Here is a 576716-nt window from a genome sequence, read left to right as displayed (position 1 = left end):
AGCCACAGAGGCACAGAGAGGGACACACAGCACCTCCTGAGGCAGGAGAGGTAGCGACCTCAGGGGCTCAGTGGGAGAAGGACCTTCAAGATGGCAGAGGAGTAAGACATGGAGATCACCTTCCTTCCCACAAACACATCAAAAATACATCTACATGTGGAAGAGCTCCTAGAGAACACCTACTGAACACTGACAGAAGACCTCAGACTTCCCAAAAGGCAAGAAACTCCCCACACACCTGGCCATATGGCTGACAGGTCCTGGTGCTCTGACCGGGTGTCAGGCCTGAGCCTCTGAGGTGGGAGAGCTCAGTTCCGGATATTGGTCCACCAGAGACCTCCCCGCCCCACATAATATAAATTGGCGAGAGCTCTCCAAGAGATGTCCTTCTCAATGCAAAGACCAGCTCCAGTCGATGACCAGCAAGCTCCAGTGCTGGACTCCCCAAGCCAAACAACTAGCAAGACAGACACACAACCCCACCTATTAGCAGAAAGGCTGCCTAAAATCATAATAAGTTCACAGACCCCAAAACACACCACCAGACGTGGTCCTGCCCACCAGAAAGACAAGATCCAGCCTTATCCACCAGAACACAGGCACAAGTTCCCTCCACCAGGAAGCCTACACAACCAACTGAACCAACCTTACCCACTGGGGACAGATAACAAAAGCAATGGGAACTATGAACCTGCAGCCTGCAAAAAGGAGATCCCAAACACAGTAAGTTAAGTAAAATGAAAAGACAGAGAAATACACAGCAGATGAAGGAGCAAGGTAAAAACCCACCAGACCAAACAAATGAAAAGGAGATAGTCTACCTGAAAAAGAATTCAGAGTAATGATAGTAAAGATGATCCAAAATCTTGGAAACAGAATGGAGAAAATACAAAAAACATTTAACAAGGACCTAAAAGAACTAAAGAGCAAACAAATAATGATGAACAACACAATAAATGAAAATAAAAATTCTCTAGAAGGAATTAATAGCAGAATAACTGAGGCAGAAGAACGGATAAGTGACCTGGAAGATAAAACAGTGGAAATAACTACTTCACAGCACAATATCGAAAACAGAATGAAAAGAATTGAGGACAGTCTCAGAGACTTCTGGGACAACATTAAATGCACCAACATTCAAATTATAGGAATCCCAGAAGAAGAGAAAAAGAAAGGGACTGAGAAAATATTTGAAGAGATCATAATAGAAAACTTCCCTAATGGGGGAAAGGAAAAAGTCAATCAAGTCCAAGAAGCATAGAGAGTCCCATACAGGATAAATCCAAAGAGAAACCTGCCAAGACATATATTAATCAAACTATCAAAAATTAAATACAAAGAAAAAATATTAAAAGTAGCAAGGGAAAAGCAACAAATAACATACAAGGGAATCCCCATAAAGTTAACAGCTGATCTTTCAGCAGAAACTCTGCAAGCCAGAAGGGTGTAGCAGGACATATTTAAAGTGATGAAAGGGAAAAACTACAACCAAGATTACCCTACCCAGAAAGGATCTCATTCATATTTGATGGAGAAATTAAAAGCTTTACAGACAAGCAAAAGCTATGAGAATTCAGCACCACCAAACCAACTTTACAACAAATGCTAAAGGAACTTCTCTAGACAGGAAACACGAGAGAAGGAAAAGACCTACAATAACAAAGCCAAAACAGTTAAGAAAATGGTAATAGGAATATACATATTGATAATTACCTTAAATGTAAATGAATTAAATGCTCCAACCAAAAGACAGAGACTCGCTGAATGGACACAAAAACAAGACCCATATATAAGCTGTCTACAAGAGACCCTCTTCAGACCTAGGGACACATACAGACTTGAAAGTGAGAGGATGGAAAAAGATATTCCATGCAAATGGAAATCAAAAGAAAGCTAGAGTAGCAGTTCTCATATCAGACAAAATAGACATTAAAATAAAGACTATTAGAAGAGACAAAGAAGGACCCTTGAAATAAAGACTATTTGAAGAGACAAACAAGGACACTACATAATGATCAAGGGATCAATCCAAGAAGAAGATAAAACAATTTTAAATATTTATGCACCCAACATAGGAGCAACTCAATACAGAAAGCAAATGCTAACAGCCATAAAAGGGGAAATTGACAGGAACACAATAATAATGGGGATTTTAACACCCCACTTTCACCAATGGACAGATCATTCAAAATGAAAATAAATAAGGAAACACAAGCTTTAAATGATACATTACACAAGATGGACTTAATTGATATTTAGAGGACATTCCATCCAAAAACAACAAAATACACTTTCTTCTCAAGTGCTCATGGAATATTCTCCAGGATAGATCATATCTTGTGTCACAAATCAAGCCTTGGTAAATTTAAGAAAATTGAAATTGTATCAAGTACAATGCTGCAAGACTAGATATCAATTATAAGAAAAAAATGTAAAAAATACAAACAAATGCAGGCTAAACAATACACTATTAATAAGAAAATTGAAATTGTATCAAGTACAATGCTGCAAGACTAGATATCAATTATAAGAAAAAAAATGTAAAAAATACAAACAAATGCAGGCTAAACAATACACTATTAAATAACCAGGAGATCACTGAAGAAATCAAAGATGAAATAAAAAAATACTTAGAAACAGATGACAATGAAAATACAATGACCCAAAATCTATGGGATGCCACAAAAGAAGTTCTAAGAGGGAAGTTTATAGCAATACAATCCTACCTCAAGAAACAAGAAAAATCTCAAATAAACAACCTAACCTTAAACCTAAAGCAATTAGAGAAAGAAGAACAAAAAAAAAACACCAAAGTTAGCAAAAGGAAAGGAAGCATAAAGATCAGATCAGAAGTAAATGAAAAAGAAATGAAGGGAATGATAGCAAAGATCAATAAAACTAAAAGCTGGTTCTTTGAGAAGATAAACAAAATTGATAAAACATTAGCCACGCTCATCAAGAAAAATAGGGAGAAGACTCAAATCAATAGAATTAGATATGAAAAAGGAGAAATAACAATGGACACTGCAGAAATACACAGGATCATGAGAGACTACTACAAGCACCTATATGCCAATAAAATGGACATCCTTGAAGAAATGGACAAACTCTTAGAAAAGCACCTTTGAAGACTGAACCAGGAAGAAAAAGAAAATATGAACAGATTAATCACAAGCACTGAAATTGAAACTGTCATTAAAAATCTTCCAACAAACAGAAGCCCAGGAGCAGGTGGCTTCACAGGCAAATTCTATCAAACATTTAGAGAAGAGCTAACACACATCCTTCTCAAACTCTTCCAAAAAATTGCGGAGGAAGGAACACTCCCAAACTCATTCTATGAGACCACCATCACCCTGATACCAAAACAAAAATAGAAAACTACAGGCCAATATCACTGATGAACATAGGTACAAAAATCTTCCACAAAATACTAGCAAACAGAATCCATCAGCAAATTAAAAGGATCATACACTATGATCAAGTGGGGTGTATCCCAGGAATGCAAAGATTCTTCAATACATGCAAGTCTGTCAATGTGATATACCATATTAAACTGAAGGAGAAAAACCATGTGATCATCACAATAGATGCAGAAAAAGCTTTCAACAAAATTCAACACCCATTTATGATAAAAACCCTCTGGAAAGTAGGCATAGAGGGAACTTACGTCAACATAATAAAGGCCATATATGACAAACCCACAGCCAACATTGTTCTCAATGGTGGAAAACTGAAACCATTTCCACTAAGATCAGGAACAAGACAAGGTTGTCCACTCTCACCGCTATTATTCTACATAGTTTTGGTAGTTTTAACCACAGCACTCAGAGAAGAAAAAGAAATAAAAGGAATGCAAATCAGAAAAGAAGAAGTAAAACAGTCACTGTTTGTAGATGACATGATATTATATGTATAGAATCCTAAAGATGCTACCAAAAACTTAATAGAGTTAATCAATGAATTTGGAGAAATAGCAGGATACAAAATTAATGCACAGAAATCTCTGGCATTCCTATACACTAATGATGCATAATCTGAAAGAGAAATTAAGAAAACACTCTCATTTACCACTGCAATAAATAGAATAAAATACCTAGGAATAAACCTACCTAAGGAGACAAATGACCTGTATTCAAAAAACAATAAGATACTTATGAAAGAAATTAAAGATGATACAAAAAGATGGAGAGATATACCATGTTCTTGGATTGGAAGAATCAACATTGTGAAAATGACTCTACTACCCAAAGCAATCTACAGATTCAGTGCAATCCCTATCAAATTACCAATCAATGGCATTTTCCACAGAACTAGAACAAGAAATTTCACAATTTGTATGGAAACACAAAAGACCCCGAATAGCCAAAGCAATCTTGAGAAAGAAAAACGTAGCTGGAGGAATCAGGCTCCCTGACTTCAGTCTATACTACAAAGCTACAGTAATCAAGACCGTATGGTACTGGCACAAAAACAGAAAGATAGATCAATGGAACAGGATAGAAAGCCCAAAAATAAACCCACGTACATATGTTCACCTTATCTTTGATAAAGGAGGCAAGAATATACAATGGAGAAAAGACAACCCCTTTAATAAGTGGTGCTGGGAAAACTGGATAGCTACATGTAAAAGAATGAAATTTGAACACTCCCTAACACCATACACAAAAATAAACTCAAAATGGATTAAAGATCTTCATTTAAGGCCAGACACTATCAAACTCTTAGAGGAAAACATAAGCAGAACACTCTATGACATAAACCACAGTAAGATCCTTTTTGACCCACCTCCTAGAGAAATGGAAATAAAAACAAAAATAAATAAATGGGACATATTGAAACAACAGTTTTGCACAGCAAAGAAAAACATAGACAAGACGAAAAGACAACCCACAGAATGGGAGAAAATATTTGCAGATGAAGCAACTGACAAAGGATTAATCTCCAAAATATACAAGCGGTTCATGCAGCTCAATATCAAAAAACAAACAACCAATCCAAAAATGGGCAGAAGACCTAAATAGATATTTCTCCAAAGAAGATAGGCAGATTGCCAACAAACACATGAAAGAATGCTCAACATCACTAATCATTAGAGAAATGCAAATCAAAACTACAATGAGGTATCACCTCACACCTGTCAGAATGGTCTTCACCAAAAAATCAAAAAACAATAAATGTTGGAGAGGGTGTGGAGAAAAGGGAACCCTCTTGCCCTGTTGATGGGAATGTAAATTGATACAGCTACTGTGGAGAAAAGTATAGAGGTTCCTTATAAAATTAAAAATAGAACTTCCATATGACCCAGCATTCCCACTATTTGGCATATAACCTGAGAAAACCTTAATTCAAAAAGAGACATGTACCACAATATTCATTGCAGCACCATTTACAATAGCCAGGACATGGAAGAAACGTAAGTATCCATCAACAGGTGAATGGATAAAGAAGATGTGGTACGTATATACAGTGGAATATTAGCCATAAGAAGAAACAAAATTGAGTTATTTGTAGTGAGGTGGATGGACCTAGAGTCTATCATACAGAGTGAAGCAAGTCAGAAAGAGAAAAACAAATACCATTTGCTAACACATATATGTGGAATTAAAAAAAAATTGTTCTGAAGAACCTATGGGCAGGACAGGAATAAAGACGTAGATGTAGAGAATGGACTTGAGGACACAGGGAGGGCGCAGGGTAAGCTGGGATGAAGTGAGAGAGTGGCATGGACACATACACTACCAAATGTAAAATAGAAAGCTAGTGGGAAACAGCCACACAGCACAGGGAGACCAGCTCGCTGCTTTGTGACCACCTAGAGGGGTGGGATAGGGAGGGTGGGAGGGAGACTCAAGTGGGAGAGGATATGGGAATATATGTATATGTACAGCTGATTCACTTTGTTATACATCAGAAGTTAACACACCATTGTAAAGCAATTATACTCTAATAAAGATGTTTAAAAAATTACTATTAAAAATAATGATAATAAAGAAATATAAAATAAAAGGTAGAATTTTAGGTAATGTAAATTTATCTTTTTCATTTTCTGTATTTAAATCCATGAACATGTACTTTTGGCATATTAATACATAAATAAATACAAAACAAAATAATTTCTAGACTTTTTCTGCTGTGACTTTATGGGAAAAAATTCCCTCATTTTTGAACCTCTGTTTCTTAATCAGTAAAGTAAGCTGCATGATATTTTTCTCATCCTATCCAATTCTAAGGGTTTCTGATTTTTTTGTGTGTGTGTGTGGTATGTGGGCTTCTCACTGCTGTGGCCTCTCCCGTTGTGGAGCACAGGCTCCGGACGCACAGGCCCAGTGGCCATGGCTCATGGGCCCAGCCGCTCTGTGGCATATGGGATCATCCCGGACCGGGGCACGAACCTGCGCCTCCTGCATCAGCAGGCGGACTCTCAAACACCATGCCACCAGGGAAGCCCGGGTTTCTGATTTTTAATCAGCCATTCAACTCTGTACTCAGGTTCAATCTAGGTTTAAAGAAAAAAGGAAAGATGGAGGAGAATTTTCAGGAAGGAGGGAGGCCATTGGTGTTACAAGAAATTGTCTTCATTTTGTCAATTTCACACATTGTAGAAAACTATAATTGCTTTTTAAGGTGACATTCATTCAAGACTGAGGTTCACAATTCAGTTATTTATTCACCTCTGCTAATTGTCCAGATGCTGTAGTTTGTTCTAGCTTTTAAACTACATGTCCTGAACTGTCATTATTGAAGCAACAAGCACTGAGGATATTGTAAATTACAGTAGACAAGACAGAGAAGCTACATCCATGGAGCCAATATTCAAGATGAAGAACACAATCAATGTCTTATCAAGTGAGTGCATAAACAAGACAGATTGTTATAAAAATTTGAAGGATATAAATGAGATGTGCTAGATAAAAATGTAGAAGGGCCAAAAGGGAAGGACTCTCTGAGGAAGTAGCATTTGAACTGAAACCTACAAGATCACTTCACATCCATTTGTATGACTATAACAAAAAAAGGTAGACAGTAACAATTTGAGGAGAATGTAGAGAAATTGTAACCCTCACACATTGCTAGTAGGAATATTGAATGATGCAGCTGCTTTAGAAAACAGTTTGGCAGTGCCTCAAAAAATTAAATATAGAGTTAACTTATGACTCAGCAATTCCACTCCTAGGTATCTTCCCAAAAGTAGTATAAACATATGTTCAAACAAAAATGTGTACATAAATGTTCACAGCAGTATTAATCATAATAGCCAAAAAGTAGAACAACCTAAATGTCCATAAACTGATGGATGGATAAATAAAATGTGGTCTATCATACAATGGAATGTATAATGGTTGCACACCTTTGTGAATATGCTATAATCACTGAACTGTACAATTTTTAAAAGGGTAAGTTTTATGATATGTGAATTGTATCTCAATAAAGCTATTATTTTTGAAGCAACAATAAAAATTATATGGGATAATGATAGCACCTATCTAACCTATCTCATGGGTTTTATCAAATTTAAAATGAGTTAATGTGTGTAAAGTGCTTAAAGGAAAATATTTGACTCCTTGTAAGTGCTACATAAGTGATAAATAAAATTTCCTGTCAAGGTAAAAGTTTGTTTTGGTATACATTCCCACCCCTTCCAGACACATAATATTAATGGAGTAAATATAAAAATAATTTGCAGTATATACAACCAATAAAATGTAAGTATTTAGGATGTGATAAATCATACAAAATCAATAAGAAAAAAAACACAACAGAAAAATGAACAGAGTATAAAAACAATTTATAGGCAAAGAACTCCAAATAGTCCATAAAAATATGAAAACATAATCAGCTTCACAGTTAACCAGGAAAATTCATAGTAAAATAAGAAGATACATTTTAAACTCTCCCACTTTGATAAAAACTACAAAATTCTAATAACCTCAAGTGTTGATGAGGATATGGAGAAATAAACATTCTAGAGAACAATTGGACACTATCTAGTAAATTTGCCACGATACTAGATAATAAAGTTGAAGATACTTAGAATGTATGAACCAGAAATTCCATTTCTAAGCACATACCCTACAGAATTAAGGAAACAGACTGAGAAATTTTATTGTATCCTTGTTTATGGTAATGAAAATTGAAAAATAACTATTAAAATGAGAATGGATGCACTGTGGTATTCCTACAATGGAAAACATATACAGTAGTTGATGAATGAACTAGAGCTGCATGTATTAGCATGGACAAATCTCCAAAAATATAATTTATACAAAAAGAAATGTTTCAGAATGATTTGTACATTATATGTATATATATAAAATGATGGGTATAGTTTTAAAATTTTTTAACATGTGAAACATGTATATTTTACATATGCATATACATGTGTGTAGCTAAAAAACAAAAATAGCATGAAAATAATTAACAACAAATTCAGGTTAGTGATTACCTCTATGGAGAGAAGGAGGAAAATGGGATCATGGAGGGATACACATGAGGCAGCAATTATATCTGTAATTTTGTATTTCTTTAAAAATTCCTAACTGAAGTAAATACAAAATAAGATAAAGATTTGCTAACGGTGACTGGTAGGAACATGAGTATACATTATATTTTCCAAACTTACCTGTGTAATGTTAGAAAAGAAATAACAGGCCCAAGGTGGAGTTATTCCACAGACAGCAAACCAAGACTTAATTGCATTTTCAATGTCTCCTAGGAACATGGTGTTTAAACAGACAATCTGAAATTTCCTGATCTGTATAATAAGACCCCTGCCGTTACTTTTCCCCAAAAAGAAGTTGACCTGACCTGAAATAACTCTGTCTTTTCTTTTGTTAATAATTTCCTTGCCCCACCCTTCTGCTTATAAAAACCTTCCATTTCGTACAACTCCTCGAGCTGCCCTTCTAAGAACTAGATGGGATGCTTCTCGATTCATGAATTGTTGAAAAAAGCCAATTAGATTGTCAAATTTACTCAGGTGAATTTTGCTTTTTACAAGGTTTGGTGGCAGTGATGTGATCAGCATTTGGGGACAATGAGAAACACCTGAGAATGTGTTTCTCTCAGGGGTGGCACCCTGAGAACGCTTTTTGAGTTCTCTTATCTTTCTCGCCATTTCCAAGGGGCTGTTGTTGAGTTCCTCTTGTTTTGAGCTCTGTTCTTCTTGCATTCAAGCTCCCGATCTAATTTCCTTTACTGAACAGGTCAACTTGAACTGGTAGATGATTCTGCCTGAAGCCCAGTTGAGCTGGCAAACCATACTGCCTAGACTCAAGCCCTAGCCTTTCAGACTGAAATTCCCAGGTTTTTGAGTGGATAACCCCAGCCCTTGATTTTGCTCCCAGATTCCACCTTGGGAACTGCTGATGGTTTAATCCACAGTTCCCTATTTCTTTGGAATCCATCCCCAGATTCCACTCTTGGAACTTGGGGGCAGCCACAGTTCTGCATTTTGTTTCAAATCAGTCCACCGTTCCCAGTCCTTGGGGTTTATTGATTCAATCCTTTTCCATGTCCAAGGTTCCACAGGCATTGGTAGTGGTACACATAGGGCCTTCTTTTGGCCAGCATGCAGTAACATCTCTTGGTTCCTTCCAGTATATTCACATGTTCATTTGTCTTGTTTCATGTAGATAAGGGCTAAATGATAATGGGATCCTTTATATTCAAAGAGTTGGGCACTACACCTTCTGGCACACCTGCTTATTTTATGTCTGGAACTGTGGTGCCGAAAGCTGTGGATATCTACAAAAATGGCAAAATTTTACTCCAATTAGACAAGATCACTCATTTAAGAAATGCACTTGAGAGCAAGGGATCTCAAGGTGAACAAATAGAATGGGATGCCTATTTTAACTGGTACACAGACACTTACAAAAGCCTTCAGGGTTCCAAAATGTCTTCATTGAAAGATTTGTTACAAAAGGCTAATGAAAAATTAAAGATGAAAAAGGCATCTAAAACAACTCCTAGGTCTCCCTCATTACACCCTCCTAAGGGGTTATCATCAAAACACTGGCCCAGAAATCTAGATTGTCCTCAAAGGCCCTATGCAAATTCTTCAGTGCTCTCTTATCTACCTTCAGAAAGGATGCAGATGGACCCCTCCCAAAGTTGATGGGACTCTGAGAGTTTTTCTGGTAAAACTGCTTTGTTATTCCCTTAAACAGGGAAAGGAAACTAAAATTAAAATTAATGAGGTTATTTAAAACTGCCAGAAATATTTATTATTTGTCCCAGATGAAACCTGACAAGATATTGGAAAGGATTTAATAACTTTATGATCAGAAATTAGGCCAAATTTGAAGCTGATAACCAGAGCCTGATAGAAAATTTTTTCAAGCCCTGTCTTCTAAGCTAAAATAAAACTGTGTGCCCAGAGGGAAAGAAGTAAATTAGAGAAAATGTAGTTGGAAGGTTGAGTCAACCTCTTTATCATTCAGGCTGCAATCCAGTTCTTTGGGGAATTGGAACCAATTGTCTTTGTCTTGCAAATTTCTGCTGCAGGGCCAAAGGTGTGGCTCTAAAAGTTCAAAGGTCATCTGCATTTTTTTTTTTACACCTATTCCCCAAACCTTGCCTATGCCTCTCAAAATGCTAAATAAATATCAGAACATCTTTAATGTTTTTCCAGACTTAATGAAATCTTTTCTCTGAAGCTATCAGTGATTTGGTAAGATATATCTTTGGGAACAAAGATGAAACATTTACTTTTTTCTCCCTATCTGGTCCCTCCAGAATTCAGAAACTCTCAGTGAGTATTCGTATTACCAACAAATCCGTCTTAAAAAGAACTTATATGACCAATCGCTATTCTAGCTGCACTTATATAAATACTCAGGGCAAGTTTAATACAAATAAATTAGTTTTACTGTGATTATCTTTGGTAAAAAAAAAATGGGGCTAATTGTAGAGAGAAAAATTAAAATTGCACCTTTGTATATATAAGATTCTAGTCCTGTTAATTGTCTTCAAGGTTCTGTTACATACCTGTAAACTGGACTGGATCCTAAATTCTTCTGGTTTCCTCAAATATCTGGTTATGCTTCACCAAACTAATGTCCCCACCCTTCTGATTTGGAATCACTAAGAGCAAAGATAGTGCTTGAGCCCTGTCAGAAGGGATCTTACAAAGTACTCCTGAACACTGATGCTGCTGAAAAACTAGAAAGCATTAAGCCTTTTATATACATCTTACAGCTAAAGAAGGCTCCACCTAATATCTGATACAGACACTGAAGACCTCTGAATCAAATTGATGGGGAAAGGAAATAGCTGACAGGTAGTCTACAAGGTAAGACTGCCTCCACCCAAGATAATGGATCAACACTTTATACTTTAAACAGGAAACACTTTCTCCTTTTCCTTTTCTTTACTCCAGCATTTGCCTGGAAAGCTAACACCTTCATCTGTATCTCCCAGGCCATTGCTAAGGGGGGGGGGGGGGGGGGTAACCTTTCAGATTACTGGATTTATCATCAAAGATTCTGATCTATCCGTAATTATCTAGATCATAATTGTCCCCACTCACTAAGAGATCTCACCAGCAGCTCCCACCTTTGCAAGGGATTTAGGATGACTCTTTATTTCAGGCTGTGAGATTCTCTTCCCACACACACTAAAAACCTATCTCCTGGACTGAACAGGTAAACACAGAAATACCTGTGACTAAATACATTCCCTGGTTAGGAGTAAATACAAATGAGAATATACTAAGAAACCTCTTAACTCTTGACGATATTACAGATTCCATTGCTAAGGCATTGGCTTGCCAGAATAGATCATTAGCCTCTCTGGCCAAAGTTATTCTTGATAAAAGATGGCCCTTGATTATCTTTTACCAAACAAAGAGGTGTCTATTCTGTGGCCAACACCACCTGCTATACCAGGACTGACACTTTTGGGGATGTTGAAACACAGTTATGTAAGATCACTTGATCAAGCCACTTGGCTTAAAAGGGTGACTCCTTCAATGGAGGTCTTTCTCTGATTGGTTTGGGTCTTGGGGACTATGGCTCCAAATTGCACTCCAAACATTGGAAATTATCCTGCTTATTGTAATCATAATAATCCCCCTGGCATGTTGTATTCTCTCAAAAGGTTTAAATGCATGTGAAGCCACTAACCACCAAGCAAATAATCTCTCTAAGACTGGAACATCAGAAAAGAAACAAAGAAAATGATGGATTTAAGGATAATGAACCTGACTCATGAATGTCATAGGGATTATGGAAAAGCATCATGACCTATGGATATCACACCAAATATGAAGAAAGATGAGATAACTACAGAGAGGTATGAGAATGGTGTTAATTCTTTAATTTTTTATCACATCTCTCAGGCTGAGAGTTTAATCAAAAGGGGGAATTGTTGAAAAGAGAAGAAAAGAAAAGAAAAAGAAAAGAAAAGAAAAGAGAAAAGAAAAGAAAAGAAAGACTTAATTGCAGTTTCAACCTCTCCCAGGAATATGATTTTAAACAGATAATCTGAAATTTCCTGATTAGTTCTAGTGAGGTAATCTGCATACCTTCCCTGCAAAAGATGACCTGGCTGGAAACAATCTTTCTTTTCTTTTCCTGATAATTTCCCTACCCCACCCTCCCTTTGCCTATACAAACCTTCCATTTTATACAGCTTCTTGGAGCACCCTTCTGTTTACTAGATGGGATGCTGCTCAACTCATGAATTGTTGAATAAAGCCAATTAGATCTTCAAATTTACTCAGTGTTTAGTTTTTAACAATAATAAAGAATAATTTTTTAAATTAATTAATTAATTTACTTTTATTTTTGGCTATGTTGGCTCTTCATTTCTGTGTGAGGGTTTTCTCTAGTTGCAGCGAGCAGGGGCCAATCTTCATTGCGGTGCATGGGCCTCTCATTGTCGTGGCCTCTCTTCCTGCAGAGCACAGGCTCCAGACATGCAGGCTCAGTAGCTGTGGCTCACGGGCCCAGTTGCTCTGCGGCATGTGGGATCTCCGCAGACCAGGGCCCGAACCCGTGTTCCCTGCATTAGCAGGCAGATTCTCAACCACTGTACCACCAGGGAAGCCCCAAGAATAATTTTTAAGAAGTAATTTTTTTAAAAAAATTCATGTCTTCCAGCCCACAATCAAAAAGAATTTTTTTGTCACAAGCATTAATTTTTTTTGATATTTCATCCATTTTTGGTGGAATTTCTTCCCTAATAGCCTCAATGACTAAGTACTTTTTGTTGTAATTAAATAACCATTTAATTAAGGATATTTTAAACATTTAAAAAATGATAATATACAAGATAATTACAAGTTTGCAATAAAGTTCCTTTCATGCACTGAATTTTTATTATGAATGCATCAATAATACTCTAGTTGCTCTTCCATTTCTAAACTTACTGCAGATTTTTTTTTAGCAGCTTAGACATTTTTAATGTCATGCAATGATTCAAGGGGGAAATTGTTCAGTCACATTTTAACATCATTCTTTAATCACAATTTAGTTTATTTAGGATAATCTATCCTTTACAAAGGTATTATTGCTATAATCAACTTCTAATATATTCTTAAACCTCTGACTTTTGTGTGTGTGTGTGTGTGTGTGTGTGTGTGGTACATGGGCCTCTCACTGTTGTGGCCTCTCCCGTTGTGGAGCATAGGCTCCAGACACGCAGGCTCAGTGGCCATGGCTCACAGGCCCAGCCACTCTGCGGCATGTGGGATCTTCCGAGACCGGGGCACGAACCCGCGTCCCCTGCATCGGCAGGTGGACTCTCAACAACTGTGCCACCAGGGAAGCCCTGACTTTTTTTTTTTTTTTTTTTTTTTTATTTATTTATTTATTTTTGGCTGTGTTGGGTCTTCGTTTCTGTGCGAGGGCTTTCTCTAGTTGTGGAGAGCGGGGGCCACTCTTCATCGCGGTGCGCGGGCCTCTCACTATCGCGTCCTCTCTTGTTGCGGAGCACAGGCTCCAGACGCGCAGGCTCAGTAATTTTGGCTCACGGGCCCAGTTGCTCCGCGGCATGTGGGATCTTCCCAGACCGGGGCACGAACCCGTGTCCCCTGCATCGGCAGGCAGACTCTCAACCACTGCGCCACCAGGGAAGCCCAGCCCTGACTTTTTGATAGACATAAAAAGAAAAAGGAATAGTCCTCATTCTTCCTTTACCCAGTTAATCCACAAGAACCAAATTATGTGAAGATAACTTAGAAACCATTAAATTCCCAATAAAACACTTATGGAGAAACATAAGCTCCAGAATTTAGTACAATAACTTAGCTAACAAAGCAAATAGAATGTGATTAGGAAAATTAAGTTCACTCTCAAATATGTACAGGATGAACAGAACTCTCCTTTTTTCAAACCCTCTGGATTAACAATTTAATATTTTCGTTTTCTTTAATTAATTAATTCATCTATTTATTTTGGCTTCATTGGGTCTTCATTGCTGTGCACAGGCTTTCTTTAGTTGCGGCAAGCGGGGGCTACTCTTCATTGCAGTGAGCAGGCTTCTCATTGCGGTGGCTTCTCTTGTTGCGGAGCACAGGCTCTAGGCACGTGGGCTTCAGTAGTTGTGGCATGTGGGCTCAGTAGTTGTGGCTCATGGGCTCTAGAGTGCAAGCTAAGTAGCTGTGAAACATGGGCTTAGTTGCTCCATGGCATGTGGGCTTTTTCCGGACCAGGGCTCAAGCCCATGTTCCCTGCATTGGCTGGCAGATTCTCAACCACTGCACCACCAGGGAAGCCTGTCACAATTTAATATTTTCTAATGGTTATCCAGTTAGTCAAAAAGCATTAGAGAGATTGTTTTGTGAGAACAATGTAATAGGCTGTGAGTACATATTTTTTAATAGGCACAATCTCTACTCTTAAGAAGCATATATAGGAACTGAGGAGTAAAGACTGCATAAGATACACTTTGTAAATATGATGCAACACATTAGCAAATTATTCAACTCCAACCTCTTATTTCTACTATCCACTTCAGATCTTAAGAATAATGACACATCATTATATTTTATATCTAGCTTACAAGATTATGGCAGATTCAGGAAGTACTCAGAAAGTTTGGTTTTGCTGACCCAGATACTTGCAATTCTATTCCAGTCTTCCTTCAACAGCCAGACACCCTCAAGATCTTATTTATTTATTTATTTATTTTACAATATGTGCCAGATACACTATGCATCAGTTTAAAATAGCATGTTTAATAATAAGCATGCTAATAATAATTATTATGTTGTATCAGTAAGATTAGGCTACATAATGCAGCAATAAGAAATCTCAGTGGTTCACAACAACAAAGTAGATTTCTCACATATTTTATGTTGGCTTTGGGTGTTGTTCTTCTTCATAATCTCTTTACTCCAGAATCCAAGCTGAGGAAACCCCTAACTGAGACATCACCATTCTCACGACAGAGAGAAAAGAGAGAGTGGTAGACATATATGATGGCTCTTAAAAATTTCTGCTTATAAGTTTTATATATATATATATATATATATATATATATATATATATCATATCCATTCACATTTCATAGGCCTTCTTTCTGCACCTGGGCCATGGAGAGGTCAGAAATCCAGACCCTTCAGATCAGGGCTTGCTGTCCTCATTGATTGGAATGAGGCCCAATTCTGATTTTATTTTATTCAAGTCTATTTTTCTTCCTTCTCCATCAATCCCAAAGCTCACTTCTTTCCTTAGGCACGTCACCCCCTACTCTAGTGTGCCTTAAGGTGCATGTCCTTGACAAACATAAAGTGTTGTTAGGTGTGTGTTTGTGTCTTCAATGGACAGAGAGGAGATTGTGCTGGATCTTGTGTTCACCACAGTATAGCTTTCCATTCCCCTAGGATTAAAATTGTTTCCAATTTCCCATCCTACAATATTTGATGAGGACCCTTGTACAAACCCCTCCAGGACTATGAATAAGGGTCTGAAAGGTATGCTGCAGAGTAGGGGTATCAGCCAAAGAGCACACAGGTAATGTTACAAAGGGTTGCCCAAAGGTTCTCTATGGGCACTGCACCAGCTACCCTACCCCAGTACTGTGCTGGAGACAGTTTACACAGCTTTGCAAGAGCTAATTGTTAAATTTTAAGAATTTTACAAGTTTATTATTAAATACAGCCATTATTAAAAATTAAACTTCATTTTATTGTATTCATTTTACTACTTTACCTTTTAAAATGTATTTTACCCCATTTCACTGTTATCCATGTTCTAGATGTTATTTACATCTATTGTAACTGAACAGTGGAAATGCTATATAACACTGTACTACTGTACATCTCATCCCAATTCCACTTTCATTGATGTCACATTGGCAGCTTGAACTCAGCAACACTGGAACCATTTACACCATGGATATTGGCAAATGCTACGAATCAGGGCTTGATTGATTGCTTAAGGTCTCTGCTAAAATATCACCTACTCAGACAGGCCTTTACTCACAACTCTATTTTTAAAAATACACATGCATCTTCATCACAATAACTACCTCCTTTACTCTTTATCTTCATAGAATACTCATACTTCATAGAATACTCACTTTATCTATGTGGCTACTTGTTTATTTCCTTATTATTAGTCTCCCTCACTGTTAAATAAACATTTGTTAAGTAGAACACAGAATGCCAGATGATAAGGAACAAAAGACCACAAGAATAATTGAAATAAAGAAGTTTATTGCTCACAGGTCCTGTGAAGTACACAGCACATTTTGAAGGCCCACACTGGGAGGCCAGGCAGAGTGCAAGCAGAGAGAGGGGCAGGACCTGAGACACATGCCTTTATAAGCATCCACAGGTGGAGTGCTTTGGGGTTCTGACTAAGACCAGATTGGTCAATTCAAATCAAAAGAAGCAGCGTTTCAGTAAGCTCCACATAGGTTCTTATCTAAGAGTCACACAAGGAGAAGGTCCTGGGAAGTAGAGAAGACTGTTTATCACAAGGGCTGTTGGGGAAATCATATCAAGAACTTGAAATTACTTGTGACTTTGTTATCTAGGGCATGCTTTTGCATAAAGAGAATAGTGTCTGTTTAAGGCCGCTGCAGGCTGGTTAGCCAAACAAAATGGATGCCAAGCCAGCAATATCTTGGAGTAGCGAGGCTAAACTCTCAGTACCCACTAACATTAGTTCTCTGAGAGTGTGAACATTGTTCATCTTAGTCACTCTTGTAATCACAGCACCAGCATAGGAACTGGCATATAGTAGGTTCTCAATAAATATTTGTTGAATGAACAGAATAATGGATGTATGTGAGTGAATGAATGAATAAACTCAATGTTTGATACTCATAAGATTGGAGTAAAACTAGGTATGGATGAAACACTGGAGCAAAGCCCAAAGGACCACAGCAAGACATCCTTCATATTCATTAAAATAATAACTTTTATTGAGTGCCAGCTGTGTGTCAAATCCCGTGACTACAAAAAGCTATAAAATGAAGATCCATCCCTGAGGCTCACAATGTAATTAAGGAAATAGAATATACTTACAAAGAAATTAATAATAATAGAATGTAATAATTTCATGATTAGTAAAATATCTTTAAGTGGTACAAGATGTTTCAGCTTCATGCAAATTGGTGTGTGTAAATATATATATGAGAGATTTTTGTAATTTTCACAAATAAGTGTAATATAGGGAAAAACATCAAAGCAGACTTGTCAGAATCAAAATGATCTGCCAGTAATTTGTTGTGTCTTACAACACAATACTCAACAGCATTCAAAAAAAAAAGAAAAAAATCTAGTCTCTCAAAAATGTACCAAAGCAATGTCCAGCATACAATAGTGAATTATTAGATATATGAAAAATTAGAAAACTATGGCTGATAACCAAGAAAAACAGCAGGCAATAGACACTGACCTGAGATGATGTGGATTTTAGTATTAGCAGAAAAGGGCTTTAAAGCAGATATTATAAATTTGTTCATGGGCCTAAAAGAAGAGGTGATCATAATAAGTAAGCATATGAAGAATTGCAGCAAAGAAATAGAAACTATAAAAAAAGGAGCTGAATGGAAGTCTTATAACTGTAAACTATGCTGATATATATTTTTAAATTCCTGGATGGGTTTAAGAGTATATTGGAGACTGTAGAAGAAAGTTATAATGAACCTGAAGGCAAATCAAAAAGAATTATCCAACAGAACAGAGAGAAAAATAATTGAAAAAAAGTAACAAACTTAGTGACCTGAAGGACAATATAAAATGGTCTAATGTATATAGTATAACTAGAGTCCCAGATGGAGAAGAGAGAGAAGACAAGGGAAAAAAATATATATATATGTATACATAAACATATATATATGTATATGAAAAAATAATGGCCAAAATTTTCCAGCTGTGTTGGAAAACATCAACTTACAGCTCCAACAAGCTCAGTGAACCCAAACACAATAAATACAAAGGGAACAAAACCTGGGTACATCATAGTCAAACTACTGACAGCCCAAGTTAAAGAGAAAATCTAATAGAGAGAAAGGTACATAATATACAACAACACAAGCCATGGCAGACTTCACATCAGAAATAATGGAAACCAGAAGGGAAAGAAATGATATTTTTAAACTGCTGAAGGAAAAAAACTGTCAAAGAGAACTCTCTGTCAAGTGAATATATCCCAAATGATTGGAATAAAGACATTTGAGGGGACTTCCCTGGTGGCACAGTGGATAAGACTCCACACTCCCAATGCAGGGGGCACAGGCTCTATCCCTGTTCAGAGAACTAGATCCCACATGCATGCCGCAGTTAAGAGTTTTTATGCCACAACTAAGACCTGGCAGAACCTAAATAAATAAATGAATTTTTTTTAAAGACATTTGAAAATGAACAAACTCACAGACAATTCAAGATCAGCAGCACTCAACTGCTAATGAAGACTATTATGAAAATAAACTCAAACCATATATTGGGAGAAACTATTTACAATACAAATATATGACAAAGATCTTATACATAGAATACAGAAAGAACTTATACAACTCAATATCAAGGCAATTCCAATTTAATAAATAGGCAAAAGACTTGAACAGACACTTCAAAAAAGAACATCTACAAATGAACAATAAGCACATGGAAAGGTGCTCAACATTACTAGTCACCAGGGTGATGCAAATTAAAACACAATGAGATATTACTTCACACCCACTAAAATGGCTAAAATTAAAAAGATTGATATCCCTAAACATCGTGCAGGGATGTGAGCAACTGGAACTCTCATGCATTGTTGTGGGAATGTAAAATGGAAACTGTTGGAAACGATTTGGAAACTATTTGGCAGTTTTCTATAAATTTAAGCTATTTGGCACTTTCTTATAAATTTAAACATATTCCTATATTATCACCCTCCAACTCCACATTTAGGTAATTACCAAGAGAAATGAAAATGTATGTCCATACAAAGTATGTGATTATTTAGAACAGCTCTTTGCATAATAGCCAAAAATTGAAAACAATGCAAATGACCATCAACAGGAGAATGGACTAACAAACTGTGAGATATCCATGCAGTGGAAAATTACTCAACAATTAAAAAAAAAGTATTTGTGTGTACAGATATACACAAAACATGAATAAATCTCAAAAACATTAAGTTGAGCAAAAAAGCCAGACAGAAAAGGGTACATACCAAATGAATTTATTTATTTAAACTTCAATAACTCACAAAACTAACCTATGATGATAGAAAACCAGAACAGTGGTTGCTTCTGGCAGGTAAGGATTAACTGAAAGGGTATCACAAGGGAACTTTTGAGGTGATAGAAACATTCTCTACCTTGATTGGCTACTGGCTATATAAGGCTATACACTTTTCAAAACTCATTAAATTGTACATTAAAAATCTGTGTTTTATGGTATGTAACATTTACTTCAAGAAACAAAAATCACTGCAGAATTTTCAAAAAAATTGGCAACCCAATTTTTAAATTTACAAGGAGAAACAAAGCATACAAATAGTCAAGACACTGTTGAAGAAGCAGGAAGGGAATAAGTTAGGAAAACACTTTCTGCACTAAAATCAAGACATTATAAATCCACTGTAATTTTAAAATGTAGTATTTATAAATGAGTAGCTAAATTGACCGATGGAATAGAGAGGCCCAAAGCAGAACCACACACAGATGGAAACTTGATTTATGCCAGAGATGACATCAAAAATCACTGAAACAGATTATTCAATGACTAGTACTGAAAGAACTGGTTATTCAAATGGAAATAAAATTGGATCCTTATCTTAATAAAGACACACAAAAAATAAACTCCAAACTGACTGAAGATTTAAATGTGAAGGACAAAACTTCAAAACTTTTAGAAAAACATACAGGAGAATACTTTTATGACCTCATGTTAGGAAAGAACTTTTCAAACAAGATAAACCTGACAAATTAAAATTTTAAATTTCTGTTCATCAAAAGACATCAAAAGCAGAGTGGGGAAACAAAAGCCACAAAATGAATGATAAAACAAGGATAAACAGAATTTGTGAAGCACTCTTATGAAACTGTAAGAAAAAAAGATAACCATCACCCCCTAAAAAAATGGACAGAAAGCAAATAAACATTTCAGAGAAGAAAAAATTACAAAACAAATAAACAACAAAGAAAAACACAGAGGAAAGATGTCCTACCTCATTACTAGCACTATTAGCTCTTCGTTTTTCATTTATTATAAAAGGGGGTGGGTGATGCTTTAAAAAAGTAGAGATGCAACAAATTACGTGGTAACACAAAATAAACAAATGTTAAAATCAACATTCAGCCATATCTAAGACCAAACCCTTAGGTCACCACCATAGATTGAACTTCTCAGATGTCAGAATCTTGGGATTTTACCCCAAAAGTAGTTTTTACTATAATTTATCATTAAAACCACTAGTAAAATTTTTTTAAATTTGACATAATATAGGAAAATCAGTTCCTCAATACTGTCAGCTGATGGATTGATCCTGAGTTCACCATACACTTCATACACTTCATCTGTTATACTAAATAGATTCACTCTTTCAACTGAGGTTGGTAGACGGACATATTTAGGAGTTCCTCATTTTTGTTTAACACTGTCTTCCTTTATTCTATATATTCTTTGCTATGTCTAGATCAAAGATGATTTATTACAGATATTGTACATGATTTCGGTTGTTTTCCAACCTTGTCAAATTTAACAAGGCAAACTCAACATTTTACTATTTATCCATCCTTCGAGATGTGAAGAATTTCTAAAGAGAACTTTTTCCTGAAAGACTCATAGCCTAAATGGAATTAAATAACTAAACAATACTGTACAATAAGAATAGTTTTAAAGGTAATTTTTATTAATATTTGAATACTAATACAACTTCAAAGATTAATTCTAATCTCTATGCTATGATTTCTATTATTCTTTCTTGTATTATTTAAATTTTATAAATATTCACTGGCTCTAAGAAGATATAATATTCTTCCTCAAGTTATCTAGCTAACATATTCTATCTTAATATTAATCTTTATTTTATATCTATTTCCTTATACATTTATTATTTGAAATATTCTGATTATTTTTGTATATAAAATAATTTCTACAATCATTCATTATTGTTGCATTTTACTCTTGCAATATTATTTACATTTATACTTCAACAGATTGATAGATGGTCAACACTTAGAATCTACAGAGATGTTTTTCATCCCAAACTACAGATAGAATGTAATCTGTTGGAAAGCGAATATCCAGGTAGTAGCAGTAAATCTGAATTATATGCCTTGTTCTTGTCGTTGGCATAGTTGTGCTGATTCAACATGGTTTAACTTATATGACCACATTGCTGAATGTTTAGGGGTGACAGCTGAAGTAGACATTTGTCTAGTCATCCTTCCAAAAGCCTTAGCCTGAACCAAAGACAAACATGTTGGCCAAATATTTTAGCTAACACCAAACTATGGTACATCCCTAAAAGGAAGTATGTAAACATCTATCTCCTAGACAGAACCTTATATCTCATATCCACATAAATATATATAGAAATTCTTTATCTCCAAACTAAATTTTCCCAGATACAAAAACATAGAGATGGGATATAAAGATGCTCAATGGATTGTGTTATGGTTGTTCTTGTTCTTGTTGATAATGGTGACTTCTTATCCATAACACTCTGCCACTTGTAAAACTTCATAGCAGCCTCTCACCACACATAGCCATATCCCATGCTCAGAGTACTTCTCCCATGGTGATAGCACTGCTTCAGAATAGAGTGGACAGGGCTTCCCTGGTGGCGCAGTGGTTGAGAGTCCGCCTGCTGATGCAGGGGACACGGGTTCGTGCACCGGTCCAGGAAGATCCCACATGCCGCGGAGCGGCTGGGCCCGTGAGTCATGGCCACTGAGCCTGCGCATCCGGAGCCTGTGCTCCGCAATGGGAGAGGCCGCAACAGTGAGAGGCCCACGTACCACAAAAAAACCAACCAACCAAACAAACAAACAAAAAAGAATAGAGTGGACAAAGTAGGCTTCTTGGTGAATTCTGAATATGAGACTAAAAACAAGATTATTTAAGGCATAAAAGGAATCGTTATAAATAGGAATCATTTGGCTAGAAGCAAAATGGTAAAAATAGAAAAAGAAGAGGAAAAGAAAAAACATGTTCACAATAGTTTAGCTCAGTTTGTGCGCTATTCTAAAGCGAACAAACTTCCACTTGTATCAATGGAGACATGAGAATTAACTCAGAGAATAGATCATGCACACTAAAAAAAAAAGAAAAAAACAAACAAACACCCTAAAGAATGATTTGCCTTGAACCTTCAGACCTCACCCATTTTCAAATTGCCCAACCATAACAGAGAAGCAAGAATATGATTCTCAAATATTTTGGTCTCAGGGGGCTTCAGATTCCAAAAAATTATTGATGACCCCAAAGAGATTTCATTTATGTAGGCTATATATATTGATACTTACCATATTAGAAATTGAAAAAGAATTTTTAAAAATAAATTTATTTATATTTCTAGCTGTGTTGGGTCTTTTTTGCTGTGCGCAGGCTTTCTCTGGTTGCAGCGAGTGGGGGCTCCTCTTCGTTGTGGTGCACGGGCTTCTCATTGCAGTGGCTTCTCTTGTTGCAGAGCATGGGCTCTAGGCCTGTGGGCTTCAGTAGTTGTGGCGCATGGGCTCAGTAGTTGTGGCTCATGGGCTCTAGAGCGCAGGCTCAGTAGTCTTGCATGGGCTTAGTTGCTCCGCGGCATGTGGGATCTTCCCCAGCCAGGGCTCAAACCCATGTCCCCTGCTTTGGCAGGCGGATTCTTAACCACTGTGCCACCAGGGAAGCCCTGAAACAGAAATTTTTTAAATGTTTATTTTAAACGTTTTAATAAATCCATTACACATTAACACAAGTGGTATGCTTTTATGAAAATAACTGCATTTTCCAAAATAAAAAATTTAGTGAGAAGTATTATAAACTTTTGCAAGTATCTTTAATGTCTGGCTTAATAAAACACAATTGGATTTTCATATCTGCTTCTAAATTCAATCTATAAGCAATATATTGCTTTGAACTATTATAAAGAAAATCCAATCTCACACAGATGTGCAGTTGGAAAAGGGTGGAGTATTTCACATTCTTCTCACATAATTGTGGATATTCTTCTTTGATATTATACCAAAATTTAACAAATGATGATTTCATAAAAGTTGGAGGATTGACACTACTTGACTTCAAGTCTTACTATAGAGTAATCAAGACAGTATGGTATTGGCAAGATAACAGACAAATTAGATCATTAGGACAGAATAGAGCACCCAGAAATAAACCCACATAAATATAGTCAACTGATCTCTGACAAAGCAGTAAAGGCAATACAATGGAGCAAAAATCATCTTTTCAACAAAGGTGCTAAACCAACAGGGCATCCACATGCAAAAAGATTAATCTAGACCCAAACGTATACCCTTCACAAAAATTAACTCAAAATGGATTATAGACCTAAATGTAAAATGCAAAACTAACTTCTAGAACATAACATAGGAGAAAACGTAAATGACCTTGGGTATGATGATGACTTTTTAGATACAATAGCAAAGGCATGATCCATGAAAGAAAGAATTGCTAAGCAGAATTTCCTTAAAATTAAAAACTTCTGCTCTGCAAAAGACAACACCAAGAGAATGAGAAGTCACAGACTGGGAGAAAATATTTGCAAAAGACACATCTGATGAAGGAGTGTTATCCAAAATATACAGAGAGCACTTAAAACTCAACAATAAGAAAACAAACAACATAATTTTAAAATGGGCCAAAGAACCAAAGAGATACCTCACCAAAGAAGATACACAGAGGGAAAATAAACATATGAAAAGATATTACACATCATATGTCATCAGGAAAATGAAAATTTTTAAAAATGAGATACCACTATAACTATTTGGTCATTCTTGGCCAAAATCTAGAAAAACGATAACACTAAATGCCAGTGGGGAAGTAGAGCAACAGGACTTCTCATATATTGTTGGTGGGAATGGAAAATGGCACAGCTACTTTGGAAGACAGTTGGTAGTTGCTTACAAAACTAAACATACTCTTGTCATACCACCCAGCAGTCATACTTCTTGGTATGTGTAGTTGAAAATTTATGTCCATGCAAAAACCTGCACTTAAGTGTTTATAGCAGCTTTATTCATAATTGCCAAAACTTGGAAGCAAGCAGGATGTCCTTCAGTAGCTAAATGGTTAAATAAACTATGGTACATCCAGACAGTGGAATACTGTTCAGCACTAAAAAGAAATAAACTATCAAGCCATGAAAAGACATGGAGTAATAGTAAATGCATATTACTATGGGAAAGAAGTCAATGTGAAAAGGCTATATACTGTAGGATTCCAAATATATAACATTCTGGAAAAGGAAAAACCACGGAGACAGCAAAAAGATCAGTGGTTGCCAGGGGTTAAGGGTGGGGAGAGGGATGAATAGGCAGAGCACAGAGGATTTTTAAGGCAGTGAAAATACACTGTATGATATAATAATGGTGGATCCGCTTCATTATACATTTGTCCAAGCACACAGAGTATACAACAGCAAGAGTGAACCCTGATATGAACAACAGACTTTGGGTGATAACAATGTGTCAGTGTAGGTTCATCCATTGTAACAAATGTACCACTCTAGCAGAGGATGTTGATACTGGGGGTCTATGTATGTGTGGAGGCAGGGGGTATAGAAATCTCTGTACCTTTCTCTCAATTTCATTGTCAATTTAAACTGCTCTAAATATATATATATATATATATTTTAATTTTTAAATTTAATTAAAGAAAACAAAACAGTGGAAGGCTACACACAAATCTAACATAAGTGGGTCTGGGTAATAAGAAAAACAGAGACATGAATGAAAGCTAGACTTGGAAATGTATACTTTAGTAGATTCTTAAATTTTGTGTCACAAAAATTATGTATTGCCAACTCATAACAAAATAAAATAACAAGTATATAATATAATCTTTTTTATAATCACACAGATATAATAGAGCAAAATATTAATGACACTCACCTCTTTGTGATTTTTTTGGTCATTTACTTATTTATGATTTTTATTCTCTTTGTTTACTTATTTGTACTTTGTGAGTTTTCTACAATAAATATGTATTATCTGTGTAATTTTAAGTAGTTTCAAAAACTTATCATCCCACTTCCCCAAATTAATGGAGAACAATTTCAGTAGTATCTCAGTATAAGCACTTTGAACAACCTCAGGAATGCTTATGAATACCTGGTCCCCCAAAGTAAATTTTCTCTGTATGTGTTCTGCTGAAGATCCTGTCAATGAAGAGTACTCAGTACGAACTTTAAAAGAGCAAATTGCTTATTATTTCCAAACTACCAAATGCATTTTTTAAAGTTTTTATTTTTTCTTTATTTTCATTTTTTATTTGTTGAAGTATAGTTGATTTACAGTATCATGTTAGTTTCAGGTATACAGCACAGTGATTCAGATATATATATATATATTCAGATATACATACATATCTATAATAGATATATATATTCTTCTTCAGATTCTCTTCCCTTATAGGTTACTACAAAATATTGAGTATAGTTCCCTGTGCTACACAGTAGGTCCTTGTTGGTTATCTATTTTATATATAGTAGTGTGTATATGTTAATCCCAACCTCCTAATTTATCCCTCACCCCACCCCATTTTCCCCTTTGGTAACCATCAGTTTGTTTTCTATGTCTGTGAGTTTTCTGCTATTTTGGAAATAAGTTCATTTGTATTTTCTTTTTTAAATATATTCCACATATAAGCGATCATTTTTAAAATTTTACACTAATCTACTTTCTTTCCCAGAAACCAATTTCACTACTTAATATCTAGTTAATGGGTGAAAGTTGCATTATATGTCCATTCACATTTATTTTTGTGTTGAAAGATAAAACAGAAGTATTTCATTTTCACAGACTCCCCTAGAATATGTTTTCTCGATAACCTCATCTTTACTGCTTAAACTCATTTGGATTCTCTTCCAATACTTGTCCATTCATAAAGATGAAAAGCGTAAAATTATTTTATTAGAAATATTGATTTTAAATTTAAACTGTTGAGAATAAATTGCTTGTTTAAGAAAAGCTGGAGGGGAAACAGCAAACTAGGGTGTTCTGTGTAAATAAGCACTGTTAGGGCATGCCATTCTTATAATTTCTGTGAACAGATAGTGTGCAATCAAGTGTAATTCTCTGAACCTCAGCTGCAAAGAATAAGGAAAGCTGCGGCACAGCATTGTCATAGACAATGTCTATCAACAACTTAAATTCGTGGCACATACATAATACTAGCACATTCATTGTTCTCCCTCCTTGTCCACTAGATACACTGGCAAATAAACATTTTGCCATAGGAAGATCACACAATGCTTTCAGAAAATGTCTGCAACATACTCTAAAGGAAACAAAGGGAGCCTTTAATCAGGTCCAATAAGCAATGATCCAATATCCTTCAACAAACACTGCTCCAGCTCCCAAAAATCTGGTCTGTCACTGTGCAGGAAGGATTCTCCCATCAAGTGTTAGAAGAGCCCTTATCAAGGAATGACCTGAGTTCTCCTTAGTACGTCCTTCAGTGAAGAGATAAACACTTGTCTCCAAAGGACTTCCTAGAACTCTGCACAGTGTGGGTAAGAGAAGGCTGAAAGAGTACAGCCTCTTTTAAAAGAAAAACAAGTCATGCTGTGCAGCATTTTAAGCATAAGAGTGGTAATTCATATGCTGGTAAATGCCATTAATCTGGAAGTTTTCAGCAACGACCAAATACATTCATTTCTTCGTTAGATATTCCACATAAGTGAATGTTACTAATTACAGAAGCCATTATCTCAAAGCAGTTTTTTTTCCATTCTAAACATGTACAGAGTCTATCGCACCACATTATCATTTTTTAAATAAAGAGTATTATAAACATAATTTCACTCTTTAAATCTATGGAGACTCATGTAAAGTCCTATGAAGCAAGGATTGAGGGGTGTAAGGCTGTCTGTTCCTATACGCTACATGCCACTGATGGCTGGGCTGTGTTTTTATAGTTTTTCTGTCAACTTTTTGCATTCCTCTCTTTTCCCTGCTATTTGCTATTAATTCAACTTACTAACAGTATGTGCTGTCTCTTTTTCAGACACTGGGTGAGACCTGAATGGTAATGCTCAACTTCTCTTACAGATCCCAGTGTGCTCTGGGCAGGTCTTTGGTGTTCAGAAGCTTTTGTCAATTACTTCCAGGCTTAAGACAAAATATGTTATAGGTTAAATCTGACTTCTGGAAAAGTGGTGGATTAATTTAATATAATTCCAGAATTTTATTTACGTTTCAACATTCTAACCTTCATATTGTCACAAAAGACAACACTATAGTTAAGTCAAAATTCTATGGCTTGGGGACTTCCCTTGTGGTCCAGTGGCTGGGACTCCATGCTCCCAATGCAGGGGGCCTGAGTTCAATCCCTGGTCAGGGAACTAGATCCCACATGCCACAACTAAGAGTGCATGCTGCAACTAAAGATCCTGTATGCCTCAACTAAGACCTCCCAAATAAATAAATAAACATTTTTAAAAAATTCTATGGCATGAATAAAACAAAACAAACAAAACCAAAATGAAACAAAATTCTATGGCATAATCTTCTCAAGGTTGTCACTGTTTTCAAAATGATGAACTCAGTCAGGTTCCCAAAGCACATCCCTCAGAACACAGGATATTCATAGGTGATAAAGTGAGTAGTACTACTTAGAACCAGCTCTGGGGCCTCTACGCTAGGTACTCCCCATCACCCTCAGTGCTCTGGGATTCCTCAGGACCAAGAGGGTAGACTTTGGATGAAGAGACTGTGGTGTCCACAAACATGCAAGCAAAACTTCTCCTGGGGTGGGAAGAGAAGTGGGAAAGAGACTCAGAAAGCAGAGAACCAGGGCACAAAATGCCAAGGAATCCAAAAATTCTAAATGAAAGTCTACATTCCAGGTCATTTTGTAGGTATGTCAGTCAAGGTAAGAACATGGAACACATTCTAACAATTTGTTAGCTTAATGTATAGCTCTTAAATATATTGGCATTCGATATATAGGTGCTCATTTGTACTTATGTTTCAGCAAGGCAAATAACTGATCCACTGTAACTTCTACAAATTCTGTGAAAGCAGAGAAACTTCTTACCTTGTTCACTGCTATAGCTCCAGGACCAAACACATAACTGATGATGAAAACGGTACCCCAGGGTTAAAAAAAAAAAAAGTGTTTGAGAAATGCTACCTTTTGCAGTCTCCTTTGGAGGATTAACTGTGCAAATTAGCATTTTAAAGGCTTTGAGAAGCTACAGTTTTAAGCAAGCCCTGCCCACCTCCCCACCCCCCCACCCCTCCACCGCTCCACCCCTCCACCCCCCCACACACACACCTCCCCACCCACCAGAGACCTTCTCACATCTACTTTATGGTAGAAGTCTTTTAGGAATTGATCAAATCGATGACATATATCTACCAGCCCACTTTGGGAGCACCTCAAGACACCTAGAATGGACATAATTTACCCTCAAATATGGCCCCAGATACAATCCAAACATTACAAAAAGCTAAGAAATATATTGGATACTCTTGAAGTAAATAAATATAAGATTTTCTTTTTCATGAACAAATCAAGAATTTAATGATAGCAAAAAAAATAATCTTTTCCTGAAATTTTTCTACCTGAGAATAGACAGTTTAGAGAGGGATGCAGAGAGAAAAAGTAACAAACTTATCATATTAAATTTAAGGTGAGAATAAACATCCTATAAATTTTAATACTCATTCAACACCTCATTTATTAATTTAAAGTGTAATTTATCTGTTGTCACTAATCTGGATTCAAATGCTGACCAATTCAGCACTTTTAGTTTAAGCATGAAGATTTATTGTAATTAATACCGATGCTGATTATGATTAACACTTGGCATCAGAGCAAGGCAGAGTGGGAAATTTACATTATAGACTTTTAGTTTAACCTGGAACTACAGAAAAAAGTGGGGATGTATATTAGGACTCTTTCAGAGACAAGTCAAATATATCCTATTCAAACTAACTTAACTACATAAAAGGAGTTACTGCCTGATGTAACTGGGAAGCATATGGATGCCATTGACCTTGGAAATAACTGAATTAAGGAATTCGACTCACTCCTCTCCCCTCTGTTCTTCTGCTTCTTTTCCCCATTCCCTCTCCCCTCTCCTCATGTCTCTTACTCTTTCACACAGCTCCAAGTTATAGCATCACAGCTCAGAAACCCCAAAGGACAGAGCATGTCAACTTTCAGTATATAAAAACTCAGGGAAAGAAGTCTCATTGGCCAGGCTTGGGTCACATGTCCCATTAGATCAACTGCTAAGACCGAGACAGGTATGCCACTGCTTGACATCAATGACATCATGGGGTGAGATAAATCTACACATGGCAGGTAGTCTTACCAGAAGAGGGGAAAGGAATGCTTGACATACAGAACTTCAGTTCACAACACTCTTCAAGTGTCTACAAAGGAGGATGAGAAAGATCATTAAGAATTAACTTCTAGGGCTTCCCTGGTGGCGCAGTGGTTGAGAGTCCGCCTGCCGATGCAGGGGACACGGGTTTGTGCCCAGGTCCGGGAGGATCCCACATGCCATGGAGCGGCTAGGCCCGTGAGCCATGGCCCTGGAGCCTGTGCTCCACAATGGGAGAAGCTGTAACAGTGAGAGGCCCGCGTACCACACACAAAAAAAGAATTAACTTCTAAAAAATAAAATTAGATTTAAAAAAATAGGATAAAGATGTGATACATATATATACAATGGAGTATTACTCAGCCATAAAAAGGAACAGAACTGGGTCATCTGTAGAGACGTGGATGGACCTAGAGACTGTCATACAGAGTGAAGTAAGTCAGAAAGAGAAAAACAAATATCGTATATTAACACATATATTTGGAATCTAGAAAAACGGTACAGATGAACTTATTTGCAAAGCAGAAATAGAGACACAGACGTAGAGAACAAACGTATGGATACCAAGCAGGGAAGGGGTGGGTGGGATGAACTGGGAGATTGGGATTGACATATATACACTACTATGTGTAAAATAGACAACTAATGAGAACCAGCTGTATACCACAGGGAACTCTACTCAATGTTCTGTGGTGACCTAAATGGGAAGGAAATCCAAAAAAAGAGGATATATGTATACGTATAGATGATTCACTTTGCTGCACAGTAGAAACTAACACAACATTATAAAGCAACTATACTCCAATTAAAAAATGAAATTAAAAGAAAGAATTATCTTCTAGTCAAGAGGTCAACAAGGCAAGTCAGGGCAATAGGGAAGAGACAGCTTCAGAGACAGAGGCACACACAATAGCTACCCCTTCCTAGTTATGCTACGGAGACAGAATAGACTAGTTTCTTGTCATGGTCTCTTGGAGTTCAGCCTCACAGAAAAATGAAAAACTGCTTTGAAAATAATGTAATGAAGGTGCAAGTACAGAGATTGACATTGGTAATTATTTATTTTGCTTTTACATTATCCTAATTTCTTATGAGGTCATTATCTCATGAAAAGGCACATAATAAAAGCACCTTCTACCCGAATTCCAGCACAAACTATTGCTAACTCGCTATGTGACCTTGGATAAGTCACTTCATCTCTTTGTTCCTATCATATAAGAAGTTTGGACTAAATCACCTCTCAAACTTCATTTGACGATAACATTTTATTATTGTGTGGAAGTTTTTTTACAAAGCTTTAGCTACTGTGCTTCAAAAATATAGGGCACAATAAATCCAGCTTCTTTTGTTAGTGCTTGCTGGTTCTCTTCCCCTTGAGTCCTTCTCACAGGATGAATTTGAAACTTTTCAGTTTACCAATGTGCTTCTTATATATACTAAGACTTTAAGCTCAGCTCTAAAATCAAAATGCTAGTATTAAAAACAAGAAGAATCGCTTTTATTTAACATTTTCACAGAAAATTTTTAGCTATTAAAATTTATCTATATAATTAAAATTTAAATAACCATTGTAATGTAAAGTAGATTTCAGATAAAATCCATCCTAAGGAAAAGACGGAAGAGAGGTTTAAGGGAGAGATTGAATAAGAGGAATAGGATGTATGGGGAGGGAGAGGAAGCAAGGAAGAAGTGAAGGAAGGAGAGAAATAAATTGTTTAGGTTTAAGTATGTGGGAACAGCCTTTGGAAACCAAAAGCTCAGTTAAAACTGTCATTTGAATTTGAAAAATACAATCAAGGAAGGCAACTTTTATCATCCCTTGTATCACACGTAATGTCTATTAAATCTCCCAGACAACAAACACAGATCAAATTATCTTTATTATACACACTCGCGCTCCTCACCTTCCTCCCCAACCTCCCAATACAATACAAAAGTCACAGGCAGCTGACTTAGCCACCAGCCACCTACACTGTGGGCTGGGCTGCAGGCATTAAGGAGTCTGAGATGCAAATGACCAATTCTGCTCTGTAGATCACGCTTCACATTGCACTAAACAGTAGGGTTCTTCCTGCTTTTCCTTCAGGGAATAAAAGTTTGCTTTCACATTGGGTGAACCAACTTCAGAGTGCCCTTTCTCAGGACTTCCTATTATGTGAGAACGATAAACATTTCTTATTATTAAAAATGTAAAAGTTGACTTCAGAGACAGTGGTCACTTGAGTATATGACCACTCAAAACTGTAACCTATAAGAATTGGGGGATTTAAAAGGAGCTTTGTATGGATAACATGCCCAGACTAAAGACCCTACAAGGGCTGTAGTCCACGGGTGTAAATAAACTGAATGTCTGGAAATACCCAGGTTAGCTGCATACAAATATGCAAAAAAAAAATTGAACATATAGAACATGTTCAAATTTCTTATTACTTTGATAAGCACCAACTCTGCTTTCCATGCCCAGAAGGGTGGCTACAATTGATTGAAGCAGAGCTCCCAGCACCTTGAGGAGCTTCAGATCTCTTATTTCTATACAAATTCTTGCAGGTTTCTAGGTCTGCTGAGTATCTTTTTAAAGCCTTGCTATACCTCTGTACTCTCATACTTACAGCTCAGTAAACAGTGTTATCGCTTACTTCAATAAATGGGATTATTGAGCATTTGAAGGATAACTGAAGGTTTGAGTCTCTACCCATCCCGGCAACAGCAAAGGGTGAGTTAATTAAAAGCTTAACTAATTTTCCTCACCCACATGGCCTTTTCTTGTGGCCTGGCTCCCAGCCAAGTCCTGAAGGGAAGCCAAAGCTGCCAAAGCCAGCTCCCCAGCTGCTGGGAAATGTGGGGCTCAGATTATTACATAGTGGCCAGACTACTATATGTTAAAAGCAAATAAAAAATAGATTTTTAATAGATAACTGACGCTTACTAACATGTTATCATTTTCTTAAGTTTATTAGCAGTATGAGGTTCTCATCACGCAAAACCACCACTCTTCATATCCACAATTGTTAAAGCATGCAGTGGCTGTTTCTCGCCCCAAAACATTTTCCCCAGATATTGAACTGACATGTTTTGCAAATAATAAAAGTGAAACTATCTTTGAAGCAGTAGCACAGAAAATACAATCATACAGCTCCACAAAGAGAGTAAAAGAGAAATTTTGCCCAGTTGGTGACGTATTAAATTTCTCAAAACTGTGTTGATTCTAAAAATAAAACCATTTTACCATTTTTGTAAAATAAAGAAAGGAAAATCTTTTCTAGTTCTAATATTCTGCTTTCTAGAAACCAAAAGAAATGATCAATTCTCATTAAAGGGATAGGGGACAGAGTATTGTTTGGGCTGAGCCAAGAATGTTTAAGTAAATGTGGAAAAAAAGATTCTTGAGCAAATATATGTATCAAAAAGCATGTTAGGGACTTCCCTGGTGGCGCAGTGGTTAAGAATCCACCTGCCAATGTAGGGGACACAGGTTCGAGCCCTGGTCCTGGAAGATCCCACATACTGTGGAGCAACTAAGCCCATGCACCACAACTACTGAGCCTGCACTCTAGAGCCCACGAGCCACAACTACTGAGCCCGTGCGCCACAACTACTGAAGCCCGCATGCCTAGAGCCCGTGCTCCACAACAAGAGAAGCCACCGTAGTGAGAAGCCCGCGCACTGCAACCAAGAGTAGCCCCTGCTCGCTGCAACTAGAGACAGCACGCGCAGCAAAGAAGACCCAACACAGCCAAAAATAAAATTAATTAATTTTTTTAAAGTATGTTAGTTGAAATGGCAAAGGCATACAAAGTTCAATGGCAAAATAGAATCTTTCCTTGAACCTCCATGACAGTTATCTAATTTCTCCACTTGACCTTAGCAAATAATTATAGTTTCACATAAGCCAAATAGGCTCCAAAGAAAGGAAATTCTTCATCCTACCTGTGTCACTTCAGGGTGTGTGCTGCAGGGGTGAAGGGAAGAGTGGGTTGGTATAAACCACCGTCTGATAAAATATAAATTGCTGCTCCAGCTTCCCTCCTGCCAGAGCACGTGGGACTTGACTCCATGGCTCTCACCATTTGCTCATCATCTTCTTCAGGTGTCTCTCTCTCCACAGATCCATGAACTTTTCAAAGATAAAATATGTCTTTTATCCCCAGCATCTTTCAAAATACCTGAAACTCAAAGTTTGTTAAACTAATGATTTCAATGTTCAATTTACTCATTAATATAGTAATTCCAGGAATCTTGGTTTAAAAAATCATATAATGAGGAAAACAAGGTCTCATATTTCATTCAAACCATAAATATAATAGCAGAATTCCCTAAGTGACAATTACTTCCATAATACACCTATAACCACAGGTTCATATATAAAGCCCAAGAAGTGTAAAGGAAACTAGAGAAAAGTACTCTGCTCATTTCCTTTCTATGCATCTGTTGATGGAATCATATTTTGAACTACCTTCATTCTCTACACATTGAACTCCTGCCTACCTGGAATATCAGATACGAGTGTCTCATTCCCTGGTTATCGACCTCCTAGATACCAGACATTTGGCTTGTTTCTGATACCTGGTTCTACACTATAACCATTTAGGAGAGCATAGAATGTGAATTATTTCATCTTCAATTTTCTCAAGAAACATAAGATGAATTTCCACCTAAAACACTATTTTTTTAAAAAAAAATCATTTTACGTGATTAATACAAAAACCTGATTATTGAAACTAGAAATGATTTTCTCAGCATATCAAATTATCTTTTATCCTTTTCAAGATTATCCTTGAGACAGTAGATAAGCATCTTCAAATACTGTGCACATCAATAGTATTAACAAATAATTCCCTGAGGTAGTACATAATGATTATTATTTTCTTCATTTTATAGATAAAGCAATTGAGAGAAACAAGATTATTTTCCCAACTTCTCAAAAAAAATAGAAAATGTAACATTAACACACCAAACCAGCTGGTTATCATGGATCCTATTTACCTCCCTCCGAAAAAGGATTTGAAGTTATACACCATAAATGGAAAGAAAGAGAGCTAATGTTTTCTGAGTACCTAAAATGTGCTGAACGCTGTGCTAATAACTCAGATAATAATTAAAACAATGAAGAAAATAGTGTTGGTCTCATTTTACACATGAGAAGCCTAAGACACAGAAGGGTGTTTTTTCCACGATCACATAGCTGGGAAGTATTACCATACAAATTTGCTCAGAATTTGAACCCAGGTCTTTCCAACACCAAGGCTGATACCATTTCCTCTATAGTATTCTAACATAGGTATAATTAAACAAGGAGCACATAATCCCAAATGAATGAATGAATGAATGAATAAATAAATAAATTAAAAAAAGACAAACCGCAAAAAAAGCAAGCTATAAAAGGCTGGAGAAAGAGAAGATAAATACATATTCCCAAAATACACATATTGAAAAAAACCTATTGCATTTTAACCCAAATCTTAGGTCTGCATTATGAGCCAAGGCAAAGAGGGAAATCAGAGGGGTAGCAGCTCTTATTTATCTAGTAAAAAGAAGACTGTCAGTCTATCAAGAAGAAGAAACAGCTTACAAGTTCTAAGAGGCATTTCTTATGTATGTCACAAACTGAACCTCATACAGTAGAATCCATTTTCTCCATAGCAGTTATCCAAAGATCCGGAGGTGTCATTCATGTCGCTGTTTCTTCACAGATCCACTTCCATAGCCAGGTACAGGCAAACCAAAAATAAGGTGCTGATAGCACAATTGAAGAAACACAATAATGTCCCCAGACAAAGCTCTAACTTCCTCAAATCATTAGATCTGAGTCTTTCTTTCTCATCCCACATTCATTAGCAAAACACCTTTCTGATAACAAGTAAGAATGGGCATGCTGCCTCTGCCAGAACTACTGGTCATTCTTTAAGTCATTTAGCCCGTCAGTCAATCAGTCAGCCAACAAATATGTATTGAGTGCCCATCATGTGCCAAGTACTGTGCTCGGTACAAGTGAGCTCGACAGATCTTGTCCACTTTGAGGAAGTTGACTCTTTTGTGGAGGAAACAGTTTACCTAGTCACTCAAATGCTTATATTCAAACTCCAGTACTTGTTATGAAGGCATTGCAAAGTGCCAGGAGAATAAAGCAGAAACTAATACACCATTGTAAAGCAATTATACTCCAATAAAGATGTTAAACAAACAAACAAACAAATAAATAAAATGAAAAATAAATAAATAAAAATAAAGTGCTATGAGAGCCAGTAATAGGGACATGATCTAGCTTAGAGCAGAGGCAGGGAACAGGTTTAAGAAATGCATCCCTCCCTGAGTTGAGTTCCGTGCTCCATGAAGGCATTTGACCTCACCCAGCTGCCCGAGGTGCTTAAGCTTTATTACCAGAGGCTCTTTCCCTAAGCCCAGTACTATCACTTGCTCAACTATGGCAGAGTGGTAAAGAATTACTTTCAACATCATGAATTTTCATTCACATTGAAAGGTGATATTTACATTCAGTACCAATCCTTCAACAACCAGAGCGATCTGGAAAAGGAGATGCAGAAAATGAATCCATACAAGATTGATATAGGCTTAGTATAGTCCCACAGACCAAATCAACACAATACAGTGCATCTGGGAGCTTTCCAGGCTCAGGAAAAAGACCTGGTGTTTGACATTGACATGACAGACTATGATGATGTGAGGAGACATTGTAGTTGTGCAGACATGTGTTCTAAGTGCTGGACCCTCATGACGATGGCCATACACATCATCAACCGAGCATTGAAGGAGGACTTTGGATTTAAACATCATCTCTGGGTATATTCTGGAAGAAGATATGTTAATTTTTGGGTCTGTGATGAATCAGTTAGAAAACTGTCCTCTGCAGTACGTTCTGGGATATCTGAATGTTTGAATCTTGTAAAGGGTGGTCAGGACGTTAAAAAGAAAGTTCATCGAAGTAACAAAAATTCACCCTTTTGTCAGAAAATCTATAAACATAATGAAAAATACTTTGAAGAATATGCTTTGGTAGATTAAGATATTCTTGAGAATAAAGAAAGCTGGGATAAGATTTTAACCCTTGTTCCTGAAACAATACATGATGAACTACAACAAAGCTTCCAAAAGCATCACAGTTCACTTCAGCATTGGGGGCACTTGAAGAAAGCAGCCAGCAGGTATCAGAATAACAGCAAAAATGACCCTGGCTTGAGTGGGAGATCATGCTCCAGTACTGTTTTCCACAACTGGATATCAATGTTAGCAAAGGAATCAATCATTTACTGAAGAGCCCTTTTAGTGTTCATCCTAAAACAGGTTGCATTTCTGTGCCTATTGATTTACAGAAAGTGGATCAGTTTGATCCATTTCCTGTCCCAACCATAAGTTCCATTTGCCATGAATTGGATGCTAATTTCACTAATGAAGAAGAAAAAGAGAATGGAGCTGAAACTGATATCAAAAACAGAACCAGAGATTATAAGAAGACCAGTCTAGCTCCTTTTGTAAAAGTTTTTGAGCAGTTTCTTGAAAACCTGGATAAATCTCGAAAAGGAGAACTTCTCAAGAAGAGTGATTTATAAATAAAAAGACTTCTGAAAATAACTACTCCCTTTATACCAATGTGAATATCTTCTACCTTCAACCAAGAATCAAATACTACAAGAGCCATTTAACAAATATAGCAGAACTAAAGAAAAAAAGAAGAAAAAAAAAAGAAAAAGAGAAATGCAGCTCTGAAAAATGACATATGAGCTGAGATCTGACTTGCTTGCCAATTAGTCATCATGTGTATAGTGTCATCTTAGAGACCAAAAATTAAGTATACAAAGAAGCCTAACATTCACAACTTTGAAGAAGTTTAAATTCAATTACACAGAAAAGACACGTACACATGAGAAGTTTAATACAAGAAAGCATTAAAAAGGCATCAAATATGTGGCACAAATAAGTGATAAAAGGCAAAGGGACTGATGAATCATTAGGGGCTGGTGTAACCCAGAAAGAGTTCTCAGAGAAGGCAGGACAGGATGTAAACCCTACAACAATGGTTTTCAAATGTTTTTGACTAAAACACACAATAAGAAATACATTTTACTGAGTCACTTTGCTGTTCAGTAGAAATTAACACTGTAAATCAACTATACTTCAATAAAATTTTTTAAAAATTGAAAAATATACATTTTACACTATGGCACAATATAAACATACAGATATAAATAAAAGTAAAACAAGTTTCATGAAACAAAGCTTGTTCTCACAAAATGAGATCCAATTGATTGTTCCTATGCTATTTCATTCTCTTAAATTTTTCTTTATGCTGGTCACAATCCACTAAATTAAGTTCATTACCCACCAATGAGTCACAACCAAACATTGGAAATTTCTATAACAGAAAATATTTCTGCACACAGTAAAGGTCCTTCATGACATAAAAGGAAACCCAAAAGTAATTCTCACCTCCTACAAAAGTGATCCAAGCCAGCATGACCTCTAGCTCTTTCCCACCATTCCTTCTGCTTCTCCTCATTTCCAGTTGCACAGTTACCTTAGCAATAAGAAATCCACACCCAGAATGTGGCTACATCATACATTTATATGATAACCTACCACCTTCTAGCACCACCAGCAGCACCAGCCTGAATCTTAGTCGGAATGTATGAAGCTTCTTCACCGGAGCATAAGTGAAGGTCGCTATCAGAGGACTAGATCAAGAGTTCAGATCAGACCTACGTTTTAGGTCCTGAGGCTACACATAAACAGAGGGAATTTATCCATTAGTCCCATATGTTTCTTCATGAGCATTAGTTTTCGACCCAATTCAGTTTTCCAAGGTCAGACTTTTTAAAATTGATCAGACCTCCAGTTACTAAAGATAGAAAAATATATATCATGCAAAGCAGGCTACCAATTTTCCACAAATTTATGGTGATCCCTCATCAATACCCACCAATGTTGATAAACTTTTCATCTGGGAAGGAGCTCTCATTCTTTAGTCATGCCTAACTGAAATACTCACTTTCATCAAGTATATAGACTTAACAAAAGTCTCCAAAAATTCGCCCTCTAGATTTGACTTAAGAGCCTACGAGGAATAGTGCTCATCATCACCAGCTTCATAAATAGTTCACAGACATTCCTCAGTGTTTTCTTTCTTAAGGAAGAGATAGTTGTTTAAAAATAAAATGTTAACTCAAAACAAAATAATAATCAGTCGGAATCAGGCAGGAATCAGGTTCAGAAATGCACCCATTGCATTTATTGATACAAATGATGAAAATACATTTATTGATCAGGTATTAAAAATTAAAACCCAAATTAATAAATAAACATTTCTCATTTTGCCCTACCATTAACAAGCCTCCTTTAAAAGTCTGGAAGAATGGTCATCTTAGTCTGCTGATAGGCATAACTAATGTTAACAGTCTGGGAAGGAACAGGGGACAGCTGACATATATGTCACTGTGTCTCATACGCACCTGCTAACCTACCCCAGTACCAACATTACCAAGGGAGATTGGAGCTGCCTCCTGGCCAATTTGGCTCACTCAGGAGTTTTTTGTTTGTTTGATGTGTGTGTGTGTGTGTGTGTGTGTGTGTGTGTGTGTGTAATCTGAAGAATACTGATGGCATTTAATGCTCTACAGCTAAACCAGGAAGGTGAGGATGAATGCTCACTTATGTCTACTCTTAACCAGTGCCACTCCAAAGGGCAGCAGTGTCCCTAGAATTGTCATTTTCCTTAAAATGAATCTTCATACCCGCATAGGCCCCAATTTTAGGGCTAAGGCTCCTCTAAGAATGAATAAGAGGTCTTTCTGTAAAGCAGACCCGGAAAGTTATCTGTGAGGTTTTAGTGACTAAACGACCTGTTAATGAGATTTGGACGAGATCTGATTATTCTTCCTTCTTTAACGCCAAAGATAGTGGTTAAGTAGGATTTACATTTTTAAACTTCCATATAACAAGCTGGGAACAGGCTGCTCCGGTCTATTTAAATTATGGCGAAGGAACGAAATGCATTCACTTACTAATTACTGTATTTGCTCTCCTACGCGTCTCGCTGTTGATGGGTCAGGGGTGGGAAAGGCAAACTGCTGCTACATCCTTTTAATCCTTTTAATCAAAAGGCAAGGTGAGTTGCTTTTCTCCGGTTCTTCGTGGGGTAATTTGTACATCTACATCAGGAAGGGCTGGCTTCTGCCGGGGGTGGCCTTGGGGAGTCCAAGGAAGCCCTATAACGCACTTCCAGGGTGGGAGTCACCGGAGGAAAAGGGCCTTGGAGACCCCGGCGCGCAGTTGGGCCGCTTCCAGGGTACCGGGCCGCAGCCCTATGGTCAGCTAGACGTCTGGGCGGGCCTGGCTTCCTCCGCCAAAGGGGGCGGTGAAGGCACCTCCCGGGCCTCTTCGCTCAGGTTTGGGAGAAAAGGCGACAAAGGCCCGAGGGCAGCCGGCCCGATGGGAGGACGAAGCGGCTGCGGCGCTCGGCCACCGCGCCCGAGGTCCCCGGCGGGGGCGCTGCAGGGAGGCGCGGGCTGCGCGACCGGGGGCTGCGGCGACCTGCCAGTCCTGGCGGCCAGGGAGGGACCCCGGGAAGACCCTGGCACCCGACTGGCGCCCGCCTCGCGGCCGATCAGTGGGTGAGCCTGTGGCTCCCGAGGCGCGAGACGCCCCCCGCGCGGCTGTCCAACCCGGCAGCCGCGCTGCGCCTCCCGAGTGCAATTTGACCGGTGTGTCCCCGGTCGGTCGCCTAAGGCCACGGCTGGGAGGACAGCGAGGCCGAAAGAGAAGAAGGGAATGGGGTGGGGGAGGGGATCGGGAGCGCGGAAGCGGTGTCATTTACACCAACTGGGCTCTTTCCTGACCCAGCCGCTCATCTGTCACCGCCGTCTCGTTCCTGTTATTTACATCTGTCTTTAGCATTCTAATTACTCGCTTTATTACTTTAGCCTGAAGGAATCCTGTAAAAAACAACGGAGATGAGGATCCTACCACACAATAAAACTGCCCCAAATCCCCACTGCACATTATACAGAGTACTTGAGAATATTTGTGCTGTTATATGACCTCAATATGTCCTTAGATTGATCCTATTATATCTTTCTCCCTTCTCTTTCTCCGTGTGTATGTGATGAACTCTTTTAAGGTTTGGAGTGTAAGAATAAACTGTTTAACAAATGATGAAAATAAGATTATTCTTGGAAGAGGAGGTAAAGGGGGAGATGGGTCTTCTCTAAAAAGACTTTGAGGTGTTTGAACCAACCCCATCTGGGTCCAGTTCCTAAACTCCTGGTTTTATTTTTTACTTAATCTGATAAAGTAGAGCTATCTTCACACACAAGCTAAGGCTGAAAGAATCTTGGAAATTTAGAGGAGAGAATAAAATGCCTAATGTCTTTCATTATCTTGCATTAATCTCTGAGTTCCCAGAAGGTCTCAGGAGGGGAAGTGAATTTAGAGTAGTGATAAGAAGTGGGGTTAAAAAATCATGGTGGTTGGAATGCTTTTCTTTTAATGTAAGATTTAGAATGGGGTGCAATATCTTACAAACCCCTGATAGCAAGATTCACAGATACACACAGTACTTGAATCCAAAGGAGGCTGATCTAACCTACCAGAAAATTCAGAACAAACTGCAGCTTTCTGTTATTTATTCCTTCTAGTGGAATTATTGTTGCTCTCACTTGCAATTTTCTAGCTGTACTAATGTTTTTCTTTATTGTGTTACACTAACATAATCTCCTCCAGAAAAGAAAATGACAAAATATATAGATTTTCAGATAAATAACTGAGGTAATTTATTGGCCTCTATGCTCTTCTGATGGTGTGGTTGATAGATAATGTAATAATATGTACATAATTAAGCGGGTTTACTATACTTGCGTCAAAATAGGTTCAGGGGCAGTAGCTCTGTCTTTAGGCCTATGGTTTTCTCAATGGATATTTACTTCCTCCAACCTCTGGAATAAAGGGCAAAACCTCAGGAAGTAAACAACTAGGCACTAAGTGAGGGATGGAGGTATGAAGAAAAAAAAAAACAACTGGCAAATTCTCTTATCAAGGATTTTGGATTAGAGCCCATTTTTTTCATAATCCCCATCCCAAACCTCATAAGGTTAAATGAATAGATGAGAAGAAAAAACAAGAAAGAAAGAAAGAAACATTGAAGACAAACATACTCCTTCCCAGAGAAATGAATGACTTACACCCAGGTCAAGGAGCCGGTGGGGGGGGGGCGGGGGCTTCAAAAACACCTTTGCAGGATCCAGAAATCTTCCATCAAGGAAGCATGAAGGCTTCTGGGAAATCATTAATAGCGAACTTGGCCACCACATGCCCCCTTGCCCCGGCTTCTGGAGGTTGCCCATTCAAGGCATGGTGTACTTGCTCTTCCAAACTCATCTAAATTACATCAATAACAGAGCGCACTCTTTAATGAGCTCTCAACTTTAAAGACTTGAAAGATATTAACAAGCCGCTTGACAAATGGTGCTTAGAAGCACATTAAAGACGCTGCTAATGGAGCGCATAATGACGGCTAATTTTCGATCAGATATAAATTAGAGCCCCAACAGTTATTTGCCTTAAGGACTTTATGTAAATGATTCTGTTCTGTATAAACTGAAAAGCGAAGAGAGCCCTGCCATTTTGGCAATCCTTGTGGATATGATTAATAGATCTGCAACAGAACTGGGCAGAGACAACTGATGGCATTTCCATCTAAAAGTCAATGTGTTTAGGTAGTAAATATGAATAGCTTCTAGAGTCAATGTGTGCTTCTTCTTCAACCGAAAGAGTAAAAGACGTCCTTGGCATCTCCTCCACATGGTTAAAGAGATTCACAAAAGAGCATCCAGGCTCATTTCCCTAGACCTGCACCTCACACCCACTGAGATACCCAGAACAGCCATGACTTTCTCTTTTACTGGGACCCAAATCTGCGTTAGATGTTCCCTAAACACACATCCCCGCATCATCTTCAAAGACACCGTCAACTTTACTGGGATCTACGCTCTATGGATCACTTTTTAGAATCCTTTCACTGTGAAATTGCTTGAGCTCTCATTCTTAGCTTTGCACACAATTCAGGTTCTCTAAGACAGTGCTGGGAAGAGGAAGGGATTGGGAGAGGAAAGTGAAGACGAGGAGGAGGGGGGAAATGATGATGGTAATGGTGAGGCGGGAAGGAGAGTGGAAAAGAATGTGAGAGCAGTTCAGCTAGGAAAGACTGGAGGAACTCTAATACCTACCTAATTTAAAGTGGAGGAGACATCTGTAGCTTTGCTTTTTCTTTCTTTCTTTCTTTTTCTTTCTTTCTTTCTTTTTTTCCTTCTATGCCTTCCACATTTTAAGAGTTAAGTCTCAAGCCATCAGAGTGCATAAAAGGGTTTGGGGACTGATTCTTCAAGTTGATCTCCTTCCAGTCTATCCCTGCTCTGGTGGTTCATGGGAAGCTTGGAAGAGGAGTTACCCTAAGACTGTGTTACCTGTGTCCAGTTTCTGCTTTATCATGTCTACTTGGCATCAGCTGGGGTGATTGCCCCGTTTAACACTGGGATTGCTTAGAGCTATTTCTGGCTGCAGTTTCAGAGATAACATCCTTTCCTGAACAAGGGGAAAGAATGTGCGTAAGAGTGAATATGCATAACCTGAAAACCCAGCAAACTCTAGCTTGTCAATGACTTGTTTATTATGAATTACAGACAAACAAAACCTCAGCCTTTCTGCTGCAGGAAATTCCAGCATTACTGCATCTCAGGGCAGTTTTCTCTGCCTTACACACACAATATAAATATGGATTTGGGGGGAGGGGGTCGGTTTTTCATAAGCAATTCGTGGGCAGTGTTAAAGTTAATACAGAAATCCTGCCTCAGTAAGGGAGCTATTTCTACCAGTGACACCAGCTTCTAAGATTTCCTCATCCAAGCCATCTGAGAGCTAAGAGTAATGAGAAGAACACAGGGGAGGGGAAAATGGAAGGGTGAGGGGTTGAGCATTAAAGAGATTTCACCTAGACTGATTAAATCATTTTATCATGCAGTAACTGATACCTAATAGCCAGGAGTTAAATGGTGGAGAGTAAGGATGCTTCTTATCATCATTACTGAGTTATGAAGTAGTTTTGAATTGGGGTACAATAAATACGATTGCTCTCATCTTCCATTAATCTGTCTACTCTCCCCTCTAACCCTCCTCCCCAATCACACACACTTCTAGGGCTAACAGGACATGCGGAAAACATCTGGACATTTCTTCTACCCACCAGTGTCAGATTCTGCAGCAGTGGGAGCACGTAGAAAGAGCAGACTCAGCTCCCATTTCGTCTGACAGCTACATCCAGCTCCCCTCTGTTTTCCACTGGCTGTTGGATGCTCCGTGTGATGGCAGAATTGGATGGTAAAAACTAACTTGGAAAAGTAAAACTTAGAATTACGTGAATAGCAACATTAATCACAAAACTGCAGAATTCTGATCTCACCGGGTTGGGAGAGGGAAGAGTGGCTGAGCTTTTCAGAATGCCAAGCGATGTTTGGCACGTTACAGCTTAGAGAGCTGGATTTGCTTCTTCTTCCACTTTGTCCTCCTGCCCAGAGTGGATAAATCATGTCACCTTAGGGAATTTCGTGATTTTATTTACAGTGAATGAACTCATATTCTCAAGATTAATTCCCAACTATGCGGGCACTTCCACTCCTCCTGGGGACACATAGAGGATACCTGACCAAATGCGGCCGCTCTGGTTCCCTGTGATGTGCCCTTTCTATTTTATTATAGCTCTCTTTTCTCTTTTGGGCATCTACATTATCTGAGATAGGGAGACAGCAGATGTGATCACTCTGCATGTCTTCCTCTCCCCGGGGAAAAGTGGAGATCATCTCCTATTAACCACCCATCTCCCCCCATACTCCCTCTTTTTCTTTGTTCACCTCCCAAACTCTGAGTGAATCCCAGGGGGGATAAAAATAAGTCTTACTGAAAAAGAAAGCAGCATGAGGGGGGAAAAAATCAATGAAATGATTTAGGAAATGGAAGAATGGGCCCCCTCTGACAATACTGTAATTAAAAGCTCTCAGGGCTCCAAAGTGAAAAGTTGATGAAAGAAAAGTGCAAGTTGCCAACCGATTCTTATCTAACCCATTTAGGACCATTTCGCAGAAGTTAGAGACTTAATTTAGGGACGTGAACACCACGTCCTCAGAAACGACTTTCCTCTCAAAAGGAATCAGAAATCCTAGCTGGGCAGCCAGGGTCTGGGTTCTCTTCCCCACTCACCACCCACCCCTAATCCCACCCCAAAGACCAAAGACTCTGGAGGAAGAGGAGAAAGCGGTTGCCCTCATTCTGGCTCCAGGTGAAGACGTGAGTGGCATTGCTAATTAGAACCTCGAAAATGGTACCAAAATGACACAACCGGTGAACCAGGCTGCGCTCTCCACAAGCCACGCTGAAGTCCGGGAGAGCCCAGAGCCTGAAGAACTGAATCCTGTTTTCTCAAGGAACCCTCGATCTAATTCTGGTTCCTCACCCCCGCTGAGCCCAGACACAGGCCCTGTCCTCACGCCCATCCTGGGAGTCACAGACCGCTTCCCTCTGAGAGCCAGAGATGCCCTCCCAAAGACACCATGTTTGAGCTCCATGTAAAGGCAGGATGGGCAGGATAGACAGGAAGTACACCTGTGGCAAACAGAAGGTCAGAGCCTGTCGGTGCACCAAGAAGAGGCACGCACGGAGTCTCGTGCATCTTCCCAGGCGAATCATGTGTCTTGGATAGACTAAGAAGGAGCGATTTTGAGTGAGTTTGAAAAGTTTCACCAAGGCATGCGGGCCCCAGGGAATGGCTCTGAGTGAACCTGTGTGTTGGTGTGTGAACATCCAGCTACATGTGTGTTACTGGATGACAAGCAATGAGGAAAATGCCCGCGTTGCAGTAGGGGATCTCCACTTCTCTTCCAGTCTGTGGCTTCAGGCCAAGCCTGCGGAGGCTCGGTGTACTCTGGCCAGAGGTGTGCCTCCCCCGCACTGCAAAGTGATTTGGTTCACCTAGGATTGGAGCAGAAAAGGTGACTATTCCGGGCAAGGGTCAGGGGCCTTCCTGTGAAATCTTCCCTTACCTATATGGGCCCTGGACTGCTGTTGAACTTGGAGCATAAGGTGACTGCCCCCCACACAACAGGATTACTGCCCTCTGCCACCTTCACCTCCAACACCTTACACAACCAGGCCAATAACTCCCCAAGCCAAGGACCTACTCTGTCCCTAGAAATCAGGGAGCCTCCCTCCCTTTTAACCAAAATGCACAAAGATGCAGACTGCCATTTAGCAAAGCCCTGGGGGCCCACTGGGAAAGTCGGACTGTCTGGCCCTGTGTGTATTAACCCTCCATCTCCTGGTGAGTCCACCAACCTCCGAGTCACACAGGCCTTCTGAAAATGCAGTCACTGTCCCAGCCACTCGTGCAGAGGGTGTGGATTTATGCCTTCCAATCACTTACAAACCCATCAGTTACTTGTTTGCTTTTTTTTTTTTTTTAACCAAATCCTACCTATTAGCAGGACGACTTTGGCATCTTGCAAGTATTCCAGAAGCCAGTTGGCTTCTTTCAAAAATATTGGAAGCATACTTCTCATTTTCTTGTAGCCTCAAATTATTTAGGGAAACCTGAAAGCTAAAAGAGAACCCGCCCATCAAAAACAACAAGAACAGCAACGACAACAAAAAACTCACCAATAGACACACACAAGACTTTGAACGTGCTCCCAAGGTCCAGAAAATGGGAGGGTTATGGGGAAAGAGGAACTAATGTGTTTATGAAAAATTATAACAAAATTTAAAGAACCACGACTCAGACCCTAGGGGAGGGTTAGGGGGCGCAGGCTTCCGTTGGCTACTGCAAAGTCTGGGGATGGGGGAGGGCTCTTGCTTTCCTCCGAGTGACAGCTGGAGTAATGGCTGCAGACCCAGTGCTGGGGCGGGGGGTGGTGAGGCTGGGCGAGGGCAGTAATTACTAGCCAGGCTCACCCGCCTGCCTACTTTAGAGCGAATGCGTTCCTTTTGCGCGTCCAGCTGCGCTCTCGGCTAGCTGCTCGGCCTCGGGGCATCCTGGAGCCTGAATCGCTGGGAGAGCAGGGGTGAGTGCTAGAGAACTTTAAATCGAGGTTCCTAAAAGGCTTCTGAAGTAGAATGTCCCCGAGGTCTCAGCCTTGCAGGGCTGTGGAGTAAAAGAAGGCTGAGCAGAGACTGCTCCGCGCCCAGCAGCCCTCCACCCCTCGGCCCGCATTAGGGACCCGGCAGAGAGTGAGCAGTGGGGTCGGTGCTGAAGCGGGTAGCAGCCCGGGAGACACGGATCCATCTGATCCGGCTGCACAGGACTGAAACCTTTCCACGCGGGTGAAAGGAAAAGCGAGGCCAGGTGCCAGCCTAATATCACCACCTCTCCTCCCGGTCCACAAAGCTCAAATCCTCAGAAGGCGCAAGCGCTCACTTGGGCCCCGAGCCTGAAGTTAAGTGTACACCGGGGGCTCCGCGCTGGGGAGGGCGGAGAGGCGGGGAGAGGGGTAGGGACTAGGTTCTCCACCACCTCCCGCCGCCTCCCTCCCGCAGGCTGGAAGCCTCACGTAGTCTGGGATTTTTTCAGAATAATTGATGGGTCCAGTTCTCCAGAGCTTTCCCGGAGAGAGAGCGGCGGACCGCGCTAGAATTTAAATAGAAGTGATTAGTAAAATGCAAGGGGGCGAGGCGCCCGGGCCTCTCTTTCTCGCAGGTTCCTGGCTACGCGCCTGGCAAGGCGCCTGCTTCCCGCAGGCTCTAGGGGCCACGCGGGGCCAGGGCAAGCTCGTCCGGCGCAGAGGGCGGCTCTGCTTCCCATCCCCTAAAGCTGTGGACTGTAACAGTCACCCCCTCCCAACCAGTTTCTCATCAACGTGCACCCGGAACTGGAGAAGAGGGGAATTGGGGCTGGCAGGCAACCCAAGGCCGGCGGGTGTAAGTGATGGTAAGCCAGCTGGTGGGTGCAAAGATCTTGATTCCTCTGCACAGCCAGAGCCGGCCAGGCAATCACGAGAGGAAAGTCTCTCGGTGATCACTGTCCCCGCGCCCTGGTTCTCACACGCACAGTTCCCTTTCGCTACCTCTGCCCTCACCGGTAGGTCCTCGCTCCAGGCTGCCGAGCCCGAGCAGCCAGGGTCGTGGAACTCCAGGCGCCCCTTCACTTACCCAAAGTTCTAAGAAGGTCCCCTCCACAAAGAAGTGACCTAGGCTGGGGAAAGCCTTCGCCTTCCCTCTCTCTCTCACATCCCTATCTCATCGATTTGTTCCTGAAAAGGGGGCTGTGCATTCTTATAACGTCTACAGCCAATTAATATTGCATTAACTCTATTTAAAAAAAAACACAACAAAAGCACCAAAATACTGCACCCTATCAAAGCCATCTATTATTCACGGATATGTAATTGGAGACCTAAGATATGTGTGTTACAGGCCAATGGAGGAAAACAGAGTCGTGACAATATTTCAGAAAGCAAGGGGATCCGAGGGTATCTAATATTTAATTTCAAGTCTGTGGTTTTCTAATTCGAGATTAAAAGCAGTCACGTCTTTGAAGCCAGACAGTTGGTATAAATGTACAGTTAAAATATTCTATTCCACAGTCCCTAGACAGAGCTCTCTGCTCGTCCCAGGCTTCATTAAATTTTTATTATCATCCCAGACTAGAGCAGGGAATGAGCGGAAAGACTGTCCATCTAATTGCAATTGATAAAAAAAAAAAAGCTCTTAGATTTCCCCCCTCATTTTAATATATTAACAGTAGTTTTCTTCGTATGTCCAGTCTTTCCCAGCCCTGTGATACACACACTTTATCACACAGATACGTTTTCCACTTTCCAACGGGCACCAGGCTTGACTGTCTTCTCTGCCCTTTGAGAAGGCCTAGAGGTGGGGTGGGAGTGAAGGGAGAAAGGCTAGTGGAGACTGGTTTCAGAAAGTGATGCTATATGGGGAAAAAGAAAAAAAGAAAAAAAGGTGACATCAGTTCTTGAAGCATCTGGCGAAAGATCAACGAGAGAAAACATTTGCACTAAGCTGGTTCTTCCTGTAGCAAGATGAAAGCATATTGTTACCCCAACAAAACAAACAGATTATTAGACGAGGCTGCTCTTTTCGACAGCCCTTCCACTGTGTGGGATGAAAGCAAAGAGTAATATTTTCATTTTATTTATTTCTTTCTCACTGCTGCCCCCAAACACACACACGCACACACACACACGCACACACACACACAGACACCTCAAAACGTTTGTTCTTCTTGAACCTTCTTCATATGCTACTAATCGGACTGTCACACCAGATGCCTCTGTGTGTGTGTGTGTGCGCGTGTGTGTGCGTGTGTGTGTGTGTGTGAGTATTCAGGAAGCCTGTCTCTACAAGGGTACTTCAAAAATTTTTGAAACTGGTGTAAATAAAGCGTTTCATCTCCGAGTAGAATCAAACCCACAGTTTGCTTTCTGAGCAGCTTCCTATTATCACATCGCCACTTAATTTTATTTCTATTCTCTCCAAGTTAAATAGAAAGACTGGCTCACAAGGGAGCTGCCATGTGCCTACAGACTGGGGATGTCAAGCAGAGAGACTCACTGTGCAAACTTAATTTCAATTCCCGAGGAGGATTTCACATTCCGGCTGGCTGTGACCCACAGTAATTAGCTGAGATAACTAATGATTACTTACTTATTCCTTGTAATTATCTGGATTTAATAATTCGCTGTGTAATTTATTAATTCGCTCATAATAGCCTTTCAGGACAGGGAATGGCTCCTTTAAAGGAGAAAAGCAGGGAACTTTTAGTGATTTATTTTCACATTGTCATAAATCTGTCTCCTGACAAATGCAGACTTCAGGAATATTTCTATCATCATAACTATCCAGGAACCTTTGTCTTCCTTTTCGTCCTATCAGGATACCAATCCAACTTCTTTTTTTTTTCCTTCTGTTGCAGCCCCTCCCTCCAAGGCTAACTGAAAAGTAAAGTGTAGTTTTGAGTTCTAATGTGGACCATTTACCTAGAAATATAAATTGTTGTTGCCAAACAATTGAAAGGATGAATTTCTAAACTTACTGTTATGGCTTGCTTAGAAAAATTTGAGCTTCATCTTCCGAATAACATGTCTTTTAAGATCAAGTGAATTTTTTAATGCCTTTTCCACCATCTCCTCAAGAGCTTCCCCAACAGATAGATCAAAATGAATTGATTCATTTAAAGTTTAAAACAAAGCATTTTTACCCCCAAATTCCAATTCTCTTGGCAAAAAGAGGTCCCAGAATCTGTCCTTGATAGTAAAAAAGACTTAGTTACGTATTGTTATTTATTTTTTCGATACATTTTATAGAAGATAGGAGAGTGTTACATTGAATGAAAAGCCCAGTTATTTCATTTGCTTTTTCATATTTCCATTATTTTTCCCCAAGCTGTGTATTAATGAAACAATCTATAAAGAACAGACCAACTGATTTAATGTCAAATTTCAAAAAATTTGCAGATAATAGTATTATCCAATTGGTGTAGAGAGTACTTAGCTATCAACCAGGCTGCAATGATCTTTGCTATGAGTCACTATTGCATTCCATTTTAGACTTAAATGATTACCCATTGAATCATTTGAATCATTTGTCTTTAAAGAAGTTAAAAGGAAATAAACTACATAATTCTGAAATGTCATATTGAGGAAGATTAGGTTTGCAGCTAAGTCAATTCATAAAATACCTTTTTCTGATAAAATAGTCATTGTGAACCTTTAGGGGAAAAATTAGGAAAGGAGTCATGAATGCCAATGGATTTGATTGATATGACAAGGGTCTTCAGACACAATTTGCTATTTATCCATCTGAGTATTTTGAAAACCAATACCAAATGGATATTTGTCAACAATTTATAAACAGATCCTTCTAGTCTTACCTTTAATTTCTTCTTTAAAACCAATCCTCTTCAAATCTCTTTGTTTTGGTATATCTCTGCAACTATCATTCACTTAAAAACTTTCAGAATATATTTCTTTTTAAAATTCTGCTTTTCTCATAAAACAAACACATTTAAGCAGGCTAAAATAATGGATATAATTTCCGTTTTGTAGGCAAGAAATTTTTTTTTACCCTTGTGATAACATCAAGAAGATGAACTTAAAATGTGATAGTTGTAGAAGTCCAGGAACACAGGAGACAAAGAACAGTTGATGAATGAAGGGGGAAATATAGGTCTTCACTATCAACTGTTGAAGTAAATGGATAGTTGCTTTCCTGTCATGTTCCTCCCAAAAATCTAGGACAAACATGCATACATGCAAGCTATCATATATTTCAAAATGCACTAAAAAGAACACCTATTTTATTTCTATCCATTATATTTCTTAATTTCTACTACTTTGACAGTATTTCTATTTTCATTTAAAGATGTTATATTTGTAGAAAGAAAACACAAGCACACCTGTCTTTCCCCTAACTGACTCCCCGTCCTCCTAACACACATTTCCTGGATGCTTAGTTAACAGCCACATATGGGAAGGAGGAGGTGTTATTTACTGAAGATAATTTTTATTCTAGATCAGAAAGTCTGGTTTGCTATACATTCAAGCCATTTAATTCATTTTCCGCACTCCAGAAAAAGTAAGCAAGCAGGAAGTTCTCCAACTGGCTAGAACTGTATGGTCAAACGTGTTGGAGCGAGACTGAGTCATGCGGTTACTATCCGTGGTGCTGAAACCAGTACGTAGTGCAGTGAGATTGGAGACAGGCTGTTTGAAAAGACTTTCAGGAAAACTGAATCTAATAGTGGGGCGTAAAGTGGAAGAAAGGACATTCAGGCTTCACAACACAAAATAAAATTAAACTATCAATATCAATATATCACTATCAATATCAATATCACTATATATGAAACTATCAATATCACTATATATGAAATTACAATTCTTTCTTTTAAATCTCCACAACTTTCTATATTTCCTTAGATATCTATGCAATGTATCTCATTATTTCTAAATGGACATATGGATTTTGTTCATTCAGGTGCCTTTTATTCAGTTATAGGGAAAGAAGTCCCTCCACCCATTATCCATCCAACTTTCAGAAATCTTTTTGTTACATCTGAAAGTCATAGTCAATTTTCCAACAACATTTCTTTCCAACTTGAGCCACTATAACAATTTTCATTGACTCATGGGATGTTTCCTTACCTCATCCTCAAAATAAGAAATATTCCAAGACAGTTCCATATTAGAGAAGTAACAGCTCTGGTTAGCAGAATTACCCATGGAGGATGGCCTGATTCCTCTCTCTTGCTGTACCTATAATTAATATGATGCTTTCATCATTAATGATGTAAATATCTAAACCAGAGCTTTCCTGAAAAAAAAAACTTTGAAAACTTAACATGTTGCCCAAATATTGTAGGAAGTCTGAAAATTATTAAAATTTGTGAGGAGGTTTTTTTCAACTAGGATCAGAAAAAGAAAAGTCAGTGTATCAAATGGGCAAAATTTCTTTGTGCCAAAACACCAGTAGACAGATTTCCACCAACTCTGGTGTCTGGATGAGTCATAGAAAGGGGGCAAAATTTTGCTTCCTCTAACCACCCAGGATTTCTTCCTCAGCCCCACTCTGCCTCTTGCAGAATGTGAGTTTCCTTAAAGGTCATGGCAATGGAGAGAGAGAGAGAGGGCGAGAGAAAGAGAGAGAGAGAGGTGCTTTATTTCATAACCCAGTAACCTAGGTGTTTTGTGCTCTGGCTGTGGGGCAATGCTCTCCAGGAGTGGTGACTGAACTGAGAACTCTGGTGGGCCATCCCCTAGGTCTCAGCCAGGGTGTCCTACTCCACCAACCAGGCCTTGACACTTGCCACACCCAGTCTCCCAGTGCTGCTGAAAACTGAACTGAGTTCCTTTCTTTTACCCATGCAATACCTCTGCTTACAGAGATGCTCTTCCCAGAATTTTGCTGATCTGGAGAAAGAACTTCGAGAGAGGTCTTTGGAACCAAAAGTCGTGACCTCATCTGGGCAGAAAAGCAAAGCCCCCTGTGAGATGAGCTCTGGCCATGAGAAGGCTGTTATAAACCCTGTTCTTTTATACTTTCCTAGAGAAACACCCTCTACTAAATCCAAGCCAGACTTTGGCAACAACCACTGCATTATAAACCGTTAAAATGTGTTTCTGCTTTTAAAAAATCCCCCATCAAAATAATTCCCATGTAAATGATTTAAAACAACATCACATTTTAAAAGCCATTTAATTTCAATAGCATATTTTAATGAAAAAAAGCAGCATACTTTGCCAATAAAACATTAAAATCATCTCTTCAATGAAAGACAATCAAACAACACCAAAAATAACTTAATACATTACCATAGTAAATAAACCATCTATTAACAAAAACAAGAAACCAGGTCATATACAGAACTCAAGACTTCAGAGAGCCTTAAATGGAACAGCAATACAGCAAAATTTGTAAGAATATATCTATATGTGCATCATTTGGAATGAAGTATTTACAGTAGATAAGGTACCAGTCATCATGTACCTAATTTTTGTTGTTGTTTCAAAAGAATTCTACCAAACAATGTGAATTTACAAGCAGTGCACTGTCTTTCTTATAGTTCAAATTTGTATTCCTACAAACAAACCTCCAAAGGAAAAACGGAAGGATTCTTGTAAATGTTAAAATGTAGTCAATAGAGCAATCGAAAACTAGAAGACTGAAATACCTTGGTGAAATCTTAGAATCTGGAAGGGCAAACACCAAGTGACAAATGCACCTAAAGCTAGAAAATGATGCATCATAGTCATGCTTCCAACTGCTTGACTTCTTCTCTTCCATTAGAGGTGTGTGTGTGTGTGTGTGTGTGTGTGTGTGTGTGTCTACGAGTGAGTGAGAGAGTGCCTGTGTAGCAGGGACAATGTGGGAATCCCCATTAAATATGTAACGAAGTAAACAATACTTTGGACAGTGAATCAGGTCTACACGATTAAGACATCCATTACTGAGTGTCGACTCACAAATCAGAACACTACCAGTAAAAACAAAGAAAAAGCAATCTTCATTCAAAGTGAGAATATACAAATGGGCCAAAAGGAACATAGTATAAGAGGAAAGCTGTAAAATTCAGTAAACTCATCAAATAAAAAAATTATTTTAACTTCACTAGCCATACGTTCTCCCGTTTTTAAAGAGTAAATAAGTTTAATTAATAAGAATGTGCACAAATTAAGTTGCTAGAGAGATAAATTAATAATTTACAGAGGGTTGTTCAGCAATAATCTAATAATAGCTTTCAAGATCAGTGAACACAGCAGGCGCAACTCCTTCCTTAAGCATTAACACTTCAGAGAAGGAAGAGGGGGCTAAGAACCACAATAAAAATATATATATATAATATACAGTGTAAATGCAGAAAATCTGCCATCTTTTTTTTAAAATTCAAAATACTTTAGAGATGTCTCTATCACATTAAGCATCAACTCTAGTTTAAAGTTTCAGTCCTGAATCAATTTCTATTTCTGAAAAATAGCTGCAAAGTGTACTTTTAAACTTGAACAAGGGTGATGTCTTTAGGAATAAAAACAAATCTTACTTGATCATTCTGGGAGCCTTTTAAAAGGCTGTCTCGTCTGCCTTCCTGCAAACAGCCAGCTCCAGACTTCCTCTGAAGAGGCCAAGGTGCCTTTTCCGGGAGGGGTGGGGTCGAAAGGGACAACTTTGCTACAACTTGACAAATCCCTTCTTTTGTTTTTCTTTCCCTTGAGAAATCGTTTCACATTCTCACCGGACTTGGGCTCAGTGACTTGCTCGTTCGCTCGCTCTCCAATCCTCGCTTTCTCTGGATTTACATTTAATGGAATTGTTTCTAGTCGCGAAAAGTGGGGGGGGGGGGGGGAAGAGGCAGGAGAGAGGGGGAGGGGAAAGGGGAGATGAGGAGGGGCCTGTCCCTGGAGAGGCCGTGGGTCTCCTAAATGCCCGCGGAATATTTCATTCTTTTCTGTTTCTGCCTCTGGTTGCAGAACCAGACGCGCACCACGTTCTTCTTAAGGTCCAGCTTCTCAGCGATGGCGGCGATCTTCTCGGAAGAGGGCCGCGGCTGGATGGCGAAGTAGGCTTCGAGCGAGCGCTTCTCCGGCGCCGCGATGGACGTGCGCTTGCGCTTCTTCTCCGCGCCGTTGAAGAGCTCCGGCTTGGTGAGCTTCTCGCGGTGAGACTTCTCCGCCTCCTCCAGCCACGCTTGCAGGATGGGTTTGAGCGCGATCATATTGTTGTGAGACAACGTGAGGGACTCGAACCTGCAGATGGTGCTCTGGCTGAGCGAGCCCACGCCGGGGATCTTGAGGTTGGCCAGCGCGGAGCCCACATCGGCCTGGGTCACCCCCAGCTTGATGCGTCGCTGCTTGAAGCGCTCGGCGAACGCCTCCAGGTCCCGGGGGTCGGCGTCCACGTCGCTCATGCAGCCCATGTGTGAGGGCAGCCCGTGCGCGTGGGCCATGCTGAGGGCGGCTTGGTGCATGGGGTTCATGGTAGCCATGGGCGGCGCGTGAGCTGGAGTGGACACCACGGCGCCGTCGGGGCCCGCCATGGCACCCAGCGCTAGCCCAGGACTCAGGTGCTCCAGCAGCTCGCCCTCGAGAGCCTGATGAGGCTGATGGTGGTGATGGTGGTGGTGGTGGTGGTGGTGGTGCGTGCCCGCCAGCGCGGACGGGTGCGAGATGGGCACCGACGAAGAGGAGGCAGCCGACGTGCACGGGATGGTATTCATGGTGTGGTAGGTGGCGTCCGGCTTGAAGGGGCTGTGGTGGGGCGGGTGATGGTGGTGGCTCTTGCTCTGGGAGACGATATCCACCGCCGCCAGAGCCTCGGCGCGGGCCAGCAGACTCTCATCCAGCCCGCCGAATATATTGCTCTGCAATTGCAAGTAAAAGGCACACATCACTCTCAGAGGGGAATTGTGCGCACTCTCTCCGGAAGCTCCGGCCCAGAGCTCGACACCGCCGCCGCGCCTACAACATTCCCAGAACGTTAAAAATAAATTTAAAAATAAAAAAAATAATAATAACAATCCTGAAACTAGCAGGTGAGGAGGAGAGGAGGGAAGCCACGGAGAGAAGCCACGAGTGCACGAGGAGGAGGAAAGTGAGCCTGCAAACACAACACAACACAACACGCGCACAGGCAACATGCCAGGTCTTAAAAATTAATATGAAAGGAAAGACCCTCTGAATACATAAGAGAGAGGGGGGGAAATTGGTTGGAGGTGCGGGGTGATTTGCTGTGCAGACATGAAAAAAACATCAAGCAGATAAAGGGGGCTGTCAAAATGTGCCTTTAAGCGGTGATTATGCAGAAATACGCACCGGTGGGGTTGGAAGACATGCTCTCCGCATCGCCTCGGAGCCCCCGCCGCTGCCGCCGCTGCTGCCACTGCTGCTGGAGCTGCTGCTCCGGCCTCCACCGCCCCCGCCACTGCCGCCACCGCCGCCAGCATTGCTCGAGCTGCTAGGAGAGCTGGCGGAGGGCGCCGCGGGTGCAGAGGACCCGGGCGAGGCGCTGTGCAACGCCGAGTACTTGGGCTCCACGTGCAGGCTGCCGCCGTGCGGCATACTGAACGCCTGCTTGCTGTTCAGGGACATCATCATCATCTTCCCGGCCTGCCCGCGCGCTTGTATGTGGCGCACGCAACTGGCCCCGGTAGCCGGGACCCTCCGCAGAAGCGCTGGGCGAGAGCCGGAGCGGGGAAGGGCGATGCAGAGTTGCGCTCACTCGCCGCCGCTCGGAGCTCGGCGCGCCTTGCCCCGGCTACGCGCTCCACCGCTGGCTACGAGGTCAGTCTGCGCTGTTGCTGGGCTCCGCTTGGCGCTGGTTGCAGACCTGGGCAGGCGAAACTGCCCCGCGCTTCGCGGCCGCCGAGTTATACTCGCCTCTCCCCGCGCCTGCCCCCGCGCCCCCGCCCTCCCTCCCTCCCTCCCGCGCGCCCCCGCCCTCCCCTGCCTGAACTCGCAGGTTTCTCCCGCTCGGATTCCGGCGTCGCCCCTTCTCCCTGTCGGCTTCCTCCAGGCTTTGGTCCTTTCTGCTCTCCCGACACCCGCCTCCCGCTCCCCCGCCGCGCCCTCCACCTCCCCTTCCTGCCCCCGCCGGCGCTCGGATGCCGCCTCCCCTTCCCTGCGCCCCGCAGCTCTCACTTACAGTAGCGCCCCTGCTCAAACCCACCCACCCACGCCCCCGGCCAGGTCTGCGCTCCAGTCGCAGGGCACTTCCTACCTAAGAGCCGGCCTCCTGCCCCTCCTGCTTCTTCCACTCCGTCTCCGCCTCGCGGGGAAAAGAAACTACTAAATAAAGTTGCGGACCAAGGGAGCCTTGGGTGGGATTTTCCCTAGACTGCAAGGAACGCCTCTTACCTAGCTGCCTCCCCGCCTCCTGCTTACCGCGAAGTTCCAGGCCTCCGCCCCCAACTCGGCCCGCCTCTCCCCGCAGCTCGGGTGACCCTGATCCCTGGCTCGCGACCACAGTGGAGAACGCGGACCCTGCCTCCGACCTGGATCCTCTGCTCTGCTCTGCGCTTCCAGCTGGTACGAGCAGCGCTCGGCCCTTCTCTCTGCGCCCCCTCGGCCTGGCGGGTGCCTGGTGCCAAAGAGACCTGGGGTCCGCAGGGCTGCAGGGCTTTCTCTTACTCGGTTTCTCACAGCTCTCAGCGGATTGGACGGCGGAGGAGACTGCTCCGGTCGCCTATGCGCATGCGACTCCTCCCCCCTCCCCGCCCCCGCCAGCCAGACCCCCGTGTACTCCCCCAACGCCACCACCGACAGACACTCCTCTCCACCCTCTTTTCTCTTCCTCCGGATCTTCCTCCTCCTCCTCCCCGTCTCCAGTTCAGTGTGAGTTGGGTCTTGGGCGGATCCACTGGCAAACGCTGCCACTTCATTAGCCGCAATCAAAGGAGGAAGGGGCAACTGCCGGAGAGGCAGGACCAGAGATCACAGAGCGCATGTGCCGCAGAATATCCCCCCCCCACACACACACCCTAATAAACACACACACACACACGCCCTCAGGGGCTGGCACAAGCCCCACTTATCTTCATTTCCACAGCCGCTCGGTGCAGAGAGCCTATTTTTAGCCAACACTTTGCTCTCACTTTTGTCCCATCGTGGACCACTTTTCTTAGAAGTGGACACACACTCTTAGTTCCATTTGTAAAAGAAGCAGACAACCTCTCCTACACACACACACGCACCGCCTTCCTCTCCTTCCCGCTCCGGTCTTCTCTCTACTTTCCTCTGTGCTGGGGCTGTTGTCACCTCCCCGGAGCGCGGGAGGAGCGGGGTACAAGCGAGGGTGGAAGGCCCTAAGACCGGGACGCTGGAGCCCGCCGGTGGCCCGACCCGGACGGGGATGGCTGGAAGCAGGTGCAGGCACACGGTGCCTGGGGAAGGCGAGCAGGTGCGAGAGCAGGCGGCAGGCCTGAGAGGCGCCGGCGCGCGCTGGGACGAAACAGAGTGGGAACGAGCGTGGCGAAGGGGGACCCTCGAGTGGTCAGCCTGGAAGCCCCCCGGCGGCGGCAAGTAGGGGGTCTCTCGTTCACCCATGACCCCTGCGGGGCGAGATGGCAGGTTCAAGTCGGGAGCTCAGTCCTCGGGAGTCGCCAGAGTACTAGGAAGGCTGCAGCAAACAGCGCACGACGGGCTCTGTCCATGGTGCTTAACCCCCTTGCAACCCCGGGGCTTGCCTTCCTCCTCCCCTGTGTGGAGGAAAATAATAAATAACAGCCGAAGGGAATTCCTACCAGCCGTGTTCCTGAGCAGAAGCCCGGAGAAGCCTGGACTCGGGACTGGAGAGGGGGTGTTGACATAAATGAATGTGTCTTGCGCCGGTCGGTTCAAGTAAATGCTTAGGTGTTTAATTTCTACCTCAACAACAGCCAGGGTAATTTCAAGGAAATAAAAAAATGACATTGCACAGCTCTCACTGTCTCAAGATTCGAGAAATGAAATAAATCAAAGTTAAAGGCTTGAGTATCATTTAATTATAGTGCGAATAGCGCTTTGAAAGAAGTAGAACAACATCTCTAAACAAATTATGACTGGGCCAGGAAGGAATTATTAGATTGAAATTTCATTTAGGCTCGGGAGACACCGCGCTTCACTGTGTAATCTGCTATGCCTCATCTGATTTGTATGCTTAATTCAGCTTGACGAATTTATTAGTTTTCATAATAGTGAAAAAATTGAGCAGTACTATGGGCTAATGCATTGTGTGTACTATAAATTGTATGTCATCGTGGAAAGGCTGAAGTCTATAGAAATCTTTTATTAACGTCGGTATAGGAGGGAGGATTTTCGTGCAAACCCTGGAGAGCTTCACGCCAAACTCCAGTGTTGCTGGGTCTCACTGGTCCATTAACATATCGTAATACTAATTAGACTACTTCATCAGTGATATAATTTCAAACTTCAAATTATGTTCTAATTAACAAGGGTTGTCCAATCTGCTTAATCTCCAAAAGGCTTTGGATGGTCTAATTAGTATAAACTGTTGAGCATCTCTGAAGCCTAAAAAAAATCCATTAAAATATTTTTGGTATGTATTCTATCAATACTGTGTAAGAACCAAAGGGCTAAAAGTGAGAGTGGAGGAGGAAAATAACTGGAAGGCAAAGGTCTGCATTTACCAGTTCCCCCAGATTATAATACTAAGTGAATCACGGGAGAAACTTTTGGGTATTGCACCTCCGAAACAGTGTGTTTATGTGTTTAAATAAAGGCATAAGAATATCAAGGAGAAAAAAAACCACAAGGGGAAAAAATTCTTCTCTTTCATTAGGTGCCTAATTAGATGTAAAGTGAAAAGCAACCCTGAGGAGTTTCCCAAGCATTATTGTGGCATCAGTCAGCTGAACTTGGATTGCAAAATCAAATATTTGGGGGTGTTTTGAACCTCTCCCTCTCCCCTCCCCCTTCATTGAGCTTAATTACTTGCAATAGTTGTTTTAATGTATGTTGTCACCTGGGAGTATTGAGAAATGCATGTCGTTAATATGAATTAATCTTGATTTTAATAGCAACTGACAACTGATCTCCAAAATGCTAAACACTTGTCACCACTTCATATGGTAAATAAGGTAGTAAAATAAATTCATGAAATAAAGAGGGCACTGTTGAAATGACTGGACAAACTTCGTTTGATGTGGAATTTAGTGATTAAAACTATTTTAAGCAGGACAACTCCCAAGAGAATATTTTCCTGGTGGCTAAAATCAATATATCATTAAATTAATTCAATATAACTTTGAAAAATCTTTCAGATACTTCTCAGTGATATCTCTAATTCCAGACAGAAAAAAAGAAAGCCCTTTATTCTAATTATCAAGGTGAGATAAATTAATATGCAGTTGTAGAGCAAGTCAAGAATTTATTTACCCGTATTCACTTCCTCTTAGAAAACATACATGTTTTCAAAAAGAGGTCAGAGTTAGATTTCTCCTTTTCTCACTCAAAGTGAAAAGTGAATAGCAGTGATTGTGTTGTATTAGAGTGAAAATGCAATTCTTCTTTCAACACCACGACTTGCAATCTCTTCTACCAGAAGTGCCCAGAATACCAACGTCTTTGCGGTGATATCAATAAAACCCATTTCGGTTTTGTCCACAGGCAATGTTGCGAAGTGCTCCAGCAAGCGTGGAAGCTGCTCTCTGTGGAAGTAAAACTCCAGCCCCCCAGGTAGCGGAAACCATCTAAACAACCGAAAGTTGGGAATAAACCCAAGTGGTGGCAACAAATGGCCCAACATTGGAAATCTGCTTCATATAACCTCAACATACACTTTTATGTCCCAGCATCTATCTGCGCTGGGACCTATGCACACCTTCAGATCTACCTAATAAACCGAAAACAGAGAAGTGATTTTTTTTTTAAGTAGAGAAATGGAAAATGAATCAACTGTGTGACTACACGAGGGTTGCCTTTTCTTCTTGCCAAGCCTCTTTGTTTGACGGTAGATTCTGTCCCACCCGTGACCAGATGTGGATAGACATGACCAGCTTCCCATCCGACGGGCGAGGAATCGCTTGAGGTTCCACCCAAGTTCCCGGGCAGCGGGGTCCCTGAAGAAGGTGCCCCCCACACCCCGAAATCGGCCCGCAGCCATTCTGAGGGGAGAAATCACTGTCTCCTCCCCTGTATCTGGGACCTCATTTAGTACTAAAATTTTAAGCAGTGCATTCATATTTTACTGGACCTAATGTGTTTTATTAAATTTTAATCCATTAAGGGCAGTGTGATTTCTCTGTATTTCAAACAGCACTGAGTTGGATCACAAGGAAGGTTTCTTAAAAGAGAGATCTGACCCTATTCATGCACCATCTCCATCTCGGGTAAAGAGGGTTTGAGGGAAGAAAGAGGGAAAGGATGGATTCTCCCCCATCCCATCTCCTCAAGGTCAATCGTCTCTGGATTCTGAATAGTCAGATCCTCTGAGATCTCTCTGCACTCTGTAGCTTGGGGCACAAGGATATGGGATGATTAAACTCCTCCATGGCCTCGGCGGTACCAAGAAAGCAAAAAAGGAGGGAATTATCCCTGAAATTGAGACCTCTGGGAGCGCCCAGAGAGCCTGGTGCAGAGCGAAGGGCCGGGAAGGAGAGCTCTCCTGGGTTTCTTACCTCCTGGGGCTAAGTTCGGGGAGTACGGGTGCGTTTTGCTCAAACACCTTTCCTCTTCCGAGCACGCCCACCTCTGCTCTTGTGTTGGTCTCTAACTTTCTCTCTCCACTGGCTCCCCCGTGAGTCCGAAGTCCACCTCGCTTAGAGATTCTAAGGAGCCCCTCTTTTGCCCAAAGCTGCCAGGCACCCCCTGTGGCCGAGGGCACAGCCTCGCCTCTGTGCTTTCAGGGCTAACTCTCTCTCTCACCTCCTCTCACTGCAAGCACTCAGCAAGTGTCTCCGGAAACCTCAGCATCCGGCAGTTCCCAGGCCCTCCTAGATCAAAATTCGGGCTCGCCAACTCCTGCCCTCCCATCAAGGCCTGGCAGAGGGAAGGGAGGGGCGGGGGTGAAAACAAATGGACATTGGCGATCGGGAGGACGCACTTTGAGGGTAGGGAGAGACCTGCGCCAGGGCCAGGGCCCTGTAGTCGCCGAATGAGCCGAGTGGGGCTCTCTCTAGATAATTCTGGACTGAGGACAGTGGCCGGGCAGGGGACAAGAGGATGAAAAGGGGCAAGGTAGAAAGGAAGGTAACGGCTCCCTCCTTCCCCGGTGGAGGGAAAGGCGCAGAGCTGAATTTCAAAAAAAAATCAGACTGACTGGGAAGAAGGGACGCGGGACGCAGCCAGCCCCAGGCCCGCTGGATGCCCGCGAGGCTCCTAGACGCCTTCACGATTCCGCAAGGTAGGTTGGCTGAGGCCGAGGGTGGCGAGGAACCCGCACGCGGGGACTACTGACTCACCCACCGGAGTCGAGCAACCTTTGGAGCAAACACAACGGGCGCCGAGAAATTAACAGCGGCCGGAGGGAGAGCGTGAGGGCTCCGTTCCCAACGCCGCACTCCCCAGAGCGCGGGGACGCACACACTCAGGCACGGACACACACACAGACACGCTCACACCCGCGCATGCAGACACACAAGTGCTAACACTCACGCACACTCACTCAGAGTCACACCTGTTTCTCCCCTCCCCACCTTCCGTGGAAGGGGCTAGTGGGGGGGGGCAGAGCTCCGCGTTCTGCCCGCATGCAAGAGCCCCTGTGTTTACTTTCCCCGACGAAACTGTTATTTTTCGTCGTAGTGAATTTCCTTGGTCCGTGTGTTTCTCTTCCCAAAGTTAAGTCCAGTCACGAAATCAAACTTAAAGCATTGGAACAATCAATGAAGACTTTTGCGATCCATGGCGCCTTGCGCTTCCTGGAACTAAAATAAATGCAAGAAATCGAAACTTAATTACTTGAAAGAAATCCAGAAATCCCTCTGCATAATTTATCCAGTCATTTTTCGTAGCGGTCGTGTTCGGTGCATGTTAACTCTATACTTTGGGCTGAGATCTGGCTTCCTTCGTTGATTCCTTGGAGGTGGCTGCACCCAACCTCAGCCAGGAAGTTTGCCCTGCACTAGACTCCCGCTTCTTCCCACTCCTCAGAGCTGATCTAGTAACTTTTTTCAGAAGTCACCAACTGTAACGGTACAAGAATCCTTGGGGCTGAGTGTTGCGTGGAGTTTAAAAATAAAAAACCTCACCCGTTCTCTCTTCTTTTTGCTCACTGGGGCTGTACTTGAATTTGTGAGTTGCTTAATACTAGATCTGAAATCAGGAACCTTAGTAAATACAAGGCAGGAACATTTCTCTGAAGGAACAGTGCCCTATCAAAAAGTGCCATTCTGCTGGTGATGGAAAAATTGATTAAAAGGTGGACTTTTTTTTTTCTTTCTCTCCAGGGAAATTCTCTCTCTCTCTCTCTCTCTCTCTCTCTCTCTCTCTCTCTCTCTCTCTCTCTCGTCTTTATCTTCCTAAGGCACACTGCTTGAATATTTGTTCTGACTAAACTACTCTTCAAAGTATTTTTACCTGGACCACAACCCAGGACAGTAGTTTCTTGCTCTGATATCTGTTCCTTTCAGACTCACTCATTTTCTCCTCTCTTTTGGTTTCTAATTACTTGAGAATCTCCATATCTATAAAGTGCCAAAAGATCTTCATGTGGGAGCACTAAATAAAATAGATGCTCCTGCATTCAGCTTCAAGATACTGGCTAATATCAAAAGACTTTTGTACATGTTGTGACTCTGACCTTAAGTACTATTGGGAATTTAGAAATTTCGTGATTACTAAAGCTATGGCCAGTGGATTTGCAGAATAGAATGGTCCCTGAATCTATTAGCATGGTGAGGTTGATTCCAGAAAGACAAGCTTTCCCATAGACACCTTATAGAAATCTGAAGTAATGTTATGAAAGAATGAAAAAATACACTGGGGAACAGCTTGGAAACTGAAGTACATTTTGATTTAACTTACATTAACAGAAATGTAATGTAAAAGTGAAGGGATCTAACAAAACCATTAATTATTAAAAAATAATTACAGATAGTCTATCCTTACTATTCATAACCACTCAACACTTTAGACAAAGAAAACAGAATACTCTTAATGGGAATGAGATGTGAACAGACTGCTAATGAGAAGTCAACTAAGGACCGTGCATTTGTCAAAGGAAAGGAGTTTCCTTGCCCCCCCCAACACACTGTCCCCACATATTTTAATTCTCTCAGAGTTAGCCTGGATCTCCCTCTTCATATACCCTGAGTGTCAGAGTTTATGCAACAGAAATCTCTTGAGCAATAACAATACAGACCTTATAAAATTGTGGAGATCAGGGGCACCAGATGGCTTGTCTATTAACTATCCTCACTGACAAATATTTATAGGTGCCTAAGAGATCCATGCTTCTGTAATAGATTTTGGGTGGACAATCCCATCCCACAAGGATTTCACAAAACAATGACCGTCTAAAGACAGCAGTTTATTCCCTGTTCTTGTTTGTGATCACTTTTTTAAAAAAGATGAGTCATCCTTTAAGGAGTCATTGTCATCCTTTTTCTTGTACTTCTCACCAGAGGTGTTACATTCCAGTATTTTTTTTTAAATGTGTGTGTATTTTTCTGTTACCTAAATTATATTTATTTTCTTTCCAGTATGTGTTTTTCCATGTTCCAAGGCTTTAGAGCAGTTTTCTACACTTAATCATGCAGTAAACTTTTAATCATACACTAGAACTTTAAAAAGATGTTGGGAAGGAAGATACAGTGACTCCATTCTGATTTTCACGGCATATTCTTTTTATTTTGTTTGAGAGACACATGGGACTGCCCTAGAGTGCTCCGTTGCTGTTTGGAGACACTGGGAGGAAATCAAAGCAGCCTGGCGGAAAGCAAACTTCACTGCCTCTTTTCAGAGATAAAGGGAATTCTTACAAAAGGAGAGATTTGCAGACATGCAACTGGAATTCAATGAAGTCATGGCTAAGGCATCTGCTGGGAAGCTACCAGGAAGTGGAGACCTACAGCCCATGTCAAATCTTTTAAATCTAAAGAATTTGAAGCTTCCTTCCTTCCCATCCCCAGATGAATTAGAAACAAAACAGCATGCCTTTTGTAGGAAACAGAAAAACCTAAGGAGAAATGCTAATAGATTGCCTACAAAGATTATAAATACTTCTTAGCTGTATAAATATGACCTGAGTGCATAAAGCACTCCGGGTAGGCATCCACTCTCAGTTTTTGTTTAAATGCAGCAGAAGGACACCGTGACAACAATGCCAACAAACTCACATTTAAACATTTTATCCTTTCTTGAAATTTTACATATTGCCTATGATTTGCCTGTAAATCTCATATATATAGAAGTGAGCAAATCAATCATAGAATTATAATATTTGTACCTAAGGATGTGTCTCTGTTTTCCTTTCTCTCCTTTATACTCATAAATAGATCATCAAGGTAGAGTTCAGCTAACATGTGCTCTGGAAGATGTTATAACTTTGTGCCTTGACGAATTTTTCCTGACATACACTTAAGACATGAAATCGCTCTAGCATTATGACAAGCAAGCTGTATTTGAAAGCATTAAGATCGCTCCCCTTCAAAACACAAAATCTATATGCTTTGTGATGTCATGTGCTTATTACACCCCTTCTTTGCTTGTCAAAGCAAGGCCAAAGGAGGCGTTGTCAACATTGTGCTTATCTGGCACATGCCTATACTCATGTTCCACTGGTTTCCCCTGGATTCCACTGTCTAGTCTGGACCATATGACAAGTCATTTCTATAGTAACCCTGCTAGACCCCTTAATCTCTTTGCTCCCTTACCTTTCTCATATCAACCTTACCTTTCCTGTTTTCTCCACTTTTGCCAATAGGCTGTTGATTTCACTAGCGATAGGAGAATAGGCTAGTTTCTCTTTAAATTATAATTTAATATATATTCATGCTATCCATCTGAGATATATATATATATATATATCCCAGATATATACAGATATGTATATCTGTAATAGCTTGAAACTCAATTTCGTTCTGATGTGCCTTCCTCTACTGCACAGTCTGTGAAGCTAAAAACTACATTTCCCAGACTCTCCTACAGTTCAGGTACTGGCTGTGACCGAGAGGCAGAGGTGTAGCTCAGTTATTCTCTTTTGGTGTGAACCTAAGAGGAGTGGTACTACCTTAGAGCCAACAGTTACGTGCTGCTAAGATGGTATATTCTTGAAGTCTGGAGTTTCACCGTGCCTTTCTTATTCTCCTCCTTCTTACCTGTGGGAGAACTCACGGCTTTCCTGGCAGACTAGTTCTGCACTGTGGCTCTGGGTGTTGTTCCAGGAAGTTCAGTGTCGAGTTTGTGGCTTCATTCTTTACGAAGATGTGTAAGCACCTGCCTGTATGAGATCTCTCTTGGCTTAAAATAAAGTAGTTTCTGTTATTTGCAGCTACCCCTGGACCTATACTCCAGCCTTAACATTATTTTCTCTACTGCTCAGTATCCTTTTTACTTGCTGTTAGTTGACTCTCAATCTCACTCCCTACAGCGTCTACTGAAAACATTTTCTACCTCTGCCATCATGATTCTGAGCATAAAACCTCACCTCACAGTTTACAAAGTCTTTTACTGCCACACATTCCCTTAAGTTTTCTACTGTCACCTGGGTATGTTTTCTGCGTTTTAACCCAGCGTTTCCTCCTTTGATTCTCCCATAAGTGTTCGCCTCCTCCTTCAAGTGAACCCTTTAATGTGCTCGTGATTTCTATCTTCTCACCACCTTCTGAACCTTGGTCTATCAATTTATTCTTTTTCTTGCATCTTCAATTTTTCCTCTCCCGTCTCTCTCTCCTTATCCTACTAATATATTCAAGATGCTTTGGCCATAAAATTTAAATAAACAAAAACCCTTTACATTTCTTTCCTCCAACATCTCTCTTCCTTTTGCCATCAGATTTTTGCAAATGGTAGTTGCATTTACTACCGTTCATCTGCTTTCATCTTATGACCACCCAATCACTTCTTAACTTCTTAACTCTCTACTGATAATGCTGCCTCATAGGATACCAATGGTCTTTTAGTTTACACACTCTGTGGTACTTGTTCCAAAAGCGTAGGCTTCAAACTTGGAATTTTGTGCTAGTTCTACTACTTATTGACTCCAATGCCCATTTTACCCCTCTGAAAATCATGGATAATAATAGCATATTCTTCCCCCAGAGTACTGAGTGGATTAAACAACACGTAACATGTAAAGGGCTTAGGATATTTCCTTGTATGTGATAAGTACTTGATAAATATTAGCTAATAATACAATACCAATAATAGTCATCATGGAATGTGAGGGTTGGCAATTCTCTCTTTCCTGAAATGGATTGGCTTGAATCTCAGCCTATGGTCTGTAAAGGCAGGGTTCACCAACCTCAACAGAATCATCCTTTAAACCAGGTTTTGGCCTTTCTCGTTATTCTTTTCCTATCCTCTCCTGCCCATCAAACAAGGCCAGCACCCCAGTGATCCATCTCCCTAAGGTTGTTATATCAAAAATGTAGGCTTATATATCATTTATTCATTAACTCAGACACACATTCAGAGAAACCAGGGATTAATTATTATTGATTAAATGCTTTATCTTGCTCAGAAGACCCAACATTTTGTCACCAGGCTTCCCCTATGATTTTAACATGATTTCTAACTTATTTCCTTAAAAAGCTAATAAATTTTGAAAGAATAACATACCCAATATCTACACCTAAGCATATGGGTCCCTTTCTCAAGTCAAGAGTATTCTGCACATCTACCTTCTGAGACAGTTTCCTTTCTTCTTTTCCTTGGCTACTCTCCCATTTTCTGAAAGGTAGTGATTACCTAAGGACCTATAAACTCTAGTTCTGCTTCTCCCTTGCTAATTAAATCATTTTCATAGCTTCTACTCTCACTCAAATGCCTCCCCAAACTATATTACTCTCATGTCTTCTGAAAGTCAGTTTCACATTCCAACAGTTTACTTAATTTCTCCACCTGGATGCCTGCTCTACCTTCAAGCTCAATCCCTACAGACCCATACAACTTTATAATAATTCACTTATGAAATGTATTACTTTCCATTTGTATAATTTTTTATTCTTGTCTGATCTCCTAGATGAGACTGTGTGATCCCCGAAGACAGAGTCTATGTTTAACTCCTTCCGTGCCCTGAACAAGCTTATCATCGTATCCTATATAGAGTAGGTGCTTGATACTTATTCGCTGGCTGACAATGGATGATTACTATGATAGCAAATGATGAGACTGCTGTGCATTAAAATCTCACCAATGCTTATTCTTTTCTGAATCTTTTTAGAACCTGACCTCAAATTAACAAGTAAATGAGAGACTGGGAGAAAACATTTGTACTGGCTAAAAATGACAAAGGAAAAACTAGATCATACAAAGTACCCCTGCAAACTAACATGAAAAGAAATATAATAGAAAAAGACATAAATAGGCAATTTATAGGTTGGCAAAGCCAAGCGCTAACTAAGATTGGAGAAGTGCCAAATCTCGCTTAAGTAACCACACAAATGTTAATTAAAACAGTGAGGTACCAATTTATAGCTATCATCTTCATAAAACTGAAAAGTTAGATAATACCAAAAGTTATTAAGGACGTAGGATAGAAATCATAACACAATATTGATAGAAGTATAAGTATGGGATGGCCATTGTGAAATGCAAACTGGTAATCTTTAGTAACACGACTATGCAGATAACCTCTGACCTACTAATTCCATTGCTGGGTTATACGCCAAAGAAATTTCCCTACAGATCCAAAAGGTAATATTTGAAGATGTTCCTATCAGTGTTGTTTATAATGTCAGAGAGGTAGAGGCAGCAGATAGAAGCAATGACTCTTATGGCAATATAGAAAGGCCTTAAAAAGTTGAGTGAAAACTGAACACAGTATGTAATATAATGTTATTTTTATACTTGAACACAAAAAAAGCTGTGTATTTTTCAAGGATATATATATATATATATATATATATATATACACACACACACACACAAAGATAGATTCAACTCATTAGCATAAGTGCCATTGGCTAGTAAGAATGTAACTTGGGAATAAATTCATTAAGATACATCAAAAGCCTTAAAGGTTCATTTTCTCCTATGAATCGTACTTCTAGGAATTTCTCTTAAGAAAACAATTTGTTTTCAATGCCCACAAAGATGTAAGGCAGCTTTGATTATAAGAGTAAAAATTGGAGAGTGTCCAGTAGCAGAGAAATAGTTTAATAACTGTAGTACAGTCATATTATTAAATAGTATGCAGCCACTGCAATCATGTTTTCAGGGAATTTTTAATGACATGGGAAAATACATTCTTTAAGAAAAAGCAAGCATAATATAAAACAAAGATTCTTTTTGTTCAAAAGAAGTATATAGACACACAGAAAATAGTGAAAAAATAAGTACTTTGAGTGTTGCATTGTGAGAGATTTTAATTTTCCAAATTGTCTATGATGAACTGTATTCCTCTTATTACCAGAATTACATGTGTATACAGATTTAGATGTAATTATAGATATAACTTTCCTAGGTTGTATACTTTTTCCTATAAGATTCATTGCACCTCTTATTTAAAGTGCTGTAGCTAAGTGATCCATCAGCTGAACTCATTCACTAACACTAGCTGTAGTGAATATTTATAGATTGGAAATGGTATTTAATTGACTTGAGAAAGATGCATTTTGCCATCTAAATTTTATAGTGAATCTCTGAAATGTGGAAAAGCTCACAGGATTACATAGAGAAGCCAGTATTGACTATCACATGCTTAGCTGGGGACCCCACAAAAAGATCCTGTAAATATGGCCTAAATCATTTCAACTGCAATCCATATTGCCTCTCTTTGCCTAAGGCAGGTCCAAGATGCTCCCTAGGTAGCTAAGAGACAGGGACAAGAAGGGGTATGTTATCAGACTCCTTATTTTCACCCTTTCCAATATTTTATTAGGGAAAAAAATGCACATTTGATTAGTTTAAGAGAAAAAATACACTTTATTGAGAAAGTGTTAAAATAGCATCTCTGTTCTCAGAGGCAGGATCCATTATATTCTCTACCTTGGTTCCCTAGCTGATATACACAAAGGAGAACTTTTGTAAACTAGTTGTTTTTTTAATTGAAAAATTAACACACAATGATGATTAGATTTATGCTCAAGATGGTGCAGTAACTTCAATCTTTGACTATCCCATTAGTTGCAAAAACATGGCAATGTTAGATAAAATATAAGCAAAGAAAACCTCATAGGGCTTTGTCTATATAAATAATTTGATTGAGAAATGTATTATGAGATTCATGGGCTCTTGTGAGATGGAGGGACTTACTGATGAAAATTTAGAATGATGGATAGAGAAGAGATACTTACATAGTGTTTATTGCCTAATTAGTATGTGTGAAGATTCTTTCTTCATACTATGCAGGCACCATCTCTTCCTGTACATGACCAGGACCATCTCTTCACATTCTTTATTGTTAAATATGCTCTTCCTGGCTGATTTCATACCTCCCATGATAAGAAAAAGATAGCTCTTTAGAATCTGTTTGTGTTCATGTGATACAGATTTTCTTGTTCTGCAGTGTCTTAATACCATTACTTAACATTAGTTTCACCATTACTCATGAGTCTGCATTCTCCATCCTGCCATCTATGAATACTGATTTCCATTGACTCTCTCAAACATTGTGTTGTGCTTTGTTGATGATGACTTCAAATGCAAGTCCTACTCAGAGCATGCAGAAAAATGTGAATTATAATTTGTTTTCTGATGATGTTAAATTTACCTTTCAGAATTTTATAGAATAAAGGTAAAATAACATATTTTCCAACACTGTTTTCTCTTGAACTTTTTTAGGCCATAATCAGTGCCTTTCTAGATTGTACAGTGTTAACTGTACCCCTGCCTTCCACATACCATCACTAACAAGGAGGATAGGTGAGGGCCCTATGGACAGAGAAAGAGAGTGGTCCTATTCACTCAAGGATATCCATCCTTAGTTCAGCATGGCATAAAACCAGTCCAGGAGAACATGACATCTACCTGGGAATAGTGCCAAGAGAGGACATTGATCAGAAGAGTTTTAGCATTGTGGACCCATGGTTTCAAAATCTCTCAGAGGAGGAAGGCATGGCCATCCAGAGGATGCCTGACAAGATGGTAAAGATGGTGAGATAACCACTTTTGGGTTCAGGGACAGAAGACAATCAGTAAAAGCCTGAGACCCTCCCCTTCTCCACTGTCCTTGGGTGTTGCACACCAGAGGTGACATTGTGGTTAGAAGACAGATGGGCAAAAGCCAATACACAGTAAGAGACACCTGACTCAAGCCCCAAATCAGTGTGTCAACAGCATTCTGGTGGCCCAATCTCATACTATCCCATGAAAGAAATACTACACAGATCAGCAGTAATAATCCAGTTACTAAGCTGCCCTCCTGGAACAAGAATAAGGCCACAGTAATTTAGCATAACCCATAGGCTCCAGTCCTGGAGGTCTTTGGAGTATCTGGTTGAAACCATGGATTAAGTAGAAGGTAGGAGGTCTAAAACAAGCTGAGGATGAAAACTGGGACCAGGGTCCATGCCGATCCCAGTACAGGCATTTCATGCCTGTACTTCTCAGACAGTCCTGCTGGCTAAGTCCCATTTTGGCAACAGAAGAGGAATTAGAAATTTTCACAAAGTGCTTCTGGCAACTAGGACCCATGTAAGACAGGGTCTGAGCAGGGCAAGCCCTGTCTGGATGGAGCGACTGGTCCTTGCCAACTCAAGGCATCAGAGGATGACTTTAAACATTTCAAGGAAAGTAGGGAATTCCCTGGCAGTCCAGTGGTTAGACCTCCATGCTCTCACTGCTCAGGGCCTGGGTTCAATCCCTGGTCAGGGAACTAAGATCCCGCAGGCTGTGTAGCACAGCCCCCCCAAAAAAATTTTTTTAAGGAAGGTACACCAAAACGTAAGGCTCCTGAAGTGTGGGGCTGGTATAGTTCCTAGTTTGCCCTGGCTTAAAAGCAGTATTGCCAGGATAGACTGTGCCTGAGAATGGAGAGGTTTTTTTAAACAATGTAAGGCATTTATGAAAAAAATTATCAATAATACAAGGAAATAGGACCAAAAGACCCCAAAATAAGGAGAAAAAAACAGATGAGAGAATGGACTCTCTAGGTGATACAGATATTTGGTCATCAGACAAACACTTTTAAATAACTAGGATTAATAGTCTTAAGAAAGTAGATGACAGTTATAATCTATAAAAAATCAAATGGAAATACTGGAGGTGAATAAAATAATAAAATATGTTTAATATCATGTTAGACACATCAGAAGAGAGAATTATTGGCCCAGAATATGGGTCTGGACTGAATCATGAAGAGAAAAAAGATGGAGTATGTAGAAAAAACCTGCAGCTTCAGAAAGCTCTATGAACTTCCAGCAAGATAAATACAAAGAAAACATTATTTAGTCACTTCATAGTAAGACTGCTGAAAGCAAAGAGAAAGTCTTAACATAACAAGAGGAAAAACGTATATGAACTTCAAAGGAGCAACAATAAGACTTACAGCAGACTTTCTGAGGAAAATATGGGATAAGATCTTTAAAGCACTGAAAGACAGTTATCTGCCAGTCTGTAACCCAATAACTGAGAAAGGTGCTTTGAAATGAAGACTTTTCAGACAAATACCAAAAGAATTTCTCACCAACAGACCTCTACTCAAAGAAATTCTGAAGTGAGTTCTTCAGGAAGAAGAAAAATGATTCAAAAAAAGCAGCATTGAAAGTCATGAAGAATTGATGAGCATTGTAACAGATTAACACAGAGTAAATATAAATGTATGCAGAATCAAAATATATGACAACAATAACACAAAAGAGGGGGAAAGAATTAAATAGAGTTCAAGTGTGTTAAAATCCTTGCATTATCCAAGAGAGTATAAAATCTTAATGTATAGTTAACTCTATTAAGTTAAGGATGCATGCTGTAATCATTAGGTAACTACTAAAAGAATAATAAAAGCTAGTAGAGAGGAGTGATAGAATTTTTTAATACCCGATTGACCTAAAAGAAGTATGAAAGTAAATAATAAGGAACAAAGACCAGAGACAACAATCAGAAGATAAATAGTAATATGGTTGATTTAAACCAAATATACCAGTAATTATATCAAATGTGAATGGACTAAATATTCCAATTAAACAGACATCCTCTAGACAAGACAAGAAGTTGGCAAACTTTTATGTAATCAGCCAGGTAGTGTTTTAAGTTTTGAGGGCTACATATGTCTCAGCTGCATATTCTTCTTTGTTTTTTGTTTTTAACCCTTTAAACGTGTAAAAACTATCTTTAGGTGGCAGGCAATATTTGGCTCCCAAGTTTGCCAATTCTGCTCTACACAATGATGATGATGATAATGATGAAAATCAAAATAATATCAACTTAGAGCCTCCTATGTACTGGGAACACTTATCAGAACATTATACGTGTAAATTCATTTAAATATCTATTTCACATTATTATAATGCTTTAATCTCCATTTTACGAAAGAGGAACTTGAAGCATAGTTATGTTAACTAACTTGCTTATGTCTTACAGTGCATAAAATAGCAAAACCAGGCAGTCTGGCTACAGAGTTAACCTTCTTATTGAGTTGATTAGTAACATGCCTGGCTAATGTGTGTTCCACAGGAAAACAGTAGCATACGATTAGAAGGACCTTGCATCTGAAGGCTGGAGATTAGGACCAGTTGTGGACTTGAAATATCCTAAAGAAGGTCCAGATTCCAGTAAGAATTATTGAGTTTTTCAATAATCAATGCTGTTGATTTATGCCATTTTTAGTGGTAGCTCAGAATCTATTTTCCTTTATCAAATTTAAATTATTGTCAGTCTTCAGGAAAGGACATTTCTAAGATACCTGTTGTCCCAGTATGATGCTGATCTGCACTGGATTTTAAGACAATCTAGTCAACTGTCTGTTCTACTTCTATGATCTTACAGATGGGCATGGATCAACTATAGCATGTTGGCCTATAAATTCCTTGTAGCAAGTGGCCTAGATTAATCTGAAAATGGTTTAGAAATTTGTAAAGTTGCAGTTTATGTCTCAACTAATAATGTTTTCTGTGTGTTTTTTTTAAAAAATAACAACTATAAAGTCATTTCTTGCTCAAATTACAGGTTAATTAATTTATTAGCTAGTGTGCAATGTTTAAATGTTTATCCAAGATCAATACACAAATGGTCATTTTCAAAATCTTTGAATTTTTTTATTTCTCAAAGATCTTATAGAAGAAAAGTGGATACAATTAAGATGTATAGTTTACAAATAACTATAAGTGTGAAGACTAATTTTACCCTTTTCTTTCTTTTAGAAAAGAGGCAGATGAAAGAAAATGTTTAAAGTAAACATTAGTGGACTTCCCTGGTGGTGCAGTGGCTAAGAATCCGCCTGCCAATGCAGGGGACACGGGTACAAGCCCTGGTCTGGGAGGATCTTGCATGCCGCAGAGCAACTAAGCCTGTGCACCTCAACAGCTGCACCTGCGCTCTAGAGCCTGCAAGCCACAACTACTGAGCCCACATACCACAACTGCTGAAGCCCACGTGCCTAGAGCCCATGCTCCACAACAAGAGAAGCCACTGCAATGAGAAGCCTGCACACCGCAATGAAGAGTAACCCCCATTCACAGCAACTCGAGAAAGCCTGCATGCAGCAACAAAGACCCAATGAAGCCAAAAATAAAATAAATAAAATAAATTTTTAAAAAAGTAAACATTAGTGATAGCAGGATGCAATGAATTTTTAGTTGAGGTTCAAATGTTCAATTAAGCATTTTATGTACTGTAAGTATATTGAAGACCCTGAAGTATATTGTCTGAGAGTTATAAATTAGGCATTTAAAAAGTGTCCTAGTAAAATTTTACCATACAAAGTCTAGGATACAGGCTATTTCCAGAGTCAATTTTACCAATACATTAAAATATATTCAATAATATCATGTCCTTATTGATTTCTCCCTGAGAGTTAATTTAGCTCTTAAAATAAGCACTAGTGCTATATTTTAAAATATTATTTTGAACAGAAGTAAGTCTGAAAAGAAGTACTATAGCATCAGAAAGAAACAAGTTTCCTCTTAAATCTCAGTTCATTTTGTGCAACACTAAACCCTGTAAGTAAATCACTTACATATTTGAAACCATTAAGTGAATCAAGCATTACTACAGTGAACACACACACAAAAAGTCTGATTCCCAGTGGCATTAAATATTTAAGTGCAAGTTTAAAGTTTCCTTCCCCTTACACATGGGATGTTTAAAAGCCCCGGTGGTAAATTCATTTTAATTTTGCTTGTTTCCATTCTTCATTCCTCTGGCAACTTCAGTCTTTTACCAAATAACTGTCCATATCATTTGGCTGAGTTTCTTCCAGCAACACAAGAAGAGAGGAGGAATCACTGGAGATGTTCTTACTGAGACCAAACATGTGGGTTTGCAGTAGTGGGCAGCTTTTAATTATTCTTCAATAACAAGAGCCCTCAAAGAAGTTTCAGGGGCAGTACATTTTGTTCACTGAAGATTTCCCTATAAAGACATTTTCCATAGGAAAACATCCTGCACACCTCTTTATTTTTTTAATTTATTTGTTTTTCCTCCAGTTTTATTGAGACATAATTGACATACAACAATGTATACATTTAAGCTGTACAGCATGATGATTTGACTTACATAAATCATGAAATGATTATCACAGTAAGTTTAGTGAATATCCCTTATGTCATATAAATACAAAATTAAAGAAATATAAAACATTTTTTTCTTGTGATGAGAACCCATGACTTTTACTCTCTTAACAACTTTCATGTATAACATACAATCTACAGATTCAATGCAATCCCTATCAAAATACCAATGGCATTTCTCACAGAACTAAAACAAATAATTCTAAAATTTGTATGGAAACACAAAAGACGACCCCCCAACCCTGAATAGCCAACACAATCTTGAGAGAGAAGAATGAAATTGGAGGTATCACACTCCCTGATTTCAAACAATACTACAAAGCTACAGTCATCAAAACAGTATGGTGCTGGCACAAAAGCAGACACATAAGTCAATGGAACAGACTAGAGAGACCAGAAATAAACCTACACTTAAATGGTCAAATTATCTATGAAAAAGGAGGCAATAATATACAGTGGAGAAAAGACAACCTCTTCAATAAATGGTGTTGGGAAAACTGGACAGCTACATACAAAAGAATCAAACTGGAGTGCTCTCTCACACCATGCACCAAAATAAATTCAAAATGGATTAAAGACTTAAATGTAATACCTGAAACCAGAAAACTTCTAGAAGAAAACACAGGCAGTACTCTCTTTGACATGGGTCTTTAGTAACATTTTTTTGGGTATGTCTCCTCAGGCAGGGGAAACAAAAACAAAAATAAACAAACATAATTATATCAAACTAAAAAGCTTTTGCACAGCAAAGGAAACTATTAATAAAATAAAAAGGAAGCCTACTGAGTGGGAGAAGATATTTGCAAACAATATATCTGGTAAGGGGTTAATACCAAAAAATACAAAGAACTCATACAACTCAATAGCAAGAAAACAAACAATCTGATTTAAAAATGGACAGAAGATCTGAATAGGCATTTTTCCAAAGAAGACATACAGATGGTCAACAGGCACCAAAAAAGATGCTCAACATCACTAATCAACAGGGAAATGCAAATCAAAACCACAATGAGGTAACATCTCACATCTGTCAGAATGGCAATTATCAAAAAGATAACAAATAACAATGTTGGCGAGGATGTGGAGAAAAGGGAACCCTCATGGACTGTTGATAGGAGTGTAAATTGGTGCAACCACTATGGAAAACAGTATGCAGATTCCTCAAAAAATTAAAAACAGAACTACTGTACGATCCAGCAATTCCACTCCTGGGTTTCTATCAGAGGGAAAGAAAAACACTAATTCAAAAAGATACATGTCCCCAGTGTTCATAGCAGCGTTATTTGCAATAGCCAAGATATGGAAGTAACGCAAGTGCCCATCAACAGATGAATGGATAAAGAAGATGTGATAAATATATATATATCACTCTGTCTGCACACCTCTTTAAAAGAACTGTCTCTGGATCCTCTGTCTTTTCTCTTTCTTTATCCTTATTGCTTCATTCCCTTTTTCTTTCAGGGTCTTCTGCTCCCACCATCCTCAAAGCCAGCTCTCAGAAAAGGCTCTGACACATTCATTCACACTGAGGTGTAATTGACTTGCTGCTCTATCCGGCAGGTATCAAGAATCACTTTTTCTGGGAAAATCTGCATTTTAATAGAATTTCTCAAAGTGAATGTCTAGTTGTAAAGGGTCCAACATTAGCAAAGAAGACAATGGTAGAGAAAGAGAAGCAGCCCTGAAATCATAGTATGCAAATTGCTGTTTAGTCTACCTACTTGTTAGGGTGGACATGACCAAAAGAGGCTAAACTTCTTAGGATCACTTGGTAAAATAAGTAGTTAGTTGACCTATTGCCAAAAGAACTTAAACCTGTGAATAGGCAATACGTAAAACTGAAGACAATATTGAGGTATTATCTTCAATAATTCAACATGCATGTAAGTGTCCACATGCATATAAGATTGATAAGAGATAACACACTTGTCAAAGGAAATATACATTTAAATTTTACCCATGTTGGCCTTATTACGTCACAATTATTCTTTGCCAATTTTATGGAACAACAGAGCTGAACGAAAACATGGCTTTAAAATGGTGAAGAGAATTCCCCGGCAGTCCAGTAGTTAGGACTCTGCACAGCACAGTTTAAAAAAATAAAATAAAATGGTAAAAAAATATCATGGATATAGCTGGAATTCTTTCTTCAGGAAAGCGATTTTTTGCGACTGGTGCAATTTGAAATGGCAGCAATTAGTTTCTTAGTGGGACTAATCACTTGCACAAAGAGAAAACATATCATTTTAGATACAGAATCAGCATTTGATTTGCTCCGCAAATTCCTAATTTGAAGAAAGAAAAATAGCTTCAGGGCCTGGGTGGGCCAGAGTAGTGAACCATGCATGTAAAACGCCAAGCCTTTGATTAAGAATATAAATAATTATTAGCTTATACCACATGGTGTTTCTCCTTTTTTCTCTCTCATGCTCTATATCTGCAGGGTATTTTACAAAATTTAACTGTGGGGAGGAGGACAAGCTAGGGAAGGGGCCCTGATCCTCGATTATCTCTTGTTAACACAGAATTCTGAATGCCTTATTAAATGCAGATTCTTGTTGTTAGAAGGGTAAGGAAAATCATAGGTGTCAGCTGTGGACAGAATGCAGTAACATTCGGGAGATGCTAAGACACCTTGTTTCCTTTTCTTCTTTTGCTTGTTTTTGTCCTCTTTACTATTGTTTTATTAAGCAAGTAATATATATTTATTTTTTGAGGAAGTACATAACGCGTATTAAATTTTTTTAGCCATTAAAAAGAATAAAATAATGCCATTTGCAGCAACATGGATGAACCTGGAGATTACCACACTAAGTGAAATAAGTCAGACAGAGAAAGACAACTATCACATGATATTGCTTATATTCTGTCTTAAAAAAAAAAGGATACAAATGAACTTATTTACAAAAGAGAAACAGACTCACAGACTTAGAGAAGGAACTTATGGTTACCAGGGGGGAAGGGTAGGGGGAGAGATAGATTGGGAGTTGGGGATTGACATGTACATACTGCTATATTTAAAACAGATAACCAATAAGGACCTTCTGTATAGCACAGGGAACTCTGCTCAATATTCTGTAATAACCTAAATGGGAAAAGAATTTGAAAAAGAATAGATACATGCATATGTATAAGGGAATCACTTCGCTGTACACCTGAAACTAACACATTGTTAACCAACTATACTCCAATTTAAATTAAAAATTTTTTAATTAAAAAAAACTCAGCAACCAAGATGATAGTTTAATGCAATATTTTATAAAACTAAAAATTAATATAAAATCCATGATACACAAAATATAAAAATGTTTAATAAAAGTGTAGTCCAGGGCTTCCCTGGTGGCGCAGTGGTTGGGAGTCTGCCTGCCGATGCACATGGGTTCGTGCCCCGGTCTGGGAGGATCCCACATGCCGTGGAGCGGCTGGGCCCATAAGCCATTGCCACTGAGCCTGCGCGTCTGGAGCCTGTGCTCCGCAACGGGAGAGGCCACAACAGTGAGAGGCCCGCGTACTGCCAAAAAAAAAAAAAAAAAAAAAGAAAGAAAGTGTAGTCCAGAGTGATATCAACAAAGAAAAAAAGAATTTACCATAATCCCCCTACACTGATATACTGATTGTTAGTTGAAAATTTAATGTCTAATCTCCATAATGTGTTAAAGCTTTTCTTTAGGAAATCAAGTCTGTGTTCTTTAGCTTGTTTATAATAGGAAAAAATAAAAAGAAACATCCTTAATGTCCAGCCATAAGGAATCCAGTAATGAAAAATGTTGTTATGTATAAGTACATATGTGTTTATATTCCTGAGGCTTATTTAAATGGTATCAGACTATATGTATTGTAAGACACCTTGTTTCTGGTTCCTTTTTTCTAAAGTGACAAGTAATTCTATATTTGAAAACTAAATATGGACATATTCAGTTTTAGGTAATACGGCTTTCATGTCAAAATTACCATGGAGATTTTGCAGACTTCTTCTTTCCAGATTTTTTATTTATGGAATTAATTTTAATTAAGTAATTCGTATTCATCTCCAGTGATATAAAGCACTATTATTATCTCAGGTTCTTAGTAAAAAGAAAAAAAGTGTATTTTGGCTAAACTTTTTTTCTGAGAATCAAAACATAGAAATTTGATGGAGTGGCTTTTTGGACTTTAGAAAAATGTATTAAACTTGAAGAAACTGCCTGAATATACAGACATACAGAATAATGTGGGAAGTTTGTGTAATTATTCAGAAAAATTCAATATATACTCTCAGTCTGTTTCCTTTCAAGGAAGAATTAGTCTAAATACTAAATAATCCAAATATATTGTGTCAATTGAAGGGACCAATCTCCTAAACAGAAATGAAGGTTAGAGAGCAATTTTACACTTATATTTCTGTCTCTGAGGATGCAAATGTCAGAGCAGACCTCCCAGCTCACCTCTTTAACATCTAAAGGAACTGTGTTTGCTCAGTTCTTTACAGAGAGAGCAAATGGATAAATTAACTGTAACCCTATTATGAGCAGTTTATTTTCAGGCAATTTAAACAAGGAACCAGCCATGATGCCCAGTGTTGGCCTGTAGTTTACCTCCAAGCCCCTGTCTTGAGGGTGTAGTAATTTATGAACCAGTGCCCAACAGGATGTTCATGGCTCATTGTCTTAGCTGTGTGCCTCTGACCCACCATGTATTCCTCATTTTACTTTGACCCACATTTGTCCGACCACTTTCAAATACTAACATTTATTCAGTAGTTGTAGAGAACTTGAGTTACTTTGATTGCAACTGTTCTAAGTTCTTTCCTTAGATTATAGGCTTTTTGTTTCTTGGCAGAGTTCATTCACTTTTGCCTTCTTTGTTTTAATCTTGTCATTTCCATTGTTCAAATGTGTATAACTCAAGACATGCAAGAAGACTCTCCTGGGTCATGCTCTTTCTACATGATATTTTTCCCCTCTTGTCTATTTCCTAAAACTTGGAGAGGGATTTTATAGTCTACCATGGATATAGGCAGGAAGAGAAAGAAACCTTTAAACCCAGAGCTGTGTGGAGGTCTTTTCCCAGTATCCAAATTTTTCATTTTTTCTCATTCATGTTAAAGGACCTTGCTGCCAAGAAAATGTTTTCCATGGTGGAGAGAATTTCTTGGTTAAGTGTATAGGAATGATCATCAGTAACGTGATTCATGATCTATGTCCTTACCCCCAAAATAATAATTTTCTCTGGAATCCTTTATTTCAGAAGTAGAGTGCATCTTCAGAAAGTTCAACTTTAGATGTATGATACAGAAGTTTTGAGGTGTGGGTGTATTTTAAAATATAAAGAACAGACTTATGTTTTAAAACATTCTCAGTTTGGCCTGGATTGGAGGAAAGATCAAAACTGGAGGTTTACAGTGCTGTATATTCTTCATACCAGTCATTCAACCATACATGCTTTGTAAGACAAAAAAATGTTCATTCATTTGAAAAAAATGTATCGAATGCTCACTAAGTGTTATATATCATTTTAGGTGCTATGGAATCAACAGCGAAGAAGATAAACTCCAGAACTCACACTCTAGTGGGATGACCAGATAATTAACAAATAGCTAAATAGATGCATAAAATCAGACGCTTAAAAATAATGAAGAAAAATAAAAGAGGGTAAAGATATAGAGAAGATCAAGGTGTGTTATTTTAGGTAAAGTGGGTTTGGGAAGGCCCATCTATGGAAGAAGAGAGCTCCAGGAAGGTGGAAGAGTTACAAAAAGGCCAGAGGCAGGACAGGGCATGGTTCTTGTAGGACAGCAAGGAGCCAGTATGACTAGAGTGGAGTGAAGGGGATGGGGAACAGGAGCAGGGCATGAGCCCAGAGAGGTCGTCAAGGGACAGATCATGCAGAGCCTTGTAAACCATGGAAAAAAATGGATTCATTCCCAACGTGACAGGAAACCACTGGAGAACTGAAGTCAGGGTAGTGAATATGATTCAAAGTAAGTTTTGGCTTTAAAACATCAGTCTGGTTGTTGTGTTGCAAGTCGCCTATAGAAGATCAAGCTGGGAGTAGGGAAACTAATTGAAAGCCTATAGCTGTCGTCCAGACAAGAGATGAATGCAGCTCGGATTAGGATATTAGCAATGAAAGTAGTGAGAAACGGTCTGTTTCATTTGCAAGATATATTTAGAAAGTAGAAACCATAGGATTTGCTAATAGATTGGATATGAGATGAAAAGAAAAAAGAGTCTCAAGGATGATTCCAAGATTTCGGCCAATAAATCATCTAAGATAATTCTCAGATGATCAGGGCTGGTGTTTCTAGCTCATCCTCTAGGTCCATCCACCTCACTACAAATACCTCAGTTTCATTCCTTTTTATGGCTGAGTAATATTCTATTGTATATATGTGCCACATCTTCTTTATCCATTCATCTCTTGATAGACACTTAGGTTGCTTCCGTGTCCTGGCTATTGTAAATAGAGCTGCAATGAACATTTTGGTACATGACTCTTTTTGAATTATGGTTTTCTCAGGTTATATGCCCAGTAGTGGGATTGCTGGGTCGTATGGTAGTTCTATTTTTAGTTTTTTAAGGAACGTCCATACTGTTCTCCATAGTGGCTGTATCAATTTACATTCCCACCAACAGTGCAAGAGGGTTCCCTTTTGGTTACATTTCTGACTTTTAAAATTTTTATTTTAATTTTTTTTCCTGTTTCTTTGTTTTCTCAATTCATTATTTACTGTTTTATTCTGTTAGTAGTAATCTTCGAAATTTTACCATAGTTACTTAACAACTTGAAAAAGCTTAAAGTTAATCAATATATTAACTCCTCTTCCCAAAAAATAGAAGTGCCTTAGAACGATTTTATTTCAATTGTCCTCTCCCAAATTATATTGATCTATCTTTAACATGATAACTTTGGCTTCTGTGAGGAGAATGGAGGGTAGGAAGGGCAAATGTGGATATGATGAAACCAGTCATGAGGCGTTGGCACTGGTCCAGGAAAGCAATCATGGCGGCTTAGAGTGATGGATTGGGTACAGTAAGAAAATTAGGTGCAGTTGCTTCCCAGCATAAGATGGAATCAGAGTACTGACTCATACAGTGTAGCTGGCTTCAATGTGTGTTAACCATAAATAATAGCTAATATCAATTGAAAGTCTCTATGGGCCAGGGCACTGCAGTAGGACTTAAAATGGATTGCTCCTTTAATCCTCACAAGAATCCTGTAAGATAGATATTTTGTTTCACCTGGAGAGAGACCCAAAGTTGCAGACTAAGTGCTTGGACACCCTAACGCATCAGGAAGGTAAGAAGTCAGGCCACAATGTGGATAGCTGAGCCAAAAGGCTGTGATTCAGAACAGGAATAAATCATCCCTTCGAGAACCAGGGATCTAAAATCACCTTGCTTTTGCTTCCTTGTTTGTGTTTTTGTTTGCTTGTTTGTGTTTTTGTTTGTTTGTTTTGGCCACGTGACATTCAGGATCTTAGTTCCCCAACCAGGGATCAAACCAGTGCCCCCTTCAGTGGAAGCATGGGGTCCCAACCACTGGACCACCAGGGAATTCTGTGCTTGTTTGTGTTATATTTCAAAGTAAGTTTAAATATCCTTATCTTTCTGTTCTTGAAACTACAAAGCATGTTACAAAATTGGCATAATTGTAAAAATAGAGACTCCTTTTTTTTCTTTTTTGCTATGTTAGGGTAGAAAAATATTCAATTTTTCTATGAATATACTCCATTGTTATATAAACATACATAGTATCTATTTTGCATTTCATGATTACAACTCTAAGTTAATAGCTGTTGAAAACTCTGTATTAAAAGGGTGAAAGATTTGAAAGACTGTCTCACATTAAACAGCTTTCTTATTAAATATTAAGAGTGATAAAAATGTTAGTGAAGTATTGATTATGGGTAGCCCCAATTTATAAATAGGTGGTGTTCCCAAAATTAGTTTGAAATCTCATTTGCATTTCCGTATAAAACAATAATTATAGTCAGCATTTATAAAGTGTCTACTATGTATTGGGTGCTTTACAAATATGATTTTCTAGTCTCCCACAAAATATTTTAAAGTGTATAAATTACTCGCATTTTACAGATGAGAAAACAGAAGATGAAAGACGTTAAGTAACTTGCTGATGGTCGCACAGTTTACAAATAGTGGAGTTGGAATTTTAACGCAGGTCAATTTCAAGTCTTGCCCTCATCACACCATTCTCGACAAGCTCCAAAATGCTATTGAAGTCATAAATGCAGCTTCAATATTACTCCTAAGAAGTCAGAGTTTACCTACTTCACCTAAGCCTTTCAAAACCCTGAGCACTGTTTTAACTTTGAATCTTTCTCAGTCCAGAGCCCAATTTCCTGTAAGGTTAGAGCAGCCCCCAGACTAGCATTCTCTAAACCCAGATATGATGTAGAACAGGATCAGGGCTGGTGGAGAATTAGCATCTGGGTGGCTCCCACAGCATGCTGTGGGTTAAGAGGAGGCTCCAATAACAGCTGGGGCATGAAAGAAGTGAGAAGCCTGGCCCGAGAGTTTATAAGTTGGGTGTGGGAGGCGGAGGCAGGGACTTGGGTGGGGGCAGACCTGTGGCAGGTACCGGCTGGAGCGGGCTCTGTTTACAGGTGGCATAAATAGGATGTTAGAGGGAAATCCCTGGTGGCCCAGTGGTTAGAACGTGGCGCTTCCACCGCAAGGGGGATGGGTTCAATTCCCGGTCAGGGAACTAGGATCCCCGCAAGCCAGGTGGGGTGGCAAAAAAGAAAAGAAAGAAAGAAAAGAAAAAATGGGATTTTGAGAAACATTTTGTGTTGTATGGATAACAGTTTTCCTTAGATTCCAGGGTTTTTTTTGTTTTGTTTGTTTGTCTGCGTTGGGTCTTTTTTGCTGCATGCAGGCTTTCTCTAGTTGCTGTGAGCAGGGCTACTCTTCGTTGTGGTGCACAGGATTCTCATTGTCCTGGCTTCTCTTACTGCAGAGCACAGGCTTTAGGCATGTGGGCTTCAGTAGTTGTGGCATGCAGGCTCAGTAGTTGTGGCCCGCGGGCTTAGTTGCTCTGCAGCATGTGGGATCCTCCCGGACCAGGGCTCGAATCCATGTCCCCTGCATTGGCAGGTAGATTCTTAACCACTGCGCCACCAGGGAAGTCCCTAGATTCTAGGTTTTATGTATGAGATTTGTTTGTATATTTTCCTTTTTTTCTTCCTCCAAAGATATCCTATTGGGAAATAAATGTATTTCAGCAAAGAGGAAGGTAAATGAATTTTGGTAAACTAATTCAGAACTAGGCCTCCCTGCCCCATGTGACATAAGATTATTGTTATACAATTTTTGTTGCCTTTGGCTGTACAAAGTGAAAGACCATGTCTAATTTATTTTTGTACTTTCTGTAATGACTTGGACATAATAGGGGTTCAATAAACACATGATGAAGGGAATTGAATTCTTGATGACCAACATGATAAAATCAGAAATACATTTTCCTAATAGACTGCACTGAAAATGTTTGAAGAAAACAGGATTACAAAGGTAGCCAGCATAGTAACACATTTGCAAGGCTGTATCTGCTAGGTTTTTACTTTAAGCAAGTGTTTCCAACTACTTCTTAAAATCACCAACAATCATAGACATTTCTGCTGACACGTCTAAGGATAGACACCTAAAGAATAAAGTCCAAACTGTTCATCATAGCCCACTTGGCTCACCAAGGTCTGGTCTCTTACTCAACTCTTCAATCTTCTTTCTCATTGTGGTGTTTGCCTGAACTTGTCAACAGATGCCCATGACTTTACTCCTGCTGTTCTCTCTGCTAGGAAAAAACTTTCAAGATCGTTGAGGGCTCTTTTGCCCCCAGATGAAATCTTTGGGCTCCCTCCATACTCTACCTCAAGTTCAATAGCATATTTTACTGACCTTGCTGTTTATAACCCTGTTTCTGGGTACTAGATGAAGAACTTCTTCACAACACATCTTCGATTTGTATTCTCAATGCCCAGCATATACAAGGTCTTCAACAAAGGTTTTATTGTATGTCAGCAGCTTGTTAGGTAAAAAAGGAAACTATGTTAGCACTGGGAATTAGAAGAACTAGATGTTTATTTATTACTTTTGTTGCTGTCTCAGAAGCAAACTAATGCAAAAGTTTAATATTAAAAACTGCAAGAGTTTGGATACTTTCTTAATATGATACAAAATATTCTCTGGCAAACCAATGGCTGCACGCTTCATTCATTCACTCGCCAAAAAGGATTCATAGATCGCTTGTCCCAGGTGCTGGGATATCATGAATGAGAGAGGCAAGGTCCTGCCCACATGGGCCTCACAATCTCGCAGAATAAACACAGATAAATGTTCATACAGATTACTATGTCAACACTTATGTTTCATGTGAGGAAGGAGAGGGTGCTCTGAGGAGCTGTAACAGGATGACCTAAACTAATCTGGGATCCAGGGAAGGCTTCTCTGAGGGATGCTTAAGATGACCTCTGAAAGCTGAGTAGAAAATGAGGCAAATTTATAATACGGAGCAAGCATCTTTCCTACATGTTGGCAAATCATCATACTCCTTTCTAAGTATGGACCAGCTTCCAACATTTTGTGCTTTCAATGTCATGGGATTATTGGAGAGATTTTTTTTTTTTTTTTTTTTTTGCGGTACGCGGGCCTCTCACTGTTGTGGCCTCTCCCGTTGTGGAGCACAGGCTCTGACGCTCAGGCTCAGCGGCCATGGCTCACGGGCCCAGCCACTCCGCGGCATGTGGGATCTTCCCAGACCGGGGCACCGGGGAACCCGTGTCCCCTGCATCGGCAGGCGGACTCCCAGCCACTGCTCCACCAGGGAAGCCCGAGAGTTTTTTATTGAAAAAAAAAAATGAGGCATGTTCTGGGCAGAAGGAAGAGCACACATGAAGACCTCCCAGGTGAGAAGGATCAAAGTGCATTCTGTGAACAGAGGGAGGTCAATGTGGCCTCTCAACATTACTAATAATCGAAGAAAAGTGGGTCAAAAATTTTAAAAGATTGATAAACCGTTTTAGATGAAATGTTTGGAAGGTGGGAAAACATACAATGTTGGCAGGAGTGTAATAATTTTCCTGAAGGCAGGTTGGCAGTATGTATCAAATTTTGAAATGTATGTAGTTTTGACTATGAAATGCCCTGGTTAAGAACTTAACCAAAGACAAGAACCAGCCCAATGCACAGAGACCCAGGTATTCAAGGCCACTCACTGTAACGCTATTTTTATTAGCAAATATTTGGAAACAACTTAAATATCAGTAGGGGATTAGTGGGTTAAATCACAGAACTACATGGGCTTTAGAAATGAATCTGTAGAACTATATTTATCATTCAACAAAAAGAGAAAATTTCAACACTACATTTATAATATAATCTCATTTTGTGAAAAATGTGGTGTGGATTTCCAGTCAAGAGGACACTGAAACTTCATGATGATCTGAAACAACAGTGAAAGAAAATAATTCAGGGAGAAAGAAATTGGATCCAGAGAAATAAACAGGGAACCTATAAATTAGAAAAATTAATAATAGCAATTTGTATTTGTAAGTTAGGATTAAATTCCAAACAACAATAACAGGAACGGTGACAGAAGGGTTTTCAGTGTGTGGTTAGAGCAGACCAGGGTCTTTGTCTTGAGGAGGAGTGCAGAGGCAGTGGATAGTCTGAGATGACTGGAGAAACTTATTGTTGAGTATGCATATTAAAACGTTAAATGGGGACTTCCCTGGTGGTCCAGCAGTTAAGAATCCACCTTCCGGGAATAAAGACACAGACCTACTAGAGCATGGACTTGAGGATATGGGGAGAGGGAAGGGTAAGCTGGGACGAAGTGAGAGAGTGGCATGGACATATATACACTACCAAATGTAAAATAGATAGCTAGTGGGAAGCAGCCACATAGCACAGGGAGATCAGCTCAGTGCTTTGTGACCGCCTAGAGGGGTGGGATAAGGAGGGTGGGAGGAAGGCGCAAGAGGGAAGAGATATGGGGATATATGTATATGTATAACTGATTCACTTTGTTATAAGACAGAAACTAACACACCATTGTAAGGCACTTATACTCCAATAAAGATGTTAAAAAAAAAAAAAAAAGAATCCACCTTCCAATGCAGGGGATGCAGGTTCAATCCCTGGTTGAAGAACTAAGATCCCACATTCTGCAAGGCAACTAAGCCTGTATGCTACAACTACTGAGCCCTCATGCTCTGGAGCCCATGCACCACAACTAGAGAGAAGCCTGCGCACCACAAGGAAAGATCTGTGTGCAGCAGCTAAGACCCGACCCAGCCAAATAAATTAATTAATTAATAAAAAAAAAAACACTTTAAATGTAAGTACCACCAAGTATAGCTACATAAGTCTAGGAAACATAATGTTAAGTAAACAAAGGGCAGGATAATATAGAGAAAAGAATACCACTCATCTAAAGCTTAAAAATTTACAAATCCATATTATATTCCTTAGAAGTTCAAAAATATGTAGTAAAAATATAAAAACATGGGTAAAAACAATGCATACTAACCTCAGATAATCTAACTTCCAGAAGAAAAGGAGAGAGTAAGGAGCATGGGATCATAAAAGGGTACAAAGTTCACTACAGCACATTTTATTTCCTACAATAATATATATATATATATATATATATATATATAAAGCAAATACAGTAAAATGTTAACATTGATTAAATCCTGAGGTAGGTATGTGGATTTTGCCCTTGGGAACTATGGCCTCCAGTTTGAGCAATGGGATGGCCCTGAGTTGAATGAACTTCGTCACAGCCGTGGATACCTTCAAAATTCTGGGTGTGCACTTGTAGTTAGAATGAAATGAAATAGAGATGTGTTTTAGGGCCTCACTCACCAGGTGCTTACCTTGGTGGGACTAGTGTACTTCAAATCCTGTGCTTGGCTATGTAGGTCAAGAAACATGATTTTTGTCAGTTTACCCTGAGGTAATAATCAGGTTTAGAGTCCCTGAGTCACACTAACCCAGCAGAGAAGAGCCAATGCATTCATTTAAGAAACTTATAACTATCAACGGGGCCAGGAAGTTCACTCAGAGAGCCAACTCTGCTTCTGAGTGAGTGTGAAATTAGAGCTAGGGATATTCTTGGGTTTTGATTTTTAGCCACACCATGCAGCTTGTGGGATCTTAGTTTCAGATGAGGGATGGAACCCGTGCCCCCTGCAGTGGAAGCATGGAGTCCTAACCACTCAACTGCCAGGGAATTCCTAAGCCAGGGATATTCTTTTTTTTTTTTTAACATCTTTATTGGAGCATAATTGCTTTACAATGGTGTGTTAGTTTCTGCTGTAAAGCAAAGTGAATCAGTTATACATATACATATGTCCCCATATCTCCTCCTGCTTGCATCTCCCTCCCACCCTCCCTATCCCACCCCTCTAGGTGGTCACAAAGCACCTAGCTGATCTCCCTGTGCTATGCGGCTGCTTCCCACTAGCTATCTATATATGGAATCTAAAAAAAAAAAAATGGTTCTGAAGAACCTAAGGGCAGGACAGGAATAAAGATGCAGACATAGAGGATGGACTTAAGGACACGGGGGTGGGGCAGGGAGGAGGGTAAGCTGGGATAAAGTGAGGGAGTGGCATGGACATGTATACACTGCCAGGGATATTATTTTTTTTAACATCTTTATTGGAGTATAATTGCTTCCCAATGGTGTGTTAGTTTCTGCTTTATAACAAAGTGAATCAGTTATACATATACACATGTTCCCATATCTCTTCCCTCCTGCGTCTCCCTCCCTACCACCCTCCCTATCCCACCCCTCTAGGCAGTCACAAACCACCAAGCTGAATTCTCTGTGCCATGCGGCTGCTTCCCACTAGCTATGTATCTTATGTTTGGTAGTGTATATATGTCCATGCCACTCTCTCATCTCGTCACAGCCTACCCCTACCCCTCCCCATATCCTCAAGTCCATGCTCTAGTAGGTCTGTGTCTTTATTCCCGTCTTACCCCTAGGTTCTTCATGATCTTTTTTCAGGGTTATTCTTAATGGTTAGTGCTATTGCGTTGTGTTAAGTTAATTTATCTATTTCAAATAGAATTAATTTAATTCAGTGATTGTCTCCTGAGCATCCTCCAAAACCCTGCAAGGAAGACCTAGCAATTGTGATGGGCTGTTTGTGCAGCCTCTTCTCTGACAGCCCTGGAGACGTGATGACAGATACTTCATCTCTGCCTCTCCACTCTCTGACCTTCTTACTGCCACACCTCTGATGGTCCTTCTCTTGGACCAGCAGGGTGCAAAATGGTAGTTCAAAACTTTCTAGATGCTATTGCCTTCTGGCTGTGCCTTTGTGTGACATGTTGTCCACATCACCCAAACTGAACTTGTGTCCGCAGATCATTTTTTGCCTCCCTTCACAGATGGTCGCTTAGATTACTAGCACAGCTGGTAATTTTATTCTATGTTGGCGCTTACTAGATTTACTCCTTTAAAATAAAATGATTGGGCCTCCCTGGTGGCGCAAGTGGTTGAGAGTCCGCCTGCCGATGCAGGGGATACGGGTTCGTGCCCCGGTCTGGGAGGATCCCATATGCCGCGGAGCAGCTGGGCCCGTGAGCCATGGCCGCTGAGCCTGCGCGTCCGGAGCCTGCGCATCCGGAGCCTGTGCTCCGCAATGGGGGAGGCCGCAGCAGTGAAAGGCCCGCATACCGCAAAAAAAATAAAATAAATAAAATAAATAAATAAATAAATAAAATGATTATTCTTTTAAAAAGTTAACTTTGTTTTTTCAATTTTTTTCTTTTCTTTTTTTTCTAACATCTTTATTGGAGTATAATTGTTTTACAATGGTGTGTTAATTTCTGCTCTATAACGAAGTGAATCAGTTATACATATACATGTGTCCCCATATCTCTTCCCTCTTGCATCTCCCTCCCACACTCCCTATCCCACCCCTCTAGGTGGTCACAAAGCACTGAGCTGATCTCCCTGTGCTATGCGGCTGCTTCCCACTAGCTAGCTATTTTACCTTTGGTAGTGTATATCTGTCCATGCCACTCTCTCACTTCGTCCCAGCTTACCCTTCCCCCTCCCCATATCCTTAAGTCCATGCTCTAGTAGGTCTGTATCAAAAAGTTAACTTTTTTATATACCTAATACATGCACATAGTATGAAATGAGACAATACAAAAGGATGTACAGTAAAATCTCCACTTCCCTCCCACCTCTGTCTCCTTTTTTTTTTTTTTTAATCTTCTTCCAACTGTCTTCTTCCTGCTGCCAAAAGCTGAGGAGGTGCTTAGAAAACACATTCTGGGTTAAGTTCTTCTCATGCATGTTCTCCCAGCAATCCATCCTTTCCTATCATTAGCACATAATTTCTTGCTTACTTGTTCATCTCTATTATAGATTGTCAGCTTCTTGAAGGATGGGATATTCTCTATCTTGTTTTTTTCCCAACATCTAGCACAATAAATCTACCTTAGTACATAGTACAATATATATTTGTTGAATGAATAAATATCATCAGTAATTGATATTTACCAAGTGTTTAGGATAAATTGGAATAAGTATTGTACTAAGATCATTATTTATGGCAGTAGATGGATATGCCCCACCCATATTCCCCATACCTTTACTATTTCAGTACACACAGGACCAGCTTCCAAATGTATTTCTTTGCCTGAGGGTTTTCACTGATCACCTAAGCCCAAAATGCAAGGGATTAATGATCTTCTCCCACCACCACCAGTAGCCCTCAACAAATGACTGATGGGAGGTGGGGTAAAAATACCCAATTCCTTTGCCCCTATGGTGGGATAACTCTGAGGTATGTGTCCTACATTTGCTTCCAGGATTTCAAAGCAAGATTAAGCCCCAGTTACCTATAATGGTAACTTGTTTGAAAATGTACCAGCTGATACCGATGATGTCCTGAAATTAACATTGTTGTCTCTAATTGGTCTAACTTGGATCATGTTCCTTTTCTGAACCAATCACTATCCCCAGTCTGATTGGCCAGACTTGGGTCACATGTCCACCCTTGGACTATATTTCACCAGAATTGCAAAGATTGAGAATGAGAAAGAGAAGAAAACCAGAGGCCATTTCCAGAAAGTATTGTGATTAGATGTGGAATAGCCAAAGAACAACTATATTCCATTACAGACAGAGGACTGAGACTCACTGAAAAAGAAAAAAGACTTTTTTTCATTAAGATTTATAGCTAGTCTGAATTATTTATCAGGCCTTCTAAGGAAAATAATATTTCTCTATTTTAAACTTTCCCATAGAGCATAAAATGAAAGATTTCTTTTTTAAATAAGATAGATATTTTTCTTTGGTGGGAGCATGATAACACCCACTCCCAGTGAGGACACAGGCCAAGCATTTGGCTTTTACAAACATATTGAAATATTATTCACCTCTGCAAAGATACCTGAATGGACAGAATTTTTTGAAACAATATTTTAAGGAGTTTTCATAAAGAGATAAATATTTTGAGCAGCTGGCCATAGAAAGTTCGAGGTGTCAGCAATCTGACATACTTGAAGTTTCTTACATTAAATAGCATAAAACTGAGATTTTCTCTCTAAAGTGTCCCTTTTCTGCTGCCAGTAAATGCCTCAAACCTAAAGGATTAAGCTTCTCAGCAAACATTCCTATTCTTTTACTCTCTTACCTGGGCTGTCCTAGAAACACTAAATTTCTCATCAATTCAGTATGTTCAACTACAGGAATACTAATACCACCTGCCTACCATCTTCAATGTACAATCTAATTAGCTAAGGAATCACCAGCTCTGTGGATGGATTGGGAGTTCAGCCTTATCTCAAGACTTGTTGTTTGGTAAGTTGTCTCTTAAATCAAAATGCATAATAAAGACCTGTCCTCTGAGCACACACTCTGAGTGTCTTTTTTTTTTTTTTTTTTTTTGGCCGCGCCTTGTGGGATCCTATTTCCCCAATCAGCAATGGAACCCAGGGCCCTTGGCAGTGAAAGCGTGGAGGCCTAACCACTGGACCAGTAGAGAATTCCCCTGAATGTCTTTCTCTTAAGTAGGAAAAGCAGGAGGTGCAGCTAAACTATCCCTAAGATGTTCAGAGAGGGGGAAAGCCAATTATTCTTGCATTGACCCATTTTTCCTAATAATAGCTCACAATAGAATATAAAATGTTGGTGAGGAAATTGGAGAATTGGTTGAGTGGCACTTTTCCCCTGTCTTTGGAGAGCAGCATCAAGGTGGGGCAAAGGAAATGGCTGTATCTTTTTTCTGTTAATTTTATTGGAGTATAGTTGATTTACAATGTTGTGTTAGTTTCAGCTGTACAGCAAAGTGATTCAGTTATTTATATACATATATTCATTCTTTTTCAGATTCTTTTCTCATATACATTATCACAGAATATTGAGTAGAGTTCCCTGTTCTATACAGTAGGTCCTTGTTGTTTATCTATCTTATATATAGTAGTGTGTGTTGACTGTATCTTAAAGACTAAGTCTCCTTCCTGGCTCTATAGGGATCAAGAGCATGATTAGAAAGAGAGGACCAGAAAGAAAGATCAGACCATTCCTCCAAACCTGATATGACATTTCCGTGGGCCGGGTTCAATCCCTGGTCGGGGAACTAAGGTTCAGCGAGCCACGCGGTGAGGCCAAAAAAAAAAAAAAAAAAAAAAAAAAGTCACTCTCCATTACTTCTTCCCTCCAGCTCCTGGAAAAAAATGTTGGTTTATCCATACAATGGAATATTATTCATCAATAAAAGTGGATGAAGTATTGACACATACTGTAACATGAATGAACCTCGAAACATTACAGGAAGTGAAAGAAGCCAGATACAAAAGACCACATACTGTATGAGCTCATTGATATGGAATGCTCAGAACAGGCAAATCCAGAGAGCCTTTAGCATTTTTTTTTAATTGTGGTAAAATACACATAACCCAAAATTTACCATTGTAACCAGTTTTAAGTTCAGTGTTATTCATTTCATTCACATTATTGTTCAGTCATCATCACTATCCATCTCCAGTACGTTTTCATCATCCCCAAATGAAACTCTATACTCCCTAAACCATGACTTCCCATTCTCCCCTTCCCCCAGCCCCTGGCAACCACCCTTCTACTTTCTTTGTCTACGAATTTGACTCCTCTGGGCAAGTCATATAAGTGGAGTCATCCAGTGTTTGTTACTTCACTTGGCATATGTAAGATACATGCACACTGTAGCATGTGTCAGAATGTCCTTCCCTTTTAAGACTATATAATATTCCATTGTATGTATACACCACACTTTATTTAGCCATTCATCTGTCAATGGACATTTGGGTGGCTTCCACCTTTGGCTATTGTGAATAATGCTGCCATGAACCTGAGCGTACAGAGAGCACAAGTGTCTCTGAGATCCTGCTTTCAGTTCTTTTGTATATATATCCAGAATGGACTTGCTGAGACATCATGTAATCCTATTTTTAGTTTTTATAAGGAACATCAGTACTATTCCCATTAGCATTTGTAAGTAGTCACAGGAGCTTACAGGAAATGAGTGCTTCAATCCTATCCATCACTGGTGGGGAGGCAGGACAAAAGTGTCTGACAATAGTTTAATCCCAGGCTCCCATACAATGAGGTAAGAAACAAGCTATCTACTCCTCATCACTTGCACTGCTCTTCAAAAACTATCAAGTTAATAAAATGTCTCATTTTTCAAAATTCAGTGACTAAAACTGATATCATTCTCAGCATATTATCAGCTAATGTAAGGAAACATTTAAAGTATTGTTTCATTTTTAATAATCCTGTGAGTCAAACTTTTCTCCTTGCTTGAGCAGAGCCTGTCTGTGAATGTTCAGAGGAAAAGCCCATTTATGAATGAATGGTTTCTGCATGTGGCCCAAACAGTAAGTCATACACTGAATTTTAGTCAGACAGGATTCCGTTTGCCTCCCCTAATGGTTTAGTTAAAGTCATGCCTCAAGGCATAGGAAGAGACTGGATATTGTATCACTTTATTTTTCTGACTCATGAGGGAAAAGGCAGATTGAAGCGGTTTCTGATCTGGAAAGAAGGAAAGAAGTCCTACCCATTTTCCCTTACCCTGCAGAGCTTTCCTTTATTTTCCATCCTAAATGTCATTCTCCTTGAAAAGAAGATATTCATAGTCTTCAATTCCTCAATTTACCATTCACATTTTCTTTGCAGAAGTAATGGGTAGAAAACCACCAGAGGATCTGACTGGTATCAGTGCCCTACGGGGAGGACATTCAGCAACACAGATAAGCTTCCTGTGTTGGGAAACACTCTTCCAGGCCCTGCTAAGATGGGCTCCAACTTAATAAGCCTGAGAACATTTTCCATGAAAAAGTCATCTCCTTCTCAATGAAACTCATATTAAACCATCTCAGAGTTATTCATCTCCCAAATTCTAAGCCAGCAAAACCAAGAATCTTAAGTGGTTTTGGGGGGCTTTTTGTTTTTGTTTTGTTTGTTTGTTTGTTTTTGTTTTGTGGTGTTTTTTTTTTAATTTTTTGGCTGGGCGGCATGGCCTGTGTGATCTTAGATCCCCAAGCAGGGATTGAACCCTTGCCTCCTGTAGTGGAAGCATGGAGTCCTAACCACTGGACCGCCAGGGAATTACCCAGTAATTTTTTTAATTAACTAGTTTGCTTCCATTATGTAGTTTGTGGAACATGCATCTTCTTTTTTTAAAAAAATAGATCTTTATTAGAGTATAATTGCTTCACAATGCTGTGTTAGTTTCTGTTGTACAACAAAGTGAATCAGCCATATGCATACAGATGTCCCCATATCCCCTCCCCCTTGGGCCTCCCTCCCACCCTCCCTATCCCACCCCTCTAGGTCATCGCAAAGCACTAAGCCGATCTCGCTGTGCTAAGCTGCTGCTTCCCACTAGCTATCTATTTTATATTCAGTAGTGCATATATATCGGTGTTACTCTCACTACGCCCCAGCTTCCCTCTCCCCGTGTCCTCAAGTCCATTCTCTACGTCTGCATCCTTATTCCTGCCCTGCCACTAGGTTCATCAGTACCATTTTTTTCTTTTTTTTTATATATTCCATATATATGTGTTAGCATACTGTATTTGTTTTTCTCTTTCGGACTTACTTCACTCTGTATGACAGACTCTAGGTCCATCCACCTCACTACAAATAACTCAATTTCATTTCTTTTTGTGGCTGAGCCTGACCCACCCTGCACCCCGTTTTCGTAGACTGGTGTGTACGCTCCCAAGGGTGAACTCCAGGGGAAACACTTGTTACATTTGTTATTCTTTTAGATGGAGAAAACTATTTTGCCCATACTGATGGAAGGCCGTCAAGAACTTCCCTCTGCCCATCACTAAAGCCCCATTGCATACACTGACTCTGTCAAAGTCCCCAGGGTCCCTGGTGCCACTACATTTGCGTCAGCCTCAAAGCCACCATCAGAATGACTGAACCGTGAACCCTCAGAGCTCTACCTGCTGTGGGCAGGAGCCCTGACTTCACTCTTCGATGCACTCCCAGCCTCTGCACCTTTATCTGCCCAAGAATCCACTAGGAAAAACCCCATCATATTCTCCATCCCTATTCACTTCAGCAAACTCAAGAAAGCCAAGACCCCCAGATCATGCTGCTTTACTCCAGTGCTCACTTCCTAAGGCTCTGGGAATCCCTTAATAATCCGTCCGAATCTTTCTTCCCTCTGCAGTCACGGTCACTTTTGCTGTAACCTCCAGAATTCAAATCTGTATCAACAAAATCACCTAGGGAATTCCCCAGTGGTCCAGTGGTTAGGACTCTGCGCTCTCACTGCCAAGGGCCCGGGTTCAATCCCTGGTCAGGGAACTAAGATCCCACAAGCTGTGCAGTGTGGCCAAAAACAAACAAAAACAACAAAACCCCCACAAAATCTCCTATACCCTCAATCTTGTCTTGCTGCAACTCTAACCCAGCTCTCCCCTGAAAACACTACTTCCCCTAACATCCCCTCAGGTAGTGACTGTTTTTGTCTCCTATCCCTGGGCTCAGAAGTTGTAGCTGTGCTTTGTGTGCTTCATGGTCACTTCCAGACCATGTTTTCTCCTCTTCCCTAAACCCAGCAACTCCTTGGAAGCTCATACTTTTTTTTTTTTTTTTTTTTACGGTACGCAGGCCTCTCACTGCTGTGGCCCCTCCCATTACGGAGCACAAGCTGCGGACGCGCAGGCCCAGTGGCCATGGCTCACGGGCCCAGCCGCTCCGCGGCATGTGGGATCTTCCAGGACCGGGGCACGAACCCGTGTCCCCTGCATCGGCAGGCGGACTCTCAAGCACTGCGCCACCAGGGAAGCCCCGGAAGCTCATACTTTTGTCAATTCTGCCACTATGCCTCCAAGTTGCCGTCACCTACAGCTCTCCAGGTCACTCTCCATCAGTCCTTAAAGATTTTAGCTCTTGCCTCGCTGTCAACCTCTCTAGTCATCTCATTCTCACTGTGATGATCCTTTCATTAATGTGAGATCTTGGTCCCTTGATTGCCTCTCTCCAAGGATCTTGTCCTTCGAGCCATTCAGCCACCTAACTCCAGGGTCATCTAGACCTCATCACCGCCTTTCCCGTAATTCGCTCTCAAGCACTTTCACTCCAACTTTATTTCATTCCCTCTGATATCTTGACACCGATGATTCATCAACCCCAGTGGAACCTCCAATTTGATTGTTTTGGCCACCTTTTCAATCAACCTCACTCCCCTCATGTCTTTTTAAAAAATTTTTTTGGTTACACGGCCCGGCTTGTGGGCTCTTAGTTCCCCGACCAGGGATTGATCCTGGGTCCTCAGCAGTGAAATCACCAAGTCCTAACTGCTGGACTGCCAGAGAATTCCCACTCCCCTCATGTCTTTTCTTACCTTCTGACATAGTTCCAACCCAGTTATCTTTCATTAAAATTATTCCTTAGGCATACCTTTAAATCTCTTGCTTTTCTTTCTTCAAGCAGTGGTTATGTGGGGAAATGCCCAAGTGGTTAAATACAACCCCTCCTCTCCCCTGCTGGTCTCACTGCAAATTCATCACCGCTCTCTCAGTGTCCACTTAGTACTGTGCTGTGATCCCACCTCACTGACCCAGTCCAATTGCTCTAAGTTCCCCCAGATCATGGGTTCTCAGTCCTTCCTCTTTCCTTTCCCTGCCAGTCCTCAACACTCAGCTGATGACCTTGACCTTTTTTATTTCATTGAGAAAATAGAAACGATCAGAAAGCATTTACTATTTGTTCCCAAAACCAAGTTTACAAAACCACCTTGTATTGGTGCCCACCTATTATGCTTTCTCTCCTGTTGTGAGAAAAACAAACCAAAAATGGTGAGTTTTTCATATTCTCATCACTTTTATTATCATCATTTGATATTTCCACTCCATCCACTTAATAAATATCTGTTGATTGACATGAATAGTCCAAATGCTACAAATACAGGAGATACTTTTATTTTCTTACTTTAATGAGTCTTTCTCCAGAAATATATACCAACTATGACAGGAATGATCTGTGTCAACATTTCAAAGAATTATTTAGTCAAAATCCAGCAAATATGAATTGAGCACCTACTATGTGCCAGACATCGTTCTAGGTGCTGGGGCTATAATATTAAACAAAACTAAAAAATACTCTACTCTCATGGCTCTTCTAGAAGAGGATATTTTATAAACAAGACAAATAAGTAAAATGTTTAGCATGTAAGATAACATTAAATGTGAAAAAGAAAAAAATAAATTAAGGAAAGGAGATAGAAAATATCAGGGGTTGAGGAAATTGAAATTTTAAATCAGGTGGCCCAGGAATGCCTCAAAGAGAAGGTCATTTTTTTTTTTAAAGAAGATGTTGGGGCTAGGAGTTTATTAATTTATTTTTGCTGTGGTGGGTCTTCGTTTCTGTGCGAGGGCTATCTCTAGTTGTGGCAAGCGGGGGCCACTCTTCATTGCGGTGCGCGGGCCTCTCACTATCGCGGCCTCTCTTGTTGTGGAGCACAAGCTCCAGACGCGCAGGCTCAGTAGTTGTGGCTCACAGGCCTAGTTGCACCGCGGCATGTGGGATCCTCCCAGACCAGGGCTCGAACACGTGTCCCCTGCATTAGCAGGCAGATTCTCAACCACTGCGCCACCAGGGAAGCCCAGAAGGTCATTTTTTGAAGGATGTGAGAGAGCTAGCAAAGTGAGAAAGCATGTGCAACGACCTTGAGAGCATAAATGGCATGCTCTAGGACCAGTAACGAGGGCTGTGTAGCTGCTGCAGAGAGGAAAAGGACAGGGTAGGTGATAAAACTTAGAGAGATGAAGGGGCTGCCTTGCAGATAATAGTGAGCAAGTTGTCTTTTACTCTAAGCGATGGGAAGACACTGGAAAGTTTTGAGCAGGTAACCGGCATTACTTGCCTTCAGTTTTTCAAGTTAACTCTAGCCACTGCACTGAGAATAGCCTGCAGAGAGGTAAGAGCAGAAGAGGACAAGGCTTTTAATAATCCAGATAAGGGATGAGTGGTTTGGGACAGAGAGATGGTAAAGCAGGTGGTGAAAAGTGATCTTATGCTAGATATATTTTATTTATTTATTTATTTATTTATTTATTTATTTTATTTTTGCGGTACACGGACCTCTCACCACTGTGGCCTCTCCCGTTGCAGAGCACAGGCTCCGGACGCGCAGGCTCAGCGGCCATGGCTCACGGGCCCAGCCACTCCGTGGCATGTGGGATCTTCCCGGACTGGGGCATGAATCCGTGTCCCCTGCATCGGCAGGCAGACTCTCAACCACTGCGCCACCAGGGAAGCCCTGCTAGATATATTTTAAAGGTAGAGGTGCCAGCTTTTGCAGATGGGCTTGTGTGGATTGTTAGGAAAATAAAGGAGTCCAGGATGCTCTACCAAAGTGATTGGCTTGAGCAGCTATGGGGAGGGAATTGCCATAAACTTAGGTGATGAAGACTGCAGAAGATGACAGGAGCTCAGTTTTCAATATGATTACACTGAGATGACTATTGTACATGTACCCAATTAAAATGTCAAGTAACACTTGGCTATGTGACTCTGGATGAGAGAGTTTTGAACATTAAGTCTAGAATGGTATATTTTTTAAAATCATTGTTTGTAAATAAAAGGAGAAGGTTGGAAGTAGCCTGTATCAGTCATAAAATCTAGGGATTTTGAGCAAGATTGAATTATTCCAGGGAGTTAGAAGCTCATATAATTATTGAAAGAAAGAAGAGTGAATGTCTACTGATGATCACCTCTAGTTTCCTGATGAAGTAGGACACAAGGTAAAGTGCTGAGAAGAAGGGTAAAGAAGGCTGAGTGAGGGGTTTTGAGGAATTAGTAAAAGTTAAATGGGTCATCAAAAGGATTCCTCTGAGCCTGCTCATGGTACGTCAGATGAAGAGCTGGGTTTGTGACATAATGATATTTCATACTGTTTGTCTTCTCTGCAGACATTTAAAGTAGTTCTGTTTAAAAGTTCTTTTGGGAGTACAGCTGCACACTCGTTGCCAATAGGAGATGTAAGCAAAGATTCAACTCTGAGTTTGTACAATGCAGATTTTCAGCCCACTCCAGTGATCCCAATTCATTATGTCTGGGGTAAGGTCCAGGAATTTTTAACAAATACCATGGATGATTTTGAACACTGTGATAAACACTGCTCTGAGTTGCTTGCAGACTGGAGCTGTTGATAGAAACAGCTGCTGATCGTATGGGGTGCCCTTGATTTGTTCTAGAAGACATTGCCGCTGAAGAGCAGCTTTTGTTCCAGGTTCAGAGAGAGAAAGTTTTATTATAGCACATGCTGAAGATCTCCATTATTCTAGAATGTCCTCCATTATTCTAGAATGAATCACACTTAAGGAAGAAGTAAGTCAGGCCCCACTGTCTACCTAACAGTGGGGGGAAAAGTAGATATTTCTGGTCTTTTGTTGTAATTTTTAATAAGGAGAAGAAAAAGTAATTCTCTCCAAAAAATTTCCTGGAGCTTAGCTCATAAACGCTAGACTTTGAATCTTTTACAAATTTTAAAATAATAACTTGGCCCTCAAATGCCTAGCCAGGATGATGTATCCAGGAGAAACTAGAAAAGAGTAATTTTCCCCAGGGCTAGTGTTATTAACTTTTGACTCTATTTGGCCAAATAGGAGATGTGGGCAGAGATAATCATATAACATTTTTAATGTGCAAATAAATCCCAAGCGAAGCAACTTCATGTGATAGTTGCAGATTTTTTTCTTAATAAGGTTGATTTCATTGTAAAGGAGTTTGTTGGCTTTTTTTTTTTGCCTAGAAGATTGTTTACTCAAGGTGTGACTGTGTTTACATTAAAGAAGTGTTTCAACCGTTTAAATAAAATGTCAGTATGTACTTGGAATATTTTCTTAAAAATTTAAAATTTCTCCTTATTACTAGCAACCACTTAACAACCCTTAACCATTCAGCTCAATCAATTAAATTAATCCCATGAAATAAAATATGCAATAGAGATGATATCTGAAATCATTTTTATTCATGGTTAGAGACTATGATGAGTCTTTTGACAAGCCCTTAAAAATCTTGTGGGTGATGTTGAAAACTTCAACGTACAAGTGCTGATTCAGTTTGAGGAGTGAGAGCCTCCTGGTTCTCTCTACACAGAGAACAGGAGAATAGCAAACCCCCAAGCTATACAAAGGCTGCTAGAGCTTTCATACACTCATTACTGGAATTTTCTAGAGCTGAGCAACTGAGGAATATGAATATGCGAAGCTCATGGACGCTGATCAGCAACTTCTTCTCTCAGTCGCTCCTCCTTCTGAAAAGGAAGTCGCTGTGCCCCTGGCTTTCTAAGCTCTGTGTTCTGAATCCCCAAAGCAAGCAGAAGAGGGAAGAGAAGGGGAGAGAGTTTTGTTTGTTTGTTTTTATACAAAAAACTGAATTTGCCTTTTACAGAGCATGTGTTTTCAGACAAATATCAGGATTTAGCTAGTGATTTCTCATATAGTTGTCTACCAGGATTAATTGCACATGGTTGTCCCAGAGGTGAAACAAGAGAAATCCCAATGGCTTGACATCCTGAATTGTCTTCAGTGGTTCTTGAAGTTTGTCTCTTGTTCTGTTTCTAATTTTTTGATCCAAAAGATAAAAAGCAAACACACCATCATGTTCACTTTATATATTTCCATAATTGTCTTTATACTCAAGGGTTTTTTTGTTTTCTGTTTTTTTTTAAGTCCCAGTCCTTTCTGAGAATTAGTGCTTGTTTGTCTATCCTACAAAAAATTAATTTTGTATAAGAATGATTAATCCAGAAAGGGAGATCTCTTAAGTCTACCAGCAACCTCTGCATTTTACCTCGTGGTAGATGTACTGCCTTCTCCCCATCATACCCAACCTGTGACCTCCTTCCCTTCCCTTCTCTATGCTGAACAGCAACCAAGCTATCTTGGGCCAACAGCACTGTCTACCGGTCATGGTGGTAAATTGTCTAAAGAAATGGCTTTAGCACACGCACAAGCCATATTCTCCCATGTTGTCTACATTAGAAACTCAGTAAATCATTTTAGAAAATTTTCTTCAGTTGCAAATCACATACCCACATGCTATCTCAGCCATCAAGAGAAGCCCCAACACGACTCATCCTTTAAACCACATCCCCCTACAGCTCTGTCCTTCCCTTTATACGACCCAATCTCACACTCTTCCCAAACACTTAATTGCACATGGTTGACACAAACTCTTCACTGTGCCCTCTGGAACTCCTTGTCTGTCATCAGCAAAATTTCTTGTACCCTCAAGGTCTTTCCATGTTACCTCCACCTCTTTATTCTAAATGAAACCTGTTCTTCCTACAGCTGTGAGTACTCACTGCCAGTTCCAGATGGTCCCCCTTTCCTTCTCCCTAAACACTCTTGCTTCCTTTGAAGCTCAGCCATTGGTCATCCACTTCTCCATGGGCCAAGCATCTACAGACTTTATAGTCACGTCTCATCATTCCTTGAATAGTCTCATGCATGACCCACTGTCAATCTCTCCAACAGCACTCTTCTCATAATTCTTGGTGATTTCAAAATCATTGGAAAGATCATTGCAATAAACTCACCTCAGGCTCTTGATGTCCTCTTCTCCTCTGATCTTATTCTCCATATCACTCCAGCCACCTGCTCCACGGTCAGGCCCTAGATGGTATTGTTACTAGTAACTGCATCCCCTGCATAATGTTAATTTCAGACATTAGGCACTCCCACTTTCATCATTTTTTTAGCCCAGGTGGAAAACCTACCTATTGACCTCAGCATTTGTCCCCCACCTCCCTGGGTCCTAATTTACCTCTTTCTTTAATTAAGACTCAGTGGCTCAACAGGATGATCATTCCCTTGCATACATCCCAATTTCCTGTCCTTCTCTCCTGTCATCAAATTTACTTATTCTTAATTCAATCAAAACTTCCACCTACTCCTTCCTGTCCCTGAACTGTTGAAGGTGGCTGAAAGAAAATACACTTGTGCTGGCACATATTACTTCAATTTCTTATCATTAATCTCAGGTGAGCCCTTACTGTTGCCAGGAAATTTTATTGCCTTTGACTGGTCCCTTTCCTGTCTCTTTTTTTTTTTTTTTTTTTTTTTTTTTTTTGCGGTACGCGGGCCTCTCACAGTTGTAGCCTCTCCCATTGCAGAGCACAGGCTCCGGACGCGCAGGCTCAGCGGCCATGGCTCAACGGGCCCAGCTGCTCCATGGCATGTGGGATCTTCCCGGACCGGGGCACGAACCCGTGTCCCCTGCATCGGCAGGCGGACTCTCAACCACTGCACCACCAGGGAAGCCCCCCTTTCCTCTCTTATTCTCCCAGACAACTATTTCTCAACTTTCTTCTCTCCTCAGACTTACAGTACTTCATCCTTTACCCTTACTCTTACTTGTAATGACCTTGCTTTTCATTTTACTAAAATAATAGAGGCCATTAGAAGGAACTTCCTCATGCTCCCACCACCAAATCCACAGACTTTACTCCCTCAATGCCCAACCTCTGCCTTGCCTTCTGTTACACTGAATACATGGCTCCTAAGGACAACCTCCACCCCCCACGAATACAATGGCTTCCCTTCCACTCAAGAGCATCCTTCCTGCAGTGGCGTGTCTTCTCTGCGTTGTTGATATCTCCCTCTCTAACTAGATCTCTTTCATCTTTAAAAATAAAACCTATCCTTGATCACACGTGCACCTCCAGATACCACCTCATTTCTCTGCTCCCCTTCATAGCAAACATCTTCCACACGGTGAACTCCATTTGCTGTCTGCCTTCCTTCTAACATTTCCTGAGCCAATTCCACTTGCAAGCCCTAGCTCTCAAAGATTAAGAGTGATGGGGCTTCCCTGGTGGCACAGTGGTTGGGAGTCTGCCTGCCAATGCAGGGGACACGGGTTCGTGCCCCGGTCCAGAAAGATCCCACATGCCGCGGAGCGGCTGGGCCTGTGAGCCATGGCCGCTGAGCCTGCTCGTCTGGAGCCTGTGCTCCGCAACGGGAGAGGCCACAACAGTAAGAGGACCGCATACCGCAAAATTAAAAAAATTAAAAAAAAAAGATTAACAGTGATTCCCATGTTGCCAAGCTAATGTTTTTTTCTCAGTTCTCATCGTCTGCATTATCAGTAGCATTTGCGTCAGTCCATCACTTCCTCTTAAAATGCTCTCTTTGCTTGTCTCTTTATGTTCCTATTTCTCTGGTCATTCCTCTTGTCATATTCTTGCTGACTCCTCCTCATATTCCAGACTCCAAACTTGAGAGTGGCAAAGTATTCCTCCCCAGATCTCTTCTTTGTCACTCACGCTTCACATGATCTCACTCAGTCCTCTAAGTTTAAATGCCAACTAGCTGTACATAACTTAAAATTTCTATCTGTAGCTCACATTTCCCCCTTTGAATTCTAGACTCAAAGAATCAACTTCCATCTTGGTATCTTCACATGGAAGTCTAAACAGACATCTCAAAAATAACATATCACAAACTGGACCCATGATCCCACCCTCTCAAATGTGTTCCTCTCCCTGGTTTTGCTCATAACAGTAGATGGAAACTTGATTTTCTTGGTTTCTTGAGCCCAACATCTTGAGTCATCCTTGACTCTTTTTTCACTTTTGTTATGGACATTTTTAACATACACAAAAGTAGAGTGAACCTTGACCCTGTTTGTTTTTTGTTTTTTTTTTTGCTCATACTCTGCATCTAATCCACCAACAAATCCTATTTGTTCTACCATCAAAGATTAAAAAGACCACTTCTCAGCATCCCTACCATTATTACCCTCCTGACCCATAATTAGTACTGCAAGAGACTCTTAACTGTTCTACTAACTTCTGCCCTTGACTGTTTTCAACACAACAACCAGATCCTCTGAAATTCATGCAAGGTCTTATCATTACTCTGATCAAAATTCTTATCTCTTTCAGAGGAAATTCCAAAGGTCTTGGGATGGCTGTTGTATGGTCAGGCCACTCGACATGACTGTTCTCTTGCTCTCTGTACATCCCCTGCTTGACCAGTGCCTGCTTCACCTACACGCTACTTCAATGACTGACTTCCTATTGATACATACTTGCCCAAGGCCCCAGCTAGTGATTGTTCTAACCTTTAGATCAGAATATCTCCACCACCAGAGCTTATCAAAGGGGCTGTGTAAGCGTGCCCCTCTGCTAGTTTCCCTGGTAACCAATGAGCTAATCTGACATCAATTCCCCCTTTAACTGGTAACTTCCCCTTCCCCTGGAGCCAAGACTGCTGCCGTGTCCTGCCCCACATGGCGGGGTGTCGCTCCAGGACCTTGTTTCAGATGTGTAAGATCCTCCATCCATTAAACTGTTGATGTCTCTGTCGCTGACTCCGGGCTCTTTCTTCAGTCCTGAAGTTGGACAAGTATAGGCCTTGTAGGCCTTTGGGGTGCAGCCTAACAGCTGTGCGCTACATCATCTGGCCCACTGCCATGTTGCTTATCACTTCCCCACTCATGCTTTCTACCCCCAGCATGGTCTCCTTTCTCCTCTAACTCACTGCCCATGCTCTGGCCTCAGGACCTTTGTACTTCCCATTTCTCTGCCTGAAATGCCATTCCTTTACATGCTTTAAGTCTCTGCTCAAATATAATCTTGTCAAGGGACTTCCTTGGTGGTGCAGTGGTTAAGACTCCACGCTCCCAATGGATGGGGCCCAGGTTTGATCCCTGGTCAGGGCACTAGATCCCACATGCATGCCGCAACTAAGAGTTCTAATGCCGCAACTAAGGAGCCCGCCTGCCGCAACTAAGACCCAGCACAACGACATAAATTTTTTAAAAAATGCAACCTTGTCGAAAAGTCCTTCCCTGACCACTCCGCATATTAGCATCTTTCTTTATCCCCACCATGACTTATAGCTCTTATTTTGCTTCATTTTTCTTCATGTTTCTTATCTCCACTGACAGTACTGATATTTGTTTTATATTTCTTCCCACTAGAATATAAACTCCATGAGAGTAGGGACTTCGTTTTAATTATGTTTTCTTACCTAAAGCACTGTTTTGAACAGTCCTCTCAGAGCAGGAAAGGAAGCAAATAATTATTTGCCATCCAAATCTCCTTTTATCTTTCTCTAACCCTTGCATTTCCATCTCTCCCCTCCTGGTCTTCTGTCTTTCACTGCTTTTCTTAACATTTCTGAGTTCCAGAGTAACATAATCTAGGGCCAAAAAATTCACCTCAGGACCCCAGTACACTATAAACATGTGAAGCAACTAGGAGTAGAAATATAGGGGTGGTAGAGTGTGTCTGCCCCACCCCAAACTATTCAAATTCTAATTTTAAAAGGTTAAACAGCACACGTCTCAACATACCTCTTTTTTTAATTAAAAAAAATTTTTTAGGGGAGTAACATTTATTTATCAGCTATATTGTGAATATTATTTTTAGACAATCAGATATAGACACTTGAAAATTCCACAATACTTTAGAGACCCAAAGGCATAGATGCAAGTGATTTACTATGTTTTTAAACAGTGACAAAGGGGAATATTAATTCTGGGAGATTTTTAATCAATTCAACACTATTATACACTAGAGAAAAAAAAATTCACTGGCTTCCCTGGTGGCACAGTTGTTGAGAGTTCGCCTGCTGATGCAGGGGATATGGGTTCGTGCCCCAGTCCGGGAAGGTCCCACGTGCCACGGAGCGGCTAGGCCCGTGAGCCATGGCTGTTGAGCCTGCGTGTCCAGAGCCTGTGCTCCACAACGGGAGAGGCCACAACAGTGAGAGGCCCGCGTACCACAAAAAAAAAAAAAGAAAAAAAAGAAAAAAAAATTCACAAACATCCCTTTGCAAAGCCAGTAGTTTTACATTCACATAGTATTATTATAGCAATTTTAAATGTTAATCTATGATACAATAATGTTAGTTCAGAAAATGTAAGAAAATACAGTTTTTGGAGCCAGGCTCCCAGTTTTGATGAAAGCTGGTCAGTTCATCCTAATGTTAGTTTGACTCTAGGCTTTGACCTGAAGTCCATGTGTTTGCCATCCTTGCCCTGACAGTGCTTGGTAACTCTTGTATTAAGAACAATTTCATAACTTTTGAAATTAAACGTAGTCACTTTCAGAATTTCCTCACGTTTCTCCCCAATATTTCATCCACATTTAACCTACTGTTCCTCAAGTTCTAGCATCTGAGGTGTTTTCTTTTTCTTTTTCCTTTTTTTTTTTTTTCCTGCTCGGAGAAGCTTGTAGGATCTTAGTTCTCCAACCAGGGATTGAGCCCGTGCCACGGTAGTGAAAACATGGAGTCCTAACCACTGGACTGCCAGGGAATTCCCTGAGGTGTTTTCTTTAAGTTTTCACTGTTTTCCGTGCATTTTGACTAATATTATAAAATTATTTTTCTACTATTTTCCATATGAATATTAGTATTTATTACATAGCATTTTATAGACATTTTATAAGGCCTCAGACCCCCTAACATAACTGTATAGTGACTCTTCTTACAGGAAGTGAGTAAGATTAATGAACTGTGATTACTGTAAGCAAGGTAGATCAAAATCTGTGTGCTTCTTTTCAGAAGATAGATCACAAGGAAAGAAAATGTGTTATGTCTGAAAATTCTCTGCTTAAGGCTGCTTTATTCATAAACCTTGCTCATTTCTTTCTGCATTTCTATAAGAGGAATAGGGAACCATCTCCCTGCAGTGTCCCCAGACAGGGTAAGAGAGCTGTGCTGGAAGTTCACACAAGACCATCATTTCTGCCCTAATTTACCACTAAAATGAGTTAGAACCCAACCTCTGATCCTACCTTTTCAGCTCCTCTCTCCCAATCATCACCTAGTTATGCAAACCAGTCATGAGTGACCCTCTGTTGTTCCGTCAAAGCTGAGTCTCCTCATCAGGCCAAGAGGGGCTCAGGGCTATCTGCCTGTCTCTCAGCATTGGACAGGGAACAAAAGTCAGGGCTTTTGTCCAGTATTTTCTGTTTCACTGAAATCTTTAAAAATCATGCACATTCCACCCTGCCTACTTCACTCTTGCCCGTTCCCAAACACCTGTGTTTGCATTTCGGCCTCTGATTTTTAACACTGTTTTCATTGGACCGTGCATTCCAAGCAGCTAGCTAACAAGTGAATCTGTGAAATACAATTCAAGTAGAAATTGGGAATATTGCTTCTTCTCGAATAGGACCAAATTTGACCAAAGAATGTTCTGGTCTGCCTGGGTAGCTACCAATGAAAGACTGGCGAGCTGAGCACTTGTCTAGATGTTAGCAGTGAAGACAGCACCCCTCCCCACCCCTTCCCCAGTAACCAAGACTTCTGAAACGCATAGGTTTTTTCCCCCTTCAAGTGCATGGCTCAATGTTGGAGACAAAGACATTTTGCAGAACTAACCAGATAATACTCAAGTGTGCATTATGGGGAGAGCTATACAAACATGTCACTCCAAAATGGACCGTAAAAAGAATAGGATTCAGATGCCAAGTCCTAAGTAAGGAAACTGGCTGAGTTGTGAAATACGATGGCAGCAAAACTTCAGTTGATATTGGCGCTGACCCCCAAGCTCAGCTTTAAGACTTTCTACTTCTGAGCAGTGTCCAAATATGCAAACAGAAAAGACAAACTATAAGGCTAACAGGAAATTGTACCTTCTCAGAGGTCAAATTTGCTGAGATTTTTGAATAAGATACAAAAGGGCAAGAGGACCAAAGACCCTGGTGAAATCAGGACCCTGTCCCCTGAAGCCAGTGACTGAGTGGGAAAATAATTTCATATCCTCATGCCTGGACTTTAAGGGCAGAAAGCAATATAGTCTGGCAAAACTATGGGACATAAATTTAATAAAATGAGTTTTATGAGATGGGGCACCACAGAGCTTCTCTAATTAAACTTTACCCTCATGTTAGGGCAATTTTCTTCTTTTTGAGACCAGCCTGTCCTTTATTTCTTAACTTCCTGTCATTCTTTTTATTGGTAAAGCAATTATTTTTACTAAAACCTGTGGACAGAGCTCATAAAGTGACACTGTTTTGCCCACACTCTGCATTGTTGAAAGATATAAAGAAAAGTATACATTTTTGGAGGGGAAATAAATCACCCAAATAAGTATTACTCAACATAGTAGACTGTGCCCATGATTGTAATTTTTTAAAATTTATTTTATTGAATTACAATTTTATTGATTTACAATGTTGTGTTAGTTTCTGGTGTACAGCAAAGTGATTCAGTTATACATATATATAATAGTTTGCATTTGCTAATCCCAGACTCTCAGTCTATCCCTTCCCCCCTAACCCCCATGATTATAATTTTAAGCTAGTTTTCTGGGAACTTCCCTGGCAGTCCAGTGGTTAAGACTCTGTGCTTCCACTGCAGTGGGCACGGGTTTGATCCCTGCCCACTGCAGTGGAACTATTCTGCAAGCTACAGGGAGTGGCCAAAAAGAAAAAAAAAACTAAAAAAACCCCAAAAAACAAAACTACGTTTTCTGGATGAAGACTGGAAAATTATCCTTTTTAATGAAGGAAAACAATGTCTGCTTTGGGAGACATTATATAAAACAGATTTTAGATTAAAATATTAACTCAAAGGACTGAAGGAAGATATCCCCCAGAGGTCCTTAAATATGTTCTTAGGTCAGAAAACTGTACCTAAGCCATCATTACTGCTAAAACTATCTCATGAAAGTTACTCAAAGTGATTTGGTATGGGTGCATAGCTAAAATTGCTACCTGTAACTATACATGCAGGCAAAATAAACTTCTGACACAGGTCACTACTAACTTCTATTATTTAAAAAATGTATATCAAGTTTCATTAAATATCATCATTAAATATCTTTTTTGGTTATTGAAAAGTCAACCAGATGTATACTGAGCACTATCCATTGGTAAAGTACCAGTAGCAATAGAATTTCATAGTGTAAGGTAAAATCTACATGAAAATATTTGGTGACAAACTTTTACAAATCAGTGTTTTATTATATTAGGTTAACTTCTGGATAGGTAGAGAAAGAGATATCTAAGAGAAAGTTAAGAATTATGAGCTTCTAGTCTCTTCAGAAAAAGTTGTATTTGGCTTCCCTGATGGCTCAGTGGTTAAGAAACTGCCTGCCAATGCAGGGGACACAGGTTCAAGCCCTGGTCTGGGAAGATCCCACATGCTGCGGAGCAACTAAGCCCGTGTGCCACAACTACTGAGCTTGCACTCTAGAGTCTGCGAGCCACAACTACTGAGCCCGCGCACCTAGAGCCCATGCTCCACGACAGGAGAAGCCACCACAATGAGAAGACTGTGCACCACAATGAAGAGTAGCCCCCACTCTCTGCAACTAGAGAAAGCCCACGTGCAGCAATGAAGACCCAACGCAGCCAAAAATAAATAAATAAATAATTTAAAAAAGAAAAGAGTTGTATTGTCACTTGTAGAAGAGGGTGGGACAGATCATACCATTAGGTACAGTTTTGATGTTTCTTTAAGCTGAAAGACCCTAAGCTATGAGTATAGTGATGTAACATATCCACAGAAGAAATTATAACCACATTCTCTGAAGTCAGTATTCTCAAGATATCAGTGTATTCTACCTGCTGGGAGTCTACAAAGAAATGCACAATGATGCTGGCGATAGCCTTAGACTATTTTCCTTTGAAAAAAAGGAAAATAGTTTGAAAAACTAAGTTTAATAATCCTAACCCAACCCTAACCTTAACCCTAACTATTAGTTCGAAAAATGAAGAATTATTCTGATCTATGACCCACCAGAAGCCATGTGGATACCATTGTTATAAGGAGACCATGAGAACTCCAAAGCTGCTGATCCAAGACGGATTCATGAGGTAGATTCTGTAAGATTAATTTGCTTTCATTATTTGTTTTTCATTAAAAAAAAAAAGTTTTCAGGGATTTTGCAACGGAGAAGAGGGTAGAAACTATGCAGGGAGAAAGTGGAAGTAAAACTAAGAGGTAGATTGAAGAAGCGAACTTGAAGAAAGGGACTCTATTCTTTCCCATTACGGTTTTTCTCCCAGAAATAAAAAAAACTTTAATATAAATATAGGTAGATTATTTGCTTTGGGCTATGTTAAATACAACCCAAATAAAAGGACACCAAGTGTGGATTCAATCAGTGTCTTTTAGCATCACAATATAGGCTTTCTTAATTTTCAAAAGCAGAATAGGAAAATTTAAAAAGTGATCCAGTGTTCAGGAATATTTTACTTACTATTTTAATAAACCTTTGTTTATGCCTAGAGGTGCCATTAAATTACCAGCCAGACATTAATACACAGCTCACTGGGGACTGGCATATATGCAGTGATTATTGCTGGGTGTTTCATTTGGGGCTCTCCCAGCTGTTTATAAACAGCTACTGGACAGATGATTTAAAAAAAAATAGTCTGGGCTTCATTTATATCCCAAGATTGTTTTTCTATCATACTTGGAGATGAATAGCTATTTATGATGTGGATCAAATAATCACAATAACAGGCTTTTAAAAAGAAGGCATCTTTTAACCAACAAGGACCTACTGTATAGCATAGGGAACTCTATCCAATATTCTGTGATAACCTATATGAGAAAAGAATCTAAAAAATAATGAATATATGTATATGTATAACTGGATCACTTTGCTATACACCTGAATCTAACACAACATTGTAAATCAATTAAATCCAAGAAAATTAAAATATTTAAAAAATAATAGGGCATCTTTAGACACTTTTTTTCTGTGATTACAGTAGAAGGTAACTAAATTTTTCCTACTTGAAGAGGTGACTGAAAATATGGTTTTTGATGATGAATAGTCTTTTGCCCTTTTTCAGTTTACAGTTCAGAGCTTAGCATAAGAGTCAGGTTAACAGACTGTTATACCTAGGAGGACCACGGAGGAGACACTGATTCCCACCTGTGCAAATACATGCCAGTGACTGTGTATTTCAGAAAATCAATCAGAACATTGTTGTGAAACCCGAGCCTAAATGTGTTTGGTGTGTTAATTCTAATTATAATAATTAGGTTATAAATAATTCATCCTGTATCAGTACAATGGGTTAAAAGGCATTACATTTCTTAGATGGGTGACCTTAATTTTTTTTTTCTGGCACTTAAAAAATAAGAATGCTACCAAGATGCTGCGATTCATACCTCTAAATTGTCTTTTTTTTAAAAAAAGTTTGTAATGCAAATCAGAGCATAGAAATTCTAGTCAATGATTTAAAATGCATTTTTATAGTGCTTTCAGGTGCTAGAAGCAAATAGCATAGCAGCAGGATGAAAATCAGAAAGTAATGCTGGCAAAATGGAGCTGTTTTCCTCTGCTAAATGGGATTCAGAGAGCATTCTTAACTTCAAGAACTGGTGGAGGTACTTCCCTGGTGGCACAGTGGTTAAGAATTCGCCTGCCAATACAAGGGACATGGGTTTGAGCCCTGGTCTGGGAAGATCCCACATGCTGCGGAGCAACTAAGTCCGTGTGCCACAACTACCAAGCCCACGTGCCACAACTACTGAAACCTGTGCGCCTAGAGCCTGAGCTCCGCAACAAGAGAAGCCACCACAATGAGAAGCCCACGCACCGCAACAAAGAGTACCCCCCGCTCGCCACAACTAGAGAAAGCCCACGCGCAGCAACGAAGACCCAACACAGCCAACAATAAATAAATAAATGAACGAATGAACTGTGGAATGAGTGAATAACTTCCCACTGTGGCTTTCAGAACTGTTGGTGGTTAGAGCTCTATTTTGTTACCTGTCAGAGCTTCAGAAACATGGTTATTAAAGGCCTGTTTCACTTACTTTTTTTTTTTTTTTTTGGCCATGACATGCAGCATGTGGGATCCTAGTTCTCCACCCAGGGACTGAACCCGTGACCCCTGCAGTGGAAGCACGGAGTGTTAACCACCCAACCACCAGGGAAGTCCCTTACTTACTTTTAAAATCCAGGTGAAAGGATCAATGAGCCTGGTGAAACTTAAATAATCACTGAATTTTTCTAGCATCACTAAGGAAGTAATGTCTATAGTAATTACCCCAATTATGTATGCATATATGCATATAAACATTAAAAATAAACATTGGATAAAACAAAAGGGGAAATGTAAACTGTTAACATCTTTTGAGAATGCAATTCTGGACATCTCTAAGATTACTGTACATACACTCCCTCTCCTAGCAATACCATAAAAACTAATCTACCAGCCCATAAGGGTGCATGTGCAAGATGTTTACTGTAGCTTTGTTCATTGGGGTAAAAAACAGGACTATAAAGGGAGTGCTCATCACTAGAGATATAGATAAATAAACTGGGGTTCATTCATACCATGAAATGGTATGCATTCACTAAAGAAAACATGTTAGGTCTGTATTAGTTGATTGGAGGGATTTTTACACTGTGTGTTTAAGTGAAAAAAGCAGTTTTCTAACATTTTGTTTGTTTGTTTGTTTTGTTTTGTGGTACGCAGGCCTCCCACTGTTGTGGCCTCTCCCGTTGCGGAGCACAGGCTCCAGACGCGCAGGCTTAGCGGCCATGGCTCATGGGCTCCATGGCATGTGGGATCTTCCCGGACTGGGACACGAACCTGTGTCCCCTGCATCGGCAGGTGGACTCTCAACCACTGCACCACAAGGGAAGCCCTAACGTTTTTTATAGGAATGGTGAGGAGGGATGGATAAAAGAGGGAGAGGAAAGACATAAAGAACTTAATGAAATGCTTTAAAGAATATTCTTAATAAAATACATGTATAATATGATCCTATTTTTTCAAAATTTAATTTTTTTTATTTTGGCTTCACAGCGTGGCTTGTGGGATCTTAGTTCCCCAACCAGGGATCAAACCCAGGCCCCTACACACACACACACAGTGGAAGTGCAGAGTCCTAACCACTGGACTCCCAGGGAATTCCCTCAACATTTTATATATAAGTTTGCATATATTAGTCTGAAGAGATATGTTAAAGGATGGTTACTAAAGTTTTAATAGTGGTTATCTCAGATGATTTTTAGTTTCTTCCTTAAATTTTTTTGTCCAGTTGACTACAATATAGCACACTTTACTTGTATAATGAGATGGAAAGAAGTGCAAAGAATTACCAGTAGCAATTTTAATGTTCAATTTAAGAAAAAACTTTCCAAATCTGTAAAATACAGAATACATAAACAGGCTTTTGAAAGGCCAAAAATTAATATTATGTTTTCAAATATAAGGCATCATATATGCTCCAGATAACCAGTAAAAAATATTTTGATTTGGCAAATCTTTAACATAGCATCAAGGATTTATATTCTGCTGATATGTTATGGTCCAAGTACAAAAAGCAGACCATTTGCAAAGCCTAATCCTGTTCAAGGGTCATTAGAACCAACTAGAATATCTGTCAACTTGGGGTATGCAGGCTTTGAAATGTTGGGTTTTGATATAGAAAGTCAGAATGTATAGCAGATCCTGATCCTCCGGGGGCAGGAGTTAAGTCCTCGTTCCTTCCAAGGATTTGGAGCATGAAAGCCTAAGGTTTGCAAAAACCCCCAAAAGCCATCTAGAGATACATATGCATCATAACACCATGGACTTGTCTCGGTTTTGAACATGGTGAATAAATATCTTGGTTGCCATCTATAGAAATAACAATAATATCTACTATAGGAGAGGAAAACGACCTTTTCCTCTGCCCTTCTAAGTTCTCAACTTGAGTCCCTGTCCCAAAAGATTAACAAGAGAAAGGCATACAAGTTTATTTAATGTAGGTTTTACAGGACACTGGAGATTTCATAAGGAAATAAGACCTGAAGAAGCAGTTGAACCTGAATGTTTTCATGCCAGGTTTGATGAAGAGAGGAAAGTAGTGGGAAAATGTGATAAGACCAAAAACAGGGAAGGGGGGGTTCTCTTGGTGTCCCTCCGTTTTTGGAGATAAGGATATTCCTTTCTAAGGGAGGCACCTCTCATATGAGGGTTTTGTGACCTGCCTCAGGGGAAGTCAGAAAGTCCTTCACCTGCCATTTCTCATATTCCTTCAGCTTGAAATATTCAATATGCCAAGAGATCACATTTTGGGATGTTGTGTCCTGAACCTCATCACTACCCGTTGCTGATTACTGAGATAAGTGCTTTCTATGCATCATCTAATTTAATGCTGCAACAACAGGTAGGTCATACTATTTTTGCATGGCTCTCTCTTTCATTTCATTCAGATCCCAAAGGCAGCTCCTCATTCCCTAGTCACTCAGGCTAAATTAGAATACCTCTGATATCCAGCAAGACCCTGTGGGGCTCCTGGGCACAAAAGCCTTTCTGCGTCCCTCATTTCTTGATTACAGGAGATAGGCTTCATTCAGCCTCCATGACCTTCCCTGAGTTCCAATGGGTGGGTTCAAACGGTTGCTTATTAGGGAAAGGAGGAGATGCAGAGACAGGGGAGGAACAGTTAAAAGAAACAATAGTGCAGCCTTGGGGCAGGGTCCTGGTTCCCCCTCAAAGATACACATAACACTATCTTTGAGCTGTTTTGCAGATACTGAAATGCCCACCAGGTGGGAGAAGTTAATGGTATGCTGCCCACAGGCACATAGACCCCAGACTGGTTGGGGTTGACCCCCAGAAGGTTGATGATGCTGACTCCCACTTACCACCAACCAATCAGAAGAATGTCCACGAGCTTATCACGCCCTCTTTGAACCATTACTATAAAACTTCTCACTAGTCCCTCCAGGTTGGGACACACAGTTTTGGGGGCATTAGCCCACTGTAGCCCCCTTTGCCTGGCAAAGCAATAAAGCTATTCTTTTCTACTTCACCCAAACTCTGTCACCAAGATTTAATTTGGTGTCAGGGTACAGAGGTTGGATTCGGCTTCACCTCCCCCCTGGGAAGCCATAGGGGAATGGTGGTTCTAGTCCAGAGCCTCTGAATCTGTCTAGAACTTCTTAGGCATTCAGTCAATATTTGCTGAATAAATGAATTCTTTTTATTTCTCCAATAACGTAAGGTTGCGAGCCTCAACTTTGTCTATTTCCTTTGTTTGTTCATTTATTAACTCAACAAATATTTATTAAGTACTTACTATATTCCAGCCCTGTTCAAGGCCTTTGGAATGTGTCAGTGAACAAAGAGACAAAGTTCCTGCTTCCTTGGAGCTTACTTTTTAGTCTCTAAAATCTTAGATTCTTTTTTTTTCCACCTAGTTTGACTAATTGCCATAAAAATAGTAACAAATGTAAACACTGTCCTGATTTCCTTCTGTGGTATTTAAAAATGTAGATATGCTATTTTCAGAATTATAGAAATCAGACAAACCTTTACTTTTCTTTTTTTGTAAATCTTTAATTCTATACGTAAGTTGTCTTAGATGGCTGAAGAGGTAAAACAGACTTCTTATAAGCTAATGATAAATATGCCTAGTTAATAAAACCATTGTTCTTATATACAAGGTCATGATAAAGAAGTCAAGGAAGAATTAATTTTGAGCCCATATTTTCTATTCCTTGGTATTATCGATAGATTTTAACACTTGAAAAATGGTTTTACCAAGCTTAAAATACTATATCCAATACATTTCCTTCTTAGAAAAAAAGAATGCTTGCAACTGCCTGTGCACCGGCTCTTCTCAGGAACCAGATAACTTGATTTGTTTGTTTGTTTTTGAACCAATGCTAACCCTGGTCAGAGTCCTCAAACAACCCTGAGTTTCCTTTAAATAAAATGAGGAAATAGGGCTTCCCTTGTGGTGAAGTGGTTGAGAGTCCGCCTGCCGATGCAGGGGACACGGGTTCGTGCCCCGGTCCGGGAAGATCCCACATGCCGCTGAGCGGCTGGGCCCGTGAGCCATGGCCGCTGAGCCTGTGCATCCGGAGCCTGTGCTCCGCAACGGGAGAGGCCACAACAGTGAGAGGCCCGCGTACAGCAAAAAAAAAAAAAAAAACCAAAAAAATGAGGAAATAATACCTGCTCTGTCTATGCCACTATGAGAAGTGAATGAATCCATGTGGTTTCCATAACTGTAAACTACTGCATTCAACTATATGTAACTATAATGTTTACTTGGTGCAATTTTAAGACTATAAAAATGGAGCCTCTTAACAACAGCTGATATGTATGTAAATAGTTTTAGAATGAGAAAAATTAAATTTAGTGATAATTTGCAAATATGCTCCACCTTCACGAAATAAATGCCAGACACTAAGAATAACCAATTTCAAGTTTACATTGGTCTTAGAGATGGTATAAGCATAAGAAAAACTTGAGAATTCACTTTGCTGGCAGGCTGAATTTATAGTTCTTGTAGAAGGCCAAAAGGCAAGGTCAAGCTGCTGGGAAATTGTAAATCCTTTGTTATTTCCCCTTGATAATTTAACTGGGCAGATTAATATAAATACAAAAAAATAAGGTGATATTCAGTATGAATAAAGAGAAGATTCTGATAAAAAGCACAAGATTAAAACTGATTCTAGAGAATTCCCTTGCATTCAGTGGTTCGGACTCTGCTTCCACTGCAAGGGACCTGGGTTCCATCCTTGGTCAGGGAATTAAGATCCTGAAAACATACAGTGCACAGTGCAGCCAAAATAAAAAGCGAAAGAAAGAAACTGATTCTCAGCATTTATGGGATAATCCCCCACAGAGCAAGAATTCCCTGGTGGTCCAGTGGTTAGGGTTCTGAGCTTCAACTATAGGGACCATGGTTTGATCTCTGGTCAGGGAAATAAGATCCCCCAAGCCACGCAGTGCAACCAAAAAAAAAAAAAAAAATTCCCCACAGAGGATGGCTCAGGCAGGGAGGATGGGTCCCACAGCTGGGGGTTTTTTTTTCCTGTTTTGCTCTCCTCAAGTCTGCAGCTGCTTAGACACTGGTCCAGCACACCTGATCCCCCAAGAGCACAGTGACCTTTGATCTTCTCCATCTATTGTTGGTGAATTCTCCTTGGCTTCTTTGCACACGGTGTTCCCCGTATCAGAGGCTAGGTGTATGGGGATTGGAGACACAATAGGAGGCAGACCTCACTTTCTGTCCCAGGGGCGTCAGCAGTACTTCATAGAGGAGGAGACACCTAAAGTGAATCCTGAAGAGTGAGCAGAAATTGTGCAGAAGAGCAAAGCTACTGGGGGAAGAGAAGATGAACCACATTATAAAAACAGGAAGAAATCCAGAATACAGAGTGTTGCTGAACCTGAGTTTGTGTGCCCAACACACACTGAGGTCAAACAAACCGAAACGTCAGAGTTTGGAGCAGAGAAGGTTTATTGCAAGGACCATAGAAGGAGAAGGGGTGGCTCGTGCTCAAAAACCCCAAGGGGGTTTTGGGGAAGAGTTTTTATCGGCAAGATCTGGGGGAAGGGCTGGAGGGTGTGAGACCTTCCTCTGATTGGTTGGTAGTGAGGCAACACGGCGGTGTTCCAGGAATCATCCTTCTGGTTTCCACCAGTCTGGGGTCCATGTGCTTGTGCTCAGCCTGAAGTTGCCATCCTCCACCTGGGTGGGGGCCTTAGTTCCTGTAGAAGAACTCAGAGACACATATCAGATTGTTATGTATATTCACTAAGGAGGAACCAGGACCCTGCCCCAGCCCTGTGCCATTGTTTCTTGACTGCCTTTCCTTTGTTTCTGCATTCCCTCACTCCCCTAATTAGTAACTGTTTGAAGCTGCCCTTGGAACTCACAGAAAGTCTAGGAGGCTGAAAGCCTTTTTCCTTCAAACAAGAAAAGTGGAACATGGAGTGGCTTTTGTACCCAAAAGGGCCCACAGGGTCTTGCTCAGTCAGTATTTCCAAAGCATTCTAGTTAGTCTTCATAGAAACATTAACCTCTTTCTTTTGTATTTTTATTTTATTAGTCCAGAAGGGTGTTATTAATTAATTATTTAATTAAATAACATAATTCAAATAACAAGTACAAAAGACAGGCTGGTTTGAGAACAAATACAATTGATTCTTGGTAAGAGTATTTCTGCTATATTCTTGAGTAACTTCACATTAGTATATAAGGACAATCCCCAAGCAGCTCTTAACTGGAGTTTAAGAATTTAAGAAAGGTTTGGGGACTTCACTGGTGGCAGAGTGGTTAAGAATCTGCCTGCCAATGCAGGGGACATGGGTTCAAGCCCTGGTGCAGGAAGATCCCACATGCCGCAGAGCAACCAAGCCTGTGTGCCGCAACTACTAAGCCTGCGCTCTAGAGCCTGTGAGCCACAACTACTGAGTCCGTGTGCCACAACTACTGAAGCCCATGCACCTAGAGCCCATGTTCCACAACAAGAGGAGCCACCGCAATGAGAAGCCCATGCACTGCAATGAAGAGTAGCTCCTGCTCGCCACAACTAGAGAAAGCCCATGAGCAGCAACAAAGACCCAATGCAGCCAAATATAAATAATATAAATAAAAATAAATTTATATTAAAAAAAATTAGAAAGGTCTGAGTTGAATCCAGACTCTGTAGTTTACTTTCACTAGCTGTGTGACCTTGAGTAAGTCATCTATTTTTCCTGAGCCGTGTTTTCTTGGCAGGTAGCATGGTAATTATAACTCTGAAAATTCAGTGCATAAATGAGCTCATCTAAAAGAGCTACTGGTACAATGTATATACTCAATAAATACTCTTTTCCTTACTTCTCAGTAAAAGAAAGAGATACATTTCTATTACCTTCGCCCTTCCCAACTTTTTTTGTCAATACTCTGTACAGTTATGAAGACCTCTACTAAACAGTCAAATCAGACTCATTTAATCCTTGGAAATAAAAGGTTCTTAGGATATGTTTAATGGACTATCCTAATTACTTGTAAGTGATGCCGAATAAAAATGTTGGTCTCTGATCTAGAGACAGGTGAGTATTTCAAATAACACGACCAACATTTTAAGACAGGAAGGGGGCAGGGCACAACCTTTAAAAGAATGACACAGCTGTTGAGGACACAATATAAACTGTTTAGAACCAACTAGGTCCAAGATGGTGGATGAGTCGACTTCCACTAGACCTTGAGCCTCCTCATGTGCTTGTTGTAATACATTAGCATCTAAATGACACATCCACCAGTGCCATGACAGTTCCAAGGCCCACCATAAAAGGCCAAAAAGAGGGCAGTGGCCCAATTCCTGGAAATCTCCACCCCTGCCCCCAAATTGTTGGAAAAATCATCCCACTCCTTAGCCTATGAAATTACCCACCCCTATAAAAACTGACAATCGTGTATCCTGGGGCCTCTCACCTTCTGAGATGGCCCATACTCTGTCTATGGAGTGTGTATTTCCCTGAATAAACCTTCTTTCACTTTACTATGGCCCACTCTTGAATTCTTTCCTGCACAAAGCCAAGAACCCACACTTGGCAGCCATCCAGGGATTTGCCTGAGACTGGGACGTGGTCATCCTCTCGCACCCCACTTTCTTTCCTGCAACAGTTTCACAGGCTCACGGTCCAGTTGGCTCCATGCCTCCCTGCCACTCTTTTTCTATAGTGATAACAATAACTGGTAACTGGAGAACCAGAGAAACAAGAAATCAAAAGAAAGTGTCTTCAACACAACGGGCACATTTTGTAGTGAGACTCCTTTCTTCTGCCCTTAAGAACACTTAAGAAATTGTTATTTTCTTGGGTTGATAGAATTATGCCCCAAGCCTTTTGCTGGAGGCTGAATATTCATATACAACCCTAACAGGCCTACTCTTGGGTCCACCGTGAGCTCTGTGCTGCTCTCTAGAAAGCCTTTGTGTGCTTTCATTTGAACACTAAGCCTGGTGATGATGGGAAGGATGATATAGGCTACTTTCCTTCACAGAGGTGTCATAAAGATAAATGAAATGATATTCATACAGCACTTTAGGATGTTCTTATAAAATGCACCTTTGTAAATATGACGTATTCTAAAAGACCAGTGACTGCAACTTCTATTTAAAATAAAAATTGCTGACAACAATTTCAGCTCTGGAAAGTAAATACATCAGCTTGAAACTGAAGTGCACTTTGCCAAGTAGCAGCAGGCTGATCGCCTATCTGGGTCCTTACTGCAAATAAGGCTAAATGTTCACATGGATCGTTGTGTACAGTTCATCCTGCTCTGCTATTTGGAAGCATCGAAATGCAGTGGCCTGGTCCGGTGTTCTTTGTGATCCATGAACATCTGGAAGCACGGCTTGGTCTTAGAACCTCCAAGGATGTCTATCTCAAGAAAACTATGATTAGGGACATCTTGAGGATACTGAACTGTATCAGGATCCAAGCTATAAGGGTACATTAAAGCTATCCCATTGGGGACCTTCTGAAACTAGATCAAAGTGACTCTCTGGAAAACCTTCAACCTGGAGACAGGAGCAAAATTCTCATCCCTCAGGTGGCCATGGTCTGAGAATGAGGCCATGTCCTGGAACATATTTAGAGATCTTTGTATGCAAACACTGTATGTCACCCACTTATAGCATTCTGGGGGATGTTCTAACACTGTCACAGGGCATTGATGTGTTTTATACTCTATCAAGCAACGGGTGTCCTAGGACTAGCAGAGATCACACAGTTAGCATCCTGTGTGCAGAGGGCAATAACCTGGCAGCAGTGAAGCATGTGTAAGTTGACAGAGGGCCAAGCCAGCAAATGCAACAGGGAGACTAGGAAGAGAACCAGTCTTGAAGAGTGCAGTCTTGGGAGAGACCCCAGGCAACTATGCAAGTGGGGCCTGGCTCTAAAGTAGCAGAGAATAAAGTTTCACAGACTCCGCTACAGAAACACAGGAAGTTCAGTAAGACGCAGAGGAGAATTCAGTAGAATATCAACTACTGAAACACAACAGCTTGTCCACAATGACAACCATGGTAGTTGCACCTGTACTTGCTTGCTATAGCCTCATTCTTGCTCTCCACTGTGGGTCTCCTTAGGCCCTGTTGCCTTCCTCATCTAAACCTGTAATGAGATATCCATTTTAAAATGCACACAAGAGGGAATTCCCTCATGGTCCAGTGGTTAGGACTCAGCGATTTCACTTCTGGGGACTGGGTTCGATCCCTGGTTGGGGAACTAGGATCTCAAAGGCCATGTGACAGGGCAAAAAAAAAAAAAAAAAAAAAAAGAAAAGAAAAGAAAAGAAAAGAAACAAAAAAAGCACAGAAGAAAAACACAACCTAAAATTAACTAGTGATTTCACTACTGGTTGCTGACACAGGTACAATACACCAAATAATATCTTCAAAATAATGTAATTGGTTTTAGAATTTTAATTTGGAGATTTTGACATTCTTTTTGTATCTGATCTTAGGGAAGGTATTACCTTAGGGAAGGTATTAACATTTTGATGCTTCTTTGTCTGTGTTTTCAAAATGAGGGAAATCGTATGATATTTTCCCTGAGCAAAAGGCATTAGAAAGGTATTATATGTCTTGCTATCATTTTATGTTTATCATTAAAAAGTCTGAGACTTTCCTCTTATTCTGTTTTTAAGTCCATTCCACAAATATTCATGTTTAGGATCACTGCTGACTTTTCTCCTTTTTAAGAACGGGAAGAAAGAGGGACTTCCCTGGTGGTGGTCCAGTGGGTAGGACTCCGTGTTCCCAATGCAGGGGGCCTGGGTTCGATCCCTGGTCGGGGAACTAGATCCTGCAGGCATGCCACAACTAAAGATCTTGCACACTGAAACTAAGACCAGGCACAGCCAAAATAGATAATAAACTAAATAAATAAATGTTAAAACAAAGTAGAATGGGAAGAAAGACAAAACACAAGGGCAAAAGAATGAACATTTATTGACCATTAACTCTACTGCTAGGTGATTTATCTGTATGTGTCATGACAACCTTGTGAAGTAAGTATTATTAACCATAACAAGTTTCACTGGGGAATAAAAGGGTCACATGCCTCTCAGTTGAGATTGCATGAGATTTTTTTTTTTTTTTTTTTTGCGGTATGCGGTCCTCTCACTGCTGAGCCTCTCCTGTTGTGGAGCGCACGCTCCGGACACGGAGGTTCAGCGGCCATGGCTCACGGGCCCAGCTGCTCCGCGGCATGTGGGATCCTCCCGGACTGGGGCACGAACCCGTGTCCCCTGCATCGGCAGGCGGACTCTCAACCACTGCGCCACCAGGGAAGCCCTGCATGAGATTTTTATACAATTTTTTAAAGTAACAACAAAATCATGTCTTCCCTGTGATTTTTGAGAACTCACATACGCCAGATAGCAACCTTGCTCCTTGACGACTCTGTTCTGTCAATGAAGAAACAGACCTATAACAGTGGTCAGGTAATTTACTCAAATGGTGGATGTGGAGTTTGAAGGCTCCAGGTTTTCACTCTCTCGCATTCTTGTGTTTTAAAGTAAGGCATTTCAAATGGGTGATTCATCTGTGTAATCACCACTTAGCCTTCAAAATAAATCTTCAGGTAGATGACTAAAATGATCATGAGAAAGTCATAAAGCATGAAAATGGAATCATTTAGAACATGTTTACTCTTTCCTTCTTTATTGCTTTTAGAGTGTTTGGTTTTAGGACATTCAACAAGTGGGAATAATACCATGACGAGTGATAGACTCCAGCTGTTTGCAACGTGGTACCAAGTGAGGAGGCATATGATTTCAAGGAAAAGGGGGTGGGGAGAAACAGACTATTTACAAAGTACTTTTTTATTGCTTTTCCCCATGTTCTTCTAGAAAGCAATACAAAAAAAGATTTACAATATCTTGCTTGTGGTTAGCTATTTCTTAAAGCCCCAAGGTTTATAGTTTGCTTTCTTGGGCTAGGTAGTCAGTGGGGTTAGGCATGCTTCCTATAACATATATCTCAAGTATAGGGACCCAAAATATTTGTCAGATATTCCCAGCTCTTCATGAAGTCAACCCAATAAAGACATGACACATAACCAGAGGAAATGAAGATCTTATTCTTTGAGAAAATCCCAGTCTTCTTACAAGTCAATCAGAACAGAGAACCAGAAAGAGCTTTTTAAAAAGATATTTCAGTTTAAAACACAGCAGATGACAAATTCAGTCCTAGAGCCCTCGGGGGATTTGACTGCCACACACTGATATATCACAGAAACATTTATTTTGTAAGTAATGTTAATGATATTCTCAGAGCTCTGTGTTTACTGTTTAACACTGCTATTATTTATTGGTGACTAATGGCCAATAAACAGAGCCTCTTGCCTTACTCTGGCTTCCAGTCAGTATTTATGGATTAGGTCCATCAGTCTCCTTTTGAGAGCCACTGAGACAATGCAGCTGGCACCCAGCTGAAGAGGAGATGCAAAAAATATTAACTGACACTCAAGGTAAGACAAAGAAGAGAACTTGTAAGGAAGATGTGCTATTGCCACCACAAAGAAGCATTTAAGTATTATTACGACCTAATTAATATTCCTAAATATCTAGTAGCATGGCTTACCTTTTTATTCTCATTTCTATCTCTAAAACACTCCATACTCTCTAACACTGTTCCATAAAGGACTATGGGAATACAGTGATTGAGATCACTTTAAGGAAAATATAAGCTCAGGCATTTAAGAATGTGGAAATAGGGACTTGCCTGGTGGTCCAGTGTGTAAGACTCTGAGCTCCCAATGCAGCAGCCTGGGTTCATTCCCTGGTCGGGAAACTAGATCCTGCATGCACGCCGCGACGAAGATCCTGTGTGTTGCAACTAAGACCCGACACAGACTAAATAAATAAATAATAAATAATTTTTTTTTTTAAAGAATGTGGAAATAAAGAAATGATAAGGAATTTTAATTACTGGAAGTAGATGGTAAAAGAAGATGGCACACAGTTCAGGAAAATACATCAAAAAGTTACAGTAATTAAAATACTCAAAATTGTTTTATTAATTTGTTTACCACATGAGGAAAGAGGAAAAATATTAGTGGAGTTTTCCCCTTCTCTGTTCTTAATCTGAAGATATATTTGGGTTATCAAAGTACTGTTACATTACATTCATTTTGCAGCTAGCACAGGTACATTAGGAATTGGCTTTATCTTTCAAAGGAACTTCTAAAGGTTTATCTTCCAATTGTTTAAGGCAACTCTAAATCTCCAAAGGTTTTGTACTTTCTTTCCCCAAACTGAATTCTGTGTCTAATAATTTTCACCATTAAAATAGCTTTCTGGGAGGGTATATGTCCTACTGTAGTGTATATGGGAGAAAGCACAGCGTGACTGAGGGCTCTGATTGCTTGTCCCAGCTCTGTCACCATGCTGTGATTTTCAGCAGGGGTACAATTGGTTCTTGTTGGTATAATCAGCATGTTGGACAAGAATTATTTTTACTTTTAAAATTTAGTTTTAGTTTTGAAGCCAAATCTGGCTTCTGTACCCCGACACCAAATTAAATCTCAGAGACAGAGTTTTGGGTGAAGCAGAAAAGAATAGATTTGTTGCTTTGCCATGAGGGAAACAGCGGGCTAATGACCTTAAAACTGTGTGTCCCAACCTGGAGGGGGTAGTGAGGAGTTTTATAGTAATGATTCAAAGAGGGCGTGGTCAGCTCATGGACATTCTTCTGATTGGTGGGTGGTAAGTGGGAGTCAGCATCATCAACCTTCTGGATCCAACTGGTCTGGGGTCTGTGTGCTTGTGGACAGTATACCTTCATTAACTGTTAACCTCTCCCACATGGTGGGCGTTTCAGCATCTGCAAAACAGCTCAAAGATATTGTTATGTGTATCCTTGAGGGGGAACCAGGACCCTGCCCCAAGGTTGCACTATTATTTCTTTTAACTGTTCCTCCCTTGACTCCGCATCTCCTCCCTTCCCTGATTAGCAACTGTTTGAACGTGCTCATTGGAATTCAGGGAAGATCACTGGAGGCTGAATGAAGCCTATTTCCTATAATCAAGAAGTGGGGGACACAGAAAGGCTTTTGTGCCCAGGAGCCCCACAGGGTCCTGCTTGGTATCAGTTTTAAATTTCTAAAATCCCAGGAAAATGGTGACACATCCAAATAGGGTTGATCTTTTTTGGGTAAGCACTCATGTGTTAGGGGAACCACTGACCGAAACCACCCAGCCTGGCCAAGCTGATAGTAACCACTTGCATGTGTTATCTTACAACAGGAGCTCCTGGTAAAGAACGTGGAACTAACAAGCTACCACCAACCAGAATAATTCGGGAAAGGTCAAAAGGAGAGAGGAGATGCCAGTCCATATCTCCTACCAACCTCCCAGAATCCTTCCTGCTGGAATCCATCTTGGCTAAGAGATGCGCGTGCCACTGGGAAGGACCCTGAGTTAGAGTGATTGGCCAGAGACAACCTGGAAACTAACCCCATTACCATTAAACCTGAGACCGAAAACCACGAGGCAGAGAAATTTTCCTGGGTTCCCTTACTCTGCTGCTCTCCACCCGGACGCCCCTTCCCAACAAAGTCTCTTGCTTTGTCAGCACGTGTGTCTCCTCAGACAATTCATTTCCAAGTGTTAGACAAGAGCCCACTCTCGGGCCCTGGAAGGGGTCCCCTTCCTGCGACACATGGAAGAGACATGTGAATAACTTTCAACCAGAAATGAATGACTTGACCAGGAAAGTCTATTTGCCTTATCGGAATTATTTCTGCCTACCTTAATACACCTCCTTGCACTGCTTTTCTTCTATGCTATTTTTCAATTGTCCTATCTTTAACTTTACTTCTTTCCCTCAGCCATATATTGTCAGCTGAATCCTTTTTCTGTTTCTTTCCTTGATCATTTGTTGGTTTCATCCTCTGCATTTTTTTCTACATTCAGAAAGGAACAAAAATTATGTCATGACATCCTCCGGCTACCCAAGGACATAACTTTCTAGATGCAAGTACTAAGTTGTATAGATACCATCTTTGGCTTCAGGTCTTTATATTGTCTGGAAGTGTTGCAGGCAAATTTGACAGTGAGACTTAACAATAAATTTCTACTCATGCCCTAGCAAATCATGTCAGCTGCACCCAGAAGTAGACAGAGGTGGGGAGTTATCTTAGCATAGGAGGGACTTAAAAGTCAAAGAGGAAACTTAAGAACCTTAAGTTTTTCTTATCTAAGGCAGTGTTGTCTGGGGAGGGAGAGGGCAGCGAATATTTTTTACAGAGACAAACGTCTGGAACAGGCCAGATAATAAATATTTTTGGCTTTGCTAGGTAAGGAGATCATTGTGCAAGTACTCAACTCTACTTTGTAGGAAAAACGGCCATAGAGAATACCAAAAAAACAGGCAGAGCTGTGGCCAGGTTTCAATAAACTTTATTTATAACCTCAGGATTTGTTTTATTTACAAAAACAAAACAAAACAAAACAAAACAAAATGCAAGGGGTGGGCTTTAGTTTGCTCACTGCTGGTGTAAGGGAAATACTAGGTTAGTAATTTGGAGATGTGAATTTAAGAGCTTTGATCAACTGAACAAATTAGGAAATGCTATTGGTCCAGTTATTCAATCCTTTGTTTCTAGGGAAACACAATTGCCACAGCCCTTCCAGTTGAAGAATAAAGTGACACTTTCCTTGGAGAATGGTAGTGGCACCTGTTTTCCTCCTCACTGTTCAAGAGTTTCAATACCGGTACCCAGGCCACTTAAGAGATCATGAGCCAGCCTCACAAATGATGCTAGGAGATGCAGTGTATTCAAAATTAATATTTATAGATGCCTGGCCAGTGTGGCTTTAAAGTGTCTTCAGATACAGCTTCTGGCCCCTAGGTCAAACGTTTTCTTCCTCCAAATAGTATGCACAAATTGGATCCACCAAGACAGGTAGGCCAATCACAACAGCAAACTCCAGTCTTAGTTTCCTACTTAATAATCTATTGCTTTTCTGCAAAGCTGCCAAGGAAGGAAGGTGTATGAGGCACCATCAGCCAGGCAGCAGGAGAGCCTTCAAGGTGCAACAAAGCCTGAGTTTTGAAGATGCATGAAGGTCATTGGGATAAATGTTTTCCAAGGACTTGGCATAAAGGACAGCTGTGAAAAAAACCACTAGGACCACAGCTGCATGTAAGGAGCATATAGGTAGCTACCGATGAATGTCCAGGTTCTTAGCTGTGGTGTTCAGAAATTCTTCATTATCTCAAGTGTGGCATGCAATGTTTTAGAAGGAAAAATGAGGAACTGGATCAGAACAGATGAACAGAAGCAGGTGATGAAAATCAATATTTTATCTGACATTGATAACCTCACAATAAATTATGTAGAAAAATAAAACCAAAACAAACCCCCCAAATTAATTTATCACTGATGATTCAGTTTCTACTATGTGTAAACTCAAAAGATTGTATGAGTTGAAAGTAAGCAATTAGGCATTAGGGTTAGCAATTCACTTTTTTAAAAAAAATAATTAATTAATTTTTATTTATTTATTTTGGCTGCGTTGGGTCTTCGTTGCTGCGCACGCACTTTCTCTAGCTGTGGAGAGCGGGGGCTACTCTTGGCTTTGGTGCGCAGGCTTCTCATTGCGGTGGCTTCTCTTGTTGCGGAGCACGGGCTCTAGGCGCGCGGGCTTCAGTAGTTGTGGCTCGCGGGCTTTAGAGTGCAGGCTCAGTAGTTGTTGGTGAACAGGCTTAGCTGCTCCACGGCATGCGGGATCTCCCCAGACCAGGACTCGAACCCATGTCCCCCGCGCCGGCAGGCGGATTCTTAACCACTGCGCCACCAGAGAAGTCCAGCAATTCACTTTTTTGATCACTCATTAGGTCAAGAAATCACTGCTTACTTTTCAAGTTTTCAAAAATGTATAGCATATTAATTAAAATTAGTCTTGGCTATAAGCAACAGAAAACTCACAATAGTAGTTATGACCACAATGGAAGTTTGTTTCTCACTTACACACATACAATCTGGAAGTTGGTGGTCTAGAGCTACTATGGCAGCTCCAGGACGCAGCCCCTGTCTTGCTGCTCTGCTAGTCTTGGTGGAAGCTGGCTGCTGGGATTTTAGCCTTTACATCTGCATTAAAGCCAGCAAGAAGAAGGGTATAAAGAAGTGAACGTTGCCTTCCTATAAGAATCATCCTAGAAATCAGGTACTTCCAATCACATTCTATTCCTGGAATTTAGTCTCATGCCCATTTATTAGCTGCAAAGGAAGCTGTAATCTTTATTTGGTGGCCATGTGCCCAGCTAGAATCAGGAGTTTTGCCACTAAGAATGGGTCCTAGCACCCATTCTAATTACATACCCAGACTTTATATTAATTAATCAAGTCTATGAAACATGCAGCTTTGGGGAGCTCCATGAAACTAGTGTAATACACACAGGTCTCCACATCACAGAGACTTAAGGCTCTCTGAATTTCTTTTAGATCTCTGTTCTTTCTTTTTTTTTAATAAATAAATTTATTTATTATTTCTTGGCTGTGTTGGGTCTTCATCGCTGCGTGCGGGCTTTCTCTAGTTGAGGCCAGCGGGGGCTATTCTTCGTTGTGGTGCACGGGCTTCTCATTGTGGTGGCTTCTCTTTGTTGCGGAGCATGTGCTCGAGGCACGTGGGTTCAGTAGTTGTGGCACATGGGCTCTAAAGCGTAGGCTCAATAGTTGTCGCACATAGGCTTAGTTGCTCCGTGGCTTGTGGGGTCTTCCCAGACCAGGGCTCGAACCCATGTCCCCTGCATTGGCAGGTGGATTCTTAAACACTGTGCCACCAGGGAAGCCTCAGCTTTATTTCTTTTACTCTTTCTATCCTTCATCGTTTATTAATGACCCAGATTGTGTGATGAAGAGTTGTCAACATTATCATTTTTCTATATTTACAGGTATAATAACTGCATTGAAGTGGATTTGTCATCTAATAGCCTTAAATGATCCCTCTCATTTGGGCTGCATTTCCCTCCATTATTTACTGGGCCTCCCCATAGGTTATCATCCATGGCTGTTGACTCTCCTCTCTGTCCTTTATTTCCTGAGACAGATTTCCACTTAAGAGACTGAGAAACTATTAGATAGTTCCCACAAACCACAGGAGCAGAAGGTCTGCAAAGAGACACTTCACCCACTATGGGTTAAAGAAAGTAGCATTACATCTCCACCTGACAAACCCAGTCCCTATCAATGTGAAGAGGGCAGAAACACATTTAAATTGAGGAAATCTACATGCATAACTCTCATTAACACAAATACAATAGGAGCTAAGTGCCTAAATTCCTGTGCAGGAAAAACCGAAGTGGTAATACTTCTAGTCTAATGTAAAGCATGGCCTCCTATATTTGAGTTGGTTTTCATAACTGTTTAATATTAGTCTGTGAATTGTTCCAGGGAGAGCCAACAGCAAAGAAAATAATACTCTATCTCCATAAAGCATTTTAGCAATGCTCAGAGAAGCGGACTACCAGATATTTATTTTGGAAATTAGCTAGCTAGCTACGATATATTTTCAAATTATGCATGTATTGGTAGTTTTCTGCTGTAATTGGCGAGGGCACTATATATCTCTATCTTGGCTATATTTAGAATACTGTACAGGAAAATAAGTCAGCATTTCCTTTCATGGTAACATTTTGGAGCTAACAATATTCACTAGTGTAAAAGTATTTTCTGATCAAAACAGTTGCTCTTAAATATACATTTGTTGGAAGATTACATGACATGTTGAAGACTATGTCCTTATGGATTTTTCATTTAAGTTGTAATTACTTCCAATCATTAAAAAGAATACAAATGACTTAACTTCTCAAAAGAAAAATATAAAATATCACCACACCCTATATAATTTTCACAAATTATTCAACAGTGATATTACATGGGTTGATTATTGAACAGGACACTACCATGTAAATTGTTTCTGTGCATTGCCAGGTGCCTTTTTATTAAACTTTTATTCTGTGGGATATATGAAGCCATTGAAGATCTTTGAGTCGAGTGGGGCCATATTTCTGGAAAGAGGGTGAGATTTCTAGTTGGTGGTAGTTGACTTATAGTCCTTTATTTAAACTTTTTTCTGTTCACACTGTCTCTTTGGGTAATCTTACCCAATCGCATGGCTTTAAAGACCACTCATGCCTATGACTCCTAAATTTTTCTCTCTAGCTTTGACCTCCCTCTGTGAACTGTTTGGTCAACTGCCTGGTCTCCCTCCACCTGAATTTCTTTCCTTTTCTTTTTTTTTTTTCTGGCCATGCCACGTGGCTTATAGAATTTTAGTTCCCAACCAGGGATCGAACCCAGGGCCCCAGCAGTGAGAGGGCTGAGTCCTAACAACTGGACTGCCAGGGAATTCCCTCCACCTGAAATTCTAACAGGCCCCTCAAAGCTATCTCAAAATAAATCTTGATTTTCCTCACTAAATCTGCTCTTCCCTCTTTCATCTTTGTAAATTGATAGCAACGTTGACCCAAATAAACAGTGGATTTAGCTAAACCTTAGGTTTAGCTAAATAAATAATAAATCCCTGATTCCTTTCCCTAACTCATCTAAATCCAGTCCAACAGCAAATGCTGTCTCTGCCTCTGCGACATGACTGGAAATGATTGTCTTTTCTCCTCCCCATTACCACTGCCCCTCCAGCACAGGTCAGCAGGATCTCTTCTCTGAACTACTCTAAAAGCCTCGTATCTCCTTTTCCATCTTCTTTAAAATTCTTCCTCCACACAACAGCCAGCGTGACCTAAGAACGATTTTTCCTTGCTTAAAAATTTCCTATAGCTTCCCACCACACTTAAATAAAGTCTAAATTTTATTACCTGGTCTACAAATACCTACATGATCTGAAGGCTCTGGCCCTGCTCCCTCTGGCTGCCCAGCACACTGTATTCCAGTCCTTTGGCCTTCCTTCCTTTAACATGCTGTAGTAGGTAGAATAATGGCCCCTAAAGATGACCACATGCTAATCCTCAGAACCTGTGACTACGTCATTGTGATTAAATTAAGGATTAAACTAAATAGGAACATCACCTTGGATTATCTGGGTATGCACATTGGAATCAGAAGGGTCTCTGTAAGTGAAGGAGGGAGGCGGTGCCAGAATGACTCTTCATGAGAAAGACTGGATGGGCAGTTGTGGACTTTGAAGATGAAGGGAGCCCCTAGAAGCAGGAAGAGGAGATTCTCCTCTAGAAACCCAGAAAGGAATGCAGACTTGCGGACACATTGATTTTTAGCTCAGGGAAAGCCATTTTGAACTTCTGAGCCCCTGAACTGTAAGATAATAAATTTATGTTGTTTTAAGCCACTAATTTGTTACAGCAGCAATAGGAAACTTAATACACATGTCAAGATCATTTCCACCTTAGGGCATTTACAAAGGTTGTTCACCAGTTCTCCCTCTGCCTGAGGTGCTTACCTCTCAGATATCAGCATCATGAATGTTCCCGCATCATTTGGGTCTCTGCTTAAATTGCATCCTTCAGAAAGGCCTTCCCTGACCACTCAAAGTAGTCTCCTTGTTACTTTTTCAAGCAAACTGTTTTATTTTCATTGTGGCAGTTATCACTACTTGTTAATTTTCTTTTTTATGTCATCATTGGAACACACAAGGAAAGCTGAAACCTTGTCTCTCACTTTTCCTTGTAACCCCAGTATTTACAGAATAACGCCTAGCACAAAGTAGGAGCTCAATAAGTATTTGTGGAATAAATGAACAACCGAGCATTTTTTCCATGCAAAGCAACGTACATGCAACGTACATACAACCTACATCCCACTGAATCTTTTCAATAGCCTGATGGGACAGGTTCAATCACAAGGTGTACTCCTATTCTTGGCACATAGTAAACATTCATAAATATTACAAGTAAGTGAACTATATTCAGAGATTGAGTAACCAATGTGACAAAGTATAAAAGTAAATATTTGCTACATTAATGCCTATGATTTCCATAATCTATTGTTGAAGAATCCCAGACCTACAGCAACTCTGTACTCATGAACTCAAACATCCATTCTACGCCCTCTGGACATCTCTATTTGTATGCTCCAATGGCTTTGAACACAAGATATAAACTAAATTTATAATCTCCTCCCCAAATCTACTACATAAAGTTTCCCTGGCTGAGTGACTGGCACGAGCATCTGTCTGACAGACATACTCTGGGAGTCATTTTATTTTTTTATTTTTTATTTTTTATTTTTATTTATTTATTTTTTCTTTTTGCCGTATGCGGGCCTCTCACTGTCGTGGCCTCTCCCGTTGCGGAGCACAGGCTCCGGATGCACAGGCCCAGCGGCCATGGCTCACGGGCCCAGCCGCTCCGCGGCATATGGGATCCTCCCAGATCGGGGCACGAACCCGTATCCCCTGCATCGGCAGGCGGACTCTCAACCACTGCGCCACCAGGGAGGCCCGGGAGTCATTTTAGACTGTTTCGCCACTCCCCTATAGGCAACTGGTCATTTATTTATTTTTTTGCTGTCGCGGGCCTCTCACTGTTGTGGCCTCTCCCATTGCGGAGCACAGGCTCCGGACGCACAGGCTCAGCGGCCATGGCTCACGGGCCCAGCCGCTCCGTGGCACGTGGGATCTTCCCGGACCGGGGCACGAACCCGCGTCCCCTGCATTGGCAGGCGGACTCTCAACCACTGCGCCATCAGGGAAGCCCTGGTCATTTATTTTTGATTCTTCCTGCTTAACAGTTCTTATACTAATTACCTTTTCCGGCTCCACTGACTTAGTCCCCTCTTTCTGAACTATTTGTTCAGAGACTGCCTCTAAAGTAATCTCTCCAGCGAAACTGGACATGACTTCACTAGCTAGTTTTAATTCCTTTAGTGGCTTCCTACAGTGTTTAATAAAATCTAAATCCTTTACCACAGCTTCCGGTTGCCCCACTTCCACAACTTTCCAGCTTCTGGTGGTTGGTTCCAAAGTGGAACCCTTGGCATTCCTTGGCTTGTAGACACATCACTCCAATCTCTGCTTCCATCTTCACATGATCTCTTCTACATGTCTCTTTTGTGTGTCTTCACGTGACCTTCTTATAAGAACATGAGTCATTGGATTTAAACCCATCTTAACACACTATGAGCTCATCTTAACCAATTACATGGGCAAGACTCCATTTCCAAATAAGGTCACATTCTGAGGTTCTGGATTGTCATGAACATTTGGGGGACACCATTCAACAAAGTAACAAAGTTACCTAATTTGGTAAAAGGATATTTGCAGATATAGTTAAGGATCTTAAAATGAGATCACTCTGGATTATCGAGTTGGGTCCTAAATCTGATGACAAATGTTTTTATAGGAGACACACAGAGGAGCAGGGGGCAATGTGAAGACAGATGCAAAGTCTGGAGTGACGTGGCCATAAGCCAAGGAAGCCAAGTTATGCCAACAACCACCAGAAGCTGTAAGAGACAAGGAAGGATTCTCTCCTTAGAGCCTCCAGGGTGAGTGTGGCCTTGCCAACACGTTGATTTTGACTTCTGGCTTCCAGAACTATGAGAGACTAAATTTCCATTATTTTAAAGGCCTCTAGTTTTAGGTATCTGTTACAGTATCCGCAGGAAACTAATACAAAATTCACAGTGCACTGTATTCTTTCCCTTTAAGTAACCACCAGAACAAAAATCATTTCCATGAGTTTGATTCTGCTGTAAATAGATCTGAGTTCTTAGTAAACTGTGACACAGAATTTGCCTGATTTATTTATTTGGGTGCAAAATGGAAAGAGTTGATGTTCCTGCAGGGTCTGTGGGTAGGAAGTCCATTCATGAAACTATCAATGTCACTGGTTGGCAGAAAACACTTCAAGGGAGAAATGGGGACGGATAGGATCTAGCACGTGGGGCAAAGGAAGGCAGGAGCCCTGCCTCTACCTGGTCCCTCACCACTTTTGCCTTGGGTATCCTGATCTCCTTCCCACAGTTGCCCTGCTGCTTGGGTGGGACAAGTTCTGAGGGTCAAGCGAAAGCGTGCACGCTTCAGACTCGCCTGCTCAGACTCCCACCTCGCCCGCCACCCCCCCGCCCCCGTCAGCTTCGTTGGGAGGGAGGGAGGGAGCTCAAGCACTCACCCACCATCCCCAAAGGAAGATGTGGTCCCTGTTTCCCGGTAGGGGGCTGAACCTCTGCAGTCCCCACTCCGGGCTGGTGATGGCGAAGGGGGTCGGGGCCCGGCGCCCACCCGCGGATGACCGACCTGGGGGTACCGCCCACCCTCCCGAGCTGCAATGCTGCTACGTATGTGGGCGTCGGCTCGGTGTCCAATTCTCAACCCATTTCCGGGGCTAAAGCTACCCGCACTGGGGTGCTACTTTCCCGCGCCGGGGTATGAGCATGGCTAACTCCAGAGGCTCCGGCCGTGACTAGGAGACTGACAGAGGCTTCCCCTTCCCCCCCCGCGTACACGTCAGCGTCGGCGTCGAGGAAGCGTCGTAATGCCTCGAAGAAGCTCGCCACCGAAAAAACCCCCTGAACACCGCCGCCGCAGCTGCCGACCGAGAAATCCCTGCACCAAGCGCACGCTAGCCCTTACCGCAGGCTCAAGGCGAAGCCAAAAAGAGTCTCTCCATGGATGTATTCCACGGGCGCGGGGGGCTGTGTCTAAAGGTTTATTGGAGCCGGACCCTTGATAGAGCTAGGAGGCTGTGGCGCCTCACGCCACTCCCCGCCCCTGTCATTCTTAAGGTTCCACAGGTCTTGACGGTGGCAAGTCTGTCAGCCCTACTCGGCGGCCAGCTTCCCTTCCTCGATCGCTTGCGCCGGCCGGCCTGGCCCAAACGTCCGCTTCAGAGGGCTGGGAGGCGCAGCCGGAGCCGCGGTGGCTTGTGAGCGTCTATTAGTAGGCATACGGTAGTGATGGCGGCGCTCAGTGAGACTTTCCTGTCACTGGATACTACTACTCCCAGCTCTCCTCAAAGCAGCCGGAGCAACCACCCGGTCTTTAATTTACAAGTAGCAATTTGACTTGCTCTGCTGCATGTCAGGTGGGACCGTGGAAAGTGTGGAGACGCCCCGGGGATTAAGCGATAGCAGCTTAAAAAGAAAAAAAGCCAAACAAATAAACAAAACCCACCCACCCTAACAAACATGAGGCTACTGGAGAGAATGAGGAAAGAATGGTTCATGATTGGAATAGTATTGGCGATCGCCGGAGCAAAGCTGGAGCCGTCCATAGGGGTGAATGGGGGTAAGTGCTGCACCTCTGCATATGCTCCACCGCGATTCCCACTTCAGAACTAATTTGCGAGTCTCGGGAAGGAGGGGAGACCGGAATTGGGGAGTGTCTGCCTCTCTTAGGGGCACTGACCAGTCCAAGATGTCCTTTGGCCCTCTTGCTGATTTTTTTAATTTGCCAGCGCCAGAGAGGATTTATAATTAGGAATGGAGCAAGGGAATGTGAACGCAGGTTGCCTTTTCCGCGAACAGTCAATGAGTATCCTTAGTGTCAAGGAGTGAGGCTACCGAGAATGAAACTTACTTGCCTTCACAGTAGCATCCTATCCCAAGGGACGCTAGGTTGCCAGGAGTTCCTTATCTATCTTGGAGTGGACACCATTACCTTGTCTGTTTCCGACACTCCCCTCCCCCATGTTAAAAAAAAAAAAGAGTGGGGGGAGAAAAAGGGACACCCATTCCTCTTCCAACTCAGATTTGTTGGCCCACATGTTGGAGGGTGATGATTTGCTGCAGTTGCTGCCGCTCCACAAACTCTCAAACCGACTGACACGTTGCACTTAACTGCTTCCGTGTGCTGCCGGGACTCAATTGCTACCTTTAGCAGTCTCACAGATCCAGGCTGTGTTAGACCCTGTGTAGTGTGTATTTTGGCAAGGAAATGAAGGCGAGCTAAAAATCACACCCAGATCTCTGAATTGTGGGATCCTTGTCATGTGTGGATGGGCATTGGCGGAAACGACTGGAAATACCGTTAGCCTTTCATGCCCCCCGACCCCCTCCTCCCACCCTTAGACGATCATGTCCCACTTTTCATAAACATTAATTGAATGTCTTCACTTCATTGTCTGTTTGACCTTGTTTAGCAGTTTTCACGCTTATTGACAGTTTTTACACATGCAAGGACAGATGAGAACCGAAGTGAGCACACACAATCTTTATGCTAGGAAGCTCTCAGGAGGATATTCGAAGTTATTTGAACCTTTTTGTTCAAACATGATGGAAATGAATGAAGTGACCTCTCAGGAGAACAGTGGTTCCTTCTACCCTCTACCCTCAATACCTCCATTTAGAGGTAGCTTCAGAGAACATTTAAAAGGAATTTTTTGGACAAAGGTAGTGGGGATTCAAACTTTTTGGTTTATTTTATGTTCTTTTCTTCTATGTTCAACTTAGTACAAAATGTGGAGGGTGGGTAACTGTGAGAGTAAAGCTGTTTGGGGTTACCCTGCTGAAGATACCAGTTTCTCATTTGACATAGTTTCTCTGTGAGCTTTGGGGAAACTTGTGAAGGTTGGTATTTAGGTTCTGTCCAATGAGTTCCCCTGTCCCTGCAGCTAGCCAGGTAGTAAGAATGTTAGAGAGCATCTTTGTGGTCATCTGGAATGTACATTTCACTAGCTTCAGTTGCAGACTTTATAGCTTCTAGGGTTAGATCTCTGATTCGCTCAGTGTTAAGGTGAAATTACAGGTGATGTGTGATCTTTAAGTTGAGACCTGCAGAGACTAGGTTTGGTAAAATTCCTTTTCTCTTATATTCCTGGGCTGCTCAGTGGGAAGGAGAGTTGTTGATTGCTGAATCATTTCCCTAAGCCTTCCCCACGGTGGCCTGTGTGAGATGGATTCTGTAATCTTATTTGTTCCCTCAGACTCTGCTTCTTGAAGTTTTGGGAATTATTGTATCTTAGAAATATTGTTTCCCATTTTCCCTAGTCCTTAGGCTATTAATCTAGGAGAGTTCGTTTGTTTAATTATAAAAGAGGAGACTGTTAAGACTGAGGGAACTTTATTTTAAGCTAACATGCTTCTTTTACAGCTGAAGATACTGAGACCTCAGGTCAGGTGACTCACCTTAGGTCAGGTTAGCTAGCTTAGGGAAGAGGAAGGACTGGGGACCAGGATTCCCCCTATGTCATACCAGTTGCAGCATCGATCCAAATATTCTTGGCAAAAATCACTAAGAATGAATAACCGTTATAAAGAAAGGCTCTCTGTAATAAAGACGGTTTCCATGCCCTGAGTTTTAGGCCAAAAGAAGCTGAGCAGAATCAGGTAATATTAGACAACCGTGTATTCATGTGATTTTTTGAGATCTGTCCAAGTGTAAAAGTTGCTATTTCTAAAAACAAAAGTTAAACAAACAATTGTTTGGGATTTCTTATATAAGCCATCAGGCTAAGTTCTTGGTACTTCAGCTGACCTTCCCACCTGTAAAACTTCTTCAATAAAAACAAACTTCCTAATAGTACCAAATAACACTTTGACCCCATCAGTTAAAACAACAAAAATCTAGGAACAAGGAGAGTCACGGTGGCTGAAAGTGGTCTGTCCTCTTCTGCTGTACAGAATGATCTAAAGCATCTCTTTTTGCTTGTCACTTTTAGTCAGGAGTTCCATTTTGGGGTCTGTACACTAGAATGCATGTGCATTTTGAATGCGCTCACATTGACTGAACAATTTTCAGTCGAATAGTTTTCTAGACATTCTTTTCTCTTCAGTAGAAAGTTTTGATTGTTTTCAACTTAAGATGCTCACTTCACCTTTACCTGGATCAATACCTAAATGACTCTATTTTGAAGTGTAAGACTTCTACACTGAAAGGATCACACCTTTGCTCTGCCCTCCCTTTAAAAACAATCTTTATAGCCAGTGGGTGAGTTATGTATGGCAGGAAATTTATAGAGGTGGGAACCCTGAAGTGAGAGAAGTTGAATGACTTTCCATATGGGAAAAAGTGTAACAGGTACTAGCATGGAAAATTTAATGTTTAGTTCCCTGTTCTTTTTAGTCAGTTACATTTCATTTTAAAATATATAGAAGGTTGAAAGTAAAGAGCCACATGAGATGTAAATTGTAGGTCCTGAAGTATAGATATTCTGTTTCATTTCCACCCAGGGGAGCCCTGAGCTGTGCACATCTTAGAGTTTACCAGAGTTCAACACTGTGCCATTCATTCTCCAAGAGAAAGGCTCACTTCTTTGGAAGTACAGATGAAGCGTCTCATTTCTACCTGCATCTTAACTGAAATTTTTGCCATTAATAAGACATAAATCCTAACAAGGAAATTGCTTCATTTTTGCATTAAGAAAACATAACCAGAAACATGCTACTGTATAAACTTAAGAATATTAGCATGAATACCTTAGATTAGGTTTAGGAGTGAAATTTACTAGGTGATAAGTAGATTTGATGAAACGTAATAGCTCCTTGCATTCCTAAACATTCCAGATCGTCTTCTTTCCCCACACTCCACTCCCACATTAAAAAGCATGGGTTTGAAGTCCCAAAATTGCTTCATTTTTTACGGCCAATTTTTCTTTTGATGTTACTACTCCATTCCATTTTCACTGATAAACATTTTTTTTTTTTTGCTTTGGTTTAAGGAAGAGTTAAAACTTATATTTCCACTTTGCACTTTGTAGCCTTCTCAAGATCTGAATCTGGTTATTTTCATGACTTGGAGGATATAATCATTACCTTGGAGAGGGACCACATACCATTTCATAGCGTAGTTTCAACTCTCACCTCTGCGCAAATATGTACCAGCTTTTTATTTCAGCCTTGCCTGCTTCTAGTTCTATATTCACACCGTGGGCGATCCATTAGCAGCTGTCTCAAAGGGGCCTTAGGTTTCCTCAGATCAGAATTAATTCCTCCTTCCCTTTTAAAAAAGTACATTGTAGGTAGCCCTGGAAGAGCCTCACCAGGTCCTTTCATGGATTAGTTATTTGGATGTGCATCTAATACAAAAAACAATATAAAAATAAACAGTATACCCTGTCTCTAGGATTTAAAACATTCAAAGTAAGGAATCATTCCACTGAATTATGCCAGTTAGTTAATAGCTACCGTGTGTATTTATATATATATATATGTGCATGGAGTGTAGGAAGAGTTACCTTCTTAAAAAATCCAGTTGTTGGCTAACTAAGGTAGATACTTTAGCTGCCCCAAAGAAATATGTGGTCTAAGTCCACGTGCTTGCTATGGAGATGCATCTTTGGACGCATCGCCTAGCTCTTGCTTGCAAATATACTGCTAACTATAACCCATCCTATAGAGAAAATCTGGGGCACCACTGTGGATGGCAGCACAGTTGACAAAAATGGGCCTCACAAAAAGCAAGGGGTTGGAGGAAAAGAAAAAGGATATGAGTTTGAAAAAAAACAAACAGGATATTAAAAATTCCTGGAAGGCATTTACTTCCAAAACAAGCCAGATTCCTTGACTTTCAAATCTGCTCCTGAATTACCTTCCTCAGCTTTCGAGGAAATATTATTTTGAAGTGTGAGCAGCTGAGACAGATTCACTCACAAGTGTGGGGGAAAAATGTACTTCTTTTTAAGTTTTTGAACCACTTTCACTGCCCTGAAGTGTCATGCCTCTTTCCCTACCTTCTCCCTTTTGCTGCCTTTTCTCAGATCATAGCAAAATGATTTGAGTAAATGCCAGGTATCTAAAAGAATGTATTGCAGTGTTTTTTTTTTCTTTTTTCCAGCTTTATTGAGATATAATTAACATATGACATTGAATAAGTTTAAGGTGTACAATGTGATGATTTTAGATATGCAAAATGATTACCACAGTCAAGTTAGTTAACACATCCTTCACCTCACATAATTACCATTTTTTGTTGTTGTTGTTATAATGAGAACATTTAAGATCTACTGTATACAAAATGGTATTATTAACTATGGTCTCCACGATAGAACTCAAGATCCCCAAACTTGATTATCATTTTTTTTAACATCTTTATTGGAGTATAATTGCTTTACAATGGTGTGTTAGTTTCTGCATTATAACAAAGTGAATCAGTTATACATATACATCTGTTCCCATATCTCTTCCCTCTTGCATCTCCCTCCCTCCCACCCTCCCTACCCCACCCCTCGAGGTGGTCACAAACCACCTAGCTGATCTCCTTGTGCTATGCGGCTGCTTCCCACTAGCTATCTATTTTACATTTGGTAGTGTATATATGTCCATGCCACTCTCTCACTTTGTCACAGCTTACCCTTCCCCCTCCCTGTGTCCTCAAGTCCATGCTCTAGTAGGTCTGTGTCTTTATTCCCATCTTACCCCTAGGTTCTTCATGACCTTTTTTTTTTTTCTTAGATTCCATATATATGTGTTAGCATACGGTATTTGTTTTTCTCTTTCTGACTTACTTCACTCTGTATGACAGACTCTAGGTCCATCCACCTCACTACAAATAACTCAATTTCGTTTCTTTTTATGGCTGAGTAATACTCCATTGTATATATGTGCCACATCTTCTTTATCCATTCATCTGTTGATGAACACTTAGGTATTGCAGTGTTTGAGGAGCTCTTTGTTTCTTTCATTCACTGATGTGCTACAAATGCCTAAAATGTAGCACTGTGGTTGCTCAATGAATATTTGTTGACTGACTGAGTGGTGATTTTTCCCCAGCTTGGTCTTATTTGCTGAGCAGTATCTATTGGAATGGTGGAGGGTTACAGGCGATGGAGGAACCATGATGTGGTCCTGTTGTTTGGCTTGAGGGAGTGTGTTCATTTCCTAGCGCTGCCACAATAAATTACCACAAACTGGGTGGCGTAAAACAACAGAAAATTTTTTCCCCAGAAATTACTCTGGTGGCTAGAATTCAGAAGTCAAAATGTCGGCAGGGCCGACATTTACTATGGCAGATAAAATTAGAGGACCTAATATGGAAGGATGCGGCCTATTTGCTTTCCCGTGTGAGATCAGCATTTATTTTCATTTTTCTGCTCTGAGGATACTGTGCTGCACTGAACAACCATGGTCTTCGCCTATCTGGAAAATCCTCTCTGGAGTTAGGCTGCATCACAGCAAACACTTAACTCTGTCAGGACGCTAGTATATTAGCGGCGACACCGAGATTTAAAGTACCGTTTATTCTTCTCCAATGGATTCTCCTTTCATATCAAGTTATGTACAGGAAATGCCTATCTAACAGTGACTCATTTCTCTCTCTTTAGGACCACTGATGCCAGAAATAACTGTCTCCTACATTGCTGTTGCAACAATATTCTTTAACAGTGGATTATCATTAAATACGGAGGTACTGTCAACTATGGGGCACATGAAAATCAGGGAGAAAAATTTAATTCGTGCTTACTCTTTTGAAATTTCACATTCCTTTTGTAAAGCTGTGTGTAGGTACAGTCTGAAGCTTCACTGTCACAGAAGAGAACTTGGACTGCAGCAAAGGACTTGCGTTTTGTACCTATATATTATAGATACTGCATAGCTGGGCGACATGAGAATAAGGGTGTGTTTATAGTGGTTATGTTTTCATTACAACAGCTGAACTGAAACATCTACTTCAGGTCTTCCTCAGATTGTGGTGGTCACTATAGTGGCACTGAGGTGCACTGGAGTTATTGATGTTTAGTTAGGTTTCCATAACTTGTGGATCATCTTTTGCTTCCAGGACTTATGCTGCTCAAGTGATGCTTGTTATGTTATAATTTTTAACAAATTTTTTTAAAGTATATTCTTTGCTGGTATATCTGTTACGTATTAATAAATGTTTTAAGAGAAATGCTGGAATTTTTCATACTAAGCCACAATCTATTATGAAGACACACAGGTAATGTTATTTACTGATCTAGGTGTCACTAAATATGGGATTCTTATAGAATTAAACAAATCCAGGCATTTTTACATCCAAGAGAGGAATGAGTAGAATTTATGATTCTCTTTTGAATTGTAGTAGAAGAAAAAAAGAGGAGAAAATACCTATTTACTTATGAAGAAATTACATTGAGTTTCTAAAGTTGTCATTCTAAGATGCTTATTCTTATGTAGATAGGGAAATCTTACTATGTTAGGATTTGGGGTTTATTTAGAAATGGCTGTAAAATTTGTTTCCGCGTTATGTCTTGCCTTTATTTATTTTAAGTTTATTTTCTTTGAAGTGTGCTTTGAATGAAGACCAAATTTAGTTACCTTCATCTTTGACCATCCTTGTAGTGACATGGAAAAAGCATGGTTTTACTAAATTTATGTATTCTGTAGTTGTCAAGTTGGTATAAATCTTATCAATGGGGCATTTTTGATGTAAGTGGGATCCCCGTGTAGTGTCTGAGAAATTTTGTCTCAAGGATTTGAAATATTCTCACTAATTACTTGCTCTTTTGAAAACTGACATAGAACGGGATTTCCTAAATATGTTGAATTCTAGTTTTGGGAAATTATATTGCCATGAAAGGACTATGATCAGTGCTTAAGGGGGCACAGGCTTTCTCTGTCAACACCTGAGTTCTCCTACTGGTTCTCACACGTGGGAGCCAGTGATACAGAAAGATAGTTGCCACTCCTGTGGTGCTGGACTGATCTTCCCTGGAGGTCTTCCTGCTGGCCTTGGCTGATGCTCTTTGTGGAGCAGCTGCCTTACCCAAGTCCTCTACTTGGGACGTTGCTCTAACTACGTCCCCTGGTGGCTGCTTAATGGCTACAGCTGTTCTTTATGCCATGGGAAACCTGGCAGGATTTGATTCTCTCACTCCTTTAGCTTCTTGCTGAATGCTCTTCTGTCAAGCATCCAACTTTGCGGGATGCAGGAGTTGAAGAAGGAAGAAGGTCTTACTTACCAGCATTTCTCTAAGGACCGAATTCTTCTGTAAGCACCTAGGAAACCTTCAGAATCATCCAGCTAATTTGGATCTCACGATGAAATGCCTTGATCCTGTGCTTTATTGTGGTATCTAAGTAGCCATCAAAGCCACTTCTTCCATATTAAAGGCCCTTTTCAAACTAATAAAACATTAAGTCATTTTCAAGATCCGTTTAACTTAAGATGCCCTAGATTACATCATTCTGTAATGTTAAACCATCTCTAAGCCCTGTTAATTTCCCGGGCAACCAAACAGTTGTAAGTTAGGAGGTAGTGAACTTCTTGTTATTTGTTTTCTAGTTAACAATCTTAAACTAATTTCCACTGGGACTACTATTTTTGTATCCTGTTAGGTCCTGGAACAGTGCATTTTTGTGCACAGGAGACCGTAGGTTATAATTAACTTGCGTTTATTTGAAAGCATTTACATTGGCCCCACTCAAGTTTGATTTATAGGGAACATTTCATGTAGTATTACTTATACATTGATGTAATGATGTGTATTCTAAAATTTGTTTTGTTCATTTATTAAAGTTATAAAGGACTCTGTTAATACTTCATGCTGAAAAGATTTAATGCTAAATCTTCAGTTTTATGACTGTTGATTTCTAGTTTGTGACATACCTGTTGAAATGGTTTCTGAAATTTTGTTGTAGTGAAATGAAATAAGGTCACGTTCGAAATATATTTCATATTTAGCGAACTTCAGACCTCCAGTTTCAGAGGATTTGTTACTTAAAAGACTGTGACAAGACCAATCTCATTTAAACAAGTACCTATTTAGTGACTGTGGCCGCAAGGCACTGCCACCTTGTGCACTTGTACTTGGCTTGGGACAGAAGCAAAGATGAGCAGGAAACTCAGGGCCTGAAAAGGGTCCCCACTAGGCCAGAATATACCGGCTTTCCTTTATTTTCCTAAACAGATCATTTTTTTTAAAATCCCATCAGCTTAGAAATAAATACAGCAAATTCTAAACTTGAGGTTCTTGCTGCTTGTTTCCAGCCCAGAGCTATGAGGCTGACTCTCAGAAAGCAAATCCAATAAAGGTCAAATAAGGGTTAGGAGGGAAATTGGTATGTAATGAAAATATTTCTAAGTCCCAGTCAGAGCCTCTGATTTTAAGCGATGCTTGATGCTGTCAGTGAGGCCCTGGTATGTGGAGTATCTCCTTAAGTTTATTTTAATGGAATTCGACCTGTATTACATGTGAATAAATAAAATGTCATGTGGAATCAACTCTTCAGTTATTCATGATGGTATTTATTTGAGTATGTGGCCCTTAATTCTACATGGATATGTATGGAATAATACTATTTTGAATTTTAGAGTGTTTACTTGCTCTTTCTTTTCCAGTGCAAGCTTATTTTATCTTTAAGGTTGTATGAAGAAGATATAGAAAATATAGAACACTGGGTTTTTGTGACAGTCTTGAAAATCTTTCTTGGAAATACTTCATGTCTGTTATTTCCCTGTTGTTAAGAAGCCCCTGAGGACCCAACATAGTGGCCCCTTGTGATTCATTTTGTGGGGTTCTTTACTGTTCCATTATTTTGATACAATATCAGTTGCTTCTACTGTCATTTTTCAGATCAACTAGTGTTTTCTAACTAGTTGTTATTTTTATAACTTTTTTCATGATTACCAAAGTACTCTTTCCCCATGTAGAAAGATTAGAAAGAATAAAAATAACTGCTATTAACATTTGTGTGTATTTTAGCCCTTTTTTCCCTAAATGTATTTTTTATATAGAGACTACTTTAACAATAAAATATTAAAAAATTGTATATATGTATATATGTGTATATATGTATACACATACTTGCATAAATATACACAGACAATTTTATTTTTAATATGTGACAGTGTATAATAGTAATTTTCCATGTAATATATTTCATTTAATTTTTCTTCATATTTGAAAATAAGATAATTTATATTTTATTTACTTTTATGAACATAAATCAAAAGGTACAAAAGTATATACGATGAGAAGTCTTCTTTTTACCCCTCTACTAAATATTCAGTTCTCATCTCTGGAGGCAACCAATGTTAACAGTTCCTGTGTATCTTTCTGGAGATATTCTATGCAAAACATACATATGTGTATCACCCCCCGCCCCTGTCAAACTGTGGTGTTTTATACCGTTTGCCACCTTACCTTATTTTACTCAAAACACATATCTTGGAGGTTGTTTCATATCAACACATAAAAAACTCCCTGTTTCTTTTTGGATGCTGAAAAAGATTCCATTTTTGAATGTGTCTTGATATATTTTCCTCATCTTCTCTTGAATGGCATTTAGGTAACTTATGGGGTTTTGCTATTATAAACATTCTGCAAAGGATAACCGCAAAATATGTCATTTCCTACATGTGGGAATATGTATGAAGGATTAATTCCTCGAAGTAGGATTGCTGGGTCAGATGATATGTGAAGTTTGAGTTGTGAGAGATAGTCCAAGTACCTAGAAAGGAGGCAGGTGCTGGGTAAGTGTTTGCCGCCTGAAGGAATGAGTTGCTAGGTTGGTCTACGTAGGCTGTGCCAATGAGACACCTGTTGGTTAACTAGGGAGAGACCCTGGACTTCTACATCCTTGTCTACACAGTTTTAACATAGTTTCTAATAGCTCTTAACACTCTGTTGCTACCTTAAGTTATTTAGTTATTTCCTCACTTTTGGACATATAAGTTGTTTCCAGATTTTACTGTAATAGATAATGCTGTGGCTATCAACCAATTCTATATGTAAATGCTTGTAACCACTTTTTATATCCTTAGGAGAAATGCCTAGACATAAAATTTCGGGGTCCAAGAATATGAATCCTATTATAGTCCTTGAGATATTCTCCCAAATTTCTTTTCAGAAGAGTTACAGCATTTTATATTCCTATGAGAAGTGTATGCAAATGCCTTTGTTACTGCCTTCTGGCTAATCATTTTGTTTTCATTTTTTGAAAATAAAAAACTCACTGATATTTATTTGGTATTTAAGAATGCCTCTGAGTGTATTTGAGTGAGATTTGGTTTCAAGACTGCTGAGAATTCTTGGAACTGCTGGTGCTCAAGTTTTCTCTGGGGTGCAATTTCTGGTTCATTGTAAAGATGGTTCCTTTTATGTCAGCTCTGATCCATGGACCCAGTGTGGCTTCCAGTCTGCACAGTGTTTCCCAGTTGTCCTGCATTAGACACAGATTTCCAGAAGTTCCATAGATGCCATTAGGGACGTATTGTGATTAAACTGGAACTGCTGTGTAACATGAAGGGAGATTAATGGTGGGAGCTGATGAGACAGATTGCAGAAAGTGGTGACCAGTGAATGAGTCTGCATTAACCTACTGTTTATTACACCATGAATTTTGGCTAATGTCTCTGAGGCTAGTTCATGACTTACTTGAACTAAGGGAGGTGGGGGACATGACAGTGCTATGTTTATAAACCAGTGAATCTCTGGCAACTTTGAATGTGTTTAATGACTGCCTGCATGTTTTATATTCTACTACTTTCTGAATTTGTTTTATTTTTGCTGAATAACCACATAACTCAAAGAAATTCAAATGTAAACGCTTGTTGGTTTGTACATATTGAAATCCGAAAGTTTATCTAGTATCCTTTTTTAGCTGTGAGACTTACAATATGTGCCTGGTGTGTCATGATTCATGCAAATCTTTTCTCTCCTGGGGCAGCGGTGTGACATGGTGAGAGAAGCAGGAGTGAGTGGGTTTGAGAGAATGCCAGAAATGGGTTTGATTCTGAGCTTCACTCTCAATCTCAATTTCCTCATCAGTACAATAGGGATAATAATATCTTCCTAACTGGGTTGTTGTCAGGATTAAATGAGATAACATACATAAAGTGGCAAGCTCAGAGCATGGCACAGAGCTGCTATTCAGTAAATGTTAATAAAGAAATCTAGTGAGTAGATTTTGGGGAAAAAAGCCCTTTTGAGTTGTAGAATATTGTTGGGGAAGACATTTTTAAAAATTATGATTTGTGTGTAGATTTAGTAACATCTTGCCAAATTGAGGCCTTGCTAGGTCTGGTGTAATGAATAGAGGTTAATTATCAAATTTAATTAAAATTCTAGGTCCTGCCAAAATTTTTAAACAAGATTTTGTTTTAGATAGTTAAACATACATGTTTGTTTGCAGTGTCAACAATTCTGAAATCTATACTAGTGTAAAGGTAGTTAGCTTAGTCCTGTTCCAGGCTTTTACAAATCTGAATTGTTGGGGTATACTGTATTTGAAAGAAATTAGAATGCATCAGAAATTTTATAGAAAAATACTTTATAATTATCATGAACAACTTTTTTTTAACAACTTTTTTTCTTAAAGTCTGTCTCTTACGCATATGCTTATAGGTAAAAATTTTAGCTCTGAAATAACTCCACATTGATGGATATTAACTAGACTTATTGTGGTGATCATTTTGCAGTATACACAATGAATCTTCATGTTGTATACCTAAAATTAATATAATGTTATATGTCAATTATATCTCAATTAAAAAAAACCTAATTCATGTGATGTTGTTTTGGTAGCAGTCTCTCTTCAGAAATAGTTTTCTTACCTTTGTTATTTTGTGTCCTTCATTTTCACAGGAGCTGACAAGTGCTTTGGTGCATATAAAACTACATCTTTTTATTCAGATCTTTACACTTGCATTCTTCCCAGCAGCAATATGGCTTCTTCTTCAGCTTTTGTCAATCACACCCATCAATGAATGGCTTTTAAAAGGGTATGTTCAAACATTTTGAAGGGTCCACTTTTAATGGGGTATCTTTAGTAACATTATTATTTCTGTGGCAACTATACACAAAAGGGCTTATGTGTCATATAAGGAAATAAAAACACTTTTAACATTATTATTATTCTTTAAAGTGATAATGTTTCACCAAGGAACTTCATTAAAGAATTTTATAACAAGAATCTTAAAATATACACTCTTGCTAAATGATAAGCTTCTAGGAGAGACAATTTTCTGTTGGGAGAAAAATGGAAGGCACTACAGGATGTAAGGTCTGTGTGCATGTGTGTAATGTAGGCTGTCAATTGGGTGCTTTAACTTTTGTGTTCTATATCTTACCAAATGTATGCAGATACTGGCTGACTATAATATGTGTTTTTAAAATGCATAGGAAAGAAAAACATATAGAGGGGACAAACATTTACTTTTTCCCTTGTTCTGTTTTATGATTGATAGGATAATTGAATTAGCAATAGATTTTTTTTTCATGTTATTTTTTTCATGTTATTTTTTAATTTATTTTTTTAACATCTTTATTGGAGTATACTTGCTTTACAATGGTGTGTTAGTTTCTGCTGTAAAGCAAAGTGAATCAGCTATACGTATACGTATATCCCCATATCTCCTCCTTCTTGTGTCTCCCTCCCACCCTCCCTATCCCACCTCTCTAGGTGGTCACAAAACACCGAGCTAATCTCCCTGTGCTATGTGGCTGCTTCCCACTAGCTAGCTATTTTACATTTGGTAGTGTATATATGTCCATGCCACTCTCTCACTTCGTCCCAGCTTACCCTTCCCCCTCCTCGTGTCCTCAAGTCCATTCTCTACAGCTGCATCTTTATTCCTGTCCTGGCCCTAGTTTCTTCAGAACCATTTTTTTTTTCGATTCCATATGTATGTGTTAGCATACGGTATTTGTTTTTCTCTTTCTGACTTACTTCACTCTGTATGACAGTCTCTAGGTCCATCCATCTCACTACAAATAACTCAATTTTGTTTCTTTTTATGGCTGAGTAGTATTCCATTGTATATATGTGCCACATCTTCTTTATCCATTCATCTGTCTATGGATACTTAGGTTGTTTCCATGTCCTGACTGTTGTAAATAGAACAATAGATTTTTATTAGAATCTTTTCTCCCATTAAAAATGTTGCCATGTTTGTTAAAAGGATTTAATGATTTTTAAAAATTATTTGAAGTGGTTTAAAACTAACCACATTTTAGCATCATGGTATAACAACTATAACACTGAACTTAAAGCCTAAATATTGTGCTCTGACCTTGTCCCTAAGTTGCTATGTGACTTTTAGGAAAGTCATTGAATAGTCTTGAACCTCAATTTCCCTGTGTATGAAGTGAGGATAATCATACTTTTATTGCCTGCTTAGTAATGCTGTGGGGATATTAATTGAGATCACTTATTCATTAATTTATTCAAGTCATTTATTCAGCTCCTTCTATATGCCAGGAATTATCATAGGTATTGGAGAAACAACAGTGAACAAAATGGGCAAGTTAGTTTTGCACGTCAAGGACACTCTAGGTGTGATTGTCAATAAATAAGTAAATAGATGATCAAGGTAGAGATAAGTGATCTGAAGTAAAACTGTGTGATATGAATGGTTGAGAGGACAGGCTGGTGATTAATTTAGACTGCAGAGTTCTGGGGGCAGAATGTTCTAGGTAAAGGAAACAAAATATGTAAGGACTGGAACAAGCCTGGTGTATTCTAGGGTCAGGAAAGTGACAGTGAGGGCCAAAGCCTGATGATATAGAGGACAAATAATGTGACTTGGGGTTGGAAAGATGGATAGGATCCTGGTCATGCAGAGCCTTGTAGGCTTGTAAAGCATTCAGTTTTTATTTTGAGTGCTGCAGGAAGCTACAGGAGGGATTTAAATGAGAGAGTAATATGGTTCTGGTTTATGTTTGCAAATGATTCTTCTAGTTCCTGTATGAAGAACAGATAGTAGAAGAGCCTGAGAGAAAGCTAGGAGACCAGCTTGGAGGCTAGTGTGATGAGGGAGCAGCTCAGAAGAAAGAAATGGATGTATGGGGGATATATTTTAAAATTAGAGCTCTCAGTATCCATGGGTGGATAGGTTGTGGAGAGAGGACAGGGAGGAGTCTGGATTTGGGGTATGAGCCACTGGCTGATTGGCAGCATTGTTTTCTTAGCTGGGGGAGAAATAGGTTGGGACGAGAGCAGGAAATCAAGAGTGCTGTTTTGGTCAGATCGAGTTTGAGAGAATGAATATAAAATTTCACCAGAAAGCATAAAATGCTACATAAATGTGATGACTTCATTTTAGAGCAACAAGATATGATGCATATAAAGAACCAGTATTTACCAAGCATCTGCCCTGTAGAGAGCACTCAAGAAATTGGGAGATATTAACTCATTTTCATTGTATTCAGGGAACTTCCAATTTAGTTGGATATGTAGGATATATATACATATATATAAAATGGTAACCAGTAAAATGGGGCAGCATATGATTTGTTAGATAAGTGGTGTACTCAGTTAAAGGGGAGGAGGTTCAGCAGGGCTTGTGTACTCCTAAAGAAGAGAATTCAAACATGAGGGAGACAAAGATAAAAAGTTCCCTTAAGGCCAAGTTGCAAGACTGGAACTACTGGGCTGAGGAGTTTGAGTTTGAATCTGTAGGTGATGCAGAGTTCTTAAATGTGCTAAACAAGAGAACAACATGGTAGAAAATGGTCATTAAAGAAGGTTGTCTGATAGTATTGTCCTGGGTATATAAACAGAGCAGAGTAGAGTTTGTAATCACAGTATGCTAAATAAAAAGAAGCATACAATTTTCAGCTCAGGATAGAGAAAGCTCTTCCTCACTCACTTTTTCTCCCTTCCCCTCCCAATTTGAGAGTACACACTTAGTATGTTAACTGGAGGGAATTGCCGACGTCTACATCAAGGTCCTGTTTAAATCACTGAGATAAATGTATTCTGAGCACACACTCCTTACCTTGCTGTGTTAAAGGGAAAGAGTGAAGGTAGAGAGAGCACTGAGTAGGCATTTAGAAATGTCCAGACTTGGGTGAAAAGCATCTGAAGGGGGGTGATGACAATAGTCATGGAAAAGAATGGAAAGTTGGTTGTGGTGATTGTTTGGTTTGTTAAGAGTGAGTGGAGCTCCACTTAACTCCAAAGTTTCAGACTGGATCATTAGGAAAAAAAACTGTCCCATTGGAAGAAATAGGTTAATTGGGAGGCAAAATTGATTTCTTAGAAAATACATAAATTCAACATTAGATATGTTTTGTGTATGGTGGCAGTCATAGGCAGCTACGGGTTTGGGAATGGAGGTTAGGGTTAGCAATAGAAATTTGTAAGTATTCATATAGATTCAGTTTTGCAAATAAGATTGAGAAGAAGACAGGAAAAACTTGAATGGGCTGGTTTAAAAGACAGGAGATAAATTAGAATGATACTGTACTATGGCAACCAAGAGAATAGAGTGCTTTGAGAAGCAAGGAGGTAAGGAGAATGAATATAGGGAAGAAGATGTTGGATTTGGTGATTGGGAGATTGCTGGTTACTTATAAGGTTACTGCCTTTTTTTTTTTTTTTTTTTTTTTTTTTTTGCGGTACACGGGCCTCTCACTGTTGTGGCCTCTCCCGTTGCAGAGCACAGGCTCTGGATGTGCAGGCTCAGCGGCCATGGCTCACGGGCCCAGCCGCTCGCGGCATGTGGGATTTTCCCGGACTGGGGCACAAACTCGTGTCCCCTGCATTGGCAGGCAGACTCTCAACCACTGCACCACCAGGGAAGCCCAAGGTTACTGCTTTTACTAGAAGGGGCATAAGTCAGATTCCAGGGGAGTGAAGAGAGAATGAGCTTTGGGGTCTTGGAGGTAGAGCACAACAGTGAACCACAGTGGAAAAAGTATTATTACATCCTGAGGAGGCAACAATACTAATTTTGAGGTTAGTTATCTACATTTGTGTGTTGAATATTCTGCCTCCTTGAAGGCAGGAATGATGTCTTATACTTTTTTTTTATACCCTTGTGTAGTGTCCTACCTGTAGAAAGTATACGTATTCAGTATATATCTTAGAGATTTTTTTTTTTAAGATATGGAGAACTCTCCTTCTTTGTACATAGAGGGGAAGAGGCCAGATGAGAGGGAAAGATTGAAAAAGTTAGGTTGAAAATACCTAAGAGGACCTGTTCCTTGTATTGGTGGTAGAGAAACCAGAAGGCAGAGAGCCTGGAGGGGTAAGCCTTGGTAAGGCTTCGGCCCTGGATTACAGAATAAAAGTTTAAGCAAAGCTAGGTGATTTTGTGAGTTTGGTCATATATTTAACTCCTGTCTTAACTTCAGTTTTCGTAAAAATGAGAATAATAATAGTATTTATCTTAAATACTTGTGAGGAATAAAGAGTAAAGTGTCTAGAACAGTATCTACTACAGATGGTAAAATCTCAGTAATATTAGTGATGTTGATGGTAATGATTACAAGGAAGGCTCAGAGATTGGGAATTCATAATCAGACAGACTACTTCAGCATCACTTGGGAAAACAGACCTTAAAAGAAGACCATGTTAAAGTGAATTGAACTGGAAGTTCCCTATAAGGTTTTTTTCTTAAGTTTTCAGTCAAAAATTAATGAAAACTTTTTATTTTTATTTTTTCTTACTTCAGAGCCAATATAAATTCATTGCATAAAGATTAGACAATATATTATTACAAAAGTGAATAAAAATGACCTGTGATCCTACATTCAAAATATTAGTCAGATACTCTGTGTCTTTGATTCCTTGTATAAACTTTCCACTTTAGTTGGGCTTTGTCCCCAGAATATATATTCTGTATGAATGCTGAGGAATGTTTTTTATCTTTAATACTTGGATTTACTACTCATAATTTCATTTGCTTGTCATGCAATGTGTTTTCTATTCTAAACTAAGAGAATAGAATTCTTGTCACGATCTTGGGAGCATACACATAGTTTAATAAAAACCAAATTTAGAATAGATACTAGAATTTACTATAGGGTCTGAATCTAAGAAGTACATGATTGTGTCATGCCTATTTTTATAATGATATTACAACAGCATGAAAATGTCTTTTATGAGATGAAAGTTTGAGAATTGCTGTTTTGTGGAAAAGAATCTGCAAGACGTTTTAAAGTTTTATTTTTGCCAAAAACCTTCCTATAAAAAATGTAAGGAAAAGATACCTGAAAATAACTGACTATATACACTTACCAAATGATTAACCATTTTGTTTATCTTTCAATGACTACACTTACCATAACCTGACTGTTTTTTGAATTGTATAAGAGCTTAAATAATTTAAAAAATAAAATCACCCAAGTCTGTGGAATGGAGTGAGAGCTTCTATTAAGCCACGTTGCCTCATATAGAATTGTCTAAACTCAAAAGGGCATGTGCATCAGTAAACATTCTCCTATTTTCATTTACTCAGCTCTGCTATTTTAGAATGAATGTAGTGAAAACTATTTATAATTGAAAACAAAAGCCTACTTATAGTTGCTTATTTTTTTCTTTTTCAGGTTGCAGACAGTAGGTTGCATGCCTCCGCCTGTGTCTTCTGCAGTGATTTTAACCAAGGCAGTTGGTGGAAACGAGGTAAGTCACAGGGCTAACTTTGTTTAAATATAAGTGGGTGCTATGCTCTTATTTTATATTTATTTTATTTTCTATTCTATTCTATTCTATTCTATTCTATTCTATTCTATTCTATATTTTATGACAGAGTCATGTCACAGAAAACACATAACCATAGCAGCTTATGAAAGAAGTGGGTGAATTCATGTTTTGGATGATGCTAAAATTGACAATAATGAGTGGAATTTAGGATTTCAAAGAGAAAAGCAAGGGAGGTGAATGAAATAGAGATGGTGATTTTTCTACCTCAGTGGGAAATGAGGAGACAGAAGACAGTGAATCCAAGGCAAGGGACTTTTACATCCGAGATTCATCAACTGAGGACACCTGCCACAGCCATTCCTTAGTTCTTAAAAGAATTGTAGCAAACTAAATTCATGGAAAAATGGTCAATATAAGTTTAATGGCAAATGAAAATGATATAAAAAAGGAGAAATTAGGCCAGGTTTCTAAGATGAGTTCAAAGAAATTATTCAACTACTAGGAAACTGTGGCCAAAGAAGAGTGCTTGTATATTGGGATGGCAGTTGTCCATTTCGGGAGCTACTTATAGGTGGTTTTTCTTGGCTGAAAGACCCTACGACTTTATACTGAGGGACTCTGCTTTGTAGTAGCTTATTCCTCCTTTTCCACTAATATTTTATCATTCAGAAAACAATACTATAGAATGAGGGAGGATATAAATGTTCCCACTGCAATTTGTTCTTAGGATTTTGCTTTCTTTGCATCTGTTTTCATCTTTATTCACTTTATTCAGTACCTGCTATATTCCTTTTAAAAAAAAGTTTATTGAAGTATCATCGACATACAATAAACCGAACAAATTTAAACAATTTAACATTTTGACATATGTATACATTGGGAAACCATCAACACAACTGAGATAATGAACATGTTCATCACCCTCAAAAGTTTCCTTGTACCGCTGTGTAATCCCTCCCTCCTGTCATCTTCCCCAGGCAACCTCTGATCTGTTTTCTGTTACTATAGATGTTTGCATTTTCTAGAGTTTTATATACAGTAAGTCCCCTACATACGAACCTTCAAGTTGCGAGCTTTCAAAGATGCGAACGTGCGTTCCATCGATGTCAGGCGTGAGTGAAATTGCCGCTTGCCCTCCGTCTCCTATTGCTGAAGATCCTTCAGCTCTATCCTCTCCCACCTCCTCTCCCTCCTCCAGTCAGTAACTCTTCTTGCCTGTTTACTCGATGTCAACCCCTGTATGCCAGCTGTTGTACTATACTATTGTACTTTTCAAGGTACTGTAGTGTAAGATTAAAAATGTTTTCTTTATTTTTTGTGTTTGTTTTTTATGTACTATTTGTGTGAAAAGTATCATAAACCTATTACAGTACAGTACTATATAGCTGATTGTGTTAGTTGGGGACCTAGGCTAACTTTGTTGGACTCACGAACAAATGGACTTACAAATGTGCTCTTGGAATGGAACTCGTTTGTATGCAGGGGACTTACTGTAATGGAATCATACAGTGTGTACTCTTTTTTTTTTTCCTTTTCTTCTCTTACTCAGCATAATTATTTTGAGATTCATCTATATTGTGTGTATTAGTAATTCAGTCCTTTTTATTGCTGAATAGTAGTATTTTGTATGGATATGCCACAATTTGATTATCCATTCACTTGGTGATGGACATTTGGTCAGTTTCCACTTTTGGACTATGAACATTTGTGTACAAATCTTTAAGTGGACATATACTTTCTTTCTTTTGAGAATACTTAGGAATGGAATGGCTGGATCATCTAATAGGTGTATGTTTTAGCACCTTTCAGCCAAGGGAAGAATCACCAATAAATATAAGTCATCTATAAACAGCTTCTGGAATAGATCATGTCTGTCAATATATAAACACTCGGGCCTCCCTGGTGGCGCAGTGGTTGAGAGTCCGCCTGCCGATGCAGGGGACACGGGTTCGTGCCCCGATCCCGGAGGATCCCACATGCCGCGGAGCGGCTGGGCCCGCGAGCCATGGCCGCGGAGCCTGTGTGTCCGGAGCCTGTGCTCCGCAACGGGAGAGGCCACAGCAGTGAGAGGCCCGCGTACAGCAAAAAAAAAAAAAAAAAAAAAAAAAAAAAATATATATATATATATATATATAAACACTCTTCTTTTACCACCAGTGTATGTTTAACTTTTTAGAAATTGCCAAAATATTTTCCAAAGTGGTTGTATCATTTTCCATTTTAAATAGCAATATATGAGAATTGCTGTGTTCTACATCTCATCAATACTTGGTATTGTCATTCTTTTTAATTTTAGACATTCTAATATGTATGTAGTTGTATCTCATTGTGGTTTTAATTTAATTTGCATTTTCCAGTGACTAATGGTGGTGAGCATTCTTATCTTTCCATGTGTTTATTTGCTATCCATGCCTTTCTTGGGGAAATGTCTATTAAAATTTGGTTTTTTTGAAAATTGGGTGTTTTGTTTTCTTATTGATGAGCTTGGAGAGTTTTATATATTCTGGATACAAGCTCTTCATTTTATCTATGTGCTTTTAAAGTGTTTTCTCCCAGTTTGTGTTTGTCTTTTCATTTTCTTATCACTGTCTTTTGAAGAGCAGAATGGTAGTGGAAAAAGTAAAGGGTGGTTGGATTCTGTATGTATTTTGAAGGCGCAGGGTATGCTGATGAATTGGATGTGGGGTATGAGAGAAAGAAAGGGGTCAAGAATGACTTCAGGGTTTTTGACTGAGCAGCTAAAAAGATGGAGTTTGCTGAGATGGAAAAGACTACTATGTGAGAGCCGCTTTTGGGGGGTATTTAGTCTGGGTAGGCAAGGCTATACTGTGATAACTAAGAACTCCAAAATCTCAATGGCTTGTTAAGCATATAAGTTTATTTCTTGCTAATGGTACCTGTTCCATGTTGGTCAGTGGGAAGGTCTTTGCCATCACTAAGGAAGCCTGGTTGGTGGAGACTCCATGTCTTGAAGTACACCATCTGGATGGAGCACAAAACATTTTCAGTTGCCACAGCACGGAAAGAGAGAGATTGGAGAATCACAATGGGCTTATCATGTCCAGGCTGGAAATGATATATGGCACTTCTGCTCACATTACATTGGCCAGAACAAGTCATGTGACCTTATCATGGGTTGTCATTCCTGTGCCCTGAAGGGGAGGGGAGCTGGACGTTGATGAACACTTGTAATGTCAGCCATATGGTAAAGATCAAGAGCTTATTTTTTTGATGTGTCAAGATGCCTATTACATATCCAAACGAAAATGTCAGTGAGCAATTAGAGATACAGGGGTTGAGAGTTGAGGGAGTGGCCTAAACCTGGAGCCATAAATTAGGGAGTCATCAGTGAATAAATTGTATTTAAAGCCAAGATTGAGGATGAGATTCCTTAGGGAGAGAGCATAGATAGAAAAGAGCAGAGGTTCAAGGACTGAGTCTGGGAACCCTCCAACATTAAGAGGTCAGGACAATGAGGAATAACCAGCAAAGGCAACAGAGAGTATAGTTAGTGAGACTGAAGAAAAAACAAGAGAGCATGGTATCCTGGAAGCCAGGTGAAGAAGGGGTTTGAAGGAGGAGGGTATGATAAGCGGTACCAAATTCTGCTGATGTGAGTTGTGTAAGATGAATTCTGAGAATTGACCATTGAATTAAGGTACGTGGAGGTTACTGGTAACCTTGACCAGGGTGGTTTTGGTAGAGCGTAGGGGCGAAAGCTTGTAGAGTGGGTTCAAGGAAAACAGGAAGAGAAGAATTAGAGACAGGAGGTCTAGACCATTGTTATGAGGTCCTTTGTGATAAAAGGGAATAGAGAAATGGGACTATGTTTCGAGAGGGATGCGGGGTCAAGATTTTTTTTTTAATGCAGAAAGGACAGTGTATTTTTATCATGATGAAAATCGTAGAGAGCAAGCTGTGGATTTAAGAGAGAGTGCTGGAGTAGTTTATTTGATCAAGTGGGAGACAACGGTATGGTATTGGGTTGGATGAACTTCAGCAGGAGCTTGGACCATTTGTTCATAATAACAGGAGGGAAGGCAGAGTTCTTGGCTATAGATCCACGTAGTTGGGTAGAAGGGGTACACTTGGGAGTTTTTTCTGGTGACTTTCATTTTTTGTCAGCAGCAGAGAGTGATGATGGGGGTAAGTGCTATTAATGTTCGAGATGAGAGGAGAAAATGCGGAATTGCCGTGTAGATGGGGAGAGTGAGTCATCTGGAGAAGATGGTAGCATTGCCAGGCAGCACCAAGGACCCAGCTGAAATCAAGCCATGCATTTAAAGTGAAGCCAGGCATCATGGATGTGTGTTTTCTCTAAGCCACATTTAACTTCTCAGTGTAGGAATGGAATTGGCAGATAGTTGGATTTAACCAGCATTTCAGTATGCCAAGTAATTCTTACAGTTGCCACATAATTAGTGAGGTAGAGAAGTTATTGGAGTCTTGGATTAGCACCTGCTCTGATTATCTTTCTATTGCCTTGAAAGAATTTGAGGAAAGGGTCTCCTGTGGTATATCTGAGACTAATGGTAATTGGTTTAAAGGTGTCATTTATCTCTTTCTTTCTAATGTGATTCCCTTAAAAAAACTTTTCTTTCTCAAATGACTTTTGGCAGAAGTTCAAAGTTCACTCATTTTCTTGACATTAACATATAACATTTGAAATTGTATCTACATGTTCATTCCCCAGTAGATATTTAAATTATTTACATTAGTGTTGCATGTTAATAATGCTGAATTTATGAACATCTCCTTTGTTTTCTAGCATCTTTGGTCTAGTTCTTTAAATGTTTATATTGTGCAGCTTCATGATTGTCATTTGTAAAAAAATTTGATCTATTTATTTTTATTTTTGGCTGCGTTGGGTCTTCGTTGCTGCGCACGGGCTTTCTTTAGTTGCGGTGAGCGGGGGCTACTCTTTGTTGTGGTGTGCAGGCTTGTCACTGTGGTGGCTTCTCTTGTTGCGGAGCACAGGCTCTAGGCACGTGGGCTCAGTAGTTGTGGCTCACAGGCTCTGGAGCGCAGGCTCAGTAGTTGTGGCACATGGGCTTAGTTGCTCCGCAGCATGTGGGATCTTCCCGCACTAGGGCTTGAACCTGTGTCCCCTGCATTGGCAGGTGGATTCTTAACCACTATGCCACCAGGGAAGCCCTGTCAAGCATTTTTGAAGTCCTGGGGAATAAGACACAATTTTTCATAAACATTGAACATTGAGCTTCAGAAATGAAGCTTTCCAAGTCCATTTTGGTCATGTCTTCCGATGTGCAGTGAATCGACTATTTTATATTTATGTCAGATTATGGAAGAAAATGATCTGTAGGTAAAAATATTAGATAATTTTAAGTTTCATGGTTTTCTAAAATACTGTTATAAGGTAACCGAATATAGGCTTTTGTTGAAATAAAAGTAAGGGAAGATTAATCTTTTGTATCATATATTGGAAAAATCTAAGGATAGAAAATGAATTTTTGGGTGCATGTAAATGAAAAGATCCAAAAGCTGAGTGCAGCATCAGGTGCCATTAGGTGAAGGTTTCGATTCTACTTCACCATGGTTGTCTGCTCTGTCTCACACACAGCGGCTATGTACCCACGTGGATCTTAGCATGGGGGGAAAATGACTGGGGCACATTTCCATGTTACTCTGTTCTTTCCAGCTGACCATTCTTTGCAGTGTTTATACATGTAAGAAAACTTTTTTTCTTTCCAGATTTTGTGTTATTAAACTTATGGACATTGAGTTTATGCTCTCAACTACTTATATATACATCTTTTAATACCTGTACACATGTTTAGCATATGCTTTCATGTGTTAAAATGTGCGACTGTGTAGCATAGTTGTATTTAATGATTTTGGGGACATATGTAGAAACAATAGTGTCATTTGAAATGATTCTCTTCATTTTGTTTTGTAAAGTTGTCGTATAACTTAGAAGGAATTTTTTTTTCTGTTACTTATATACCTCTCATTGTAAATGCTTTTTTCCGTAAAACTGTTGGTTACTGAAAGGTTTTTGTCATGGATTGAAAGTTATTGCATCCCTTAAACTCACATCTTGTACTTTGGTGAGAATAGCCATTTTACTTTTTTTAGAGTTAAAAGACAATTTCTGTTTTTATAACTTAGATTGTTTTTGTTTCAGTGAGCCAATTAAAATTTATAATCATTTTTAGCAGCAGAGGGAACTCAATGTATGTGCATAACAATGCATGTACACTGGAATGCCAGCATATCCTTTAGGTATTAAAGTGAGAATGTTTAAGGGTATAGCTGACTGGCAGTCTTATTTCGTGGCTTTTAAATTTTAAACTACTTTCAATTAAGTATTGGAAATTTGGTTAGGTTCTTTTTTGTGATTGTTATTTATTCATTCCAGTGTTTTAAATGCAATTTTTCAAACCTGCAGGATTGTATTGTGTGATGTTGACATGGTCTGATTGGTGGTGATAGTGGTAGTGTGTGTGTGTGTGTGTGTGTGTGTGTGTGTCTGTCTGTCCTAATTACATTGCTTAGTATAAAAAAGAAGATAGGTCAAAATGTTTTTTATTCTAACATGGGAGACATAGTATAAACACATATTTTTTTGTTTAAAACTGTATACAGGTCTGTTCCAAATGTAAAGTTAGGTGGTAAAAGACATGATTTTTTTCCCCAAAAGCCTTACGTAGGTTTTAAACGTTATGAGATTTGCTAAGAAAATCATTGTACTTAAATTCAAGTAACTTCTGCCTTATAGTAACTACCACAGGGATTTCTTTTATAAAAGGCGTTTCTTTAAAAAAAAGAACTGGAAAATTATTTCCCTTAGTTTGGAGAGAAGGTATCATGTGGTTTTTGTGTTGTTGTTGTAGAGGTATTTTTATTTCGTTTGACAATTATACTGTTGTTTAATGAAAAAGCAAGAGAGGTAGGGTTTGGGAAAAGATGCACTATCTCCTTTTACCTCTATTTATTTTTTTTGCAAACTGAGATATGGAAGGATTCAGCTAAAAGCCCTTCCTCAAAATTTGAAGTAAATATGAGGTCTTAATTTCCAAGTAAAGTTGCGAAGCTGAATAACTTTGTAAAATTTTGTGAGTCTGGGCAATAAACCAAGTAGGAGGGAAATGTAATTAAGGATTTCTATCTTAAAATACCTGAAGGAAAAAAGAAAAGGAAAGAAAAAGCATTAAGAATTATAATAGAGGAAAATCAGAGCAAGTTAGGAAGGAATTTCCAGGCATATCTGAGAGTAATATTTTATGCTAAATACTGTGTTCTCTGTGTTTAAGTCTGAGCCTGATAATTTGAACCAGGAAAGTAAAACACCTTCACCACTAATAGCAGTGTACTGATAACAGGCATGTTATTTATGTTGGTCTGTTTATTTATTTATTTTTTGTTTTTTTTCTCAAAGTGAATTCTATAGATCGCCCACATCTGCATTACCTGGGGTGATTAGAAAAAAAAAAAATCCCTTATCTCCACTTTAGACCTATTGAATTAGAATGTGTAGTGGATGGGCCTCAGGATTCTCCCTCTTTTTTAAAATCATGAAATATCATATCTACAAAAAACACACATATATCCATTTTAAAGCATAATAATAAATACCACTGTGCCCACCATCCAGCTTTAGAAATAGAATGTGCTAGTCAACAGTAGTTTAGCACCCACTTTACGTAGACACTGCCTTTTACCATAAGGAATAAAAAAGGAGAGTAAGATCTGGGGCCTGCCTTCAAGAAGCCTACATTCAGTGTCATGTTACACTATTCAAAACCTCTATTTCATATTAAAAACCTCACAAAAGTAGACAAAACAGAGTAGAATGGCTTTACATTGGCCCATGTCATTAAAATCATTGTTTTTCTTTCTTAGTGTAGGAAAAAACCAAAATGTACCCCAAGTGAGTTCAGTCTCATTCAGCTGTGTAGGGTAGCCAGAAGTTCCATTTGGGGATGTAGACTGTGGTTGCTTCCTGTAGGCATTAAGCTGTCCTCTTGCTTAGTCTAGAGTTAAGATGGTGTGTTGCTTTTAGTGTAAATAGATTTAGCTGATGTTTTTATTGTGTTTTAGTTAACAGTCTGAAGGATTTTAGAGCCCTTTGGTAGTCATGCAGAATTCCAAGTACATTTTAAGGAAAAGTTTTGATTTCAGGTATGGTAGAAAGGTGACAAGTTGAAAATGTGTGTGTGTGCATGTGCGCTTAATTTCATCGATGGAGTTATTGCCCAAATCTCTTCAAAGAAAACTTAAGAATGTCTCCCGAGCAAAGAAAATTATTACATGTGGTGAACTCTTTAAGTCATTGACGAAGGTCATGGCAGTCTGAGTGTATTTAAAAAAGGTGTTCTATCTGCTTGGAAAGCAAATGAAGCACTCATTACGAACTTTAAAATTATAGCTATGAGAAGATTTTTGCTAGAGGTGAAAGATCAAGATCATCACAGTACAAATGAAGACGGAAAGTTCAATTTCTGGCTGATCACCAAGGCATGAACCATTTCAGGGTTATTTTGCATTATCAGTGGGGAGTTGATCTTGCTAATCCAATGCATGAAGATAAGATTCACTGAAACATTTATAAAGGCACTTAGAGTAGATCTGATCAGCAGAGAGAGGACTTGAAGTGAGAAGGAAATCTGATCTGTCAGTCACTGTCTCAGCTTCAGCCATCACTGGACTTTTGTGTGCCTTGCATTTCTCTCCTGTTAAATGGGCTTGGTCACTGCTTTTGCTTGCAGTGGGAGTTTACTGGCCTCCTGGAGCAATCTTGTACAGCCTGAAAAGGCTGTCAGAGTTGAGCCCTCTTGCAAGCTGGCCTATGTGTACTTCCTACCCTCCAGCCTCCTGTGCTCTCAGAGAAATGGTAACAGTTTTTCCTCTTTGACAGATGAAAGAAAGGAAGTCATAGCAGCAAGAAATTCCATATCCCTACTAGTCTTCCATTTCTACCTTTTAACTTTAGTCTCATTATCTGGATTGGGTTAGCATTCTTAGGAGCCCTCAAAAGAGTGAACTGGGTTTGTTTGAAGCTGCTATAAAACTGGCTTGAAACATGCCTAGATTTCCCCAGATTTTTGTGTGTAACTTAGAATTCTCTTATTTAACCCCTTAAAGCCTCTCAAATTGTCTTCTATTTCTACCACTCCAACCACATGGGTCCTCTCAGTGGTTGGCAGTGATGTCTGTTCACCAAATCCAGTGTCCAGTTCTCATCCTTCATGACCTGACTTCAACCTGTGACATCACGTCTACTTGCTTCCAACTTCCTTTTGCTTCTCTGACCCTCTTCTCTCCTAATTTTCTTCCTATGTTTCTCATCACTCCTTTTCTTCTTACCTGGCTCCTTTCCCATCTGAATGGGAGTGTCTTCCAGGGACTTCATCTTGAAAGACCTTGTTCAGCATCGCCAGATTCCTGTTTCTGAGCCCTTCTTTCTATAGCTGAAGTCATTTGACCCCCACCTTTGGGTCTAACTCTGCCTCAGACATAAGGACAAGTCCTGATCTTGGGTGATAAGTATTTAAACAACACCAGCTTAACATGCTGGGTGCAGCATCACACCTGAGCTGCTAGGCCACCTGACCTTTTAGCAAAGGATACACCTGCCAGGAAATCAAAGCAGGTGTTTGATTCCTGCTTTTGCCATTACTCACCTAGTGGTCTGAGTGGTCATCAGGTAAGCCCTGAACCTTTCTGAGCCTTGGTTTTCTCATCTGAGGATCAATAGTGTTTGCATCCTTATTTCATAGAATTGCTTACAAGGATCTCATGAAGTCATATGCAGAAGTACTTATAAATTGTGAGGGCACGTATCAAGCAAGCATCAGCGTTATCCTCATTGTACAGATTTGTCACTGATGAAATCACCTAGTTTTCTGAGTCATTATCATTGCTTCCTCAAAGTTTGATCTAAGTCTATTCATTTACTCCATTCATTCAAAAATATATGTTGAGTACTTACTATAGCTTCCTATATATCATACCTTCATAGAATTTTCAGTTGAGTAAGTGATATAAAACATAAACAGTAAATTGCAATATAAGAAGGTTGGGGTTTAAATAAATTTACAAGATGGCAGGTGTCTAAATAAATTTAACAAACTGGGTAATCCCAGTTTAGTAGTTTGTATTATAGATCCTCAACATTTTTGTATAAATATTTCTTACCATAACATGGAATATTCATGTCAGATATCTGAGATTACCCCCTCTGGGAACTAAAGGGCACGGGAAGTCAAGTTACTTATGGAAAAATTGCTTTGGGAATTTAGAACCAGATAAAGAGGACTGAACAGACCTGCAGGATGTTTCCTCTAAACTGTAATGCCTGGAAAACCACCCCGGGTTCCACTGTAACTAACAAACAAACAGACCACAGAAACAATCAGGTACCATGTGTCCTTTGAACAATTCTTCATAAACATTGGACATTTGTTATCTAATTCTTTTTCAGTGTCAGATTGTCTGCATATATTATGACTAACATAAAATATTTTTCAATAATTTGGTTTATTTCTATTAGTTACATTTTAATAATCAAACTTCCTTTTTTAGGGAGGTACCCTGGGTCCATTAGTGATTTTGAGGAAACACTAGTCTAAACAACAACACACTCATAACTTTTTTCTTAGTTAATTTTATTTGATTAATGTTCACATTTGTTGTATCTCATTATAGAGAATTTGATTATTTATACTTTCATTTCCAAATTCTGGGCAAGTACCTTTTTTAGGTTCTTTGGCTTATCGGTGCATTGACTACATGCCAGTTACATATATATTTGTATGTGTTTATAAAGTTGTTACTATTGAAAAAGGAGATGTATTCTCAATAATTTGTTAAACCATGGAATTATGGTAATACTAATAAATTAAATCTGAGAAGACTTAGTTTCATCTCTTGGCCCCATCGCTAACTAGCTCTGTGATCTTGGGTAGTCTCTTTTTCAGCTTTTTAATCAGTTGTATGTAGGCAGGGTTGTTTTAGATGAGTATACTTTGGGAAAAAATATATAAGGACTTATATAAATGAGAGGAGGTAATCTGTCATTTTAAGCTGTTTACTTCTTCATGAAATATGATCTACTTTATTGTGTTAATTGTAGATCTTTGTGCTTTCTCAATTTATTCTCCCTATGAGATTATCCGCTTCATAAAAGAGAATTACATTATCCATGTATCTTTCATATGAAGATGCTTAGTATCTGTCAGTCTAAAGGAAACAAGCATAATCTTTACTGCCTTGCTATGAACTTTGGAAATGACTCTTTTAAACTTTACTTGCTTTATGAAGACGTCAGACTGTGTCTTCTAAGTATCTAATGAGAACATCTTGCTTAGTGCAGTAAGATTTTTTAAGTCAATTATTCATGACCAAGAACACTTAGACCCAATCTAATGGTCTGAATATATTGAGTGAGACTGAGCTGCATTCTAATCAAGTGCCAAGATATTAGACCTGAAGGGCCCTTTAAATGAGTGATTTCCATTTTTTAAAAAAAACACAATCCACAGCTAGAAACTGAAAAGTTACTCTATGTGTAATTCACTCTCTCCTCTCCTCTCTTGTCTTCTTCCCTTCCCCCTCCTCCTCCACCTTTCTCCTTTCCTTCCCTTCCTTTTACTTCACTTTCTTTCATTTTGTAAAATAAATGCCAATTTACTAATTGGTTGGGGAACTACAGTTTGAAAAATGCAACCCTAAACTGGAGTGGAAACATGCCACCTGTATTTCCTCCTGAGTCAGTTCCTCTGATCCTCTGGACAGATTTTCTAGCCTTTGGTCTATTCTCAAGGAGATTCCTGGCCTCCTCTTACTTGCAGACAGTCCCTTTGACGTTGGCCCTCAGACCAGAGTGAGAACTTTGTGTTTCTGAGAAAGTCTTCTGCTGCTTGTGATCAGTTCACTTGACTAGTCTGCTCTATAATAGAGACCTCCTCATCTTCCAGTATCTGCTGGTGGAAGTCCTGCCCATCAGTCAAAGGCCCAGATCAAATAATCATTTCCCTTGTAAGAAGCCTTGCAGATGCCCAGGCAGAAATATTAATCTTTTTTTTTCCTTCCACAGGAGAGACTGTTTTTGTACCCTCAATCAGATACTTTTGCATGTATTTGGCTCTTTAATCAATTTTTGACTTTTCTTGGCAGGAACTGCTTTTCTTTGTATCCCTTTAACGCAGTACAAGAGTATCCATAATAAAAATGGCAAAGGATTGGGGAAGCTAGAGAATGACTCTAGCTTTGTATGACTCTTAGTCATGTACTGGTCCCAGCAGAGTTGTTCAGAACAACGTGAGGTCACTTACATTGCAGTAATTTTCATAAGTATATGTTCTCAATCTCTCCTTCAAGTATCTTTTTGTATTTACTGTGCCAGAATAAAGTGGGATAGAATTGAACAATGTTCTATCTAGATTAGACATATTTTCTCATTGATGCACGTACAGTTTAGATCCCATTAAGAGTGCTTATTTATGGGAAGTTTTCAGAGTTTATGCTCCATAGTGTTTCTCATTAAACAGTCCTTTAGATCTGGACTCAGAGACAGTGTTATTACAAACTTCCAGTCTTATTACAAGTTCATTAAGTTCATGTTTGATAACGGTATAGTTTTTCAGATAGGGACATCATGGTACTTTAATTCTGAAAACCAGATACTGGTTTTAATTCTGAAAACCATGGTACTTTAATTCTGAGAAACTGTATGAGGCAAAGTGTATTTATATATTTATACATACTAATCTTTTTTTAAAGTGCATCATGAGTTAGCCTGTGAAAAACGCTTTTCAACTTTTGTGGCCCTCCTTATCAAGGACAGCGGGGACTGATATGCCTTAATTCTTGTTTGAGTTTATGTTAAGTCCTTGTCAAAATAAGCCATCGTAGACACTCATTGCATTTATGCAATGGAGTTGCTGACATGCGTTATTCTTTTAGTTCCTCCAACATTTGATGTTTCCAGTTCCCAGATAGTTTTAATTACCAATTATTCTGCTGTGTGCTTGCACACTTGCTGTTAAATGTGAGATACATAGTCACATTTTCATATGAAAAATGTAAGCTGACATTAAAATTAAAACAGATCTACCATGCTCAAGTAGTTTATAAAGAGACACATGAATTCTGTTGGTTTGATATCGTTATCTCTTTATGGATAATCAAAAATGAAATTTTTGTTGGAGGATTATGTAGCTCTCTTGAAAAAATTTTTATTTTCAAGTTGTGTTTGAAATACTTCTGAGGGTAAAAAAAAAGAACCTACTTCAAGAAACAATTTGCCTGTGGTTGATGAAGTTTTACAACTTCAGGCGCAATTCATTATAAATTGATTGTCAATATAGAAAGAGGAAGGAAGTTAATTGAGGTAGAAGCTTGTGTGTTTAATTAAAGGAGCCTTTTACTGGTTGGAAGAAGCTTGACCTCAGGTTTTACAAAGCCTCTTAGACATGTGAAGAACTGCTAACGTTTTTCTACGCTTTCCCAATTTCTGACCTGGCAAAGAAAATAAGGGCACAGCAGGACAATAGAATGACACAGGATGGCAACAACGCACAAAGCCGGGAAGCATTCTTAACTTTTGTGGGCAATTCCTCTGCCCTAAGTTGATTTATTTAGCTGCTGACCCGTACAGCAAGAGATAACTGCAATCACAGTAAGGTCTTGCCATCAAAATAATAGCATTCCAGTGCGTTTATAGCTCACGATATGTGTCAGTCCTTGTTCTCGGTGCTTTATATTATATATTAACTCCTTCAAGCCTTTTAACAACCTTTTGAGCTAGGTACTACTATTATTATTATTATCTCCATTTTATAGATGAGAACACTGACGCAAAAAGAGATTAAGAAACTTGCCCAGGGGCTTCCCTGGTGGCGCAGTGGTTGAGAGTCCGCCTGCCAATGCAGGGAACACGGGTTAGTGCCGCGGTCCGGGAGGATCCCACATGCCGCGGAGCGGCTTGGCCCGTGAGCCATGGCCGCTGAGCCTGCGCGTCCGGAGCCTGTGCTCCGCAACGGGAGAGGCCAAAAAGAAAGAAAGAAAGAAAGAAACTTGCCCAGGGTTATGTAGCGCAAAAGAGGAAGAGCAAGGATGTAACCCCAGGCGCTTCTCTTTCAATGCCTGTGCTCCTTGTCTCCCCTTCAGTACTAGACTCTCAGTTAACACTGGAGGTAGATAGGACCCATGGTACTAAAATTTCTCCATCTATACATGGCTTAGTGCCTGAACTACTTAGGTAAGAAAAATAAGGGTTGATCTGCAAGTAGACCAAAAAGCCAGTAGTTAGGAAAAAAAAAAAAGGGAGTTAGGTAAAACATTAAGAAGTTGTATAGGTATTGACTTTCCCACTTGACTACAAGCCTCCTTTGAGGAAGCTTTCCCATCTCTCTACCAGGGCTCTGTGGTACTGACCCCATCAAGGCACAAATAGCACAGAGTATTGTAAATGCCTGTGTATCTCACTGTTGTCATGAGATGACAGGGAATGTGTATTTCTTATTCACAGTTGTGTTCTCTGTGTCTGGTGCAGCATTTGGCATGTATTGGGGCCACAGTAAATATATTTGAATACATTAATATTCTTGAAGGACTTTAAATCTAGCCCTATCAGTGTCTTGATTTAAATGTCTTATTAAAGTAATATCTGATACCTAGTTTTACTTTGTTTTATGTTAAATAAACTTCTATAGAAAAATCATAAATTTTTGTAAAAAATCAGGATACATAATTGGCTGTCTCTTGTAATATTTCTACTTTTCTCTGTTATTCACACCTGTTCTGCTTTGTCTAAGTATCAGCAGTCATAGCCACTTACATGGTGGCAGTCTCCAAAATGGCTGGCATAATGCCTAGAAGGAAATACAAGATTTCTAGTGCTTGGAAGGGAATGAAAGACTTTTATATGGTTGATCTGGCCTGGAAGGGAATAAAAGACTTCTATAGGGTTGATCTTGCATTTTCAAACTTATTAAGTGATAAGAAACATGCACAGCCATTTTAGTAGCTGAATGGGACCTTTTAGTCTCCTTTCTTCCCTTGTAAATTTTGGATGCTCTTAAATTAACTAGTCTAGTAAATATCTCATGTGGGAAAAATGATTTTAACATTAAAGACATTAGTAGATACTTAAAATACATTGTTTTGCATGAATGATAAGGTAAAATTTCTTTCCCTTATTTAAAATAAATAATGATTTCTGTATAGAAGTTTCAGTATACAGTTGACCCTTGAACAGCGTAGGGGTTAGGGATGCCAACCCTCCTCACAGTTGAAATCCATGTATAATTTGTAGTCAGACCCCATACCCTTGGTTCCTCCGTATCCATGGATTCAACACCATATACACATCCACGGATTCAAGCAACCACTGATTGTCCAGTACTGTAGTACAGTAAATACTGTAGTGTTTACTACTGAAAAAAAATCTGCATATATGTGGACATGGGCAGTTCAAACCCATGTTGTTCAAGGGTCAACTGTATATAGAATTAAAACATATGCCAGTACTTCTTTAGATCATCTCCTATTGTGATAAATATATTTATTTTGCATATCTTATGAAATGCTTTTACCTGTGTTTTCTTTTTCTAACTTCCCAAAAGTTATATGAAGTAGATAGGACTGGTATTATGTTATCCTGATTTTCGTAGTTTGTCAAATTAGGATTTAGAGGCGAGGTGACTAAAGTCACACAGCTGGGGCTTCCCTGGTGGCGCAGTGGTTGAGAGTCCGCCTGCCGATGCAGGGGACATGGGTTCGTGCCCCGGTCCGGGAAGATACCACATGCCGCGGAGAGGCTAGGCCTGTGAGCCGTGGCCACTGAGCCTGCGTGTCCGGAGCCTGTGCTCCGCAACGGGAGAGGCCACAACAGTGAGAGGCCCGCATACTGCAAAAAAATAAATAAATAAATAAATAAATAAATAAAATAAAGTCACACAGCTGGGAAGTATAGACTCCTTCTCTAGGACCCTTTCATCCAATTATGCAATATCTTCGGCAAAACCAGCAAAACTCTAGAAATCAATCACATAAGAAGAAACACCTAGATCTTGTGTTGGCTTCTCATTAAAGGTGGATGGCTTGAAATTTTTCCAAGAGACGAATGTCAGTGTACAATTAAACTAAAACAAATTAGGGAGCATTTGCAATTTACAGAACACCGAGCTAGTATTTTGAGGCGTGGGGAGGTGGAATACGAAGAGAATGCAATGTCGTGTGCTTTCACAGAGTTTGGTAATGAAATGGGGAAAACTGGGAGCGTTAACAACAAGTGCGTGTGAGTGAGCTAGTGGGGTAAGTCAGGAGGGGGCAGGAGAGGTCCCTAGAGCTTGAGCTGGGCCCACAGGTCCTGGTTGGCAAGTTGGTTCTTGGAAGTGATAGGCTTTCAAATTCTCTCCTAGTGCTTAGGGTATCTTTTTGAAAGGCCTCCCCCTTAGGGTTAAGATAATACACTGGTTGGAAGATCCAAGAGAATGGATGGGTCTGATGGAAGGGGTGCTGCTCACAAATCCTGTCCCAGTGGCCTGATCAATGCAACATACCTGACCTGCATGTGAGAGCCAGAATGCAGACTGACCAAAGAAGCAATTGCATTGTGGCTGACAATTTGACTGCAAATGTTGCTTCCTTTATACTTAGTGAGTTAGTGGCAGAATTACTGCTTTGCTGTGCCACATAGGTACCAAATCTGAATGGAATAACCAAACGCTTGGGTGGTGTGGGTAGGTCAGTGGCACAGGGAGGTCAAGCCTGTGTGCCCTGCTTCACGGCCGCTGCAGAGTTAAAAGAAAAACTCACCACTGCCCTAATCACAGGGAGATTTTTCACATATATCTCAGCAACTTCCATTCCCTGCAGGATGAAAAGGTGAAAAGCAAAGCTGAGGTTTCCTTGTACACCTCAAACATGAGAGGCCTTTTGTCTTGAATTTTTTTAGTACCACAGACCCAAACTCTACCACCAGGAAGCCAGTTCCACCCAGAAACACAGCAGCAAATATATCCCTTTCTAGCAAATGTTATTCCAGTATCTGAAACTGTAAGGTACCATGTACATACTTTTTCTTTAAAGGCTATTTAAATAGAAAAAATTAATTTCAATGTTAGAAACTCTATAAGTACATACCCACTTTACCCCCTAAATCCACACCATAGATTAAGTTATATAAAATATCTGCCAGCAATAGATACACATTGTTTAGTGTTAGCTTGTTAAATGATTAAATTAACATAATGTGTACATGCTTTGCAAATTACAAAACATTATATAATTACATTATTGCTATAGATGACTGGCTTTTAAAAATTTTGTTGATTGGAAAGTCTATTGGATATAGCTAATTGTTCATAAATTAATTATTGCTCTCTTGACAGCTTATTTGAATGGCCTATAGTTTCTAGTTGAGTATTGAATGTCTTATTGAATGTTGTGTTATTACTTTGGGGGTTAGAAGTTAAATGTGGCATTTTTCACCTTGGTTGATAAAACTAGTTTTATCATGATACCTGAAAAAACATTTAGTATTTATTATCTCTCTTACTTGCCTAAGTTGCTTCACATATTTTTTTTTTTGCCTCATAAACCTGAGAAGAGAGGATGCTATGATAGTCTACTTGATTCTTTTAAAGCTCATTCATTTTTTATATTTATAGTTTAAAAATCTATGCCTCTATCATCTGAGCTTCTCCCTTTCTCTTTCCTGTCCTTCTCCTCTTTTTCTTTCATCACTGTTTCTCCCTCTGTTGGCTGGTGAACTTTAGTTCCTCCACTAACAAGGTCTTAACCCAGCGAGACTCTTCAGTCGGTTCCCGCATGGTCCTCTGGCACCTTTGTTGTTGTCACTGCCTTCATGGTCATCTCACCATCGTGTGGTCTCTTGGAAGCTCTGGGTGTAACTGTTTTTCAGCCCAGAGTGGGGCATCCACTCAGGTTTCCAAATCCTGAACTGGGCCTCATAAGGACGAAAGTATCTCCTTTCCTGGCCCTATGTATTCTTCCAAAAGCTGTTAGGGTCGGTCAGTCTGCTCCGGCAGTGATCGTCTTTGAAGGTCTCCTGGGACAGGGGATTGCCCTCCACACCAGCTCTGTGTGTAGCAGGTGTTTTCAGGGTCCGTGGGACTCTGCATCATTCTGCCCTCAGCACCAAGATATTAGGAAGCTTCCTTTAGAATGTGTGACCCTGTTGTGCTTGCTGCTACTGTCATGCCGCTACGGTCATGCACCTTTGGGCCTTTCTCCTTGGCAGCCACTTACTCTTTAAAGTGCTGCTTCCAAAGCCTTCTCAGAATGAATCATTGCAGCTTTATATGGATGTTGCAGAAGTCACGGAGATCAATAGCCAAATGAGAGGAATTTGGGCTATAAGTGGAACTCTCTAAAATCTCCAGTCAGAGTCAAATCATATAATCTTCTTAAACTCCCTCCTCCATGATTCTGTACAAATAATTCTCCATTTGATCTGGAAGATGTGCCTTAAGTGGAATTGGTTTGGTTATTCTGATTTTCACTCTTTTGCTTCTTTTCCAACATTTTTTTTCCTCAGTGGTGGCAAGGGATGGGGGTGGGGTGATGGAAAAACACTGTCTTCAATCCAGACCTAAAGTTATGTTTTAATCTCTACGTTGACTCGGTCTAAGCCAACACACAATATTAACTCATTGGGAGAATCTGCCTGATTCATTTATTTAGTAAGTACTCTATTCATATTTAAGGAAATAAATGAAATTCACTGTGTTGCAAGGAAATGAATTGATTCCCTGTCTCTTTAATTGGATATTATTGATATTTTCTCAGATTGAAAACTAATTTCAAATTTCTTTTTTTCATCATGGTGATTTGTTGATAATTCTCATTCTTTTATATGAATTATACTAGTCAGATACCAGTAATAGTTAGTGAATTTGTTTTCCCTTTGTTTCGACTTGTTTATTTACCTACAATAGTAGTTGTATTTAAGTGAGTATTCTGGTTAATATATGTGTCAGACACCTCTGGTTGCTTTCTAATTTCCTTTTCCCTTCATCTTTAGAGCAGAACCCAAACTTTCAGGTGGGCACACTGCCACCTAAATACTGTATTTACTAGACTTCCTGGTGTTCTAGTGGCCACGTAACTAAATTCTGACCAATGAAATGTAAGTGAAAATATTGTATATCAACATCCAAGACATCTCTTTAAAAGTAGGTGGTACAGCCTTCATTTTTCCTTCCTCTCTGCTTACTGGAATGTTGACTTGATGACTAGAGCTTGAGGAGAAATCTTCGGCCATGCTAATGATTTGACCTGCTAATGATAGCAGAGCAGCAAGAATAGGATTCTGGGTCCTTTTGTCTGTGGAGCTGCCATTCCAGCCCTGGATTGCCTACCTCTGAACTTCCTTCATGTGAAAGAGAAGTGAATTTCTCTCTTGTATAAGCTACTATTATTTGGAGTTTCTTTTTTAGTGTGTGTATGTAGTTAAACTTAATCACAATTAATATAAAATATATTTGTATAATTTTCAAATAATAGAATAGAATAAAGTAAGCTTAGCACTGGAACTACCCTGAATACAATTTAAAATAATATGATATTTGGAAGGCACTTGGAGAGCTGGATTAATTCCTGGGTCCATTATATCTTAATAGTTCACAGTATTGTAAAAAAATCTCATTGGTTGTCTTGAATTTTCTACCTCTTTTAATTCTGGAAATGCAGATTAATATTGAGAAATAGTTTCGTTACTTAGCATCAGTATTCCTAATGTGAGGTCCCAAACTCTAGACATCTAGGGGAAATTTTGGAAATACATTTTTTGGAATCCATTCTGCTAATGTGCTCTGGAACTGATTTAGGGCTTTTGTTTTGTTTTGTTTTTTCATTTCTTGAGTGATGGTGATAAGAGTATATAAATTAAAACATGATTATGGATGCTTCTCATTTATGTATCTTTGGTCAAGGAAAGACATTCAAAATAAAAAACCTCCAAATTTTCATTATCTTTGAGTTTTCATATTATTATATATCTAACATAATTCTTTTAAAAATTGTTGTAAAATATACATACATAACATAAAATTTACCTTTTTAATTATTTTTAAGTATACAGTTCATTGGCATTAATTACATTGCTGTGTAATCATTACCACCCAGAACTTTTTCATCTTCCCGAAATAAAACTCCATCTCCATTAAACAATAGCTCTCCATTTCTCCCTGCCCCCAGCCCTCAGCAACCAACTTTCTTATTTTGTCTCTATACATTAGACTGCTCTAGAAACCTCATGTAAGTGGAATCATACAATATCTGTCTTTTTGTGAGGGGCTTATTTCACACTAACATAATTCTTTTGCTTTACTTGATAATAAATGAATTGTTATTGTTTAAATTGTATTTCTTACGTTCATCCTCTGAAAATTTTTGTCTCTAGTGGTAATTATAATGGATGTTAACAGAGTAGATAGTGTTAGGATAAAATAGGATATTAGAATCAGTAACTTATGAAGTACAAGGTAGAAGTCTTTATATAGTTATGTGTTTTGAATATTACAAAAAAATTGAAACATAAAACAAGGACTTCTTTTGACAGGTATGAGATGAATGCATCAGGTATTTTAGCCAGTCTCATGAGTTTTCTGTCACCCTATATAAGAACATAAATGTCATATGTAGTATAACACTTGATTTCATATATTATCTGAATGTATTGCAAATAGATAAAATGTGATTTTAGGATAAAATATTGACGTTCACAGATTTAACCGTTATCCCACTTGGCTTATATTCTATTTGTATAATAAATGGTAAGTTATTATTTTTTTTCTCAGAATGTATAGACTTGGGGGATTAAACAATAATCCCTAAAAAGGAATTAAGATGTTGATGATAATTTGTTGCCTTGGGGGAAAAATATTGATAATCTTTGTCATTTCAAAAATAACATTTTGTCCTTGGCTGAATTGTTTGGCTTTTTGTTTTCTTTTTTAAGCTTACATCACTTCTTGCACCCTCTTGCTTTCCTCAGAGCCACATTACAGAAGTATACTTTAATCAAACCTTTCTGGTAGATTGGCAGCTAAGATTCTTTCAAAAAAAATCCCAGTTAAAAGTAGAAACATGATAGGAGGTTGGCGTAATGAGAGGCATGCAACTGTATTTGCAAATCTTAGACATTATCCCACAGTTTTGGTGTAACCCTTAAGCTGACAGTTAAAATCTTTGTTTTATCAGTCATCACCCAACCCTAACAGATGGGTGAAGAATTAATCTGATTTGTATTTTTCCTCACAACTTTCTCCTACACATTGTAATATTCTATGATTAACATTCGGTGAGTTCTTAAAGATGATTGATGGGCCTTAAGGATATAATATATACATCCTATTTAAATTATGCTGGAGTAAAACCACAGAACAGAAGCACTCCTAAGACCACTGTAGAAATTTGAAGACAATTTTGATACTCTCGTCCACTCGAAAAGAAATCTGCTAATACTGTAATGTTTTTTCCCTTGCCAGGACCCTCCTTGCCTGGTGTCATTTCTTGAGCTCTCCTGGGAGGAGATTAGTCTAAAACAACAAAGTAGCCAGATGTCTGGTTCTGAGAGAGTCCCAGAGGCCAGGCTACGGTAGGCAACAGAAACCGCATGGGGCTGAAGATCAAAGATACCTGAGAATTACTTATGGGCACATAGTATGTGTCATTCCCATTATTAACAGTCTGAGAAAATTTGTTTCTCTAATTAACCCTTTTGTTGGAGTAACCTTAAATTTTAGTGAGTATATTTCTTTTTTGATATGTATTCTTTTGTGGAATTTTGAGAAGTGCACGTATCAAAAAGAGAAATGAAAAGGAAGTCACACGCTTGACTGAAATCTCTAAGCCTTTATCCTTATCCAAAATAGATACGCTATCCAGTGTGTAATCATTTATTCATGAAATAAGTGGGCATTATGGTTCTAAGTTAAAATTACAAATTAAGAGTCTGGAACTACATGGTTCCTACATACAAATAGCTGTTCTTAAAGCCCCAATCCTTAAAGTACTGTTATTTCAACTTTTAACCCTTTCAGAGTGGAGATTTTTAAGATCACGGCTTTCTGGTCTTAAAATGAATTCAGAATAAATCCCAGTGGTGGGAAATCTGTCCCTTATTAATAGTTGACCTCTTTCTTTTCACATTGGTATTATAATGAAATGCTAATTAAAAATTCTTGCCATCCTTTACCTGTTTGCTTTATAGGTATAATTTTATATTGTTTAGACATATACAGATTTGGACAATATGAATACATTTGCTTTTTAGAGTTCGTCTTAATCCTAAAGCCTCTAAAGCCTTTTAGCTGAATTTATTCTAAGGCACGAGGAAAAATCTAATGATAACTTCCCATGTCTTAGCCCCTAGATGAGAGTATCAAAAGAGAGAACAAAAGATTTGGATTGGCCTTGCCCCTTGTTTTTGCTTCTGTTCAATATCATGATGTAACAACAAAATCATGTAAATGCCTTCTTCCTGCTTTCCTTGAGATATAATCATAAACCATTGTTATCAAGAGCGTGATTAGCCAGCTTTAGCGCTTTTAAGTGCTACCACACATTCTTTAACATCTGGTAATATAAACTTGGCATAAAAGCTGTAAAAATGTCCTTAAACCTAATTGGAGCTATGTGTTTGCTATGTAGTGCAGAGATTTCATCTCCTTTGTGTGATGGTCAAAGCTTCTGTTAACTCCTTGAGGAAAAGGAAGCTCCTAGGAGCAGTTTATAAGGATTAATAGATCTCTTTGTCTCTAGATTTAAGTATGGAAGCAAGAATAAAATATTGGCTTCTTGCACAAAGAACTGGAGAGGAAACTATTGTTTTTCAGAGCAGAATTTGTTGTTACTTCCGTGACAAAGGGCGATCTGCATGTCCAGTCTTTCCACCTGTGTTTCTCTCACTGGCTACCATTGTGAACACCATTTGCTATCACCAGAGGCTGCTTATTTGTCTTTCTTTTTTTTTTCTCTTTTATTTATTTGCATTTATTTTATGCTGAATTTATTCCCAGGCCATAAGGTTTTGTTTTTTCAGTTTCCTCTGGGATATCTTTTTCTCCTGTGCAAGCTCTTCTTCAGCTTTAGGAACAACCTGCTGTGTTTCAGTGAGGGTCAGCTTAGTGTGGCAGGGAAAGCTCATGCACGTGTTGTCTGTAGGTTCTGTGCTGAGGCTGTGTTCACCTGGATGTGCTCAGTGATCAGAGAATCTGCTTCTAGGCCCTGTAGTTCAGCATTCCTCTCTGCTTTTTTAAGCATGTGCAGTAAAAATTCAGCACTCTTTGTGGACCATTGACCCTGCGTCCAGCCCCTCTGTCTGGCCTGGGCACACCTACCAACTCCACCATTGTAACCACAGCGTGGCACACATTGCTTCTGTAAAGTGTCGTCCTTCACATACTTGGTGGCTTTTCGGATATGCATACCCTTCATGGCCTGGGTGGTTTCATGAGTGTTCTTAAAGTGAACACAAAGATTTGAACGTCTTGACTTGTATGACTCTGTGGGGTTTTCTGGGTCAAATGAATAGTGAACCATTTTCAGAGGTCACCTCGCAGCTTATGGGAAGAGGAAGCTCTGTTTTCCTATTTTGAATGCAAATTGTCAGCTATGACCACTATATCGTAAATATTTTTCAGCCCCAGTTAATGGCTTACTTTAAGCAAGTAGTATTCAAGAGTAACAAAACACCTCCCAGTACCACAATATTAGTCAGTTCCTTGGAGTTGGTTATATGGCAAGATTTGATCTGAGGGAATGAGAGTCATAGTTCCAGGACTGAGGTCCAGTGGTAGAAGTAGCACTCCACCCTTTGTAGCCCAGGGGGCTGTTCATTTTTTTAAATTTTATTTATTATTTATTTATTTATTTATTAATTTTGGCTGCGTTGGGTCTTTGTTGCTGCGTGCGGGCTTTCTCTAGTTGTGGCGAGCAGGAGCTACTCTTCGTTGCGGTGCACGGGCTTCTCATTGCAGTGGCTTCTCTTGTTGTGGAGCACAGGCTCTAGGCACACGGGCTTCAGTAGTTGTAGCACACGGGCTCAGTAGTTGTGGCATGAGGACTCTAGAGCACAGGCTCAATAGTTGTGGTGCAGGGGCTTAGTTGCTCCGCAGCACGTGGGATCTTCCCAGACCAGGGCTTGGACCCATGTCCCCTGCATTGGCAGGCAGATTCTTAACCACTGCGCCACCAGGGAAGCCCCCGGGGGGGGGCTGTTCTTGTTTCCCTCTTTCCCCTCAGCCGCAAGACACACAGACTCATGTGTACACACACACACACACACACACACACACACACACACAATAGGGATTTGCTAAGGAGAAGACAAAAAGGTAACCCCTCTTTTTATCTTTCAGAAGTTACCAACGTTGCTGACCATGAACCTGTGAATGCCTTCACCTTGGGTTGCTCCACTGACATTTGGGGCACTCATCTCACTCCCTGCCCACCTTCTTTGCCTCCTCTCCCCTCCCATAACTTATGAACCATTGCTGTGTGTATCAGCTCTTCATGGGGTATTTCTCCCACAACACTGTGTACAGAGATGTGTTTAATTATGTTTTTTAAAAATTAGATATTATCAAATTTGAGGAGATGAAGAGTGTGGGTTTTCTAGTTCCTGCTTTTTATCTATTCACTTGATCTTCTCATTCATAGATTTCTTTTTTTATTACCTCCTCCTCTACCCTGTCATAATTTCTCTTTTTCTTCATCTTTTACTTTTCTTAACTCTGTTTCAGCATTCTGCCTACAGCTTTCCAGGATGGGTTCTGATTTGAAATAAGAACTAAGTTGTTAAGAGCAGGCAATTAAGACCTATATTAAAAAATTCTTTTAATAACTTAATGCATAATGATTCAGTACTTAAGTGGGCATGGAGGGAATAATCTATAAACTTTTTGTGATGGGATTATGTGCTAAATAAAAATGCTTGCAATATAACTCAAGTTGGCTTTGTTAGAATGTGATGATAATACGCATTTTAATTCCTCTTAATTTTAAAAGCTTTGAGGTTAAAGGTAGAATCTTAAACTTTTCTTTTTAATTTATGATGGTCTGAAAGATCTTAAGAGCTCCTGACTTACTTACCTTTTTACTTGCTTGCTAAATTTCTTTAGTTTTAATTTAAAGTTGTATTTATCCTCACCTGAGGTTTGGAGTGATAGCCTTGGAACATCTGTTTACTGTTTAAAGCGGTGGTCTTTGACTTTAAGTTGCCTGAGAGTTTGAGGTTGCAAAGTGATAGGATTAGATCTTAGCAGATGGGAAGGTCCTTTCCCCAGGGGCAAGTGTAGGGTAGCGTGCTGCTAGAGAGGGCAGTCCTGGAAGGAAAGTTATGGGTTGTTTTTTTTTTTAATGAAAAAAAAATATGTATTTATTTTTGGCTGTGTTGGGTCTCCATTGCTGCACGTGGGCTTTCTCTAGTTGTGCTGAGCAGGGGCTACTCTTCCTTGAGGTGTGCAGGCTTCTCATTGCGGTGGCTCCTCTTGTTGTGGATCACAGGCTCTAGAGTGCAGACTCAGTAGTTGTGGCGCACAGGCTTAGTTGCTCTGAAGCATGTGGGATCTTCCCAGACCAGGCCTTGAACCTGTGTCCCCTGCATTGGCAGGTGGATTCTTTACCACTGCGCCACCAGGGAAGCCCCAGGAAAGTTATGTTTTGAATACAAATGATCAGTTCTTTGATCCTTGTGACTTCTAACTCTATTACTAAAATAAAAGAAAAAATTTTTTAAGAAGTTGTAGGAAATTATGTATTGTCATCGAGGGTATCCAGTATGAGCAGTTGACTGAAGAGAAATGTTTACAGTGGAGTAGTTTTCCTTTTTCAAGTAAGATTTACATGATTCACTATGAAATGAAACTACAGCCCATAGATAATCAGATACCTAAGAATAATGTTTGGGAAGCTGGATTTCCTGAAGATATGAGACTTAGTTATTTTAGCCTGGGGATTTTGCCTGGGGAAAAATGTATGTGCCTCAACAGCTGAAGGGCTATTCAGGAAGAAACAAAGTAAAATGGCATCTATTTTAACGTGTAATTTCGATATTTCATACTTAATCTTATCCTTGGCAGAAATGTCAGAATATACTAGCTGCAAACCATCTCTGAAGCCGTATCTACACTATCAAATTGAACTGGGTAAAGTCTTTAAGAATCAAGTAGTTTTCCATGGGGAGAAGAGGGTCCTTTCTAGGTAATTCTCTGCTGGGAAGGGACTACTCTAGTAGAATAAAAATGAAGATGTGGTGTATTACAAATATAGGAATGTACAACCTAAAGGAATGGCTGCAGGGAGGAGGGGAAAGAGATTTTAAACTTTGGTGTATCACGGTTTGTTTTGCATTATTTTCTATTTCTATTTATTCCCACTTAAATTTGAAATAGCACTTTCTTTCATTTATGCTTAGGTTTTTTTTTTTTTTAACCTCATCCAAAATTGAATATCTCATGCTAGAAATGATACTACAATTCTGTCCCTTATTTCTTTCTCTACCATTCTTTAGAGGCTAAATTATTCTAGCTGTATAGCTTGCTGTTTAAGTTAAAATCAAGTTCTTACTAATGGAATAGCTAGATTTCTATTTTCTATAAATGCCTTTCTTTTGTTTATGCTAGAGTAGAAACATACTCCTTGAAGGAATTAAAATGGTAAAGTCGAGGCTGCCATTTATTCTGTCACCACATGGCTGTTGTTTATTGTTTTTTAATCAAAAATCAAGTTTCTGTACTTAATGACTTGGAAGATGCATTACATTTTGTCAAAATATAAGAATTTATGAAGAATAAAGAGCCTCTGGAATCCCCAAAAGATCAAGGAGGGGATGTGTGTAATTTTGCTGTTTAACACACATATAAGCAGTAATATTTATTAATGAGTTTAGTATTTTGCATTTACACTCCCATCAACGTATAATATATTATAGCGTATTGTTTAGAGGCCGTTAAACAGCTCACGATTTATTCACAGAAGAGGAAAAAAGAAGTTAGGTTTTTTTTTTCTCTTATATTTGAATTTTCCCTAGGTTGTTGGTAAAGAGCAAACAGATTTCTTCCTGATGAGGGAACTTACATTATATAAAACCTGGTCTGGTATGTGTGGAAGTAATCAAAGAACTGACAACTTGCTGCATGGTCACCATCATCTGTTAATGTAATGCACAAACTGTTCATGCTAAGGTAACAGAGGTAACCTTGACAGTGAAAATCCATGGCATGTGCAGATATGACCCTTGATACTTAATTTTTACTTAATTATTAGAATGCACATAAAGCACATCAGGTTGGTTGGCTTAAACAATAGTATTAGTTCCGTATCATTTAAAATTCATAGAAATGTTAGATAAATGCAATTTTGTTTGACTAGAGGATTCATTTTTTATTAAAATAGCCATTAAAAACCCAAAATATAACATTTCTAGAAACTCAACTTTTTTAAGAAATACTTGACCAGTAGAAAATGCTTCTCTAGCCAAATTGGTAGTGTTGTAATCTTTTAAATAGCATTATTTGGAATGCTTCTAAAAGTACTTTTTCCCATCTTAAATTAAATGTCAAATTATGCAACCTTTTTAAGGAGAAATTTCATCAAAGAATGAGGCTACTGTGTTTAATTCACTGAGGTGAATTATAATTTCAAACATCTGTTTATGACGTGATAAAGCTGATCTTGTGTAACATATAAATAATATCTTTTTAGTGGAATATACCCCTGGGCTTTTCCTGATTTGATAGATATTGTGGCTTGGAAAGAAAACCACACATAGAGTAAATCAAAGACTCCGGGAACCGAGCAGCATTATATCAAAACATGCTTGGGTTAGAATTAAGAAAAACTACATTTCGAGAAGTCATGGGGATAGGATTCCCCCCAACTCTGTCCCCTCGAGGAAATAGAGATGGCAGCCTTTCAGGTCTTCCCCACACCTCTAGTCTTCTGTATTGATGAGGAAAGAATCTTTCGACAACTGGTGACCAAGCAGTTAGCTTTACCAACCTGGGCTCTTGTATTTGAAATTTGGTTTTCATTCTCATTCCTGCCTACTGCAGTGATATGGCCTTTGGACAACTAGACTTTCAAAAGTTAAAAGGCAATAAGTCAATCCCCTGGAAACGATGCAGAAACGTAGATTCAAATTGTAAATAAGGAAATGCATTGAGTACATTAAGTAGACATAGAAAAATGGATTTCTGTCTTTTGTAGTAAGGTAATTGGGCACCACGGCTTGGCAGGAGCTGGTGCTATTGAGCCCGCTGTAGCTGCCACAGGTTGATAGGCAGGTGATCAGGCAGCTTCCACCAGGGTCTGCACAGGAGGCCTACCTAATATGCTGTCTGCCCTAAGGGCCTATGGGAACACAGTTGGATTATTATGTTAATGCATGAGCCTGCTGCCCTCTTCCTATCCCAGCTGGGTTCCCTGTTGTTAGGAACTGCTTTGCACTGACAGTGGAGTAATATGCTTCATGATTGAAAGGGCAAAAGGGCTAGGAAGGAAAAAAAAAAAGAATAGACCTGCACAGATATGTAAATGAAGGAAGGCAATCTGTAGGAAGATTTCACTCTAAGTGTAGAGAGAAAGTTTATTACAAAGTACTTTCTCTCATAGCACAATGAGTGGTTTTACTCATTTCTTAATTAATTTCTGGGCTTGCTTTCCCCTAACACTGGTATATACAGCACAGGCAATGTTTTCCAAAATAAGCACTTAGGTTGATTTGTTTTCAACTCAGATGCTCTAACACATTGGTACCCAGGTAGAGTGCTGACAGTAATGCATTTTTTTCACACCTTCATTATTCTTTAATACTCGTCCCTTAGTTATTGCACTATATTTTATAGAAAAGTTATTTTTTTAAGATGCTGAAGGATTTATATTTTGTGTTGACATCACTTTAATTTCTCTTTATTTTTGATGCAGCTTTAGAAAACTTCCTAAACCTACCTTTTGGGAGTAGGTAGGCGTGGATGTGAGGAAATGATTGAATGAGCTGGAGGGATATTTTGGCGGGTTATGAGTTTGATATGAGTAGGGGTTCAAATTGCAGTAACATTTTGTTTTCAGTTGAGATTTTTATTTTTATTTTTAAAAAATTTATTTATTTTATTTTTGGCTGCATTGGGTCTTCATTGTTTCACTTGGGCTTTCTCTAGTTGCAGCAAGCGGGGACTACTCTTCGTTGCGGTGCATGGGCTTCACATTGCGGTGGCTTCTCCTGTTGCAGAGCATGGGCTCTAGGCATGCGGGCTTCAGTAGCTGTGACTCGCGGGCTGTAGAGCGCAGGCTCAGTAGTTGCGGTGCACAGGCTTAGTTGCTCCACAGCATGTGGGATATTCCCAGACCAGGCCTCGAACCCGTGTCCCCTGAATTGGCAGGCAGATTCTTAACCACTTCGCCACCAGGGAAGTCCTCAGTTGAGGTTTTTAATGTTGCCATTGTAACATAATAAAAAGAGTATGGGCTTTGGTGTCTCTAGACCTATACAAATCCCAGCTCTACTAATTACTAGCTGTCTAACTTTAGATAAATTACTTTACCACTTATCTACCTCACCTGTAAAATGGGTGTGATATGAATTTTAAATGAGAGGATAATGAATATGAATCATTTAGTCTGACCTAGAGTGAGTACTCACAAATGCTTGCCATAATAATGATACTTAATTGCCATCATAACAGTAATAATTTTCAGTTATTCAATGATTATTTTAATATGTATGGCTCTATACTTCCAATAGATTTCAATGGATTGAAGATTTTTTATCTTTCTCCTCGATTATCTACCTTTTTATCACCAAGCCTCACCAACTGGGAGTAACTTTAGCTTCAACCAGAATTTGAGACAGAAAATTATTCAGATAGACAATTATTTAACTGAAAGGGTTAATGCTAGAATATGCTCTTAAACAAATAGTTTTATAATAAGTCATCCTTCAAATGCTAAAGAATATTGAATGGAAAAGAAAATCTAGTTGGGCCAGTGTTCTAGACAGTTCTGGAGGTACTTTTAGTGTTTGCCTAAATTCGGGAAAGTCTCCAAATATTCTTGTATGTATAACTTTCTAATACATACATTTAAACTAGCTTAAAATGACAGTATATGATTGGGAACTATTTTAAGTATATCTCTTGTGTTTATTACTTAGCACCGTACCTATTGCATGAGATGATTGTGTAAAGATGATCTGTGCACAGTGCCTGACACACATGGAGGGATTGGGAGATGGTGGTCACTGATATTAGTGGTAGTGCATGTTCCATACTGACAGACCAGCCTGTGTTTGTAACTTTCCAGATGAAAAAGGAGGAACTTCAGGGAGATTCTCAAGGTCAGCAAGAGCAGAAAGTCTGGGTCTAATATAGGCTCTTCAGGCTAGTAAGACAGTTGCCATATATATCTGGTGAAAAAGGGTCTACATGATTCTTTGTAATTTTTTCAAATCATTTTACTACTCCATTGGAAACTTTGTTAAAGTTTAAGATAGGTACCTTGTGTTATATTAGCAAAAAGATTCTTTTCTAAAAAGGTAATTGTGCATTTACATACACAGAATAAAGGGAGAAGGAACCAGTTCTAAGCAATCCTTTGTGGTTATAGCAAAATTTTATAACATGTTTTCATATTGTGGGTAATGTGTTATATATGTTATATGTAATGTGTTTTATGTATGGGGTGTGTGTAGAAGCAGTAAGACCATGAGGTAAGTAGAGAAATAGTCGAAGGATTACCCCTTTCTTTACGTCCTTGTTTTCCCACCAACCAACAGTTCAGGCTGTGTACACTGCCTATTGTCAGAACACAGTTATACATCTGCCCCAGACATAGCCACTGTGCACAGAAAGAAGCCCGTCACAGAGTAAATAACAAACTGTTTTAAAGGAAGTCGACTTTGAAGAAAATCTATGCAGTCTATTTGTTTTAAATAAACATTTGTCCAATGCCTGCTTTTCTCTAAAGGAGCTTTGGATTTGATACATCCTATACTCCCTTGTAGGTTGAAATATTCTTGAGGACAGGGGTCACAACTTATATTTTTAAAAAGGAATCCCAGTTCCTTATACACAGAAGGAATTCATAAGTGGGTTGGTTTTGAAGGTAATACTCAGATTTTAAGTCCATGGATTTGAGCATTCCTTGCTTTCTCTTACCTTTCCTTAGTATTGCTTTCAAGGAAGCATTATCCATGTGCCCTTTGGCAGCTTCATGAAGCTGCTGACTGAGTTCAATTTTCAACCTTTCTGACGCCAGTGTTAACTTCTCCTGACCAACTTCCTACCTCTACCGGCCACGTGCACCTCCTTACCCCCTCCCCACATTGTTATTTTATCAGAGGTGCAAGAAAGGCCAGAGGTGGAGAAACGATGACTGGATTGAGATTCACTTCATAGAAAAATGCAAAGATCTTGCCAGATGGATTGATTTCTGTTCTGCTGGAAGCCATTAGCTTCTCCAGTGACCGTGCCATCCCTCTGGTTGTGTTCCCCATTCAGCCTTTGGCTTTCGGGAGACTTTATGAGCACTGTGAATGATTAGTTTATTCCAAACCCCAATCCTAATTAGAATTGTTAGGACCCACTCTGCTATAAAGGTTCATTTCCACCTCTTCTCCCAACCCCATTCCAGGACTTCTTTCAGGTTTTTACCCCAAAAGTGGTAAAAAAAAAATTTTTTTGTTGAATATTTTCTGAGGTCTGACAAATCTCTAAATATTACCAAAGAATTTTACATAACAGGTTATAATTCTAAAACACAGTGAGTTATGTTGTAAAAAATAAACACTGTATTGTTTTTTAACATGTTTATTGGAGTATAATTGCTTTACAATGGAGTGTTAGTTTCTGCTGTATCACAAAGTGAATCAGCTATACGTATACATATATCCCCATATCTCCTCCCTCTTGTGTCTCCCTCCCACCCTCCCTATCCCACCGCTCTAGGTGGTCACAAAGCACCGAGCTGATCTCCCTGTGCTATGCGGCTGCTTCCCACTAGCCATCCATTTTACATTTGGTAGTGTATGTATGTCCATGCCACTCTCTCACTTCATTCGAGCTTACCTTTCCCCCTCCCCATGTCCACAAGTCCATTCTCTACGTCTGCGTCTTTATTCCTGTCCTGCCCCTAGGTTCTTCAGAACCATTTTTTTTTTAGATTCCATATATATGAAACACTGCATTTTTAAAAAGGCTTGCTTACCTCACATCCCAATGTTCATCTTTCTTTTTCCGACCTTAAGTTGTTTGTCTCTATTTTTTTTTAATTTACCAGAAATTTTTTCTCTATTTCTGGATTTCTAATTTGGCAAGTCATTGATTAATGGTTCTTACCACTTAATAATATGATAATATTGATGATATTATATATCATATAATATATGTAATATAATATAATAATATAACATATATAATAATAACTAATCTTTATTAAGCATTTAAGGTGCTAATATTTTACATGAATTGTCTGATATAATTCTCACTTAGTACTCACAAGTAGATACTAATATTACACCTATTTTTGAGACGAGGAAACAGGCATGAGATGGTAAAACTGATCTTGTTGGAGGTAACTCTGGCTTTGGTGCTGGATTCGGACCTTGGTCAGTTAAGTCTAGTGCCCTCTTGTGTGTGCCTGTATATCTCATGGCTATTTTAGGTGGTAAACTCCATACAGAAAACATAGCCCTCTTCTCCCACCTGTCTCCCTTCAGTCTTTGGGTTCTGTCTGTACCTATTTTTGCACAGGAGGTTGTGTCACATTAGGCATAATCATGTCACATAGGTCTAGGAGGATGGATCATGGATAAATAAAAGGAAAACCACGCTAGCAGGTTTTTTTTAACCCTACTTTTCCGGGTTGACTGGGTAGGCAGCTTAGTAACTTGGTGTTATCTCATAATGATGATCTCAAAGGAAAAACTATGAGCTAGGCTGACTAGTCCCTCTTTGACTAGCAAAGCTTGACAGCAAATGTTGTGTGGGTAGTAAATAGCTAACAGGAAGCTGACAGTTGAAGGGAATGAAATTTGTATTAGTTTCCTTAAAGATAAACCTCACGTTGGATGTAACAATCTGCTAGGTGCACAGACAGACCTTGAAGAGAAAAGTTATCAAAAGGAAACCGGGTATAAGTTAATACGTCAGATCTTGACTTCCTGATAAAGCCTGTCCTGATTGCCGGACACTGATTGAAAAGGCAGTGAAGTAAGCCTGGCTTTCAGCAAGCTTTTGGATTTTGCAGAGAGAGCCCTGAGAGTCCCAAGAATGAAACTTTTTGAATCACTTTATCCAGGCTCCTAACCCGAGAGGAAGGTGTCTGCTGGGGCGCCTGAAATCCCAGTGGCCTGTTTGCGAGGATTCTAGTTAAAATGGACAATTGAAAACAGGTACTCTGTCCTGGGCTTTCTTCCTAAGGTCTTACATTTATGATACTGTCCTTTTACAAGAGCTTGGGTTTAGGAGTCCCAGTGTCACCACTGATTCATTGCACTTATTTCTCTCAACCATTTTACTTCCCTGAGCCTTATTTTTCACAATCTATGAAATGGAGTAATACCTCATAGGGTTCTTTTGGGGATTATGTGAAATATCACTTATTGTTTGGCACATAGAAGTTGCTCAGAAAAGGTCAGCTTTTTTTTTTCTGCTTATGAATTGCTATTTTGAAGAAAAAGTGAAGTAAAAGAAGTCATTTCACTATAAATTCCTGGGTCAGCAAACAGGTTTGATCTCCTGATCTTATAGAATATTATGCGTCATCTCTCATTTAAGACCCTGTGAGCTCCTGATGTAGGGGAAAAAATGAAATTTCGTTTGGTTAATGAAAACTCTTAGAAGGTAGTTTTTAAACTGTGATGAAGCTAGGTTAAATGGTAGCCAAGTGGGGCCATTTCCAGGGGTCTTGGAGGTGAAACAATTTGTTTTTGTACTTGTATCTGTGCTTTTACCCTTAAATCTCATTTCTAGTCCCTTGGGTTCCATAATAAAGTCTTCAGTACTGTACATTTTTATGAAACATCTTTTTTGGACTCCAATTTGCATTTCAGATAATATAACAAAATGTATGTGTTTCAAGTATTCACTGCCTAATTGTGATTAGAACATGTAATCCCTCAAAAGATGTTAATTGCAATTTAAATTCATGCTGAATTTAATTGAGTTGGGGATTAGAAAGTAGATGTAAGGAGTAGTTAAGGGAATACATTTTGAAAAAGCATCCATATTTTTTCTGAAAAATGTAAACCTCTTTCAAGTTTAAGGTTAGAAAGATAAAGGACATACGGAAGAGAAGGGTAGGAAGCAGGTTAAAGGACATATTAGAAAAATTTTAAAACTGTTCACAATATGGGTCTTGAATTTAAGCTACTTGTGGTTAAAGAAGGAGGGGTGGTTTGAGTAGCCTTCTCATTTGTATCCCTAGAGTCCTCCAGTACATATTAACTTGCCTGGTGTCTGATAAAGACTTCAGTTAACCTGAGCTCTTTAAGAACTGCCGAGAATGATTGGGAAGGAAGTCGATAGAAACAGAGGTCTTTCAATTCACCTGTTACCTGATGCTTCAGTTTTCCTTCCAATATTCTGTTCAAGGGGGTGTCTTATGAATAATTAGGTGTAATAGACACTTTGTGCATAGACAATTCAGATTTAAGCAGTGCTTTTCTATGATAACTTCATTATATTACTGGAAATAAAGAGTAGTATTGGAAGAAAGACAAATACCTTATTTTCCCCCCTAATTTCTATAGAATACTAGAATTTGAGATTTAAGGTCTTAAAAAATGTTGAGCAGTCATATGTCTTTGATTGGGATAAGGAAGTATAGCAATTAATCCTTTGATATTGAATTTGAAAACTGTTTTTCAAAAGGAATAACATTGTGCCTCATTTTATTCTTAAAATTTCCCAAGAACACATTTTATTTTATTTTAATATTTATTTATTTGGTTGTGCCAGGTCTTAGTTGTGGCAGGCAGGCTTCTTTGTTGCGGCTAGCTGGCTCCTTAGTTGCGGCATCTGGGCTCCTTAGTTGCAGCAGGTGGGCTTCTGAGTTGTGGCTCACCGGCTCCTTAGTTGTGGCATGTGAACTCCTAGAGTGGCATGCATGTGGGATCTAGTTCCCTGACCAGGGATGGCACCCTGGCCCCCTGCACTGGGAGTGCAGAGTCTTAACCACTGCACCACCAGGGAAGTCCCAAGAGTTTGTTTTAAGATGATCTAAACAGTTTTTTTTTTGTTGTTGTTTTTAATTTAATTTATTCTTTTGGCCATGCCAACAGAAGAATTGTGGGATGGCTTGCGGGATCTTAGTTCCCCAACCAGGGATCGAACCTGGCCCCCCAGGAGTGGAAATATGGAGTTCTAACCACTGGACCGTGAGGGAATTCCCTAAACACAGTTCTAAATGCAATGGTATTATTCCTACTTTTAAGTCATTTCCTTATTTTCACATGTGTCTAGAAGAGGAAAATATTTACTTCATAAACCTGTTTTGAATGAGTCATACCATAAATGTGATATACAAACCACAGTGTGTATGTGTGTGTATGTTAGTTACACACATTGGCTACCTGATGTTTATTGGACTCTATAAACATAGTATAAAAAAAACAAATTTCAAAGACTTCTAGATTGTCTCTTAGAAATATTTCATGTGAAAATTCAGGTGGGAAGCTCTGTCTTTGCTTCATTAGAAGTTGAACATCCTTAAAATAGAAACATGAATCTGACTTTACATCTGGAACAGAGTTCTTTGACTTTGTGCTATATTGTAAGGAATATTTAAGGGAACGCATTTTTTTAAATGAGTAAATACTAAACCCTGTTTTAAAGGAAATAGAAACTCTGTTTTTACTTAAAGTACTATTTGTGACTTTAAGTATCTAAACCCTCATTCATTTTGCTTGCAACCTAAAATCATTCCATGTAAATGTCTTCATTTATTTGCAATTTAATTTCCCCAAAATGACTACTTTGATAATGACTGTCATGGTTTCTTTTTCTAATAACATAAAATTACTGTTATTCTCAATGAAATGATTATTTTTCTTTTGGGTTAGATTCTCACTATCACATAACATAATTTTTTTTCACATAAACATAATTTTTGACCAGTGGCATATCAAAGGAAAGGCTTACCATTCATTCACTGCCCTAAAGCACATTGTATTGTGGCATTTCGAAGTCACATACAATATTCCAAAATGACTATATAGAATTTTATATTCTTGTACTGTTTAAAAAATTTTTAATAACTTGTTTTTTTCTTATTACAAAAGCAGTATGTATTCCTAGTGGATAATCGAGAAAATATAGGTAAACAAAACAAAGAAATATCATAATCCCACTGGTCTGACAACCATAGGGATATATGAATGTGTATTTTCCAGACCTTTTTATCTGTACATATGTTTAATAAAATGAGATCATATAATACACACCATTTTGTAATCCTATTTGTCCACCTAACAATACATTGTGAACCTTGTGAACAGGGTTCTAAAACATTCTTTTTAAAGACTACTGACCATTCTCATGTATGGCTGTGCAATGGTTCATTTCAGCCCTGGATAACTTTTGCTATTAGAAAAATAATAATAATGTTAAAATGAAGATCCTTTTAGTAATCTTTTCTTGTATCTGTATTATTTTCTTAGATAAATTGTTTAAAGTGGAATTCCTGGATTAAGGGGTGTGTATGGACATTTTTAAGGCTTTACTACTTACTGCAGCACATCCAGTATGGTTATAAAGGATGCAGAGTGTCTTTTCCCTGAACTCTGATCAGTCATCAGCATTATTAATTTTTTAATTCTTTGCTCATTTGATATTTTCTTCCCACAAGACTTTGGTTTTTCTCTTCCCATTACAGGTTGGTCCATGTTGTAAAGATGAGGAGTCCATGTAATATTTTATAGAACAGTGTATTTAATAAATATTCTCATTTCATTCTCCCCAGTCCTCTCCCAATTTCTACTGCTCATATTTTAGAGTAAAATCTTGAGGCCAACATTTAAAAAGTTGTTCTATTTCTTTTATATCAATCAAAAGAAAGACACAGTGTGGTTGCTGAATGAGTTGTTTAACTAGATCTCTAACCATGTTATAAATGGTGCCTGTAGAAGGATCTGGGGACAAGACCTTTAAGCTTTTTTTTTTTTTTTTTAATCACATCTTTAGATCTCGAAGAATCTGAACTTATATAAGAATGTTTGGGCTGCTGTTATTACAGTGAAACCTTCTGAGAGTATCTTCTCAGGTAATTTTTTTAGAGAAAGTCACTTACAGACATAAAACATTTGACCAAAAGAAAGCCTCAGGTTGTCAGAGTTACTTATACACTGTTGTTCAGCTGGGCCTCTTTATTAAATCATCTCTTGGCAGTCCATTAGTTGTGGTGCTACAGCTATTGTATGGCCCACTAAGCTAATATACCTTCAATCACTAACAGAAGGATAACCTTAATAAAAATTTGAAGTCGATTTAGTGCTTCACTGCTTGCTGACTAGTGTTTTACGCTTTAGTGTGTCTATATAATTTCCATTCTGCGTATTTTTGATATTCACATAGATCTTATCTACCTAATATATTAGAATCAAATAAAGATTAATGGCCTAGAGAAGGAAGAGTGTTTGGGAGCTCTTATAACCCCAGCTTGGCCACTGCCAGAAACTGTGATCTTGAGCAAGTCACTTCCCATGCTGGGCTTCTGTCTAAACCTTATATGTAAAATTTAGGAAATTGGGAAGATATTGGCTGATATTTGTTCCTGCATTACTCTGTTATTTGTAGAAAATATAAATTACATTCTGCTGAATGTAACACAATGAAACATTTTTAACCTCAGTGATGCTTTTATAGGAAATAAAAAGAATTGCTCTATTCTGCCCCCCCATAAAAGTGTGAGTAACTAGAATAAAAAAAAATCCAATTATTCAATGGTAAATGACATAGAAGAAAGCTCACTTAAAGTCAATGAACTTTAAAAAAAGAATTAGCATTTAGTAATAATTACTGAAAAATATTAGTTTTTAGTTTGAAAAAATGGAACTGTAAATTATGGAAATAAGCTTATTTTTTAATTTGTTGAACAAAATTCAGGTTATATTATAACTGTCTGCTAATTCTTGGAGTGAATGAAGAAAGAATCAAGTGTTGTTTTGGAGGGTGGGGATCGATGTATTTTTCCCAAGGAATTGTATGATGATGACATGATGTCACATCTTTTTCTCCTGTTTATTTTTGTAACACAATCATAAAGATACAAATATGCAAAACAAAATGAGGCTTCATCAATCTTCACAAGTGCTCTCACTTAAAAAATATTTCGATTACTCTCCTTTTAATACATATCCTGTCATTTTTTTCTCACTTGTCATTGACTTTGTTCTGATTTCATTGACTAATGAAATCCTGAATCTTCTATAGGACTTGCAATTATATTTAGCAACCTATTTGTGTTTTATTTGTGTTGTATTGTCAGGTGGCTTAAAGTACCAGACAATTGGTGAGAATAAACCAACGAAAGCTGAGGTACAGAGTTAGATATTATTGCGAAGTAGTTGGGGTGTGAGTGTGGGAGGAGAAAATATTTTCTTGAGAATCATTTTAGAAATGGTCATTTCATTTGTGAATCTTTCCTTGCTGTGATGTCTCTGGTTTCCCTGTACAACCTAAACCTAAATTCTTCAGGGACTTGGAGAATGAATACTTGTATGATGAGGGCTTGCTGGGCCTTTTGTATATGAGATTTTCTATGGTTGTAGAATACCCAGGGGGTCTATATTTGTCATCTTATTTAATCCTCACAAAAATTTTACGAAGTGGATGTTGTTATTCCCATTTAATAAAGTGAAGAAACTGAGATTTAAAGAGTTTCCATAGCTGAGTATGTGATCAGGTTGTTTTGAAACTAAGTCTTCAGACTTCACTATCATTGCTTTTTCTACTTTTTCAGAGATGTCTCTGTGATTATTTTATTTTATTTTTTACCATTTCTTTCTTTTTTTTTTTTTTTAAAGAAGATGTTGGGGGTAGGAGTTTTTATTAATTAATTAATTTATTTTTGCTGTGTTGTGTCTTCATTTCTGTGCGAGGGCTTTCTCTAGTTGTGGCAAGCGGGGGCCACTCTTCATCACGGTGCGCGGGCCTCTCACTATCGCGGCCTCTTGTTGCGGAGCACAGGCTCCAGACGCGCAGGCTCAGTAGTCGTGGCTCACGGGCCTAGTTGCTCCGCGGCATGTGGGATCCTGCCAGACCAGGGCTCGAACACGTGTCCCCTGCATTAGCAGGCAGATTCTCAACCACTGCGCCACCAGGGAAGCCCACCATTTCTTTTTTTAAATTAATTTTTATTGGAGTCTAGCTGATTTACAATGCTGTGTTAGTTTCAGGTGTACAGAAAAGTGAATCATTTGAAACTAAGTTTTGAAACTAAGTCTTCTGACTTCACTATCATTGCTTTTTCTACTTTTTCAGAGATGTCTCTGTGATTATTTTATTTTATTTTTTACCATTTCTTTTTTTAAATTAATTTTTATTGGAGTCTAGCTGATTTACAATGCTGTGTTAGTTTTAGGTGTACAGAAAAGTGAATCAGTTATACATAAACATATATCCACTCTTTTTTAGAGCCTATTCCCATATAGGTCATTACAGAGTATTGAGGAGAGTTCCCTGTGCTATACAGTAGGTTCTCACTAGTTATCTATTTTATAAATAATAGTGTGTATATGTCAATCCCAATCTCCCAATTTATCCCTCCCCCCGTTTTCCTCTTGGTAACCATAGGTTTGTTTTCTATGTCTGTGACTCTATTTTTGTTTTGTAAATAGGTTCATTTGTACCATTTTTGTCTCTGATGATTTTAAATTAAAAGTTATTTAACATGATATCTTTATCATCTTTAAAACAAGGGTATCTGTTTTGAATATCAGATAAGCCCATAGAGTCTTTAAGTATCCACATTATGTAAATGTTTAAAACAATGACTTGGAAAGACATTTTTACAAATTACACGTAGAGCTCTGAAGCTTCAGTTTTTATAGGTAGTAACAGTAATTCTGTGGTTTTGATTAATTTATGTTTTTATTAAGTAAAGACCTATTAATGCTTATTTATTGAAATTTTCTCTGTAAACCTCAAAACAAAGTAAATATGAAAAAGCTAAATCATAATATTATATGGTTACATTTCTCTACTTTTTTGTTTACTTTCAAAATTTTTATAAATCTACAAAGTCAGGTTTATGGATGCATGACTTACAGATATTAAAATTCCCTCTTTTAAAGTATGTAGTTTGATTAGTTTGGAAAATAAATAAAGTTGTGTGGAGCATTGCTATCATGGTAAAAAATTCTTTTGTGCCTCTTTTCCTTTTCCCTACCTGCAGTCCCTGACAGCTAGTGATCTGAATTCTGTCTGTATAGTTTTGCCTTTTCCAGAATGTCATATCAATGGACTCATATAGTACATAACCTTTTGTGTCTGGCTGCATTTGACCAGCAAAATGCTTTTGAGATCCATCCATGTTGTTGCATGTATCAGTAGTTCATTCCTTTTTGTTGCCAAGTAGTATTCTCTTGTACGGATGTATCATAATGTGTTTATTCACCAGTTGATGGATATTTGGGTAATTTCCAATTATGAACTATTACAAATAAAGCTGCTCTGAATATTTGAGTACAAGTTCTTATATGAACATATTAATATCTGTCTCTTGGGTAAATAAATACCCAGTGGTGGGATCGCTGGGCAATATGGTAAGTATATGTGCAACTTTAAAAGAGACTGCTAAACCTTTTCCAAGGTGGCTGTATCATTTGGATTCATTCCAGCAATATAAGAGTTCTATCTGGTCCACATCCTAACCAGCCCTGAACTATCAGGGGTTTTTTTTGTTTTGTTTTTAAGTTTTTAGTAGGTGTGTAGTGGTATCTCATGATTTTAATTTACATACCTCAAATAACTAATGATGTTGAGCATCTTTTCTTGTGTTGATTTGTCACCCAAATCTCTTCTTTAGTGAAGTGTCTGTTTGAATCATTAGCCCACTTTTTTATTGGATTGTCATCTTATTATTTACTTGTAAGAATTTAAAAAATATATTCTACCTACAAGTCCTTTATCAGATGTGTGTTTTGTAAATATATTCTCTCAATATGTAGCTTGCTTTTGCATTTTCTTAACAGTGTCTTTGAAGGAAAAAAATGTTTTAAATTGTGATGAAGTCTAATTTATCATTTTTTAATTTTAAAGTTACAAGTTTTGTGTCCTGAGAAATGTTGTTCTAACCCAAAGTCACAAATATTTTCTCTATGTTCTCTACTAGAAGTTTTATAGATTTAGTTCTTACATTTAGCTCTATAATCCATTCCAGCTTATGTTTTGTGTACAGTGTATAAGGGTCAAAGTTCTGGTTTTTGTTATTGTTGTTTTTTGCGTAGAGATGTCAGTTACCACTTACTGAAAAGATTATTCTTTTCCCATTGAATTACTGTAGCCCCCATGTCAAAAATCAATTTACCATTTCTATATAGATCTATTTCTGGACTTTCTATTCTGTTCCATTGATCTATATACTTGTCCTTAAGCCAGTACCACACTATTTTAACTAATATAGCTTTTTTTTTCCATTCAAACAGAAAGTCACAAAAATTATAATCACCCTCATCAGTTCACTCAGTCCCATGTAATTAAATTTTTTTTCATCTTGATCTTTTGTTAGCAATTTTATGAATTCATCAGTTAATATAGCTTTATACTGTGTTGAAATCAAGTTGTGTGAGTCTTCTAATTTTTTTTTCTCTTTCCAAGAAGATTTCCAAATAAATTTTAGTCACCTTGTCATTTTCTTCTAAACATCCTGCAGGGATTTTGATTGGAATTACATTAAATATATAGATCAATCTGGGGAAATTTGACATCTTAATAATTGAGGATTCTAATACATATGTCTCTATTTAGGACTTTAAATATTTCTCAAAGATTTCATGGTTTTGGTGTCCTATTGTAAATGGTATTTTTATTAATTTCAATTTTAATTTAGTCCTTGCTAGTATATAGATGTTCATTGATTTTTACACCTTGTATGCTGCAACATTGCTAAATTCACTTATTATTTCTTGGAGTTTGTTCTGTTTTGTTTTTGTTTGTTTGTTTGGTTTTGGTCAAGGTTTTCTAGGATCATATAATTTGTGAAAAAATGGGTTTATTTCTTCTTTTCTGATCTCTCTGCCTTTTATTTCTTTTTCTTGCATTATTACATGGCAAAGACTTTCAGGCCAATGTTGGATAGAAATGGTAGTAAGAGTAGAGATCCTTATCATGTCCCTGGTTTTAGGGGGAAAGCATTCAGTCTTTTCTCATTAAGTATGATGTTATCTGTTTGGTTTTTGATAAAGATGCCCTTTATCAGTTGGAGGAAATTCTTACCAATTCTAATTTTCTGAGAGTTTTTATCATGAATATATATGGACTTTTGTCAAATACTTTTTCTCCATCTATTGATCTGATCATAAGTTTTTTCTTTTAATCTGTTGATGAGGTGAATCGCCTTGATTGATTTCAAATCTTAAACCAAGTTTGCATTCCTGGAATAACTCCACTTGATCATGATATATTATCCTTTTTGTATATTATTGAGTTTAATTAGCTAAAATTTTGTAAGTTTTGTGTTTGTCTATGTGCATGAGAATTATTGTTCTGCAGTTCTTTTTTTTTTTTTTTTTTTTCTTTTGCGGTACGTGGGCCTCTCACTGCTGTGGCCTTTCCTGTTGCGGAGCACAGGCTCCAGACGTGCAGGCTCAGCAGCCATGGCTCACGGGCCCAGCTGCTCTGCGGCATGTGGGATCCTCCCAGACCGGGGCACGAACCCATGTCCCCTGCATCGGCAGGCGGACTCTCAACCACTGCGCCACCAGGGAAGCCCCTGCAGTTCTTTTATGATGTTTTGACTTGGTTTCAGTATCAGGCTAATGTTGGTTTCATAAAATAATTTTTCCCTCTTCTTGTATTTTCTGGGTGAGTTTTTACAGAATTAATATTATTTCTTCTTTAAATATTTGGTAGAATTCACCAGTGAAGCCATTTGGTTTTGGAGATTTCTTTTGTGGGAAAATTTTAAAGCACAGATTCAATGTCTTTAATATATAATGGGCTATTTTTTTAATTAAAAAATATTTTATTTATTTATTTATTTATTTATTTATTTATTTATTTAGGCTGTGCCAGGTCTTAGTTGTGGCATGTGGGCTTCTTTTTTAAAATAACTAATTAATTAATTAATTTGGCCGTGTCAGGTCTCAGTTGTGGCACTCGGGATCTTCGCTGTGGAATTCGGGATCATTCGTTGTGGTGCATGGGCTTCTCTAGCTGTGGCGTGATGGCTCAGTAGTTGCGGTGCATAGGCTTAGTTGCCCCATGGCATGTGGGATCTTAGTTTCTCGACCAAGGATCAAACCTGCGTCCCCTGCATTGGAAGGTGGATTCTTAACCACTGGACCACCAGGGAAGTCCCTATAATTGGCTATTTGGGTTATTTATTTATTCTTGAGAGAGCTTTGGTTACTTATGTCTTTTAAGGTACTTGTCCATTTCATCTAAGTTGTCAAATTTGGGGGTATAATGTTGTTCACAATATTCTTATTCTTTAAATATCTGAAGGACCTCAAGATGTCACTTCTTTTATTCCTGAAATTGATCATTTCTATCTTCTCTTTTTCTCCTGGAGCAAAGATGGGCAATCTATGGCTTACAGGCTAAATCAGGCTTGCAGCATATTTTGAACAGTAGATGACTTAAGAATGGTTTGTGCATTTTTTAAATGGTTAGAAAAAAATCAAAAGAAAATAAAACTTCATGACACATAAAAATTAAATGAACATGAAATTTTAGTATGCATAGATGAAGTTTTATTTGAACACAACCACACTTGTTATCTTGTACATTATCTATGGCTGCTTTTGTGCTATAACAGTAGCACATATGGCTACAAAGCCTAAAACATTTATGATGTTGCCATGTTATGATAAAAAATATATCTAATCTCTGTTCCAGGTTCTTGATACAGACCTTCAAAAACCCTCGGAATTTCCTGAGTGATTAGAGTGTCTTTGTTATTCTAAATAGGTGACTCTCATGGGCCCCTAGATAACTTCAGGAAGGAGGCTGGTCATAAGAAAGACGAAACATGTGATTATGGTATTGGAACTTTTAACCACTTGACCTCCTGGGAATGAAAGGGGGCTGGAGATTGAGTTCAATCACATAGTCAATGATTTAATCAATTATGCCTACATAATGAAACCCAGATTAAAAACTCTGGACACTGAAGCTCAGTGATGCTTCCTGGTTGGTAAACACATTGATGTGCTGAGAGAGTGATGTGCTCTGAGTCCATGGGGCCCCAACCTGGAAGCTCTCAGACCTCACTCTATATGTACCCCTTATATAAAACTATGTTTGGAAGTATAGCACTTTCATTGAGATCCATGAGTTGTTCTATTGAATTATTGAACAAGAGGGGGTCATGGGAACCCCTAAATTTATAGCCAGTTGGTCAGAAGTGCAAGTGGCCTGGGGACTCTGAAAGTTCAGCTGCCATTTGAAGTGAGGGCAGTTTTGTGGAGGACTGAGCCTTTAACTTGTGGGGTCTGCAATAGCTCCATGTGGTTAGTGTCAGAATTGTATTGCAGTATATTCAGTTGTGTTAGACCAGTTGGGTTGAAATGGAACAGTAACCATTAACAGAAAAAATATGCCAATCCCTGTTCTAAAGGTATATTAGTTTTATTGATTTTTCCCCCCAGAGAACCAGCTTTTGATTTCATTGATCTCTATAATCTTTCTCATTTTGATTTTATTAGTTTCTGCTCATATCTTTATTTAATTTCCTTCCTATGCTTATTTTATGTTCAATTTGCCCTTCTATTCCTAATTTTTATGCCTTCGGAATTATACCATCTCTTTCCATCTTGGTGTTCAGTGACATCATGTTTGCAGCTTGAAATTGGCCATGGTGGGAGCACTTATAGCACAAAAATCAGCAAATATTGCAAACTGGTGGTTCTCCCTTCAGCCTGATAGCCAGTTGTTAAACTTACCAGCATACTACTTATAATAGCGATAACACAGCTCTTTTTTTAATTAAAAAAATTTTTTTAATTGAAATATAGTTGATTTATGTTGTATTAGTTTTAGGTGTACAGAAAAATTATCCATATATATTTACATATATTTATATTTTTTTCCCAGATTTTTTTCAATTATAGGTTATTACAACGTACTGAATAAAGTGGTCCTTGTTGTTTATCTATTTTATATATAGCAGCGTGTATCTGTTAATCCCAAACTCCTAAGTTATCCCTTTCCCCCTATCCCCTTTGGTAACCATAAATTTGTTTTCTATGTCTGTGAGTCTATTTCTGTTTTATAAATAAGTTCATTTGTATCATTTTTAAATTTTTAAAAAATTTTTTAATTAATTTATTTTTTTTTGTGGTACATGGGCCTCTCACTGTTGTGGCCTCTCCTGTTGAGGAGCACAGGCTCCGGATGCGCAGGCTCAGCAGCCATGGCTCACGGGCCCAGCCGCTCCATGGCATGTGGGATCTTTCTGGACCAGGGCACAAACCCGTGTCCCCTGGATCGGCAGGCAGACTCTCAACCACTGCACCACCAGGGAAGCCCTGTATCATTTTTTTAGATTCCACATGTAAGTGATATCATATATTTGTCTTTGTCTGACTTACTTCACTTAGTATGATACTCTCTAGGTCCACCCATGTTGCAGCAAATGGCACTATTTCATTCTTTTTTATGGCTGAGTAAATAATATATTCCATTGTTTATATATACCACATCTTCTTTATCCATTCATCTGTCGAGGGACATTTAGGTTTCTTCCATGTCTTGGCTATTGTAAATAGTGCTGCAATGAACATTGGGGTGCATGTATCTTTTCGAATTATGGTTTTCTCTGGGTATATGCCCTGGAGTGGGATTGCAGAATGCTGTGATAGCTCTATTTTCAGTTTTTTAAGGAATCTTCATACTGTTCTCCATAGCGGCTGTACCAACTTACATTCCCACCAACAGTGTAGGAGGGTTCCTTTGTCTCCACTCCCTCTCCAGTATTTATTTGTAGACTTTTTGATGATGGCCATTCTGCCTGGAGTGAGGTGATACCTCATTGTAGTTTCGATCTGCATTTCTCTAATAATTCATGATATCGAGCATCTTTTCATGTGCCTGTTGGCCATCAACACAGCTCTTTTTTAATCCTCTCAGGGCACCTAACACAAAAAGATGATCTTAAAACTTAATTCAGAAAAGGAAAAGACTTGTTAGTGAAAAAATATGATTTAAAATATAGATTTTAAATCTAAAATTCTAAAAGATATTATGCAGCCTTGATCCTGAAGTCATGAAGAATAGGATAGTAGGCTCCATTTGTTAGTGATTTCAGTGTAGTCCTTTTTGAGGAAAAGTGCCTTGATTAGATGATCTGTAGAAGTCCATTGCAGTTCTGTGAACCTATGGTAAGTTATTTCCCAGAAGATGGTAGGAAAGCTATTTTATTGCTAATGAAAAGCTGATGAGTGAGTTATTGCTGAGGGATTGATCCACTGCCCTTTTAAGAAGCTCTGAGATTCCCAGACCTAATGGATGGAAAAGAGCAGAAGTAACAGAGTTAGGTAGCTCAAGTCTAAAATTTGTAAGAAACATTAGATGGTTTGACATAAGTTGTCACTTATGTTTTGTGGATGCCCTTCTAAGCAAAGTGTTAGGCGAATTCTTGGCCAATTTCTCTGTTGGTGTGCTGAGAGCTTAGTTCATGTCTTTGGCATTAAATAGAACTTCCATTAATTGATCAGAAAAGTGTTTGTATATCACCAGGAGGTATTGAAAAAGCCCACTTAAAAGGAAATTTTAGTAGTTAATTTCTGTGCTGCCATAGCTTTGATCCCATTGATCTTCTTGTGTTATAGCCATTATGATGTCTCTCTTCTAGCCCGATACTGTGAGCAGATACTCTATTGTATTTGTTTTTGTATTCTCAGTGCTTAGTGTTGTAAACTGCTTAATAAACTTTTGTTGAATGAATGAATAATTAAAGGAACATTTATTTTATTCCTTTTTGGCAGGACATAGGGAACCCAAAAGATTAAGCACAATTAAATTTCAGGAACATTGAGAAAACTGGCATTAAAAAAAAAGATGTAATGTCAAATCATGTGTAATATTTCAAGTACGTTTTGTTCAGCTTCATCCTAGATATTTACAAGTGTTTAATAAGCTATTAATAAGTAAGTAACATATATTTTCAATTTAATAGTTGATATTCTGAGTTACAATCACACTTTGTTCCTCTGAGTATTCAGCATTAATATAACAAGTAGGACTGTTTAGGTACTTTCTTCTTGGTATTATCCTCAGTATCATTCAGCTTTTAGTTAGATATCGATTGAGTGCAACATTATTCAAGGTTTGCCTAAAGACTAAAGAGAGAACCTCTAAAATGCTAGTTGTATTTAACATATAACATTTATTATATGCTTTTTTTCTAATAAATACATAATCAGTACAAAAAACCTTGAAAATCTGGGAAAAGCATGAAGGAAAAAAATATCCCTAATCCTATTACCCCAATATAACCACTATGAGTGTTTTGGTGTATGCCCTTTTTACACTATAAATCTACAAATATCATATTAAAAATAATATATAAAATAGGCCATGTGGCTGTTATAGAGAGGGTAGAGGGAACATCTGGAGATGAGTTCTATTCTGGCTTTGCCACTAGCCAGTATGACCTTAGGAAAGATCCTTTATCTCTAGAGTTCTGTTTCTTCATTTATAAAGGGATTGTCATAGTATCTAAGGACCTTTTCTCACTTGAAAATTCTGATTTCATTGAAACTGAACACTTTTGAAGACAGATTTCGGAGGATGAAATCGAAAGTGTTTAAGTCTGTATTCATCTTAATTATGAGGCAGATTTAAAAATCTTAAACTTGTATAAATATTTCTTGCTAATATCATTAGGTTTTTGTTATTATGAAGAAGTTATACTTCAAGTAGCAAATTTCTCTTGGAACAAGAATCACAATCTGAATTCCAGGTGGAGGTACTTGAGCTGATAAATATGTTTGTAGGAAAGTGTTAAAATAATTCTCATCAGCCTTTAGGTATGTGACCAGAAATAAAATATACAGTATCGCCACTATTTTCAGTACATGGTATTTTATCAAAAAAGCATACCAAGGAGGAAAGCAACTCTTTTACTTGACTCTTTTTACACCTCAAGAAAATTGATTTTGTCTTCCCTCCCCTCCTCCACGCATATTGTAAAAATGTAGATTGGTACGCAAGAACTATTGCATATGATGGACCAAAGCTTTAAAAGTGTTCCGAGGTGTCTGGTTTATCTTACCAGGGTCCGTTTTCACATTAAACAATTTTTGTTGAACAGTTAAGATGTCCTTTTTCTTTTACCATTTCTTAGTAGGATTTTTGGTATGCATTTTAACTGTTATTTAAGAGTCCCCATATGCTTAGAAAGGAATCAGAATGTATGTGCCTTTTTTTTTTTTTAAAGACTCAGCACAATGTAGGTTATTCCATCAATACCATCAAATGACTGGGAGCTGGAGTTGGAACAATATGTAAAAATACAGCTTGCGAAAGATTTCCTTTATTAGCTGTCATCATCCGCAGAATATATGTTCAAATAAACGTTGTGTAATAACTAAATTTGAGATTAATAGGCCCCTTAAGAAACAGCGAAGTCATTCAGAATTGTCAGTGAAAAATAGGCTGTAAGACTGTAACATGCACATATTGTCCTGCTTACATGCTCTCTCTGGTGTCATTCCCATTTATCACTGTCGGCGGGCTCGGTTCTCATTAAAACACTCTTGCACAAAAGCAACTTAATTTTCTTAAGAGGAGAGGACACCTGATTCAATTTGGCATCCAGAAGCAGTAACTTGAATATATTTTTTCCTTGCCTGAATTGAGATGAATAGTTACAAACAAGAATAGCCACCCCCACCCCCGCCATTCACCTCAAGATTAGGGATGTTAAATTTTTTTTTCCATTGATATCAAGAAATGTTGCTTACTCTCAAAAAAGCAGCTGGATGGCATTTTCTCATAACTTGCATATAAATGAACGTCTCTTCATTCCTGTAGTGTTTTCAAAACAAAGAATGAAAGTGGTCATTAAGATGGTGAATTTTAATGGTATATTAAACAATCTTTCTTTAAATTGGAGAATGCCTTGTAGCAGTTCTGTAGTCTTCACTTTGATGTATTTGTTGAGAAGAAATATTCAGTAATGATTTTAAGACAATATTCTACTTTTTAGCCATTGCTGCTTAAAAAATACAACACAAATAATGGAATCAAATGATAATGCCCCTTTAATATTGAGCATGGTAAATAAACTCGCATTTAAATTGATGTCTTATATATACTTTTGTGTGGTATGGTTCAATAATATTTAAAGGTAATATAGAAATGTATAACTCAAATTTTACTTGCTATGAGATTTATACAGTGAAAATAGTGGTAATTTAGTACTAAAATGTCCTAGCAACTAAGGTGCTTGTCAGCCAATTATAATTTTTAAAAACAGGCAGAATAAGCTTTTCTTAATTCTTCTTTTTTTTTTTTTGGCCTTTCTATAGCATTTTGCAAAATACCTTACAAGTAAAAAGAAAATGTTTTGTATTTCCTTACTTAATTGGAGACCAAGGATAGGAATTCAATCTTTGATGTCTTTATGCTTTTTCCAACTACAACTATGCTTAGAAAGGGGATAAATATTTAGGCTAGTTCTCCTTCTTGTGACTCAGAGGCAGGGGTGATATAGATTCACATAGTTGAGGAACTTTTCCAGGTTAGGATAATGCAGCTTTGATATCCAACAACCGTCACCAATAGTCAATTTTTTTTCTGTTGGTTTTTCATGATGTGTTATGCCATATGCAATGGGAACAAAAGATTATGCTAAATAAAACTTAATAGCCTAGTCAAGTTTATGTCTGGGAAACGCTTTTGATTTATCTAACTGCCTGATTAGTACTTTATTACTTACTCCTTTGTTTAGGAACCTGATTGTATCAGTTAGGCTTCAAGTAATAGAAAATCAGACTAAAAGTAGCTTAAACAAGCAGGGACTTATTTTTCTCATATACCAAGATGCCTGGAGGTGCGGCTGGCTGGCATTTGTTCCGTGGCTCAATGATATTAGAGTGGTTATCTCTGCGTTGCTCTTGGCCTTTCTCTTCTGGATGCAAGGTAGCTTTCACTGCCCTAGGCAGGAAGAACGGAAGAAGGGCGGTGCCAGAAACTAACTTCCCTATCCGCCAACCATCAAGCGGAAACCAATTTATATCTCACTGGCCAGGACCTTGTTGCGTGGCCACCCTAGCTTTTCCTAGTTCACGTGTACTTTTTGTGTCTTATTTAAATTTTTTTTTCCTTTTCAGGAAGCATACAGTGAGTCTCGTATTTTCTTCTAAGAGTTTTAAAGTTGTTCCTTCCAATTCTAGGTCTCTAATTTATGTTGTATTTTCTTATCCAGCATATTGTGAAAAACTCAGCATCTCCTCCTTTCCCAACTGTGTTACAGTGGAGCTGCTGTCATATACAGCTTTCTCACATTGTTTGTACTTTTTTTTATTGTAAACTCCTGTTCATTGGGGGTCGTTTAACTGGGAATCTGCTTTGTTCCAGATTATTGAAGTGACTCCAAAGAGAAGTTCTGCGTTTGCTTCTTTCCGGGCCTCAGGGGTTCCACCGGTCTTTGATCCATTTTGTCTTTCCTTTTCTCCGAATTAATCATTAGTTTGGGATTCTGGAGTTACATGGGTAGTGTAAATTCCATTCCGTGCCCACCCTTGATGCCAGGCCCTGTGTTACTTTAGTGACTGTCTGAGGAGAGTTTTCTAGTTGCCCTCGCCTGGTGGGCAGCCCCTTCATCATCCTGCTCTTCTGGCCGCAGGTGCCTCAGCTCCGGTCCTCACCCTTTGCAGCCAAAGGCAGGGCGTCCTAGTGCTTTTTGGGCATGCGTCAGTATCGCCTGGGAGAGTGCAGCCTCAAACCCCCTGTTTGACCACTCTGTCTTTGACTAACTTCCGTATGTCTCCTACCAGGGTTTTTGTTCTGTTTTGGCTCAACTATACACTTAAAATGTTATGTTCTTATTATCTATTGAGTGGTGTGAATTTGAGGATTATATACGTGAAATGCCGTCTTACATACTCCTTTTCCCTACCCTTACCCTCTCTTTGGGCAACATCTCTGACAGATCTCAAGGTTTTTCTGGTCACTTTTTGTTACAAAAACAGTCATATATTTAGTAATTAGGTTTAACTTTCTGGTATTATATGATACGGGGCAGTCTAGCTTAAACAAGTTCTCTTCTTTGCCAACCTAGGCCTAATCTGTGTTTTTTGTTTTCTGGGTTTTTTTTTGGGGGGGGTGGGGGTGGGCGAGAAGGAAGGATTTATTACTTGCAGCAAGTAAGGAGAACACCAGGGCCCTTTTCCCAAAGCAGTGTCTCCCTGAACTGCAACATTGGGGAAGTTTTAAACTAGGGGTACATGCATATTCATAAGGGGGCTTGAGCAGAGAAGAATTCAGCATAGAATTGGGGCAAAGGTCGACAGAGTCCAAGCTTTAGTTTATTGGAGTCAGGAGGGTCAACATCATCACTCCATCCTCCACCTGGGTGGGAGCCTTAGTTCCTGGTGTCAGGACTTTACTGAAGCTCAGGTTCTTTGTCTCCTTGTGGAAAGAATTCAGTGAGAGACAAAGTGATAGGTAGGGAGTGGATTTATTTAGAGAGGTCACATACCATAGACAGAATGAGGTCCTTCTCAAAAGGTGAGAGCGGCCCTGGGAGAAACACACTCCACAGAGTGTGGACCAGCTCAGAAGGCGAGAGGCCCTAATTCGTGTTCGTAAAGCACAGAAAATTGCACTTTTTTCTTAATGAATGTATACACGTATACAAATATAATCTTTTTTTTTTTTTTAAATAAACAGATAGGTAGAACCAGTGGGGAAGAAGGTATGGTCTGTTTCACTATTTTTTTACTTTCTCACCCTCCCTACTCTGTAGAGTCAGGGGTTAGAGTAGGACCACTGGATTAGAGGGCGAGGGACAGAGTCTGATCTTACTGGTGCTGTTCTAATCTGGCCCTTAGTGCCCTCTGTCATAGCAGGTGTCCACCTTCTATTTCTTTTTCCAGGACAGGTTGGGGAGGGAGTTCTTCAGAGTACACCTGCAGCTTCCAACCCTCAACACAGCCCTTCAGCCGCTCACTGCTGGAGTCTCTTCATCCTGGAAGGCTGCTATGTAGGGTCTCTCACAATGAATCAAGTTTCATGGCAGTCCTCTGAGGCACCTGCCTGGCCCCTGGGATTGATGGAACCTTGCCCCATCACTGAACTGAAGTATACTTTGCTCAACTGCTTACCTCCGTCCTTGCCCTACCCTTGTGGCCTGTCCTAGGCAGCCTCTCCAGCGTTGCTGTTTCTAGTCAGGGATCAAGTACCTGTCTCTGGTTCATTACACACCCTCCCTGTCCCCCCAGCGCAGTTCTAGGGAATAGACCGTGATGGTTCCACGAGCGCTCACAGAGTGCACTCCACTCCTGTGGCAGCCTGGCGAGCACTTTCTCCCTCAGTAAACATCCGTCCCCAGTTTGGGAGGCATGGCAGGCACATCAGCTTTCTCCCCTAGAGGAAGAAGAAAAGGTCAAAAAACCCACTACTCCTAGAAATTTCCTTTTATCAATCTCCTCTAGAACGTCTAGGCTTTTCTTATATAGGCTGTATATGAAACGGTCCCTAGCTTAGTTTTCATGTCTTTTTATAAGCTCTGCATTGATATCTCTGGAATATTACTTTAGACTACTGGGATACTTGCCACACATTCTCCTTAGCTTGGAGCATTATTAGAAATTCCGAGACAACCATAAGTGTTCCATTTTAGCATTTTAGTAAGCATTGCTGTATACGTTGGCTGGGGAAACAGGTTATGCAACAGCGAACACTGAACACCAACAGGAAGTTTCATAAGTTAATTTGTAACAGATCATTCACAGTGTAAACAATGGATCTCATTTTTTTTTTTTTTTAGTGGACTGATGAGGGAAAGAAAAAGAGGGGTGTTGGGCCAGCATTATGAAAACTGTAGATACAGTGTTATGATGAGAAGACTTGGGTAGGGCCCAACAGTGTCATATATTTGGAGTGCAGTCATTTTATAAGGGGACCATATGTTTATGTAACTCCAGAGCATGGAACATGGTCAGTGCACAGCAGTTATGGAAGGTGAAGGTTTTGGGCTTACTGTCAGGTAGGACTTCATAACATTCAAGGGCATTCAGCAATGGAAGCACTTGATTTCCTGAGTTAGAGAACACTCTGTTGCCATGCTTTTCAGTGTTTTTTTTTTAATTTACCTTTTTATTTCAAATAATTCCAAGTAGGTTATGAAGAAATAAATTTGTTATTGAACTTGCTCAATTTTCCAAAATAATTTAATGAAGACATGCCGTAATATATAATGAAACATTAGTAAAATACCATATTTCAAGTAAAACTGGGCTGATACTAAAAGCAATATATTATCTAAAAATGTACAATATAAAGGAAGCCAATCTACTCAATATTAAAAAACCACCTCAATATGAACTTTTAGCATTGATCAAATTATCCATCAAACATGATTACACCAAGGTATGTACTTTGCACATGGGATTCCTGAGTTAATAATGAAAACATTACTGTGCAGGACATTCAGTTAACATAAGAACTATTCATTCATCCATTCATTTATTCATTCATTCTCTGGCTCAGTAATATTCGTTGAGGGTTTACTACAAGTCAGGTGCTGTTCTAGGCAGTGAAGATACAATTTTGTACAAATTAGACAAAATTCTTGTGATGGAACATTCTAGAGTGAGAATGGGTAATTAAGTTGTTTCTGGCAAAAGAGATAATAAATAAAATGCACTATTTAAAAATCAGAATGGATAAACAACAAGGTCCTACTGTATAGCACAGGGAACTGTATTCAATATCCTCGGATAAACTATAATGGAAAAGAATGTGAAAAAGAATATATATATGTATAACTGAATCACTTTGCTCTATGGCAGAAATTAACACAACTTTGTAAATCAACTATACTTCAATAAAATTTAAAAAGTCTTTAAAAAATAAATAAAAATCAATGAACTCCGTCAGCTGTGGCTTCTAGAAGACAGAGGAGAGGAAACTCATATCCTAAGACAGTCTGGTCATAAAACCTGAGGGGTCCTCCCTTCAGAACAAATTGTCTTTGATGGTTCACATTTGATCCCAGTACATGAAGTTTGTACACAGCCATGTTTGTTTTAATATAAAAATGAAAGTGCATTTTTGGATTATTTTCAAAACCAAACATTCACATGCTACAGATACTTGTGGAAGGTGTCCTCTGTTCATTCTGTGGCTTCTCATACCCCCAGCACACTGATGTATGTTCCAGAGGGTTCTCAACCTCCAGCTTGTCAGGCAGCCAGCAAGAGATATCACTAACGTGCAAAGTAGGGATTGAAATCTTAATTTTATTTAAAAATAAAATATGTATTCCATTTTTAACACAAAGGGGTTTAAAATGCGAACAATAATGGCTCAACATCTTCCTGCCCAGATATAGAAATGCAACACGTTTAAAAGAAGAAGACAAACAGGACAAACAGAAGAAAATGAAAAATAAAACTGACCCTTACTCAATTCCTTTCAAACAAATTTAATCATAGTTAAGAGGTTTTTTCTGTGATCCCTTTCAGAAAAAAAAGTGGTTTTTTGTACTTGTCTGTGTATATGTGTGTGTGTGTGTGTACACATTTACACAATAGGAATGTGATATTATGATTATAATAAGAAATATATATTTGGTCTTTGTCTCAATTCCTGGCACAGAGCTCCTAAAATGATTAGATTTCCTAAGTGAAGAGAGCTGGAAAAAGTGTCTTTTGTTATGCTAAATAGATGACTTTTGGAAAGCCCCTAGCTAACCTGAGGATGGGGCTGGTTGCCAGGGGAACCAATCAGAGATTAGAAGGTTGGACCTCTGGGGAGGGGAGAGGGGCTAGAGATTGAGTTCAGTCACCAATGGCCAATGTTGAAATCAATCATGCTATGTAATGGAGCCTCTATAGAAACCCAAAGGATGGGTTTGGTGAGCTTCTGGGTTGGTAAGCACTGGAGGTGATGATAGAGGCCTGCGATCAGAGGGCATGGAAGCTCCACAGCCTTGCCCCATACCTTGCCCTCTACATCTCTTCCATCTGGCTGTTCCTGAGTTATAGCCTTTTATGATAAAGTAGTAATCTAGTGAGTAAGCTGAGTTCTGTGAGCTGCTCTAGCAAATTAATCAAACTGGAGGGGACTGGGTTGTGGAACGTCCGATTTATAGTCAGTTGGTCAGAAGCACAGGTGACAGCCTTGACTTTTGATTGACATCTGAAGTGGGGACAGCCTTATGGTTCTGAACCCTTAACCTGGGGAATCGGATGCTAGTTGAGGGTAGATAGTATCAGAAATGAGTTGAATTGTAGAAAACCCAGCTAGTGGTGGGTGAATTTCATGGTGGTTTGGAGAAACACATACTGAAGGAATTACACACACTGTTTTGAAACTTGCTTTTTTTAATGAAAATATCTTAGCCTGCTTTAATATCAGTATATGCAGGTCATCTTTTTAATGGCTACAGAGTATTCCTTGGTAATTCTAGATTTTATTTAACTAACTCTATTGCTATATAGTGGTGGCAAATTGTAAAAATTTTTTATATTACATTAAGCGTGTGTATATAACTATATAAGAATAGGGAGGTTAAGAGAAGTAAAATACGATGCTGTGAGAGAGATACTTATACTGGGTGAGAGACCAAAGTCTAAATGTCATTTCTACTGCTTGGCTGTGGTGCCAGGTGGCAGATCCAGTCTTCTTTGTCTGCCAATCCTTGGATTCTGCCAAACACATAGAATAATGTAGTTGGAGAAGTAGACTTTGGACATTTCTGGGAATCCTACTTATTTTAGAAATCCAATTAGCAAACATGGAGGTGCTCAGGATGAGCTTCATTAGATTCCTTCCTTAGAAGACTTGAGCCTCTCATGGGGCAGGGAGGCATGTAGATAGGTCATTCAATAGTGTGACAAGTGCCAGGGCAGAAGTATGCTCAGGATGTTGTGACAGCAGGTATGGGGACACTCAGGCGACCCAGAAATATGGATGTGTGAGTGTTGACGAGGTGATTGAAAGCTTCTTGGAAGGACGATGCTTAAGCTGAGTCACTAAGGTAAATGGGAGTTCCCTGGCAGGCAGAAGGGCATTCCAGGCCAAGGCGCAAAGAGGTGAGAAACAGCATGATGAGTGTGGAGAATCGCAAGTAGTTTGGTGCTGTCAGAATATAAATTTTGAGGCAATAAATGAGATGGACAGAGACCTGTTCATGGACGGCCTTGTAGTTCATGCTGAAGAGCTGGGAATTCCCCCTTAAGTCAAAAGATATGCTTGTCTTTATATATCAATTAAAAGCTCTCTAAGTATTTGTCATCACTTTTTGGAACTCTGGAAAACGTAATGGCTTCCTATGCTGCAATGGCAAAATTGAGCCAACTGTTAGCTTAATTATCTGTTGCTATTGAGCCCAGGATCCTTGGTTCAGTGTCCCATTTCACATGGTTCTTCAGAGAACCCAGAACCTTAATCAGCCAAGTCACCAATGGTTGCCAGAGCCCACTGCATGTTGAGTGATTTCAAATCCATCACCACTATCAGGAAAATAGCTAAGAAGTTGGCCTGCAGCATCTTTGGATACCTAAGATGTCTCATCACTGTCATCACCATCATTTTATAAAATGCAGGAACATAGCCAATCCACATAAAATATATTGCTTGGGTTTGGGTTAAAAGAGAATAGGATGGAGTGGGAGTATAGTGATATGATCTAATGAGTAGTAGTTAGTACTTATTTTACTTTGACTTCTGAGTCTTTTTGTTTCTAATGTTCCATGTTTGTTTGTTTTTTTAAATGCTAGGCAAAACTATTAGTGATCTAGTATAAGGCTGGTGAAAGGCACTTTCTGGAAAGAAACAAATCTGGAAGAGAGGAGCTCAAACAGGAATACCTCATTTCTCTACTAAAAAGAGAGAAACTCGTTCTAAGCACAAAATAGGGTCTAGAAATAAACATTGTTTGTGGCGAAGTACATTTTTATCAAAAGAAAGGCAGTGTTCCCTATCGATCTCCTCACAACTCATTTATTTTTACAGTTTTACTTATTTTTCTCTGCACATAAAACTTTTTCCTGAATCATCCATAATCGGATTCTAGGAAGATGTGTTAAATATGTTGCTACAGTTTACATTTGTCATCTGTGATGTTTTATTTAGCCGAATCTTTTTTTTTTTTCCTTCACTGCTCCCTGTACAACATGAAATACCATATGCCATTGTCCCTGTCAGGAAGCAAAGGTTTCCCTGGTCTGTGCCTGTGCCTATGTTTATGCCACAGCGGAGCTGTGGTCCAGTGCCATCTTTTATTGATAAGGCCAGCAAAGGAGAAATCTAATGAAATTATCAAAGCTTTGAATTAATTATGAACTTGAATAGGAGAGCTAAGCTCTCTGGAGCCAAGGATCTCATTACCCATGCATTCTCATTGCATTCTCTTCTGGAGCAGAAGGCATTTTCAGCTACAGCTCTTAGCTTGGCTTTGGACTTTATTCAAACTTGCTAAACTGACATCCTCTTCTTACTACAATGTGGCTGCTAATGTCCATGATGATTAATTTAATTCTGCTCTGGATCCACAGGAGTTGTCAATAGGTTTTCTCTGCCCCACCTTCTGCTTTTTATTATTTTCCTTTCTCTCTCTCTTTTTCATCAAATTGGATATTATACGAGTTTTTATCTTTTGGAAGTCATGTGAGAAGCTTTCAGAATTCAGGTGTAGCTTCATGGACTATAGTGATTGAATTAAAGTTAAGGACTATATTATATCTACTATGTATTCCCGGGACATTTAGGTAAGCTCAAAGTCAAGTATTTCTTCTTTTTTGAACACCAAACAGAAGTTTTTCTTGCCTGTTTCTACTTTAGAATTAATTGTGTAGCAATAACTTCCATGGTCTTAACAGCATTGTTCATATTTCTAATGTGTGTTGTATGGGAACTACAGATCTCACTTTGTGGGTGTAGCTCATAGGTCTTATGCTCCCTGATGGAGAGTACTTAATGTTTGCTTTACAATTCTGGTATTCCTTTTCCCAGTAATATGAATTTTCTTCCTTTCTTTTCTTTTTCTTTTTTTTCTTTTCTTTTCTTTTTTTGGTGAATAAATCAACCTCTGATTGTTTTAAGTCTAGTAGCAAAATCAATAACAACAAGGTTTCAATTTGCTATTGGGGATGATTCTTCAGTACTGTCATATAGGTTCAAAGCATCTTATGGCAAGCCTTTTCTGCTTGCTTTTGAGACCCATTATTTATGGATTCCTAAGCTGTAGCTCATCTATCTTAGTAAACTACAGGCTACTGGCAATTTTTGTAAGCAGTGACTAACTTTGCTTTACAGAGTCAGTGTTTTAAGGTTTTGAATAGTGGGGGATGGGAGAATGATAGTCTTTGCTTTCCCTTTTCCTATTTACTTTCAGTGAGTTTTTTTCCCCCCATTTATTTTCTCTATAGGCAGCTGCAATATTTAATTCAGCCTTTGGAAGTTTTTTGGTAAGTAAACATGGTTTAATTTGTCTTTTATAACTTTTGTTGTGATGTTTGTATGAAATATTTAGTGAAAATTGGACTTTTTTTTACTATTTGGTTAAATATAAAAGTTCTTGAATCCTGCCATATACCATTATCCATACCCTAAAGAAAATTAATAAATAAAGGAAATGTTCTCTTATAATTTAGAGGCTTGGGTTTAATATTCCATTTAATGGATTCAAGGAATCAATTAAAACACTATGTGTCTCCTTATAGAGGTATGTCAATATATTGACCATTTAATGAGGTCTTCTAGATTATTATTATTTTGTGTCATGGGACTGAGGATTTTGAAAAAGGAAACATGACCCAGCTGGTCAGAAAGGAAATGCTAATTTACTTGTTGACATGTCATTTATTTTGTACATTTCACTTTTAAAGAAGCTACTGTCTTAGATACTTCTGAGAAATCTATGTGAAAAAAAATTTGAAATGAGGAAATAACTAATGAGTAATTTGCAAGAAAATACAATATTTTTTGACATGTGAACTATCAATTGTATATAAAAAGATTAAAAATACTTCATCTTTCATAAGTAGAACAAATATAATTATAAGGACAATATTATTTTAGCATTTTTTAATCATTATCTTTTAAACAGATGATATAAACAAAGACTTGGTTTGTGTTATGAAAGAATGAGAAAGAAACTGAGTTTTCTGTCAACTGAATATTTTATTTATACTCTCCCTAAAACTTTGCTAAATTGATGAAAACAAATTAGAATATTGTATTTTTAGATATATAACTCATTAACAGATATGTGGTTACAGTGATTTACAAAAAATTGAGAATGAAATCAGCGAGGTATATAAGCTGGTTCATGAGTCTAGGCAAAATATCAATTACTTCTGTTTAAAATGCTCTTTATGTCACTTATTATTGTATGTATTTAAATATACTTGAAGCTTTAAAACATATTGTTACATAGTGTTAACTCTGTATAGTCCTATATAGCTTTTAATGTCCCAGTGTTACAGAGCTTTTAAGGATGTAGCTTCTGCAAAATACATGCTTAGATTCTATCTTATTTTTAAAGAAGTAGTAATATTATTCCCGATGGTGTATTATTATTATTGGGTTTTAGAAGAGAGGTAATAGAGTCCATTTAATGCAAATGATCTCTTCAGCTACTTATTTTAGACTCAGTGATATTTTCTTGTCATTATTTCACATATCCAAGTATTATTTTCTATATGTTGTCACAATTGACAAAATAATATCTGTAAGATATGTTCTTGCTGGAAGACAGTTTTTTTACATGGTTTGGATTTGTATACATCCACTGTCGAAACATGGTTTCCTAAGCTGTATCTCCTACTCTTTAAAATGTCTGGTGTAATTGAGAAAATAACTTTGAGGCAATTGTCTGAGTAACTAAAGCAAAGTATAGTCCTTTAGCTGGAGGACAAGCTCACTAAGTACAGTTTGAGCTTTGCACTGACTGACTGTATGAACAATAAATGTATCATGTTATTTGTTCTACCAGGCCCAATTCTTTGAAAAGATCCAGTGAAGTCAAACTTGTTCTAGGGATTCTTTCGGATTTTTGTTATGCCCTTTCACTTTTAAAACGTTATGCATTCTCCTTAGTTTTTTGCTCTTTTTCCTCTCTTCACCTTTTTTTCTTACATTAATGAGTCAATCGAAATTATTTATTGATTTCCTGCACACAGAGGTGGTTTTCTAATAGCTGTAGAGGTGCAAAAAAATACAACACGGTCCCACTCTGCTGTGGAGATAACACATAGAAAAAGAAATACAATGTAAAAGCTAACAAATCAAACAACAGATGTTACTAGGCGATGTATGATTGTCAGATATGAACTCTGGGTTGAAAAGTCGGACAGAAACAATTTCGCTGTTGGGCCTTGAAGTGTGATAGGACTTAGCTAGTCGAGAAGAGAGGAGAGGAAAAAGGCGTGAACAGTGGCAGAGAGGTAGAAGCGTCTTCCATTGTTTCCCCTTCCCCTTCCTTTCCCTCCTTTTTCTTTCCCAAAGCTGAAAATTACCAGAAGGGGTTGAGAATAAAAATTATGATTGGAAATGTTTTGCTCCAATGTTGTAAGAGAAACAATTTTATTTATTTTTCTTCCCTCTCCACCATAGTTACAACAAACCTTGGATTATGAACTATGTGCAAGTCTCAACTAAATCAGTTAGAATTAGGCTCAGCTTACTTACCAGGAAAAAAAAATAGTGGCTTGGACAAACGTAAATGTTTATTTCTCTATTATGTAAAATCTGGAAGGAGGCTGTCATGGGAGCTTCATGGTCTCATTGTGTACAGAGACACCCATCTTTCTCCTGCACCATCCACAGCACACAGCTGCCTTCATCAATGTTACCTTATGGTCCAAGATAGCTGCTGGAGCTCCAGCCAAAAAGAAACCTGGATAACAAGGTCTTTACCTTGGGAAAGCACAAAAGAGCTCCCCTAAAAGTTAAGTCTGCTTTCTTTAAACAGCATTCCTGGAACTCCAACACCATACTTGCAGTAATATCTTATTGCATAACTTAGTCATATGATCCTACCTAGCCACTGGAGAGGCTGGGACATGTGGCAATTTTGTAAGAGCTATAAACTGAATTTCTGTAATTAAGGAAGAAGAGAATGTATAAGAGGCAGCTAGTGCTTTGTGCAAAAGAGCAGTGTATAGCATTTGTCAAGAGTTTGAAGAAAGAGATTAAGCTTAGTTGAATGACATGAGAAGGCTTCAGGGAGAAGTTGGTGCTTGAGTTGGCTTGGGTAAAAGGACTTATTTTAGAGGAGGAAAATTCCAAACTATAACCTTCATGTTTTATTTTGTTATTCCTAAAGGGTGGTACTTGTTAAGAGTTATTTTTTTTTGAATTTCCTTTATAAATGAAAAATATTCACCTATCCTTAAAATTTAGGATTATTGGTAGTAGGATGGTTTCTAGAGTCAGACTGGATTTAAATCCTTACTTCACTGAATACTATTCTAACCACAAAACCTTCCATATATATAAAATGGGGTAATGATAGTACCTAAACTATACAGTTGAGGTAAGGATTAAATGGGATAATCTATAAAAAATGCTTGAATGATGTAGTAGAAATAACTGGTCTAGGTTTTCTCCAAGTTCTACCATGAATTTTTTGTGCATGACCATGGACATTCATAAAATGAAGAAACTGGTTATCTGTGACTAAGCCCTGTAATTCTAAGATACACTGATTCAATGATTATTCTCTGGTTATGAGTGACCATTTCTTTTGTATTTAAAGCATGGAGTGTGAAAAGGCTATTTATTTTGGATTACATTAAAACTTTGAATGAAGGCCTTTTACTAGAAAAATTTTTGAAGAAAGAACTATTTGGGCCTTCTTGTTGATTTTCAGACATCTGGGTATACCAAATAAACTACTGTACATATTTATTAGCTAGTTTAATAATGTCCCAGGTCTAATTAAAACAGTGTTTTTAAGAACTAATTGTCACAGAAAACTTTTTTAAATGTAGCTAGGCTGATAATAACTAATGATAGTTGAATTCAATTTACATAAATTTCAGGCCAAGAAAATATTTTAAAATTATGTCACAGAGGATTGCTTTAAGTTAAGAAGTTAATGTTATTATCTCCTCCTCTCATTTAAATTGTTTGGTTTATAATAATTGTGGAGCATAATAAGTGTTTTGAGATTTCCCTCTTGATGAAATTTTAATAAAATTTGATAGTCAACCACCCTGAATAATGAAAATGTTATCAAAATTTATATGTATATCTGTTTTTTCTATGTAAAACCATGTATTTCAAGTTCAACCATTTCATATGTTGCTTCCTCATCAAAAGAAAGATTTTTTAAAAATCGATTTAGATATTGGCAACTTTTTGAAAAATTCTAATTGAAAAATCATTTCTTTAACTTAAAAAGATTCAACTACGTTGGAAAAAAATTGATCACGTGATTTGTTAGACCCTGAGCATTTTTGGTTTGGAGGCTAAATTCAGTGTTTCCATGTCCTCAAGAATTATAAGTTAAAGTTTAATAGGAGAAAGTAGAATTTTTTCTTTTTAGATTCCTTAGCCTATTTTATTATTTTTGGTAATTCCTAATCTTAAAGGGAAACCCTAGTGAGTAACAAAGTCGATATGTCAAACTGAGTTTCAAATAACTATGTTATACGGCATTATAGCAATTCATGGCAACATAAATGTAAGGAGTTCTGAAACAGCAGCAAAGAATTCTAAGCAAAGTTAAATCATTTTTGTGAATTGATAACACCTAGTCTAAAAAAGATCTTTAAGAGTCACTGTTTACTTTCTAAATCTCCTCATTTAAAGTATGAAGAAATGGGTTTCTTCTACATAATTCTCCTTTAAAATAGTCATTGCCAGAACCAGCAGAAACTATTCTAAGATGAATAATTTTATTTTTTTTATGCCAGACCAAGGGTTAAAAGAAACTCCTTACCTTGAGCTGAAGAACTAGCCAGCACATATTTTTCTTCCCTTACCTAGCTGTTCTGTCTTCCTTCTTTGCTTTGGCTGATCCTCCATTACTACCCATCTTTGTAGAAAGATTTAATAGTTAACTGATGCTGAAAGAAAATAGTTGCTGAAAGAAAAAAAGTGTCAAACACAAATGCCATGTTTTAATAACTTGGGATATATGTTTATCACTTTCTTTATTCTTCCTTTCTTGTAAATACAAAAATGTGCTCAGCCATACTCAGAACGGTTAGAGAGGAAGCACATTAACTTTGTAACTTGTTTGATTGCTGTGCAACACTGCTTTTTAAAAATCAGATCAAGAATCTCAAATATTAGCGAAGAAGGTTAAGGGTGGTACCATACAAGGTTTAATTGTTAATTTGGGTTTCCTTTCATCTAAATCTAGGATGTCAGTTTTTAATTCAGTTTATGTTTATGGAATACTCAATTTGTGCAATACTGAAAATTATGCCAATTTTTTTCCTTAATTTGTTTAAAATCTTAACCAACCCGTATTATTCAGTTGAGATCTTTGTTTCCCCTCAAAAGTTCATGACTTGTTTAAAATACAGGTTTTTATTTTCATTAAGCTCAAACACCAGAACAAACAACTGAATTTTTGAGCAATATTCAGTATTATCTTACAGGATGTTATTTCTTACATTTATCCTTTCATTGCTAAGGACTCAATAAACCCAGGATTTTAAATAACCCATCCTGAGCTTTAAAGTAACTTTTGAACTATGTTTGGACAAAAGGAAGTTAGTTTCTACTTTTATAAAGCAGAATCCATCATCATTCTATGCCTTTCATTTGTTCACCTCTTTGGGCAAACGGACACCATGAAAGCTGGATTGCTGAGAACAGACTACTTTCTCTTTAAAAAATGCCATTGGGTCAATTAGCAGTATAGCACAAAATAGGAAAATAGCATATAAAATTAACACACATATACTCAGAGTCAATTAGATTCAAGGCACTTTTCCAGATACTGAAGCAAATGCACAATACATAAATATGTGAAAAAAATAAGTAACAGTAAAAGAATTAAGAGGACAGGAATTGCCTTGAAGGCAGTGTCTTCCAAATTTCAGGCACCTTTATGACTTTTGCCATGTCAACATATTATTTGTATTATTAAGTTAAATAAAACTCACTTTTAAAATTTAACTTTATTTTAAAGTGAAACTCTACATCAGCATGTCAAATAAAAACCAATCTTGTCATGAAGAGAAGGTAACTGAAGTTAAATCAAATAGGAAAAAGCTATTATTAATTTGTACTCTGTTGCCTACACAAGGCTCTGAGTCCATGCCTACCCTCCTTTTGATAAGAAGTGGAATTAGCATCAGTACCTAACCAAGAACTGTCTCTTCCTGCAATCTGAAGGACTGAAAAAGATTTTTTGTAAAGAGAGTAAATTTTATTACTAATTCTCTGTCTCTGTGTCGTTTGCTTTGACTTCCACTTTGGGCTTCACTGTCCTTAGGCTCTGGGAAGCACCGTTCTCTAGGGTCATTTCTCAAATCATTTCAGCAAAGAGATGAAATAAAACCATTTGGGGAGGTCAAATGAGGAAACCCCCAGAATCAGGGACTCTGGCAACATGAATATGTTCGTGTTTCTTTAATTAGAATATTTTCTACCTAACACTTGTCCAGAAAAGCAGTATGCATGTGTGCCAAACATGTTTGTAGACATAAAAGTATGCAATATCGCTTGAGTAAGGAAAACCCCGTGATAGTTGCATTTGGATTCATTTCTCAGACAAATTCTTATCTGAAGTACAATCACTGTAAATAAAAAAATGGTCTTCGTTACTTCATAAAAATGTATAGAATCCTTACCTACTCCATTATAGCAGCATAATGCTCTATGCCGTCTGACAGGACTTGTGTAGCAAGTAAATGCATTAGTCACAGTGACCATTTTTCTTGCAAATTTGTGACATAGATTTAATTATAGGAATGACCGGCAACTTACAAATCTAATTTTGGTGGAGGCTGAGGCAACTTTTTTTTTTATTTTAATAATGATGGATTTTTTAAAAAGCAATGATTTCATTACCATTTAAAGAAATCTACTGGTGTAGAACTAGCCAATTGACTGAAATTATTTTATTACCCTTTAACATATGACATGTACTTTCATTTTTATTTTTATTAATTTTTAAAATGTCATCATTCCCAAACTGGAAAAGTACTTGCTCCTATACCGATTTAGGTAAAAATAAAGAAATATAAATTTGGGGGGCGGGGTGCAGGATATTTGTAAAGGGCCTCCTAAGAAACACAATCCTAGTAGTTGGTTAAAAGCAAGACTATTTCCTTAATTTGAATCCAACCTAACTACAGAATTTCTTAGTCTATGGCCTTTAGTAGGAGATACCCACTAACTGCTAAATGATGATAATGTGTTAGATAGTTCTCATTTCTCTGTTTCTGTTTCTCCAAACTAAAAATTTACCATGATTAACTCAGTTATTAAGCTAATATTTGGGTGATCTGGGGATAATAGTGTGGTGAGCCAAACAATTAAGTTTCATGTCTTCATCTGCATTAGTGATTCTTAAGGTGAGAATATCAAGTCCCATGGTGGGGGGAAGGGAGGAGGTAATCATTTTCCATTCTCAATATACCTCATTGATTCAGACCGAACTGCCATTCCAAAATAAATCTGGGCATGGGAAAAGAAGCAGGAGGGCATCTGAGCATGCATAAACTGTTTAAACTTGTGGATTCTACCAACCAGAAAGAACCTTCCCTTTAATTACTGGTCTTTAGGAAGAAAGCAAAGTTAGACATCTAAACTCTATTGTGGACTCAGGTTTTCAAGTAAACACTTAGCACTTCTAAAAAACAATGGTCTGTGTTATTGGAAATGGCAGATTGTAGTTTGAAATTAAGAAATCAAACTTTTTTTTAAGCTCAATTCATTGTGTATCATTGTTTGCCCTTATATCAATTTTATTAATTAAACATTTGTAGACTTCCTCTAGGAAGTAACCTACTATGTGCTGGGCTCTGGGCTAAGTTTTAGAGCTAACTAACTAAATTTACGTTAGGTTTTAGAGCTAACTAACTAAATATGTATATATATATATATATATATATGTATGTATATGAGGTCTTGGCTTCAAGGCATATAAAATTCCTGGATTTTAAATGTCATTTTTCACAGTGTGATTACGCAGGCAACCTGATTCTTAATTACCCCTAAATGATTTGCTCTCACAGAGTTTGAGGACCACTTATTCTGACTATATAACTTCAAGTAAAGCAGAAGATTAGCATCTCCAATTATTAAAATAAAACTCTTTCATTTTTATTGAAATTCCAAAGAAAACTGAATTTTAAGTTTATGTGTCTACCAATATAGACGTTTTTAAAAAGCAGCTTATCAGATACTAGATTCAGTTTGTAAGTATATCAAAAGCTGACTTAGAAAAGTACCTTAAGATATATAACTTATTCTGTGGGAACATTGTGTTAAAAATTAACTTTTTTAAAGCTATTTTAATTGTAGTATAGTCAGCCCTCTGTATCCTTAGGTTCCACATCAAGAATTCAACCAGCTGAGCTCAAAAATATTCAGGAAAGGGCCTCCCTGGTGGCGCAAGTGGTTGAGAGTCCGCCTGCCGATGCAGGGGATACGGGTTCGTGCCCCGGTCTGGGAGGATCCCATATGCCGCGGAGCGGCTGGGCCCGTGAGCCATGGCCGCTGAGCCTGCGCGTCCGGAGCCTGCGCGTCCGGAGCCTGTGCTCCGCGACGGGGGAGGCCACAACAGTGAGAGGCCCGCATACCGCAAAAAAAAAAAAAAAAAAAATATTCAGGAAAAAAAAAAAGATTCCAGGAAGTTCCAAAAAGGAAAACTTGAACTTGCTGCAACTATTTACATAGCATTTACCTTTTATCAGGTATTATATGTAATCTAGAGATGATTTAAAGTATATGGGAGGGGCCTCCCTGGTGGCGCAAGTGGTTGAGAGTCCGCCTGCCGATGCAGGGGATACGGGTTCGTGCCCCGGTCTGGGAGGATCCCATATGCCGCGGAGCGGCTGGGCCCGTGAGCCATGGCCGCTGAGCCTGCGCGTCCGGAGCCTGCGCTCCGCAACGGGGGAGGCCACAACAGTGAGAGGCCCGCATACAACAACAACAACAACAAAAAAAATAAAAAAAATAAAAAAAATAAAGTATATGGGAGGATGTGCATAGGTTATATGCAAATACTACATTATTTTATATAAGGGACTTGAGTGTCTGTAGAGTTTAGCATCTGTGGGATTCCTAGAACCAATTCCCTGCAGATACTGAGGGACACCTGCATATGTTTAATATCATATGAAATCACCAAATTGTTTTCCAAAGTGGCTGTACCTTTTAACATTTCTATCAGGAATGTTTGAGGAATCTAGTTGCTCCATATCCTGGCCAGCCCTTGGTATTAGCAGTACTTTTTATTTTAGCCATTCTAATAGGTGTTTAGTGATACATCATCATATCTTTAACTTCTAGTTCCCTAATGGCGAATGATGTTGGACATCTTTTTTTGTGCTTATTTGCCACCTGTGTATCTTCTTGGGGGTGTCTGTTCAAATCTCTTGTCTATTTTTTAATGGGGTTGTTTTCTTATAATTGGATTGTAAATTTCTAAATATGTTTGAACACCAGTCATTTATCAGATATGTATTTTGCAAGTGTTTTCTCCCAGTCTGTGGCTTGTCTTCTCATTTTCTTAATGGTGTCTTTTGAAGAGCAGAAGTTTTAAATTTTGATTAAATCCATTTTTTTTTCTTTTATGGCTCTTGGTTTTTGTGTCCTCTAAGAAATTCTTGTTTAATCCAAAATCACAAGATTCTTTATGTTTTCTTCCAGATGTTTTAAAGTTTTTGTTTTTATATTTAAGTCTGTGATCCATTTTGAGTTAATGTTTGTACATGATGCCTTATACAAGTTGGGATTCATTATTTTGCATATAATTGTAGAAGTTTAAAGTTTTTATGTCTGTCAAATGTATCCATATTTCCCTTTATGGATTTTTCCATAGTCTTTATACTTATAAAGCCTTTCCCTAATCACAGTATCAGATAAAATTTCACATGTATTTTCTTTTAGCTTTACAGACAAAATGCATACATAATGTATGTTTAAAAGTAAAGCCTGTCATACAGGAGTTAACAAATACAAATAACAGTTTGAAAGTACTTCACCTGATTAAGGTACCATTGGATAAAGAAGTCAGTTTCTGTTGTTGATGGCCCAACTGTTGTTTTTTGTTTTCCTTTCATGTAAGTCCATCTTTGTAGTGATACTCTCATATCTACATAGTGACATATATGCTTGTCCCTGAAAATAATTGGATAAGTGTTCATGACTGTTAAAAATGGTTTCTCTATCTTAGGATATTACCCATGACATTAATATAATTACCTAAGATAAAATTATTTGTTTGAAGTATAAAATGGAGATGTACATAGAATAGTGATTAAAAATTATAGAAACCTCATTTTGATCTCTATCAATTTAATTTGCAAATATTCACACAAACTAACAGTAAAATGTTTCTACTTGGAGGATTGTTGAGTAAGGTGAATAGCTCTCTTAGTTGCAGAGTTTCAAATAATAGAGGACTTTTAAAAAATAAAATATGATTTTAAAAACCCTGATCAATTTGATTTTAACTTTTATAATTGAACAAACTGTACTGGTCAGGGGAAAGAAACTTTTCATGATGAGAACATGGTATCTTGGAAATTAAAGTCAAAGCATCACAGCTCTCCAGGCTCATGAGATGAACATTGATTCATATTTTACATGTCCACTGATGATTGTACTCCGAGTATGCAGTTTGGACATTTTCTTTCTCTTTTGACAGAACCACATACGTGTTTACTTTTCCTGGGTAGCTTTTTCTGTGATGTTTCTAATAAGTAGAGTAATTAAATTAAAAATGTCCACTGTGTTTATAGTTTTACTGTAGCAGTGCTTGGTCTAGTGGTCAGTATTTGTGGTTTAGTTTTTCATTATTCAGGCAACTCTCTTAAAAGTAGTTATTTTCAAAGTGTTCCTACGTTTTCACTTGAAAGCTTATGATATTCTTTTTATCCATTTATTTAGGAAGGATAATGTTTATTAATATTATTGTGCTTTTGGTTATTCTCAAGAACCAAAGTGGTGCATCCTATATTCTTTCTCACCATCCTATATGTTATTGTAAGATAAACTATCTTCACATACTACTTTTATATGTTACTCCTATGCCTCAATGCCTTCAGTGGCTCTTTACTGCCCACCACCCAGTTGGCCATTCTGGAGTCTTCTCAGTGCAACCCCATCCCCTCTCTCTCCAGCATCCTTCTTACATTCACATTTTAACTGTTGATTTACTCTTTACTCCCTTTCCCCCAACACTTGGGCCTCCCACCTCTTTGCTTATACTATTCCCATCCTTTCCATATCCTATCCATCTCTCAGAAGCCTGTCTGCACCTTCAAGCAAGTTCTCCAGCTTTTCTTTTATGGTTATTTAGCTCTTGGGATGACTTTCCATCTAGATTGCAACTGCTTGATATAGTTAGCTTAAAATTCTAATCTTGTCTCCCACCTCCGGCTCCTCCTGTGATCTTGCCCTTATCATTTTTTTCTAAAATACATATCTTCTAACATTATATATTTATTATTTTTATTGTCTGTCTCTCCTTATTCCAATCAATGCTCCATGAAGGTGGGTATTTTTCTTCTGGGTGGTTTGGTTCACTGCACTATCCACAGCACATGTAGTATCTGGCACATGGTCAGCACACAAAAAATATTTGTTAAATGAATAAGTAGGTTCAGTGAATGTTATTTTAACCTCTCTTCTTCATGTATCTAAGATTATAAAATATCTTATGTATAATATGCACTTAAAATGCATGCTAATTATATGTTAAATTAGTTTGACAAAAATCCCAATATTACTTTAATTAGTTATCCACCAAATTTTTCTTACTTATGTTTGTTAAAGTGATTTTAAATCATAAACTTTTAGTTTCAATAAAACATATGCTATAAAAAAAAGAAAAAGAAATGCTATAGCCATAGAAATTCATATTGTTTTATATTCACGGTATTGATTTGGAATGAGGATGCAAACTCATTCCCACATCTAAATTTGACATTGGGTGATTTGTAAGATTTTCTTATAATAACTCCCTGTGAGTAGATTAGGGCAGATCGTCTCTATGTAATAGATTACCAACCCACATGCTATTATGATTCAAATAATTTATCTTAAATATCAGAAAGTTTTCCATGAAAAATTGCTACGTTTGATTAGTACATATATATTTATAAAGAGCTGGATATTTGTAAATAAGGGGCTATAATAAGTGAGTTCATTTTAAAGAATTGTTGCACTGTTGGTATTCAGGAAAAGGATTATATCGTTAAAGTTATCCTTTCACAACTTGTGAAATATATAATTAAATTGACAATTGAAAGCCAAATTTCTAGACAATGCTGAAAAAGAAATTGTACAGTATCCTAGAGAAGAAGTAAAAATGAAAGTAAGTCTGAAAAATAGAAGAACCAATTCAATGGTGTATAAAAACGAGGTCAAATCCATGACTGAGAGGCATTAGAAGTACTTAGGAAATACAAATGACCAAAAAAAGAAAAAGAAAGAAAGAAAGAGAAGCCAAGGTGATAATGAGGAGGCAGATAGCTTGAACTTGCAATATGATATGACAGCAAATGAAAGCTAATGCAGTTCCTTCTTTAGAAGCATCATGTTACAGCCGTCTGCACTTGAGTTTGGTAGGTTCATGATTCAGAATATTACTTTGATGTTGGTCTTATTATCTTGTCAGAGGTTAAAATTTGTTAAGTGAGATACAGAAAATAATGAAGATGTGACTTTAGCTAGCAGAGCTTTGGAGAGTCTGAAATACCTCTATATAATGGAATAAAGAAGAGAGAATTTTAAGATACTGAAGGAAGCAATGTATGGTTAATCAGACATGATTTTTTTCACGGAAGAGTTGGTTGCATTTTCTTACGATAACCTAAAAAATACCTTTGTGCCATTTATATTTGTTATAACAGCCTAATAAGGCATTCAGAATTCCTGATCAGTAACTGCTGAGGTATACAAATTTGGAGCAGGACAGCTTTTCAATCTTTTTCAATAACTAAAGCAATAGGAAAGGTTATTTCTTCTTTACTGCCCCCCACCAAAGAAAGTAGACTTACGTGTTACTTCCTTTTCTTCATTTACTTCTACTTCTTTAAACTAAAGAGGAAAAAATGAGTAGAAATAATGGAAAATATTAGAGAAATGTATGTGGAGGCTTCCTGCCTTTTGCCCTTTAATTCATAGATATTTTCCCTCAAAGATGGTTGAATCCTGATTCTGTATCATTAAATGTCTCTATAGAATTTTGGATCCATATCTCATGTAGTTTCAAGCTAAACAACTGTTGAAGTCAAAACGTTAAATTTCCAACTCTTAAAAAAATTGAATAAAAACTCCCACCAGTGCAGACAAGTGGTCTTAAAAAAAGGCTTAAATGTGTAACAGTAGAAAATATCTACATTAGGAAGAATGCTTCCTCTTAGAGTGCTTTTTTTTTTTTTTTTGTATGAAGCTTCAAGATATATTTGAAAAGCAGCATCAAGATCTCCCTAAGGAGCAATCTCAACAATCGTTAGTCTTGAAATGAATCTTCCATTATGTCTGGCTTTTTTCCCCAAATTTTATCAACCTGATGCCACAATCACTAAGGGTTTTCTAGTGACAAAAATATCATAAACTAATGGAAATCTAAAGTATCATTGTGCATCGCTGTCTTAGATTTTCTAGATGTTGTTAGCCTTTCATTTCTACATGGGAACTATATGTAGTGAGTCACCTAACATATATGTTTTGATATGTGTTATAAAAATACAAACAAACTAGAAGGGGAAGTTTTTCTCCTTTAAGAAGTTGGGTGCCGTATAGTCTTAAAGGAAGTTTTTCTTTCTCTGCTGGAAATCACTCTTGTTGCTTCAAAGATCTGAGACCTCTTTTCTTGGGTTAAGCCTTTTCTTGGCATGATGTCACCCTTAAGCAGAATCATTTCCAGTAACATTACTGTTTTTTTCTTTGTCTATTTGAATCATCCACTTTTTTTTTTTTTTTTTTTTTTTTTTTTTTTTTTTTTGCGGTATGCGGGCCTCTCACTGTTGTGGCCTCCCCCGTTGCGGAGCACAGGCTCCGGACGCGCAGGCTCCGGACGCGCAGGCTCAGTGGCCATGGCTCACGGGCCCAGCCGCTCCGCGGCATATGGGATCCTCCCAGACCGGGGCACGAACCCGTATCCCCTGCATCGGCAGGCGGACTCTCAACCACTTGCGCCACCAGGGAGGCCCGAATCATCCACTTTTAAGATACTGAGCTCCTCATTGCCAGAGCTCTAAGGGACACATACTTTGTAAATTTACTATGGTTCTGTTTCAGAAACTGATTTTGTGTCTCCAGCTCACAGGGATGGACTCACATTAATCGTACTCATAGATAATGATATTTCAAGCAGATTGCCAGTTTATTAATTGAGAGTGGGAAAGATAATTATGAAAAGCTCTTAGACACTTGGGTTGATGCCTTCTCTCCTCATGGCTAAATTCACATGAGAAGATATTTTAATAAGAATTTTACTTAAAAAAATAAAGGAAGTTTACTTGGTGGGACTGGAATTAGAGGAAGGAGAGATAGGGAGATAATTCCCAAGTTTGATTCTATCAGGCTGTTGTAAGTGAATGTGTCTGGCTCCACAACGAGGGTTATGTTGCCCTTGGAAACAGGTCCATCATTTGGATCAGGGATCTTCTTTCCTAGATGGTGCTTAGGTATGTGTTCTTAAAAATTACTTTAAGGTACTTTCACTGCTTTCATTGCTGACTAGTTTCCCTTTTTATAGACTTACCATACCTTAAAGTGAAATCTTGCTGACATTGAAACCATTCTAATGTTTTAAAGTGATTTTGCTTGTCTTTGCTGTAAAGGCATTTCCTTTATTACCAAGTTCAAAGAGGGAAGAAATACAAATATAAAATCCCATTTTGTATCATCTATGCTTAAACTGACCTATAAGGTAGCTACAAGCTACATGCAGCTATTTAAAATTTAATTAGTTAAAATTAAACAAAATTAAACATTCAGTTCCCCAGTCACACATTTCAGGGATTCAGTAACCACATGTGACTGCTGGTTACTGTAATGAACAGTGCAGGATGCTGAACATTTTCATCGTTGCAGAAAGTTCTATTGGACAACACCGAAGAGATGTTTAATTGACAAAATAGTTTGCATTATCTATTTTAATATAATTTGGTGTCTGATATCTTTATATATCTTCATTTTGTATACGTATTTCAGATATAGTCCAACTTACTATTCCGATCTTCTTTAGTGAATTTGAAGTCGATCAACAGGGATTTTGTTGTTGTTAAGATAATTGTTGGTTATGTATCCAGCACTTAACTACTCTACTTATTAAAAAGTGCTCATGAATTTCATTTGCAATTCTCCTACAGTTACTGAGAGGACTGTTTACATTGGAGTATTGGAAAAAACTCCAGTGCACAGCCAAAACATTTTAAAATGGTTATATTATAATTTTCATAATTTTGACTTGTAATGGTAGATTTCTTTCTTTTTCTAACACTTTGCTATTTTGATAAATGAATAAAGCTCATTCAGAAATGCTGACAGTGCCAGGAAAATAAATGTGTAAGAGATATCCTTTGGAAAATAGTACAATGTTGTAGCTAGAGGGGCCTGAAAGTCAATCCATTTTCAAAGTCTGAATATGATTTTATTTTTAATTTGTGTGCCTTCCTCTGCATTTAACAACTGTTCTCATGGGATTCTAGGAATTTTTTAAAATCTGCTTTACCCTTGCACATTTGAAAGATCATACTCAGTAAGACTGGTCTTTCTTACATGGTAGTTTAACGAGGTCAGTGATTTTCGAACATTTGGATTTCTTGATCAGTAAAATTTCAAAAGAAATTTTGGGGAGTGCCCGGTGTCTTTAATTCTTTATTTTGCCAAATAAGAACTACATTTATTATCATTTTCAATCCATGGAAGAATGGACTTTTTTTTTTTTTTTTTTTTTTTTTGCGGTACGCGGGCTTCTCACTGTTGTGGCCTCTCCCATTGTGGAGCACAGGCTCCGGACGCGCAGGCTCAGCGGCCATGGCTCATGGGCCCAACTGCTCCGTGGCATGTGGGATCTTCCCAGACCGGGGCATGAACCCATGTCCCCTGCATCGGCAGGTGGACTCTCAACCACTGCGCCACCAGGGAAGCCCCAAGAATGGACATTTAAACATAAAACCTGAAAGGATGTATTTCAGACATCCTTGAATAAATTTAGCTTTACTTATTTTTCCCATCTATTCTTTTAGAAATTCTGACTAGTCACATGCCTAAGCTCTTCACTGTTAAAATTACCAACCTTTGTTGGTTTTCTTCTTTTTTATATATATATATTTTTATCACCTCTATTTGCTATTTTGAATTATAATTTTGATATAGGTTCTATGCTATTAGTTAGGCAAAGACTGTCTCTATTCAAGGAAATCCTATAATATAATCAGGCCAGTCAGAACATTTAATAAGTGGTAATAATTTATCAAAAAAGTTATTTAAGTCTCAACCATGGCAACTATTAACCAAATTTTCATTTGTCTGAGTTATACTCTAAGTTTGTCCAAGTTATAGTCTGTAGGGAGTAGGAAGAAATAGATATCTCTTCCAGAACTGGAGGAAGATGAAAACAAAGTAATAAAGACAAAGTAAATTCTTAAGCAGACCTAAGAATTCATTTTCAAATAAAAGTCTATTTGGGGAATATTTGGATAATATAGCTCACTTTTTAGGAACTTAGAATTTTAGAAAAATATATGTACTTTGGAAAAATATTTTTAAGGTAACATATAATTCATATATATATATAATTTTTACCTGTGGAATTTTTATGTGCTTGGTGGACTTGTGAAAGAACTTATTGGAGATTATGTATATACACTCAAATAAATATTTATTCATCCATATTCTTATACACAATTGTTCTTATCATTAGAAAAGGTCACTTGTTATTGAGTACTTTAGAGGTAATGGATTCAGTGTAGCTTCTGGGAGACCAAGATGTCTCCGGACACAGATCCTGCTCTCAGAGGGCTTACACTGTAGTAATCAAATACATACAAAAGTACATGTAAAAGAATAGCTACCGTATGCGCGGTTGGGAATATTTCCCAGCAGAGATGGTATGAGAAGAAGCCTTGCAGAATAAATAGAATTTGGGAATATAGTGATGCTCATTCCAGACTAAGGCTCAGGGGATCTTACTGTTACTGATTCTATAAGCAGAAGTCTACCTAGTAGGCTAAGTTTTTGATGAGTTATAATGATAGTGTCTTGTAGACAAAAATCTGGTATAATACAAAATAATAATCCAACAGGGACGAGTAATACATAGAAGGAGGCCTGGTCTAATATTTGTCATAGCTGAATTTCTACAAGAAAGGTATAATTGACATGAAAAGCCTGCAAATTCATTTATTAGACTTTTTAGTTCCACTTTTACACAGGGTTTAACTGTCGTAATATTCTTTTTAGGTAAATATAAAAGACAGTAGTCTCTATATATAGAAAATGAAAATGGTCTCTACATGTAGAATATTAATCTTTGCTTGCTTTGAAAATAGTTTTTCTTTTAAAAAAGTTAAATAAGTAAAGACCTCATTTACTTTTATCAATATTATTGACATCTTAGTAGAACCCTATTAAATTGGGGCTATAGTATGGTCTCTATGTTATACAAAATAAATATAAAATACATGAATTAAAGAAAAAGACTGATGTTTCATAGAACTTATAAAGTATCACACATGATTGGGAGACAGTTATACCATGTAGGAGAAATTTTTCTTTTTGCTCCTCTTCTCTTTTTTTTTATATAACTGTATCTTTTATATACCTGTTCCTTCTCTAGGGATTTTCTTATATCTCTATTTGCAAAGATAAATTAGATCTTGGTCTTAGTTTGACTTAGTATTCTAAACTCTTCAATACCAAAAGCTATTGATTAATGACATGCTGTATACATATCCATGAATTCAGTTGGGTGATGAAGAAAAGTATAAGACACAATTTCTGTTTAAGAGACTTAGTGTAATGGAGGAAATGAAACAGGCATAAGTAAAATGCTGGGAGAAAAACAAGAAAAAATATAATCAAGTGCTTAAATGTGTGGTACCATCAATTCAGAAAGGGAGAGCAAGACAGGGTAAAGTGATCAGGAAAGGATTCCTGGAGGATGTTCAATGTAAGATCTTTAAAATCGAGAACAACACAAGCAGAGAAGGTCAACCTGAGAGTGGATGTGGCCCAGCAAGGGCAGGGACCGTGCTCTTTATGCTCATTGCTCTATCTCTGTATGTAGATATAATGGCAAATATAGTGCCTGGTACACAGTAGATGATCAATATGTAATGAATAAATAAATGAATGGGTAAGTGCAGGTAAAACACAGTGAAAAGAGAGGTGTTTATGGGACTAAGCCAAATCTTTTTGGTGACTGGCAGAAATTATGTGAGATAGGTTAATGAAGAGCCTTGAATGGGAAGCAAAACTTGAACTTGATACCAGATGAGGCATTATTGAGGTATCTTCTAGGAGTATATCATGCCAAAAGTGGTATCTTAAGATAAGTGGCCTGGCAGCAGTGTGTTTGTTGGTGAGTTTGTATGTGAAAGACGAACGTACACCATTCTGAGTGTAGACAAACAGTGATGAACGTCCTGGCTAGAGCCTTTAAATTTTCTTACAAAGAAAGAACCACAAGCACAAAAGAAAAAGGAAAAACTTTCTTAGCCATTTATTAAATTATTTAGACAGCTAATATTAACCTAGTGCCTACTGTATGAAGGTCCTGACATAGGAGTCTCACTACGAAGCTTTGAATCAAGGATATTTACCTCCTAGCACTGTTAAAAAGATTCAGTTAGATTGAGTCCCTGAGATGCTTAGCAGAATGTCTGGCACATTAGCAAGAATTATAAGTGGTAGTGGCTGTTACTATTATCCAGCTTACTTTAGAAACCCTGACCCTCCTCATCCCTGTGGCCAAAACCCTCTCTATAATGCTGTATTTAGACTTTTTATCTAGTCCCTAGAAACAGTATTTTCCTAAACCTCTGGACCCTTAAAAACAACAACATTTTTTAGTTAGAAACTCTGAAACTTATACAAAGTAGGTCAGATAATATTAATGAATGTTGTGTACACATCTCTCAGCTTCAGAGATTCTTAACTCAGCTCACTCTTGTTTCCTCTACACTCGCATCCACTTTTCTTCTCTCAGGTATTATTTTGAAGCAAACCCCACACGTCTTCTCATTTCAACATGAATTTAATAAGTAAGGGCTCTCTTTAGTAAACATAACTATGATGCTGTTTTCCCACTTACAGACTTTTACTGGTCCAGTTTTTCACAAAAGAGTTTGGGATATCTTTATGGTAGAAAGGCCAGGAAATGCAAGGAACATAGACAGGAGACTCAAGGATCTTAGGATTAAAGCTGTGGTGTCATGAAGAAAAACAGGGAATTTAAGCAAGAGACTAATTTTGAGTGAGATGACTAAGTTTGAATTGATACCTATTAGTTACATGGTGGTGGTGGGACGTTCAAAGGCAGGTGTCCAGGGGTGGACATGATTCGAATCTGTTTTCCTTCATGAATGGAGGATACATGGGTCTTAAACCAATATAGATTCTTTGGGGTTGACCATTAATGCCCTTCCCTCTCTTTTTTTTTTTTTAACTTCTGATCTCATCCTTTCCGTATCCCAGCCTTCACCTCTCTATTGCCACTCCCCTCTACTCCTATACATTTTTTAACCTTACTTTTCTATTAATTGTGTTTATTTGAGTTGGTTAGGTTAAAGTTTTTTTTTTTTAATTAAAAATAGTTTGGGGGCTTCCCTGGTGGTGCAGTGGTTGAGAGTCCGCCTGCCAATGCAGGGGACACGGGTTCGTGCCTTAGTCCGGGAGGATCCCACATGCCACGGAGCGGTTGGGCCCGTGAGCCATGGCCACTGAGCCTGCGCATCCAGAGCCTGTGCTCCGCAATGGGAGAGGCCACAACAGTGAGAGGCCCGCGTACCGCAAAAAAAGAAAGAAAAAAAAATAGTTTGGTCCATCTGACAGTACTTAGAGTCAGTGATGATTAGGTAATGAATAAATATTCAAATGGGATGGATGATAGCTTCAATTTTGATTTTATTGTGATTTCAGCTTAAGATGTTTTTCAAAGGAAAAGTATAAAATAGTATCATAGCCAAAGTTCCATTCCTCAAAGGGAGACAAATAGTTGCCACTGATTCCTGAAATTAAATTAGAACACAAATGCTCATAAATTCATAACTTTAATTCTTTTTTTTTAAGTTCTTAGCTTTCTAAATACCTCTTCCTATTTCACTTTGAAAATAGTAAACAATTTAGCTCATAGGCCAAAACAGAGATCTTATTATTCTTTTTGACGCATAGGTGTCATGACATTAATGCTAATTTGGGTTATGTGTGTTCATTGAGAGTGAGAATCAGGCTTATTTTAGCACCTGATTGGAGCCTGCAGCCGACTTTCATGTTCGAATTAGAAATTTAGAGATGTGTATAGAAAGTGGAGGTATATATGGTTAAGACCTACTTCAGTTTTATAACAAGCTCATAATTATTATCAACGGGATCCTTGCTGTTAACATTGGATGCTGTTGGAATGTTCTGTGATAATTTATAGGGTTGATTACTCCAGCTTCAAGTGGAACCTTAGAAGGAAGAGCAGCAAATGGTAGATCTCTGTGATGGTCCCTGGAGTAGCATTTCAGTTTGAGGCTCTGAGTTATGTGGGTCTCAACCTCTTTTTCTCCCCTGGCCTTTCCTGTGGCTCATCGTCATCATCATCATCCGTTCAGATCATGCCTGTTCAGAAATCACAGATCCCCAGGGAGGGGAGAGTGGGGAGAGTCCTGTTATAAGCACACTCGCTGCAAACCTTTCACCTTGCTGTCAAGGTGACAAATGTTTGTCCTTAAGGGAACACTGGAGGTTAAATCACCAGTGTTTCTCTCACTTATCTTCTTTCTCATACTACCAAAGCTGTTAGCCAAATTTATAGCAAAAAGAATCTCAGAAAATTAGGCTCCTCATAACCTTTATTCACCTTGTGCAGAGATATGTTTTGTGTAAGCTCAAAGTACTGACTATGTTATGCATTGGGGGCTGAGTAATTAGAATTTCCTAAAAGTCATTATATAAGTACATTGCAGGGCTTATTCAGAAGGAAAAGATATAGGAAAGAAATATTTAAATTTTGAGAGATAGTATTGGGAGCTTTGCAAATATAATTGTGATAAGGTGAGCAATGCCTTCTTTTTACATCAGCATGTGTTAAGGGTGTACACATCCTCACATGAAGAGACACCAAAACATGCATTAACCCCAGAAATGGAAGTTGCTCTGGATTTCTCCCTCTCTTTTTTGGCCCATTCCATTCCATTTTCTATATAGCAGTGAGAATGATCTTGAACCATGTAAATTGATTTGACATTTTCCTGCTTAAAATCCTTCAGTGTTTCTTAGAATAAATACCCAAATTCCTTATATGGCTTACAAGGTCCTGCATGATCTATGCCTTGCCTTCCTCTCCAGCTTCATCCCATGCCACCTTCTTCACCCACAAGGCAGCTTCCATGTGGACATACTTGAGTTTCTCCAGTTCATTCATCCAACAAATACTTTATTGAGCACGTACTCTATATTGAGGCTATGGAAATGTATAAAACAGACAAAACCTCATGGAGCTTACATTCTAGTGAGGGACTATAACAACTAAAATATATAGGTTTGTGACTAAACGTATATATTACATGTATATATATTCTATGTGTATATATAGTTCATGTGATTATTACATATTCATTTTATATATTTTAGTTATCTATATATTTTAGTTATATCTATATGTGTGTATATGTCATATGGAGAAAATGGAGAAAAATGAAGCAGGAAGGGAGAAAGACAGGAGGAAGCTAGAGGGGTTGCAGTTTTTTAAAAAGGTGATAGGTGACGGTCTCACTTAGAATGTTTCAACAGAGACGTGAAGCAGCTGAGGGAGAAAGCCATGAGAAAATTTGGGGAAATAGTGTCCATATAAAGAGAATGTCTCCAAAGTTTAAAGGGCCAGGCAGGAGAAGGGCCAGAGTAGGGTGGGCAATAGAGATAAATTCAGATATGTGACAAGGGGCCAGATTATATGTGGGCCATTGAAAGACCTTTGAGTTTAAATCTAAATAAGCTGGTGTATTAGTCAACTTGAGCTGCCATAACAAAACGCTGTGGACTGGGTGGCTTAAGAGAAAGAGAGAGAAAGAGGGATTGGATCTGATGTTTCTCTTCTAATACGACACTAGTCCTTTGGATTAGGGCCCCATCCTTATGACCTCATTTAACCTAATTCTCAAAGGCCATATCTCCAAATACAGTCACATTAGGGGTTAGGGCTTCCACATAGGAATTTTAGGGGAACAGAATTCAATTCATAGCAGATGGAAAGACATTTGAGGGTTCTGAGCAGACCAGTAACATAATCTCAATGACCACTTTGTTGAGAATGGACTGTAGGATTAAGGGCAGGAGCAGAGGAACCAGTTAGGAAATGGTTGCGCTAGTTCAGCCAAAAGGTGACAGCGGCTGGAACCCAGGTGATAACTACTGAACCAAGCTTGTTACAGCTTTGGGCATTCTCACAGGCTGTTCCCTGGATTGTTTATATGTATGTAGTATCTTATGCATGTCAGAGCTCTTGTGCATATATTTTCTCAGGTAAGCACCATGCCTCTCCTGTGAGGCAAGCACAGTATTGTGAAACTGGAGTTTTGAATGAGACTAATTCTGGAGCAACTTCTTGGGTGTGTATTTCTTTATGTGCGTCTAATCCCTGCGAATTGCAAATGTGCCTACCTTGTATAGTGTTGTGCAGATTAAATGAAACATTCTTTGTTAAATGTTTAGTAGAGTGGCACACTAGTAAGTAATAAATACTAGTTGTCATTATTTTTGTCATTTAATAGATAATGAAATTAAGAGTCCAAAAAGTCCATTGGTTTGTCCAAAGTTACCTAGCTAGTAATGAGAAGAAACACAGCTAGAATCCAGTTCTTATTATTCCTCATACAGTCTGCTTTCCATTATGTTTTGTAGCTGAAGGAGTTCCATTTTAAACCAGAGTATACTTCAAGTTATAGAAGGTAGTAAAACTTTCTTTTAAAATACTCTATACTTTGAACTTTGCAGTATTCCATCCTGACCCACATTCCTTCCTTCTGATGGCATTTCCCCATGTATCTAATTTTTCATAAAGTTTAGCTTTGTTTCCTTATGAAACAAAGCTAACAAAGGAAACAAAGCTTTGTTTCCTTAAGTCATCCATATGAAGTTGTTTAATACAGGACAAATAATGTGAGTCATTGTTAATAGATAGTCAAAATTTGGCTGATATTTATGTTGACATACACAAAACTTTAATCTAGGTCACATGAGGGGCACTAAGCTAGAAGAGTATCATTTTAATAGCAGCACAATAATAACTAGTTTAGAAGAGATATTTGTGTACTTTACAAATGATATCAGTCATTGCATTTAAGTTTTTACTTTCCTTTGTTCCTAAAACAGATACTCATTGCAGAAAAGTGTTGATGCTGTTATTTTTGCCATACAAAATTTATGTTTAAAGATGTATATGATAAAGAATGATGATTAGTAACTTGTTTTAAAATTACCTTTGGATAAGGTAAAGGAAAATGCCTTTCAGAAGATCATGTGAGTTCCTCCCTATCTCTTTTAGGCCAAGTAATTATATTCCAGCATGCAATTTTTTTTTTTTGTTAGAGGTACGGAGTAAAGATAAAAGAGAGCCATAGAAATAACAGCATACTTCACAGCTGACTGAAGCAGGTGTTAGAAATGCAGATGAAGCATGCTGACTAAAGACTATACAAATTTGAAGTGAAAATGCCACTGGTCTGCATGCAGCGTTCTGCACATACGAAGTTTCAGGCAGTTCAATTATTCATTGTATTGTGTGAACTAGTTCAGGAGTTAGGGAAAGGATGCCTTTTACATTTAAACTGTTTCTTCCCCTTCTTCCTTTTATCTGTACTTGACAAGCAAAATGAACTTCATTTTGTAAGTTTTGTTCCAGCAAGTGACTTAAATCTCTATATGAAAAAAAAAATACACCCAGGAACAGATAACTCACAGGTTTAAGGGACGATATAAAACAATAGAAACTGGAAATTGTTTTTCTTTCTAATTTTTGTTATAATGAAAGCCACTAAAGACAAATAAATGTGAAAGTAGCTTTCTAATTGTCATTACCATCAACCTCACCATGAAATATTTCTCAGGTCCCTGTGTGTGCATTATTCCGTGCTGGGTAAGAAGATTTAAAAAAAAAAGATAAGCCATTTGTTCTGTAATCTTATAATTAAGACTCCTGTTTTTTAAAAGGTAGAACTGAGATATTTTTAAACATTTAATGTGTAATTTTAAAGCAGACTTACATTTTAAGGGAAATATCACAATTCCTGGAATTATTTCTACTCTCATTTTGGCTCATTTTGCGTTTTGGTCTCAAAGGCTGGTTAACCTTGCTACAGAGTACCACACTGGTACCTAGAGACTGATACTAGTGTCAAAACACCTGCTTTTGGTGAACTCAGAGCACTTCAGGACACGCAAAGAGGTTTTATGTATATCAAGGAGAAAAACATAAACACCTCATTTTAAAGGTGAAGAAGCTAAGAACAAGATATGCTTTTGTTTCTTCCCTTCTGTCTCTCTCCTTTCCTCCCTCCCTCCCTCCCTTCCTTCCTTCCTTCCTTCCTTCCTCAGTTGAGACTCAAAGTTTTGGAACTGCTAAAATTTTGACTCCATCTGTGTAAATCTATAGGTTTAAAATATCTTTCCTTTGGCTCTGAAGACAAAAAGCTTCAGCATCTATGCTTTGTGGCCTCGTGGTAGCAAGAAGGCTGCTGCAGCTTCAGGCATTGTGTGTTGTTCAAGGTAGGATGGAAGGGGAAAGGCATTGCTGGGAAGCTTTCTTCTCATCTCTGTCATTTTAATAAGTAAGAACAAACATTCCCAAGAGGCTCTCAGCAGACTTGCTCTAATCTTTCATTGGTCAGAGCTCAATCACAGGGTTACTGCTAGCTGTAAGGAAAGAAGACAGGTAGGGTATCAAAGGGAGCAGAGTTTGGCTTAGAACTATGCTTCTTGACCCCTTCCCTTCATGGCACCTCCTAGGGGTAAAAAGAGTGTTCCTGCGGCTCTAGGTCCTGCACTTTTGCCCTGAGGGTTAAAGAGAGTCAAAACTTGGCTATCTGTGGTGCATTTAAGACTCATATTGGTTGGAAATGACTAGTTTAGAGTAGTAACGAGTCACATCCTAGATTAGACGTATTGTTGCTCTAAAGAAAACAGGGTTTATTAGCATATAAGAAGATGAAGTGGCTTTTAGGTAACCAATTAATAGAGTCTGGCACAGTAGCTGTTTCCTTAAATAAGTTACATTTGATCTTGGAATATGTTGTGTTTGGATTTGAATAAATGTGTATCTGTTACTCTCAGGAGTTACTTTTTTCCCCCTTTAATAGTGAAACTATTATATACTGTGAAGGAGGCTTGTAGCTGTAAAGTTGACTTCTTTATTTCAGGTATACTTTCAGCGTCACTTGCGGTAATATGACTTCTGCATACGTTGAGTTATGCTGGCAGTGGTAAAGAGAAAGTGAGGGGCGGGAAAGGGCCTATCAACAAAGTGAACCAGGTTTATACATGAGAGACCGGAAGTGCATCGTAAGGAAAGATCCTAGGAACCAGGCACTGAGCAGATCGGTGGTAGCTAGCTGCTTATATGTCAAACTGCAACGGCTGCTCTGGCAAATGATTAGGTGTCCAGTGTAGTCAGTTCGGATGCTCCTTGGAAGTCGGCTGTAGCTGAGAGTGGAGATCAGGTAGAAGCTGCATCAGAAGTGAGTTTCAGGGGTTGACAAGGCTTTACTCTGCAAAGCACTGATGAAGAGCTTATGGATGAGGTGAAACTTATGGTGAAGCGTTAATTCTTCTATGCTCCAAAATAAATAGATGGAGTACCTAAGGTAGAGACAGAATAGTTTGTATATTAGATATTTCGTGATAGTTTTAAAAACCAAATTTCCTCTAGAGCAAGAGTTTCTTAGCCTGAAGGCTTGGAGTCCTAGTACGTTCTGAAAATTTATATTCAAAATTTATTCTGTAATTGTATATGGATTTTTCTAGAGAGCAAGGCCATAGCTTTCATCAAATTTTCAAAGATTAAAAACAGAGAATCCGTTGAATGCTTAAATAACCCAGGCTTGAAGCAGTTTTCCAGGTCTCATTAGAGTTATTTTAAGAGAACTGCAGTTTCTAATTGTTCTATGACCTGATAATCTGTTTAAACAGTAATTTCTCTTTGATGTATATGGTGCTTTACAGTATGTGCAGTAGATGGCATAAGTGGTTTTATAGAAAAGATATGTTTTTCTGTAAAATATTCATCAGTCCTGAGTCCATGAAATTCAGTTTTTTCTCTTGAGGAAGATAAAATATATTGCATGAGATGACCAAAATCAGGCAGTGTTTTTGTAAGTGATATTGCAGAGGAACCATAAAACTCTTTCTTTCACCTTCAAGATTATGTAGAGTTAAGGGTAAATTAGTTATAATAGTCAAATGCTTAATTATTTACTAGTGCTTCTGGAATTTGAATACCCAATGTATTTGGATATTTACCTACTTAGACTTTTAATCATAGCAAAATAGTGGTAGATGATAGATAGGTAATAGATAGATAGAAAGATAGATAGATATAAAAAAGAACTATTTTTCTCTATTATAAAACAATTCTCAGTCCTTCGTTGCCTTCAAAGTTACTCCCACCCTTTAGATGTGTGTGTGCTTAAATAATTTGCCCCCTGTGGACGAAGCTGACAGCATTTTGCAAATTGATTTTCTATCTGTAATATTCTAACCTCCTTAAAGCCCTTTTCATCATTTCTCTGACTCCATTATTTATGGCAGCATCTCAAAATTTAGTTTTCCCTGTAAATTTCATTATTGTGGTTACCAATTCATTATAAAATGATCAGAGGAGTAGGAGAGGGGGAAGAGGAATTGACATATGAGGACAAAGTGAAAAATTAGGGCTCTTTGGCCTGGAAAGTAGAAATCTATCAAATCATGAATGGCATGGGTAGGGTGAACATGGACCAAGATGCTAGATCTGGAAACAGAAAGATGGAAGGACATTCTTGAAACTCTCTTGAAATATAACAAGTGGAGCTACTTAACAGGGACAGAAAAGTAATTTTTAAAAGCTTTGGGTGAATTTATTTTCAAACCAAAGAGAAATTAAGATGTAGCAAATCTTCCTGTAAACTCTGAACATATTCTAAGTAATTGTAAATGTTATTGTGCTAAACAAGGTCTCCTATTTTTTTTTTTTATCATGTTCTCTGGGACATCCTTTAGAAACAGAATTTTTTGCTGATTAGGCAAGATGAGGTCAAATCTGACCTAGAAAGAAAGATGTGGTCCTATGTTCTTTTCATATGCAGTTGGCAAACGAGATTGATGATAGCCCAAACCACTGCAACGTACATCAGTGAAGATTACATCTTCAGTTTATTCTGACAGTGATATGTCAATGAATTCATTCTCTGTAAAGAAAGTGCTTTCAGTATCCGAAGTTCACCATAACAAAGGGGCAAAATATACACAAGGATGTTTTTATCTTTAATATATAAACAATTCTTATAGATAAAGAAGAAACAAATACATATCCCAGGAGGAAAATTAGCAAAGATCTTTAACTGGCCATTCACAGAGGAACAACTGTGGATGAGCAGTAAACCTATGAAAAGATGAACAACCGCACTGCCAGTCAGACCAGTGCAAATAAAAAATATTTTCCACCTATTAAATTGTCAGAGTCAAACAAGATTGACAAGACCTATTATTGGTAAGAATGGAAAGACTTAGAAATACACACTGGTGGTAGGTGTGTACGTATATACAATCTTTCTAGATGGTAGTTTCACAGTGTGAAGCAAAATCGAAAACACTTAAAATAATAACAGCAATAATAATAGCATCTATCAAAGCTACCCTGAACTTGGAGTTGTGCTAAACATTTAGCATGTATTATATTTTTCCTCACAATAATTATTATTACTCCTATATTATAAATGAGGAAACCAGAACTTAAAGAGTTTGAGTTCCTCCTTCCCCCAGAGTGATATAGCTATTAAGTGATGAAGACTAGATTTGAACTTATATCGTTCTAACTCCAGATTCCACAGTGATAACCACTATGTAGTTCAGCCTGCTCTTGGTGGGTCAGTTCCAGTGCTAGGAATTTATATCAAAAAGACAATCGTCAGGACTTCCCTGGCAGTCCATTGATTAAAACTTTGCCTTCCAGTTCAGGGGGTGTGGGTTCGATCCCCAGTTGGGGATCTAAGATCCCACATGCCTCATGCCCAAAAAACCAAAACCTAAAACAGAAGCGATATTGTAACAAATTCAATAAAAACTTTTAAAAAATGGTCCACATCAAAAAGAAATCTTAAAAAAAAAAGAGACAATCATCAATACCGAATTTGTACGTACAAGAATGTTACATACCTTCATATTTAGGTGAGAAGTATACATGCACCTACATGAAATGTAGCTTGGGCATATTCAAGGCAGGTAATGGGAACTGAGACCACTGAAGAAACTTGGGAACCTAAAAGGTGCCCCCTCAGTCAGAGGGGTACTGGAAAAAAACCTACTCATTGGCCAAGATAAGTGATAGTGTTCTCCTAGGCTGGGAGTTTGAATGGAAGAAAAGGAATCTCCTGTGAACAATGGAAACTCAAAGCCTGTTCTACAGGTGGTTGTGGAGTATGAATTTCTACTATTTTTATGGGTCCAGAAACTCCAAGCCTAGAAATTAATCTAAAAACTAATTTCAGACAGGAGTTCCAAAAATTTTTTAGAATTAGAAGATATGAATCCCTAGATTGAAGAAGTTCACCAAGTCCCAAGTAGGATGAGTATAAATGAGTCAGACTAAAAGTTCAATACAACACAGACTACTATGACTGCAACTACTACTAATAGTACTAGCAAACACTTATATAGTGGTCACTTTGTGCTGGGTAATCATCTAAGTGCTTTATATACATATTAACTCACTTATTTATGGATAGTAACTCACAATTTTTCCTATTTTATTGAAGAGGAAAATAAGGCACAAAGAAGTTACTGAATTTTCTTAAAGCCATTCAGCTACTTTGTAGCCAAACTGAGATTTGAACCCATATAATCTGGCTCCCAAGTTTGTGCTCTTAACCACTGCACACAGTGCTCAAGGAGAAAATCTTCAAAACAACTGGAGAGAAAAGACAACTTTCTAAAGCAACAACAACTAGTCTGGCAGCTGACTTCTCTAAAGCAGTAAGAGAGGACAAAACAAAATGGAATATCTTCAAATGCTGTGGGAAAATGGCCACCTCCCTGCCCCCCAAGATTATTGACAAATTATCATTCAAGAGTGAGGCTGAGTTCTTCTTCCTGTCCTCCTCCTATTTCTCCTCCTTTCCTCATCATTTCTTATTTATTTATTTATTTATTTATTTTTTGCGGTATGCGGGCCTCTCACTGTTGTGGCCTCCCCCGTTGCGGAGCACAGGCTCCGGACGCGCAGGCTCAGCGGCCATGGCTCACGGGCCCAGCCGCTCCGCGGCATATGGGATCCTCCCAGACCGGGGCACGAACCCTTATCCCCTGCATCGGCAGGCGGACTCTCAACCACTTGCGCCACCAGGGAGGCCCTCCTCATCATTTCTTTAAAAAATAATTTGGGTTCCCTTCCCTCCTCTTGAGGCAGCTGGGGTTGGGGTGCCTTCAGGTCCAGGGCTGAGGAGGCAGCCAGGACCAAGAGGGCTGGTCAGTGGTCAAGCTGAGGAGGCGACTGGGACTGGGTTTTGGGTGGAGGTAAGACTGAAGAGGCCGTCGGGGCTGAGAGGGCCAGGATACCCATTGTATGTAGGAGGTATGGGGATATGACTAAATTGAGGGTAATTAGTGCTAAAAATGTGTGATCTCACTTATATGTGGAATTTAAAAAATAAAACCAACTAGTGAATATAACAAAAAAGAAGCAGACTCACAGACCTAGAGAAGGAACTAGTGGTTCCAGTGGGGAGAGGGGATGGGGGAGGAGCAAGATAGGGATAGAGGATTAAGAGGTACAAACTACTATGTGTAAAATAAGCTACAAGGATGTGCAACACAACGAATATAGCTAGTATTTTGTAGTAACTATGAATAGATTATAACCTTTAAAAATTGTGAATCACTATACGGTACACCTGTAACTTATGTAATATTGTACATCAACTATATTTCAATAAAAAAACTTAAAAAAAATGATGAGGCCACGTCAGAAGTTATACAGGAGCCAACTTGAAAGGACATGCACTGGTCAAATTTGGAATTATTTGAGCATCAAAATAAATAATGATTGTAAAAGATTATACTCCACTGAATAAAACAGGAACCCAGGAGTCCATACTAATATCAATAAATAACTGAATAAACAAATCAATGGGGAGAATTCCAGGCTATAAACATAGAAAGAATGACGGAGTTAGGAAATAGCCATTTGGCAACTACTGTAGAAGTAATACGCATAATTGATTCAGGCATGAATCATCCATGGAGGTTAAACCTAGCTCTTGAAAGTTAATGAAGGAACAGGGTGGTAGTATTCTCAAAGTATTTTATTTAAAAAGGGGGAAACAGTACCTTCACTGAGGAGAAACCTAGACGATAACCACCTTTAAACCAAATGAGCAAAGTGAACATCCCCGGTAGTGGGGCAAATGGACATCATTGTCGCCAAATGTGGTACATTAAGAAGAGTATAGCATCACTTCTGAGGCATTCCTGTCAAAATGCATCACCTGAATTTAATCATGAGAACGACACAGAGAAACCCAAATAGGGGGACACTCTGCGAAATAACTGGCCTGTACTCTTCAAAAATACCAAGGTTGTAAAAAGCATGGAAAGATTAAGGAATTGTTCTCGATAAAGAGACATGACAACTAAGTGCAAAATATGACTCTAGATTGGGACAGTTGGGTGAAGTTTGATGGGACTGGATTGATGGTAGATGGTGGTATCATTATCAAGATAATTTCATGATTTAGCAGGTTTTACTGTGGTTGTATATGGGGTGTCCTCGTCTTTTAGGAAATATGCTCTGAAGTGTTAATGGTGTATCACGTCTGCAACTTACACTTAGTTGGTTCTGAAGATAATGATTGTGTGTGTGCGTGTGTGGTGTGTGTGTGTGTGTGTGTGTGTGCTCGAGTGTGTATGCCTGTTCATACCTCTTTTGTGGTAGTTGTGTAGATGTAATTTTTTATTTCATTCTTAACAGGTCTGCATGCTATGTAACCCTTTAACCTGGTTTCTAAAAATGTTTCATAAAGTTTCTATTGATCTAGTTTTGAGCTTAGTTGACCTTTGCAATCTCAACAAAAAATACTGATTCAGAGTACCCCAAATCACAAATTTATTACATTTATACATTTTTTACTTACTATTTTCACATAATTTCTTTCTATTTATTTGCTTTGTATTTTTTGTTTCTAATTTTTTATTGAGATATAGTTGATGTACAATAGTATATAAGTTCATAATTTCTCATTAGTTTAATATACTTTAAACATATGCAATCCACTCCTTGGTGTTTTATAATGAGAAAATAATGGTATTTAGCGTCAGACAGACTTGGTTTCACACCCCATTTCTGCTTCTATCTAGCTGTTTGAATGTGGGCAAAAATTCTCATGTTTTTTTTTTTTTGGTTCACAGTTTCCTCATCCATAGGCAACTCAGAATTGTTGTCAGGAACAAATGTGGAAACATGAAAAGCCTAAGCAGAGTTGCTGGCATGTAAGAGACATGCAGTAAGCATTGCCTTTCCTCACTTCATTCTTCCTGCTCTCACCAAAAACATCCACACAAGCCTCCCGGGCATAGGGAAGCGCAAAGCTTATTAATAAGGGACCATAGGAAAGGGCTCTGCCCCTGCCCTTTTGTTCATATTTGGCTTCTCTCCTTGTAGCTGATTCTTGCCTTATTTCTGTAATTAAGTCATCCATCATCATCCAGAAGATGCATCAAGCCAGATGGTGGTCACAGTTTGCGGGGGAGGATGAGAGTAGAGCATAGAGAGGACGAGAGGATTGCTGGAGAGGGTTCCTGGGGACCAGCAGCCAGTGTCAGTGAGGAGGATTAGATAAAGCAGAGCAGGTCTTTCCAACCTGGAGACTATTATCTCTGCTGTTACAGCAGCTTACTATCTCTAAGAAAAATACTGATGGATCATGGCCGAATGACTGTCTGAGTCTCCTCTCTGACTCCTTACTCAGCAAGCAAATTTTAGCTGTTCTGAGTCTTGCGGCCATTCCGTGTTTGCAGTTTCTTCCCTTTCATTGATGGGTTCCATTTTTCCTTTGTTCTTTTTGGGGTGTTTTCCTTATTGCTAGCCTTCTTTACACTTTTATATGTAAATATATATTCCCTAAATGTCCACATACATTTTATGCAATCTTTATTGCATGTTAGTTCATTTCTATTTCCTTCGTATTCTTCCTCTTCTTTTAATATCTGTGGGGTCGGGGGGTGCGGGAACTGGGCGAAGGTGGTCAAAAGGCACAAACATTCAGTTGAAAAATCTAAAGAAAAAATATATATCTGCAAGGTCAGACCGATAAATGTATGTGTGGCGAATAGGAGCTCTTGTTGACAGACTGTCCATTCATCTGTCATCAGATGTGAAGTACAGTAAGTCCAGTGGGACCTGAAGCCTAGCCTTCTTTTTTTGGAACCAAATTCTAGCGTTAGGGTTCTGCTGCCTGGCAAGAGCTCAAATGCTGAAATTCCAAGACATATCCTTTGTTTTTCATTAAAAAGATTTTTTAAATTGAAGCAGAGTTGATTTACAATGTCGTGTTGGTTTCAGGTGTACAGCAAGGTGATCCAGTTATATGCATATGTGCATATCATCGTAGTTTTGATTTCAAGCTCGTCCTTAGTTCTATTCTGACTCCTACCACACTGCACATCTCGCATCTGGATGTTTCACAAGTATTTATTGTATCAGTGACTCAGTAAATAACTCAAGGTCCTGCTTTCCATCCCAGATATTTATACTGAGCCTAGAAACCAGAATAGGATTGAGTGTGGGCCTCTACTGGACCGTGCTCTTATAACACCTTCCATGTTCCCTCCAGCCACTGCCCCATTTCACTGCTCAACTTCCAAGCAAGCAAAATTTGAAATAGCTGTCCCCATCTTTACTCCTCACAGCACTGCCTCTCCTCAGTTGACTCTAATCAAGCCTCCCTAGCACTCTACTTAGAACTTGACTCTGCTCTTGTCAAGGTCACCAGTGACCTCCATCTTGCCGAAGCCACTGGTGGCTTCTCTGTCCTTGTTTTACCCATCACTTGGCACTACTAGACACAGTCAGTCATTTTCTCCTTGAAACATGTTTTCCTCTTTCTTCATTTCCATGCTACCTCCTTCTCCTGAGGTTCCTACTGCACCTTTTCAGTATCCTATGTGGGTTCTCTGCTGTGCTTAGCTTCTGTAAATGTTAGATTGTGTCAGGATTTGGTGGCAAGTCCTGGTCTTTTCTTAGTCTACAGTAACTCCCTAGGAAAGATCATCCAATCTCATGGATTTATGGAACATCAAAATGCATCTGCTACCAAATTGATGTCTTCAGCTCCAACTTCTCCCCCAAATGCCAGACTCATACATCAGGATGCCTATTTGATGTCTCATTTTGGATATCTAATAAGCATCTCAAGCTTACCATATGCAAAATAGAATTCTTGATCACACCCGCCCCCCCATCCTTAAACTGCTTCTCCCTTAATCTTTCTCATTTCAGTTAACGGCTCTACCCATTACTTGGATTTAAGAGTTTTCCTAGATTTCTCTCTTTTCAGCATTTCCCCCTCCCTGTATCTAAGTCATCAGCAAATCCTATTGGGTCTACCTTCAAAATACATTTTGAGTTCATCATCTTCTCTTCATCTTCACTGTCACTACCCAAATGCAATATGCCATCAACTCTTGCCTGTTATGCTACAATTATGCCCTAATTTGTCCCCCTGCTTCTACTCTGATCCCCCTAAAACTCTGATTTCATATATCAGCTAAAGTAATCTTTTCAGAATGTAAAACTCATGTTGTGTCACCATACTCTCTCCCAGCTCTTCCCTGGTTTTAAGACATCTCTGGTGTCTTCTGTTGCCCTTAGGATAAAATCTAGACTCCTTATCCCAACCAACAAGGTCCTATTACCTAGCCCTGCCTTCCTCCTTGGCCCTACCTTATACCACACCCCATACTCAGCACACTTCAGCAACACAAAGTTTCTCTCCCCAAACACACGAAGCCTGTTTCTTCCTTAGGGCCTTTGTACTAGCCACCCCCTCTGTCTGGAACATTCTTTCCTCCAATCTTCACTGGATTGGCTCCTTCTTGTCATGCAGGTGTCAACTCAAATGGCACCTCCTCACTGACCTTCCCTGAGTGCTTCCCCAGTACTTTCTATCACATCAACCTGTTTTATTTTCTTCAAAGCCGTTATTATTATCAAAGTTATCTTGTTCATTTATCTGCTGTATGTCAATCCCCACTAGTGTGCAAACTCTGAGAGAGGAGGGTCCTTGTCTGCCCTTTTCATCCCAATATTCCTGCTGTTTATATAGTGCCTGTCACCTATACTGTGCTAAATAGCTGTAGAATAAATTAACCATTTTCCAGGACTCAGAGTAGAACAAAAAGCCTGGGAATTTTCAAGTCTTACCAGTTAGCAGTCTGTCTGCGTTATGTATTCACAGGTAAGCTTTCACTTTTCCCACCTTGCTATTTTTTTCTCTCCTTTCTTTTCTCTTCTTCAGGATGGACTTGTCTTTGTTTCCATCTCTAAACAGCCTTTCCAAGGCCACATTTCATCCTTCTGGTCTTTTGACATCACTCAGAGATTCGTTTCTTAAGGAAAGTAAATTCAGCATGCAGTGGTCCATAAAGCTGTTTCTTATTACATCAAATTAAAGAACTTCCTGATCACTGGTCCAAGGCTTGTCTACTTTTCTTAAAACAAATGTTCCACTGTTGTTACAGTATAATCTCATATAGATTCTCCTTTGGAGTTCCTGATTTTCTTGATCTTCATCTATCCTCTTTGACTTCTTTTGTGCTGAAGAATCTTTTTGATACTCCTTCTCTTACTATACTGAAACTAGAAAGATAACCAAATATTTAAGCTGTAGTGGATGTCACACATTCATTGTGTGTGTGTATAAGTGTATGTAACTATTACCAGTTTTCGCATAGCTCATTCTATCTTGATATTTCATTGCTGAAATAAATATGAAATTGTAGGACACTGGCTTATGTAAAGAGATTTATCTATTTTTTTTTCAGTACAGAATCTTTTTCCTTTTTTGATTGAGAAGAGTTATACTCTTTCTCAGGCATTTGTACATGTCCACACATTTCCACATATTTTCAGAAATCTCAAGGTGTTCTGATTACATGATGTTGCAGACAATGCCAATGCTCTATTGTTAACACTTTGAACACTTGTGCATTATATACACCTACACTGCCTGAAGAGCTCACTGTGCTTTACAGACAGCTCTACCTCTTAAACTCTGGTCCCTAGAGCCTCTGCCCAAAATGAACAACTTCTTTTGTTACTGCTTTATCCAGCTTTTTTCTTTCAGCTTTAGTTTCTACTTTGGTTTGTATTGTTAAATCATACTCCAGAGAATTCTTAAAGGTGTTTCTTCTGCTGTCCTATCTTGATGCTACCCCAGACCTACTCACTGTACAGTGATTACATCCTTGGGTATCCTGCTGCAATCTTTTATTTGTTCTTGAACAACCCACAGACTTACATCTCAACACCACGTCAGCATAAGAGGATGGGCCAAACTGAAGGACTTCTGTTTTACAGTCTCACTTTGAGACTTGATGTTCAGGAGTGATATTAGCGAAAAGCCCCATTAAGCAGGGTGTGAAGGAAAGCTCAAGCTGTCCAACTGCTAAAAATCCCAGGCTGCTGTGCAAATTCTTCCTGATGTAGACTAAAACATAGTCATGGGTTGGATTTTTTTTTTTTCTTCAAGCTAAGGTCCCACAGCAAAAGCAGAAAAGTTACCTGTGATCAATTGTGTATATTTGGGGGGTTGTATTTTGAAAGCAGCTCTATCTTATCCTGAAATTCCTGGATGACTTTGTTGTTGCTGGAACTTAGTTGTTAAGTTGGAAGAAATTCCCAGATGTCTGAAAACTTTTCTGACATTATCTTAGTTGACAAATAGTGTACAGGTGGCCTGCTTTTTAAATGAGTATTATTTAATCCACATTAAACCATCTTTTAGTTCTTACAACTGTCTTAACTTTATTAAAGTCAAAAATAATGTTTAGAGAGGGTAAAATCATAAATATGATTCATAAATACTTAAAAAAAAACAAATAGCGCTCCTAGTTGAACAGAAATCTCACTTAGAACTGTAGTTTATCTTTGAAAGAAAAACTTCTGGGACTGAGGGTAAAGCAGTTTTAGAAAAGAAATCAAATATTATGGAATTTGAAAATCTAATTTGGCATATATTAGATTAATGCCCCGTAAAACCCTAAAGTCTGAATTGAGTTTACAGAGTGTTTGACTTAATTCTGTTATTTTTTTTCCTCTTTTTTCCTTTGTTATGTATGTATAAATCTTGGTGACTTTTCCTTTTATGGGTTTAAACATTTAGTACTGAATTCTAAAGGGGCAGGTCCCTCCCTGCTTTTTATTTTCAGTGAACTTTTGAGGAGGTAGTGGACAGGAATTTATGTGTGTGTGTGAAATTACTTTTTCTATGAATATATGCATAATCCCCACAATTTCACCAATGTACACATTTTTTGCTTGCAAATAAGAAGGGATTAAAAAATTTGGTATGTAAAAAGCAAGGTTGATAAAAACCTTTTCATATATTTGTGTCCTAATATGTTTTTATTTTTTAAAAATATGCTGCAGCTGATTGAACTAAATTTGATTTTGACTTGTGCCACACAACTATAATTCCTTCAAAAGCATGTCAATATGCGATATATTTAAGGTACTGTCAGCAACAATTCCTTCTTTATTTAGAGTAATGTAACCTGAAACTATCAACCTTTTCTACTTTCATGAGCTTTTGACTTTCACACCACAATGCATAAAATAATGCATTTTATTTAAAGCTTTCACTAAAATGTCCATCACTGGAGGGAAAATTTTTATTTAAGTATGCCCCCTCCATTGAAATAGGCTTTTCTACCATTGTCTGGGTATCTTCCAATATTCTAAGCCCTTTGGATTACTTTGGATTAATTAGTTATCTCTTTATTTATAATAAAACAACATAATAATCCCTTAACGTGGCCAAAGAATTGGACTAAGCAGGGTGATTAAACTGGAGAATAGAATATCAAATAATACCAGAGTCTATTTACCTTATCCATTTTCTTCAGATAGAAATGATTAAGCAACCTGTTGGATAGTAGATCCAGACTAGAGAGAAGAAAGTATAATTAATATTGGAAGGATGTAAAGGGGAGAAAAAAACCCTGTAAATTGACCTATAATGAGAATAATCCATGATGCATAGCAAAGAGAATGATCAGTGTCTGGAATTCAGTGCCAGCTTGGCTTACATTTATGAGGATATCTTATTCATTTTTATGAATATGAAGTTCTATAAAGTCCAAATTGAGCAAAGGAAAACAAATGACATATATGGTTATCTACAGGTACAGGGTGGGGGGAGCCCAGGGGATAGAAAATACATTGAAATATTGAATAATCAAAGTAGAAACACTAGTCTAGCAAGATAGTCGTGCCATCCATACACACATTGTTTTGATTTTTTACTTATGTTATAACATTTTATCAAGTTATAACCTCATCTCTGAGGTTATTATATGTTGGGGCAAATATATATTAGCACCTGTCTCTACTGCACATACAGACAGCCATGTTCATTTACTTGTGAAGTGAATTGTTCTATCGATTATGTGCATCCATTATGACAAGTGCTTAGGGGAAGCAGGGCAGATTTTATTCAGGTGAAAAACCTATCCTGAAAGAGCTTCTACTTTAAAAGGGGAGATATGTACACATAAGTATATGAAAAGCAAGATAGTAGAAACTGTGTGCTTTAACAGGGAAGCATATAACTGACGGACAGGTACCATGGTAACAAGGAGTAAGAGCTCAGGGATTTAGGAGGGAAGATGGAAATATTCAGGGAAGGCTCCATGGAAGAAGTAGAGCTGTTGATCAGAGAATAGTACTAAACAATTCTGATAGCTGAAAAAAGTTCATGTATGTCTACTAAGGCATGTGTTTTGAAAAATACAGATAATTCATTTTATACTCATAAGAATGAGAATATGAAGGAATGTGATCCCACAGATACATGAATGGAAAAAGGATTTAGAAGGGAGATGTCTTTGCATCTCACCCATGTCCTCCATATTTTCATTTGCTCATGTGGTTCATATTTAATGTATGTGTACATGGTGGGCTCTGCAGGCTGTCTAAGTAGGTACATTGCTAAAGATATAGTGAAAGACTTTTGTCTTAGTGTCCTCATATAAGTGCTGATCTAGTATAATTAGCCTTTATAATATGTGATTTAAGGTATAATATTTGCACTCCTTGCAAATTTTTTCATGGCAAGCTGCCATGGCCTTTGGCCATGTCAGTAATCATTAACCACTTTGTTACAGAAAGGTAGAAAGGAAAATTATGAAGCAAGACCTATTTATTTTGCTTTTCAGTTGCACCACTGGTAGATAAAAGATTTAATGAGGAGGGCGGAGTCAAGATGACAGACTAGGAGGACGAGGAATTTGCATCTCCGCACAACTAGTGCACCTACCAGGCACCGGTGGGGGACCACAGACAACTAAGGGATGGGAGGAGCCCCCAGTGACCAGTTGTTTCAATTATATTTTTACCTATCCTAATATATTCTTTATCTTTCTAATTTTATTTTCTTTTTTATTCTTTGATATTGTACTGCTCCCTTTTTTCTTTCTTTTTTTTTTTTGCCACGCCATACAGCTTGCAGATCTTGGTTCCCAGGTTAGAGGTCAGGCCTGAGCTCCTGTGGTGGGAGCAACGAGTCCAAACTACTGGACTAACAGAGAACCTAGGACCTCAGGGAATATTAATCAGAGTGGGGCCTCATGGAGGTCCTCATCTCAGCACCCAGACCTGGCTCTATCCAACTGCCTGCAAACTCCAGTGCTGGACGCCTCAGGCCAAACAACCAATAAGACAGGAATACAGCCCCACCCATCAAAAAGAAAAAATGAAATGACAAAAAAATATGTTACAGATGAAGGAGCACCTACAAGACCAAATAAATGAAGATGAAATAGGCAACATACCTGAAAAAGAATTCAGAGTAATGATAGTAAAGATGATCCAAAATCTTGGAAACAGAATGGGGAAAATACAAGAAACATTTAACAAGGATCTAGAAGAATGAAAGAGTAACCAGACAGTGATGAACAACACAGTAACTGAAATTTAAAATACTGTAGAAAGAATCAGTAGCAGAATAACTGAGGCAGAAGAACGGATGAGTGCGCTGGAAGATAAAATGGTGGAAATAACTGCCAGGGAGCAGAATAAAGAAAAAAGAATGAAAAGAATTGAGGACAGTCTCAGAGACCTCTGGGATGACATTAAACACACCAGCATTCGAATTATAGGGGTCCCAGAAGAAGAAGAGAAAAAGAAAGAGTATGAGAAAATATTTGAAGAGATTATAGATGAAAACTTCCCTAACATGGGAAAGGAAATAGGCAATCAAGTCCAGGAAGTGCAAGTGCAGAGAGTCTCATACAGGATTAACCCAAGGAGAAACATCCAAGACACATATTAATCAAACTATCAAAAATTAAATACAAAGAAAAATTACTGAAAGCAGCAGGGGAAAAACAACAAATAACATACAATGGAATTGCCGTAAGGTTAACAGCTGATCTTTCAGGAGAAACTCTGCAAGCCAGAAGGGAGTAGCAGGACATATTTAAAGTGATGAAAGGGAAAAACCTACAACCAAGATTACCCAGCAAGGATCTCATTCAGATTCGATGGAGAAATTAAAACCTTTATAGGCAAGCAAAAGTTAAGAGAATTCAGCACCACCAAACCAGCTTTACAACAAATGCTAAAGGAACTTCTCTAGGCAGGAAACATAAGAGAAGGAAAAGACCTACAATAACAAACCCCAAACAATTCAGAAAATGGTAATAGGAACATACATATTGATAATTACCTTAAATGTAAATGGATTAAATACTCCCACCAAAAGACATAGACTGACTGAATGGATACAAAAACAAGACCCGTATGTATGCTGTCTACAAGAGACCCACTTCAGACCTAGTGACACATACAGATTGAAAGTGAGGGGATGGAAAAAGATATTCCATGAAAATGTAAATCAAAAGAAAGCTCAAGTAACATTTATCATATCAGACAAAATAGACTTCAAAATAAAGACAAGAGATAAAGAAGGATACTACATAATGATCAAGGGATCAATCCAAGAAGAAGATATAACAATTGTAAATATTTATGCACCCAACACAGTAGCACCGCAATACATAAGGCAAATGCTAACAGCCATAAAAGGGGAAATCAACAGTAACACAGTCATAGTAGGGGACTTTAACCCCCAACTTTCACCAATGGACAGATGATCCAAAATGAAAATAAATAAGGAAACACAAGCTTTAAAAGACACATTAAACAAGATGGAATTAATTGATATTTATAGTACATCCCATCCAAAGACAACAGAATACACTTTCTTCTCAAGCGCTCATGGAACATTCTCCAGGACAGATCATATCTTGGATCACAAAACAAGCCTTGGTAAATTTAAGAAAATTGAAATCATATCGTTTCTTTTCTGACCACAGCACTATGAGACTAGATAACAATTACAGGAAAAAACAACTGTAAAAAATACAAACACATGCAGGCTAAACAGTATGCTACTACATAACCAAGAGATCACTGAAGAAATCGAAGAGGAAACCAAAAAATACCTAGAAACAAATGACAATGAAAACATGATGACCCAAAACCTATAGGATGCAGCAAAAGCAGTTTTAAGAGGGAAGTTATAGCTATGCAATCCTACCTCAAGAAACAAGAAAAATCTCAAACAACCTAACCTTACACCTAAAGCAATTAGAAAAAGAAGAAGAAAAAAATCCCAAAGTTAGCAGAAGGAAAGAAATCATAAAGATCAGATCAGAAATAAATGAAAAAGAAATGAAAGAAACAGTAGCAAAGATCAATAAAACTAAAAGCTGGTTCTTTGAGAAGATAAACAAAATTGATAAACCATTAGCCGGACTCATCAAGAAAAAAAGGGAGAAGACTCAAATCAATAGAATTAGAAATGAAGAAGGAGAATTAACAACTGATACCCCAGAAATACAAAGGATCATGAGAGATCACTACAAGCAAATATATGCCAATATAATGGACAACCTGGAAGAAATGCACAAATTCTTAGAAAAGCACAACCTTCCAAGACTGAACCAGGAAGAAATAGAAAATATGAACAGACCAATCACAAGCACTGAAATTGAAACTGTGATTTAAAATCTTCCAACAAACAAAAGCCCAGGACCAGATGGCTTTACAGGCAAATTCTATCAGTCATTTAGAGAGGAGCTAACACCTATCCTTCTCAAACTCTTCCAAAACATAGCAGAGGGAGGAACACTCCCAAACTCATTCTAAGAGGCCACCATCACCCTAATAAACAAAACCAGGAAAAGAGGTCACAGAAAAAGAAAACTATAGGCCAATCTCACTGATGAACATAGATGCAAAAATCCTCAAAAAATATGAGCAAACAGAATCCAACAGCACATTAAAAGGATCATACACCATGATCAAGTAGGGTGTATCCCAGGAATGCAAGGATTCTTCAATACACACAAATCAATCAATGTGATACACCATATTAATAAACTGAAGAATAATAACCATATGATCATCTCAATAGATGCAGAAAAAGCTTTTGACAAAATTCAACACCATTTATGATAAAAACTCTCCAGAAAGTAGGCATAGAGGGAACCTACCTCAACATAATAAAGTCCATATATGACAAACCCACAGCTAACACCATTCTCAATAGCAAAAAATTAAAACCATTTCCTCTAAGATCAGAAACAAGAAAAGGTTGCCCACTCTCACCACTGTTATTCAACATAGTTTTGGAAGTTTTAGCCACAGCAATCAGAGAAGAAAAAGAAATAAAAGGAATCCAAATTGGAAAAAAAGTAAAACTGTCACTGTTTGCAGATGACATGATACTATACATGGAGAATCCTAAAGATGCTACCAGAAAACTCCTAGAGCTAATCAATGAATTTGGTAAAGTAGCAGGATACAAAATTAATGCACAGAAATCTCTTGCATTCCTATACATTAATGATGAAAAATCTGCAAGAGAAATTAGGGAAACACTCCCATTTACCATTGCAAGAAAAAGAATAAAATACCTAGGAATAAACCTACCTAAGGAGACAAAAGACCTGTATGCAGAAAATTATGACACTGATGAAAGAAATTAAAGATGATACAAACAGATGGAGAGATATACCATATTCTTAGATTGGAAGAATCAACATTGTTAACATGACTATACTACCCAAAGGAATCTGCAGTTTCAGTGCAATCCCTCTCAAACTACCAATGGCATTTTTCACAGAACTGGAACAAAAAATTTCACAATTTGTATGCAAACACAAAAGACCCCAAATATCCAAAGCAATCTTAGGAAAGAAAAACAGAGCTGTAGGAATCAGGTTCCCTGACTTCAGACTATACTACAAAGCTACAGTAATCAATACAGTATGGTACCGGCATAAAAATAGAAATAGAGATCAATGGAACAGGATAGAAAGCCCAGAGATAAGCCCACACACATGTGGTTACCTTATCTTTGATAAAGGAGGCAAGAGTGTACAATAGAGAAAAGACATCCTCTTCAATAAGTGGTGCTGAGAAAACCAGACAACTACATGTAAAAGGATGAAATTAGAACAGTTCCTAACACTATACACAAAAATAAACTGAAAATGCATTAAAGACCTAAATGTAAGGCCAGACACTATAAAACTTTTAGAGGAAAACATAGGCAGAACACTCTACGACATAAATCACAGCAAGACCTTTTTTGACCCACCTCCTAGAGAAATGGAAATAAAAACAAGGATAAACAAATTAGACCTAATGAAACTTAAAAGTTTTTGCACAGCAAAGGAAAACATAAGCAAGAGGAAAAGACAACCCTCAGAATGGGAGAAAATATTTGCAAACGAAGCAACTGACAAAGGATTAATCTCCAAAATATACAAGCAGCTCATGCAGCTCAATATGTAAAAAACAAACAACCCAGTCCAAAACTGGGCAGAAGACCTAAATAGACATTTCTCCAAAGAAGATATACAGATTGCCAACAAACACATGGAAGGATGCTCAGCACCAGTAATCATTGGAGAAATGCAAATCAAAACTACAATGAGGTATCACCTCACACCGGTCAGAATGGCCATCATCAAGAAATCTATAAACAATAAATGCTGGAGAGGGTGTGGAGAAAAGGGAACCCTCTTGCACTGTTGGTGGGAGTGTATATTGATACAGCCACTATGGAGAACAGTATGGAACATCCTTAAAAATCTAAAAATAGAACTACCATATGACCCAGCAATCCCACTACTAGGCAGATACCCTGAGAAAACCATAATTCAAAAAGAGTCATGTACCACAATGTCCATTGCAACACTATTTACAGTAGCCAGGACATGGAAGCAACCTAAGTGTCCATCGACAGATGAATGGATAAAGAAGATGTGGCACATGTATATAATGGAATATTACTCAGCCATAAAAAGAAATGAAATTGAGTTATTTGTAGTGAGGTGGATGGACCTAGAGTCTGACATACAGAGTGAAGTAGGTCAGAAGGAGAAAAACAAATACCATATGCTAACACATATATATGGAATCTAAAAAAAAAAAAAGTTCTGATTAACCTAGGGGCAGGACAGGAATAAAGACACAGAGGTAGAGAATGGACTTGAGGACACGGGGAAGGGGAAGGGTAAGCTGGGACGAAGTGTAAGAGTAGCATTGACATATACACACTACCAGATGTAAAATAGATAACTAGAGGGAAGCAGCTACATAGCACAGGGAGGTCAGCTCGATGCTTTGTGTCCACCTAGAGGGATGGGATAGGGAGGGGATGTGGGGATATATGTATGCATATAGCTGATTCACGTTGTCATACAGCAGAAACTAACAACATTGTAAAGCAATTATACTCCAATAAAGATGTTAAAAATAAAAAAAGCTTATTGGAAATCCACCCCATCTTTTCTCTTGTGCTAGTAACCCTTCAGAGAATTTGCTTTTGGGTAGTATCTAACCTGCTGCAAACATTCTAGAAACTGACTGGAAAACGAACCTGAGGGTCATTATTCATTCTTCATAATGTAGAATTTCATTTAATCCCTTTGTTTTCAGTATGGTGTGTCATTGCTCACTCTACATTGTACATGGAATCCCCTGCACTAGAACCTTTCTGGTTCAGTTCCATAGAAAATAAAAATCTTGTTTTCAGTCCCAGGGAGTATATGGGATGGGGAATGGGATCTTGAATTCTAATTGCTTCTTATACAGGCTTTCAACCAATTCTCCTATTCTCCCTCTTCTTATGCTTACTTTCTCAAGTACGGAGGCTTTCCTGGGTTCTGTGGCTCAAATCAGTTAGTTTCCAAATTTCTTCTTTCCGTTTTTTTTTTTTTTTTTTTGCTGTGCTTATACCAATTTTTATACTTACAGATGTGTTTATGCCAGCATGTATATTTTATATTATCATTTTTTTGTTTACTATATATATTTATATTGTTTTTAATATTTTTGTCACTAATTTAATACTGTAAAACTGCTTTGAAGCTATTGATTTGCTTTCATAAATTTGAGATATAGATATAATATATTAATAATAAAGAAAATGGAAATGTAACCAACAAGAACTATAATGTGTAAATTACATAAACTTGAGGTGAAAACCACATCTATTAACTGACTGATCATGTAGTTTAGCTGGAACAAACGTATGCAGTCTTTGATATACATGTGTAACATTAGGGTACGATTCTAAAGAAAAAACTGTCAAGCACTGTATTAGGTGTTTACATTGTCTCACTTACATAATTTTTAATTTAAAATTTATAAAATGTATGTACACACACAGGAAAAGACTTAATGAGGTGAAATATAGAAATAAATACTTAAGTCAGGTTTTCATTCATGTTATAACCATGGATTATGAGAATTTGGAATCTAGGGCTGACCTTGACCAATCTCCAGAGTCAGTGGTATTGGCCTTACATATTAAGTTCAAGAAAATTTGCAATTATTCTGAATATATTTCCTGATATATTATGACTAATATTGTTTAGATGCTAGGATTAGCTATATTCATTGAGATAAATCTTCTATGGATCTTTGAGATGATTTTACCATAATTATACACAATATTTCAATGTGATTTTATTTATTTACCTACTTTTATTGAAGTATAGTTGCTGTACAGTATTATATAAGTTACAAGAGTACAATATAGTGATTCACAATTTTTAAAGGTTACAATTCATTTATGGTTGTTGTAAAATATTGGCTATATTCCCATTGTTGTACAATATATTCTTGTAGCTTATCTTATACCTAATAGTTTATACCTCTTAATTTCCTACACCTGTATTCCCCACCCCTCCCCTCTCTTCACTGGTAACCACAAGTTTGTTCCCTATGTCTGAGAGTCTGTTTCTTTTTTGTTATATTCACTAATTTGTTGTATTTTTTTAATTCCACATATAAGTGATATCATACAGTATTTGTCTTCCTCCATCTGACTTATTTCACTTAGCATAATGCCCCCCAAGTCCATCCACATTGCTGAAAATGGCAAAATTTTAATTCATTTTTATGGCTGAATATATTTCATTCTGTACAATGGAATATATATATTCAGATGTGGTATATATATATATATATGCCATATCTTCTTTATCCATTCATCTTTTGATAGACACTTAGGTTGCTTCCATACCTTGGTAATTGTAAATAATGCTGCTATGAACATTAGGGTGCATGTATCTTTTCAAATTAGTGTTTTTGTTTTTTTCAGATATATACCCAGGAGTGGAATTGCTGGGTCATATGGTAGTTCTACTTTTAGCTTTTTGAGAACCCTCTATACTGTTTTCCACAGTGGCCATACCAATTATACTTTGAAGTTGGAATTGGGAGCTATTAAGCTGACTCTGAAAACTACAGAGAACTGAATCTTCAAAAAGTGCTCCGAGTAGTTGCTCTTACTAGTAGGTTTCAGTATGGAGTTAGATGTGTACACTGCCTTGCCTTTTTCTAACACATGCTTCATGCATTTCCTATTCAAATTATATTTACTATGGACTTGATTTGACTTCATACAGTACTTAATAATAAGTTATGCCTATTTCAGCATTCCACATTCAGTGCTAGAATTGCATAGGTAGCAACTTATCATGACCATTTTTAGTTAGCCTTTCTTTTCTTTGTGTTCAGAATGACTTGATATGTCATGCGTTCATTCATGCAACAAGAAACATTTGTTTACCTCTGTGTTCATTCCCAGTACCGGCATAGTATCTTAGTACAAGGTAGAGCCCGTTCTGCCTTTACTGGCTTTATGAAGGTTACATTCTAGTGTGGAAAGCAAACATTAAGCAACTGATTATGTGCTAAGTATTAACCAAAGTGTATAGGGTGTGAAGAGAGACTACACCAAGGGGACGACATCAGTGAGTTCCTCTTCCACCACTTACAAGCTGTATGCTCTTGCCTATTAATCTTTCTGGGACTCATTTTCTCATCTGTAAATGGAGATAATAATAATGCTAACTTCACAGGGTTGTTGTGAATATTTGGGCATGATGCCTAACACATAGGAACATTTAGTGATTATTACCTATTTGTTTTTGAGGGGGAGAGGGAGGGTCAGGGAAGGCTTCTGTGAGCAATTGACTTTTAAACTGAGATCTGAACAATAGTAGGGATTTGCTAAGTGGAGAACATTTTATAAGAAAGAACACCATGTTCAAAGGCCCCGAGACAGGGCACATGATGTGTCCAAAGAACTAAAAGAAAGCCACTGTGCCTAGAGCTCAGAAAATGAAGAATGGCTTAAAATGAGGCTGAGGTAGGCTGGGGTGACTAGATCACACAGGGTCTTGTGGGCCTTGTTAAGGAGGATTTAGACCTTTATTCTAAGGACAATAAGAATTGCCACAGGGGAATGGCATGATTAGATTTGAGTTTTAGAAAGATTATTCTGGCTTAAGTATCGACAATGGTTTGAAATTTTTCATCACGGATTGAAGGTCTGGCTCATCTGTAAAGGGACCTTTTGGGGGAAATATTGGATTTTTTGCTAGTGTCACCTTCTTGGATGTTGGTCCCTGGGATACCAGTCAGTGATAAAATTGGCATTGCCAATTTCTAGGTTTTCAGTAAATCTGCAGTTCAGAATTATATGAGCGTGTGTATGTATGAGTATATGCATATATGTGCAAATATATATAAACACATTATGTGTGTACATACATACACATATATACATATAAATATACATGCATGTATGTTTGTGTACACACACACACTCTCACACACACACACATTCTATCTCCCAAGAGACAGACCAGTATGTTTTTCTCTCCTATCTTCTACCTCTGACCATTCAATTTCTATGTTTTTTGAGTTATGGCATGTATGTTTAAGAGATGAGGAAGAGAAAATACATTCACCAATCCCTTTAATCTATAAGCTATAATGACATATCATGATTACTCTTCATAAGAGATTGGGAATGTATGGTGTTGTGCATAACGACTTTATAATATAGATTCCAAGTTTTCAGGAATTGCAGAGATATAGGAGAATGCTGTGTTCTCCACGTCGTGATGAATGCAGCAGTTGTGCACATATACAGGGCTCGATCATACTGAGCATCCCCTGAGCTCCGTTTGCAGACAAGTCATATCTCCACCATGACAAAATTCCCACAAGATTTTGAATAATTAATTTCTTGGAATTTGCGGGATTCAGCAGATATGTTCAGCGTTATTGATGGCAGCAAACTTTATCTCTTTTATTTCTGAGACACATAATGAAATAGGGAGTCCCTCGAATAACCACAGTTAGCGTTGAGGCTAATTTTGTAAGGGCCAGTGGGCTTTTGCCTTAATGTGTATAAATACGATTTTTCCTCCTCACAGCAGAATGCATGGTAGATAGAGGCAGAGTGAATTGGCACTAATTTATGAACGCTTCCAGCCTTCTCCGTGCAGTACGCCCTGTGAGGGCAACATGCTCTAATTACACTTACTTCACATAATGAGAGCTTTTAATGACAATTACTGATTAGAGTTAGGGATGTTTGGAGACCTTAAGAGCAGATGTATTAACTTTCAGAATGAAAGACTTCATCTGTCTTTTGTGTAGCTCAGCCCCACCACTGACCAGTTAGTTACTCAGTGAAATCCAGCTCCACGGCCCCAAAGATGTGAGTGGGCTCTGATCCGAGGGGCTGAAGCACACTTTATTTCTCAACTCAAATTAGGTCAAAGAGTTCAAGAATTCTCTTTGCTTTTAGCAGTGTTTTTACTTTGCGCTTTTTCTCCTTGTTGATGGTCACCCTGGCTGTTTTCCTTTTTGGTAACAAGAATAACCCATAGTCCAGACTGCTCTTTTTAGAGACATTGATTTGCACAGTCACAAATGGATACCTGACATTGTTTTCCTCTTTACACGTTTGTGGTGTCCAAATTTGGGGGGCCAGTATTTAAAAGCTCTGGCATCCTTTATATTAATGTGGATATGAGAATTACAAGAAAGATAAAAATTCTAGATCGTTACTAATTGTTGTACTAAGTGCATGAGTTTATATGGTCTACATATCCTATTTTGAGCAAAGCAGAAATTTTCTTTACAAGTCAAGATGACATGTATACGTTGTCTTTTATAAACAATTAGAAATTTCAATTACGTATCACATCAACATTTTACTAGTAGGATGATATTGCCCTTTCTAGCTTCAGTATCTATCTCTCTTCTTCATGAAAATAGATCAAGCTTTGTTTGTCTGTTTCCTTTTCCCTTTCCAGTCGCTCTGAGCGTCAGTTCCTCCTAACGCCTTCTTGCTTTAAATTATCTGTCTATACCACCATTTCCACTATTTCCTTTTTTTGCATTTTGAATTTTGTGTCTTTATGTCTGCTAAATCTGAAGTTAGAATTAAAAGCCAAAAAGTATTTGCAATGCAGGCATGTTTAAACTCAGAAAATTTAAATAACTTACAAGTAATATAACTGGTAAAGTTGGAAGGGAAAATGGCTCATGTTTTCTTGGCCCTTCCTACTCAGAACCTTCCCAGTTCTAGGATTCTGAGTTAAATGACTATCTTTTACATATTCCATATCCTTCCCCTACAACTCCCCAAAGCTAGCATAATTTAAGCCCTTAATAAGTACTAGCTTTAGCAATATTATCAGTAATTGAAACCATAAAACATTCCAATTGCCTTTTGTTCGTTTTAATACAGTTTCTTGTGAACTGGTATGTTTATAACCCCAAATCCCATTTTTCAGTCGTGTATTCATTTGTTCATTCACTGGACACACACATTTATTATTGGCTCAGGGTGAGGTATAAAATATGTCATCCTTCAAATAGCAGAATCTAGGATGTCTACAACAAATTTTACTAAAAGACTAAAACTCGAACACATACACTTTAGTAATGCATATGCTATTACACTTTTCATTGTCCTAATCCCTAAAAAAATATGTTTTGAGTCCCCATTGTTTGCATTCAACCAACATTTATCGAGCATTTATTAAGCTAGGTAACGGTGCTATGTGCTCTCACACCCACAATCAGAAATCCTATCAGGTGCCCCAGGGAGGAGTGGACCCCTGAATTTTTTGCTGAGGACACTGAGGGTTATAGAGGCTAGATAAGTGATGTGCCCAACGTCTCAGAGCCAGAAGACCATCTCACCAGGCTTCCCAATTCCAAATCTGGAGTTTATATCTATACAACAGCCATTCACTTCCCCCTTCCCTGCCCCCTGCTACTATTTTTGAGGCTGATCCCCTGACCTTGGCCATAAAGGCTGGACAAGGAGGCTGAAGTTCTCTCTGGAGATGTTGGTCTGCTACTTGTCTTGGCTACTTACTGCTCTTAAAAGAGTTACTATAGCTTATTAAGCATATATATTCAAAACTAAAACATAGCCATAGTTTGGGAGAATGTCTGTATAATTCAGGGAAACAAAATTTGATACAAGTGGTTCTATGCACATAACTTTTTTTCTTTTTTCATTTAAAGAGCAAAACCTATCAGTTAATTTGGCATCAGAATTTAAGAGAACTCAAACTGTAGCCCAGTTATTTGAGGTTCCACAGCCCTGGTCAGCCAGAAAGGTTGTACCTGGCCCACTGATTCTCAGACCTGTGAGAAATAGGCACCAGATCCCCAGTTTTGTAACAAAGGGCCCTGACACTGGACTCTTGGCCTGAGCATTGTCCAAGGTAATATAAAATGTTTAATAGAGAAATCACAGATGCCCATCTGAGGGATTTTGGTGGAATTGCCAATTATAAAAGCAGAGCTAAAATTACCTAGCTCATCACCAGAACCCCCCAAAGAAAAAGCCCCTTAATTTTGCACATATTTCAAGCAGTGCCTCTCTAAATATTGCTGCTGTTCATGATAAATCAAAAAGTTAAAAGCCGGGCTTCCCTGGTGGTGCAGTGGTTGACAGTCTGCCTGCCGATGCAGGGGACACGGGTTCGTGCCCTGGTCTGGGAAGATCCCACATGCCGCGGAGCGGCTGGGCCCGTGAGCTGTGGCCGCTGAGCCTGCGCGTCCGGAGCCTGTGCTCCGCGGCGGGAGAGGCCACAACAGTGAGAGGCCCACGTACTGCAAAACAACAAAACAAAAAGCAAAACAAAACAAAAAAAAAGTTAAAAGCCAAACCAACCTATCATAGAGTCCCAAAGATCAATATGTCACTTTCTGTGTATAACAGTATCAGTTTTTCTTTAATTATCTGTTTGAGGTTTTTTGGCTCAATAGCATGAGTCATTGAATTCATAAAAGCCCAAGCAGGCACAAAGAAACACCCAATTTTATCTACCTGTCTTTCTATCTATCTATCTCTCTATCTATCTATTTAGTTTTAGTTTTTTCCCTAGTTTCACTGAGCAATAATTGACATACATCACTGTATACATTTAAGGCATGCAGCATGATGGTTTGATTTACATGTATTATGAAGTAATTACCACAGTAGGTCTAGCTAACCTCCATCCTCTCATATAGATACAATAAAAAGAAATGGAAAAAAGAAAAAAGTTTTCTCCTTGAAGAAATACCCACTTTTAAACAAGTCATTTTACAAACATTTATTGAACACATACGAAATGTCAGGTGAGCAATAAAAACAATACAAAGATGAACAAGACAGAAATCATAAGCCAACACCCCACCTGTGTGACCTTGGACATGTTACTCAATCTCTCTACACTTGTTTCCTCTTGTAATATGGTAATACTGTCTACCTCATAAGGCTGTTGAAAGGACTGAATGACACAGTATATGTAAAGTGCCTAGTCTTGAAAAAGAAAGAGCTATTATTTTATCATCAGTATTATCACTACTAAAGTTAAGTGACTTGTAGAAAATCAGAAAGAGTTGCTGACAGAGTCAGAATCTCCTTCTGCTTCTCTCATAAACAGATTTATTCAGTGATCCTGCTGGTTGATTTTGCAGATGTTTGTTGAGTGTCTCCTATCTGCAAGGAGCTATGCTAAGCCCTGTGAAAATACAAGTTGCTATTGGACACACTTCTTGTCCTCAGGTGTTCGTGGACTATTTGGGGATGTGAGACATATACATAATTAATCGTGGTGCCAAGAAAAAAGCAAAAAGTGGTATAATAGAGGCACAGACATCAGAAGGAAAAGTGAGAAGGGAAGCCTTCATGGACTACAGGACTTTGAAGGATGGATAGATTGGGACATTCCAAGGAAAGGAAACAGTAAATGCATTATACCAGAAGTGGTGAGCATTCATCATGCTTGAGAAAGGATCTCTGAAGGGCTAGGATATCAGAAGGTATTAATAGGCATAGAATACATGCTGTAGTATTTCCATGAGAAGTGTCACAGTGTCTCAAAGTCCCCAAGTAACAGAGAGAGAATTTGTGGGGCGGAGGTTTGAGAGAGAGAGGTGGCCAAGTGTTAATAATTGGTAGTTGGTGAATAGAAGTGAAGGGTCTATGGGTGTTCATTATACTATCCTCGGAAGCTTTCTTGAGGTTTGAATTTTTTTTTTTAAGTTGAGGGAAAAAATAAAAACACATAAGAAACTCCTGTAATCAGTAAACAAAGAACAAATTACCTAGCTTAAAAAATGAGCAAAACATGACAGGAAATGCCACAGGAGATTATAGGAATGACCAATAAATAAATGAAAATATGTTTAATCTCTGAGGAGTTAGAGAAATTTAATTCAAAGCAATGAGATATTACTTTTCACCCACCAGCTCACCGCATTTTTAAAGGGTAGTCATATTGTGTGTATCTGAAAAAAAAGAGATGTTAATACCAACCTTCTGTGATTGCTATAGGGATTCAGGAGAAGAGCATGTGAGGTACCTGGGACACAAAAGAACTCAGTAACATCTCCTTCTACTACTACCATTATCTAGTTGAAGATACCGAGCACCTGAACGAGGGGAGAAGCAGGGGAATGGGAGAAAATCCATAGGATTTGGCAACTGATTGCATTTGAAGGAACAAGGAGGAAGATAGAGCGCTCAGGAAAAACTCCAGATGTTGTTTGTTTGTTTGTAGAAGAGAAATTGCTAAGGAAAGGAGAAGATGCTGCTTAATTGAGTTGTCTGCCACACTGATTGTTGAACACGCTGAGGAATTCTTTTCAGGAAGGGTGGTTGATCCTTATAAATTATTAAAGATAGACCCATAATTTAGAGACTTCTTATATAAATGCTCTGTTTTTAAGAATATGTTCTTAAATATATATTACAGGTGCACACACAAAATAGAACGATTAATGAAAGTATCCTTCCCCAGCCTCTCCTTATGGATAGCCATTGTTAAGTTTCTCATGTTGTCTACCAGAAAAATATTTATGACAATACCAGTATCATACCTGTGTGTACACATACATGCCTGTGTGTGTACTTTCAAAAATTCACATGAATGGTAATATATTTAGGGGTCTTGCTTTTTTTTTTCTTAACTCAATCCAATCATCCTTTATTCTGTTAAACATCTGCTTATGAATCCACTGGCAAGGTATATCATAATGGATTTAACTAATTCCCCGTGAATGACCATGTAAGGTTGTTTTCAGTTTTTTACTGTTACGAATAACTGGTCTTGAACATTAGTGTACATTTATCTTGATGTTTCGTTGGTTGGTTTTGGAGCATATTATTAGCAACAATTCCTAGAAGTAGAATTGCTGAACCAAAAAGTGTTTATAGTTTTAATTTTGATAATTTCCCTCTTAAAAGGCTCTACCATTTACCCTCCTTTCAACAGTGTGAGAGGGTTTTTGCCACACCCTCACCAATAGTGGGTATTACTGACTTGTAAATTCATTAAGAGAAAATATTATCTTGTTTAGATGTGTATTTATCAATTCTTTATTATGGCATTACTTATATTATTTATTGTTAATTATAAGTGAGGTTGAACAGTTTTTAAAATCTTCATTAACTTTTTCCTACCTTTTTCTTTTTTAATACAATATTGTGATTTTATATGCCTATAAAATTCTATGTGTAAAATTAACCCTATTATCTAAATCACTATATATATACCCATATATGTATATCTATATATATTATGTGCTTCAAGAAACCTAACAAAGAGGGATAATAAAATTACATAGTTTATGTATTTAGTTCAATTAATCATTATCTTCTTTACCATTGGATTCTCTCAAGGAACAGTGCTAGGCACCAAAGATAAAAAAATGTTCGTATCTTTTTACCAATTTTATCATTAATCATTTATATTGATTTCATAAGCTATTCATGTAATAATTAGCCTGTTACATGTGTGGCAAATATTTTTTTATTCATTTATCTTTTGACTGTATTTTTTTCATATAAAGTTGTTTAATATGCAATTAAATTTAGCAATCTCTTCCTTTATAGCTTGTAGGAATTTTTTTTTTTAATTACTTAGTGTGCTCAGGCTGCCGTTAACAAAATACTATAGACTGGGTAGGTTAAAAAACATCAGTTTATTCCTCACAGTGGCTAAGAAGTTCAGGATCAAGGTGCCAGCTGATTCAGTTCCTGGTGAAGGATCTGTTTCTTGCCTGTGTATGGCCACCTTCTCACTGTGTCCTCACCCGGTGGAGAGAGAGAGACTGAGATCTCTGGTGTCTCTTCCTCTTGTTATAAGGCACCAGCACTATTGATTAAGACCTTACTCTTATGACCTCATTTAACCTTAATTACATCCTAAAGGCCCTATCACCAAATAGCGACACAGTGGGAATTAGGGACTCAACATGTGAATTTGGGGTCGGGGGAACACAATTCAGCCATAGCAATTACCAAGTGTAATATGGCATTCTGTGTTAATCCACCAAATAGCAGTTTTGAGCACTGTGTGAGATCTTTGTTAGTGTTCAATCATCGATATTGTTTGCATTTAGTTTTATACTTAGTATAAAACTTTTTTGAGAACAAGAATATAATTTCATTAGAGTACCCACACTCATCTCAAGGGCCTCTTCTGTCCGATTCTGAGTGGGCCAACTATAAATATGATGTTAGACCTCAGAGATCATCTGGTACAATACCTTCAATGCGTATCTGTGGAAAATGAGACCCAGACTGGTCGAAGAGACTTCCTCCAAATTTTGGAGTTAATCACACCAGAAGTTGGACTGGAATTCTGGTCTTTTTTTGACTTTCAGTCTAGTGTTGATTCTTCAGTAAGTGAATAAATACATATAAGTACTTAGAACATGGTTGGTACCTAATAAGTGCTGCCTAAGTATTAGCTATTATTGTTACTTCACTGTTGTCATCAGTATGTTCTTCATTATTCAAAGAGAACAGATTCTGGAAGCAGACTGAGATTGAACCTCAGTGACATTAGCAGTCAGTTGTTAGTCTTTCTGAGCCTCAGGTGTCTCAACTATAATAGAGGACAATAGTGGAAGAAGCTATCTCATAAGGGAGTTGAAAGAAACAGTTTTTTGTTTTTTGTTTTTTTTAATATGCAGAACACAGAGCAGCACCTGTATCAAAATAATAATTATGTAAATATTATATGAAATAATATTTTTCCATTTTTTCCAGTTTATTAAAAAGGGTACAAATGAATGATGGATGAAGAGGCACATAGAGTGAGGTCTGGAAGGATCCTGAGTACAGGACCTGTCCCTAGGAGTTAGGCTGTGGCCTCCTCCCCATGGTATTATAGAACCACTTAGTCTCCTAGAATCAGCTTGAGCCAACTAATCTTGTCTAGTTGTTTCCCGCCTCCTTCTGGAGTCGTGATTGTAAGCACAATCTACAATGGTCACTGATACAATAAAAATACTTAAATTGTGTGATGAGAGAGCAGGGCACAAACTAGATAAGGAGACTAATTGAACATTGATTTGTTTTTGAGGCCTGCTTGCAAAAACAAGTTAGAGCCATGCAAAGAGGAGGTGGTACCAAGAAGTGGTTAGAAGATATAAAGGAAAGTGTCATCAATATTGATTAGATTTAATCCTCCTCTTTCCATCCTTTCAATATTGATATAATTCTGTGTGAGATATCCTGGGCTCATAAATGAGAAGAGTTTCATAAGTTGACTGAGTTTTGTATTTTTGTCTTGTGCAGAAATACAAATGTTATGAAAAGGAAAGTCAGGACTTACAGTGTCAATTTTATAAGAAATTTGAAATAAATGATGTAATTTCAAACACATCTGGAATTTTTTAATCTCTAGTTTTTGAAAGGTTTTTCCAGAAAGAGAAGTTACTGTGTATTAAAAATCACTCCATACTTAACACTGCTTGGTTCCATAGAGAACATCTTTTGTGCCAGGTCTTTATAAAGTAGCTTCATTATTTGTTTTTCAAAATACCAAGTTGATACCTAAAATATTGGGCTCCCTGCCATTCACATTTAATTGAAGAGCACAATTCCAAGTCAATGTTTAAAATATTTAAATCTCGCCATTTACTATTATCCATTCCATGATTCTCCTTCAGTACATTGAGCATCTACTATGTGTCCGCACTCTACTCATCACTAAGGAGACAAAAATGAATACAGCCCCAGTGTTCCCCCTGCACCCTAGCCCCAGAAGTTTATAGTCTATGGGTGTATCAGTCCTGAGAAAAAGTAATTGCAGCATGATACAAGTGCTGTGATAGTGTAAATCCAGTGATAGCATAAAGGAAGAAATGACCAATCAGAAACAGACCACTTTACACAGTCCTTGAGCACATTTAGTCCTTCAACAGGAAAATAAACAATTACAAAAATGTCAACATAACTAGAAATCTTTATCCCTTCCTAGGGTCAGTTTATACTACTGCTGTAGATAATCTTCATATCATGATAGCAGAACCCAAACAACCTAGTTTTTTGTTTGTTTGTTTGTTTTTGTTTACAAAGAAAGAAAAAGCAACCTTTGTAACAAAGCCTTTTGTTGGATTAGAATTTTTTCTCGCCCCATGAATTTAGAGAGATTGAATGCCTTCTCTAATGATAGGAGGCATTACTCTTTCCGGGTTTAGAAATCATTATTTTCTATGTAGTCTTCTGTAAACTATTGATACCACACATGCTTATTAAAGAGTTATGGAATATCTCCTTTTGCAGATTTTAGACTCGAGGGCTAAACAGTCTCCTTATGACAGGTGGAGAGTAGGCATAGAAAAAGGGATAAATGCTGTCTAGGTGATTGATAATATGGTTGTCTGTCTCAGGGGCTGGCTTCTGGAAAGGGCCGTCCAAGAGCAGTTTTAAGAACAATTGCCTACGGCTGTCTTGGGCTGAATGTGTGGCAGAAAAAGAACTCACTCCTCTGGGGGAAGGGAAAAGAAGGCCCAGTATCCCAGAAGACTTATGGCTTCTATTTGTCTGATGAAAGAGTGGCATTGACAGAATACAGAGTGGATGATAGCAAATCTTGCGTGTCTCTAGTGAAGATTTTTGTTTAGCGGGGTGGAGGGATTCAAATTGTGAAGTCTATTTGGGATGAGTTATCTGCAATCTCTCCCTGTCCCTGGAGAGAAGGAGAATGACTAATTGAAGCATCCCAGAACAGTAATTGAGACAGATTGAAAGGGGAAATGAGTGATTAACCTTGAGCCTTCTCTTGACGCTGTGCATGGTAATGTTAGAGGTTTCTGGGCGGTGCCTTAGGAGCTCATTTTCACAAAAGTCCACATAGCTCCTATAATTAAATTTCAGAGAAATATGTTTCCACCCCAACTTAAGTTTCAGATACTTGTTGCTCTGTTTTACATCATGTCACTAATAAAAGCTTATTACTAATGGCTGAAAACCAGAGACAGATTTGCTGAGAAGCTAATGAAGCTTAAACTTTAGGACCCCTCACCCTAGAACTAATTTTGCATTCCTTTCTTAAAGAAGAGCCCCAAATTGTATAGGCCTCCAGTCCCACAAAACCTACATCTGTCCCTGCTGATAAAATTCCAATAATAATGAGTGATTGGCATAAATTGAAAAGTTCTCCAAAATGAAGGCCAACATTTCTTCACTCCTTAGGGATTCAGGAACTAAGTTTCATAAATGCTTGGACCTATATCTGTTTACTCTAAATTATCAAGTTTTTGAAATTCTGGGAGTTGAGATGAACAATATCCTAGCTAATTACATGTTTTTGTGAGTACAGTGATTACTTTATTCCCTAAATAGAGTGTTAGTAATGTTAAAAAAGGAAAAGTAGGAAAAAAAATGATATAATAATATAGAGGTACCATTATTTACATATTTCTGTGTACTGGTACAATAATTATAAATAAGAATCAAATGGGTTATTTTTTAAAAGACTCAGATCTCCTGTATTCTGAATTGTGTTACCATTTATCCTCCTACCTTTTAGCAATATCTAATTTAGTGCCCTGTATACAGAAGGTGGTCAAAAAGCATTTGTTGAATTGAAACTAAGTGTATGTTGTGAATTGGATTGCTTTACTAAAAAGAAGAGCTAGCAGAATCTGGCTGATGTGAAAAAAATAAAACACTTAACCTAAATGTAGCTGTATGCACATTGATGGCAAGTAACTTTTACAAAGCAAAACTCTCTACTTACCAGAAATTTCATAATCATCCTTTGGCAAGTATAATTAACATAAGATCACAAACCCGCTACCACATTTTTATTTGATAAGTGAATCCATGGTTAACTCAGGCATCCTATATGACTCGTCTGAAAATTCATGTATGTCTGAAAGATCTGGGGATATATTTTTCCTTATTTTTTATTATTGTTGATTTTTTTCCTGCTTTTGATAGGGTTGTAAATTGACCTGGAGAAATGATAACTAATGGAGTATACTTGGGTTTAGACAAAATTTTATTTGACTAGTTATATACTTGTATCTGAAACTTATATCCTTGATAGTTTTCTTCCCAGTGGATATCAAAGTTTGCTGCAACAGCTTTCTACAACAGAGGAAGTTAGCTGTCTTTTGCTTACTCACTCATATTCTTATACACACATTCTCTCTCTCTTTCTCTCTCTCTCTCTCTTTCTCTCTCTCTCTCTCTCTCACACACACACACACACGCACACAAGCACTTCACACACAGAGATAGTTTTTTGACAAGCAGGTATTTGTATAGTTTGAATCACTGAATGAACTCTGAGTTATCAGTACAGAACTTGACAAGAGCTAGGGCCATTCTCCAAGCTCTCAGGAATTTTACCTCTCTCAGCTAGGCGTAATCCTTGAGTCAGTGCTCAAATGGTGGGATGGTCTAGAAGTACACAGTGAAAGAGTATAGTCTTTTATGGCCATGTTCTTTGGAATTAAAAATATAGAAAGAATACAGTGATTTTGAGCAAAGTACTTAACTGTTAGTATCAACATAGTATATATAAAATTTTTTCTTCTGCCCGAGAGGTTGTCAAGATTGGGATTTTCATCTCTGAAAATGCTTGTTTCTCAGCCTCCCCATTGGGCTGATCCTCTTAGTTATTCAGGCAATGTCACATGCAATTAAATGAGGTGAAATATTTGTTTCATTTTAGACCAGGTGTCGTAGTTTTGAATATCATTTATTCTATCAGCAGCAGCAATTACAAAATTAAGGTAACCAGTAACTTTTTTATTGGAGGTCTTGTTCCTCTAAGACCTGTTTGTTCTGATGATCTTTCTAAATCTTCTGATAAATCTGCATCAATAAAAGATGTTGTATTCATCGATCAAGCATAGAGCTGAAGCTGCAAACACACGTATTACACGTGTTAAAGATGGTCACTTTTGATAGGAGTAAAGGATAAGTAATTGTTGAGAACACCAAAGCCCTCTACAACAAAGACTAATATGGACTGTGTTTTGAGCTGGTGGGCCAGCATATATCTGAACAAATAGGATCCTAATGGTTTGGTGAACTAGAAGACAGAATGAAAGTAATTTGGGCAGCATTCCTAAGTCTGCAATTTTGTTAGGCCAGTGCAGACCCTCTCCACAGGAAGCAGACATTGAGGTCAGAAGTTGGGTCAAAGCCTTTTAATTGTGAACCTCCGTGATGCCTCTGGGCTCAGGTCAATAACCTGAGAGACTCTGTCTGTGAGCCTGGAAAGGGTATATTACGGGGGCTCAGGTGGCCCACTAGACTGTTCTAATACTCAATTGTGAGAAGCAGATTATCTGCTTTGCAGATTATCTGATCTCCTTTCATCAGCCTCCCTACTGGGCTTTCAGTTGCCAAGTATGGGTCTCAAATGTGAAGTGCAAGAAGTTGGGCACAGTGGACTCTGTGTGCAATCCCATTAGTAAACCAAATATAAATCAATCAACAGGCACTGCTTTGTTAAATGGCTTCAGGCTTATTTGCTTTGGCATTTTCTCTGTCTTAATCTGTATTCTCTAGAGTTGCCTGAACCCCATTTATTTTACTCTTATCTCCTAGAAATCTTTAGACTAGAGAACAGATGTATCATGAAATCCATGCAAAATGGAATTACTCCAACACCTTTCCTTCTTTTGTGTTCTCTGTAATGTAGATAGAGCATTATGATGTAATTTAATTTCTTATCTGGAAATTCATAAAGTCGTTCCCGCCTCGGCTGTCCTTGGTGCCCTGGTAATCTTGCTTGTTTGTGCTCTTCAAGGCAGCTGTCATTCAGTCAGAAGAAAGATTGGTTCTCTGTGAGTCACAGTTTTCTGTGGATTAGGAAATCAGGGCTGGATTGTGAATTATGTTTTTGTCAAAGACCAGACTATTATCATCATCCTCTCCTGTTTTCAGAAACAAAGAGAGAAAGGGACATAAGAAAAGAGGGAGGGAGGGATGGGGGGGTGAGAAAGAGAGAGAGCGAGAACACTAATGACATTTTGGCCTGCTATAAGTTATAATCTTCTCTATAGCTAGACAGGTAGTATCCCTGATAAGTTCTTAATAAGAAAGTGTATTTTTATGCCCTTCTTTGGCATATGAAAACATCCCTGCAAACTTAAAAGCAAAATGGCAAACTCTTAAATCCTAATCTTTGTTTTCATCACTAGATCATGCCTCACTCCCAAAGTACTGCTTCCAAAGGTAGTTTTCCCCCTAAAACACATACTCTTTCCTGTTTTCCACTAGTCCTGGCACAGATGCTCTAAGAACAGAGCACTGATTGGTACTAGTGAACAAAAATTTTTGGTTTCAACAACCCCTTCACCTATCCTTTTCTTTTTGAATCAGTTTTGATGACTTGATATTATATTAGTCCCATGCCTACTTACAATACTAGCATATACTCCTATGAATTTTGAATTTTGTTGGCAATTTTTAAATCTTTTATTATTCAGCAGATACTAATTTTATACCTACTTTGTGCCAGGCACTATTCTGGGTCCTTGGCACAATGATAATAAGTTAATAAAGCAATCTTAGATTTCTTCCCTCATGGAGTTTACATCCTGTTGGGAATAGACAGACAATAAAGAATAAACAAATGGGTAAATTATACAGTTTGTTAAAAAGAGATAAGAGCTACAGAAACAAACAAAAAGAAGAAGAGTGAAAGGTTAAAGGAAGCCAGAAGTGCTGAGGCAGAGGTGGGGAGGTTGTGATTTAAGTGGGGTGATCAAGGTGGCCTCGTTTAGGGAGAGCAAGACCTTGAGGGCTCTCATGGGAGTTAGCTATGAAGATTTCTGGAGGAGAACATTCCAGGCAAAGGGAAGAGCCAGTGCAAAGGTCACAAGGTGAGAGCATCCTTCCAGGTATTGAGACCCTGTGTTTATAAATTGAAACTAGAATGATTTTCCTAAGATCAGTCTTTCATTATCAAGCTCTCTCTATCCTTACTGTTTGTTTCTGAAATAACAAAATTAGAAGCAGATTTCCCTCAATGTATCTGTGTTTCTAGAAATGATAGTAAACTATTTCCCAACATCCAAGACATCCTTTTTAAATGTCTTGCATCTTCTGAGAAGTAGAAAACATAGTATTTGTTAAATACTATGTTACAATAATTTCGTGTATTGAAACAAATTTAGTTCCTTTAGGAATTTAAATGAGACAACTGGAGTAGCTGTGTTATAATATGGAAGGGAAAAACAATTATTAAGCACCTATTATGTGACAGGCACTGTCCTAGGTCCTTTATATATGTTATCTTGTATAATCTCTACTGCTGTGAAGTAAGTGATATTGACTCCATTTTGTATGAAGAGTCAAAGAGATATTAAATAACTTGGCCAAAGGCTCAAAATAGAAAATGGACAAGCCAGATCCAAACCCAGGTCCAAAAGAATTTAAGGCCAATGAACAGCATCACAATTTGCCCATTTTCCTGGGGTAGCCTGTACATAATTTTTACTTCATGTATTTCCCTCACTTGCCACAGGTAACCAATCAATACATCCTGTTCATTTTATCACCTGAGTATTTGTCAAATTTATTCACGTTTCTCCGTCTCCACCACCAGGGCCCTTGTTCAGCCACCGTCTCTCCACAGCCCTGCTGATTTCCTGACTTCCAGTCTGAGCAGTAGTTCTCAGCTCTGGCCATATAGTAAACAACTGGGGTAGTTTTTTTAAAGAAAATCCCTGCTGTGTGGGCCCCACTCCAGACCAATTAAATTATAATCTGGTGTAGGGGGGTTTAGACACTGATATTTTTTAAAACTCCTGGGTGACTCGAATATGTATTCAGTGTTGAGAACTACGATATTAGACCCTTTTACAATGTAAATTTTACCACTAAAATCCCTGAGTAGCTCCTCCTTTCTCTCAGGATAAAATCTGGACTTAATATGGCAGTTCTTGACCTGGTCCCTGGGTTTACCTTGCCAGCCCTTGTATCTTGCCCTGCCCTTGAATTTATTTATAAATCACATAAAAATACTTTAAAATTATAACCTCAGGGATGTTTATTTGTATTCCAAATCAGCCTTTTGCTTAAAATGTTCTTCCTCTAGGACTTCCTATCCAATAATGATCAATAAACCCTTAGGTGCACTAAGAAGCTATAAATGGTCTTAATAAAATAAACAATTATTTTGTGAAGCTAATAAGGCTCTCTGATATGGCTGACTGATATTCTTTCAGACAAATCTATTGAAAGAACAAACGGACTCTGGACAATCAAAATTTGAGTCTTCCTAGTAGTAATGTTGAAACCATCATGAATTCCTTGGATTTTCATTTCATAATTTACATTCCTAAATGTATCTGGGGGTAGAATAAATAATGGTGAAACAACTTATTTTGGAAGCGTTGTGATATTTAATCTGAGAAAAGGGTATTTTCGTTTTTAGTGTTTGACGAAAAGTTAACTTACCTCTAATTCCAAGCTCTTTCATGCTATCATCCTTGCAAAATGCTTCAGTAACTAATTAACAAAGAAGTTATACTCTTATTAATGCCTTCTTTCAATGAATCAGAGTGTTTTTGTAAGATTAAAAATAAAAGGAGGCTAGCACTTTTATGGATCTCATATTATTAGATAAGCTGGATGTTATTTTATTCAATGGACAATAAGAATAAAACATATTGACCTGGCTTCTGAGTAGACTACAGTGAAGGTCTCCACATTTAGGTGTTTATCAGAATCACCAGGGAAGCTTTTTAAAAACTGCAATTTTCTCAGCTCCACCTTAAATTTATTGAATAAGAATCTCTAGGTTTAGACCCAAGAGTCTCTCTCTCTCTCTCTCTCTCTTTTTTTTTTTTTTTTAAAATCAGATTCCCAAGGAATTCTGATGCACGGCCAGGTTTAGCAACCACTGGACCAGAATATATTTAGCAGTGAGAGGAGACATAGAGTAGCCTGATATCGATAGAAGTAACCCATTCACCCAACTGAGATAAAATATTGCTTTTAGAGTACTAAGTAATCAGATGCCTGGTAGTCAAAAGGAAGAATGAAAAATACCACTCTGATGACCCATATTTCTTCCATTTTCCTTAAACTTGAACCATCCCCAACCCACTGAGACTTCTCTAACAATAATAGGTCTTCAGTAGTAATAGCTCTAACAATAATGGCGGTAACATTGATTTTACAGGAGGCCCTGTTTTATATATATATATACACACACATATATATGGAGGAGATATATATATATATATATATATATATATATATATATATATATATATCTCCTCCTTTTAATCTTCAATACACCCTATGGGCTAGGTATTGTTATATGTGGGCAATACAGGAGGAAACTGAATAAGCAAGCTACCTACCCCAGGTTATTCCAAGTAGACATCATGATCCCAGCTCAGGCAGGTTGACCCCATAACCCCACTCTTAACCACTCTGCTCTCTCCCTCTAAACATGCCATGTGCTTTTTTAAAAAAAAAAAAAAAACATGTACTTTATACAGTTCCATTTTTTCCCCTCATGATGCTTTCTTTGCCAAGAATCCCTTACTTCCCATTTTTCTCTATTGAAATCCTACTTTTTCTACAAAGCCAGCGTCAACTCTGCCCTTTCTTTGACCCCTTGTCCCATTATCTTCTCTGCCCTTAGACCAAATGAATTGTCCTTGAATTTGTATCCAAGGAGGAAAAGCAAACTATTGTTTATTAACCATCTACCAAGAGTACTATGTAAGATAAATAATACGATGTCTATGTTATATTTGGGCAAAATGAAATTCAAGAAGGTAGGTGACTTCCCAGAGCCCCCCTGTGTGTGGAGAAAGACAAATTTGAATCCCAGTCTGTCTAACTCTAGCTCTTTAGGCCACGATATGCTGTTCTTTCCCTTGACATGTGGTTTATGTCCTATCACAGCACATATCATGCAAGCATATTCTATCCATCTTTGAAACCCTTGTTCCAGAATAGGTGCTGTGCATATAATATGTGCTCTGGAAAGTGTTTGATGAATGAATTTTGAGGTTCTTCCAATAATCCAGATCTTGGGAATTTTTATGGTGCTAAGCATATAGTTGACAAACATGGTTAACTTTACTTTCTCCTTGCTCAAAGGAGAAAAGGATTATTTCACAAGTCATCAGGAAAACACCAAATTAACCTATTAGGGGAGTTACTAGATCCTCTCTCTCCGACCACTGTGTGCTTCAGTGACTTTATTTGCCTTATGATTTCTCTCTGTTTGGAGTAACCATTTGGATAGATAAATAAAAGAGATGAAAGAAAGGAAGAAGAAATCATGGAAAGTAGGAAGAAGGGTTTAAAATAATTTTTGTTTTTACAAAACCAAGTTTTCCTCCATGAAAAGTACCCCTGAACTCTGTGGGGGAAGATAAAACTATGCAGGTTGAATGTTGGAATTTGTTTGGCGTGCTTGAGAAATCTACATTCTTCTTGTGTCTGTGCCCTGCAGTTTTAATGTAGAAACAGACAATTCTGACTTGACCTTAAGTGCCTCACCAATCTACTCGGGGGACTCCCTTTAGGAATATGAGCTGACACCACCTTGCCTGAGTTTCTTTCAATCAATAACATGGCGGAGTACACATGATACGAATAGGCAGGCTGATAAGAAATAAAAGCATATCTGTTGATACAAATGGAGCGATAAATGGACGGGTTTCTATCCAAGGACTTTGAAGGGGAAATCAGGGAGGGACAAGATGATGGCCAAATGTGAATGTATAGCAAATTAATTTTTTTTCTGAGGGACGGTTTCTCTTTCATTACTTACGTTCAGAAGAAAATGGTCAAGTTGTTCTATGCCTAAAAGGAATTTGTTACTCTGATTCTTGGAATAAAATAAGCCTCTTGGGAGTGTGCATTTTGTGACTGTAAATCTACAGTGGCAAAATGGCGTTAATTTGACTGACTGGAAATATTAACCACATTATATCAAATAACTGCCAGAAAGAATTCTCTACCATGCCCTGTGACTTTATTTTAATTGATTTTTTTTACTTCCAGCTTCTGTGATTTTTGTTTCTTCTGACATATATTTATTAAATGCAGGAAGAAAATTGTTTTGCAAATGATTTTTAGTGTGTTTATCTTGTTTAAATTGGTGGGTTAACTCTTTTTCTTCAGAATTCCAACCTCTTTTATTTTCAGGCTCGATACTGCTGATTTAGCTTTTTGGGCCCACTAATGGCATTATTGTCCACATCAGCAGTCTCCACAATTAAGCTGTATGCTTAGCAGTATCATTTGATGTTTCACAAAGATTTGAAAGTCAAAATTGAATATGATTGATTGCTGCGAGATATGTTAATATTAGGATTCCTGCACTCTGGTGTAGAATAAATCATTCACTGTAATAACAAAGATAATGCCTCTAACATTACTCATTTTATGGCCTATCAGTAATCAGGCCTTAGGAATAAGCCTCATTTGTCTGCTGTAGAGCCCTCATATTATACGAATCACAAGGTGACTGTTCATAGAAACATCATTTAGGATAGTAGAATTTACCTGTCAGTATTACCAACAATGATCTATTCAAAAGGATAACCTCATTTCCTTTATCAGCCTTTCTTTCTATTTACCCAACATTGGATGTTTAAAAATGAAGCTGTTTTATGCTTCACATCAGAGCTTCCATAATGCATCCCACAATCCAGAAAAAAAAAGTTGTTTTGTTATTTTTTTAACTATACTTGTCCAAGAAAAACCTACTACTAATAATGTAAACCAACATCTTTTGAATACTTACTAAGTGCCAAGAACTGCACCATGCATTTAGCATGTATAAGTTTATTCATTCCTTACAATAACACAAAGGCACGTAGGTACTGTGTTTATCCCCAGTTTACTGAGGAAACCTAGGCCCAGAGAGGTTAGATAACTTGCTAGGGTCACACCGATTGTCAGTGGTAGAGCAGGATTTGAACCCAGGATGTCTGGCCCCAGGGCCTATGCTCCTAACTAATATAGCAGACCTGCAGGAGGCATGTGTGAGAGGTTTAGTCCCTGTCCTCGGTGGCTCAATTTCTCATTTTGGTGATAATAATCATGAACAGGAAGTCATAATAAAAGATCAACTACTAAGTTGCAGAATACATCCCCCAGATAGGTGCTGCAGGAATTCAAGAAGACAAAAGGACTGGTATAGGCTGGGTATCATTCAGAACAACTTGTCATTATTTAGTTAAAACTGAGATGCCTAGAAAAGCTTTAAAATTCCCAAACACTGAATGTTAATACTGGAAGTAATTTTGTAGACTGCAGTATCTTTATGTTTTACACGTGATTCTACATACTGGTAGGAGTATCTCTTAGTGATTTTAATTTATTTCCAGATTATTTTGAATATTTATACTTTGGGGTGAACCTTGCATTTGTAGATCTCTCACCTGTGAAATAAATTGAATTTACACCTGACAAAAATGTTACACAATGCCAACTTGCTATCTAGTGGGTTTGTTCCAGAAGGAAGGAACAGGTACTAGTTGTATTCTTTCATAGTCTCTAGTCTTACTCCTTTAAAGTTTTAGGCTGAACGAAATGATCCTTCTTTTTCTTCAGTTAATCAAGTCAGTGCAGGGTGACTACCTATGTAAAAATAACTTGCTAATTTAATGTCAGAGTCTAGAGTGAATTAATTTCACATCATGGGTTGTCAACAGCTTTGCATATTTTGGCGGTTCTGGTGAAGTAAAGCCCTGTGTAACTGTACCAGTGACAGAACATTTGTACCATTAAGGCTTCAAACTCTTATTCAGCTGTCAACACATGGGCACTTTCTGGAGCCAGATTCTCTCATGCTGTGCACTGCCTGCAGCTCGCCGGAAGCTCAACTTTGACTAAAAGGGTTGATTTCTCTTCTCTTACCCTTGTTCTCATTTAGTGTTAAAACCCGCTTAGAGCCCGCCCTTCATTCTGAAAAGTACACAGGCATGTGTCATCTCCTAAACCATGGTGACATGGAGGTAAGGAGCTCCAAAGAAATGCTGGACATCTGAGCGAATAGTTGATTAGAGAGGAGTCTGGCAGTGTTAATTGGGAGCCTCAGTATAATGACTGCTGAAACCAAAGCTTTCTGGAGGTTTTCAAAACTTGAGTAAAGTTTTTAATACTGAGCAATAGAGTCAGTGTACTGTGGTGGAATTTAAAGTGGTTTTTTTTTTGACAGTTATAGGGTTTTTTTGTTTTTTGTTTTTTAGTGGAGTCTAGTTGATTTACAATGTTGTATTAGTTTCAGGTGTACAGCAAAGTGAATCAGTTACACACACACACACACACACACACACACACATATATATACTCTTTTTAAATTCTTTTCCCATATAGGTTATTACAGAATATTGAGTAGAGACTTGGCTTTTATCACTTGCCACTTTTGTTGTCTGATTGCAGACTCATTTGCTATATTAACTATGTGTGTTGTTGTTTGTTTTGTTTTGTTTTTAATGTTTGTCTGCCTGAAGCCACTTGGTAATGCAGGGCGGATAGAACAGCCTAAAGAACCAGAGAATAATAGATGGAGACAAACGTTGGATAAAGCGATGAATTCTTTAGCCAACTCCCACCAACCTAACACAATGAAACAGAAACTTTTATTCGTGCAGGCTCTGATAATTTGATTTTCAGTGATTCTTTTCAAGTAAAATTGTAGAAAAGAGCTCCCAAATTTTATCCAATGGATAACATTACAAATCATTTAAAAATAGAAGTGACGTTCAGTGTCTCCACTGAAGAAGAATTCATGAACAATTGACGTTTGTGGACCTGCACTATCTAATCCACTACTAACTAACCACATGTGGCTAATTAAATTTAAATTAATTAGAAAATTAAATAAAATTTAAAATTCAGGTCCTTGGTTGCACTAGCCACATTTCAAGTGTTTAAATAGCTACATGTGGCTACTGGCTATTGTGCTGAACAGTGCAGACTGGAACTTTTCCATCATTGCAGAAAGTTCTAGTGGACAGCACTGCACTGGACAATACTAGGGAAAGCCAAATAAGTTTTCATTTGTTTCTTTTGTTTTCTTGGTTTTGCTTTTGGCTTTTAGTTATCATTTTAACATATTTTTTATATAGAGGCAGAGACTATAACTGTTAGGAGAATTAGTGTGAGAACTTTGTATTCATCTTTGTGTCACAGTGTTATGCTATTAAACAGCTCACAGATCTATACATACATTATTCCAGTAACTCAGGAACTGAACAAATACCTTGTAGATTAGCTAAGCCATGTTTTTTATGATGCGTAGCAAAAAAAAAGCCTTGCTTATAGGTTGCTCAGAAGAGGAAAAGATCTGAATATGGAGTCAAAGGATAAAGTTTCTTTGCCCCTAATGTATTTATAACCCAAGTACATTTTCAACACAGGATACTCAGAAGAATTTTTGTCTGCATGATAAAAAGCAAGACCAAGAAAATCTGGAAGGAAATACTTAAGAAAGTAGACCCTTTTCAATGAAGGGAGAATAAGTATTTTCTTAAGTTGTATAAAACTATTTTACTCTAAAAATAGTAAACTCTGGTGAACTCTGGATAAGACAGGTGGATTGTATCACTGCCAATTTCCCAGTTGTGATATTGTCAATACTAAACTTGTGCAAGATGTTACCACTGGGGAAAACTGGGTGAAGGGTACATTGATCTCTCTGCATTATTTCTTATAACTGCATATGAACCTACAATGATCTCAAAATTATAAGTTTAAAAAAAGAAAAATAATAACTTGATGAAGTCCTCATAGCTATCAGGAAACAGAGCTAAGACTCAGACTCTCTGATTCCAGAATTTGAGTGCCTAAAGCATTGCTTCATTTGAATAAAATTACTCTATATTGAGAAACAGTAAATATATACCTACCCACCTTTTGGAGCTGGAGCAGAACTTTCAGATATTGATAAGTTGGTAACCATCCCTATAATTCTGAAGCATTATTTATCAATAATAAGAAAATTTTGGTTTATTAAATATCTGAGGATGAATTTAATGATTTAATTTAATTTAATTTAAAACTTCTGTTACCTGTGCTTTAAGTAAAGATAAACTTTAATTTTAAACGTAGTCATAAAGTCAGCTACCATCAATTATGAGGCACTAAAATAATATTTGGACATACCTTTGTGATTTTTAAATCATTATATGAGATTTTTACTGTATTTTACACAGTAAAATACAGTTTAAAAAATCCAGATAAAAATTAAAATTGAAAATGCATATACAGATATTTGAAAAAAGGAAGCAAATATCTGACTTATTATTGATTAATTCAGTGTTTATATAAATATAAGGTAGTGTTTTGTGCTTTCTAGGAGTACAAAAGATATTATTAGTGAACCATAATTTTTTGGCAAAATTTTATATTTTCTATATTTACTGGATTTTATGCTGTAATAATGTGATCTTAATATATAATAAGCAGAGTTAGAATTACAGAGTCCCCTGATACTTTGCTCAGTCCATGGATCTCATGACATCAGTTTCTGCCAAGGACTGGCAGTCTGCTTTTTGGGTGGGGGGCGGTTTACCTTGTTGGATACTCTCCAATGAAAGTAGTATTAAAAAGGAAATGGAAGAGGCTTCCACTGTGTGTATTGGCTTTTTTTTTTTTTTTTTTCTTAAACTGTGTACTTGTCAGGATCTTGGACAAGAAGCAAGAATCACTGACCTAAATCCTCTTTGTGATTTTACTGTGGCAGCCTCATATTAATTGGCTCCATCAAAATAACTCTTCTAAAGCCTTCCAAGCCCATTCTTCCAACTTACCTACAAAGCACAGTTTTGACTTAGATTGAAATAAATAGTGAACATTTGACTTACCTAAAAAAACCCTTCATCTGACTCTCTGGCATTGGCTCTTTTTAGAAATGCAATAATCTCTCAACCTACCCAACTAATACGCATTATGGACCAATGATGTGTGAGGCATTATACCTGGCATTGTGGATGGAGGTAAAAAGATAGTTAACACATTTGCTTTCAAGAAGTTCAGAGAGGAGAAGGATTAGTTTTAGTGGCAGTAGTAGTAGTAGTAGTAGTAGTAGTAGTAGTATAAATAGTAGCAGCAGTATCATAGTACTTTGTCTGTCTGTCACTATTCTAATACTTTATGTAAACTCATGTAATCCTTGTATCAGCCCTATGAAGTAGGTATGTTGGAGGATGGAGGGAACAAAAAGTGCCCACTGAACTGAGAAGACATCTTGAGACTGAAAAATGAGGCAGGCAGCTCCATGTAATCAATGGATCAGTGTATTATAGGGTAACTTACAGGGTGAGATTGGGCAGACCATGACGCAGAAGCATTCGCAGCTGCACTCCATACTGCCAAGGGGCCATTGAGATAATTTTATAGTTAACCTACGGTATGGAGTATGTGCTTGGAAACAGTATGTGCACTCCTAAGTCAAGACTCATGAATGAGTAACTAATCTTGTGGGCACTGAGAATTCCTCAGCAGTTTTCATCATTGTTTGGGGGCTAATGGCATAGAGGCCACCTGATCCTAATGATTATTGAACAATATCTATTAACTACAAAGCTCTCAACAACGGAAAACTGAATTACTGGGTAGGTTCACAGAAGGATGGGAGAAACTGTAAGGGCCCAAGATGGCGTCAGTTATGTTAACAGCCATCATAGGTACAATTATTATGTCCATTTTACAGATGAAGATACTGAGGTACATAAGGGTTTAATCATTATCTAAGATCATACACCAGATGGTGCTAGAATTTGAACAGAAGTAGTCTGGCTCCAGAATTCATATTAGTCTGTATTTTCATATGAGGGGAGTCTTGAGTGTGTCTTCAGTAATGGATAGGGAAGATCATCCAAAGAGAGGCATTACAAGTAATTCTGCTTGGCAGTCACTTAATAAATGCCCGTCGTGTGGAAAGCACTACAGAAATGAATAAGATACAGACGCTGCACTCAAGGAACTTATAGCAAGTTTACATACTTCCTGATGATCTATTTGGGGGCTGTTTGAGAAAAGAATATAATTTCTATTTGATGGTTTATTTCACAGTTTTGTGGTCCATTGTGTTTCTCAGTGAACAATCCACAAGTCACAAAATATTTTGCTGACATTTTTTTCTTTTAACCTTTATTGAGTGCCTACTAAAAGTTCGGCAGCACATGGTGAGGCCCGCAGGAACAGTAATAAACGAGATAGACCATCCCTCCCCTCACAGAATTTTCATCTAGTTGAGAAGACAGTTAAACAAGTATCAAAATAAAATGTGGACAATGCTGTGAGAGAAGATAGGGAACTATTTGAGTATGTAAATAGAGACTTCAACCTTCAGGAACCTCAGGAGTGCTGATGCCTGAAAGATGAAGCGTCAGTCAGGGAAAAGGGGGGTGGGAAGTAGAGAGGAGGAAAAAAAAATGTTCCAGGCAGAGGGAACAGCACACACAGGGGCCAGCACAGAGAAAGCCTGGTTCATCTGATGAACTTAAGGGCGAGTGGGGTGAGCAACCTGATCAGATTTGCAGACTCCTTCCTTGTCTGAATCATCATGGGGAAGTTACTCTTCCTCTTTAAGCTTCAATGACTCCATTTAAAGGAAAGAGAAACACAGTACCTCCCTCTTAGGGTTGTTAGAAACATCAAATGAGATCATGCCTTATAAAGGACCAAGCACAGAGTAAGTGCTGTAGAAGACTTCGTCATTATTAACTCAGAGGCATCACCTTGACTGCATATGGAAGACAGTTTGGAGCAGGGCTAGACTGGAGGTGTGAACTAATTAGGAGGCTGGTACTGTGACTTAAGAGAAAAAGAACATTGGCCTAGAGGAAAGTAGCAGTTGGATGATGAGAAGCAAATATATATTGCAAAGTTATTTTAGAGGTGGGATAGAGTCCTTGGTGGGTGTAGATGTAGCAGGTGAGCGGGAGAGGAGTTAGGGTTGACTCCTAGGTTTCTAGTTTGGGGGTCACTGGGTGGGGACAGAAAGACAGGTTAGAAATCCAAATCCAACCTTGTAATGTACAGTTTTGGAAAATTAACTCTATGGATGTGGATGAGCTACTGCTAGGCAGTCAGTGACAGAGCAGACTGGAAACACTTCTGAATTCCTGCCCAGCATCTCTTCACTATGACACTAAACTTCAATAGCAAATACCATTTCTAAGAAAACCAAATTATAAGAGAGGAAACATATCTTTGTATGAAATGCCCTAAGGCATTTGATATATATTCAATAATGGAAAGTCTTGATTCTGTATAGCTGTGTCATATCTATAATAAACTTAGCTAATAAATCAGAAGTGCCTCATACACCCACTGGGAGGTTAGTTCCTTTAAAAAAAAAAGGGTGCTATAACTTCTCAAATGAATCTTCATAGTCAAGCCAAGTATAACTGACTTATTGATGTGCTAGACTCTTATTGGGTACAAGCATAAAGCAATATTACTGTCGCTCAGTACTTTTTTTTACACTTGCTCTGTGAAATAATTCTTTCCCCTTTTTGGATAAAATTTCAGAAAAAAACCCATAGTTTCTCCAGTCACTTTCAGGTATTAAAAAGTCCAGTGCACTAGGAGAAAACACGGGAGAACATCTTCTCAAGTCACAAAATCATAACTATATCTGAAAAGATTGATCAAATGGACTTCGTTAAAATTAAAAACATCTGTTCAACAAAAACCACCATTAAGAGAGTAAAAGGCAAGCCACGAGTCAGGGAAAATATTTCGAGTACACACATTGTCGGGTATCCAACAATAGACTCGTATCCAGACTATGTAAATAGCTCATACAATCAATAAAAAATATAGGTGACACAATAAGAAATGGGCAGAGTTTGAATAGACATTTCATTGAAAATGATATCCAAATCTTCAGAAAGCATCTAAAAAAGGACTCAACATCATCAGTCATCAGGAAGATGCAGAATGGCTAAAATTTAAAGAGATTGTCAATAGCAAGTATTAATGCAGATGCCCAGTAAATGAAATTCTCATATATTGCTGGTGGGAGTGGAAAGTGGTTCTAGTACTTTGGGAAACTGTTTGGCAATATCTCTGAATGCTAAATGCATGCCTACCCCTGACTCAGCAGTTCTACTGTCACATATATACCCAACAGATGAGTGCACATGTCCACCGGAAGGCATGTTCTGTAGCAGCTTTTTTTCATAAACCAAAAGGGAAAAATTCAAATGTCCATCATTAGGGAATGGATAAATAAGTTGTGATGTATTCATACAATAGAACACAACATATGAATGGAAAAGATGAGCTACTGCTCCACCCAAAAACATGGGTAACTCTTACAGACGTAAGATTGAGCCGATGAAGCCATACACAAAAGAGTTTATACGTATGATTTCATGTATATGAAGTTCAAGGTGAGAAACATTAACCCATGGCGATGAAAGTGAGAATAGTGATGACTTTGGCTGAGTGGGACTTGACTAGGAGGACACATGAGGGATCTTTCTAGATTACTAGAAATGTTTCATATTTGGATCTGTGTGACAGTTACCCAGGTATGTATGTATGTGTATGAGATACATATGTAAAAATTTATACTATGTTTGATGTGCTTCAATAAATAGGGAAAAAGCCTAGTCCAGTCTAATGTCAAAACTTCAGTCTCTTAGCTAATTGAAAGCTTTTCCCCTTTTTCCCCCACCCCCATCGACTCACGATCAACCATCTGCAGTAAGGAAGGGAGAACTGTGATAGGTTTCTTCTCTCATCCTTGGGCCACCTCTTGTCCCATTCTTGAGCCACTGTTTTTGTCCCTTCCAGGATCAGGTACATGGGGGAAGGAGGGACCAGAGAGGAATGGACACAGTGCTGTGTCTTGGCTTATAATCGGGCTTTGCTGCCCTCCGAGTGTGGCACATCTCCAAAGGCCAGCTCTTTCTCTCATGGGGACGCTTCTGCGGGTTTTTCAGCAATCCTGCTTCACTAGGAACCTCCCAGTACAGCATTGCCTGGCATGGGCAGTGATTCTCTTACCACGCCAGCCGCAGCCCTTGGCCTTTAGTGATCTACTCCTCGGGCTGGAGTCCTAGTCAGAAGGACTAGGGTCTTCCTTGGGTCACTTGACCCAGAGGAAAACTGACACGTCTTTGCCTGGCCAGTGGAGAACTTGCAGTTCGCTCCCATTTTAGCCTCTCTCCCTCCCATCCTCTCAGCTTTAAGCTTCTCAAGGAGGGAGCCAGGGCCCACTCTCTTGCTTTATATTATTGCCACGAGGATAAAATAGCAATGGATTATATGTATACAGAAATAGACATGCAGATATACACGTGCACATACACATATATTATACACATAGTACTTAGAACAAGGTAAGTGTGCAAAAAGTGTTAACTCCTTTCTTCTTTCTTCCTGGACTAGGTGACTTTTCACTCCCTTTCTTTCAGTAAAACATCTTTCTTTAGTTATAGGCTTTGGGTAGAGCAGAGAGGGACAGGGTTTTAGGATTCATTGTAAAGATGTATTGTGTCCTTGGAGTTTACTATTTGGAAACTTTTAATAAAGGTGTGCTATATTTGAAATTAAACCAGGTGTGGTAAATTAATCATCTCCCTAGAGTTTAGAAAGACTAGAATTTGAATCCCAGCTTCACACTTCTAGCCATTCAGTCAGCATATTTATTGAGGGCCACCTTTGTGCCAGTCACTGTTGTAGGCACTGAGAATACAGGGAGAAATAGACAAACAATATACCAACCTTGGGGACCTTCACTGGAGGGTAGGAATAGGTGAACAGTAGGGGTAATAAACACAATAAGCAAATAACTAAATATAATATCAAGTGGTGATAAATTTTGTGAACAGAAACAAAGCAAGATAAGGGAATAGAAAGTAGGTGCAAGTTGGGGTAGATAAGGCAGTCAGGGAAGGTCTTCTAAGAGACCTGAATTAAGTGAGGGAGGAAGATCTAGGAGAAGAAGGTAAAAGAGGAGTTTGCAATATTCCGCAAGCCAAAGAACAAAGTGTTTCAAGAAGGAGGAAGTCATATGCTGTTGAGTGATGGATAACATGAGGGGCTATCAGTAGCCATGTGACCCCTGGACAAGTTATGTACCTTACTGGAGCAATATTCAATAATAAATTTCTAAGGATTGAGATAATTTATGTAAATCACCTGTCATATAGTAGACAGTAACTGGAGATTTTCTTCACATTTCATGTGTGTAACAAAACATGAATTTAAACATTTACAGTGAAAGATATTTTTTAAATGGCCTCAACTCCATTTCTCACTGAATTTGCAATATCTTCAATTAACTGTACATAAGCCAAAACATGGAAGTCAGTGAGTTAAAGTATAATTGTTGTGGAACTGTAGCTTTGTCTTTTTTAACGGACTGTATTAATAAGTAGTTAATTTGATATGTCACGTGTTTAAATGTGTCAGAATTTTCACATTTAAACTGGCAGAGATCATGTGTTAAAAAATAAGAGCTAAGAAAATCAGGTATTTTAGCATTCACAGGAGACTGTTTTGCTAAATTACAGTTTCTATGAGTGATCAGCAAATTATTTCCATGTTAAATCTAAGAAATAAGGAAATTGATTTAATTCTTATCTGTTTCAGGCATTCCCTAATGACTTAGCATTGATTTATAAACATGCTTTCAATTTTATAGATTTGGCTAAATAATATGACATTTCATCTAACCTCTATAGAAATGACAAAATGAGACTGTTAGATACTCTTTAAAGTAATATAAAATTATGATATCTTTTTCTAGCTACTTCACACTATTTATGTCACCTAAATTATTTTATAAGTCAAGCATTAAAAATTCCACCCAGATAGTGCTGAACAATCAGGATATACATTCAAACATGTGCATTTAAATCTACATAAATGTAAATATGTTTTTATGCACGATAGTTTCCTGCAGAAGAAATCTGTATGCTTTTTGAAAACACGACTCTCACTCTTAGATGTTTAAAAGCTTGTCGGATATCTTACAGGAAAGGAAATAGAGTCATTTTACTTAAAGTCAATCATTTCTCCAAATTTTCTTGAGCACATTTATGCAGGTACTGAGAGAGATCTTTCTCACGTTTTAAGTACAAAACACACCAGCTGCTACTCCAGCTATCCACTAGAGAAAGGGAGAATAACTAAATTTCTGCAGCAATGTGTAGAACTACATTTATTGAAATCCCAGTGAAAGCTTTTGTGTTTGGGATAATAGGGAAAATTCCGTAAGATATCTTAGATCACATTTTCAATCATAGTCCTTGTGCTCTCCGGTCAGTGTCTAAATAATGCTTCATTCATTTAGAATGGAATCTCACACCTCAGAAGCCAGCCAGGTTTGGGGATTACAAGACATTTTATTTCAAATAACGTTGACTACTCCTTGTTGTAAACGTAGAATCCATTGAATTTGGTTCAGAGAGCTTGGAGCTTGATGACCCCATTTAGTTACTTTTCCTCAAATATGTAAGGAATGGATGTGTATTCTAAAGTGTGTGGTTTTAATGAATTAATGTCAGCCTTTCATATATCTATTTTTGAGACTTTTTCCCCTAGTTATATTTTTGGTTTCATTTCAAGTACTTTTTAAAAATTCATTTTCCAGTTATTATAAGAAGTCAATTTATATATTGAGGATTACTCATATTTGCTCTCAAAGATTTTCCTCTTTTCACCTAGCTGTGTTTTCTAACGGAAGACACAGTCAAATGTTTTTGTTCCTCTTAGGAAACCCCTGACCAGCCCACGACACTGGCTACTGCTGTAGCTGTACATTTCTATACATAATTGATGACTTGAGGCCCAGCAGACAGCACCAGTACACAAGCCATATAGATTACCATACAGTGAGGGGTCTTAGGTCTTTGAATTTTCCATTTTTGAATAGAAATAACTCCTTGCCAAGTAACAAAAATTGCAGAAGGAGTAAGTTTACCATACTAATAAATATTCTTCAGAGAACAAAACGTTTGCCAGCAATAGAAGATTCGGACAGTCTTAAGCTCCTAACTTTACTACCCTACCCTCCACTCCAACCATCTCTCAACCTAGCAGCCCTGGAAATGTTTGGTTTGGCTAACATTTTGGTAATATATTTTTTAAAAAGTTTAGTGCTGAGGAAAGTTAAAATTCCAAATGGCACTTTTTGAGGTATCCCTTAATCTAATTGCCTTTTCTGGTTCTTTGATTACTAGAAGGTGAGAAGGCTAGTAGATATAACTGGTTATCTTATGAGGAATTTGTGAGATTCTTGTCGCCAGAATGGTGCTTGTTACATCCCATTCATCCTGCCTATCCAAAATGCCATGAGCACACTTTCTCGTGTTTAGGCCTTTGTACACGCTGTCCCCCCACTTCTCAGGTCACTTCCAGAACCTTCCACCTCCACCTGTCTCTTGGCCCTTCCTACTCATCATTCTGGCCTCAGTTTAGACATCACCCCTTTCAGAATCCCTCGTTCAGTTAGGTGAGGTGAACAGCCCTTCCTCCCCCCATTATCTGGCCTCTGGCTTTTTACTTTGCCACAACTAAACTGTAATTTGTTGTAAAGTAGAGACCAGGCCACCTTTAACATTGTTTCCCCAGCTTCTAGGATATGGCTGACATAGAGTGGTGTCCAATAGCTATTTGTTGAACAGAACTACAAAGATACTAACAATATAAAATTGAAATTAAACATAAAATGATGAAATAGATTGTTAGGTTTTAGATGATAAGTCGTCGGAATTTGTAGTATTCCTAGATTTGCACTTTGTTTTTCTTATAGTAACATACATTCTTAAGAATGCTGTGATAACCAAAAAATAGATTTGAATTACAGTTATGTTTTGTATTTAAAGACTCATGAGACTAATTTGTAATTTCAGATGACCAGGTTAATATAAATAAAACCTGTGTTTGTTAAGAAATAAACATACTGAAAATTTTTAATGAAGTTAAACCAGATTGGGGAGGAGGACATGTATCTATTTAATTTGGAAAGTTTAGGCTCATTGCTTTATTTGGGTTCACTTCCTTTTTAAAAAATATAATTTCTCAAAGATCAGAGATTTTTTTTTCTAAATCTTAACATGTGTACTATCTAGTTCTAGAGGTCTAGAAGAGAACATCATTTTTGTCATTTCGTGGATCCCCTTTTACTTTTGGAAAACAGAATGTACAAATGTCTTTCTTCTCTTTCAACCGATGAGACATAGAAAGCTACAAAAGCACTAATGCAAAAATGACTGTTTGTTGTTTTTTAGATACGTTTAATTCCAGAACATATTACACAGTTCCCCATTACAGTTACTCATCAATTTGCTAATTAGCTTCCTAAACTTTGTAAATCATTTGTTGATTTCTATGGGAAATAATTTTGAATGGCAACCTTATGAGTAGAAATTGGGCCCACAAATGATAGTTATTATATTACAGGCTCTAGAATCAAACTGTTGAGTTCATATCCTGACCCCAAAAATGACTGTTTGACCTTGGCCAAATTGTCTAACTTCTGTGTGCCTCGATTTCTTCTTCTGTAAGTGGGGATAATAATTGTACCTATCCACCGGCTTATTTTCAGAATTATGTTACATTCGTGAAGTACATAGAATAGTGTCTATGCTCAGTAAATACTCCCTATTATGTTATTATAATTATTAATCAGTCCTATAAGCAAGAAATCATTTATTCCTCCATTCAAAAATATTAACTGAACTCGTACTATGTCCTAGGCATTTTACTAGGTACAGGGAATACAAGATGGAGTAAAAATAAGAATGACCCTTGCCCTCATAAGCTTACAGTCTAGTGTAGGACACACAGATAATAATTTAAAAATCATACAAATAAATGTAAAATTGCAACTATGGGAAGTACTACAAAGGAGATCCATGATACCATAAGAGTGCATGTTCAGGGGAAATTGATATTGGCAGGAAGCCTTCCTTGAAGGCTGAAGGAAACCAAAGTCTGCAGGTGGAAGGGAACATAGCCCAGTCAAGGAAACAGACCAGGGGCCCTGGGGCTGGAGCATGGAGAGCCCAGTGCAGAATGAGGAGGGATGGAAATAGAGAGGTCGGCAGAAGCAGATCATACAGGATGCTGTAGGTCATGCCTGGTCTTTAAAGACGAGTTGGAAACCAATGAAGGATTGCATTTCAGTGTGGAGACTGGATTGGAGTCTCCCAAAATATAAGAGGTAAGAGAAGGTGAAGAGCAATGACCCCTTTCTAGATGTAGCATTGGTCCCAGGCTACGTTTTGAAATCCAAACATTTGCCACTGCACCCTCCTGACTCCCTCTCTGCTCCCTCTTCTACCTGAGTCATTTCACCTGGGCCTCTAGCTCTCCTGCCTCTGTTTACCCCTCTGCATCAAGCTTGGCAGGATCACCTTGCCCAGATGAGTACTTCCTACCCCCAGATGCTCTACCTTCCCTGATTTCTAACAAAGCTCATTTCGATAGAAGTTTTACATTCATATTAATATTTAGAGGAAAACACCCTAACAGAATTGATTTAGACTAAGATGTGAGCAGCTTACCTCAAGAACAGCATTCTCAAGCTTTTTGGACCCCTTTACATTCTTAAGGTTTGTTGAAAACTGCAAGGAGCTTTCATTTGTATCAGTTAGATCTATCTGTATTTACCACGTTTGAAATTAAAGCTGGGAAATTATTAATTCATTTTTAAATAACAGTAAACCCCGTGATATGCAAACGTACATATTTTTATGAAAAATAACTCTATTTTCCAAAACAAAAAGAAAAACCAGTGAGAAAAATACCATTATTTTACATTTTGCAAATCTCTTTAATGTCTGGCTTAATACAGGACAGCTGGAGTCTCATATCTGTTTCTGTATAAAATCTCTCAGTATCACATGTTGGGTGGCCTCTGGAAAACTTCGCTGTACAACTGTGAAAGAATGAAGGTGAAAAAGGCAAAGAGTGTCTTACTTAGTATTATCATGAAAGTCGTGTTTTGTCTCACTGAGCCCCCAAAATGGTCTTAGGGACCCCTGGGTCCCCAGACCACACTGTGGGAACTGCTGCTCCAGAAGAAGGCATGCAATTAAAAGAAAACCAAGATGCTTATTAAGTCAAAAGATGCTCATGTGAGATGGCATTTCAGGCAATTTAAAAAGTGAATGAAAAGAATTCAGCAGTGTGACTCTAATCTGTTTTTACCTTTCATCACCTCTTCTGTACATCTGGGTTTGAACGCATTAAATTCTCTAAAAATTCCAAATTATTTTTAGTGTTAATAGAGACTCTCGTGGATGTTTAGACAATATTTGAAATTCCTGAAACACGCTGGGTTTGCCTTGGTTTCTGGTGTAAGGCTTGTTCCCCGTACAAAGTAAATTGTGATTCCCTCTTGGCTTCCTCTGAGCATCAGGTCACTTAGCTTTCTACGGCATAGCCTCTCCTGGAGACCGCAGCTTCACCATGTTTATCTTTCAAGAAGAACTGACATGTGAGGTGTAGCTAAAGTAACAAGAATATTGTTCATCTCTGCGCTATCTTCCAGTTCAGGAATGGCGTGATTTTATGTTATTTTCTTATGTGGCACACAAACTCTTTCTGAAGACGGCTAAAAATGTTTGGAATGATGCATCATTTAAAAATGAGTTTGGCTTCTCTCAATAACAAGCTCGAAGGACCACATTCCTTTAGATAAGTTTTGTTGCTTTTGTCAAAAATTTATTTTTGTTCCTTTTAATCACACCTTGTACAGTAATATAAATTCCACCATCACCATCTACCCTTTTAAAATGTATGTTAATCATATATTTCTATGCATTCAATAGTAAATGCTTCACCCCTCCACCCACAGCCCATTAGAGGGGTCATACAAGTGGTTCCAGGGAGAGAAGACCCTGCCCCTAGAGGGAGGCTGCTAAATCTATGCTTTTCGTTGAACCAGTAGCTTGTCGTGGAGAATTAACCCTCTTGACCACTACAGTTTATCTCTTGAATCATTAGTGATTTCTCTTCTTTAAGGAGGGATATATATACAAGTGATGTAAACATTCTAGAAGGACAGCTGAAACACCACTGGCACTCCTTCATTCGAACTGAAATTGGATTTTCTTTTCAAATATGTCACTCATAGATTAATGGTTAGGGATGTGTTGGCCTTGGTCGGAGGTCACAAATAAGTGGCCCACAGACTTCATGCAGGCCACAGATGTGCTTTCTTTGGCCTGCATAGTGGGGTGTCGGGGTGTGAGTGTGTGTACACGTGTGCTGGTTTTGTTTTTCATCTGGATTTGAATGCCTATACTCTGTCTTTTCTAGGGTGCCCTCACTCCCTATTATCTTACACGTGGCCTGATTCAGACATTTACCTTGTCAGTCTGACCACTGTCAGCATTTGAATTAACAGCTCTACAACAAGCAGTCACATCTAGGGAGAATAGAAAAATAGAACCCAAGAACACAATGTGTACTGTGAAATAAGAAATTGCCTAATAGAAAATTATTTGATAAAAATATATAATTGCTGATTTTTTAATTCATTTTTTCACACACACACACACTGTATTTTAGTTTTACAGGAGATAAATAAACTGACACCAAGCATTGTAAATGGATGACCACAACAGAAGCAACAATGATTGCAATTACCAAACACGAAACACACTCACACTATGTCATAATATTGACATTCAGTTCAGGAATCCTCCACTGTAACAGCTCCTTTACTTTGCAGTGAAAACTGATTTGTGTATTTTTTGCCTCTGAGTCCTTGTGGGATTTTTTTTTCTTAATTCATACGAAGTCACAAAAATTATAATCATCCTCATCAGTTCACTGATTTTTTTATTCTTGCACACATATGAAAAAATAGCATTAAAGATAAATGAAAAATAACTGATTAAGAAGCATGCCTCAAAAGTGACATTTATAATATAGAGATTTTTTTAATAGTTTAACATAGAAGCTAGAGTATGAAAGGGAGTCGTCTTTTTGAAAGAGGTCATCATCAAAACTTTGCTGTTCTATTATGTTATTTTTATTGTTTACATGGCATTAGCTTATCTAGAAAAAAATATGTAATATACATTTAAATATATAGAATCAACCACACAACTAGCTAATCAAGTGCAGGTTGCAATGTTGGTTTATCTGGAAGGTCCCACAGCACCACCTAGTGCCCTGTATTTTATTTTGCATAATATTTTTATAAATTAAAAAATTCTGATGATCACATTTTAATATCAAATCTTGCACCGAAATAAATATATGCTTTAAGCAGTATTATAAATAGAAAGAGAGAAAGTAATTCTTACATGTTTAATTGAAAAATTTTAAGTGGAACTCAAAAAAATGATGATTGTGTACACAGAGCTATTATAAAACTTGACTAGTAAAAAAAAGTATTAGAATTTCTAATTCACAACTAAAGATGTTACACTGTGTGTGATCTAATGGCGTTATTGGTAAGCTTTTTACCCAAAGCAGATGTTGATTCCTTTTTTTTCATTTGCTGCTCTATAGGAAAGGTAATTTTTCCAGGCTTCTTTTTGAAATCCATAAATTCCCAGTCTCCACAAATTAAAACACACTAAGTAACAACACATTCCATAGCCCTTATCAGTTTCAGACAAAATTATATAACCACTTTTAAAACTAGAATTTTGAGGGTTTTAGAGATAGAATGTTATAAAATACTTCTACATTAAAAAATAAAATGAGTCAAATAAAAGAATGAGGTACACTTATACATTCTTTTATGGAAAGCACTCCAAGAAATATAGTGAAGTAGGAGTATAGTAAGTATTTTTGTCTGATTATATGATTGTCTTAAGAAAACGGTATAAATTTGAATAATCTAAGAAGACTAGATGAATGGGTGGGAAGAACAATGGATAAATACTGGTATAATCTTTTCTGGAAAGAGTCACAAGAAACTGTTAACATCTCTGGGGAGAGTGGGGTGCTGGAAAATGTCACTTTTCATTTTGTACTTTTCCATACAATTAATATTTTTCTAATCAACTTTATTACTTTATTTAAGGTCAACAAGTGTTCTTTGAATATTAAGATTATGAAGCATTTCATTTTTCCTTGTAATATTTCTCTAAAAACAAAGCCTAATTTTCTAATAAAAAAATGAAACTAGTGTTATGAGCCATGGTAAGCATCTATCTTATAAGCTTATCTTTTCAGAAGCCTTCATGATATAGTATTTTTTATTAGTGGGAGTATAAGCTCCAAGAAGGTAAGGAATTTTGTCAGATTTGTCACACTGTATTCTTGACTTCTAGAATTCTTGACTTCTAGTCTCTGGCACATAGTAAGTGCTCAGTAAATAAATGTTGAATGGGTGAATGAATGAGAACATAACACATTATGTCCAAATATCTATAGTAATGAGATGTGTTACAGTAGAATTTTACTCTGTTTGCAAATACATAAATACGCATGTATAGTTGCATTCTTATATCTGACATCATTTAAAATATGAACATTGATAAGTATTATTTCAAAGTTTATAGTAACAAAGGAAGTTAATTATACTTTGAGATGTTTATGGCTTTTTTTTTGCCTATTCTTAGATTTTATGCATTCACATTAGCTATATCAGTCATAATGAAATTCAATCAAAATGTTTACTAAGGAACAATACTCTCATCATTTACCTTTTATATTTCACTTACTATCTATCATAGTGACCTAAATGGTTGGTACTTTAAAGTTCCCACAATAACACTTATATTAATCATAAAATGCTAATTACTCATTAAGTATATTCAATTTCTAATTACATATTTAAAATTTCATGACATTTTATAGCTACCTGTTAGTGAAAATCCATTCACAGACACAAATTGTATTATTTTAAACATACAGTGGTTCTTACTGATGTGGTGTGCGTAGATTTTTTTTGACTGTCAAAGTGTGTAGAAGTTGCCCTCTACTGGGGAACTAGAAAAATTATGTTGACATAGATTTCCAATGTTCTTAAAGACTCGGTTAAGTTCATTGATGTGATTTACCCGATGATCACTTCTTGCTCTCGGGCACTTTTAAGTTCCAAAGATATTGAAGTGATTAGCAGCATACATTTCAAAATAAATATCTGATGTGAAGATACTTACAGCCGTTTCTGAGTGAAAACACTGGCTTTTCCTTCTTAAAAACCCCTTAGTGACAACACCCAATAGTGTAGCTCCAGAAATAACTGTATAAGATGAATCTTCACTGAAGCATTAAGGGGAATTAGCTGTATATAATTACATAACCAAAAATGAGTCAGGACTGTTTTAGCAACTCACCATAGGAATTTTGAGGATAAAAGTCTAAGCACTCTAAAAAATTTTTAGCTAGCTCATTCTCATTTTTTGGGTGTTAAGATTAAATTTAATTGTGCAGAAGTGATTTACTTATTGTATTAATTATTGAACTTTTTATACCAAAAAATCATATGATCATAAAATGGCAAGGTCTATATACCACTTCTTATAAGCTGGTATGACAATGTTCTTCCTCACCTCATCAGTGCTTTTCTATCTGCTTCCAGAAATCCTGTCAGGCTTTGGATAGCACTGCCCTAGAGAGGGTCAGGGTCTAAGATCCATCTTCTTCAGACCCCAGTATCACATTGTATGTTTTTCTTCTCCTGCCCGCTGGTATTTAATAAAACTAAACATGTTATTAAGGAGAAACCTGTTTAAAATAGACATGGATGGTGGGAGTTGTGTTAGGAAAGAAAAGACTCCCAAAAGTCAGTCTGAATATCAGGACTCTATTGCCTCTGCCTTGGTGATGGTGGGAGGATTTGTGGACCAAGGATTCTTACATGAGGAACAGACATTATTTAGGGGCCATCGGTTAATCCACCTGCATCCCTGAGCTGAAGGCTCTCTGAGTCATAAAGTTCAGGGCCACTTGGCTCTGGCTTAGGAATATTATAAAAACTAGAGTAAATCAGACCATTGATATATGAGACAAGGCAAGTGGACTGCAGCTGTCTCCATTCATTTTGTCCATCTTTACACTCAGTATTGATCGTCACAACTAGATCTAGTGGCAGCGTGTGCTGTCATTTAGACACATTCAAAAGAAATGGATGAGCTATGCCAAACCCATTCATTTCACATGTGTACACATGGTCTGGGATTTTTGTTTGTTTATGATAAAGGTCTATTATAAGTTTGAACACTGTTTTTGACTAAACCATTAATTTGAATATCTTATTTAAAAGAAAATCAATGGGGCTTCCCTGGTGGCTCAGTGGTTGAGAGTCCGCCTTCTGATGCAGGGGACACGGGTTTATGCCCCAGTCCGGGAAGATCCCACATGTCCGCGGAGCGGCTGGGCCCGTGAGCAATGGCTGCTGAGCCTGCGCGTCTGGAGCCTGTGCTCTGCAACGGGAGAGGCCACAACAGTGAGAGGCCCGCGTACCGCAAAAAAAAAAAAAAAAGAAAAAGAAAAAAGAAAATCAATGTACAGTTGTTCTAGAAGTTTATTTTAACATCCAGAGACCTTAATTAAAAGCCCCTTCCCCAAATCTCCCATAAATCGCCTTACATTGCCTCCCTTCTCTATCCTCATTGACCCTCCTACTCTCTCTCTCTCCGTCTTCCACATCTCTTCCTTGCTTTTGCAACATTTTGCAAAAATGTTCTCCCATAGCCATGTTGACAATTCATAGGCCTTTTGGGAGGCAGGAAGAGCATCTATTTCAAGCTTTGATTTCCTTCAAAAAACCCTTCTAGGGCCTCCCTGGTGGCGCAAGTGGTTGGGAGTCCGCCTGCCGATGCAGGGGATGCGGGTTCGTGCCCCGGTCTGGGAGGATCCCATGTGCCGCGGAGCGGCTGGGCCCGTGAGCCATGGCCGCTGAGCCTGCGCGTCCGGAGCCTGTGCTCCGCAACGGGGGAGGCCGCAGCAGTGAGAGGCCCGCATACCGCAAAAAAAAAAAAAAAAAACCCTTCTATAGTCCATTCTAGTTTCATTATCTATGTCTTTTTTGTCTTATGCATATGATAAATAAAATAATAAATAATTACTCATATTTAATAATATAATAGCTTTCAAGTCTTCCATATGTGAGTTTTGTTCTATTCAGCTGGTTTGTAAGGGGCAGTGTGGTGTCAGAAATAAAGAACTGGGCAGGGAATTTGAGACACTTCCTGTCCCAGTCCTGTTGTTTCCACCAACTCTGAAGCTATGGGTGAGAGACAGTGCCACCTTTGGCCTCAACTTTGCAATCTATTAAATGAGATAGCAAATTATCTCTAATATTCCTCTCAGCTAAAATTCTCTGATATCTCTAAATTTTCAGAGAACTCTTAACCATTATGTAAACATATAATGATAGAGACCATGGATTCTGGAGCCAGATGCATAGCTTGCTTCCCATTCTGCCACTTATTGCTTGGGAATTTTGTATTCTTCTGCTGTACACCTCAGTTTTCTCCTCTTTAAAATGGGAATCATAGCAGCACCTCCCATAGGTTTGTTGTGAGGACTGAACAAGTTAGTACATATGAAGAGCATAGAATAGTTCCTGACACATACAAAGTAGGCATTCAATAAATGTCAATTAGTCTTGTTATTATTACAAACATAAGGGTTTTAAAGCATTTCAGAAAGTGTGTGTTTCTCATCAAATGGATATGCTGCTCCCTGAGAGAAGTACTTGTGGACATACTTTCATTCATTCATTCATTTGTTCAGCAAAAATGTATTGAGTGCCTAATATATGCCAGGTGCTATTCTCTTATAGGCATCAACAAGCATAATGGTAGATACACATTAAATCTTTTAAGCCAGTGAGTAGTAAATATTCAGTGTTTCCCTAGTCACCTGAGAGAGTTACTTGGTGCATTCTTTTCAGATATTCATACACCACTGGTAGATTGTATGTGTGATCTTTGACCCTATTTTTAATTTATATTACATATTTTGTATTGATTTCTGACAGTCCATTTCCTGTATATCTTTTTATTTTGAGTTTCCTCTTTCCTCCTTTGCTCTTTTTTTTTTCTTTTCTAAACTTTTCTTATGTTTGGCCTATCTCTTGACCTCTCAACTTTTGTTTTTATTCCTTTGGCTGGGGTTCTGCCTCCTGGTATTTCCTAGTCTCTATAGGCCTCTTTTCTCACCTATTAAATTGCGATAATCGGGCTTTCCTGGTGGCGCAGTGGTTGAGAGTCCGCCTGCCGATGCAGGGGATGCGGGTTCGTGCCCCGGTCTGGGAGGATCCCACATGCCGCCGAGCGGCTGGGCCCGTGAGCCATGGCCGCTGGGCCTGCGCGTCCGGAGCCTGTGCTCCGCGATGGGAGGGGCCACAGCAGTGAGAGGCCCACGGGAGAGACCACAACAGTGAGAGGCCCGCGTACCGAAAAAAAAAAAAAAATTGCGATAATCAATTTACTTATTGGAATTTTAAGCTAGATAATGTTTGTAAAGACTTAGCACAGTTCCTAGTACATAATATACCTTAATAAATATTGGCCTTTGTTGTGATGGTGGTATTTGGTATTATTGAAGCAGTGATTCCAAAGTAAGTGACACTACAGGCTCCTATGTATAAGATTCAGATCGTAGGAATTTGGGCTGACCATTGGGTAACGTGGGACCATCCTGTTGACATTTTGTGAGAGTTGTGCTTCTTGTGTAAAATGTTTGTTGTGCTACAATGACCCTTAATAGGCTGCCACATGCATTCCCAGGGAAAATAAAACTTCAACATTTTGGCTTGTAGCTGTGTACCCACAGTGGAGACCTGCAAACCAAAGTGAACCCTGGCAAGTCCTTCCTCAGCTATGAAAGCTTGTGTCATCAAAAAAGAAATTTTGACTTAATTTCCTTTTGCTGCATTTTTGGTCTAATATATATTCTAAAGATAAGCATTTTTAAGAAAGTCCTATGGAAAATATTTATTTCATGTTACGTCTATGCACTTAGAAGTCATTTACCTGAAAGGTTCTTGGAAAATACAGAAAATTCCCATATGCATCTTGCTGTGGGCTTTAGGTGAATTTCAAATTGTTCTTATCACTCTTAATCTGGTCAGAAAAATCCAACTTAATAGTTAATAGTGTTAATACAGGTCTATGAGTTTACATAGTCTGAAAAAAAGATTGACTTTTTCAGTTAAAAAGGAAAAGGAAAAATCATGAATTTGAACACCGTATTTCAGCTTTACTATATATCACTATATAGTTCTTATTAGCAATGTACATGTTTTTACCCTTTTGTGTTCTTGTGTTATTGTTTTTCTCTTATACAGCTCTGGATATTAGGACCCTAAACGCCACACATTATGCATGCTGTTCAGCATCCTTAATTAATTTCTCCCTCCCTGCTGACCCTTCCCTTTGCTTCCATCATCTTTGGCAAAGAGAACCATCTTAAGATTAGAAATGCTAAAGTAAATATTGGTAAAAGGAAAGTAGGCTCAAGATAAGTGAACTCTATCTGCTGGCCCAGACAAATTACGTTGTAGGGTCCTGAGAAAACTAATGTTTGAGATTACAGAATCTCTGTCTTTGACAAATCATAAAGAAAAGGAGTAGAAGCAGCAGCTGACCATGTGCAAATGTCACTGCAAATACCAAAAAGAGGAAAAAAGTAGATTTTACACACTATTAACTGATAATTTTGCTTTCAGTCTGGAGAAAAGTTGGAAGACCGGATAATTAAATAGTGTGTTATAAGCAGTTACAGAGGAACTGCTGTGATGCTTAGAAGCCAGCTTGGGTTCACTAAAAACCAAGTCACTAAAAGTAAAAGTTTGTTACAATAACTTATTTCTTTTTTAAATGTAATTGCTAATCTAAAACAATGCCTACAGCAGGGGTCCAAGCTATAGCCCTTGGGCCAAATTTGACCATGTCCATTTGTTTACTTATTGTTTGGGCTGCTTTCTGGCTACAATAGCAGAGTTGAGTAATTTTAACAGAGTCTGTATCGCCAGCAGAGCTCAAAATAATTATTATCTGACCATATACAGAAAAGGTTTGCCTACACCTGCTCTAGAGCCTAAATCAATTCTTTTTGAATTTTAATGTGTCGACAGATTATCTGGAAATCTTGTTTAAAATGCAGATAACGGTACAGTAGGTCTGGGGTGGGGTCTGAGATTCAGCAATTCCTGGCAAGCTTCCTGGTGAGGTGAGTGCTGCTGGTCTACAGACCACAGTTCAGTCTGGTGAGGATGTAGATTTCAAAAAGATTTAAAATTTCCCCATTTAGGAAAATCAAGAGAGTGAATTATGAGTTGGAAGTCAGTTCAGTTGGTTCGACTCTTACTTATTTGAATCATAGTGCCCAAGGACTGTTAAAGGATCAGTGTTAACTTGGAGAGAAGTTTTTCTGATCATTTAAAAATGATTATCTAGGGATGAACTGGGAGATTGGGATTGAGATATATACACCAATATGTATAAAATAGATAACTAACGAGAACCCGCTGTATAGCACAGGGAAGTCCACTTCACCGTACAGTAGAAACTAACACAACATTGTAAGACAACTATACCCCAATTAAAAAAAATGATTATTTACTGATCATTTCCTTGTATAAGGACATTGGCTCAGTGATGATATTTGAAGGGAGCAATAATGAACTCAATAGCTCAAATGTTTAGATGTCCAGTATCAACTGGATTGGTCTGCTGGACATTTCCTCTGTTGGAAGACAGTTCTCCACGTGTCTCCTACATTTCTGTCCATCTTGTGCCCTGACTGCTCTTTGTTACCCAACTCTTTTTTCAAGGATGTTTGTATAGTGAACTGCCTTGAAAGATACAAATAGTATCTCCCTCTGGAACAACTGGCAAGTTTGCTTACTGCCCATTTAAAAAGATTTGGGTTCCCTAAACTCAGTATTCCTTTCCTGTAATGTAACCCACTATAGGTGCAGGCATCCATCCAAGCCCATCTGTACCACCCCCTTGACTTGGGGGCAAGGGGAACTGATGCTAACATCATGCTAGGTTGCTCGCTCTGATGTGTGTGACTGACACAGTCCTTTGGCTCTGACCCGGGAGTCTTGTGTCTGCTTCCAGCATCCATGAAGTTATGGCAGGCTAACTTGTGATCTTCAAGTTTGGTAAAATCTCAGCCCCTTCCCAGTTTTAGATACCCTCTCCCATGAGTCACAGCCCAGGTTTCCAATCACTGACTTTCCCCTTTCTCTGAACCTGTCTTCACCTCATTTTAGTAAAACTCTTCATCTTCTACTTAATATAGGAAAAAGAAGCTTTAAATGAAAGTCCCTTCAACTTTCTAACATCAAGCATACAAGTCTGTCTTCATCTGTACCTAATCTATCCTTTATTCTCCTTTTACAATGAAGAGGTGTCGGCCCTACCTCTTTTCCAAAGTTAAGCCCTCCAGCTGTGCACTGGAACTCTCCCTGCTGCTTCCTTGGGTGTAGTAAGTATAACCCCTTTTCTTTACTAAATCTCCATCCCCCACCCCCCTTTTTATGAATTTTGAAAATTCTTAAGTTTCTCCTTTCATAAACAAAGCAAACAGCAAGCTTCCTTTCCCTCACCTTTATTCCCCTTTGAGTTTCAGCTCTATTTCTTTCCTCTTCTCTACAGCCAGATTTCTTGAAAGAATTGTCCAAACTCTGTTTTTCTTTCTCCTCTTCCTTCTCAGTCCTCAATCTACTCCAGTTTAACTTTCATTCTAGTCATCCCATTGAAACTGTATTCTTCTAGGCATCCTTTGAATTCTAATATATGTTCTATATTCCTAAACTGCTTGTCTTCTCTGTAACAGTAAACCACCAACCAAATGCTGAGGACTCACTCATCTGTAGCCACTATCCAGAGTACTTAGAGCCTAAGTCCCATATATCCAACTCCTTACAATATCTCTAATTGGATGCCTTGTAGACACCTCCAACTCATCATCTTCCCCAAGAAAAAATTAACCTATACATCCCAGTTCTTTCCTGGCTCAGTAATTGGATCTACAGTCTACCTATTTGGTTAAAAATCCCTTAATTCAGAAGATTAAGACACTATCCTTCCTTTCGTTTCATCACCACTCCCCCAATATTTAGTTAATCTACCAGTCTACATTTCAAATATTTCTTGAATGTGTTGTCTCTCTAATTTATCTGTAAGTTTCTATCTCCTTAGCCCAAATCAACTCCTGAATGGATTACTGAACAACCTCCTAGTTAGTCTAGTCTCCCTCCCTTTAATTTTTCACCACTTAATTTCTTCTCTAAACTATAGCCAGAGTGGTGATATATATATATATATATATATATATATATATATATATATATATATATATATATATATATATATATCTTAATTTTGGTTTGAAAAAAAAGTCTCAATCTTTTGAGAATAAGATGGTAGAGGCATTTCTTAACAGAAGCATTGAAGTTACAGAAGGACAAGGTAGAACTGCTTTCTATAATGGCAGCTCCTTATGGGCAGGGACCATCAATGAAAGATCAAATATGTACATATCCGAGACTTGGCTTGAAAAATCAAAAATCACTCTAAGTATATTAGTGAGGGTAAGCAGTGCTTAACAGTGGTTGTAGGAAAAGAAAAACAGAAAAGAAAGAACAAAGATCTTCCAAGACAGTCTTTAAAGACAACCCCAAGGACTTCACAGAAACTATTTTCTGGAGTTTTAGGTAAAAGTCCACTTTAAAATGACTATAAAGTTTTATGTGTTTAGGAGACTTGGAATCTTTTCTCCCTCAGCACCCATCATGTCTGTACAGAGTTGACACTCAGTAAATGTCTGTTTAATTAAATGTATGCCATTGAGACAAGCCAACTGCTATTGCTGTGAGGACTCACAGGGTGACGTTGCTTTATGGGGTCACCAGAATCCAGGAATAGACCCTTGGCTTTGCAGGTCCAGAAACTCAACTATCATGAGCACACCCCAATGTGGTTGTGATCTAGGAGACTGGTGTCAACTAGTCAGTGTCTTCTCTTCCTATCAGAAATACTACGTGGAAAACAAAATTATTATTCAGTGTTTTCTTGGCAAGCATGGACTCCGACTAGAGAGAATTAACTGGATGTTTTCGGTGGCTGGTGTTATCAAGCTCAAATAGTCTGATGCATCTGACTTTACTATAGTGCACTGTGCCTGGTGAACAAACCAGAACGCTCATGTCAGCTGCTAAGATGTACCCATCCCCTGAAAGAGCTATGAACATACTGAGAAATGTTTAGCTGGGCATTTTAAGGTACTGACTCTGTGAAGGCCCAGTTTTAAAGAGGAAAATATAGGCAGAGGGGAGGGAAGAGGCCCTCACCTACCAGTCAACCACCACTTTCTTTCCAACTTCCCTTCCCTAGATTCCTAATGCATTTTTCTTTCCTCTATAAAATTTCCTCAACTACATATTTTGAGATCCATATTTATAAGGTCATATTCCCTGAGGCCATATAACCTGACCATTTTGTTTAATTTAGGTGTCTCCAAAATTCCCCATACCACCCCTTTTTAATTTATTCCTTAGGATGTGTTGGCCAATGTCACTCATTACATATTGGTTTGATACAATTTCATTCTTTTTTTTTTTTTCTTTTTTTGCTGTACACGGGCCTCTCACTGTTGTGGCCTCTCTCATTGTGGAGCGCAGGCCCCAGACGCGCAGGCTCAGCAGCCATGGCTCACGGGCCCAGCCACTCCGCGGCATGTGGGATCTTCCCGGACCAGGGCATGAACCCGTGTCCCCTGCATCGGCAGGCGGACTCTCAACCACTGCACCACCAGGGAAGCCCACAATTTCGTTCTTGAAGGTTAAACTTTACTATTACTTTTTAAGATATCACTACATACTGACCACAGAACAAAATATGAAGACAACCTGCGAGTTTAAGTTAGTATTAATCTTTAAAAAAAAAGTGATCTTTGCATTAACGTAAAAGCAAGGTTCAGAGTAAAGGAGTTGTCAAAGCATAATCTTCAAAATTTGAAAACATGACTTTTTTATAAATATAGAATGGACGTCTGTCAAATATTTATTTAACTGAATAATGAGGGAGCCGGCAGGATAGTAAAGATGGTTTCAAGGAAATGATAGGAATAGGGGTTATTTGGTCCATCAGAAAAGCATACCGAAATAAGTTTGCTGAGTTAGAGACGAAACCAGCTAATTTCTGCAGGGTAATAAAACCATAACCTTTGTGGTTGTTCTTCTACTAGATAGAAATTATTTCCATCTCTACTGGACAAAGCTTTGTAAGTTAACATGTAATTTCATAGTCTGGGCCCTAATCACTAGTAAGTAGAAGTCAAACAAAGGTATATCCCTCTAGGAAATTAAGTAAGTAATCCTTGGATTGGCCCGTTAGACAAATCTCCAGGGTGACTTTGAAAGGACATGCGGTCCTCATTTGGCCTTATTTCCAAGTTTTGGTCAATTTTTATTAAGCAAGTGCTGTGGACTCTTAAATTCATCTGGATAAGATGATGTCTAAAAGAAGGTTCGGAACCACCCTTCCCCGCCAGGAGGAACAGTGGGAGGGCCTGAGGACTTTTAGCCTGGACAAGACTTAGTATGGGGACCCAAATGCTCACTGCAGCATTACTCCTAAACTACAGGCCTGAGGAAATAGTTTAAGAGTGCAGAGATTTTATGTACACCATTTAAAAGCAGCAGCTAAAAGGCCATCACAAGAAAGGAGGGGTGAGATGTGCCCTAAGTTGCTGCAAGGGAAAGACAGGGCATCAGTGGAAGTGGTTTGGGCTCAGATTGAGAAAGAGCTTCTCACTGTGAAAGAACGTCAGCCGGGGCAGTGTGTGCCTTGAGAGCAGGAACAGTTGCTTGTCTGCAGGTCCTCTGGCAAAGGCGTGGCCATCACAGCCTCACATCAGGAGCAAGTGAGGGAGAGAGAGGAGGGTCCCGTTTCAGATGAGGACTGGACCAGCCTCAACTAAGATCCTTTACAAAACTGAGATTCTGTTATTTTGTGAAAATTGAGTTTTTGCTGTTTAATTAAAAAATAAAAAGCACCATTTCCAAGGCTCAGCATTTAATATCCTGGAGAGAGAAGCCTTATGTTAGTTTTAGTAGCTCTGTGATCACAACAGTTATTGCAGCGAAGCCTTTTGATAATTTTTTCTCCTTTTAAAAATTGATAATTTACTTCAGTTTTGCCTTTTTTACAAACCCTAGTCCCGAGAGAAGTGTATTCACAGTTTTGTTGTTGATTTTGTTGTTATTTGGGGAGTGATGCTTGTTTGTATTTTAATGTGACTAAATCTCAGTGTCTCAGGTTTGACACTTTTTTTTTCCCTTTTCACTAAAGTCATTGAAATATATTCACCTGGTCATTCACATCAGAGGTGTAAATGGATTTTCTAAAGGTTTTTAAGAGATAATCAAAGTCAGACACTTTGTGACTTGACTTCTTCAGGTATTTCAAAAAGAAAGCTTAACACACCGTCTCAATTGCAAGGATGCTAAAACTATGCTTGGCCTTGAATCTGCAAGGAGTTGGGTAACATCTTTTGCTAGAAGTGCCCGTCTACCACTTCTTTGGTTTTAACCATCTGTATAGAATTTCCTTGGGAATGAGAAAGGAGAAGGAATCAGATATATTCAAGAGCAAATAGCATGTTTATTTGATTTTCCAGCTTCCAGTGACTATTGCAGTTACAGTTTCACTTTTTAGTTTACCCTTTTTACCATTGCTATTTGCCATGGATATTTGCAAAAATGCGACTTTAAAAAAATGTATCAGCCATGTCACACAAAGGCTTATATCTCAATTTGTTTCATGTCATCAAAAAGACATACTGAGTTTGAAGCTCCTCTTAGGTTTACTCTTAAAATATAAACCTGGGGAAATAGTGTAAGATTGCAAAGATTTTATTTACATAATTCAGGATCACAGGCTCTGGAGTCAGGGAGATAGAGATTGAATTCCTGACATTGCCTTTTCCTGATTCACTCAGTGTCTCTGAGACTCAGTTTCCTTCCCTAATAGATGGGGATAATATCAGCACCTACTGTATAGTGTTGTAAGGATTACGTAAGATAACACACATAAAGTCCTTAGTGCGTCATCTAATACAAGTACTCCATAAATATTAGCTGGTATTATTTTATAATAATTAGAACAACTTCACCAAAACTTAATTATGGTGCTCTTGTCAGGATTAATGGCACCATGGCTGACTCATTTCCTAATACAACTGAAAAGCAAGTTTCAGCTTTGTGCAACAATTCATTCTTAGTTAATGAACTTGAACAGCCATTCTAGAGAAAATAATGAGGAATTGTGAATCTAGAATTAGAAGATACATCCTATTCACTAGGAAACTTAATGTCTTAGCAACAAATATCGTAAGTCCTTGTAAGAACTGTTGTGTGTTGGTGACCGTATACTTGAAATATTCAAGCAGGAAAATCTGGAGATAATAGTGCTCTCCCTTCCAGAACGAGACCATCTCTAAGAATTGGTGATCAGCTGGAAGCCAAGGTCATATAGCAACTAATCATGACATATATGTCCTTAGCAGAACTCTGTAGGAAACTGTACTGGTTAATCTGCTACCCAGAGAGCAGTGCTGTACTGGAGTCAGTTCAGGATTTGGAGCTGGACAAAGGAGGCTCTAGTCCAAGCTTTGACATTTATTTCCTGTGTGATTTTGGGCTAGTTGCTTGGCTTTTCTGAACCTGTTTCGTCATCCATAAAGTGGGACTATTATGGAAACCAACTATTTCAGTAGAGGAAGGTCAAATTTTTAAACGTTCATAAAAGTACTGAAGCAAAATACCATTAGTAGTACTGGTATTATTACCATACTGTTACTATTCCACTATTGCAAGGGAAAATGAAATGGGCACCAGGAAGAATATGGGTGCCCACGTGTTATATGACACCAGTGTGGGTTCGACCCCTTTAATACAAGACAGATGTTCCCAGAGTGGTGACAATGCTCAACCTTCTTCCTGGGGAAAAATTCTTATCCTATCACAGGTACCACACTGTTTCTCAGAAGTGTTATTAGTGCTATTGAAATTCCATAATTAACATTAATATAAGTTTCTATTTTCTTTTATCTGAATTTAGGTGAACTGATAGATAACAAGGGTAAAAGTGGCTAGGTTAGAAGCAAAGTCAAATTCATTCTCCATTTACTAACTCATTATACCCCCCTTTAATATTGGGTTGGCCAAAAAGTGCCTTCGGTTTTTAAGTAAAAATAAAAAACACGTTTTACATTTTCACCAAGAACTTTATTGAACAACATATTCACCCTTTTGTTCCACTACCTTCTGCCATTTTTCAGGCAACTTCATAATTCCGTCTGCCCCAAACTTTTTATCTTTTTGAGCAAAGAACTGTTCCAGGTGCCTTTTACAGTCTCCCAGGGAATTGAAATTTTTTCCATTAAGAGAATTTTGTAAAGAACGAAATCAATGGAAATTTGAAAGTGCAATGTCTGATGTATACGACAGTTGAATCAGAACTTCCCAGCCAAGCTGTAACAATTTTTGCCTGGTCATCAAAGAAACATGTGGTCTTGCATTATCCTGTTGGAGGATTATGCATTTTCTGTTGACTAATTCTGGATGCCTTTCGTGGAGTGCTGCTTTCAGTTGGTCTAATTGGAAGCAGTACTTGGTGGAATTAATTATTTGGTTTTCTGGAAGGAGTTCATAATAGAGGACTGCCTTCCAATCCCACCATATACACAAATCACCTTCTTTGGATGAATACCGGCCTTTGGTGTGGTTGGTGGTTGTTCCTTTCGCTTGCCCCATGATCTCTTCCATTCCACATTATTGTACAGTATCCACTTTTCATCGCCTGTCACAATTTGTTTTAAAAACGGAACGTTTTCATTATGTTTCAGTAGAGAATTGCATGCGGAAATATGGTCAAGAAGGGTTTTTTTGCTTAACTTATGTGGAACCCCGACATCAAAGCAATGAACATAACCAAGCTGGTACAAATGATTTTCAGCGCCTGATCTGGATATTTTGAGTATGTCGGCTCTTTCCCACGTGGTATAACATTGATTGTTCTCAGTTATTGTTTTGATTTGATCGCTATCAACTTCAAGTGGTCTTCCCAACTGTGGAGCATCGTCCAGCATGAAATCTTCAGCACGAAACTTCGCAAACCACTTTTGACACGTTCAATCAGTCACAGCACTTTCTCCATACACTGCATAAATCTTTCTTTGTGTTTTTACCTTTCTTGAAATAATAAAGCATAATATGAAGAAAATGTTGCTTTTTTCTTCCATCTTCAATATTAAAATGGCTACACAAAAATTCACCAATTGTGATGTCTCTTTTAAAATGCACGCTGATATGACAGCTGTCACAATACAATCTAACAAAATTGTTTCAAATGAAGTTAAAGACAACTAAGTGTTACTAGAGCCATCTTACAAAAAAACCCAAACAAACCTTTGGCCCACACAATAGTTTGACATTGTTGGAAGGATCAACTCCAAGCTACCTCTCCTGGCCTCCAAGGCCTTTGATGATCTGGTATCTGAATTCTCCACTTGATACTTTTTTTCCCTCCCTGCTCAACTTCATAGCTTTGCAAATGTCCTTCCTTCTTCCTGCAATATCCTAACACCCTTTCTACCGGATCAGTTTTCATTAATTCTTCTAATTATTTGGAACCATGCCTGGCATGTAAGTGGATATTCAACAGACATTTAAACAAATTGACTTGAAATCAGATGGCTCCCACCTAGACTGAAACAGCCAGATATTTCCATTTCGACATGACCTCACAAAGTTCAGAATTCCTTCTAGAGTCTGAATAGATTCCATGTTATTGAAGGACAGTAACTCTTAAAAATTATTTTGGCATTTTGCACATTGAGCTCTTCTAAATGGTGCTGATGAGACCTTGCTTCAGAGGCACCAGTGGAGCTGATAAACCACAATACATGTTTTAATAAGTAGATTTTAAAATATAACACTTGAATAAAAATGTGGTATTCCTTATTGCTAGCTAGCTGAAAGTTTGCACAATAAAGAAGCATTTATTCTATTATTTAACAATAAAACAAGTCTGTGTGTGGATATTCACATGTGTATATGCCTAAGAAAATTATGGTAGCAATATTCATATAAGGTAAGCCATTCCCTTTGGGCCACATCCAAAAGAATTTAGTTACTGTAATGACAAAAGGGCTTCCATATATTAATAGCAAAAGGACTTTTTCCCAAAAGTAATGAAGTGGTCCCAGACCTCGATCCTGGGCACAGTATAGTCTCTGTCTGTCTGTCTGTCTCTCTATCTCTGTCTCTGTCTCTGTCTCTGTCTCTCTCACTCACACACACACACACACACACACACACACACACACACAGACTTTGGAATTTTAAAGTTCCAAGTAGAAGTCATTAATAAAAGTATGAACTGCTTTTTCTTGTATAAATCATAATAAAGTGTTGAGAGATAAAGGAACAACTAAGGGGGCAAATCATCAGCTGCTGCTGTAAAACCGAGACCTGTCATGTTAACTCCCAACTCAAACACCTAGTTTTAAAGATTTACCTTCAAGAATCCTAAAAGCTTGTATCCTGCCTCATCAACAACAGCCTCAAACTGTTCCCTGTCATCGAAGAAAACAAATCTTTTGCTCCTTCCTGCCTCTGGAGGCAGAGGGACTGAGGTGGTCCTGGGTGGCTGAATTAGATGAAAGACTTGCTTTCCACCATGGAGACATGGAGTCCAATCAAGTGAAATGAGTTTTGAGATCCCAGCTCATTTCCTAGGGGAGATCAGTTCACATTACAAAATCATGACATCCCATTCATCACAACTGACGTGGTCTTTGCTCAGGAGAGGACCCCAACTGGGACTAAACCACCTGTCTTCTCTTGAAAAGGGGCATTTTATCCAAGTTAGAGTTGAAAGCCTTGGAGTGAGAAATCTTGCCAGCTTCCACCCAAGTGATGCATATGCAACGTGGAAGGGAACTTAGGCTTAAAAAAGGCAAGACGAGTTTAAGGAAGATTGGTGGTTGTACTTTAAATGATGCCAGATATGAATAATTATACTAGAGATGCTAAGGCTTTATGGTTGGGAGAGCCAAGAGTGGGGCTCCCTCTTCTTTATCTCCTAGATTTTATTAAACAGAAATGAGAAGGATAAGCATTTCCATGCATCAGAGTTTAAAATGGCAAAGAAAGTGTGCTGCTTTCCAGGCTGATAAATGATCATCATCTCTTTCATTTCTTTCAGGGCATCGTTGTAACACCCCTGCTACTGCTGCTTTTTGTGAGTATTTTGATGTTGTTTTTAATATCCTTTATTAAAAGCCATCTACAACCCTTTAAGAAAGGTCTTTAGAAGTAAATTGAAATTTGAATCTTGCATCATATTTTGAACTGTTCTTCTAGTTGAGCTGTACCAAGTCATAACATGGAGACACAAAGAATCTCTGTAGTCTCATGGCCCAAGGAGAGCAACGGGACCCAGTTCTTTGGCCTCTGACTCCTGGCTAAATCATTAATTATTACAAATTAATGACCTGTGACGTAGGTCAAAAATGTGCTCACTTTATTTTCTCACTAGTGAGACTGAAGTGATTGCTAGTGACCAAGGGTTTGATTGAAAGACCCTTGGTCCAGGGGACCAGACAAAGTTTAGTTTCCTGTGCTGGTACTGATAGGAACTGACTTCCTCACTTCAGGGAATACTGCCTCGGTGTTTTCATCTGTAAAATGGGAAACAATAACACCTACCCCAGTCTGTCTCCCAGGGATAATGAAATGTGTTTTAGAAAGAAAAAATACAAGCTACTGGCAAACCAATTAAAAATTGTTCTGAAAATAAGAAATGCTAATTAGCTGTCTTATTTCTTTTGGCACTAAGCATATGAGAAATTAGATGAGAGATTATTATAGAAATTAATGTTATCTCATGCTGAGAAAAGCATATGTAACCATGAATGATACCTAAAATATTTTATGAACTGTGCATTTTTCATACACACATCTCCCAAATATAAATCACTCCACTCATCACTGAAATAGAGTAGGGATGCATTTCTGGGAGTGAAATGTAGCTGTTTGATTAGCACTATTTGTCAGTGAATTAAAACTATGGGGCAAATTTATTTAATTATAGGGTAATTACCCAAGTTGAAATTCAATTAGCATAATAGAATGTGGGACTTCATTTCTTACAAGCTGTGTAGGACGTGGAGAGGGAGAGATGCCCTACTAAACAGTTGGATTTTGCATCTTTCATGAAAGACATTACCTTCCAGTAATAACCCTCAGCCTTACCATCCCTTCTGAAATGCTAGCTCCATCCTAACAAGGTAAGGAGAGTCAAATAATCAGATCACTTCCCACAGCATCACAAACCTCATTAATTTAGACTCAGCAATTCAGAATTTGCAGTGAGTCAAATTGAAACTGAAGTGAATGTCTCTTTGGGAAAAAAAGACTTGGTTGGTATGTACCTACCTGCTCACTAGATGTGAGGACCTGGGATCGTCCCTCAGTGTTTTTTCCAAGCCTTGGGATCGTAATTTCCCAGGAGCAGCACTCAGCAGGCACGGGATGCAGGCCAGCCTGGGGTTCCCCCCAGCAGTGAGTCAGAGAAGTAGCATAGAGCTGGCCATATAGAAAGTGTCCAATAAATGACTACGTAGCCTAGGTTTTGTCCATTGCAGAAGAGTAGCATCTCCTACTCAGAGGACTCTTCAAAGAAGATCACGAGAGAAGTCACAGCCACAACTAGGGGGCTAAGACCTAGGTGGCACTTTTGAGTATCTCAGAGTCTGGAATTCCTGAGACACTGTTTCAGCTGTGACTAAAAGAACCAGATGCGTACTTTTCTCCCTCTCTTCACATCTCCATGCCGTAACAAGACATTCCCAGCTGGTTAATATTAATGGCATCATTCAAACTTGCCTCCCCTCTTAGACCCTAGACTTGTGAGCTTTAGTTGGTTCAACCTTTTTAAATCATCGAGCTACAGGAATAGTGAAAGAGACCCCAAGACCCTCAACTTAAAAGTTTAATGCCTCCCTTTTGAGCTAACTGGGCTGTCCCACTAGGTTCAATGGCACCGTCACATGACATCAATAGTTACTTCTGTGTTACATGACTTGAAATCGCATGCACAGTATATAATATTTTTTGCCTGTTCATTTTACGAACAATGGGAGTTGCTTAAACACTTGGGTGACCAGGCTTCACTTAGCAGGAGAGAAAAGCCTGAGCGACTTAAAATAGGAACACATTTCATTAAAGATGTAGTGTTTTTCATCAACACCCCTGTTGTGGCTTAAATTGTGATTCTCCAAAAGATAAGTTGAAGTTCTAATCCCTAGTACATCCGAATGTGACCTTATTTGAAAATAGGGGTGTTGCAGATGTAATTAGTTAAGATGAAGTCATAGTGGTACAGGGTGGGTCCTTAATCCAATATGACTGCTGTCCGTAAAGAACAGGAGTCAGAGAACCACAGGGAGAATGCCACATCACGATGGAGGAAGAGATTAGAGAGACGGGTCTAGAGGCCAAGGGACACCAGCGGTTGCCGGCAAACATCAGAAGCTAGAAGAGACAAGGAAGGATTCTCCTCTAGAGATTTCAGAGGGAGCATGGCCTTGCTTGATTTCAGACTTACAGTTTCCACAACTGTGAAACAATGCGTTTCTGTTGTTTTAAGCCACCCAGTTTATGATATTTCATTACAGAAGTCAAAAAAACTAATACAACCCCTGAAAATTGAATTGTCTTTTTTTAAAAATCATATCTTGAAAGTGTAAATTTCTGGATAGTCAGGCACAGTAGCTAGTAAAAGCCATTTTTGCTGATGGAGTCTCAGTTCCCTGTATTCTTAACATCTTCTCAGAATGTTCCCTTTACCATCTTGCTCCAACTGAAACCTGTCTTCTTATTCATGTTTTTGCTGCTGGCATCTTTCATATCACTGAGCCTTGAAATGGGATAAGGTGTCTTTCTTGTTCCTCTTTACCAATCCCAGATCACTTCCCATGCCTTCTCCATAAAATCCCCTATTACCTTTAAAGGTTATGCCAGTACACCTATATTACCTGCTGCTGCTCTTTGTTGTAATTGTCAGTGGAACACCAGGTCACGCTCTAAGAGTCCAGAAAAATGTTAGCACCTTTCCATTGTCTTCTTTTTAACAATACACTTGGATTGATTCTTGGTGTTTTCAGTATTCACATAGTTGACCTTCCCAATACGCTGGCCTCTAAATTCTTGACCCCTTTCACCAGTGAGATTGCCTTCCCCCTCATCTCAGCCAGTCACCCCTGCAGTCAGACCTTTGACTTATTACTGCCAAGGATAGCATCCTTCCATAATCCTATTTTCAAATGTCTTCTCCTCCTAGCAGCTGCTATCTTTGTGACTTACTCCCCAGATTAAGAATTCTTCAAACTCGCCAGAAGGGCTCATTTATTTACCTTATCACCTTCAATGCTTCTAACGAATCCACCCTACCCTCACCCTCTTACCCTAAGATTCCATCTGACCTAGCCTAGATCTCATGGTCCATCATTGTAATTACTTTATTACATACACCGTCAACAACCTTGCTCATCTCTTACTGCTTCCTATTTGTCTGGCAAGTGCCAGGCCTGCTTAAATCCAGCTCTACACCTTTCTGTATTTGTACCTGAACACGCGGGAGCACCCACTCTCATGCTGACTGATCTCAGTCGAAATTCATGGCAACTAATTGTAAATGAGCCTGGCAATCCTACTCCCTTCCCCAAACTGATGAACTGACGCACATCCCCAATCTCTAGAGAATCATTTCACACCTTCTCCTTGCTTCTCAAATCTCCAGTGCCTCTTCTCTTTTTTCATCTCAGCTGATGCAGAAAGGAAACCAGCTGATGGGGAAGTCAGAAGCAATCAGAGACATTTACAAGATCCCGCCTACTTACATGTATATTTTTCACCTCTCTCCTCCTTCCATAGATAAACTATCTTTGCTCCCATCTAAGGCCAGTCCCTCCAGTTGTGCCATCCCTTATTGCCTACTTAACAATAGGAGCCACACAAATTTCCCTCTTTCTCCTATGTCATTAAATATTCTATCTCTGCTGGATCATTTCTATCAGCATGTAAGCATTCTGTAATATTACACATTGTAAAAATTAAATTTCACCTTATCCTACCTGTAGTCCATTTCTGTGCACTCTTTTATGGCACAGTTCCTCCAAAAAGTTATTTTAACTTACTCATCACTCATTCAGTAATACGTATTGAGTTCTTCCAATATACCAGTCACTTTCCTGGCTGACAAGGATATAGCAGTGAGCAAAACAGATGCATCTTTGCTCTAATGGAGGTTATATACTAGTGGAAAGAAACAACCAACAAGTAAGTAAAAATATATTGTGTAAGATGGGTGCTAAAGAAAAAATAAAGTAAGGAAGGGAAGTGGGTTGGGAGGTTGGATTCACTGAGAAACAATATTTGAGCAAAGGCCTAGAGGAGATAACGGAGTGAGCTTTCTGGTGGTAGAATGTTCCAGGTAGAAGGAACAACAAGTGCAAAGGTCCTGAGAGTGTGCCTGGTACCTAAGGAACAGCAAGGAGGCTAGTGTGGCTAGAATGGAGTGAGCAAGGAGAGAGTAGATGGAGATGAGGTCAGAGACATAGCAGAGGCCAAATGATAGAGGACCTTAAAGTCCTCTGTAAGGATTTTGAATTGTAATTCAAGAGAGACAGGAAACCACTGAAAGAGTTTTGATCAAGGGAATGGCATGTTCTGACATTCCCTTTAAAAGGGTGACTCTGGATGCTGGGTTGAGGGTAGATCATTAAGTGGATCATGGTGGAGACAGGAAGACCAGTTAGAAAGCTAGTGCAAGAGATGCCGTTAGCTTGGGCCAGCGTGGTTGAATAAATCTGGTGGGAGGTAGTTCTTTATTTTCCTGAAAGAACTGAGAGATTGAATGAAAATTATGAGGGAAAGATAAGAATCAAGGATGACTCCACACCTGTGCAACTTGAAGTATGGAATTGCTGTTTACTAAGATAGGGAAGGCTGTAGCGTCGAACAAGTTGATGGAACTCACAACAAATTCAGTCTTGGACATGTCTGGATTAAGATGCCTTTCAGACATCTAAGTAGAGAAGTCAAGTAAGCAGTTGACTATATGTCTGGAATTCAGGAGAAAGGGTCTGGACTTTCTGTGTGTATGTATCTCTAGAGATACACATTTGGGAGAATTCAGCATAGAGATGGATTTTGAGTTAGGCTGGATGAGATCAGCAAAAGAGAATAGAGATGGAGAGGTATCAGTGGACTGAATTTGGGGCATTCTAATATTAAGAGGTCAGCAAAGAAGACCAAGGAAGAACACCAAGAGATTTTGATGTCCTAGAAGCCTAGCAGAGCATGTGTTTCAAAAAGGGGAGCATGGTCAACTACTTCAAATGCTGGTAATAATTCGGATAAAATGAAGTCCAACAATTAGCCATTGATTGTAACAAGATGGAAGCCACTGGAGACCTTAACAAGAGCTATTTCAGCAGAGTTTTGGAGGTAAAAGCCTTATTGAAGTTGGTTCAAGAATAAATGAAGAAAGAAGAGTTAAAGACAGTTCATTTTGCTGTAAAGTGTGCAGAAAATGGGAGAGCAACAAAGTTAATGAAGGACCGAGAGAGGATTCTTTTTTAAGTTGGGAAGATTATTAGCACATTTGTATCGATAGATTAATCCAGTTAGAGAAGGAAAATTTGATACAGAAAAAAAGAGGGGAGAATTCGTGGACCCATGTCCTTGAGTAGGAGAAGGGGATGAGTTCTAGTGTGTAAAGGGAGTATGGCCTCCTAAGCACAGATAGTTCATCCAGAGTCATGGAAGGGAAGCCATGGGATATAGGCAGGGATGCAAGTAAATTGGATGATGTAATTATAGGAGCTTGTTAAGTTCTCTTCTGGTTCTGTTTTCTCAGTGAAGTGGCAAGCAAGGTTAGGGGTAGAGGACAAGAAAAGGCAAGGAGCTATTGGAGATTTGATGAGAAAGGCAAAGACATGACACAGTCATGCGGCAGAGTGAATGGAATGGGCAAATGCAGTGCTATGGTCCAGCAGCACCAAGGACCATCCTGAGTCTTTACACTTGGCATTGGCTCAGCCTGGATTCTCCCCACCCCAGATATCCACACGGCTCCTTCCTTCACTTTCATCAGGTCTCTGGTCAGATGTCATTTTAGAGGAGAAGAATAATAATTCCTATTATTTAGGAATAATATATTCCATCACTCTCTCCCCACATACCATTCTTAATTGTTCCTCTTTAGCACATATCACGTGACATCTTAATCACTGGTTAATTTGTTTATTATCCATCTCCCCTAACTAGAGCAAAGCATTACAAGATAGTAGAGACTTTATGTTTTGGTCACTGCTAAAACCCCACTGCTCAAAATAATGCCTGGCTATGGAAGCCACTTGAAAGCATTTTTGAATGGATGCTTGGTAAAGAAAAACTGTTTTCTCTTCTCACAGTACTTCTAACGCCAAAGGTGTGGGTTTTCCATGCCAAACGATCCTCCAATTCTCTGCAAATACCAACCGGGTATTCTACAATTTAATTCATTTTGACACTAATTTCCCAGAGGTGATGCAGACCCCACAGGTGGAGGGCTCAGTCTCCCAAGATTGCCTCTCACTTCAGGTCTTCAGGTGCCAATCAGAAGTAGTGGTTTCCAGGTTACCCACACTTCTGTCCGACCTGGCTACAAATCAGGGGGCTCCCACAACCCCCTCCTCAGGTCCAATAATTTGCTACCACTGTTCACAGAACCCAGTGAAACACTTTATTTATTATTACTGGTTAATTATAAAGGAAACAAATAAACAGCCAGATGAAGAGGCACATAGAGCAAGGTCCAGAACGGTCCCAAGTGTAGGAGTTTCTGTCCCATGGAGTTTGGGGTGTGCCACCCACCCTGCATATGGGTGCATTCACCAACCCGGAAGCTCTCTGAACCCTTCTGCACCAGGTACTGGGGACAAAACCTAAATAATGTAACAAAAGACACTCTTATCATCCCATCCCTCAGGAAGTTCTGAGGGTTTTAGAAGTTCTGTGCTAGGAATTGGGGACAAAGACCAAATATATATTTCTTACTATATCACTACATCACAGTTGGACAGGTGGACAGGTGCCTCTGTTCAGAGTTAGGCTGGGACCACTTTTAAGACTCGTATGTCCTCATCACACTCTCTACCTTCAGGGCCACATTCCTTATTGTAAAGCCATTTTGAAGGGACCGACTTCACTTCCCTCACAGTCTGTTGTGCAGGGGTGGCATGGTATGGGGAGAAAGCATCCCGTTTTGGTTCAATCTGCAGCCAGTGTTTGTTATGAAGAGTGGATTTTCTTTTACCCTTCTTAGCCTCGGTTTTTACCTCTGTAAAGTGAGAATTATGATAAGATGAAATGAGTTCATTTATGGGAAAGCCTGTTGTAAACTGTAAGGAACCAGCAGATGCTAGTTATTTAAATTTGACACTTTATAAAGGAAAATAGAAAATAATGCCAGGAAGGATGTCAAGGTTTTGCAAAAGCACTTATCTGATGAAATGCAACGATGGTCCAGCTAGTCCAGACCTTAATGATGGGCTGAGTCTTAAAACTTTAAGATTCTATAATCATCTTATAAACTTGTATATAAATGAATCCAATATTTACCATGGCTGGCAATGAGTGCAGTGAAACGTCCTGAAATAGCACCATTAACTCCTAAGACTCAAAGTGTTTTTTACATATATCACCTCAATTTCCTTGATAACATACCTTTGCTATTGGCAGGGGCAGAAATTATTGTCTTTATTTTGTTAGTGGATGTATATCAGACCATGAAGTTCCAATCTGTAAGGGTAAATAAAGGCCTTGTCTAGCTAAAAACTATACTTATAAGTTCATTACTTGAAATCCCATGTGAATTGTCCTTCTGAATCAATGTTCCCAGTGGTAAGCAGCCACTAGATTTTGTCCTCCTGGACCAGGAACCATGAATATCTTATTCATTAACTTATCTATGGTGCCAAATATTCAATAAATGTTGGAATGAGGGGCATAGAAAGATGGGTGAACAGTGATTAGAATGATTCAAATGATAAATAAGTGGTTCGAAGGTTAGGATTCCAGCCTGAGCCATAAAGTTTTACTTTATATTTGCTATGACAAATAACTTACAATTTTTTTCAATAATATTAAAACATCCATTCTTTTATTCAGTGTTGAATGCCTACTGTGCACTGTCAATATTACAACGATCAGTCTGACATTGATCCTTCCCTCAAAGAATTTATGATTTAACAGAGAAAATAGAATATATTCACAGATAATTAAAATCCAAGGTAGAAATTGTATCACAAGTATCATAATATTTCAAAGGAGATTACTAAAAAAGAAAACATTTTATTTAATAGGAGAAGTGGGTTTTTTTACAATAATTTTTTACTGAAAGAAAGCTTTTTAAAAAAATATATTCAAGTATAGTTGATTTATAATGTTAATTTCTGCTGTACAGCAAAGTGATTCAGTTATACACACACACACACACATTCTTTTTCATATTCTTTTCCATATGGCTTATCACAGGATATTGAATGTAGCTCCCTGTGCTGTACAGTAGGACCTTGTTGTTTATCCCTTCTATATGTAATAGTTTGCGTCTGCTGACCCCAAACTCCCAATCCGTCCCTCCCTCTCCTCCCCCTCCCCCTTGGCAACCACAAGTCTCTTCTCTATTGTCTGTGAGTCTGTTTCTGTTTCGTAGATAAATTCCTTTGTGTCATATTTTAGATTCCACATATAAGTGATATCTTACGGTATTTGTCTTTCTCTGTCTGACTTACTTCACTTAGTATAATAATCTCTAGGTCCATCCATGTTGCTGCAAATGGCATTATTTCATTTTTATGGCTGAGCAATATTCTTTTGTATATATATACCACATCTTCTCTATCCATTCATCTGTTGATGGACATTTAGGTTGCTTCCATGTCTTGCCTATTATAAATAGTGCTGCTATGAACACTGGGGTGCATGTATCTTTTCCAATGAGAGTTTTTGTCTTTTCTGGATATATGCCCAGGAGTGGGATTGCTGAATCATATGGCAACTCTATTTTTAGTTTTTTAAGGAACCTCCATACTGTTCTCCACAGTGGCTGCACCAATTTACATTCCCACCAACAGTGTAGCACAGCTCCCTTTTGAAAGAAAACTTTTAATTTGAGGAAAAGTTTTAATTTGAGAGGTAGATGGAAACTTCTAATATTTCTCCAGGAGTCTCCTACTTACTTCAAGTTTTTTTCATGTGCGTGGTTCTGATTCTCGGTCATATCTAACATCACTTAAAACTTGCAGATCTTTTCTTTCCTTTGATGTGGTTTCTCACTAACACTCTGTTTACCAAGCATTATTACAGTTTTTATTCGGCAGCAAATAATAGAGAAGACTGAAAGAGAGAGATTTGAAAACTTGAGATGGAGTGTTGTGGGTAGTGAAGATGCAGACGCCCTGGTGCTGGGTCAAGCACTTAGGCTGTGAGGTCAGGGACAGTCCACTGGACAGCGTGAAGCTCCTGCCTTTGTAGACCCCTGTCCCCCCAAGTCTCCTTAGCAGCTCCCTCACACCTTCTTCCCAACTACATCTTGGCAACTGTGTGGAATGAAAGGAAGCAACGTCTAAACTTCTCTCTTACTCCCTCTAAAGTTAAGACAAAGAAGGTAAGATAACTGTGTTCACACCGTGGAACAGGTCAGTCTAATTCTACGCAATTATGATCTAAGGAAACCACATATTAGCTGGTATTGTCACGGCCTCAAGCCCCATAATCCTGTAGACGACCACTTTTATTTAAATAAGTTCCTGCGTGGCAGGGGAGAGTCAGTAGGGCTTTGAGCTTGTGCCATTGGAACAACAAATCAAGGCCTCACTTCCACCCCAGCCACAAAGGTCAGCTCAACATCAAGACCCCTGGAAACACAAAGGGCGGAAACTTGGACCACTGCTGAAAGTCATGTTCTCAGAGTTACAGATCAGCCCATCTTCATATGTGGGGATGGTCACATCAATTGCTTAGGATATTTAATAAACATTCACCCTGGGCTTCCCTGGTGGCACAGTAGTTGAGAGTCCGCCTGCCGATGCAGGGGACACGGGTTCGTGCCCCGGTCGGGGAAGATCCCACATGCTGCGGGGCGGCTGGGCCCATGAGCCATGGCCGCTGAGCCTGCGTGTCCGGAGCCTGTGCTCCGCAACGGGAGAGACCACAATGGTGAGAGGCCCATGTATCGCCAAATAAATAAATAAATAAAATAAAATAAAAAACATTCACCCTCATGCTTATCCATTCAATAGTAATGTAAGCGCCCCTTAAGTAAGTGGGAGCACCACCAGCTCTGATGTTATATCAATTGATTTTATATGACTTGATTTCTTAGAAATCTGGCCCCTCATCAAGTAGATCTTTAGAAGGCATTGTGATACTTGGACATATATACACACATGTGCATAACACGCAAACATGTACATGCACCCCCATGCATTCACACCAGGCCCTGTTTGTAGGCTAACTGTATGCTCCATTCGTCTGACCGTCTCTTCTGTTACTTTCCATTTTAGCAGTTCTTAAATCCAATCAGCTTGAATTCTCAGGACACTTTAAAAGAAACCTTGTTTTTCCAGAAGGGGAGGGGGACGGTGGGGAGAGGGGGAAAATAATTTTTATTGAGTAGGTATAATGGGTACTCTATGCATATTCCCATGTGAATAGCATGAGTACCTTTAGAGGTAGGTATTATCCTCACCTATATGAGAAAACTTAGGTTCAAAGACTAGTCAAGAACACGGGGTGCTTTCAGACAGCGTTCCTTCCAGGTTTTGCTTACAAAGCATGCCTCCTAGGAGACAGGTGATTTTAAGACATTTTATCAGCACTCAGTTACTACTTCCTGGACATATATATTTTAGGTAACATAGGAAAGATAAACAGAATAAGGCATAATTATTGCCTTGAAGAAACTTAAACCTCATGTAGGTAAAGAAGAATAAAGACTATGGAAGAATTTTAGAGGAAGAATTAACTACTAAACTATGTGATTCAGACTGAATTTCATAGGAGTTCACAGAAGCGCGAGGTCAGGGTTGGGGAGAGACGTCAGTGGCAGCTTTCAAGGCTACGGTCATCATTAGTTTCTCTAGTAAATGGCTACCTGTGATAGAAAGTCCTTCAACTTTTGATCCCATCAATAAAAACAAAAACAACAAATACAGACATTAGTGTCACGTACAAGTACTCTGATTATTTTTTGTACTATGTTCCCAATGATGGTTACATAACTGATGGTCACATACGTGTGCGATGTATAAAATGATGATAAAACATAAAGCACTTGAAGAGAAATGATCCTATTGATTGCCTCAGTTGTTCCACCCAGAGCCAGACTCTCCGCCATGTGCCCAGGAGCGTTTGTTCCTAAAGCAAGTAAGACGGATCTCATCTCCTCGAGCCTGAGAGCAGCTTATCTTCTGACTGCGTGTATAAATCATGCAGGGATGCTTCTCACGCAGGGAGAATTTTGTAACGCAAAATAATCTGTGGAGTCTTTTGTAAATGCTCTTCCTGGGGCTCCCCCAGACCTTGTTGAAATAATGGGGAAGCAGGGGAGTACCTGGTTAGCCACTGTCAAATGCTCTAGAAGCAACATTGATAAACTCCCCCACCCCCATCCCCTTTCAAGGACCATTGACCCAGAGAGGCCAAGTCCACTGCTGCTCTGGGACTTGGCAGACTTATCTGAAGGGATGAGCTCAGGTGCAGCACTGTCCTAGCCAGGCTTCTCCTTGCACCTTGGTCCCTGCTCCAACACCAGCGGCTGCTCCCCAGGCAGTTATGATCTGGCTGAAGTGAGAAGGACACTGCTTCCTTACACCACCCTTGCCTGTTGGTCCGTCTTCTCGAGGAACTTAAATCTTTGTCTCCTTAAGGGACTATTAGCAACAGCAGGTTCTGTGGTTCCTGAACCAAACTCAGGATTGACAAGACCCAATCCTGTGGTCAGGGAATAAGGGAGAAAGCTTGTTTCTAGATGCCTCTGTGTATCTCTGCCTCTAGCCAGCCATGTCCTGGAAGCCCATCTCCACACAGCTTTCCTCTGTGGGCGATAAGCTGATTTACAGTTCATTTGGGCACATTTCACTACAATTCTTGTGTTGTTTGAATAAACAGAACTTACAATTGTATGTAGTTTCCATCAGTTATTGAAAAGTAATCTTTTCATCTTACGTTTTAAATTAGCAGATAACAAAAAGAAATGTTTTACATATTTTTTAATCTTTAAAAAAATCATTTAAAACCTATTTTATTCTTTGTTGCTCAGAGAAGGAAAAATACCATGCATCTAGATATATAAATAATAAATAAAAGCAATCATTTCCTCAACTACATATAGACGTTCCATGCCATAACCCATCTTTAGTTTGATACATGCAGCCAAATCAATATGGCTTTTTAACAACCATATTCTTAATTTTCATAAAAATAACAGTCATTTTTCCACTGAGCCTGTCAGCCTGGTATACCTTTAAGTCATTGATTTCATGTAAGTAATCTGTTCAGTTTGCATGGAATGAAAGACAGACTGGACTATAGATTCTGGGGAAAGACTGGACTGTAGAAGGGCTCAGGGGATCAAGGCCTAGGGACACTCTCCCTTCTTATGTCTGAATGCCTTGTCTTTGTGACGGGAAGGGGATAGTATTTATGAACATCCAGAATGTCTGTGTGTGGGTACAAGAAAGTTAGATCCAATAGTAAGCAAGTCCCCTCCTTCTTTCCCTCCCCTGGGGCTGGGCTCTGGGTAATGTAGGTGAGGGGCTGGAACTGGGCCAGAAGGGAGCTCATCCTGCTTTGTATATAGGTCTGAAGTGGCTTCTTCCTGATTTCCTCGCAAAGGAGATTTAAAATTCTTTACAGTATAAACTACAAATATCTATTCTTATTTTTCTCTGAATGTGGGACTCATGAAAGCGAAGACCGATCATCCAGGGTGAATTATAGAATACAATAATGTTTTAATAGCTGAGAAGGGACACAAATAGTTGCAACGCCTGTGGCTAATGGATTTCCCTGGTAGGAGATAAAAGGCTGATTACACAGAGAGCAAGTGAGGACCTGGTGCGTTAATGACGATTTACAGGTCAGCTCACTTACAGGAGTGATTTAAAATGCACCATCTGTTTTCTAATAACTGTAGGCTGATAACTATGATTTTACAGACGGTCAGTGTCTCTTCATCAAGTATTTAGTTATTTGTCTTTCTGAGTCTGCTTAGTCTGGCCCTGTAAAGTTTCACTGGCTGGACCCCCCCAGATTCTTTCCTAATCAAACAATTGCTAAGTTGAATGGATCGATAGCGCCAATCTTGCTTCACTTGACTCAGCCTTTCTCTGCCAGGTTAGAAAATGAAACCCTAATGCCCTAAAGCAGGCCTTGTATATACTGGATTAACTTCTTTCTCACACATCTACCCTGGCACTAGTGATGTGCCATACTCGAGGGAGTTAAGAAGAGAGTTGCTCAAATAATTTTCGGTGTCCTGTGGTTCGAATCCAGAAACCCAGGTGAGAAAGGCTGCACCGTCGTCCCCTGCTTATCCAGTCTCCTCCCATCCCCTTTTCTTCTTTTTTCCCCTCTGTCTTTTTGCCTCTGCCGTCCAGCTCCCTGTCTCCTCGCAGCCCTTACAAAACACACATACAGACACACAGACGCTCTTCTCTTTCTCTCACATGGACAAGGTAAGGGGAGGCCAGTTTTGGCCTCCACTCCTGCCCCCTTCCCCCATCTCACTGCTCTGTCGCTTCTGTCGTTAATGTGCAGTGGAATGTGAGGATTCAGTGTGAGGGCTTCTGGGTTGAGATCCCGGCTCCGTCACTTTCTAGGTACGGTGACCATGTCCAAGCTGTTCAAGTGTTCTGTGCCACGGTTTCCTCCTAGGACAACGGGGGTACTAATGAGACCCACCTCAAGGGGTCGCTGTATTCAATCATTCAACAGGAGGCATTCAGAGCAGTGCGCAATAAATGTTACCACATCTGTAATTATAGGAGACGATTGGGTGTGAGGCTCCTGGTCCTTTCTTGGGGCTGTGAATTCAGCAGGGCTCTGTAACTTACCGAAAGCTGGAAGGATGGAAAGAAGAAAAAACATTGTCAAGCCTCTCTTTCTACCTATGTGTTGTGGCCATTCATTAGGTGAGCACACATTCTGGAGCACATACTGTGTACTAACTCAGTGGTTCTCAAAGGTAAACCGCAGCCCAGCAGTAGCAGCAGCATCACCTGGGGTCTGGTTAGAAGTGCACATTCTCCCCATCCTCCCCTCGTCCTTCCTGCTAGGTGTTACGAACCAGAAACTCTGAAGGTGAGACCAAGGAACAGGTGTTTCCACAGGCCCTCCAGGTGTGTCTGGTATGTTAACGTTTGAGAACCACCACCCTAGATATAGAACATAGTCACTCTGCTGGGCACCCGGAACATAAACATGAAAAGGATTGCGTCCCTGACCTTCAGGAACATACAGTCTACTGGGAGAGGCAGATGTGTAAACAGGAACAACCAAGGATTCTGAGCGGTACAGTGGCAACACAGAGCCACAAAAGAGGGGGTGGCTGAGCCTGCATTTGGGGAGGAGGGTTTGGAAATAATCCCCAAAGAAGGGATGCTTGAAATAATTCTTAGGAAAAGACTAGAACTTTTCCAGTTATAAGCGGGGGAAAGAAAGGAGTGTGCACTTGGTGATGGGTGGACCCGCATGCAGACCTCAACTTTGAAAAAGCAGCTCCTGGAGAGGGGGGGTTTGGTTTTTTTGTTCACTGTTGGATCCCTGGGGCTGAGAACATGCCTCTGGCCCACAGGAGGCACCGGTTACCATTTGAATGATTGAACACAAAGATCTTACATTCCCACATATTTAATTTTCACTGAAACGTTTCTTCGCAGCATGAGATTAAAACAAATAAACCTAATTGTGAGTTCTCTGCTTTAAAGCACTATATTCCTGAAAGAGATTAGCCAATGCCTGTTTATTTCACATGCGATATCTTAAAGCACGGGTTGGCAATGTGAGACGTAGAAACTTTAAACCTGCCGGGTGGCTCCGCGAAGCCCAGAACACTTGCTTGACACAAGCTTATGCTGAACCCGCAACTTTATCCAAACATGCAAATTATTGATGCTTCAATAATTGATGCTTCAGAGACCAAACACATTGGTCTCTGAAATAGAAACTACATGAGTTTCCTCATTAAAATGTGAAGAACCAAATAGCCCAGGCAGCGTATTTCCTTCTGCTTTAGTTAAAATCAACTCTGCATGCAAAATGATTGGGTCTTGTAACTTTCTGGTCATGCTCTCAAATGCAGATGCTCACTCTTCTTTCTTATGGATGCCAGGGCATACTTCATAGTGTCAGGAACCTCCCCAAGGGGACCTCTGCATTTCAAAATGACCACAGCGACAGGTCTGGTGGCCGATTCAAAAGAAAGGACTTATGCCAAGTTAGACCCCAGGACTGAGATTTCCTTCCTTTCAGAGCCACTTCTAAGGAAGCCACCATGCAGGACTTCCTTCCCAACATCTCCACCGTACTTAGTCTGGTATCGTGTACCCAGTTACTTACATCCTTGGCTAGCTTGCTCTGGCCTCTGATCTGACAAAGCCGCAGAGGAGGGCTGCTCTAACCTGTGCTCCTAATCAAGTGGATCAGAGATCATGGGTGTTTTCGAGGACAAAGGGACCTTGGGGATCATGGACAACCTCCCACCCTCCCCCTCACCCCATAGCCTTTTCCACTGTCTTCTAGGAGCAAGAGGCTCCCAAACACTGAACGTGCAGGTGGTCTATTACGTGATGGATCTAGAAAGTGAAACACAGAATATTCTTCAACACCAAAGTTGAAATGGGTTTTCCTCTACTTCCCTTTTAGCTTGAATTAGGATTAAAAAGAACCCCCCAAATGGACTCAATACATGAAATCACATTTTAACTTTTCTCTTCATTTGATCTGAGTTTACTGCTCTGCAGTAATACTTTATGGTTAAACTAACCAGCCTTCCTAGTGTGGATCTGGCTTCTATCACAGAGCAGATCTGGCTGAAGAGTTGCTTGCATGTGTTTGAGAAGCACTGCCAATTTCACATCATAACACAGGTATTAGAAGGGTTCATTACAAGCTGCTTCTCTCTGGACCTCAGTTTTCAATCTTTAAAAAGAGCTAATGGGACTACAAGTCTCTTGCAGGTTAGGATACTATCCATTTTAGGTCTTCCCTTCCAGAGCAGCATTAAGGAGCTAAGGAGGGGGTGGAGGAGAACTGAGGGAGGGAACATGCACCACCAGGCTCGCTCTGTTGTTTTACATGGGCACACGTGCGTGTGAGCTGGTCCTTTCTTCTCTAGGTTTTTATTATGAATAGATGCCTTTAGTTTCTACGTGCACGTTCGAATTCATTTTGTTACTAGTGATAAACAAGCAGTGAAAAGAATAATACCAACTGATTTTGTAATGCTACATAATAATAGAGATTTTTAGATATACTTAAGTTTTGTGTATATCTTTTTAGCACCCCATGTTTACAAATTAGTTCATCTGTCCATTCTGCACAGGTTTATGCTTTCTGCGTACATATTCTCTGTGCCAGTTCCTGCGATAAGCACTCGGCTGACAGAGGGAATATAGCTTCATATGATTATTCATGAAAACATTTTAAAAATACATTAAATAACTTAATAAAGTTGAGATAAAAAGGGGAACAGAGATATGTGAGATCACCCATGAGATTTCAGGCAAGAATTGAGGCTTTTTACTTGAGGGTTATCACCTTGACCCCTACTGCCTATCTTCAAACATTGTGAAACCTATGGATAGAACATTGACCCGAATGTTTCTGAACTTGAAAACTTTGTTCTTTAAAGTTTATTTTTCTAATTATCCAGTGCCTCAGTTTCTTTGTAAAATATATTTTTCCTTATTTCAGTCCTTGCCCCAGGAGCATCCTTAGGGTTAATATTTGTGGAGAGAATATATTTGTTAAATACCTTGCACTTCAAAGACATCGTTGCTCTAAAATAGGGTGTAATCATTCGCTTTTAATACTTTGGTTTTGCCTAAAAAGAAATATCTAACGGCCACGTAACATTTAACACACCACAGATCCTGTGTGTTCTTCACCAGTTTCATTTTTTCTGCTTGCATTTCTTTCGTTTATATTTGTTCTGGAGGAAAAGGCTAGAGGCTACACTTTTTGTGGGTGAAACTGACAGCCAGTGGTCAGTGTTGAAGGCAGTATTAAGTGGAGGCAGGCCACTGATGGACAGGGCATACATTCTTGATCTTCTGAGTGCGTATAAATTGGGGCCGAGGATGGGGGACAGAGTTTTATAAAATAGACCAGGGCATAGAAAAGATTTCGGTAAGCCAGTTCACACAGAAATCAGAAATCAGTGAAAACACTGGTCCCACATCACTTCATTCTGAGCTATTGACTTCACTTGTCTAAATATTTGATATGTTTTATTAAATATTCTCTGCCCTCCATCATTACCTCCTCCACATCTTTCACAAAAATTACTTTCCAAAAGATATTTCCAAGTTTAACTAAACTTAGGTGAATATGAAAATTGAGGTGTGGTCTGCAGCGGAAGGTGAAAGTAACTTCCAAGGGCCAGGGGGATCATCACTGATGGCTTGGGAGAACCTGTTTGCAGAAGGGACTCATGAAAGGGATAAACAACTATGGAACAGGCTACTATTTGTCCAGAAAGGAGATTTTGAAAAAAACATTAGAAAGTTAATAGGAAGACAGCAGGTCTTGGCAGTTGAGGTTAATGTGAGTGTGTGACTGTGTTCACAGAGAAACACTGCCTTGTGCTGCTGGCAGTAGCATCTTTATGAAGCTGAGACTGCCGTCATTAGCAAAGAAAGAATCAAAAAAATGAGGACAGAGTCAAAACAGGAATTCTGAACAACGTTAAGACATACAAATTTAGGAAATTTTAAGTTAAAATTTTAAGTTGAAAAATAAGTTCCATTTCAGGATTTCCCATTTCCAAGATTTTGTTTAAGAATGAATTTTAAAGGATATGAGAATCATTGCCTTTGTTTTGGAGGAGTAGGAAAGTTAGAAACTATTTCATTTACATAAATAAAAATATTATCTCGTTAATAAAATAATGAGACACACTTGTTTGTTTTAGGTATCTGCAGACGGGTGAAATAGAAATCACATAAACTATGATTACAGGTGAAATACAGGTGAAATATGTCATATGAGTACAGACAGTATGAACACAGAATGGCTTTACAATTCAGAAATGTATTTAATAATAAGAAATTTAAGTTAATTGCAAAACAATAGTTATTTTTCTTCAATCTTAGTCTCCCAATAAAAATTATATATTAAACTACTCAGTCTATTTCGTGCTAAATTTCAAAAATAAAAGTAACTTCACTTGCTCCTTGTATATAGCTACCAAGTTTTTGTGCATGTGAGAGAATTCATTTATTACACTAGTTAACAGCGGTATTGAGAACGGATTTAAAGTGATTCTAACTCCTCGTATTCTTGTTTTACAGCTTCACTCCTCCTCTTCTGTGCCTTTTACATCTATTTTTTCTCAGCTTTTTATGACTGTTGTGGTTCCTCTCATTATTGGACAGGTAAGGTCTCCAATTCTCTCTGCTCTTTTCTTTATAGATCAAATTGTGAATTCTTATGTAATGTCAGGACAATCGAGAGAAAAGATAGAGGAAGAGATGGTTAAATGAAAATCTAAGACTGTCCAACACAAGGTTTCCTCAGCCACAAAGGTCTCATCTTTTTATATTTTTAATTAACATCCATCTGCTTTACAGATAGCTATATATAGGGACACCAGCACACAATCTTGATGTTTAAAATTTATCTTCCCTTCTTTGTAGCTATGTAGCTAGCTTGGAAACATCTAGCAGATCATTACCTTGATTTCTGATAAGGTCTCAGCAATTATGACCATTTGGGGGACAACCGTCTGCATTTGACTGGCTTCTTCTTATTCTTAGGCTCCTCCGATAGCAGTGATCATATTTGTGACCTTGTAGCTGATAAAATAAACATTTAATTCTATTAGCTCTTAAAATTAGACCTTAGAAAGTTTAGTTTCCCTTATCATTCTTACTGAATTAGACTCGTAGAAGAAATTCCTAACTTCTTATAACAGGCTGATGATGAGCATATAATTCAATTATGAGCATACAGATTCAGAACCAAGGTTGTCATTGTTGTTTTCATCATAGGTAGCCACAGTAACAGCGTACAGAATTTAATGTACTGCTAAAGTGAGTGAGTCTTAGAAAAAAGAGTACATTAGGATGACAAAGAGCACAGATGTTGGTTTAAGAGCAACTAGACTCTAGCTCTTAGTTCTGCCTTTTATTTGCTGTGTGACCTTGGGCAAGTCGTTTAATCTCCTTAGCTCCAGGTTCATAATTTACCAAACTGTGTAATAATGGGACCTATCTTGAAGGGTTGTTGTGAGCGTCTAATGAAATATGATGCATGTAAAGTTTTTGTCCTCACAGAACCTGATACAGGTAAGTGCTGTATAGTTTCATCATCATTTTCAAATTCCCTGTAGATACGAAACAGGAAGCAACTCTTTGAGGCACTAACAATAAAAAAATGGTGTGTGTATAGACTATTTACATGGTGTCTTAGGTTTTCTGGGAAATCAACTCTGAGACAGAGGTTTCCATGCAGGAAGCTGAATGGGGGAGAGCCCTTGGGATCAACACCTGGGAGAGTGGGACAAGTAGGATGGGGATGAAGGTGCCACAGCCTCAGGCTGGACCACCCCCTCAGAGTTGTCCTGCCTAAGACACGTGTGCCTGGTTTCTCTCCTCTTGTGCTGAGCAGTCATCAGATGCTGGCTTCCTTGCCCCTCCGCGGTATGCCCTTGGGTGAGTCTGCTCTCTTAGCAGCAGTTCCCAAAGAGGAAGTCAACTGAGATCTTTCAGTCAATCAACATGCCCTGCAGATATGGGAATAAGCATCTCGTTCCTGAAGAGATGGGTCTGGGGGGCACAACACAGCATCCACTACACATGCGCTATTTTTTTTTTAATTTTAGTTTTAGGAAAGGGTCTAAACTTACAGTAAAGGGGGAGGGTTTAAAAGCACTCAGAGAATACCATTTAATTAAATATAGGATAATCCTTGAAAAAATATTCCCACAGTGCTGCTCACATAACAGGTATTCTGAATAAGTCTTACAGCGTCTACCTCTCTAACTCTTTGCCCATTTCCTAAACTCTAGCCTTGGCTTTTTCTCAATTGCTGCTTAATTCTTCTGTTTAGAATGTCTTCCTACCCACCCTCCCACTGCAACTCATTGCTCATTGAGCTCTTTAATTCACCTACCTGAAGTATGTTTCCCTTTTACTCTTTATTGTGGCACCTTGTTTGAGTCCTTTCTTGGCCTTTGTCACAATATATATTTATCTTTTGTTTGCTTGTTAACAGTTGGTCTCCCTCATTAGACGATAAGCTTTATGAGTACAGGAACCACATTTGCTTTGTTTGCCATTACATACCCAGACCATAGGCACCCAATAAATACGTTGGATGAGGGAGGGAGGGAGGGAGTGAATTCGTGAGAGGTCTACGATCACTTAGGGAAATGCTGTGTCTTATAGAGGAACCTACCTGCCCTGCTCAGCTCTGGACAGTATTAGTTTAAACCCATGCTTATTCTCTTGGTTCTGAAATTAATTCCATATAATAACTCGGGGCTCACACACTCTTCTCTTAGTGGATCTCAGAAACAATCTCTCTTAATAATAAATGTTTGTCTTCAATTATATGGACAAAAAAAAAACTTTGTCTACACTATTCAATGGATTTTTTAAATATATAGTGATTATTTATGTAATTAAGACTATTTATCCAGAGAGAAAAATGAATTGTTAGATAGCTTGCGTGCCTGGTAGTAAAGCATTACAGTAAATTATAAAGCAGTAAAGGTAGTCAAAAAGCAAGAGGGCTGGTTTTTAAAAAGTTCTCTAGTACCAAAGTACCCTCATGGCTTTTTTCAAAGGGGAAACCTTTATGTTTGCAACCACTTACAAGGTAGATGTGTTTGCATGTACCTCTTATATTCTAGTCTTGGGAATTAACAGTCACACCCCTGGTCTCTCCCCCTAGAAGCCACCCTGCCGCCTAACGTCCTTACTCCCTCACATCCAGGCAGGCACAAAATGCCACCATTTCTGCCTCCAAAATCTTTCAGCTCTGGTATCTGCAGCCCCGTGCATGCCAGAGAGGGTGCCACACCTTCACCCTCTCTTGTCTAAATTACTGCACCTCCCAACCCTGTCTCTCTGCTGGGAATCTCTTCCAGTCCCCATCTAATGTGTTCCCCACTCCAGGGTAGTCCTAAAAAACAAACCAGATTATGTTATTCCACTCCTTAGAAACTTCCCTCGTGGTTCCCCGTCGCCCACTCCTCGTGTGGCCCACAAAGCCCCTCTCAGTTTGACCCCAACCTGTCCCCTCCCACTGTCCCCCTCACACAGGCTCCTCTTCTGCCACGCGGTGTGCCCACTGTCCCCTCACCCAACGGTGCCCCCTCACCGCTCCAGGCCTTTTATCTCGTCGCCGTCGCTTCTGCCAGCAAACTCCTCTTCACTCCTAAAGACTCAAGACAGAGACGCCCTCTGATGTGCTCTGACTCCCTGGGCCTAGAGTAAACTCCAGTTCCCCCATCTTACTTCACCCGTCGTATTTCTCAGGAGAGACAGTAATGTACCCGTGAGCTTCCAGGAAGCGGAAACTCTATCATAAGTATATTTAATAGCATACTCAGTAGTTGGGTGTAAGCTGTATAAAAACATTGGCTGAAGAAAACTTTGAACCTATCCCCTCAGTACCCCCAGCAGCCATTTTCCCTAGGTCTCCAGCTTCACTAGAGAGAAACATATGATTGGTTCTCATCTTGTTTTAAATTCATGACCCCAAATTTAAAATGTCATTCAGTACTTTCCAGATATCTTACTCTGCTTCCTTACAGGATTATTTCAGCCTGTCCTCCGCTTTCAAGTCCCTTTTACTTCTCCCTAACACTCTCCCACTTGCCCATTACCCTTGGGTCTCACGGACTTTGCTTCTGTTTTCTGAAAGCAGCCAGCCTTGATGCTGCCTTAGAACCTTTGCACTGGCTGGTACTTCTGTTTGCAACACCCTCTCACCTGTCACCTCCTCAGAAAGACCTTTCCTCTCCCTTCCTCCAGAGGCTACCCACTCAATCACTCATGTATTATCCAGTTTAAACCACTATTTGGTGTGGATCATTAACTGCTTCTCATTTATTTGTTGTTTTGCTTTTTATTTATCTCCTCAAACATGAGCTCCATGAGACCAGGGACCTTGTCTGCTCTTTTATCTCTGCTCATTTGTAATTGATTGACAGACCTAACCTTTGTGATGCAATCTTTGAAGCCCTCATTAGAAGTGCTCAGTGTACTATTTACTTCAGAGGAGTTAGATTCCTGACAACGTAGCCTCATTTCTCCACTGTAACCACATTATGGTTACAGTGCCACGTTGTGAAAATAAACATCTCTATAGACTTTTTTTTTTTTTTTCTTTTTGCGGTATGTGGGCCTCTCACTGTTGTGGCCTCTCCCGTTGCGGAGCACAGGCTCCGGATGCGCAGGCCCAGCGACCATGGCTCACGGGCCCAGCCGCTCCGCGGCATATGGGATCCTCCCAGACCGGGGCACGAACCCGTATCCCCTGCATCGGCAGGCGGACTCTTAACCACTGCGCCACCAGGGAGGCCCTATAGACTTTTATATGCATCTTTAAATGAGATTTTATTGTTACCTTTTAAATAAACAACGGGAACTAGAGGGAGAAGAAAAAGACCAGGAAGGGTGAGTTGAAAATATTTTCCATAATCTTTTAGTGATGATAAAACTTCATCATTCCAGGACTCTCCTGGTGGCACAGTGGTTGAGAGTCCGCCTGCCGATGCTGGGGACACAGGTTCGTGCCCCGGTCCGGGAAGATCCCACATGCCGCGGAGCGGCTGGGCCCATGAGCCATGGCCGCTGAGCCTGCGCGTCCGGAGCCTGTGCTCCACAACGGGAGAGGCCACAACAGTGAGAGGCCCGTGTACCGGAAAAAAAAAAAAAAAAAAAAAAAAAAACTTCATCATTCCATTTTTTATTTATATTTCTAAGAGTGGATTTTATTTTCTTTTTTTGTGTGTGTTTTCTCCAAACAGTACTTCTTTGGGGTTGAAATCATTATTGACTGACTATGATGTGACGTGAGGTCCAGTTTGATCTTTGCCACTGCTTGGCTATACACACGACTTCTAGGCCTCACTTACCTCATTTGTAGGACGAGGAGTATAGTATCTTCCAGCTCGAAGATGCTGTGACTCTGTGAGATAAGATTAGTCTTTCCATAGATGGTTGGGAGATTGTTGCTTCTGTCAATTCTAGAAAGAAATAAAATGTCTGTTATTGTAATATTTCTTCTCTTCCGCTAAAGCCTTCAATATATCTAAGTGCTTGTGACAAATACTTATTTTATGTATTAAATTTGAGAGATTTATGAATAAATGTTAATGAAATTGAATTTCCAGCACCTTTGAAAAATATTTTTAAAAACAACACACTAAACCCCACTTTTCTTTCAATAAATTAATAGTAAAAAAAAGCATATTATTTATCATTTATGCATTCTCTAGTCTTTCATTAGTGATTTGTTTCACAGTTTGAGATTGGCTTTTCGTATTAAATAATATCCAGCTAAAGCTGCAGTTAATGTTATTAATGCTAGTAAAATTTTGCATTTATAAAATTAGATATGAACTGTTTTCATTGCTTCACTTGAATTGCTTTGAGAGAACAGTGACTTTTACGTTATGCAGTGGTATGTATTGCTGAACAGTGTTGTGAGAGAAACATCACCAAACTGGGACTTGGAAATAAGAATAGCCATCATTTACTACATACAGTCCCTGGCTCTAAAGCATTTTATATTTATTTAATTACTTAGTCCTCACTACAACTAATATTATATCCATTTTAGAGATGAGGCATAGGGAAGTTAAGGAATTTGCCCAAGATGACAAAGTAAGAAGCTCCAAAGTCTGTACCTTGAACCCCTACACTATTATTCCCTCAGGAAATAGAGGTCAGAGCTCTGCTCATCCACCTGACTAGCTTTTTAACATTATATTCAAGCTGTTTGGGGTCTCTATGCCCTTGTTTACAACTGTAAATTGAGCAGGATAATATCTGCACAACCTTGCTCCTGAGAATGGAAGTAAATAATAGAGGGAAAGAATTTTTGAAAAGTGCAGTAGATGATGGGTGCTTCTTGTATTCATCTATTATTATTGTTTCTACTTTTTTAGAAAGTGTACAGATATTATTTTGAATCTACTCAATATTTAATAAGCGTTACATAATTGGAGTTGATATCATATCCCTTACTATACATTTCAACAGAATGTTAATGAAGAAACAAAGCAGCTTATGAAAATGTATGGATTCAGTGGAATAGAGGATAAAAATTGAAGATAACAAAAAAGAAGCAGACTCACAGATACAGACAACAAACAAGTGGTTACCAGTGGTGGGGGGGAGGGGTAATGTAGGGGAGGGGAAGGTGAGGTGCAAGCTGCTGGGTGTAAGATGGGCTCAAGGATGTATTGTACAATACGGGGAATAGACTCTATATTTTGTAATAACTGTAAATGGAAAGCAACCTTTAAAAATTGTAATAAAGTTTAAAAAAATTGTTTTTAAATAAAAACACATGAAAAAAATAATCTTAAAAAAATTAAAGCCACCTGAAGAAATTTTAAAATTCAGACTTAACATGAAAAATTATCCACTATATATCCCCACTCAAAAATCAATTTATAAGTATAGAGACAGAGTAGAAAGTAAAACATAAGAAAATACCCTGAAAAAGAAAATGAAGAAAACAAAATGATGGCTGTTACACTTCTCACTTACCTCTGCATATCAACCTTCTTCACCTAAGATGTGTTATTTTTCCAGGGGTTCAGCTTGGAGGTCATGCAGTAATTGACATGTCACTCAGCTTATTAGAAGTACACGGATTCAAATTTTAGTTTCCCTTTAACCTTTCCTTGTGCTTAATTTTAAAAAAAGAAAATCAAAATGTAGAAGGTGAGACAATAAAATAAAAAGATTCCTGAAGAGGATTTTTTTTCCCCTTCGCTCTCCACAGGGAAAAGCAAAAAAGTCATTTAATTTTGGATGCATGTGTTTCTGTGAGCTAGAGTTTAGAAGAAAGTCATTTTGGCTAGGAGGATGCAGGATGCAGGATTTGGAGCCCATGTTTCTTGCCTATTGAAAGAATCCTAATATACTATGAGACTTTGAGTACTTTGTAACGAAGAAAGAGGTAATAAGGTTGACTGAGTCAAATCACAGCTTATAAAGTTGATTGATGACTACAGATTTGTCTTGGTTTTTAAAATGGCTTTGACTTTCGAGTTACACCTCATTCATATTTATTTGTTTATTTTGTCAGAGGGCTCGATGGTAGTGGAAGAAGACGCTTTTATTGGGTTGGCCAAAAGGTTCATTCAGTTTTTTCTGTAAGATGGCTCTAGTAGCACTTAGTTGTCTTTACCTTCATTCGAAACAATTTTGTTAGATTATATGTGACAACTGTCATATCAGCATGCATTTAAAAAAAACGACTTATCAAAATTGGTGAACTTCTGTGTAGCCATTTTAATATTGAAGATGGAAGAAAAAAGCAACGTTTTCAGCATATTATGCTTTATTATTTCAAGAAAGGTAAAAATGCAATTGAAACGCAAAGAAAGATTTGTGCAGTGTATGGAGAAGGTGCTGTGACTGACCGAGCATGTCAAAAGTGGTCTGCAAAGTTTCGTGCTGGAGATTTCTCGCTGGACGATGCCCCATGGTCAGGTAGACCAGTTGAAGTTGATATCGATCAAGTCGAGATATTAATCGAGAACAATCAATGTTATACCACGCGGAAGATAGCCAACATACTCAAAATATCCAAATCAAGCGCTGAAAATCATTTGCATCAGCTTGGTTATGTTCATCGCTTTGATGTTTGTGTTCCACATAAGTTAAGCGAAAAAAACCTTCTTGACCATATTTCTGCATGCAGTTCTCCACTGAAACGTAATGAAAACATTCCGTTTTTGAAACAAATCATGAGGAGGGATGAAAAGTGGATACTGTACAATAATGTGGAATGGAAGAGATCATGGGGCAAGCGAAATGAACCACCACCAAGCATACCAAAGGCCGGTATTCATCCAAAGAAGGTGATGTTGTGTATATGGTGGGATTGGAAGGGAATCCTCTATTATGAGCTCCGTCTGGAAAACCGAGGAGTTAATTCCAACAAGTACTGCTCCCAGTTAGACCAACTGAAAGCAGCACTTGATGAAAAGCATCCAGAATTAGTCAACAGAAAATGCATAATCCTCCAACAGGATAATGCAAGACCACATGTTTCTTTGATGGCCAGGCAAAAACTGTTACAGCTTGGCTGGGAAGTTCTGATTCAACTGTCATATTCACCAGACATTGCACCTTCAGATTTCCATTTATTTCTGTCTTTACAAAATTATCTTAATGGAAAAAATTTCAATTCCCTGGAAGACTGTAGAAGGCACCTGGAACAGTTCTTTGCTCAAAAAGATAAAAAGTTTTGGGAAGATGGAATTATGAAGTTGCCTGAAAAATGGCAGAAGGTAGTGAAACAAAAGGGTGAATATGTTTTTCAATAAAGTTCTTTGAAAATGAAAAATGTGTCTTTTATTTTTACTTAAAAACCGAAGGCACTGTTTGGCCAACCCAATACTTTTGGAATTGGGATCATACATTCTATAACCTATTGCAAAGAGAGGACTTCTGTGTTTTTAACCATAATATATTAAAATAAAATTGGAGGACAGTATCAATTTCAATAACTCTGTGTAATTTCCATTTATTTTATTTCCTAAATAAGTTGGGTTGCACTGAATTGGACCAATTACCAGCTTTATACTACCAGAAACAACAGATAATGAAATGACCTTTTAAGTGAAGTCTCTGTAGCCTTCTATTAAGCACCTACCCCCATGGTGACATATCTGAACATGGGACTATCTGGGTCCCTCAGGCACCAAAATTTGTGTGCTAATACATCAGTCCATAATACTATGTGACAGAACTCCTCTTATTTCTCTCTACCTCACTACATTTAAACTTTAAAGAAAGAAATGAACACTAGATAAATTACTGTGGTTTCGGATCACTTGTGCCAAGACAAAACATGATTTTTTATAAATCCAGCTGTAACTTTAATTACAAGATCTACTTTTTAAAAATATTTAACCGCTATTTATCTCTCTATATAAAACCCGCGTTCTCCTCCCACCCCACCCAACCTTCAAGGTGCTGCACCTGTACTTCATACAAACTGGTCAGCTTTCTGCCAGGACACCCTTTTTCAACACTTGTTTTACTTACTGAGTCCTTGAGGTCGGAGGAAATCTATCCAATAGCCGTTTGTTCACGGGTTCTCTGGAGAGTCGTTTATTTGTTCTTGAGTATCGGTGAAGGCATGCCTCATTGCGAATTAAGCCTTTTTAGTGACAGAGTGGAAGATGACAGACCCCCATCAGCCTTGTCAGGAGAAGTTCCCTGACCTCATTATTGCTAATGGATCATGGTAATTCAGCCTGTTGTGAAATCTCATGTTCAATTATGCAGGATAATGAGTGACTCAAAACTTCATGTCTCTCAACTCTAGTCTTCATTATCGGGTTTGTTTAGCTTCTTTCAAAAGCCAAAGGGTTTAAATAGAGCGGTTCACTTTTATATCCAAACTTAAAGTTATCGCCAATGTTTAGGCGGTCCTGATTTGAAATATCTGACTTGATTTTAAAATATGAGAGGATTGCCAGATAACTTCATATTTCACTCATCCTTTTGTAGGAAAGTTAGGACAGGTTTATTCATTTTTAAGTGTTAATTCTGGAATTCTAAAAGCATGCAAATGGCATTTGTCTTTGGATTCACAAAAACTCTAGATATTCAGAGTCTGAATTATTTAAACTCCCACAACACATGCACTTTTGCTTTTCAAGCATGAGTTATAATTTAATTAAAAACTTCTGGTGCATTGCTAGCATTTTAAATATTAATATGTTCCATGGATCATTTTCGATTATCTACTGTCTTGAAATTCTTGAAGATGTCAGATTGTTAAGATTCCCAAAGTTGCACTTGGAATTGTCCATCGAGGCAAAGGGGACTGTGATAATTACACACATCCATTAGGATCAGCAGAAGAGATAAACTTTGGGGAGGCTTAATGGGCATGTCTCAGTGACAGCTAGCAAAGAGCATTGGCATGATTAAGGATGGATTTGAATGCAGTGGAAAATATACTGTCCTTATGGACACCAGTGGAAGTTGCACTACAAATGTTAAATTCCCCAGGAGAAGAGTGGTGTGGCAGGAAAGCTTTGAAATCCCCTATGGCCATCCTCCAAATTATTCTCTTTCCTTTATGTCTTTCTGCTGTCAGAATCATTTTGCAATGCCCAGTTCAACTCCCTCCACGTCTGAAAAGAGGCAAACTGTTGGTCTCTGTGTTTCAGATTGTCCGAAGATACATCAAGGACTGGCTTGAAAGAAAGAAGCCTCCTTTTGGTGCTGTCAGCAGCAGCGTGCTCCTCATGATAATCTACACAACCTTCTGTGACACGTTCTCGAACCCAAATATCGACCTGGATAGATTCAGTCTTATTCTCATACTGTTCATAAGTAAGTTGGAAGGTGGGATACCCTTGCTACTCCTCAGCCTCCTCAATAGCAAAGCAAAGCCATCTGTGGTCCCTAAATTCATTGCCAATATTCATTTGCTTAGAAAAGAATACTTCCTTTTGTGTTGCATGTACGGACTCAGTGACTTTATCGTATGTATCTGTTCTTTAAAAAGACATCAGTTATGCACTTATGACATAATCTCCTTTGTTTTTTATGTCCGATTTACAATAGTTGATGCCAGATGAAAGAAGCCATAATACCTGTCAAATTCAAATGCTAGATTGAGCACTTTTTTGCCAATTTATTTTATTGTAATTTGAAGCTAATCCTACCCTTTATTGTGAATTAAAAGTGGGATGTATAATATATGGTACTGTTGTTTTCTAAGTATAGTAATTGGCTGCATTGGTTAAAATGTGACTATTTACATAATGTTTTCTATTAAAATATACCCAAAGTCATATCATTTCATTTTAAGAAGCAGCAGGCTATAAAATGCAAGTAACTGCTAGGGTCCAAAACTAACCTTTTGTTCTATTCACCCAGTAATACCAAAGACTACTTTGGTAATTATAATATCAAAGAATGTTTTGTTATTAAAAGCAACATGAGTCATTCTAAAATATATGTTATATGCTACCACATTTATGCTATTTGCTATTTTTCATAGTACAAACCAGCTCTTCCTAAATTGAATAACCAAACTTTAAATCAAAGAGGGTTTTAGAGTTACCCTGAGTAGCAAATATCATAGGTTATATCTGAGGATATCTTCACTAAGAACAAGTTGAGGGACTTCCCTGGTGGTCCAGTGATTAAGACTCTGCGCTTCCACTGCCGGGGGGGTTGGGGGGGGGCCCAGGTGCGCTTTCACTGCAGGGGGCCCGGGTTCGATCCCTGGTTGGAGAACTAAGATCCCGCATGCTGCGAGGCATGGAAGAAATAAAATAAAAAGAACAAGTTGAGTCCCACTAGTTTAAATGATTCTGTCAGCTTAGCAATGTGTGTGTGTTTCACTTATTCGTTTGTTTATTTTTCTATTTGAATTCCCATAAGTTTCAGATAAAACGAAGCATACTAGTAAGTATGCTACAGATACTGATTTTACAGTGCTAATTTAGATTTAATCTTTTTTTTTTCTTCAGTCTGTTCCATTCAGCTGAGTTTTATGCTTTTAACATTCATCTTTTCAACGAGGTAAGTGATCTGGTATCTCTTGTTAATTTCCTAATTGATGAATCATGCTCTTTACTTGGCTTCTCGGCCCCTACATTCTTCTACTTGGTCTCCTGTCTCCCGACTGTTGCATCTTGCTCTTGCTGCCCTCAAGTTGTAGAAGTTACCAAAGGATCTGTTCTTGGCCCTCGTTTCATTATTCACATTTTGTGCTTAGGCAGCCGTTCTACTGGCTCGAGCTCTCAGCTTCCTGCTGATGAAGCCTAGACCTTCCACTGCACTGTTTTCTGGAGCTCTGGCACTGCTCGTCACCTACCATTTGGATATCTTCACCTGACTGTCTTAACAAGACCTCACACTCAAAATATTCAAAATGGAATTAATCTTTTTCCCCAGTACTTCCTCTTTCTCTCATATTTTTTAATGCAACTACCATCCACAGAGTTACTCAGACTGGAATCCTTCACATTATTATTTTTTCAATGTCTTGATCCTACCTCGGTAATCATATTTCTTGTGCTTTCCAAGCCTCTTCCCTAATTCAGGCTCTCGTTGCTCTTTCTCCCTAGACTATTGCCATGCATGTCGTACTGTTATTCTTCATTTCCAGACTGAACTTTTTTTGTGTATTTCCTACTGCTTCCCATAACTCAGAGTCCTGATAATAGGTCTCCTGTTCGGAGACCTTCAATGGTCAGCCAGTGCCTGCAGAATGAGGTTCATTTTGGGGGGCCAAGTGAACCACTACTAGCATTCACACTACCTAAGCTTTAGGTTGAGGTAAAATCTTTGCTGTTCCCTGGAAGAACCTCAAGCATCCTCATTTCTGTCCCTTGCTCAGGCTGACCCCGTGTCAAAATTTGTGTCCATGTCCTAGTCCATCTTTCCTGTTCTTAAAGCCTCACTTCTTCCACCAGTATTATACATTCAACAGATATGACTTAAGCCTTTGGTAGGAGAAAGTTACCCTAGTGAATACCACAAACAATGATTTTGATCCTGTATGAGTTTATAGACTAGATATATGCATTGGTAACTGAGTGTTCTCTTAGTGCGACAGTAACACAACCTGGAGTCAATTCAAGGAAGAAGGCACTTCCAAAGAGAGTGGTAGAACAAGACTCCATGGAAGAGATGGGATTTGATGTGAGTCATAAAGAATAGCTAATTATTCAGCAAACACAGATGCAAAGAGGGAGTTCTTGGAAGAAGAAAGAGTAAAGGAAAAGTAGACATGCAAACACACACACACACACACACACACACACACACAAAGACCTGGTGGAACAATAGGAGTAGAGGAAAATTAAAAATAATAATAGTCACTGGAAAAGTAAGCTGGGGCCAGATTGCGAGGGCCTTGAATGCCAGGTGCTGGCATTGAGCTGCCACAAGGGAAGGGACCTGTGTTGTTTATGGGGCCTGAAATAGCGTCAGAGCGTGGATGGCTCAGGCCTCACATTAGGCACTTGGCTCTTAGAGCACTTGCTATAGCACGAGGCCAGTTGTAAACAGTCAATAAAAATTTATTGATTGGTGTAATTTGAAGCATTTTCCCAAGCTTGTGGTTGTGATTTATGAAGTAAAAGTAGAGCCTGGAGCCATTAAGTCACAGAGAAAATGTGACTTAATTGGGTAAGTCTGAGAGTAGGAGCTATTTTAAAGTTCTTTTTGTAAATGGCTTGTTACGTCACCTTCGAAAAGATGTTTGCCTTCCGCTGGCTGTTTGTTTGCTGGTCCTTGTGACAGAAGTAATCCTCAGACCCAGTCATCCTATCATATCAGACTGTCAGTGACTGAAAAGTTCCTTGAAAAGCACAGAACAGCCACTACTGGGATTGCTGAAGGAGGGCTGGGGGAGGGGAGTATCACAAGTAGTTGAATTCGAAGTGAGAATTTTCAGCATGGAGTAGGCTGGGCTTTCATAAAGTCTTGTGGTTTTGAGGCCCTTCTATTCTGCCTTATTCTGCCTTCACTAAAGTTGTGTTGTGTTTTGAACTTGCTTGGCCCACTGCCAGACATGCATGTTCTTTGGTAAACAACAGAATATGGAGTAGCCGTAATCGTGCTCCTGGGTAGTGGTTGTGTAGCCCCAAAATATGCCATTAAAATTTGGAGATGTTTCAGTTAGAGAAAATTTATGATTTTCACATTCTATTTGCATGCTGGAAGACCCCATAGCACTTGAGGATTTTATTGGAGTAATGAAAAATACCAACATTTATTGAACCCTACTCTGTGCCAGGCATTGTGCCAGGGATTGTGCATATGTTATTTTGTGTAAATCTGACAGCAAAAGACTAGATTGCTATGCATTTCTGTTGCTATTTTGAAGATGATGACCCACACTTAGAGTAGTTTAGGGACTTGCCTAAAATCAGATTTTAGTAGTTTAGTAACTTACCCAAAATCAGATGGCAAATACTGCACTTAGAACTGAAATTCATCTCCATTTGACATTTCCAAAAGAATTTACCCGTACTTTTTCCACTGCACTAAACTACTTCAATTAATTTTAATGTTCACAATACTTGTTTTGGTTGGGGAATTTGTAGAGAGCATATAACTGGATTCTCCAAGTTCACACACACACAAATTAGTCAAAGATACCAAGAGTTAGAACTAGGACCCATTGGTTTATTCTTTGAGTTCTTTTCTTTTTCTACTTTTTGTTTCTTCCTTCTTAAAATTAGTGAAATTGGCCTGTGGTGGGTTTTTTCTTTTCTTTTACTTGCCAGTTCAGTAAAGCTAAAACCAATCCAGATATCCAGAGACAAAAATCTCAACATAGAAATCAGTCTGTCTTTTTTTGTACAGCATGCCACTGACCTCTGATGGTGGAAGTTTAGCATAAACCAGGAGAGACCCAGCCTAGAAAATTCAACTTCCCTGCAACACTTGTTTACCTGGTTAATATTTCTTAGGTTTACAGACCTGACATGTTACCATTGTGTAGCATGTCATTGTGTCTGGCAGGGGAGACTCTTCTACTTTGAGTATTTAAAATACATTTGAGAGTTGTTATTCTGTGTTCTCATTTATCTATCCACAGAAGAGCATCAGGGTTAAAACTTCCAACTCTGGAGTCAGACAGACTCAAGTTTCAATCCTGTTTAATAACTTTGTAACTTTTGTCAGTTTCCTCATTGATAAAATGGAGATAGTAGTAGTACCTATCTCATAGGGTCATTTGGAGAATTAAATAATACGCACATAAAGCCCTCAGCATAATACCTAGTATATAGTAAGTGCTCAAGAAATGTTAGCTACTGTAAAATAGTTGTTATATCACAGTAGTGTATATTATTTCAAAAACGAATTATGGAAGAGAGAGAATTAGCATTTCTAGTTTTGCAATATATTCTTTTGGACGTTTCTCTGTCACGGTTGCTAGGAATGGCAAGTTGATTCATCAAACCAAGAGTCCACTGTCCATAGTGACCTAAGCTTTCTGCAACTTTCAGAAGCTTCAAAGGTAGAAGAAAAAAGTTGAAAAAGCTTAGAAAAATAAAGCAGTAATTGGGAGCCTTTTAAAAGTATATACAAAATAGTTTGGTAGATTGATAACTAGAGTAATAGAAACCTGGAGTGACAAAAGAAACTATTAAGAAAGGAAAAGGAAGAAAACAAATATAAATATTTGCATTAGGTACTTTAGCCCTTATCAGTACATTTTCAACCAGATGTCTCATTCAGCCTCAGGCCATAGCCCTGGGAGGGAAGGAGGGTGACCTGGAGGGCAGGAGAAGGAGAAAGGGAGGGAAGGAGAGAAGAGGAACATTGTTATTCCTGGGAAGTCTCCTAGCCATTTCAGAGATGGGCCAACTAAGCCAGAGCTCTGGGTAACTTGTTTAGTGCCACACAGCTGGTGATAGACGAGGTCTCCTAAAACGAGTAAAGACAAAAATGGAACCTAATGAAACTTAAAGACGCACAGCAAAGGAAACTATAAATAAGACGAAAAGACAACCCTCAGAATGGGAGAAAATATTTGCAAATGAATCAACAAAGGATTAATCTCCAAAATATATAAACAGCTCATGCAGCTCAATATAAAAAAAAACAAACAAACAATCAAAAAATGGGCAGAAGACCTAAATAGACATTTCTCCAAAGAAGATATACAGATGGCCAGCAAGCACATGAAAAGCTGCTCAACATCACTAACTATTAGAGAAATGCAAATCAAAACTACCATGAGGTATCACCTCACACCAGTTAGAATGGGCATCATCAGAAAATCTACAAACACAAATGCTGGAGAGGGTGTGGAGAAAAGGGAACCCTCCTGCACTGTTGGTGGGAATGTAAATTGATACAGCCACTATGGAGAACAGTATGCAGGTTCCTTAAAAGACTAAAAATAGAATTACCATATGGTCCAGCAATCCCACTACTGGGCATATACCCAGATGGTATATACCATAATATACCATTATGGTTTCATAATTCAAAAAGACACATGCACCCCAATGTTCATTGCAGCACTGTTTACAATAGCCAGGTCATGGAAGCAACCTAAATGCCCATCGACAGACGAATGGATAAAGATGTGGTACATATATACAATGGAATATTACTCAGCCATAAAAAGGAACAAAATTGGGTCATTTGTAGAGACATGGCTGGACCTAGAGACTGTCATACAGGGTGAAGTAAGTCAGAAAGAGAAAAACAAATATCGTATATTAACGCATATATATAGAATCTAGAAAAATGGTACAGATGAACCGGTTTGCAAAGCAGAAATAGAAACACAGATGTAGAGAACAAACGTATGGACACCAAGGGGGGAAAGCAGGGTGGGGGTGGGTGATGGGATGAACTGGGAGATTGGGATTGACATATATACACTAATATGTATAAAATAGAGAACTAATAAGAAACTGCTGTTTAAAAAAAATGAAATAAAATAAAATTTCAAAAAAAAAGATGAGAAGCCCAGGTAAAGATTTTTAAACCATGTTCTGTTAAAAAAAAAAAAAAACACACACAGGTACAGAGGTTAACAAAGGAAAGTATTTCACGTGGAAGTTTCCCCCTGTAAAAACAGTGGGCTTAGACGGGAGTATCTCAGAGGACCTTTTCTGCTGCACATTCTGTAATTCTGCTAGTAAAACCTTTTGACATGTTTTCCTTTGTGGGTACTCAAAGGAAGGCAAAATAAATATTATGTGGAAAATACTGAATGAAAGCTTTGTGAGAGAATAAAAAGACCAGTTCGGAAGAAAAGGAAATAAACGTCTCGAGGGAAGCCAAAGTAATCAAAAGAATTATAAACACAAGATAAAAAGAAAATCAATATTAAATAGAGATAAGGTAGAGTTCGAAAATAAATAGTAATGCGATTCCTTTCAAGAATGTGAGCAGACACAGTAGAGATGATAATCACTGAAAATAATTATAGTCATTACCGCTTAATATAAGGTACGGGACGCTTTGTTTTTCTGTGTGTTGTCACGACTTCTCACCATTTAACCACCCCTGAACAGAGCATGGGTGAGGGAGGGTTAGTTACCAGGATGGCTGCTCTCATCCACTAAATTGTGTGGTGATTTTGGTTATGGTTTTGAGTTTTTATAACGTTCTTCTCAGAAGGCAAACTTGTCTTCACAATTTGGGCAGCCTCCTTATTAGCTGTGTGACTTGAGGCAACTGTGCTTCAAGATCCCTTTTCGGAAAAAAACAAGACAAAAATACTGTTACCATATAAGGCTGTTCTATGAAGAACGAAGAACTGGATGCAAAGTGCTTAGAAAATTGCTCAATAAATGTTGACTGCAAATCAACTATACTTCAATAATATATATATATATATATATATATATATATATGATAGAAAAATTTTTCTTTAATGTTTACTGCTGTGGTTACTCACCATCCTCATCCTCTTCCTCCTCATCTTGGATGGAAGGTTAAGTGAACACGTGCTCTGCTGGCTTCTCCAAGATCTGTGATGTGGAACAGTCTGTTACTGTAGACATAGAGTATACGTCGGCCCTATTTAGGTGGAATATTGTTTTTAACCTCAAACATTCCATCTTTACGTCCTGATTTTCTCTCCCCACTGAAGGGCTTTGTGTCAGTAGGACCCTAGGGCAGTGTTCCAACCCACATCAGGCCAGATACCTCCCCGTGTGGGCTTACCTTCGGTCTCCTTACCCCAGAGCAGAGGACAAGTAAGCATATCTTGCAAACATCCTCTTTAGCCACACTGGAAATGCTGCTCCAACATGGCAGCCAGCGCCAGATGAAATCAGAGCTTTCTTGGCCAGACAGATCTAGACACATTAGAAATGGGTCAAGCAGAACAGCGTTCACCAAAGAAGAAATGTATTGTCGGACTCCCTTGGAAGAAAACCAAACTGCATAAATCCAGATGCAGCCACAACTGGTTAGAAACAAGGGCAGCCGAAGCCCTCAAAGGCCTTTGCAGTGTTACTGACACCAGAGCATTGCTGGAGAAAGACCCCAGACTAGGCCAGCTGGCTCTGCCTCGTGTTCCACAATCACAGCTGGGCATTCATTCCTGGAGACATATTTTATTCATTGTGAATTGACCGTAGGTCATATTCCCGTCTGCTTATGTCAAGTTTTTCTCATTTCTTAGGTTCTCAGGCCTCAGTATTCCCTCAGACTTCTCTGTAGATGAATGAAGTGCCTCACACTTTGTACAGAAAGTAAACTCTCTTGATGTAAATTACCTCCACTTTCTTATTCTCCACCTGAAAATTTTCTGTATTTTTCACTCACCTTGTCTTCTTTTGCTTCCAGTTCACAGACTCTCAGACTGTAGGACACTCTCCTCTCCAGCTAATCTCAGTCTCATCCTCTCGGGCCCCTTGGAGGATGTGGTTTCGTCCATTATTTCTACCTGCTGTATCATCACTTTCTATGTATAAACAGGTTTGTCTCCATGGCCCTTTTCTTCTCTTCACCAGATTTCTTGAAAACACAGCCCCCTTCACTACTGCAAATTCCGTGAACTTAAACCTCAACTCCTGGGTCTCCGGCCCAGACCCTACTGGGCTTCCTCTTCCATTCCTTATTTCCATTAATGCTTTGATACTTCTCTCAAAGTTTCTAAATTCTTTTCAATCTCTCTTCTTCTCTCAAGGCAACAATAACAATAAAAGTGTAAACTAGCTTTTTTTTTTTTTTTTTTTTTTTTTTTGTGGTATGTGGGCCTCTCACTGTTGTGGCCTCTTCTGTTGCGGAGCACAGGCTCCAGACGCGCAGGCTCAGCAGCCATGGCTCAGGGGCCCAGCCGCTCCGCGGCATGTGGGATCGCCCCAGACCGGGGCACGAACCTGCGTCCCCTGCATCGTCAGGCGGACTCTCAACCACTGCGCCACCAGGGAAGCCCTAAAGTAGCATTTTTAAACACTTGCTATGTGCCCAGTTCTTAACAGACATTGGCATTTATCCTCACAATGACCCTAAGAGGCAGACAGTATGATCCCCATTTTATATCTAAGCAAAAGGATGGTCTGGATTTAAATTCCAGTGTTTCCCACACTGCCTGTACTCTTAAGCTGTTGGGAGGGAATATTTCATAGAAGTTACCAGTTGACAAGTTCTTTTAATTCTATCTTCATGTCTCTTACCACCAGCTCCTGTACTCACTGTGATTCCCTCATAGCTTTCTGCTCCCTGCCTGGGCTCATCAACTTCAGCCTTATACTGGGCTGTGTGAGTACTCTTCCTTAAGAATGGGTCTGACCATGCCATTCTACTGTCCCATGTCCTTCAGTACTTCCCCTTATCCTGTCTTATGGAGTCCACGCTCCTGGACGTGAGCGAGTGCCCCTGCACACAAGTCAGCCTGGAGAGTCTGCGCTTTGCCAACTGCCTCCTGCACTTGCATGCTTCCGTTCTGCTCTCCCTTACGTAAAATCCTCATCTGCGCATGTCTAAACCTGTTCTTTAAAGCCTAGCTCAATTGTAATTTCCTCCAAGAAGTTCTCTACAGGCTTCGTCATCATCCCCTACACCCCTGCCAAGCTTGAGATCATCCTGCTCTTCAGAAACAAAACATCCTCTCTAGAGACTCTCTCTTTCTCTCTCTCTTTCTCTCTCTCTCTCTCTCTCTCTCTCTCTCTCTCTCTCTCTCTCTCTCTCTCTGTCTCCCTCCCTCCTTCTCTTTCAACTGAGGTGAGACACCAAAAATTCATTTTGGAAATATGTTATTTAAAAAAACAAAAACAAAAATGGCTGCAGGTAAGACTGGTTAGGAAGCATGAGCTTACATGCTTTTTCAAAGGAGAGGAGACTAAAGGGCAATTTAAATATTCTCTTAACATGTACAGAGGAGCAGGTGGTGGAGGAGAGGGTCCTGCTCCCCTCCAGTGAGTATATAACAAAGAAACAGGATGTGGGAGCTGCTGAGGGAAGCCTTTTCTCCCAGTGAAAGTTGTATCTAAGGATGAGGTTACTAAGGGACATGGTGGGGTCTCTTTCTTTAGAGATCCTTGACAATTGGATAGATTGTTACATCTACAACTATTTGCATGCAGTCGGGTTCTAGAACATTTATCCGTTTGCTAACCCTCTTGTCTGAGTTCAGGGCGGGAATGAACAGACTCACTATATCTTCAGACACTGATCCTGCAGGAAGGAATAGTTTCATACCAAGGATGCAATAATAATAGTTACATTTCTAACCTTTTCAGTTCCTGGTTCTCTAAATCTTTATGATCTAAAATAGGAAATCTGAATATGATATTCACCAGTACTGATCCTCATAACATTTAATGGATTTTGACTATGCAAGATTTTTTTTATCCTTAACATATTATATAACAATAAAACAATAGCAGTTAAGTGCAGGCACAGGAGCCAGACTTGATTTAAATCCTCGCTCTGTTACTTCCTAGCTATGGGGTCCTGGGTAGGTTACATAACTTCTGAGTGCCTCAGTTTTCTCATCTGTAAATAATGATATTGTATTGCCTACCTGATAGGGTTTTTGTCTTTATATGCAAAGACCTTAAGGGAATACCTGATACATAGTAATGGATAAAAATTGGTAATTTATTATTTTTACTAAAACATATGATGTTAAACCTTTGTTCATACCGTGTATTTCTCAAAGGCGTTGTTTGCTGCCAAAGGGATGTGTTGCTCCTTGAGGGAAGCCTTTTTGAGTTACATTAACTCTTTCAAGCCACTGGGTTAAAATCAAGTGATAGCCTAGTGACTGAGCTAACTTTCCTTGCTGCGTGATTTTTATAAAGTCTTGTGCCACAAGCTGATTACATATGTGATTTTAGAAGACCTCCACCACACATTTTTAAGACTGTCTCCTTTTCATGGATAAATGACTCAGAAATTATTCTCTAGAAAGAAATTTGGACATTTCTGTACATTTGGGTATAGGATTACTTCTGTCACCAGGACTGATCAAAGGGATGTTAGCACAAAGGTAGGTACTACATTTGATTGAGGATGTATTAAATATGCTTTTTATTTGTAAAACACTTTTTTCTTTTGCCACTAGGAATAATTCAGGTTTCACACCAGCAGACACTGTGGCTGTCATGTTCTGTTCTACACACAAATCTCTCACATTGGGTAAGTGACCCACAGACTTCAAAACCAACTTAATATTACCCTCAGATAATTGCATCTTATGATTTTGAAATTCAAACAACTCTGCAAATTAAATGGAATGGGGGTATTTTCCACTCTGTGACCTAAAGAACAATAGCAAAGTGAGGATGGGTCATAGCTTTGAAATACCGTCACTAGATCGAACCCATTTTTGAGGGCCTAAATTTAATAGTGTAGGATTTAGCTTTATTTGTGATCATGTTTTCGATTCTCATCGAAGATTTTCAATGTAGAATGTTCATGTTAAAAGTCTAGGGGTGCATAGTTGGGGGCAGGGGGTGCAATGAGCACAAACTTGGCTTTGGAAGGCTCTAGAGTGACCCCTGGAAAACGTCACCTTATATTTTCTGGAAGCTTGGAGCAAGGTGGAAATAATGTTATTACTCTAGTTTGATATTGACATTAGTTTGAAGTTCGTTTCAGAATGTTGTTTCTATAAAGAAATACGACATAGTTATCATTAACTCAATCTGATCAGCACCTAAAATGAAATAAGTATGTATTTAATGGACAAAAATAGATCAAGAAAAGTGCTATTTTCTACTTAGCTTTATCCAGTTTAATGACATTATCCCAATAACCTGTCCAGACATCTGGAATCCATGTTTTTAGTCATTAAAAGTCATTAAGTAATGAGAAACTTTATTGAAATATACATCATTAACAAACTCCTTGGGGTAGTAGGCACATTGTGGTAAAACTAGTTGTAAAAGTTCCATTACATTTTGACGTGTGACTGACTAAAGAGAATGACATTGCTCTAAGTCTGCTCGTGTTAAAGTTCAGTCTGTAAACTAGGAAACAAAGAGATTTCGTAATGGTTTTACTAGCCCCAAACATATTTGTCTGATAGAATTATTTTTAGTCTTGCAAAGTTTGGGAAATGATTTAGATATTGGACATACTCTTAAAGAAGCAATTGCTATCTAGGGGTTCAGCTTATTTGAAGAAAGTATATATATATATATATACTGTCCATATGTTGCATTATGACTGTTAGGTTTTCTTTATAATCATCACCAAATAGAATTTGAAAGAGCTTTTTGGAAGCCCCATTCCAGTCCTGATTTTGTGATCCTGGACAAATCACTTAAGCTCCCTGAACCTTAGCTTTCTCACTTTGTAAGCCATTTTCTTACTTTTTCTTAATTCTCAAGGCTACTGTAAAGATTAAAGATAAAATTTGTTAAGTACCCAGCACAGGACTTGTACCTAATACAAGTCAGTACATGACAGAATGTGTTCAGTAATTGTGCTGTATGTAGATTGCTGTGGACGAAATGAGAGTGCCCACCTAGAGAGCTTGGTGTGCTGCCTGGCACATAACACATACCCTTAAAGCAGCAGCTGTTATTAGTTATAATTAACTGTATTGGTTATGACGGTATTGCCATTCCCAGGGTTCCAGTCCCCTGACCCTGGTCCTGTAGATGTTCATGAAACAGGTGTGGTTTAACTGTTGACCTCAAAGAAATCATCTTGCACTTCCTCCTTCATGTGGTCGTTGTGATGTGATGCCCGGTGCTCCAGGTCTCCTGAAAAGGAAGGGGCTGTTACAAAGGTAGGGAGGCCAGAGGTGGATGCTGCCAGGCACCTCTGAGGTCACGAGTCAGGGATCAAATGAGCCTGTGTCGTTAGAGCAGATGCTGAGTCCTGGCTGCACCACATATGCTTCCGCATTTCTGCAGTGGCCTTTCAAACCTGCCCCACCCCTAGGATTTGCTTTTGTCAGGATGACCAAAATGGGTTGTGTTTGTTCCTCCATGATTTTCTCCTGTGCTTGGAGCTGGCGGTGGTGAACAAAGCTCTACCTGAGAAGCATACTGCACCGTGATCAGTATTCTTTTCTTTTTTGTAAGCAGAATACCTACCCATCCTGTCTTTTTTGTTTCTTTTCATTTTTTTAATCTCAAAGCCATATCCTTCTGTCCTTAATGCTTTCTAATTTTCAGGCAAACAGGTGCTCTGAACATCGGTCAAAAGTAGCTGTTGTGCTAAAAATGTTTGGGTTAACTTGGACTTCTGCTTTTGCACTTTGCTTTTGCAATGTTCTCCCATGAAGTAGATACTTGGGTCCTCCAATAAAATACTAATGTGGTATCTAAGTAACCATCGTAGTGTAAATCCTTAGTTATTTCCATAACATGGTAGACCTATGCTTTCTTGGAATTGCAAGACCTAAATACTCATCCTGACTCTTCCACTGAGACATCCCCAGGCCTCAGTTTCCATAGCTCTTAGATTAGGGAATTTTACTTTGAGCTAGGCTATTCTATCATGCCTGGATCAGACCTGGCTTCCTGCCTGCAATCTCCTAGGTAGCATTTATAAAAATGACCTCTTTGCTGCTTCCTTATCTCAGTGAGATGGCACGGATCACCCTTGTCCCAGGAGCACCCTTATTTCTACATACAGCAAGGGGTGTTTGGGTCCTCTTCCTTGAATGGACTTGTTAAGCCCTATAAATTTAGTGTATCAGTTTTCACAAGATCCAATTCATGTTTCTCTCTACTGGTGACCTGACATCTCTGGTACAGAGGATATGCCTGGCAGTGACCTGAGCTACAGGCCGATAATTATCCTAATGGAACTTCTCACCTGCATAGCAATGAAAGAACATCACAATAAGTGTGAAGAATTCATATTCCAGAAAGCAGGGGGCAAATTTCAGGTAATATCACTCAGAGTTATATTTCTCTTACTTCAAGATGAAATACAACAGATTAAAAAGCATCTATTTGGCATGTAGAAAATATATCTATCCCTTTTGTGATCACTGTCAGAATATTTCTTCTAGTGATTTTAAACACACACACACACATAACATCTCAAATAGAATACATGAAGAAAACCCTATGAAATAACATTTTTTATTATTATATCCAGTATTTGTATTTAAGAATAAATTATTGCAGGCCCGGCGGTACCCAGGTAACTAATGAACCGAAGATGAAAACTCTGGCTTTGAGAAGCCTTCTGAAAGTTCTCTTGTACACACACTTGACATTTCTTTTATTGTTCTTGCTTTTGCCCTGTCTCAAGCTCTTCAATGTTCTTGCATCTACACACAGGCTGAATTTGATTCATTGCTTTTATTAGTGCATTTGCCATTGATTGATTAGTTCTTCGTATTAGTACTTTTTCTACTGATTGATTGCAGATGAAGTGACTATTTGACCTTTAATTATGAGGCTTCCTATTGAAAATGACATTGAGCTATGGCTTCACATAATCCATCTGGAAAGCCTGACATGATGCCATTCCCTGGAGTTCGTTCAGGAAGAAAAAGGAGGCCTGGAGGAAGTGCAGAGTTTTCGCTGTGCTTCATCTGAAACAATACTACAGGGCTTGTTTGCTGCTCTCCTGTAGTTGCACCTCAGGGTTGGAGATAATTATATTTTGTCAAGACAGCATCACTGGCTGTGGGTTGCTCCAAAAGCTGTGAACTCTCCCAAATTATATTCTAGTTTGATGGTGATTTTTGTATAATGATGAGAAGATATTTTACATGGCAGAGGTGGGAGAACAGCTTGCACCCTAGTTACCAGTGGTTCGGTGCTCACTCAGTCAATAGAGCTCATCACAAAAGACATTCGATCCGAGGGACCCTGTGGAATTAGTATTTTACTTTTATTTTATTTATCTTTTTCTCTTGAGTGTTCAAATCACTTTGGTATCTGGAGTTCTAATATATATAGAAAGCTTTCTCACTCTTCCTAGAAAGAGAATGTTTAAGGATGTTTGAGATCCTTAAGTTGAGTGTATGTTTATATTAGTTTTTCATGTTTCCAAATGGCAAAATGAAAGTGTATACTCCTAGAGCATGTCAACTGACAACTGGCAATCAGTTGTGAGACCAGTTGTTTGTTTCCAAAAGCTTTTCTGAATTGAAAGAATGCTCTTTAAGTTTTAAATAGAGTGTCGTGATCAATGTGTATTAAAAGTCCACTATGGGTCTTACCATTTATAGACGTTTGTGTACAAAGACCAATCAAGGCATCTGTTCCTCACATTGAACTTCATTATGATTCTATGCTTGCAGTTACCCAGCTGAGCTGTGATAAGAAACTACGCGTTAAGCAAAAAGAATATAGCGTTTTGATAGACATAGGATTCTGGAAAGAGTGGAAAGAATACATACCTGATTCTAGTTGGGATTCAAGTTGCAGTTCTCTCACCAAAAGCTGAACAAATCATTTAACTCCTATCAGCCTCAATTTCCAAATCTGTAAAATGAGAAGATGGAAGAGATGATACTTGAGATTCCTTCCAGTTTTAAGTTCCTATGAGTCTTTTGCTCAGTGACTGATATTACCACCATTCTATAACAGTTTCCCTGCTATGTGTGAAAAGGAAAAGAGTTATTGAAAGGACAGCTATGTAAATAATGTTACAATATTACAAGAAAGGAAATATGACTGTTACATCTTCCTAAAGAGGCTAATAATTATCTTCATACTCTCCAAAGAGTTTCATAGGAGACACAAACTCTGAAAAGGATCTCGTTTTCAATTTTACTTGGAAGCTTTTCAAGAGTGCTAAAGGATTACCCTGCAGCTTGGGCTGAAAAGATCATTTAATAACATCTGGGTTATTTTCTCCAGAGGAAATGGAATTGAAATAGGAAAGTTTGCATTTCTGTTTTTCTTTCCCCCTAAAGCTTCTCTGCAGTTCTATTTGGCACATAAAGACTATTATCTTGATGAAACTGCCCTACAATTGGGAAGCACTTTTTTTTAAAGCCTTTAACCCATTAACTCTTGTTACCTAAATAACCTTGAATATTAGCAAATCAGTAATTATTATCTTATTTTTCATACAAAGAAGTGAAGCGTAGAAAAAATTCTAAAAATTTATGCCAGGGCATATAACTAACAGAGACTAGATTCCAGGTCTCCTACTTCCAGAACTGCATTGGACAATAGGATGTGAAAGCTCTTTGAAGACCCAAAAGTGCTAGACTGATTCTGAGTGTTCTAAGTGTACACTCTCAGTGTGGGTTTGAATCATTTTATTGATTGTTTAAAAAAGAAAATTATTTCTGATTACATTGCTAGTTATAAGACAGTTTAAAAATCTTCGCTGTCTGTAATTGTGGCCATATGTATATATTCCTTATGGCCCGTCATAAACTGGCACACAGTCCTTATATTTTCTTTATTAACAAAAGGTTATATTGTAGTTAAAGTGTGTCTTGATGAGCCAGCCCTTACCTTTCAGGGGCATCAGTGTCTGCACTCTGTTCTTGCAAACTGAGAACCACAGTGCTGCTTAACAATAAACTATCAAAGTAGAAATCGAAGTCCTGGGTAAAGACAGAAAATAGAAGTTTGTCTCTGAGGCATAAGCGTAAATATATTTTTTGTCCTGCAGTTTGCTCTTGGCGTTTCAGTTCTGTAAGGAAAGACAGTATGGGGTCCTCTACCACCTGACAGATTTTTTTTAAATTGAAGTATAGTTGATTTACAATATTGTGTTAGTTTCAGGTGTACAGCAAAGTGATTCAATATATATACATATATTCTTTTTCAGATTCTTTTCCATCATAGGTTATTACAAGATACTGAATATAGTTCCCTGTGCTATATAGTAGATCCTTGTTGTTTATCTATTTTATGTATAGTAGTGTGTATCTGTTAATCCCATACTCCTAATTTATCCTTTCCTCCCCCACTTCCCCTTTGGTAACCATAAGATTGTTTTCTATGTCTGTGTGTCTGTTTCTGTTTTGTAAACAAGTTCATTTATATCATATTTTAGATTCCACAAATAAGTGATATCATATGGTATTTGTCTTTCTCTGTCTGACTTACTTCACTTAGTATGATAATCTCCAGGGTCATCTATGTTGCTGCACATGGCATTATTCCGTTCTTTTTTATGGCTGAGTAATATTCCATTATATATATATAGACATCTTCTTTATCCATTCATCTGGCATCTGACAGAGTCTTAAAGATGCCACTGAAATTAAAGGCCCAGTAGGATTTACCACCATAGTGAAAACAAGTTAGGTAGTGTCTATCCTTTTGTACTGTTTTCTGATCCACATAAAGAAAGAGAGAGATGCAAGTTCTCAAAGTGATACACTTATGTTTGGAGCTTTGCAGATTATTTTGTTTTGAATTTTTGATTCTGAATTTGGTGTCTGAACTTCATCACTAGCATATCCAGACTTAGTAATAAAAATTTAGAAAGTCCCCAGGTTCTGCGTAAGTATCAAATGAAAGACATTAAAACCTCTTTGAAGATCCCCTAGCCTGATGCTCAGGTACCATTCTTCTGAACGATACTGCAGGAGGTGTTTGCAGTATGTGGTGTTCACCAGGACCAGTGCCCTGATGCTCGCACATTTCTGCTCCTTCTCCACATTTCCTGTGCCGGGGACTGTCAGACATTTTTAACCACAACCTGCAGTTAGAAATATATTTTACAGTGTGATCCAGAAAACATTTGCATGTGTGTAAAAGTTTGACAAAACAACATTCGCTCTCACTTCTCGTGATACATTCCATCTTGTAACCAAGTGCTAGATCACAACCCATGACATTGATTCAGCAGCTCATTAATGGGTCATGATCCAAGGTCTGAAAAATACTACTTCACATCTTGCTTGGTGAAATTTTACCCCCTTTCTCAAATAGTTACCATGTAGGCTTTGGCTACTGCTCTCCCTTTTTCACAGAACTTTAACTGAAATTTCTGATACCATGTAGGAACCAGAGCTAATTTAAGACTTGGAATAATTCTTGAATTGCAGTCAGATCACCTCCATTTAGATTTTATTAATCCAGCTTATATAACAGTTTCTATACCTTTTATTGATTTATTTTTTAAATTGTTTCTCTATTCAACATGTTTTCAATTAGTAATAATAATAATAACAATGGAGATTAATTGGGTACTTAATAGACTAAATGCTTGTTACAAGAAGTAATTTACTTGAAAATATTTTATGCTGATGGTTAGTGTAGACTTCAGCGCCCAGGACAGCCCACTGCTCTCATGGAAAATTCTCACTGGAGTGTTCAGCTATTATTTTATCAAAAAGAAAGTACTCCAGAGGCAGCTACAACAGATGCTTTTGTTATCTATATCTCTGTCAACCAGAGACTTTACTAATTAGCATAATGAATTCAGAAATAGGTTTTTATTGATGAAATTACTGACTTGTTGCCTTGCATTGTAAATGTAATAAATGGACCCTCATTGATATGTAGCCTGCCTTAAAACTTTAGAGACACACTTCCCACTTGCTAGAAGAATCTAACAAATCCCATGTCCTGAATATGCAATCCCCAGGGCTGTGCTGAAGGCCTGATCGCTACCAGTTTTGTGCTCAGCCTCTGTCGGGAGGCCCTGTAGTCGCCTGAGGCTGACTGTAAGGGTTACTGAATCCTGCTCTGAGAGACCCTCTCATGCAACATGCTAGTGAGAGCACTGGCAAGGTCAGAGCTGGGACTTTAGTTGACACTTTTACTGCTAATATATGTTAACCTAAAAATGCCTTTATCTGTGGCAGCTTGCTTTCATTCAAAGCTGCTGGCAAGCTGGTGGGAGTGGGGAGTACAGGTAATTTTCACCTACCCTTCAAATTTCTTCAGCAACTGTACTCTATCTGCTGGAAGAATCTGGAGCTTATGCATGACAAGCCTGGTGCAGGTCACGTTCCAACAGTCCCTTCCATGCACCAGCTCACCTCACTACCACAGTCACCCCCCCAAGGGAGGTGAGGTCCAGAGCGATAAACAACTTGCCCAAGTCACATGACCCCAAGTGGCAAAGCCAGAAGTCAAGCCAGGTCTGACTCTTAGCCACTGTGCCGAGCTGTAATGAGAGTTCTGGGGAAGGTCCTATGCTGTGAAACCCAGGCTCTTGTATCAGCCCTTGGTTGCTAACATGAAAAGTCTAGGCTAGATGATCTCTGGGATCCTTCTAGTTCTAACATTCAATAATTTTCTGATTTTGAAAGACTTAAGTGTTAGCTTTAGAATCTTGAGTCATTCAGAGGGACAGTGTAAGATCAGCATTTCCCAAAGGGTGGCCCTTAAAATTAGAGCAAATTGCTTCCAAAAAAACCCATTATGGGGCCTCATCTGAGGCCTACTGATTCAGAATTTTTAAGAATAAGACCCTGGAGCCTGATTGTAACACATCGCAAAAAAAAAGGGTATTATGCACACAAAAGTGTAAGAGCCACCATATTAGATCCATCCATAATCACCTCTCAGCTTCCAGAGAACCTAGCTCACCCACCCAGGTTCTTAGGCGAGCATTTGACCTAGCAGAACATTCGGTCAAACTTTGTGTAGGTGCTTAGTGATGATGGTGGGAACCAGTTTGCACCAACCAAGGTTGTTGCTTTTCTGTTTTTTGTGGTTTTTTTTAACTTTAGCCTAGCCATGGTGCACCCCACTTTTAAATACTTTTTTATCTCATCATTAGCCAAAATGAGATGCTTAGAACATAGAGGCTTATGACACACCACTAAGTACTATAAAAAGGTAAACAACAAACATTTTTTTTAAAGACTCAGTAGGCCTGGACTCTGATTTCCAGGAATCACCCACTTTATTCCATGGCCTCATGGTCATGTCTAGGAAGGATAAAAACCTGTACTGATTTTTCTAATCTGTAGCTGGAGTTCCCATATTTTTGCCTTCAGATGTTCTCTTGAGTCCTTTTTCTACCAGTCTGGTTAAACCACTGTGCTTGGATGTGGAAGTGTGCCAGTATTTCACAAGGTATAACCCGAGCAAAAGAAAACCATCCATTTCGTGCCCATCATACCAAGCACTCACTCCAAAAGAGGGGGCTTTCTTCCTTTAAGACCATGTCTTCCTGGCAAGCTGATGGTCAAATTTAAGCATATTTAAAAACAATTTCAGAATGCCTTACTATTTGAAAGTCATCCTTTTAAAAAAACCCATTATGAAAGGAAATATATATGATTTTCCCCCAAAGTCTCACAGTGTAATTGATACTGTAGAAAGATTAAAAAAACAACAACAACACACAAAATAGAATCACACTTTCCAGAAGTCAGTGCTCCAAAAGGGACAGCAGCCCAGGTAGAATCATAAGCACTTATCAAGAAGTTGTAAACAGATGGAGGCCAATGGAGGTTTGCACGGCATCCGAGGTAGAAGTTTCAGTTCCCGTGGCAGTCCTCAGCAGTCCCCATTCTCAAAAATTTTAGGAATGCTTCCGACCTCATCCTAGATGATTTCAGTGACAAAGCCCTTCCCTGCTCAGTCCTGTGGACTACCGCATTTGAACCCCGCAATACTGATTCATAATGCTATTCATAATAATAATGATAGCTATCATTTTGGAGATGCCGACTTTATGCCAGGCACTGTACTGGGTACCTGATGTGCACTGTCTCACTGAAACCTCCAAGTACCACTTGAGATAATTATTTTAACCTCATTTTGAGCAGATGTGGAAACTGAGGGTATTTGGGTCAGGTCACCCAATCACATAGCTGGTGGGTAGCACTGTCAGAATTGAAAACCAGGTCTCTGACATCAAAGTCCAGGTCCTTTCCATCACACCACCCAGTCCTCTAGAAACAGCTCCAGTGGTGCATCGTCTGCTGCTCTCTCGGTCTCAGGATTGGAGCAGGAACAAGAGCGGCCAAGGCTTACCTGCGGCAGCTTCACTGCAGCCGAGCTCACTCGCCGTTGCTACCCTACAGCTCAATGGCAAGGAGACAAAAAATCCCACATAGGGCTTCCCTGGTGGCGCAGTGGTTGAGAGTCCGCCTGCCGATGCAGGGGACACGGGTTCGTGCCCCGGTCTGGGAAGATCCCACATGCCGTGGAGCGGCTGGGCCCATGAGCCATGGCCGCTGAGCCTGCGCATCCGGAGCCTGTGCTCCGCAACGGGAGAGGCCACAGCAGTGAGAGGCCCGCGTACTGAAAAAAAAAAAAAACCCCACATATTATACAGCGGCACCTCAAACTATACACCGAATCCTTACCCCTGTGCATCTCTTAATGTCAATTTTTAGTGGTGGAAGCTTTTAATTCCGCAGTTTCATATTTCTTTCAAAATAAAAACCACCGTGTCATAGTTAGAAGGAGCTCTAAAGAGATTCATTTTACATGTTAATAATCAACTCACATGCCCGAAGCCAGATGCACCCCGTGCTTCTGAAAACAGGAAGTGAGGGGACCACATTCTGTTGTCCTGGAGCTTGTCCTTTCTGAGGAGGCCTTCGCCACATCCAGGAGGGCCGACCACAGCCCGTCTCCCGGGGCTCTCTGTTCATCCCTGCACCTGCTGTCAGTTGCAGAGGGGATTGTTTATTATTATTAATATTTAGAAAGGTTGCCTCTAGCGGTACTAAAATGTGCATCACAGAACAACAGTTGTTTACTGTGTTTGAAGTGAAGGATCTCACCCAGGAGAGCTCCTTCACTTGAAGTTTCTCTCTCTCCATCTCTACTTGCAAACAGAGATTGATGAATAAGAATTATTGTTTCAGAGTCGCATCTCTCACATTATTTATTTGGTTATAACTCTTCCCAGAAATTCCCTTAATTGAACCAGACACTATAAACCAGTTTGCATGGATTTGATGACAGCCAGCTCCATGCTTCTTTACAATAAACAATAAAGGACTCCACGGCTGCAGAATGAGGTGACACCCACTGCCTGCTTGTCCCCATCTATAGACCTATTCAAACAATTCCAGCCAGATATTAAAGTTAGCTGCCCATTTTTTAAAGCCATGCGGGACACAGTAGGTTTTTGACAAATTGCCTTGGAGGCAGGAGGAGATATAAAATTGGACATAGGGCTTCCCTGGTGGCACAGTGGTTAATAATCCACCTGCCAATGCAGGGGACACGGGTTCGAGCCCTGGTCCGGGAAGATCCCACATGCCACGGAGTAACTGAGCCCATACGCCACAACTACTGAGCCTGCACTCTAGAGCCCGCGAGCCACAACTACTGAAGACCAAGCACCTAGAGCCCGTGCTCCGCAACAAAAGAAGCCACCGCAATGAGAAGCCCGCGCACCACAATGAAGAGTAGCCTACGCTCACCACAGCTAGAGAAAGCCCGCAGGCAGCAAGAAAGACCCAACGCAGCCAAAATAAATAAATAAATAAATTTAAAATTGGACATAACTCAAAAGATTCCTGGGCCCCAGGACGCCAGCTTGTTTGGAATGTCACCTCCTGAAGCTGAGCACGCTCATGGTTTTGGAGCAGTGCCACTTCCCAGAGCTGCCTTTGCTTCAGGTTTGCTCTACGTACTAGTACCCTACTCTCTGTGCTAGTACTACTACCGTACTCTAGTACTGCTAGAGCAAGCTTTCTAAATATTAATAATAATGAAAACCAACTCCTCTGCAACTTACAGCGAGTGCAGAAATGTGCAGGAATAAACGGTGCCAGTGGAAAGATGCTTTGCCAACATCATTTGCTCAATTCATGCGTTCATCCAACAAGTGTTTATTTCATGCCTACTATGCACCAGGCACTGTGCTAGGCCCTAGAGTGGTACAGCAGTGAGCAAAACACGAAAAAGCACTCCCCCTTATCCAGCTTCCTTTCTAGTGGGTCCAACAGACAAACACTCAGACATATTGCACATCAGATGATGGGAAGTGTGTGGAGAAAAAGAAAACCAGAAAGGAGAATAAGGAGTGCCAAAGGGAGGTGGGGACATTTTAGGCTTAAAGGGGGCTTTGGGTCAAAGACCTGTAGGAAAGAGGGAGCAAGCCACGTGATATATAGAGGAAGGAGGCTCCAACCAGGGGTAAGAGCGAGGGCAAAGGACCTGAGGCCATGGTGTGCTCGGCAAGTTGGAGAAAGAGGAAGGGGCCAGCGTTCAGGGAGCAGAAGGGGTGAGAAGAGAGTTCTAGGAGGCGTGGTAAAAGGTCACGGGAGAGTGCCGGTGATACTGTGTGAGACCTTATCCACCCGTTGTGAGGACTCGCCTGCTATGCAGAAGGAGAGGGGTTTGAGTGAACAAGTCACAAGATTCAGCTCCCACTTTGGCTGCTATGTTGAGAAAGGACTGGGCCTGGCTGGGGGGAGGGGTGCAGCAGGGAGAAATAGGAAAGCCAGTTAAGAGCCTTTAATCCAGACGAAAGCTGGGGTGGTGTGGTTAAAGGTAATAGTGGAGTGGTGAGAAGCTTTGGATCCTGGTTGTATTTTGAATGCAGAACTACTGGGATTTGCTGACGAATTGGATTGGTATGTAAAAGAAGGAGGAATTAAAGGCGAATCCAAGGGGTTTGGCCTGAGGGGCTGGAAGGATGGAGTTGCCATTTACTAGACTGGATGAGAAACAGATTTTACTGGTGGAAGAGGGATGTGGGGAAGATCAAGAGTTCCATCTTGAACGTGTTAAGTTTGAAATGTCTTTTCCACATCCAGAGAAGAGTTGTCTTTGAGTCTAGATTCTGGTCTAGGCTGGAATTTTCAGCATATAGATGTTAGTTTAAGCTATCAGGCTCCATGAGATCACTAAAGAATGGGTAGACAGAGGAGAAAAGGGCTCCGAGCACTGGTCCCTGAGGCCCTCCAGGGGTTAAGGAGGCTACGAAATTACTTTGAGTGTAAAATGATAATGCAATTAGAAATCAGCCAGACATGTAGACGTCCAAACTGGCTAGCCTGTATTTTTCTCCCATATCACAAGGTTCAGGTGACGATTGAATAAGAAAGTAGATATAAAACCACTTTGAAACATTAAAAGGAAAAGGGTCTGGCATTCCTATGGCACCTACTACTTGCCAGGCACTGCATCAGGCACATGGGTTGCCTTATTATCTCATTGGATCTTCACAACAGCCCTGCACAATAGCTATTATTGATCCCATTGTCCAAGAAAACTGAGCCTCAGAGAGGTCAAGTAAATCACCCCAGTTTACACAGTGAGGAAAACCACAAAGCCAACACACAGTGGCCATCTGTCTACCTCCAGAAAGCCCCAGAAACCTCTAGAATCCTCTTGCTCTCCCTTATTACCAGACCAAGCTTCTCAGCCCAGCTCACACTGGAATCACCTGAGAGCTATGCAAAACTGTGCCGGGACCTTCCCCATACCTGTTTGCTCAGAATCTCTCAGGATAGACCCAGGTATCACAGTTTTTAAAAGCTACCCAGGTGATTCTAAAGAGCAGCTGCTGCTGAGAACCACGGCATCATGCTACTTCCTTTATTTGTACACATGCGTGCTCCACTGTGTTCCAGAAGGATCCAGGTGGGATTACAGCCACTCATTTGTTAATAAAACCGACCATTTGTGCTGATTTGTGAAAACCACAATTCTCTGTGTTGTGATTAGATATGTTAAACTGTTCAGAGTTTAAAGAAAACCAAGGGGATTAGAAAAACATCGTTATTTCCAGGAATGGCTTCCAGGGTTCTCTTATTTTCTTCCTCTGCCTAAAAGTCTTCTGAATGAGGTCTTCACTCCCCAATTTTTATATCACTGAAAACAAATGAGGGCAGAAGTAGGTTAGCGGGACAACATCTAGCCAAGTTAAACCACGGAAACGTGAGTCAGACTTTTATTATTTATTTATTTATTTATTTAAGTTGTGCTGTTGTTTCTATTTTTATTTTTTTCACTTTTTTAAACATCTTTATTGGAGTATAATTGCTTTACAATGGTGTGTTAGTTTCTGCTTGATAACAAAGTGAATCAGCTACACGTATACATATATCCCCATATCTCCTCCCTCTTGCATCTCCCTCCCATCCTTGCTATCCCACCCCTCTAGGTGGTCACAAAACACCAAGCTGATCTCCCTGTGCTGCTTCCCACTAGCTATCTATTTTACATTTGGTAGTATATATATGTCCATGCCACTCTCTCACTTCGTCCCAGCTTACCCTTCCCCCTCCCCGGGTCCTCAAGTCCATTCTCTACGTCTGCATCTTTATTCCTGTCCTGCCCTTAGGTTCTTCAGAAACTTTTTTTTTTGATTCCATATATATGTGTTAGCATATGGTATTTGTTTTTCTCTTTCTGACTTACTTCACTCTGTATGACAGACTCTACGTCCATCCACCTCACTACAAATAACTCAATTTCGTTACCTTTTTATGGCTGAGTAGTATTCCATTGTATATATGTGCCACATCTTCTTTATCCATTCATCTGTCGATGGACACTTAGGTTGCTTCCATGTCCTGGCTATTGTAAATAGTGCTGCAATGAACATTGTGGTACATAACTCTTTTTGAATGACGGTTTTCTCAGGGTATATGCCCAGTAGTGGGATTGCTGGGTCACCTGGTAGTTCTATTTTTAGTTTTTTAAGGAACCTCCATACTGTTCTCCATAGTGGCTGTATCAGTTTGTATTCCCACCAACAGTGCAATAGGGTTCCCTTTTCTCCACACCCTCTACAGCATTTGTTCTTTGTAGATTTTTTGAGGATGGCCATTATGACTGGTGTGAGATGATACCTCATTGTAGTTTTGATTTGCATTTCTCTAATGATTAATGATGTTGAGCATCCTTTCATGTGTTTGTTGGCAATCTGTGTATCTTCTTTGGAGAAATGTCTGTTTAGTTCTTCTGCCCATTTTTGAATGGGTTGCTTCTTTTTATGATATTGAGCTGCATGAGCTGCATGTAAATTTTGGAGATTAATCCTTTGTCAGTTGCTTCATTTGAAAATGTTTTCTCCCATTCTGAGGGTTGTCTTTTCGTCTTATGTTTTCCTTTGCTGTGCAAAAGCTTTCAAGTTTCATTGGGTCCCATTTGTTTATTTTTTATTTTATTTCCATTTCTCTAGGAGGTGGGTCAAAAAAGGATCTTGCTGTGATTTCTGTCATAGAGTGTTCTGCCTGTGTTTTCCTCTAAGAGTTTTATAGTGTCTGGCCTTACATTTAGGTCTTTAATCCATTTTGAGTTTATTTTTGTGCATGGTGTTAGGGAGTGTTCTAATTTCATCCTTTTACATGTAGCTATCCAGTTTTCCCAGCACCGCTTATTAAAGAGGCTGTCTTTTCTCCATTGTATATTCTTGCTTCCTTTATTAAAAATAAGGTGACCATATGTGCATGGGTTAATCTCTGGGCTTTTTATCCTGTTCTATTGATCTATATTTCTGTTTTGGAGCCAGTACCATACTGTCTTCATTACTGTAGCTTTGTAGTATAGTCTGAAGTCAGGGAGTCTGATTCCTCTAGCTCTGTTTTTCTTTCTCAAGATTGCTTTGGCTATTTGGCTCTTTTGTGTTTCCATACAAATTGTGAAATTTTTTGTTCTAGTTCTGTAAAAAATTCCATTGGTAGTTTGATAGGGATTGCATTTAATCTGTAGATTGCTTTGGGTAGTATAGCCATTTTCATAGTGTTGATTCTTCCAATCCAAGAACATGGTATATCTCTCCATCTGTTTGTATCATCTTTAATTTCTTTCATCACTGTCTTATAGTTTTCTGCATACAGGTCTTTTGTCTCCCTAGGTAGGTTTATTCCTAGGTATTTTATTCCTTTTTGTTGCAGTGGTAAATGGGAGTATTTCCTTAATCTCTCTTTCAGATTTTTCATCATTAGTGTATAGGAATGCAAGAGATTTCTGTGCATTCATTTTGTATCCTGCTACTTTACCAAATTCATTGGTTAGCTCTAGGAGTTTTCTGATAGCATCTTTAGGATTCTTTATGTATAGTATCATGTCATCTGCAAACAGTGACAGCTTTACTTCTTCTTATCTGATTTGGATTCCTTTTATTTCTTTTTCTTCTCTGATTGCTGTGGCTAAAACTTCTAAAACTATGTTGAATAAGGGTGGTGAGAGTGGGCAACCTTGTCTTCTTCCTGATCTTAGAGGAAATGGTTTCAGTTTTTCACCATTGAGAACAATGTTGGCTGTGGGTTTGTCATATATGGCCTTTATTATGTTGGGGTAAGTTTCCTCTATGCCTACTTTCTGGAGGGTTTTTATCATAAATGGGTGTTGAATTTTGTCAAAAGCTTTTTCTGCATCTATTGAGATGATCATATGGTTTTTATCCTTCAGTTTCTTTTGTTTGTTTGTTTGTTTGTTTGTTTTTTGCGGTATGCGGGCCTCTCACTGCTGTGGCCTCTCCCATTGTGGAGCACAGGCTCCGGACGCGCAGACTCAGTGGCCATGGCTCACGGGCCCAGCTGCTCCACGGCATGTGGGATCTTCCCGGACCGGGGCATGAGCCCATGTCCCCTGCATTGACAGGCGGACTCTCAACCACTGCACCACCAGGGAAGCCCAATCCTTCAGTTTCTTAATACCGTTTATCACATTGATTGATTTGCATATATTGAAGACTCCTTACATTCCTGGGATAAACCCCACTTGAGCATGGTTTATGATCCTTTTAATGTGCTGTTGGATTCTGTTTGCTAGTATTTTGTTGAAGATTTTTGCCTCTATGTTCATCAGTGATATTGGCCTGTATTTTCTCTCTTTGTGACATCTTTGTCTGGTTTTGGTATCAGGGTGATGGTGGCCTCGTAGAATGAGTTTGGGAGTGTTCATCCCTGTGCTATATTTTGGAAGAGTTTGAGAAGGATAGGTGTTAACTCTTCTCTAAATGTTTGATAGAATTCACCTGTGAAGCCATCTGGTCCTGGGCTTTTGTTTGTTGGAAGATTTTTAATCACATTCTCAACTTGAGTGCTTGTGATTGGTCTGTTTATATTTTCTTTTTCTTCCTGGTTCAGTCTTGGAGGCTTGTGCTTTTCTAAGAATTTGTCCATTTCTTCCAGGTTGTCCATTTTATTGGCATATAGTTTCTTGTAGTAATCTCTCATGATCCTTTGTATTTCTGCAGTGTCAGTTGTTACTTCTCCTTTTTCATTTCTAATTCCATTGATTTGAGTCTTCTCCCTTTTTTTCTTGATGAGTCTGGCTAATGGTTTATCGATTTTGTTTATCTTCTCAAAGAACCAGCTTTTAGTTTTATTGATCTTTGCTATTGTTTCCTTCATTCCTTTTTCATTTATTTCTAATCTGATCTTTATGATTTCTTTCCTTCTGCTAACTTTGGGGGTTTTTAGTTCTTCTTTCTCTAATTGCTTTAGGTGTAAGGTTAGTTTGTTTATTTGAGATATTTCTTGTTTCTTGAGGGAGGATTGTATTGCTATAAACTTCCCTCTTAGAACTGCTTTTGCTGCATCCCATAGGTTTTGAGTCATTGTGTTTTCATTGTCATTTGTGTCTAGGTATTTTTTGATTTCCTCTTTGATTTCTTCAGTGATCTCTTGGTTATTTAGTAGGGCACTGTTTAGCCTCCATGTGTTTGTATTTTTTTTAGATTTTTTCCTGTAATTGATATCTAGTCTCATAGCATTGTGGTCAGAAAAGATACTTGATACAATTTCAATTTTCTTAAATTTACCAAGCCTTGATTTGTGACCCAAGATATGATCTATCCTGGAGAATGTTCCATGAGCACTTGAGAAGAAAGTATATTCTGTTAGTCTGGGATGGAATGTCCTATAAATATCAATTAAGTCCATCTGTTTAATGTATCATTTAAAGGATGTGTTTCCTTATTTATTTTCATTTTGGATGATCTGTCCATTGGTGAAAGTGGGGTGTTACACTCCCCTACTATGATTGTGTTCCTGTCGATTTCCCCTTTTATGGCTGTTAGCATTTACCTTATGTATTGAGGTGCTCCTATGTTGGGTGCAAAAAGATTTACAATTGTTACATCTTCTTCTTGTATTGATTCCCTTGATCATTATGTAGTGTTCTTCTTTGTCTCTTTTAATAGTCTTTTTTTATAGTCTATTTTGTCTGATATGAGAATTGCTACTCCAGCTTTCTTTTGGTTTCCATTTGCATGGAATATCTTTTTCCATCCCCTCACTTTCAGTCTGTATGTGTCCCTAGGTCTGAAGTGGGTCTCTTGTAGACAACATATATATAGGTCTTGTTTCTGTATCCATTCAGCCAGTCTACATCTTTTGGTTGGAGCAGTTAATCCATTTACATTTAAGGTATTTATCGATATGTATGTTCCTATTACCATTTTCTTAATTGTTTGGGGTTTGTTATTGCAGGTCTTTTCCTTCTCTTGTGTTTCCTGCCTCGAGAAATTCCTTTAGCATTTGTCGTAAAGCTGGTTTGGTGGTGCTAAATTCTCTTAGCTTTTGCTTGCTTGTAAAGGTTTTAATTTCTCTGTCGAATCTGAATGAGATCCTTGCTGGGTAGAGTAATCTTGGTTGTAGGTTTTTGTCTTTCATCACTTTAAATATGTTCTGCCACTCCCTTCTGGCTTGCAGAGTTTCTACTGAAAGATCAGCTGTTAACCTTAAGGGGATTCCCTTGCGTGTTATTTGTTGTTTTTCCCTTGCTGCTTTTAATATTTTTTCTTTGTATTTAATTTTTGATAGTTTGATTAATATGTGTGTTTCTCCTTGGTTTTATCCTGTATGGAACTCTGTGCTTCCTGGACATGATTGACTATTTCCTTTCCCATATTAGGGAAGTTTTCAACTACAATCTGTTCAAATGTTTTCTCAGTCCCTTTCTTTTACTCTTTTTCTTCTGGGACCCCTATAATTTGAATGTTGATGTGTTTAATGTTGTCCCAGAGGTCTCTGTGACTATCCTAAATTCTTTTCATATTTTTTCTTTATTCTGCTCTGTGCTAGTTATTTCCACTATTTTATCTTCTCAGTAACTTATCCATTCTTCTGCCTCAGTTATTCTGCTATTGATTCCTTCTAGAGAAGTTTTAATTTCATTTTTTGTTTTTCATCATTGTTTGTTTGCTCTTTAGTTCTTGTTCCTTGTTAAACGTTTCTTGTATTTTCTCCATTCTATTTCTAAGATTTTGGATCATCTTTACTATCATTACTCTGAATTTTGTTTCAGGTAGACTTTCTATTTTTCTTCATTTGTTTGGTCTGGTGGTTTTTTATCTTGCTCCTTCATCTACTGTGGGTTTCTCTGTCTTCTCATTTTACTTAACTTACTGTGATTGGGGTCTCCTTTTCGCAGGCTGCAGTTCATAGTTCCTGTTGTTTTTGGTGTCTGCCCCCAGTGGCTAAAGTTGGTTCAGTGGGTTGTGTAGGCTTCCTGGTGGAGGGGACTAGTGCCTGTGTTCTGGAGAATGAGGCTGGATCTTATCTTTCTGGTGGGCAGGGCTGCATCCGGTGGTGTGTCTGTGACCTTATTATGATTTTAGGCAGCCTCTCTGCTAATGGGTGAGGTTGTGTTCCTGTCTTGCTAGTTGTTTGGCATAGGGTGTCCTGCACTGTAGCTTGCTGGTCACTGAGTGGAGATGGGTCTAGCATTGAGATGGAGATCTTGGGAGAGCTTTTGCCATTTGATATTACATGGGGCTGGGAGGTCTCTGGCAGACCAATGTCCTGAACTCAGCTCTCCCACCTCAGAGACACAGGCCTGACACCCAGCCGGAGCACCAAGACCCTGTTTTTCAGGCCTCAGAGGTTGGAAATTAAAATTCCATTTCTACTTACCTGTGAAACTGGTATAAAATTGTCTTGTTTTTCTGCCGGAGGTCTAGCCAAGGGGGTTGGTTGTTAGCCATCCCTGAGCTGCTGCTATTGCCTTTGTGTTCAGTGATTTGGAAATGCCCTAGTCTGTGTGGGTTCCCTGAACCCATCACTGGGACACTGAGAAAACTAAAGAGTTCTTATTTGCATATATTATTTAGTTGTACATCATTTTGGATGACTCCTTCTACAAAAAGGACAAGAATCTTTCCTTCCGTGTCTCATAAAGCAACAATAGAGGTTCTGATGGTGGAGTCACATCAAAGATAATATGGCGGGCTTCCCTGGTGGCGCAGTGGTTTAAGAATCCGCCTGCCAATGCACGGGGCACGGGTGCAAGCCCTGGTCTGGGAAAATCCCACATGCTGCGGAGCAACTAAGCCCACATGCCACAACTGCTGAGCCTGAGCTCTAGAGCCTGTGAGCCACAACTACTGAAGCCCATGCACCTAGAGCCCGTGCTCCACAACAAGAGAAGCCACCGCAATTAGAAGCTGGTGCACTGCAATGAAGAGTAGCCCCCGCTCACCGCAACTAGAGAAAGCCTGCACACAGCAACAAAGATCCAATGCAGCCAAAAATAAATAAATAAAATAAATAAATTTTTAAAAAAAGATAATATAGAAGTTTTCCATTACAGATGGAATGACACAATAAGAACAGGGAAGCAAATAAAATGTAAATCACTGGCAAGGGTAAGGCAGCCCAATCTGTGTATTAAAATACCTTGGAGAATTTGAGCAAAAGACCAGTCATTTAGATGGGAGTGAATGAGAGCAGGTCACATGATCCGTGACATCCTGTCCACCTTCCTAAGGGAATCTGCAGGAAGTAGACTCGCCAGCCTTTGGAACATTCCAGAATGGGTTTCAGGGGAAGTCCTAGAATAGCCAGCATTACGAGCAGAATGTAATTCTGGGGGCTGTGCAGACGTACCACCTGCTCCAACAGACCACACGTTAGTGGCCCTCACTCTGATGGACAGCAAGCCAAGCCATACCCATCAACCTGGAAGTAGGTGGCCTTTCTTTTTACCCATTCTAAAAGAGAGACAAAAGTTAGAATAACCCAAATGTTCACTGTATCCATTTTGCCCAACAGCTTTGCAGTGCTGCATTTCCTCACTGCCCTGTGCCATGATTCTGTGGTTGGGTGGAATTTGCTCTTCACCTAGCTTTGGCATGGTACTCTCCATCTTCTCTCCTTAGTCAATAAGAGCATAAGTTCCATGAAGGCGGGGTTGGGGGAGGGGTATTGGTTTACCCACTTATTCACTGCACCTAGAAGTGTATCTGAAGACTTACTACTTACCAGACATTGTGTATTGTTTCATTTACTGTTTATTAAGAAAAAAACCCTACAAAGTAGGTACATTTTACAGATGTGAAAACAGAGGTTCAATCACTTGCCTAACCAAAGTAACACATGTGGTAAGTGGTAAGCATGGGATTCCAACCCAGGGCTCTCTGTGTCTTGTATCAGGCTTCGTAACAGCTACCTGTACTGCCTTGTGTAGGCTACTGGACATAATAACTTATAAATTGCTGCATGAAACAACAGCTATATTACTGAAAATTAGCTTGCTTTAGGCAAATCCTAACTGAAAGCCTTTTCTAAACAAATTCCAAAACTGTTGGTGTACCTTATCATGGCACCATTTTGTGTTCTAGAAATGGCATTTAAGTACCCCTTTGTTTAGTAACTGAGATCAATCAGCACCAGTGAGTTTGACTTGCTGTGACTATTTGTCTCTGAAGAGAAAGTGTGTGTGTGTGTGTGTGTGTGTGTGTGTGTGTGTGTGTGTGTGTGCGTGGGGTCGGAAGGGGACCCAGACTGGCATTTAGTGATGCCTGAAAAGAGTGGCTATGTTCCTCTAACAGTGGCTGCCTTCTTCAATTACATTATGATTGGGGAGACCTTCTATCCCAATGACTCTTTTTTTTTTTTTTTGCGGTATGCGGGCCTCTCACTGTTGTGGCCTCCCCCGTTGCAGAGCACAGGCTCCGGACGCGCAGGCTCAGCGGCCATGGCTCACGGGCCCAGCCGCTCCGCGGCATATGGGATCCTCCCAGACCGGGGCACGAACCCGTATCCCCTGCATCGGCAGGCGGACTCTCAACCACTTGCGCCACCAGGGAGGCCCTATCCCAATGACTCTTAAAGGCAAACGTAGGCTTTTGAACTGAGAGATGCACTAAGAAGGAGGAGATAGAATTCAAATAACAACGGGTAAGATGTTTGGAGAGCACACTTATGGATGTTTCTAACTAAGAACCAACTAAACAGAAGTGGGAAATCTCCATGACGACTGAAGAGCTAAGCGGCTCGATGCTAGATGTGCCAGCAGCTCTCTCCAGAACTCAGTGGAACATCCGAGAAATAATTTAAATGGACAACAGTTCATGTGAATTCAAGCGAATGAACCTTTGAAAGACAGGAAATGATCCAGGTGATTGGCGTAGACTCTCTCTTAGCGAAGTGGGAACGTAAGTGACATAGTCAAGTTCAAAAACACAAAGGGTGTTTTTCAATATATTTCCTCTCCTACTCCACTATTCAATACTCATTTCAAAGTTTGTTTTCCACGGTCAGACCAGTTTCTTTCCTTCCTGCCATATTGTATATATTTTTCTCCTGTGAAAAACACCCCTCTCCCAGAGGGGTGTGTGAAGGATTCTCTTTTTAGTCCAGTAAAGCAACTAGTATTTGTTCTTGTCCTGTCTTTTTTGATGGGAAACATTGCTTTAGCACCTATTCTTAAATAATTAATCATTCATGTATTGAGTACCAGTCCTGTGCTTAAACACTGCAGGAGATTAAAAGAAAAATATAAGGCTTTGTCTATTTTCAGGGGCAAACAAGACCTACACAAAAGAAAATAATGGCACCATAAGCAAATGCTAAATTATGGAGTGCAACTAGGAAGAGAGGCTTCATTCTTCAAAAGAGGAAGAAATCAGTAGGGAGGCCACCTTCACCATGGAGAAAAATGTAAAGCTGAGCCCAAAACAACCCATAGGATTTAGTCACCCAGAGAGAAAGGACAAGATCGAGGCAGGGGCTCAACTTTTACTAAGACAAGAAAGTGCTAGGCCTGAGCCAGTGACAGCAATTGGCAACTGAGAGTTTGCTTTAATGGAGTTAACATAGGTTAGTGATTAAAAGTAAATAGACTGTGGTCTAATTCTGCCTCTACCACCTACTGGATGTGTGGTCTTAGGCAAGTCACATAACTGTTCTACCCCTCAGTTGCCTCATGTTTCAGTGGGGAAATTGCCACCTACTTCTTAGGGCTGTTTTAAGGATTAAGTGAGATAATGCAGGAAAAGCACTTGGCAGGCAGGAAGCACTTCCAAAATGGCGGTCGTTGCAATCGTTTTTTACTGACGTTGAAGGGGGTAGGGGATTTGATGAATGGGCACTGGAAAGTCATTGTAATTCTTGAGCAGGGTATTGGCTTTAATTAATGTGGGTCTTAGGAAGATTAATCTGGCTGTGGTTTGTAGGATTGATGAAGGGAAGAGTCTGAAGACAGGGGGTTATGTCAGGAGGCTGAAAGAGTCATTTGGCTTGATTTTATGAGGAACTGAATTAGGAAGGTGGCAGTGAAAACTGAGGGGGAAGGACAGTGCTCAATAGAGGAAAGAATTTCCAGAACTTGGTGACTTGATCCACAAGTAGAAAGACAAATGGGGTTAGTCAGAGATGATCCCCAAAGTCTGAGTTGTAGAAACTTGGTAAGCATGCACCAGGCTGGCACGCACTCTCCGGATGAAGGAAAGCCAAGGTGATTGGGGCAAGTGCTACAGAAAGTGGGCCCCAAGAAGGCAGGGGCCTTGTCTGTGTTATTTTCCTTATATCCTCAGCACCGGGAACAGTAAGTCACATACAGCAGAGGCCCAGAAAGTATTTTTTGAATGAATGAATGAATGAGTAAGTGGTGAGAGCATCATGCACCTACAAGTAAACTCTGAACAACGATATAAAGTAGATGGTGTTCATGTTGTGAGCAATAGAGCGGCCTTCCGTGAGAGGTATACAAAGGTCCATATTTAATTGAGGAAGAAAAATGTCTGTTTCTCAAGAAAAAATTTAAAAACTGTCCATCCAATAGAAAGTAGGAACTGTTGGAACACTGATACAAAGGGAATTTTCTAATTCAGAGAACATAAAATAAACATTTAAAATGGGGGGGCACCCCACTTGTTCTGGTATGTATTGTTTTATCCTTTCCATCCTGGGTGTAGGATAAAAGAAACCCCTTATTTGCTTGTTAGAAGAAGAAAGCTCTCACTTGAAGTTCTTAGTTGGCAGATGTCAGTTGAAAGCTCTGCTTATGGAATATGCCGCAGTGTCAAAGTCTGTTGGATAATTTTAGACGAGTGTGTCATGTGTGACATGGAAATATGGCATGCCATACATTAGTGATTTCCCAAGTGTTTGGAGCAGGTAGTAATGTGCTGGGAAAGTGCTCTTTATCTCTCCACACAGTGTACTTGTAGAGCAGTGGGGAAATGCTTTTGGTGGAAATTACTTTAGTCAGAAAAAGAATCCATTTACAATATGCGCCTTCTAACATCTTTCAGACAGTGCATTGTATTAAAGAGGCATTTTTTGATTAATGTTTTATAAACATTTTTCAGCATGACAGCTTAAAGTCCCTGTAAAATTGTAAATGTGCGCATGGTGTTCACTTCCATAAAGTCAAACGCTGTCTCATAAAGTCTAGTCGGATCCTGTCAACCACAGTGACAGAGAATCAGTACCTGGGAGCATTAAAATTAATTTGCTTCATTTATATTACTACAGTGATCGCAAGATGAAAAGAGTCCTATATTTAAATTTTACTTGAAAAAGAAAACTCTTTTGAGTAAGTTTGTTTGGTTTTTTGAAATTATTGCCCTTTTTTTCTCCCTAGTTAATGAATGGAGTGAAAATGGAGTGATAGTCTGCACAGTAACTTTATGATGGGCTCTGGAAAAGCACAAGTCCGATCCTTCAGGGCTCTTCCTCTGAGCACTCAGATGCTTAGAGATAAAGACAAAACAGTCACTGACCCTAAGAAGCTAACAGCTTAGTGAGGGAAACACACACACACACAAAGCAAGCAGCGTTAATAAATGCAGCAAACGCTAGGCTGAACCACGCCCCAGTTGGGTAAGCCTAGAGCAGAAAGGAGCCTTGAGATGTCAAGGATGTCTTCCCAGAGGAGGCGAGTTATAAACTGTGGGCTAAGGAATCGGGCAGGTCAAGAAGTGCGTGGCGAGCATCCTGGGCAAAAGGAACTCATGTGCAAAGACCGAGAGGTGAGACTTCTAGAGCCTAGAGCATGGTCATGGGCACGGGTTGGGGAGAGGAGGTGAGGGAGGGACACCACACTCTTCATGGCTGGAGCACAGAGAGAGCCCAGGGGAGCGTGGTGAGACGTAGAGAGATTTTGTACTCAGCCTGGTTGCAGACTGGAAAATACCCTGCAGAGGACAAGCCTGAAGGCAGAGAGATGGGTTTGGGGCGAGGGTGCGGGAGCGGGTGAGGGCTGACCGAGCCCTGAAGGAAGGTCACGGGGAGGCAGTGGGAGTGGTCACAGAGGGGCCGGTGAGTTACCTGAGTGAGGGTCCTCTCACATACCTCGCCCTTTAGTTAATCTGTGAAGTGAGTGCTAATTGAATGAACGATTGAGTGAATTGTTGAAAGGGTGGGTGAAGTGGATGAAAGGGTGGTGCATTACATGGGCTTCTGGAAAAAGACATAGCAATGCTCTCTGATTTGACTTGATGGTCAAGTTTTGCCAAATTCGTGGCCAGGTGACAGAAATTGCAGTGTGGTGAGCACAGTGGCCCTCACAGTCCCAGGACTCTCTCTATTGCATTTCCAGTGTTCGTCCTGATAGTGCTGGAAACACGGCAAAGATGCCCTAGAACAGAGATCGTAAACTCGCCGCTTCCAAACATCGCCAGGGTGGCCTGGACCACTTGGACGTGGAATCGTACAATAGTTACCTCCCCCTCCACCCCACCCCCCCACTTCTCCCAACTTCTCTTCCTACTCTGACCCTTGAGAAAATGAAAATGCACAGGGTGGAAGCTGCCAGGAGGGCGAACAGGGGGAAACTGAAGAAAAGCAGGGGAAAGACTGAGATATAAAGAAGAGATTGTGAAGAAACTAATAATTGAAAAGGAAAGTGGATAATTGAATGATCGAGAAGTAAGGTAGAGTTTCAGACAGAGGGAACAGAAAGGTTCCCAAAACAAATAGCTTGACTTGAATCTCTGGAGTCCCCCTCCCCTCATCTGGGGATTAGCCGGTGGTGAATCCACCCTGAGAGAGTGACAAGCAAAGACGCAGCAAAGGGACCTGGCCCCTAATCTCCGGAAGCTAAGTTTTTCTCTCTGATGTGGTTTTCAATCATATTTTTAACATTAGTCACTGAGAGTGGTGGTGATAGGAAATCTGATTAACAATTAACGAGAAGGTACTGCAGGCGCACAAAGTGATGAAGAGAAATCCCTACTTCATTCGACAGATGTCTACAGCAGCGGCCAGTCATGGGGGAGCCCTCTCTTTTCCAGGCGAAGTGGATGACTGGGATGTGCAGCCAAGTGAGAGAGGGCCTGTGTCTCCAGAGTGAGTCAGGCAAACATGCCACGCCACCAACATAGGGCACTAAAACAGTGTGGGAAAGCGGGGAGGGGACAGTGAGGAAATGAAGGAGTAATAAGTTCAGGAAGTAGCCGGAGCTGGAGGAACAAAGGAAGAAGTTGGGGTTCTCAGAACCTAGAAGACTGGAGAGGAAACAGGGGTCAGACCTTCAAGGAGGGGCACAATGGACTAGCCACTGGGGCCGAACCCCAGGCCCCTGCGCCTTCTCCAGCCTTCCTCTAGTGTCCAGGGGGCCGCCTGCTGACGAGGAGGAGCGATGTTTGCAGAGCCCCAGCCCGGTCTGTACAGAAGAGTGTGTTCAAAGATGATACGGAAGAGCTGAAGAACCAGCCCAGGACCAGAAGAGAACTTCATACAAAGTGATAGCAGGGTCCACAGAAGGTAGAAGTTCACTTGTGCACTGAAAGTTTCTTGAAGGCAGTGTCAGTCTGGGGTTCCCTTGCCACTATTGGGGTAGGCCTCGCGGTTACTGAGCTCCTTGCCGCTGTGAAATCACAGGAATACCCCGGCATGGGTAGCAGGGGACTGTGAGGTCTGCTGCCCCTGGAAGTGCTGCTGGGAGGGTTAGGGGCCCAAGGGGAGCGAGTTCCGAAAGGACTTCTGGACGAGAAAGCTCTTTGCATCCCAGGCCCTCTTCTGCTTCATGGAGCTGCCATGCCTGTGGCATGTGGAACTGAAGACTTCGGAGGCCTTGACCCTTACCTGACACAGAGAACTGGAAACCCAGGTGGCCTGGATTGCAGTAAAGACTCCACCACTTGGGAAAGTTTTCTAACCACTAATGAGGCGTTTCAGTCTCCTCATTAGTAAAATGGTGCAAACAGTAGGTTTCATCTACCACCGAGAATTGTTGTCTGTTCATATGGGAGAGCCCTTGACAGCACCTGGCATCTCGTAAGCACTCACTGCATACAAACCGTTATTATCATTATTACTGCTATCTTTTCATCACACTACAGTGAATTCATGTCGCTTCCATTAAGATACCTTGTAAACTTGCATATTGGAGCAGCAGCCCTGTGACCACATCTGTGAGCTTGCTTGAGCTTGCTGAAGAACAACCCAGAGCCTGCCTGAACTTAGCCAAGAAAGCGTAACTCAGGTGATTTAGCCCAGCAGCCATCGTCCTCGAATTTGGGGTCAGAAACCCCTGCTCTGACCATTTTTTAGAGACACATACTTCCATATTTCTATCATTTGCTCCCCTTAGCCCCACTATTACTTCACACCACCCCTGAGCTCCTTCGCATCATCCTTTTGGGCCAAATAACTTTTCCTGAAAACAGGAGTAGTATATGTTCAGGTCTTCTTCATTTCTCATTGTAGTAACTTTCTGGGACTATAATTTTTTTTTTTTTAGATTTTATTCTTTTTATTTATTTATTTATTTATTTATTGGCTGTGTTGGGTCTTTGTTGTGGCGTGTGGGCTATAGTTGTGGTGAATGGGGGCTACTCTTTTTTGCAGTGTGTGGGCGTCTTATTTTGGTGACTTCTCTTGTTGCAGAGCACAGGCTCTAGGCATGTGGGCTTCAATAGTTGTGGCACACGGGCTCAGTAGTTGTGGCTTGCAGGCTCTAGAGTGCAGGCTCGTAGTTGTGGCACATGGGCTTAGTTGTTCTGCAGCACGTGGGATCTTCCCGGACCAGGGCTCAAACCCGCGTCCCCTGCATTGGCAGGTGGATTCTTAACCACTGCACCACCAGGGAAGCTCTCTGGGACTATAATATTAAAAGCTGCTTTTCAACATCTAACACTGATCTAATTCAAACCCAATAAGTGGATTAAGCATATTACTTTTAAAAGAAAAACTCCTTTGTTCTTTATATTAGTGAGAAGACAGAAACTGTGCAAAAATCTAAATGCATACGCTTGAAGCTTTGAGAGAGACTTTGGGAAGAGTTAAGTGTTTGCAGTTTATGGCAATGATATGTGAGGCTATGAAAAAGAAAGCAGCCATGAAATACATTTTTGCATAAAGGCTTGAAATTTATTAGGAGGTAAAAATAATTGAAAAAGCAGAGCTTTCCTCACCGGGCTATCTTAAAACGTTATTTATGTGCCATCATTGTGTGTATTTAGGAGCCTGGGTCCTTTTCAGTGTTTGTTCTCAAAGAAACAAAAAGAAAGCTAAGCTGCTAAAACTATTCAGTTGAAAAACTGATGTACATACACAGCCGTACTGACAACTGGACCACATTAAAGCAATTGGTGATAATAGTCAAATAACCAGTGTCTGAATTCTGTTACAGAAGCTTAATAGTTACATATGTTAGGCAGCTGTTTACAAAATATGCACGCCTTGCCTTGGATATAACAGAGTGGTAGACTCAGAAGTAGTATTCATTTACTTGAGTTCCATTACAGCCTTCACTGTGGGGTTTAATATTCAGCACAGATTTTAGAATTCATCTGCCATATACAGTACTGCTTAAAGCGCTTTGAGATTCTTGGCCAAAAGAGAATGTGCAAAAGCCTTTATTAACGTCTATTTGGCTAAAGTACCCTCCTACTTATAGCCATATATACCATACTTTATCTTACCATATCCTTTCAGCCCCAAAGTGAACTTGGGGGCTGTGAAATGGTGCCAGGCAGGCTTCCCTAAAGACCAATAGAGTGTTTCACTACTAAGCAAGAAAAGATCCTTTTTTTTTTTTAAATTGTGATATAGTTGCTTTACAGTGTTGTGCAGAAAAGATCCATTTTTCACCTCTACCTTACTAGTATGCCTCAGCCTTCTCGAAGAAACTCTATTCCGAAATCTGAAAGAGAAATTAAGGAAACTCTCCCGTTTACCATTGCAACAAAAAGAATAAAACACCTAGGAATAAACTTTCCTAAGGAGACAAAAGACCTGTATGCAGAAAACTCTAAGACACTGATGAAAGAAATTAAAGATGATACCAACAGATGGAGAGATATACCATGTTCTTGGATTGGAAGAATCAATATTGTGAAAATGACTATACTACCCAAAGCAATCTGCAGATTCAATGCAATCCCTATCAAATTACCAATGGCCTTTTTTACGGAACTAGAACAAAAAATCTTAAAATTTGTATGGAGACACAAAAGACCCCGAATAGCCAAGGCAGCCTTGAGGGAATAAAACGGAGCTGGAGGTATCAGACTCCCTGACTTCAGACTATACTACAAAGCTACAGTAATCAAGACAATATGGTACTGGCACAAAAACAGAAGCATAGATCAATGGAACAAGATAAAAAACCCAGAGATAAACCCACGCACCTATGGTCAACTAATCTATGACAAAGGAGGCAAGATTATACAATGGAGAAAAGACAGTCTCTTCAATAAGTGGTGCTGGGAAAACTGGACAGCTACATGTAAAAGAATGAAATTAGAACACTCCCTAACACCATGCACAAAAATAAACTCAAAATGGGTTCGAGACCTAAATGTAAGACCAGACACTATAAAAGTCTTAGAGGAAAACATAGGAAGAACACTCTTTGACATAAATCACAGCCAGATCTTTTTTGATCCACCTGCTAGAGTAATGGAAATAAAAACAAAAATAAACAAATGGGACCTAATGAAACTTAAAAGCTTTTGCACAGCAGAGGAAACCGTAAACAAGACGAAAAGACAACCCTCAGAATGGGAGAAAATATTTGCAAATGAATTAATGGACAAAGGATTAATCTCAAAAATATATAAACAACTCATGCAGCTCAATATCAAAAAACAAACAACCCAATGCAAAAATGGGCAGAAAACCTAAATAGACATGTCTCCAAAGAAGACATACAGATAGCCAAGAAGCACATGAAAAGCTGCTCAACATCACTAATTATTAGAGAAATGCAAATCAAAACTGGTGTGAGGTATCACCTCACACCAGTTAGAATGGGCATCATCAGAAAATCTACAAACAACAAATGCTGGAGAGGGTGTGGAGAAAGGGGAACCCTCTTGCACTGTTGGTGGGAATGTAAATTGATAGAGCCACTATGGAGAACAGTATGGAGGTTCCTCAAAAAACTAAAAATAGAATTACCATATGATCCAGCAATCCCACTACTGGGCATATACCCAGAGAAAACCATAATTCAAAAAGACACATGCACCCCAGTGTTCATTGCAGCACTATTTACAATAGCCAGGTCATGGAAGCGACCTAAATGCCCATCGACAGACGAATGGATAAAGATGTGGTACATATATACAATGGAATATTACTCAACTATAAAAAGGAACGAAATTGGGTCATTTGTTGAGACGTGGATGGATCTAGAGACTGTCATACAGAGTGAAGTAAGTCAGAAAGAGAAAAACAAATATGGTATATTAACGCATATATGTGGAACCTAGCAAAATGGTACAGATGAACTGGTTTGCAGGGCAGAAATTGAGACACAGATGTAGAAAACAAACGTATGGACACCAAGGGGGGAAAGCGGCAGTGGGGTGTGGGTGGTGGTGTGATGAATTGGGTGATTGGGATTGACATGTATACACTGATGTGTATAAAATTGATGACTAATAAAGACCTGCTATATAAAAACATAAATAAAATAAAATTTAAAAATTAAAGAAAAAAGAAACTCTACTCCCCACTATCTTCTCTCCTCTCCTTGTTAGACAGGCTGCTAACTTGCAGTGAGAGTTACTGGTACCCTTGAACCGACCACCTTTTCAGTTTTAATCTGTTCTAGGTAGAGCTTGGAGGTTTACACAGTCAAAGGAATATGGAAGGATTTGGTGAGTCGTTCCAGACCTTCCCTTTTTAGTTCTGTGAATATACACAAGGGAAAGACGGTGCAATCCGAAGTCCAGTTTTAATGGCGTACGTCTTTAGTTTGATGACAGACTGAATTTGCCTCTAGGTTTTCTGTCTTCCTTGTTCCTCAGGGATTCCAATGCTGAAGATCGTGTTTGCAGGCCATGAGTACCTCTCTTTAATATCCGTCCCCTTGCTGATCTACCACCCGGTGCAGATCCTTCTGGGAAGTGTGTTGGTGCCAACAATAAGGTCTTGGATGGTGTCAAGGCAGAAGGTGAGACTCTAGAAGAATCTTATTTGGATCCAAGTCAGATTGAAATGCTATTTCTGAATCTTAGCTGTTCATATGCTTTAACTTTTGCACATATAACCTTGTTCTCAAGTACACATTTTCTTAACTAAATACGATAATAATGACACATTATCCAATTCAATTTGAACAAGAAGATTGAGGGCTAATTGTTATATATTGTTATAACAGCACGATGATACTTAAAAGGTAGTCTTTAAAAACCCTTTTTAATTTGCTCATATTGAAGGGCATATTACAGTGGATTAAAGTTTCAGTAAATATACTCAAAATATATGTGCCCCTCTGCTCGGGTGCCCACCATCTTTGCCCACCTGATCATTCGTATGTGTCCTGATTTCACATGCCTTTCTAAATATGATAGCACCTGGATTTATCCAGAGTGTCTACTTTATTTTTAATCTTCTGGACACATAATAACTTCTTTGTACTATGCGTTTGGGAATTAAAAAATAAAATTTCAGTAGCAAAGGAGGCCACCCAAGGATGTCAATTGCACCACACTTGGCTCAGAAGTCTTGTTACTTATTTGATATTTGTGGATTTGATTTTCTAAATTATCAGCCAAAATAAAATAAACTAAATGACTCATACAAAATTTAGATGCAGCACATACCACGGAAGTGCCCATAGCTGGCTTCTTCCCAGTGGCTCAGACTTTGCAAGACTTCTTTCGCCCACTCACAGGTGGCAGGGCGATAGCCAGTGGCATAGCACTTGTGTGTCATGTCCTTAGTGTCCTGAAAACGGAATAGCCCCACTACAGCCTGTTAAGCTCTGTGTTATGCTAAGCACGTGCCAGCCTTCACCAGGTCCGGAGTGTGGGCCCTTGAGCCATCCTGCCAGCTCTGCCGCCTTACCCCCGTGTGACCCTGGCCGTGTTACTTCACGTCTCTGTACCTCAGTCTCTGCCACACTAAGACTCATGATAACATCTACTCTTTAGAGTTGTGGAGGATTACGTGGCAGGTATTTGACAAAAGCTATCTGATATAATCACTGTTGTGATCACTGATGTTCCTTATTTTCTACAACACTGTTGGTAGCAGGCTCTGCTATCCCCATTGAACACGTAGGAACTAGGCCCAGAGAGATGAGCAACTTGCCCAGGGTTACAGGGGTGGGTTTACTCAGTGCTCGACTTAGGACTTGAACCCTGGTCTATGTGTCCCCCCAAATCTTTCCCCTACACCACAACGATGCTCCAAGAAACACAAGATTGCTTTTGTTTAATTTTTGGTACTGAAGTACAGTTAATTTACAATGTTGTGTTAGTTTCAAGTGTACAGCAAAGTGATTGTTATATACATAAGAATATATATAAGAATAAAAATATATAGGTATATATATATATATATATATATATATATATATATATTCTTTTTCAGATTCTTTTCCATTATAGGTTATTACAAGACATTGAGTATAGTTCCCTGTGCTGTACAGTAGGTCCTTGTTGTTTATCCATTTTATATATAGGAGTGTCTATATGTTAATCCCAGACTCTCCTAATTTATCTCTCTCCCCCGACCCCCAAGATTGCTTTTAGAAGGAGAGCCCTAGGTCCCCAGAATCCTGCCTGAGAAGGTAGCCCTCCAGCACCTTCCCTCCTCTTTTTATTGAACAAAATGTTAGCAAACACCATTCTGTGCTGGGGACCACTCCAGTCTGGAGTCTTCCCACTCAGAATTGGTACAGGAGCGTTTAGTAATTTTCTTTCTTTTGCTATTTATCCCCTTTGAAAACTTCATTTGTATATATGCTCGTGTTTAACAATGTGTATGTGCATGATAGACCAGAATTTATACATATAAATTTTGACCAAGAATGAAGAAGATTATTTGAAAATCCTAATACTCCATCAATAATACACAGTCATAGTGAACAGCAAATTAATCAGAATGAAGTTCTCTTCTAAATGGTTAAAAGCTCTGGGATTTATCCTGCAGAGTAACCGAAGCATTTCCAAAAGGGAGACTAAACTGGACGCTGTTCATTTTTCCCTTTGCACAGAAACCACTCCAAACCAGGGGGCCAATGGCTAATGTAGAATAATCCAGAAGGCTTGGAATATTCAGCCCTTTCCACCTGGCCACAAAAAACAAAGTGTCCATCGTAAGGGTATCCTTGAGTGTCTCCTCTGCTTTACAGACAATACTGACTGAGACCCACAGGCACCATCTAATGCACAGCAGATGGGATGAATAGCCATGCCGGGTGCGGGGGAGATGCCATATTCTGCAGGCCAGTGAGGTGGGCGGGTGAATTTATTTGGATCCAGGGGTTTGGATCATGGGTTATATAATGCTGTCTAGGTGGGCCTCTTTTTCCTTCTCATAGCATAAATTATCTGGTGTTAATTGATGCTCTCACTTTGCTCGTGGATACCGTCCAACTCTGATGTCATGTTTTCCTTCCTCGTAGGGAGTGAAGTTGACGAGGCCAACAGTATAAGGAAGGAGGTGGTCTTTCCGCAGCGATGTATATACGTACAGGGTTGTACATACAAACAGTTCTGAAGACATGTATTTGTGAACATTGCTTCAATGCATATTTTATTTTTTTACACACAAAAAAAATACGACATAACTGTTTAAGTGCCTTAAAATGGATTTGACGAGAGCGTTATTTCCAAAACCTACTTTGTTTGTTACTGCCAGGGGTGGTTCAGTATTTTGGACTTGTTATTTTTTTTCTTTTTTCCTAACAAGGGAAACAGTCATCATAAGTGACAAAAAGCAAACACGTTTTCCTCATACCACCTTCTGTGCAATACAGCTCTCTACTAGCTACTGTACTGTTTGGAATGAGGTCACACCATCAGGAAAATGCTCTTCTCATGACAGTGAAAATTTCCAAAGTCTTATTCACGGATACTTTGATTTCCCGTGTGACTCTTTTTTTCTGCAACTGTGACATGCCTCTTCCTTATCAACTCAGCAGGGGTCATAGATTGAATAGATGCTGAAAAGCATAAGTCATCTGCATTTCTTGACATCAGTTTTTAAGACATTCCTTCAAATAGTTTCCACTCAGAAATTCCTCACTTCCATTACAAGAGACTGTGGTGTTCTATGTCTTAAATTTATTATAAGCTGCTTCAAAGAAAGGGCCTGATGTTTGAGTTATGAGTCAAAGTACGTGCAGTTTTCAGATAAACTACAGGATTTGGGTTTCAGGATTCTTAAAATTATATTTCAAATGTTTTTCGTTTTTCTTCCATTATTTCTTTCTTACCTGTTTTCCAGCACACTTGCAAACTCATAACAACCAAACGTGAGACCCAAAAACGTTACAGTTAGTTCAAGAGCAGCAACAATTAATGATGGATTCTTTCACATTCCACAACGGAGACCAAAATTTGTTTCCTGTTACACAGATGTGCAGAGCACAAATTTCCTCTTTTAGCCAGAAGCAGCCTGTTACATCTTTGAATTAAGCACACTTAAGGCATTTGAGACAAGTTATTAATGAGAATTTCCTTGGCAGATTTGACAAATGTTTGCAACATTTAAAAAAATAATTAAATCACATTGCTCTTACAAATAAATGAAAATATAAAGGTCATAGAGGCAAACAAATGTTACATATACACATTCTGTCTAGCTGGATGGAAAGAAAAATAGACACAGAAGATGCAAAAACATTCATCAACCAAAATATTAAGTAAAATTAGCTCCCAGTTGGGCATCAGCTTGCCATGGAGTATCCAATATTTGCTTCTACTATGTCTGGAAGAGCTTTCCCGACCCAAATAGAGAATAAAGCAATGTATAGAAATAAGGGAACACTTTTTCTGTTTCCTGCACACCATTCTCTCACATCCTCTCTACATGTCTTTTCGTGATTTGACAGATGATATTGGCGTCATGAGTCACACCATATCTTCAGCAGCTGTTTTGTTGTTTTATCAACAACAAAAAATCATTCCTTAGAAACTCACCATGTTTATCAGTATCGTACATCATTGTTACTACCAACTCTCATCTTGTGTTACTTCTGACTCATTTCAATGTCACTGGACCTCATAAATTTCATAAGAGTTAGCCTGGGTGTGAGTTTTAAGGCTAGTGCCAGACCCTGCAAAAAGCTATGCTAAACAGGCTGTTTGGCAAGAATTCCTATTGTCAAGAATTTCACTTGTGTTTAAAACTACAGTAATTTTGCTTACATATGGAGCACAGAAAGGTTTTCATGTTTTGTTCCTGCAAGCTTCTTGAATTTCAGAGTGAATGAAATTGTCTGTCTGAGCTATCATAAAAATCTTCTCCCTAGCATTAGAATACTGATTTTTCCCCCCAACTTATCTACCTCTGTTATCTAACACCTATAGTAGGTGTGACTATGGGATAAAATTCAACTGAAACTGATATAACATTTTACCTTTTGCTTTAAAAAAAATGTGTTCTGTTTTCAAATAATCTTCTTTACATAGTGAATTTTGGTGGCTTTATTGATGTGTATACCTATTTCTTTTTTTACACAAATGCTGTGCATATTTTTCCATAAAGGACAAAAAATAAAATCAAAATATATTTTAAATTCATGATTATTGGGGTTTAATTATTCATTTCTTAAAATATGTTGTTATATCTATGCACTATCTCTTTTATGCATTTGTTTTGTCTGAATGTATTTATGAAAGAAATACGTTAGATTATATTTTTGTTTTTCCACCTGGATTTTTTTAATGGTTGTTATGAAATTTGATTTTATAAATGGATGAGAATGTTCATCTTTTCATGTGCTCTCTTCTAAGTTTTAAAATTTTGTGGATTCTTCTTTTTATTCTTCCCTCTTCTGGTTTAAACTAACACACCCCTGGCTAATGTTCAGTGTTTGTTTATGCTAAATACCAAATTTTTTCAAAAGGATTGGTAAAGTAATGACATGGATTATTTATGATGAATGGAAGATGGACATAATTCTATGATTAAACAAAGATGTTTCGGAAATCACAAGAGAACCTGCGGCTTATTTTTAACCTGATTTCAGATATACACTCATCATACCTTCCAAGTATCTGTAGATTTCTTTTAATTCATTCCAATCCTCTTATACTATTTGTGGTTAGCTGGACATAAGTTTCATAGTCTTCCCAGGTATCCATCTCAATACCCCACCACGCCATAACATTAAAATCCAGAACCAGCCCCTGCTGGTTAGAGATTTTCTCAGCATCAGGGTTGAGGACCAAAGGAGAAACATATCCAACAGAAGGACAGAGCACAGGTGATCTGAGTTTTCGCCACCTTGTCAGTTTTTTCAGGGATAGAAATATGAACCCCTAGAATGCAGAATGCCTTTTCCAAACCCTGCGTTTCTTCATGGGTACCTTCCCTTTTGTAGAATTCCATACCTTTGTGTTCTCATTTTGCTGTCTTGACTTAGCAAGCCTCTTCTCCCTGGAAGGCTGACAGAAATGTCACCTCGTCCAGGAAGCTTTCCTGCTCCCCCAGTCAGTTCTAGACGTACTCCCTGTGACGTGCCCTTAGAACAAGTCCCTCAAGTCTTCCAAAACCTTTGCTTGTCTAATCATCACTTTACATTTCTGTCTCCTCCAATGTGGTCCTCATCTGTTTTCCTCCTGTGCCTAGCACAGTGCCTGACTCAGATTAATAACCAAAAAAACATTTTCCAAACTGTGATCTTAATAGGTAAGACATGAACCCTCATAATTATGAAAGTTCTTCCCTGCATATAGATCAGTACTCAGTTACAAGAAAAACTGATTTTTTTTTGCTACTATTCCTAGCTAGCCTGAGGGAAACTGTGAAGCCACATTGTGCTGCTGAGAGAAATGCATGGCCTCGTAACTGTGTAAATACTAGCTCTCCAAGTTGAAGCTGCAGATGTGTTATGCAAATAACTTTCATCTTTTATATTTTGACAGAACAATAAACCCTCAATAATTCAGGCTAAATCAGCTTGGGTTGATCTGAATTAGAGAATACTTTATATGCATAAAAAAATAAAGCATTTTCCTTATCGGAATTCTGACATGCTTACTATAAAGACTAGATACAAATTATTATGATTATCATCATATTATTGGTTTATGTAGATAAATACGAAAGGTCTTATAAGAGTACTCTGTTTAGCAAAGCAGCTAATCTTATTTACACTATAGGACAGTTTCTCAAATGTGAGTAAAATACTAACCTCATGTAAAGGGAAAACAATTTCTCATAGACCCTGGAGAACTTGTCTACAGAGCCGATGATGAGAAACTGTATTAAACATTAAACATCACTCTAACGATCGGTTGGTGCCAATGTGCTTGTAAACACAGGTGCAGACGAGAGCACTGAAGTCACAGGGCGGAGCTGAGTCACAGGGGGTCACCCAGAAGATGCCCACAGGCCTCTCCAGACCCTCTTCCTCCACTGAGCTCTCCAGCATCTCAGACTCCACCACCCACACATGGAATTCCATTCCAGTTCCTTGATTTCTACCAAAGTCTGCACACACTGAGTTTGGGGGGATAGAGAAACTTAAAATGGGACGTTAGGAAAAAAATGGAATGTTAGACCTCCTGTTCCCACCAATCTCCCAGCCACTCTCCCACCCGGAATTTCTCACTGACCGCCCTTCCCCGCAACCCCATCTACCTGCCACAGAAGTTCAGCCACCTCTTTGTTCATTCTCTGACTTCCTGAACTTGCCCTGGGGCCAATGGCTATATACCTAACAGAAACTTCCTCATTTCCACTTTCCTCTCATTTCGCCAACTGGGCGTTGGAATGAGACAACATAAGGATTCGTGTATGTCCTGGATGAGCTGTAGCCCAAACGTCGGGGAGGAGATGGAAAAGGAGCTGCGACTTCTCTCTACACTAGCAAAACAGGCAAAGTTTGTGAATGGGTAATTTATACAAAATGGATAATAGACATATTTTTAAATATTCAGTCTTAACCAGAGAACAGGGAAATATATGTTTAAATGAGATACTATTTTTCACCCATGAGATTGACAAAAAGTTGAAAGTTTAATAATATTCAAATACTGATAAGGGTTTGGGGAGAGGGACCTCATGCCCTTCTAGTTGGAACATAAATGGGGATGGAATTTTCTGGAAGGCTATTTAGCTGAAAGTTTAAATATATGTGTTCTTCAGCCCAGCTCTTTGGCTTCTGTGAATCCAGAAATAGATAAGTGCCCTAGAATCTACTGACAAGGACATTTCAGAACATTGATAAGGCTGAAAGGCCACCCAAATTCCCCAACTCAAGGAAATGTTTAAACACTCAATGGTATGTTCTTATCGTAGAACGTTATTTTGGCATTAAAAGAAATGAGGGTTACTGTGTAATAACAATATATTGTTGAGTGGGAAGAAGAATAAATTTCAGGGAAGAATATGCATTTTGTCATATTATTTTTATATATCCTATTTTTTCATTAGTTATAATATATGTTACATATGTGTAGGGACACTCCATACATAAGAAATGTTTAGAGGTATAAATATAAGTAACATTACTGAGCTTTTTCTTTAGGCCTGGCACTATTTCACGCACTGTACATTATTTCATCTAACCCTCTCAACAACTCTATGAGGTAGGTGGTATTATACCCATTTTACAGATGAGAAACTGAGTCCCAGACTAAGTGGCTTCCCAAGGCCACAAAATTAAGAAGTGGGCACATTTTAACCACTCTTAGACTACTTAACAGTGATGATTCCTAGGACCAGGAATGCAGAGGTGTTCATACTTTTAATTGTACCTTTTCTTTTAATCACACTTTGGAAGAGTTCTAACAAGCATAAAGCACAAACTGGGGCCACTTCTGCTACTTCTTGAGCAAATGGCATAATTCATTTCTGAGCCGTGGCGCACTTGTCAAGCAAAACCTTTTGGGGTTGAGAAAGATGGGCCTCTAGGCACATCCTAGGGGGGTAAGGGCCGGACAAGGGAATCTGACTGTCCCATGCATTGAGGTGAGAGGAATCTTGAGTCGGAGTCAACAGCATGGGAAAGGGGGCTGAGAGGTCCAAAAACTGGAAGAAGAGGAACCAGAGAGGAAGTGGGCCAAAGAGAAAAGACAGTCCAGTGGGAAATGTGTGATGGCCTAAGTGATAGTGGTGGTGGTGGTTAATTATCATTATCATTTTTATCTTATCTTTTTCCAGCTTTATTGAGGTATAATTGACAAATAAAATTGTAAGCTATCTGAAGTGTACAAGTGATGATCCAATATACACATACATTGTGAAAGTATTAATGAACACACCCTTCACCTCACACAGTTACTTGTGTGTGTGTGAGGATGCTTAATATAGTCTCTTAGCGAATTTCAATTATGTGATACAGTTATCACCTATAGTCACCACGATGTCCATCAGATCCTCAGACCTCATTCTTCTTATAACTAAAAGTTTGTACCCTTTTACCAACCTCTTCTCATTCCCACACCCCCAGCCCCTGGCAACCACTATTCTACTCTCTGCTTCTATGAGTTCTACTTTCTTCTTTTTAAGATTCCACATATAAGTGGTACTATGTAGTGTTTGTCTGTCTCTTTCTGGTTTATTTCATTTAGCATAACGCTCACCAGATTCATCTGTGTTGTCACAAATGGCCGAATTTCCTTCTTTTTAAAGGCTGAATAATATTTCATTGTGTATATATACCTCATTTTCTTCATCCATTCATCTGTCGATGGACACTTAGGGGCATTGTCAGGGGCACCACGTGTGAGACGGTGAGAGCAGTGGGTCCCAGGGTAGGAAGTTGCCGTAAACATTTAGCGGTGGATGAGCTCTAGCTACGTTGGCAAAACCAGCCCGGGAGGCGGCACTGTAGCATCAGGGGCTAGAATGCCCACGAGGGACCCCAAATCAATGTGGTTGTAAGGATCTCTAGTCTGGAATAGCCAGTCACAAGGGAACGACCCATGTCTAGGGCTGAGGCCAAGACTTGTTTCCTCCGTGTGTGGTCTTTTCCTATCAGTGGACTCCGAGGCCTGGCGTGTGTCAGAAACCCTAGGCTCCTTCCTGCCAATTCTCTGGAATTTCTGAGTTGTGGGGCTTCTGAGTCACTCCAGTGAAGAGAAAGCAACACCCTTTATGAAAACCTTGGTTGCAGAGTTCAGGTAGAGTTCAGAATCATTGCTAGTTTCTAGACTTTTAGAATATGAGAAAATAAGATCTTGCAGGGAGCACGTAGTTTCCGAGGTGCAGAAGAGTCTACTTAGTGGTTAGCAGTGTGGACCCTGGAATCAGGAAAATCTGAGTTCAAATCCCAGCTCCACCATGTAAGCGTCGTGAGGCTTGCACTCACTACGGATCTTTTTCGTCTTGGTTTCCTTATCTGTACATCGCCGATAATGCTACATATCCTCCTAGGAATGTTGAAATAAGTAAATGAAAAACTGGACTAAAGAACCTAGTCCTCGACCTGGGGGTCAGAGGGGTTTTCACACCTTGGCTATTGTGAGTAATGCTGCAATGAACACAGAGGTACAGGTATCTGTTTGAGTTCGTGATTTTGTTTGATTTGGATATATAACTGGAAGTGGAATTACTGGATCATATGGTAGTTCTGTTTTTAATCTCTTGAGGAGCCGCCATACTGTTCTCCACAGTGGCTGTTTCTGCAGTTTTAAAGCACCTGCTCCCCCTCACCCCCCAACAAACAAACAAACAAACAAATTTTTAGTACAAATCTGCTTTTCCAGCAGATATTTTTGTTCATTTGGAGGAAAATGAAGTAAAAGTTTCAACATCCACCAGGAAGTTATATAGGGGAGAAAAAGAACATTCGAGTAATACAGACACCAAGTCACAAGCAGGAATTCTGTGCATGAGATGATAAAAATGGAAACTCCTGGAAATCTTGGGGGGTGTAGAATGCTTCCCACAGAACATGGAATTCATTCTCAAACCATTACATCTAAATATAAATTAATATGTATTCAGATGGACTGGGGGATTGCAGCAACCATAACTAATATTCAGTGCTCTGATCTGTGGCACTTGCCAATGTCTGGGGTGTAAACAGTCCCACCCTTGCCCATTTCAAGCTACCAGCAAGCTGTTCCCGAGTTGGCATCGGGAAAGGATGCCCTCGACTGGCTCTCAGGAGATGATACAAGCCGACGCCAGCCTACACACAGATACCTGTTCCTCCGTGTTCATTGCAGCATTACTCACAATAGCCAAGGTGTGAAAATCCCTCTGCCCGCCCAGGTCGATACTAGGTTCTTTAGTCCAGTTTTTCATTTACTTATTTCAACATTCCTAGGAGGATATGTAGCATTATCGGCGATGTACAGATAAGGAAACCAAGACGAAAAAGATCCGTAGTGAGTGCAAGCCTCACGACGCTTACATGGTGGAGCTGGGATTTGAACTCAGATTTTCCTGATTCCAGGGTCCACACTGCTAACCACTAAGCAGACTCTTCTGCACCTCGGAAACTACGTGCTCCCTGCAAGATCTTATTTTCTCATATTCTAGAAGTCTAGAAACTAGCAATGATTCTGAACTCTACCTGAACTCTGCAACCAAGGTTTTCATAAAGGGTGTTGCTTTCTCTTCACTGGAGTGACTCAAAAGCCCCACAACTCAGAAATTCCAGAGAATTGGCAGGAAGGAGCCTAGGGTTTCTGACACACACCAGGCCTCGGAGTCCACTGATAGGAAAAGACCACACACGGAGGAAACAAGTCTTGGCCTCAGCCCTAAACATGGGTCGTTCCCTTGTGACTGGCTATTCCAGACTAGAGATCCTTACAACCACATTGATTTGGGGTCCCTCGTGGGCATTCTAGCCCCTGATGCTACAGTGCCGCCTCCCGGGCTGGTTTTGCCAACGTAGCTAGAGCTCATCCACCGCTAAATGTTTACGGCAACTTCCTACCCTGGGACCCACTGCTCTCACCGCCTCACCCGTGGTACCTCTGACAATGTCCCTTCCCCTCAGCAGCCACTCCAGCTCCAAAGAGCACCTCTGTACCTGTGCACGTTGAAGACGGGGCAGAATACCATCTGTATCACTCCTCTGCTCATGAAGCCAAAGTGAAAAGCGTGTAATGCCACAGGTTTGTTATCAGGAGTGAAAGAGAATCCTTGCGAATGGCTTGTCACCGTGTCTGGCACCTGGTATGAACCCAGTGACAGCTATAGTTATGGTTCCACAGGGATGGGACCTGGATAAACCGTATCGGATGTATGGGGTCAGCCGTCAGGGTCTATTCTGCGTGACTTCTAATCTATGCAAAAAATCTATTAGGCAGTCCATTAAATGTCACCAGTCAAGTCAGGACCTGACCAGGGCATGAGTGCCTACTTCATCAGTTAATGAAGACGTCTGACTCTGAATTGTAAGACGACTGCAGCCATCTCTGGCCTCCAGCAGGAACTGAAAGGCCTTTCCAGCCCACCATTGCTGCCTGGGTCTTGCCTTTCTCTACTTACTCCAAAGAACTCCAAGCAGAAATTTTGCCCAACTCCCCAAAAAACACTGAGTCTGGCTGAGAACCACCTGATAATGCAGCTGACAGAGCCGCTCCATACGGACACTGATTTGCTAACGCCCGGCTGATCTGAGCTCCGACTATACAGCTGCTCTAGGGTTGTCCCCCTATGACCACAGTCCTCTTGGACAGCCACTCGGTTCCACCTCGTCAGGTGCCCCCGTGGCCCTGGTGCATCTGGGTTTCCCGTTCACAGGCCCCCTTTCCACTCACACCTTTAATGTTGAGATTTCCAGGCATCCTGGTCTCCAATCTTTCTTCCCACCCCCCATGCACTCCCACTGGGAGCCTGTGGGCCACTCTCGCAGCGCCAGCCACCACTGTAACTTAGCCAGAGCTCCCAGTCCTGTAGCCCTGAGCTCACATTTCCAATTGTGTTTGGAGACCACCCCTCCCCGCCACCCCCCCCCCACCCCGGGCATCCTCAAGGCACTCCTGGCCCTGAAGGAAAAGTGAGTAACATCTTTCCCTACCCACTGTTCTCCACAACCAGCTTCCTGGCTTGTCATAGCAACCAGGCCTGGGGTCCTCCCCTCAGCCTTCCCATTTCACTTTTCATATTCAGCGAATCACCAAACTCCCTTGATTCTATCTGCAAAACCTCTCCTTAATCTCAACTGTCTTGTCCACTGGGTTGCTGTCATCTACTATTCCTTTTTCCTCCAGTAAAGCCTTCTCCAATCCAGGAAGCCCTTGCTGACATTTATCAGTCACCTACCAGGTGCTGGGCGCTCTGCTCAATGCTTTACATGAATGATCCCATTTAATCCTTACGAAGATTGTTTATATTGGTGTCATTATTCCCATTTTACAGACTAGAAAGTGGAGGCTCCAAGAGAGAAAATTTCAGATGCCCTCGCTTATAAGTGGCAAAGCCTGGCTTCCCACCTGGGCGCTGACCTGGCCAGCACCTGTGCTTCCCTCCCCCTCTGCGATGTTGACTCCTGATCTGTGGGCTCCAGCCGTGTCCCCTACATCCTCTACCCCTACAGTGAGACACGGCCCTTGGTTTCCAAATGTGTACTGAATTTCTTCATTTGCTTATTGATTACCCATCAGATTGTGCCAAATCATTTTTGTCCACATGCCTCTCTCCCTCTAAATGATTCATTCCTTCAATGGGGACCTTGTCTTGTTTATCTTTGTAACCCTGATAACTAGAAGAATGCTTGCCTGATAGCAGGAATCTCAATAAATGTTTATTGAATGATGGGTTGGCCCTTACTGTCCCCCAGGTTGCTTTTCTGATTCTGGAGGAGACATCTTCAGATTATAAAACACTATTTTTGGAGAGTGGCATGTGAGTCGATTATCATTCAGTGAATGGGAATCATCATGTTAATCAACCTATGAATGCTCCTGAAAGGACTTTTTTTTTTCATGAAAACTACCAGCAAAAAAAAAAAAAAAAAAAAATGATGACAATGTTGACCTCAGAGTAGTTGAGGCCCAGAGCATCTAGGCCTCAGTACCCCTCAGATGTACATTTCTTGCTGTAGCCTTTGCTGTGGAGGCCAGCTCTATACGCGTGCAAAGGTCCTGAGGTCAGGATCAGGCACCCAGCCTGGGAAGAGCACGTGGCTTTTGGGCCCAGGCTAATCAAGATGGCCCCACCCCTCCGCCCTCCAACTGCCTTCCATCTCCCGGCCCCCCAGGACAGAAATGCACCCCTGCTTGCCCTCCTGGGACTTTAACCGCTCAGCCCCAAATGCTAAGTTAGGATCCAACCAAAACTCAACTGGATGAGGAGAACACAGGAGCAGAGGAATGGACAGCACAGGGCCAGGCAGAGGCAGGCCAGTTATTGCAAAGGGAGCCCTGCATCGGGGCCTTTTACCTCTGGGTCACTGGTTCAAATCCAGCCAGGCCTCGCCTGGCAGAAAATCATTAGCGGCTCTGTGTCAGGCTGCTTGACAGACGGAAAATGAGTTTCTGTCACCATCCGGCAGGCAAGTGTCCACATCACACTTGGCACTAAGCAGCCCTGGACTCTGTGGAGACGGAGGAGAAGTCAGGCGACAGGCCCCCGGCTCTGGCAGGCCTCTGAGGCCAGGCCAGCCCGCGTCTCAGCAACCTCCGCTCGGGGGCCCTGACAGGTCTCTCATCTCACCCCCTTCATGAGCACCTGATTAATCTAGGTTTGTCTTTTCCCTCTGAGGCCATTGTTTAGAAAGTAGTCAGAAGTAATCGGACAACTGAGAAAATCTGATTCTGCAGCATCAAAAGAAGAGCGGCCAAAATCACAACAGAAAAATACCTAAAAGACATTTGTATCCTTGGCTGCTGCACAATGCGGGGCTGGGCGGCTGAATGCGAACCCAAAAGGTGTGAGTTACAGGGCAGGGGAGGCAGGGACAGTGGCTTCACCACTAGCTCTCTGGATGAGGGGCACGGGGGACAATCCTCTCTAAGGGTATTTTATTTTCGCCTCTCTCCTTCCCTCATAGAACTATCTAAGCCACCAGCCTAAAGGCATCTGAAGCTAAGAAAGACCCATCCTCCCTTTCTGGGCACAGACAGGCCCTGCCAGACTCTCGGAAGACAGTCTATGGAACGCCCACAGACTGGACTCTCCTCACCACCAAGGGGGAGGAATTCCCACCCACCCTGGATTGTTCTGGCAAATGCACAGTGCGGTCTGACTCGCTGCAAACTTCTAAACCCCTCCTCTTCGCCGGGCGGTGAAACCTACAGCACCGAGCATCCCCGGTCTGGGCCTCAGAGAGTTTCCTTGTCCGAGCTGCACTTCCTCTAACCCCTCCGGGACGGCTGCAGTGTGGCCCCTCCTGGGTCATCCCAGGAGCGCCCAGTCCTCCCAAGACTCTGGGGCTCTGAATACAAGGCGCCTCCTTGGGCTGTTGAGGAACATCCTCGCCAGTTCGCCGTCCGCATCCCCTTGGCCGGCAGGGGGCAGACCGCACCCACCGCCCCTTCTGCCGACCCGCGGCGGCCGCAGCGCAGGGGATGGGCCTGGAGGATGCGAACCATGGGTCCCACGCCTCCGGAGCTCACCTGGGTTTGGGAAACCCGGCCAAGGTGTGTGGAGGGACCTTCTGAACCACCCGTAAGAGCCATGAACCAGGAAATCCACTGCCACATTTCTGTGCCCGGAGAAACCCATTACCTCCTCCTCTGTGGGTCCCTCCAGCCCTGCTTGTTAGCACAGGAGCCTGTGGTTCCTAGACCTGAGCTTGACCTGACCCTTTGGATGAATCGAGAAAAGACCAGAGTTCGGGGCCACTCGCAGCAGGTCAGAGCCTCTGCTCTTCCTTCTCTCACTCCCCCAATCCTCCTATCCAGCCCCTCTCACGGGGTCCTGAAGCAGAAAGTAGCCCCCAGGCTCCCAATTTGTGTTTTCATTCTGTTGCCACGCTTTCAGACACCTTGGTATTTTCAAATGGAGACAACCTATTGTGTCTGTTTCTGTTCACAGTTTTAATATAGATTCCCGGCTGCATCCGAATTTGGAGGGCGGGGGGAATCTATCTCTATGCGCAGTCACTGTTACAGCATATGGTGTTATTCGCCCTGACAAACTGGACAGGAACTGGTTTTCAAAGCTGCATGAGTGTAAGTGTGTGTGTGTGTGTGTGTGTGTGTGTGTGTGCTCGCACGCGTGCACCTGTGTGTTTAGTTATAAACTAATACGTGCTCACGGAAAGAAGTCCAGAATGGGGTCAGGGGAAAGCCGATCTGCCCAGCACACTTTGGGAACCACTGCCCAGAGCCCTTCTGTGCTCTCTGCCTCTCTGACTTTCTCTACCGCCCTAGCCCGTAGGCCACAGGGGAGCTCTTCAGGAGTCACTGCGGCCACCTTGCTTCTTGAAAACCCTAAGGGTACTTTCAAATGCAGCCTCCTTCCAGACAGAGGAACTAGAGAGCAAGAAGCCGGCAGCGCAAACCCCTGGACAGAGAGAAGCCTTCTGAGGATTGTTGTCCGTCCCTGTGGGATTGGGCCAAGGTCAGCGGGGGGATGGCCAAGTAGTGGACGGATGCCTGCCTTCCTGCCTGGAGGACCCTGGAGCAAGCTGTGGTCTTGGGCACCAGGCCTACCCTGATCGACCCGGGATGCCCCGAGGAAGGGGCCCCCCCTGCTGGCTCCGCCCAGACCGACAGGAGGTCTGACTACGGGGAAGATGCCCAAGTGGACAAAGGAAGCCGCTGCCTTTGTACTTCTCCCTTCTTTCTCTAGCTGTGCTTCTGGAAGAATGGACCGGTTCCGAGGAAGTCAAAGACTTGCCTTGACATTTGGAGAGCCTGTTTTTTGAGGAAGAGCAAGAAGCAGCGGCCGCTTCACACTTAGCGCTGAGCTTGGCACAGGGCGCATGCTCAGTAAGACGTTCCAGCTGAAACTGAACTGCCTCCACCCCGGGCTCGGTACCGCTGCTGTGTGTCCTTGCTCCTCCCTGAGTTTAGTTTCCGTCCGTGAAATGGGATGTGGATGGTGATACCCACCTCACAGAGCTGATTCCAGGATGAAATGAGGTCACTCACATGAGTGAATAGTGTCAACTCTAAAAGGTGACAGAAATGTCAGGGATGGGAAAGCTGAGTGCTGTGTATCAGATATGCTCCAGAATCAAATTATAGTGGCTAAAATTCAGTCCTAATGTGTTCACTACATTCTACACTACATTCTATTCACTGAGTACGAACTTTAAGCTGTAAGAATAATCTCCTGTCCTCCACCCCTACCCCACCAGTGGAACTCAGTGAAGCTATTTTCTTTTTGGGTGGGAAAAAAAATATTTTTTTTTCTAAATTGGGCTGTGTGCAGAATAAAGGCCGCCCACCACGGCCCCGGACAGCCCTGGCTGCATGAAATGTGCACCAAGGCTTGCTCTTATTTACACTTATTTACATATCAAGCCAGATCTCCATGGCTGCCTGCCCGGAAGCCCTATTTTTAATTGTTTGACGCTCCAGCCACCCCCTCTGACCCTTCCTGGCACTTTTCTGAGGATTTCTGGCCACGGCTGGCTCGTGAGGGATGGCCCCCAACCAAACCAGAGGCCCCCAAATTCAGCATCTTTAAGCCCCTTTCCAAGGGGATTCTCCAGGCAGGCCAGGGGTGACCCCCTATGGCGTGGAGGGGATTTGGGCCGTGGCCCGGGGGTGGAGGGTCGAGCGGGGGTGGTCAGCGGCATCCCGTGTGGACAAAAGGACAGAAGACCGGGGTAGCAGCTGCCTGTGGGCTCTCCAGCTTCCTTCTCTAGCTGTGCTTCTGGAAGGATCAGGAATAGTTCCAAGCGAAAGCAAAGGGCTTGCCCTGAAATTTAGACTGGGCTGCCGGTGGTTTTCTTTCCCCCCTCTTTTTACAAACAGCATTTCCTAGACAGAGCAATAAAATATATATTTATAAATATTTTCCAAGAGTGCCCTCTAGTGGAAATCTGAAGGCAGTGGCACGTTTTACAAATTGAAGTGACTTGGCTCCCAAACTCCTGAATAAACATAAAGCACCTTCCACCCAGACCTTCTTCACACGTGACCTGAAAACAGATCCAGTTTCTTCCACGAGTCCATAAAATGTCACATGGCCTTGATTGGAAATGAAGGCTGCCTTAAGTCTTTAAAAGGAAATGGCGCTCCACTTTTAGAACTGGAAATTACACACAGTGTTCAGGAACTTTCCGTGCAGGGAAGTGTGTGGAAGGGGACAATGGGAGAGATCCCCGGGTTGTATTCCTAGGCTGCGCCTGGGTTGCTGGCCGACGGCTTTTATTTTGGCTGCGGAGGGAGCCAAGGCTGCAGTAACGTCCAGCCCCAAAGGCCACACACACTGCTGGGTTTCTACCTTGGAGGATGTGGGACAATGATTCATTTGTGCCTCTTCCTGGCCAAGGTCAGCTTTCCCACTGGAACCAAGCAGCCTGGCGCAGAGCCCGAGCCGTCTGGAGCCTTCCACTGGTGCCGAGCCCAGGAGCGGGTGTGGCCCCCGCCCGCTGCCCCCAGAGGGTCCCAGTTCAGGCTCCGAGGCAGCCCTTGTCCACGTCATAAAACCCCATTCACGCGGCTCAGTTTAGCATGAAGGGCCCCCTGGCGGAGGCCTGAGGAAATCGCCGGCCCTAAAGAAAGCTTCCCTGGCAGAATTTTGTGCGGAGGAAACTCAAAGGGCTTCTGACCATTCCCATTCCCTTTCTGGTCCGCTTTCCAGAGTCAATGAACTTTTCTCCCTTTGGATGGATTATAATTCATCTTGCAACCATTGCTACCACGAGTAGTAATAAAATAGCTGCCTTCCTTCCTTTCCCCATACAAGAAGCATATTTGAGCACCTACTGGGCACCAGGCACTCTGTTCTAGACTCTGACCACCCAGACAGACAAAGTCCTGATCTCATGAAAATTACAGTGTAATTTGGAGGTAGATGATACACAAGCAAATATATCATTTTGAGGCTCTGAAGGAAACTAAGAGAGTGTAATGAATACCTGGGGGGGGGGGTCGCAAGATGAAGCATTTGGGCAGACTGCTCCGAGAAGGTTACATGAAGCATCTATTATGTGCCAGCTGTTTGCTGTGTCAGAGGTTAAGGATACAAAGATAAAAAGACGATGCCGGGGCCTCCCTGGTGGCGCAAGTGGTTGAGAGTCCGCCTGCCAATGCAGGGGACACGGGTTCGTGCCCCAGTCTGGGAGGATCCCATATGCCGCGGAGCGGCTGGGCCCGTGAGCCATGGCCGCTGAGCCTGCGCGTCCGGAGCCTGCGCGTCCGGAGCCTGTGCTCCGCGACGGGGGAGGCCACAACAGTGAGAGGCCCGCATACCGCAAAAAAAAAAAAAAAAAAAAAAAAAGACGATGCCATCTGTATCTTCAAAGAGCTCTGAGCGCAACGGTGAAATAATAATTCCATAGGATTCAAACAGTGAGATTTCGCAATAGCCCTAAGATCTATTGCTCAGGATAAATCTGCCCAGTAAATTGTGTCATCCTCATTTTATAGATGTGTAGGTCTGAAAGGACTGGCCAGATGTCGTCGAGTTCATCAGTAGCACTGTCAAGTCTGGAGTTGAGGCCCGTCTTTCTCCCAAATAGTGTCTATCTTTCTTTCCCTATGCCCTGTTTCTTGGTGGAAATGGGGAGGTAAACAATGAGATCCCAAAGTCTCTCCCAGCCCGAAGGTTTCAAATGGGCATCCCGCACCGACTGAAGTGGGCTCACAGTACGCGGCTCCCTGTCTCTCAGCATCTGCTGCAGGACTCCCGCCAGAGTAGAGGAAGGACCCAGACCATACACTGGCTCTAGCTCCCATCAAACGTGTTGCTTCTCTGGCTCTTGACAGTGGTACACAAGTCTGGAGGTTGACGTCAGACTCCCTCGACCTCGGTGCTGCAGAGATGCTGAGGAGAGGCTCTTCCACCAAACTAACTCAGATCCAAGTCCACACCCGGGGACCCTCCTTAGCTTCCCTTCACGTGGCTTCTCTCATCCAGCAGCCAAAGGGACAGGTTTCCTGCCTCTGAGTCAAAAGGTCACTCAGCACTTCTGCCGAACTCATCACTGACCGGACCTTAAGCAGGAAGAGGAAGAAAGAAAAGTCCACCGGAAGTGACCCTTGTCTATTCCTCAGTTGCTGGTGGGGAAAGATTAATGACCCACAGCGGGCTGCCTGCCGATGGTGGCGTGATGGTTTGAGCCTCTTCTCTGAAAGCCATGTTGTTACACCAGGGCTCCTAGGAGAAGAGAGGAAGACAACTGGGCCAACTCCTTGGGTGGTAGGGTTGTTGATTTGCTGTCAACTAAACAACCCCCACCCAGAGTCCAACATCTGTGCGTCTGCTTGCGCTGGCACAACAAGAGACAAACGTGCCCCCGAGACCATGGCTCTTGGAGGGCTAGGAGGTAATTCCTCTGCACAGATGCCCTACATGGCCTAATTATATGACTTGTTTCTATTACAGAAATGCTGTGCTTTACCCACTATCCTTTCATGTAGTAAATCTATATTCAGTTTCTGCTCTGTGCCAGGCACTGTGCTAGATGCCAGGGGATACAGCAGAAAATAAACACACAAGAGTTTGTGGAGTTTATATCCATCAGAATCTAAAGCAGCAGTTCTCAGCCCTGGCAGTCCATTGGAGTCACCTGGAAAGCTTTAAAAAATACGGACGTGGGTCCTACTCCTAAGAAGTCTGATTTAATTGGACTGGGATCCTGATGTCAGTGTTTATGTCTGAAGGATTTGGGTCCAGATGGGAGGGTCTCTGAGGGTCTGCAGAGAAGTGTCTAGTCTTTCCAATTGTGCAGTGAATCAGCCTCCCTCCTGGGTTACTTGTGAAGCTGGACCTTTCCCCTACTGCCAGGCTGTGGGAGGGGAAAGCAAGAGCACACTCGGGCTCTGTGTCTCCTCCAGAAGTTCACTACATCTGTGTGTTTTACTTCTATTTCTTAGTCTCCCACATCGGGAGTCTTTTCTTCTGAAACTAGGACCTTGCCAGTTCAGGTCCTGAAATCTGGATTCAGAGATGCACAGCCTTTGCCTTCTATCACCCCGGGCTGCAAATCAACTGCCTCTGACTTTTCCCCTTCTCACTGACTTCCTTTTCTTTGTTGCTTGATTCTGATCTCTTTTTGTCTCCACCTCTTAGATCCGGGAGCCTTCTCGGTTTGCTTTATGGCTCCGGTAGATAGCAGGGACCCATGTCCGGGGCTGAAGGACCTTTCCCCTCCTTCAAGCCCTTTCTTCTCTAATCTCCTGCAGTATCCCTCTCTTTTCCATCCTCACCATTTTCCACCCCCAGATCTGTCCTCCTCTCCTGCCCCAGCTTCTCTAAACACCTCTGTCACTGGGGCATAATTCCTGCAGGAGACAGGAGAGGAAGCATCTGGGGGTGGAAATTAGACGTTGTGAAACTCTCACCATCTTCCCCATGCCTGGCAGACACCAGACCTGGACAGCACCCCCTCCACAATCATTAAAGAGAGAGAACAAAATATATTTGTTTGTTTAATTGTTTAACATCAGGAAGACTTGATTTTCAACCCCAGAGGGTCTGGGCAAGCAGAGACGCAGCTTAATCAGAGGGCTCGGGCTTACATCATGCTCTACAAATAATAATAATCATAACATAATAGTACTAATGCTTGTGCTACATTTGGAGCTTGAAATGATCAGTGACATTTCCCCTGATGAGGTTAAACAGCCCGGCTCTCAGGGCTGCACATTTGCATAATAAAGATCAGAAGTCACCGCCTTCTACAGCGCTCCGGGCACAAGCCTCATGTCCTTGATTCAGGGACACCGCAACCACATCCTAATGTACTCCCATCTGTGGTCCTGTGCTGTGATTCTAATCTTCGGCTTGCAAGTGAAATGTCAGGGTTTTTTTTGTCTGCGAGAACAACAAATTATGTTTCTAAATGAGAAGATGCCGTCTGTAATGGATAATACAATCTGAAAATGCAGAGGCAACATCTGTGACCCGTGATGCTAACCTGGCAAGCTGTAGTCTATTTTTCTAGCCTATCAGATGATAGGAAAACATCACTTTAGGTGTAATAATTAATCATTAGTCAAAGTGGATATCCCCATTGGTTCCTTGCCTCTCAGACAACCCTGCCTAGCCTGACTATAAATCAGGAAAACACATTCTTTAATATCCAATGGAATGTATCTCCAGGCAGCTTCTTTCCTCGACCAAGTAACTCACAAAACCCTTGGCAGAAACCGTCTCTGACCAGCTGATGGGGGGAAGATTCTCCCAAGGGGCTATTTGAAGGAAGGAAAATGAAGGAGCCCAGAGGAAGGGAGGTAGTGAGTTCAAGATGGCGGCTGTAAACCAAAGAAACATCTTAAAGTGGTGTCTCTTAGCTGGGTAGTGGATGGTGACAGCCAGCACCTTCCCTATCTGGGCCTATTGGTCTCTTTTCCCTCCGTCATGTCTCCTTCCCTTGTAATAGGGAAGAATCTTTTGTATTCTATTACAAGTTAATCACTGAAGGGATGTTGCCTATAAGATTAAATTGTACATAATGGCCCATCTCTGGGAACCCTGCTTCCCAGGTCATGAGCATTAGGCTAAAATACCTTTGTTTAGCTCACAGGAAACATCCTGAGCAGGCCCACCTGTGAATGGCTGCAGGAAGGAGGAAATTAACACATCCCTTCCGGAGGCTGATGGGAACCAGGGAGTGTTTGACTTTACTCCCTCCCACTTTTTGTATAAAAGAAGCCTGGGGGTTTCCCTGGTGGCGCAGTGGTTGAGAGTCTGCCTGCCGATGCAGGGGACGTGGGTTCGTGCCCCGGTCCGGGAGGATCCCACGTGCCGCGGAGCGGCTGGACCCGTGCATGAGCCATGGCCGCTGAGCCTGCGCGTCCAGATCCTGTGCTCCGCAACGGGAGAAGCCACAACAGTGAGAGGCCCGCGTACCGCCAAAATAAATAAATTAAAATAAAATAAAATAAAATAAAAAATTAAAAAAAAAAAGAAGCCTGAATTCTGACTCAGGCAGGATGGTTCTTTGGGCATGGAGCCCACCATCTCGGTTTGCTGGCTTTCAGAATAAAGTCGCTATTCCTTGCCCCAGCAATTCATCTCTCCATTACTGGCTTGTCGTGGGGCGAGCAGCATGAGCCTGGACTCAGTAACACCCTCAGCCCACCGCGGTGGCCATTGCCCAAAGTCCCTTCATCCTTCTGGTCCTAACAGTAACTGTAGATTAATCATTCTAGGCCATTTTTTCTGCTTGATTCCAGGCTGTCTCTGGATCTACTGAAATATTTACAGCACACACCATGCTCCAAGAAAATAAATGGTCTGCTGAGTATGGCGAAAGAAAAGTGGGTTGGAAGTCGAGGTGAGAGGCAGGAATCCGAGGACCACCTAGACCCTATCTTGTTGTTTGACTGTGATGGCTCGGGGGGGGGGGGGTCTTGCTTGCCTCATCTTTAATGAGGAGGTGTTGTTAATGGTTTCAGTCCATGCTGGTTGGAGCCCTGCATTTCTGAGGCAGTGCCTCAAGGTGAGAGAGAAGGCGGGGGTGGGGGGTGGGGTGCTGGGATAGGGTGAGGAGGAAGGGGAAATATACTCAGCCTTCAACTAGAGCATTCAGCCTTTACTGTCTCACCTAATAGGCAAAATTAAAAATTCAAAACCACGGAGTCAGATTATCTTTCAAGCCATTTCCCATGTTTGAATCCTGCAGTTCTCTATTGCAATACTGCCCACTCCGTCACTGAATATGGGAATGATTTAGGAGATGCTGCTTCATCTAAGGGCCTATCATTGCATCTCTTAGTTGCTAGGCCAGTGGTTCCCAACTGGGGGTGATTCTGCCCCCCCAGGGGACATCTGGCAATGTCTGGGAATGCTTTTCGTTGTCACGCCTAGGGGTACCCCTGGCATCTAAAGGGTAGAGGCCAGGGATGCTGCTAAACCTCCTACAATGCACGGGACAGTCCTCCACAGCAAAGAATGATCCAACCCCAAATGTTGATAGCATGGAGGATGAGAAACCCCGTGCCAGACCACATAAACTGAAGAACATATGCTCACAGGTGAAGTGGGAAGACTCCTTTCAGTTTACCTTCTGCCCAGCCAAGATTGAAAGGGTAAGTCCATTCTCAGCTCCTCCCTACCAAGAGCTCTCCAAGCCTTGGATCTGAGACACAGAATATTCCCCTCCTGGGGACAGCGGCACACAGCACTCTTTAGTTCACCTTTGGAGAGGAACTCGTACTGCTTGACACCCAGGCACCTGCAGCGGCCCAAGGTGCTGCATGTTCAAGTTCGATCTAGACCAGGCAGTGGTGACAGTAACACGAACACTGAACTTTTCACTCACTTGTTATTTATTGATAACTTACTATGTACTGGGAACAATTAGCAATGAATAAACCATGTCTCTGCCTTTACAAAGCATCCTAGTCAAGGAGAGTCCGAAAATAAACACACAAATGAATGCATAGACTCAGGAGGTAAGAAGTGCTGTCAATATTGTAAAGCAACCAAGGGCATAGAGAGTGGTGGGGGGCAGTGGACAGGAGATGCTGCTCAGATGAGGCAACATGGGAGCAAAGTTCGGAAGACTGTGGAGGTCTGGGGGGAACCAGTTTCCAGACAAGAAGAGCAGCCAGACCAAGGGAGCTGGATGGAGCTGTGCAGCATCCCTGAACCATTCTTGGAAACTTGGGGAATATGCAAGAAGGTGGTCGGAGGACCGCGTCTCACAGTACCTGGTCAGCCCAGTCCGGATATTGACATTTTATTCTGAGCAAGATGGAAAGCCCTTAGAGAATGTGGAGAGAGTGTAGCCTGGACGATTTATGTTTTAAAAGCAAAATACAAAAACCAAAAGACATTTGCCAGACTTCAGTTGTCTCGGCCACTCCACCCATCTGCTCAAAGGAGCGGAGTCTCAAAACGTTCGCTTTTCTTTTTGCATTTAAAGAACAGAACAAACCCACAAAACATCAGCCAGCCTTTCGTCGCAAAGGCCCTCCTGATATTCTAAGCCAGAGATGATTATGGCTGTTTTTGCAAACCCCTAAAGGCCAGATGGAGCTGAGTTCTGAATAGCTTAAGAAAATGGAGAAATGCTCAAGTTTAATAAAACAAATGAATGCAAATTCATTTCACCTGAATAGAAGAAATTCCTTGCCACACACCATTTTTAGAAGAGGGGAATACGTCGGGGTGACATGAAATCAAATCACAGAGCCTGCATTCCAGAAAGGCTTGGATCACTTTTTGATACCGGAAGTCCAAGACTGGGAGAAGGTATGCTATCTGTAATTTATTCATAAATTGCCAGCTCTTCCCAGACAACATTTCAAATAAAACGTGACACTTGTTTAAATATTTACTGGCTTGTTGATCCATTTTTTTGTTGTTGTTGTTAATTAGAATTTTTTTAAAAAGAAAACAAACATTGTAACAGCAAATTAATGCAGACAGCCTTGACAGCGAGATAGCTCAGCCAGGCTACAGTTAAGCGTTAAGTTGTGATTTACCAAAATTATTGTATCCAAGGGGAGAAATTAATTAGAAATATCAAAAATAGTCTCTGAATGTAAAAAGGTTAAAGCCCACCCCTAGCCCCGATCTGTGCTTATGAAATGAGCACAATAGATGTAAAACCGTTTGTTTAAAATAGAGTTTTTAGCAATTGTTTTTCTGTTATTTTCCCTGAAATGTGTCTTTAGCCCCAAACTTCCTTCTCCAAGAAGTGGTTGGCTGAGCAATTCTCTAGCTGTTCCCACAAAACAAAAAAAGTTATTTTAAGATGCTGCATTTGAGTCCTTTGCCTTTTTATAACTTTTAAGGGCTTTGTGCTTTAGTAAGTGCCTTCAGGTTAAATGAACACTGCCTGCTCACGCTCCTCTGGGGCTTCTCTGAAGCCAGGCTTAGAGGACCTTCAAGATCACAGTGACGGAGGGGTTTTATGTGTCCTGAATTCAGGCTTGGGGATTCCAGCCACCCTTCCAAAAACGGAGTTTACTCAGAATGTCTCAGCAAAAAATGTCTGACCCCAGCAGGAACTGTAGCCAATGGCTGCCATGACGACCAATGCTGTGAGGCCTCCACTGGCTGGGCTGGAGCAGTAGGGGCACAGGGGGAGACACTGTCGCGGACAGGGAATCACATGTTTGGTGGCCATAGGACTTCTCTAAATGGACTAGATTTAAAGATACTGTCGCAGCTGCAGGATGATGCTAATAACAATGGCATGTCGGTTAGAGGCAGCTAAGTGTCCAACATGCATTTACTCTTCACAACAGCCAAAAGGGGTAAATCATTCTGTGATCCATTTATCTCTGATGAGGAAGCTGAGGCTCATAAGTCTGGTGACTCTTCTGTACCCTGACACTATCGTGCCTGATCTGGAGTTCCCAGCTGGGGAAGAGGAGGTGCCTAAACCCTAAAGCCTGGGCAATTCCCTGGCCATCCAGCAGTTAGGATTCAGCACTTTCACTGCCGTGGGCATGGGTTCGATCCCTGGTCGGGGAACTGAGATCCCGCAAGCCTCGCGGTGTGGCCAAAAACACAAACAATAAAACAAACAAGGGCTTCCCTGGTGGCGCAGTGGCTGAGAGTCCGCCTGCCGATGCAGGGGACATGGGTTCGTGCTCCGGTCCGGGAAGATCCCACATGCTGCGGAGCGGCTGGGCGCGTGAGCCATGGCCGCTGAGCCTGTGCGTCCGGAGCCTGTGCTCCGCGACGGGAGAGGCCACAACAGTGAGAGGCCCGTGTACCGCAAAAACAAACAAACAAACAAAACCCCCTAAAGCCTGGAGAGTTCCCTCGGCCCCTTTGATGCTTTGCAGGGAGGGTGACCCATGGCATCTCCTGAAGATGAGCAGCCTGTCTCTTCTCACACAAGCCCCGTGGCAGGTCAGCAGTCTAACCAGCGATGCAGTGAATTAAACATAGCTTCAACTCCTTTGCCACTTCTTCCTTTGAAAACTGAAATCTGTTGCCCTTCCCTTGGAAGGATGAGGGCTGTGACATGCTGTGACCACCAGAACGTGGCGGGAGTAAAACCGTGTTACTTCCCAGGCTGAGCCTTACAAGATGCCCAGCTTCTCCTTTTGTCTGCCTGGGACACTCCTTCTGGGAACCCAGCCACTATGTAGTAAGAAGCCACGAAGAGGAGAAGCAAATTGTTTCCCACACTCATCCACAGCCCCAGTGAGTACCCAGCCGGCAGCCAGCATGAACTGCCAGCCCCGTGAGTGAGTCATCTGGGCTGTTCCAGCCCATCTGACAACAGGCAGAGCAGAAAAGCTGCCCAGCTGAGCCCAGGCAACCCCAGCGTCACGTGAGACCATCAGTGGTAGGTGTTGTTTTAAAGCACTGGGTTAAGGGGTAGTTTGTTTCACAGCAATAGATCATCAAAACAGTCTGTTTACACGGGATAATATCCTCTTGGACAGGAAAGATCTGGAAGGTCGTGTATATGTGGTGCACCCAGCTCTGATGTGACCTGGCCAGATGGGAGCTCTCCACTAGTGAGACGGCTTGTCTTCTGCATCTTGGCGGGGGGCATCCCTGGGGAGGGTGGGGTATGTAGGAGGGATATCTGTGGCCCCAACTGGAGTACAGTACATGTGTCTCTTTCCACAGCATGCCTAGAACACCTTCATTTGTGAACATACAATTACTTAGGTCTCCACGTGCCCAATGAAGCGCTTGACTGAAGTCAGGGGACAGATCTGTCAAGCCTAGAATCCAGACGGAGAGAGTGTCGGAAGCGATGCCCAGTGCGCTAACAGGGGCTGGAGAAGCAGAAGCAGCTCTTTCCTACACACCCAAGTTTTAAAAATGTTTTTGTTGAATCGAGATGTCACGAATGTCTCCTTCTCTTTAACGGTTTACTGAAATTCTTCCTCATGAAGTTATTGTGAGAATTAAATGTGAAAATAAATGTACAGTTCTTAGCACAGTACCTGCACGATTTAGGTGCTCCATCAAGAAATACCCTTTCCAAACGTATAGTGGTTTTTGTTTCCACATTTAAATGGATCGTGACTCTGTAATAGGTTTACCTTTGAAAAGGCAGCTAATTCCATTGTGTTATATTAGGTGAGCATATTCGAGACTTATATTCACACATGTTGTTTTGACCTCGTGTAGTACCTATGGGACTCTTGCTAAATCAAAGTGATCTTCATAAAGTCACGAGGGCGGGTAGATGGTCTTCGTCCATCTTGCTTTCTTAGACCGGTAAAGACTCTTCTTCAAACTGTGCTGGTATCATCATTTTCTTCAGCCTGACCTTTCACAAAAGGCAAGATGTCTGCTAGTCTCTGGGATACATAAGTCTCTCATCAAGTGTAAATGCATGGGTGATCTCAGATCCACTTACCCCTGATGAAGAGGCTTGCTTACCCCTCTCTGGTGTTTATGGCCTCCTGCTGCATGTATGTTTTCCCACAGATGTGGGTAATCAAACTCTCTAAACTCTTCCTTGCTTTGGATCCATTTCCATGGCAGATTTGCCAGGCTTCTGAGTGTCCAAGAAGGCTGAATACCCTTGCACTCACCCAGGCAACGACATCAGAGCCACCTTTGAACTCCAGTTTGGAAAACAGAACTTCTTTGGGGGGGACGGTTGAAGAGGCAAAGGGAGGGCTGCAGTCCTTTTTCTTGCAAGAGACTCAACCTCCACGTTACTTTTTTTTCAAAGAGAGTCGATGAGGCTGACACGCTGAGGAGGCACAGAAGTTCTATTTCTGTGGGTTCCTTAAGGCAACGGAGGAAGCTCAGTGGCCACGGGAGTCTAGTTAATGAGCAGGTTATACAATATTCATTGTGTTCATTGTGTTCAAACAGACCGTCTAATTGCAAAAAGAAAAAAAAAAGCTGCTAAAAAAAAAAGAAAGAAAGAAAGAAAGAAAAGCTGCTAAATTACAGATGTTAAGACAACAAAGCCGGAAAATAATTCCCTCTGTTGATAAAACTGTCCTTTTGCTGCTCCCTCCACTAACTGTTCCCTGATGGGAGGCGCAGTGCATGCCTGTCCTCATCAGCTAGTCTCAGTAACTCTGTTCTGGCTGAGACACTCTGCAGGGTCTAAGGGGGACACTGAGAAGCCTTCTCAGAGGACTGTTTCCTTGCTACCCACAGAGGGAGTGACCCCGTTGTATTCTGCTTCAACCAGAACAAAACTCTTCTCCCCAGTCCTCCTGACCTGCACGATCTCGCCTCCATCACTCCTGGCAGCTGCGTCCCCAGCAGGCGCACTAAAGGATCCTTCTGTCTGCTTGTGGCAAGACTGGGTATGCAGGTAGCGAAGGCCAACAGCCACGGCCATGCCCAAAGCAGCTGAAAGGCAAAGCAGGATTCCCAGCTGCAGAGTCCCGAGCTGGATCCCCAAAGGGGCCCTGGCTGCGTCTTGCCCAAGCTCAGGCCTTGGGTTGGTCTTCCTGGGGTGTCCCACGCCACTCTCTCCATTGCCCTCCCTCACTTTGGGCCCCTTGTGCTTTGACTGAGGAAGGAAGCTGGCAGAGGGTCTTGATGCCTCTGGCTGGCCACTGGCAGTGGGTGGCCTGGAGGTGGCAGAGGTGTGGAGGACAGGGGTTGGATTGGCCGCCCTGGCCCCATGTCCAGTGAGTGCCCCAGAGGACCAGAGGCGAGGATAGGAAAGATGGACAGTGTACAGAGGAGGCCTCATCACCCTCCTATTTGAGGCCTTCATCTTGTCCTAGAAAAGCGAAGGAAAAAAGAGAAATCAAAGGGGCTGGTCTACCCCCCCCCAAGCAGCCACGGAACTTTGCAACTAACCTGAGTTCCTTAGAGAATCCCAGATCGCAGCTGAAAACCCAGCCTCATGCCTGCTCTTAAAAGGGCTCAGAGGGGACTTCCCTGGTGGTGCAGTGGTTAAGAATCCACCTGCCAATGCAGGGGACACGGGTTCGAGCCCTGGTCCGGGAACATCCCACATGCCGCGGAGCGACTAAGCCCGTGCGCCACAACTACTGAGCCTGTGCTCTAGAGCCCACGAGCCACAGCTACTGAAGCCCGTGCGCCTAGAGCCCGTGCTCCGCAACAAGAGAAGCCACCGCAATGAGAAGCCCGTGCACCGCAAGGAAGGGTAGCCTCTGCTCACCGCGACTAGAGAAAGCCCACGCGCAGCACCGAAGACCCAACGCAGCCAAAAATAAATAAATATATTTAAATAAATTAATTTTAAAAAAAAGAGCTCAGAGGAAAATGTCCATGCAGATAAGCATGCACTTGTTATTGATGGGGATGGGGAAGCTAATGGAAACTCCACTGAGAGATCATGGAGGCCACTTACAAGAATAAACTTAGGGTCGTTTAAGAGGCTTCTAGACCAATATGGTGACAGTCATCTCCAATGGCTGAAAGCTTTGAGTGTGTCTTTTTATGCAAGAGGGACCATTGAATCTTGCTGTAGGTTCCAATAAATTTGAGTAAGGATATTATACCATGTTTTATTTTGTGTTCCTTTTAAGAGTTCAAAGGAATAGTATATCATTGGGCATGTATATTTTATATTGCCCATTGATCTAACCTCTGGGACCATACATGGTATTTTGAGGGCAACATTATGAAGGACAGCGTGGGGGGAGGAGGAGAGAGGGCTTATTAACTGAAGCTAAGTGGGAAAACAACTCACCAAAACCATCAATTTCTACAATTGCCAATAACTTCAGAGACGCTGTGTATAATGAAAAGGCTGATATTGATTGGAAAAAGATGCTGTGTATATATCATACCCTTGCCTCCTTCTCTCTGATTTTGGCTACTAGTCTAATAGCTCTGATTTCCCAGCCTGGAACTTCCTGCTCTGGCATCAAAAATACCAAACTCACTGTCCATGCACAACTTGGCTGTTACCTGTTCATCCCTATCCGAGGGTAGGCAAGTTTCCAATGAATCAAAGCTTGGATCATTCTGAGTCCTAAAGGGAAGGGAAAAAAGGCTTAGAAGGAGCCCCTAAGTATTGGGGGTTTTGTCTTATCTTTTATTATAAAAATTTTCAAAATAAACAAGTAGAATAATATAATGAACCCCCAAATATTTACCACCCAGCTTCAAAAATTATTAATTCATGACCAATTTTATTTTATCTTTATTCCTACCTACCTACTTTGCCACCAGGTTTTTTTGTTTGTTTGATTTTTCCTTCAGAAATTAATTTATTTAATTTATTTTTATTTTATTTTGGAGCATAGTTGATTAACAATGCTGTGTTAATTCCAGGTGTACAGCAAAGTGATTCAGTTTACATATACATGTATCTATTCTTTTGCAAATTCTTTTCCCATTTAGGTTATTACAGAGTACTGAGCAGAGTTCCCTGTGCTAAAATCTTTCTATCTATTTGAAATAGAGCAGCGTGTACATGTCGATCCCAAATTCTCAATCTGCCTTTCCCCACTGGTAACCATAAGTTCATTCTCTACGTCTGTTAGTTTGTTTCTGTTTTGTAAATAAGTTCATTTGCATTATTGTCTTTAGATTCCACATATAAGTGATATCATATGGTATTTGTCTTTCTCTGACTTTATGTCACTTCGTATGATAATCAAAAAGAAACGTTTCCTGGGGCTTTCCTGATGGCGCAGTGGTTAAGGATCCGCCTGCCAATGCGGGGAACATGGGTTCGATCCCTGGTTTGGGAAGACCCCATATGCGGCGGAGCAACGAAGCCCGTGCGTCACAACTACTGAGCCTGCGCTCTAGAGCCCCCGAGCCACAACTACTGAAGCTTGCGTGCCTATAGAGTCCATGCTCCACAACAAAAGAAGCCACTGCAATGAGAAGCCTGTGCATCGTAACAAAGAGCCCCACTCACCACAACTAGAGAAAGCCTGCGGGCAGCAATGAAGACCCAACGCAGCAAACAAACAAACAAACAAACAAACAAACAAACAAACAAAAGCAACGTTTCCTGTCACTGCTGTGTATACTGATAAAATTACATTTGTTGGAAACACTGGAGTTTGGAGTTGGAGAGGGAATGGGGGCGGGTGGTGTGTGAAGATGGCAGCAAAGACTCAGTGAATGCTTTTATTGATTTATATAATTTATATTTATATATTATATATATTTACATATTATAAATGTATGTCTCTAAAATATAAAACCTATATTTATATTTTATTTTATTTATAGCAGCATCTCAGAGACCTCACCCTGTCCAAGACAGTACAGTTTCCCCAGGTAATTTATATATCCAGCTCTTCTGACCAGTGGCTTTTCTACTATCAGTGTTTCTCACATACTTAAGAATAAATATGGTTGAGATCTTTTTCTGTCTGACTCCAAGAAGGTCCCATTTCCTCAGCACCCTTGTGTTTGGCCTCATCCCACCACCTGTCCCAAATGGCCCACCCCCCGGCCCATTACCTGTGGTGGGTGCTAGGGCTGGAAGCAAAGCTCTCTGAGGAGAATCCTCTGATGGCCATGAACCTCTCCAGCCCACGAACGTCCAGGGATGGTTCCAGGGTTCGGTTGCTGTCCCCACTGGGCTGGTGGCCATCGCTGACTATGGCAGCTATGTGTGAAGATGCTTGGAATGGAGTCTCTGCAGCCCCAGGAAATTCTGTCACCTGAACATTGGCAGGAACAGGATCTAAGCTGTCCCCTTCTGCAGCTCCAGGGACGGCCACAGCAGAGATATCTGTGCGCTGCTGAGGAAGAGTGACGGGGACCCTGGGGGCCAAGCGGAGGCCCAGAGACACTACAGGGAGAGAAGGAGAAATCGTTCCTTTTATCCATTAGCACACACAGCCAGGACAATGGACTGAATGCCAGAGACTTTAACGTGCCTGAGGACAGACCATTAAGTGTGAACCACTCAAAAGCATCACCATAAAGATGATTTGCTCAGTAATAGAAACTCCTGACCAAGCAGCAAAGCACCTGAATTCTCATGTCTTTTTAAAGAGTAAACTCCTAGCCTTCTGGGCTTGTGCATTCTTGACAGTCACCAATCAGAGAATATAGAAACCGCTGTGACCACTCTATGTTTTCTCACTTCTGCCAAAACCTGCTTCTAGCTAGAAAATAAAATGGAATCCCACAAATCACAGATTTTTTAAAGCCCTAGATCATTCTTGCCATAGTATATTAATGCAAAAAGTTTCCCCAGTGATGGTAAGGACTCAAGCCTCTGCTATGGGCAGAGGTGGGATCACTGCCCTCCACTGTCTCCTTTCCCATCTGTGATGAGCTGACATGATGGCCCAGAGCATTAGAAACAGCTTCACAGAGGGCAGCAAACAAACAAGCACAGGTTTTGGAATCATTGTCTGGGTTCAGCTCTTCACTCTGCTAATTCCTGATTTGGGGTAAGTCCTCCAGAGTGTCAGTTTCTTCTTTTGCAAAACGAGACCAGTAATGGTACCTACAGCCTAGGACTGTAGCAGGGGTAAAGTGAAATCATTGATGTAAACGCATGCAGCACAGTGCCTGGTACAGATGCGACCTGCACTACGTGTTTACCACGATGATGAGTAGGGCGACCATGATGTTGTTCAAAAAACGGTGCCAACAGAAGTTTCTCTGGCCAGGGCTCCAACTGGGTTGGACTGAATCCTTTCTTTCACTCTCTCTCTCTCTCTCTCTCTCTCTCTCTCTCTCTCTCTCTCTCTCTTTTTGTGTGTGTGTGACACTTTGTTCTAATGTCTTCATTACTCAAAAAGACTGAGATTGAAGTGAAAAATAAAGAAGGCTTACACAGACACGCAGAATTTAGCAAAAATTCTGACAGTTTTAACTCCTGCCTGAACTCTAAATGCTTTCAGACACTTTCTGCAGACCCACTGCATGCTGGGCATCATTCCAGGTGCTGGGGAGGCAGAAGTGATGCTGATTGCCAACTGTTGTTTCTGAATTCAAAATCTAGGGGACGGACTCCTAGATGCCTAACCTTATAAATCGCAGTGTGATGAGAGCTTCAATACCAGAGCTAAAGAAAGCAATTACAGGGCTTCCCTGGTGGCGCAGTGGTTGAGAGTCTGCCTGCCAATGCAGGGGACACGGGTTTGTGCCCCGGTCTGGGAGGATCCCACATGCCGTGGAGCGGCTGGGCCCGTGAGCCATGGCCGCTGAGCCTGCACATGCGGAGCCTGTGCTCCGCAACGGGAGAGGCCACAACAGTGAGAGGCCCGTGTACCGCAAAAAAAAAAAAAAAAAAAAAGAAAGCAATTACATTTGCCTACCAAGAAGTAAAGGGAAAAGGCTCACAAAGGAGATATTTGAATCGCTCCTGGAAAGGTAAATAGTTCATCATGAGGAACAGTTCCGTTTAAGGAAATGTCAGAAGGCAAAACATGGAGATATAAAAGTAGGTCATGCCTAGTGAGGTTGGGTAGGATCCCAAAGTGTTCCAAGGCTCTGCTGGAAAATAAGTTTGAGAGATACAATATACTATCTTCCCAATGGGACAATTTGTCACTCACATTTGCCAGCTGAAGTCTTCTTACAGTTAAAAAATCCATTTAACTTTGTTCGATGACACCTCCCCCAATGTGTGCGCATGTACACACACACACACACACACACACACACATTCGTTTTTCCCTTGGGAAGCACTGGGGTTTGTGTAGAGGAATGGGTAAGAAAACAGGCAGGAGCAAAGTGGAGGAATGTGAATAGCATGATGAGGGGTCTACCCTGTAACTGCTCAGATTGGAGTCCGCCACCCCCCAGGGGACAAGGTGCCAGCAGGGTCAACCATCTGAGCGACTTTACAGTATCAACGGGACCCATCTTCCTGAAGCCTCACTGATATTCATATTCATCTTAAAACAAACATGCCTGGGATCAGAATGCAACATTCGCATGATTTATAACATGAAACAGGAGACTTCAAACCCATGTTGGATTTGCAGGGTCTTCTTAAGGCCACCCTCTCAGACCCTGAGACCTTTTCTCTGCTTTTAGGAGTATCTTGGTGAAAAGGTTGGAAGAGCAGTGCTGGGCAATGTGGAGAAAACAAAGGTTTTGGTCACAGGCAGAGATGGAGGGTGGCCCAGGGTTGGCTCTGAGCCTGGGTCTGCTAGACTAGCAAAGTCAGGGATTCATATCGGATCCCGTCCTCACCATGTTAGCCCGGAAAGGAAAGTGGAATTGAATGGATCAAAGGTTGGATCTTCTGTGCAGGTGATTGGATGCCTTTATGAAGGCATCTGTTCAGAGCACTTAACTAGATATAAATAACGAAAATGAGTTCCATTTCACCAGGAATTTTCAGGTGGATCAGACATTCTCTAGCTGGTTAGGGTTTTTTTCATTGTCTGTTTTTGTTTGTTTGTTTTCTCAGAAGTTCATGGGCCAATGGAATCTAAAGTCACTTGGTGAGCCAGGAAAAACAACCATTGCCATTGAAACAGCCTCTCATTCCTGATTCTGTTCTACAACCCAGGCTGCAAAGAGCCATCTACCTACCTTGGAAAGTAACAATCAAAACTGGATGAACTTACATAAAAAAAGAAAAAAAGTTTATTTCTTTCTGGTGCTCCCTGTGCAGCCTCAGGGGTCTGGGGAAAACGGCTGAAATATCGTGGTGATTTGTTAAGTGTGGGAGTGGGGGAAGGCGTATGGCTATTTTTTTGGTTTTGCAGCTCAGTTCCAATGCTTCATGGCCCACCTTCACCTGTGAGGTTGAGCCGGGCAGAGTGTGTTTGCTGCAACGAACCCTGAACTTGCAAGAGTCCTCCCGACCCACACCCATGGCTGTGGGATCACAGCCCCAGGGACTGTTGACACTCCCAAGGCAGGTGTCTATTGGTTGGGTCCCAGGAACCGGACACTGGCTGGAGTCACTCTTAAGTGAAAATTAGTAACTGTGAAAATAAGGCTGCCAACCAGGCTGGTGAATGCAGCGGCTAGCTGCACCTGGGGCGGTTCCTTCCCTGCCCTCTGGCCTCTGCCCAGGGCCTGGCATAGGTGAGCCAGACTCCACGTGGCTGTCGGAACTAGATCTACTGTGTGTCTGTTGAGACATGACAGATGATTCAATCCTCGCCCAGTAAACAAAATATGACTGGACCACTGATAAACTGTGGAGAAAGAAAGCAGAGTGATTCGAGGATTTCGTTTCCCTTAAATCGTACCTCGGGCCACCCTGATAGAAAGGAGAGAACAAACAAGAAGATAAAGAAGAACCCAAGTCTACATGGATAGAACTTAGAGAGAGATGATTGTGTTACTCCCTCGGGTGACTTCATTCTTTTTAAAAACAAAAGCTCAATAGCAGCAAATAATTAAAATAGGAGACAATAGGTACAAATCAATTACCCTCCTGAATAAATGCAATCATTAAGAAGCTCCTTTTGACTAAAAGGTGTCTTCTAGAACCGTCGACTCAAAAGGTTTCATCTTCAACTGTGATCATTCGCCATTACTGGTATGTCATGAATTGAATTACACCCTGCATTGAAAATTTTATAAATCTGTTGTAAAATTGTGTAATCCTATTGGAATTGTAAATGCTATTGAAAATGAGAGGTAAATCATTCCTATTCTAAATTATATTTTGAATACATAATGCCTTTCTTCAGTAAAAATCATTTGCACCAACATGATCTCATTCATCCTCACCCAAATTTCACCGAATTAGGGATTATTGGCAAGCACCATTTTTCTCACTGTAAGTAGTCAGAAGGCAGTTATAAAAATGTGATGAATTTAGCTGAGATCACCCAGAGAGTTAAGGGGCAAGTAAAAGTCATGGTTCGTTGTCATGTCAAGGTTATGGTGGGAAAGGATCCTGGGAGGTGAGAAAATGTAGGAGGACTTGAGAGATGCTTCTGACCAGTGACTCAGCTCCTTTTTCTGCCAAAGGGAGATAACAGTTTCTGAACTACTTCTTCTGTAGCACAGAGCAGCTATGACAGTAAATCTAAAAATACAAACGGAGGGGCTTTGAGAAATAAAAGTCACTGTACAGATTGAAGGCCTTCAGGCACCACACCTCCATTGCATTAGAACCAAAGTCCTGGCAGGAGCCAGTTACACCAACAGTCGAGTGTCCTGGCCTTTCCAGATGAGCAGAGTCATCAGGGCACAGTGTTGTCCTCCTTGTGTGTCCTTCCTGCTGCGTTAGGCCACCAGGAATGGATGGAAGGGAAGAGGACCCTGAGGGACGGGGGACACACACCTCATCTCTCACGTTCCCCAGTGCAGAGGGGACAACCATGGGGTCTGGATGTCTCCACACTTGGGCACAACCTCCCTCTTCTGTATATGAGGGTGTAAGGGAAAGAAACTGAGGAATACATACCCTTTCTTAAAAACCAAAAAATAATAATAAGAATAAAAGAAGTTCGCTTTCTTGGTACATGTGAGGGAAAAGGACAAAGCCACGGTCTTTCTGAGGAACGATGATGCTTGTGTGATGCTTACGGTTGCTGGGAACTGGTCCACGCAGTTGGCAGATACTGGCTCCTTCGTCCTTATGCAACATTACGAGGTGGGTGATGTCATGATCACACCCGTCTGGTGGACAATAAGCCGAAGCACGGAGCCCTCAGTGGCTCTGCTCAGGCCCAGGAAGTGTCCACGGTGAGCCTGCCTCTGTCTCTCTCTCTTTTTTTTTTTTTTAATTTTTAAAAACATTTTATTGAATTATAGTTGATTTACAATGCGGTGTTAATTTCTGCTGTACAGCAAACTGACTCAGTCTCTCTCCCGACTCTCCCACCAGCAGCTCTTTTTTTTTTTTTTTTGCGGTACGTGGGCCTCTCACTGTTGTGGCCTCTCCCGTTGGGGAGCACAGGCTCCGGAAGCGCAGGCTCAGCGGCCATGGCTCACGGGCCCAGCCGCTCTGCGGCATGTGGGATCTTCCCAGACCGGGGCACGAACCCATGTCCCCTGCATCGGCAGGCGGACTCTCAAGCACTGCGCCACCAGGGAAGCCCCCAGTAGCTCTTTTGTTCCCTAGTGAGAACTTCCTGGAGAGATTGGCCAAGGTTCATCTGTGCGCAGGGAGGAGGGACATCACACATTCCTGAACCATGGATAACAGCACAGAGGGGAGTTGGGACAATTTTTTTTAGTCCCCCCTGTAGAGACACTCTAGTTGGGGCAGCCCCAGTGACCCTGCCATCTCACCCCTCTAGGTCATCATAGAGCACTGAGCTGCACTCCCTGCACTATATACCACCGGTTCCCACTAGCTCTCTGTTTTACACACGGTGGTGTATCTATTTCAATCCCAATCTCCCAATTCATCCCACCCTCCGCTTCCCCCATGGAGTCCACCCGCCCATTCTCTACGTTCATCTCTCTATTCCTGCCCTGCAAATTGGTTCATCTGCACCATTTTTCTAGATTCCACATACATGCGTTAATATATGGTACTTGTTTTTCTCTTTCTGACTTCTTTCACTCTGCATGAGTAGCTGTCTTTCTTGCTTTTTCCAGCTGGCATCTTGGGAGTTTGGTCCAAGGTGGGCAGGTGTGACTCTGAAGTGTGTGTATGTGTGTTGGGAGGTGGGATGGATGGTGGAAACACCCTGGGGGGGCTACCCTCAACCAATAAATAACCCTCTTCCATCCTCCCAAAGGAAGATTCACAGGTGTGTTTCCCGTGGTTTCTCAGAGGGTCCCCACTGGAATTGGGCCCCTGTGCATTGCCCACAGCTGTAACCCACTCTATTTGACACCTCTTATTAGTGTTTCGTTATTCCCTGTCACCCTTTCCCTCTCTCTCATCTATGCTTCCTGGATCACTCCCCAAATAAACCACCTGCACTCAAGTTCTCGCTCTGAATTTGTAGGCACCTGAACTAAAATAGCAGGAAATGCTCTTTTCACTCCTCAAATAATTTTAGTTTTAAATAAGGAGGAAACAAGTCTATTTCTTACACATCCTTGATATGTGATGTTTGTTCAGGGTAACTATATTCATACCTTATAATAAAGACAAAATAATTCTTTTATTATAAGGCCATTTGTGCCCTCCTCTCTTATAAAGATTAATATCAATATCGAGATTAGTTATATGAGTTTCATGATACAAATATTTCATGCTTCATAGCTGCAACTAGGGATTATCATACTAAGTGAAATAAGTCAGAAAGAGAAAGACAAATACCATATGATATCACTTTCATGTAGAATCTAAAATAGGGCACAAATGAACCTATCTACGAAAGAGAAACAGACTCACAGACATAGAGAACAGACTTGTGGTGGCCACGGAGGAGGCGGGTGTGGGGAGGGATGGATTGGGAGTTTGGGGTTAGCAGATGCACATTCTGCATTACATATAGAATGGATAAACAACAAGGTCCTACTGTAGAGCACGGGGAACTATATTCAATATCCTGTGATAAACCATAGTGGAAAAGAGTATAAAAAATAATGTATATATGTGAATAACTGAGTCACTTTACTACACAGCAGATATTAATACAGCATTGTAAATCAACTATGCGTCAATAAAAAAAATTTTTTTAAACCCACAAATATTTCATACTTATTTTTGGCTACATAATTTCTTCTTAAGATTAAGCCAAACTTTAGCCCAGGAAACTCCTACCTGGGACAAACACAACTTGGAATTTGTCACTAGGGCCCAGGGGCTCCTGGGGGGCTCTCAAAGCCTCTCCCATACATACCCGAAGCCATGTCACCCGGTGAGTTGGAAGAACTGCCAGTGAGAATGGTGATGTGGGGGGTCCTGGGGTTCCGAGGCTGGGCTGGAATGTGCTTGGGCTGCATGTCCACACAGGCCACCGAGACAGCCCCATGGGAAAAGGCAGAGGAGCTGGATGCCAGGCAGAGAGCGGCACAAGCCCAGCCTGAGAGGGCAGCGGGGACCCTCATCCTCCCCTTTCCTGTGCCCTGAGAAACAGCAGCTTAAATTCAGATGCTATTTGGGAAAACGATATGATGTCCTTCTGAATGTGCCTGACCTGAATCCCACACTGCCTTTAAACCTGAAATACCTTTGGTATCACCTCCCCAGATTGTAAGCACTCAAGGTCAAGATCAAAAAGATGTGCCACATTACTATACATAAAATAGATAACCAACAAGGACCTACTGTAATAGCATAGGGAATTGTACTCAATGTTTTATAATAACCTATAAAGGAAATAATCTGAATAAAAATAGATGTATATGTATAACTGAATCACTGTGCTGTATACCTGAAACTAACACAACATTGTAAATCAACTATACTTCTGTTAAAAACAAAAGTATATCTCTTTTAAATGGCATTTTAAAAAAACCAAAAAAATCAATGTGGAAATGATCAATAAATATAGCTAAAACAACTTTTAACTAAAAGGAATTTCAATTGAATTAAAGTTTAAATGTGAAAAATGAAACCACAAGAAAAAAAAAATGTGCCAGACTGTAGGAAGTATTTCATTTCTAAACCCTTTTTTTTAAAACCTCACTTCTTGTAATTTTTTTGTAAGAATGTTTCTTTTTAAAGAGAGGCTATACTAATTACATCAAAGAAAAAAGATCAGAAAATGTTTGAATCCTAATGTGGACTTCTTACAAACTGTCTGATATCCAAGGACAATCTGAGCTGTAATATATTATTGCTGAAATGAGACACCCAATATTCCAATATGGGCAGGCAGCCTGGCATATGGTGACTTGGTTTATCTCTCTAATTGCAGATTACAGAGTTAACGGCTACATACCTTCTGCCAACGATCAGTTATTTAGAGGAGACTGCTAAATTTGCAATGCTTCGATAACTCCTGTCCTTTCTCCTGTTGATGATTTTTAATTATTTCACTCCTTTCTCACAGAGAAGATGAACAGAGAAAGTTATACCCAAGCCCATCCACTCTATACTTTGTTAAATATACTGGGGAAAAAAAAGAAACCCACAAAAAACCTGGCTCAGAAATAGAATAAAATGTTTGGGCAAAGTAACATTTATAGAGTAAATATTTTTGTTTACACCTCGGATGTCCATCCAAAAGAATTAAAAGTTGATTGTCAAAGAAATTCACAGATGAAAGTAAAGTGAGAAATAGCAAATAAGACAGATGAAAAGCTCTCTGAGTAAAAATTCAGGACTAGTTGGCATTTTTAAAAAAATAGCTATTTGTTTTTATAGTCCTAGGTACATGTATTTTAAAAGTTCTGCTAATATTGTGATCTAAGGAGCCATGCAAAGCAACAACAGCTCTCCTCTCTAATAAGCTCATTTTAAAAGGTAAAAATAAAATGTAAAAATTTGGTGAAATTAGCTATAAAAGCAGTTAGACTAAGGAGGTAAACCATACAACCAAATCATCACGTCACCTACTGCCATCCTATCTACACACACCATCGCCACCTTTACGCTGACCAAACACAGGGGACCAGAGTATGATCTATTGTATAATGGGAATCTCTTGGACTTGTCCTAAGAGTCCTCAGACAATACCTTTCTCTGCTAGGTTTGTTCTCCATAAGGCAGTAAAAGTCAAAACCCCTACCGCACAAGGGGCCATTCCTACCGATTTCCAGACACATTAGAAGATGATAAACAAGGAGCTGTAAAAGCATATTCTCAGCTGAGGAGACCCAGGGCCCTTCTCATCTCCTTTCAGAGGGGCCACATAGACAGCCCCGGGGAGCCCTTGTTGATGGCGGAAGCTGGGCTCCTCCTCACAGAGGCAGATTGAACACAGATGCCTATGGAGGGGACTTCCCTGGTGGCGCAGTGGTTGAGAGTCCGCCTGCCGATGCAGGGGACACGGGTTCGTGCCCCAGTCTGGGAGGATCCCACATGCCACGGAGCAGCTGGGCCCGTGAGCCATGGCCGCTGAGCCTGCGCATACGGAGCCTGTGCTCTGCAGCGGGACAGGCCACAACAGTGAGCGGCCCGTGTACCCTCCCCACCAAAAAAAAAAAAAAAAAGCAGTGTAAGAAAAGAGAAAAATTTTCACAACTTTCTTTGAACTCGACTTTAATTTACTTAAAAATGGGAAATTGATGGACATTTATGTAAATGTCTCAGGCTTGTCGACTTGCTTCCTTCTCCATGCTGCCATGCACTTTTTCCATTGGAAAAAAAGAATCTTTCAGTGCTTTTTTTCTACCCAATTATCCCCTCCTGTATTCTCCCTGTTAAAGAACAATACAGACGAACAGGACTTTAAAACAAATCAATAGTTGCTTACTATTTGCAAAAAAGTACTTACAGAGAGTTGGCTAATGTAAGAAAGTGTCAGCAGTATCTCTTCTCTCTAGGAGTTAACGTTTACTTGAGGTGGGGTGGCAGTATATAGAAGAAAGAATCAGACAGCAAGTTTGTTGTGTGGCCTTGGCAAGTTAATTAATGGTGATGAACCTCAGTTTTCCCATCTGTGAGGTGGGGAGATGATTAGATTTCTCACAAGGATACTCTAAGGACTAGGTGTCCTTGTATATGATGCATAGCAATAAATCACAGCTGTTATTAGAAAGGAGATTAAAGCCAGGCTACCAGAATTTAGAGCAGAGAGAGGTATTTCAACTAGAAATAAGAAAAGATGGTGGATCTTAGAGGTTAGGTGGGGTTTGGGTAGATAGAGAAGGGTAGTAGGACATTCAAAGCCGAAGAAAGAGGTTGAACAATGGTGTGAAAGTGGGAAAAAACGGATCGCATTAGTTGTAATTATCCGGAAATAAAATGAGGCATGCCTGATGTAGGGTGTTGGAGCCAGTGATGTTGTTGGGAGGAAATGGAAGTAAAGGGAAGAGTCAGTAAGATCTGGAGACTGTTTGTATGGAGACAAAGGAGGGGTTTTTAAAAATTGGTATTTAGAAAGCCTGAACACAAAATATCACCTATATCTGAAATAAGGAAGATAGCATTTGATCTTAGACAGGCTGAAAATGCCCTCTTAGCATCATCCACTCCTCAGCCAACCTTTCCTAAATGCCTGCTAAGTGCAGACCATGTACACAGGGCTGGGCTATCAAGATGAATAACACAACATCTGCCTTTGTAATGCTGGAGATGGAGACTAAAGCATCCGCAGATAATCACAAAACTATGGGATAAGCAGAGATAGAATCACATATGACTATGGAAGTACAGAGAAGGAGTATCTGGGGGTTGGTTAAGAATTTCCTTTTCCCTTTTCAAAAAACCCAAACACTCACATCTTGTGATTGGATGCCAAAAATTAGTCTCAAAGATCAGTCTTCAAATAATTTGTTTATGACTGTTCTGTAGCCTTTTTAAAGTATCCTACACCATGTATACTCTTTATCCTCATGTGGCCACTTGGTCCCCCTCACGGCCCTGCATTGCAACTGATTGGCTTTGTGTGTCTTATCTTCTCTACCAACCAAGCGCTAAACCCCTGGAGGGTAGGATTCATCTTAAAGTTGCTAAGCACCAATACATAGCACAGTACCATGCTTACTGTGAGGCTATCTGTTAAATAATTTAGCACAGACAGAAGCTAAGGAAGGTCAAGGTGCATGCACCTCTGTGTTCAGAACTCTACGTGTTTCATTTATGTTAATCATCCTCTTCCAATCTTCCCAGGGAAGGAGGAATAATAGCTCCCAGTTGTTGAGTTCTTACTATGTGCTAGGCACACATCTAACTCTACTTGTATGTACTCAACTAATCTTCACAACGACCCTATAAACTATGTATTAATAATCTCCCATTTTACAGATGAGGAGTCTGAGGCATAGAAAGATTAGGACAACTTGTCTGAGGTCACATTGCTCCTAAGCGGAGGAGCTCTGGAACCTGTGGCCCAACCCCTGTGCTGTTACAGCTGCCATCAATGTTCCAGAAAACTGAAGTATACAGAGAGTGTGGGTTGTGAGGGTTCTAAAGAGTAAATTAAGGATGGCAGCGAGACTTCAATTTTCTGCTTCTTGGGCCAGGGTTTGGAAGGCCCCCTGGTTAAGTAGGACACCCCGTGAGAACTTACCCTCACGGAGGAACTCGCCTCCTGAGCTTGCAAACCTAACGTAAATGGGCAAATCCACTCCTTCAAAGGATGCAGGTAAAAAGCCCGCAGCATAACTGGAGGTAAGGGCGCCTCAGTACTGCACATTGTCAAATGTTTTCCATCCTTCCATCCATGGCAGATGTTCTCAAATTAAAGAAATTTTAAAATTCTAAGGATATATTTTCTTTTTTCCCTTTTTTCTCTCCCTATTTTTTTAAAAAAAGAACATGCTTGGGGCTTTCCTGGTGGCGCAGTGGTTGAGAGTCTGCCTGCCGATGCAGGGGACACGGGTTCGTGCCCCGGTCCGGGAAGATCCCACATGCCACGGAGCGTCTGGGCCCGTGAGCCATGGCCGCTGAGCGCCTGCGTGTCCGGAGCCTGTGCTCTGCAACAGGAGAGGCCACAACAGTGAGAGACCCACATACCGGAAAAAAAAAAAAAAAAAAAAGAACATGCTTATTCTAGTACGTAAATATCATCCTTCACCTTCTCACTCTTCACACTGCCTTTTTCCGTCCCATCACGGAAGCAGTCCCAAGGAGGGTTCTCTAAGTTTCCCCCTTACGGAAGTGATGCAAACCTCTTATCCAGCCTGCATCAAAACAAAGCAGATTGTTTGAGTAGCACCCTCCACCCCGCCCTCCCTTGCCAATGGAGAATACCAGAATCTTTGAATGTGAAGGCCCTTCATCAAAATTGAGAAATTTTAAAAAACATTTTTCAAGGCACCTCCAAAGACCACACTCCAAAGACGATTCTCTGGTTCACTTTTTAGAGACAATTTCTGAAGGACGAATTCCTTCTTTGGCTTTATGACCCTCAACTCCAGAGCCGGGTCCACATTCCCCCCAGACCCACTGGAGTTCTGTCACATTCTGTTAACACAACAGCCCTTTCTTCTACTAAACGGGCACCTGAAACGGACAGGCCTCCTTCACTGGCCTCCTGTTAAATCGCAGGAGACGTCGGCCTCCAGGGCGATGCCGCACAGCCGCTAATACTACACCTTCCCTTGCTACCGGGAGACTGGCCAGTGTCTTGACTGAATCATTAAGTCCTCTGCACACACCTCTAATACATGAGGGGGGCCCGCGTCTGCATGAGTCTGAGGCATCTTAGAGAAATGTACTCATTTGCTTCCGACCAGGAAAGCTGGAAGGAGAAACACCAGCCTTCCCAATGCCTAGGCCAGTAGTTGATTCTCCCTTTACATGGAAACATTGCTGTGAAGGGGACAAAATCCATGTAGCAACAGCACCCTTCAAAGTTTAATGAAAGGTCTACCTTGAGCTGAGCCAATAATACCCCTTTAACGCCATCATTTCACTAAATCTCCTGCTGACTTGTTTGCTTATCTCACATGATAAGAGGGCACATCAGTACTAATTCCTCCACCAAAGCACCTCTATCTCCCTCCCAAAGTCAAATTCACACATGTGTTACTGAAGGATCTATAGTTAGGCAGAAACTATTAATTATTCGAACATAGTTTTTGTCTAAACAAAATTCAAATATGGCAGCTCCTTTAGTGTTTTGCTTTTCTGTGCCATGTGTATAAAAATAACTTTATTTGAAATATACAAGATAGGAACAGTCCCAAGTGGAATTTTTATAGCCAGATTCTTTTAAATTACATAATTATAGAAGTACATCATTTAAAAACAAAAGCTTTTTACCACATATGTTATTAGTTTATTTCTATCGATTTTGAATGGCTTAGACCCATTGAAAATGGATAATTGACCCAGGCTCTAAGCTGCCTAGAAGCTAAGTAAGAAAGGTATGTATAACCTGTTGCCTACTTATTATCTTTATGGACCATAAGGAGAAAAATGGGCTAAAATAACACAAGGATAACTAGAGAGATGATAAACTGGCTGCAGGATCTCTCCAAAAGGATGCTGATTGTCATCTCCTTCATGTCATCTGGCGAGGGGCTCCCTGTGGCCCCTTCCCCCAGGGCTGAGGGAGGGAGGTGTGGCGGGCATGTGACTCTGGCCTGTAGGTGACCAGCCCTGGGATGAGTAAGCAGACAACTCCACAACAGAATAATAATGAAAAACGATCTTGACAGGCCAGAGCAATGAGATGAATCTAACAAGATGAAATTAAACAAGGACAAATGTTAAGTGCTTTTCTTGGGTCAGAAAAAAACCAATGGCACAAACCCAAGATGGTAGAGATATGGCTCACCAGCAGGCATAAAAAATAAAACAAAACAAACAAAAAACTTTAGAGTTTTAAACTACAAGCATGTCACTAAAGACAACCCAAAACTTCTTAGTGCAATTTTGTCTTTTGAACAAGAATATGTTCTTCATATTCTGAGATCACAAGTCTACATTTGGAATTAGATTCTGGGCACCCTGCTTTATTTCTGTGGAAGATGGGTCTAAACTAACATTAAAAACAATTTTGATATTGTAAAGCAATTATACTCCAATAAAGATGTTTAAAAAAAAACAATTTTGAAGCAGCAAAGTCATTGTCAATAAGTTCCTTCACCCAACACGGCTATTTTCATTGCTTGCATGTCACTTTTCACGTTGCATACTTACTTTAAAATGAGTATACAGAAGAAAATAAATAAAACAGAATAAACATATGCAAACTGGAGTGCATTTAGAAGAGAGTGGCCGGAGTGGCTTGTGGACTCTGAACCTGCATTTCCAAAGAGCAGTTGGGCGGACAGGGGAGAAGATTTATGAGAGGTGTTTTCAAATAGCTGAAGGGTTGACAAGAAGAGATTAGGTTTGTCCAAGGTAAACTTAAAGATTATGAAGAAGAAGAGCATTTGTGAAATCTTGAGTTTTTTAAAGTGTCTTCTCTTTAAAAAAAGATTTTACTGTCACATTAAGTTTGGAAAGCATTATTGCTTTATTAGTAGTAATATTTGTATTTTTAAACATTTGGATATCTTGGATTAAAGACGTAAAATGGTTTGAGCAAAGACCTTCTGGCCAGTATGTGGCAAGGCTGAGAGACAACGAATGTGCTCAAGCTCAGAACAAATTTAAATTCAATATTAATAGAAAAAATCCTCCTATGAGTCAAATCTGTACAAAGACAAAGTAGAAGTCTGCAGCTTTTCATGTAGATAGTGTCTTACTTATGAAGCAATGAAAGAAAGGTATTTAAGAATGGGCCATAGCAGTGGCTTTCAAATTTTCCACCACAATCTTCAGAAAATTTTATATATATATATATATATATATATATATATATATATATATATATATATATATATAGTATAAGTATAATGTATATGTTATACATAGCATATATAATGCACTATTTATTAAATATTATACATAGTATATATTACATATAGTATATACATATAGTAGATAATATATTTTATATCACCACCATATACATGCATACTTGATTTGAGAATAAAATGGAAACAAAAGTCTAACTACTACTACTACTAATTGTTATGGTGCACTTTGGGTTTTTCTTTCTATTTTACTTTTTTAAAAATATATTTATTTACTTATTTTGGCTGTGCCAGGTCTTAGTTGAGGCAGGCATGCATGATCTAGTTCCTCAACCAGGGATCGAACCCAGGCCCCCTGCATTGGGAGTGGGGAATCTTAGCCACTGGACCACCAGGGAAATCCCTCTATTTTACTTTTTTAAAATGCTGAACTTCATCCACTAAATTGATTTCATCTCCAGTGCATTGGGAGTGGGGAATCTTAGCCACTGGACCACCAGGGAAATCCCTCTATTTTACTTTTTTAAAATGCTGAACTTCATCCACTAAATTGATTTCATCTCCAGTGCCATATCATGCGGACTGAAAAACGTTGGCCTGGAGAACTATTGAGTGGGACTGCTTAGGTAAGCTAGAGAGCCAACAATTCCTTCCTACAATGAGATTCAATCATTCAATAATACAAACGGTGTTATGTAGCTTAAAAATAAACCCAAACCCTAATTGAAGTGCTTTTTGTTTCCAGTTTAGTGCTTTCCTTCTCTTATTCTAGATTATTAAGCTTTTCAATTCTTGATTCTATTTCTAATATTATCTGTTCCTACTTATACTACATCATCTGAAAAATCTTTGATTCTTTTTTTTTTTTTTCTTTTTGGCGGTACACGGGCCTCTCCCTGTTGTCGCCTCTCCCGTTGCAGAGCACAGGCTCCGGACGCGCAGGCTCGGCGGCCATGGCTCACGGGCCCAGCCACTCCGTGGCATGTGGGATCTTCCCGGACCGGGGCACGAACCCGTGTCCCCTGCATCGGCAGGCGGACTCTCAACCACTGCGCCACCAGGGAAGCCCTGATTCTTTTACCTGAGTAAATGATGAAAATATGAAACTGTATAGAACCAAGAACAGAAGGTTGCAACCCATTTTAAGTGCAGTTGCTCACCCAGGTGTGTTTATTTATGTAGTTTCTTTTCCAAGAATCAGTTACAAATCCTTCAAGCAAACCAACAACTTCTCTATTTTATTTTTGTCCACAAGGCTGAGAAAGTTTGTTCAGTGTGGTAAGATTAAGAGACCATGGAAAGACAAATACCATATAATATCACTTATATGCGGAATCTAAAATACGACACAAATGAACATATCTACAAAACAGAAACAGACTCACAGACATAGAGAACAGATTTGTGGTTACCAGGGGGAGGGCATGTGGGAGAAGGAAGGATTGGGAGTTAGGGGTTAGCAGATGCAAACTATTATATAAAGAATGGATAAACAACCAGGTCCTACTGTAGAGCACAGGGAACTCTATTCAATATCCTGTAATAAACCATAATGGAAAAGAATATGAAAAAGAATATATATATGTATAACCGAAATCACTTTGCTGTAGAGCAGAAATTAACACAACATTGGAAATCAACTCTACTTTAATAAAATATATTTTAAAAAGAGAGAGAGAGAGAGATACCATGGCTATGCCATAGGGTGGTTGGTTCTGAGGATGCAATGAGCTGATGTAAGCCAAGTGCTCTAGAGAGTGCCTGACTGGATGGCTGTTAGCTGGGATGACATTGATGGTGATGATGGTGGTGTCACAGTGATCCTCCTCTAGTGTAGCTGCTCAGAACCATACTAATGTGGTCTTGGCATGCCTTCTTCAAGTGAACCCAAAGTGCCTCCTAAAAATCACCCCTTTTTTCCCTCTTTTTCTATTTGGAGTAACCTCAGAAGGATTTGAAAGGTTGTAACCTCAAGTCACGGATCCGTTGTTTTCCCAACCTTTTCTTCCTTTTTTAAAACCAGGGCACTTGCTCGCCTCTTGTTTTCTTGGATCTCACAGACTCCTAACAGTGTTTCCTCAAGGTCACCAGCAAGTTGTTTGGTGCAGGGGGACATAATTCAATGAGTTAACTTGGACGAGCTACAGTCTCCTGTATTTTGGTGGATTCTCTTTCTCTCCTAGGAATGTTTTCAGCTTGGAGTTGTTTTTTGTTTTTTGTTTTTTTGAAGAATAAAGAGTAGCCTGGTCTTCTTACCACCTGGTAGCACCCGGTTAACAAGTGGCCCATCCCTTTGTGGCTCACTTTATTCTGAAAAGCCTCAGCTCATTTGTGGTTTGGGCTTCTTGACATATTCAGGTGGTGGGTTAGGGTCTTTGAAGTCAGACTGCTGGGTGGAAATTCCACCCCTGCCACTTACTAGCTGGGTGATGCCAAGCAAGTCCCTCTTTGTGATTCAACTTGCTCATTTGCAAAAGGAAGAATAATGTCTATCTCGTGGGGTTGCTGTGAGCTTAGAACAGTGGCCAGCATGAAGTAAGCTGCTATTGGTATCGGTATCATGGGGAACTCTCTGAAGGCCGATCCTTCACTTTCTCTTTGGAGTTTCTGTACAGGAAAAAACTTTACGAAGGTTTCTAACCTTCTGGAGTCTCCTCTCACAAGGTGACGTTTTCTCTAAACTTTTGGATATCTGCCTTCCTAAAGGCTGGGATACATGTCTGACTACATTCATGTTTATTTTATGTGACAAAGTCACTTTCCCCAATTCCCATCACTTCTCTGTTGGTGAACATTTCCTCCTCTGAGCCCAGTATCAACCCTCCTTGGTGTTTCTTCTGATTTCTAAGTGATGAAACTGTCAGCCAGGCAAGCCAAAAATGTGTCAGATGGCCTCCTTGTAGCGGGATGAACTGCCAGCAAATGTTAGAAAATCAAGGAATAGCACTGTAACCTGCCTTTGCCAGTGTTTTCAAACTTCCCAATAATATATAATAGTGGGCCTGATGCTGAGGATGAGAGCATGTCTATCTGGAAGCAAAAATGTTGCCAACGACGCAGGTAAATTATTTAAGGGCGTCAGGACTGTGTTTCAGTGTGGGTACTTGTCATCAGGAAGACAGCAAACAAACACCAAAGAGCCAGACGCTTTCAGGCACTGGAAATGCAAAGCCAAACACAGCCCTACCTGCAAGGAGCCTCCAGTCTACAATGGCTCTAAATCCATCTGGTCTCCTCGCTGTTTTCTATCTAAACTGGAGTGGTGTGTCTCTCATGGCTCCACACGTGCCAGAGAGGAACTTCTTTCTTCGTGTTTTGTTAAATTCCTAAAGCGCCCACGTCAGGGACACTCACCCACCAGCCCCCCAAGGGGTCACTACCTGTGGGATTGGTCCTTCCTCCACTGAAGGTCAGCTGTGGCTTCGGCACATCTCCTCCCCCCCGCACGGAAAGCTCGAGGTAGGGTCAGCTTGTTCGAAAAATACAGAAATCGGCATGACGTACAGAAGAAGGGTAACTTGGAGAGAAATGATGCCTGTACAAGCTGGGAGGGGTGGTGTCAGGAACAGGAACTGGCTGGTCTCAAGGCTGGTCTCCCCCACAACACAGGGGAAATGGTGCAAGAAGAGAAGAGAACGCCTTAGTTTGGCGTTAAGTTTCACTCCGTTAAAGGGGAATGAATGACTATAATAAAATGAATCATATTAAGAGTCTGTTCTGGGTTTTATTCCATAACAGAAAGAATGGTTTTTAAATTCTCTGTCTGATGGCTAGTTTTCCTTTTCAGTTAAAACAATACTTTCATTTCTCTGAACAGGCAAAACAGGTTCATTTGGGAAAACACTGTTCTAATCAGGGGAAAAGCAACTATTCTCACTCAGCCTCTCACCCATTCTTAAGAAGTATTTTAAATAGTTCTTAAAATAGATGTTTCTCTTTTTCTCCGAAATGCAAACACAATAGGACATTATGATGGAGGCCCGCTACATGTCTCGACATCCTGGACTTTTCCATCGCAATTCTCAAAGTGATCAGCTTCAGTGAAAAGTGTTTTAATTTTTGTTTTTTTTTAAAGTTATATAATAAAGTGAAAGATGGTAAGGAGAACAGCAAAAGAGTTCATCAGTAAACTTGTCAAGTAAAATGGATCTAACAGGAAACACAACACGACCCGGTTGGATTCTGAGCCCCATGTGTTGGGTGTGGCGGTTTCATGGGGTGGGTCTTGCTTCAAGGGGTGGGGGGCGAGGGACCCCTGAGCTCACACTGTGGGGGTGATGGGGTGTAGAGGAGGGCGGTCAAGCGGTACAGCAAATCTCACTCTAGAAAGGGCACCAACTGTTTCAGTCTTTATTTGACATCTGAGCGCATGTACCTGTGACCAGGGACAATGGATGCAGCCAGAGTTGGGTCGGGGAGGAAAAGGAGATCCCATTGCACACAGTCTGTCTCCATCTCTCTCATGTACTTACTGGGTCCGACGATGCAGCTTCTAACATGAAGATGCAGCAAAGGGCTGCTGGGAAACAGCCTGGCGTGTAGAAATTAGGATTCAGGAGACTCTGGGGGTGGGCGGGGGGAACAAATTCTAAAATACAGTCATGTCAAAAAACTCAAGATGCAGCACCTGCAGACACAGCCCCAGGGCAGCTTGTACCTTGGCCGGGGTGTAAAGGTCTGTTGGCTGCCTATTGATCTTTCCTGTCACACCCAAGCGGAGAGCCAACAAATCATTGTCAGCAACATCATCTTTGAACGCAGAGGACCGCACACACCTCGGGGCCTTCTTATTGCGACTACTGAGAGGATGAGTAAAGAGAACATTGATTTATTGATTAAACGCACAATCAACAGAAGAGTTGACGGAACTCAGCACTTAAGAGCCTGATCACATCTTCTTTATCCATTTATCCGATGATGGACACTTACAATGGAATATTACTCAGCCATAAAAAGAAACGAAATTGAGATATTTGTAGTGAGGTGGATGGACCTAGAGTCTGTCCTACAGAGTGAAGTAAGTCAGAAAGAGAAAAACAAATACCGTATGCTAACACATATATATGGAATCTAAGAAAAAAAAAAAAAGGTCATGAAGAACCTAGGGGTAAGACAGGAATAAAGACACAGACCTACTAGAGCATGGATTTGAGGATATGGGGAAGGGGAAGGGTAAGCTGGGACAAAGTGAGAGAGTGGAACGGACATATATACACTACCAAACGTAAGGTAGAATGCTAGTGGGAAGCAGCCGCATAGCACAGGGAGATCAGCTCGGTGCTTTGTGACCACCTAGAGGGGTGGGATAGGGAGGGTGGGAGGGAGGGAGACACAAGAGGGAGGGGATATGGGAACATATGTATATGTATAGCTGATTCACTTTGTTATATAGCAGTAAGTAACACACCATTGTAAAGCAATTATACTCCAATAAAGATGTAAAAAAAAAAAAAAGAGCCTGATCAAATAGCAGTGGGAACTGTTACTCTAGTCACAGCCACTCCCCAAGTGACCCAGGCAAGTCTTGGAACTTCTTTGCTTCAGGCTTCAGCGTCTGGGAAAGGGGACTGTCTTGTTCAGTGACCACAGAGGGAGACTGAGAGGACTAGCCCAGTGGGCTCCTGAGGTCAGGGCGGAGGTGTGATCCCGTGGGGATCCTCTACCACACTCCCAAGGTGGGGAAATCATCCCAGAAATCTTTGCATCTGTGCTCACGCCAGAGAGACTGGGAAGAGGGTGTGAGGCAGGCTTGCCCAGCTCAAAGGTCAGGTCCTACCAACGGGACAAATAGGAAGCACATTCGCTTTCTCAGGATAAAGATACTTAAAACGGGTTTCAAATATACTGAAAGTGAGAGCCATACCAACCTAAAGTTTGAAAAGTGATGAGGTTCGGTTTTAGATGTAATCTACCCTGTGCCTCTGAGACACAGCGGACGCAGGGTATGGCTGTGATGTACATGAAAGGCTCCATGGCTCTCCACAATATGCGGACAGAAAACATATGTGTCTGGCTTGGGAACATGTTTACCTGCTCCATGGAAAGGATTTCCTTACCTTTTGCATTGTCTTTTAAATCCAGAAATATAGGGAATATTTAAGTTATCCTGCAACAAAACCAAACCAACCTATCCACACCCAGCTTCAGAAACTATGGAAGGAGCAATCACTATCTTCCTTTGGAATCTAGTGAAGATGTAGTTAAGGAACTAGGAACACAGGTCCCTCAACCCCGTCAGCGAAAAAAGGATTTTTTTCAAGGCAATAAAAATCTGAGACTTTGCAGTCTGTAAGAAAAATTTATAATGCAAAGGATGTAGTTAACATTCTGGGATGGTTAAGTTTATGAGTCAACTTGGCTAGGCCATGGTACTGAAGTTTTTGGTCAAATATTCTAGATGTTTTTGTGAGGGTATTTTTTAGATGAGGTTAACATTTAAATCAGCAGACTCTGAGTAATGCAAAATTACCCTCCATAATGTGGCCAGACTTCATCTAATCAGTTGAAGACCTTAATAGAAAAAAACCTGACCTCCCCAGAAGAAGAAATTCTGGCAGATTGCCTTTGGACTCAAACTGCAATTCCTCCCCAGGTCTCCAGTCTACCCTGTAAAATTTGAAATACCAAGCCTCCACAACTGTGTGAGCCAGTCCTTTAAAATAAATGTCCCCTCCCTGCCCCCCATGGATGGATGGATAGACAGACATACACACACACCCACACCCCTATTGGTTCCGTTTCTCTGGAGAACCCTCATACACACACTGTCATAAATATGAACATTGTTCACCGGTATTTCTGGTTTCTTCTCCGTCTAGGTCCATGAAAAGATTATACTTTATTGAAAACTTAAGGTAAACCATGGCCATGGAACTTCCTTTGGCTAATAATATGGCAGTGGGAGTGACTGGTGTCACTTCTAAACAGAAGCATTTAAGGGCTTCCCTGGTGGCGCAGTGGTTGAGAGTCCGCCTGCCGACGCAGGGGACACAGGTTCGTGCCATGGTCTGGGAAGATCCCACATGCTGCGGAGCGGCTGGGCCCGTGAGCCACAACTACTGAGCCTGCGCTCTGGAGCCTGTGCTCTGCAACGGGAGAGGCCACAATAGTGAGAGGCCTGCGTACCGCAAAAAAAAAAAAAAAAAAAAAAAGTAAACAGAAGCATTTCAGAGCCAGGGCATGATGCTTTACGCTCTTCTGCCAGGGCACCAAGCCTTGAGCCATGCTGAGATGCTAGAAACATAAGGTGCTGCCTCCCTCTGCCTGGGCCCCCAGGTGACCACATGAGCAGAGTCCCGCCTACAAGCCCCTGTGGATGTACAGCATGAGTGAAAATCATTTGTTTCAAACCACTGAGATTTGGGTGTTGTTTATGACTGACACACCACCTGGGAAAAAAAAAAAAGTTGTCCGGTATCCTAGCAACATCCACTCAACATGCCGATTACAAATTTTTTATTTTTTCTTTATTACAAGTTCAGTAGGACTTCTATTTGATGTAAACACTGGATAGTGATTTGGAATGCTGCACATGATGGTAGTAAAACAGTTTCTCTAAAATTATTTTATGTAAACTTTTCACAAACTGGTCTCGCCTTTAATCCAAATTATTGGTAGAATATTTTGCCAAACCCATCAGCATCCATTCCATTATGAAACTTGGAATAAATGGAGTCCATATGGATTTGAACATTTTGTAAACAAGACCTACCTTGTTTACAAAATGTTCTATCTCAACTGCTCCAGTGTTTTATGATTTTATGAAGGTCCTAAAATATGTCCACCTTCTACTTGCTATAACTCCCAAATTACTACTAAGAAGAGAGAATCTTTCAATAAGACAGATGAATCGAAACCAAAAATCTGGCTTTTGCTAGATGGAAAAAAAAAAAAGAGTATAAAGATGGGAGTTTGAACCATATGGGTCTGTGAGGAACTGGGATAAACAGATGGAGATAATCAGATTTCAAAATTATCTAGTCCTGAGGTTATCTGGAATTTCAAGATATGAACATACAGTTGAGATTATCAAATCCATCTAAAGTGTTCAGATTTTTAAAAGAATTCTCAAAATTTGGCTCAATTTAAAAAGAAAAAAAAGGATGGCACCATTTTCTCCCATAAACACCTAAACCTACACACTTGGTATGGAGAGTATGAACAGGGTCACATTTACTTTACTCTCCCCACAGGACCTAGCACAGTGCCTGTCTACTGTTATCATTCCCTAAATGTGAAACTGACTTCTGCTTCCACTTCCTCAAATCCCACTGCCTGGCCCCCTCCCCCATCCCCTAAATCAGGGAAGCAGGCTAAGAGGAGCAGATCAAGTATCAGAGTCACATCCACTGCCCCGCCACTTGGCACGCGCCACTCTTGCCCACCCACTTCTGTGGTCTCATCCCCACTTTGGCTAACTGAACTCCAACTGGTGAGTCAAAGCTGGTCGGTCAACAACGGAGACATGCGTGAGTGCCGCATGTCTGCTGTGTACTGGTGTGTACTGGTACAAACTGGAATAAAAGTAGCTGCTGGATATTCAGATCCCAGAAGTCAAGCCTAACTCTTAGGTGGAGTTTAGCTCAACAACGATGGGGGCAATCTTAGTAAAGGTAGTCAGAGCCATGCTGTTGAGTGCAGGCCCTCCAGAAACAAGGTCACGGGAGATAAAAAACTGTAGTTTGTTTTCCTTTCACCAACAATTTCTTTTCGTGGAGAGAAAAAGGATGGTTAATGCAGTTTCGCTGTGGAGACTAGTCCTGGCCACAGAATGGGCCAGGATTTGCCTCTGAATAGAAGAGCCAGCCAATACTTTGAGGATCATTTTCTATGAGGACAAAGGTCAGTGTCAGGCCGCGGTAAGAGGACAGACTGGCCCTGCGGCCTGGAATGCTGTACTAAGGTCACTTGTGAGTCAGTGTGATTATCGAAGACAATGTTTCCCCCCAGAGGTCACTTTTATTCTTATAAAGTAGATTATTATAGCCTCCCAGGTGACAAACCACACACGCAAGTCGTTGCCGCTGAGTTCTCAGACCTTACGGAAATCCCTTAAACACTGACTATTTGTCACGTAATGAAGCACTCCCAGCATGCACTCCACATAGCCCTGAATAAAAAAGCTGAAGATGTAAACCATCTCTCAATAGCATTCCCTTCCTGAATGCTGAGATGTGAATGTGGAAATCACAGCACATGTCTGCCATCTGTATTTGTACTTGTCAACAGCTCTGTTTTGGGATAAACAGTTTTGAAGTAAGAATCAATTCGACTTGTTGGAAGATTAACCAAGGAACAGCTCAGAAGACCAAAACAGAACATGAAGTCAGATAGTCTAAAAAAAAAAAAAAAAAAAAATCAAGCACAATTTTCTGTTTCTCGCTAAACACTGTTTTGTCACAGCCCAAGAGACAGAGACTGGTGGCCAGAGTTTGGGGGCAGAGAGACAGGGAAAAATGTATTTACTCAAGTGAAAAATTCTTCAACCCAGAACAAATGTCTTTGCTACGATGCCACTGGAAATCATTCACTGACCTCTAGGAGACTCCAGTTAAGAAAAAAAGTAATTTTAGCTTTTATACTTTGTTTCACGGTTCTACTATGTGAAGGTATACACAGGGGACAACTTTCATCGGTACAAGTGAATAATACAGTCCTTTATTACCATAAAAATGGTAGCATTTCCCAAAGTTGATCATGATTAAAAGTAGTTCCATGGTTGAAAACACTACTCCACCGTACAGATATTAGAACAGAGAGACAGCAAGGGGAAAATAAAGACACATACAGAAAGGGAGGTCAGGGAAAAAGTTAGTAAAAACAGGATGCTACAGATTGGTGGGAGATAACAATGGAATTGCTTTTAGAAGCGGCTGATGTGAATAAATGAAGGGATGCAGTAACCTGGCAGCCCCATATTCTACAAAACAAATGAGAACATGTATGTTCCACTTGGAGGGACATCCATTTTCCCCTTAGAAGAAGTCATTTATAAAAGAGCAAATGGGTGATCTGTATTTACAGACTGGACCCTTTTCAAGCCCCCGTCAAGGAGTGATAAATTATTGAAGCATAGTTTTATTTTTGGTGTGCAGTAATACCTTGTGAAATGTTTCTGTTCACCTTTCCTAAGTTATTCATTAAAAAATAACTGTTTCCAATTACTCTGTGCTCTTTAAGCTAAAACCAGACAAAATACCACACGTGCCTCTCCAGACACGGCACCACCCCTTCCCGCCCCTCCTTCCCCAGCCTGCCCGCACATCCTTCAACCAGGAAACTGCTGAAACTCACACGGCGCTCCTGGAACAGGACTGCTGCTTAGAAGGGGGAGGGGCGGGGGAGGGGCGGGGGAAGGGCGGGGGAGGGGCGGAGCAGGAAGGCCACCACGACGGTCACACAATTGTCTGGTGTTCGTTCAACCGCAGTGCCCACATATAGTTGTTGTTCCGAGAGAAAGCGTGAACCGTTCAGGGATTACAGCAGGGCTGTGGAAACGTCATGAAGAGAGTGGGAAACCCTCTCGGCAGGAGCCACGTGACGCAGAGAGGCTGCCTCGGGCCAGGCAACGTGGATGCTTGCGCACTGCTCCTGAATGAGGTCACATCAAACCCAGCTGGGACTGGAGAGAAAGACTTCCCGGGAGCCCCTTCCTAAGCCAGAGCGCAGAGAAATTCTTCCAGTCACAGCGGAGCAACTGGAACCTGAATGAGTTTACAAACGCCAGGCCTCGCTTTCCACCGTGGTCACAAAGTGAGAGGACGGCGTCGATGCCTGGGCTCCAGAAAGGGAGCAAGAAAACCCACCGCGTCAACCGCCCGGGGGAGATGCAAGATGAGTGCGCACAGACTTGGCTTAAAAGGAACGTTTACACCTACACCTAGCAATGTTGGAACCTTTAGAATCTCTCCCCCAGCTCAATTCGGATTCCCACTCCTTTTGTGGAAGTGCCACGGTTAGATGCCCAATTCTATTTCCTATCGAGATAATGGAAACAGAGGCTAAGCATCTGGTCTCTGGGACCCTTTTCAGCCTGAGACTGAAACTGGATGCCTCGTGGAACATTTTCCCTCAAGCATTTTGTACGGCGAACAGAGCAGGAGAGAGGAAGCCGTCTCTACAAATGTTTTAATTGTCCTCACGTCCATCATTTCAGTCAGTCCCACAAGCAAAGCAGGCAAATCAAATGGTGTTGTTTGAGACTTCAGTTACAAATCATGTAGGGAGAAAAAGATTTTCTCTTTTTTGAAAATTATTTTTGCTTTCTGCTCACTGACAGAGGTAAAAGAAAATGACTACAACTTAAATATGAAAGAACTCTTTACAATTAAATCCACAATTTATACATTTATCTCACTCACGTGTCAGTGAAAAATCACCAACTATGACAAAATAGGACAAATTATATGACAGAAGAACCAAAAAACTTAATAAAAAACATATCCGAGTGTGAAAAGTATGGTACTCTCGGTGTCTTCACATCCTCCTCTTCTGTGTACTTATGTACAACACTGAAAAGAAAAAATGAACAAATTGAAAAAAACTTTTCTAAGTATCATAACAGCAAGTTTTAAAAGCAAGCAGATTTTAGTCTGACACCTCTGCATATTTCAAAGGTATTTTCAAACCACACAATAAATTCTAGAACTATTATAAGACTAATTTTATGACTCTAGACCTGGGTTTGATGTCTTAGAGGACTGTGTTCTGATCTTAGCTATACATCTGACTGGATTTGCAAATCGCAACCAAGGGGATAAAATAAAATGTATGTGAAAGTCTCTGGAATCTTCAAATGTTTTATAATTCCAGGGATAACAATTATGATTGTGGTTAAAGTAAATTAGTAAATCTACCAGGCCAGACTTCAGATTCAAAATAAAGAATAAAAAATAAATATTTTCATCCATCTCCTCGATATAATCACTAAACTTCCTGTTTACTTTTTTAATTGCATCAGGATAAACAAGAGCTGAGGAGTTTGTTATTTTGTCTTATTCTGAGTTCCCTGTAAAGTATCACCCTTTGGTTTATCCGAAGTTTTGCTCAGCTAGTCCTCTCGTGACCACCCACGTGAACTCTTCAGGGTATACTGAATATGTAGTACATGAGAATCAGACCACATCTAATGTCTTGGTCACTAGAGGCAAGCTTTCACCCGAGGTGTACCTCCCCTCCTACCCCACACGCCTACTCAGACTCTGACAGGTTTGTGCAAAGTGAACATTAAGAGATATCCTGATCAAAGGACATAGCAAAGATCAATCAAATAAGCCAGGATCCTCTTTAAGAGCCGAGGATGTGAATTATGGAGCCTAAAGATAACTAACTACCACTGACTACCCCATGGAAAAGGTTATATAAAGGAAAGCATCAGAATGACAGTAAAAACATCCCTAGGAAACTGGCCAAGTCCAAGATGTAGTCTGTACATGACAGGATGCATCCTATCACCTCTCACAGAACCTGCAGCTAGCTGACTGTTGTTATCAGCTGTATTGAGATGGGGAAAGATCATTAACATTTCTTAGTAAATGGAAAGAGTCAAATAAGAACAATATTAAAAATAGGAAAAGATATTCTACACATTGGAAGGACTAAAAAGGTATATATATAAAGATATGATATGACCCCAATGTTCACAGCAGCACTATTTACAGTAGCCAAGACATAGAAGCAACCTTGGTGTCCACTGACAGAGGAATGGATAAAGAAGATGTGGTACATATATACAGTGGAGTATTACTCAGCCATAAAAAAAGAATAAAATAATGCCATTTGCAGCAACACAGATGGACCTAGAGATTATCATACTAAGTGAAATAAGTCAGACAGAGAAAGACTAATATCATATGATACCGCTTATAGGTGGAATCTAAAAAAATGATACAAATGAACTTATTTACAAAGCAGAAATAGACTCACAGACAAAGAAAACCAACTTATGGTTACCAAAGAGGAAGTGGGGGGAGGAATAAATTAGGAGTTTGGGAATAGCAGATATAAACTACTATATATAAAATAGATAAACAACAAGGTCCTACTGTATAGTACAAGGAACTATATTCAGTATCTTACAATAAACTATAATGGAAAAGAATCTGAAAAGAAAATATATATTCAGTTATATATGCACACATATATGATTGAATCACTGCTGTACACTGGAAACTAATACAACACTGTAAATCAACTATACTTTAATAAAACAATTTTTAATAAAATAAAATGAAGATATAATGTGAAGCAATATGGTATTGTAAGGACAGGAGATAGAATAACTACAATAAAAGTCAGGATGTTTAGTTCACAGCAAAGAGATCCAAGTGTTATGGGGGTTGAAGAAGTTATCCAGAACTAAAGAATACACATCAATAAAAAACCCAGAATCAGGAGTCACAGAGCTCCATTTGGGGGATGGGACCAAAAAGTGGGGATGAATCAAGGGATAATTCCCACAGTTTTGATGTCTTTCCCCCCCACCCCAAAATTCAAATATGACTTTACTGATAATGTGTTTTTAAACCATGTACTTGAAAGTAACCATAATAATCATAGCAATAGTAAGTTGTTAAAAAAGCTGGGTAACTTCAGAATCGTATTTCCTCTTTTGTCATTTTTGCCAAACTAAAGGATACAAATCTCCCACAGAAAAAAGCATTTGAATGCTTAATAGAGAAACAAGACAAGCTAACTGCCAAATGATGTAAACCAAAGGCAGCAGGGAAATCGTGGCCATGCTCAGAGCACCAACCGCCAGTGTGAGAGGCCGTGTTGGGGGAATATAACACACTGTATTCAAGAACAGAGCTCTGGGTCAGTGTACCAAGGCCCCTCAATTCATCAGCAGCAAAGGGAGGGAAGAAGAGAATTTCTAGGTACAAAATGCCATGAAGCATCCGAAAAAGAACTAGCCACACTGAAGATCTGAGATGTAGTAAGAATTTAAAAACAAAGCAAAACTAAAACTGAAATTTTAAGTTATCTAGAAAACATGTGGTGATCCTATTTTGGATGCTGTGTAACTGTAGAGTGAAGGGCTATTACCGTTGTTTCCTCGGATAAATGCATCCCCGTACTTATTCTTCAGCTGTCCATTTACATACTCCTCTGTCTGCTCCAAGGCTATATTCATATAGCCATCCAGGCAAGCCAGGACCCCTGGAGATGGATTCAGACAAAGAGAAGACATACAAAGCAAAGAGTTGAAAATGACAGGGTATACCTTAGAGCTGACAATCTCTTTACTCATTAGCTCTTACATGTTTAATATAAAAACTCACACCGTAAATGAAATTCAGTAGAGCAAAGCACAAAAAAGTCTTTGCTCTCTGCCCGTCTGAATGAAAGGCTAAGGCGTACAGCATGAAGGCTGTCCTGCACCCACGGCTGGCAGGGAAAACAATGGGCTGCCGCCTCCCTCGTGGCATGTGTGGCAACAGGGGCAACTTTTAAAGCCTTCGCAGAAGTAACACGGTAAGAATATTCCAAGTGCGACACCATGCTTTGAGAGCTAAAGACAGGAGTGGGCGATTGTGCAGGAACAGATGATCACTAGCCGTGACTCCTCACGCCCAGTGGCATTTCTGACTTTGGCCACTAAGTGAAATGCGGGTCTGGCAGATTGATCTCGTTCTTTCACAACATCTCCTGCAGCAGATGAATGTACTCCAAGGTTAAGAGGAAGGCTCCACAATCTGTCAGAATAATGGAAAAGAGGTGACAGCAGATGCTCCTGAAAGAACATCTTAAAGCTGTGACTCCCAGTGAGGAACAGCTTGAGAACACGGGCACCATAGTGCTTTATAGCACATCCCTCTCTGCGCTGTTCCAGTTAGAATATTTGCAGATCCACACTAATAAGAAAAACAGTAAACATCCCAGGCAGCTTTCGAGGAAACTGTTCAAGTGAACCTTTTTGTGTTAAGATGGTATCAATTTTTCAAAATTGGACCTGATGATCCTTTTTAAAAAAAGACGAAGATAGGTAAACGATTAACTCTGAGCCTCTAACTTCAAGTGGTATTTTCTAGATAGACAACTTAAGTAAAAACAAATACTACAAATGTGATTCAATTAACCAAGTCGATAGCCCCATGTAGTCTCAACTTCATTAATATGCTTCTCACTCCCTGCCTCTGCCCCCATTATCCTCTCAACAAAAGTTTCTTTTCAAAATTGTGTGTGTGTAATGAGAGCGCAAGACAGTAATCTAACAAAATTCTGCTAGAAGCTGCAAACTTTCGAAGCATCAGAATGCACTGTGAATAATTAATAATAATTATTTCCTGTCAAAAGAAAGCTGAAGCTACAACTTTAGTTTCATTCCTGCTGTATTACTTTATATCTAAACCACAATCATAAATGAGCAAGAAACTTCTGAGACATAATATGCAAATGTTTGAAAATTAATTAAAAGCATTTAAAAATGAAATGTTCCCTTCTAATAAAAATATTCTCATAGCAAAGGTTTTTTAAAGAAAAAGGTTCTTGGAGGTTGGGATTATAACCCCCTCCCTTCTCTAAGGGATTAAATTACAATGAATAACAGAAAACAAGTTTCTTCAAACTTGAAGGGAAATTGCTACAGAGAACTGGGTTGCTTCCTTGTTTGTTTGTTTTTATTTAACCACATTCTTTATAGTATGCTCTCAATAGTTTTGCTTTAATAGTATACAAGCCATGGCCAGACAATCATAAATGGAGAAAAATTAGGGTTACTACTACCCACGTGAAAGGTTGTTCAAACTTACTAGTAAACAAAGAAATTTAAATTAAATGAGATATTACTTGTTGCCAATTAGAATGGAAAAGTTGACATTAAAGGCTAACACAAGGGTTGATGAGAACGTAGAGATGAATGAGCCACCTGCCCTGATGGAGGGCCACCTGCACCCTCTTTGACTCTGAAACTGTACCCCAAGAATTTATTATAAAGAGACACTTGGACAAGTGCTTAAAATACATGTTAAAGGAGCAGTCATTTACAATAGAAAAAAGATTGGAAAACACCTAAATGTCCATTAATAGGACACTGGTTAAAAACAAAAACAAAACTGTGGTCCATCCACTCATGGTATTCCTATGTAGCCATTAAACACTCCATGTTGTCAGAGAACTGAATGCATTTCTTTAATGTTAAAAAAAAAAATCAGAATGCATGTACAATTGATCCCACTTATGTAAAATTATGCTTATATAGAGACAGATCTAAATGGGTAAGGGTGATTATCTCTGGATGGCAGAATTTGGGGAAGATTTACCTTTCTTCTATATACTTTTCTCCATTATTTGCTTTGAAATTTCTTATATATATATATATATATATTTATATATATATATATATATATATGTATATATATATATATATATATATATATATATATATATATGTATATATGTATATATATTTCCTTTAAAAATAGAAACTTTTCCCCTAAAGAGTAGGCTGGTGGATCTCCTCAATGAAGGGGGTACTGAGAAGATACTGAACACATGTCGCGACCCTAATCAGCTGCCGGATATTCTCTACGAATCTATGACCTCCTCTGGGCCCATCAAAAGTCCAGGGGTGAGAAGCAGCACACAGAGATGTTATAGTATCTCAGTATTCAGTATAAAACCACTGATTCTACTGTAAAAAATCAAATTAAACTGGAGCTACATTATTAATGTCAAGAAACTAAAGCAGTACATAAAAAGCAGAGTATTTTTTTAGCAACGCTTTTGAATCAAGCTTGAGTTTGAGTCCTAGCTCCTCCCTTACTAGGTGGAGATAATCAACAGAGATCTCAAAGGATTTGTGTGAAGAGGAAATGAAAATTAAGGTGATTCATGCACACTGGACCCACAGTAAGCGCTCAATAGAATTAAGTTTGCACATGTGGAAAGTGGAAAAACCTCAAGAGATTTCGATCATTACTCAGGAAAGAGACCAAGAATTATTCAGGAAAGAGGCCAAAAAAGGCTTTAAAACTTTGCTAATCAATTAGTTATCCATACCTGTGAAATATTCCCAGTCATTTAACATATCTTAATTTTGGAAGATTAGGAATTTAGTTACTTCAAAAAAATGGAATTGGATACCATTCCTTACACAAAGTTAGTTTCAGTACTGTCAAGCCTCTTAAAAAGAGCATTTCATTTACTGCAAGACGAGAAAGGTGTCTTTGGATACCCCACATATTATATGAGTGAGAAGTTTACACTGAAAAATCATACTATCTAAATAGTTACTTGTCAATCTATTTTTTAACACCTTTATTAGAGTATAACTGCTTTACAATGGTGTGTTAGTTTCTGCTGTATAACAAAGTGAATCAGCTCTACATATGCATATATCCCCATTTCTCCTCCCTCTTGGGTCTCCCTCCCACCCTCCCTATCCCACCCCTCTAGGTGGTCACAAAGCACCAAGCTGATCTCCCTGTGCTTCCCACTAGCTGTCTATTTTACATTTGGTAGTGTATATATGTCCATGCCACTCTCTCACTTCGTCCCAGCTTACCTTTCACCCTCCCCGTGGCCTCAAACATTCTCTACGTCTGCATCTTAATTCCTGTCTTACCCTTAGGTTCTTCAGAACCATTTTTTTTTTTTTTTGGATCCCATATGTATGTGTTAGCATACAGTATTTGTTTTTCTCTTTCTGACTTACTTCACTCTGTATGACAGTCTCTAGGTCCATCCACCTCAATACAAATAACTCAATTTCATTTCTTTTTATGGCTGAGTAATATTCCATTGTATATATGTGCCACATCTTCTTTATCCATTCATCTCTTGATGGACACTTAGATTGCTTCCATGTCCTGGCTATTGTAAATAGAGCTGCAGTGAACACTGTGGTACATGACTCTTTTAGAATTATGGTTGTCTCAGGGTATATGCCCAGTAGTGGCATTGCTGGGTCGTATGGTAGTTCTATTTTTAGTTTTTTAAGGACCCTCCATACCATTCTCCATAGTGGCTGTATCAATTTACATTCCCACCAGCAGTGCAACAGGCTTCCCTTTTCTCCACACCCTCTACAGCATTTATTCTTTGTAGATTTTTTGATGATGGCCATTCTGACCAGTGTGAGGTAATTCCGCATTGTAATTTTGATTTGCATTTCTCTAATGATTAATGATGTTGAGCATTCTTTCATGAGTTTGTTGGCAATCTGTATATCTTCTTTGCAGAAATGCCTGTTTAGGTCTTCTGCCCACTTTTGGATTTGGTTGTTTGTTTTTTTGATATTGAGCTGTATGTGCTTCTTCTATATTTTGGAGATTAGTTCTTTGTCAGTTGCTTCGTTTGCAAATATTTTCTCCCATTCTGAGGGTTGTCTTTTTCTCTTGTTTATGGCTTCCTTGGCTGTGCAAAAGCTTTTAAGTTTCATTAGGTCCCCTTTCTTTATTTTTGTTTTTATTTTAATTTCTCTAGGACGTGGGTCAAAAGGGATCTTGCTGTGATTTATGTCACAGAGTGTTCTGCCTATGTTTTCCTCTAAGAGTTTGATAGTGTCTGGCCTTACATTTCGGACTTTAATCCATTTTGAGTTTATTTTTGTGTATGGTGTTAGGGAGTGTTCTAATTTCATTCTTTTACAAGTAGCTGTCCAGTTTTCCCAGCACCACTTATTGAAGAGGCAGTCTTTTCTGCATTGTATATTCTCGCCTCCTTTATCAAAAATAAGGTGACCATTATGTGTGTGGGTTTACCTCTGGGCTTTCTATCCTGTTCCACTGATCTATATTTCTGTTTTTGTGCCAGTACCATACTGTCTTGATTACTGTAGCTTTGTAGTATAGTCTGAAGTCAGGGAGCCTGATTCCACCAGCTCCATTTATCTTTCTCAAGATTGCTTTGGCTATTTGGGATACTTTGTGTTTCCACACAAATTGTGAAATTTTTGTTCTAGTTCTGTGAAAAATGCCATTGGTAGGTTGATAGGGAATGCACTGAATCTGTAGATTGCTTTGGGTAGTATAGTCATTTTCACAATGTTATTTCTTCCAATTAATGTATATGGTACATCTCTCCAACTGTCTAATTTCTTCCATCAGTGTCTTACAGTTTTCTGCATACAGGTCTTTTGTCTCCTTAGGTAGGTTAATTCCTAGGTATTTTATTCTTTTTGTTGCAGTGGTAAATGGGAGTGTTTCCTTAATTTCTCTTTCAGACTTTTCATTATTTATGTATAGGAATGCAAGAGATTTCTGTGCATTAATTTAGTATCCTGCAACTTTACCAAATTCATTGATTAGCTCTAGTAGTTTTCTGGGAGCATCTTTAGGATTCTCTATGTATAGTATCATGTCATCTGCAAACAGTGACAGCTTTACTTCTTCTTTGCCGATTTGGATTCCTTTTATTTCTTTTTCTTCTCTGATTGCTGTGGCTAAAACTTCCAACACTAAGTTGAATAATAGTGGTGAGAGTGGGCAACCTTGTCTTGTTCCTGATCTTAGTGGAAATGGTTTCAGTTTTTCACCATTGAGAACAATGTTGGCTGTGGGTTTGTCACATATGGCCTTTATTATGTTGAGGTAAGTTCCCTCTATACCTACTTTCTGGTGGGTTTTTATCATAAATGTGTTGAATTTTGTCGAAAGATTTTTCTGCATCTATTGAGATAACCATATGATTTTTCTCCTTCAATTTGTTAATATGGTGTATCACATTGATTGATTTGCGTATACTGAAGAATCCTTGCATCCCTAGGATAAACCCCACTTGATCATGGTGTATGATCCTTTTAATGTGCTGTTAGATTCTGTTTGCTTGCATTTGTTGAGGATATTTACATCTATGTTCATCAGTGATATTGGCCTGTATTTTCTTTCTTTGTGACATCTTTGTCTGGTTTTGGTATCAGGGGGATGGTGGCCTCATAGAATGAGTTTGGAAGTGCTCCTCACTCTGCTATATTTTGGAAGAGTTTGAGAAGGTTAGGTGTTAGCTCTTCTCTAAATGCTTGATAGAATTCGCCTGTGAAGCCATCTGGTCCTGGGTTTTTGTTTGTTGGAAGATTTTTAATCACAGTCTAAATTTGAGTGCTTGTGATGGGTCTGTTTATATTTTCTATTTCTTCCTGGTTCAGTCTCAGAAGGTTGTGCTTTTCTAAGCATTTGTCCATTTCTTCCAGGTTGTCCATTTTATTGGCATATAATTGCTTGTAGTAATCTCTCATGATCCTTTATATTTCTGCAGTGTCTGTTCTTACTTTTCCTTTTTCATTTCTGATTCTATTGATTTGAGTCTTTTCCCTTTTTTTCTTGATGAGTCTGGCTAATGGTTTATCAATTTTGCTTATCTTCTCAAAGAACCAGCTTTTAGTTTTATAGATCTTTGCTATTGTTTCCTTCATTTTTTTTCATTTATTTCTCATCTGATCTTTATGGTTTCTTTCCTTCTGCTAATTTTAGGGTTTTTTGTTCTTCTTTCTCTAATTGCTTTAGGTGTGAGGTTAGGTTGTTTACTTGAGATGATTCCTGTTTCTTCAGGTAGGACTGTATTGCTATAAACTTCCCTCTTAGAACTGTTTTGCTGCTTCCCATAGGTTTTGGATCATTGTGTTTTCACTGTCATTTGTTTCTAGGTATTTGCTGATTCCCTCTTTGATTTCTTCTGTGGTCTCTTGGGTATTTAGTAGTGTACTGTTTAGCCTCCAATTGTTTGTATTTCTTACACATTCTTTCCCTGTAATTGATATCTAGTCTCATAGCATTGTGGTCAGAAAAGATACCTGATACAATTTCAGTTTTCTTAAATTTACCAAGGCTTCATTTGTGACCCAAGGTATGATCTATACTGGAGAACATTCCATGAGCACTTGAGAAGAAAGTGTATTGTGTTGTTTTGGATGGAATGTCCTATAAATATCAATTATGTCCACCTTGTTTAATGTGTCATTTAAAGCTTGTGTTTCCTTATTTGTTTTCATTTTGGATGATCTGTCCATTGGTGAAAGTGGGGTTTTAGAGTCCCCTACTATGATTGCGTTCCTGTCAATTTCCCCTTTTATGACTGTTAGCATTTGCCTTATATATTGAGGTGCTCCTATGTTGGGTGCATAAAGATTTGCAATTGTTATATATTCTTCTTGGATGATCCCTTGATCAGTATGTAGTGTCCTTGTCTCTTGTAATAGTCTTTATTTTATTTTATTTTTTTTTTCTTTTTGCGGTATGTGGGCCTCTCACTGTTGTGGCCTCTCCCGTTGCGGAGCACAGGCTCCGGATGCGCAGGCCCAGCGGCCATGGCTCACGGGCCCAGCCGCTCCGCGGCATATGGGATCCTCCCAGACCGGGGCACGAACCCGTATCCCCTGCATCGGCAGGCGGACTCTTAACCACTTGCGCCACCAGGGAGGCCCAATAGTCTTTATTTTAAAGTCTATTTGATCTGATATGAAAATTGCTACTCTAGCATTTTTTTTTTTTTCCAGTACGCGGGCCTCTCACCGTTGTGGCCTCTCCCGTTGCAGAGCACAGGCTCTGGATGCGCAGGCTCAGTGGCCATGGCTCACGGGCCCAGCTGCTCCACGGCATGTGGGATCTTCCCGGACCGGGACATGAACCCACATCCCCTGCATCGGCAGGCGGACGGACTCTCAACCACTGCACCACCAGGGAAGCCCCAGCTTTCTTTTGATTTCCATTTGCATGGAATATCTTTTTCCACCTTCTCACTTTCAGTCTGTATGTGTTCCTACGTCTGAAGTGGGTCTCTTGTAGACAGAATGTATATGGGTTTTGTTTTTGTATCCATTCAGCCAGTCTGTGCCTTTTGGTTAGAGCATTTAATCCTTTTACATTTAAGCTACTTTTCAATATGTATGTTCCTATTACCATTTTCTTAACTGTTTGGGGTTTGTTATTGTAGGTCTTTTCCGTCTCTTGTGTTTCCTGCCTAGAGAAGTTCCTTTAGCATTTGTTGTAAAGCTGGTTTGGTGGTGCTAAATTCTCTTAGCTTTTGCTTGTCTGTAAAGGTTTTAATTTCTCCTTCGAATCTGAATGAGATCCTCGCTGGGTAGAGTAATCTTGTTTGTATTTTTTTCCCTTTCATCCCTTTAAATATGTCCTGCCACTCCCTTCTGGCTTGCAGAGTTTCTGCTGAAAGATCAGCTGTTAACCTTATGGGGATTCCCTTGTATGTTATTTGTTGTTTTTCCCCTGCTGCTTTTAATATTTTTTGCTTGTATTTAATTTTTGATAGTTTGATTATATGTGTCTTGGTGTGTTTCTCCTTGGATTTATCCTGTATGGGACTCTCTGCCCTTCCTGGACTTGATTATCTGTTTCCTTTCCCATATTAGGGAAGTTTTCAACTATAATCTGTTCAAATATTTTCTCAGTCCCTTTTTTTTTCTCTTCTTCTTCTAGGACCCCTATAATTCGAATGTTGGTGTGTTTAACGTTGTCCCAGAGGTCTCTGAGACTGTCCTCAATTCTTTTCATTCTTTTTTCTTTATTCTGCTCTGCAGTAGTTATTTCCACTATTATATCTTCCGCATCACTTATCTGTTCTTCTGCCTCAGTTATTCTGCTATTGATTCCTTCGAGAGAATTTTTAACTTCATTTACTGTGTTGTTCATCACTGTCTGTTTCCTCTTTAGTTTTTCTAGATCCTTGGTAAATGTTTCTTGCATTTTCTCCATTCTAGTTCTAAGATTTTGGATCATCTTTACTATCATTACTCTGAATTCTATTTCAGGTAGATTGCCTATTTCCTCTTCATTTGTTTGGTCTGGTGGATTTTTACCTTGCTCCTTCATCTGCTGTGTATTTCTCTGTCTTCTCATTTTGCTTAACTGCAGCCTGCAGGTTCATATTTCCCATTGTTTTTGGTGTCTGCCCCCAGTGGCTAAGGTTGGTTCAGTGGGTTGTGTAGTCTTCTTGGTGGAGGGGACTGGTGCCTGTGCCTGTGTTCTGGTGGATGAGGCTGGATTTTTTCTTTCTGTTGGGCAGGTCCGCATCTGGTGGTGTGCTTTGGGGTGTGTGTGAACTTATTATGATTTTAGGCAGCCTCTCTGCTAATGGGTGGGGTTGTGTTCCTGGTTTGCTAGTTGTTTGTCATAGGGTGTCCAGCACTGTAGCTTGCTGGCTGTTGCGTGGAGCTGGGTCTTAGCGTTGAGATGGGGATCTCTGGGACAGCGTTCGCTGTTTGACAGTACATGGGGCCAGGAGGTCTCTGGCAGTCCAATATCCTGAACTCGGCTCTCCCACCTCAGGGGCTCAGGTCTGACACCTGGCCGGAGCACCAAGACCCTGTCAGACACTCGGCCAGGTACATGGGGAGTTTCTTGCCTTTTGGGAAGTCTGAGGTCTTCTGCCAGCATTCAGTAGGTGTTCTGTAGGAGTTGTTCCACATGTAGAGGTATTTTTGATGTATTTGTGGGGAGGAAGGTGATCTGCACGTCTTACTCCTCTGCCATCTTGAAGGTCCCTCCCGTTGCTTGCCAATCTTGACTGCTTCCACAAAAACAAATGCTGCTGGGCCAAGGAGTTCTTTATTATCCGGTTATTCAAGCCTGGCTATCACCAGGGGATGCAGGCACACCCATCTCACAGCAAAGACAGGAGACAGGAGCCCCAGATCATGCAAGTCAGAGGCACACACTCTGCTGTCAGAGTTGCCTCTGAAATGAACCATCTCAGAGGTAGAAGAAGAAAAGGGTATAGAAACTGTTGACAACCAATGCTTGTTTGGTCTACTGGGCACTTCAAAGAGGTTAATAAAAAGCAGTTAAGTCAACTTTACTTCTTTAGTGAACACCAGGTAAGGATGAAGCATGGAAATCTTACCTCGGTAATCCACTCCAGAATTTAATTTTACCACAACTGGTCGTCCGATGATTTGCTTCAGGAAGTCACTGGGTGTTTGCTTCCGCAGACTCATTTTAACGATCCTGATCAGAAATCTGAAAGGGAGCAATAAAGGTAAAGACAAAAGTTAATTATTCAACAAAAAAGCCTGGCAGCCCTTAATGTATTTATAGGAAATCAAGTGTCAAAGGACCACATGCAAAGAGCCAACACTACTCCACCACCACACCCACAGCACGGCGGCTAACGTGATTCCAGTTCTCACCTGGAGCCAGATACTAAGCTAAGCGTTTGACACACGTTACCTGGTTAGGCCCACAAGAATCCTCAGACACAGCCTCACCACAGAAGAGCCTGTGATTCCAGAGCCCCTGTTCTTAACCACTTGTCACCACTGTGTCCGCAGTCAACATACCCACGACATCATGACCACCACCACCACTTACCCAATGCTCACTTCATGCTGAGCGCTCTACTAAGATCCCTAGAAATACCATCAAATTTAATCTTTACAAGAACCCTGGGAAGAAGGTCTTCATATCCCCATTGTGCTGATGAAATTAAAGGCCCAGAAGGATGAAATTACGTGCCCCCAAATGTGAGGGGATCAACATTCAAGTTCCAATCAGGCATGTTTTAAAGCCACTGTTTACATAATGTTTATATGGTATTTACAACAGCTGATTGTAAATACTATATGCCAAAACAGTATCTCCAGAAAGAATAATCATCATAATTGAGAGCCAATATTTGAGAGTACTACAGGCCGGCACTTATGTAAGCACTTTACATGTATTAATCCACTTAGAGCTCACTGAGGTAGTTATTGTTTTAACCTCATTTTACAGATGACTAGACACAGAAAAGGCTAAACATCCTGGTCAAGGTAACATAGCCAGTAAGTAGATGGGCAGCCCATGTCTTAATCACACCTTTATGCAGCCTCCTGAAAGCTGCTAATGTAGCCAAATATTTTTATTATATTATGTATATTATAATTATAGCAGATACACACTCTCTATAACAAAGAAAAAATCTTAAAAATCAAGTATAATAGGAATCTAAAATAGGGAAAGAGCATTACACACCCAAATCAATCACAGACATACATAGCTACCCATCACTCCTTTCAAAACTCATCCTGTTTTGTAAGTTCTCTATCTCAAAATACTTTGGTAAACAAACGTAACAAAATGTAACTGTTACTTAAGTAAAAACTTTGGAAATTAATTATTCTGTTTCAGTCAAATTCAGCATCGATTTTATTTAGTAGCCATATAAACATTCACATTTAAAAATTAGTATGAATACAATACTTGAAGGACTCTCATCAAGAACTCAAGTTGTGGGGCTTCCCTGGTGGCACAGTACTTGAGAATCCGCCTGACAATGCAGGGGACACGGGCTCGAGCCCTGGTCTGGGAAGATCCCACATGCTGCAGAGCAACTAAGACCGTGCACCACAACTACTGAGCCTGCACTCTAGAGCCTGAAAACCACAACTACTGAGCCCGCGTGCCACAACTACTAAAGCCCACACACCTAGAGCCCACACACTGCAACAAGAGAAGCCACCACAATGAGAAGCCTGTGCACCACAGCGAAGAGTGGCCCCCGCTCGCCGCAACTAGAAAAAACCCGCATGCAGCAACGAAAGACCAAACACAGCCAAAAGTAAATAAACAAATTTTTTTAAAAAATCAATTTTCTTGTTTTGTTTTCAATCAAAACTTTCACAAAACATTCTTCCGTAAATAGCACTGCTTATTTCACTCCAAGTCCACCCACTCCACGATCTGAATTCAGGTTTAAGATCATTGTTTGGAGATTTTCTCAACGTAAATCCATGCAGATTCAGCAGTTTGGATAAACTAGAATTCTAGATTATTGGCTTTTCATTTGTTTAACAATTATGTATATGGACACGCCCTGCAAGAAAATTTCTGCAAAGAAGATATACAGATTGCCAACAAACACATGAAAGGATGCTCAACGTCAGTAATCACTAGAGAAATGTAAATCAAAACTACAATGCGGAATTACCTCACACCGGTCAGAATGGCCATCATCAAAAAATCTACAAAGAATAAATGCTGTAGAGGGTGTGGAGAAAAGGGAAGCCTGTTGCACTGCTGGTGGGAATGTAAATTGATACAGCCACTATGGAGAATGGTATGGAGGGTCCTTAAAAAACTAAAAATAGAACTACCATACGACCCAGCAATGCCACTACTGGGCATATACCCTGAGACAACCATAATTCTAAAAGAGTCATGTACCACAGTGTTCACTGCAGCTCTATTTACAATAGCCAGGACATGGAAGCAACCTAAGTGTCCATCATCGGATGAATGGATAAAGAAGATGTGGCACATATATACAATGGAATATTACTCAGCAATAAAAAGAAATGAAATTGAGTTATTTGTATTGAGGTGGATGGACCTAGAGACTGTCATACAGAGTGAAGTTAAGTCAGAAAGAGAAAAACAAATACTGTATGCTAACATATATGGAATGTAAAAAAAAAAAAATTGGTTCTGAAGAACCTAGGGGCAGAACAGGAATTAAGACGCAGACATAGAGAATGGACTCGACAACACGGGGAGGGGGAAGCGTAAGCTGGGACGAAGTGAGAAAGTGGCATGGACGTATATACACTACCAGATGTAAAACAGATAGCTAGTGTGAAGCAGCTGCATAGCACAGGGAGATCACAAAGCACCACCTAGAGGGGTGGGATAGGGAGAGTGGGAGGGAGACACAAGAGGGAGGAGATGTGGGGATATATGTATATGTATAGCTGATTCACTTTTATAAGGCAGAAACTAACACACCATTGTGAAGCAATTATACTGCAATAAACATGTTTTAAAAAAAAGTTAATGACAGAGAACAGTTCTGAAAGTTTCTGAGATGCTCTTCCTGGGTTAGGATCCTCAAATTTGGCTCAAATAAAATTTTCCATTTTTTAGAAAAAAGAAAAAAGTTAAAGACAGATAAAAGAATACAAACCTAGACTGATAGTTGCTTAACTGATGATATCAGTTATTTTTAAAATGTTACTAATACTATCTTTCCTCACCTTTAAAAAGGCATGGACATATTCTTCTTCTAAACTCATCAAAGATCATGGCTCTGCCATTAAGTCTCACCTCTACCCCAATTAACATCAATCTCTTCCTGAAGGCGTTCAACGCTTCAAATTTTTATGCAGCACCTACCTGTCAGGTACTTAGGCTGGGGATGTAACACCAATAAGACATGGCCTTGGGCCCTCAGAGTTCACTCCAAAGGGGACAGAAACATACAAATGGCAAAGTTTTTAAAAAGCTGTATGCATTTGGATAAAATGATGCAGAGAACAGCACATACGGAAGAGTGGCTTAGACCAGGCCTCGGAGATCAAAGAAAGATTTCGGGAGGTGAACCTGAGCTGAGTATGGAGGAAAAGGAGTCCACCAGCCTAAAAGGAGAGAAATCTTAGCAAAGGTATTAGACAGTGTTTGGGTTTGAGGGGCAAATGTTACCTAGGCCAGGAGCACAAGAAGCAGCTGCAGAAGGGAGCAGGACCACCATCACGGGGTCAGAGCAAGTCAGGCTGAGAGCGCGCAGCCCTGAGCCTCTAGGCCAGTTTCCCAAAAGTGAATCATCTGCATCACTTGGAGATCCTGATTCGGTAGTTCTGGGGCAGGACCCAGAATCTGTTTGCAAAAGCGTAGGAGACGCCTATGAACTGGCACGCATGGGAGATACTTGTGTCAGTGATGGGGACCTTGGGAAGGTCTGAAGCAGAGACGTGCATGACTACAGACTGGAGACAGGCCCTCTCTCAGTTCTGGCGTCAGTTTCCCATTTGGTTACCTGTCACTATTTACTCTCTTTTATATGCTTTACTTTTTTTAAATAGGAGTCTTTTCTCCCTCAAAAGACTGGAAGCCACGTGAAGGGAGAGACTAGCACCAAGCTTCTCATTTACTCCCTAGAACATCGACATTGCGCTAAATCTCTTGAAAAACATTTGTTTTAAGTTATTTGGAAAGAGGATGGTTGCTTCAAACACATTTTATCCATCACTTTAGGAGAGCGTATCTTTGACATTCGTCTTCATTAGGCTTCCGTGGTACTCCCTGTTACTTAATGACTCACCCATAAATCCATTTTGTATGAGTCAATTGGTCTTGACACCACAATTTTTCCCATGACTTGGCTCACGTAACTTTAATTTTTCATATTTTAAATTGAATGAGGCAGAAGGAATAGTTCTGTTTCTGAAGGAAGAAAAAAGCCTCTTGAACCATAAACGTATAAAAGGAAAAAGGCTTTCTTGCTTCAGGGTCACCTTGATAAAACTTCTCTTCAAAATTAAAGCCATAATCACCCTCTAGGCCTCCTCTCCCTTCCCTGACTCCTACTCAGGCTTTTAAATGACCTATTTTCATAAATGGCTATTAAATCAAAAGCAGTATATTTTCTGGCAGAAGCTACTGAGAGGTCTGGTACAAGAACATCTGCCTACTGCCTTGCAGAGATTTTTTTAATTAGAAGAATGGGGAGGAAAAAAGAACCAAATTTTATTCATCCACTATGTGTCAGGCCACACTAGATTCCTCAGCAATTCACATAGCAACCCTGTGAGGCGGTGAGTAGAACTAAGGCTTGACCCCAAAGCCGAAGCCCTTTCAGAGGTACAGCTGCCCTTTTGAATAGGTGTTAAACCTGGGGAATGGCCATAGAGACAGCGAGAGATCTATTTGGAGAGTAGCAGTACTGGGAGGAAAACACCGAAAGTGACAAAGTACTGTAAATTAGCCTGTGACGATACTTAAACATGGTCAAACCGAAAGAAATATACAAGGAGACATGCAAATCCTTGTTTCTTGGCAATGTTCACTGTAAACGTTCACCTACTCTTGAAGTATTTACAGTTTAGGGTGAAAAAAATTGAAAAGGAAAAAAACTGCAATGAAACCCAATACTACAACCCAAGTAAACGCAGCTGTAGACGAACACATCATTGTCAGAGAGGGCATCAGACGCGGAGAAACACAGCTCTCTATGGATCTCCCTTCCGAGACAGCGGATACGCTGCCCTCTTCCGAAGGCTTCAGACCAATCCCTCCTCCCCACCCACAGGGGGCTACCTTCGTCCCCTCTCTCCCAGGGGGCACGCTGAGTTGGCCCTTTGCGCACCCAGAGCACCCCTCTCCACTCGCAGTCATTGCCCTTGGCAGGCTGTTTTGCAGTTTTCCTGTTTGCTGACCAGTCTCCCACACTGGGTTCTAAGCTTCTCGGGGACAAGGAAAATGTGTTACTCATTTAGTAACCCTGGTACCTAAGCACACTGCCCAGGCCTGAGGAAGCAGCACTTAAGGGCAGTGCCAAGGAAAAGCCCTGTCCCTACCCCTCCTCTCCCAGCTACGTTTACATCCATGCATGTAAACAGTTATAACCTAGTCATATCTCTATTACTGACCACCAAATTAAAGAAAGATGGAGAAAACAGAAATGTTTGTGTTGTCCAAGAACCAGCTGCACCCGAATCAACACAGACGGCTTGTTAAATGCAGATCCCTGAAGCCAACTGCCAGTCAGACTCTCTAGGTAAGGAGCACTGTAATTTATGTTGTATAAAGTTCCCCAAATAATTTCCATAAGCACGTGGTTCTCCGCCAGCAGCAATTTTAAACCCCACCCTCAGGGACATTCAGAAATGTCTGAAGACATTTTGGATTCTCTTGACTGCGGAGAGTGGTGCCACTGATATCTAGTAGGTGGAGGCCAGGGATTCGGGCTTAACACTCTACAAAGCACAGGACAGCGGTCCTCCACAACAAAGGATGATCTGCCCCCCCAGATGTCTGCTGAGGTTGAGAAACTCTGTTATAAGCCCTAAAACCGTTGTTCTCTGATCTTAAGGTAACAAGGAGTTTTAAAAAAACCTTCAAGGGTTAACAAATGAGAACCAACAGCTAAGTTCTAAGCACATGACAGAGTATAAACCATAACTTATTAGATATTTTATTCCAACATATAAAGAATATGAAAACAACTGTCAAAAAAAATCTTGACAGGATCGCCATTCCAAATAATGAATTTCTAGTCCTGACTATGAAAACGTCACTTTTCCCATTTTTCAGTGCTATAGATCACTCAGATGATTAGAATCTCTGTTACCTGGCCCAAATCTGAAACCGTAGAATATGAAAATATATATATATATACACATATTATATATAGATACAAATTATATATACATAGCTGAATCACTTTTGCTGTACACCTGAAACTAACACAATATTGTAAGTCAACTACACTTCAATAAAAAAAAAAAAAACTGTTGAATAATCCAGGTGATGTAAACATCTTTTAAAATTCTAATACTAAAAATGTCACAGTTCAGTGAGAGACCACCTGTTGCAGCATAAAGAGTACTCACTTGGGATGCGGGGACCCTGAGTTCTAATCCCAGCTCTGCTACTTAATTAGCTGTGTGCCTTGGATAACTCATCATTTCACCTCTCAGGCCCCAGGTTCCTCATCTGCAAAATAAAGGAGTTACGCCAGACGACCGCTTAAGGGATCATCCTGCTCTAACATTCAGTCAGGGCCTATGCAGTAACTCCAGAAATACAAATACACACACACAATAACATCCTCTGAAGAGTCCTGCACAAAATTCAAGCAAGTTGAATTGCCACATACCACTATATTAAAAAAAAAAAAAAAAAATCCAAAGAGGCTCAACCTTGCCAGTTGATGTCCTAGAAAAGAATTACTTTTGGTGAAAAAGGCACAAACGTGAATGGTGAAAACTACTAAAACTTTTTGGGCAAACAATCCGGCCATGTGTAGGAAGACCTAAAAAAGACCCCACAAGATCACAGCATCTATTCTAATAACTTCACTCCTCAGAATCAATCCAGTTAATCATCTGAAATATATTTTTTAAATGTTTATCAAAGTATTACCTGGAATACTAAAATGAAGCAAAAATTCACAAACACCCTAAATGCCCCACAGACGGGAAATGGTTAAATAATGGATAGGACCTACACAATGATGATTTAGGTAGCCAATCAAAAGAAAACACAAAATTAGAAATTATATTTAGGAATGATTTCTAAGTGAAAGTGAAAAACTAAATATACTGTTAAGTGATAAAATGGGTACAGCCTTAGCTCAAATACAAACTAGCCCAGAACAGAGACGGTAGGCGGGAGGGTGCCATGAACGTTATTTTCTTCACTAAACGTTTCTGTATTTCCAATTCTTCTATAACCGTCTTGTATTAATAAGGGGTAGGGAAAGGACACACCAAATCACTCTCAAGATTATCTGCATCATCCCAGTTCTAGACACCTTAAACGAAAATACGGGCTGACCGCGCGCGCACATGCCTGCTCACAAAAGCCGTGGTGACAGGACTTAACACCATGCAACTGTGGGCATCCCCAACGTGACAACTCGAGAAGGTGGGCTAGTCCAGCCCTTAATTCCTGGGAGTCAGGCGCAGCCACCCCGATGCAGCGGAGGCCAGGCAATTCCAGGTGAAGCCTGGCCCTGTGTTCGGGTGCGCTTTCCCGCCGAATCCCCGGGCTTATGTCGGGCTTCCCAGCGTACTTCTACCACCATGAGCGGTCTCCGGAAGTCATCTCGTGGGGCCCGGCCGATGCCTTTCCTCCCCGAGCGATCTAGGCTGCCCTCGGGGTGGGGTTCTCAGGACCGAGCTCGGGAAGCCCGGCGCCGGAGGTCCCAGATCTCCCGGGCACGACAGGCGCCGAGGACCGAGCGTGAGCGCGGGGACCCGCCACCCGCAGGCTCCGGAGTCCGCGTTCGCTCCCGGGCCCTCCAGGGGCTGCAGGCCCGGCCCGGCCCGGGGATGCTGCTCACTAACCCTGCCCGGGACGACGGAACACTGAGGTCTCGGACTGCCCGCGCGGCCGCGTGGCTCACCTCGCGGCCGGGATCGGCACCCCGACTCCGGGCACCCCACAAGCCCGGCCTCCGCCGACCAACCAGGCGAAACCGAAACTGAAATCGCCGAGGCGGCGGCGCTTTTCTGTCTCAGCCAATCATTGCTTTCCATGACTACGGCAGCCCGCGAGGACCGAAAAGTCTCACCGCTCCAGAGCGCGCTAATTCCAGAATCCTGGTTTGCCTGAAGGCGAAATTAGAGCCCCGGAGTCAAGGTGGAAAGCGCTGGGGCTCTTTTCTAACAGAAAGCAAACACCACCAGTCCTCCCTCCCCCACTCCCGCAAAGGAAAAAGCAACACTGGAAGGGATATTTTAACCAGGATTTCTTTTAGGCAGAAGTGTTAAAAAATAACTTGAAGGCATAAGAAACTGGAATTCTCTGCGAAAGTAATGTCTATACGTACTCAAGAAATGTCCTGAATTTGAATAATTAAATACAAATAAATAAATAAAACAAGCAGTCTCGGATCTTTAAATCCATTTTTGGATTTTGCTTAAATGTGTGAAGACGAAGTCTTTCTTAGCAAGAGATTGTTTCCGTAGCGACGATAATCGACACAAAAAATTAAAATCACTGAAGTAACTCGTATTATAAAGGCATAAAGTGCGTTGTATTACAAACTAGTTCTAATTGGAAATGGTGTACAGACATTATTTAAGTGCTGCTATGGGAACTTGGTTTGGAACTTTGCATGAATTCTCAATATTCTTGCTATTCAAGGGAGAGGAAAAAGAAGAAAACTAGTATGCCAGGACTTGATTCCTTTTTCCCCTACACAAATACCCTCATCAGCTTAAAATTTATACTTTACTTCTATTCCAAATTTGTAATGCTATAAACAAAGTGATGATGTCTTTAAACAGATCTTTAACCCTGTTTAAGTGTTACAGGATCTAAAATACAGATTTTTTTTTTCTAAGACAAAAATGAGTTCACCCTCTTGTAAGCTTCTCTTAGCTAAAGGCAGAAGAAATGAACCTTTGATTGACACAGGGGACAGAGAATGACTAGCTGTGATTTGGTAGAAAAGAGGGATTTCCTTATATGCTTTTATAAGAGCTCCCTTTGGGTAAAGACCACATAATTGTAGATTTATTGAAAAGAGCTGTATTTGAAGTTCTTGCAATATAAAATATAATGTAAATTTTAAAAATTTAGGTAAAGTGTCATTTAAATAAATTAATTAGCTGCCCCCCAAAACCCCACAACATAATAGGATATAAAGCCCCATCCCCAAACACCTTCACAAAAGACATCAAATTGTACTATATTCTGCACCGATTGTTTCAATTATTCAAAACAGAATTTTTTATTCATAGCCTCTTTCCCTTTACCAAAGAGCCTTCATGGAGTCATTATGACTGGTGGGCAGGGAACAAGGAAGAATTTTGAGGACACGTTTCATCTGCAGAGCAGCTGCAACTTTTTCCAAGGGGCAAAGATTTGTAAGGGCCCAAGCAGATAAACAGGGTGGGCACCATGAATTAGTTCACAAGCCAAAACTGTTTACCAAAATGTAGTTGTGCCCAAAAACCCCCTCAGCAGCTTAGAACTGGCTTTCACTGACCCACAAAGCAAGCTTCCATATTTTACAGGTTTTTTTTTCCCCCAGCATCTTTTATTATACAAAGAAAACATGTGCAAGACTTTTTCGGAATACTAGTCCACTGAGAACAAGTCTTCAAAGCCCTGAACACAAACATGAATTTATTAAGGAGTTTTAAAGTCATAAAAATAGCATGACAAGATTTAGTTTAGCTTACATGGTTTAGTTGTAAGAATTGATGAACCTACATTGACACATCATAATCACCCCAAGTCCATAGTTTATATTAGGGTTCACTTTGATGGTGTACACTCTATGGGTTTTGACGAACATATAATGACATGTATCCACCATTATCGTACCATACAGAGCAGTTCCAGGATCTCCAAAATCATCTGTGCCTCGCCTGTGTATTTATCCTTCTCTCCCCACTGACCCCTGGCAACCACTGATATTTTTACTATCTTCATGGTTTTGCCTTTTCCAAAATATCATTCAGTTGGAATCATACAGTATGTAGCCTTTTCAGATTGGCTTCTTTCACTTAGTAATATGCATTTAGGATTCCTCCATGTCTTTTCATGGCTTGATGACTCATTTCTTTTTAGCTCTGGATAACATTCCATTGTCTGAATGTACCACAGTTTATTTATTCGTTCACTTACTGAAGAATATCTTGGTTGCTTCCAAGTTTTAGCAGTTATGAATAAAGTTATTATAAACGTCTGTGTGTGGGTTTTTGTACAGACATAAGTTTTCAATTCACTTGAATAAATACCAAGGAGTGCAATTGCTGAACTGTATGATAAGAGTGTGTTTACTTCTGTAAGAAATGGCCAAACTGTCTTCCAAAGTGGCTGTACCGTTTTGCATTCCCACCAGGAATGACTCAGGGTTCTTATTGCTCCACATCTTCACCAGTGTTTGGTGTGTCCAGTATTTTGGATTTGGGCCATTCTAATGGGTATATAGTGGTAACTCTTCGCAGTTTTAATTTGCATTTCCTTAATGACATATCATCATATGCTTATTTGCCATTTGTACATCTTCTTTGGTGAGGTGTCTTTTCAGATCTTTTGCCCATTATTCAATCAGATTGTTCATTTTTTAAAATTGAGTTTTAAGAGTTCTTTGTATATTTTAGATAACAGTCCTTTATCAGATGTGTCTTTTGCAAATATTTTCTCCAAATCTGTAGCTTGTCTTTTCATTCTCTTGAATTTATTACTCTTAAAATAGGCAAATGCTAGCATAAAAATACTGAGATGAACTTTTGCCACTCTGTTTTTTTGTTCCAAACTTCTATAGTTCTTTGTGCTTATGCCTTTGAAAAACTATATCCTTCCATGTTTCATGTGCATAAGAGAAGGTATTGAAATCAAGGGCAGTCATCAATTAGCCATTAATAAATAATAAACTGTAACCTGCCTTCATTGATCAAACTCACTTTGTTTTTACAAAAACTTGCATGTCCTCCAAGCATCATGTAGCCTAAACAATAAGATGTTTGCCTAAGTTGTTTTTTTAGAAACTTGGAGTCACCTGTGTCTCCAGTTCAAGCTCAGGTAGGTTAAGACTGGTTAGGACCACTGACCTTCCCATTAGGCTGTCCAATAGGTGACCTGTTGACATCAGAGGATCCAAAACTCACCCTCAAAACATGCTGGCACCGCCATTCTCTGAACATGTGTCCCATGTAAAAGCCTGTAACATAGTTGCGCTTGCGCAGAATGATGATCACCTCACCTTGTTCTTATCTCCAGTCACCTCTCTCCACGCTTCCTATGCCTCAGCTTTATCCCATAAATATCCTGAGCCTCTCGCCTTTGAAGCAGTTTTAAGATTTGTTTTCCCTTCTCCTCACTTGGCTGCCTTGTGAATAAACTTTTCTCTGCTGCAAACCCCAGCATCTGAGCATTTGGCTTGCTGAGCCTCAGGCAAACAAACCCAGTTGGGTAACAATATCACATCTAGCTTATTTTATAAAACACCCAACAGCCCTGTGGACATGTGGGTGATTGTGTTATGTTCATGACACTGATGATGAGAAATGCAAACATGAAACTGGATTGGTCAACAGTCTCCAAAGCAGATTTTAATATCTAAATTAGTGCTATACTTCTAGTAACTTTGGCCGTCTTGTTCCAGCGATGCATTAACTCTATGAAGTGCTGGCTTGCACTTGGAGCTTCAGACTGGACAATAAAACCACCTGTCACATCCTAGATTTGGGTATTTGGACCACTGTTGTCTACCTTCTATCATGGAATGTGAAAATTTTTTGTTAAAGACAACAAGGAAAAAGATACACTTGTCGAATATCTTCTGAGAAGTAATATAAGCTTTTTGACTGTGGGCCAAATTTCTCAGAAAAAACAGTGGTGTGCCTTTTATTTTTCCCAAAAGATGTGATATATTCTACATCATGGGCACTGGGTTTCAGATATAACATTGGAGATGTTTAAATAAATGCTCAGACGTCATCTACCATCATTTTGGTATAACTTGAATTTCAGAAGAGATGGGCTCAGGGTCTGAACTCCTAGGAGGAAAGTCTTCCAAATGCAGTGATGTTTTATGCTCCACTCTGAACTCTAGAAAACCGCTCTCAGCTGTAAAATTCAGTGAAATCGGTGTGACGCTGCTCTTGTATTTTAATCAAGGTGAACTTGAAAGGTGAACAGTATAAGTGGGAGAAATTATTTATAATTTAGTAATAAAAGTTTATGTCTAACACTCCAGATTTCATACATCTGCTATGTGCTGGCCCTGAGATATAAAACAATTGAAGTTGCCTTTACATTTGGCCTTATATGAAAGGTCATAAATTAGAATGATAGCGTTCGTCTTCTTTCCTAGCTCACAAAATCTTCATATTAACATCTTCACCTCAGACATAAATGGTTACCCAGCCACAAAGAAAAGAGTTGTATTGGCCTTTTATGAATTATAGTTTATGTTGGAAATCTGTGGTCCATAAGGCTGCTGTTCATCTTGCAGTGGAGTGAATCTACTTCAGTGATCTAATTCTACCACAGTGAAACTAATTAAAACTGTACAGCCAGTTGAAATAAACAAATTACAGTCTATAAAAATTCAGAGCCATGGCCGCTGGGCCTGCGCATCCGGAGCCTGTGCTCCGCAACGGGAGAGGCCACAACAGTGAGAGGCCCACATACCGCAAAAAGAAAAAAAAAAAAAAAAAAAAAAAAAATTCAGGAATAGTTTAGATATCAGCAAATGATTTCCAAGGTATGTGGTTCTTTTCATTCTTAAAAATGCACATCTACATCTCTGAGGGATTTTCTCTGCCTGAATACTTGACACCACATTTATTTAAAACAAATTCAATTTTCAAAATGTTTCTTACTAACGTGATTTTAACTGATAATGTGAAAATTTTGATCTTTTCAACTACAAAATCCATTTCTATTATGACACATAACTAAATTCATTCCAAAATATTAATGAATTGGACCAGTGCTTTACGTTTAGATTTTCAAAAAATGTTTACAGCAAAAAAAAAAAAAAAAAAAAAAAAACAGTTGTCCTCGATTTCCCAGGGTGGGTTATCAAATCCATATGCTTTTTTGGTGTATAGATTTCTTTCACCTGCACTGTGGTGTAGTTAAAATACAGCATACTATAAACTAGCAGGGTCAAGTTCAAGAACAACTTCAGAATCTCAGGCCTTCAATACAGGGAGAAAGCAAAAATTTAAGAGCAGATGCTACCTCTCTGTAACTTTTAGCATTAGAAGCTGTTTTTCACAGTTCTGGATTAGTGAACATAATACAGCTGGAAATTCCAATATGGTAGCATAAACTCTTTCCTTCCAATTTTGTTTTTCTTAAAACAAAAGAGACAAAGTTGCCTTTTTCTCTCACTGAAGTTACTGCAATAAAAAACACATCTGTGGCCACCTAAAACTCTGAGTAGCAGACTGTCTAGTTCTTTCTGGTGTGAGAAGACCTGCACCAACGTCTGGACACATTTCTAGAAGGTCACCCATAGATAGAGGGTGATCAGCTGCCTCAAAAACACAACACTGTCCTCATTTCATAACATTCCCAAAAAAGAATTTGGGGAACTGACAGCCATTTTATAAATTGTAACTAGAGCAAAGAATAATACCCTCTTTCCCTGAGGGTCTTCTACAGACTCAACTGAAGAGAATCCTTTCTGCCTTTTTATTTATTTATTTATTTATCTTTTGGGCTGTGTTGGGTCTTCATTGCTGCACGCGGGCTTTCTCTAGTTGCAGCGAGCGGGTCTACTATTCCTTGTGGTGTGTGGGTTTCTCGTTGCAGTAGCTTCCCTGATGCAGAGCAAGGGCTCTAGGCACGTGGGCTTCAGTAGTTGTGGTGTGCAGGCTCAGTAGCTGTGGCTCGCAGGCTCTAGAGCGCAGGCTCAGTAGTTGTGGCACACGGACTTAGTGGCTCTGTGGCGTGTGGGATCTTCCCAGACCAAGGTTCGAACCGGTGTCCCCTGAATTGGCAGGCAGATTCTTAACCACTATGCCACCAGGGAAGTCCCTTTCTGCTTTTTGTTAGAAGGAGAAACAAGACTTTTGGATTTACGCTGCTGAAGAATTGAGACAAATAGGTTGCAGAGGACACAAAACATGGTGAGGACATTCACAGCTTCCAATCTAGTCAAGAGCCAGGATGTATATTACAATTGCTGGATATACTCTTCTCACACCTGGTGGTGGAGATACTGGAAAATTAATGGAGGCATGTGCTAGATTAGGATGCATCCTAACATTATATCCAAGCGACAACCTGTTCCCTTTTAAAGTTCTATGTCTTTGTTCAGTGCCTGGCAAAGAAAAGGCACTCCTAAATATACATGGATGAATAAATGTGACTACGTGGGAACATCCTCAGTTGGTCCTGGAGTAAGACCCTCTGAGAACCACAGCTTGAATAAATGTTAAATAAAATATGAAAGATAAGAAGTTCCTTGATGTGAACTCTACAGGAATCAGAATTTCAACACTCCTTGAGCCTTATTCTCCCATCCCCAAATCACACAATTAGTTAATAAACATTTCTTCATCAATGATTAAGTACCTGAAATGGGTAATGGCTTCCGAATCTGACTTTTTGCATCCATTCCTCTTCAGGGGCATCAAAGATCACAGAACTTTCAATGAAGCTTACTTTTCACTTTCCTAACTGGATAAAGACCACACCAGGGCCTCCTTCAGCACGAAAGTTACTTCCTAATTACATGTGACGGAAAACTAGAGTCTTACGGATGCCAACTGCCCCACCCCAAATAACTTACAGAGGCTTTTCAAGAATAACTTACCATGAGCAAAATTCAATAGTACACTCCTAAAAATTAAAAAACCAAGAGGAAAAAAAGATCCTGGAGGAAATCTATTATAGAGAAAATTGATTGTTCTTTCAAAATACAAAGGTAGATGACTTTTGCATTCTTAGAGTGTATGCATGTGTTTTAAACAATAATATTTTTTAGTCTCCACTAGCTGGAGCCAAGGAAGCCTTGGCTAAGCTCTGTGCATGGTCTCTTTCCATCATTGAAGTTCTTTCATTCCTAAACCTCTGGCAACTTGTCATTGGCCCCAAGAGTGCTCACCTAACTTAGAGGTATTGATTGACAAAGTGTGAGGCTGTGAATTTCACACAAACCTGCACCAAGTGCCATATGAGAAAGAGTGAAACTTTTTGCCTGGAAACAGCTGCTGGACAAAACTCGGGCAGGGATTAATTTTCGCCTTTGACCATTTGCAAGACTCATCCCAGTACTGAAGCTGAATACTTGCATCTGACAGGGATTTGCAAGGAAGGTTAAAAAGGTGGCAATGGTTAGGTAGGCCACCATAGCTCACCACCCCTCAGTCTGAGAGGGACCTGGCAAGTCAGATATGGTGCCACAGAACAAGAACGTCCACTGGAAGACACACTAGAAGCAAGGTTTCTGTAGAGAAGGGCATGAGGAAGGGGTGAGCCTTGCCTCTCAGCTGGGGAAATAAGCCTCTAAGATGGCACCCTCAGCCTCCCATGTGAATAGTGAGTGCCAAGGGATCTTTTTTTTTTTTTTTTTGGTTGTGGTACGTGGGCCTCTCACTGCTGTGGCCTCTCTTGTTGTGGAGCACAGGCTCCGGACGCGCAGGCTCAGTGGCCATGGCTCACGGGCCCAGCCGCTCCGCGGCACGTGGGATCTTCCCGGACCGGGGCATGAACCCGTGTCCCCTGCATCGGCAGGTGGACTCTCAACCACTGCGCCATCAGGGAAGCCCAGCACTGGAATTCTTATTGGGCTGTTTCTCTCAAGTGTCCCCAGGAACTGAGCCTTGGCTCTGAGTTTTCACTTCTACCCTCTAAATGTTCCCCAAGGTAATTCCTGTGCTTTCGGTCTCTTCCCCAGGTTTTCAGCTGAACATCATCATAACAGACCTTATAAACTCATTTTTGATAAAGTGATAATAGCAGATCCAATATGTGATTTTGCTCAGGTGCATTTGTAAGGTGGAGTTCTTTAATAACTTAGAGTCATAAGTCTCTTAGGAAGCGTTGGCATCAGTGCCAGGTGTGGGGACAGTGTGCAGGTATTTATAGGTGCAATGCTTTCCCAGACAAGCAGGAGACGTGCCCACTTGCCCAAAGACGCAGAGCAGCCTGACTGCCTAGCCCTCCTGTTGTATAGGGCTAAGAGTGGACCACATTAGACTCTGTCCATCTCATTCAAACCAAGGAATAAAACAGCACCTCTTTGCAAAAAAAAGAGGGGGTGGAGAGGAAGGACATGAAGGTGGCATGGAATGTAATTTATTTAACTCGAACACTTTCAATATATATAATCCCAAAGATTTAAGCCTCTTATTCCATCCCTGAAAAATGAAAGGCTTCTACCTCCCAGTTAGAATAGTGGCAGCTGTCACGAAGGTGAGAGAAGCAAAGATGATCTAGATGAACGTGCCTGATTACTTCCAAGGAAATCGATCCAGTTAAACCACAGAGATGATGCGTTATTCTCTATCAATACTGTTAGCATTTTATATCACACTTCAGATTGTAGTTACGCTCCATTAGTGAATCTGGATGTGGAAGTGCAGAAGGTCTTCCAGGAAGGGCGTGTGTCTTCTTAGCTCATGTCTGGTCCTGGCTAACAAACTTGTGCTTCACCTCCTGTTCCAATACATCTCCATCCAAGCCAGAAGGTGATTCCAAGTCTGCAAAAACGACTGCTTTATCAAATATGTGTTTTTATTTAAGGTGGACCAAGAAGTGAGGGCAAATATGAATATTTAATGAGATGGGTTTGTTACTCTTCAAGAAAAAGCACTGAGTGAAATGTAGACATTCTTTTAAAAAATTATCTACTTTTTAAAAAACACAAATATGACATGTTTTCTGTAGATAAATACAGATGAAAAAGAGAAAACTCAAAATTTGCCTGTTATTTCACTGCTTCCGAGCAAACCAGAGTGTGACTACAGAGCTCCCCTGGGCCACTGTCATTGTCTGTGTCTCTTGATGTCTCTTATCCGGATGATACTCACTCTTGTATAACTTTTTTCTCATTTAATTAGACTTAGTGAAGATCTTTACATGTCAGTGAATATAAAATCATTTTAATAACAGCATAATACGCCACAATTTAGTTAATCCTGTCATTATTAAACAACTTTGTATTTTAAATTCTTTGCTACAATAACAACATATATTTAAATATGTGTGTGAGGTTTTTTGGGGTTTTTTTGAATGCTTATCTATTTCCTTAGATAAATCCCCCAATGTAGAATCAGTATTTCCAAAGATCTGCATGTTTTAAAGGATATTTTTCTACAGTTGTTGCCAGATGTGTCTCCAGGAAGACCAATTTTTACTCCTCAAAAAATAAATGAGAGTGCCCAAAGATAGATGTTTTTCAAAATAATCTGACTCGTTTGTAAATTTCTGTTTATCTTCCTGCCTTCCCTTGTGGTGTATAAGCTCCTGGAAGACAGCGAGAATTCCTGGTTACTACTATGTCCCGAGCTCCTGGAACATGCCTAACCCTGAGTATGTCTAGTATTTGTAATTTTATGTATTTGGGATTAAGAGAAACCAAATTGTATATGCTTCAGGCCCCTATATAACCCGGACTTCTCCTACTCACACTTACTCTTTGCCAGGCACTCTCCTATGCATTTTATGAATATGAATTAATTTAATCCTCACACAGACCCTGTGAAGTTACTACAGCTGTCATCCCTGATTTGTAAATGAGTTGATTGAGGCTCAGGATAATAATTTGCCCAATATCACACAGTTGTGGATCTGAGATTTGAACCCAGGCAGAGTCCATGATCTTTAACTACCTTGATTTCTTTTATTTTTTTATTATTTTTTTACAACTTTATTGGAGTATAATTGCTTTACAATGGTGTGTTAGGTTCTGCTGTATAATAAAGTGAATCAGCTATATGTATCCATGTATCCCCATATCCTCTCCCTCTTGCGACTCCCTCCCACCTTCCCTATCCCACCCCTCTAGGTGGTCACAAAGCACCAAGCTGATCTCCCTGTGCTATGTGGCTGCTTCCCACTAGCTATCTATTTTACATTTGGTAGTGTATATATGTCCATGCCACTCTCTCACTTCGTCCCAGCTTCCCCTCCCCAACCCCCATGTCCTCAAGTCCATTCTCTATGTCTGAGTCTTTATTCCTGTCCTGTACTGAGGTTCATCAGAACCTTTTGTTTTTTTTAATTCCATATATATGTGTTAGCATATGGTATTTGTTTTTCTCTTTCTGACTTACTTCACTCTGTATGACAGACTCTGGGACCATCCACCTCACTACAAATAACTCAGTTCGTTTCTTTCATGGATGAGTAATATTCCATGGTATATATGTGCCACATTGTCTTTTCCATTCATCTGTTGATGGGCACTTAGGTTGTCCTGCCTATTGTAAATAGTGCTGCCTATTGTAAATAGTGCTATAATGAACATGTCCTACCTATTGTAAATAGTGCTGCAATGAACATTGTGGTACATGTCTCTTTTTGAACTATGGTTTTCTCAGGGTATATGCCCAGTAGATTTCTTTTAAATTGCAGATACTAATCTGTGCACTGCAGTAGTCATGGGCCAAATAGCTAAGTTATTTTCTGTTATCTATTGTTTTATAACAAATCACCCCCAAACCTAGTTATTTAAATCATAATCATTTTATCTCCCACAGTCTCTGTGGGTGAGAATTTGGGACAGACCTGGGTGTTCCTGGCTCAGGGTCTCCCTCAAGGTTGCAGTCAGATGGTAGCTAGAGCTAGAACTACAGTGGGCTTATGCAGCTGGGGATTAGCTAGGCACCTCCCTCTCTCTTTCTCCGTTCATGTGGTTGTGAGTCCACTCTTTATTGGTCTCTGAGCATAAGCTAATTGTGCTTCCTCCCAGCATGGCAGACAACTTACAAGGTGGTTAAAGACTTTTTGAGCGAGTGTTCCAGCAAACAAGGCTGAAGGCTCTTATGAACCAGCCTCAGAAGTCACAGAGTCAGTTCTGCCATAATCTATTGGTCAAAAGTCACAAAGCAGCTCCACTTTTAAGGGAGACTCCTCCCCTCAGTGGGAGGTACGTCAAAGTCACATCGCAAGAACACATGGGATGGGAAATCTTGTTGCTGCCCTCTTTTAGTTATTTGTAGTGAGGTGGATGGACCTAGAGTCTGTCATACAGAGTGAAGTTAGTCAGAAAGAGAAAAACAAATACCATATGCTAACACACACGTATGGAATCTTAAAAAATGGTACTGATGAACTTAGTGGCAGGGCAGGAATAAAGACGCAGGACACGGTGGGGAAGGGGATGCTAGAAGGAACTGAGAGAGTAGCATTGACATGTATACACCAGCAAATGTAAAATGGTTGGCTAGTGTGAAGCTGCTGCATAGCACAGGGAGATCAGCTCAGTGCTTTGTGACGAAGACCTAGAGGGGTGGGATAGGGAGGGTGGGAGGGAAGTTCAAGAGGGAGGGGATATGGGGACATATGTATACATATAGCTGATTCACTTTTTTATACAGCAGAAACTAAAAGAACATTGTAAAGCAATTATACTCCAATAAAGATATTAAAAAAAAGTAAATTAAAAAAAAGGGAAATACAATCTGCCACATAACTAAAAATTTCTTTGCCCATAAAACGTGCTTTAAAACTCATACTTCATATAGAGCTGATAATGTGTGTGCTGATTCATTCTTGTTTGTCAGCAACCCACTCTTCTGATTGATAAAACGTGCCTATAAAATGGCAAATTGGCAGAGTATATTTACAGAATGGAGGTATAGTTTACAGCTCTGAACCAAAGAGAAATGACCAGACTTTATATAAATTGAGCTTGGGACCCTGACCTAATGTCCAGGATTTTAATGCAGAATTTCAACTAAATGGGAAAGAGATACTTTTTCTGCTTCTAAGAAGTTATCCTTATTGCAAAACTGTTTTTTATTACATACACAAATTAGATTCAGTGTAGCTGACTTTACTGTGCTGGGCTTTCTATATAGGGTCACTCGTGTCCAGGCAAGTGCTGGCCTCTGGCAGCAGGCCAGCAATAAAGGGCTGGGAGCAGAAGGGCGAAGGCAACTTGACCCCCTCCCCATGCAGTGATGGCCACTGCAACGGCCTGTCCCCTTTCAGCTGTGATTTCATTTACCAAACAAGGCTGATTTAGGAAGACATTAGGAGGCCCAAGTAGTGACAGCTAGAGATTTCAATCCTACTTACTTCTTGGCTGTAGGTAAAGAAGTAAAAGTCCCCCCAAAGGAAACCAGCTCGGAGTGATTAAATCAGCCCTCCGTGATGGCCTTGGGGATATTGGGTGCTTACGGTTTGTTTGTTTGTTTTATAAAGACTGTCATTGATTTCAAACTGGTGGAGTCTGAGAACACTGCGTTTCTGCGTAGGTTAGTGTCTCTGGTTGATAAGTCACTACTGCCTGTCTGTGCTAAATTGTCCCACCTGTCCTGGACAAGTCCAAAACACTCTAGTGCATGACGGAGTTCAGTGGCACAAAGTGGCTTAGGCCCATTTTATGTGAGCTTGTGATTATGACTTCAGAAGGAACCAACAGGGCTTCCCTGGTGGCGCAGTGGTTGAGAGTCCGCCTGCCGATGCAGGGGACACGGGTTCGTGACCCGGTCCGGGAGGATCCCACATGCCGTGGAGTGGCTGGGCCCATGAGCCATGGCCGCTGAGCCTGCGCATCCAGAGCCTGTGCTTCGCAACGGGAGAGACCACAGCAGTGAGAGGCCCGTGTACCGCAAAAAAAAAAAAAAAAAAAAAAAAAGGAACCAACAACCAACATCTGTGAGTACAGACTGCCTGTAGCAAAGCTAGGGAGAAAAGCATCCCAGCCCCAAGCCAAACTCCGAGAAATTCCCAAAAGGCCAAGAGTCTTTCCCTCTCCTCTCCTTCAACAGAAGGATTATACAGTAAGGGATCCCCTTAAATGCTCATTGGATCTGATGATGAGTGAAGGTTTGGTCTCCTTTTGAATTGGGACTCCCCCTTGGCCCAAGGCACACTGCTATTGGTGGGAAGTTGTTAACTTTCGTAACGTGGTCTAAATTTTCTAAGGGTGGGGGTGGAGAAATGACAGAACTTGCCCTTGAGAATTTTGCTGATAACGTAAAACATCACTTCGCTTCACTAGATAGTTGAGTGCCCCCAATTCCTTGACTTGTAACATTGCCGGAACCAATTCTTTGCCACTAGGAACTACAGAGCCTGTTCCCTGACTTAGTTTTATTTCTAGGTATTTGCAATCATTGACTAATCTCACCTAGATTTCCTCCTCTACCAAGAAAGCCACAGAGCAGGCCCCAGCAAGCAAGGCTGGTGTTGAGACACACTACACAGAACACAGCAAACAGAGGTACAGTGGGATGTCTAGGCTTCAGCCACTTCCCTGGAGGTTTTCTTTTTTGCTCATGGTAATTGGATCGTTTTTCTCATATCCAAGCCTTTCCTGGGCTTGTTGAGTCTGGTTATTTTCATTTGAATTAATCCATAGAAAGTCACCAGTCATAGGGCCTAGACTTACTGAATTACAGATAAACACATCCATAAAATCATTTCACAGCTTACCTTGGAAAGTAATACTATACAGTCCACAGCACTGTGTCAAAAGCAAGAGAGGAAGCATTGTGGCATTTCTATTCATTTGTCAGTGGGATGAATATGGAGATATTGATATTTTAGCCTTTTATGAATGAAAGAGGAGTTAATTCCATCCTATGAAAAGTTTTTGATTTGTCAGCTTTGAGAAGCTGAGTTCTCTGAGTCTTTATGAATCCACAGAGTAGCTGACTGCCAAACACAGTTGTGCCACTTTTTTTTCACTAATGGGATGCCCTGAATAACCCGGCATTGATCTTAATGGTCACTTCTGCAGAGAGAAATAATAGTATCTGACATCTAAGTTCCTCTTCACAAACTACCAAGTAAGAATAAACTTCGGAGATGAACCTAAAAACCAAATTGAGAATCACTAGTTTGCTTCACAGACAGATGATCAAACCCCACTCCTGAGTGCAACGGTGTTTGAGAGTTTAATTTAGGTCTTTGATTGTAAGACCTTTCAGAAAATGCAAATGTCCCTGCCTGGAAAGTGTTAATTTGGAAACTGAAGCCTCACAGAGGCAAAGGTTTATACTGTAGTTTCCTCAACCATTTTTCTCTATTTTATGTCTTTAGGTAGAAAGGAAACCCCACCTTCCACGGATAATGCCCCCTAAACTCACTTTTGTCAACTGAAAAAAAAAAAAAAAAGAAAGCACAACATGAGAGTTGTGAGTTAAATTTTATTGGGGAAAAAATGAGGACAATATCCCGGGAGACAGCATTTCAGATAGCTCTGAGAAACTGCTCCAGAGAGGTAGGGGGGAAGGTCAGTACAGATGTGATTTTGGTGAAGGTGGAGCACATGTAATCAAGCACATATTTTTTGCAGGTTTCTGCCAGTCTCGTGACGGTTACTGCGAGTCACAAGGAGCAGACGTCACCAGGAAGGGTTTTAGTGCTTTTCTATGTACAAGGAGATTGCAAAAATTGGGCTCATAAAATCTTCTCCTGAAAATATCTAACTATCTAAAGACCTGTTCTACCAGTTTTTCCCAGAGCACAGAGGGCCTCATTCCTGATCTCCACCCCGAGCTCCTTCCAGGGGGTGTTGAAAGTCAGCAGCTGCAGCAGCTCATGATTTAATCGTTGTAGAGGTAGATGGCAAGTGCCAGTCTGTAGTTGGCACCATCTTTTTCCCTGTGTTGGAGAGAGGCCGTCATCAAATAAGTTCCACGAGCAAGAGATGATCTGGCAAGTCTTTAAAAATGTTAAGGAAAAGCTTAAGTCCAACACAACGGCTAATTCATTTGTGAATTACAAGTGACTGGTAGGTTAAGTATTCTTTGGTCACTTTCTAGACTGGACAACAAAACATGAAGGGCTAAAATCATTGAAAACGTCTAATGATTTACTCTAAGAGTAAGTGTGAAAAGCATGCATTAATAAATCTTACTCCAGCTGTATATCTTATCTGAGCTATGCCAGCCCTCTTTCTAAGCCTGAATTTTTAAAACTTAAAAAAAAGGGGGAGGGAGCTATCTTTTCCAAATGTGCTCCTAATACACTCAGTTAAGAAAATGTATATTTATTTTTTGAAGTAATGTCATTACCAGAAGCCTTACCTTTTTCCCTTTGACAGGAAAACAGAGTGCTTATCTTCCTATTTTCATAATGAAAACTCCCCAAGCTCAGGCGACTCTGGCAGATTTACAACCTTTGAGCAGGAGAGCTGACAGGCATTTTAATATGAAAGGAGATATGATGTCTTTAGTGTACAGTGATGTCACTTCTAACGAGGGAGAAGCCGCTTTCTGCAGTGCCATCACCATAACAAGGCCGACCTGGCTGCTTCCTAGGAGACCTTCTCACCTAGAGAAAGGTCACAAATAAGACAGAAGGAAGGGACTCTCCAGATTTAGGTGGAAGGGTGCCCTGCGAGGTCCTGGGCACAAGTCTATTGTGAGTGTGCTTTAGCTACCAGAAGTTGAACTGTCTAGACAGAGCTGACCTTGAGAAGGGAAAAGGTAAGTCCTGATACTGAAAGGGTAATGAAAATCCTCCGGGGAGTGTTAACATGAAAGCTGCATTGCCTGTTGACCATTTCCTCTCCCTGCTCTCCTACCTGGAAGAGGTCTCATCACTTGAAAATGATACTGACAGCCCCTCTGTCATTAGAAGGGTGCGTGATTGTTGTGCCTGGAGAAACGACAGTAAACAAATGCTAGAAACTCGCCATCTTTTTGTTTGCAAATGAGGCCTTAAAGGTATAGCATTTGGTGTAGAAAATACTGGTTCTGGTTTTGAAAAGAGCATTGCATTCTCAGAGGCAGATATTCAGATGTCCTTGTCCTAAGTCCTCTAATTAACACTGCTACCCACTCCTAACTGAGCAGGAAGGATTTTTATCAAATCATCTGAGAACTGTTATGTTGCTAAATCCCGTGTACCTGGGAAAGGAGAGAAAGGGCCTCCTGCAAGCTACTTCCCCGTGAAATCCTAAAAGCACCCTCCATCACATCAGAGAAGAGTCTGATGCGGCTTAGCAAGGAAAACCCTACTACTGTATTCCAAAACCAGAGGGGCTCTCACTATTCAAATAAACTTTCATTCATCAAGCACAATTTCTGGAAGCCCGAGGGTTAACTTAAGAATTTAGGAGGTTTTGCCAGCTCAGAGGATAGCCGAGCATTTAAAATTTGCCAGCACAATTAAACGTACTTCTCTTTAATTAAATGGAGGCACATTCAGCCATCTACTCACTCAAAATTAAGTATCAAAGATTTATTGTGTAAAGGAGCCAAACAGTAAAGGCAAGGGTTAGAAATGACCAATATCACAAAGGGCTATACTTTTTTTTAATATGTTATTATCTAATTAATTTTACTGCAGTGAAACAGTGGTTATGAGCCTGAGCAGGCAGTCCTGGGCTGTAGTCTGTCTCTGCCACTTACAAGTTATACGATTTGGAAAAGTTACCTAATTTCTTTAGGCCTCAGTTTCATTATATGTGAAATGGGAATAATCGTTTTACTACCTCACAGTATCTGTGAGAATTAATTGAGATAATCACTGAAAACCACTTACCGCCATGTCTAAAGCATGGTTAAACACTCATGGGAGTGCATGGGAGTTTGGGGTTGACATGTACACACTATTTTATTTAAAATGAATAACCAACAAGGACCTCCTGTATAACACAGGGAACTCTGCTCAATATTCTGTAATAACCTAAATGGGAAAAGAATTTGAAAAAGAATAGATAATGTATATGTATCACTGAGTCCATTTGCTGTACACCTGACACTAACACAACATTGTTAATCAACTAGACTCCAGAATAAATAAATGATAGCCCCTATCACTACTATTATTATTATTAAAATAATTAAAATAAAATATTAATTTAATTTTATTCAATTAATTTTGTTTAATTGTTAGATATTTAAGTTAAATTATTAAAATAAGATATTTATCCTAAGTAAAAAAGATACATATAATAAGATATTGATCTTAATTAAAATAAGATAAATATCCATATTAGTCATGTGTCTTGCACTAAGATCTCATTTGTAATACTTCAGAATATATAAAATTACCTTATGTATATAGTTTGTAATGGAAATTTTTTCTTCATGGTTGCTCAAAGGATCATACTTCAAGCTCTAAACGACTACATGTGGCCCTAGGTCCATGGGCTACTGATCCTTGAATGATGACTTTGACATAAAAATGTGTACCCATTCAAATATTAATGGCGACTACTACCCCACACGCTTGCCCTTCCACCCCCATGCTACTATAACCCAGTGGTTCTCAAACTCTGATGTGCACAAGAGAATCAAGGGAGCATGTTATTCACGTAGACATTCCAGTTTGGTAAACTTGGACAGAGGCCCAGGCACGTGCTATTTTAGTAGGTAGACCATTGATTCTGAGGCAGATGGTACATAGAGGTCCTAATAGCTCACTGGAGGATGATGCCCTGCCCCCCACGTGTCAAGGAGGTGAGGATGGACCTTTGGAAGGATATGTCATTTCCCTTCTCTTTCTTGGTAAGATTGGTATTGCCTTCTGCTTAGGAGGTACCTTCAGATCTAGAGGCTTGAAGGGGGCCATGTGAGGGTCGAGAGAGAAGAGACAAGGCAGATTTCTCAGGCCACCTCTCTCCTGTGTTCTAAGGGCAAGGGATGAATGGCTGCTTGATGTCTCGCTGGAGTAGGAGAGGAAATGAGGACATGACTGGAATCTTGGCACAATATTCACGGCTGTGCATATGGCTGGAACATCTTTTGTTGTTGTCTCTTAGCTTCTAAGTGTGACAGGAGGTAGTGGGTGAGATGTTGGATTCAGTCGAGGCATGGGAACCAAACAATATCCTTGGAATATAGGCAACAAGGTCCTAATATACTACAGGGGCTCCTAAACTTGGACCCTGGCTCACTCAGGCAGAGCGCAAGACCTCATGGTACACATACCATACCAGATCTTACCTTTCATGTGTTATTAGTTCCATTTTCTGTTTTTCCTCATCTGCATATGTTTATGCACACACAGGAAGAATTTCACAATACTGCCAGGCGTGGGAGGCAGGCTTATTAGTAAAATATTGAGTCAAAACTTTCATTAAACTTTATTAACATAAATAAAGCAGAAGTTATCATACCTATCCACAAAACAAACAAACAAAAAAACACTGAGCGAATGGAAAATCAACAACTGTTCTTAGATCCGTCAGAGGACTGAGGTCACAGGGCAAACCTATGCCCCCAAAGTTGGAGGGGCAGACAGGTGGATAGAGAGTCACAGTTCCCCAGAGCAGAGAGCTCTGCAAAACCGTAGGGGTCAGGAAACCTAAACTGTAAGTAGATAATTGCTGGCAGTTCAGTGTGGACAAGTCTGAGAGTTAAAAACGCCAGGGTTTCCCAGTCTTAGGTGGTCTCCACACTTTGGTGAGTTTTACCTCCAGAATCCTGAACCAGTTCTCACAGTGAAGAGTAGAGAAAAATCCCCTTGTGCTTCTACCATGAAGAGGGCAAGTGTAGCCATTTCAAAACAGTCCAGAACTCCCTGTTCTTAGTAAGTCCTGCCCTCAAGGAAAATATTTTACAAAAGCCTAACCAACATGGCTTTTACCAGAGCCTAATGACCTAGGAGTAGGGAAATACCCAATGTCAGTCCCATCTAGCCTTCCTGTCTCATCTAAGAGGCAGAAAAAAAAAACTGAGAAGCCCCTGTGAAGGTCAGAGCCCAGGGGCATGGGCTCATTAAAAGACTTAAGACCTAATCCTAGGACCATAGAATGCTTTTCCTTCCCCCACATCTTACCAACACATAAGTAGGGCTCCAGTATAATATCAGGGGATTACGACTGAAATAACTGCACACTTCAGACTTTATTTAAGAAGAAGTCTCTGGGAAAACACAGAGGGGAAAGCAACAAAACCACCAGAGGAAATTTTAGCCTCGGATACCTACAGCTGTAGCAAACAGTAAACATAGCCTAACTCCTAGCCAGCTAAACATAAAACTTTATACCAAAGGTCTATTTACTTTAGTCCTTTTTATCCAGTAAATTATGTTCTTCTTTAAACAAAAAAATTACAAGGTGTACTAAAAGACAAGAAACACACCCTGAACAGACAGAGCAAGCTTCAGGTCCACACTCAGATATGGCAGAGACTTTGTTTGTTTGTTTGTTTGCAAAGAGGTATTAGATATATTTATTTATTTATTATTTTTAAAAGATTTATTTATTTATTTATTTATTTGACTGTGTTAGGTCTTCATTGTTGCGCCCGAGCTTTCTCTAGTTGCGGAGAGCGGGGGCTACTCTTCATTGTGGTGCGCGGGCTTCTCATTGCGGTGGCTTCTCTTGTTGCAGAGCGTGGGCTCTAGGCGCACGGGCTTCAGTACTTGTGGCATGCAGCCTCAGTAGTCGTGGCACGTGGGGTCTAGAGCGCAGGCTCAGTAGTTGTGGCACACAGGCTTAGTTGCTCCACGGCATGTGGAATCTTCCTGGACCAGGGATCAAACCCATGTACCCTGAATTGGCAGGTGGATTCTTAACCACTGTGCCACCAGGGAAGTCCCTGGCAGAGACTTTGGAATCAGCAGATTAGTCATTTTAAACAACATAATTAATATGCTAAGGGCTCTAATGGAAAAGTGGACAACGTACCAGAAGAGACGGGTAATATAAGCAGAGAGATGGACATTCTAAGAAAGAATCAAAAGGAAATGTTACAAATCAAAAACACTGTAACAGATATGAAGAATGCCTTTGATAAGCTTAGCAATAGACGGGACACAGCCAAGGAAGGAATCTGTGAGCTTGATACTTGAGTCAATAGAAACTTCTAAAAGTGAAATACAAAAAGGAAAAATAGTGAAAAAGATAGAGCAGAATATCTAAGAACTGTGGGACAATTACAAAAGGTATAAATGCCAAGCATTAGTCACCATGGTGAGAGGAGGATAAAACTCTCCTGACCTCACATGTCCTTGAGGCAACATAGGACAGAATCTCTCCTGGACTGTCATTGCCCCTTGCTCACATGTTCCAATAGGAGGAGAAGTAAATAATTGGATTGGTGAGTTTGGGAGAAGGAATTAAGTATCTCTGACAACACCACTTCCTTCTGTGTTCTACACATCTCTACCATGAAAAAGGTGGCCTGTCTCAACTGGCAATACCATATTTTTCTACTTCTGCCTTTTATTGGATGGGTAAATTTTATTCTGACAGAAATATTCAGAAACTTTCTTTTTTAATATTTATTTATTTGCCAGTGCCAGGTCTTAGTTGCGGCGCTCAGGATCTCCATTGCCCCTCGCGGGATCTTTGTTGCAGCATGCAGGATCCTTAGTTGTGGCATGGGGGATCTTAGTTGCGGCATGCAAACTCTTAGTTGCGGCATGTGAGATCTAGTTCCCTGACCAGGGATCGAACCCAGGCCTCCTGCATTGGGAGCACGGACTCTTAGCCACTGGACCACCAGGGAAGTCCCCAGAAACTTATTTTTGTAGCAATTTGTTTTAGCATGAGTTTCCTAGAACACAGAACCTGAGATGAAACCTACAGGCTAACTTTTATTGGGAAGGGGTGCAATCCCATGGCAACTGGAATGAGGGAAAACGTGTGAGGAAGGGAAGAAAGGAGAACCAATATAAAGTGGTAGGTGTATCACTAAGCGGGCCATGGCGTTACAAAAAAATTAAAACACAGCCAATTACCCAGTCACATGTCACAAACTGTGTGGAACCACTGTCTCAGAAAAGTTCTTTGGTGGGAGAAGGGAGAAAAATGATTTACTAGTTCATCCCCCTCCCATTCTCTATACTGTTTTGTATTGGTCAAAGTTTGCTCCAGATGGCATGTACTCCCTAACACTTGGAGGTTGTATCGCCCACACTTCCAGGCAACTGATGGGGAACTCAGATCCCACACCCACTGGGTGAGAAGAGCCAGATCCTCAGCAGGTCCTATCAGTTTAGTTCTAGAGACCAAAGCTTTCATTGTGACGCTCATAACAGAGGTAGCGTCAGAGCCTTAGAGGCGTGGTGGCTGAGGCAGAGACACCACATCTGGCACAGTAGCTGTGCCCAGCTCTATCACTTGTTAAATTTGCAGTAATGGGCTTCCCTGGTGGCGCAGTGGTTGAGAGTCCGCCTGCCGATGCAGGGGACATGGGTTCGTGCCCCGGTCCGGGAAGATCCCACATGCCCTGGAGCGGCTGGGCCCGTGAGCCATGGCCGCTGAGCCTGCGCGTCCGGAGCCTGTGCTCCGCAATGGGGGAGGCCACAGCAGTGAGAGGCCCGCATACCGCAAAAAAAAAAAAAAAAAAAAAAAAATTTGCAGTAGTTCACTGTCATGCCCTATGATCTCTCTGATGTTTACAGAAGCCAGAGAGTTGACTCAAAAGAGAATGTTATGAGAACCCCTCCATCTTTAATGATGGTGTTAATCTCTGTCATTCTTCAAGGACTGTGGTGTTACTCCTGCAAATGACAGGGGATAAGGGAGTTTCAGGAGCTTACACATAGCCAGTGGTTCTCAATCAGGGGCGATTTTGCCCTCCTAGGGGATATTTGGCAATGTCTGGAAATGGTTTTGCTTGTCACAACTAGGTCTCACTGGCATCTAATGGGGAGAGGACAGAGATGCTATTAAATATCCTACAATGCCCAGGAAATACCCCACAGCAAAGAATTGTCTGGTTCCAAATGGCAGTAGTGCTGAGTTTAACCCTTCCTACCACAGTCACGCTAATTCACAGGACAGGTCATTGATCTGAGGATGCTGCCAGAAGCTAAGGACATCTGTCTTGATGATACATTCAGAAACCAGGGAAATAACCACAAAGTGGGTATCTAAAACCACTGAACCCACCATTAGATGGACTTGGTCTCCTTAAACCTCTGGTTTAACCAGAGGACTGTGTTGGTGATTCAGGTCTCCTGATATCAGGATCATCTCATGCAGTGTAGCTAATGGCCCTTGAAAAGTCTAGGTTTGACCCTTTCCCCAGTGTATAGTTACCTGGGCAAATTGCCTCAGTTCCCTCTGGGGAAGGATCAGGTATGTATACTTGTATATACTTTCAGTGGCATTAGAGGGTCCTTCCTCAAGGGGATCCAGCATCTCCTTCAATCAACGGGCTCTGGGTTTGTTAACTGACTTAGATCTAGAAACTCAATGATGGAGTACAGTTTTCCCTCGTGGAAGGCAATGATAGCCTTCTGCTCAATAATTATTGATTTTTTAAAGTATTCAAATTAAGCAACACCCTAGTCAGCTTCCCAATGCCATATATCCCTGAAAGTAGGCACCCTCGTTCATACTAAGGCCTTACTGCTCTTGATGTTAACTCAGGCTCTCCTTCCTTTGATGGTAAAGGGCTGCCACCTGGTTTTTGGTAGATCCGATTCCTTTTATCACCATGGATTGGATTAGAGGGGGCCCAATTCCATAGTAGCATCTTCTACTGTGATCCCTGACCACTAAGCTTCTCAAAGATGTTTGTACCATTCCCCTCGGCCCTCCATCATTCTCACAATTTCACCCCAGGCCTTCTGGGATACATAGTCGGGTGGTAGGTCTTAGAAAATGAATCCACTCTCACTTGCTCACCTTCTTGAGACTTCTGACTCCTTTATCTAAACTATGTCAAGGAAGTTCCAATATCTCCACATCATCTCCTTTAGGCCATCGCAGTGATTAGGCTGGAAGGAGCCTAGTGCAGTGAATAAGAACCAGCTCAGGTGTCCTGAATGCAGGTAAATGCCCGTGGCAGTCCATTCTCACCCATCCAGCCTCTGTCTGCCTCCTCCAGTCAAAGCATCTCAAGATCCACACCCGTGGCATTCCCACAGTTCCTGCCAGGACGTTTCATCAGGCTTGACATTTCCTTCCCCAGCAGGGCTTGTATTCATACTTCCCTTTGTATTTGCCCAGGGTCAGGGAAGGGAGGTCAGAGTGGGTCTTGAGGAAAACTGGAGCACAAGCATCATTTGGGGAGGCACTTGCTTCTGGTGACATCATTGCATGCCATCCAGGCAAGGGGGTGATTCTTCACCCCTGACGGAGAAACAGGCTGTTTCTGCCAGCCAGGGAGATTCAGGCTTGTCTACACCAATGTCTCCATCCTAGGGTTCAATTTCCCACTCTTTCCCTATCAAGGCCCTGACCTTGACCTAGGAGACCTGTTGAGGCTGCGCTGTTTGTTTTCTTTACAACTCTGCCACCCTGAACTGATTTTCAGTACAGATGCCTTTCGGCTGCAGGAGATGCGAGCCTCATTTAAAGTAGCTCTCAAGGTCCTTTGGCTTTCAGAGGATGACTTGAGTTGGTAATAGGTGCCCTGAGACTATTTATCAAGCCTTTATCAAGACCTCAAATTCCTTAAAGCAGCCACCCCTCCACCACAACCTTTGCCCCTTCCTGATTGAATATGGTAGCACCATGATTTTCCCAAGTTTAGCCGTCCATCTGTGCTTCATCCCAAATAACCACAGGTGAAAGAGTCGGTTACTGTGAGGTCACTTCGAAGGGCTGTTACCATCCCACTTACCTGATTGTTTTTAGACCATCAAGAATAGAATCAATTCCAAAATCTCATTCTGAGGGTCTTCTTTCTCGGATACCTCTTCTACTAACTTTCTCAGTAAACAAAGCCTGAGGCAAACTTGTGTGCAAATACTTTAGTTATTGGTAGTATAATCCCAGGACAGCCAGGGTCAAGAAAAAAGGGAAATGAGGCAGGGAAGGAAAGGCAGCCAATACACAGAAGGTGGTCCATCACTGAGGTGGCCACAGCTTCGTAGGAAAACACAGCCAACTGCTTGATCAAATGAGAAGTATCTGTGTTAGGAAACACCTTCTAACAACCGTCTATTGAGGGCAGTGTTCCAGTTTTCTATTGCTATATAACACGCTACCCGAGAACCTAGTGGCTTAAAATAATCATTTTATTCTGCCCTGATTTTGTGAGGAACCTGGGAAGGATGGGAATGAGTGATCCATCTCTGATCCACGAGACATCAGCTCTGGTGGTTGGGATAGACGATCCACTATCAAGATGGCATCCCCACTCACATGGTCTGGGATAGCTGGTACTTGGTGCTAGCTCTTGGCTGGGAGCTCAGCTGGGCTACATGGAGTCTCCATGTGGATTCTCCAGCATGGAGTCTCCATGTGGATTCTCCAGCATGGATTCTCCAGCATGGATTCTCCATGTGGATTCTCCAGCATGGATTCTCCAGCATGGATTCTCCATGTGGATTCTCCAGCATGGATTCTCCAGCATGGATTCTCCATGTGGATTCTCCAGCATGGATTCTCCAGCATGGATTCTCCATGTGGATTCTCCAGCATGGAGTCTCCATGTGGATTCTCCAGCATGGATTCTCCAGCATGGATTCTCCATGTGGATTCTCCAGCATGGATTCTCCATGTGGTTTGGGCTTCTCTCAGCATTATGGTTCCAGGAGAACCAGGCAGAAATTGCAAGACGAAGTCCAAGAATGTTGCTTCAACTACATTCTATTAATCAGGCAAGTCCCTAAGGCCAGTGTAGATTCAAGGGGAGGAGAAATTAAACTCTACTTCTCAATGGAAAGCATAACAAGAATATGTCACCATCTGTAACCTACCACAGGCCACAGGCGAGGAAGAGGGACAGCAAATATAAGATGGTACATGACTGACCTGGCCAGGGTTATACAAGAAAATACAGCCAGTTATTTGAACATTTCAGTCTCCAGATAGGATGTTTGGAGAAAACCACCTCAGAATAGTCTATTGGGAAGAAAGAAGACTTTATCTGCTAGTTCCTCACCCCCATGTTGTCTGTTGTCTTTCACTGTCAAAGTTTGCCCTATGAATTGGCAACCCATACACTCCCAGGTGGCTGCTGGGGAAGTCATATTCCATAATCCACAGTGTGGCCTTTCATCTGAGTCCAGAAGTAAGTAGGATGATCCAGAGCCTCCAGCCCTTGGTGGTAACGCTGCTGTAGCTCTTGCAGTGGTAGGCAGTCTGGGGCACTCTATAGCCAGGGGGGCAAGATAACTAGTGGTGTTAGAAACTGGTGCTGCTTACCTTAGGTGAAAGTGGTGGTGAGCAAGGCTCTCCAATGAGGGCAGGTGAGGCTGTGAATCTGGGGACATGCATAAACCTGGTCCAATGCACACATCAAAACATTGTCACTGAACGCAGCTTTCATAAGTAATAAAGCAGATCTTTTTATATCCATCTAAGGTCTCTCGTGGTTGATTTAGAACCATCTGTACCTCTCTCAATTGGTTCCAAACTTGGGAGAGGTAGTTGGATAGTTTCTGTTGCCTCTCCAGATCTCCTACCTATGTTTATCCAAATGTCTGAGCTCCGGAAGGCTGCCTATATAGACTATATCTAGAGGTTCCCCAGTTTTCTAGCTTCCAGTTGGTTTAGCCAGTGGGATACACCAAGAGATCAGAGGATAAGACTGGAGTAACGTTGCCACCGTTGGCTGTGTCCCTTTAACAAAGAGCACAGGTCCTATCAAACAATCTTCTACGGCAACTCTCAAATAGTTCCCAAACCACCTTCTCCCTTGCCCTATCTGGTGCAGGAGCTCACCTCTGCTGCTGACCCTAGGATACCCACCACTCCTTGTAGGTTTCCTTTAACACAGCCCACACATTTGTAGACCGTCCTTTTTTAAATTCTCTTTAATTACAGGTTTGCGTGTGCCTTCTGTTTCCTGTTGGGATCCTAACTAATACAGGTGGGGACAGGAATGTAATTAATTATCACCCCTAGACCCAGAGAAGTAAGCCCTACTAACTGTTAGTAGATTACTAGTAAACACTCTTCAGTCATATATAAAAATAATAGTTTTGGGCTTCCCTGGTGGTGCAGTGGTTGGGAGTCCGCCTGCCGAGGCAGGGGACGCGGGTTCGTGCCCTGGTCTGGGAAGATCCCACGTGCCGCGGAGCGGCTGGGCCCGTGAGCCACGGCCGCTGAGCCTGCGCATCCGGAGCCTGTGCTCCGCGACGGGAGAGGCCACAACAGTGAGAGACCCGCGTACCGCAAAAAATAAATAAATAAATAAAATAAAAATAAAAGTTTCACTGTTGGCTCATTGTGCTCCTACAAGTAGAAAATAAAGGACTTCAGTTTTTTAATCAGTCTGAGGCTCAACAGGAGAGCCCCCAGGGCTCAACCGGACTATTACTGGGATGGAGTGACGTGCCAACGCATTCTCAGGGGAAATAGATGAAGCTCTCATTTCCTACCATCTGCCAGGGAAGAATTGGAAGTAAAGAGGTAATGAAAACAGGTAATTTACTCTTTTGGGGAAATCTGGCAAGTCCCAACATTGACTTTATTAAGGCAAAAGGAACATTACTAAGTGGCAAATATCCATGAATACTTTTATCTGAATATAATTCAACCGATTATAACTTTAGAGCTGTGAGTTCAATCAGCAGCTACTGGACACATGTGGCTATTTAAAAGTGAATTCATTAAAATTAAATAAAATTTAAAATTCAGCTTCTCAGTCACCCTAACCACACTGTAAGTGCTCAACTGTCCCAGTGGCTAGGACTACTGTATTGACAGCACATATATAGAACTTTCCCATCTTTGCAGAACGTTCTATGGATAACTTTGCTCTTAAGAACTAAGCCCAAAAAATGTTGCATTTTTAAAACTATCATGTGTATTAAACTTTGCAGGCACTCAATAATCAGATGCCTGAGAACTCTACTACGTGTGTGTCATGTTATATGGAGAAGTAAAAAGAGTTCTGGGTTGTGATCCTTTTGAGGAGAAAAGACTTTGACTTACTTCAGAAATTTTTAAAGTATGTGCTTTAAATTTTGTTAAACTTATTAAACAGAATAGTGAAAAAAGATAGTCGCCCTAATTGAATGAACTATGTGTGCTTTTTTCCCCTCAGATATTGGGATCAGCATTATAGCAATTTGTTTTAAAATTAATTCTTGGGATAAAGATAAAAATCTTAAAAGCCATGTATAATATTTTCAGAATTACTTGTTTTAGCATATTGAAAAGGAAAGTACTTTTTAAATAAAAACTTGAAAATAAATAAGTAAAGACATATATGTACCCCCTCCAAGTAAGGTAAAGAAAAACGAACATTTTAGGTACTTAGACTTGAAATCTATTTGAAAAAAAAAAAAGGCAAAGTTAATCATTAAGCATTCCAGCCTTAATAAGACCACTTATAGAGAAAAAAAGGGGGGAAAATCCATGCAGAAATGATAAAATATCTAGGATATTAGAATGGGTTGGGTATACAAATAAATCCAAATAAATAATAAGCATAGCTTAGATAAGAGGTCTTTAAATTATTTTTTTCTGCGTATCAGTATGCATCCTTTATATATTTTGAGATTAAGCCAGTTTGCAATTTTTACTTTTATACTCTCAGACAGAGTAGGCAGGGTTTTCTTAGAAGGGTTGTCATCATGGTTGGGTTGTACTACCTTCTCATGGAAAATATGATGAACGCCAGACCACACGGATGAGCGCGGAGAGCATGCTATTGACTAGTTGAAATTGACATGCTGTTCTTCTGGAAGAAAAGCAAAACTGAGGGATGTGGAAAAGAGGTAAATTGAGGTCATCTTGGATATAAGTAGACTAAGATCGGTCAGTCTGGTAAGCTGCCAAGATTTTCAAATAATTTTTTTAAAACCACACCTTTTTACTTATTATAAAAATAATTCATATTCATTGTAGACATGTTAGGAAACACAATTAAGCAGATAGAGGAATATGAAAATGACCCATTTATTCTCCCTAGGGATAAACTCGATTAATAGTTTGAGATGTATTCTTCCAGAATTTGTGTTTCCTTGTATAGAAAAATATACTAGTGTCACCACTTGAGGGTGTCAAGGTGAAACTTTAAATTTGCAACCTGCTCTTTTTCGTATTACAACATCTTGTATCTCTAGAAGTTTTTAGAAGTCTTTCTTTTTTTTTTTTTTTTTTTTTTTTTTTGCAGCACGCGGGCCTCTCACTGCTGTGGCCTCTCCCGTTGCGGAGCACAGGCTCCGGACGTGCAGGCCCAGCGGCCATGGCTCACGGGCCCAGCCGCTCCGCGGCACATGGGATCTTCCCAGACTGGGGCACGAACCCGTGTCCCCTGCACCGGCAGGCGGACTCTCAACCACTGCGCCACCAGAGAAGCCCAGAAGTCTTTTTTTTTTTTTTTTTTAAAGAGCAGTCAGAATTTTTCTGATCTGTGAGGAAGTCCACTGTAGTAGTATTAAGTATTCCATTTTCCCAAGTCAATCAAACACTGATTCAGACTATTTGATGTAATGATTCCCTAAAAAGTCAGCTCTCAATTTTCCATGGTCATAAACAAATGACTAAAAAATAATAATAATAATAATTAGACATCAATAATGCTCTCTACTTTTCTGCTTCCCAAACCTCACTTGAATACTGTTGACGCCTTTTCAAACCCAACAGAGACACATTTGCATCTCCAAGGAAGGTAGAGAATTTTTCTTTAAATTACTCAGGAGGAACAAAGAAAACTTTAGCCCTTCCTCTTACATTAAATGTGCAACACCATCCACGATGAGAGTTGTGACACTACCTGGAGTCAGCAAGGAGCCACTCGTGGGTGTGGACCACGAGAGTCATGTCATCACTTTGTGTTTGAAGACCGTCTTTCCAGAGGCAGCGGAAGCAGTGAGGTTACTGTTACAGATAAAGGGAAAATGGAAGGCAGACGGGAAGCAGGAGCAGCTTGGGTGGAGACAGGGGCACAGGACAGTCTGAGAAGGTAGATTCAACAGACCTAAGTAAGTAACCTGGCAAATGGGGAGCCACGAGGGGAGAGAAGGAGTCTGCGTGGTCTTGCAGGTCTTGTTTTTGGTTTTCGTTTTTTTTTTTTTGGACAACTTAGGTACCGACTATGAAAAAAAGATAAGGATTATAGGAGAAAAGGAACATAAGAGGAGACACTGTGGGTCAGGCAAAATAATGACATTATTTTTTGTTGTTGTTTGGCCGTGCCACGTGGCATGTGGGATCTTAGTTCCCTGACCAGGGATAGAACCCTTGCCCCCTGCATTGGCAGCACAGAGGCTTGACCACCAGGGAAGTCCCAAAATAATGTCAGTTTTGATCATTTTAACTTTGAATTGCAGGGGACATCTAAGTGTAACATACAGTAAGCCACTGGAAGCCTCATTCTGAAACTTAGGGTGCTGGGCTCAGAATGCAGATTCAGGGCCATGTTTCCCTGTTACTGCAGGACTTCACAGAACCTTTAGTTTGACAATACGGATTGCAATTCTCCAAGAACAAGAGGTCTCTAGCTAGCATTTCTCAACCTTAATTATAAATGGAATCTAGTGTTCCTTGGAACATCATTTTGGAGACAGTAGCATCACTGAAGGCTGGATATAGATCAGATCCCCAAAAAGAAAATGTTGCATGGGAAGAAAAGAGGGCTGAAGATGAAACATGGGAAACCCTAGACATGTCATGTCCCAAAAGTTTAAAGAGAACAAACAGTGCCTTATTTTGATTCCTTATTTTAATTTTCTATCCCAACGAAAGCTATGCTGCCTCAGAACAAATAAAATCATCTCTTAAGTTTCACCATTTACTTCGGCATATTATGTGCTTTTCACAGTTCTATGTCCATTCACACATTTATAAAATTTCTTTTAACTCTTAAAAACTGTACTTCAAATTTAGATGGATACTGGAGAATATCAACATTTAAAAGGGGTCCAGCAGAAGAAGAGACTGGCAAGAGACTTATAAGGAGGGACCCCAACAGTCAGGAGGAAGGTCTTGCTTGGAAGCTGTGATGGTTAATTTTAAGTCAACTTGGTGAGGCTGTGGTGCCCTGTTATTTGGTCAAACACTCGTCTAGATGTTGCCATGAAGGTATTCTGTAGATGTGATTAATCTTTACAAACTTTAAGCAAAGGAGATCACCCTGGATAATATGGATAGGGCTCGTTCAATCAGTTGGAGGCCTTCCTTAAAAGGAAAGACCAAGGTTTCCTGAACAAGAAGACTGACAGAAATCCTGCCTGAGTTTCCAGTCTGCTGACCTGTCCTACAAATTTCACATTTGCCGACCTCCACAGTCCTGTGAGCCAATTCCTTAAAATAAAACCTTCCCTCCCTCCTCCCTCCCTGACTGATGTGGAAGCTGAGCGAGGAGAATATTTCAAAGAGGCCATGACCGGCACTATCCAACTGTCCGATGCCCTAAGGGGTCGAGATAAGGAGCAAAAGAAATGTCATCAAGTTGAATGGACATTTAAACTCTCCCTACAGTAATTTTTTTTTAGAAGTTTCGAATAGCTGCTTTTCTTTTTTTTTTTTTTTTGCGGTACGCGGGCCTCTCACTGCTGTGGCCTCTCCCGCTGCGGAGCATGGGCACTGGACATGTAAGCTCAGCGGCCATGGCTCACGGGCCCAGCCGCTCTGTGGCATGTGGGATCTTCCCGGACTGGGGCACGAACCCGTGTCCCCTGCATCGGCAGGCGGACTCCCAACCACTGTGCCACCAGGGAAGCCCCTCATTTTTTTAAATTGGGGTATAGTTGCTTTATAATGTTGTGTTAGTTTCTGCTATACAACAAAGTGAATCAGCTCTATGTATAAGTATATACCCCTCCCTCTCAGACCTCCCTCCCCCCCCAATCCCCCATCCCACCCCTCTAGGTCACCACAGAGCACAGAGATGAGTTCCCTGCACTACACAGCAGGTTCCCACTAGCTATCTGTTTTACACATGGTAGTGTGTATATGTCAATCCCAATCTCCCAATTCATCCCATACCCCCTTCCCCCAACCCGTGTCCACATGTCCATTCTATACATCTGCATCTCTATTCCTGCCCTGCAAATAGGTTCATCTGTACCATTTTTCTAGATTCCACATATATGAATTAAACAGGCTTTTTTTTTTTTGGAGAAGTATTTCAAGCCAATATTATCACTGCCACACTTTGATCATTGTCACCCCTTGTTCTTAGGATGCCACATGGAAATGCTGTACTCTCAGGTATGAGTTTCTGACAGAAGTTATTCTTCTCTGTAGTCCTGATTGTTCCTAGTATGGTCAAAGATTGGGAAACTGAGTTATCTTGGACTCAATCTTCTCTTTCATCACCTGTAACTAATGAGATGTAAAGCGTCACCATTTCCTCCTTCTTGCTCAGATCTGTTCTGTTTTGTTTTTTTCTCTCTTATTCCCATTGTCATCACTGCAGCCTGACCTTCCCTTCACCCATCACCTGGGAAGATTTGCGGCTAAGCAGAACTTGAGGGTTGGTGGCAGAGTGCGTGCCCACGGGGACCTGAGGAGCCTCCTGGGGAAGATGGTTCTAAGAGAGGAGACAACACACTGGGTGGCCCTCGGGTTCAGAGGAAGGGAGCTCCGAGGACCTGGTGGTGTCATTTCCCCCTCACATCCCACCCGACATCACATGGATGCCTGAGTCCTTGGGAGAGAAAAAAGACTAAAAGCACCTTTTTCACCACCTTTTGGGGGCTCTGGAAATTCAAAGCAAACCTCAGCTTTGGGAAAATGCAGCCAAAGAACATAGAAGGTGGAGTGCAGGAGGCTGGTCACTTGATTACAGAACACGGAAGTTTGGCTTTTGTGGATTTCAAGCGGTGGTGTGCCAATACATTTGAACAATCAACTCTCTAGAAAATAAAAAGATCAAAGTCCCAATGTGTAGAACTTGCTGATTTTCATGGTGTCAACATTCCCACCATGGCCAATTTCAAGCTGCCAATGTGATGTCATTAAACATGGAGGTGGGAGAAGATAGACAGTAACCCCTCCTCACATAATAACTGCACTCTACAGATTCGATAGAGTCAGGTAAACGTTACGATCATAGTAAAATAATTAGGAACTGATGAGTTTTGAGAATGTATTGCTTTTGTTTTTAATATAATTTATTTAATTGAAAGTTTATGTAATTTAGATTTTAATAATGCCTGTGTTTGATGACCACAGGCAAAATTCCTGAGTATGTCACCACCAGCTGTTGTCCGTCTACATGGTTCCAGCACACCACTGACTCAGGGACCCAGAGCACAGCCCACTTGGGGCATCAGGAGCCTGTGGTAGCAGCAGCACCCAGAGTTGAGGCGCAGACAGCTCCCGATGCACAAGGTTTGCACTGGCAAATATTTACTAAGTATAACTGGAAACACTCCTGAGCCCGGTTAGTGACCACAAGTCCCCGATTTTCATTCATCTCTGTGAACGAGGGCTCCATTATGTCTACTCTATGACAGACTGCAAGGCACAAGCTCTGGGAAGTCTTGCATTTCATTAGCGATTCCTCCTCTTTGCCGATCTTCCTTTTATTTGAATGCTTTTACTTGCGGAAAATGCCTAGTGACCTTTGCTCCTTTCTCCCAAATTCCTTTGACAATAGTTTGTCTCATTTTTATACCTTGCCGTCTTATTTTTCTGAGGTGACTTTTTTATTTTTGTATTTTTTCCTTGTTAAAAAAAGCAATTGTACATTTATTTCAGGAAAAAATGGGAAAACAGAGTTAAATAAAAAATTCATACCGCAAACCTCTTCACTAAAAGAGAAAACACTATTAATATGATTACCCTTCTTTTTTTTCTGCATCCAGATGGCTCCAGGCCACTTACCTGAACTGGACTCACTACTAAAAAAGTTCATTCCACCTTGAGGACACTTCTTACACGGATAGGCTTTTTTTATGTCTTTGCAGGGGGGCGGGGGGCAGTCAGAACAAAGCTTCACAGATATTTTTTCTTTGTACATTATTTAAACTAATGAGAGGTTATCTTGATCATCCTACTCCTATATTCTACCTGTTCCTTCTGCTCTTTCAGCATCTTAATTCATTGGAGGCCTTTCTTCATGAGCCAGAGGGGAGAACTTCTTGGGAAAGGGCAACTCTACGGTACTTTTACAATAGTGTTGCTCTCTTCTCTAGCACCACCAGTATCACCTTTTCTAGGTCCCAACACCAGCACACAGAGGGCTTTGCTGTCTGTCTGTGATCACGCTTTCCTGTCTGTCAGGGCAGTTCTCAGCTTTGGGGAGGAAGGATGACCGCACACTTCTTATTGTGACCTTCCATGCTTGGTAATACCCACGTTTCTATCTTCTGGTTGTACAAGAGAATTTTTCAGAGTCTTGGATCCACAGTATCCGGTAATGCAGATTTCTTTTCTAACAAGAGAAAGGATAGCGTAGAAATGATGCACAGTGATTAAAGATTTCCACGGTGACAGTTCCCTGGAGAGAAACACAAGGCCCCACTTTGGCAGCTCTGTCCATCAGCAAGGATCTCCATGGACATGTTGTGTCACTTGCTTCAGTCCCTGTCTGAGCCAGGATGGGATTGGCACATCGCCTTGTTGAAATTGGCTCCATACCTAGTAGAAGTGGGCATCCTGCCATACTAATTGATGGGTATAAGCGCAGACATGTCAGAGAACCAGTATGCACAGCAGATCGGGGTAGGAGAAGGATTTCAGGCCAGAAATATCCAAACAATCAGTTGTGCTGAGTTCCTGTGCCAGGGAGAAGGAGAAGATGGTATCAGTGTGACTGCTGCAGCCCAGAGTTGGATTAATTTGTAAATGCCCCAAATAACTGAAAAAACAAGGAAGGTATGAGCCTGAGGAGGAGCGGGAAGGGTTAGGTTATTGACTTTCAGAAGATATAACTATTATCCGCCAGCTGGGGTGCAAGGTTTTTTGATGCAAGCAGCAGTTCCTTGATTAGAGTAACTTTCTAGCTGAGTACTTTGAGCAGATACAGAGAAATCAAAGCCACTGAATGGAGGGTTTCTGGGTTAATCACAGTGAGGACTGCTGAGGGTGGATGCAGATAACTGCCTCCTACCTGGGGAATGGCTCTTCCTGCTTGTCCCTGATGCCCCAGCTGCCTTATGGGATCAACCATCTCCTCAGCAAGTAGGCCCAGCAGGCCAGCCATCAAGAGCATAGCTATCAACACTGCCTTCTTGTTAATTGCATATTTGGTACAGATATACAAAGTCTTCCTACAATGAAAAGGCAGCTCAGTAACAACCTAATTTTAGTGTAGAAAAGAGAAACTTGAGAATACTAGAATAAGAAAGACTTTGGGAAGTATTCTAAAGGTACATTAGCACAGATTACCCCTGTTTCCCTCTACTGCTGGCAGTGACTTTCTTCAAATTACCTGGTGATAAACAGCCTAGGAGAAAATTAAGGTGAGGGGCTCCAACACTTAATAACAGAGACGCTGGGTCATCAGATGCAGGACCTAGGTGACAACTACACAGATAACTGGCGGAGATGAAATTTGTACCTCAATGTAGCTATGTGTCCCAGGATAACATACAAAGTCAAATATAGAGATTTAATTAAACTTCAAGAAAGTACCTGTGCGGAGACTTTTAAAATGCACTCTTTGAATTGTTGCATCATTATTTGAATTCATTGACAACGAACCAGAATATGGGCCCATCAGCTCAGCCTCCCTCAGCTTTTGAATTGACTCCACTTTATTAAGAATTGGATTTCTTCACAGAGTAGGAAGAGAGGAAGCCATTGCTCAGAACCCAATTTTACATCATATCTCCCCTTCTGATTGTAAAAGTGTTCATGTTTTTCTAATATTTCAATCATAAAGTTAAGATGAAAAATTACATAGTGATCAAAATAAATATGATCACGTGTAACTCATTTTTTTTAATGTATGCATTCTCCATGCTAAGTGAGTAATGAGTTGTTTTTCTTTTAATTTATCTTATTTTATTGAAGTATACTTGATTTACAGTGTCCTATTAGTTTCAGGTGCACAGCAAAGTGATTCAGTTATACATAGATATATATATTCTTTTTCAGATTCTTTCCCGTTATAGGTTATTACAAAATATTGAGTATAGTTCCCTGTGCTATATAGTAGGTCCTTGTTGTTTATCTATTTTATATATAGTAGCATGTATCTGTTCATCCCAACCTCCTAATTTATTCCTCTTAACTCACTTTTAGCTTCCCCTACCTTTTTTATTTTTATTTTTTTGTATAGCATTTTAAAAAAGTCAACCTAAAAATAGGTTCCCATATTACTACATGTAAGGAGAAAAACCATATGATTATCTCTGCAGATGCTCAAAACATTTGATCAAGTTCAAATATATTCTGGGCAAAACAAGATTCTTAACAAAACAAGGGTAGATGGATAATTCTTCAACATCATGTATCTATGTATCTATAGATATAGACAATAGATACATATATAGATGTCTTTCCTAAACAAGGATTAGACTCAGTTATTTGAACTGAAGTGGGGCCTCTAAGGTTTACCAATTGGCTAGAAGTCCACATTAGAAACATTATCAGCCTGTGCCCCCAACAGATATAGGTCCCCTTTGGGGGTCCCCAGCCATTGTAGACAAAACTTTCTTTCCACGGTACCATGTCCATCCTCAAGACTGTACATTTTGTGTGGAAGTCACACATTAACTTGCTTCCCTTCCCAAAATATGATGACTTGCACTTTGGGGGGGTGGGGCATCTCAAGAGACCTTCAAGTGTTTAAGGAAACACTATATTTGGGGGTGACCTGACTAAGCAAGGTGCTGCCTGTACTTCAAGCACCCCAAGGTGCCCAGCCCCCTTGTCAGGCTGCTCCGGGTCCCTCTAGGATTCCATCTTTCCTCCAGAAACTCCCACACTTGCATGATTTGAAGAAGAGGTGGTGACACAACACGTGTCTGTGTGTGTTTTTCAAAGGATATTTCCTCCAGATAGTTTTTGCCCGACACTGTCCGTGAAATTCCCTTTTTATCTAAGCCTTTGTGTGAGAGGGCTGTCTTTTAGAAGCAACCCTGGTCTGTAATCACTGGATGCCAGGAGCAACTCCCCTGGTCCCCAGTGTGACAACCAGAAGTGTCTCCAGACATTGCCAGATGTCCCAGGTGGGGTGGGGAGAGCGAAGTGTGGTAGTGAAACCATTCCCAGTTGAGAACTGAGGATCTAACACTTTAAGTCCTCTTATTAAAATGCAGGAGACCTACATCCCTGCCATTTTCAGCTAGAGCACCTCACAGGAGTATTGGTTTAACGGGATTTAATTCTCAGTATCATGAGTAGATCATAATGCCTTCAGATGGCTGCAGAGACCTGTCCAAAACAAGGCTAGGCTTGGTTACTTGAGCTTGCTTCTCAGATGTCTCCTTCCTTATTTATGCACACTATGCAGGCAATAATCTCTATGAGAGGAGACGGGAGTGATCCAATTAGAAAAGGTAGTATAAAATTTGTCCTTTACTTTAGCTGAAATTGTCAATGACACCACCCAGGCCCGGGAAGGCATGTAGGTCAGACCTGTTATGGATGATAGAATTGCCGTAGACTTCCTCCTCATGGGCCAAAGAGAAATCTGTGCAATCACTAATACATTCTGCTGTACCTGGAGTAATGCCAGGACCAAGTGGAAAGGTCAATGCTGAAACTTAAGGAGAAAGACACCTGGCTTTCTAAGGTAGACCTTGATGGTTTATGAGATTTGTTAAGCTGGTTGGCCCAGCACTCTGGGCAGCGTGGCTGAAGTCAGCACTGTAGGTTGCCTTCATCCTGCTGCTTGGAATCCTCTTAATAGTAGCCTTAATTGTGGTAGCTTCATAGTAGCCTCATAAGTGCTATGTGAGACAGATTCAATGGATTTGGTTCCAGCCTTCATCAGTCAAGTAATGAGAGTAGCCAATGGTGGCATACTTATGGGAAAATTCTCCAGTAGACAAGATAATATAAAACTAGGGGTGGATATTGTTTTTTTTAATTGTTCACAGCATATTTTTTCTTTCTTACAATATTATATTAGTTTCAGGTGTACAACATAGTGATTCAATTTTGTTGTACATTACAAAATCATCAATATGATGTCTAGTTACCATCTGTCACCATAAAGTTATTACAATATTATTGACTCTATTCCCTATGCTGTACATTACATCCCTGTGACTTATTTATTTTATAAAGGGAAGTTTGTACCTCTTTAATCTCCCTCACCTATTTTACTCATCAACCACCAACTGCTCCTCTGGCAACCACCAGTTTATTCTCTGATATGAGTCTGTTTCTGTTTTATTGTTTGTCCATTTGTTTTATTTTTTAGATTCTACATATAAGTGAAATCATGCAGTATTTGTCTTTCTCTATGTGACTTATTTCACTTAGCATAATATCCTCTAGGTCCATTGATATTGCAAATGGAACAAAATATTAGGTACAAGGACATTAGTTCAGATGATTTCATTTTTATTTCTACAGTGTTAAAAGTGTACTTATATACTGGTTATTTCTGTCTTGGGAAAAAGACTGAAAATTAAAGGGAAGATTTTTACTTTTTCTTTTTTTTTAAAAAAAGGTTAAGGCAGATATTAAGACATAAAATGCTTAAGAAATTATAAACAAGGTTAGACCCTTTGAAAAAAAAAGTTTCAAATGTTGCAAATTTCGCTCCTTTTTATGGCTGAGTAATATTCATTATATAAAACTATATAAATATATATTACATCTAAATATATATGTTACTTCTTCTTTATCCATTCATCTATTGATGGATACTTTAGATTGCTTCCATATCTTGGCTATTATAAATAATGCTGCAATCAATATAGGGATTCATATATCTTTTCAAATTTCTGTTTTCATTTTCTTTGGAAAAATACCCAGGAGTGGAATTGCTGGATCATATAGCAGTTCTATTTTTAATTATTTTGAGGAAACTCTATACTGTTTTTTATAGTGGCTGTACCAATTTGAATTCCCACCAATAGTGCATGAGTGTTCCCTTTTCTCCACAGCCTCACTAACACTTGTTATTTGTTCTTTTTGATAATAGCTACTCAGACAGTTGTGAGATGATATCTCACTGTGGGCTTGATTTTCATTTCCCTGATGATTAGTGATGTTGAGCATCGTTTCATGTCTCTATTGGCCATCTATCTCTATGTCTTCTTTGGAAAAATGTCTATTCAGGTCCTATGCCTACCTTTAAATTGGGTTGCTTGTTTCTTGATGTTGAGTTGTATGAGTTCTTTGTATATTTTGTATATTAGTCCATTTTCTGATACATCATTTGCAAATAACTTCTCCCATTCAGTAGGCTACCTTTTTGTTTTGTTGAATTTCCTGTGCTGTGCAAAAGCTTTTTAGCTTGATATGGTCCCATTTGTTTATTTTTGCATTTGTTTCCCTTTCATGAGGAGACATATACAAAAATATTGCTAAGACTGATGTCAAAGAGCATGCTTTTTTTCCTGAAAAGTGCCTATGTTTTCTTCTAGGAGTTTTATGATCTCAGGTCTTATAGTTAAGTCTTTAATCCATTTTGAGTTTATTTTTGTATATGGCATAAGAAAGTAGTCTAGTTTGATTCTTTTGCATGTAGCTGTTCAGTTTTCACAACACCATTTTTTTTTTTTTTTTTTTTTTTTTGCGGTACACGGGCGTCTCACTGTTGTGGCCTCTCCCACTGCAGAGCACAGACTCTGGACGTGCAGGCTCAGCGGCCACGGCTCACGGGCCCAGCCACTCCAAGGCATGTGGGACCCTCCCGGACCAGGGCACGAACCTGTGTCCCCTGCATCAGCAGGCGGACTCCCAACCACTGTGCCACCAGGGAAGCCCAACACCATTTATTAAAGAGGCTGTCTTTCCCCCATTGTATCAATATATTCTTGCCTCCTTTATCATAGATTAATTGTCCATATAAATGTACATTCATTTCTGGGCTCTATTTTGTTCCATTGATCTCTGTGTCTATTTTTGTTTCAGTATCATACTGTTTTGATTACTATAGCTTTGCAGTATAGTTTGAAATCAGGGAGCATGATACCTCCAGCTTTGTTGTTTGTTCTCAAGATTGTTTTAGCTATTCAGGGCCTTCTGTGTTTCCATACAAATTTTAGAATTATTCTAGTTCTGTGAAAAATGCCATTGATATTTTTATAGGGATTGCATTGAATCTGTAGATTGCCTTGGGGAATATCATCATTTTAACAATATTAATTCTTTCAATCCATGAGCATGGTATATCTTTCCATTTGTTTGTGTCATCTTCAATTTCATCATCATCATATAGTTTTCCTAGTACAGATGTTTTATCTTACTTATTAGATTTATTTCTAGATACTTTATTCTTTTTGATGCAATTAGAAATGGAATCATTTTTTAAATTTCTCTTTCTGATAGTTTATTGTTAGTGTGTAGAAATGCAACATATTTCTCTATATTAATTTTGTATCCTGCAACTTTACTAAATTCATTTATTAGTTCCAATAGTTTTTTGGTGACATTTTTAGGATTTTCTGTATATAGTATACTGTCATCTGCAACTGTGACAGTTTTACCTTTTCTTTCCAATTTGGATTCCTTTTATTTCTTTTTCTTGTCTGATTGCTATGGCTAGGACTTCTGATATTATGTTGAATAAAATTAGCAGGAGTGATCATCCTTGGGTTGTTCCTGATCTTAGAGGAAATGCTTTCCACTTTTAACCATTGACTATGATGTGAGCTGTAGGTTTGTCATATATGGACTTCATTATGTTGAGGTGTTCCCTCTATAACCACTTTGTTGAGAGTTTTTATCATACATGAATACTGTATTTTATCAAAAGGTTTTTCTACACCCACTGAGATGATAATATGATTTTTATTCTTCAATTTGCTAATGTGGTATATCACATTGATTGATTTGTGGATATTGAACCATCCTTGCATCCCTAGGATTAATCCCACTTGAGCATGTTGTATGATCCTTGAAATATATTGTTGAAATTGATTTGCTAATATTTTGTTGAGGATTTTTGCATCTATGCTTATCAGTGATGTTGGCCTGTACTTTTCTTTTTTAAAGGCGTCCTTGTCTGATTTTGGTATCATATATGATTATTTTAAGTTGGTGGTCTCTTAAGTTCAGACACCCTGCATTTTTACTCCCATGCCCACAACATTTAATGTTTTTGACATTGTATTTTACATCTTTTTGTTTTGTGTATCTCTTCACTACTTATTGTAGATATGGACAATTTTACTCCTTTTGTCTTTTAAACTTCCTACTAGCTCTATAAAGGGGGAGTGGATATTGTTGGGAGGTAGGTATCATTTTTTCTGGAGCTGTCTCTGCTCCATCAGTCCTCCACTGACCCCAAGTAGGTTACCCACCTCAGCAGCTTTCAACAAAGCACTTGCTCACTGAGGGGCACTTCCCTCTCCCTGCTGATTTGCATACCCTGAGCCCAATTACTCATGCAAGCTTTATTGATTACTGCCTCTGTATACCTCCCCAGATTCTCATGTTATCTCATCCCTCAAGTGACCTTTAAAAAATGAGAGTGGCGTTAAACTTTATCATATAATATATCTTTAAAAGGCAACAGAAATGACAGAACTAGGAAAATAGAATACCAACTCCTCACAGGGTCATTTGTGAGCCCAGCAAATTCCTGTACTAATTGACCTGGCATTTTCCTGAACAAAGTAAATAGAGAGTTAGCCAGCCACAGAGAAATGTCTGGTGGCCAATGGTAGGTCTCATTTGTTGTAGTGAATACTGCTACCTTTAATCATATTATAGTAGTTGCTGTTTCCTCTTACAAGTATTGGCATTGCAAAATATTACTTACCGACCACTCTGTAACAAATTGTAGAATATCTGCTTTTAAACATCCTCCTTAATCATTTGGATCGGAAGACGGATGTGACTTTGAGTGGGGGAAATATGTGACTGACATTGAACGTGGCATAAGCTTATCTCATGTTCAAGCTCTGGTATGGGGCTGGAGGAAGCATCAGTTCTGGTCAATGCCAGCCAAATTTGCTGTCAATAGTAAGATAAATCCACAGCAGGGGGAGAATTGCTGTCTACTACAGAAAACTGCTTCTTGTTAGTGGCATTACTTTGCTGTTCTATGACCCGCTTCTAGGGGTGAAGAATAATATGACAGGCTTTTTGTGTGCTTATCCAGTAAAATTTATAGTTTCCTACAGCAAAATGAAACTGGGTGTTGAAGCTATGTACAGTGCATAGGATGATATCTTCTTAGATAATAACTTGAATTAATCCTGTTATGATGCTAGTTTGATTTGAAACAAATAAAACATGATTGCTCTTCCAGGATATGATTTCTGAGTCTCTGAGGTATTCTTCACCCAGTATTTCTCCCTCTGAATTATAAGTCCAACACTAAATTCAGTCACTCATGATTGTTTGAGAACCTCGTGTCTAGGGGGTTTATATTTAAATTTTTATAGGTCTTTAGTTTCAAAGTTGCAAACATTAAAATAAGTGTTAATGTGAGTGGTGATTGAAAGAAGATTCCATTCAATGTTCTCTTAATGTTAATATGAAATGACAAGAACTAGACCATGACAGGTAAGGAATATTTGTAGGTATAATGGGAAATATTGGTAAAACTAATTTGTTCTTTAAAAAAAACTAGATCAGGAAAAGAGAGTTTTTCTTCTTTTCACATTGAATGACTAAGGAGAGAATTTTACAGAATTCAAGAGGATGAATCCAGGAGTTGATGGCAGCGCCTGTGACAGGCAGCCAGAGGCAGAATCTCAGTGATACGCTTTCATCACTCACACCTTGCAGAGCTCTGGAGGCTGTGTACTGCAGAGATGCTGAGGAGGCGAGGAGACTGAGTGCTAGGACACAAAAATCAAACCAGCTGTGCCAAGGGTTTGCATGAGTAGATTTCCATGAGCAAGAACACAGTCATCAAGATCAGGTTAATTTTCAAGGAAAAATAAAAGACAAGCACGTAGCTGATCTTTGGACACAGGACCCAACCCAGGCAAGGACTAACAAAGTACCCACTGAGCTCTAACTCTGTAGCATTCTATAACAGTAATGCAGCCACCAGACTTACATGTGGGGTTTGGAGCTACTATGTTCCTTTTCTCCACAGCCCTACTCATTTTCCCATCATAAACCAAGACTACCCACTGGGACGAAAACCTTCCACAGATACGCAGAGAACAGGGAACAGGAAGTATGCTCTAATGACTGGTGGTCTCCCAAAGCACCTTCCTCTCTCTCCTTCTGCCCCATTGTGTGGCTTGTGGGATCTTAGTTCCCCCGACCAGGCATTGAACCCGAGCCCTCAGCAGTGAAAGCACAGAGTCCTATCCACTGAATCACCAGGGAATTCCCCCAAAGTATCTTCCTCTCGATCAAAACTTTCTAACTCATTTGCCAACTTGAAATAAGTAAGAGTTTAAATTTTTTCCCTTAATTCTTTAATGTGTTAAAGATTGGGGGCTTCCTTAGTCAAAATGACAAAGTAAATTGTCTGGACAGGCCAGGGAAAGTGCCTCCTGGTTCTAATATCCTCATTCTGAGAATCTTTAGCATGCCTGTCACAGTAACGGCCTCTTCTGAAAGATCCCTTGCATAGGTCAGTGGGTTCTTGTGTGTATTGTCTGACATCACAGCCATGACCAAAGCTGATTGGACCAGAGATGGGTGTTGGTCGGCCATCTCATTGGCTAGAGGCCTATGAGAGAATCTAGCACAAGAGTTCTGCCATAAAAGGGCATTGGATGGAAGTTAAGGGTCCCACCAGAAACTTTTTTTGAGAAATTAAATGCAAAGCATTCAGAGAGAGTCAGCAGGCTGGAGAGGCCAAGAGACACATGTACAAAAAGAAGGCAGTAAGCAAAACTGGGTAGTAGTAGAAGATCTGAGTAAACAGAAATCTTGAGATAAATAGAGGAGATTAAAAATAGTTATTAAATTGTAGTAGTTACAGGAGCAGAAACAGAAGCCAAGATAGAATAGAGAATTAGTTCTAGGAAAGAAAATAAGTGGGGTGGAAGACCTGAATCATGAGTCGGGATAACTGTTAAGTCAGTAGACGTATGATGAGAGCTTTCAGTGCATCTTAATAGCAATAATGTTTTAGTTCTCTAGGGGCTTAGCTTTGGTTATTTTGACTTTTTCTGTTTTTTCTTACTTTCCTTATAATCTAACAATAAACCTTGTTAACTGAGATACTCTCCGTATTCCTTGCATCCTATAAGGTCCTAGCAATTCTCACCTTGTCAATCGTTCAGGGCAACCCAATCAAATGCAATAAAATTCAGAGAGCCCCAGATTGTACCTGTTGTAATAAACAGGTGCTACCATGTGTTCCAACCTGTCATTCTCTTTAAAGAAGATACTCCAATATGCCCTGGACTCTAAGACTCCTGGAAACTTCACTGAAGTGGTAGGTCTCCTCCTCTATTTTTATGGAGTATGTATTTTTCTTTAATATTTATTTATCTAGTTATTGCTCTGGGTCTTCATTGAGGCATGTGGGCTCCTTGGTTGCGGCATGGGAACTCTTAGTTGTGGCATGCATGTAGGATCTACTTCCCCGACCTGGGATTGAACCTGGGCCCCCTGTGTTGGGAGCACACAGTCTCAACCACTGTGTCACCAGGGAAGTCCCTGGAGTATGTATTTCTTTCCCTTTGACTGACATGTATCTTATTAAGGCATCTAGGTTACCTCTTAATTTCTCCCCTTCAACCTGTGCCAGCAAGATGCCATCCATCTAGTAGATCAGGATGATATCCTATGGGATAATGGGATGGTCAAGGTACTGGTGTACTGTATTGTTTTGTAGACCCCAAAAACTGACATAACCCTGAGGCAAAATAGTAAAGATGTTCTACTATTCCTGCCAGGTGAAAGCAAACTTGACTGTTTTCTCTGCTTAATGGCATAGAGCAGGAGTCAGCAAAGTAGAGACTGAAGGTAAAATCCAGCTTGTCACCTTCTTTTATTTTATTAACAGACTTTATTTTTTAATTTTTTATTGAAGTATAGTTGATTTACAATGTTGTGTTAGTTTCTGTTGTTCAGCAAAGTGATTCAGTTATATAGATATAGATATAGATCTATTCCTCTTCAGATTATTTTCTGTTATAGTTTATTACAAGGAATTGACTATAGTTCCCTGTGCTATATAGTAGGGCTTTGTTGTTTATCTGTTTTATATACAGTAGTTTGTATCTGTTAATCCCAAACTCCTAATTTATCCCTCCCCCTCCTTTCCCCTTTGGTAACCATACATTTGTTTTCTATGTAACAGACTTTATGTTTTTAGAACAGTTTTAGATTTAGAGAAAAATTGAGCAGATAGTACAGAAAGCTCCCATATAAATCCTCATGGTTTCTCCTATTATTAACATCTTACATTAGTAGGGTACATTCTTCCCCGTTAATGAACCAACATTGATACACTATCACTAAAGTTTATAGTTTACTGACTTCCCTCTTTTTAACCTAATGTTCTTTTTTCTGTGCCAGGATCCGGTCCAGGTTACCACATTACATGTAGTTGTCATATCTCCTTAGGCTGCTCATAGCTGTGACAGTTTCTCAAACTTTCCCTGGTTTTGATGACCTTGACAGTTTTAAGAAGTAGTGGTCAGGAATACTGTAAAATGTCCCTCTATTGGAATTTGATGATTTTCTCACGATGAGACTGGGGTTATGGATTTGGGAAAGAATATTACAGATGTAAAGTGCTCTTTTCATCACATTACATCAAGGGTACATATTATCACCCTGATTTATAACTGCTAATGTTGACCTCAGTCACCTATGAGGCCATATTTGTCAGGTTTCTCTACTCTAAAGTTACTTTTTTCCACCCTTCCATACGTACTCTTTGGAAAGAAGTCACTGTGCACAGCCCACACTTAAAGAATTGGGACTTATGCTCCTCTTTCTTTAGGATCAAGTATCTACATAATTTATTTAGAATTCTCCTGCATGAGGTATTTGCCTCTTCTCTCCATTTGCTATTTATTCAGTCATTTATTTGTAACAGTATGAGCTCATGGATATTTACCATATCCTTTGGGTTATAATCCAGTACTATCAATACTTCACTTTTTTGCTCAATTTGTTCCGCTTTGGCCATTGGAAGCTCTTTCAGTTGGCTCTTTGACATACCTCCATCAATGTAATTTTTTTTAGCTGTTCCTTACTTTTTGGCTCATCTTATATATTTTTGACCCAGTCTTAGAATCAGACATTTTCCCAAGGAGCCCTAGTTCCTTTTATTGGAGAACGGTATCAGAAATCAAGATCTGGGCACAATAAGATGTGCTTATTGCTACTGGAGCACTTATGGCTTATTTTTGTAAAAAAAAATTTGTTGGAACACAGCCATGCCCAATTGTTTATGCATGGTCTATGGATGTTTTCTTGCTGCAATGGCAGAGTTGAATAGTTGCAACAGAGAGCATATGATCTGCAAAGCCTATAATATATACTATCCGGAAAAAGTCTTCCAATCCCTGGGACAGAGAAAAAAGATAAACTAAGTAGTACCTGGACACATGGACTCTAATAATTGCCCCCATTAAGGAGACTACATCTGGAGTTGAAGCTGTTAGAGTCATCACCTAAGTGAGTTTACAATAATCCACTGTACTTTCTAAGATCCATGTTCTACTCCAGTCAAACCAGAAAGTTACATGGACAACTAAATCATTTTATGCTTCTAATATCTAATTTCATCATTAGTCAGCAATTCCCTCAGGAATGTTAGGTTGATTTGATTAACTCATCAGGTTGGACCTAGAGGAAACCCTGAAAAACCACCCCCCACCAAGATAAAGACAAAAATCTTTAGTTTAAATGTATGTTCTCCCCTTCCTTGACCTAGCACCCCAGAATCCGTTCCCCAATCATATTCCAAAAATGTTTTTGATAATATAAAATAGGAAAAAAATTATCCTTTTGTTCTAGAAAGACTTTTCCTTTGCTACTTGCCTTTGTAATTCCTCGCCTTTCACTCCACAGGCATGCTGGCATTTTAATTATAGGTCTGTAGACAATGAAGGATGTTGAGAGTGTGGAAATAAACAATTGACATTTCCCTGTAGAGTAAATCCTCAGAAAGGTTATTACAGGGTTTCCAAATAAGGCAAGAACAACCTCTTCAGAGAGTTGTGCTCTTCCAGACATTGATGGAGACCTTTCTCCCTTTACCTTGTTAAAAGTCAGTAGAATTTCCAACAGCTGATTCCCACAGCACCTCATGCACTGTTACCTATGGGTGTGTGTTCTTCGGTGACTTCCAGAGGCTCAGTGGCCTTTGGGGGATCAAAATAGTCTGAGGTCTCTGCATCCTCCCATATCCCCCCATCTCAATTCTCAGGATCCTATGTGTTGATGTTCAGTGTTCTACTGGCAAGGCTGAGAATAAAACAGATCAAAGCTAACTTCAGAATTAGCCATTGCATTTGGTTTGCAGCCGTGTTGACCCCCTTGCAAGAGATTGTATTATCATAGTTATACATGATCCTGTTCTTTTCTGTAATTTGAGCTTAGAATTTAGTGATTTGTTTGTTATTTTCTTTATTTAAGCTACTCCTATCATTAGTAGTAACCACCCTGCCCCGCAGTCCTGTGTGCCTCTTCCCATCCGTACTATTCGATGGCAGTGGCTACGTGGATCCCCGACACGCTATAGGCTAACAAATTCTCATTGTTATATACTATGGCTGGAATTTTAATGCCCTTAGTCCCAACTTGCCAGACAATTCATCCGAGAATTCTTTCCTCTTCCTTTTCCTGAGGTACTGGAACTACTCCTGGTTTCTGTTTCTAAACTAGTCAAGGTTATGAGAAAGAAACTGCTTGTTTTCATTAGGTAGGTTATACTAAACTTTAATAGACTTGGCGGCTTTCAAAAGAGACCTCAAAATACAGTGGCTCAAACAATATAGGTTTATTTCTTTGTCCTGTAACAGTCCAGAAGAATACAAGCAATCTAAGGTAGGCAGGTGGCTGAGCTCTGTGAAGCCACCCAGGGAACCTGGTTCCTTCTCTCTACCTGCCCTATCATGTCCTCAAATATTGCTCTTATTCACTGAATCAAAGGCAACTCCCCAGTACCACACACACATTTAGCCCATAAGGAGAGGGAAAATGAGGAAGGGAAGTGCAAGCAAGTTCCTTTTGAAGAAGTCATGTGGGAGTTATACACATGACTACTGTTTAGATTCTGCTGATGACAATTTAGTCACATGGCCATGCCTGGCCATAAGGTAAATTGGAAAATTTAGGCTCTACCCCGTGGCCATTTGCCCAGCTGAACTTTGGAAAGAGGTTCTGTTACTAAAAGAAAAGGGGGGAAATAAATATTGGGAAACAATAACCAAACACACTGACTCTGGTTGATTCAAGTAGAAAAGAAATTTATGAAAAGGTGAACAGAAACAGACTCACAGACTTAGAAAACAAACTTATGGTTACCAAAGAGGAAAGGTGGGGGGAGGGATAAATTAGGATTCTGGGATTAACAGATACACACTGCTATATATAAAGTAGATAAACACCAAGAACCTATTGTATAGCACAGTGAACTCTATATTCTGTAATAACCTAAATGGGAAAAGAATATGAAAAAGAATAGATATATGTATATATGTATAACTGAATCACTTTGCTGTACACATGAAACTAACACAACATTGTAAATCAACTATACTCCAATATAAAATAAAAATTTTTTAATAAAATATTAATATTTTTTAAAAGGTGATCAAGAAGCCCACAGAAACACAAGGAAGCTTTTAAAAGAAAGCTCAGAAAACAAGCAGAAGAGAGCTGAAGTATTTGGAACCAAAGAAAAAATCATGCCACAGGACTATAAGTAGAGGACACTGCTTCTGGTACCACTGAACACTGGACACCAGAGCTTGCACTCTTGCCACCAACACAGGAAACCAGATCGACTATGAGGGATCCATGGAGTGATGCTGCTCAGAACCGACCTTCAACAGAACCTACACAAGGGAGCAGCACTGATTGTGAGCGTCCAGCTGCTGGCCCATCATCATTGAGACCATGCTTCCCCCTAGGCTGCTCATACCCAGTGAGTGAGCCTCTCAGGGATACTGGCGCTGGCCCATTTCTGCCCAGTGCAGGACCCTCTAAGGGCAACTGTGGTCAGCTGAAAAATGGTCTCCCCCCAAAATATCCACATCCTAATTCTCAGAACCTAGGAATTTTACTTCATATGGCAAAAGAGATTTTTGAGGATGTGATCTTGAGATGGTGAGATTATCGTGGATTATCAGGATGAACCTGATGTAATCACAAGGGTTGTTATAAGAGAGAAGCAGGAGATCATACCGAGGAGGAGACGTGATGACAGAAGCAGAGATTGGAGTGATGCAGCCACAAGCCAAGGAATGTTGGCAGTCTCTAGAAGCTGAAAGAGACAAGGAACAGCTTCTCTCCTGGAGTGCTCTGAAGGACGTAGCACTATCAACACCTGGATAAGACTGTAAGACTCATTGCAGACTCACGACCTCCAGGTAATTAATTTGTGCTATTTTAAACAGCAACAGAAAACGAATGCAGAGTTTCTCCCTGGAGCTCCACATTGGCCCAGCCAAGATGTTCGCAGAATTATGCTGCTGCCTGAGGCTCTTGCCACCAATCTCTTCTTCCCTTTCTCCTTTTGCAGTGGCCAGAGCTGCTTCTTAATCTAACAGCTCTCTCCACCAACTCCCACTCCCTCCCTCTTTATCCTCCAGAGCTGTTTTCCCTATTAAATCTCTCGAAATCTGCTTCTTAGAGAACCTGAATTAACAAATGGTACCAGCCCTTTCTCTCTCCTGCCCCAGGAAACTGGAGGTTCCAGCTGTCCTCCACCGCACCCACCCCACTCCCCAAAATAGATTCTTCACTGCCCCTCTGCTTTGGCTTACGAGCCTCCAATTCAAGGTCCTGGGTCAGTGCCTGATTGGCCAAACCTAGGTCACATATGCCCAGTCCGGGGGCTGGGGTTTAGGAAAGCAAGCTCTGACCTGCTTGAGGGCCATGGGAGAGCTGGGCTCTACCTCTCATCAACATTCACGTGTGGGTGGGTGTGGGGAGTTCCATAAACATTAAAAGTGAGTACATGGGGACTTCTCTGGTGGTGCAGTGGTTAAGAATCTGCCTGGCAATGCAGGGGACGCAGGTTCGAGCCATGGTCTGGGAAGATCCCACATGCCTCAGAGCAACTAAGCTCATGCACCACAACTACTGAGCCTGCGCTCTAGAGCCTGTGAGCCACCACTACTGAGCCCGCACGCCACAACTACTGGAGTCTGCGCCTAGAGCCCGTGCTCCACAACAAGAGAAGCCACCGCAATGAGAAGCCCACGCACCGCAACGAAGGGTATCCCCTGCTCAGCACAACTAGAGAAAGCCTGTGTGCAGCAAAAAAGACCCAATGCAGCCAAAAATAATTAATTAATTAATCAATTAATTAATTAATTACTTTTTAAAAAGTGCATCCACAAATCACATAGTGCCCCATATGGTAAATAACTATGACAATATTCCTCCTCAAATAATCTGAATCCATTCTGTCTGACCAAGAGATGTGCTGTCTTCTTTCCCAAGAATTTCTGAGGATTTGTGGGAGAAGCTCAGGATTTTTGCTTAGTTATCACTACTAATCAACTCCTGTCACCTCCTGACCCCATCTCCCTGTGACTTGTCTGTCCTGTGTGGACACAGCTCCTCCCTTTTTTCCAACAACACAGCTGACACCAGCCATGGAGTGTGACAAAACTTTCCTGAGAGTCCAGGACAACCTGAGGAGTCATACCACAGAAAAGGGAGGTGGAAAACATGATATCATTGCTCCTTAAGACCATTGGTCACAGCCTTGTCAAAGGAATCCCTTACAATTAAACTCTGTTCTGAACCTCCTGCCTACCACTACAATGCTAAAGTCCACTTCTCCTCTCCAGGAGCCCCCTTCTTTATCTCCACTCTGCCTGGCTCCACTCTCCCCTGAGGAAGCCATCAAATCTGTTAGAGAAAAAAACCTCTGGAGAACAGCTTAGCTTTTCTGTCTTAATCTGTCTCTTCCAAAATAGAAGCATGGCCCTATCTTTGTTTTACTAAAAAGCCTATTACAGTGTTTTCCCAATCAAAAGGATGGTCTCCCTGAAAATGAATTCTGTCTCTGCCACTAGAATAATAGGTGCAAATTCTAGGTAGGTTTCAAAATAGCAGTATCTCTAGAAAACAAACTTGTGGTTATCAAAGGGGAAGGATGGGGAGAGGGATAAATTAGGAGTTTGGAATTAGCAGATACAAACTAGTAGATATATAAAATAGATAAACAGCAAGGTCCTACTGTATAGCACAGGGAACTATATTCAATATCTTGTAATAAACTATAATGGGAAAGAATCTGAAGAAGAATATATATATGTATAACTGAATCACTTTGCTGTACAACAGAAATTAATACAACATTGTAAATCAACTATACTTCAATAAAAAGAATAGCAGTGTCTCCAAACCTACCTTACACCATTCCACCCCCAAACATATACACATAAATACATCCATAGGTAGGTAGATGATTGACTGATGGATTGATTGATAATAGATAGATGATAGATGGATAGATAGATAGATAGAGAGAGAGAGAGAGAGAGAGAGAGAGATGATAGAGAGAAAGATAATAGATAACCTAGAAAAATGGTATAGATGATCTTATTTGCAAAGCAGAAATAGAAACCCAGACGTAGAGAACAAATGTATGGATACCAAGGGGGAAAGGGGTGGGGTGGGAGGAATTGGGAGACTGGAATTGATGCATATACATTATTGATACTATATATAAAACAGCTGATGGGAACATACTGTATAGCACAGGGAACTCTACCTAATGCACTGTGGTGACCTAAATGGGAGGGAAGTCCAAAAGGGAGGGGATATCTGTATGTGTATGGCTGATTCATTTTGTTGTACAGTGGAGGCTAACACAACATTGTAAAGCAACCATACTCCAATAAAAATTAATTTAAAAGAAGAAAGATAATAGATAGTTACAGACAAGTCGTGAGCATCATTTCCAGAGGACAACTGCCTATTTCCATATTGGCTTGTCACGGCTCCCTGGCATTCCCCCCACCACGCCCCATCCCACCCCACGCCCCAGTCTCTGCTCTAGGTCAGGTGGCCCACGATGTGGCAGGACTCCTTGTGGATGATCACCTTTCAGGGATGCAGTGCTTGCTGGCTGCCCAGGCTGGCCTGCATCCGTCACAGGGACATGGTGTGTCAGGAGCCCTCACACTGTTCCTCAGTGTGACCCTCCTCGGCTCCAGCCATCTCACCAGACAGCAGTAGTTGGGTGTTTAGCCATAGAAGGGATTGAGCTCCACTGAGATCCATGATAGGGAAAAAAATCACCAAGGGAACAAGCAGGTAGCTTTTACGGGCAAACCACTCCAGGGGTGGGGGGTGAGGGTTGTGGAAGGGATAACTACACAAGAAGCCTCTGACTCTGTCTCCTGAATCTTCTCCCTTTCTTTAGAGTACTTTACATTCTGTCTCATCACCCCTAGAGCATGTGGTCCCCATTTCCCCCTCCCATAGACATAGACACATCATCACTCAAAAGGCAAGAAAGACTATAAGAGAAAATCTTCAGAGGTGGATGCAGTTAAGGATCTGATCCTGAACAGGGCTGTTTTTTCTTTCACAAGCAAAACTAACTAAATTAGTAGAAACTTAAGTCCCTTTCCCTTTATTCCTTGGCCCAGTGAAGACTGGAATCTTCAAATGGACTTTGGTAAAAAACAAAAGAAAACAGTAAAAGATGCAATTTTTTTAAATCTCCAAAGGTCAAATATATAATGTAGAGTTTTTTTGGAAGATCTTTATTTTTTCCTTTCATTTTTGAATTTTATTTTATTTATTTTTTTATACAGCAGGTCCTTATTAGTCATCAATTTTATACACATCAGTGTATACATATCAATTCCAATCGCCCAATTCATCACACACACCCCCACCACTGCTTTGCTCCCTTGGTGTCCATACGTTTGTTCTCTACATCTGTGTCTCAATTTCTGCCCTGCAAACCAGTTCATCTGTACCATAATTCTAGGTTCCACATATATGCACTAACATACGATATTTGTTTTTCTCTTTCTGACTTACTTCACTCTATATGACAGTCTCTAGATCCATCCACATCTCTAAAAATGACCCAATTTCGTTCTTCTTTATGACTGAGTAATATCCCATTGTATATATGGACCACATCTTCTTTATCCATTTGTCTGTCGATGGGCATATAGGTTGTTTCCGTAACCTGGTTATTGTAAATAGTGCTGCAATGAACATTGGGGTGCATGTGTCTTTTTGAATTGTGGTTTTCTCTGGGTATATGCCCAGTAGTGGGATTGCTGGATCATATGGTAATTCTATTTTTAGTTTTTAAGGAACCTCCATACTGTTCTCCATAGTGGCTGTATCAATTTACATTCCCATCAACAGTGCAAGAGAGTTCCCTTTTCTCCACACCCTCTCCAGCATTAGTTGTTTGTAGATTTTCTGATGATGCCCATTCTAACTGGTGTGAGGTGATACCTCACTGTAGTTTGATTTGCATTTCTCTAATAATCAGTGATGTTGAGCAGCTTTTCATGTGCTTCTTGGCCATCTGTATGTCTTCTTTGGAGAAATGTCTATTTAGATCTTCTGCCCATTTTTGGATTGGGTTGTTTGTTTTTATAATATTGAGCTGCATGAGTTGTTTATATATTTTGGAGATTAATCCTTTGACTGCTGATTTGTTTGCAAATATTTTCTCCCATTCTGAGGGTTGTCTCTTCGTCGTATTTATGGTTTCCTTTGCTGTACAAAAGCTTTGAAGTTTCATTAGGTCCCATTTGTTTATTTTTGTTTTTATTTCCATTACTCTAGGAGGTGGATCAAAAAAGATCTGGCTGTGATTTATGTCAAGGAGTGTTCTTCCTATGTTTTCCTCTAAGAGTTTTATAGTGTCCGGTCTTACATTTATGTCTCTAATCCATTTAGAGTTTATTTTTGGGTATGGTGTTAGGGAGTGTTCTAATTTCATTCTTTTACATGTAGCTGTCCAGTTTTCCCAGCACCACTTATTGAAAAGACTGTCTTTTCTCCATTGCATATCCTTGCCTCCTTTGTCATAGATTAGTTGACCATAGGTGCGTGGGTTTATCTCTGGGCTTTCTATCTTGTTCCATTGATCTATATTTCTGTTTTTGTCTCAGTACCATATTGTCTTGATTACTGTAGCTTTGTAGTATAGTCTGAAGTCAGGGAGTCTGATTCCTCTAGCTCCGTTTTTTTCCCTCAAGACTGCTTTGGCTATTTGGGGTCTTTTGTGTCTCCATACAAGTTTTAATATTTTTTCTTCTAGCTCTGTAAAAACTACCATTGGTAATTTGATAGGGACTGCATTGAATCTGTAGATTGCTTTGGGTAGTATAGTCATTTTCACAATATTGATTCTTCCAATACAAGAACATGGTATATCTCTCCATCTGTTGTTATCATCTTTAATTTCTTTCATCAGTGTCTTATAGTCTTCTGCATACAGGTCTTTTGTCTCCCTAGGTAGGTTTATTCCTAGGTATTTTATTCTTTTTGTTGCAATGGTAAATGGGAGTGCTTCCTTAATTTCTCTTTCAGATTTTTCATCATTAGTGCATAGGAATGCAAGAGATTTCTGTGCATTAATTTTGTATCCTGAACTTTACCAAATTCATTGATTAGCTCTAGTAGTTTTCTGGTAGCATCCTTAGGATTCTCTATGTATAGTATCATGATATCTGCAAACAGTGACAGTTTTATTTCTTCTTTTCCAATTTGTATTCTTTTTATTTCTTTTTCTTCTCTGATTGCCGTGGCTAGGACTTCCAAACTATGTTGAATAATAGTGATGAGAGTGGACATCCTTGTCTTGTTCCTGATCTTAGAGGAAATGCTTTCAGGTTTTCCCCATTGAGAATGATGTTTGCTGTGGGTTTGTTGTATATGGCCTTTTTAATGTTGAGGTAGGTTCCCTCTATGTCCACTTTCTGGAGAGTTTTTACCATAAATGGGTGTTGAATTTTGTCAAAAGCATTTGCTGCATCTATTGAGATGATCATATGATATTTCTTCTTCAATTTCTTAATATGGTTTATCACATTGATTGATTTACGTATATTGAAGAATCCTTGCATGCCTAGGATAAATCCTACTTGATCATGGTGTATGATCCGACAGCATATAGATGGTCTTGTTTTTGTATCCATTCAGCAAGCCTGTGTCTTTTGGTTAGAGCATTTTATCCATTCACGTTTAGGGTAATTATTGATAGGTATGTTCCTATGACCATTTTCTTAATTGTTTTGGGTTTGTTTTTGTAGGTCCTTTTCTTCTCTTCTGTTTCCCACTTAGAGAAGTTTCTTTAGAATTTGTCATAGAGCTGGTTCAGTGGTGCTGAACTCTCTTAGCTTTTGCTTGTGTGTAAAGCTTTTCATTTCTCCATCGAATCTGAATGAGATCCTTGCTGAGTAGAGTAATCTTGGTGGTAGGTTCTCCCCTTTCATCACTTTAAGTATATCATGTCACTCCCTTCTGGCTTGTAGAGTTTCTGCTGAGAAATCAGCTGTTAACCTTATGGGAGTTCCCTTGTATGTTATTTGTCATTTTTTCCCTTACTTCTTTCAATAACTTTTCTTTGTCTTTAATTTTTGCCAGTTTGATTACTATGTGTCTCAGCGTGTTTTTCCTTGGGTTTATCCTATATGGGACTCTCTGCGCTTCCTGGCCTTGGGTGGCTGCTTCCTTTCCCATGTTAGGGAAGTTTTCAACTATAATCTCTTCAAATGTTTTCTCAGGTCCTTCTCTGTCTCTTCTCCTTCTGGGACCCCTATAGTGCGAATATTGTTGCATTTAATGTTGTCCCAGAGGTCTCTTAGGCTGTCTTCATTTCTTTTCATTCTTTTTTCTTTATTCTATTCTGCAGCAGTGAATTCCACCATTCTGTCTTCCAGGTCACTTATCCGTTCTTCTGCCTCAGTTATTCTGCTATTGATTCCTTCTACTGTAGATTTCATTTCAGTTATTGTATTGTTTTCCTCTGTTTGTTTGTTCTTTAATTCTTCTGGGTCTTTGTTAAACATTTCTTGCATCTTCTCAATCTTTGCCTCCATTCTTTTTCCGAGGCCATGGATCATCTTCACTATCATTATTCTGAATTCTTTTTCTAGAAGGTTTCCTATGTCCACTTCATTTAGTTGTTTTTCCGGGGTTTTATCTTGTTCCTTCATCTGGGACAAAGCCCTCTGCCTTTTCATCTTGTCTATCTTTCTGTGAATGTGGTTTTTGTTCCATAGGCTGCAGGATTGTAGTTCTTCTTGCTTCTGCTCTATAATGTAGAGATTTTTGATAATTAAATTCTGGGAATAAGTTGGCTGACTCAGGGTAGGATTCTTTTCCTTCTAGTTCTGCTTTTTTGTTTTTATTTTTGTTTCTATGTTTGCCTGTGGATTTAGGATTTCTCTTCATTCCAGCCTGCTCAATTCCACCACTAGAGCAGCACCAATACAAAAATATTTCCCTTTAATGATAATAGCTGTCACTTATCAATCATCTACCACATCCAAGTACTTTATATAAGAATGCTATAATGTAGCTAAAGAACATAATAACATAGAAATAATATGATAGATGTCTTTGGGGAACACTTCCTACACACCAGACTTCATTCTCATTTAATCCTCACAACCATCCTAAGAGGCAGTTATTATCACCATTTTAGAGATAAGAAAAGTGAAGTAAATACCATTAGTTTTACTTAGCACATGAGTAGTGAGGTTTAGAGAGAGATCACACAGTTATTAAGTAGCAGAGACAGGATTTTAACCAAGGTCTCTGATTTTTTTTAATTTATCTTTAAAAAAAAAAAAAGCATTCCACTCCACCTAAGAAAATATACTTCTTCAGAACCAGAGAACTCCTTCTCATTTCAGAGAGGCTGCATCTGTATTTGGGGTCATCTGCAAAGCAGAGATCTAACAGCCTCATCCAGGATGAAGTTCTTAACTCCACTCACCTCCTGAAGAACTCCAATTAGCATTTCCTCTCCCATTCTGGGTGGACCTTTCTCTTCTCTTCCCTGAGAAATTTCCTGACTTGCCAGGACAGTTCACGATATTATTACAACATTGTGGCAGCAGCGTCACAGAATCAGAAGGAAGAAGAATGGCCTTCCCTAGTCTCCTGGTGATGTTGAGGTTCCTTGACCACACATGTCACCTCTCTTCCCCAATCACAGAGCGAGAGGTGTCCTAGCCCCATGATGAAGAGAGCAGCTCTGCTGGCAGACAGATCAGCCTGTTGGTGGCTTCCTATGAAGGAGCAATGTGACCTTTGTTAAGTCACCAATTTTGCCTTGGGTTCTTCATTTGTAAATGAGAACAGAACCTTCTCCTAAGTTGCTTCGTGCATTAGAAAAAACTGATTTTTTCTGAGCACCTGTTTGGCTTCATCTCTATGTTAAGGTGAAATTACAGATGGTGCTAAAGAAACAGATCAATATTTTTGCATATAACTTTTGTGGATGGTTTAACCATCATATTTGCTGAGAAGGTGGATCCTGGGATTATTCTAGATTTTTAGTTTGGGCTGGAGCTTTGTAGTACAACGGGAGGTTAATAGACAAGGTAAGATGCCAAAATCCTTTCCCCTGCCCTCCATAGGTATATCATTAGATGGAATGTTATTCCGGCCAGGTTTTCTCCATCCAGTCTCTGAACTAGTGGTTCAGGCAAGATTGACACATGGGCCTTAACACTGAGCTTATTATTCTACTTTTGGCTTGTCTTGACATTATTCCTAGCCTAAATTCAACAAATCATCACTTCCTCTTTTATCATATTTTAGTACGAGTGATTTAATGTCACCAATACTCAAAATAAGCCTGCACACACCGCTTGCGTCAGGCACAGGGATTGGGCTTTTCATACATTGTCTCCCTAATTCCTAGAGCAAACCAATGAGCCAGAAACTGTCTCAGATATGACAAAACTGAAGTTCAGAGAGTTTAAATAATTGCCCAAAGTCATGTAACTGATAAGTAGCAGAACCAGCTGTGTCAAATTTCCAAGTCGATGGAGAGAATTAAAACTTTTCATAAGTCTACTTTTCTTTGGGTTTTTTTTCCTTTGTTTTGTTTGTTTGGTTTCCCTTCCTCATCAGCCTAATAGCTGGTTCAAGTCTAAGCTTTCCCCTCCTCCTGGGAGTCTGCCCTGTCTCTCTAAGATGGGTCAAGTGGCCTCCTCTGAGACCCCATAGTGTAACATACAGGTTGGTCACGGCACTTAGCATGCTGAGTGAAACGTACAGAGTTTAACTTCTTGCGCCCCTCCCAGGCTGAGCACCACAGGGCAGAATCTTCTTTGCTTCCACAGAACCTCACACCGTGTTTGGTACTGTGGCAGAGGCTCGGGGCAAACCTGTGGACTTGAACTGACCGACTGAAACCACAGGTCAATATTAGAACTGAATACTTGTGCTAACGTGGAAAACTTAAGATACAAATAGACCAGTCATTCCCCTATCTTTTTGCTATGAAGTGTGTGTGTGTGTGTGTGTTTGTAAAACGAGAGTATGTATGTACCATGAGCTTTCTCTCTCCTCCTATCAGACTGTCATTCCCAGCATCCCATGCAGGCATCATTCCCATGGAATTTCTATCTGTCTCCGTGGACATCAGACATTTCTCTGTTCCCTTTAAACAAAATCCCTCATTTTACTTCTCCCCTTCTCCTCCTTATCTCCTTCCCTTCAGGCAAGCTATGAGCCCTCACCCCACCTTCATTAAACTCAGAATGGACTGCCATTTATTTCATGTTGGAGGTAACAAGAAGAAGCAGATAGGACTGTTCGTTAGAAATGAACAATCTAGCTCCATTGTTCTTGGAACATAACAGCACAACTAAGATTATGGGACATTCCCATGTACCAGGACCATTCTAAGTACTCTGCTTACATTCGCTCATTTACTCCTCACAGCCACTCTGTGAGGTCGATGCTATTATTATCCCCACTTCACAGATGAGGAAACTGAGGTGGAGACAGGGGACATAGCTTGCCCAGGGTCACACAGCTAGTAAGTGGCAGAATCAAGTGGTGAAACCAGGCAGGCTGGCTCCAGGCCCCCAGGACAGCCCATGACTGCTTCCCACCACCAGGCCCTTTTATTTCACTGTGACATGAAGTCTACAAGAACACTGACCTCATTTCAGTTGTCCAAATAGGAAATTATAGAATCTTCAGATTAGAAGGGACCTTGTTGTCCAACCTAACTCAATTTCCTACCCACTGCAACCTCCCTTCTGGAACTTTCCAGATTGATGAGCATTCATTCAATTCTGCTTGAGTACTCGCAGTGACAGGAAAGAAATACTGTAATAGGGATGTGAAATATAAACTGTTCATGGATAAATTATTGCATAATAAAAACATGCCTGATGGCTACACTTTCCTAATATGTTCATCTGCTAGTTATGTTTTTATATGCAAACTCATTTTGGTAAAACTGTTTCTTTAAGAAAAAACTTTTAGTGTAATTTGTCTTGAGACATCTACATTTTCCTTTCATACCTCCTTATTAATGGGCTTATTTTCAGAGAGGAAAGTGGAGCAAAGAAAATAGAGAAAAAACAGTCACATTCGTTCATGTGGTTGTTTGGGAGTTAAAAATGAATGCTGACAGCGTGTGAGAGATCTTTTTAATATCTGCAGTTAATTTCCCACACTAGACTTTCAAAAGCTACTATGATACTGTTTTCTCCCACTATTTAAAAAATCTGTTTGAAATGAACTACTGGAAAAGTTATGACACCATAAATCCTGCTAAATAGAACAATGTCTTTGATATTTAACCCCCAGTTAAGATGTAAATATCAGTGGCAGCTGTACATTAGGTATGTTCATAGTTTTTGTTTATGCCACAGCGCAAGAAAAAATCTCAGGATCCCATACTTTTGAAGAGATTTCTAAACGCTAGTGTTATACAAAACTTAAAAATATGGTTATCTTACCGTGGGAGACAATGGTACCATCCCATCTAAGAGTGTGGGTTTTGAGTTAGATGACCTGGGTTTAAATCCCTGCAATTTCCACCTTGTTAGGATGTCGAGAACATTCAGTGTTTTTAGCATAACACCTAACGCTTTAAGTGCCCAATAAATGCTAAGTTTGGCAGAGTTTGAGACTGAGAATGAGGGATTGGGTTCAAAGCCTTAGAATCCAAAGTTTTCTGTTTCCTCCTCTGTTTCCCTCCAAAATTAAAATTGGGGCAGTAAGGTAGCCCATGATGGACATATCAAATGGCCAACAAGACAGACCACAGCACAGGGAAGGAAGTGCATGGAAGCTGTAGGGCAAGATGTGGCCATGATCGATGCCAAGTAAGACGTTAGCAGACAGGGATACCCAGAAGCCAGAGATCCACTCCTGGAGTCATCAAAGGGACAGGTGCAGAAATATCTCCCATCCCTAAGGTGGCTTAAGACAGAACTGTCTCTACATGTCTTTCCTTGCCATTGGGGAGTAACCCCCAGATCGTACTTCCGATAACCTGGATTTTAGTCCTGGGTCTGCCCTCTGTCAAAGTTCAGGTGACTTACATTTTCTGAACCTCAGTTTTCTATCATAATACTGTTTTCTTCCTCCCTTAGGGTTACTGAGGTACTGTGTGGGAAAGTGCATGGAAACAAGGTTTCAGAATACTATCAATACAAATGTCACATTTTATCACTATTACTTCTGTCTTCTAATACAATTACTGACTTCCTAGGACCTAGCAAGCAGGGGGCAGGAGGCAGGCTGAAGCAAAGGCAACTGGGCAAATGCCATAAAAACAGGCACAAACTTTTTACACCTCACAAGCCGAGCTTAAGGCTGGACACAGCCATTGCTAACAAAGCCTCATGCGCTGATTTGAAAGTGTTCGCTTTGCCTTGCATTCTTCCGGAAGCACTTAGCACTTTTTCAGTGGGTGACGATGTTAACATCAAATGCGCAGTTTAAAACATTAGTCCAGGGCTTCCCTGGTGGCGTAGTGGTTGGGAGTCCGCCTGCCGATGCAGAGGACACGGGTTCGTGCCCCGGTCGGGGAAGATCCCACATGCTGCGGAGCGGCTGGGCCCGTGAGCCATGGCCGCTGAGCCTGCGTGTCCGGAGCCTGTGCTCCGCAACGGGAGAGGCCACAGCAGTAAGAGACCCGCGTACCGCAAAAAAAAAAAAAAAAAAAAAAAAAAACCAACATTATTCCATACCATATTAATTATACAGGACTTGCCCTTCTATTCATTAAAGTGGTCCCCAAAGTGCCTCCAGTTAGGCTTTTTTGCTCCCTCTCTGTCCATTTCGTTCCTGAATGCCTTGAAAGCAATTAAAAGCTGCAGTCTTGAAAAACAAAACGCATCATTCCAAATAAAGGGAAATCCGTTCTACAAACAACCAGAATGGCAGAGTTGAAAATAGAGCAGTTTCTACACATGCCTCAGTGCAAGGATCCAACAGTTTGCTCACTGATATTATCAAAATTAATAGGTAATCAAATATTATGCAATAATAGACTGGTTGCTTTTCTTTGCTAGGCAAATCTCTAAAATCTCTTTATATTAAAATTTTAAATATAAAAGTTTCCCTAAAGTGAATAAGGCATGATGTCATTTTTAGTAATGAAAATGCATTTTCTCCATCTTAATGAAACTATTGTTTTTGTTCAACTGAGTGATTTTATTCATTAAAATGAATGACAGGAGTGTGGTTAGCATAGTTGCAGAGTCCTTGGAGAGTCCTACAATTTTAGAGCCAGACCAAATCCCAGTCTTGTACGCACAGTATACATCCAAAGGTCTCCATCTGAGGGTCAAAGAGCTGGTTTCTGGTGCCATTGGAGGCATTAAATAGCTATGTGACCCTGGGCAAGTCATTCACATTTTCTTTGGCTCAGTTTATTGGTCGGTATAAATGAAGGACTTCCAATTCCATGATACTTTAAATTAAATTTACTATGCTGGCATCTGTTCATATAATTTTTAAGTGAATAATAATATGTTCCAGCAGAGTATGGTTTTCTTTCTATTTTTGACAACAAATGGGGGGAACTAGCTGTATTTTAATTCTCTCTGTTATTGGGAAAAAACTAGTATTTCTTAATAGGCTGTAAATACCATGAAGGTGAGGCCTGGGGTTGATTATTCTGTGTCTCCCACGGTGCCTCTAACCTACTAGGTACTAGAAAAGAGTGATGAGCTGTAGAATTTCATTGTTGCATGTTTCATTGTATTTTGCTTATAAGCATCCTGCTCTGAAACACCATTGGGAAAAAATCCTAACGTAATATGTGCTTCCCACGAAGTGAGTTTTAATTGTGTTGCCCAATACCAATTGATTAACGCCTACTGGCACACAGGTACACTCACACACACGGTTCACCTAGAGTTTTGGGAAAAAGTTATTTCGGTTCTCCACCACACCATGCTATTGGGTAGGTGCATTCCATCGTTAATTTGTATTCAGAGCAATAGTTCCCAAAGCTATTCTCCAGCAATGTAAATGTTGACATGCCAGTTAAAATGGACGATGTAAATAGAACCATTGAGAATATTCTGGACATTCTATTTCATGATTTGGAGCCTGCAAAATGTCCAGGATGTGATAGACATTACAATTTCTCAAGGGAGTCGTAACTAAACCAGTTTATGAATGGTTGACTTAAGACAGTCTAAATCTCAACTACAAGACGAACTGTGTCACTCTCTGGAGTTCTGTGTTCCAGGGGGGCAATTTTTTCTTTGAATTTCTTTTTTTTAAATTTTTATTTATTTTTTGGCCGTGTTGGGTCTTCATTGCTGTATGCGGTCTTTCTCTAGTTGTGGCGAGCGGGGGCTACTCTTCCTTGCTGTGCACGGGCTTCTCATTGCAGTGGCTTCTCTTGTTGCAGAGCACTGTCTCTGGAGCGCGCGGGCTTCAGTAGATGTGGCGTGTGGGCTCAGTAGTCGCGGTACTCGGGCTCTAGAGTGCAGGCTCAGTAGTTGTGGTGCATGGGCTTAGTTGCTCCGCAGCATGTGGGATCTTCCTGGACCAGGGATCCAACCCATATCCCCTGAATTGGCAGGCGGATTCTTAACCACTGAGCCACCAGGGAAGTCCCAGAGGGGCTATTTTAAAGACCCAATGGTAGTTCCCAGTCCCATTTTCTGATTTCTGTCACACAGGGTCACCCACTCCCCCAGAAAATGTAGCTCCCTGCACTGGTGGCAACATAAGGAAACCATGGCACTCAAGGCTCACAACACGTGTAATTCATTTTCCTCCCGGAATGACTCAAGAAGAGATTTTTTAGAATTCAGTCTGAGTCTCAGTAATTCAATTTGTGGAAAGGAGCAGGCAATGCTTTAATTCGATCATAATTAGTTTCATGTGTGAATGTATTAACTAATCTTTTTGCTGGGAAATATATTAGGTAAATATTGTGGAGAACGTGGTGGATGAGGACGACCAAAGAATCTCCCTGAAGGTTGGTGGCTGTTCCCCTGTGTACACCCGGGAGAGGCTTCATTAAGGCAGTTTGGGGCAATCCAATCACTGGCCTCCATGTTTGAACTTGAAAGTCCGTCCACACCCAGGATTTCTGTCTCTTCTTAAGCAAGCAGGGACTGGTTTTGCATGCCCTACCCACACACAGCTGGATGAAAATGTAATCTTTTCACTCTCTTTCTGGACTCCACACAGAAAAAGTCAGCTTTCTCCTGTTAGTAATTAAACCAGCTGTCAACATACTTAGATTGGGTTGCAGTTGCTTTTTGTGTGAGCTGCATGGCTGACTTCTCTTTGCTTCAAAAACCCAGCTGGTGCTCTCAGCAACCACGGTGGAGCTGGTAAAATATCAACACCACTTCTCTAGTGTCTGACTCTTGACCAGAGTGGTAGAAGATTTCCGTGGTTGCAGAGAGGCTCTCTGGATTATGTAATCTCATTTTTGCCAATACATTGTATTACCGATTCAAGAGACAGCGAGAACTTCCTAGTTTATGAGCCCTACCCCACTGATGGCCCTCCCTTGTTCTTATAGATGCTATAAACATGAGTCAGGCCCTGCACTGAATGTTTCACATATGTTATTTTTAATAATCCTCATCATAAAGTACTCTTATTATTCTCGTGAAAAAAATTGAGGCTCAGAGAGATAAAGTTTCCATGATAAGATGGCAGAGTAAAATTCAATCCCGTGTTTGTCTGACCAGAAAACCCTTCTCTGATTCACCTCATCTCACCTTTATTTACACCACTCGCAGCTGGTGTTTACCTCTAACTTCCTTATTCTTCCATCTCTCTATTTCTATGTTACGTATTGCTTACAATTTCGACCCTGGGGGATGGGAGCTAGAGAAAGAAAAGGTACTATTTCCCTCCTTCTTATTTGCATACCTGTTTCACTTTCCCATACACAAGATCATTTAAGTCTTAATCACCCCCAAGCAAGAACATTTCAATGTCACGATCTGCCACAGAATAAGGACTTTGTCCCCAGCACGAAGCTCAGGAGTGATTGCCCAAGTTAATCAAGTTGCCTGAAACCTTGATCGTGTAGAAAATTTCAATGGAAAAAGTTCCATTTTGCTCTCTGCCCCACCTCTCTCAGCACACTGATGGGTTCTCATAAAGTGCCCTCCTCAGTTATTCCTTTGACTTCAGTCTAGGTGGAGGAGACAAGGGAGAGAGCCTTTTCAAGACAATTCTTTAAAATATATAAGGAAGAGTATGGGGAACAAGCATTTTCCTACATTGCTGTCAAGTAGAGTGGAAAAATCTCTCTAACTAGCAATTTGATGATACGTTTCAAGAATCTGAAAAATATTTATGTTCTTTGATCAAACAGTTCTGCATCTAGAAATTTACCTTAAGTCAATCATCATAGACATATGCACATATTTGTATGCACAGAACTGCTTATCACAGAAATGGATTATAATAGTGAAAAATGGAAAATAATCTAAGTGTCAACAATAGGGCCTTGTTTAGGAAAACAATGACACATCCATACATTATGATATTATACAATCAGAACAAAGGGTTCTACAAAGAACATTTAAAGATTGGAAGAAATGATCATGAAATATTATGCAAATAAAAGTATTTCAAGAAAGTTCTTTTTCTTTCCTTCCAGAATCACATTTTTTTCCAGCTAAACAATTTTGTTCCTGCGCCTCATTCATTCTCTAAGTGACTCTTTATTTTTTAAATTTTTATTAAAATACAGTTGATTTACACTGTTGTGTTAGTTTCAGGTATACAGAAAAGTGATACAGTTATACATAGATATATAAAAAATATTGATATATCCTTTTTTACATTCTCTTCCATTATAGGTTATTACAAGATATTGAATAGAGTTCCCTGTGTTATACAGCAGGTCCTTGTTGGTTATCTACTTTGTATATAGTAGTGTGTATATGTTAATCCCAAACTCCTAATTTATCCCTCCCTCCACTTTCCCCATTGGTAACCATAAGTTTGTTTTCTATGTCTGTGAGTCTATTTCTGTTTTGTAGAAAATATTTCAAGAAAGTTTTGTTCAATATGGCATCTACTAGCCACATATGGCAATTTAAATTTTGATTAATTATAATTAAAATTTAAAATCCAGTTTCTCAGTTGCACGCGGCACATTTCTTTTTTTTTAAATTACCATTGGCATACATGATAAAGATGAAAAGTTTTTTTAATTTTGAATTTTATTTCATTTATTTTTTTATACAGCAGGTTCTTATCAGTCATAAATTTTATACACATCAGTGTATACATGTCAATCCCAATTGTCCAATTCATCACACCACCACCACCACCCCCTTGCCACTTTCCCCCCTTGGTGTACATACATTTGTCCTCTACATCTGTGTCTCAATTTCTGCCCTGCAAACTGGTTCATCTGTACCATTTTTCTAGGTTCAACATATATGTGTTAATATACGATATTTGTTTTTCTCTTTCTGACTCACTTCATGCTGTATGACAGTCTCTAGATCCATCCACGTCTCAACAAATGACCCAATTTTGTTCCTTTTTATGGTTGAGTAATATTCCACTGTATATATGTACCACATCTTCTTTATCCATTCATTTGTCAATGGGCATTTAGGTTGTTTCCATGACCTGGCTATTGTAAATAGTGCTGCAATGAACATTGGGGTGCATGTGTCTTTTTGAATTGTGGTTTTCTCTGGGTATATGCCCAGTAGTGGGATTGCTGGATCATATGGTAATTCTATTTTTAGTTTTTTAAGGAACCTCCATACTGTTCTCCATAGTAGCTGTATCAATTTACATTCCCACCAACAGTGCAAGAGAGTTCCCTTTTCTCCACACCCTCTCCAGCATTAGTTGTTTGTAGATTTTCTGATGATGCCCATTCTAACTGGTGTGAGGTGATACTTCATTGTAGGTTTGATTTGCATTTCTCTAATAATTAGTGATGTTGAGCAGCTTTTCATGTGCTTCTTGACCACCTGTGTGTTCTTTGGAGAAATGTCTATTTAGGTCTCCTGCCCATTTTTGGATTGGGTTGTTTGTTTTTTTAATATTGAGCTGCATGAGTTGTTTATATAATTTGGAGATTAATCCTTTGTCCTTTGATACATTTGCAAATATTTTCTCCCATTCTGAGGGTTGTCTTTTCATCTTGATTATGGCTTCCTTTGCTGTGCAAAAGCTTTTAAGATTCATTATGTCCCATTTGTTTATTTTTGTTTTTATTTCCATTACTCTAGGAGGTGGATCAAAAAAGATCTTGCTGTGATTTATGTCAAAGAGTGTTCTTCCTATGTTTTCCTCTAAGAGTTTTATAGTGTCCAGACTTACATTTATGTCTCTAATCCATTTAGAGTTTATTTTTGTGTATGGTGTTAGGGAGTGTTCTAATTTCATTCTTTTACATGTAGCTGTCCAGTTTTCCCAGCACCACTTATTGAAGAGACTGTGTTTTTACCATTGTTTATCCTTGCCTCCTTTCTCATAGATTAGCTGACCATATGTGCGTGGGTTTATCTCTGGGCTTTCTACCTTTTTCCATAGATCTATGTTTCTGTTTTTGTGCCAGTACCATATTGTCTTGATTACTGTAGTTTTGTGCTATAGTCTGAAGTCAGGTAGTCTGATTCCTCCAGCTCTGCTTTTTCCCTTCAAGATTGCTTTAGCTATTCGGGGTCTTTTGTGTCTCCATACAAATTTTAAGATTTTTTCTTCTAGTCTGTAAAAAATGCCATTGGTAATTTGATAGGGATTGCATTAAATCTGTAGATTGCTTTGGGTAGTATAGTCATTTTCACAATATTGATTCTTCCAATCCAAGAACATGGTATATCTCTCCATCTGTTGTTATCATCTTTAATTTCTTTCATCAGTGTCTTATAGTTTTCTGCATACAGGTCTTTTGTCTCCCTAGGTAGGTTTATTCCTAGGTATATTATTCTTTTTATTGCAATGGTTAATGGGATTGCTTCCTTAATTTCTCTTTCAGAGTTTTCATCATTAGTGTATAGGAATGCAAGAGATTTCTGTGCATTAATTTTGTATCATGAAACTTTACCAAATTCATTGATTAGCTCTAGTAGTTTTCTGGTGGCATCTTTAGGATTCTCTATGTATAGTATCATGATATCTGCAAACAGTGACAGTTTTACTTCTTCTTTTCCAATTTCTGTTCCTTTTATTTCTTTTTCTTCTCTGATTGCCATGGTTAGGACTTCCAAATCTATGTTGAATAATAGTGGTGAGAGTGGACATCCTTGTCTTGTTCCTGATCTTAGAGGAAATGCTTTCAGTTTTTCACCATTGAGAATGATGTTTGCTGTGGGTTTGTTGTACATGGCCTTTATTATGTTGAGATAGGTTCCCTCTGTGCCCACTTTCTGGAGAGTTTTTATCATAAATGGGTGTTGAATTTTGTCAAGAGCTTTTTCTGCATCTATTGAGATGATCATATGGTTTTTCTTCTTCAATTCATTAAAATGGTTTATCACATTGATTGATTTATGTATATTGAAGAATCCTTGCATCCCTGGGATAAATCCCACTTGATCATGGTGTATGATCCTTTTAATGTGTAGTTGGAGTCTGTTTGTTTGTATTTTGTTGAGGATTTTTGCATCTTTATTCATCAGTGATATTGGCCAGTAATTTTCTTTTTTTGTAGTATCTTTGTCTGGTTTTGGTGTCAAGGTGATGGTGGCCTCATAGAATGAGTTTGTGAGTGTTCCTTCCTGCACAATTTTTTGGTAGAGTTTGAGAAGGATGGGTGTTAGCTCTTCTCTAAATGTTTGATAGAATTCACCTGTGAAGCCATCTGGTCCTGGACTTCTGTTTGTTGGAAGATTTTTAATTACAGTTTCAATTTCATAACTTGTGTTTGGTCTGTTCATATTTTCTATTTCTTCCCAGTTCAGTCTTGGAAGTTTCTACCTTTCTAAAAATTTGTCCATTTCTTCCAGGTTGTCCATTTTATTGTCATAGAGTTGCTTGTAGCAGTCTCTTAGGATGCTTTATATTTCTGTGGTGTCTGTTGTAACTTCTCCTTTTTCATTTCTAATTTTATTGATTTGAGTCCTCTCCCTCTTTTTCTTGATGAGTCTGGCTAATAGTTTATCAATTTTGTTTATCTTCTCAAAGAACCAGCTTTTATTTTTATTGATCCTTGCTATTGTTTTCTTTGTTTCTATTTCATTTATTTCTGCTCTGATCTTTATGATTTCTTTCCTTCTGCTAACTTTGGGTTTTGTTTGTTCTTCTTTCTCTAGTTCCTTTAGGTGTAAGGTTAGATTGTTTATTTGAGATTTTTCTTGTTTCCTGAGGTAGGCTTGTATAACTATAAACTTCCCTCTTAGAACTTCTTTTGCTGCACCCCATAGGTTTTGGATTGTGGTGTTTTCATTGTCATTTGTCTCTAGGTATTTTTTGGTTTCTTCTTTGATTTCTTTAGTGATCTCTTGGTTATTTAGTAACGTATTGTTTAGCTTCCATGTGTTTCTGTTTTTTTACGTTTTTTTCCCTCTAATTCATTTCTAATCTCATAGCGTGTGGTCAGAAAAGATGCTTGATATGATTTCAATTTTCTTAACTTTACTGTGGCTTGAATTGTGACCCAAGATGTAATCTATCCTCAGAATATTCCCTGCGCACGTGAGAAGAAAGTGTAATCTGCTGTTTCTGGTTGGAATGTCTTATAAATAACTAAATATATCTGGTCTATTGTGTCATTTAAAGCTTCTGTTTCCTTATTTATTTTCATTTTGGATGATCTGTCCATTGCTGTAAGTGACATGTTAAAGTCCCCCACTCTTATTGTGTTATTGTCAATTTCCTCTTTTACAGCTGTTAGTAGTTGCCTTATGTATTGAGGTGCTCCTATGTTGGGTGCATATATATTTATAATTGTTATATCTTCTTCTTGGATTGATCCCTTGATCATTATGTAGTGTCCTTTCTTGTTTCTTGTAACATTCTTTATTTTAAAGTCTATTTTATCTGATATGAGTATTGCTACTCCAGCTTTCTTTTTTTTTAATAATATTCTTTTTCCTTTAAACCCCACATTTGTTTATTTATTTATTTTTGGCTGTGTTGGGTCTTCGTTTCTGTGCAAGCGCTTTCTCTAGTTGTGGCAAGCAGGGGCCACTCTTCATCGAGGTGCACGGGCCTCTCACTACCGTGGCCTCTATTGTTGCGGAGCACAGACTCCACATGCGCAGGCTCAGTAGTTGTGGCACACGGGCCTAGTTGCTCCACAGCATGTGGGATACTCCCAGACCAGGGCTCGAACCCATGTCCCCTGCATTAGCAGGCAGACTCTCAACCACTGCACCACCAGGGAAGCCCTCTAACTTTCTTTTGATTTCCATTTGCATGGAATATCTTTTTCCATCCCCTTCCTTTCAGTCTGTATGTGTCCCTAGGTCTGAAGTGGGTCTCTTATAGACAGCGTATAGATGGGTCTTGTTTTTGTATCCATTCAACAAGCTTGTGTCTTTTGGTTGGAACATTTAATCCATTCACGTTTAATGTAATTATCGATATGTATTTTCCTATGACCATTTTCTCAATGTTTTGGGGTTGTTTATGTAGGTCCTTTTCTTCTCTTGTGTTTCCTTCTTAGAGAAGTTCCTTTAGCATTTGTTGTAGAGCTGGTTTGGTGGTGCTGAATTCTCTTAGCTTTTGCTTGTCTGTAAAGCTTTTGATTTCTCCATTGAATCTGAATGAGATCCTTGACGGGTAGAGTAATCTTGATTGTGGGTTCTTCCCTTTCATCACTTTAAGTATATCATGTCACTCCCTTCTGGCTTGTAGAGTTTCTGCTGAGAAATCAGCTGTTAACCTTATGGGAGTTCCCTTGTATGTTATTTGTCATTTTTCCCTTACTGCTTTCAGTAATTTTTCTTTGTCCTTAATTTTTGCCAGTTTGATTACTATGTGTCTCGGCATGTTTCTCCTTGGGTTTATCCTGTATGGGACTCTCTGCGCTTCCTGGCCTTGGGTGGCTGCTTCCTTTCCCATGTTAGGGATGTTTTCAACTATAATCTCTTCAAATGTTTTCTCAGGTCCTTTCTCTGCCTCTTCTCCTTCTGGGACCCCTATAATGTGAATGTTGTTGTGTTTAATGTTGTCCCAGAGCTCTCTTAGGCTGTCTTCATTTCTTTTCATTCTTTTTTCTTTTTTCTGTTCCGCAGCTGTGAATTCCACCATTCTGTCTTCCAGGTCACTTATCCGTTCTTCTACCTCAGTTATTCTGCTACTGATTCCTTCTAGTGTAGTTTTCATTTCAGTTATTGTATTGTTCATCTCTGTTTGTTCTTTAATTCTTCTAGGTGTTTGTTAAACATTTCTTTCATCTTCTCGATCTTTGCCTCCATTCTTTTTCTGAGGTCCTGGATCATCTTCACTATCATTATTCTGAATTCTTTTTCTGGAAGGTTTCCTATGTCCACTTCATTTAGCTGTTTTTCTGGGGTTTTATCTTGTTCCTTCATCTGGTACAAAGCCCTCTGCCTTTTCATCTTGTCTATCTTTCTGTGAATGTGGTTTTTGTTCCACAGGCTGCAGGACTGTAGTTCTCCTTGCTTCTGCTGTCTGCCCTCAAGGCACATTTCAAGTATTCCATAGCTATCATATTGGATAGTACAGGTACATAATATTTCCATCATTTGCAGAAAGTTCTATTGAGGACACTAATACAGACTATGATTTTATTATTTTTTCCAATGTATATGTGTACATAGAGTAATTAGAAAGAAATACGCAAAATAATAATTGTGATGATATTGGCTGGTGGAACTAGATAAGAGGTAGGGAAACTTTTTTTTATTAAGGGCCAGATATTAAATATTTAGATTGTATAGGCCATACAGGCAGTGTTGCAACTACTCAACTCTGCCATTATAGCATAAATGAGTCATTGGTGTATATAAGTGGATGGGCATGACTCTATTCCAATAAAACTTTATAAACAGAAGCAAGTAGTGGTCTGAATTTGGCCCAAGGGCCATAATTTGACCCTTGGATCAGATAATTCGTGAGGCTGGTTATTTTTCTTTTCTGTGTATTTATATTTGAATTTAAAAAATAACATAATCATAAACAACAAAGACTTACTGTATAACACAGGGAGCTATATTCAATATCTTGTGACAACCTATAATGGAAAAAAATCTAAAAAGGAATATATGTATAATATATATATATTTATAACTGAATCATTTTGCTGTACACCTGAAACTAACATAATATTGTAAATCAACTATGCTTCAATTAAAAAATAGCATAATCTTTTATTTAAAAATAAAACTATATAAAATTATATATATATACATAAAATTACACGCACACACACACACACACACCTCCAAACCTTAAAGGTCTGGGTGCAGATACAAGGCATTCTTTGAAAAGTAGTAATGACTATTAAAATATTCAAACTGTCGTACACCAATGATTCCGTGTACTCCTTCCCACTCCTGCTGCCAGGTCTGTCATGCCACTCACACTTTCCATCTCCCACAACACACTGAACACCTGTGCAGATATTCCCCAAGATGTTGCTCCCCTAATTCATCAGTTTAACTTCTTTAGAGCATAGTGCCTGGGTGTTTGTCTCTGAGCTTGCCAAGATGGAAATGCACATCTTAGAAAACAGTTCCTTGGCAAAGGCAACGTCTGCATCATTTGCCTCACATGTTTCCAGCAGAGTCTTTCGGGGCACATTTGGTGATGGTGAAGGTGGTGATGACCTTGCCAACCAAAATCATGTCAAAGAGAGTCCCCAGTGAATCTCTAAATAAACAGAGAGCTTCAGCAGGCATTCGGTCAGCGTATTTGATGCCCGCTCTCTGCACCAGCCACAGATGCTCTGGAAGAGGAGCTGGACCAGGAGTTAGGCAGCTGGGTGGTCTATCTCCTGCAGAAGGAGAGCTTTGTACTCATCTCCTGGTTTTCAAACTGCGCTTCTTGAGTCCTGCGAGAAGAGGGAAAGAGTTGAATTTTAGGGTCTGTCCCCTTAATTTGCTCCAGTCAGAGCAGTTCCTCAGATACAACCATTCTACAGATTGGGCTTCTGAGTTCAATTTGGACCAAATGTTTGTTGTGCTGCTTGTGGGGAGGGGGTGCAGAGAAGGGGTGGTGGTGGAGAAAAGGTGGTGAAAAACACGGCTAAATTCATCATCACAAACTGGTAGGCCATGGGCTCAAGCCATGTTTTGTTGGTTCCACATGGTGTTATAAAAAGTTAAAATTTGAGGGGACTTCCCTAGCGGTCCAGTGGTTAAGACTCAGTGCCCTTTCACTGCAGGGGGCACGGGTTTGACCCCTGGTTGGGGAAATAAGATCCCGCATGCCACCCGGCTTGTCCAAAAAAAAAAGTTAAAATGTGAAACCAATGTTTAAAAATCAGAAATTGTCACATTTATGATTTTGAAAAACAAATAAACAAAAAAACCCTTTGTCTCTGGCTTCTCTTAAAAAATCAGAAAATCTGGCAACAGTCATTTCACAATCTGTCATGATGACAATTAGCTGGTGCTGAGAAGCAGCTGCTCCCTTCAGACAGGACGTGTCCTCTCTGTCACCCTGTCCCACCCCTCCCTCTTGTATGACTCCAGGCTGCTCCACTCATTCATATTACCTGCCTTGACCCTGTGGCCATTTGAGTTCAAGATCCTGAGGCTAGATGATTGTTAGGGCCCTTGCCTGTTCCCCTGTCTACTGGATTTCCATTACTTCTATGGCAATTAGTACTAAAATTAAAGCTAAAATCCTTTCCTTAAAGTCATCCCGAGTTTATGAACATCTCAGCCACAAATGTTCTACTCACTTTAAGTGCTGGGATCAGGAGTCATTCTTTTGTGTTTTCATGAAAAAAGAAGGTGTGAAGCCTCTAGCCAAGCAAACAAGATTTCCCTTCCAACAAATGTCATACTGCACTTCATGGGAATCACTAGGAATATTCTCCACATCTTTTTGTTCCTTCCTCACTTTGGGGAAGAGGGTAAGATTGAACTTTCTGACCACCCTGAAGTGTCCTAACTGGTGAGAAAAATGACATGTGTCACTTCTGGACCTTGGCATTTCATATGATCTGAAACCCTAGGCTCTCACTTCCCTTTAGAACAGAGATTGGCCAAGTTCAAGATGGTGGCTGTGACATGGGCAACCTCACTCCCTAAGTGACGGTGAACAGAGGACTTTACTGGCTCATGATAGACCTCTACTGTGAGCAAGAAGTAAAACTGTGTTGTTTTAGACCTTGAGGCTTAAGGCTGTCTGTTACTGTTGCACAACCTAGTCTGTCCTGACCGCTAAGGTGTCCTGAATGAAAGTACCATTCTCAAGCCCTGAGAATCTTTACTCCCAACTCCATTTCACACTAGCCAACCATTCCTCTTCTTTCTTTGAAGTCCCTTCCCTTGAATTGAAGCATAAAGTTAGCATATTATTAAGTAATACCACCATCATTTCTTCATTTCTTGGCATTGCTCTACCCTTGATCTTTACTACCATTTTCCCCCTGTTACATAATAAGATTGGAGGACACGTGCGCTTCTAACTCTGAATAATTCATCTTCACAGAATCTCAGTATTTCAGTTAGAACATTTCTTTCATTTTAATATTTTATCATTTTTGTCCTAAATGTATGACCTTAACTGGTTGCCATGCATTTTATTTCTTCTCGCCTTAAATATTTTAAAAGTCTCAAAGTACAAACATTATTCATAGGGAGAGTAACCAAAAATTTGCTCAGTTTTAGCTCTGTATTTAATTGTAACTGGGTTTCATTTGAATGATTATTTTTCTCCTTCTGATTTCTTTCTGCTTTAGCTTCTGTCCTCATCTTTCTTGGGATATTTTAATGCTTGGCATTTGGCCACAGTGCCTACAGCTGGGAGGTGGACTGTACAGCATTAAGAAATCTGGGTCTTTCTTTTTTATGGCTGAGTAGTATTTACAGCAACATGAATGGACTTGGAGGATATTATTATGCTAAGTGAAATAAGTCAGACAGAGAAAGACAAATATTGTATGATCTCACTTATATATGGAATCTAAAAAGAAAAACAAACTAATGAATATAACAGAAATGAAGCAGACTCAGAGACATAGAGAACAAACTAGTGGTTACCAGTGGTTACCCCAATTTGAGGTTGGGGAGTAAGAGGTACAAACTGTTATGTATCATATAAGCTACAAGGATATACTATACAAAACAGGGAATATAGCCAATATTTTTATAATAATTATAAAGGGAGTAAAACCTTTAAAATTTGTGAATCACTATATTGTGCAACTGTAACTTCTATAATATTGTACTTCAACTATACTTCAATAAAAAATAAATAGTAGGGCTTCCCTGGTGACACAGTGGTTGGGAGTCCGCCTGCCGATGCAGGGGACACGGGTTCATGCCCCGGTCTGGGAAGATCCCACATGCCACGAACGGCTAGGCCCGTGAGCCATGGCCGCTGAGCCTGCGCGTCCGGAGCCTGTGCTCCGCAGCGGGAGAGGCCACAACAGTGAGAGGCCTGCGTACCGCAAAAAAATAAAATAAAATAAAATAAAATAAAATAAAATAATAAATAGTAAATAAATAAATTAAATTAAATTAATATTTTTTTAAAAAGAACTCTGGGTCTTTTCCCACAGTAGAGCACCAAGGTTTTCTCCAGAGTTGGCACTTTTGCTGGGGGTTCAGACAGTGTGGTGATAAAGCACAAGGTGAGGAAAGTTTAAACATTGAGGATAATGTTTCCTTCATCTGTTACTACTACACAGAGTATTGAAGTAGGTCTTTTTAAATATATAACAGCTTTATTGAGGTATAATTCACTTACAAAGAACTGCACATGTTTAATGTGTACAATTTGATGAGTTTAGAGATATGCAAACACCCATGATACCATGACCACTGTCAAGGTAACAGACGTATCCAACACCTCCCAGGGTTTCATTGTGTTCCTTCCTTGTGTGTGTGTGTGGTAAGAACACTTATCATGAGATTTACCCTCTTAAATGTTGAAGTGCACAGTATTGTATTGTTAACTACAGGCACTATGCTATATGGCCCATCTCTAGAACCTGTTCATCTAGCATAACTGAAACCTTATGGCCTTTGAATAACAGCTCCCCAATACACTTTTTAAGGATAATAAGAACTAACATATATTCCATATTCAACCATATGACAGGCAATAGTCTAAGGGCTTTATAGTCACTATTATCACATCTTATGGGAAAGGTTCCATTAAGTCCCCATTTCACAGATAAGGAAACTGAGGGGATAATTTCTCCTTTATTCAGTTTACCTAACCCTTCAGGCCACAGGGAGGTCCTGGCTAACATTAGGTTTGTAATAAAGAGGAGACAGTGTGGTAGAGGGAATGCCTCCATGTTCATTCATATCTTTTCACCTATTTTATTGTGCTCAGAACACTTAATATGAGAGCTACCTTCTTAATGATTTTTAAGTGTACAGTATTGTCCAGCAGATCTCTAGAACTTATCTCGCTTAATTGAAACTTTATGTCCATTGACTCGTAACTTCCCATTGACTAGTACCACCTCATTTTCCCCTTGCCCTGGCAAACTCCATTCTACTCTTTGATTCTATGAATTTAACTCTGTTAGATACCTCATGTATTGGAATCATGCATTATTTGTCTTTCCATGTCCTTGAGGTTCATCCATGTTGTTGCATTTTGTTCTCAAAGAGATATCTGCACCTCCAAGTTTACTGCAGCCTTTTTCACAACCGTCTAATAGAAACAACTCAAATGTCCATCAGCAGATGAACGGATGAAGAAAAAGTGATATATACATACAACGGAGTACTAGTCACCCTTGAAAAAGAAGGAACTTGCATGTTCATTAATTTTACTGTGTAAGAGCTTACTTTTCCCCTCTATTAGAGTAAGAGTGGTGTGGCAGGTCTGCCATGCTCTAGCTAGATGACCTATTATCAGCTCTAAGTAAATGATGACAGTAAAACAATGTTATGATTCTCAACATCATAGTTTCTCATGGTTTCTCTTTCATCTTTAACCTTAAGTTCAAACATGCCAGCCAGACACAAGGCCCAATCCTTTCAGGGTTTTCCCTAAAATCCCTGGATCTGCTCACACCAAGCCTCATGCGATGAGTAATGTGGTAGGTTTGATGGGCCACCGGAGAGATTATGATGTGGATTGCTTCACTTCCTACCATCTCACCAGCATCTCTCCCTCTGCCTTAGCCCCCTCCTCAAAGACACACTCCCACCTCACCTCCCACAGACCAGAGTCCCTAGAATGAGTGGCCCAGTCCCTGCTCAGCAAAACCTCCTTAGAGATGGCATTGTCATACCAGCTGCAACAGAAATAACATTTTCTCTGTATCATTATACTCAGTAACTGACATTTTTTTTCCAGCTGAATTATCACCTGAACCTTGAGTGCCAGGGCAATACCTAAGAATTATACACGTTTGCCCTTGGTTAATTTTAAGAAGATATCTAAAGTAGGAATTCTATAACTGGAAGTCTAATAATCCAAAGATAATGATGTATCAGTACTCAACTGTGCTGAACTTTGTGGAGACTGAAAACATTACAACACTAAAACCACTAAAATTTGGAGTTCTAAGGTCCAGATTACTGAAATGTTACACCTTTTAGCATCAACAAGTGTCCTGAGTTACAACACAGCCAGACAGATGTTCCTCTCAACACACCACAGACATTGCTGACTATTTAAGGCTCCAATTTACCAAGGGAAGAATCAGCAGTTAATTTCCTGAAGCCAGGGAATAATTTCCTTCTAAGTTCCTTTCTATTTCCTCTTCATTTCTTGACCCTGTGAATCTCTTATCTCCATTTCTTCTTTATTCCAAGATTATTAGATCGTTTCCTTTTCCCACCATTTTTAAAGTTTGAGCCATAGCAGCTGACTTTCCTTATCTCCACCTAAGTCCCCATCAAAAGCCATTCATCTACAGGTTAAGTGCAATCTGCTCCTTTTTGCTGTTAAGGCGTAGTCAGAATCTAGCCGTAGCTCTGTGTTGTACAATAAGTGGATTGCAGCATTGCATCCAGTCATTCTTGTTCTCTGCTGTCTGGTTTAACAATTGGCAAGGTTGTACTGACTGAGGAAATTGAAGGCAATGAGCTGAATCGACTAGCTTTAGTGCTCTGGAGTGTGAGTCAGACGTCGAAATGTGGCCAGCACCTTCTTTCTTTATAGTCTCTGTAACATCTGTCTATAAAACCCACCCCTATCTTGCTTGACTTTCGGCCTCATTCTCTCACTCACTACCTCCTTAACAATGCCTTACTCTATCTTAAACACAGTTTTTGATATCATTGCTTACGCCCCTTAAAACATGCCCTTTTCTTTTCTTTTTTTAATATTTATTTATTTGGTTGCACTGGGTCTTAGTTGCGGCAGGCAGGCCCCTTAATTGCGGCACGTGGGATCCTTAGTTGTGGCACGCAAACTCAGTTGCGGCATGCATGTGGGATCTAGTTCCCTGACCAGGGATCGAACCCGGCCCCCTGCATTGGGAGCAAGGAGTCCCAACCACTGCACCACCAGGGAAGTCCCAAAACATGCCCTTTTCAAAGTGAAGCTACTAATCCAAGGTAAGACTAGAAAAAATATAATTTCATTTTAGCATTGTTTATGGGAACTAGACAGTGAAACATTAGGTAATACTGTTGGAAACTAACATATAAATAATGATATCAAATCATACTCTTCCGATGCTCTCTTTTTGATGTGTTTGTTTAGGTCACATTTCCATTTTGGTGATGCCAGCTTCAATTTGACAATTTGACTTTTTTTTTTTTTTAGTTTTTCAATTTTTAAATTTGTGCTAAGGTAGTTCATTTTCCCCAGTTTTACTGAGATATAATTGACATATAACATGGTATTAGTTTAAAGTTTACAGCATAACTTTTTGATATTTGTATATATTAAAAAATAATTACCATAATAAATTTAGTTAACATCCATCACCTCACATAATTACAAATACTTTTTTCTTTCTTGTGATGAGAACTTGTTTTTTTACTGTTACAGGCTTTATTTATTTATTTTAATTTTTATTTTATATTGGAGTGTAGTTGATTAGTTGTTCTGTTAGTTTCAGGTGTATACAGCAAAGTGATTCAGCCATACATATACATTATCTATTCTTTTTCAAATTCTTTTCCCATTTAGTTTGTTACAGAATATTGAGCCGTTTCCTGTGATATACAGTAGGTCCTTGTTGGTTATCTAGTTTAAATATAGCAGTGTGTACCTGTCAATCCCAAACTCCTAATCTATCCCTCCTGCTGCCACCCTTTCCCCTGGTAACCATAAGTTCATTCTCTAAGTCTGTGAGTCTGTTTCTGTTTTGACAATTTGACCTTGAATCATAGTTGCTCCATCATCATTTAATGATCCCAGCTAGCACTGAGTCTGACTTTGATTCGTGTTTGATTATCTTCCTAAAGTCTACTATTCCTCCTAGCCCACTGGTTCTCAAGGTCTTTCACCCTTGCCACAAGAGCTATTTAAGAGTAAAAAACCTGGTGAACATACCCACATTACTTTCAGTTCACATAACTATCTGTGCCTGGGCAGAATGTTTGTATACAAATAATCTTAATTTTAAAATAATGTTCAAAATCACTTTTAACAAGCACAAAGCTTAATTGCTCTACAGCGCCATCTAGTGACACTGAATGTTGCACCAAGCATTGCAATTCATGAACCCATTGGAGACAGCGTTGCCCTCAAGGTTTTTCGGCCCTAACTGGACAGATCTTCTAAATTTTCATATGTTCACATGTTCAGATAAATAGAGCATATTTGACTTTAGTCGATAGAAGTAGACTTAATCTAGTACCAATGAGTCCAATACTTTCTTTTTACTTTAAAAAACTTATTATAATGCTTTATTCTTACTGATCTTTTTCTTTCAAAATGGGCATAATTTCTCTCATCATTTCTTAGTTTTCATTTCAGGCCACATATATCACTACAAATGTTCACTCTGTACCGGGCACTGGCATAAGTGCTTTAACCTGCATTACCTCAATTGACTTTCATGATAACCCAACGAAATGGTTGCTATTAGTATCCACCTTTTGCTTTGTGAAAAAACTAGGCACAAAGAGAGACTAAAGATACACAGCTAGTAAATACTTATCTTTCTGGGTACGTGTTCCTTTTATTTTATTAATTCCCCCTTTACAAAGCTTATTTCCAGGGAATAAGACAGGTTGTTAAGAAGGCTACTAAGTTCTTTAGTATTTCATGAAATCAAACACTACTGGCCTAAAAAGATAAATGATTTTACCTCTCTCAGGTCTGCTTGGAGAGCATTAGAGCTCCTTCTATAGGCATAAAGGAGGCTATAGTGAGAGATATTCTATAACTTGGAATTAGGGTCATCTTCGAACTTAAGGGTCTGGAGCTCTGGCCTGGAAAGGTAGCCATCTGTAACTATTACCCAAAGACTGTCATTATGGCTGAAGACATGTGAAACACCCAATATTAGTCAAAGTAATGGGATTATAATTAGAGGGAGATAGGCCATACAATGATAAGAATCTAAGAAAGCTAAAACAAGGTTGGTTTTACTATACCCTGCCCAAACAGGAAGATGGTCATCAAAGAACTTAGAAAACAGGGCAAGTATTGGATTGTGCTTATCCAGAGCCACCCAGGAGTGACGAGTCTGGAACCCATAGACATTTTTCTTGAACAGAGAAGTATGCTCTATTTTAGGACAGGGAGAGCTTATTGGATTTTCCTTGGCATGAAGGACATATTTTTCAAAATTGTCTCCCTTTCTATGAACTAATTTCATGCTGACTTTGGCATGAAATTAGTTCTGACTTGGCAAGTGTGCCAGTGGCCAATGTATGGCTTCTCAGCTCCAAATCCACCCTTTCTTACCTACTCTATGAGAATTGAGAAAGGCCCTGTAAATATTTCCCTTTTCCATCTGGCAGGATATTATGCCCGGAGAGGGTAAGGAAGGATACCAGAGGAGGAAGGGTTTCTCTCCTGTTCTGGTCTGCTCTCTTCCCCAGATTCTTTTGCTGTGTGTGGCCTCTGGACTGCCAGACTCCTGCAGCATGCAGCAGCCAACAGCAGCTGGGGGCTAACAGCACCTCCCCAAGTGGCTTCACAGTAAATTCCAAGGTGTGGTGTCTCTGCGTGGATGGCTTCCTTGATACCCTGGAGGCTGGGTTTCCAGCAAGTTCTACTGGCAAGGCATCTCAGTGCCTGTCAGCCATCCTGTGAGCTGTGGCTACACCCTCTCCAACAGGGTCTGTTTCTTCTGCTTAGTCTTAAGACTAGGGACTATTCCTTGTCTCTGCTATTCCTGTATGCCTTAGAGTTATTAATATTTCTTATTAGCTAATTCCTTATAGGTCCAATTCTCTGTTAGAGTTAATAATGCTGTATATTATACATTCCTTGTTTGAATTACTGTGTGGATTTTCCTTTCTCTTTATTGGACCCTAGCTCTTACAGCAAGCATCTTTGTGAAATTCACTCAGCTTCCCAGAAACCAAGATTCTTTTAAAAATGGTCCCTGAATATGGAGCATAAATCATCTGTTCATGATATGGTAATATTTACCGCTGTAATTAAGAAGTTGGAATGTTTGTTTTTACATCAATTCTTTGTGAGTTGGATTATTTGCTATTGCCCAATCAAATCTGGTTGTGCAAACAACCAATTCTAGACTTGAAAGTCTGAGTACAGACTTAGGACAGTGGGAGCCTCACCATAACACCACCACTGTATTGGCAGACATCTGGCTTCTTTTTGTAACACCTCTGCTTCAACTCTTGAAATTACAATGCTTACTGCTACTTTGCTACATCAGGAAAGATATAAATTTGCCAAAATGGAAAAATTTAATGAGCCAGGAAAGAACCTTATCTTCTGGTTCATTTGCTCTGTGGTCAGCAGGAGAGGTTAGGATCATATGATGGTTACTGACAATGAACTTGACCTGCTAATGGTTCACAAGCCAGTAACCATCAATGTGCCATGAAAACAAGCATTGGACCTCTCTGAATGCTTACCATGCCGTTATACAGGCTAGAATTATTTTTCAGCACAAGGCAGTAATATAATCTTAATACTCCACCTCCAAAATCTCACCAAATTGGAATCTGAAAGAGCAAGAAATCAAATGTTGGTCAAAAAGATATTTCTACTTTCAATTTGCAGTGTAAACTTGTCCTTAATCTTTTGTTGCTACTTTCAAAGGAAAGAGTTCAAAATAGACCTTGACCATATTAGGTAAAGAACTTGATCTCCAAATCACATTTTTAAACAACAGTCCTGCATTGCTTACATCAAAGGCCCTCTATTCAGATTTGGAGCAGAGCATTGAGAATAACATATTTTTTAACCAAAATTAAAGAATTTAATCACACACAAAAACAGTGATAAAGAAGAGCATCAGCAATCTGTGGGAAGGGTTGATTTCTTCCTGTTCCTCTTCCCTGTGTATCATCCATCATTGCTAACAGAATCACAGAACCTTAAAGCTAAAAAGAACTCATGAATTAACCTTCAACTTCATACCTAAATAGAAGGACCTTTGGCGGGGGTCACCCACTTTACACTTCCAACCAAAGCAATGAAACTCAAGATTCTCTTCAAAACTCTCCGGTACTTTTTTTCTCCACACTTTTAGTACGTTTATTCTCAGAGCTGCAAAAATTGTATAACTGGACTCCTCACATGTGTCTATCAATGGGAAGATGAGATTCTTCATTAAATAATGGAACTTCATTAAAGATGAGGCTCTTCATGTTTTTATCCCAATACTGATTACTGTTGCCTTTTCTTGTCTTTGTTAATACAGGAAACTACCCAACATACGTCAGAGACTGTTTGGTCTACTCTTTATTTTTATTTTTATTTTATTTTTATTTATTTTCTTGGCCACACAGCACAGCTTGTGGGAGTTTCCCCAACCAGGGATTGAACCCGGGCCACTGCAGTGAAAGCCCAGAATCCTAATCACCAGGCCACCAGGGAAGTCCCTTGTCTACTTTTTAAATTAGATTTGACTGTTTATCAGCAGTCAACTTTGGGTAACTGGGTAACTTTTCCAGATGGGTAAACTTATTATGTGTTGGTTCCTATTAGTTTTATTCTCTTTATTCCCGTGTTCTTAGGAGGTATCCCACTGAATAGTTCTATATATTATCTACATTATGGACTTTGATTCTCCACAAATCTGTCACTTATTTGTGTAGCGAGGTTGAAAAAAAAGGGGGAGGCTCCACCCACAGAGTTGGATTCTGAGGCATTTTCAGAGACGAGGGACTCTTCTGTGCCGTTAGAGGCCTTTTCTATTCCTTACTTTGACATCACCTTTAAAGAGTATGCATACTTGGTTGTTCCTGCGAATGGTGCTCTCTGGTGTTGTGCAGTGCACAACGTACATGGTAGGCCCTGGCAATCTAGCCTCCTTCCTGACTGTTCTCTGCACTCCTTCCTCCTCCGTGGGCTAAACTTCATTATAAGAAGCTCTGAGCTTCAGTCTAGAAAAATATAACGGAGAATTCAAGACAACCATTTTGGTCAGCGTGATTTTCAGTAGGCATTTTACAAGATGGCCAAAGTAGCAGAGAATTTTTAAATGTTCAGTTCCTTCTTTCATCTTTATTGCTGCTGATATTTTGACGTCCATATTTTTCTATAACAAATTCTCTGGAATGAAAAAAAATAACGAAAAGGGGTAGATACTTGAATCTATTATCTTTTCTACCAGCTCAAATGGCAATTGAAAAAATGAAACTATTGATTCAGATGAAGTTTCCGGATGTTCCTGAGCTCTCTGATATCTCCATAGCAAGACTAATTGAAAGCTCACCATACAAAGCTGTCCTCATTATAGTTCTATGAAAGCCTACCTAAAGACGAATGCATACACCATGAGACTTAAATGAGCAATCATTTTTCTTAAAATGAAAAGTTTAAATGATTTCCAGTTTCACTGTGCTGTAATTATTTGGATCCCATAAGTCGAGATGCTTCATGCTTACATGAAATTAAACCTTCCAAAAGCTTAGCATCTACTCTAAAGCATTTGTGAATTATTGCTTATGTGCTCATGTACGCACATATGCATTTAACACCAGAGACCAGGTAGGGGTTTAAGAGGAAAGGAAGGCCAGGATAAGGCAAATAGGAACAGTTTGCAGGCCCACTGCATCCCTCTCCCCTACAGAGCCTTTTTCTAATTTACACAGAAGCATGGAGTTTGAACCAATGTTACCAGGCAGTACTTTACCAAAAAAGGGACCTATCATTTGTTTTGTATGTTGTGTACCAGGTGCTTTAGATGAGCGCCAATAAATTTCACCATATCTCCAAGAGGTAAATACAGTTGGGAGATGGGAGGAAACAGCTTAGCAAAGTTACATAATTGCCCATGGACCTACAGCTAATAAATAGTGGGACCTAAATTGGGACCTAGATCTCCCTAACTCTCAGGCTCATTCTCCTTTTAAATATTTGTTACTTCATTATGAAAATAGAAATAATACATGAAATTTCCACATACCCATTACCCGTTTAATAAATGTGATTATTTTGCCATATTTACCTCCAATCCTTTTAACTTAAGAATAACATGTTATATACAAAACTGAAGTCAATCATCTGATTCCCACTTCCTCCTTCTGTAAAATCAATCACTAGGCTGAAATTGAGGTTCATCCTTCCCTTGTTTTCACATTTTTTATAGATATTTAAATTTTGTGACTGTATTCATCATAAAATATATGCTGCTTGTTTTACCTTCTTTCATTAATGGTATCATGATGCATGTATACTTTCTGTAGCTTTTTCAAAAAATATTTACTTATTTAGGCTGTGCCAGGTCTTAGTTGCAGCATGGAGGATCTTCATTACGTCATGCAGACTCTTAGTTGTGGCATGTGGGATCTAGTTCCCCGAACAGGGATAGAACCTGGGCCCCCTTCATTGGGAGCACAGAGTCTTACCCACTGGACCACCAAGGAAGTCCCTGTAGCTTGGATTTTATACTCACATTTACATTTATAAGCTTTATTCGTGTTGTTAGATCTACAACACATAGCTCTGGCTTACTTTTTTCAACTATTTACTATTTTATTGTTTGGTTATTCTACCCTTTACCCATTTCTAAATGGCTATTTAGAGTTTTTTAATGTGTTATTATAAATAATGCTGCAGTGATTATTCTTTCTACATTTCCCTTTGTGCACATGTGTGAATGTTTCTCTAGGAAATGTTTCTAGAAATGGAATTGCTGGGTCTTAGGGGATGTGCATTTTCAGATTTTTGATATTGCAAATTGTTTCCCATATTGGATAGGCTCCCACCCCACCAGCAATGAAGATAGTTCTCGTGACCTCCAAGCCTCATCAGCCCTTGGCCTGCCCATGACCTTGACCTTGTGCCAGGCCAAAGACTCTAATTCCTTGAATTCTATCCCCAAGTCAAGATATGCAGGAATTTTACTGCATAATGACATACTGTAATTTTAACTACACTGTATGAGAGGTATGTTGAAGAATTTGTATGTCCAGCCTTTTAAATACACCAATTCTCCATTATTTAACTTCTTTAAAATAAAAATAACAAAACTTGGGCTTCCCTGGTGGCACAGTGGTTAAGAATCCACCTGCCAATTCAGGGGACATGGGTTCGAGCGTGGGAAGATTGCCACATGCCGCGGAGCAACTAAGCCTGTGTGCCACTACTGAGCCTGTGCTCTAGAGCCCACGAGCCACAACTACTGAAGCCCACACGCCTAGAGGCTGTGCTCCACAACAAGGGAAACCACCAGAATGAGAAGCCTGTGTACCACAACGAAGAGTAGCCCCCACTCGCCGCAACTAGAGAAAACCTGTGCACAGCGATGAAGACCCAATGCAGCCAAAAATAAAATAAATAAAATAAATAAATTTATTTTAAAAAATAACAAAACTCATAACTTGACAGGTATTTGGTTACCAGATATATCTCCTTAGAATTTTTATCATACGTTTTAATCTGGAGGTATTGTAAACTGTGATTAACTCTTTGTTATCTGCTATCTAATCAACGTTTTTTTTTCAAACTGGGATTGAAAAAAATTTTTTCCCTAGTATTTATCAGTGTTGGTCTGCAAAAGCAATTTTAACATGTTTTCTCTGGAGAAAAATGAGGTTCTCCAATATTTGTTAATTACAATACTCAAACTGACCGACGAGAAAGCACCCTAAACCGGAGGGTGGATTCGTAACGGACACTTTATTGTAATAGATTATTACTGGAAAAAGAACTTTTACTAGAGGTCCCTCTTGTCATTAACCATCCAGTATGATCTAGGGCCAGGATCCTGTCTGCGGTGCCCTTTCAAGCTAGCTCATGTAAATTTCTCATCTCTGCCTTTACAATTGTCCCTTATTTCACTGCACGTTAAAAGCCTTTAATCAAGGGGTCAGAATCCATGAAGGCTAGATTTCAGGAGAGGTTTCACCAATACCACCTCCTGGACTCTCTGATACCTAAACCAACATAACATACCCATAGATTATTACAAGAGCTCAACTAACCTTTCCTGACACTCCAGCCCCATGACCCTCGATGTAGTGATATTTATGGCACTACCTACCACAGTTTGAGAGGTCAGAGTGGCAAAATAACCAGTAGGATCACAAAGTGCCAAATACCCCAATATTCCAGCTTTTAAAATTCTACGTGGCTTATACCTAGAGTAAGATAGAAAAGAATCTTGCAAAAAAACATGACAGGATACACTTTTTTTTTTTTTTTTTTTTTTTGGTATGTGGGCCTCTCACTTTTGTGGCCACTCCCGTTGTGAAGCACAGGCTCCGGATGCACAGGCTCAGCGGCCATGGCTCATGGGCCCAGCTGCTCCGCGGCATGTGGGATCCTCCCAGACCGGGGCACGAACCCATGTCCCCTGCATTGGCAGGCGGACTCTCAACCACTGTGCCACCAGGGAAGCCCTACAGGCTACTCTTTATATAGATAAAATTATAACAAAGAGTGTAAATGAAGAAGACAGCTCTTATTTTCACCTGCTTCTGCTTGATAGAGACTTACGAAGCCTCTCCTTTGGTTGGCAATGGTAGACATTACTCACGAGCCCTGCGTTCTCCCATTGTGGTCCATGAACCCCGCGGGGGTGTGGCCAGAGAACTTTTAGGGGTCCTCAAACTGTTTTTATAATACTATTAAAGCATTGCCTCTGCATCATGTCAGCTTCTGCATTAATAGTAGGTAAAACTACTAGTGACCCAGCATGGATCAAGGCTGTGGCTCCAGGCTGCCCTGGTGGTCATTGCATTCTTTACCACCACACTTGCAGGGGGAAATGTCAATTTCACTTAAGTATGTCCTTGATAAAGCAGCAAAAATTATTCATTTTGTTACGTCAAGACCTTTGAACACAGGATTTTAAAATATCCTATGTGAAGAAATGGACAGTACATACAAAGCATTTCTGGGCATTCCAAAGTACCATGAATGTCTCCAGGAAAAGGACTTGAGTGATAGTTTGAATGCAGCTGAACTAGTCACTTCTTTCATAGAACACCATTTTTACTTAAGAAATTACTCTCAGGCTAACTAGTTTTTCCTATTGATGTATTTGGTAGACATTTCTTTCTTTTTTTTTTTTTGGAATGAATGAAGTGATCCTGTCCCTTGGAGGGAAACAGCGGAGAGTTTTTGTTGCCAGTGATAAAATCTGAGCTTTCAAGTGAAAATTAGAATTTAAAGAAATCTATATTTGGCACTGTCAGCCTAACAACCTCCTAATACTTAAGGATCTTTTACGTGAGTTTGGAGGTGACAGTAATGAATGTTCTGGCATCATACGGTGAGGTGTGCCAACATCTGGAAGATCTGTGTAATGCAGTAAAGCCATAGTTTACAAATACCCAATGTATGTTGCAGAACCATTTTTAAATCAGTTTTAACGCCACACAACAGGAAATATTTATTGGTATGGTTTCAGATTCCATACTGCAGCTAATCTTTGAGAAACTACCACTTGTCAAGTTTTGGCGTTGTCTCAAAAAATGTCCACAATTATCTGAAAAGGCTATCAAAATTCTCTTCACTTTTCCAATTACATATCCAAGTGCGGCGGGATTTTCTTCATATTTTAACTTAAAGTACATACGACGGATTGAATGCAGAAGCATACCTGAGAATGCTATTGTCTCCTATTCTGCCAGAGATTAAAGAGATTTGCAAAAATCTAAAAACCTCATTTCTATGTCCTTACCCCAATATCCAGGGAGTGGTCAGAGGAAACATCTGCTCCTTTCGGGTTCCAAAGAAGGCCTGCCTTCCACCTTTTCTGGATTATACCCAAAATAATACCAGGCTATTAAAAATGACAACTATCGAAATCTTAACTTGGGAAAGACAGCAGAAGCAGTGAAGCAATTAGAGAGTGTGATTTCTACATTTATCAGTCCTGTATGAAATAAAGTGTGAAAAAGGATCAATAACCATCTTCTGTACTTTCCCATGGTGTCATTAGATGTTATATACATAACATATTCTTGTGGCTTTTCCTTCTTCCAGAGGGAATTTTGTTGAGTGGATTGACATTCCTAGTTTCGTTTATCTCTTTAATTTATAAAATGTCCTCCTTGCTAATACAATACAATTAAGTCACTTGTTATAACAGTTAAAATGTTTTAAATGAGGGCCATCTAAGAGAATAATAAGTAACTTAAGAAAAGCTGGGAAAAGACATTTTTTCTGCCAGGTTATCACAGCCAAAGCCAAACTCAATTCTATCTTGACTTCTTGGATAAAGATTTTTTCCTGAGTTACATGGATTATTGTTTCAAGTCTTTTTCTTTGCTTCAGTTGATGTGCTGGTTAATTTTATGTGTCAGCTTGGCTAGGTTATGGCGCCCAGTTGTTTGGTTAAACACCAGTCTATATATTTATTTCTGTGAAGGTATATTTTAAAGATGTGATTAACATTTAAATCAGTAGACTTTGAGTAAAGCAGATTAGCTTCTCTAATGTGGGTGAGTCTCATCCAATCAGTTGAAGACCTTAAGAGAAAAAGACTGAGGTCACCAGAGGAAAAAAAGTTTGTGCCTCCAGATTTAAGCAGTAACATCAATCCTTCCCTCTGTCTCCAGCCTGCTGGCCTGCCCTGCAGATTTCAGACTCACCAGCTTCCGCAACTGAGGGAGCTAATTCCTTACAGTCTATTGGTTCTGCTTCTCTAGAGAACCCTGACTCATGCAACTGGGAAGTCATGACATCATAGTTTTCCCATCATGGCAAGCTCATCATAAAGAGTGAGAGCTTACTAGGATCAATTGGAAAAAAGTGATTTGCTAAGAGATCTGTCTAGCACTGCATTCTCCAATACGGTTGCCACTAGCCACATGTGGTTGTTGAGTCCTTAAAATGTGGCTATGCCACATGCAGAAAGGATAATATTTTGAATATACTGAGTTAAATAAAATAGACCATTAATACTACTTGCATGTGTTTCTTTTTTGCTTTTTTATAAAGTGGCTACTGGAAAATTTTTAATTACATATGTGTCTCTTTTTTATTTATTTTTAATTGAAGTATAGTTGATTTATAATATTATACTAGTTTCAGGCATACAACATTGTAATTCACTATTTTTATAGATTATACTCCATTTAAATTTATTAAAAATAATGACTATATTTCCCTATGCGGTACAATATATCCTTGTTGCTTATTTATTATATACATAGTAGTTTGTATCTCTTAATCCCATACCCCTATTCTGCCTCTCCCCCATTCTCTCTCCCCACTGGTAACCACTAGTTTGTTCTCTTTCTATGTAAATCTGTTCCCATTTTGTTATATTCATTTGTTTATTTTTTAGATTTCACATATATGATAACATAAGAGTATTTGTCTTTCTCTGTCTGACTTATTCCATTACCCTCTAGGTCCATCACAGTATTGCAAATGGCAAAATTTTATTCTTTTTTATGACTGAGTAATATTCTGTTTTATATGTACCACATCTTCTTTATCCATTCATCTGTTCATGGACACTTAGGTTGCTTCCATATCTTGGTTATTGTAAATAATGCTGCTATGAACATTGGGGTCCAAGTATCTTTTCAATTTAGTGGTTTTGTTTTCTTCAGATATATACCCTGGAGTGGGATTATTGGTCATATGGTAACTCTATTTTTAGTTTTTTTGAGGAACCTCCATACTGTTTTTTACGGTGGCTACACCAATTTATATTCCCACCAGTGGTGCACTAGGGTTGTCTTTTCTCCACATCCTCATCAACATTTGTTATTTGTAGACTTCTTGAACATAGCCATTCGGACAGGTGTGAGGTGATATCTCATTGTGGTTTTAATTTGTATTTCTCTAATTATTAATGATACTGAATATCTTTTTATGTGCCTGTTGGCCATCTGTATATCTTCCTTGGAAAAATGTCTATTCAGATATTCTGCCCATTTTTAATTGGCTTTTGTTTTGGTCTTTTTGATATTGCATTGTATGAGCTGTTTATATATTTTTGGATATTAACCCCTTATCTGCCATATCATTTGTAAATATTTTCTCCCATTCAGTAGGTTGTCTTTTCATTTTGTTAATGGTTTCCTTTGCTGTGCAAAAGTTTTAAGTTTAATTAGATCCCATTTGTTTACTTCTGCTTTTGTTTCTTTTGTCTTAGGAGACAGATCCCAAAAAATATTGCTACGATTTATGTCAAAGAGTGTTCTGCCTATGTTCTCTCCTAGGAGTTTTATGATTTTTATTGGACTGCTTTGGTCTAGCATAACTCTCAAGCTACCCAATTTCAGGGCTCCACCAAACTTCCTCAGCTTCCTCCCAAGGATGCTCCTACCTGAAGTGGTTGCAACCTAATTATCTTGGGTAAAAACAGTGATTCCTTTACTATCAACTGAGGTCTTTAAGATGTGATCAGTCTAAGGGCCAGGGTGGTATAGCTGATTGAGAAAATACCAGATGAAATTGCCAAGGAACACAGAAGACTGGGGCAGCAAATGTGAACTAATGGCTGTCCTAACAGACAATGTCAGAATGTTGTCACTCAATCTATCATCATAAGCTGAAACACCAGTCTCAACCATTTGCAGGAGGGCCACTTTATTTGTTTACTTTGTTGTCATCTTTTTATCTGTAATGTGAATATTTATTCCCTTTCCTTAAAATTCTTAAATGGATTTGAACTGGCTTATTATGCCTTATAAGTATAGCTTTATTGGCTTCATGGGTTGAATGAAACTATTTGGAATCATGGAGGTAAAACTGCAATGGATGAACTTGAGAATTCTCAAAACAGTTCTCCATGTGGTTGTTTCAGCTACATTCTCATGAGACCTCCAAATGTAGCAACTTCTTTGGAGAGAATTTAAGAACAAGGAACTGGTTAGTGAACTCAAAGCTAATATAGATATAAGGCATGTCCATTGCCTTCTTATGTGGGCTGGAGTGGATGATGTGTTCTTTCCGACTCTAAAATGCTGTGGTCCTGTTTCACAATAGGGTACAATTCATAAAACATTCCAGAAATTTCCAACATATGCTAGATTATTTTTCTTATAATTCATGTATTTTGTTACTCATGGTTTCATTTTACTAATCTTTGGAAAAGTAGAAACATTTTCACAGGTCAGGCAGAGAGATAGAAGAAAGAGATTAGAGAACACTGGAGATCAGGGTTCTAGTTTGAGCTCTAGAAAATGTACTTAGCTTCTCTGTAATTTATACTTCTTACTCTGTTAAATGAGAAGGTTAGTTATATGTTCTCCGAGGTCCCTCTCCCTGCCCCTAATATTTGAATTCAAGAGACCGTCTTTGGAGGTCTGCATTGTACAACCTCTGCAGTAATTGAAAACATTAACCAAATTGACTTTGAAGTTCAATGATATTTTAGGCCTTTTCTATTCAGGAAAATTAAATGTATACCATAAAATGCCTTTTTTTTTAACATTCTTAGGTGTGGCAGAGGGTGTCTTAAGGCCTTATAATTAATAAGGGCAATCCCACAGGGTTCAGTTGTATAGACAAAACATTTTGATTTGAAATAACCACATTTTTCATATCAGGCCAATTAAGCTGTGGTTGCATGGGTAGCACCTGGATCTTCCAGAAGGATCCAGGGTAAACACAGCAGGGTGCCAGACCCTGGGTCCTGCTGAGATGAAATGCCCTAGGGGCTGGACCCCAAAATGAGATTAACAGAAGTAGTTGACAAGCCCATTTGGAGGGAGATTCTCCATCATGAATTTTAAGCCATGGGGAATTAAAAGGTCAAAACTGGGCAAGTGGCAACGATGAGGCCTTCAGCCTGAAAACTGGTCATCATGTCAAAAGCCTAGTTTACAAGCAAGCCCTGAGGTTATCAGGGAGAGAGCAATACAGAAAGAACTGTGCAACAATGTTAGAGACAAGAGTGGGGTAGCTCTCTTGGCTTCAAAACCCTGGGATACATAAACACTCCTCACTCTTCTGTTTATTGATATGGAAACAGAGAATAACCTTGCTTAACATTGTTTCTCAAGAGTTCTGAAATTTAACGATTCTAGAAAGAGCTGAAATTTGTAACTAGAAGGTGCAAACAAGGGCAGAATGTCACTACTGAGATTTATCATCTTTATGTGAATATATAATATTTTGACTGGAATTGCCAGAAACCTCTGGGACATCTATATCTTAATCCACTCATTTATCTTAACCCACTTCTTTTTTGTACAGTAAGGATCCATGATAAGCAGTTCTTTGGGGAAACTTGAAAATCCTGTATTGACTAGAACTTAGATTCCACAGAATGAATTTAGGCTGTAGCATCAATACTACTACTATAAATGTCTAGAATTTGTAGTTTTATGTCAAAGGCTTTCTATTATTTTAACATTGCCTTGAATTTGGTTTTTTACCTTAACTAATGCAGGTGAAGAAAGTGGAGGATTTTTCTATTTGATGAACTAATAAGCTCTGTAAGGAAAAAAAAAAAAAACATAGCACCAAAGTGAGTGTTTCATGGTATGATTTCACTGTGTTAGAAAAGCATTTGCCCTTACCTAACACCCGGAGGAAAACTAGAGACACGTGGACCAAGCAACTCTGCTGTCAAATGAATGCCAAATTGGCAAAAAAAAAAAAAATTAAACATAAAAGTTAATGTTAATGGCTTCATGTCAAGGTAAGACTTTTTTTTCTTTTTCTTTTTTTTTTTTTTTTTGCGGTACACAGGCCTCTCACTGTTGTGGCCTCTCTCGTTGCAGAGCACAGGCTCCGGACGCGCAGGCTCAGTGGCCATGGTTCACGGGCCCAGCCGCTCCGCAGCATGTGGGATTTTCCCAGACCGGGGCACGAACCTGTGTCCCCTGCATCGGCAGGCGGACTCTCAACCACTGCACCACCAGGGAAGCCCAAGACTTTTTTTCCTAATAAGATGCTACCCCAGCACAATATTTTTAAGTAGTCTCATTAACATCACATAATAATAATAACTATCAGCTTAGAAGATAGACTGGAGACCACATGAATAAAAATGCAAAGACGGTGTGATGCTGGAGGGATCACACATGCAAAAGGAATTGAATTAAAATTTATAAAATCATGACAAATTGGAGCAAGGGATGAGATCAATAAAAGGAGTTTAATCATGATAGATAGAGAAGAGCTATCAGAAGATAATAACGATTCAAGGTCCAAATGAAGCAGAGGGAAAGGATTAGGGAGAAGCACAGCAAAGAAAAATATGATCTTATGTGGGGTGATTATTTTTAAAGACTATCAAAATAAATCGGGTACTCAGGCCTGCATGAGCTCTTTGTTTATCTGAGGCCTATTACTTTACACACTCATCCTCTAGATTCATATTTGGACTCTGTCCATACCTCCCCAGTGGGAGAGGGCAAGGTAGTGTGGTGGGTGACTGGGAGAGTAAGAGAGGATGATAATAGGAGGGAAAAGCAAGAACTAGGCACCTGCACGTTTGCAGGTAGGGATCACACCTGAGAGATGATGCTGGTATCAGAAGAGATGGGTCTAATACAGCCTCTCTCCTGCATCTTTAGGAAAGTCACCACACTGGCTTTACATGGCACGGGTCAGCAGTTTGTAAAGGAAATCTCATGCTAAGTTATCTGTTTGACATTCTGAATGAAGACTTTCCAATGAAATTGGATCGTCCAGCTTGGGTCCATTAATAATCAGCCAGTTGGTGAGAAGTTTCAAGCTCACTCTCTTCATTCTAATACTCTGTTTCTTTAACTCAGTGATTCCCAAACCTGCTTACATCTGATTCAATGGGGGATATATTTTCAAATACTGATTCCTGAACCACCAATTCAAACCTACTGAATCTGAATGTTTGGAGATTGGGTTCATGTTTTTGTTTTTTTTTTTTTAATCTGCTGAATCAGATCATTCAGATGTGGCCAGGTTTGGGAATTCATAGCTTTCGTTTAGAGTTCTTAGAAATGTAATTTGTGAGGCTGCTAACATGTTTAATCAGATTTATATTTATCTCTTTTATAGATTTAGTGGAATTTCTTAAAATCTCCCTTTTGCTATATTAGTAATCTATGAGAGTGGTTAAATAAACGACTTGAATGAACAGAAATAGCAATACAGGCACTATCTTTTAATTTGCTGATTGATGAGCAACAGCAGTGATGATAAACAGTTGAAATATGGAGCAGAATTTATCACTTTCGTCACCTTTAATGACTGTTGACTTCAATCATTTCATTCAGCATGAAATGAACCTCAGAATTTACTGCTTGTTTCTTGAGTACTGAGATGCTGAATCTCAAGGGTCCTAGGGAAGTGTAATAAATATAAAGTATTTTCTCTAGGCTGATTTCTTACAGCTAGTTTCACTTAAAGGCTCTCATGAAACTGCAACCAAATATTGGCTTTAAGGTACTAAGAACTGATGGAAAGAAAACCTGTGACTATGACATATAAAAGAGCAAATCACTTTGACTTACAAGGAACTCTATTTCCCCTTCCACAAAATGAGGGTAATAGCCGTTGGTAACTCTACTTCATAAGTTGAATTAATGGTGTAATAGCTATAAATTCACCTGAGCTCTGCTGAGCCAAGAGCTCTTAGGAAAAAGATGTGGGATTAAATACGCAGTATATTTTAAGGAAGAGAGAATGTGAGAGTATCTAAACATATTTATGAAGTATCTACCATGTGTCATGCATTCTATAAAGCCTCATAATATTTAATTTGTCAAAATACTTTGTTAATGGAAAACCCTGTAGTTAGGCATTTAGGGTCTTTTAAAATAAGAAGCAAATTCTGCAGGGGAACATACATTAAGTTATATAAGTTTCTGTAAAGAAATGTCTATAGGTATCATACTAGTTTGGCCAGAGCCAAATGTATTGGACATCACTTAATCTTGAGGTCCTGGGACATGCAAAGTACTCCTCTGAGATCAAAACTCTTCAGCACCTTATTTCTTTGAATGAATTGTCTTATCTTGCTGGGAAGAGGGGTCAAGCTAAATTAAAGGATCTTATTAGTATTAAGAAAATATGTTCAGGACTTCCCTGGTGGCGCAGTGGTTGAGAGTCCACCTGCCGATGCAGGGGACACGGGTTCATGCCCCGGTCCGGGAAGATCCCACATGCCGCTGAGCGGCTGGGCCCGTGAGCCATGGCCGCTGAGCCTGCGCGTCCGGAGCCTGTGCTCCGCAGCGGGAGAGGCCACAACAGTGAGAGGCCCGTGTACCGCAAAAAAAAAAAATATATATATATATATGTTCAGAAAGAAGTAGGTGTAAGGAGTATTGGGTAAGTCCACTCACAAAAATAAAAAAGGAGCTTCCCTTGATCATTCTGGGCTAGAGTGAGGGAGAAGAAACAGATACTAACTAATAAACACATTGTTTAAATTGCATTGTGTTAAAATGAGGAGTGCTATGGAAAAAAAATAAAGCAGAGTGAGGGATATCAGGTATGTGGGTGTGGAAGGGGTTAATCACAAACTTAAATCTAGTGATTAGCTTGGGCTTCACTGAGAACATGACATTTGAGCAAAGACTTGAAGGAGGTGAGAAGGTTATCCATGTGAATATCTTGGACAAGAGAAAACAGCCAGTAGAAAGCCCTCAGGTGGGAACATATCTAGAATGAACAAAGGAGACCAGTACCGGTAGAATAATGTAAATGAAGGGGAAGGTAATAGGAAATGATATCAGAGCAGTAACAAGGGTTTGAGTGGGTAAGACCTTGCAGGCCATTAAAGAGAGCATGGCTTTTATTCTGCATGAGAGGGAGCTATTAGAGGGGGTTGAGCAGAAGAGGAACATCTGACTTACATTTTGAAAGAACCCCTTTAGTCTCTGTAATAAGAACAGACTGTAGCAGAAAAAGGGGGGTGAGGGGATGCAGACCCATCAGGAGGCTATTGGAAGCAAGAAATAATGGTGGCTTGCACCAGGATGGTAATGGAGTGCAGATAGTGAGAAGTGGTTGGAATCTGGATACACTTTGAACGTAGACCCAACAAGGCTTCTTGACTGATTGGATGTGGGTTGTAAGAGAAAGAGCAAAAGAAAGTGATGGCCCCAACGTTTGTCTGAATTGACTGGAAGGAAGGCATTGCCATCAGCAGGGATAGAGGAAGGCTACAGGTAGAGCAGATCTGGGGATGGGAAATAGCTGGAGCACAGTTTGAGTCATGTTGAATTTGAACTGTCCATTGGCCATCAAATGTAGATAACAATTTCTGGAGTTTTAGAGAAAGATCTGGGCTGGAGATATAATTTGGGTGTTCCTTTGCCCATAGATTATAATTTCCATATAAAATATAGGCACCTAGTGAAATCTGAAATTCAGATAAACAACAAATAATTTTTTAGTGTAAGTATGTCCCAAATATTGCTTGGGACATGTAATTAATTCCTTAATATAACTATTATGATTATGTAAATAATTAATGCCAATAATGTTAACAAAATTATAATTAATATTGCATGCCCCATGTAATATTTGGAACACATTTATATTTAAAAATGATTTGTTGTTTATCTGAAATTCAAATTTCACTGTCCATCCTGTATTTATATTTGTTAAACTGGACAACTCAAACTTAGAGACATTTAAAACAATGAGCAGATGTGATTACCAAGAAGTGAGTAAGATGGAGGATAGAAAAGGATTAGGTGCTCATTAAAGGTCAGGAAGGAAGAGAGAAACTAACAAAAAAACCTGATATGGAGCAGCCAAGAAGTAGGAGGAAACCCCAGAAAGTATGATGCCCTAGAGAAAAATGTAGAAAGTACATGTACATCAGAAAGGAGGGAGTGATCAGCACTGTCAAAGGCTCTGATTGATGGTCATTAGATGTAGCAACATAGAGATCATTACAGACCTGACAAGAGCAGTTTTCAGTGCACGTGGGCAGAAACTCTAGTTGGTGCGGCTTGAAGAAAGAATGGGAAGAGAAGACTTGGAGACATTGACAACTCTTTTGAAAATTTTTTTCTGAAAAGAAAAGAGAAATGGGGTGATAACTAGTGGGAGAAGTGAGAACAAGAGAAAACTTAAAAGAATAAAAAAGATGAGCCAATAACAGCCTCATGGAGCTCTGTACTGTTCTCCAGACCAGTAGTTCTCAAACTTCAGTGTGTCAGAGAGCTTGTGAGAACACACACGGATGGCTCCCACCCTCAGAGTTTCTAGTTTAGTAGGTCTGGTATGAGACCCAAGAATTCGTATTTCAAACAGATTCCCAGGAGATAACTGATGCTGTTTGTCCAGAGAGCACATTTTGTGAACCATCTAGCTGTGCCCTGCACATAATGTGAACAATATTACTAGACATTATTTAGAACATTTACCTAATTAAACAGAAAAGAAAGTGCAACAATTGGTGCATATTATATGAGAAAAGATAAAATTATAAATAAATTATATTTATTTGCATGTGATAGGATTGTGAACAAAGAAAGCCCAAGATTCTAATAAAACTGCTACAATGAAAAAAAATTGAATAGACCATCTCAAGTCAAGATAAACACATAAAAATCATTGACCTTTCTCAATACTAGTAGTAACTACTCATGGATAGAAACTGATTTTTTAAAATCTCAGTTATTGTAACATATAAAAACATTTTCTATTTTTTAAGGATACAGGGATAGGGAGCAAAAGTTTGCATGCATAGCACACAGACTTTTGGATAGTAATTACATCTCTGGGAAGCATGAAGATGAAAGGATGTCTCCACATGCTTTATTTTTTATATGTTAAATAAGGAAATCTTAGATGTATCAAAATGTTAAAATCTAATAAGTATGAGAGGAGGGCACTTGTCACCTTGAATATTATTTTCTATACTTTTCTACATATTTTAAATATTTAATATTGCAATTCGAAATTTAAAATATCTTCTTAAAATGATGATATGGGGACTTCCCTGGCAGTCCAGCGGTTAAGACTCCCCACTTCCACTGCAGGGAACACGGGTTCGATCCCCGGTCAGGGAACTAAGATCCCACATGCTGCGGCACAGTGCAGCCAAAAAAAAAAAAAAAAAATGATGATAACAACAATAATGGCTGAGGATTTTTTTAATAATAAAGAACATTACCTATATGAAAAAACTATAAAATATTTTTTAAAGACAGAAAACAACTTCTAAAGAAGTGGAGAATCATGTCATTGCTCCAGACAGGATAGCGTTCATGTTAATTCTTATAAAAATCAATATATAACTATATGCAATTTCTATTAGAATCACATTGACTTATTTTATGAAGCTGGATTAAATAAATTTAAAGTTCATATGAGGGACTTCCCTGGTGGAGCAATGGTTAAGAATATGCCTGCCAACGCAGGGGACACCAGTTTGATGCCTGGTCTGGGAAGATCCCACATGCTGTGGAGCAACTAAGCCCGTGTGCCACAACTACTGAGTCTGCTCTCTAGAGCCCACGAGCCACAACTACTGAGCCCATGCACTGCAACTACTGAAGCCCACGCTCCTTAGAGCCCATGCTCCGCAAGACGAGAAGCCACCGCGCAATGAGAAGCCTGCGCACCGCAACAAAGAGTAGCCCCCCTCGCCGCAACTAGAGAAAGCTCGCACACAGCAACAAAGACCCAACACAGCCAAGAACTAAATTAATTAATTTTTAAAAAGAAAAGAAATTTTTTTAAATCATAGATCTTTAAAAAAAGTTCATATAAAAAATAAATGAATATCCAAGAAAAGGCAAGAAAATTTTGAAAATAAAGGCTTGTTACAGGGAGAAATTCCTTACCAAATCTTAACACATATTATAAAGTCATTGTAATCCAAACAACATTAAAAGGGGATTAGACTAGAAAAAATTATCAGTGGATTAGAAATTGATCCCCAAATAAATGCAACTATATATGAGAACTTATAGAAATGTTGATATTTCAATTCAGAGGTTAAAGATTGATTTATTTTTGAATTGATACTACAACCTGGCCATCCGTCTGGAAGAAAACAAACTCACACTATAGCTCCCACCATACACAAAAATAGGATTCCCATAGCTTAGAGATTTAAACATAAGAAATAAAGAATATGAACATGCAGTTCTTGGAAGAGAGATAACTGTAGGTTTTATGAAAATATGCTCAATGTCATTAGAGCTCAGAGATCAACAAACTGAATAAATTGTGGTTTTACCAATAACTTGGAATATGATGTAGTTTTTTGTTTTTTTGTTGTTTTTTTTTGCGATACGCGGGCCTCTCACTGTTGTGGCCTCTCCCGCTGCGGAGCACAGGCTCCCGACGCGCAGGCTCAGTGGCCATGGCTCATGGGCCCAGCCACTCCACGGCGTGTGGGATCTTCCCGGACCGGAGCACCAACCCGTGTCCCCTGCATCGGCAGGCGGACTCTCAACCACTGCACCACCAGGGAAGCCCTATGATGTAGTTTTAAATAAAATGAGCCAGAGCCTCACTTACTAAGATAGAGGAATGAGAAACTCAGGTTGCTTAAATGTGATTTTGTTGTTGTTCAAACAAAAAACGTACTGCACACAAGTACCCCTGTTTTTGCATTTCTGTATGAGCTTGAGGAACAATGTTGACAAATGTGCACCAAACTGTTACCACTGCTTATCCATGGAGTGAGGATGGAAGGGACTAGAAGGCGTTAGGAATGATTTCTTTATGCATATTTGGACATATACCACTTTTTTCAGTTAGTATATTTGTTTTTATAATTTTAGATATTTAAGCATATTGGGAGAAGATAAACAAGAGAAAGAATGATTTGGTCCTCAGAAGTATAGCCATTATCCTAGAGTGGTGATGAAAGAGAAGAGGGCAGGGCAAAAAACTGAAAAAATATATAGCTATTTATTGAAAGCCAGTTAAGCACAGGCAGAGTGCCTGGAGCCTGGGAGGGATATATGAAATATAAGGCATAGACCTTACTCTCTGTTTGCATAAAACCTTGCTGGGAGATGAAATTAAAACACTCAAAACCATTTACGCATAATAGTGCCAGCCCCTCCAAAGCTGCCAGGTTATGTTTTCATAGCTGCAGTTTCCTTTTCAATCAGTGGAAATTGGAATTTTTCTTAACAGGTTATGGAGCAGAAAAATGGACTTGTATGTTTCAGGATAAGGAGTTGTGGAAATTAACAAAACTTGAAGAGACCTAAAAGAATAGATTAAAACTTGTTTGTTTGGGGGTCTTCTGGAAATTTGAGCAAATGTACTGCATGTGCACTCACTTTATGGGATGGTTCTTTCTTAAAATATAAATGGTTATACTGGCAAAAATGAAATCTTTCCCTCAATTTTAATAACTTAGTCATTCTCGATGTTAAAATGTGGAGAAATATTAATTTTCTGTTCTTAATTTTAGTAAAAGAAAGGTGGTTGTCAGTCCTCCCTCTGGGAAGCAGGTGCCAAGACAGAATTAGAAATGCAAGACATTTCTTGGGGGAAGTACCATCTTTCTTATGCCTGAGCCCATTAGAAGTCCAGTTGCTATGCAGGCATTTGCCCAACAGAAGAGACTCCTCCCTCAGTTAGGGTTACCATGATGCTATTAAAAGGAGAGAGGGAGCAGGTGTGGGCAGGGAAAACCTTCAGACTGTGATGTAGTACTGACATTAATGAAAGGAAAGAGAGAAGGAGGAAGGGTTGGATAGCAAGAGCCTCACACTGTGATGCAAGCTCTTAGAAAGTCTCAACCAGCCCAACAAGGAACCACAGAGCCAAGACAGCCCATGAGAGGAGTCCTTCATTGGGTAGAAATGGCCAGGCTGTAGTTTCCCTGCCACACTCAGTCCTTCGCGAAAGCCTGATTTTAGTGTGTGTGAATGTTGCACAGGATCCAGAAGGTTCTGCAGCAGGAGACTGCCCACTAACTACACTCCTTACAACAGTCTCTCTCCAAGGCAGATTCAAGCACACATATCTGTGACCACTGCAGTTCATCCATGGCATCTGTGTCTTCATGCGAGGTCAAGGAACAGCTCTTCTATGGCTTCTGTGGGCTTTGCTTCCTGAGGAGAAACTCAGAGGAGGGAAGTTAGTGGGATGAACCTCAGTCCCATTGTTGAAGTTGGTCTTGGGGATGCAACTGGTCCTCATTTTCTCCCTCCTCCGTCATCCATTCTAAATTCCCTTCACACTCAGCTAGTACCTCTGCAAGTGAGGGAGATTTATCTGGTGATGTGATCAAGACTACCTTATTGCAGGGTCTGAGCCTGGGTGATCATACCTTTCAGGGTTGCTGTGCATGTCCTTTTACAGTATAATTGGGCAAGGGTAATAGATCCTCTGAGTGCCCCTATGCCCGTTGTGTAAAAATGTTCTTACCTCATCTTGTTGATCAAAATCAACAACCTGCTGCCAACAAGGTAACTTCTCTTCTCACTTGCTGTTCACAAGGTGCCCTGGAAGCAGCCTTAACTTGTGTCCAATGGAACTCTGCTGTGCTCCTGGCAAGAATGCACCCCCTTTGGGGACCAGGAGCTCTAACCCTGTGGAGCCCACAGTGGTGCAGCCAAGGAAATAAAATGTCCCTATGAGTCATTAGAAATGATAAGAAATGATGGTAGAAATGAAAATACTCCGGCTTCCAACCCTTGGTTCCTGGATGCATGTATTCTTCCTGTTGGGGACACAGCTCCATAAAGAGATCTCTGATTCAGAGCATACTCTGAATCCTGGAGGATGACACCCATTCTTACAAGGTATTGTATCTCCAGTGGCACTGAAGTTGAGTAACTAGAAGGTTGTTCCAGTGTTCTTTGAGACTGGCTGCTTTTGGATGGTGTGGTATATGGTACATCCAATAGACCCAAAGCCATGGACTCTGCTTAGTGTAAATTGGGTCTCTTGTTGCATGTTATGTCGTGTGGGATTCCATACCTGTGGATCGGGCATTCCATCAGTTCCCAAAGAGTGGGGCAGGCTGAGGTTCTGTAGACAGGAAATGCAAACTCATACCAGAATAGCTGTCTATTACTGTGAGAATGAATCAGGTCCCATCTTGGAAGGATGGCAAGCCAACTTGCCACCAAGTTGACTCAAGAAAATTTCTTTGTTGCAGGCTCATCGTTAGTATCTGTTGCTGGAAGGTTGGACATTCGGAGGCAGCAATAGCTAGATCATGGCAGTTCATGCTACTGGACACATATGTAACTGCCATCTCTGCATCCATGGCTGCTCCATTCAGGGACCAGCCATGTCAATTCTGGCCACATCAACTGACCAAGTCAGTTGCTTATTCAGAGCCTCTTCCATGATAAATACTTTCTGGTAGCATCATCACTCTCTCCATATTTCTACGAGCCACACAAGCCACAAATTTGCCTTGGTTCTTGACAAGGTGTTAAATCCAATGTCCCAAGATAGTGTTCCCAAGACACTGAACTCTTGCTATCCAGTCTTCTATTCTGGCCTCTTCGATCAAACACCCTCAACATCAAATCCAATAAATATTCCCCTTGGCTTCTGCCCGTCTATGCTGAATATTTCTTCCAGCCCCTTTGGGATGTAATCTCTTTCTCCCCTCCTCAGGCCCAGCATGTCCTCAGCGGGGTTATGCTGAGACTGAACCCTATTTATCCACCTGGCACCAGGAGAAGAGAAGAGGCGTCACTTGTATTGAGGGAAAGAGGCCTCTGCAGTGTCTTCCTGCCTGGTGAGGTGCTAGTTCTTAGTATGGAGGATGGGACACATCTGCAGCTCTGAGGGTTCAGGGAGTTTGCAGAACCAAAATCTTAGGGGGCATTCACCAAATGTTTCCATTTCACGTTTCAGGGTCCCTGGTTTTCTCACCCAGGGCCCTGACCTTAGCATAACAGAGCTGCCTTGCCTGATCCTTCAGTTACCTTTGTGACCCTATTAAGTGCTGACTCCACTCCTCAGCTGTGTCCACTGTCCACTGCCAAAGACAAGGGCATCTTTGAAAACTATCCAAAGCTTTCACTCTTAGATTCTTTGTAAAATTCAGGTTTATTAAGGTAAATTTACATATAGTAAAATGTAGATGAATGGTTTGATCAGTCTCGACAAATGTATAGAATCATGTAACAACCACCACAGGTGAGATATAGACCATTATTATCATCCTCCAAAAGTTCCCTCATCACGTGCCTTTGTAGTCAGTCTTCTCCTCCCCAGCCCCAGCACCTGGAAACCACTGATCTGACTTCTGCCTCTGTGACTTTTACAAAATAGCATATAAACAGAACCATTCAGGAGGGCTTTTGCATCTGGCTGTTTTCACTTCCTATAATGCATTTAGATTCATTCATGTTGTCTCATATATCAGTAGTTGGTTCCTTTTTATCATTAAAGAGTATTCCGTTATGTGGATGCATCATGATTTGATTATCCTTTTCCCATCAGATGGACACTTGGGTTGTTCCAGTTTGAAGTGATTACAAATAAAGCTGCTAAAAATATTTATATATGGGTCTTACAGGCTACATTTTCATTTCTCCTAGGTAAATAGCTAGGAGTGAGATTGCCAGGCCATATGATAATGTGTGTGTTTAAATTTATTAAAAAACTGCTAGGGCTTCCCTGGTGGCATAGTGGTTGAGAGTCCGCCTGCCGATGCAGGGGACACGGGTTTGTGCCCCAGTCCGGGAAGATCCCACATGCCGCGGAGTGGCTGGGCCCGTGAGTCACGGCCGCTGAGCCTGCCTGTCCAGACCCTGTGCTCTGCAACGGGAGAGGCCACAACAGTGAGAGGCCCGCGTACTGCCAAAAAAACAAAACAAAACAAAAAAATCCTGCCAAACTTTACCAAAGTGGCTGCACCATTTTGTATCTCTACCAGCCATCTATGAGAGTTATGGTTATTACACATCTTTGCCAGGGCTTTGAGTTATATGTATTTTTTTTATTTTAGTCCTTCTGATAGGTATATAGTTGTATTTCTTTCTGGTTTTAATTTGCATTTCCCTAATTACTCATGATATTGAGCATCTTTCTATGTGCCTGTTTGCCACTATATCTCTTCTTAGGGCAAATATCTATTCAAATCCCCTCTTCATTAAAAAAAACTGTTTTGGTCTTTTACACATAGTTTTTACCTGTCTTTCATAATCCCTTTGCAGAGGATTGGACAACATAGTAAAATCTTACCAAGTTCATTGTCTTTGTACACATTGTTCCCCTCATAACTTTCTTTCTCTTTTATGGACTAATAAATATTGATCCATCCAAACACTCTCAAAAGCAAAATACTCTCAAAGACTAGAAAAACTTTCCTGCATATGATGAAAACTCACTACATAAATATTATAACCAAATATAGTATATTTGGTTACATTTGTTAACAATCAAATATAATCTATATAATCAAATGTAATCAAACAAAACATAACCAAATATAATCTCATAACTTTCAATGACCCGATTTCCCAGGTCACCACCAATACAAGTTTTTGCAAATAGGCCACCATCTTGTGCCAAAGACAATCCATACCCCACAATCTATTTGAGGTGGGTGTCTTCCTTGCTAGCCAGACAGTGAGCAATCCAGTCCCCAAACTCCTCTCACTACCTGCCTTCTTGTACTAATCCTTGTTCTTACTGTGTCAGTTCAGTCCTCTGGGAAGCAGACACCAAGATGGAATTAGAAATGCCAAAGATTTATTGGGAGAAACACCTTTGAAAGATATAGGGGTGTGGGGTGGAGTCAAGATGGCGGAGTAGAAGGATGTGGAGTTCACATCTCCCCACAATTAGGGCACCTACCAGATGCCGTTGGGGGACCTTGACACCCAAGGGAATGGGAGGAACCCCCCAGCAACTGGCTAGGAGGTGGGGGGGAACGAGGGGGGAGGAGAAGTGGAGGCCGGATGGGAATGGCTTCCCTGAGGGGGTGCTGCTGGAGGGGAGGGGTTCCCACCTCAGAGGGACCTTCAGGGGTTTGGAGGATCAGGGGGGAATGTGGCTAGCATTTCCCCTTCCCAGTTGGGTGCCAAGAAGCCTGCTGGCTCCCAGGCCTTGTCCTCCACCTTCTGGGGATTCCTCCAGCCTCGTGGGTCCTAGGGGCGTAGGAGGTAGGAAGGGGAGGAAGGGTAGAGGCAAATGGAGAGGGACCCTCCAGGATCAGAGGATTTGGGGGGAAGCACAGCTAGTGTTTACGCCACCCTCTCAGGCCCTGGGGAGCCTGCTGAGGTCCTGGATCTGATCATCCACACTCCAAGGTCAAAGGCAGTACAGGGCCCCTCCGGTTGCACTGAGTTTAAGCCCCATCCCCGACTCCCTCAGGGCCTTTTTCAGCCTCGTGGGCCCTAAGCATAAGCCCTGTCCCTGAATAAACCCCACCCATGCCTAAGTCCCACCCTCGCATAAGCCCTGCCTCCCACAGCCAAGGCCTTTTCTCTCTTTTTTTTTTTTTAAGAAGATGTTGGGGGGTAAGAGTATATTAATTAATTAATTATTATTATTATTATTATTTTTGCTGTGTTGGGTCTTCGTTTCTGTGCTAGGGCTTTCTCTAGTTGTGGCAAGCGGGGACCACTCTTCATTGCAGTGCACAGGTCTCTCACTATCGAGGCCTCTCTTGTTGCAGAGCACAGGCTCCAGACGCGCAGGTTCAGTAGCTGTGGCTCACGGGCCCGGTCGTTCCACAGCATGTGGGATCCTCCCAGACCAGGGCTCGAACCCATGTCCCCTGCACTAGCAGGCAGACTCTCAACCACTGTGCCAGGGAAGCCCAAGGCCTTTTCTTTTTTATTTTTATTGGTCTGCTACAAAATCTTTATTGTTGGGCTTCCCTGGTGGCACAGTGGTTGAGAGTCTGCCTGCCGATGCAGGGGACATGGGTTCGTGCCCCAGTCCAGGAAGATCCCATATGCTGTGGAGCGACTGGGCCCATGAGCCATGGCCGCTGAGCCAGTGCATCCAGAGCCTGTGCTCTGCAACAGGAGAGGCCACAACAGTGAGAGGCCCTCATACTGGAAAAATAAAATTTAAAAAAGCTTTATTGTTTCATGATCACTTCTTTTTTTTTGAATTTTTGAATTTTATTTTATTTATATTTTTATACAGCAGGTTCTTATTAGTTATCCATTTTATACATATTAGTGTATATATGTCAATCCAATCTCACAATTCATCCCACCACCATCCCCCAGCCACTTTCTCCCCTTGGTGTCCATACGTTTGTTCTCTATATCTGTGTCTCTATTTCTGCCCTGTAAACTAGTTCATCTGTCCCATTTTTCTAGGTTCCACATAAACGCATTAATATACGATATTTGTTTTTCTCTTTCTGACTTACTTCACTCAGAATGACAGTCTCTAGATCCATCCACATCTGTACAAATGACCCAACTTCATTCCTTTTTATGGCTGAGTAATATTCCATTGTATATATGTACCACATCTTCTTTATCCAAATCAAAAGAAAGCTGGAGTAGGAATTATCATGTCACATAAAATAGACTTTAAAATAAAGACTGTTACAAGAGATAAGGAAGCACACCACACTACATGATGATCAAGGGATCAATCCAAGAAGAAGATATAACAATTACAAATATTTATACACCCAACATAAGAGCGCCTCATTACATAAGGCAAATGCTAACAACCATAAAGGGGAAATCGACAGTAACACAATAGTTGTAGAGGACTTTAACACCCCATTTACACTAATGGAGAGATCATTCAAGCAGAGAATAAATAAGGAAACACAAGCTTTAAATGGCACAATAGACCATATAGGTTTAATTGATATTTATAGGACACGCCACTGGAAAGTGGCAGCATACACTTTCTTCTCAAGTGCCCACAGAACATTCTCCAGGATAGATCACATCTTGGATCTCAAATCAAGCCTCAGAAAATTTAAGAAAAGTGAAATCAAATCAAGCATCTTTTCTGACCACAATGCTATGAGATTAGAAATCAATTACAGGAAAAAAAACTGTAAAAAACAAAAGTACATGGAGCTTAAACAGTGTGCTACTAAATAACTAGGAAATCACTAAGAAATCAAAGAGGAAATAAAAAAATACATAGAAACAAATGACAGTGAAAACACGACAAACCAAAACCTATGGGATGCAGCAAAAGCTGCTCTAAGAAGGAAGTTTATAACAATTCAATTTCACCTCAAGAAACAAGAAAACTATCAAACAAGCAATCTAACATTACAACTAAAGCAACTAGAGAAAGAAGAACAAAGAAAACCCAAAGTCAGTACAAGGAAAGAAATCATAAAGATCAGAGCAGAAATAAATGAAACAGAAATGAAGAAAACAACAGCAAAAATCAATAAAACTAAAAGTTGGTTCTTTGATAAGATAAACAAAATTGATAAACCTTTAGCCAGACTCATCAAGAAAAGAAGGGAGAGGACACAAATCAATAAAATTAGAAATGAAAAAGGAGACATTACAACTGACACCACAGAAATACGAAGGATTATAAGAGACTACTACAAGCAACTCTATGCCAATAAAATGGACAACCTGGAAGAAATGCACAAATTCTTAGAAAAGCACAACCTTCCAAGATTGAACCAGGAAGAATTAGAAAATATAAACAGACCTATCACAAGTAATGAACTTGAAACTGTAATTAAAAATCTTCCAACGAACAAAAGTCCAGGACCAGATGGCTTCACAGGTGAATTCTCTCAAACCTTAAGAGAAGAGCTAACGCCTATCCTCCTCAAACTCTTCCAAAAAATTGCAGAGGGAGAAACACTCCCAAATTCATTCTATGAGGCTACCATCACCTTGATACCAAAACCAGACAAAGATGTCACAAAAAAAGAAAATTACAGACCAATATCATTGATGAACAGAGATGCAAAAATCCTCAACAAAATACTAGTAAACAGAATCCAACAGCACATTAAAAGGACCATACACCATGATCAAGTGGGATTTATCCCAGGAATGCAAGGATTCTTCAATATACACAAATCAATCAATGTGTTACACCATATTAACAAGATAAGGAATAGAAACCATATGATCATCTCAATAGATGAAGAAAAAGCTTTTGACAAAATTCAACACCCATTTATGGTAAAAACTCTCCAGAAAGTGGGCATAGAGGGAACCTACCTCAACATAATAAAGTCCATATATGACAAACACACAGCAAACATCATTCTCAATGGTAAAAATCTGAAAGCATTTCCACTAAGATAAGGAAGAAGACAAGGATGTCCACTCCTGCCACTCTTATTCAACATAGTTTTGGAAGTCCTAGACACAGCAATGAGAGAAGAAAAAGAAATAAAAGGAATAGAAATTGGAAAAGAAGAAGTAAAACTGTCATTGTTTGCAGATGACATATACTATACATAGAAAATCCTAAAGATGCCACCAGAAAACTACTAGAGCTAATCAATGAATTTGGTAAGGTTGCAGGATGCAAAATTAATGCACAGAAATCTCTTGCATTCCTATACACTAATAACAAAAATCAGAAACAGAAATTAAGGGAGTAGGAGGCAAAAGACCTGTACTCAAAGAACTATAAAATTCTGATGAAAGACATCAAAGATGACATAAACAGATGGAGAAATATACCATGTTCTTAGATTGGAAGAATCAATATTGTGAAAAAGACTATACTACACAAAGCAATCTACAGATTCAATGCAATTCCTTTCAAATTACCAATGGCAAAAAAAAAATTACCAATGGCATTATTCACAGAATTAGAACAAAGAATTTTACAATTTGTATGGAACACAAAAGACCCCAAATTGCTAAAGCAATATTGAGAAAGAAAAACAGAGCTGGAGGAATCAGGCTCCCCAGCTTCAAACTATACTACAAAGCTACAGTAATCAAGACAGTATGGTAGTAGCACAAAAACAGAAATATAGATCAATGGTACAGGATAGAAAGCCCAGAGATAAACCCACACACATATGATCACCTAATTTATAGCAAAGGAGGCAAGAACATACAGTGGAGCAAAGACAGCCTCTTCAATAAGTGGTGCTGGGAAAACTGGACAGCTACATGTAAAAGAATGTAATTAGAACACTCCCTAACACCATACATAAAAATAAACTCAAACTGGATTAAAGACCTGAATGTAAGATGGGACACTATAAAACTCTTAGAGGAAAACAGGAAAAACACTCTCTGACATAAACCACAGCAAGATCTTTTTTTACCCACCTCTTAGAGTAATGAAAATAAAAACAAATAAATAGGACCTAATTAAACTTAAACACTTTTGCACAGCAAAGGAAATTATAAACAAGACAAAAAGACAACCCTCAGAATGGGAGAAACTATTTGCAAACGAAGCAACAGACAAAGGGTTAATCTCCAAAATACACAAACAGCTCATTGAGCTCAATATTAAAAAAACGAACAACCCAATCAAAAAATGTGCAGAAAACCTGAATAGACATCTCTCCATGGAGGACATACAGATGGCCAAGGGGCACATGAAAGGATGCTCAACATCACTAATAATTAGAGAAATGAAAATCAAAACTACAATGAGGTATCACCTCATACCCGTCAGAATGGCCATCATCAAAAAATCTACAAACGATAAATGCTGGAGAGGGTGTGGAGAAAAGGGAACCCTCTTGCATTGTTAGTGAGAATGTAAATTGATACAGCCACTATGGAGAACAGTATGGAGTTTCCTTAAAAAACTACAAATAGAACTACCATATGACCCAGCAACCCCACTACTGGGCATATACCCTGAGAAAACCATAACTCAGAAGGACACATGTACCCCAATGTTCATTGCAGCACTATTTACAATAGCCAGGACATGGAAACAACCTAAATGTCCAACGACAGATGAATGGAGAAAGAAGATGTGGTACACATATACAATGGAATATTACTGAGCCATAAAAAAGGAATGAAATTGGGTCATTTGTAGTGAGGTGAATGGACCTAGAGTCTGTCATACAGAGTGAAGTAAGCCGGAAAGAGAAAAACAAATATCTTATATTAATGCATATATGTGGAGTCTAGAAAAAATGGTACAGATGAACCTATTTGCAGGGCAGGAATAGAGATACAGACATAGAGAACACAGTGGGGGACACAGCGGGCGAAGGGGAGGGTGGGATGAATTGAGAGATTAGGTATGACATATATACACTACCATGTATAAAATAGATAGCTAGTTGGAACATGCTATAAAGCACAGGAAGCCCAGCTCAGTGCTCTGTGACAACCTAGATGGATGGGATGGGGGGGAGGGAGGTCCAAGAGGGAGGGGATATAGGTATACATATAGCTGACTCACTTCATCGTACGGCAGAAACTAACACAACGTTGTAAAACAATTATACTCCAATTAAAAAAAAGAAAGAACAAAAGAAAGATATAAGGGTGAGGAAGCAAGAGTAGGCAGGGATGAACCTTCAGACCATGATACACGTCTGACTCCATGAAACGAAATGGGGAAGGAAGGAGGCTTGGGAAGCAACAGGTTACAACTGAAGTGCATCTCTGAGAAAATCTCAGCCAGCACAATGAGGAGCCCCAACTGGCCACTAGAAGGGCTCCATGTTGGTCAAATGACCAGCTCTGAGACTCGTGCCATATTCAGTGATTGGCTGGGAGCAGCCTGTGGAGAGCCTGACCTCAGCACGTGCCCTGTGGCAGGTCCCAGAGGGCACTGCAGCTAGAGGCTGTTGACTAACTCAACTCATGGCAGATTCTCTCTAGTAGGAAGATCTGGGTGGTGCAATTCCATTGGCTACGACATCTCTATTTGGGAGAAGGATTATGTACATAATGATGGAGGGGGATGGGGTTGGAGACAGAAGGAGACTCAGTGGCCAGACATCAAAGAAGGACTTGTGGAGAGTATAGAAACACACAGTGAGAATGTCATTAGAATCTTCTCCAAGTGCTGTACAATGTAAATCTTCCCCTCCATCTCCCCACTCAATCACCTGTCATTTCAGTATTGCTCTGTCCGAAGGTGACAAAGAAATCAGTCCTGCTTCTGAAACCTTCTGATTTCACATGAAAATAACTTCGACCCCAGTGTGCAATAAAAAACACAAAAGTACCAATCCCTCAAAATCCTATCTTTAAATAAAACAGTACTCTGCTCTTTCTCATGTCTGACCCATTCTGCAACCAGCTACTAAATGTATCTTCTTAAAATATTGATCTGCATGCATTTCTCTTGAATAACCTGTTAACAGGTCCAAGCCTCCGTCAAACTCTCCAGACTCTCCTACTCTTCTTCTACACGAGCCGTCTGCTCCAGGTCTCCCTTTTACAAACAGAAGTGCTTCTCCTCCCACTTTGCCTTTGCTTACAGCATCCGTCTCTCACTGGAGGTCCACAGCCCAGAGTCAGCTAACAGACCTGTTATGTTTGGCTCATGTTGTGTTTTAATTTTTTGAAATTATTGCCAACATTTAAAAGTAATACATTTCACAATAAAATTCAGATTTCTCACTTTTCCTAAAAAACTGGAAGGTCTGGTAACACTGGGTTGTCCCCCTGGCAGCATTCATCTGTTGGGCAGAGAAGCTCTTTGTAGACAGAGCCTGGGTTCCCGTGATCCCCTGCAACCTGAATCATTTCATGCCTGGCCCTGGTAAGCACGTGAGTTTGCAACCCTAGCTCTCACTGTCCCCTGCCCAGAACACACTTCCCGTTCCTCTCCTCTTCCTGCCATGGACACCTTCTTTCCCGATCTGGTCCCCTACTCTTGGATTACCATACTTCCCTCTGCAGTCACTTGCTACCTGCACAGATCACCTTGTAATGGAGGCTCTGCAAGATTCCTCTTGTCTTTGTGTCCCGATTGCTTACATTTTTTGAGAGTGGACCCATTGTCAAGCATGGTGCCCTACAGTTAGCAGGGGAGCAATAAATGTTCGTTGGTGGTACCACCTCTGCCTGAATAACGTGTATATTACTCATGCTTTTGGAGGTTGCTATAAATCCAACTTGAAGCAGCTTAAACAGCAGAGGAGGGCTTTTTGGCCTGTAAACTGGGAATGCAGGCAAGTAGCTGGGGACAACTGGAAGTAGGAACTTGAATGGTGCCAGTCTTTTGTTCCTCTCTCACTCTGTGGTTCTTTTTTCATCTCTTACCTGGATTTCTCTGCGTGGCGGAGTCATAGTTGCCTACTACCTACTTCAAACAGGATTTTATGTAAGACTTCAGTTTTTTAAGAATAGTTTTAGGTTCACAAGAAAAATCAAGAGGAGGGTACAGAGATTTTCCATATGCTCCTGCCTCTATACATAGCCTCCCCCACTGTCCACATCCCTAACCAGAGTGGTACCTTTGTTTCAATGGATGAACCTACAGTGACACATCATAATCACCCAAAGTCCATAGTTTACATTAGGGTCCACTCTTGGTATTGTACATTCTATGGCTTTGGACACATGTATAATGACACGTATCCATCATTATAGTATCATACAGAGTATTTTTGCTGCTCTAAAAATCAGTGTTCTTCCAATTTATTCCTCTTCCATCCCCCAATTCCTGGCAACCACTGATCTTTTGGCCATCTGTGTAATTTTACCTTTGCCATAAGGTCAGATAGTTGGAATCATGCAGTATGTAGCCTTTTCATTTAGCAAGATGAATTTAAGATTTCTCCATACTTTTTCATAGCCCGACGGCTCTGTTCTTTTTAGCACTGAATAATATTCCATTGTTTGGATGTACCACATTTTATTTATCCAGTTACCTACCGGAAAATGTCTTGGTTGCTTCCAACTTTTAGCAATTATGAATAGCTTCTATTAACATCTATGTACAGGGTTTTTTTTGTGGATCTAAGTTTTCAGCTCCTTTGGGCAAGTACAAAGAAACATGATTGCTAGATCATATGGTAAGAATATGTTTAATTTTGTAAGAAACAGTCAAACTGTCTTCCAAAGTGGCTGCACCATTTTGCATTCCCAAAAATGAATGAGAGTTCCTGTTGCTCCACATCCCTACCAGCATTTGGTGTTGTCAGTTTTCTGAATTTGGGCCATTCTAATAAATGTGTAGTTGTATATTATTGTTATTTAAATTTGCATTTCCCTGGTGACATATGGTGTGGAGCATCTTTTCATATGCTTACGCCTTCTGTATATCTTTTTCGGTGAAGTGTCTGTTCAGATCTTTTTCCCGTTGTTTAATCATGTTGTCTGTCTTCCTAGTATTGAGTTCTAAGGGTTCTTTGTGTATTTGAGGTAACAGACTTTTATCAGATGTGTCTCTTGCAAATATTTTCTCCCAGTCTGTGACTTGTCTTCTCATTTACTTGACATTGTGTTTTGCAGAGCAGAAGTTTTAAATTTTTAAATTATTTCTTTCATGGATCATGCCTTTGGTTAACTTTCAAATAACCCTATACTGCTTCATGGGTAGTGCAAGTACCTTATAATAACAAACGATTTCTAATTCCTCCTTTTTGCCCATTATTTCATTGCTGTCATTTATTTCACTTGTACATAAGCATATATATGTTATAAAAGTTTTCATTTTACTTTCACTTATTTATTCTCTGATGTTCTTCCTTTCCTTATATAGATCTGAATTTCTGGCTTACATTGTTTTCCTTCTCTCTAAAGAACTTCTTTTAACATCTCTTGCAAGGCAGGTCTAGTGCCAACAAATTCCCTCAATTTGTGTTTGTTTGAGAAAGTCTTTATCAGTCCTTCACATATTTTTTTTTTTTTTTGCGGTACGCGGGCCTCTCACTGTTGTGACCTCTCCCATTGCGGAGCACAGGCTCCGGACGCGCAGGCTCAGTGGCCATGGCTCACGGGCCCAGCCGCTCCGCGGCATGTGGGATCTTCCCGGACCGGGGCACAAACCCGCGTCCCCTGCATCGGCAGGTGGACTCCCAACCACTGCGCCACCAGGGAAGCCCAGTCCTTCACTTCTGAACAAAAATTCATAGGGTAGGGAATTCTATGTTGGTAGGGTCTTTTTCTCTCAACACTAAATATTTCACACCACTCTCTTCTTGCTTACCTGGTTTCTAGGAGAAGTTAGATATAATTCTTATCTTTATTCCACTATAGATAAGATTTTCCCCCCTCTGGCTTATTTCAGGAATTTTTCCATGTCTTTGATTTTCTGTAGCTTGAAAATGATATGCCTAAATGTAGTTTTTGTTTGTTTATTTGCTTTTGGGGATCTTTTTCTTTCTTTCTTTCTTTCCTTCTTTTTTTTTTTTTTTTTTTTTTTTTTTTTTGGCCATTTATCCTGATTGGTGTTCTCTGAATTTCTTGGATCTGTGGTTTGGTGTGTGACATAAATTTGGGGGAAATTCTCAGTGATTATTTTTCAAATATTTCTTCTGTTCCTTTCTTTCTTCTCCTCTGGTATTCCCATTATGTGTACGCTACATCTTTTGTCATTGCTCCCACAATCCTTATATATATTCTGTTCTGTTTCTTTTAGTCTTTGTTCTCTTTGCTTTTCAGTTTTGGAGGTTTCTACTGACATATCCTCAAGGTCAGAGCTTCTTTCCTTAGCCATGTCCAGTCTACTAATAATCCCATTAAAGGCATTCTTCATTCATCCATGTCATAGTGTTTTGCATTTTTAGCAATCCTTTTTTATTCTTGCTTGGGATTTCCATCTCTCTGCTTACATGATCCATCTCTTCTTGCATGCTGTCTACTTTACCCATTAGAGCCCTTACCTAGTAATCATAGTGGTTTTAAATTACTGATCTGGTAGTGCCAACCTCCCTTCCATGTCTGGTTCTGATGCTTACTCTTTCTCTTCAAGTTGTTTTTATAGTATGCCTTATTATTTTTTCTTGATATTTGGACATGATACTAGGTAAGAGGAACTGCTGTAAATAGGCCTTTAGTAATGTGGTGATAAAGTGTGGGGGGGGAGGGGAAGTATTCTATAGTTCTATGATTAGATCTCAGTGTTCAGTGAGCCTGTGCTCCTGAGTTGTGAACTTCACATGTGTTTTTCCATTTTTTTCCATCCCCCTTAGATGGAACAGAATTGCTAGATTGGGTGGGAGTTAGGAGTTTCTCTTCTCCCAGATCAGTTAAACTCTGATAATTCCCCAGCAGGTTAGGCTCCGGCTAACTAGTTTCCCCTGAGGGAAGGCCTTGTTAAGAAGGACAGAGTTATCTGGCATTTTTCCAAATGGTTTTATTTTTCTTTCCCTATGCTGGTAGCATGAGAAGATTTTTCTCCACTATTTACTGTGAAAAGCTGGTCGAGCTCCTGGAGGTAAAGCCACAAAAGTATGGGGTGGTGGGGCTCCTATGTCTGGATACCCTGGAATTTTTAACTCTCAGAGTTGTCCACCCTGAACCTTCAGCAATTCATCAGTTAGCTCAGATGGTCCCATCCATCCTGATTCCTGTAGTAGTTTCTGATAGTGAGTCTGGGAAGCCCTGATAACCTGTGTTTGCCTCTCTGTCTCTCCAGTCTTGAGGGCCCTGTGTCCTCTCCTCTCTTATGGATGCAAGGAAAGTTGTTGAGTTTTCAGCCTAGTCACCTTTTTAGCTGTTGTTAAGATGGAGTGGCAACTTCCAAGCTCCTTACCTGCAACACTGTAAACCAGAAGTTCCAGACAGGATTTTTCACATGGGAGGAGACATACCTTCTGGCAGCTCTGGGGTTGCCTTTACAGAGCTCCCTTTCTCTATTCAATTCAGAGATTTCCAGGACAGGGCTCAGATTGTCCTGACTGAGTCACATGCCTGATCCTATGTACATAATATGTGATACTCTGATAGGTACATCCAAAAGCTTGTGTTTGGGTTGGAGAAAAAAGAAATTTCTAAAACAAAGGGGATGCATTTGCTAGAAGACAGGAGAAATGTTAGCTGACCAAGTTATTAGATACCCACAGAGTTATAGCACATTGAGATAATTTCCGTTGTTTTCCATCTATGAGAAATTTACCACTTACATATCAGTTATATTAAATATGGTTTATATAATTCATGGCTCTCTTTTTTGTATGATTTGAAGAGAGGGGAGTTTTTGCTTTACTTTTTATTTTATTTTAATTTTCTCAAAGGAATGATTATACTTATGTATTAGATTTCTCCAGAGAAACAACCAATAGGATAGATAGATAGATAGATAGATAGATTTATTCTGAGAAATTGATTATGAGAACTGGCTTGCAATTATGGATGCTAAGAAGTTCCACAATCTACCGTGCAGGAAACAGGAGCAAATTCCTCCTTCGTCTGCCCTATGGACTATTCAGACCCTCAGTGGACTGCATGATGCCACCCACATTGGAGAGGGCCATCTACTTTACTGAGTCCACTGATTCAAATGCTAATCTCATCCAGAAACAGGCTTTCAGACACATCAAGAAATAATGTTTAATCTGGGCACCCTGTGGCCAGTCAAGTTTTCACATAAAATTTACCATCACAACTTAGATTTTAAAAATCAATTATCACAAG

At 39.8% G+C, this 576716-nt stretch overlaps 4 protein-coding genes and 1 pseudogene across 13 annotated transcripts; 2 read left to right on the top strand and 3 right to left on the bottom strand.

The window, feature by feature from the left end:
• The first annotated feature begins 36284 nt into the window (after positions 1-36284).
• LOC132487463 (DNA primase small subunit-like) lies at positions 36285-37522 on the top strand (annotated as a pseudogene).
• Positions 37523-54930: 17408 nt separating this feature from the next.
• Positions 54931-56608, bottom strand: POU4F2 (POU class 4 homeobox 2). The gene is made up of 2 exons (XM_060095141.1): positions 56324-56608; positions 54931-55872 (listed from the first exon to the last, which is right to left on the bottom strand). Exons 1-2 carry the CDS (start codon positions 56606-56608, stop codon positions 54931-54933), a joined length of 1227 nt encoding a protein of 408 aa, XP_059951124.1.
• Positions 56609-134352: 77744 nt separating this feature from the next.
• Positions 134353-387905, top strand: SLC10A7 (solute carrier family 10 member 7). Of its 7 annotated transcripts, none has more exons than XM_060116059.1 (12): positions 134353-134485; positions 142198-142280; positions 148441-148577; positions 154129-154204; positions 212985-213023; positions 312692-312727; positions 331110-331193; positions 341198-341363; positions 342512-342563; positions 352042-352115; positions 383184-383329; positions 385790-387905. In XM_060116059.1, exons 2-12 carry the CDS (start codon positions 142206-142208, stop codon positions 385817-385819), a joined length of 915 nt encoding a protein of 304 aa, XP_059972042.1. In that variant the 5' UTR covers positions 134353-134485; positions 142198-142205; the 3' UTR covers positions 385820-387905. The 7 variants fall into 7 exon arrangements, with proteins under 7 accessions (XP_059972042.1, XP_059972057.1, XP_059972023.1 ...); XM_060116036.1 differs by lacking the exon at positions 134353-134485 and adding an exon at positions 135806-136226; XM_060116040.1 differs by lacking the exons at positions 134353-134485; positions 212985-213023 and adding an exon at positions 135805-136226.
• Positions 387906-411388: 23483 nt separating this feature from the next.
• On the bottom strand, positions 411389-422100 carry REELD1 (reeler domain containing 1). The gene is made up of 6 exons (XM_060098166.1): positions 421893-422100; positions 419610-419766; positions 418165-418328; positions 414670-415003; positions 413155-413218; positions 411389-411994 (listed from the first exon to the last, which is right to left on the bottom strand). Exons 1-6 carry the CDS (start codon positions 422098-422100, stop codon positions 411389-411391), a joined length of 1533 nt encoding a protein of 510 aa, XP_059954149.1.
• Positions 422101-440520: 18420 nt separating this feature from the next.
• LSM6 (LSM6 homolog, U6 small nuclear RNA and mRNA degradation associated) lies at positions 440521-461289 on the bottom strand. Of its 4 annotated transcripts, none has more exons than XM_060116001.1 (4): positions 461182-461289; positions 453205-453320; positions 443458-443571; positions 440521-440921 (listed from the first exon to the last, which is right to left on the bottom strand). In XM_060116001.1, exons 2-4 carry the CDS (start codon positions 453296-453298, stop codon positions 440887-440889), a joined length of 243 nt encoding a protein of 80 aa, XP_059971984.1. In that variant the 5' UTR covers positions 453299-453320; positions 461182-461289; the 3' UTR covers positions 440521-440886. The 4 variants fall into 4 exon arrangements, with proteins under 4 accessions (XP_059971984.1, XP_059971999.1, XP_059972008.1 ...); XM_060116016.1 differs by having other exon boundaries at positions 461123-461217; XM_060116025.1 differs by lacking the exon at positions 461182-461289 and adding an exon at positions 460849-461060.
• Between the last annotated feature and the right edge of the window lie 115427 nt (positions 461290-576716).

Source organism: Mesoplodon densirostris, chromosome 1, assembly GCF_025265405.1.
Source record: "Mesoplodon densirostris isolate mMesDen1 chromosome 1, mMesDen1 primary haplotype, whole genome shotgun sequence".
Taxonomy (NCBI): domain Eukaryota; kingdom Metazoa; phylum Chordata; class Mammalia; order Artiodactyla; family Ziphiidae; genus Mesoplodon; species Mesoplodon densirostris.
Note: the sequence above shows the minus strand (reverse complement) of the source record. Positions and strands in the feature narration are given on the sequence as shown.

What these genes read in the sequence shown, in the direction of transcription:
- SLC10A7 (XM_060116036.1), top strand. Translation starts at nt 136,127, where the DNA reads ATGAGGCTACTGGAGAGAATGAGGAAAGAATGGTTCATGATTGGAATA. An exon ending in GATTATCATTAAATACGGAG is followed by an intron (nt 142,281 to 148,440) that starts GTACTGTCAACT and finishes TCATTTTCACAG; the next exon opens with GAGCTGACAAGTGCTTTGGT. An exon ending in CAGCCTTTGGAAGTTTTTTG is followed by an intron (nt 213,024 to 312,691) that starts GTAAGTAAACAT and finishes CATTTCTTTCAG; the next exon opens with GGCATCGTTGTAACACCCCT.
- POU4F2 (XM_060095141.1), bottom strand. Translation starts at nt 56,608, where the DNA reads ATGATGATGATGTCCCTGAACAGCAAGCAGGCGTTCAGTATGCCGCAC. An exon ending in CATGTCTTCCAACCCCACCG is followed by an intron (nt 55,873 to 56,323) that starts GTGCGTATTTCT and finishes TTGCAATTGCAG; the next exon opens with AGCAATATATTCGGCGGGCT.
- REELD1 (XM_060098166.1), bottom strand. Translation starts at nt 422,100, where the DNA reads ATGAGGGTCCCCGCTGCCCTCTCAGGCTGGGCTTGTGCCGCTCTCTGC. An exon ending in TTTGTCCTTTTCCCTCACAT is followed by an intron (nt 418,329 to 419,609) that starts GTACCAAGAAAG and finishes CTTTCTCCACAG; the next exon opens with TTTATCAGTGGTCCAGTCAT. An exon ending in AGCCCTAGCACCCACCACAG is followed by an intron (nt 413,219 to 414,669) that starts GTAATGGGCCGG and finishes CCTTCCCTTTAG; the next exon opens with GACTCAGAATGATCCAAGCT.
- LSM6 (XM_060116001.1), bottom strand. Translation starts at nt 453,298, where the DNA reads ATGAGTCTGCGGAAGCAAACACCCAGTGACTTCCTGAAGCAAATCATC. An exon ending in TTCTGGAGTGGATTACCGAG is followed by an intron (nt 443,572 to 453,204) that starts GTAAGATTTCCA and finishes ATCCATCTCCAG; the next exon opens with GGGTCCTGGCTTGCCTGGAT. An exon ending in ATTTATCCGAGGAAACAACG is followed by an intron (nt 440,922 to 443,457) that starts GTAATAGCCCTT and finishes TTTTCTTTTCAG; the next exon opens with TGTTGTACATAAGTACACAG.